This window comes from Balaenoptera physalus, assembly GCF_965194825.1.
Source record: "Balaenoptera physalus genome assembly, chromosome: 3".
NCBI classification, from domain to species: domain Eukaryota; kingdom Metazoa; phylum Chordata; class Mammalia; order Artiodactyla; family Balaenopteridae; genus Balaenoptera; species Balaenoptera physalus.
This window is the reverse complement of record NC_138890.1, coordinates 151,916,018-152,492,733: the sequence shown is the minus strand read 5'-3', so window position 1 is coordinate 152,492,733 and position 576,716 is coordinate 151,916,018. Positions and strand designations below refer to the sequence as shown.

Here is a 576,716-nt window from a genome sequence, read left to right as displayed (position 1 = left end):
ATGTAACTATCACCATAGTCAAGATATAGTAAAGGTCCATTACCCCCTAAAATTCCCTCACGCTACCATTTTGCAGTCATTCCCTCCTGCTTCATCTAGCCACGTGCCACCACTGATGAGTTTTTCTACTTATACATTTACCTTTTCTAGAATGTCACATAAATGGTATTATGTAGAACGAAACTTTTTGAGTAAGTCTTCTCTCATTTGAGATTCAACCATGCTATTGCACACTGTCAGTGGTTCATTTATTTTCCTTGTCCAGTGGTATCCAATTGTAGGATTATACCACAGTTTGTTTATCCATTTAGCAGATGAAGGACATTTGAATTGTATCCTATTTCTCATCATTAGGAATAAAGTTACTTATGAATATTCATATAAGGTTTTTGTGTAAACATAGTTTTCAATTATTTAGGAAGATACCTGTGTATGTTTAGCTTTATGAGAAATGCCAATCTGTTTTCCAAAAGGGCTGTACCACCAGGGAGGGTATGAAGGTCCAACCTGGTCCATATTCTGTGCCAGAATTTGTAATTGCTATTTTAATTTACTTTTTTTAGGTCATTCTACTAGACATAGAGGATATACCTTTTTTAACAGAAAAAGTAACAAGAACAAATTAATAGTTTAAATGGAGCTATTTAATTGAGCATAAAGAATAATATCTTGAATAGTGTCTTGTGTTCTTCTGAAAAATAAAGCTAGTCCCCTCTAGAATAAATTAATAGATATTCGTAATAGTCATAGTAAAGTAGCAATTCAAGATATTTTATAGTTATATGAACTGACAGTTTTGTTGTCAGGGTACCTCACAACATCTAGGTCAGTGGATCTCAATAGCTATCTAAACTTACCCCTTGTCATTTCAGAAACAGGACACCTACATAAACAATATATTTTTTTTTCCTTTTTCAAGTGGGAAAATTTACTGAGAATCCAATTTTTTCCTGAATTAAATCCCCATAGGTAAGTTAAATGGAATTAAACTGAAAAGAATTTCATGTATTTTTTTTTAAGCACTGTAACATATGGATCAAGGAGTAAACAGCTTTACTCATATAGTAGGGTTTAAGTTATAATTACAGAATTCAAACTTCGATGTTGAGTTGAAAAACAAAAAAATCTCTCTAGAAATTAAGGTAAATAAAAATTATCTGATCTACAGGTGTGTTTCAAATATCAATTAATAAGCAACGGGCAGCATTTCTGAAGACCACTGTTGAAGTCTAATTTTTGGCAAAGTTTTATCATCTTAATCTCTTCAGTAATGAAGTCACTCCTATAGCATGATTTTTTCCATTTAGCGGATAATCCATGAATGTAGCACTCATAGAGGTAGCATCAGCTGTTAAAAGTTAGCAAGCTACTTTCTCAAGGTTATTCTAGGAATTCAGGAACCTGGTACTTTGCAAAAGCCCCCCCCCCCCAAATGTGATAATTCCATTTAACTAACATTTAGATTTTGATTACATGCCCCCAAAATTAGTTAATTAAATAAAAAACATAAATAGAGCACCATACTGGGGAAACACACTTCATAAAAGATCTTCAGTTGGTCTCATATTTGTTCTTCTTGGGATTCATTGCTATATGAGAGTTTTCACTAAAAACATGTGGAGTTTTTTAAGACAAATAATAATAACAATAGCAATAATAAGAATAGAGCTTGATCAACTTTTAGGGATAACTCTACTTAATATTTTCTTTGATTAATTTCCACATCACTGATGAAAAAATTGTTCATTTTATATAAAAATATATTTAAATTTAAAAAATTAATTTATTTAACATACTTTTACAGAAGTATTGAAATATATTTGTTACGAAAGATAATTTTTCAATTTTAAGTTATTATATTCATACCCTGTCTGTGCAAAGGGATGCACAGAAATGAGTTTTATCACTGTACTTTTTCTTCCTTTTTATACTGCATGATCATAAGGATAAAACTATAATAGCCAAAAAAAAAAAAAACTATAATAGCCTCTATATACATATAAATCATCAGAAAAATGTTTTCTTAAACATTACTGAAAAGACTGTTCATGCAAAATATTCAATGGAAAATTGGTTAAATTTCCGTATTTTTATCCTGTAAGTATCGTTTTCTTAATGAAGGAAATTGTGACCGTCATTTCAGGGCTTCAGAGAGGCTTGAGTTTACCACAGATATGGCATATTTTTTATGTTTTAAGACTAAATTTAATGTGCCAGAATATAACAAGGGCACAAAGACAAGAAATGCTGATAACTGTCAAACTCAACTAAGTTAATTAGGATAAACTGACATGCAGGAAACTAATTGTGTCAGATAAAATATCACACTTTAATTATGTGTTTAAGAGATGTGATAACTAGCTCCAACCCAGTCATTTATCATTGCAAAAGTTCTAGCTACTTTCATATGTGGAATTTGAATTTGTTTGCTATTTGATGACTTGAAAAGAGGTATAAAATTCAAAAAATCATCTTTTGATACATAAGACTACAGGTTTATTCTCCTGCTTACAAATTAGATAAGCTAACAAAACAGGAAAGACCTGTAAGCTCTCACAGATAAACCCTCACCCCAATATATACCTCAGAGAGGAAACAAATGGAGAATGGATTGCTGTTATTTGGGGCAAATTAGAAATAATTAACATCCAAAAATTAAACACCAGTTTGCCTTCAATAGGTATTCAATAAAACTGTGTTGAATATAATTTTTAATCTTTCCTTATTAAATCTAAACTGAAACATGTTTAGTTTAGCCACATATTGAATTCAAAGTTAATCATAAAGCAAGTATCCACTGAGAGATCTTCATCTAAAAATTAACTGTCAGAAATATAGTCCCACAGAAGAAAAACTTCTCAATAAACAAAAATGACTGAAATTACTTTGATTTATGTTTTCCTGATATGGCTAATATGGTATGTAGAAATGGTGAAGGTCTAAAAAGAGAAATTGACATTGCAATTAATATGTTTTAACCCTTTTATCTTGTAATTACAGAATTTGTGGTTAGAGAGGTTAAATTAATGAGCTGAGATTGTGTATTTATTGGGTTGTAGAAGAATGAACATAGTTTTGAGCTAGATCAGAGACGGAAAGCTGCGCTGCCACCTATTAGCTATATGGTATAGGATAAGTTACTTAGACCATATATCTTATCCTAAAATTCTTTTTTTTTTTTTTTTTTAGCGTAAGCTCAGCCATTATTATTAACGATGCCAGGACAACAGGGAGAGACCAAGACTATCCCAGGGAAACTGGGAATTAATGACCAGCTGGCTTATAACTTCTCAGCTTCATTTTCTTCGTCTGGTACAGTCACCATCCATTGGTTTGCCTACCTAATACTGTTTTTAAAGAGGCTACTTCTAGAAGTTGTACCTACTTAAGAGCTTGTGCCTTCCATGGCGAATATTATAGGGTTTGGAAATGTCAAGATAAAAAATGGATTATTTACTTACGGGTCTATACGACAATCATGAAAGAGAAAATCCTTGGTGTCAGCTGGCCAGTCCAAAAGCTTATATAGATGGCTTTCAGTGAGGTTCGCAGCTCGGTACCTGCTCTGCCAGTAGCTATAGATGCACAGAGAATCATGATCAGAATATCATGAACCTTAAAAAACTGAATAAGCTGAAATTTCTTTTTTTTTTTTTTTTACGTCTTTATTGGAGCATAATTGCTTTACAATGGTGTGTTAGTTTCTGCTTTATAACAAAGTGAATCAGCTATACATATACATACATCCCCATATCTCCTCCCTGTTGCGTCTCCCTCCCACCCTCCCTATCCCACCCGTCCAAGTGGTCACAAAGCACCGAGCTGATCTCCCTGTGCTATGCGGCTGCTTCCCACTAGTTATCTATTTTACATTGGTAGTGTATATATGGCCATGTCACTCTCGCACTTCATCCCAGTTTACCCTTCCCCCTCCCCGTGTTCTCAAGTCCATTCTCTATGTCTGCATAATAAGCTGAAATTTCTGATACCCTACAATAAGTATGCCATTTCAGAAACTGCTTCAGAGATAGCAGAGAACAGCTAGAGTAAGAAAGTCTGATCCTTCTGACTACTTACACATACCTCCTGCTAATGGCAGCTCAGTTGAATTGATTCTGGCCCTCACTGTCGACTTGGAGGAAGACATGTATGAAGGAATATGCATTTGTTCTTCCTGTTACTTTTCTCTGTTACTCATTTCAGATTCGAGACTTAAAGCTACACTGTTAACTTGCCATGCTGGGGGTGGGAGAATTACCATACAGGAATCTTAGCTTAGTTGGGTGAATACTAACCACGGGATACTGACTGGCTGAGAAGATGGAGTGAAACATCCAGGTTAATCAGATTCTGCCAGCAATGAGTTTATAAAAATAGCCTTTGAAGACAATATCACTTGGTATGTCTACAGCAGCCTGTCTGCAAATGACTGACTATGCAAACTTCAAACCTCATTTGTACAAACAGCTAGCATATCCCTGGCAGAAGGATATAGCCTGGCATGTGACTGGTTGAGACAGCCTTTCTCCTCAGTAGGCATGTACAATCTTGGAGCCTGTCTCCAAATGCCAAACCATTCAATATGCCATTAATGTCAACCACCATGCACTGTGTTCATGCAACCACATTCACAGTCTCTTTTCTCTCTTGTTTAAACAGAAGGAGTGTTCCCGTACTTATCAAGACAGGGATTTGTACCTGGGTTGAGTAAACTTTCAACAGTACCTTTTCAAGATCTTCACTTCTCTCTCTCACAGCACTAATTTATCTCTGCTAATTTGAAAATACACATTGGCATACATACAACCATAATCTGTTCTGATGTTTCTTGTTATTTTAAACAAAGATTGATATTTTTAACCCTAAATTTCCTTGCAGTCTCTGATGCCCTTCTTTGTACCAGTTCTCTAAAGGTTTGTTTGCAGATGTCGTTTTCCCACATTTATTTGCATGTATTCTTCAACACCCTTAATAATTTCTCACTTCAACGACTGAAACATTCTCCTTGTTTTCTCCTTGCTACTCTAAATTTCTTTTCCATTAACCAGTCAAAGTAATTTAAAACATTTAATCACACTCTTGTTCCCCTGCCATTGCTCCACTCAGTAGCTTCCCACTAAGCTTTCAATGGATCTCAAGACTCTTTGTGATCAGAATCTGCCTTCTCCATCACTGTCTCCTTTCCTCATAACCCCTAGATACACTGATATGGTTTTTTCCCCCTAAGCAATCCAAACTTGTTCTAACTTAAGAATGCTGCACTCGCTGTTCCCTCTGCTTAAGACTTCTCCACAGAACTCTTAGCATCGTCCTCTTTCACCATTCAGATCTCAAATAATGTTTCCTCTGAAAGGACTTATTCGATCACTCTAAAGGACTACCCACCTCCAGTGTCTCTCTATCCTATTACCTGTTTTATTCATGCCATTTGTCACTTTCTGAAATTATGTTTATTTGTCCACTTTAATAATTTGCCTTCTTCTATGGGAAAAGTGCCAAAGGGAAAGAAGGGAGCTCCTCTTTATCGTTCACAATTGTCCCCCACATGCTTAGAACAGAGCCTGACATCTTATAATCAATATTTCTTTAAAGAATCCATGGTTATGTGTAAATGTCAGGATAAATATTACACGGTTACATTAAGATCACACATGAAGAAATCTGGCTAAGTTAGGTAGCTTTGGAGGATTTTTTTAGTTCAAAATAAAACACTGGGAAAGAAGTATCTTCTAATTCGTTAACAAATTATAAACGCTATGGGTTAATCAAGTGATTTCTCTCTAAAACCTACAATACATATTTCACATACTTTATAACATGAAATCTCCTAGGAAATCAAAACAAAACAACTCAAGAAAACAAAACTACTAATCCCTGCCAACTAATGCAACATTTCCATTCACTTTTATGACACAGTGCCAATTCTATTCACCTAAACCCAAATAAATTCTTATATGTCGTGAGATTAAATATATTTTTAGAAAAGTTCAAGTCCAAGATGAACAGTGGTGCAGATACACTTCCTTGGCTGCCGACTTTGGTAGATTATCTTTTTTATGAATTACCAAAAGTCATGAAATAAATGATAAATTAAAGATAATTAAACCTTATAAAATGAATATAAATCTTTGAAGACGTACTAAGTGTTTCTCTAAGGGTTTCACTTAGGGACATCTCATGTATCCATAAATGTTCCTTAGATGAAAGGAAGAAGAAATATTTAACTCTCAAGGTGATATGAGAATCAGTGTCAACCCTAACATTTTGGGAAAGTTAACTGAGATTGAATTCAGGAGGTTGACCACAGTGGAGAAGTTACAATGCCTGAAGTTAGCCATTTGGAATTTCACTAAAAACAGACAAAAGCAAGCCTAATGCTGTTAAAAAGCTAGTTTACAGGGAGAAGAAAATACATTATCAAGCAGCAACAGCTTTTAACAGAGGATAATTTATAATAAAAATGGTCAGTTTGTTATTTCAAGATTCCTGAGTGAGATGGACGAACTGTTAGTTATTAAATAAATTTCCATTTTTTAAGCACCTTAATAAAATTTCCATTTTATTAAGGGAAAATAATTTGAACTGTTGAATATGGAAATTTTAAAAGTATTAACTGAAATGAAAAACAAATGACTTAATATTCTGCTTTCTCTTGCCATCCAGTGTTGTAATACGAAGTGAAAACATAATAATGGTATAGGAAGTGATGGAAATGATTCAGTGAGCAATAGAGGAAGGGTAAATTTAATATTGGGCTATCCATCACATATGTTAACAAATCTGTACTGCAGATGTCAATTAATTGACAAGAAAATTGAGCATGTAACTGTTTCATGATAAGAATATTCTTCTTTTGGTATTTATTGTCTTGAATTAAGAACACTGACATGTGAATTTACCAGGAAAAAATCACATCTGTGGTCCTCAGTCATATGGCTCATGGGTGTTAGCATTAGTTGTCTCCATAGAGAGGAAAGAGCTGATATCCTAGAATGCTGCTATTTACTTAGCAGTGTTTGGTGGCCAGGCACTCATGACAGATAATGTAAATGTGTGTATGTAAGAATTTAGTAAAAGATGATTTTAAAAATTCAAAATTTTGTTTATCTTGCTTACAGGACGGGAAAGGAAGAGAGCTAACATTCCATGACTAGTCATCATATTCCTATTGCCCGGTAAGACACAGTAGGCCTGTTATCCCATTGATTTTTCTTCACAACCATGTACATCATATTTTATACCCATTTCATGGTTGATAAGGAGAAGTTCAAAAAAAATATGTAAAAAAAATCAAATGTTCTTCAATTAAAAATAATATATGCAGTTGTCTGAAGCAACCCTGCTGGTTAATGCCCAAGCTATGGTTTCTATGCAGTTCTTCCCAAGTAGAAAGTACACAGTGCAGCTTCCACATAATCTGGTGGTCTCATTCTGGGAAGGGGGGGAACAGGGGAAGGATCAAATAGTGAGCAGGCACATGACTAAGTCACTAGTCATTATTTGTCAATAATGACTAAGTCATTATTATCTAACGGGACCAGGTAGCAAGCAGTCTCAAACTTAAAAACCTCTTTTTCTTTAGCTCAAATCATTCAAATGAGCTAGCTCTATTACATAATGTTCTATTAGAATGTTCATAATGTTCAATAGAAAGTAAATTATACATGGAACGCTGCATTTCAAATGGCCTGTGTATGATTTGCCATGGCACCTATTGTAAGGCAAAGAGCATGGTCTCCCACATGAGGCACAATTTGTTTAAATCTTTTTCAAAAATCAACTCTTAAAAAAATATCACTCTGTCCAGAAGTTTGCAAGTGGTATCTCCTTTATATTCAGAACACTGGTAAGAATGAAGGAATACCGTTCTCTACCTCGTTATAGATGTGGCACACAGCTCCTTAATCAGAGGCATCAGTTTTGTCCTCTACAAAGTAAGAACAATACTGGTCACAGAGTGTTAGAGGGATAAGGGAGTGAAACTGTAAAATGTGCCTAGCATGTAATATTTGCACAATAGATGTTATTTCCTTTCCATCTTCTCCAATTAATTCAGCTTATACAGAACACGGAACATATAAAATTGTGGTCTTTTCAGGGCACTACTAATCTCTTTGAGAGCAGAGTAATTATTCACCCCCTCCTTGAACCCCCTCTGATCTCTGAGATATAGACTGAGTAGAATAAACTGTTGGCCTAACTAAAGAGTAATTGGTCTGCATTGTAACAAAAGCAAGAACTTTTCTTCACCAAGTAATGCCATGAAGCTGCAATTAGTATGAGAAGCATTGCATTAAACTCGATGGCAGAATAGCAAACATAAATCACAGGCAGATTACTTAAGGCTTTTAATACAGGCATTTACATCTCCCATCAACAAACTACGATGAAAATAGCTTATACATATAGAGAAATGCAAGTGCATCTATACAGAACCTATTAGTTTGATGGCCTATTGATTTTTGCTGTTATACACATGGGGGCTTGATGCATAATTTATTCCATTATTACTAAACATGTGTTGACTTACTTCAGATACTATTATTATGTAAATTATATGCCAAGATACTGAAGAAGCATTTTAATATATTTGTGTTTCTCTTTGGATTCATTCTCTTTGGAGGATTTTCTAGTCACACTAAGTTTGATGACGGGAAGCTGCTTTTAAATACTCCTGTCCCCAGTAGAAAACTATCAATACTACTGGTTTGGTTATATTGTGAACAAATTAAAGAAAAGCTTTTTTCTATCTGAGGTTATAATTCAAATTTAACTTGCGAGCCTATCCTTTGAAGATTTGGTTGATTTGATGTGATAATATACTGCCTAGCAGAAGAAGAATTGTAAATATCAATAGTGCTAGTACCTGGTACATACTCTTAATTGCTGGGTCTTGTCAATAGTCAAATATTTAACTTTTAAGGATTTCATTATTTTGTAAATATGTAACAACAAAATATGTTAAAGCAAACATTTTCTAAGATATTCATTTTCAATGCTGGATGCACATTACATACAAATACATGCACAGGGAATACTTTATGGTCCTCATTGGAACTGTGCATTCTAATCCCTTGTTTCTCCTATATGAGTATCTACTATATTGATACTTATTAACCTACTACTCCCGCTCTTGCTTAATACATTCCATTGTCCTCATGCCCTTCTGCTTCCCAAGTTTTTCCAAGCCATTTTCAGAGGGATTGCACTATACATCATTTACTTTCTTCAAATTTGTGTTGTATTTCGCAGCTTTTCCTTTTTTTTAAAATTTCAATTTATCTCTTCTGTATGCCAAGACTCTTTCTCAAAATAAAACTGTGGATCCATAAAATGCAAATGTATGTGCAGACACAATGTACACATGGTTTATTCAACTCTGTTTACAATATTGTAAAAAATGGTAATTGGAAGTATTATGTAGTCAGTCATTTTTAGGACATAACTTATAGAACTAACAAACTCACTAGGGGGCTTTCTTCTCTGGAAGCAAACAATTAAGTTAGGAACACACACACACACACACACACACACAAACACACATACGCCCAAAGAAATATACACCCCAAATCCCTTTTTCCCATTCATAAGGAAAGCGACTAATTCTTTGTGCTTAAAGGTGAATATAAACAATTACTTCATTTACACTTTAAAAAAATAAAGATCATTTTGATATAAAGCAATATCTTAACCATATACCTATTCATTTAAAATTACAGAAACTTGTTGCTATCTTCAGGGATTCTAGCTCCTAGCATTCTGCTGTGGTATCCTCAAGTACACCTCTTGGATCAGAATAGTTGCTAGAACAGCGGCCATCATCACAGACTTCTAGGCAGCAGAGTCGAAGAATAATATCCTATTATAAAAATTTCCTGAAAACCCTTCGCATCAGTTTTTCTGATATTTCACTGTCCAGACTTTAACACACAATCACACTGGCATGTAAAAATCCTGGGAAATGTAGTCTTTTATTCTGGCCAACAGTGTGATGGATTAAAATTTTGACTTCTGCGATTAATGGAAGTAGGACAATAGATATTGATAAGTGTCTGTGATTGCCACAATTATGTCAATTTAATTTTTTTAGTTTATTATATATGTTTCTCTCTTCAAGAGAGCATGTAATTAGTAAGTTAGAAAGAGAAAGACAAATACCATATGATATCACTTCTATGTAGAATCGAAAATACAACACAAATGAACATACCTACAATACAGAAACAGACTCACAGAAATAGAGGACAGACTTGTGGTTGTCAAGGGGGCAGAGGGTGGGGGAGGGGAGGATTGGGAGTTTGGGATTAGTGGATGCAAAGTAGTATATATAGGATGGATAAACAACAAGGTCCTACTGTATAGCACAGGGAACTGTATTCAATATCTTGTGATAAACCACAAAGGAAAAGAATATAATAATATATATATATATATCTGTCTATCTATAACTGAGTGACTTTGCTGTACAGCAGAAATTAACACAACATTGTAAATCAACTATACTTCAATAAATTTTTATATGCATTAAAATATTAAACATATAAATTAGTAGGTATAAAATAGATAAACAACAAAGGTATACTGTAGAGCACAGGGAATCATAGGCATCATCTTGTAATAACTTTTAATGGAGTGTAATCTGCAAAACTACTGAATCACTATGCTGTACACCTGAAGCTAATATAATAGTGTAAATCAACTATACTTCAATAAAAAAATTAAACATAAAAAAAGAAAGAGCACATAATCTAATGGGAAAATATAAATTAGTAATGCCAGTTTCATGTCATAGGACAGAAATGTTAACAAATTTATAAATATAACAATATCGCAAACTGAAGAAATGAAGAGAAGCTTACCAAAGTGTATACAAGTTCAGCTGGGTCTTGAAGGACGGATTAAAATTCATGAGTTTGTTCATTTGGTATTATTAAATAGTTCAGGAACAGCAGAATGAAATCTAGTCTAAATGACACCAATTAGCCAGTTTAATCAAGACATAGCATTCCTATCACAGGATATGAGTAGGCTTTTGCAATCTTTTATTTATTTTATGGTTATAACATGGCTACACTAAATTTTATTTTATAAGCAAACCTGATTTTTTTAATTAAAAAATAAATTGTTGGGCTTCCCTGGTGGCACAGTGGTTGAGAATCTGCCTGCCAATGCAGGGGACACGGGTTTCAGCCCTGGTCTGGGAAGATCCCACATGCTGCGGAGCAACTGGGCCCGTGAGCCACAATTACTGAGCCTGCGCATCTGGAGCCTGTTCTCCGCAACAACAAAGGCCGCGATGGTGAGAGGCCCACGCACCGTGATGAAGAGTGGCCCCTGCTTGCCGCAACTAGAGAAAGCCCTCGCACAGAAACTAAGATCCAACACAGCAAAAATAAATAAATAAATAAATTTTAAAAAATAAATAAATTAATTAAATAAAATAAAAATAAATTGTTACTAGTTATATCTGTCATCATGTTTTAAATGTTACCACTGTTCAGGAAATGGAAAATAAAGGAAAATCATTTCTATGATAATACCTCTCAAAATTTAGTTAGGTGCCAGTAAGAGGTAGGTACTTATTATGAAATAGGATCTAAAAAAAGGCGGGGACTGCAAGTTTTCAGCCACAGCTTTAATTGCACTGCTCTTTGGTCTATGTGAGGCTACAAATGAAGGAATGTCTCTAATTCCACGTTCGATAGAAAGCTTAGGGCAGTTGTTTAAATAAAGCACCGAAGTATCAGAGCATAATAAATCCAAAAATAAAAGACAAATCCTTTGCAGTCCACCTGCTTCTTTAAATCCTGTATTCTGTTCCTTGCATGATGTTTTGTCTTTCATCTCAGGAGCCCACATAACAATGTCACTGGCAGTTAGAGCCTGTTGACACACTTGACATCCAATTTAGTTAATGCTGGGTCAGTGTGGGAGATGCAGAAGCACTGCTATGTATGCAGCAGAGAAGGCTATGTATGACTACTGAGGAATACCTTCTAATTCCCAGGACACTTGTTAAGCAATTCTAATGTCAGAATACCAGCAAGAGAACTCTAACAATCAGTGTCACAATAAAATACATAGGTAACAGATTGTTTTGAGAGTTAATGTGTTAAAATACACTGCCTTTTTTTCTCTGTCTCTGAAATGACTTCTTCCCATAGGTCTTACAGTTACTTTAAGATTCAGAGAGATGACAATTGACTTTATATAGTATTATTGAAATAATCATTACAGTCATTATTTTTTAACAGCGTGCAGTATTTATTTATTTAGGCTTTGTCTGTAGTGTTGTTTAATTTATCTGATGTCTGTCAACTTTCATAAGAACTAACTTGCAAAGTGGAGTTGTTGCACTAACAAATCTATAAACACACAATGATGCATGTTGCCAATGCAAATTAATATCAAGAGAATTGTACAGTGCAACCTAAATATCAATATTTGTATATGCTGATGAAAAAACTGGTGACTTTGTTGTTGGGGTGGTTGTTTTTTCTTTTTTTCTTTTTTTTTTACAAATTGTACATTATGGGAGATTGATCAAGACGGTGGAGTAGGAGGATGTGGAACTCACCTTCCCCATTGAACACATCAGAAATTCATCTTTATGTGGAACAATTCTCACTGGAAACTAACTGGAAACTGGAAGAAAGACTCCTACACAACCAAAGCTGTAAGAAAAACCCACATGGAACTGGGTAGAAATGGAAGAGAAGTGATCGGGTCAGGTCCTGGCCCCTGAGAGGAAACTCAGTGGAAAAGGGAGATCACATGGGCAAAGATCCACTCTGGGAGTGAGCTGGGCACCCCGGTCCTGAGGTCCAACACAGGGAAGATGAGCCTCCTTGGCTGGTCAGAGAGCAGCTGGGACTAACTGGAGGGTTGTGAGAAGCCTGGACTTTGTTCATGAGGAGTGTGAGTTCTGGCTTGCTCCCAAAGCTGGACAGAGAGGGTGGACAGAGGAATGCTCCAGTAGCCGCCTGGTTTCCCAGCCCTGCCCTGGTGTGCATCCCAGCCTGAGCAGAGCAAACACTCCAGCCCTGCTTACGTCACCTCGCAGCTCCGCACTAAAGCAAGGGCTGCCATGAGCAGGGAGAGAACTTGGTTGTGGGACACAGAGGTGACCTGGACCTGGGGCAGCATCTGAGCACTGCAGGGCTGGCCGTTGCTGGTGCTTGCTCAGGCAGCACAGAGGAAGCAGCCCCGATCTCAGACAGGAGTTGCACTGCCACAGCCTGCACCCCAATACATAGTGAGAGTCCACTCGGGCCCCACCTAGCCTGCAGCATGGCTCCACAACAGAGTGGGGGTGGCATAAGCTGTGGGGAGTGATCAGCTGTGAGGAACCAACTAAACTCAGACCCAAAGCTAAGTCTGAGCAGGGCAGGCATTTTCTGGCACTTTCAGGCATTGCTGGCACTTTCACAGGTTGTACCTCAGAGGCAGTCGGGACCACTGTCTGCAGTTGGCCTACCACAGCTGAGGCCCCATCACTAGACAAGAGCTTGCATAGGCCCCCTCATGCTCCAGCACTCCTCTCCTCTGGGGCAAGGATACTTGCGCTGGGAGAGGGGAGAGCACACACTTAAAGGGATCAGAGCCAGTTCACACCTGACCCTCAGGGCATTTGCATCAGCAACTTGAGATAAGACCCCACCCCAATAGGGCATGAGCAGAGGGGAAGCCCTGCTACATATAAGACATGACTTTGCTCATGTCAAACCCAGCTCTCCCACCAAAGGCACTGGGCACATGCAGACAGTGTAAGGACACTCCCACATAAAGACACCCTTTCAAGACTGCAATGGGTAACCATTTTACCTAAATTCATAGAGGCAGAGAAAGTTAAGGAAAATTAGAAGGCAGAGAAACTAGTTTAAATTGAAAGAGCAAGATAGAAACCCTGAAAAAATAAATAAACAGAAATAAACAATTTGCCAGATAAAAATTCTGAAGCATTAGTAATAAGAATGTTAACTGAATTAGGAAAAGAGTAGATGAACACACTGGGAATTTTAACAAAGAACTAGAAAATTAAAAAAAAAAAAAAAAAGAACCAGTCAGAACAGAAGAATATAGTAAATGAAAAACACACAAGAAGGAATGAATAGCAGACTAAGCAATATAGAAGAAGGCATAAGAGATCTGGAAGATAGAATAATGGAAATCACCCAACTGCAACAGCAAAAAGAAAAACTAATTAAAAGGTGAGAACAGCTTAAGAGATCTCTAGGATAACATAAAGCATACTAACATTCACATTATAGGGGACGCAGAAGGAGAAGAGAGAGAGAAGGGGTAAAAAATGTGTTTGATGAAATGATGTCTGAAATCTTCCCAAACCTGAAGAAGGAAAAAGATATCTAGTTGCAGGAAACATAGAGTGTCCCAAACAAGTTGAATTCATACAGACCCACACCAAGACACAGCAAAATTAAAATGGCAAAAGTTAAAGAGAGCATTCTAAAGACACCAAGAGAAAAGCAAAGAGTCATGTACAAGGGAACCCTCATAAGTATTTGAGCTGATTTTTCTGCAGAAATTTTGCAGGTGAGCAGGGACTGGCATGATATATTCAAAGTGCTAAAAGGAGAAAATGTGCAAACTAGGATACTCTACCCAGCAAGATTACCAATTAGAATTGAAGGAAAGATAAAGAACTTCTCAGACAAGCAAAAACTGAAAGAGTTCATCAATACTAAATTTACCCTAAAATAAATGTTAAAGGGTCTTCTCTAAGTGAAAAAGAAAAGACAATAACAAAAAGTAAGTACATATAGGAAAGGAAAAATCCCACTAAGAAAGGCAAATACATTGTAAGGGCTGAAGGTCAACCAATAAGCTACTACAAACATTAAAAGACAAAAAAAAGTGGAAAAGCAACTATAACTAAAATAAACAGTGAAGAGATAAACATGAAGTTGTAAAATATGACATCAAAAACACAAAATGTAGGGGAGGGGTATAAAAAAGTAGATCTTTTAGAATGTGTTTGAACTTAAGTGACTACCAGTTTAAAACAAGTAGTTTAATAACTACCAGTTCAGATCAGATAATCTGAACTGATAATCACCAATAGTGAAACTGATTTGTAAGAAAAAATATCCCAGCAAATAAACATCCAGGACAGGACAGCGTCACAGGAGAATTCTACCAAGCATATAAAGAAGAGCTAATACCTGTCCTTCTCAAACTATTCAAAAGAATTGAAGGGGAGGGAACACTCCTAAGTTCATTCTACAAAGCCACGATTACCCTAATACCAAAACCAGAAAAAGACACTACAAAATAAATAAATTTACAGGTCAATATCTTTGATGAATATAGATGCAAAAATCCTTAATATAATTATCAGCAAACCAAATCCAATAATATATAAAAAGGATCATACACCATGCTCAAGTGGGATTTATTCCAGGGATACAAGGGTGGTTCGATATCTGCAAATCAATTAATTTGATACACCACATTCACAAAAGGAAGGATAAAAATCATATGATCATCTCAATAAATGCAGAAAAGCATTTGACATAATTCAACATCCTCATATAAAAAACTTACATCAAAGTTGGTATGGAGAGAAACTACCTCAACATAATGAAGGCCATTTATGACAAACCCACACCTAACATCATACTCAGTTGTGAAAAACTGAAAGCTTTTCCTCTAAAATCAGGAACAAGACAAGGATGCCCACTCTCGCCACTTCTATTTAATTTAGTATTGAAATTCTAAGTTATAGGAATCAGAAAAGAGAAATAAAGACATTCAAATTGGAAGGGAAGAAGTAAAACTGTCACTATTTGCAGATGACATGATATGATATTTACAAAACTGTACAATCTCCACTGAAAATTTATTAGAACTAATAAATGAGTTCAGTAATTTTGCAGGATACAAGATTAACATACAGAAATGTGTTGCTTTTCTACATGCTAATAATGAATATCAGAAAGAGAAAGCAAAAAAAAAAAAATCCTGTTTAAAATCACATCAAAAAGAATACATAGGAATAAAGTTAACCAAGGGGGTGAAAGAACTATACTCTGAAAACTATAAAACATTGATGAAGGAAATTGAAGATTATATAAAGAAATAGAAAGAGATCCAATATTCTTGGATTGGAAGAATTAATATTGTTAAAATATTAGCCTACAGATTTAATGCAATCCCTATCAAAATACTCATGGCACTTTTCTCAGAACTAGAACAAATAATCTTAAAATTTATGTGGAGCAACAAAAAACCCTGAGTTGCCAAAGCAATCTTGAGGAAAAAAAAAAAAAAAAGAACAAAGCTGGAGCTATTATTCTCCCTGACTTCAGACTATACAACAAAGCTACAATAATCAAAGTAGTATGGTACTGGCACAAAGACAGACACATACATCAATGGAATAGAAATAGAAAGAAAGCCCAGAAATATATCCACTAACCTATGGTCAGTTAGTCTACAATAGAGGAGGCAAGAATATACAATGGGAAAAGACCATCTCTTCAATAATTGGTGCCGGGAAAACTGGACAGCTCCATGTTAAAGAATTAAATTAGAATATTTTCTCACACCATATACAAAAATAAACTCAAAATAGATTAAAGACCTAAATGTAAGACCTGAAAACATAAAGCTCTTTGAAGATAACATAGAACACTCTTTGACATAAACTATAACAATATTATTTTGGATCTGTTTCCCAAGGCAAAGGAAATAAAAGCAAAAATAAACAAATGGGACCTAATTAAACTTGAAAGCTTTTGCACAGCAAAAGAAACCATTTACAAAATGAAAAGACAACCTACTGAACTGGAAAAAAATATTTGCAAATGATATGACTGAAAAAGGGTTTATATCCAAAATATATAAAGAGATCACATAACTCAATACCAATAAAACAAACAACCCAATTAAAAATTGGGCAGAAGGCCTGAATAGACATTTTTCCAAAGAAGACATATACATGGCTAACAGGCACATGAAAAGATGTGCAACACTGCTAATTATTAGAGAAAAGCAAATCAAAACCACAATGAGATATCACCTCACACCAGTCAGAATGGCTTTCATCAAAAAGTCTACAAATAACAAATACTGGTAAGGATGTAGAGAAAAGGGAATCCTTGTACACTGTTGGTGGGGATGTACTGGTGCAGCCACTATGGTAAACAGCATGAAAGTTCCCAAAAAAACTGAAAATAAAACTGCATATGATCCAGCAATTCCATTCCTGAGTATATATCCAAAAAAATTTTAAAAATAAAAACACTAACTTAAAAAGATATATGCACACCAGTGTTCATAGCAACATTATTTACAAGAGCCTAGATATGGAAGCAACCCAAGTTGCCTTCAACAGATTAGTGGATAAAGAAGAAGTGGTATATATATTCAATGGAATATTACTCCGCCACAAAAAGAATGAAATTCTGCCATTTGCAACACTGTAGATGGACCTAGAGAGTATTATGCTTAGTTAAATAGCAAAAGACAATACTGCATGTTATCACTTACATATGGATTCTAAAAAAACAAAACAAAGGAATTTATATAACAAAACAGAAATAGTCTCATAGATATAGAAACAAACTAGTGGATACAAGTGGGGAGAGGGAAGAGGAGAAGAATAAGATAGGGTTAGGGGATTTAGAAGTACAAGTTACTATTTAAAAAATGGATAAGCAACAAGGATATATTGTACAGCACAGAGAAATGTAGCCATTATTTTGTAATAACTTTAAGTGGAGTATAATCTATAAAAATATTGATTCAGTATGCTGTACACCTGAAACTAATATAATATTATAAAGCAACTATACTCTAACAAAAATTTTAAAAAGAGGAAATTGTACCTTGTGTATAGGCATTTAAATTTTTAGGTAAAGTCATATTTGTAGTTCAATATTTTTATAATTACTATTGAATTAATAAGAATATCATTTCATGTCATAATCTTTTCTTTTTTATGTGACAAAAATGTTATATCTTCCTACAAAATGACTTACCAATCTGTGGATTCATCCTTAATATTTTTGAACTTAAATGGTTCTTTTAAAATTTGAGTTCCAGCAATATAGCAGGCACTCTATTAGGTGATGGGAATAGAACAAACAATACTGAAACAAACTGATATTTCTAAGTGTTATTTTGAATTTCAGGCACATTGTATATTTCACTCAAGTTGGGTGACAATAACATCAAAAGCACTCAAAAAAAAAGATGTTTGAATTTCATTTTTTAATAAACCCTTATTTTAGAACAATTCTTTATTTACAGAAAATTGCAAAGATGGTTCAGAAATTTTCCATATACTCACACCTAGTTCCCTCTGTGATTAACATCTTTCATTGTTATAGTACATATTTTAGAATTAGTAAACTAATATTGACATATTATTATTAACCAAAGCCCATACTTCAGGCAGATTTACTCAGCTTTACTTAATACCCCCTTTTTTTTTCTGTTCCAGGATCCGATCTAGAAAACGACATTACATTTAGTGATCATGTCTTCTTAGTCTCTTCTTGGTTGTGACACTTTTGTACCTTTCCTTGTTTTTGATGGCCTTGACATTTTGGGAAAGTATTATTCAGGTATTTTGTAGAATGCCCCTCGATTGGTATTTGTCTAATTTTTTGTCATGATAAGACAATAGGCTGTATCATTGTTTATTGGCTTCCAGCTGAATGGGCCAATGGAGAACCCGAGTAGGCAATCAGAGGGAGATGAGGTTGTGTTTTATATTTCCATGGTTCTCTCCATGTGAGGAACTCGGGCTAACTGTATTCCTTAAATACAATGAACAACTCCACTAAAGGTGTCTCTGTCTACAGTTCTCAGGTTCTTGTAGCCACTCCCTCTCCTTGTCATTTCTGGGATTAAAAATAATTACATCTTCACTCTTACTGTTCCTAAACAATTTTATTACCCCTCCTGATTTCACAATCCCTCACACACATCTTTGGAAACAGTCCCTGTATTAAAACTTTCTTGAATTATCATAATGAAAGTGTGTCATTTATCCCACTGGAACCTTGTCTAGTATATTATGAATCAAATTTAGCTTCTCCTGACATTGAGGTAGAACTAACTTTTTAAAAATACATTTTTATTGCTTTGTAATACCTTATATGAGAAATTATTTGTTGATAATTATTGCTATTCTTGAATTAGCAGTATCATTTCTTTGAAATCCTCCCAAATGTGACAGATATTTATTTAACTTTCTATTTCTTTTCCCTTAACTGCTCACTACAATTCCAAATAATTCCATTTTATTGCATCACTCTTCCTTACCCATTGAGATTAGCTAAATGCCTGCTTACCAAGACAGAACTGACTACTGCTATGGCTATAGTCACAGGGGATAGCCACAGGCTGCTAGTTTATGAGCTGTCATGGAAGAAATCCAACTACTTTGTGTCCATCAAAATCATATAGGTGCCCCTGTCAGTCCCAGACGAGTCCAGCCTTCTAATCATCCTCTCTAAGCCACTGGACACATGAGTGAAGACACTGTGCACCTTCCAACTGAGTATCTGTCAGATGAATACCACAAAGTTTTCTCATGTGATATCTCATGAGAACTAACCAGCCAAGCTCTATTCAAGTGCCTGACCTAGAAAAACATGAGATATAATTTTTAAAGTTGCTATTTAAAGCATTTAGGTTTGTTTAGTTTGCTATGAAGAAATAGAAAAACATAGCAGAATCTAGTGGTTGAAAGATGGGTTCTTACCTAGCATCATCAACACAGGGCATTGCTTTTGAGTTGGAGCAGAGGGCAGAAGTTACAAGGGCCTCAAGGGGACTGATAGCGAAAGCTGGAAAAGAATACTTGATAAAGGGTTTAAAGACAATGAGAAAAATGTTACTGGAGGCTGGAGAAAAGGGAATAACCTCTGTTATGTGATGAAATGTTTGGCAACACTCATCTGTAGAAAACTAGAACAATGAGTAGAAGTTTATTATACATGTTTTCAGTCTTTGGTTAGAAGGCTATTAATAGTGTATGTTTTGACAATATGAGGCACACTAAACTATTATTTTATTCATGGGATTTTATTATAAAAACAAACACACATATGTGAATTACTTTAAAAAACTGGGAGTGTGTATCGTGGTGGTACTTTATTAGTCCAACAAGAAAGTTTCATGGCTTATAGTTGATTTAGGAAGTACTAATCTCCTGTGACTTGAAATACTTCCTTTCCTCTATGTTAATCTTCAACTTCTCCTTTTAAATTATCTTGCTATTTAAGCACTTCATTATGTCACTTGGATATACAAATCACTAACCACAATTAGCAAAGATTTTAATTATTCATTAAATCTAAACAACACATTCCTCTATAGCTTGTACATATTTCTAGAGTTAGTGACCATGGATGTTAATTATAATATAATTGTGGATTCTGCGTTCTAAGAATCATTGAAGATTTTTATGCTCTGGCTTTAAAGTGCATTTGTAGGCCAGTATACCTGATGTGAGCAAAATAAATGTGCTTAAAATTGTATTAGCTCTTCTAATAGTGAGACAGTGTCTAAATCGATCTCAAAAATGTCCAATTTAGCTGAAATCTTCTTTGTCAAGTAATCAATGTGTTTACTGAATGATAAAAGTGGTGTCAAGAAGCTAGCAAGACTCAAAGTTATTTGGAAGATAGAATGCAGGCCAGGGAAAATTCACCAATTTGAACTTTACCATCATTAGTCAGAACTGATGATATGCAAGAGAAAAATGGAACATCTGTTTGCATTTTTCCACAGTATAAGAGTGAGGTAAGTAGTTGACCTCTTGAATAAAACACTGAGAAAACAATTGCTAAAAATGGGTATGTACAACAGATGGTGTGCCCATCATTGATGGCTTTGATTCTGATTTGAGAGAGTTTATATATACTGTAGGAGTTGAATTAAAATACAGAAATCACTAAAAAAAAATTGATACGTGATGTTTAATTAGATGTAGTTTGTTCTAGTCTTTGTCTTTCATCTACAATTTATACACACAGCAAAACACATAAGGCATGCATTATTATGGCTTAACTATCAGCTATTGTTTGGCAGAAGTAGATAACTTATGCTTCCTCCACTCTATTTGTTACAGTGATCATATTAATCGTTATATAAATTGTGAAAAATAGACATCAAGTCATGAAAAGAAGGAAGCCTTGAAGAAATGTCCTTGAGGCTGAACAAGGCTTATACAAATGGCAAACTATTGAGTACAGAATAAATGAGGTAATTACCATTCAGTTTTACAGATGGAAAAGCTGAGTCACCAGGAGGTTAAGTGACTTGCCGAAGGTCACAGAAGAAGCTATTAGCATTATTATGCAGTTCTCCTGATTCTTTTTTTTATTTCTCATATTTTATGTAGTATAGCAAGAAACACTAAAAGATAAATATTCTCCACATATACAGCAAGTTCATTCCTGTAATTTGGTATTGACACAGAAACAATGAAAGCAAGGTTAGTGTTTTTTCTTGTTTTGTTTTGCTTTTTTTCCACATAAATATACGTCACTATTTATTTTATACCTATCATTGTAGAAACTGATTTGTTCCCTTAATGTCTCTAAGACAGCAGAGATCAACTAGAATACAGGGGAGTTTTCTACATTAGTGCATTGGAACGTGAAAGTATGTCACTAGAAACCCCTCTTTAAACAAAACCCTCTCTTTTCTGATGACTGATTAAATAGAAATCACTTTGCTCTATATGAATTACAGAAAATCCAGTAAACTAAACTAAAAATAATTTTGATATTATATTACATAAATCTACTACAACATATATATATCTAAGTGGTTAGTACTCTGATTCATATATTAGATGACATTTAACAGAAATGTTAATTTAGTCTGCCATACATGGGGTAAATAATACTTGGATGTCACTTAAATTCTTATGGAATCAAAAATTAATTGTGTTTTAATTTGATATAAACAATAGTTTTATATAATGTATTTACTGGTGCCTTGGGAACAAATCTGGTCTGTCATATATGAATTCACTTCATGGATGAACATGAAAATTTAGCTTTTAAATAGAAGCTGATTTCATCTTTCTATCTCCAGATAGCTCTCTATATAAATATTGTCTCCCTTTTCACATGGTTGTTTACCCTAGAATATGTCAAAATTTACCTTCTTGCTATATTTGTAATAACTAGATATATAACTCTATAAATAAATTCTGTTCTGTGAATGTTACAAAATATGTCCATAGGTATAAATTTTTACACACACACACACAGACACAGAGCTCAATCAATTTGTCACTCTTGTCTTTCCCAAGGGCAGATAATGTTTTCTCCGTGGCATGTCAAAACATATCCAGAGGGTCTAGTCATGTACACCAAAGGCACACAATATTTTTATAATAACAGTAAAGTTTACATTATAAGAATCAGATTTATAGCCAAGCAGTATGATTCCACTAACAACATTCTGGCTTAATGTGAAACCCTAGTCAATAGTCAGGACTATACTATAGGTGTAGCATAAGAACTGCCCTAATTTGTAACTAATGTTTACAGTTAAGTAACTAACTTAACTTTTTCGGCTCCTTTTCATCTTACTAACAAAATTTTTTCTCCCTGATTTCCTGAAATATATTCTCGGTTCCCTTCGCTTAAAGTGGACTCCATTTTATCCTGGGTTGCTTTTTATCTCTCTGTCTATCAATTCCCACTTGTTTACTGCTTTATTTATTTACTTATTTTTTGAGTGTTTCCCTTCTCATCTGCTTCTTTTCTGATTCATTTTCTGTCTTCTGCCTTCCTCTCTTCTTTCTCTATATAATATCCATGAATAAGACCATCAGATATTTTCTGATATTTCTAAACCTATAGCTCCAGACAAATTTGGCTGCACAACACTTCTTGGACACTTTACAGGTGCCTCAAACTCAAAATTAACTCAATACCTGTCAACCAAAATATTTTACTTTTCTTATGTGATTTATCTGAGAGAACGGGTATACTCACACTCATATTAGTCAGCTTTCACCAGATTATGCTACTTTAAAGAAAACAACCTCAAACTCATTTAATTACTCAAACTAAAAACCTGGCTGTCATTATTAACCACTTCTTCTCATATGTAACCCACAACCAATTAGCCAGAAAGCCTTGTTTATTCTTATCTCCTAATGACTCTCAATATTTCTTCATTTTTTTCTATTTTTTACCACCACTATTACATTAAATATCATTAACCATTTCCTGTTTGGATTATTGCAATAGCCTTCTAAATTGAATGCTCTCTCGCCAACTCTGACTCTGTACAATTCTATCTCCCCAAATATCAGACTGACATTTCTGCAAATTATACTATTGCATTAAAAACATATATATTTGGGTCAGACTGAAATACTGTCTCTTCATATTTCCTCTCCCCGAAGAAGGATTAGAGATTTCCAGCTCTGTGAATTCAAATTTAATCCTATGATTTACTTTGGTCAAGGAGGTATGTGGAAAAAATTTGGTTGGGGGACGGTTTAAGAACCAACATGTTTTTACTACATTCTCTCTTACTTCTTCCAGAGCAACTGGCAATGTAAAGAAAATTGTTGCACTGTTGCTCTGTCAATCTGGTTCTTAGAGTAAGAAAGACAGTGACAGAGCCCAGCTGTGCCCCCAGACACCTTTCAAATACACGTCACAAGAGCAAGAAATGCCCCTATGCTGTTTAAAGACACTGAGATATTAGGGTTTTCTGTTATCACAACATAACCTCCTCTACACTGACTAGTGCAACATTTGTCCACCAAACCTTTGAAGCACTTACTATGTTTAGGGGATTCCCTTCCTTATGAGTCTTGGTGAGTCAGAGCCTATGGCTCATTGTATTGGTCAAGCAGACCAACAGGATGTAAATAGATAGATAGATAGATAGATCGATAGATAGATAGATAGATAGATAGATAGATAGATATGTAGCTATATCTATATCTATCTATGTAGATAGATATAAATGAATATCTATCTGTCTATCATCTATCTAGCTAGCTATCATCTAACTCTCTACCTAAGAAGAGAGAGAGATTGATATATTTTAAGAATTGACATGCACAACTGTGGAGGCTGGCAAATCCAAAATCTGTATAGTAGGCTGACAGGCTCGTGACTTTGGGAGGAGTTGCAGTTCAAGTCTAAAGGCTATCTCCTGGTAGACTTTCCTCTTCTTCAAAGAAGGTCAGTATTTTATTATTAAGGCCTTGAATTGATTAGATGAGGGCAAACCACATTATGAAGGGCTATACTCTAAGTCTACTGATTTAAATGTTAATCTCATCTAAAAAATGCCTTCACAGAAACGTCTAGAATGAGTCTGACCAATTATCAGGCTGCCATTTCCAGCCAAGTTGACACAGAAAATTAACTATCATACTCTTTATGGAAGCTGGAAAAGCTAGGTATTTTCTTTCCCATTGCCCTCAGCAGCAAGGATATGGCATAGGCTGAAGCATGAGATGCATCTAATGCAGACATTGAACTGAGAATCAGCGATACACAACAGCAAGAGTTGTAAGAAACTATCTCTGGCAATTGTGCTTTCAGTAAGATCAAATCTCTTTTGTCTACTTTCTCTAGGTTCAGCCTGGTAGTTCAAGCTGCAGCATTCAAAGCACAATGATAGGATTTTGTACTTTCCTCCTCCTTTCAAACCCCAGGATCTGGTCTCTAGATTTCCTGGTGAGTCTAGGAGGAGATATATATCTGTACCTTCCTGTTTTAATGAACAAAAACTGGTTGCTGTTACTAAGAACCATGGCTGATTCTTGTAAACATCTTGTAATAAGATACTGAAATTCCTGGTACCGAAGGCAAACGTTTGAGTTTTGTAATATAGCCTGTGCCACTTGTAGTGGGTCTCCTTTTGCCTGGATTCTGGGGTTTATCATTTGTGTAAATATATTTCTCTGTCCTGGACCACCTCTTCTACTATTGACTCATTGAGGAGTTCAAGAAGGCTTACTCAAAAAGTTTAAAAGCCACTGGCCCTAGAAACCTTCAAGACAAGACTCTTATTCTCCCAACATTTTGGGCCATTTTTAGTATCTCTGTGATACTTACTTTGCTTACTTCTATCAAACTCATAGTACTGTATTATGTTAATTGTCATAAATTCAGAGCTTTTTCATTAGAATTTAAATCCATGATGACAGAAGCCATTAAACCATTGCCTTTTCATTTCCAGATACTGTGTAATGTCTAATATCTAGTATATGTTCAATACTTTAAAAAATAAATTTCTGAATGAATGAAAAAAAGAACCACAAAAAAAGTAAGAAATAAGAGAAGGTTCAAAGAAAAGACAAATGAAAGAGACAAGATGACCAGGATCAGAGAAGAATTATTAGAAAAGTTGGCTTTTTAAGATCTGCATAAATGTGAGTTGGCATGGGGTATGAAGAGATGGTGGGGAAGGACCTTTTTCATTTTCCTCTAGAAATTTCAATCAAGTACACATAGAGAATTTATAGAATTATAATATTTTCAACACAAGCAAGTATTAAGTAATAGTCTTATAAAGTATAAATTTATTCAACACAGACAAATCACTGTTAATAACATATTTAGAACCTTCAGTTTGTATTGAGAAACCAGGACTTTATAATTAGCTCTTTCACTATATCTTTAAATCATCAGTAAAAGTGACACTGAGAAAAAGGGGAAAGGTGGAAAGGAGATAGGAATGGATGAATGGTTAGACAAATACGCTCTGTAAGGTGTACTTGAAATCAATCACTATTAACCTTGTTCCATTAGGTGAGCAATTGCTTAACTAGACTGCTTTTTTGAACTCATCATTTGCTTTAGCCATTTTTTCTTTGTCGTTATTGATTGACAATGGGGTTGTCATTTTGAGTAATGCATTTATTTAAGGGCATCAGGTAATGACGATCTTGTTCCTTTGGCTTGTGGAAAAGTGATGCCCCTTTGGATTTCAGGGAGGAGATATACAAAAGGAAGATGCAGTTTTAAAAAACAGACTAGATACAGAATGTGCAAGAACAAGGAAGGGGAAAATGGAAATGGAAACGGAAAAAGCATCACATGGCAGATAATACAGAGTTTTGTTTTGTTTTTTTCATTTAAGACATATTGTCTTCTGGGTTTAATAATGAAGTTTAAAATTATGTAATGCTCATAGCATTTTCTTAAATTCCATCTGCTTAGTAAACATATTCAAGTTTCCAACTGGATAATTTAGAAAGAGAGAAGGGGTTGCTAAAATGCAAATTCTACAATTGGGTCACTCTTAGCCCACTTTCTGGAGGCTTGCTGTCTCCTATTGTGTTATCCATTACTAAATCAGAGTGATTATATCACAGTGCAAACCTGATTATCACTTCCTTGCATACATTCCTCAGTGATACTCTCCACACCCCCTAACTTGTAGAAAGGAAGACGTCTCAAAATCCTAACTAATCACATATCTCCATCTTGTTTTCTATGCATCACGCCTACATCTTCTTTGTACCAACAACCTCCATCCAGTCAGGGCACACCTGAAGCCATTCCTTTTGTCCACTGTAAAGCTTTCCCACTTCTCTGCCTGCTTTTGAGTCTCTGCCAAAATGCAAGAGATGACGGCTGACTCTCTGGCCATAGCAAGCTCTGAATAAACAGTCTTTGCTTTTCTCATTTGGTTGTACTTCATTTATTTCCAAAAAGGTTTCAGGTTTTAAAGTCAAGATATTCTGCTCAGTGCAAAACAGGGCTCTAAGCTCCAATGGCTGAGAACCAGTAAAGGATTCATAGAATATATAGGTGTGGGAGGATGAAGGCTGACTTGTGTCCTGAGCCATAGCTTGGATAAAATACCACCAAGGCAGTCCTGATTCCTTCATTCCCACACTAATGAAATCAGGAAACTGGACTACATGAGCTCGCAGGTGCTGCAAGATCTGAAATGCTCATCTTGATGACCAGATTTTGTATAAGATATAGAACTCTGCATTATATTTGAGGAGAAGAAGCTGCCTCAGAGACTGGCTGGAAAACAGAAAGGAAATATCTTTTCAAAGTCCTACTGCAATTTTCTCCAAGGAGTGCTTTCCTGACATTAACTATTAAGACGTACTCTTATCGGTCTGTTAGTGTTGTGCAAGATAATGAGGATACTAATAACTATAATAAGAACTGTGTTAGAGTACCTTCCACTACCTCAGAATTTCTCTGAGAGAAGGAGACAATTATTATCTCCATTCCACAGTTATTAAAACTATAAAATGCTTAAATATAAGGAGAAATAGATCTTTTTTGGTAAGGATTATGCAACGGTCATATGAAATATTTTATATTTATATAGAATACTGCTAGTAAGATAATAATTTATATGAAAATATTTTATCTGAATAATACCTCTTACCATGATAAGATTTGGAAATTAGTATTTGGGATGATATTGAAAATACATGGTCTGTGAAAATGACAGAAATAAGCAGAGTCTAGATCCACAAAAGAGCAAGCAATATGTCACTTGCTGGACATCATACTAATACAAATAGATGTACTTAATTTGATATGTGTAACTCTCTTTTTGAAGAGGGCCCATTCCTTAATGGAAAAACATGAAAAGTTTTCATTTTTGCAGTAACTGTCTCGTCTATGATATATAGTCCCCAACCCACCTTCATTTTTCCACTGGGGATGCTTACTTCCTTAACGACATCTTAGTTTCCTTCCACAGCTTCTCAGTCATTCATTATTAAGCAGTCACTGTTATTATTTAGGACTTTATGAAAACCTCAGTCTCATATTCAGTTCAAATCTCTTCTCTCTAACAGCTAAGGGTCCTGGAACGGGTAGGGCCATGCAGTCTGATTTTCCATGGGAACTTTTCTCCTTCCCTTCCTCCATGTGCCTGCTCCTCAGGCAAGGCATGGGGCAGGAACCAGACAGATTCCTTACCGACTCCAAAGCTCACCCTGGCTTTTCTGTGGGATGTCTCTACTATTCTAGGGAATCTGTCTATGGGATGTCTGCCCTCTTTCACGCTGGTGAGGAGTATACACATAAAGGGTAGTAGCAGTTTCTTGGTGGGGCAGTCGTAACTCTCTTTTCCACCCTCTCCTCCTGAGTAAGCACCTGGCTGTTCAGGGGAAGAAATGTCAGTCTATCCCGCTCGCAGTTACTCTTTCTCTTCAAACATTGCACTCCCTAAAACGTGATTTATTCGCTTCTCCCCAGATATAGTTTCATGTTGTTGGGGGTGAGGACTGCACGAGTAGGAGTGAAGATATTGGAAGGGTGGCTTTTAGTGAAATGGTGATTATCAGAGAACACTTAGAAATATGGTTGGCCTCAACCAATGAAATTTCTCTGAATTTAGAAAGAAGGGGGTTTAGATCTTTTAGTCCTTTAACTCTAAGCTTGGTCACAACTCTGGGCAGACACAAATAATCTCCCTTCCAATGTTAACAACTTCTGCTAACTCAAGTATTTACAAAGTACATCACAAAATATAAAATATATGCTGACAGTATTGTAATTGTTCAATTTAGTATGTTTGTCTAAACTTTTCTGGAGACTCTATAAATATTTGCAACTCTACAAATGCACTTCTCACAGGGAGTAAATTTCATCATTGCAAAATATGAAATGAGGTGAGCATATTGGGAGCACATATTTTAAGTGATTCAACCTATCTAAATTTAAAAACTTAGCAAAAATGTCAGATATTTAGAATAAAATAATCTCTGTCACTCAGATACACACACACATACTTATAAAGCAGTGCTAGAAATAAATATTAGCTTGTGTTAGTTATTTAATGTGTATACCCTACTCACACTTATCATGTTGGGTCTGGAGGACCAAAAAAATAATGATACAAATGGGAAAGATAGCATATCATATTCTTTCTTTGGTTATTATATTTAAAAATAAAAAATTTGATGCTAAAACTTTAAAAATATAATTTGAAATTAAATACTAATTCTTCTTATAATATAAAATGTATGTTTTTAAATCAACCACTTAGGTAAATTAATTTATTCATTTAATTACATTACTCATAGAAAAATTAAGGATCCTATTGTAATGTACATCCTTTTAAATGTATTTTTGCAATTCACTGAAAAATAATATGTTAATTTGAATTTATTAACCTATGCGATTGAGAAATGAATCTCAAGCTAGCAGAAATAAACTGATAACAAAATAATTTATTTTTCAGTTTTGTTAATATTAGAGTGCAAACATTTGTTGGAGAATTGAATCACCTTATTAATCAATATGACTACAACTTATCATCCTGTACTCCTTCCCTCCACCTAAACTAAAAAGAGAACCAAAAAACTCTGGAAGCATGGACACGTTAGATAATTTATGAAATACAGTAGGTGAGGAAATAAGTCCATTTCTTTTAATTTCACCTACATTAACATAAATAAGCATTTACATAAATATTAGATATTCTTCATTTCCAGAGCTTCTAACTTAAGAACATACTGTTAAAACAATATGGAGCATTTTTCCTAGATATGTCAATAAGCAATGCTTTTCTCTTTGAATTTATCAGTTCAGTTATTTAGATGAAGTGATAAAAAAAATATTTGCCATACATATGCTTTTGGCCAGAATTACAATGATGAGAGCCAACAAGCATCCTTTTGTATTTGTTGAGGAGTTAGAGAAGGCCAACATTGCCCATAGAGACTGAGAGATTTGTACTTTGCCTGTGTTCATCTATCAAGGGCATAAACACAAAAGTTGGGATCCAATAGCAGCACATAAAAAAATATCTTCTTGTGAGGAGTAAGGGTTGAATGAAATGAAAAATTTGAGTAAGCAGTAAAACATTAGACTCCACTTGGACAGCCATAGGGTAAACAGAAATTACTTTTTTGTTTTGTTTTGTTTAGGGAGTATTGAATTACAAGGAAAAGAAGGCTTTAAATTTTTGTCGTAATTGAAAGTGAAGAACGCAGATATAATGCCTAACAGGTTTTGAGTTTAAATAGTTTGCATTGTGCTTTTATTATCATTAAAAATTACCTACCTTATCAGTTAAATAAGTTTTTATAAGCTTAACTCAGGACACAGAATGCAATTTTTTCTGGTAAACTTCTCTTAGCTTTGTTTTCGTGATAAAATATAGTTATCTGGACTGGAACAATCATTTGCCTTATTATTGATGAAAATTCTGTCATGCAAATCTGGGTTTAGAGAAACATTAGAAACAAATACCACATCCTTAATGATGCCTTAGCTGAGTAATTTTTGGGCATTGTGGACTATTCATGTCAGACCTCCACAAAGACTTTTTTGGAACAGAAGCAGAAATTAATGTGGGATAATTTAACCTATTTATACTTAATTTACAATGTGTAATATTTTTATACTACCAGACGTTTGAACTAATGACTAGTATCTGCTTCTTTTTACTTTTTAAAACTATAATCAAATACATGTGAGTGAATATCAAGAAAGTAAGGAAAGAATATTAGTAAGTTGATATATTAATGAGTCTCCTGCAATATAACTACAACTAGTTGATGAAGATGTGCTTTCATTCCCAAAGACTCATCTATATTTCACACGTTTTCCCTAAGATTTCTCCTTCTCTTTCTCCCTCTCTTCTTACCTTTCTCCCTCTTCTTCCTCCTACCCCATCTTATCTTCTCCTCCTCACCCACCTCTTCTTTCTTCTTCCATAATGTCAGCACTATAATAGATTATAACATGGGGCCAAAAATACAGGTGTTTGATAACCTGACAGTTTTCCTCAAAAATATGCATGCCAAAATATATTGAGATGAAAATATTCTATGCTGAATAGTCTTAATTTTGATTATTGTCAATCTCCTTTTTTACCTCGTCTTTTTATGCTCTCCTGTCTGCCTAAAATATCCTATCACCGCCTACTTACTTATATTTCACAAATTCCATCCCATCTTTTGGTTCAAGAATCATATTTTCTAGAAAGATTTGTCTAACTTCTCAACCTCATCAGATAGGCAATCCCTCTTTGTGGTCCAATAGAGTTTTGGATATAGCTTTATCGTTATATTTTACCATTCTTTTAATAATTATTTATATGTCTTTTCCCACAAAATTATAGAAACTTTTTGAGAGTCAATATTTTGTAATATTATTATTTTAATTAGAATATGGCATGGAACCTGAAACATGTCAAGGTTCAAAACATATATAATGAATTCATAAATATATACATTAACAAGTTGAATTAGTATATATTTATTTATTTGCTCTAAGGATTCACACTAGATGTTATGTCAAAAACAAAGCATGAAATAATTCCCTGTTCCAAGTTTTATGGAGGAAAACTGGTATACATTTTTAAACAAAAATCGATATTATATTTCAAAACTATGTAGCTTGATTTATTGGCAAATAAAGGATATATGTTGATGATTAAAAATTAGTTTTGTCTCAATGACCTGCTCCAATGGTGGTAACTTCTTAAAATGCTATGTAGAGAAAGATTTTAGTCCAGTGCCCTGTACATAATAGTTGCTCAGTAATTACTTTTTTTTTTAAATTTCTATTTATTTATTTATTTATTATTTATGGCTGTGTTGGGTCTTCGTTTCTGTGCGAGGGCTTTCTTTAGTTGCGGCAAGGGGGGGCCACTCTTCATCGTGGTGCGCGGACCTCTCATTATCGCGGCCTCTCTTGTTGCGGAGCACAGGCTCCAGACGCGCATGCTCAGTAATTGTGGCTCACGGGCCTAGTTGCTCTGCGGCACGTGGGATCTTCCCAGACCAGGGCTCAAACCCGTGTCCCCTGCATTGGCAGGCAGGCAGATTCTCAACGACTGCACCACCAGGGAAGCCCAGTAATTAGTATTAAATGCATTATTCAATGGAAAAACTGTCTCTTAAATATGGTTTTCTTTCTAGGTGATGACCGTCTGTTCTACTTTTCATCTTGAGTTTTCAAAAGACATTCTTCATTATTGTCTATTAACAAATGGTAGGTGCTCATCTTGGATCCACCACAATGATAGAACAATAAAATAGAGGTTGGGTTCTCTGAAGACTCTAAGTTACAAAGATACCATAGGCTGGACTTTTCCATGGGATATAAATAAAATGTGATTTCTTATTTTGTACTCATGTTACAAAACATATATCCTATTTAAAATACTCCCATCACTAATTATTAGAGAAATGCAAATCAAAACTACAATGAGGTATCACCGCACACCAGTCAGAATGGCCATCACCAAAAAATCTACAAACAATAAATGCTGGCGAGGGTGTGGAGAAAAGGGAACCCTTTTGCACTGTTGGTGGGAATGTAAATTGATACAGCCACTATGGAGAACAGTATGGAGGTTCCTTAAAAAACTAAAAATAGAACTACCATATGACCCAGCAATCCCACTACTGGGCATATACCCAGAGAAACCCATAATTCAAAATGACACATGCACCCCAATGTTCATTGCAGCACTATTTACAATAGCCAGGACATGGAACCAACCTAAATGTCCAATGACAGATAAATGGATAAAGAAGTTGTGGTACATATATACAATGGAATACTACTCAGGCATAAAAAGGAATGAAACTGGGTCATTTGAAGAGATGTGGATGGACCTAGAGTCTGTCATATAGAGCAAAGTAAGCCAGAAAGTGAAAAACATTGTATATTAACACATATATCTAGAATCTAGAAAAATGGTACAGATGAACCTATTTTCAGGGCAGCAATAGAGAAGTAGACGTAGAGAATGGACATGTGGACACAGTGGGGGAAGGGGAGGGTGGGACGAATTGGGAGATTAGGAATGACATAAATACACTACCATGTGTAAAATAGCTAGCCAGTGGGAACATGCATAAAGCACAGGAAGCTCAACATGGTGCTCTGTGATGACCTAGATGGGTGGGATGGGGGGATGCAATGGGAGGGAGGTCCAAGAGGGAGGGGATATATGTATACATATAGCTGATTCACTTCATTGTAGAGCAGAAACTAAAACAACATTGTAAAGCAATTATACTCTAATTAAAAAAAAATACTCCCATTAGTTAATATACTCTTACTAACAGTATAAAAGAGTTCTTGTAATGTAACAAACTATTTTTAGATATTCTAACTTCTTACCCATGAGATGGTGTGAAACAGTATTTGCATTCTTTTGAAAAAATAGAAATTTGCCAATTACTTTTTCCCATGAAGTTTCTAGTATATTCTGAATTCTATAGGTATTGCCTATGCATTAGAAATCAAATGTCTTCTCAGAGTCTAAGCTATCTTCTTGGACTGCTTAAAGATACTACTTGGTGAACAGAAACATTTGATATTAATGTAGTCAAATTAATCTTCCTTCATGATATTTTCTTTTTATATCATGTTTAAGAAAATTTTTCCTAACCAGGTATCATGAAGAAATGCTTCAATATCTTTTCAGCATCATTTTTAAAGTTCTTTCTTTTGATTTAGATCTTCACTCCACAAGGAATTATTACATGTGTAATGTGAGATGAGATGTATTCACACGTTTATCTATTTTTTTATTTGTATGTGAACGGCAAGGTGGAAAGTGACCTAAATATATCCTTCACTCAGGTTAAATATTTTGGGGTTTAAATAAAGAGTGAATCAATGAATGTGCATTAGAATAAAATGGTAAGGATCTGAGTTAATAGTAATCAGAATAAAAAAATGATGTGGGAGCTACTGGAAACATTACCAAGGAAGAATTAGCCAGACTTAACAGGTGGTCAATTTTGTTATTGCATGATTAGAGAATGAGGGTGATGTTAGAATAAAACATGGCCCAGGTAATAAAAAAGAATTTATCTCTGAACACATTAGAACATATTATTCTAAAAAGGCCCAGAGAAGGACCTTCAAGGTGGCGGAGGAGTAAGACGTGGAGATCACCTTCCTGCCCGCAAATACATCAAAAATACATCTACATGTGGTACAACTCCTACAGAACAACTACTGAATGCTGGCGGAAGACCTCAGACCTCCCAAAAGGTAAGAAACTCCCCACGTACCTGGGTAGGGCAAAAGAAAAAAGAAATAACAGAGACAAAAGAATAGAGACGGGACCTGCACCAGTGGGAGGGAGCTGTGAAGGAGGAAAGGTTTCCACACAATAGAAAGCCCTTTCGCGGGCAGAGATGGTGGGTGGCGGAGGGGGGAAGCTTCGGAGCCACGGAGGAGAGCACAGCCACAGGGGTGCGGAGGGCAAAGCGGAGAGATTCCCGCACAGAGAGGATCGGTGCCGACCAGCACTCACCAGCCCGAGAGGCTTGTGTGCTCACCCGCCGGGGCAGGTGGAGGCTGGGAGCTGAGGCTCAGGCATCGGAGGTAAGATCCCAGGGAGAGGACTGGGGTTGGCTGCGTGAACACAGCCTGAAGGGGGCTAGTGCACCACAGCTAGCAGGGAGGGAGTCCAGGAAAAAGTATGGACCTGCCAAAGAGTCAAGAGACCATTGTTTCCGGGTGCGTGAGGAGGGGGGATTCAGAGCGCTGCTTAAGGGAGCTCCAGAGACGGGCACGAGCCGCGGCGATCAGCGTGGACCCCAGAGACGGGCATGAGATGCTAAGGCTTCTGCTGCGGCCACCAAGAAGCCTGTGTGCGAGCACAGGGCACTATCCACACCTCCCCTCCCGGGAGCCTGTGCAGCCCACCACTGCCAGGGTCCCGTGATCCAGGAACTTCTTCCCTGGGAGAACACACGGCACACCTCAGGCTGTTGCAACATCACGCCGGCCTGTGCCAATGCAGGCTCGCCCCCTCACTCTGTACCCCTCCCTGCCCCCGGCCTGAGTGACTCAGAGCCCCCTAATCAGCCGCTCCTTTAATCCCCTCCTGTCTGGGCGAAGAACAGATGCCAAAGGGCGACCTACATGCAGAGGCGGGGCCAAAACCAAAGCTGAACCCCAGTAGCTGTGCAAACAAAGACGAGAGAAGGAAATTTCTCCGTGCAGGCTCAGGAGCAGCGGATTAAATCTCCACAATCAACTTGATATACCCTGCATCTGTGGAATACCTGAATAGACAATGAATCATCCCAAAATTGAGGCGGTGGACTTTGGGAGCAACTGTAGACTTGGGGTTTGCTGTATGAGACAGACAAGTTTCTGATTTTTATGTATATGTAAGTACAGTTTTTAGCGCTTGTTATCACTGGTGGATTTGTTTATTGGTTTGGTTGCTCTCTTTTTTTCTTATTACTTTTTAAATTTTAATAATTTTTTTATAATTTTCTTTTAATAACTTTATTTTTTTTTCTTTCTCTTTTTTCTCCCTTTTCTTCTGCGCCATGTAGCTGACAGGGTCTTGGTGCTCTGGTCAGGCGTCAGGGCTGTGCCTCTGAGGAGGGAGACCCGAGTTCAGGACATTGGACCACCAGAGACCACCCAGCCCCACTAATATCAATCAGCGAGAGTTTTCCCAGAGAGCTTTGTCTCAACGCTAAGACCCAGCTCCACTCAATGACCAGGAAGCTCCAGTGCTGAATACCCCATGCCAAACAAGTAGGAAGACAGGAATACAACCCCACCCATTAGCAGAGAGGCTGCCTAAACTCATAATAAGGTCACAGACAGGCCAAAACATACCACAGGATGTGGTCCTGCCAACCAGAAAGACAAGATCCAGCCTCATCCACCACAAAACAGGCACCAGTCCCCTCCACCAGGAAGCATACACAACCAACTGAATCAACCTTACCCACTGGGGGCAGACACCAAAAACAATGAGAACTACGAACGTACAGCCTGTGAAAAGGAGACCCAAAACACAGTAAGTTAAGCAAAATGAGAAGACACAGAAATACGCAGCAGATGAGGGAGCAAAGTAAAAACCCACCAGAACAAACAAATGAAGGGGAAATAGGCAGTCTACCTGAAAAAGAATTCAGAGTAATGATAGTAAAGATGATCCAAAATCTTGGAAATAGAATGGAGAAAATACAAGAAATGTTCAACAAGGACCTAGAAGAACTAAAGAGTAAGCAAACAATGATGAAGAACACAATAAATGAAATTAAAAATTTGCTAGAAGGAATCAATAGTAGAATAAATGAGGGAGAAGAATGGATAAGTGACCTGGAAGATAAAATAGTGGAAATAACTACCACAGAACAGGATAAAGAAAAAAGAATGAAAAGAATTGAGGACAGTCTCAAAGACCTCTGGGACAACATTAAATGCACCAACATTCAGATTATAGGTGTCCCAGAAGAAGAAGAGAAAAAGAAAGGGTCTGAAAAAATATTTGAAGAGATTATAGTTGAAAACTTCCCTAATATGGGAAAGGAAATAGTCAATCAAGTCCAGGAAGTGCAGAGAGTCCCATACAGGATAAATCCAAGGAGAAACATGCCAAGACACATATTAATCAAACTATCAAAAATTAAATATAAACAAAAAATATTAAAAGCAGCAAGGGAAAAGCAACAAATTACATACAAGGGAATCCCCATAAGGTTAACAGCTGATCTTTTAGCAGAAACTCTGCAAGCCAGAAGGAAGTGGCAGGACATATTTAAAGCGATGAAAGGGAAAAACATACAACAAAGATTACTCTAGCCAGCAAAGATTTCATTCAGATTCAATGGAGAAATTAAAACCTTTACAGACAAGCAAAAGCTAAGAGAATTCACCACCACCAAACCAGTTTTACAACCAATGCTAAAGGAACTTCTCTAGGCACAAAACACAAGAGAAGGAAAAGACCTACAAAAACAAACCCAAAACAATTAAGAATATGGCAATAGGAACACACATATCAATAATTACCTTTAATGTAAATTGATTAAATGCTCCAACCAAAAGACATAGACTGGCCGAATGGATACAAAAAAAGACCCGTATATATGCTGTCTACAAGAGACCCAATTCAGACATAGGGACACATACAAAATGAAAGTGAGTCAATGGAAAAATATATTCCAAGCAAATGGAAATCAAAAGAAAGCTGGAGTAGCAATTCTCATATCAGACAAAATAGACTTTAAAATAAAGCCTATTAAAAGATACAAAGAAGGACACTACACAATGATCAAGGGATAAATCCAAGAAGAAGATATAACAATGGTAAATATTTATGCACCCAACATAGGAGCACCTCAATACATAAGGTAAATGCTAACAGCCATAAAAGGGGAAATCGACAGTAACACAATAATAGAAGGGGACGTTAACACCCTAATTTCACCAATGAACAGATCATCCAAACTGAAAATAAATAACCCAAGCTTTAAATGACACATTAAACAAGATGGACTTAATTGATATTTATAGGACATTCCATCCAAAAATAATAGAAGACACTTTCTTCTCAAGTGCTCATGGAACATTCTTGAGGATAGATCACATCATGGGTCACAAATCAAGCCTTGGTAAATTTAAGCAAATTGAAATCGTATCAAGTATCTTTTCACCACAACGCTATGAGACTAGATATCAATTAGAGGAAAAAAACTGTAAAAAATACAAACACATGGAGGCTAAAAAATATGCTAATATGTAACCAAGAAAGCACTGAAAAAATCAAAAGGAAATCAAAAAATACCTAGAAACAAATGACAAAGAAAACACGATGACCCAAAACCTATGGGATGCAGCAAAAGCAGTTCTAAGAGGGAAGTTTATAGCAATACAATCCTACCTCAAGAAAAAAAAAATCTCAAATAAACAAGCTAACCATACACCTAAAGCAATTAGAGAAAGAAGAACCAAAAAAAACCCCCAAAGTTAGCAGAAGGAAAGAAATCATAAAGATCAGATCAGAAATAAATGAAAAAGAAATGAAGGAAACAATAGCAAAGATCAATAAAATTAAAAGCGGGTTCTTTGAGAAAAAAAAAAAATTGATAAACCATTAGCCAGACTCATCAAGAAAAAAAGAAAAAAAGGGAGAAGACTCAAATCCACGGAATTAGAAATTAAAAAGAAGTAACAACTGACACTGCAGACATGCAAAGGATCATTAGAGATTTCTATAAGCAACTATATATGTCAATAAAATGGACAACCTGGAAGAAATGGACAAATTCTTAGAAAAGCACAGCCTTCCAAGACTGAACCAGGAAGAAATAGAAAATGCAAAAAGCCCAATCACAAGCACTGAAATTGAAGCTGTAATTAAAAATCTTCCAACAAACAAAAGCCCAGGACCAGATGGATTCACAGGTGAATTCTATGAAATATTTAGAGAAGAGCTAACACCTATCCTTCTCAAACTCTTCCAAAATATATCAGAGGGAGGAATACCCCCAAACTCATTCTGCAAGGGCACATTACCTTGATACCAAAACCAAACAAAGATGTCACATAAAAAGAAAACTACAGGCCAATATCACTGATGAACAGAGATGCAAAAATCCTCAACAAAATATTAGCAAACAGAATCCAACAGCACATTGAAAGGATCATACACCATGATCAAGTGGGGTTTATCCCAGGAATGCAAGGATTCTTCAATATATGCAAATCAATCAATGTGACACATCATGTTAATAAACTGAAGTATAAAAACCATATGATAATCTAAATAGATGCAGAAAAAGCTATCGACAAAATTCAACACCATTTATGTTAAAACCTTCCAGAAAGTAGGCATAGAGGGAACTTACCTCAACATAATAAAGGCAATATATGAAAAACTCACAGCCAACATCATTCTTAATGATGAAAAACTGAAACCATTTCCACTAAGATCAGGAACGAGACCAGGTTTCCCATTCTGATCACTATTATTCAACATAGTTTTGAAAGTTTTAGCCAGAAGAGTTAGAGAAGAAAAAGAAATAAAAGGAATCCAAATCGGAAAAGAAGTAAAACTGTCACTGTTTGCAGATGACATGACACTAAACACAGAGAATCCTAAAGATGCTACTAGAAAACTACTAGAGCTAATCAATGAATCTGATAAAGTAGCAGGATACAAAATTAATGCACAGAAATCTCTTGCATTCCTATATACTAACAATGAAAAATCTGAAAGAGAAATTAAGGCAACATTTCTATTTACCATTGCAACAAAAACAATAAAATACTTAGGAATAACCTTACCTAAGAAGACCAATGACCTGTATGCAGAAAACTATAAGACACTGAAAAGAAAGTAAAGATGATATAAACAGATGGAGAGATATACCATGTTCTTAGATTTGAAGAATCAACATTGTGAAAATGACTATACTACCCATAGCAATCTACAGATTCAATGCAATCCTTATCAAACTACCAATGGCATTTTTCACAGAAGTAGAACAATACATTTCACAGTTTGTAGGGAAACACAAAAGACCCCGAATAGCCAAAGCAATCTTGAGAAAGAAAAAAGGAGCTGAGGAATCAGGCTTCCTGACATCAGAATATATGAGAAAGCTACAGTAGTCAAGACAGTATGGTACTGGCACAAAAAGAGAAATATAGATCAATGGAACAGGATGGAAAGCCCAGAGATAAACCCATGTACATAGTGTCATCTTATCTTTGATAAAGGAGGCAAGAATATACAATGGAGAAAAGACAGCCTCTTCAATAAGTGGTGCTGGGAAAACTGGACAGCTACATGTAAAAGAATGAATTAGAACACTCCTTAACACCATACACAAAATAAACTCAAAATGGATTAAAGACCTAAATGTAAGGCCAGACAGTATAAAACTCTTAGAGGAAAACATAGGCAGAACACTCTATGACATAAATCACAGCAAGATCCTTTTTGACCCACCTCTTAGAGAAATGGAAATAAAAACAAAAATAAACAAATGGGACCTAATGAAACTTAAAAGCTTTTGCACAGCAAAGGAAACCATAAACAAGATGGAAAGACAACCCTCAGAATGGGAGAAAATATTTGTAAATGAAGCAACTGACAAAGGATGAATCTACAAAATATACAAGCAGCTCATGCAGCTCAATATCATAAAACAAACAACCCAATCCAAAAATGGGCAGAAGACCTAAATAGACATTTCTCCAAAGAAGATATACAGATTGCCAACAAACACATGAAAGGATGCTCAACCTCACTAATCATTAGAGAAATGCAAAACAAAACTACAATGTGATATCACCTCACACCAGTCAGAATGGCCATCATCAAAAATCTACAAACAATAAATGCTGGAGAGGGTGTGGAGAAAAGGGAACACTCTTGCACTGTTGGTGGAAATGTAAGATACAGCCAATATGGAGAACAGTATGGAGGTTCCTTAAAAAACTAAAAATAGAACTACCATATGAGTCAGCAATCCCACTGCTGGGCATATACCCTGAGAAAAAGTATAATTCAAAAAGACACATGTACCACAATGTTCACTGCAGCTCTATTTACAATAGCCAGGACATGGAAGCAACCTAAGTGTCCACTGACACATGAATGGATAAAGAAGATGTGGCACATATATACAATGGAATATTACTCAGCCATAAAAAGAAACGAAATTGAGTTATTTGTAGTGAGGTGGATGGACCTAGAGTCTGTCATACAGAGTGAAGTAAGTCAGAAAGAGAAAAACAAATACCATATGCTAACACATACATATGGAATCTACAAAAAAAAAAAATGGTTCTGAATAACTTAGGGGCAGGACAGGGATAAAGATGCAGATGTAGAGAATGGACTTGACATGGGGAGGGGGAAGGGTAAGCTGGGACGAAGTGAGAGAATGGCATTTACATATATACACTACCAAATGTAAAATAGATAGCTAGTGGGAAGCAGCCACATAGCACAGGGAGATCAGCTTGGTGCTCTGTGACCACCTAGAGGGTGGGATAGGGAGCGTGGGAGGGAGACACAAGAGGTAGGAGATATGGGGATATATGTATATGTATAGCTGATTCACTTGGTTATACAGCAGAAACTAACACACCATTGTAAAGCAATTATACTCCAATAAAGGTGTTTAAAATAAATACATAAATAAATAAAATAAAAAGGCCCAGATCCTGGGTGAGCACATTAATTCCTTGGCTCATGTGGTGCATGATACTGGTATCCAGTAAATACTGAATGAATGTGAATTTTTTAATGAATAAAACAGTAAGTCACAGGATAGGATTAACATTGAGGTGTTATCTGATAGCCAGGTATTATTTTCTTGATAAATGAAAGTTTGAAAGCATCACTGGATATCATCACTAATTTGTCATGTCTAGGAAGCCAGCTAGGGAAGGTCTTGGTTTATGGAGCTAGAATCTCGATCCTGAATGGCGAGAAAGTATGAAATTTGAATTTTGTGCTGGTGATGCTAGGTTAATATGTGAATTTATAGTTCACTCTCCTAGCTCGCTAATCTGCTTTATTCTTGCTGAATCTGAGGTATTCCTATTCTCAGGCATTATTTGTTCTCAGAAGGAGGCCAGGCTGCTATAGTTAAGTATTGATCCTTGTCCAAAGAAGAACAGAGAAAATGCTGAATATCATGTGGCAGGCGGCACTCAAGTGGAAATATCAAGAATTCCAAGGGTCTTGTACTGGACACGGTCAGCCATCTAAGGTGATGGATATTTTAAGAGTTTTTAACATTTTGTATAAGAGTGGATAAGAGCCTCACTGTTTTATTAAAAATAATAATAGTTAAGGGTAAATGGAATACTCTATCTCTTCAACCAAAACCAGGCTAATGCAATAATAATAGTTACATTTATTAATTATACAGTTGTGTCAATAACCTATTCAATTCTCTCAGCAGCCTTATGAGGTAGAGTTGATTACTTAACTCACTTAACTGAAATGAAAAAGAGGTTAAATGACGTTTCCCGGATTACTCAAAAGGTAACTGGCGGAAGCAGGGATCCAAATTCATGTCTGCCTGTCTGTAAACCCAGTGATTTTTTTTTTGAGCTATTTTGCTTTCCCACCTGGAGAAGCAACTGCAGATAATACAATTTCTGAGAAGCAGAAAAAGGATTTGCTCACAGAAAACGTGCCCCAGCCTGCCAAGTGATGCTTAAAATCCCCTTAACAGAGTGTTAAATTCTTTGCTTCTACAGTATGAGATAAGGTTTAAAATGCAAATAAACTTTACAGAGATAACATTTGGGTGTAAATTCATGAAAAAATAAAATAAAATCTTTTTGTGAGAGATTTGTTGAGGGAATAATGATTATGTGCCACATGGCATATGAAGGAAGGGGCAAACTGGGGCAAGGGAAAGAGAAGGGGAAGGTGGCAGATGAGGAAGATAAACATCCTGAATCACTACTATCCTTGTGTGACAGTTTGTCCTGAATTTTGTCCTGGCATGACATTAGGATGTTCAGGGAAACAATAATAACAACAGAAAAAAAACCAACAACAACATTGTTTTCGATAAACCTATATATTCTTAAACTCTGAGAAGGGGATACATACAATAATAGCTAAAAGAATGTAAATATACTTAACTCCCTGCCTTTGATTTCCTGAAAACTGCTGCTAAGCCATAATGTTACCCTCTGCTTCCTCTCCTCTCCCGCACCTCCATATTCTTCATTTTAAAAGCCGTTCATTCAGTTGTGCTCAGAAAGCCATTTCTACCTGCCAATGTTGTCTCTGGGAAAAGAAGCAAGTTAAAAGAAGGACATTTTGCTGCTCCCATAATATTAGAAAATGTGCACAGCTGCTACAAATATGCTCCAAGGTTAACATCTGGAAAGAGAGTTTCCCACTTGATTAAAACATTGCCATTTAGCTGCAAATACGTATTTTTTTTAATGCTTTTCCCTATCTCTTCTTCAATCCCCAGTTCATAACTCAAAAAAAAAATCATGCTTTAAATAACCTGCACTTCTCCTAAATTTGGAATTCTCCTGAAGTGTTTGATTTGAAACTTACATGAACTCAAAATTGTTTAATATTAAAACTGAAACAGTTTTGATAAATTCTCAGAGTGCTTTAGTATAACATTAAATAATTAACTGACTTATGTTAAAGAATGGGGTATATTTAATAACCAAAGAAAGTACTGAGCACTTCCCAATATAAAAACTTCAAAATTTGGTATACACATGAGAAATATCTATGGGAATTCGAATGATCAAATAGGGAAATCTAATTTACACTAACAGTACTTGAAGTGTTTCCAGAAGAAGCTGGTAAAGAAATTTCTAGGACTCAATTTTATTTTCTTTCCAAACAAATATGTCTCATCAACCAGAATGAAAAAACATCACACCTCTACTATGAAGCAAAAAGTAAAAATTTTCTGACTGTGGAATTTCAAGAACCATTTAATCAACAGAAAATGTTTTCCCATGCAATGTTAACTTTGCCAATTCAAATTACATTTTATCGTTATAGGCTTAATATAACAGAAAGATCCTTATTTATGATGATAGAAAGATAAGGTAGAAATAGAGTAATAGAGCATTTTATTCCAGAATGAACGTAAAATGAAACATTAATCTTTCCCTCACACACACACATACAGGCTCCCCATCATATAATTCATATAATATTAGGCCTAAATAAATATATGAAAAAGATCATAGGTGTCCCCAAAGCATTTCATTAGCCACTGTGCATTGTGAGTTGCCAAAAGATAAAGTATGGGATTTTGCCCACACTCACTGGATTATGGAACTGTTATTCAAGGAACTAAAAGTACTACCATTTACTGAATATTTATTATATCCCAAGTACTATAATAAACACTTTATATATCTCATTTGATCCCCTAACAACTGTATCACTTTATATGTAATGTCGTTTTATTATTTCAGTTTACAGAAGTGGAATCAAGTGCAAAGTGATGGGCAGTTTGCCTAAGATAGACAAAGTAGAAAAAATCTGAACCCTGTCTCCCTGACTCCCACATTTCTTCTCTTTCCTACTGTGCTCTATTACCTCCAACAATATAACCCGAAACCTACATAAAAATAGTATATCAATCCCTGAAAGGAATGTTCACTGATATCTGTGATCATTTTCAAGCACAGAGAGAAATCTCATGAAGAACTTATGGACATCAGACCCTGCTCAGCACACATTGCAAGGTACTTACTAGGAATGCCTCTATGATCAGGTGGAAAAACTTGTTACCTATACAAGGAATCCTAAAGTAAAGTGAAGGATTATATTAATTGCATTCAAATGTACATAGTTTTCCATGCAGCATAAGACTACTGTTAGCTACTGCTTACCTTTGGATTTTTCATCCAACATCTATTTTACTAAGAATGAAACAACAGAGGGTAATCCAGTGCTTGAAATACAATGCAGGTGCCTTTATTCCCAGATCTATATTTGGCAAACCAAATTGAAAAGAAGGGAGGCAGGCAGAAAGAAAGGAAGGAAGAAAGAAAGGAGTGAGGGATTTAAGGAAGGAAGAAAAGAAATTCAAAGGGAAAATTTTATTTACCTGTATTTAAAAATGGTAAAAGTTTGTAAGTAAATAAACAAGCTAACCTTACACCTAAAGCAACTAGAAAAAGAAGAGCAAACAAAACTCAAAGTTAGTAGAAAGAAATCATAAAGATCAGAGCAGAAATACATGAAATTGAGACAAACAATAGAAACGATCAATGAAACTGAAAGCTGATTCTTTGAAAAGATAAACAAAATTGATAAACCTTTAGCCAGACTCATCAAGAAAAAAAGGGAGAGGACTCAAATCAAAATTAGAAATGAAAAAGGAGAAGTTAAAATTGACACCACAGAAATACAAAGGATCATAAGAGAATACTACAAGCAAATATATGCCAATAAAATGGACAACCACGGAGAAATGGACAAATTCTTAGAAAGGTACAATCTCCCAAGTCTGAACCAGGAAGAAATAGAAAATATGAACAGACCAACCACAAGTACTGGAATTGAAACTGTGATTAAAAAACTTCCGACAAACAAAAGTCCAAGACCTGATGGCTTCACAGGCAAATTCTATCAAACATTTAGGGAAGAGTTAACACCTATCCTTCTGAAACTATTCCAAAAAATTGCAGAGCAAGGAACACTCCCAAACTCATTCTATGAGGCCACCATCACCCTGATACCAAAAGCAGACAAAGATACCACAAAAAAAGAAAATTACAGGCCAATATCATTGATGAACATAGATGCAAAAATCCTCAACAAAATACTACCAAACTGAATCCAACAATACATTAAAAGGATCATGCACCATGGTCAAGTGGGATTTATCCCAGTGATGCAAGGATTTTTTAATATTCACAAATCAATCAGTGTGATACACCATATTAACAAACTGAAGAATAAAAACCATATGATCACCTCAATAGATGCAGAAAAAGCTTTTGACAAAATTCAACACCAATTTATGATAAAAACTCTCCAGAAAGTGGGCATACAGGGAACCTACCTCAAGATAATAAAGGCCATATGTGACAAACCCACAGCTAACATCATACTCAATGGTGAAAAGCTGAAAGCATTTCCTCCAAGATCAGGAACAAGACAAGGATGTCCACTCTCATCACTATTATTCAACATAATTTTGGAAGTCCTAGCCAAGGCAATCAGAGAAGAAAAAGAAAGGAAACCAGATTGGAAAAGAAGAAGTAAAACTGTCACTGTTTGCAGATGACATGATACTATACATAGAAAATCCTGAAGATGCTACCAGAAAACTACCAGAGCTCATCAATGAATTCAGTAAAGTTGTAGGATACAAAATTAATACAGAGAAATCTGTTACATTTCTATACACTAACAATGAAAGATCAGAAATAGAAATTAAGGAAACAATCCCATTTACCATCACATTAAAAAGAATAAAATACATAGAAACAAACCTACCTAAGGGTACAAAAGACCTGTACTCCGAAAACTATAAGATGCTGATGAAAGAAGTAGAAGATGACACAAACAGATGGAAAGATATCACATGTTCTTGGATTGGAAGAATCAGTATTGTCAAAATGATTATAGTACATAAGGCAATCTACAGATTTAGTGCAATGCCTCTCAAATTACCGAACGCATTTTTCACAGAATTAGAACAAAAAATTTTACAACTTGTATGAAAACACAGAAGACCCCAAATAGCCAAAGCAATCCGGAGAAAGAAAAATGGAGCTGGAGGAATCAGGCTCCCTGACTTCAGACTATACTACAAAGCTACAGTAATCAAAACATTATGGTGCTGGCACAAAGATAGACATATAGATCAGTGGAAAAGGAGAGAAAGTCCAGAAATAAACCCACACATCTATGGTCAATTAATCTACAACAAAGGATGTAAGAATATACAATGGAGAAAAGACAGTCTCTTCAATAAGTGGTGCTGGGAAAATTGGACTGCTATGTGTAAAAGAATGAAATTAGAACATTCTCTAACACCACACACAAAAATAGACTAAAAATGGATTAAAGATCTAAATGTAAGACTGGATACTATAAAATTCTTAGAGGAAAACACAGGCAAAACACTCTTTGATATAAATCACAGCAATATCTTTTTGGATCAACCTCCTAGAGCACTAAAAATAAAATAAATAAATAAATAAATAAACAAATGGGACCTAATTAAACTTAAAAGCTTTGGCACAGCAAAGGAAACCATGAACAAAATGAAAAGACAACCTGGAGGATGGGAGAAAATATTTGCAAACAATGTGACTGACAAGGGATTAATCTCCAAAATATACAAACAGCTCACACAGCTTAATATCAAAAAAACAAACAATCTGATCAAAAAATGGATAAAAGATCTAGACATTTCTCCAAAGAAGACATACAGATGGCCAAAAAGCAACATGAAAAGATGTTCAAGATCATTAATTATTAGAGAAATGCAAATCAAAACTACAGTAAGTTATCACCTCACACTGGTCAGAATGGCTATCATCAAAATGTCTACAAACAATAAATGCTGGAGAGGGTGTGAAGAAAAGCGGACCCTCCTACACTGTTGGAGAATCCTTTAAAAACTAAAAATAGAGCTACCATATGATTCAGCAATCCTACTCCTGGGCATGTATCTGGAGAAAATTATAATTTGAAAAGATACTTGCACCCCAATGTTCATTGTAGCACTATTTACAATAGCCAAGACATGGAAGCAACCTAAATGTCCATCGACAGAGCAATGGATAAAGAAGATGTGGTACATATATACAATGGAATATTACTCAGCCATTAAAAAGAATGAAATAATGCCATTTGCAGCAACATGGTTGGACCTAGAGATTATCATACTAAGTGAAGTAAGTCAGATAAAGACAAATATCATATGATATCACCTATATGTGGAATCTTAAAAAAAATAATACAAATGAACTTATTTACAAAACAGAAACAGACTCACAGACTTCAAAAACAAACTTATGGTTACCAAAGGGGAAACGTGGGGGGGGGGCGGGGGTAGGGATAAATTAGGAGTTTGGGATTAACATATACACACTACTATATATAAAATAGATAACCAACAAGGACCTCCAGTATAACACAGGGAACTCTACTTAGTATTCTGTAATAACCTATATGGGAAAAGAATCTGAAAATGAATGGATATATGTATATGTATATGTATAACTGAATCGCTTTGCTGTATACCTGAAGCTAACATAACACTGTAAATCAACTATACTTCAATATAAAATAAAAAATTAAATTAAAAAAAAGTTTGAAAGTCAATGACCAAAGTAACAAATACATTTTGAGTTTTGTTTGTAGATCAGAATCACACCTTTAGAAACAATATGTTTCTAAATATGACTTTAGAAACAATATGTTTAAATAACTCACTAGCCTGAACTGCTGTTAATGAACATTTCCAAGGGGTCTGTACACCCATTAGGCCAGGCCACTGCTAGCTTTGCACTGGTCAACGTTTCTATGTTCCGATTTCATAATATATTTAACAGAACTTCAAAATAGATAAAAGTTCTATTGCAGCATTTATACATTTGAGAAAGAATGCAATGTGCATTATCTTATGTATATTACAAAACTGGGATATTTATCAGACTGCCCGGAAATGGTCAGCCTTATTTAGATTTACTCCTTTAGGTTTGGATATTAAAGACCAGTGTAAAATGTATTATGTTCACCTGATGAGTTAGCAGAAATTTATCTATTTTAAAGCAATAGTTAAGAGATTTTGAAAGGTAGACTTGGTACTGTTGAGAAGCATGTGGCAGAAAAAGAGAAGAATCTATCATACGGATATATAATTATTATTAGGGACTTTATTATTTACAGCTTTTTGATCCTTTGTAATTAAATCATAGGTTCGTAAAGCAACCTGCTCTGAACTCAAAAGAAATAAACTGGAAAAGTAAATTATTGCTTATCTATTAATTATTTTAAGGTGCTAATATTTACTCTAGGGACGATTTCTTGTCAAAAGATTTTCTTAAATTACTCACTGGTCTTTAATTCTTGTCTGTTTTAATTTACATTTTGGAAGGACTTGAACATTACTAGTCTGCATCTTAAATTGTTAATGGATGGTATAGAAATTGCTATTTAGTCTTCACTGACTAAGCTATTGGCCATCTATAATTAATGTAATACATGTATTTCATGCTGTGCAATGTTATAACATTCTAATATGGCCCCCTAGTGTATCTGGCCTATGTAATCTTCTAGCCTGAAGTGTGAGTGAGATTTGTGAATCTGGTGGGATATCACTTCAATGATTATGTTATGTTACCTGGCAGAAGGAATTTTGTTGATATTATTATGATCTCTAATCAGTTGATTTTGAATTAATTGAAAGGAATATTATGCTGGGTAAGTAATATCCTTAAAAGGAGTCAAAGAGATTCTTATGCCAGCATTAGAGAAGCAAGATGTCATGTTGTGGAGAGGACTACGTGGTAGGGAATGGCAGGCAGTTCTAGGAGCTAAGAACAGCCCTTACTGACAGCCAGAAAGATAGTGGGTACCTCAGTCCTATTACTGCAAGAAAAAAATTCTGCCAATAACTTATGAGCTTCTAAGAGATCCCTGAGCCTCAGGTGAGAGAGCAGACTTAGCTGAAACTGATTTCAGCCTGTGACACCCTGAGCAGAGGACCTACTCACAGAGTACCTAGAATTCCAACCAACAGAACCGTGAGATAATAAAAGCTGCTAAATATGTGGTAATGTGCCACTCAGCAATGGAATAAACACGATACTCTTTTTTTATTCGGTGGGAATCGGCCATTATGTAAGTCTTGGTGGAACTTTGAAATATTCAGAAAGTTGGTAAGAGGAGTGTCATGTGGGAAACTGTGCATAATTTTAGAGACATATTAGCAATTGCCCAGTGATAGCAGACTGCCATTGCTCTAAGAGAGTCTTGCTAGTTACCATCCAAACCTTATTTATTGGATGTATTTTAGGATGTAGAAAAATTAAAACAGGTCCTGATTAGATTGCAATCTGATTCTAATTCCTATGAAGATGCTGAATTCAACATTGCTCTTAGCTCCCTCCTCAAAGATCGATGCTGGGAGGAACTACAGAGGGAAATCAAGAAAATAGAAAATGGTGAGAAAGCCATGAAGTGACAGAGGTCTGTGTTTGAATTGGTGAGGCTGGAGTTGTGGCTTTAGGTTGGAGGAGGCAGGCAGGCATCCCTATGGCAGGATGATAATATAACATGGTATAAGATGGAGTCCTGCTCTCTCATCTACCACCTCCACTTCGGCCTGTGGACATTCATCAACCACCTTCCTGTCTGGTCTCTGCCATCTCAGCCCCACCCCACCATTGACTTTGGACAAACAATGCCAACCGCTGTCCACCAGGCAGTAACTCAACGCTCTGGTCCACGTGTCCTCCAGTAAAATCAGACATTGCTGAACTGTGATTTAAGTAGCTGAGAAAAATGGGTGGGGCTCAGTTAATTCAGTAAGTAAATTTGCTTACTGTTATTCTCCAAACCATGATGGCTCATGAATTAAAATCCAACGTAGTCCTTCCTAAAGTCACTTCTTTACTGGAGGAAAAGTTGAAACCCTGAGTTGAGGACTTAGAGTGAGAAATGACTGAATGTGCTTTTCGGTGCTTGGGGCTTTTTATGTTGGGTCCAGTTAATCTCAGTACTAAACTCAAGTGTGACAGGTATGGTGATCTGGTCCTTTCCCTTATGCATTAAATGACAAGTAGTCAGTGACGCCAAGGGATTATAAACTCATGGGCCTAACTACCAAGACATTTGAGGAACACAATTACTTCAAAAGAAAAATAACACTGGATCATAGCCCTTATCAAAAGCAGATAGATTAAAAAAAAATGCAACCATATACTGTAACATTCATATTGGTATACTTTGGGGAATTAAAGTAGACAGTATTAGTAATTACACTGCAAAGCAGGTACAAAGTTGGACAGTCCCATGTAAACTGACTTATGGTGAGTCTACTAATAAATATACCAAAGCAGATAAGGAAATTTTTAAGCAACATGAAGAAAAAAATGTTGCATTAGAAAAAGAAACAAGCAGCAATATTAAGTAAGAAAAATTTACTTGCTGAAATCAGGAAAAAGGAGGATAGATTGTCTTCAGTATGCAATATGGTTTTGTAATCAGACTTTACCTCCCAGATTTTATATCTTATGAAAATTATTTGTAATATATAGTATTTTTCTTCATTTGGAAAATGGTTGTAATATCTCAGCCTACTACCTCTTTGCTAAGCTGTGGGATCTAACTAGAATGTAATACAATTATTTTGTTTTCATTGTATTAACATTAATAATTACCAGTTATTTATTGCAAATGTAATCTTAAATTTATAGCATTGATATAAGGTCTTCTTTAAAAAATGTATTAAGTGAAAAAACAGAGCAAGGCAATTTAAAGAAAGTATTAAGTAAACACTGAGTAGGTAGAAAATAAAAAATTCCAAAGATCTGCCAATGGTTGAATTTTAAATGAACTGTGTATGTAAAAATTGGAGGGAAGGAAAATGCAGTCCCAAAAAGAGAAAAAAAAATTGGAGCACTGAAAATCTAGAGTGTGTTCAAAGCTCAGGAAGTAATTTAGTATAATGAAAATACAGTTTACACTGGGAACATGGCAAGAAGTAGCACAGATTGAGAAAGAGAGGATAGATCATAGTGGGTCAATATGATTATGCCATACTAAGAATTTTATCTTGAATACAATGGATATTTTTAAGTGGAGGAGTAATATAATTAAATGTGCTTCTTTTATAAAGATTACTTGGCAGTAGAAAGTGGAGAGGTGTGATAAGTTAGAGATGCCAAGATCAATTCAGATACTATGGCAGCAGTCCAAGCAAGGTATAAGGGACTGACCTGCAATGTTGGCATAGGAAATAGAGAGGGGATGATAAATAAAGACAGCATTATGGAGGTAAAAATGGGTAAGTTAAGTGGCTGATGGCACAAGAGTCTTAAAGGGAGGATGGAGTCTGAGATATGTCCTAGGTTTCTAACTTAGATGACTGCTTAAATTAAATTATATTTAGTTATATTTAAATTATTAGCTTTTATTCTTATAATAGGGAATAAACATAGAAATTTTTCTTGACAACTTATTATGTGCCAGGCTGTGTGCTCAGGATGTTTCCTGCGTTAACTCATCTAATCCTCAGAATTTGCAAGCAAGGACAGTGATATTATGATGCCCATTTTACACAAGAGGAAACTAAGACTTAGAGTGGTTAAACAGCTGGCCAACAGTACAGGAATGTGACCCTAGGCTGCCTTACTCCATCACCTGGACTTTTAAAGTCTACCTGCTATGCCCTTAATGAGACTGCTTATAAAGCCAAGCATATAGGAAAAGAATGAGAAATTTGGGGGAGATAAAATGACTTTTGTTTGGTCATACTGAGTTTTGGATGTCTGTGTGGCATTCACATAATTTGTATTAGTTTTCTAATAGATTATATTAGAGGAATATGTAATATTCTAACAGGCAACATTAGAGGAATTAGAGCTGGTTGCTAAAATTTAAGAATTACCAGTAAGTAGGTGGCAAAGGGAGCATGGGTGTACAACAGGTAACTCCAAGAATGTAGAATTTAAGTGCAAGAAATTCATAGATGGAAAAGAGAAAGACTGACATTTCAATGACAGGTAGAAAAGGAGCAAAGAACTGACACTGGGAGGAAAGTGAAGGGGATAAATGGGAGAAAAACTGGAATGACGTTACCAAGCATGTAAAAATTGTTAAAAATGAAGAACATTTAGCATTGAAAATGCCACACAGGGGCCAAGGAAAATGAGTACTTAAAAATGACCTTTGGATTTGGCACTTAACATGGACATTGACAACTTCAGAAAGAGCAGATGGAAAGAGTTAGGTGGGCAGATTACTCTGTGCTAATGAGTTTTTGGAAAGTGAAAAAGTGGCAGTTACTCTATTAAAAAACTTGTCTGTGAATGGGAAGGAGAGTGATAATATAATTATAGAGGAAAATGGAGTTAAAGAATGACTTTATTTTAAAGATGAGAAAGAGTTAGGTGTGTCTTCCTAGTGAGGGAAAGCTCTAGGAGAGAAGGTAAGACTGGATATGCAGACAAGAGAGGAGATTGTTGATGCAGAAAAATTCCTTCAAGGAAAAGTAAGATAAGAATCCAGAGCACACACAGGACCAGCATTGATAGGACAAACACGGTTTAATGGAGACTTGAAATAAGGCATAGGGTAGATATCCATAGGTTTTTAGGTTGAGGGTACGAAATTCAAAGAATTCTCACCCAATAATCTCCATTTATCTGTGAAACATAAGACAAGGTTTTTTTCTCTCTGAGAGAGCAAGAGAGATACATAGGAAAGGGACAGATACCCTGTGAAAATTTTTAAAGATTTGGAATAACATTTCAGGGAAAGAAGACAAGAAGCTGTCATAAAAGTATTGCCAAATACTGCTTTCTCTAGTCATGGAGGCTGACTGAACGAACTAAAGAGGGAGATGCTATAATTAACCAAAGCTTTAGGATTGGCCAAACGTGGGAACTGCAGGTGGGACTTTTTAGTGAAGGAGAAGCTACATGCAAAATAATCCTAAATGACTGGTATTTTACTGGATGAGGAATGCAAATGAATAGAAAGGATCACATTACTAAAGAGCAGTTTTAGGTCAGGACACTTTCAGTGTGTGGAGTGAGAATGAGTTGTGAAAGTGGAGTAGTGGTGAAGGTTTTAAAGTCAAGGATGTAACAGATGTAACATCCATGTAATGGATGTGAAAGGGCACATTAGTGATGGCAGCCCTAGGAATCACAAGAGCGTGACTACTTGGGCTCATCCTAAAGGAAACTTCCTTGATGTAAATTATGTGTTTACAATATTGAGGCTTTACAGTGAAATGGTCACCTGAATTGATGCTACAGTCCTCTAGGAATATAACATGACTTGACTTGAAAATCCAGTTGCCAAAGACCCTAGTGAAATCCGGTTTTCTAGTAGAGGGTGATACAGCTGGACTTCACAAGGCTAGAGGATAAATATATTTACCTGAAGGTGGAATAGTAATATTTTGAAATGATAAGGATTTGACCCCCACTGCCTCACCCAGCCCCTTGATATTTTAGGGGAGAAGTATTTATTGTTGATTGTATTATCATCGCAGTTTGAGGGCTGTCTTAAGAGAACAGCTGTGTGACAAATTACAAAGTTTGAAACACCAGTGGGAAAGGACAGACCCCATAAGGGCACATTGATGATGGCAGCTCTAAGAATCACAAGAGCATGATTATTTGGGCTGATCCCAAAGGAAACTTCCTCCGTCAAAGAGTTTTCAGAGGAATGGTTCTCAATATAGGCACACGTATAGAATTTCTTAGCTACCCTATTTAAAACATTATCATGGTTTATTTTTCAGTATCTAAATTTAAATTTTGGGATAATGCTCATCTCAGCAACTTAATATCTACAGCCAACATACATAAATTAGAACACAAAAGCCCGTGCTGCTATTTATTGGGTGGGAAAATCTACTAGGTGGAAAAACAAATCCCAGAATAGAGTGACTGTAAATTATATATTTGTGTGCAAGAACTTAAGTTGTGCAAAATATGCTATTCCATCAGCAAAACTCATAGCATTTATAGATCAGTAAAACATCTTTGAGCATTCTTCAGATATCTGGCTTAGCAAAAACTTGAAAAAGCACTTAGTCATGTATTTTTGTGCTGGATAGTAAAGCCTATACTTCACAAGACAAATTCAATCTTCATTTTTCTATATCATCTATGTCAGCCCCCATCCATGCTGAATTTGTAGAAAATATTACAATTTCCGCATCATACATTTATTTTGAGAGGAAAGATTATGGGATCTCAAGGTTGTAAGAGATGTTAAAGGTCAAGAGCCCATCCACACAACTGGGCAGACTTTGTGATGTTTATAGTTGTCATAACCATCTGCAGTTCTCTAATGGAATGCTAGTCCTACTACTACCTGTGAGAGCCAGTTGACAATGAACTCTAATGCGGCATCACGGTCAGCCATGAGGTGAGGTTGCGTTAGGACCATTTCTATAGTAATAAGAAAGTTTATTGAATGTGTTATGGGTTGAATTGAGTCCTCTGCCAAAATTCATACGTTCAAATCCTAACCCTCAGTATCTCAGAATGTGACAGTTATTTGGAGATAGGCTCTTTAAACTGGCAATTAAGTTAAAATGAGGTCATTAGGGTGGGCCTTAATCCAATATGACTGATGTCCTTATAAGAAGAGAAAATTAGGACCCAGACATGCACAGAGGAAGACTATGTGAAGACAAAGTGAGAAGATAAGCCAAGAAGTGAGGCCTCAGAAGAAACCAACCCAGTCGTACCTTGATCTCAGACTTCTAGCCTCCAAAATTGTGAGAAAAATAAGCATCCGTTGTTTAAGGCAAAGTCTGTGGGTACCTTATTATGGCAGTCTTAACAAACCAGCCCAGGAAGCAAAAAGGAAACAACCCCTAATATGCCCATAAGCTATTTGCAGATACAGTTTTCAAGACTCTTTGCCTTGCCAGTGACAACCCAGTTATTCTTCCATAGAATATTGATACAAACAGTTCAAATAGAGAGATCAAGGCTGCTAAAGGACCTCTGTGTATATTCAAATCCTGACTTTTTGTACTACTTTTGCCCCTCATATTTTAGAAGGAGGGCTTGAAAAACAAGCACAGCATTCCCTGGGGCAAAAGGGGTGGGGGAGAAAAAAGAATTTAAATTACCTGCTAATGAGTGAAACTCCTTGGTGTATAAAGCTAAACTTTAAGTTACTAATTCAAAGATTTTCTGTTTAAGTATGATTTCAGAATACACTCCAATTTAGTGTTTAGGGCATTAGAAAAACTCAGAAGCACAGCTTGAATGCATTCTAATTATAAAATTAAAAGATGGGATATTGAACTACTTAGTATGCCACTTACATACTTTTAAACAATAATGAGTGTTTCAAAATAAGCAGCAGTCATATAAAATCCAAATGTTTGATAGTTGGGTTATGGTAAATATGAGAAAAATGAGATTTTCTTATCTGAAAAGCAGTACATAGAATGAGAGCATACCAAATATTTGTCTGCAAATGTCAACAATATAGTGAATCTCAGCAATCGTTTGAGGGATTCAAGACAGATAGAAAATGACTCAGTAGTAAAACAAGTAGTTTATACTGGTAATTTTTTAAATGGAGAAAACATTTCTTGTAGGTAAACACTAACATTTTCTACCTTCTCCTACTGTATGATATGGTGAAAGTCCTCCAATACTGGCACACAATTAAACTGTGGGCAACTTGATGATCTTGTCATGATGTAAGAAGGGCTGTCCATTTACCAGATAAAGATATGGTTATCATAACTGTTCTGTGAGTTGTTCCTAGTCAGGAATATTTATATTACTAATAAATAAATAGCAAATAACACCTATTAAGTTGGAAAAGTATCTGTATTTTTCAGTTGGAAAACCTGTCAGTAAGATGTTTTCTTACGCTTTTGCCTTTCAACTATGTCCCTGAATCCAAGTAAAGTAGGGTATTTAAGAATGCCATAAATGAAAGAAGGAAACAAATAGCCTAAGAAATAGGGAAGGATAGGAAGATATAAGAAATTGTGGACCCCTTCTACTGACTTCAAGAATTAATTAAAAATGTGATTAAGAGTATAAAGTGATTTTCAAAGTTTATTCTTTTGCTAAAAAAACCTCTAAATTTTATATTTTGGCTGAATGAATTTGGAATTGATTATGAGACATCCCAAAAGAGTACTTCAAATAGTTTGATTGACAGTTAATTTTGACATTATAACATACTGTAAACATATTTTATTCTTTGCAAAACATGTTCTAGTATTTACGATTGTCTTCACAATATATTTATTGTACAATATTAGTTAATATTGTTTTATTAAAATGCATGTGACTTTCATTGTATTTATCTTTCTCTTTTACAATTTCTAGTTCAAGATGAAATATTATAATTCAAAAAACTGACTCAATAAATAGGGCTAATGGCTTAGTGTCCCTTCTTTCAAGAATCCCACTGAAATGACATGCCAGTATCGACTGTGTTAAACTTCTCAACCATTTCCTGGACCAAGGTTTTTTAAAACACCTCCCAAGGCCTTGGTTCACCTCAAGCTAGAAAAACAGAAGATGGCCTTTGTTAAGATGAAAAAATACACACAAATTCTGTCATCATTAACAAAATAAAAGCAACATTAGCAATAAAAGTAGAGTTGACATGAACAATATAAATGCTTGATTTATTTATGTATATTGGTTCAAATTTGGTTGGACAGCTTTCCTTCACTCTCACCTCACTCCTCAGACCCCCAGTGACAGACCAGAAGGACCTGAAGCTGTTTCCTCTTCTGACTCTTTGAAGAGAAAATCAGTTAAAATCTTATTGATGGAGAGCTTGAGTCAGGATTGAGAGGAAGAAGTGGGATCCCAGAGGGAGAGGAGTCATGTTCAAAATTTGAGAAGACTATTTTGAATTAAAGGAAGAATAGGGGGCACAGAGAGAGGGAAATCCTTGATGTCACAGGTAGATAACAGTGTAGGCTGATGAGAATTGATGTGTACACTGAGGGAAAACATTAAAAACAATAAAAACTTCTGCACTGTCCTCTGGATTCCATGTGTATACTTGGTCATATTAAGTTGTGTCTTTCTCTTATGGAAATATACTGTACCTTGCTACATCGATTAGACCATGAGGAACTAAACACAGAAGAAGTACAAAAATAAAAGGAACTTGATAACAGAATTGGAAAATAAGAAGCAATGGCTGTAAGAAATAAGGATAGAGAATGATTTATGGAAGATGTAAAGCATATTGGAACAGGTAATATCCATCAGGGCCAAGAGACCTATGATCATGTTCTAAGATAACAAGATTATAAGAAAATACTTTTCCATCAAAATCCACAAATAATTCTACAGTCAGAAGCAGAAACACTAGAGGCAAGAAGAGACTGTTTACCAGATTAAAGCACAGAACAGCAGAGGCTTCCATTCCTCTGCCCTACAGTTATCTGGGCAGAGTGGAGCTGAGACCAGAGCAGCAAAGCAGTGACTCTGGAAACAGTATGGCAACAGGAGAGGCATTAAACTACCACATCTAGAAGATACAATCATAAGGGGATTGGTTCCTATAATCAGAATTCTATTTACCACAAATAAAGAAGACACTATATTCCCATTTGGAGTGAGGATTAACACTTATTAATTTTGCTTAAAATTAGTTTTAAAATGTTAATTTTAAAATATGAACAACCAGTTATCACCAAACACCTGAAGAAAATAAGCAACATTTAAGAGTGGCATCAAAAAAGAAGAATTATCCCTAATAGTTTTCTAAAGGAAACATTTCAAAATGTTGATTAAAACATCAATTTCATTCTTTAGGAAGTACAGGTTGCTAGGAAAATGTAAATGTTCTAGGGAAAAGATAACTGACAAAATGAAATTAAAGAAAACATTAATTGAAGATCATACTCAAAATGGCTGGGGGTAAAATTAGGGAATTGGAAGTCTTTAATACAAAAATTGAAAAGATGTCTTGCAAAGTTCATCTTACTTATGATATTTTTCCTATTTATCAGTCATGTGAGAAATACATGGCAAATTTATTTACCAACTATTAAGTGCAGTCATGATTCCAGACTGGTTATGTATATTTTCACAACACACTGAGTAAGATTATACCACTATTTTACAGATGGAAATACAGAAGCTTAGAAACACTAATAATTATCTTCAAGTCATTCGGATAAGAGATGGGCCACCATCCTGCCTCTCAGAATCCTAAAGTATTCAGGGATTTGGATACTCTAACCTGCATCAGGTATAAATTCTGGGGTCCTGGATGCAAATAACAATTAGAAGTCCAAATAAGCATACCATATTGTATCGAAGTTTTCAAGGAAGAGAATCCAAGTCTCTAAAACACATAAATGTAATGCAGTAACAAACATTTTAGAATTAACTTTCTGACTTTTGGTTTAATAGCACCTTAATATCTACTATAGCTATATTTGCCAAAACTAGGAATCATAATAAATCATACAAATAAGACAGCAACTATTCTCTTGCTAATGACAGTGTAGCTTCTATTACTGTTGGTGGTAATTTTGAAGTCATACATTCTCAGTGAAAAAATCTTTGTTTTATAAGTTTGTAGGCAGTTCTTGACATGATTTTGGGTTTGACAATGGTAATCTTACTATTCTTTACTCCTTTTAAAAGTTACTTCCTTTTGTTGGTTTTGGGGCCAGAAGTTAAACTAGAGTGGCAGAAGAAATATGTTTTATATATGAAAATTTTCTTAAAAATATAATTTTTGTTCTAGTGTTATCTGAACATCTCACTGACTCTTTCACTATCCATTACTAAACAACAAAAATTTAGCTTTAAGGTATGTTTTTTTTCAAACAGAAAGGAGAAAATTAAAAAGTTAGGTTATAAATATTCAATATATTCCAACTACTAATGAATATGTTAAATTTTTTCAGAGATATTTAATCATTTTGAAATCATTTAAAAAATAATGAAGTTCCAAGCAGAAAAAAACATAATGCTTCCTTGTTGTTTCCTTGTCTATCAAAATTGATTTTTTTTTGAAATTTCAATTTTTTTATTGAGGTACAGTTGATTTACAATATTATATTAGTTTCAGGTATTCAGTAATTCAAAATTTGTATGAATTATACTCCATTTAAAGTTACTATAAAATATTGGCTGTATTCCCTGTGTTGCACAATATATTCTTGTAGCTGATTTATTTTATACATTGTACTTTGTACTTCTTAACCCCCTACCCTTATCATGTCCCTTGTTGTCCCTTGTCACTCTCCTCTGGTAACCACTAGTTTGCTCTCTATATCTGTGAGTCTGTTTCTGTTTTGTTGTATTCATTTGTTTATTTTTTAGATTCCACATATACATGATAACATGACAGTATTTGTCTTTATCTGACTTATTTCACTAAGAATGATACCCTCCAGTTTCATCCACGTTGTTGAAAATGGCAAATTTCACTTTTTTATGGCTAAATAGTATTCCATTTTATATGTATCTGTATATTTCACATCTTCTTTATTTGTTCATCTGTTGATGGGCATTTAGATTGCTTCCATTTCATGGCTGTTGTAAATAATGTTGCTATGAACATTGGGGTGCATGTATCTTTTCAAATTACTGTTTTCCTTTTTTTTGGATATATGCCCAGGGGTGGAATTCCTGGATCATATGATAGTTCTATTTTTAGTTTTTTGAGAACCCTCCATACTGTTTTCCACAGTGGCCACACCAATTAACATTTCTACTAACAGTGTACAAGTGTTCCCTTTCCTCCACATCCTCACCAACATTTAATATTTGTGGTCTTTTTGATGATAGCCATTCTGACAGGTGTAAGGTGGTATCTCATTGTGGTTTTGATTTTCATTTATCTGATGATTAGTGTTGTTGAGCATATTTTTATGTGCCTGTTGCCCATCTGTATGTATTCTTTGGAAATATGTCTATTCAGGTACAGCCCATTTTTTAATTGGGTTTTTTTTAAAATATTTAGTTATATGAGCTATTTATATATTTTTGGATATTAACCACTTATTGGACATATCATTTGCAAATATTTTTCTCAGTCAGTAGGTTATCTTTTCATTTTGTCCATGGGTTTCTTTGCTGTGCAAAAGCTTTTAAGTTTAATTAGGTCCCATCTGTTTATTTTTGCTTTTGTTTCCTTTGCTTTAGGAGACAGATTTAAAAAAATATTGCTACAATTTATATCAAAGAGTATTCTGCCTATGTTTCCTTCTAGGAATTTTATGGTTTCTAGTCTTACATTTAGGTCTTTAATCCATTTTGAGTTTATTTTTGTATATGGTGTTAGAGAATGTTCTACTTTCATTCTTTTACATATAGCCATCCAGTTTTCCCAGCATCATTTATTGAAGTGACTGTCTTTTCCCCATTGTATATTCTCACCTCCTTTGTCATAGATTAATTGACCATAAGTGCATTGGTATATTTCTGGACTCTCTATTCTGTTCCATTGAACTATTTGTTTCTGTGCCATTACCATACTATTTTGATTACTGTATCTTTGTACTATAGTCTGAAGTCAGGGAGCGTGATACTTCCAGCTCTGTTCTTCTTTCTCAAGATTGTTTTGGCTATTTGGGCTCTTTTGTGTTTCCATACAGATTTTGAAATTATTTATTCTAGTTCTGTGGAAAATGCCATTGGTATTTTTATAGGGATTGCATAGAATCTGTAGATTGCTTTGGGTATATGGTCATTTTAACAATATTAATTATTCCAATCCATGAACACGGTATATCTTTTCATCTGTTTATGTCATCTTCAATTTCTTTCATCAGTTTCTTATAGTTTTCAGAGTACATGGTCTTTTACCTCCTGAGTTAGATTTATTCCTAGATATCTTATTCTTTTTTCATGAAATTAAAAATGGTATTGTTTCTTAACTTCTCTTTCTGATAGTTCTTTGTTAGTTTATAGAAATGCAACAGATTTCTGTATATTAATTTTGTATCCTGCAACTTTACTGAATTTATGGATGAACTCTAGTAATTTTTGGTGGTGTCTTTAGGATTTCCTATGTATAGTATCATGTTATCTGCAAACAGTGACAGCTTTACTTCTTCCTTTACAATTTGGATTCCTTTTATTTCTTTTCTTGTCTGATTGCTGTGGCTAGGACTTCCAATACTATGTTGAATAAAAGTGACTAGAGTGGGCATCATTGTCTTCTTCCTCGTCTTAGAGAAAATGCTTTCAGCTTTTCACCATTGAGTTTGATGTCAGGTGTGGGTTTATTATATGTGGGCTTTATTATGTTGAATATGTTCTCTCTATACCCACTTTGTTAAAGTTTTTATAATAACTAGATGTTGAATTTTGTCAAAAGCTTTTTCTGTATCTACTGAGATGATCATATGGTTTTTATTCTTCAGTTTGTCAGTGTGGTGTATCACATTGATTGATCTAAGGATACTGAGCCATCCTTGCATCTCTGGGTTAAATTCCACTTGATCATGGTGTATGAACCTTTTAATATATTTTTGAATTTGGTTTGCTAATACATTTTGAGGATTTTGCTCTGTGTTCATCAGTGATATTGGCTTATGATTTGTGTGTGTGTGTGTGTGTGATATATTTGGTTTTGGTATCAAAGTGATGCTAGCCTCCTAGAAAGAGTTCAGAAGTGTTCCTTCCTCTGCAAGTTTTTGGAGTAATTTGAGAAAGACAGATGTGCACTTTTCTTTAAGTGTTTGGTAGGATTCACCTATGAAGCCATCTGGTCCTGGACTTTTGTTTGTTGGGAGTTTTTTTTTTTTTTTAATTACTGATTCAATTATTACTGGTAACTGGCTGTTCATATTTTCTATTTCTTCCTGGTTCATTCTTGGAAGAAAGTATGTTTCTAGGAATTTTTTCAGTTCTTCTAGGTTGATTTTTGATAAAAAAAAATGTTTTTATCTTAAAAGCTTTTAGAAATAAGAGAACAAAACACCTATCCAAAAACAAGGAGAAGCTCTGGATTTTTGTCAAAAGAGTTGTTGACTAAATCTCAATGCCTGTATTATGGGAATAATTTACCTCTTTGTTCTAAGTGTTATTGAGAGTACATAATTTTCCCACTTAAAAAGATGGAGACTGTACATTTGTTCAGGGAGAACTAGAGACTTTGAAGAGGGATGCATATGAAATTAATATTTTTGGAATACCTGTACAAGATAAGTGCTGGGCATTATATATTTTCAAATCACATAATATAACATCCTGAAAGACATGAATATATAATTCTTATTTTACAGATAACAAACAAAAATACAGTGAGAAACTAAGAGAACCAGCTGGTTAGTGGCAGGGTTCAAGAGCTCCAAAACACATCCATCCCAACTCACTCAGAAGCACAAGAGTCTTTGTGCAATAACTAAAATCTATGCCAGAAATTTTATTTTGGAAACAAAAAAAGAAATAAGAAAGAAGTTACTGTGATGGCAAACTGTAGAACATTCCTGCTTTTTGTAGATTGGGTGAGTGAATCTCTCCTGTACAATCAGAATCTGTCAGTCATCTCTGCTTGAGCACAAGTTTAACAGGCCATAAATGCCAGAGCAGGATAAAGAGAATAAGTGGGAGAACTGCTCTTGGCAGTCTTAACAAGCTCTGATCAATTGATTTATGTAGAAAATCCAATTAGACCTGGCTGACCAGAGCTCCACTGACATCAGAATGAAGCCAGTTGTGAGAAGAGGCTGTTGTATCCCCCTTGGCCAAGTGAATTGATCAATATTTAAACCCCCTTTGGTTTAGATCCTATAATAAAGATACTAACATTACTTCTCTACACATATTAAAAGACAAGCCCATGAAAAAACATATAACAAAGACTTGGTTGGTAAAAATAATCATGTGATTTTGCATACATGTATAAATTACAAGCTAATTTATACATGTATAAGTTACAGGCTATTATTTTTCTTAATCAAATTTTCTGAATAAATTGAAATGTTACATCCAATTCTGTGGAAAAGACTTAAAAATAGTGAAAGAGCATCTTCTTACCATCTCCATTTCCTGTTTTGTCACCAGAATTCCAAAAAACTTCACAAATTATTTTAAAAATTATTTAGCACAATGGTTAAAAACTAGATGTCCTCACAAACTTTAAATTGAACCTATTTAAGTTGATTTAATTATTTTTACTATTTTAGATATGCCATTTTTACATACATTCCTAATAAAATCCTGTCATAAATTCCAAATTTAATATATAATAAATGAACATACGAAAAAAGTGACTACAGACTCTTTTAATTTGATTCTGCTGTTCTTTGACCCATGAGCATTAGTGGTCGCTGAGTTCCTGCCTCATGAAGAATGTCATTTGGCTCTGTCTTCCATACAGGCTCAAAACAAAATGAGGTTCATCCTAATTAGGCTTTTATACTACAAACTAAATTTAGTAACGTTCATGTAGTGAACTTTTAGTGAGCTTGGTCAAACACAAACCTAACATTAACCGTATCTGGGTGTGTCCTCCCTATAGCATTAAAACTATATATTTCATAGCAGAAGCTAGTGAAACCACCAGAAAGTATGTTTGCACAATTGGTATAAAAGAGAGAAATAATACTTCAGGTTCTTGTCCCCAGATCAGTTCACTTTCCAGTATTCTACATTTGACACTATATTTTTTATTTGGCTCTGCCAGGCTTATATGTTCTTTAAATGTTTAAAAGAACAACAAAGCAGAGTTAATTCTGTCCTCATCTAGGAACTATTGTATTTTGTAGCATATAATCAGGTTTTTTTAGGTTTGTTTTTCTTGTTTAGATTTAAACTTGGTCATTCATTTGTTCACAGGGACCAGTATAGTGTTTGGCACAAGGTATATGTTTAAATTAATGAGCAATATGTCTAAGAAAAATATGCTATTTACAGATGTGTATCTGTATATTTCAGCCCCAAAGAATGTAAACTACGTTAAAAATAGAGCATGTGACATTTGAACTTTTTCTTTATAGCAGGCACATAGAACTTGACATGATAAGCTCCCAAACACTGTTGAAGGAACAATTAAATTAATAAAGGATATTCATTGTCTACAAAAGATCACAACTATTTTACAAAATTACATTGTGAAGAAAAATTACTTGGGCTCTTATGGAGCCATAGCAATCTATTATCCACACTTGAGCTTGAAAATTCTCTTCTTCTCTAAGATCTCATTTACAAAACAGGTTTAAATATAGTGAAATGTTATTCTAATGGTCCCCTTAAAATGTTTTGAAATCTAGGACCTTTTAATCCACTCAAGAATTCCATGAAAAATTCAAAGTTGTTCAGGAGTAGTATTTGTACAATGATAAAATGTACAAGTTGAGCTGTGCACATGAGCATGTGAGAACACTTTAGAAGAAGAAACTTCATGAACCTGGTGAACCTTTTTATCAGATCAATTCTGTGAAGCCTTTTGCTATGTTGCAGCTAATAGGACTTTCACCATGCGTTATTAAGAATTTCTGAAGACTAATGGAACCAAACATAGGAAAAAGTACTGCTCTCTTCACAAGTGGCTGAGACATGGCCCCTTCTTGAGAAAAAGCATATTTAATTCATACTAATAGATGAAAAGTAAGAGTAAAGCCATAGACTCTAGCTTGTAGGCTACTCAAAAAAATGAGGGGAAAGCATTTTCCCCCAAAGGAACTTTATGAGTCATGATTTCTTTCCAAACTAGTGTGAATAACTAAGTGCAAATGGTGGATTATTCTCCTGTGGACTGTGAATTATCACCTCTGAGTGGCTTTCAGATTCCCAGGAAAACAGTCACTGGATCCTCAGCATACATCAAAACACAACCAAAGCTAAAGAAAAAAAAAGGGGGGGGGGGTGGTGCAGAACGTAAAAAAGTAGAAAAAAAGGAATGCATTGCTAAGAACAGAGTGAAAAAAATAAAGAACGACAATGCACACCAAATATTTCATTAAACTTTTCCCCCAGCATTTCTTCACATGAATTTTGTTGCTAACTAGTATATTTTATGGCATGGACCATATTTCTGAACATTATTCATGGCTGTAATATGAGACTTAGTAGAGAGCCTTTCTATAAAATTAATAAGTATTGCAAAAATTCCAAAATTCCTAAAATATCTTATTTTACATGCTTGATCTCATCAAAAAAATCATACCAATTTAATATTAGGTATAACTAGAAAGGAAGAATTCTGGCAAAGGAAGCATTTTGTAAGAGTTTTGCTTTGTTTTGTTTTTATTGATACTTCCTGATATGCCCACTCTAGATACAAAAATTTTGTCTGCATTATAACCCTTGAATTAGCCAGCTACACTAAGGAAAACTAACAGTATTCTTTTATTTTGACTCTATTGAGACAAAGAACTAGTTAAGTATAACACTAAGTAAAATACTATATGTATAGTATGTATACATTCAATTTATTATATTGGTAAATTAACCTAATAACATACAGCTTTGGGAATCCACATAGAATTTGTTCTACATTTTCAGTGACCGATGGTAACGTTATTTTCAAAGGTTGTGTAATAGAAAAAGGTTTCTATAAGTGAAAAGGTCATGACATAGTAACTCACTTATGAAAGACACATTTTAAGATACTTTTTTTCCATTTATTAAAGCTGGTTTAGTCACAGAGTGAGACTGTGAACCCAACCATCTGAATTCAATGAAGTCATGTTAATAAAATCCATAGCTTATATAAAATCAACTGGAATCGCAGAAACTTTGGGGTCACATGAAGCAGCTTGAACAGTCCACCCTCTTTCCCAGCTTGGAGAATTTACGGTACCTTTCTGTCAATGTGTTCACACCCCAGCTGGACAGCTTGAGACATGAGCTGATGAATAAATAAGTGGCCTTTCTCTAGAGGAGGGCCAGACAGCTGGCAGGGTCACTGTGCCTTTGACATCACACTCAAGAAGACTGCTCTTCTGTTCAAATCCCATCCATGTACCTTTGAACCAACTAGTATATTAAGATCAACTATAGTGTATTTCATAACAGCCAGGAAAGATAATAATAAACAATAAACTAAATATAAAGTGTGCTTCTGTTAATAAATCAGAATTCCTACCTAATTCCTAAATCCTTAGATAGAAAAAAAAAAAGAGTGTAATCTGCTCTGGTCTGAGATTTTTTTTTAAATTTAATTTTATTTATTTTTTATACAGCTGGTTCTTATTAGTTATCTGTTTTATATACATTAGTGTATACATGTCAATCCCAATCTCCCAATTCATCACACACACACACACACACCCCACCACTTCCCCCCCTTGGTGTCCATACGTTTGTTCTCTACGTGGATGGATCTTACAGAGTGAAGTAAGTCAGAAAGAGAAAAACAAATATCGTATATTAACGCATATATGTGGAACCTAGAAAATGGTACAGATGAATAGGTTTGCAGGGCAGAAATAGAGACACGGTTTTGTTTTGTTTTTTTTAATGCTTTCAGCAATTGCTTAACTTTTCTGTGATTCTGTGTTCAAAGAAAGAATTATCAATATTTTTTTAAACAAAAGCATTCAATCAAAATTCCTGTTTTAAATGCAGAATTTATCTAACTGTATTGCTAAAGAGTGAAGCTTCCTCTAATTTGCTCAGAAAAGAAAGTGACTTTTGCTTTATGCATGTAACTGTGCAACTTCGTGACTCTCTGAGTCCATTCTTTGCTGATTATGTTTTTACCTTTATGCAAAAGTGAGAGGCAGGTTTTAAATTCCTTTTGTTTCAGGGGAATAATATAACCTCCAGGTAGGGACTTAGCTCAACTCAAATCTATACATGATCATAAATATGGTTATTAACTGTGTAACATTATGCATATAATTCCTGGTTGCTACATTTCTGTAGGATGGTGATCCTAGACTTTGGAGATTTTGAACCACTTAGAAAAATGAGGAGCCAGGGGGGTCACATAAAGTTGTACTTTTTCTGAGTTAGTATATTAAAAACAAAAGTGAAAGTCATTTATTTATCACCAATAGGTCATAAAAGAAATAGCAAAAAATTAGAAATAGCAATTTCAGAATAATGACAATTTTTCAAATAATTAAGACTTAATTTTTAAGAAGCACTCTCTACATCAGCATCCTTGTTTCTCTAGCTTTTATGGGAACTTCATCATGGATTGGCACTTTTCCTGACAGTCAGGAATTTGGGAACCATGGTCTTGGTTTCTCATATAATCACGAATATTGAATACTTCATATATTACAGCCTTAAACATACACAGGCATTACCTGGCATCATTTATTAAATTTGATTTTTGCATACGAGCTGTTTTTACATTCTATGTCATAACTGTAACTTTTGGAAAATTAAGCAAGCATTGTTTAATAATCTTTTTCTGTTGCTTAACATATGACTCTATCCTCTCATATTTTGGAATTGTGACTTTGCATAATATTATGTTTAAGAGAATTAATATAAATTTAACAAAATTACTCACAGTAACTGGTTTTAATGATTCATTAGGTAAGCAAATCCAAGGAAGAAATAATTCAAGATTGCAATTTATGGCAAGATCTAGAACTAAAATTATTGATTTAGTGAAACGCTTCATGAGGAAGACACATTGAGAAGACACATCCAAACCTTAACCTTTTTTATAGTCTATGGCCAACCATTTCTATTATTTTCTTACAGATACTTTCAGTGTTCTTTTGCAGATATAAGCAACATGTATGTTACATACTTTATATTTTGACCATTTTACCAAAACTAGAAATTACAGACTTTCTTGTATGCCTTGACTTGCCTTCAAGAAATATGTTGAAGATATTTTTATATATCAGTGCTACACAATAACTATTCTATCTCTTTTCTTTTTCTTTTTTTAACATCTGTATTGGAGTATAATTGCTTTACAATGGTGTGTTATCTATCTCTTTTCAACGTTTAATAGAGTATAACAAACTTAGGTATGACTTTACATATTTCACACAAATGAAGTCATAATTTGACGTTATTGTTTGACAACATATATATTGGACACGTGTTTAACAGTTAAATGTTCACAGGTTACTTCATTTATCTATCAGTCTAGGAGGGATGTTTCAAATATACTATGGTAGGAAGAGTTTACTTGTTGTTTAAGGTGAAAAAGTACTTCTCATTATACAGTTACTCAGTATTCCCAGTAAACCCCTATTAAGTGTACACTGGAAGCATTGACTCAGGAGCTCTGTTGAGCTTGCCAGTAATAATGAGTAAACACAGACATATTATATTAAAATAAATGGAAATAACTAAGACAAACTAATAAGTTTAACTGTTTTAAAATCCTACATATCATTTTATTTAGACTAATGATTTCACATTTACTCAGAACATACACCCTATTTATAAAGCCTTTCCACATTTATACCACTGTTTCACATTAACAGTCCAGAAGACATAGATAGTAGATTCCTAGCTGGAATGATTATAGCTTATTGTTTATGAGTTTAGGCTCTACGTCTGATATAGCTTAGTTGTATTCCAGGAAAGTCAAACAAGAGCTGTAGAACTTTGGGGAAAAATGTATCCCTTCTTAAGGCAGAAAGAAAAAGACAAATACAATATGATATCACTTGTATGTGGAATCTAAAATGTGACAGAAATGAACTTATCTACGAAACAGAAAGAGACACACAGACTTAAAGAACAGACTTGTGGTTGCCAAGGGGGAGGGGGTTTTGAATTATTTTCTGAAGTGGTCACATTTTTCAATTATTGGTGTGAGACTGATATATCTTGTTAGGCTAGAGAGCTCCTCTCAGAAATGACCTAAGTAGAAAAGATGAAGAGTGAATGCAAAGGAAGCAAGCAGATGGGAATATTGGAAATTTATGTTGGAAGTATTTTATTATGTGCCATGTTGCTAGTAGCACTGAAAACTCAAATATATGCTCCCTATTAGAATTACTGTACAGAGCTTTTAAGATGTTTACTTTTTGTTAACTTTTGATAGGTGTCTGTTTATTTCTACTAAAATCAGAGATTTTACTCACAGAATAGAGAATGAAGCATCTTATTCATAGTATTTTCCCTAAAATTGATTAAGTGATTGGTATTGGGTCTACTCTGAATAATATTTGAATCAATAGAACTCCATCATTTGAATTACTACACTGGGTTCACGTTTCAGTGGAGATGGAGTTAGCCTGCTATATGCTATTTCTCCCATTGATTACAACTAAAAACTCTAAATACATAAAGAAGCTACCTGAAGACTGAAAAACAAATAACAGCAGACAGATTGCGGTGGGAAGTCAAATATTGAAGAATGACAAGCACCACCATGCCTTTTCTGATCTTCTCTCCTTTACAGATCCTAGCTTTGACTTGAAAGTATTCGAATCCCAGAAATGTTTGCAGGCCCAGGCAGTAAAAACTCTGAAAGAAATAATCTCTTTCTATCCAGAAGTCTGGGGGAAAAGGCCTCTGTGAGACACTGAGTGCAGTGTAGGGAGGAATTCCTTGTTTTCCTCATTCCTTGTTTTCCTCTCTCCAAACACCGCCCAAGAATGCCCAGTGTCAAAATCCCACTGATGTTGCATCAGGGACGGTGAAAGTGCATCTGTGCTGACACCTAAATTATTTCTATCTGGCAAGAAAAGCTAGGAAATGGGATCCTGTGGTCTGAAGAGTATGGAGGGAAATCTCTGTTATTTTTTCTCCTACTTTTCTCTTGCTGCTTCCCTCTGAGAGGGAAATCAGTTACAAATGAATGTCCACAATCATGTAAGAGGATAAAAATCCTGAGCTAAATCACTATTTCTGACCAAAGTCACCAGGCAAAGAGGCCTCTGTCAACTGGAGAGCCTGGAGAGGAAGGAGCAAGGAACTGAAAAGTGGGATACGCTGAATCTGCACCTGAGCGGACCCCAGTCTCCAGCTTACCCCTGAGCTGCACGTGCACTGAACAGGTCACTAGTAACAAAGCAGAGGTTTTGAGCACCCAAATACAGTATAACACCACTCAAGTCTGCCCAAGAAGAGCAATATGCTTGTGCATAAAACAAACCTTACTAAGAAGATTTAAGTCATACAAAGTACGCCATCTGCCATTAACAGAATTAAACCAAGAGTCAGTTATTCAAAGACATCTAGAACACTCCAAATATTTGGAAATTAAACAACGTACCTCTAAATAATCTATGGATAAAAAAGTAATCCTCAAGGAATATAAGAAAGTATTTTTAACTAAAAGAACATAAAAATAAAATATATCAAAATTTGTGGGATTTAGGGTTAAAAGGGTGCTTAAATGTAAATGGATGCTAGTAAATTCCTACATTAGAAGTGAAGAAAGTTCTCAAAGACATAACCTAAGATTTCACCTTTAGAAAACTAGCACAAAAAGAGTAACTCAATTCAAACTGAGCAGAAAGAAAAATATTAGTGAAGGTAAGAGCAGAAATCAATCAAGGAAATTGAAAACAAAACAAAAAATATTGAGAAAAATTAATGGAACCAAAAACTGCTTAAGTAGCAAGTCATGGTTTTTGACATCATGGAATAACAAAAACAAAAAAATAGTAATTATACAAGTAAATAAAATGATTGCAAGAGACACGGAATAGAAGTGGTGGTGGAGTTACTCCTTTAAGTAGGGTGTTGAGAAAGAGCTTTTATTGTCACCACACTGGCCAAATCTCACCAGAGAGAGAGCTCATTAAAGAGAAAGAAGGTCGGTTGGATTGGGGATGAGGAGGAGAATGCAGCAATATATAAAGTTCCTGAAGCAGGAGAGAGTGTAGTTTGTACAAGAATATCAGGATTAGAGGTTATTGAGCAATAAGAATCTTGGTACTAGCCATGGAAATCATGCATTTACGTTTTTATTAAAAAATACTTATTGGGTGCTACTAATTGTTTTAGGTGTTAGGATCAGAGCAGTAATAAAAAGTTTCAAAGTGATTGCCCTCATTGAGCTCTCAAGTTTATGGGGAACACTATAAACAAATAATAATATATAAATTGTCCGATGGTTACAAGTGTTATGGAGAAAGTGAAGTAGATTAAAGAGAGAGGGATTTGAGGGAGGAGTGAACATTGCCTTTTTAGGGTAAGTGGTAAAGGAAGGCCTTTTTGATGAGGTAAACTTTCAGCAGAGATCAGAGAGAAGAGGAGTTAGCCATAAAGATAACTGGCTGAAAAAGATTCAAGGCAGAGCAAACAGCAAGTGTAAATGTCTTGTGGTCTTCTCCAAAGAAGATATAAATGAAAGGATGCTCAACATCACTAATCATTAGAGAAATGCAAATCAAAACTATAATGAGGTATCACCTCACACCAGTCAGAATGGCCATCATCAAAAAATCTACAAACAATAAATGCTGGAGAGGGTGTGGAGAAAAAGGAACCCTCTTGCACTGTTGGTAGGAATGTAAACTGATACAGCCACTATGGAGAACAGTACGGAGGTTCCTTAAAAAACTAAAAATAGAACTACCATATGACCCAGCAATCCCACTACTGGGCATATACCCTGAGAAAACCATAATTCAAAAAGAGTCATGTACCACAATGTTCACTGCAGCTCTATTTACAATAGCCAGGACATGGAAGCAACCTTACTGTCCATCGACAGATGAATGGATATAGAAGATGTGGCACACATATACAATGGAATATTACTCAGCTATAAAAAGAAATGAAATTGAGTTATTTGTAGTGAGGTGGATAGACCTAGAGTCTGTCATACAGAATGAAGTCAGAAAGAGAAAAGCAAATACCATATGCCAACACATATATATGGAATCTAAAAAAAAAAAAAAAAAATGGTTCTGAAGATCCTAGGGGCAGGACAGGAAGAAAGATGCAGACGTAGAGAATGGACTTGAGCACATGGGGAGGGGGAAGCGTAAGCTGGTATGAAGTGAGAGAGTGGAACGGACATATATACACTACCAAACGTAAAATAGATAGCTAGTGGGAAGAAGTCGCAAGCACAGGGAGATCAGCTCGGTGCTTTGTGTCCACCTAGAGGGGTGGGATAGGGAGAGTGGGAGGGAGATGCAAGAGGGAAGGGGATATGGGGATATGTGTATACGTATAGCTGATTTACTTTGTTATACAGCAGAAACTAACACACCATTGTAAAGCAATTATACTCCAATAAAGATGTTAAAAAAAGTCTTATATATACACTAATATGTATAAAATGGATAACTAATAAGAACCTGCTGTATCAAAAAATAAATAAAATAAAATCCAAAAATTCAAAAAAAAAATGTCTTGTGGTCAGAAGGTGGTTGGTGTATTTGGGGAGCAGTAAGGAGCTGAGCGTGGCTGTAGGAGGATGAACCAGAGGGAGTGGAAGAAAACAGCCAGATCACAAAGGGCCAACCAAGTGGGCCATGCTGACTATGGCTTTTACTCTAACTGGGCAGGATTTCCAGCGGAGAAGTGATACAATCCTAGTTACATTTTAAATGGCTCTTGCTGGTTGCTATGTGGAGAATAGATAGGGGCAGCAGTGAGAAAAAGAGAATCACGCTGGAGTGGGCTCAATGGGAAATGGAAGGAGAAGAATGGAGACAGCTGGTTTCAACAACTCTCACGATCATTTTACTCTAAAGGGAAAAGGAGAAACGGGACAGCGGCTAGAAAGGCATATGTTTTGAAGGGAAGCTGTTATTATTATTATTTTCAGATGTATAATATGTCAGCAAATGAGTGTGTTTAGAGAAAGGATCCATAGATCTGGAAATACTGATGATGCAGAGTATGAGGAGGAGTACTACCGTAGTTCAGAATCCAGGTGTTGTCAGGAGTGGAGGTGTTGGCTGGAAATACAGGCCTGGCAGGTATTTGCTTGGTTACAGAAGGGAACATCGATGTAGCTGTCTTGTCTGATCTGGTGTAGGGAATGTGTGGAATGTCTTTTCTGATTGCTTCTACATCTGTGTTTTTCCTTATGGAATTGGAAATAAGTTCATCTGCTGAGATTAAAGTGCATGGAAGAGATTTTGGAAAACCAAGGTAAGAGGAAATAATGTAAAAATTATTGTTTAGAAAAGTTAGGAAATTTGGTAAAGAAATATAGTACATATGTGTTTGCAGATATAAAACAGAGGCTCTGACATCAATATTCCTGGTTGTATCCTGACTCTACCCTTAGTAAGTGTCTGACCCTGGGCTAACTACTTAAGATTTCTAGGCCTCAGTTTCTTAATGTATAACATGGAGAGAAATATAGTACCTATATCACAAGGTATTCTGAGGATTAAATGAACTACCGTCCTTCCCCCTACACACAATTTTAGAATAGTTCCTGCCATATATGATGTGCTGAATAGATAAGTTTTATTGTAATAATGCTTACTAGTTCTATAATGCTTTTTCCCTCTATATTTTAAAGCATTTCCAAACTCACTATTTGTTTTGATTTGAACCCCTGGATAAATGGAGATAAAATTAGTCAGCGTTCTCCAGAGACCCAGGGAAGAGTTATGTTGCAGTCTCAAGTCTGAAAGCAGCCTGGAGGCAGAATTCCTTCTTCTTCAGGGGATTTCAGTCTTTTCTTTCAAGACCTTCTTCAACTGATTGGATGAGGCCCACCCATATTCTAGAAATAATCTTCTTTATGCACAGTCTACTGATTAAAATGTTAGTAAAATGTAAAGAACACTTTTATCGTAACATCTAGACCGGTGTTTGACCAAAAACTGGGTGCCATGGCTTACCCAAGTTGACACATGAAATTAATCATTATAAAAAAAGAAGGCTAGAATCTAGGTCTTCCAGTTCTTATTTTGCTCTTTTCCCTAATACAGAGCATTTAGAATGCAGATTTGGGCTTTCTTATCATTTCACAGAAATATTTCTAGCAAATTTTCACTTCCACAAAATTTTAATAAAACTATCAGAGAAGGTCAGTGTAGCTGGAAGGATGTGGAAATTCAAACAAACAAATGACACACAAAAAAACTATTAACAAGGAACTGTTATTTTACATCATGTAATCCCCACCTCAAACTTTAAAATTTTGGTATTAGTAACTCCATACTGTAGACAAGGAAGTGGATACTAAGAGAGGTTATGATATACGCTCTAGAGCACACACAGCAAGTGTGGGATTCAAAGGCAGAAATCTGTGATTTCAGAGTCTGAGCTCTTTCAATTTTAAAACGTTTTGTCTCCTGGAGGAACTGCTAAATAAGATGTAGGTTTGAGTTCAGGCTCTGCTGCTGGTTGACTGTATTACTGTGGCATGTCCCTTTACTGATACAATTACGAGTTTCCTTCTCTATAAATGATAATTTGCCCATTCTATATGGTAGGACTTTTTGAGGTTCAGATGAGAAAAATTATGGGAAAGATTTTTTAAACTTTAAAACAGTCTTCATATATGAGTTTTTAACTATTATCATGGGAAGGAAGATTAGCACTTCCCCTGGTGTACATTGTTCCAACGCATTATTTTTAAAATGAAGCTACATCACTATTTCTGATATTGGAAACCCACATAATTTTAAAAATAGAGGGTCCCAGGGCTTTGCAATTTACACTGATTATTGTTACCTCTATCATATTGGAAAAAAAAGTAAAAATTAATTCGAGTTAAGGTTAGAAATGTTGACTACTTGATAAGAATTCAACTTTGCTTTCTATGAATGGCAACACTGCATTCAATCTCAAAGAAAAATACTAACAAAATACATTTTAATTTTGAAAGGCAGATCTTGCCAGCTGGATGCTTTTACTCTGCTGACACAGAACTGCCACATAATACCTGAAGCAGAATTGGACTTACATGATTAATAGATACATCTCACAATCATTTCTACGGGATGGGGTTACAGGGCTCCAGTCATTTGGGATTTATTTAACCTCAGTTCTGTGACAGGCAAGCAAGAGCTGGAATTATAGAGCTGCTAAAATTATGACAGAATTCTACAACTTACTTGAAGAGATTTCTTTTTTTAAAGTAACTTTCTTTTCCCCCAAATACAATAAATATCTCAGAGACTGTTCTTTATATTTGACTCCAATAATGAAATCCATAAAGTGCTAAATTAATAAAGTCATTCAGCAGTAGAAATTACAAGAACATTCTATTATTTGGGTTAATGATACTTTCTGTGGTCAAAACTTTTTGTCTATGTGAAGAAAATTAATTATTAAATATAATAATCTTCTTATTCTAATTATATTCCTTAAAATATAATTTAATCATTTTGATATAGTATTTCCAGTGCTGTGAAAATGAAAAGTTGGTAATAGATATTGGAATCTCATGCTTTTTTTCATTACTATATTTTACCTACAAAAATTGTATTTCATTTTCTCTGTTATATATTAAACAGATTAAACCATATTCAGTTTACACACACACATATTTTAATACAGAATGAAAAAACTACAGTGTGATTTAAATTGGTCCGTCTGAGTAAACTCCAACAATATAACAAATTTGGGCTTCTTTTAAACCGTAAATTTAAAAAAAAACTGAATTTATCCTTGGTCATTTGGTCATCTCTCTTCAAGGAAAAAAAAATCACGTAAGAATGTGGGTGACATTCTACTCTTACAAAAATTATTTTCTTTTTTTAAAAAATTTCTTCTATTGTCCTTTCTACACAGAGTATTTTATATACTTTTAAGCTATGTTTTGTGTTTCATTTAGCTGTTTCTGTTTTTGGTATTGTTTTGTTTGTAGTATAGATGAGATTGTAGTATTTTTTCTTTTTGGTCTGTTTTGGGTAAAGATGAAAATAATGGGTCCTATCTGATCTTCTCCACTAACTCCTACCTTACAGAATACACGCATCTCTGCAGTTCCTTTAGGGTTACATTACTAGGTATTTTATGTTAGCACTTATGTTCACCTGGTTTCATGTCTTGAGATGGTTGGTGAGTCCTGTTCTCTATGACTTTGTTTTTTCACATTGGTTCTGAAGTCTAGTTTCTTGATTTGATCTGTTTTCCCTCCTTCTGCAGGCCAGTGTCTCATTTTATATATATATATATTATATATGTATAACTAATATATATATTAACTCTACTATATAATATATATATTATATATATATATATATATATATGCAACTTTAATGGAGGTATCTACTCCTTATCCATGATAAGGAGGACTATGACGACTCTCCCAGCTCAAGCACAGATAGGATTTACAGGCATCTACAGAGGCTACTGGTAGAACACATTCACATCTTTGTCATGCTAACACTCTTGAATTTTCATGACATGATTTTTCTAACTTTATAAATGGTTCAGTAATCAACCTAAAAGTAATCTCTGATTACTTGGTTCCTATTTTCAGAAGCAAACAGTCAAGTAGGGAACTGATAAACATAAATATAAATAATAGGAAATTCAGTGAAATATATCTAGTGATTGATTCATTTATAATTTTTATAACACAAATGGCTTACTTCTAGCAGAGAATGAATTTAGGGGCAAAGAGTGATAGATATGTGTGCTAGCAAAATAAGTAAAGTGTTATTCTATCGATGAGTAAAATGGTTGATAGACATTCGATTGAACAGAAAATAAGCAATAAAGAAGTGTAGGTTACTTTTTGAAGTGTGTGGAGGAAAAAGTGGGGAAAAGATTGAAGAGAGAAGCTAATTAAACTAAATTATATTTATTTTTTAAGCAACAATATTAATAAACCAAGAATTTTTTGTAGGAAAAAGTTCCTGGAATTTAAACCCATGTTTTCCAATTCCTAGCTGTGTGACCCTCAGCTTGTTACATAACCACCATTTAATTGTTTTTAGAGTGGGAAGAATAATATCCCCTCTTGGGTTGTTGTGAAGAATAACTGAGATAAAGTAAGTAAAATATTTGACACAGTTAATGACTCTAGTACGAACACAGGGGTAGATGGAATATCAAGGAAGTTAATGAAGATGATGAAGGTGAAGTATTTTGCCCTTTACGCTTTCAAAACCTTTCACAGCCTACAACATTCACTTAATATGATATAAAGTTTAGTTTTGTTTTTTATCCCTGTTTGTTGACACCCCTTCTTAACCTACTCCATTTCCACTGACCTGTGGGAGATTCCTTGAACATAACAAGACCATTTTATGTCAATACATCTTTAGTAGGTCTCAATATCTATTTCTTAGATGAACAAATAATCTAATAAAATATGTTAGATAATCTATACCTGAGATATTCTGTCTGTGCCTGAATATTTTGGGGTTTTTTGTTTATATTATCTAAAATTAAGTTTTTCACTAATTCCCTATAGTGCCTCAATTGTTCTAATTGTATTTTCTTGTTGTTCTTATAAGTCCCCAAAATAAAAATCTGCTCACTCTTTGTTACAGAAAGAATACTTGGTCCCCACAGGGTCAACACACATTTTATTCAGCATCTGGCCCTGAAAAAAGCATATTAGTTTATTTTTAAGTTATTGAAATTCTATTCAGACCAATTTGGACCACAGAAAATAATGTTACATTATACAACTGATGAAGGGGATGATAAACCTAACCCCAGGGAGGGTGGTGTTGCCGCTGGGACTCAATATTAACTAGAAATGGGGACTTGAATTCTGTCGTGACCTCAGCACTCAGACATCATTCTCTTGACTAACAGAGAAGCTGTTTTCTTCTCATGGAGTGATAGGATTTCCAACAGGTTCAGAAGTTGATATTTTAAAACTTTTGCCTCCTATTTGGCAAAAAAATCAAGGAAAAGCTGATGTAATCAATCATACCCAGTGTCAGGATCATGTAAGAACAAGAGGGTTGTTCAGGACTCATATGGTTAGAGCTTGGAAGAAAGCGGTTGTCAGAATATGGGGAAAATGAGGGATAAATTGGGCAGGTGTGTGTTGACCAGAAAACAAATAACATCCATTACAACAACAGACATATATACATCATGCATTATTTCCTCTAATATTAGCCCATGAAATTATTTATAGAAAGTATATTAGTTAACCAAGGGGGAAACGGGAGGGTGGGATGAATTGGGAGGTTGGGATTGACACATATACACTATTGGTACTATGTATAAAATAAAACTAATGAGAACCTACTGTATAGCACAGGGAACTCTTCTCAGTGCTCTGTGGTGACCTAAATGGGAAGGAAATCCAAAAAAGAGGGGCTATATGTATACGTATAGCAGATTCACTTTGCTGTACAGTAGAAACTAACACAGTATTGTAAAGCCACTATACTCCAATAAAAATTTTTTTTAAAAAATAAAAAATAAAAAATTAAGATTAAGCAAACATGTAGGAAATTATATGCAATGCCACTGGTGTATATGTGCTGATGCATGGATTGAGTTCATTTGAAACAATGACTATAATGATGATGCAATTCTAATAGAATCTAGTAGTTAATTGTGCCTACTTGTATATGCTAACATTGAGTCTCTCTCACAGAGCTTATCTTTGCTCTCATATCAAACACACACATATACACATTCACTAAGAATAAAACTATCTTTTCAAAAATCCTGTGTTCTCTATTGCAGCTAGTTGCCTAGGGTATTTATTTGGGCCCTCAGTATCTATAGTTACATCCTTAAACTCAAGAAAAAGCAACAGCATTAACCACTGCATGCAATAAATGCAAGTTTAAGCTAAGTTTGTTAAAGTCAGTCTTACTAGGTATAGTAAGATAAAACCTTTTTGATTTTGTCAAGTGAGAATTTAAAAAATGTATATATATATATATATATATATATATATATATATATACTCATATTACACAATATTTTTAATATTTCGCTTTAGATATTTCAGTAGTTGGAGAGTTTTCATAGTACATTTGCACTTCTTTCCTCTGCTTCCAATTATGAGCTCTAGATTGTTTCCTTCAGGGAACGAAAAATCCTTCCCAACACTTTGCTTTTTGCCCCTCTGTTTTATGACACATCCCATCTTGCTAAAAGACAAAATCCATATTTAAATACTAATGTGATAAAATATATTTATCAGGGAAAGAAAGTGATATCCTTTATTTGAATTCAAATTGATGGAGACAATTCAAGTTTTATCTGGCATAAGAGAGCAGAGTTTGCAAATAATAAGTTGGAGGAGAATCTCCAAAGCATACTGGTGTATGCCAACTGGAGGCTGGATTTAAATAATTAGTGAAATCACTATTTTTGTGCTACAAATATGATATTTTTTACTCTGCACATTACTGTTGCAGAGATCAAATCCAGAAAGCTTGTCTTCCAGGGACTTTCAGATCCACCGTCTTGATTGAGCTACAGGGAAATTTTACCTTCAGTTGAGAGTCAGAAGTGATGTTGGTAAAAGTGAATCATTATCTTTGAGGAAAAAACAAAATTAACAACCTCCTCATGGAAAAGCAAGACTTACTAATAAGCACAAAACACTAGTCAGAGCCAATTTTTTTTTTTCTGTTTTCAATCACAGGATGTGGCGTCATCTTTTTACAAGTCCACAGTGTTTTATCTTTGCTTGGGTCCACTCAGGATGGAAGGGATCAGTAATGAGGTAACTCTGGGGAACTAGACACACCGCACTATGACTTACCTAGACTTTCTTGGGGGAACAAAGAGTGCGCAGCATTTCCAACTAAGCAAAACTTGAGGCTTTCTAGAGCTCTACAAGGTAACCAAGATGGACCAGATACCTATCAAGTCCTGCCTGCAGTATCTCCTTGCAGCTGGATCATACCAAGAATGTTTTCAAGCTGGAAACACAGCTGCCAGCTATCAAATTAGTTTCAGCATTTCCTCCATTTAAAGAAATCAGTTTTTTCATAATTCTTATGACTTGACGGAAATAAGTATGAAACATTCTTTTTATACCAGCCTGTCCCTTTTAATCATTAGTTACATGGATTTAAAAATATAGTTTTTTCTATTTTTCCCACTTATTTCTTTTCTTACATGTTGTATATACCCCCCTACTTGCAGTTTACAAAGTTTTATTAAAATACTTAATCACACAAACACATCTCCATCCTGCATTTGCCTTAATAACTTGGTCTTTTTAGCCAGGACATGGACTGTTTTTCAGAACGTTATTTGGAAATAACTCAGAAAAAAAAAGATAAAGATTAAAAATATTTTTGTGCCTTCTATATTTACACCATACATATAATTTTAGCACTCTTTCCTTCCATGACAACTTATGGCATGAGCCAATCAATGCTAGACTCATCACCCCTTCGCTGTCTACTAAGAACTTTAGAACAACTGTACTACACAATTGTGTATTGATCGATAAATAAATGGCAGATAGTTTGACTGGCAGTTTTCTCATTCTGCAAAAATTATAAAATGGACCCAAAGAATCTATAGGACCATACCTCGCTGGAGAGTAGATAGTTAACCCTCTATGGGATACAAACAAAGTAGAACAAGACCTAAGCAAGACCTAAGATTTCTCTTCGTCGATAATTATATCCATTATAGTTTGTAATAGGTAGGATCTTATTTAAATATTAGAAGGCTGATATTGGTAATATTGGTTTGAGGAAACCAATACTGAGGAAAGTACGACACAAAAAAAGGACTAAGCAAAATCCTAGGACTAACTCCTGTAACAGCTGGTTCTGAGTTAGGAGAAATGGCGTATACTTCAGACACCCCAAACTGAAAGTGGTGTCCAAAAAAATAGACGAGAAAATTTTGACACACTGAGACTTAGGGATAAAAGTTCACGTGAAGAGAATGTAATAAGACGTATAGTTTCCAAACACTGCTGCCCACCCTCTGCCCCCTAGGTAACATATGGGTGGCTTCCAAGACCAAAGAATGGAGTGTGTATGCATAATTCCTATAACTTTCTTAAAGAGATTTTCTCTATGGCAAGGAGGTGGTCGGTATTTATTTATAGGATAGGAGAGTAGTTTTGTTTATTTATAGCATCTTTTAGGAAGATAGAGATACAAATTAAATAACTTGAGAGATGACTGCTCTTTTCTGAAAATCGTAACAGATTGTTTCCTAGAGTAGAAATTTTGACTTGGTGGAGACAGGCATGCATTCTCTTCTCTTATAAGAGCTACACTAAGATGGTTTCCAAATAATTGTCAGAAATTCAGTAGTAAATGCCCATATTTGGGAAACTTACAGTCATGTGCCTTGGTTTCACGTGTGAGAATGCAACAGCCTCAAAGCTCATGTGTAGATTGTATCATTAACAGATTTTAAATAATCATTACTTACTGTTATAGTTCTTTTATCCTTATTGCAGGATCACTCATCGCTTGAGGTTCTCAATCAGGGGTTGGCAAAATACAGCTCATATGTCAAATCCAGCCTCCTACCTGTTTTTGTATATAAAGTACATGAACAAAGAATGTTTTTACATTTTTAAATGGTTAAAAAGAATCAAAAAAAGAATAATCTATTTTCATGTTCATAAAGTTTTATTACAACACAGATATGATCACTCTTTTATGTATTTTCCATGACTGCTCTCATACTTCAGTGGAAAATTTGAGTGAGACAATTTTGCCTCTTGGCCTGCAAAGCCCAAAATACTTGGTGAAAAATTTTGCTGAGGTCTGTCTTAGATTTTGAACTATTATTCTGTGGCAGAATGTAAAGTTTGACATTCCTTGAATTTCATGTAATTTACATCAATAAAATATAACCATCTTTTCTTTTGAATATCAAGTCTTATGGATAGTGAGGTTATATCTCTTGACTTATAGAAAAGTTCTGACTCTTTCTTTAGAAAAAATGCTGGCTAGCTTGCCCCAATTTTTGGAAATGCTGTCATACCTACCATTCAGAATTCAAAAACAAATTACAAAATTCTACTTGAACATTTATGTCAGGTATTCATTTCCATATTTGGAATGCCAATGACTAGGGATATTAATCTCAGGACTTCAAAATTACTTCAATTAAGACTGTGAATCCTTGTGAGTGTGTGAGTGTGTATGTGTAAGTTTTTCTTCAAAGTTTAATAACTTTGTACAATTCTAAGATGAAAGAGGAAACAAAATAGTTTCAAAATTGTTTTATGGTAAAATTTGTAAGAAGAATTAAGTGGTAAGGTCTCATTAAAATTGTATAACTTATTAATAATAATTAAAGGCTACTCTTAGTTTGCCGGCCTGAACAAAAACTATATGTATCAAAATATACTCAAAAAACATTATCTTAAGTGAAAAAAGGCAAGTTGAGTAAGACTGGTGTATTAATCATCTTTCCCCACATTATGCTGCAATAACAAACAGCCTTAAATCTCAGTGTCACTGCAACAACAAAGTTTATTTCTCATTCATGTCACACATCAGCTGCAGGTCACTTGTCATTCTGCGGGACATGTCCTCTATCCTGAGACCCTGGCTGAAGAAGCAGCCCTTACCTTGATTTATGACTGAGCAAGAACAGAATCATGCAATGTCATTTAAGGTTTCAGCTTGGAGATCGCAGGTCATATAGCCAAGCCTGACTTCAGTGGGCTAGGAAAGTGCAGGGCATCATTGCAAGTCACATGGAGAGTGAAGTGGATGCATAATTCCCTGAAAGGAAACACAGTGGATCATTAGGAATAATCATACAATCTTCCACAATAAATACTGTAGACCATTTAAGACAAACAAAACCAAATACCTTATATCTAGTTATATATGTATTTAGTAAAAAATATAAAAGTGTTGACTACAATATAATATAATCAACTTCAATTTTGGCTGGGAAGTAAGGGATTGGACTAGAGAACGGCAACAAAGTAAATATAGTTTTAATAATCATCTAAAACAAATACCTAGTTAAGTTTTATTATCTGTGGCAAGACTTCAGGGGCATTTGTTATATTTTTCTCAAGTTTTAGTATTAATAAATAATATAGTGAGAAAATATGACTATGGAAAAAACAAAATCAATTAATGTTTTCTTTTAGTTGTACATAGTCTCCTACTAAACCAATTACTGTACCAATTTCACTTCTATATTTTTTCAAATTAAAAAAAACATAATTTGAACTATGTAAAAAATAATTTACATTACTCCATAATTAAGAACAACTAAATGCTGTGTGGGGAAACTTAAAATCTTCTAGAATAAAATTACTTGTCTGAATAGAAGGGTCTCTGACGGCTTTATCTCACCATTTTGTCTGAGAGTAGCTTAAAATTTCCAAGAATTAAATGAAAAGAAAATGTTTAATAGAAGGTATTGTTTGTGATTAGTGTGGAGGATTTCACCACTTTTAACTTGTATTCTCTTTCCACGTGATTTTATCCACTATGCCATTCCTCTTAACTGGCCATAAAGAGAGCTTGAGTGGACTTTTCCACATTACCTTGAAACGTGTAAATAAAGTAGTGATGTCCTACCTATGCTGAGTATGCATTTTTTTCTAACAGACAATTTAAAATTAATGATAAAAACTTGAAGGTTATTATCAGCTATACTATCAGCTGAATATTTAAAATATGCTGTACATTCTATAATCATCTTTCAAAGCAGTGTATTCTTCAAAGTTCCTTGAGAAAACTGATTATTCTAGGAGCAAGAATAAATATGTTTTTCAAGATCTTGGAAGGAAATTATTCCTTCAGCTATTAAGTCTGCAAAGGGCAGTATGTGGCACTCTCTTCTGCAAAACATTAAATTTTGGCTTCACAAGGTAGCTTAACAATAGGGTGCCAGTGTGAACGGGGGCTGGAGTATAAAGGCAGAAATTTCTTACACAGGGCCAGAGTTTTACTCAATTTTGCACCAGCCATTACATTTCCAAATCCTAAAGCTTTCATATGTGGTTTTAAAACTCATGGGGATTAAGAAGTTTTGTTTTTACTGCTGTCAACTGGTATACCTGATTTTTTACTCCTAATTCATCCCATGGGGGAATTAACTACTCTATTTCCCTTCATAAGAGCTGGTCTCTCAGGAAGACCTGATCCATGACTTCCATGACACAGCCTGAGGGAATCTAGGCCCAGTCTTACCTCTTCCAACATTTCACTCACGCCTGCCACCTATGCTTTATTTCACTCAGACTCAATCCCTTTTGACCCTATTTGGAGCTTGACCTCGAGTTTTTGCACTTGTTCTTGCTCTCTTCTTTGCCATTGTACCAGAACTCATCATAACAAGTGGCATTTTAAAGGCACACAGTACAGTATAAATATTTGGGGAATGAATGTATAGATGACTCTTCACCTGAGTTTACTACTCTCTCAATCAATGATGAGAAAACTGTTCAGTGCATGATTACAAATCCTTATTTCACGTATAACTAAATCTTGTTTGGAAATTAGATTGAGTATTGTCTAATTTCAGATTGTTTTCAGTGTTCTAAACATTTTATTAATAAATCATCTTCAGATTTGGAAAGCCTTAATTCTTTTAAAAGCATCAATCAATAAACTATACAAATTTAAGAAAATCATTGCCTTTCTGAAACAAATATTTAGGAGAATATTTCCAAAGAATAGTTTGCAAAGTTGTCTTATGTTTGATTTATATGTAACGTGCAGGATTTTTACCTGTACTTAGCAGAAGGATAAGGAAAAGTACATCTATTCCATCTTCCCAGAATGAAAGTACCCGCATATTGAGTTTTGATGATGTGCATGGAATAGTTTTCTTTCTGTATGAAAGAGTTCCTTTTGAAACATAACAAAAATTTAATTTGATCACATTTTAAGATTGGTTTTCCTACTTATTTTGGCACAGGATTAAAATTATATTTAGAAATTTTATCTATGTATTCCTGCACTGGACAACTGAAACTAAAGTCTGCAGTTTATATGCAGTATTGTCTTAAGAGATGCCTCTTTGGAACACGAATACTTTCCTTCCAGATTTTATAATAAGAGTTTCATTTGTAACATTTCAGCTTAAAAACAACAGAAAACCTTCTCAAAACCCTAACCTTAATATTTTCTAAACTCTGAATTTATTGCATGTTTCTGAAGTTTTGTGGATAACTTATTTAGCAGAGGCATATAGCAGAGTAATTTTTGAAGCATAGAAGCTATATCAAGGAACATTATAATATACATAACCAATATCTTCTTTTTTTTTTAAATTAATTAATTAATTTATTTATGGCTGTGTTGAGTCTTTGTTTCTGTATGAGGGCTTTCTCTAGTTGCGGCAAGCAGGGGCCACTCTTCATCGCGGTGTGCAGGCCTCTCACTATTGCGACCTCTCTTGCTGCGGAGCACAGGCTCCCAACGCGCAGGCTCAGTAGTTGTGGCTCACGGGCCTAGTTGCTCTGCGGCATGTGGGATCTTCCCGGACCAGGGCTTGAACCCGTGTCCCCTGCATTGGCAGGCAGACTCTCAACCACTGCGCCACCAGGGAAGCCCCCAATATCTTCTTAATTTAAAAGAAATAAGAAATTTAAGAGCAAGTTGTGCTGAGAAACATAAATTTGCCTAGAGTCTTAGGAATAAAAAATTAAATGACCATCCTAAAATTATTCTTTAGGCTATATTCCCAACTAATTATGTGGTTGATAAAGTGGTTCATTATAAAAATAAAATATATAGTATGTCATTCAGAGTTACTAAATAGTCACTGGAATCTAATTTAATAAACAAGAAAATGAAATTAGGAAAATAATTTTCAATGAGAGAGGGTGTGAATGCATGCATAATTCGATGATATATTGATAAATCAAATATGTGCTTCTCCATAATGGATGGCAAACTGCCTCCAATTACTTTGTGTATTATGTTGTCAAAATTTTCATAATTAGTATGGTGTAAATTACTGTGTTTCTGTTATGTCAGAATGGTTTTCTGCAAAATAAAGCATTCACTAATCAGCTTTTTTCTTTCATTGTTCACCAGTCAGTTTGAGTAAATAATCACCACTCATTTGATATTTAGCAAAAACTAAACAAATTTGCTGTTGTTTTGTACACTATAACTTTAAAAATATCAATAAAAAAGGAAAATAAACCTCTAAACAGTTTGTCTATCTTTCCACTGATTAGTTCTGAACTTTGGTGGCATCTATTGGGTAGAACATGTGCTGTTAACTACATAATAAATTTTACTCTAGCTTACATAAACACCTCATTTTGCTTGAAAGAGCACATTTTTATTTTTTCATTGTTTCCTAAATGCATTTTGCCTTGATAAATAATTTAATGACATAAATAATCCTAAAACATAGAAATATTATCTATATATAATATAGACTACCTAATTATGTTTAAAAACCAAAAATATACCTAGGACTTATTTCAAAATGAGCATGCCTAAGAACTGTGTTGTGAAAAATGAAATGAGTTGCTAAAATAATGAATCATAGTAAAAGAATTAACCTTATTACTTTAAAATTAATGATAAATTTTAGATTTAGCTATTGCATATTTTCATATACAAAGAACATTGAAGAACCTTGATGAAAAATAATATTCTATACTATTTTATATAACAATGTGTTATTATTACCTTGGCCAAGAGTTATAGAATATAGGAATCTAGTAATATTAATCCATTATTGTATAGAGGACATTAGTATCAAGAACCATAGGAATACATAGAAATTTGAAAAAACCTTCACAAATATATAATAAAACAAAGAAATATGTATGGTAAATTATAGAAGTAATTATTTCTTTATAAATTATTGGCATATTATAAACTTTAGCTATAGTTATTAATATTGAAAAATGAGTATTTGAGAGGGGAACATGAGATTAATATTGAAATCCTCTTTTATAAAGCAGTTCACTAATGCCTTTATTTAATTTAAAAAATACTGTCTATATTTTTTAGCATAAGCAAAGCCAATGGAAAAACATAGCCCGGAATTTCAATGGAAAGTCTTTTTAAAGGGTTGAACAGGGTTCTCCAAAAATTCATGCCATTCCATTCATGGAATATCAAATATGACCTTATTTGGAAACAGGACATTGCCGTTAAGTTAATATGAGCTCATATTGGATTAGGGTATGACTGGTGTCCTTATAAGAAGACCATGTGAAGACCATGTGAAGGTTATCTCTGCTAAAGAGTCTTCCATCTTACTTGTTATGGGCTGAATTGTGTTCTCCCAAAATTCATATGTTGAAGTCCTAACTTTCAGCATCTTATAATGTGACTATATTTGTGGATAGGGGCTTTAAAGAGGTAGTTAAGTTAAAATGTTGTTGTATATGTGGGTCCCAATCCAATATTACTGGTGTCTTCATAAGAGGAGATTAGTACACAGACATTGCACAGAGGGAAGACCACGTGAAGACACAAGATGAAGACTATCATCTACAAGCCAAGAAGAGAGGCCTCAGAAGAAACCAACCTTTCTAATACCTTAATCTTGAAATTTTAGCTTCCAGAATTGTTAGAAAATAAATTTATTTTATGTAAGCCACTGGGTATGCAGTATTTTGTTATGGCAACCTCACCATAAATATTTATTTCTGTATAGAATCCTCAATTCCTATTTTATTCAATGGGATTTAACCCATTACTACCATTATTTACTTTGATGCTTGAATTGTACCAATTTAGCCAGGGAGGTCCCCCTTTAAAGGAGCTTTTCTCCATTTTGACATATCGAGACTGTTCTTTGAACTTTTTTTTTTTTCTTTCCGACACAGTAAGATATTCCAGATTCATTTCTACTGCAGTCCTGGAATTAGACATTTCTACAAGGAATAATGGTTGATTTTAGCAGAGGATGGTAAGTAGAAATATAGATTTGAATGTTCAGTATAATCATTGGCTCTAGGCCTTCTCAGTAGGCAGAGCCAGGGAATATAAGCACATTACACATATAATCATAATTATTTCTAAATCTGTTTATGTATGTTAAAAAGTGAATTTGTATAGAATGGAAGGGAAGAGTAGGACATACAGGAAAGGAATATGGTACAGGAAGAGGAGGAGAGAAGGTAAAATAGAAATGAGAGAACAACTGCTTGAATATTTTAATTTGTATTATATTAAAGAGAAATAAACCTTATGGAGATGACAGGTACATGTCTGAGTATTTTCTATTCTCGTGTTACAAAATAAGAAAAGTGGCCTGGATAATGCTTGATTTAAATTCCGATGTGGCCATATAAGAGATGTGCTGGCTCCCTCCTGCTGCAAACACCAGCAGATTCCACTGTCCCCCACCCCATTATTAACACCTTGCTCCCAGTTTAGATCTAATAATAAGTGGGAAGTCTCTAGTTTTTCTATGATTTTATTATGTAATCCAAGGAAGCCTTTTTTGTGGCATAGTAAAAGGTTTATTTTACTTTTCTAAACTTTATTGAGGAATAATTAAAGGCCAATAAACTGCACCCATTTAAATCGTACAATTCATTGAGTTTGACAGATATATTCACTCTTGAAATCACTGTCAAAATCATGACAAACTCAGAACCCCCAGCACAAACCCTATGTCTTTCCTTTTCCTTCTATTTTCTGTGTGCTCTAACTACTTGAACTATCTATCAATACAACTATGCCTAGGCTGTCCTGTCCTTTGTACATTCAGGGTTTCTATATGTTCCTGATAGCAAAGGCTCAGTATCATTCCTAATTGAAACCAGCAACTGCAGTACCTTCAACAGTATTACTGAAGGATATACCCTGTGTTTATTAGAAATATGTTAATACTACCTTGCCAGAAATAAGAAGATATAAGCCTTTATTTCTTCTTAAAAATCTGGGATATATTTTTTTCTCTAGAGCAGAGATTATATGTGCATGGGAACATGCACCCCCCCACACACACACACGTGTACACACACACATTCACTCACATAAACACATAAACATTATAGGGAATTTACTGTAAAAATGTGCGGAGCTAGTTCATCATTCATTACTTTTATTTAATTCACTAGAAATTGTAGTTATTCAAAACTCTATTCCTCATTTTACCTCTAAAATTATAATTTTCTTTCCAAGAATAATTAAATTGCATTTGCAATGTCTAATGAGAAAAGCCATGAGGGTCTAGGTTCAGGGTATGTTAGAAAAAAAATCAATGATTTATCTACATTCCTGAAGACATAGAATGCAACAGCTTTTGTTCCTATTTATGGCCAGCATCTACTTTATAATCTAGATCAAATAACTTATTTACCCATTGGACTATAAATTTTTAAAATTTCTGCTTTGAGGAACGGGCCCTGCTGAGGCTAAAGCAGCTTAAATGGCATAGCCTCCTCTCTGTCAATTTCTAAGCAATCAGTGAGAGCTATCCTTCGTAAGCCTGTTGTCTCCGACACTTTCCTGTTCTAATAATCATTAAACGAGGTTTACTGGGGGCCTACTCTGTTAAAGAAATGATAAGAATAATAAAATATTAATACTGATCCCAAAGTGATCACAGTTTAATAGCGAGAATTGAAAATACAGTCCCTAGATTCATGTGAAGATACCAATACATGGAAATAAACAATGTTAAATGCTGAAGGGAAAACAAGTAATATTAAAAACTTAGACATGTCCATGGGGAAATTTTCATAGTCTGTGTTTTTTATTTATCATGCTTTTTGTTGCTGCTGTTCTCTGTCTCTGTGTTCAGGTCTCCCATTAGATTAACTACTTTTCTTTATTCTATTTTTTCCTTCTCTTGCTTGGCACTTACTTACACTGTGGTAGACAGAGCTGTTGGTTCTGTGATAACTGCTCTTCTCTTCCTTAGTAATGTACCCTCTGATTTTGAGGAGGGTAAATAGTCACCCAAAGACCGTGACAAGGCAGGTCTGTGTCGCTGAGTCATTTGACTGAAGTCTTGCCAGAGTGAAGCCAAAGCATCTTGCATCAGCTTCATTAAAAGACAACTGGCAAATATCCTATGCCCCCATCCCTTTTTTCTTCCCTTTTCTAATTCTTGCTGTATGTAATATTGGTGGATATTTGGGACTTGAACCAACACCTTAAACCATGAGGTGAATTGGGAATGCTGGATAGCAGGTGGGGGCAAAAAAGAAGGAAATTAGCTCCCTGGGGAAGTAGTAGAGCAGAGCCATACCAACAGCCTAAACTGTCTAACTGTGGACTTCCACGTGAGAAAAATAAATATCGCCCTTGTTTAAGCCATTGCAGTTTTGAATTTCTTTTACTCTCAGCCAAACTTAAGCATGCTAATACACTTCTAAGAATATTATCCTCTCAAGGCAAGTACCTCATCAAAATTTTACTTTCTTCTACCCTCCATACTGTCCACATTTTGCTTCTAGATTAGTATAAAAATGTATTCTTTTAAATGCTTATTTGTACAAAAATGAGTTCATTAATTTATTTGCTTCAGATTGCCTTTTGTATTTGTTTTCTTCCTTTTGGATTCGTCTATTCATGCTCAATGCAATACATTTTCCAGAGTCTTTCAGGGAGAGTCCGGTGTAGATATATTTGCTAAACATATTACTTAGAATTTTATTAACCATTCAAATTGTGCAGTGCAAAACAACTGTCTGACAATGGAATTTATAAAATCAAATTTTTTTCTTCAATATTTTTTTAGAAGATGCTCTCTGTTCTTTAAACCCAAATACTGATGATACTAATTCTAAAGTCGGCCTTATTCTTACTGCTCTGTAGGTAATTTATGTCTTTACTCTGCCAGCTTTTAGGATTTTCTCCCTGTCTTCAAAAAAATTACCAGAATGTTTTGAAATGTGTAGTTTTATCTTTAACCTAATTGGTGCTCAATGGGGTCTTGTAATCTGATGATCCCATCTTCTTTCTTGTGTGAAACTCTCAGCTTTCATGTCGTCAATAATTGCATCACTCTCTTTACCTTTATTTTCTGAAACTCTGCCAGAGAGAAGTTAGCACCTCTGTATCTATTCTTCACCTCTCTTTCCTTTTCCTATTTACTTTCCATTTTATCCCAGTGTGTTGTGTTCTGGGAAAATTCTCCTCTCTAATTTTTCACATCATTAATTTTTGTTCAGCTCTATGCATTCTACTACTTAATACTACTATTGATATTTTAAAATTTCAGTAATTATATTTTTCCTAAGATCTTCAATAAATTCTTCTCTTAAGTGCCAATTCTTTTCTTTGTTGACGTGATACCACAATTTAAATCTCTGAACAAATTCATTGAACTTATTTTCAATATCCGTTTTTCCTTGGGCCTAGCAATTCATTGCCTCTGATGGTCCTGGCACACACCTCATTGATTTGGTAGGTATTGACCGAGAGCTCATTTTTGCAGTTGAGAATACCTGATAGCGTGTGGGCCGTCATTGCTTGTGATTTCCACCTTGGTGAACAGGAATAAATACTCCTGGTTCTTGTGTTCAGCTCTGTGAGAGTAAGCAATGGATAAGATGTATGATAGGATCAATTTCAAAAACTATTCTTTGGCCTTAGTTTCTCACAGCAATTTCACCCATCCAAGGATACTGTTCTGCCCATGAAACTCTGGAAAAAAATAAAAACACTTAAATTTATTGACTATTTGTACCTTAAGTTCACACAGTCATCCTCTCAATCAAATATATCTTTTTGCATATTTATACAGGGATACTGTTGGGTAGCTTTCAGAATACTTGCAGTGAGACCTCACAGAAACTCATGGATTGGCCTGTATGGAGAGCAATTCTATTTTGAAGAAGGGATAGTTAAATTTTATTAATTACTTTTCTTTTGACAATGAAGCTACTGGTCAAAATCTAATGTTTTTTCTAAAACTCACATAAAAAAACTTAGGCAAACTTTAAAAACGTGTGTTAACCACCTAACCAATATTTCCCAAAGTATATCAAGCTCCTACCACATTAGTACATTAACACCCTGACTGATTTACAGTTAGGATATTTCAAAACACAGATGAAATATAAAGATTATCCACTAATATAAATAGCTGTTCTTAGTTTGGGGAGAAAACTATGGATACTAAGTATTTTTTATCACTATAAACATTGGCCTTCATTTCTCTGAAATGTTTTCATAAGGAGATATAATTATTGCCACATACCTTTACAGTAATATTACACTTTATAAATAGTCCTACCTTCCTCATAGCACACACGTAGACTTGAAACTTTATTTGTGATCATCTAGAGTCCTCCTTGCATGTCCTTTCTGGTAAGACAGAAATAATGAACTTCATTTTTTAAATGGTTATGTATAAATTCACATAAAGTAAAATGCACATTCTTAATATATAGTTGGATAAGCTTTGACAAATATACAAATCAATGCAACCAGGACCCCGATTAAGAAATACATTTCCTGTACCCCCCAAAAGTTCTTTCATAATCCTTTTATTGTCAGTAGGCCATGCCCCAACACAGTTAATCACTGTTCCGATTGCCTGCATCATAACTAGTTTTACCTGTCAGAGAACTTCATATAATTGAATAATAGAAAGTGTGTCCTTCTGTGCCTGGCTCTTTTACTCAACATAATGATTTGAGATTAATTCATATTTTGCATGTGACAGTAATTGATTCCTTTTTATTGCAGAATGGTATTCCACATTTTTTATCCATTTATGTATTGATGAATGCTTGTTCTGGTTTTTTTTTTTTCCCAATTTTGGCTGTTTCAAATATGTCCACAATAAAATTCATATAGAAGCCTCCGTGCAGACATATTTTCCTTTCTCTTGGGTAAATATATAGGAGAATTTCAGAATCAAATGGTAAGTGTATATAACTTTATAAAAATCTGTCAAACTGTTTTCCAAAATGACTGTTTCATGTATACTTCCATCAGCTTAATAATATTAAGCGTCATTTCATGGGCTTGTGTTCCATTTGGAAGTTATCTATTGTGTTCCTTTGTAAGTTATCTATTCAAATATTTTGCCTATATTTTAACTGCTCAGGTGGAGTTTTTTTCATTCTTACTATTGAATTGTATGAATTCTATACTGATTCTGGTTTGAGTCCTTGGTCAGATATATATATTATGATATTTTCTGCCAGTCTGGGTTTACTTTTTCATATTTGTAATATTGCCTGTCTTTTTAAGATTTTTTTTTAAAAACTAATGTTGAATTTATAGTTTTATTTTTTCTTTGCCTACCCCAGAGTCTCAAAGGTTTGCTCCTTTGTTTTCTTGCAAATTTTTAGTTTTACTTTTATATATAGGTCTACTCTCTATCTCAAATTAATGTTTTTCTCTGTGGTGTGAGGAAGGGTTAACATTTCCTTTGTTTTAATATGGATTTCTAAAATTTCCCCACATCATATGCTATAAAAATTATCACTTACTTTTTGAGTTAATTGATCTTTCCATGAAATTTATTCCATTGATCTATCTATCTATGTATGATTTCTACATTTTCTTGCTTACTATAGCTCTATGGTAAGTTTTGAAATAAGATTAGTATAAGTTTCCCTATTATTATTTTGCTAAGATTGTTTTGGCCCCAAATCCACTTATTTTTTTAGTTTTTTTTTGTAGTTCTTTAATATCGTTTAATGTACATAATCATGTCTTTTTTGAATAAAGACTATTTTACTTGCTCATTTTAACCTTTATTATATTAATTTCTTTTTCCTGCCTTAGACATTGGCTAGGGTCTCTAGTACAATTTTGACAGAAGTCTGGACAACAGATATCTCTATCTGCTTCTGGATCTTAGGAGAATAATGTACAATATTTCACCATTAGGTATAATGTTAGCTGTAGGTTTTTCATAGATGGCCTGTAGATGATAAACTGAGATCCTTTAAACATCAGTGTGCTGAAAGTTCTTATCATGAACCCGTGTTGACTTTTGTAAAATACAGTTTTCTACATCCATCGACATTTTTTTCTGTTAACATCTTTGATTATATTGTTTGATTTTTGAACGTTAAAAATAAACCCTGTCTTTCTAAGATAAACCTCCTTAATCATATGACATATATATTTCATATGATTGTATTTCATATGTCTTGATTTTTATATTTCTGGATTATATATATGTATGTATATATACATATACTTCTGGATTTAAATTGCTAATATTTTATTGAGAGTTTTTGCATCAGGTTAATGAGAAATATTAGTCTGTAAATTGGTCTGTTCCTCCCTCATAGTATACATTGTCAGGTTTTGGTATCAGAGATGTGCTAGCCTTATAAAATAATTTGATAGGTATTTTTTTCCTTTATATTTTATGAAGAAAGAGTTTACATTATATAGGCATTATTTTTTCTTTAAGAGTTTGCTAGAATCAACTAGTGAAGTAAATTTTTCCTGGGATATTTTTGTGAAAAGGTTTTTGATAATACATTTGATTTCCTTAAAAAGTATATGGCCATTCAAATATACTAATTATCCCATCCAAGCTTTGTCAAGTTGTGCCTTTCAAGAAATTAGTCTATTTTATCTAAATTATTGAATTCATTGTCATTAGCTGTATATAATATTCCCTTATTATGATGACAACATCTGAAGACTCCATAATGATGTTCTCTCTATAATCCCTGATATTGAACATTGGTGTTATCTATTTTATTGGTTAACATAAGTAAAGATTTGTTAATTTTCTTAATTCCACAAGTCCACTTTTTAACTTGTTTATTGTTTTTATTTTTCAATTTAATGGATTTCCTCCCTTTTAAAATAAAGGTTTTCTTTTATTTTGTTGAGTTTAATTGGTCTTCTTTTCTAACTTCTTTAGGTATAATCGCAGAACATTAATTTTTAGACACTTCTTTTCTAAAATAAGTATTTAAAGACATACGTGTAAGGATTGCTTTTGCTATATTCCACAAGTTTGGATATGCTCTCTGTTCATTTTCGTATAGTTAAAAATATTTTCTTTTTTCCTTTGTGGTTTCTTCTTACACACATGGTATACTTAGAAATATTTTTCTTAATTTCCAAGTGTTTGATTATTTTGAGGCAACTTATTCAGTTCTATTTTAACTTCACTGCAGACAGAAAATGTATTCCATATGACTTCAATCCTTTTAAATTTATTAAGATTGTTTTAAGTCCAGGACTTGGTAGATGCTTATAATAAAGTTTGTCACTCTTCTCTAACTCAGTGCGACTTGAACTCCACAGTCCACTGAAGTGAACAGGAGCTGAAATTTCTGGTCAGCTCTTTCAGCTTTGCAGTGGTTCTTTTCTCCTTTGATTCTTTGAAGACTGGCGTGTTAATGCACAGTTCTTGGATGAGCCACAGATTTGAAAGGAGTTTAAATAAAAGTTGTGGAGACTGTCCCTCTGTGCTCTTCCATTTCTGGATTATGTCTCCTCAACTTCTCTCCAATTTGGTGTTCCCAAATGCCACCCTCCGACTCCTTACTCCTAAAAGACTGCACATTGCTGCTTGATTTCTAGCCATCTTGTACCACAGCAACTGTGGGGTGCTCTCAGAGCAAAAGTTTTACAAACATAAATCTTATCTAGTGTGATGCCCTTCTTTCAAGGGTCTAATTCCATTCTGCCGGCTTTTAATCTGTCGTTCATTCTAATAAAAGCCTCAGCAAGGCTTTCAGTATTGTTCATGATAATTTGGAGTTTATGATGGTTATTTGAGGTAAGATTGGTGTGATAGATGCTACTCTGCTTTTACACAAACCAAAACTCCCAAACTGAAAGTATCTTCTACCTGGCTAAAATAATAATGGATTTGCAAGTTTCAAGCAAGTATAATCTTCATTCTTATTATAAAATGCATTTAAACCTACTTGAAGATGGTTTGACCTTCCCAGTTCTTACAGGTTTTCTTTTATATCACTCCTCAAATGTCTAGGCTAAATAAAGAGTGCTCTAAAATGTGTTTTTTTCCTGATCATCATATTTAGTAAGCATGTAATATCCATATAGAAATATTGGTATAAGTGGGGAAAAATTTTATCAAGTAAATCATATGAATTAAATACCCCATGGGTATGTAAGGATATAAAATCTGTTTAAAGTCTCTAAGTTGACATAGAACAGTTCTTGTAATAGATGACTGAGAAATGACAGTGTTTTGACAAACCAACTTGCAGGTCAGGAGCAATATTTTGTATTGGAAAATAAATAAATAACAAAACCTCACTTGTGGATATTCTTAAGTAAGACATATTCTTAGGTAAGAATAACAGATTCTTAGATAAGAAGTATTTAAATAATGTCCACAAATAAATAGTTAAAACATTTAAAAAAAATCATAGTTAAGGCAGTTTTCAAAAATCTAAAACCTATATATGTGGCAGATACTAGTACTAAGTTACAATGTTTGGTTAGCAATTTAGAAACCTTGATTTATCTTGATCAAGGTAGGGTCATACTTGCAGAATGACAAAATAATTTATTTCATGACACAGAAATAAGTCTAGATTTTAGAGTTTAATTAACAAATTTAAGCTTGAATGAATTCATTTTCCCTATGTTTGCCTTCTTCTGTCTTAAGTATGAGGGTGAGCTATACCCTGCATTATGCAATGAAATATATAATTCAGATAAATTATCTTTTACAATTATAATAAGGTGTTTCACTAATAACTCTAATATAACAATGTAGGGTCAAATATTCCCGCTCAAAAATGAAACGTTCTCTTTTATTCAAAATCCCTGTCCCCTTGTCCAAGTAGGAGTTTTCTTTAATTATTTTCTTTAATTATTATCTTTTGGCTGTGTTGGGTCTTTGTTGCTGCGCGGGCTTTCTCTAGTTGCGGCAAGCAGGGGCTACTCTTCATTGCGGTGTGCGGGCTTCTTATTGCGGTGGCTTCTCTTGCTGCAGAGCACAGGCTCTAGGCGCGCGGCCTTCAGTATTTGTGGCTCACGGGCTCTAGAGCGCAGGTTCAGTAGTAGTTGTGGTGCATGGGCTTAGTTGCTCTGAGGCATGTGGGATCTTCAGGGAAGCCCTAAGTAGGAGTTTCATTAAAATTTATGACATTTCATATCTCTAAATGTTCTTGACTACTACAATTAAAATATGGATATAAAACGTTACAAAATAAAGAGGTCAGCAATAAGTATGGTTCATAGGAAATTAAGGAATTTTTTATATTGTCAATATGCTAGGATTAGTATCCTAAAATCTAGAGCATAGACCATCTATTGTTTTGTTCTAAAATAACATTTTTTTTTTTTTTGGCCGTGTTGGGTCTTCGTTTCTGTGCGAGGGCTTTCTATAGTTGCGGCAAGCGGGGGCCACTCTTCATCGCGGTGCGCGGGCCTCTCACTGTCGCGGCCTCTCCTGCTGCGGAGCACAGGCTCCAGACGCACAGGCTCAGTAATTGTGGCTCACGGGCCCCGTTACTTCGCGGCATGTGAGATCCTCCCAGACCAGGGCTCGAATCCGTGTCCCCTGCATTGGCAGGCAGATTCTCAACCACTGAGCCACCAGGGAAGCCCCTAAAAGAACATTCTTATATTTTTAAAATGTGAGAAAGAAAAGAAAAACTTTTTCATTGTAACATTTTGTAATTCTTCCATGATGCAGATCTTACTAACACAATATTAACTAAAGGTGAATTTACTATGAAACTAATAAAGTATAGCCTTCAGCAATCCTCACTTTTATAGCCCCTTTCCAAAGCCTCGGAAGGGCTCTTACAACGTGTTCACATGCCCATACAATTTTGCAAATTTTTTAAATGTAAGTTGTCTTTTTTTTTTTTTTTTTTTTTTTTTTTACAATAGGTTAACATTGTAGTGTTTTCCTACTTTGTCCTCCCAATTTATCACTCATTCCGTTATGTCGGTGTTAGAGAGGCTGCAGGACACCTCAGAGATAAGGCTTAAAGCAATGCTGAGTTGAGGATAAATTTGGTTTTGGATTAGAGTGAGTCTCTATTTCCTCATACACAAAAGTGGAAATGATGATACTTTTTATTCCTACATCATCAGTCACTGGGTGGAGTAACTTATACGGCAGGAATAATGATTAGTTACATATTCCATTACGGCCAACTAAAGGAACAAGATTACAAAATTATAAGCATTACTACAATAGAATATTATTATATTCCTAAAACAATGACATAATATTTATTGGCATATATTCAATAATAAAATAATGGCAGTTGATTTGCCTCTGTCCATCCACCAAAATCAGATTTCAGGAAACAAAAAAACAACAGGTTAAACACTGTATCCTGTTACATGAATGGCAAAAAAAAAAAAAAAATCAAACTGTGGGCCACCTAATATTCATTAATATCAAGCATTATTATCCTTGATATTGCTGTGGCTGTCTCACAGATCCCTATCCTGTCACTCCCCCATATTAGCAACATAATTTGTGCATGTTTTTAGATTGTATTAGTTGCTATTTCCACAGAACTGAAATGCAGGCTGAAGTAGTCAAAAAATGCTATTGGATACTAAAAATACTGTAGTAAAACCTAAGAATTTCTTTTTTCAAAATGCGCCAGCAAACACAATTCACCTTTCAGTAGAAATGAGTGCTGGAACTATTCCCACTTGAGTGACATTAGCATTATCTTTGACTGTGGTGATAATTAGATCTGTGTTCTATCCTGAGGTCTTACATCTGGTAAATTATTTTCTTGACTGAGTTAGACTCCAGTGTCAGCAAGGACAACAGAAGGCACTCCATGCCTCGGGGCATCTCATCTGGCCACTTCTCTCTGACCTGTGAACTCCTACACAGTAGTGGTTTGTACTTTCACCAAGCTGCCCAACTGTGTTTTGGATCCATCTGTGACCTTTACTAAGTCATCAAATATGAATAAGCAGTTAACAGGGGCTCTCTATCTATAGTGTAACCAGTTCATTATATAAGTGACTGAGATAATTTACAGAAGGATTTGTTAGACTATTTGAAAATATCTCACTACTTGAGTTGGAAAGGGATAAATTTAAATATGATTATGAAAAATAAATAATAATTAAAGAAAAAATTCTCTATCGCTATATCTATACACATAGACTGTCCACAGGAACTATAATGTATTGCTATGGCTCCTATATACTTCTAGAAGTCTACCAATATTATGGTGAGACCCCAGGAGAATTGGTTATCTATCCTCCCTAATGTTGGTAACATCCTCAGGAAGGACAAGTAAACAATTCCTCTGGGATCTCAATGTAATATTGATAGACTTTTTCTTGCCAGAATGGAAAATGAAGGGAGGATATCTATCTATCTATCAATCTATCTATTAGATACAGTTCTGAGAGGTTTGCCTGTTTGGAAAACTGTAGTTTACAGAATTCCTCAATAATCTTTTAACACAATTTGTTCATAAACATTCCATGATTGGTAACATTTCACCAAGGCATTCACTTAAGACAAGAGGCTGTCACCAAAAGGGTACATGATAAAATATGTAATGGAAAATGTATTATCTTTGGTTAAACCTAACGGCTTGGTGTAATGGACATTGGAAGTATTCTCTTTAAAAACTGTTCAAGTCATTTGCAAAAACAGACGCTTTACAGGGGTAGTCAAAATTCCTTCCTCATGTGAAATATCTCCTCTAGAATCAATTCATATTTGGAGTCAGGAACAAGTTGCAGGCATCTGTAAGAAGTAAAATTGTGTTTAGCCAATAGGTTTCTTGAATGCTGAAGCATTTGGGGGCATTTCTGTGATGAAAAGCCTGAGTGAAATATTAATTAGAAAGAGAAAAACATAGTCATTTTGCTAAGACCACAAATTCAAAGTTGAGATAAATATATAACTCACTAATAAAAATGAATAGATTAGAAAATATAAAAATGAAACATATGGCTTTTAAAAGATACTTAACTATGTAATTCTTCCTGCTAAATTATAGGGAGGCTTTTGTTAGCAATCCTGTGATTAATTCAATTCAGGAAATATTTTTGAACATCTACTATGGGCAGGTAGACTGCTAGGTAAAGTTGAAATATGACCATGAAATAGTTACCAAAATTGGTATCAAAAAATTTTTAGACAAAGAACCGCCTTGGACAAGTGGAGGATATGATCTGGTATGTTGGGAAAACAAAAATGGAAGGATGAGTTAGTTTAACACAATTTACAATGGCTACTGTACTTTGTTGTCCATGGACAATGGATTTCAAAGATTTCCTGGGGGTGTGTGTTACCTTTTGTGGGCATGAATTTTGGGAACTGAGGCTGGGGGTGTGCTGTTGCACAAAAGTTTATAGGTATGATTAAATGCATACTAATTTACACTCAGTTGGCATCATTTTTTATCAAGTGATAAATTACTTTTACCATAGCTCTAGCATTAATATTAATAATGTCCAGAAAGCGTCTCTTATAATTATTGAAGTTCTTATTCTTCTAGTTTACATCAACAAGCACAGTCTAAATAGTTTTCCTTCTTAGAACACTAGAAGATAAATTAAGAAGTCTGACTAAAGCTTTTTTTGCAACATGACAAGAAAAGGGGATGGTTGATTCATGTTTAAATTACAATCACCAGTTGAGTGGGGCAGGTTGAAGAATAGCCAAGGATACAGAGGGATTCTATCTATTTTCTGTTAAGTCCTTTGGTGTCCTCATACTGTTGGTGTGGCAACCATAAAAAATTTCTTGAATGGTACTGCTCAAACCAGGTAATAATCTCTCAATCAAGTCAACAGTCCATTTGACTTGATCTTCGATTCTCTTGGAAACCAACAGACAAAAAAAGCACTATTTTGGTTAAAATCTGGGCCAAGGTTCATTGGACCAGATAGGTCATGATATGTGTGATGGCACAGTCTAAGTTTGGTCTGGACATGTCCTAATAGTACAGAGGAAATTTGGGCCTTGTATGCCAACTGGATGGAGACCTAGACACCTCACGACTACCAACCATGCACACATACTACATAGGTCAGTACCCAAGAAAGAGTCAAGGTGATGAGTAACTTTTAACTGGTCTGTAATAGCCCTACCAAACAGAGGTAGCTCCAGAGCTGATATAATTATAATAATCTTATCTTTGGGGCTCAAATCATGATCCAAGATTGGAGCAAACTTGGAATAACCAGCTGCTTAACCAAGATGTGTAATGAGACCTGCAAAAGCAAAATGGTATCGGGCACATAACCTATGTGGTTCCTCTAGTACACCATTAAGGTATGCAATGATCAGTTTCTCTGGATTACTCTTTCTTTTATAGATACATAACAGGATCCTGCTCCGTATATTGAAAGTTGTAAAAAGTCAGCTGAACTAAGGTCATAAGTTTCCAGTGAATATATATCAAACAACTAGGAATATGGTATAATTGCATTATTCTCATCTCCCCAGACCATATCAGAAATTCATGGAGCCTAAGGCCTCTTGCACCTGCTTAAAAGAAAATACAGCCCACTAATCTCTCATAGCACATAACAGTTGATTGCTGTCCATTTATAACACAATGAAACCTAAGAAAAAATTCTCACAAGAGTCAATAACCCTGATAAAATCATTGACATAAAGGAAGAGAACATATCCTGCCTGCTGACTCTACATACTCCCTACATGGAAGAATTTCCATGTGTTTGAATATCCAGAAGCTGAGTTACTTTAGTGTGCTTGTCATGTACACTATAAAGCAGCATCAAAATGCTTCTAAAATTAGGCATTCAAGTAGGCATTCTGAAAGACAAATGAAATGTGCATTATGACATGCTAAAATTCTAAACCTATGTAGGTAGTAAATTATAAGACTTAAACCTCCTTGCCATAGAAGAAAATTCTCTCAGTACAGTTAACCATAGCTTGTCATAAACTTGCTCTGGAATTATCAGGCTACCCTGCAGCAGAGAATGAGAACCATTATACCAAAATGGCGGGATTATAACAGCTGTTCTGTGACATCTGGAATGACCAGATAATCTGTTCCCATTTAACTCTAGAGGAAAAAGGGATGAAGTATCTGAGAAGTAAACTGGAAAGAATCTTAATATCAGGCCTGTCATCTTGGACAAAAAACCCATTTTGTCATTTGTGATCCTCTTAGGGGAAAAATGAGTAAATAAAGTTACATTATTGGAGTTTCTATTAAAATAAAACAAAGGAGAAAGAGTTCAATATATATATATATATATTATAGTTTTTGAATCCAGAATGCTACTGATTATAAGACACAGTGAGATTTCCAAGATACCAATGGCAAAACCAATGTGTATCTTAAAGGCAATGAACTACAGAAGCCAAAATGACTGTTGCTTGCTAGACATTTATGGTTGGTTATTATACTCAATTTAAAAACGTGTTTAGAATGTTCCTTCTGCACACTCAAAGACCAAAGAGTGAAGCTAAGAGATATGACTTGACTGGTGTCTGTTCCCCTATTAGACAAAAAAGAGTCCTGAATATTCTGAAAAAAAGGGACTCACTTCACCTGACATCATAGGCCCAGGTTTTCTTAAGGAATCTGTTACTGTAGTCCAGTTTGGACACCCTTTGAACACAATGACTATATTTCCCTGGTAATTCAGGCAGCTAATGTCTAGAGATGTTGTCAATATATATCCATATGTTACCCAAATTGGGTATTCCTACTGATTATTTTACATGCAAACAGAGTGAAACAAACACTGGTTTTTGATATGTAAGAAACATACAGTCACTTCCTGGGCCCAATCAAGAAATCAATGCAATAAGATAAGAAATAATGAGCAATACTTATTATTTAAAAGAAAGAGATGATTCTGCTTTTATTCATTTATGCTCTTACCCTAGAAATTCAAAGGTCTGACATATATCCAAACATAAGTAAAATTTATATGCCAGATGGCTTATATAAATTACCAGTTGGTTATAACAGCAGTACTATGAAGCTGTTATCTTTTATTGTTCCCATTTTACTGATGAATAGACTGAGGCACAGTTTATCTAAAGTTACATATCTGGGATTTGAACACAAGTAGCCTAGTTGCCCAGTCTATACTCTAACCACTATACTGTGTAAGCTCAATAAGACACCTAGGAACAAATAAACTTTAAAAAATGAGAAGGTTCACATTCATCAGCAATACATAACTGAAAACTTAATAGAAATATCTCATTTGCAAATGAAAATTATGAATATATAGGAATCAATTTAACTGAAGGTGCAAGAGTTATGCATGGATAAAATGTAAAATTTTGCTCTAGTTCACAAGAAGTACTTCAGTGAATCAACAGTAATGCTGTTTCTGAATGGAAAACTGTATTTAAAAGTGGCAATTCTATTAATAAATTCAATACAATACATTTAAAAATCTGATACTTTTAATGAAATTATATATGTTGGTTTTAAATCCATGGGAAAAAAAAATGATAGATTCTCGAGAGAAGATGGCGGAAGAGTAAGACACGGAGATCACCTTCCTTCCCACAGATACAGTAGAAATACATCTACACGTGGAACTGCTCCTACAGAACACCCACTGAACGCTGGCAGAAAACGTCCGACCTCCAAAAAGGCAAGAAACTCCCCCCGTACTTGGGTAGGGCAAAAGAAAAAAGAAATAACAGAGACAAAAGAATAGGGACGGCACCTGCACTAGTGGGAGGGAGCCGTGAAGGAGGAAAGATTTCCACGCACTAGGAAGCCCCTTCGTGGGCAGAGACTGCGGGTGGCGGAGGGGGGAAGCTTCGGAGCCACGGAGGAGAGCGCAGCCACAGGGGTGCGGAGGGCAAAGCGGAGAGGTTCCCGCACGGAGGCTCGGCGCCGAGCAGCACTCTCCAGCCTGAGAGGCTTGTCTGCTCCCCCGCCGGGGCGGGCGGGGCTGGGAGCTGAGGCTTGGCTTCGGTCGGATCGCAGGGAGAGGACTGAGGCTGGCGGCGTGAACACAGCCTGAAGGGATTAGCGCACAACAGCTGGCTGGGAGGGAGACCGGGAAAAAGTCTGCAGCTGCCGAAGAGGCAAGAGGCTTTTTCTTGCCTCTTTGTTTCGCTGAGCGCAAGGAGAGGGGATTCAGAGCGCCGCCTAAACGAACTCCAGAGAAGGGCGCGAGCCGCGGCGATCACCGCAGACCCCACAGCAACAGGGGCACAGAGGAAAAAAACGGAGAGACTCCCGCACAGAGGCTCGGCGCGGAGCAGCACTCACCAGCCCGAGAGGCTTGGCTGCTCGGCGGGCGGGGCTGGGAGCTGAGGCTCGGGCTTCGGTCGGATCACAGGGAGAGGACTGGGGCTGGCGGCGTGAACACAGCCTGAAGGGGTTAGCGCACCACAGCTGGCTGGGAGGGAGACCGGGAAAAGGTCTGCAGCTGCCGAAGAGGCAAGAGACTTTTTCTTGCCTCTTTGTTTCGCTGAGCGCAAGGAGAGGGGATTCAGAGTGCCGCCTAAACGAACTCCAGAGAAAGGCGTGAGCCGCGGCGATCAGCACGGACCCCAGAGACGGGCGTGAGACGCTGGGGCTGCTGCTGCCGCCTCCAAAAAGCCTGTGTGTGAGCACAGGTCACTCTCCACATCGCCCCTCCCGGGAGCCTGTGCAGCCCGCCACTGCCAGGGTCCCGTGATCCGGGGACAAGTTCCCCGGGAGAACGCACTGCCCGCCTCAGGCTGGTGCAACGTCACGCCGGCCTCGGCCGCCGCAGGCTCACCCCGCCTCCTCTGTACACCTCCCTCCCCGCGGCCTGAGGGAGCCAGAGCCCTCGAAGCAGCTGCTCCTTTAACCCCGTCCTGTCTGTGCGGGGAATAGACGCCCTCAGGCGACCTACACGCAGAGGCGGGTCCAAATCCAAAGCTGAACCCCAGGAGCTGTGCGAACAGGGAAGATAAGGGGAAATCTCTCCCAGCAGCCTTAGAAGCAGCGGATTAAAACTCCACAAACAACTTGATGTGCCTGCATCTGGTGAATACCTGAATAGACAACGAATCATCCCAAATTCAGGAGGTGGACTTTGGGAGCAGGATATATTAATTTTTCCCCTTTTCCTTTTATTTGTGAGTGTATATGTATATGCTTCTGGGTGCGATTTTGTCTGTATAGCTTTGCTTTACAATAGCTTTATTTTACTTCACTATATTATAGCCTCTTTCTTTCTTTCTTTCTTTCTTTCTATTTTTTCTCCCTTTTACTCTGAGCCGTGTGGACGAAAGGCTCTTGGTGCTCCAGCCAGGCATCAGGGCCGTGCCTCTGAGGTGGGAGAGCCAACTTCAGGACACTGGTCCACAAGAGACCTCCCAGCTCCACGTAATACCAAACGGCAAAAATCTCTCAGAGATCTCCATCTCAACATCAAGACCCAGCTTCACTCAACGACCAGCAAGCTACAGTGCTGGACACCCTATGCCAAACAACTAGCAAGACAGGAACACAGCCCCATCCATTAGCAGAGAGGCTGCCTAAAATCATAATAAGGCCACAGACACCCCAAAATACACCACCAGACGTGGACGTGCCCACCAGAAAGACAAGAGCCAACCTCATCCACCAGAGCTCAGGCACTAGTTCCCTCCACCAGGAAGCCTACACAACCCACTGAACCAACCTTAGCCACTGGGGACAGAGACCAAAAACAACAGGAACTACGAACCAGCAGCCTGTGAAAAGGAGACCCCAAACACAGTAAGATAAGCAAAATGAGACGACAGAAAAACACACAGCAGATGAAGGAGCAGGGTCAGAACATACCAGACTTAACAAATGAAGAGGAAATAGGTAGTCTACCTGAAAAAGAATTCAGAATAATGATAGTAAGGATGATCCAAAATCTTGGAAATAGAATAGACAAAATGCAAGAAACATTTAACAAGGACGTAGAAGAACTAAAGAGGAACCAAGCAATGATGAAAACCACAATAAATGAAATTAAAAATACTCTAGATGGGATCAATAGCAGAATAACTGAGGCAGAAGAAAGGATAAGTGACCTGGAAGATAAAATGGTGGAAATAACTACTGCAGAGCAGGATAAAGGAAAAAGAATGAAAAGAACTGAGGACAGTCTCAGAGACCTCTGGGACAACATTAAACGCGCCAACATTCGAATTATAGGGGTCCCAGAAGAAGAAGAGAAAAAGAAAGGGACTGAGAAGATATTTGAAGAGATTATAGTTGAAAACTTCCCTAATATGGGAAAGGAAATAGTTAATCAAGTCCTGGAAGCACAGAGAGTCCCATACAGGATAAACCCAAGGAGAAACACACCAAGACACATATTAATCAAACTGTCAAAAATTAAATATAAGGAAAACATATTAAAGGCAGCAAGGGAAAAAAAACAAATAACACACAAGGGAATCCCCATAAGGTTAACATCTGATCTTTCAGCAGAAACTCTGCAAGCCAGAAGGGAGTGGCAGGATATACTTAAAGTGATGAAGGAGAAAAACCTGCAACCAAGATTACACTACCCAGCAAGGATCTCATTCAGATTCAATGGAGAAATTAAAACCTTTACAGACAAGCAAAAGCTGAGAGAGTTCAGCACCACCAAACCAGCTTTACAACAAATGCTAAAGGAACTTCTCTAGGCAAGAAACACAAGAGAAGGAAAACACCTACAATAACAAACCCAAAACATTTAAGAAAATGGGAATAGGAACATACATATCGATAATTACCTTGAATGTAAATGGATTAAATGCTCCCACCAAAAGACACAGGCTGGCTGAATGGATACAAAAACAAGACCCATATATATGCTGTCTACAAGAGACCCACTTCAGACCTAGAGACACATATAGACTGAAAGTGAGGGGATGGAAAAAGATATTCCATGCAAATGGAAATCAAAAGAAAGCTGGAGTAGCAATTCTCATATCAGACAAAATAGACTTTAAAATAAAGACTATTACAAGAGACAAAGAAGGACACTATATAATGATCAAGGGATCGATACAAGAGGAAGGTATAACAATTGTAAATATTTATGCACCCAACATAGGAGCACCTCAATACATAAGGCAAATACTAACAGCCATAAAAGGGGAAATCGACAGCAACACAATCATAGTAGGGGACTTTAACACCCCACTCTCACCAATGGACAGATCATCCAAAATGAAAATAAATAAGGAAACACAAGCTTTAAATGATACATTAAACAAGATGGACTTAATTGATATTTATAGGACATTTCATCCAAAAACAACAGAATACACATTTTTCTCAAGTGCTCATGGAACATTCTCCAGGATAGATCATATCTTGGGTCACAAATCAAGCCTTGGTAAATTTAAGAAAATTGAAATCGTATCAAGTATCTTTTCCGACCACAACGCTATGAGACTAGATATCAATTACAGGAAAAGACCTGTAAAAAATACAAACACATGGAGGCTACACAATACATTACTTAATAACGAAGTGATCACTGAAGAAATCAAAGGGGAAATCAAAAAATACCTAGAAACAAATGACAATGGAGATACGACGACCCAAAACCTATGGGACGCAGCAAAAGCAGTGCTAAGAGGGAAGTTTATAGCAATACAAGCCTACCTCAAGAAACAGGAAACATCTCGAATAAACAACCTAACCTTGCACCTAAAGCAATTAGAGAAAGAAGAACAAAAAAACCCCAAAGCCAGCAGAAGGAAAGAAATTATAAAGATCAGGTCAGAAATAAATGAAAAAGAAATGAAGGAAACAATAGCAAAAATCAATGAAACTAAAAGCTGGTTCTTTGAGAAGATAAACAAAATTGATAAACCATTAGCCAGACTCATCAAGAGAAAAAGGGAGAAGACTCAGATCAATAGAATTAGAAATGAAAGAGGAGAAGTAACCACTGACACTGCAGAAATACAAAAGATCATGAGAGATTACTACAAGCAACTCTATGCCAATAAAATGGACAACCTGGAAGAAATGGACAGATTCTTAGAAATGCACAAACTGCCGAGACTGAACCAGGAAGAAATGGAAAATATGAACAGACCAATCACAAGCACTGAAATTGAAACTGTGATTAAAAACCTTCCAACAAACAAAAGCCCAGGACCAGATGGCTTCACAGGTGAATTCTATCAAACATTTAGAGAAGAGCTAACACCTATCCTTCTCAAACTCTTCCAAAATATTGCAGAGGGAGGGACACTCCCAAACTCATTCTACGAGGCCACCATCACCCTGATACCAAAACCAGACAAAGATGTCACAAAGAAAGAAAACTACAGGCCAATATCACTGATGAACATAGATGCAAAAATCCTCAACAAAATACTAGCAAACAGAATCCAACAGCACATTAAAAGGATCATACACCATGATCAAGTGGGGTTTATCCCAGGAATGCAAGGATTCTTCAATATACGCAAATCAATCAATGTGATACATCATATTAACAAACTGAAGGAAAAAAACCATATGATCATCTCAATAGATGCAGAGAAAGCTTTCGACAAAATTCAACACCCATTTATGATAAAAGCCCTGCAGAAAGTAGGCATAGAGGGAACTTTCCTCAACATAATAAAGGCCATATATGACAAACCCACAGCCAACATTGTCCTCAATGGTGAAAAACTGAAACCATTTCCACTAAGATCAGGAACAAGACAAGGTTGCCCACTCTCACCACTATTATTCAACATAGTTTTGGAAGTGTTAGCCACAGCAATCAGAGAAGACAAAGAAATAAAAGGAATCCAAATCGGAAAAGAAGAAGTAAAGCTGTCACTGTTTGCAGATGACATGATACTATACATAGAGACTCCTAAAGATGCTACCAGAAAACTCCTAGAGCTAATCAATGAATTTGGTAAAGTAGCAGGATACAAAATTAATGCACAGAAATCTCTTGCATTTCTATACACTAATAACGAAAAATCTGAAAGTGAAATTAAGAAAACACTCCCATTTACCATTGCAACAAAAAGAATAAAATATCTAGGAATAAACCTACCAAAGGAGACAAAAGACCTGTATGCAGAAAATTATAAGACACTGATGAAAGAAATTAAAGATGATACAAATAGATGGAGAGATATACCATGTTCCTGGATTGGAAGAATCAACATTGTGAAAATGACTCTACTACCCAAAGCAATCTACAGATTCAATGCAATCCCTATCAAACTACCACTGGCATTTTTCACAGAACTAGAACAAAAAATTTCACAATTTGTATGGAAACACAAAAGACCCCGAATAGCCAAAGCAATCTTGAGAACGAAAAATGGAGCTGGGGGAATCAGGCTCCCTGACTTCAGACTATATTACAAAGCTTCAGCAATCAAGACAGTTTGGTACTGGCACAAAAACAGAAATATAGATCAATGGAACAGGATAGAAAGCCCAGAGATAAACCCACACACATATGGTCATCTTATCTTTGATAAAGGAGGCAAGCATATACAGTGGAGAAAAGACAGCCTCTTCAATAAGTGGTGCTGGGAAAATTGGACAGGTACATGTAAAAGTATGAAATTAGAACACTCCCTGACACCATGCACAAAAATAAACTCAAAATGGATTAAAGACCTAAGTTTAAGGCCAGACACTATCAAACTCTTAGAGGAAAACATAGGCAGAACACTCTATGACATACATCACAGCAAGATTCTTTTTGACCCAGCTCCCAGAGAAATGGAAATAAGAACACAAATAAACAAATGGGACCTAATGAAACTTAAAAGCTTTTGCACAGCAAAGGAAACCATAAACAAGACCAAAAGACAACCCTCAGAATGGGAGAAAATATTTGCAAATGAAGCAACTGACAAAGGATTACTCTCCAAGATTTACAAGCAGCTCATGCAGCTCAATAACAAAAAAACGAACAAACCAATCCAAAAATGGGCAGAAGACCTAAATAGACATTTCTCCAAAGAAGATATACAGATGGCCTACAGACACATGAAAGAATGCTCAACATCATTAATCATTAGAGAAATGCAAATCAAAACTACAATGAGATATCATCTCACACCGGTCAGAATGGCCATCATCAAAAAATCTAGAAACAATAAATGCTGGAGAGGGTGTGGAGGAAAGGGAACACTCTTGCACTGTTGGTGGGAATGTAAATTGATACAGCCACTATGGAGAACAGTATGGAGGTTCCTTAAAAAACTACAAATAGAACTACCATACGACCCAGCAATCCCAATACTGGGCATATACCCTGAGAAAACCATAGGTCAAAAAGAGTCATGTACCAAAATGTTCATTGCAGCTCTATTTACAATAGCCAGGACATGGAAGCAACCTAAATGTCCATCGACAGATGAATGGATAAAGAAGATGTGGCACATATATACAATGGACTATTACTCAGCCATAAAAAGAAATGAAATGGAGGTATTTGTAATGAGGTGGATGGAGTTAGAGTCTGTCATACAGAGTGAAGTAAGTCAGAAAGAGAAAAACAAATACAGTATGCTAACACATATATATGGAATCTAAGGGAAAAAAAAAAAAAAAAAAAAAAGGCCATGAAGAACCTAGTGGCAAGACGGGAATAAAGACACAGACCTACTAGAGAATGGACTTGAGGATATGGGGAGGGGGTGGGGTGAGATGTGACAGGGTAAGAGAGTGTCATGGACATATATACACTACCAAATGTAAAATAGATAACTAGTGGGAAGCAGCCGCATAGCACAGGGAGATCAGCTCGGTGCTTTGTGACCACCTAGAGGGGTGGGATGGGGAGGGTGGGAGGGAGGGAGACGCAAGAGGGAAGAGAAATGGGAACATATTGTATATGTATAACTGATTCACTTTGTTATAAAGCAGAAGCTGACACAGCATTGTAAGGCAATTATACTTCAATAAAGATGTTAAAAAAAAAATGATAAAGAAGAATAAAGAGTAGAGCTGAAGTCATAGGTTATCTGCCAGGGAAAACTCAAGTAATCCAGAGTGAAATGCAGGTTCAAGACTGGACTTTCAGAAAACAACCCAGAAACAAATTCCTGTGTAAATAACAATGAGTTATATATAAAAAGCATGGCATTTCAAATTAGTGAAGAAAGGATACATTATTCAATAAATGATATTAATTCAATTGCAAATATTTGGGGGTAAAAGTAGCTTGTCATATGTACAAGTTAATTAGACATTTACTATTCATCTAAACAGGAAACAAAATCATACAGCAAAAATTATATCACTATTTCATTTTACTGTTTTCTATATTTTTCCATTTTATGATGGAAAGAACAAATATTTGAATAAAGGTAGTACAACTAGTCACCTTCAGACTTCTGTAGCCCCAATCTAAAATAGTTCATTTTAATTTTATCTAATGAAGAAAAGAGAAGAACGTAGGAGTATATAAAAATCTTTTGACTTTCTACCTCTGTATAAAAAAAGATGCTTCATAGTATTTATTCATCTTCATGGGTGTCTCTGAGTGAATTCCAACACAAAAATTAATGATTGTTGAATTATCTGTCAGGTGCAGAGGATCATACTGATTATTTCATATAACCAAAACTATCAGACTGAAGTTTTTTAAACTGAAAATAATATAATTATATAGTTCTCTACTGAAGACTATTCAAAACTTATTTTGCATTTCAATCAATTACATAGTTGAAGGAAATCTTTCATTGTTCTTTCACAACATTTTTTTAACTTAAAAAAGACATTTTATTATTTGAATAAATGTGACGACCAACTCACATGAATGGGTCTCTGGATTATAGTCTTTCATTTCCTAGTCTAATAAGGATCTCAGTACATTTGCTACTTAATTTTTCTAAAATAATTTCTCTAATTATATACTGTGGTCACTCCAATTATTGAGTCACTCTCATTTTTATAATAAAAAAGTGAAATTGTTCCATTGAATCATTTTCTATTTAAATCAAATAAAAATGTCCTAGAAAAGATGAAAAATTATTCAAGAGGATATTTAATTTTTCACATTTCCTTGCATATTTTTCCTGAGATGAGTTATTATTTTAAGTTCATGTTATTCTAACTCTAGAAAGGATAAGAGAAGTCTTATTCACCATGGTATATCTTCACTAGACTTAGTAGCAACTCACCTGCATCACTGCAAAAACCATTATATATTTCAATGTAATGGTACCTCTGCTTAGAATCATAGAATCACCTGATCTTTACAGATATGAAGGATTTGTGGAGAGTTCTCAATTTGAAAACAGAGAAACATCACTGTCACTGTCTAAATTCTACAATTCCAGAGGCTGGACCTGAGCACACGTATCCTGAATCCCTGTCCAGTAATTAAATCCATACAGTTTAGCTAAATTACATAATGTTAGGAACTATTTCAACAATCAAACTGGACTATGTTACGGGAGGTTTTGAAAATGACTATTTTACTGTTTGTCTATAGATTTAGATGTTTGAGATTTCCTTTTTAGTAAAATATAGGCAAAATGGCTGATGATGGGTAATACTTGGTGGGTGCTCGCTATGCTGTTCAAAATTCATTATCTGTCCTCCTCAAAACCCTAGGAAGGAGGTAGATACCATCATTAACCCCATTTTACATAACAGAAATTGAGTGCCTCCAGGAAAGCACAGCTGGTTAGGTGTAAGAAGCAAGGCATCACAGTTGCGCTGCAGACATCATGCTCTTAAACAGTGTGTTATAGATTTTCCAAGAGTATCAGTGAAATAATTTATGGGAGGTCCAGGAAAATGGGGCTTTTCTATTTTTTTCTCTAATTTTAATGGTGTAAAATATACAATATTAGCTAGTATTTGTTAATATGGTGGTGTTACTTTTCTTACTTAGTTCATGTTACAAAATATTAAAGATATTTATTAAGTATTTATTTAATAAATGAAGATATTTATTAAAATGTTTAATGAATCTAGCTAAATACCTTTTAAATATACGTGCTTACCTGAGAAACATTTCAGTTGTTCAGTTCACACGTTCCCTTCAGAAATAGACAAGGTGTATTTCCTTAGATAAGAAAAGCTTTGTAATTCTCCACCTCAGTAATTTGCTTCTGAGCTGCAACTATGTCCAGTCTAAGAATAGAGTAGATAAGCCAAATTAGTCATTCTAAGTGTGATTTTTTGTTACTAGCATTTGAAAATTATGTAGAATTAACTGGAAAGCGAGTAATTAGGAGACTTAAATTCTCCATCTTCTATAGTCCTAATGGATTCATACAGCTTCCTTCTCCAATATTCCCTTTATCTCTTATTTTATTTTTCCATGTAAAAATATATGGTAATTCCCTCTGTTTAAGTGGTTTGGCATATTTGCTCAGAGGTAAATAAAGTGCACGCATTTTTGCTTTTTTTCTTGAAATTTTGTCACGTGCTACAGAAATGATTCTTGCAAGGCATATTATATCTTAAACAACTTAAAGGAAAATTGATGCAATGAATCAAATATAATAAATGGCTTTGCACTTTGTGTAGCATAATTATTTCAAATTAGAAGAATTATACGTTGGGTACATTGGTTTTCAGATGAGCAAGAATATCCTTTTCTTCTTCAGTCAGGCAAGTAATACACCATAATGAAATAATGTAATAATATAAACGTTTCAATTTCCAAACAGAGGGGAAGAGAATGTAAAATTTGCCTGAAAGTCAAATAGGCATTCAGATCCCAAGGAAATTTCAAATAATACCCATTGTATCAGTGGTAGGAAATAATGTCTTCACTCTTTTGCTCCAAGTAGATTGGAGCAAAAGAGATAAGACACAATATTGTCACAACTTTTCCATCTTTTTATTTGAATTTTTTGGCTATTTCCTGTGGGAAACCAGGGAATATTATTAATATCATTCATGATAAATCAGAAGTCATTCTATTAAATCACATTAAATAGAACAGTGATTTTACTGTCAATAATGATCACTAATATGTTTGATTTCATGGACCTCATGTTTAATAAAACAATGTGTTTCCAGTAAAACTACATGTAATAAGTAGTCATTACCATGATTTTTTAAAACCAATAAAAATATGTATTTTCTTCCTCATTCAGACACAGTTATGAATCGTTCTTACAAAGAAATTCCAGATGAGCAACTTGAATTAGCTTCTCAAATGAAAATATGTGTATTGTATGGTTACGCAAGTAGAAGAAACTTCATTTTGAGGGACTCCTGAGGCAATGATGTATATCAAAGATATCTAATTATATCAGCAAAATAAATTTTATATTTGCAGTAAAGTTACTTTTCTATCTAACATATAGATGCCTTCTTTTGCTAGATATGGATGTTTTATTTCTTTATTTAATATCAAGAAATAGAACTAGTAATTAGACATTTATTCTATCTATCTATCTATCTATCTATCTATCTATCTATCTATCTATCCATCAGAGCATGTAAGGTTAATAGCAGTGGCCTTGTCTAATCAGAACTTGATACAGTGACTAATATGCTGAATCCAGCTGACAAGTGGGTCATAGAAGTTAATATAGAGAATAGTAGAAAGAATATCTTGTTTTACTCCCTGAATCATCTGTTGACTATGAGAAAGATTTTTGCCCCCAATTTAGACCTAAATCAGTCAAGACTTTCCACAACACTGTCAGCCAATGTTGAGAGAACATGGCATATCTTCAACATATTCTATATCTCTTCCACATAGTGTAGGCATTGACACTCTTGTACCTACATTATATTGCATCAACATCTTCCTCTTCTATTCCAGATTCTTGCCCTCTGACTTCCACTCACTTGGTTAATGTTTCCATAGCTATTTAAATAGTGAACCACTGTGAACCCATATAGCCATAAGAGAAGCTAAAAATACACTTTAATGCAATGAATGGAACTAAGTGGAATGGAAAATAGCAATAATGATGTCACGAAACATTCAGGTGTGATGATATTCACAGTGCAGAGATAATTATTTGTCCCGTTTAAATGGAACTATTGTTACTCTGGCTTTTTTATTGCTGAATTTGAGTTTTAACTAGTAAAGTGAAAAAGAGATAAAAGACTTATTTTAGCTAAAATTCAATTAAGCCTCTCATTTCAATCAAAGATAGCCCTACACATTTTTAAATGAATAAAAGTTTAATGTCTTAAATTTGGAGTATCCTCTGTTATGCAAAAAGTTATATTAACTTAGGAAAAATGCAAAATCCCTAGAATAGTGTAAGACATTCTTCATTTGATTCAGCCTTTCTAATACAGTGTAATACCTTCTTAGCAAAAACAGTCTCACAGTTTAGGTCCCCAATCAGGAATACCATGAAAGTCAGAGAGATTTAAACAAGAACTTGTCTTCTTTCAGAGAGTAGAGGATACTTTAAGAAACTACCTCAAAGGAAAACCATGCCGAAAATAAAAAATTCTTGGCAAAAATGGGGAAAGTAGCTGACTTGGAAATGTCTCTCCAAGTTTTTAGAAAAACGTACGCAACTTTCTTTTTTTTTTTTTTTTTTAACATCTTTACTGGAGTATAATTGCTTTACAATGTGGTGTTAGTTTCTGCTGTATAACAAAGTGAATCAGGTATATGTATACATATATCCCCATATCCCTCCCTCTTGCGTCTCCCTCCCTCCCTCCCTATCCCATCCCTCTAGATGGTCACAAAGCACCAAGCTGATCTTCCTGTGCTATGTGGCTGCTTCCCACTAGCTATCTATTTTACATTTGGTAGTGTTGTATGCAACTTCTTTTGTGAAAATTATCCCTTTATTTTTGTGAAGGCTTTTTACATAGAATCACACTTAAAATCCTAATATAACATTTACTACCTCTAAGACATTGAGTTCTGTGACTTAATCACTGTGAATTACTTTACCATAAAATGGATAAAGTAATACATTCCTTAAAAAAGAAATTGTAGGATTAAATGAGATAGTTAAGTCCTTAGCACAGGATCTAGCACATAGCACAGTCAATGAGAAGCAGCCTATTATTATGAGAGGTCTAAAAATAGTTTTTTGTTTTTTTTTTTCCTGGGAGGGGACTAAGGAAGAAATGACTCTTTTCTGCATAACTGCAGTTGTATTTTTTTTTCAATGATTTGGCAGTGTCTCATGTAAAAACTAACTTTTCAAACAATATTAATGAAAGTTAATACAGGAGAAAGAGAGAGAGAGAGAAAAAGTGAAAGCGGGGATCAAAATAAAATTCAGTAAGCTAGTAATGATAAATGGCCAACAAAAGATTTTGACTTAGAGATAAATTCATGGATATTTTACTGGAAAGGCATTTTGTTTGCCAAATAATTATGAATTCATTCTCCCCTTGGATTACAAAATTTGTTAATTTTCTGCTTAAAAGTCAGAATATTAATATGAAATGCATGCTTTGAGGATTAACTATAAAAGTCTCTATTAATTATTGAAATTAATCAATGGCTAAAGGACTATGAAGGCTTCTGTTACCAGAAAACATTAGCTTTAAAAGGATAAACTGCTAAGAAGTTTATGATGACGATTATTTATTAAAGAGTATTTATAGCATTGTGAAATATTTTTTTTTCCTTGACTCAAAAACAAAGCAAAGCATCTTAACATGAAAGTTACTTCATTAACATGAAATAGCAGGGCTCTGATCAATATTTAAAACCTACATTCTGGTTATTATAAATATATGTTATTTGCTAATATGACAAATATTTAAAATAATACTCAGGCTGCCCAGTCTCCAATATTCATTGAATAGAGAGTACTAGTAGATATTAAGTTCATTTCTTATCTTACCTAAGAAAATTTTCTTCCCGGAACAACACCTGTTTGATGATTCTGTTTTGTACATAAGAAGTTACCCATTAATATTTCATTTCTGCTAACAAAGGTCATTCCATGATTTTATTTATGGTTTCATTTAAGATCTATTAGTATTATCTTAACTATAGTGAGAGACTACTTTACAGGATACATACATGCATACTATGGATATATTTTAATTTAAAATACACTTCAAAATTATTATTCTTGACTCAATGAAACTTAAATCTTATACACAAGTTGATTTATGGCAAATGTTTTGTTCATACAAAACTTCATGAATGCCTCTTTCTAATGTTCTACTTTAAGCTTAAAGTATAGTCTCATTTATTTAACGTTTTTGATCCAAGAAATTAAATAATGCCTTGGTGCTTTTCTTTTCTTTGTACCTTTGGATTTGAATAGCAAGGATTAGAAGTTTATGTTTTATTTTCTTTTGTTTTATTTTCATTGTATTTTTTCTCCAAGGACTGTTAATTTAGACTACAGGGGAATTGCAGGGGAATAAGAAATTGAATAAAAAACAAAAAGCAAACAAACAAAAAACCCTTCAACATATATAAAACAATATACATGCTATGATCTCCAAACACAAACTCTGGGAGAATCAAGACCTTGATGAGATTGTTATCGGAAGATTGACATATTCCTCCTTAGACCCTGAGCAGGCTATATATATTCTCTAAAGTAAGTTTCACTGACTTGAAAGATAGCCATCAATCTTTGAATAAAATGATAACATATGGGGTATTGAGTGGATACATGAAAGAGTTCAAGAGCAGAAAAGCCATTAAACACTCTAGAACAGAGACGGCATCAGAGTAGAGAGAAATAGAAACTTGCGGTGTAATTCTGTTGTTCATTATCAGGAGTTGTCATATTTTACTATGCATTAAAATCACTTACAGCACTTATGAAACAGATTTCTGGGCCCCAAGCACATTGTTCCTGACTTAGTAGGTATAGCATGGGGCCTGTAAATGTGCACTTCTAACAAGTTTCTAGGTAATAAAGATATGGCTGATTTAGACACCACAATTAAAGAAATGCAGATCCCTACAACCTAACCTACTAGCACAGGAAGAACTCTACAAATGAAGCTGGAGTGAAAAAGGAGACAGGAAGTTTTTGCTGTGAGCCATGTAGACATATGAATGTGAAAGCCAAGGAAGACTCACAAGTGGATGTGGCAGATTGATATAGCAATCACTCTTCCCCTCTCCTCTCTCACCAGGTATGCACATACACACACCACAATTATTTGGAAGCTACTTTCAAAGGAGTGACGAGAAAGAATGCAACCATAGGACTATTCAGAAAAACAGTTAAATTATTTTTAAAAGCTTAAGAAAACATCAAATAATAAAATAAAAAGGAGATTAAGAAACATGAGAATTGCAAACAGTATTTCATATTCTGAAATTGATAACAGACAAGATAAACACTTAAAGAAAAACCTAATAAACAACCTAAACTTAAACCTAAAACAATTAGAGAAAGAAGAACAAAAAAACCCCAAAAGTTAGCAGAAGGAAAGAAATCATAAAGATGAGATCAGAAATAAATGAAAAAGAAATGAAGGAAACAATAGCAAAAATCAATAAAACTAAAAGCTGGTTTTTTTGAGAAGATAAACAAAATTGATAAGCCATTAGCCAGACTCATCAAGAAAAAAAGGAAGAAGGCTCAAATCAACAGAATTAGAAATGAAAAAGGAGAAGTAACAACTGACACTGCAGAAATACAAAGGATCATGTGAGATTACTACAAGCAACTATATGCCAATAAAATGGACAACCTGGAAGAAATGGACAAATTTTTAGAAAAGCACAACCTCCTGAGACTGAACCAGGAAGAAATAGAAAATATGAACAGCCCAATCACAAGCACCAAAATTGAAACTGTGACTAAAAAGTTTCCAACAAACAAAAGCCCAGGACCAGATGGCTTTACAGGTGAATTCTATCAAACATTTAGAGAAGAGCTAACACCTATCCTTCCCAAACTCTTCCAAAATATAGCAGAGGGAGGAACACTCCCAAACTCATTCTACGAGGCCACCATCACGCTGATACCAAAACCAGACAAAGATGTCGCAAAAAAAGAAAACTACAGGCCAGTATCACTGATGAACACAGATGCAAAAATCCTCAACAAAACACTAGCAAATAGAATCCAACAGCACATTAAAAGGATCATACACCATGATCAAGTGGGGCTTATCCCAGGAATGCAAGGATTCTTCAATATATGCAAATCAATCAATGTGATACACCATATTAACAAACTGAAGGATAAAAACCATATGATGATCTCAATAGATGCAGAAAAAGGTTGTGACAAAATTCAACACCCATCTATGATAAAAAAACTCTCCAGAAAGTGGTCATAGGGGGAACTTATCTCAACATAATAAAGGCCATATATGACAAACCCACAGCCAACATCATTCTCAATGGTGAAAAACTGAAACCATTTCCTCTAAGATCAGGAACAAGACAAGGTTGCCCACTCTCACCACTATTATTCAACATAGTTTTGGAAGTTTTAGCCACAGCAATCAGAGAAGAAAAAGAAATAAAATGAATACAAATCACAAAAGAAGAAGTAAAACTGTCACTGTTTGCAGATAACATGATACTATACATAGAGAATCCTAAAAATGCCACCAGAAAACTACTAGAGCTAATCAATGAATTTGATAAAGTAGAAGGATATAAAATTAATGCACAGAAATCTCCTGCATTCTTATACACTAACAATGAAAAATCTGAAAGAGAAATTAAGGAAACACTCCCATTTACCATGCAACAAAAAGAATAAAATACCTAGGAATAAACCTACCTAAGGAGACAAAAGACATGTATGCAGAAAACTATAAGACATTGATGAAAGAAAGTAAACATGATACAAACAGATGAAGAGATATACCATGTTCTTGATTTGGAAGAATCAACATTGTGAAAATGACTATACTACACAAAGCAATCTACAGATTCAATGCATTCCCTATCAAACTACCAATGGCATTTTTCACAGAACTAGGACAAAAAATTTCACAATTTGTAGGGAAACACAAAACATGCCGAATAGCCAAAGCAATCTTGAGAAAGAAAAATAGAGCTGGAGGAATCACGCTCCCTGACTTCAGACTATACGACAAAGCTACAGTCATCAAGACAGTATGGTATTGGCACAAAAACAGAAATATACATCAATGGAACAGAATAGAAAGCCCAGAGATAAACCCATGCACATATGGTCACCTTAGCTTTGGTAAAGGAGGCAAGAATATAGAAAGGAGAAAAGACCACCTCTTCAACAAGTGGTGCTGGGAAAACTGGACATGTAATTAGAACACTTCCTAACACCATACACAAAAATAAACTCAAAATGGATTAAAGACCTAAATGTAAGGCCAGACATGGTAAAACTCCTAGAGAAAAACATAGGCAGAACACTCTATGACATAAATCACAGCAAGATCCTTTTTGTCCCACCTCCTAAAGAAATGGAAATAAAAACAAAAATAAACAAATGGGACCTAATGAAACTTAAAAGCTTTTGCACAGCAAAGGAAACCATGAACAAGACGAAAAGACAACCCTCAGAACAGGAGAAAATATTTGCAAACAAAACAACTGACAAAGGATTAATCTCCAAAATATACAAGCAGCTCATGCAGCTCAATATCCAAAAAACAAACAACCCAATCCAAAAATGGGCAGAAGATCTAAACAGACATTTCTCCAAAGAAGATCTACAGATTGCCAACAAACACATGAAAGGATGCTCAACATCACTAATCATTAGAGAAATGCAAATCAAAACTACAATGAGATATCACCTCACACCAGTCAGAATGGCCATTGTCAAGAAATCTAGAAACAGTAAATGCTGGAGAGGGTGTGGAGAAAAGGGAACACCCTTGCACTGCTGGTGGGAATGTAAATTGATACAGTCACTATGGAGAACAGTATGGAGCTTCCTTAAAAAACTAAAAATAGAACTACCATATGACCCAGCAATCCCACTACTGGGCATATACCCTGAGAAAACCATAGTTCAAAAAGAGTCATGTAGCACAATGTTCATTGCAGCTCTATTTACAATAGCCAGGACATGGAAACAACCTAAGTGTCCATCGACAGGTGAATGGAGAAAGAAGATGTGGCACATATATACATGGAATATTACTCAGCCATAAAAAGAAATGAAATGGAGTTATTTGTAGTGAGGTGGATGGACCTAGAGTCTGTCATACAGAGTGAAGCAAGTCAGAAAGAGAAAAACAAATACCGTATGCTAACACGTATATATGGAATTTAAAAGAAACAAAATGGTTCTGATGAACCTAGGGGCAGGACAAGAATAAAGATGAAGATGTAGAGAATGGATTTGAGGGCACGGTGGGAAAGGGTAAGCTGGGACGAAGTGAGAGAGTAGCACTGATGTATATACACTACCAAATGTAAAATAGATAGGTAGTGGGAAGCAGCTGCATAGTACAGGGAGATCAGCTCGGTGCTTTGTGATCACCTAGAAGGATGACATAGGGAGGGTGGGAGGGAGACACAAGAGGGAGGGGATATGGGGGTATAGGTATGCATATAGATGATTCACTTTGTTATACAGCAGAAACTAACATAACATTGTAAAGCAATTATACTCCAATAAAGATGTTAAAAAAAAAAAGAAAAACCTGAAAGAAGAGGTCAGAAGATTCAAAACAGAACAGAAAATGTTATAAGAAAAAAGATGATATAAAAATGAGCTACTTCAGCTGAGAGAGTCATTCAAAAGGAAAAAGGAATGTAATAAATAGACAAATAATTCAACATTAAAAATAAAAATAAAATGAATAATCCGGGAAATATATGTTAAGTGCTAGCTACACATGATGAAAATACTCATATACACAGTGGACAGAAAATATAAGAATAAAGGATAGATATGAAGACAAATATAAACAAAATGGGGTTCATAATAAACATAACAAGTGAAAGAAAATATGCTTCAGTATATAGAAATGTTTTCCTGAAATGAAAGATATAAAGTTACATTGAAATAAAAAGACATAGTTCCACATACAGAATATATTCTGAAAGAAATAAAAACCCAAATATGAAATACTCATACTTATTAGAAGAAAATATATGAGAATAGATTTAGAAACTTGGATATAGAGAAAGATTTTTAAAATGGACCCAAAAGATACAAATTATAATGGAAAGAATTAATAGATTTAGCAATGCCAGAATTTAAAAGTTCTGAATGTGAAAGAGTGAGGTTTCAGGTTGTATGAAAGTTGAAGCAATGTGAGGCCCCCTCAACAAGGAAAAAGCTGGAATATATGCATATATTTGTTCTTTGTTCTGGAGCAAAAATTCTTGTCTTCTTGGTATCACTATGGCTATTATATTTTAATGAAATTTTAAAATATTTGGTACATTATTCCTATATTTTTAGAGAAGTGTTGAGAAAATTATACAGAAGATCACTCATGTATCTATACTAAAATTGTGCTATAATACTGTATGCACAGTAAAACTCCAACTATATAATTCATGACACAAATTTGAAAATAGAAGAAATTAGCTAAAGTGCACATGGTAATGATCTGTTTTGTTGAGTTATGACTAATAGATAGACTTTTCTGAAGTCTAAAATATTACAGTTCTAATCAAGGTCTCACATTATATTTTCTTCTGAGTATGTGTAACCTCAACAGCTTTATGAAGGTGAACTTTACAAATGGAATACCACGTCTAGAAACCAGTGAACCTACTTTCCAGGTGACAACTGATTGGACTGGTGGAAGCCATCTGTAGGTCATCACTGGCCAATGAAAATAGTTGAGTAAACAAAATCTCTTTAACATCAGCTCTGTTCCAAACAGAGTCTACCCTTTGTATGCCAGACAAAGAAAGAAAGAACATACCGTGGTGAGAAAGAGCTGGTTGAGGTTAAGAACTAAATCTGGAATTAGCACCATATTATCAGCAATATTACATTTGTGATTTGTGGCATATTAGTTAACTTTATTAAGCTTCAGCTTTCTGACTCCAAAATGTTAACTGTAGTAACGTTTACGCCATGAGGTTGCTGTGGTGAGTAAATGAGACCATGTAGGTAGATGGATTTGGTATGAAATAAGCATTCAGTATATGCAATACATTTTCTTAATAAATACAGTAATGCTGAAAAAGGAGGCACACACTGAGGAGCAACATTTTGAGACAGAAGAAGCCATGAGTAAGCCAAGACATGAGTTAGAGGAAGTTATTTGTGGAAGCAGGAACGGTGGAAGGAGACATGATTTGGGTGGGCTCCACAATGGTGACTTACAGAGTCAGGAGCAGCTGGTCTTCTGGAAAAATAAAAGACAGCCTTACCACTTTGTTCGATGTCCACTATGATCTGATCTACGTTCTATATCCATGATAATTTGTTGTGTATCTTTTCATACTTTTCTGCTTTTTCAGTACTTTCCATGTATTCATACAATAAGCACCCTTTTATTTTATTTTTTCCACTTATATGAGGTACTTTATTTATTTATATTTTTGATTTATTTTTGGCTGTGTTGGGTCTTTGTTGCTGCATGAGGGCTTTCTCTAGTTGCGGCGAGCGGGGGCTACTCTTGGTTGTGGTGCGCGGGCTTCTGATTGCGGTGGTTTGTCTTGATGTAGAGCATGGGCTCTAGTCCCGCGGGCTTCAGTAGTTGTGGTTCACAGGTGTAGTTGGTCCACGGCACGTGAGATCTTCCCAGACCAGGGCTCAAACCTGTGTCCCCTGCATTGACAGGCAGTCTCTTAACCACTGCGCCACCAGGGAACCCCTTTATTTATTAATATACCTTTAACATCTTTATTGGAGTATAATTGCTTTACAATGGTGTGTTAGTTTCTGCTGTATAACAAAGCAAATCAGCTATACATATACATATATCCCCATATCTCTTCCCTCTTGCATCTCCCTCTCACCCTCCCTATCTCACCCCTCTAGGTGGTCACAAAGCACCGAGCTGATCTCCCTGTACTATGCAGCTGCTTCCCACTAGCTATCTAGTTTACATTTGGTAGTGTATATATGCCCATGTCACTATCTCACTTCGTCCCAGCTTACCCTTCCCCCTCCCTGTGTCCTCAAGTCCATTCTCTACATATAAGTCTTTATTCCTGTCCTGCTCCTAGGTTCTTCAGAACCTTTTTTTTTTTAGATTCCATATATATGTGTTGGCATATGGTATTTGCTTTTCTCTTTCTGACTTACTTCACTCCGTATGACAGACTCTAGGTCCACCCACCTCACTACAAATAACTCAGTTTTGTTTCTTTTCATGGCTGAGTAATAATCCTTTGTATATATGTTCCACATCTTCTTTATCCATTCATCTGTCAATGGAAACTTAGGTTGCTTCCATGTCCTGGCTATTGTAAATAGAGCTGCAGTGAACATTGTGGTACATGACTCTTTTTGAATTATGGTTTTCTCAGGGTATATGCCCAGTAATGGGATTGCTGGGTCGTATGGTAGTTTTTAGTTTTTTAAGGAGCCTCCATACTGTTCTCCACAGTGACTGTATCAATTTACATACCTACCAACAGTGCAAGAGGGGTCCCTTTTCTCCACACCCTCTCCAGCATTTACTGTTTCTAGATTTTTTGATGATGGCCATTCTAACTGGTGTGAGGTGATATCTCATTGTAGTTTTGATTTGCATTTCTCTAATGATTAGTGATGTTGAGCATCCTTTCATGTGTTTGTTGGCAATCTGTAGATCTTCTTTGGAGAAATGTCTGTTTAGATCTTCTGCCCATTTTTGGATTGGGTTGTTTGTTTTTTGGATATTGAGCTGCATGAGCTGCTTGTATATTTTGGAGATTAATCCTTTGTCAGTTGCTTCATTTGCAAATATTTTCTCCTGTTCTGAGGGTTGTCTTTTCGTCTTGTTCGTGGTTTCCTTTGCTGTGCAAAAGCTTTTAAGTTTCATTAGGTCCCATTTGTTTATTTTTGTTTTTATTTCCATTTCTCTAGGAGCTGGGTCAAAGAGGATCTTGCTGTGATTTATGTCACAGAGTGTTCTGCCTATGTTTTTCTCTAAGAGTTTCATAGTGTCTCGCCTTACATTTAGGTCTTTAATCAATTTTGAGTTTATATTTGTGTATGGTGTTAGGGAGTGTTCTAATTTCATTCTTTTACATGTAGCTGTCCAGTTTTCCCAGCACCACTTATTGAAGAGGCTGTCTTTTCTCCATTGTATATTCTTGCCTCCTTTATAAAAGATAAGGTGACCATATGTGTGTGGGTTTATCTCTGGGCTTTCTATCCTGTTCCATTGATCTATATTTCTGTTTTTGTGCCAGCACCATACTGTCTTGATTACTATCATATCTTTGCCTTCAAAATATAACCCTCTGTCTGTTCTGATAGTAATATAGATATCGCTTTCTATTAAGCCTTTCTATATGTTTTTTATTTCAATATTTTGGAAAGTCTTGTTCCAGGTACTTTTGTAGTAAGGCACCTGGAATGCTAGTTTAAGATGAAGATTCTTGAGGTCTGTATACAAAAGAAAACCTCTGATACTGAACCTCAGAATCTGATGGCTCTAATTTTCTATTCACAGAAAACTAAATGCTAGCCATGTAAGGGTTTATATTTTTTTCTTTTCCTAAACCTTTAATGGCTGTGATTTTTCAAACAGCTATTTAGGGTTATTTGATTCAGTTTCTAAGAAATCTGCATTTTAATATTTATCCTAGGTAAAACTATTGCTACTTTCTATGTATCACACTTGGAAGTAATGCTTTAATGTAATTATTTTATAATATTAACCATCTGATACTATAGTAACTTGAATTGTTATTAAAAGCTTCAGAAGATTATACTTTCACATGTTTTTTTCAGTTAAAATATAATATACTGGAAAGCTGAATCCAAGTCATAAGCCTTTTTTGTATGAGCTGCAGAGACCAATAAAGTACTATTTATACTAAGAATTACATGAAAGCAGTAATTGATAATGGTTTCCAAGATTGATAGCCCTCCTAGAGAGTAGGAAAATATTCTGCTCCCTTGATTTTTACCTGATAAATTCATGGACACCCAGTTAGTGTAATGGGTGACCCTACACATGAGTGTAACAAATAGTGTGAAAAAAACAAATATAAGGCAAAGAGTCTCATAAATTGAAAAAAAATGGTTTCTAGTAATTATCTTATGGATGACCTTTCTGTTGTTGTCTTACATAACAAATAACATAGGTATTTGCTATTCATAAAAGGTAGTTTCAAATGGTCTCTCACCTGCCTCAGGGGCCTGATACTGTACATTTAGTGATTTATTAATGCACACTTTTAAATATCACAAAAAAGAGATTCAGCTCATATACATAAAATGCTGTCTGAATGTATTGAAGAGAATTTCAGAAAGTTGGAAGGGTTACTATTTTATCATAACCAGCATTTAAGGTTTGTTAAGAAAAAAAAATCACTCGATCGACATTCATTTCCCTGGTACGTATTTTGTTTCATTTATCTAAAACAAAATCTCTCAAACCATGTTCATTCTGTTCATATGTAATACACTTTATATATTTATTTGACTGAAATTAAAATACCACACTTTATTTGAATGACAACTGAGTGACAGGTGTTAAGTGTCTTCAGGGGAAAACTGTTTAACAAAAACATATTTTAAAATTTCCTATTGAATCAATCATTATTTCTAACACTAAAATTTTCATAGGAATGAAAGATGGATGAGTTGGTGATAAAGGCAAATAGTTTTTATGATATTATGAGGTTTTGCCTTGTTTTGTACCATGTTTGACAAACAGCAACATCTGTCTAAAATCTGTCAATATGATGGATGGGAAGCATAAATCACATTATCTTATGTCAACACTCCTCTCAGAACAATATTTTAACATTAATTCAGTGCTATGTCATGAATGTGACCCTTGGGAATAAGGAAAGACCATATAACATTCAGCTGGATCCTATTTACATAGTTATTTTTAACCTCTTTTGACGTAGGAAGTCAAAACTTAAAAAAAAAAAACCTCTCAAAAGATATAAACTATATCTCATACAGTTTGAAAGCTGTTAATATATACAAATGAAATTCTAAGCATATATGCTATTGTAAAGTCTATATCGACATTGACATTTCCTATGAAATCACATTCTGAAGGTAATGAAACGAAAGAATTCAATGTGCAAGTTTGGAGTTTTGGCTGACGTTTATTTGAATGCATTTATTAAAAGTTCATGCAATTGTAATACCTTCTTGACGCCAGTGTTAGAGCTGATGATTTTTAGTAATCTATAAGTGTTCCAAAACATCACAAGCCTCCTGACCACTGAGAAGCATCACTGCAAATAATCAAATACCTTAAAAAAAAATTTTTTTTAACTGTAAGACAGAATTTTACCAATGTTTGTGAATACATTAAATGTGTCCTAAATGTATTTCATTAAAGCATTTTCTCATTTGTCAGAGTAGTCCTTTCTGTATGGGCAAGACAACTAGATTTTTAAATTTGTTTAGATAATATTTCTAAGGTTTTAACATTTATAGTTGAACCTTAATAAATTTATCCAGAATTTTGATTGCTATATCTGAGCTTCTCATCCTCAATCTCCAAACTCATATACATTTGAAAGTGTTCGTTTTGTAACTCTGTGCTAGGATAGGATGACCTTTCCTGTCCATGACCCTGAAAGAGTCAATCCTAGACTATTCTTGTGTTAGAAGAAACATCGTCCCCTCATGCTCCTACTGAACTGAATTTTTTCACCACCTTGAATAAACCAGTTGAATTGCCTGCCCCTTAACATATAAGCATCTTATCTAGTGGAGTTTTTTTCTATTGCTTCTAAGTCTCTTCCGGTTATCCTGAAGCAGAGGTTAGTAGGGCATGCTCCTCCGATTGTTGTTCTGTCTAAAGGCATTTAGTCTCAATTCTCATGACACAAAATGAAGTGATATTCTGATAGTTTTAACCCCAATATGATGAATAGAACCACCACAAACATTAATCTAGGCACTGAAGCATTACTGTCATTAAATTTTTGTCTTTTTATTTTGTTTGCTCATTACTAAATCATCTTACTTAAATTACATTTGCCAGAAAGAAAAACAAAAGTCCATTTCACTTACCACCATGTAGTTTAAATGGCATTCTGCCTAATCATTCATGCAAAGAAGAGAACTTTGTTGTCAGTGGGTGTGATCACACCAAATAATTTAGACACTCAAACTTTGTTTTACCTCACAGTACTTGTCTGTTTATTTAACCTTGATAATTATTCAATTTTTTTACCAAGGCTAGCTACACACATAAACCCACTTGAAGAAAATGATGATTTGATTAAATTCATTAATATGGTAACTAACGTATAGCTAAAATACAGTTTGGATTCAACTAAGTTATTTAAACCTTATTTTACCTTTTATCTTCCACGATAGATGTTTATATTCTCTGTCACAGCTTTTATCTCTAAAATCACAACATAGGAAAGGTTATAAAATTAGATAAAGATTAATTTTATGTCTTATAATCCTGATTTAACTCTAACAGTCCTCATAGCTTTACCTAAGAATGGAAAGTGACTCAAACTACCAGGCCAATCTGGAATTCCCAAGACAAGACATATATTAGGTCAGGTAGGACAAGCCTCTATGATGGATTGGCTATTACTCTGAGATGAATGAAACTATGTTTCAAGTGAGTCTAGATGTTCCCTTAATGTCCTTATTGAAATTACGAATAAGGCTGCATTCACTTACTGAATCATAAAGGTGGCAATAATCTTGGATATAAAAAAATAAGAATTTAGCCTAAGCCCTACTCACTTCAAGACCTGAGTCACAGCAAACAGTTTAAGAGGATGAATGACTCAAAGCAACATACCACTCAGGACTCCTTCCAACTAAGGAAGCTAGCAAAGCGAGGAGGGTTTTGGCATCCGACAGAACCCAAATTCATAATCCTGCTCTGCCGTGTACTAGGTGTGTGTCTTTGGGCCAGCCACCTAAGCTCTCTGCACCTCAGTTCTAACCTGTAAAATGAGCATGGTCACTGTTCTTAAATCACGGGATCGTTGTAAGGACACAGTAAGGTATCACAGGGGATGAACGTGGAACAATTCCGGACACAGAGAAAGTGCTCAATAAATGTCAGCATTCTTTTAAAAAATAATAATAATAATAATAAGATATAAGGTCCTGGGAGGCATGGTAATATAAATGGGGAAATCTGCATAACTTTGTTGAACCAATTTATTCCCAAGATAAATGAGAATAAAGAAACATTTGAATTTTATTTATAGAAATGTAAGACCAACATGTTCTTTCAAAATAGTCTTCTTGAGCTTGTTATAAATATATAAAAGATAATATAAATGAAGAGCACAATACTGTTTAGTAATAACTGCAAGGAGGATCACAGGGATAGCCCATTTTTCCTATATAGAGAGCAATTCGAAAGGAAAGGTAAATTAATTTTAAGAGAAGATGTAAACATTACTATGTATGACCCACTCTCAATTCCTCACTGCTTCCCACCCCCTCCAAATCTGAGAAACATGAATTATAAGAAAGTTACAAGAGGAATTATATCATTATTTAGGTGGAAAGTAGTGAGGAAAAATATAAACCTAACAATATTTTAAAAATAATTCATCTGTTAAGGGTGACAAGAGAGGAAGCCATATTGTGAGCTACTTGATACAGTAGATAGGTTTGTTCAATGTCTTCTTCCCCACTCTCCCTGGGCATAACTGATGACAATCAGATGATTGATTGTCATAAGTAAGTCCCTGCCTCAGCAACCACTGAGGAAGCAGTGTTAAGGAGCTCATTCAGTATTATGGAAGCCAACATCAGAGCTAGAATCTTGCACCAAGATAATTAACATACCCTAAATGGATTCAGGTACATCTCTTAATTACAACTGTTAGCAAAGTATGGAGACAATATGTTTCTCAGCCATCTAGATGGTTTCAAATAATGTCTCTAAATTGAGTTAATGCCAAACAGGAATGGGGGTTCTTTCTTTACTTCAATTTCTTTGTGGCCAACCGAAAACTCAATTAATAGTGTGACTTATTAAAACCAAATATCGTATATTAACTCATATACGTGGAATCTAGAAAAATGGTACAGGTGAACTGGTTTGCAGAAACAGAGACACAGATGTAGAGAACAAATGTATAGACACCAAGGGGGGAAAGCGGGGGGATGGAGGGGGTGGTGGGATGAATTGGGTGATTGGGAATGACATATATACACTAATATGTATAAAATAAATAACTAATAAGAACCTGCTGTATAAAAAAATAAATTAATTAAAATTAAAAAAAAATAGTGTGACTTATTGCCAACCTTCTGATATTCTAATTTTCTGGCCTTATTCATTGTACCCTATGGTGTGTCAGTGACAGCACCTCCAGCATAAATCCTAAGGCAGTAATACATGATTTGATTCATTGCTGTGGGCTGCTGTACCCCTGAGAGCATTTTTATTATCCTAAAATTCAAAGAAAAAAAATCTCAGGAGAATGTGTTGTTTCCTTACGCATTCAAGATTGAGGTAAAGACAGAAAAAATTTGAAAGTAAAAGTTATCAGTTATTTCTTTAAAACACTGGGAGCTGCTTGGATGAAAGCTGGTGATTCTATGAAGAAAATTTTCAAAATCAGGTAATTGTGGCCAGCTCATTGCTAACTTCCATGGCATATCTCGATTTACAATAAAGATAAGTCCTATTAGGGAGAAAGGCATTTAAAAAGAAGATATTTCTTAGAATTATGCTTAAGAGGAAGAACAGGATGTCAGGTGAAGCACATGCAAAGTATTGCCTTCAGCATAAAAGCTGAAGTCACAAATAAATCACACTAGGACAGAACAAGTCCTACGATCCATATCACTAAGAGCCATTTTACCACCTTCTGAGTGTCAAGATCATTGTTACTCTTATCGATTGCTCACAGAGTTTACATTAACAATTTATTAAAAACACAGGCAAATTGAAAGTGTTAAACTCTTAGGGAAATGGTAGCAACCTTATCATCCTTAGGGCACTCATAAAAACCCACTGCACCCAAGGGAAACAGAAGCAGTCATTCTACCTCTGGGAGTGGAACAAGCATATGTGCTGGACTGAGCTACACCGGGAGCACCAAACAGACACACCCCGCAGACCAGGGCCATGTTGCAGCCTAAGACAAAGGCTTAAATAGAGGTACAGTATAAAGACCAGCCTAAAGCTGGGAGGGTAGAGTAGGAGTTAAAGGAAACAAAAAAAAAAGAAAGAAGGAAAGAAAGAACCTTGGCAAGCCAGCCCCCACCTTAAATACAGTATCACTAAAGAAGCTGAAGACTGGTGAACTAAGGGTAATCATAGCAACCACAAACTCAAACCCAGCCCAACTCTTAATTTGATTAACTCCTCACCCCACATGTTAAAAGCCTAGCAGAAAACACACCCAGTTCCAGGCATAAAACTGTTTAGCTTAATTGTATTTGCAAAATCCCCTCATCTTTACCACACATGGTAATATAATCACAGGACTAAAATCCCATCACATTCATAGATGCCACACTCAGAGAGCCAAAGGGAGAGTATTATACAACAATGTGAGTCACCAGGGGGCATCTTAGAATTCTGTCTATCATAGTAAGCAAACCACTTATGTCAAAATCTAAGACATAGTAGACACATTGATTGGCTCCTATTCCCATTAACACCAGAACAGAGCAAGTACAACAGCATTAAGGGCTGCTCCTTTATATACTTAAAGATTGTGGTCAATCCAAATTTTAATACAAAATAAAAATCTCTGGCTCTTGTATAAATCCCTGGAACCAAACCTAAAAAGAATTTCACTAAAGGTAAAAAATTACACTTATGTATCTCTTTTATTACTTGAAAAACAACCATCAAGTGATTCCTATCATTCATGAAAGGAGTAGTTACTAAGCATTGCAGGATGAAAGATTAGTCATCAGTCCAATTAGCAGCCATATTTTTATACTTGGACTGATTCTATTGCACATTTGGAATTTGAAGCCACAGCTACTAAATGTGCCATTTGCATGCTATTACTTTATCTAAATAACTGTAAATATTTAAGATCTTTCTATGTGTAAAAGGTAATCCAAATACCATATTCCACTATAATATTCACTCACACTTTATTAGTAAAATATTTAGCATGCTGAAGGGAAATTACCCATCATCTAATGAAGGATACATGGTGGTCAGGCAAAGAGTCAGGTTTTTAAATATATATATATATAAAACATTACATGAATTTTTAAATTTAAAATATCATAAGCAGAAAACAAAACTATTCAATATGCGTTCAGAGAAAAAACAGGCATTTTGCAATTGAAATGATCACAAAAGGCTTCATATAAGTGGCATTAGTCAGGAATTTTAGGATGGTGTGATTCGTATAATTAGAAGGGGGAAAAAGAACATTCCATCTGAAAGGAACAACCTTGATAATCTAATAAAGAAGGAAAGCATAAATCATAATTGGGAAGTAGCAATTTGACTAGGAATAATAATAGGGAATTATTACTATGATTTATGTGGGAGACAATTTAACCACCACTTCCTCAAGAAAAAATCTAATGGAAGAGACAAAAGGTGAAAGTTCTAGGTATTAGTAAGGTACTAAAAGTACAGTTTGAAAGAACTTTAACAATGGACTTAATATTCTTTGTAAAGCAATATTCACTATTTTTTTTGCAGTGTTAAGAAGTCAGATGGATTTGTGGGATTGAGGACAGAGCAAAAGTTGTAAATTAACATTTTTAGAATATAAAACATAATTTTGAAGATAATAAAGGGATTTATGGAGGCAACAGGGCCAAAATATGGTGAGAGAATACATTTGTCATTGAAACTATTAAAGATACTTTTTTTTTCCTCCCTTCAATATCCAGTAACCTAAGATGAGAATGAAATAAAGCAGTAGGGTTTTACCCAAAACAAGTGCTTGGCCCCTGTCAAAAGTAAAAACTGTTTGAAAGGCAATTAAATCAGACAGATGCTAAGAATCTATGAAAATTGAGAAGGGTAAATATGAAGAATGGTCAAGAAAGAAAGAGAATCATATATTAGGGGGTTGTAGTTATAATTTCAAGGTAAAAGAGCTTGGAGATAGAGTGCTTTTAAGCAGTGGTGAGATCTAAGGTTAGGTCTAACTATAAATATTTCAAGCACCATAGACACTAAAGCTACTTGAGGTGTACAAAGACCTGCAAGGTCAAAGAATTGAGAGAATCATCAACAGCTTAATTAAAGTCTCTGAAATATTGGCAGAGTGGAATGGAAAATTATAATCAGGTGCACTAATAACTGAATATAATGGAAAAAGGTGACTAGATAATATCAATATAGTTTTAAACATTACCATAAAAGTTGTTGGTATGAACTTCAAAGGAAAAGGTGTTGAAATATTGAGAGGGCTAATGATAATTCTGAAGAATCAGTGGAGAGCACTGAATTTGTCAACTCCTATTCTTCATCTTAAGAAATGGTGGCTAGAGCAGGACAAAAAATAAGACATTTAATCATGATGTGTACTACATGGACTGTATAATGAATATGATAGAAATTAAACTGTGAAACAATTAGAAAGCATGATTCTTATCCACTAGTAGTTAAAGACAATGAAGGAGTCTCTAAGCATAAAATGTTTATATGGGAAAGTCATGGCTTATTTATGACAAATACTTTGAAGGAAAGTTTAAGTGAAAAGGTACAGAATAATATAACAAGAAGTTCAGGAAACAGACAAAGAGAATTCTTGAGCAAGACAAAGAAGTAATTTGGAAGAAAGTAAGCAAAGGCCACTTTCAGAATAACCAGACTATAGTTGTTGACAGCCAATTGGACATAGTATCTTGTACACTAATCTTTTAAGTGCTGGATTCATTGAACAATATCTATATACAAAGTTTTCTGTATCTTGCCATCAAATATCACCTGGCCCTGGGAGTTCCAAAAACTCTTTGAGGAGATTCTATATAATGAAGTGAAGAGAGCAGATGATTCACTACTCTTGTCCACTATAAGCAACTTCCTTATTTTAAATATCATGGCTGTATTCTGAAAGTGGTGATATTTTAGATGAAGTTACCAAGTAGAATGTTGAACAATTACACCATACTACATAAAGGATAAGTGTTGGAAAAAGAATAAAGTAAAATATACTCTTTTATTTTTTATATTTAATTGATGTAAAAGATAATTTTGTCCAAAGTAATAATATTAACAATATTTATTGTTTATAGTATATGTAAAAGTTAAACAATGTCATGCAAGGGAGGAACTATGAGTATTCTGTCATAAGGAACATGCACTACATGTGTGATTCACTTTTAAAGCTTTTGTAAACACAGTTAAAAAGACTATATAGTCCATACCAAATATAGAATGATATATAAAAATTGTAAACCCACAAATTTCATCTTCTTCATTAAAAGATGAATGTAACAGAAGAGCTCCTGTCATCAGAGTTCACATGATTCCAAATTAATTTGCCTTTAAAATCATAATTCTACAGGTACATTTGTGAGACTAAAATGTTACTATATTTTATGCTACATGATTGTTATGATTATTTCTTAAGCTGAATTTATAGAAGTTTAGTTTTCTACTTTTCATAAAATTTTATTAACATACAGCCATCAGTCAATGAAGAGAGAATAATCCAAAAGCAGTTCTTGCCTGAGAGGAATTTTCATCAAACTGCAGCCTTTTAACCTAGAGACATGTATTTGAGAGCACATTTTGTAAGATATTACCAATCAAAGTCATCTATCTGTAGTGTTAATTAATAAGTGCTTTTTTATAATAAATTGTGCAGAAAGTATGACTAAAGACCTGAAAAACTAAATGCCAATGTGTTCTTAGATAAAATTCATGATATATATAATTACAGAAAAGGAAACATCAAAGATAAAGTGTCATCACTCTTTTAATTACCATAAATATGTTTGTAATCACTGGAATTTCTGAAATATTATGTATGGGGGAAGGATTATTTAAAACAGACTCTTGAAGGAACACATAGAATTGTATAATTTCTTTGCGATTACTTAAAGTTAGTGAAAGTTTTTAATCCCTTTACAGAAAAATAAAATTATTTTATAATGCAAAATGCAGCAGCATAATACAGTAGTACATAACAAAATAATAAAACCCATAGCCTTAAAATGAAAATTTCATCACTGATTCTGTAAGCATAATCAAGTTTTTTTTTTTTTATAAATTGACTGAATCTGAGGTGTTGCTTAAGAAAAACCAATTACTGTTCACAGGCACATCTTATAAATGCACAGCATACATATATCATAGACTATATACAACTTTTTCTATTATGAAAGACATGGGTTTTATAGATTTATGTTGCAGTGTAAAATCTGTTGAAACATCACAACAACTGAAGCAGGTCAAGACCTGTCCTTAGGGCTAACTTTTGAAGTCAAAGAAGTTCTCAATAACTGGGGAAGACACAAACCTCCAGAATCACAAGCAACATTTTTTTCACAGTTCTTCAAGAAAATTGATAGTACCTCTAACTTCATGAAAAGTTTAGGCTGCTGTCATTAAAGAGGATAATAAATAGCTATATTTAGTGAATAGAGTTGAACAACATCATTCAAGTAAATATGTGCAATCACTGATAAATTAATAACTATAAATTATTTAAAAAATGAATGAACATCACCAGATTTGTTTCTTCAATGAAGAAAGATGAAACATTTACTCACAAGATTCAAACACATAACTCTATCATCAGAATTTGTAGCTTTAATTTTAAATAATACTGTTTAGAAATAAGAAATTATTTATTTAAGGAGAAATTACACACCATGATCTTTTCCACACGTAATTTCAAATATAGAAAACAGAGTAGAGAGTAACTGGTCTTTTAACCAGTGTGTATTATTCAGAGATAAGAGAACCGATGAAGCTGAAGTAGGCATTTCAAAGTAATACTGTTGTAAAATTTTGTAGTAATAATAATAATAAATAAAAATAAATAATTCAGGCACTCCCTCTTGCGAGAGCACCAGAATCACAACTAACTGTTGATCAATCAATCATCGACAGGAAGACACTGGAACTCACCAAAAAAGACAACTTACATTCAAAGACAAAGGAGAAGCCACAGTGACACAGTAGGAGGGGCACAATAACAATAAAATCAAATCCCATAACTGCTGGGTGGGTGACTCACAAACTGGAGAATACTTATACCACAGAAGTCCACCCACTGCAGTGAAGGTTCTGAGCCCCATGTCAGGCTTCCCAACCTGGGGGTCCAGCAACAGGAGGAGAAATTCCTAGAGACCCACACATTGAAGGCTAGTTCAACAAGACTGGGGGAAACAGAGACGCCACTCTTGGAGGGCAAACACAAAGTAGTGTGTGCATTGGGACCCAGGGGAAGGAGCAGTGACCCCAGGGGAGACTGAACCAGACCTACCTGCTAGTGTTGGAGGGTCTCCTGCAGAGGCAGGGGATGGCTGTTTTTCACTGAGAGGACAAGGACACTGGCAGCAGAAGTTCTGGGAAGTACTCCTTGGCATTAGCCCTCCCAGAGTCTGCCATTAACCCCACAAAAGAGCCCAGGTAGGCTCCAGTGTTGGATGGCCTCAGGCCAAACAACCAGCATGGAGGGAACCCAGCCCCACCCATCAGCAGACAAGTGGATTAAAGTTTTACTGAGCTCTGCCCACCAGAACAGTCAGCTCTACCCACCACCAGTCCCTCCCATCAGGAAACTTTCACAAACCTCTTAGATAGCCTCATCCACCAGAGGGCAGACAGTAGAAGCAAGAAGAACTACAATCCTGCAGCCTGTGGAACAAAACTCACATTCACAGAAAGATAGACAAGATGAAAAGGCAGAGGACTATGTACCAGATGAAGGAACAAGATAAAATCCCAGAAAAACAACTAAATGAAGTGGAGATAGGTAACCTTCCAGAAAAAGAATTCAGAATAATGATAGTGAAGATGATACAGGCCCTTGGAAAAAAAATGGAGGCAAAGATCGAGAAGACGCAAGAAATGTTCAACAAAGACCCAGAAGAATTAAAGAACAAACAAACAGAGATGAACAGTACAATAACTGAAATGAAAACTACACTAGAAGGAATCAGTAGCAGAATAACTAAGGCAGAAGAACGGATAAGTGACCTGGAAGACAGAATGATGGAATTCACTGCTGCAGAAGAGAATAAAGAAAAAAGAATGAAAAGAAATGAACACAGCCTAAGAGACCTCTGGGACAACATTAAAGGCAACAACATTCACATTATAGGGGTCCCAGAAGGAAAAGAGAGAGAGAAAGGACCCAAGAAAATATTTGAAGAGATTATATTCGAAAACTTCCTTAACATGGGAAAGGAAATAGCCACCCAAGTCCAGGGAGCACAAAGAGTCCCGTACAGAATAAACCCAAGGAGAAACACGTTGAGACACATAGTAATCAAATTGGCAAAAATTAAAGACAAAGAAAAATTATTGAAAGCAGCAAGGGAAAAACGACAAAAAACATACAAGGGAACTCCCATAAGGTTAACAGATGATTTCGAGGCAGAAACTCTACAAACCAGAAGGGAGTGGCATGACATATTTAAAGTGATGAAAGGGAAGAACCTACAACCCAGATTACTCTACCAGGCAAGGATCTCATCCAGATTCGATGGAGAAATCAAAAGCTTTACATACAAGCAAAAGCGAAGAGAATTCAGCACAACCAAACCAGCTCTACAACAAATGCTAAACGAACTTCGCTAAGTGGGAAATACAAGAGAAGAAAAGGACCTACAAAAACATACCCAAAACAATTAAGAAAATGGTCATAGGAACACACATATCAATAATTACCTTAAACGTGAATGGATTAAATGCTCCAACCAAAAGACACAGGCTCGCTGAATGGATACAAATACAAGACCCACATATATGCTGTCTACAACAGATTCACTTCAGACCCAGGGACACATACAGGCTGAAAGTGAGGGGATGGAAAAAGATATTCCATGAAGATGGAAATCAAAAGAAAGCTGGAGTAGCAATACTCATATCAGATAAAATAGACTTTAAAATAAAGAATGTTACAAGAGACAAGGAAGGACACTACATAATGATCAAGGGACCAATCCAAGAAGAAGATATAATAATTATAAGTATATATGCACGCAATAATAGGAGCACCTTAATACATAAGGCAACTGCTAACAGCTATAAAAGAGGAAATCGACCTTAACACAATAATAGTGGGGGACTTTATTTAACACCTCACTTACACCAATGGACAGATCACCCAAACAGAAAATTAATAAGGAAACACAAGCTTTAAATGACACAATAGACAAGATAGATTTAATTGATATTTATAGGACATTCCATCCAAAAACAGCAGATTACACTTTCTTCTCAACTGTGCATGGAACATTCTCCAGGATAGATCACATCTTGGGTCACAAATCAAGCCTCAGTAAATTTAAGAAAATGATATCATATCAAGCATCTTTTTGGACCACAACACTATGATATTAGAAATCAATTACAGGGAATAAAACGTAAAAAAAACGCAAACACGTGGAGGCTAAACAATACGTTACTAAATAACCAAGAGATCACTGAAGAAATCAGAGAGGAAATCAAAAAATACCTAGAGACAAATGACAATGAAAACACGACAATCCAAAACCTATGGGATGCAGCAAAAGCAGTTCTAAGAGGGAAGTTTATAACAATACATACTATACTGTATTGTACATTGTACATTGTATACTGTACAATGATACTATACATAGAGAATCCTAAAGATGCCACCAGAAAACTACTAGATCTAATCAATGAATTTGGTAAAGTTGCAGGATACAAAATTAATGCATAGAAATTTCTTGCATTCCTATACACTAACAACGAAAACTCTGAGAGAAATTAAGGATACACTCCCATTTACCATTGAAACAAAACAAATAAAATACCTAGGAATAAACCTACCTAGGGAGACAAAAGACCTGTATGCAGAAAACTATAAGACACTGATGAAAGATATTAAGATGATACAAACAGATGGACAGACATACCATGTTCTTGGATTGGAAGAATCAATATTGTGAAAATGACTATACTACCCAAAGCAATCTACAGATTCAGTGCAATCCCTATCAAATTACCAATGGCATATTTTACAGAACTAGAACAAAAATCTTAAAATTTGTATGGAGACACAAAAGACCCTGAAGAGCCAAAGCAATCTTGAGAAAGAAAAACGGAGCTGGAGGAATCAGACTCCCTGACTTCAAACTATACTACAACCTGCAGCAATCAAGACAATATGGTACTGGAACAAAAATAGAAATATAGGTCAATGGAACAGGATAGAAAGCCCAGAGGTAAACCCACGCACCTATGGCCAACTAATCTATGACAAAGGAAGCAAGGATATACGATGGAGAAAATAGTCTCTTCAATAAGTGGTGCTGGGAAAACTGGATAGCTACATGTAAAAGAATGAAATTAGAACAATCCCTAACACCATACACAAAAGTAAACTCAAAATGAATTAGAGACCTAAATGTAAAGCCAGACACTATAAAATTCTTAGAGGAAAACATAGGAAGAACACTCTTTGACATAAATCACAGCAAGATCTTTTTTGATCTACCTCCTAGAATAATGGAAATAAAAACAAAAATAAACAACTGGGACCTAATGAAACTTAAAAGCTTTTCCAAAGCAAAGGAAACTACAAACAAGATGAAAAGACAACCCTCAGAATGGGACAAAATATTTGCAAATGAATCAATGGACAAAGGATTAATCTCCAAAATATATAAACAGCTCATGCAACTCAATATTAAAAAAACAAACAACCCAATCCAAAAATGAGCAGAAAACCTAAATAGACATTGCTCCAAAGAAGACATACAGATGACCAAGAAGACCATGAAAAGCTGCTCAACATCACAAATTATTAGAGAAATGCAAATCAAAACTACAATGAGGTATCACCTCACACCAGTTAGAATGGGCATCATCAGAAAATCTACAAACAACAAATGCTGGAGAGGGTGTGGAGAAAAGGGAACCCTCTTGCACTGTTGGTGGGAATGTAAATTGATACAGTCACTATGGAGAACAATACGGAGGTTCCTTAAAAAACTAAAAATCGAATAACCATATGACCCAGCAATCCCACTACTGGGCATATACCCAGAGAAAACCATAATTCAAAAAGACACATGCACCCCAATATTCATTGCAGCACTATTTACAATAGTCAGGTCATGGAAGCAACGTACATGCCCATTGACAGACGAATGCAAAGAAGATGTGGTACATATATACAGTGGAATATTAACCATAAAAACGAACAAAATTGGGTCATTTGTAGAGACGTGGATGAATCTAGAGACTGTCATACAGAGTGAAGTAAGTCAGAAAGAGAAAAACAAATATCGTATATTAACACACATATGTGGAACCTAGAAAAATGGTACAGATGAACTGGTTTGCAGTGCAGAAATAGAGACAGATGTAGAGAACAAACGTATGGACACCAAGGGGGGAAAGTGGCGGGGGGGTGGTGGTGGTGTGATGAATTGGGAGATTGGGATTGACATATATACACTAATATGCATAAAGTAGATAACTAATTAGAACCTGCTGTATATAAAAATAAATAAAATTCAAAATATGTATAAATAAATAATTCTGGTGCTAAACAAAATAAATAGATAAATCAAAGGCAGTAGTCACATGAGGTAATTTATAATTTTATATGTTCTTTGATACTGATATTGGAAGTTGCAGAACATTCAAATCAGACTCACAAGATTCAGAGATCTTACCCAGGATAAAATTGACTAATAATTTCAGAAGCAGTTCAATGTGCTATTTGAGCCATAACCTAGTTATATTTAATACATTTGTATTCTCCATATATATGAATATATGTAAGGCAAATATATATGAAGCAGAAGGTGTAATACTCATCATTTTTACTGGTTACATTATTATTTAGAAAATCATATAATTTTAAAATTAGTAATAGTTCATCACAATATTTAATAATACATTTTTCTAACATGACACTTGAGTGAATTCAGTTAACTTTTTAGGACTCTTTAAACAGTAAATACACCTTATTTTATTTTGTTTAGCCTTTACAGTCTTTTAAAATAATTGTTATTTAGTTAAAAATATGATATTTAGGTTCTGTGAATTTGAGATATAGATCTTCCACAAAACATTTACCAGTACAGTTCTATTTCATTGTGTCTAATACTTTGTATTTTCTGGAGACACATAATGGAGTTTTTGTTTCTGGCTTCTTGTGAAACTTCAGATGTACGTTTAATTGTATTTGTGTTTCCATTGCTTAAATTTCTTTTTGTTCACTTCTCAAATGCCCTTTTTAAATTTAAGAAAAGTCTTTTTTTCAACGTGATTTAAAGTTGGCCTTTTTTTTACTAATTTGGGTCATTGCATCAATTTCTGTCAGTTTAAATGGACCTTTTGTTTCCCAGGTGAAGTGGCACTGAGCAGACATTGGCTTATATGAACACTTTTTCAGGTCAATCTTTTCTTAAAGACCAATTCTGTTAAATATCCTCAGAATTCCTCTTATACTTTATGAGTCCTTCTATTGTCAGCGGCAACATTCTATAAAAATAGTTCACTTTTATATCCATGTTATTTTATCAAAAATTAAATAAATATGATGTTAATTTACAAAAGAAAATATCTAATACAAGGAATATATTAGGAGTATTATTATCAAGTAAAACAATTTTTCCCTTCATTTGTTTTTTTCAGCCAGTATATAAGTACTTAATGTTTTTATGGCATTGTGTGGAGTGTAGACCCAAAATGTGAATAAGAAGTGAAACGTGCTCTCTAGGATCTTTGTCTAATAATAGAGATAAAATATATTCACAAACATACAATATAGAAGGTCATACAACATAAGAGAATAATATATATCACCCGTGGGAACTGATCCACAGGTGATAGGGATCAATACAGTTTGTATACCTTTCAGTTTTTGTGCATTGCTCAAGTTACTGCATATACTTTCAGCAGGCAGTCAAATACCTTCACCTTATGGAATGCCTTGGACATAAACTGTCAAAAAACCCAGGCTTTTCCTGGTCTGAAGAGACTGAAGCAATTAGTTGGAATGGCAATACTCTTTTGAATTCTAAATTATAACCAGTCAAAGTAATATTTTGTAACAACATCATACATTGGTTGTGATTTAGTGACAGGACCATGGATATTCTAAGAAATGTTCAGTAAAATGAGGCACAAAGTCATGGCAATAACAGTAATTAATTAACAGCCTTAAGAATGTAGGGCTAGAGGTTCTAATCATACATCTGCCTTTGTCATATTGTACTCTCAGTACACAATCTCTTTTGCAGATTATTTTTCCTATCAAGTTTCCTTGAGTGCTATGTTCTCAGACTTCTTCCCTATGCCCATCCATCTGACTCTGCTTTCTGCCCCTTAGGGAACTTGCCCACACTCATATTGCTATAGGCAGAATCAAAAATGGCCCCCAGAATTCCTGCCTCTTGGTGTATATACCCTATATAATTCCTTCCCCTTGAGTGTGGGCTGGACCTGTGGAACAATGGGATATCGCTCCCCTGATTATGTTATATAGCCAAAGGGATTTTGAAGATATATTTAAGTTCTCTTATCAGCTGACATTGAGTTCATCAAAAGGAAGAGATTTTCCTGCTGGCCTTGAGGAAAGAAACTGTCCTGGTGTAGAGAGGGCCATATAGAAGGAAATGGCAGATGACACCTTAGAAGTGAGAGCAACCCTAATTGACAGCTGGGTAGATAATGGGTACCAGAGTCCTACAACCTTAGAAACTAAATTATACCACAACCAGTGATATTAAAGGAGATCCCTGAGACTCAGATATGATTGTATCCTTGGCCAATATCTTGATGTTGGCTTTGATAAAGACTTGATAGAAACACTGATAGAGAACTATTTGAGCCCTGCACAGTCTTCTGACCTATGGAACTGTGAGATAATTAAGTGGACATTTTTGAAGCTGCTAAATTTTTAGTGATTTGTTATTCAGCATAGAAAACTAATATACATAGTTTTATATTGCAAGCCCGAACCTAATGAATCCCAAGCATAAGAGGACACAGAACTCCAGAACAATATTCGGTGTTATCCTATCATCTCTATTTACATGGTCTAAAGATAGTTACAAACAAACATGTGTCAAACAGAATCCATTATCTCGCCTCCAATCAAACCCTGCACCTTGTTCCTCTATTCAGTGAATAGTTCCACTTTCTTTCATTCAAGCCAGAAATACGAGAACATGGAAATCATTTAAGATTCCACTCTCTCTCACTCATTCTCTGTACCCAGTTAAACATGGAATCCTATGCATTTTTCTACTTTAATATTTCTTTTTTAACCACTTATTTGCTATATATTTATTTATTTATTTTAACATCTTTATTGGAGTATAATTGCTTTACATTGTTGTTAGTTGCTGCTGTATAACAAAGTGAATCAGCTATACATATACATATATCCCCACATTCCCTCCCTCTTGTGTCTCCAACCCACCCTCCCTATCACACTCCTCTCGGTGGTCACAAAGCACGAGCTGATCTCCCTGTGCTATGTAGCTGCTTCCCACTAGCTACCTATTTTACATCTGGTAGTGTATATATGTCCATGCTACTCTCTCACTTAGTCTCAGCTTACTGTTCCACCTCCCCCAGTCCTCAAGTCCCTTCTCTATCTCTGCGTCTTTATTCCCGTCCTGCCCCTAGGTTCTTCAGAATCTTTTTTTTTTTTTTTTTTAAGATTCCATATATATGTGTTAGCATACGGCATTTGTTTTTCTCTTTCTGACTTACCTGACTCTGTATGACAGATTCTAGGTCCATCCACCTCACTACAAATAACTCAATTTCGTTTCTTTTTATGGCTGAGTAATATTCCATGGTGTATATGCGCCACATCTTCTTTATCCATTCATCTGTCGATGGACACTTAGGTTGCTTCCATGACCTGGCTATTGTAAATAGTGCTTCAGTGAACACTGTGATACATGACTCTTTTTTAAATTATGGTTTTCTCAGGGTATATGCCCAGTAGTGGGATTGCTGGGTCATATGGTAGTTCTATTTTTAGTTTTTTAAGGAACCTCCATACTGTTCTCCATAGTGGCTGTATCAATTTACATTCCCACCAACAGTGCAAGAGGGTTCCCTTTTCTCCACACCCTCTCCGGCATTTATTGTTTGTAGATTTTTGATGATGGCCATTCTGACTGGTGTGAGGTGATACCACATTTTACTTTTGTTTTGCATTTCTCTAATGATTAGTGAGGTTGAGCATCCTTTCATGTGTTTGTTGGCAATCTGTATATCTTCTTTGGAGAAATGTCTATTTAGGTCTTCTGCCCAGTTTTAGACTGGGTGGTTTGTTTTTCTGATACTGAGCTGCATGAGCTGCTTGTAAATTTTGGAGGTTAATCCTTTGTCAGTTGCTTCATTTGCAAATATTTTCTCCCATTCTGAGGGCTGTCTTTCCGTATTGTTTATGGTTTCCTTTGCTGTGCAAAACGTTTTAAGTTTCAATAGGTCCCATTTGTTTATTTTTGTTTTTATTTCCATTTCTCTAGGAGGTGGGTCAGAAAGGATCTTGCTGTGATTTATGTCATGGAGTGTTCTGCCTATGTTTTCCTCTAAGAGTTTTACAGAGTCTGGCCTTACATTTAGGCCTTTAATCCATTTTGAGTTTATTTTTGTGTATGGTGTTAGGGAGTGTTCTAATTTCATTCTTTTACATGTAGCTGTCCAGTTTTTCCAGCACCACTTATTGAAGGCTGTATTTCTCCATTGTATATTCTTGCCTCCTTTATCAAAGATAAGGTGACCATACGTGCATAGGTTTATGTCTGGGCTTTCCATCCTGTTCCATTGATCTATATTTCTGTTTTTGTACCAGTACCATATTGTTTCGATTACTGTAGCTTTGTAGTAAGTATAGCCTGAAGTCAAGGAGCCTGATTCCTCCAGCTCTGTTTTTCTTTCTAAAGATTGCTTTGGCTATTCAGGATCTTTTGTGTTTCCAAACAAATTGTGAAATTTTTTGTTCTAGTTCTGTAAAAAATGCCATTGGTAGTTTGATAGGGATTGCACTGAATCTGTAGATTGCTTTGGGTAGTATAGTCATTTTCACAATATTGATTCTTCCAGTCCAAGAACATGGTCTATCTCTCCATCTGTTTGTATCATCTTTACTTTCTTTCATCAGTGTCTTATAATTTTCTGCATACAGGTCTTTCGCCTCCTAAGGTAGGTTTATCCCTAGGTATTTTATTCTTTTTGTGGCAATGGTAAATGGGAGTGTTTCCTTAATTTCTCTTTCAGATTTTTCATCATTAGTGTATAGGAATGCAAGAGATTTCTGTGCATTAATTTTGTATCCTTCTACTTTACCAAATTCATTGATTAGCTCTAGTAGTTTTCTGGTAGCATCTTTAGGATTCTCTATGTATAGTATCATGTCATCTGCAAACAGTGACAGCTTTACTTCTTCTTTTCCGATTTGGATTCCTTTTATTTCTTTTTCTTCTCTGATTGCTGTGGCTAAAACTTCCAAAACTACGTTGAATAATAGTGGTGAGAGTGGGCAACCTTGTCTTGTTCCTGATCTTAGTGGAAATGGTTTCAGTTTTTCACCATTGAGAACGATATTGGCTGTGGGTTTGTAATATATGGCCTTTATTATGTTGAGGTAAGTTCACTCTATGCCTACTTTCTGAAGGGTTTTTATCTTAAATGGGTGTGGAATTTTGTCAAAAGCTTTTTCTGCATCTATTGAGATGATCATATGGTTTTTATTCTTCAATTTGTTAATATGGTGTATCACATTGATTGATTTGTGTATATTGAAGAATCTTTGCATTCCTTGGATAAACCCCACTTGATCATGGTGTATGATCCTTTTAATGTGCTGTTGGATTCTGTTTGCTAGTATTTGTTGAGGATTTTTGCATCTATGTTCATCAGTCATACTGGCCTGTAGTTTTCTTGCTCTGTGACATCTTTGTCTGGTTTTGGTATCAGTGTGATGGTGGCCTCGTAGAATGAGTTTGGGAGTGTTCCTCCCTCTGTTATATTTTGGAAGAGTTTGCGAAAGTTAGGTGTTAGCTCTTCTCTAAATGTTTGACAGAATTCATCTGTGAAGCCGTCTGGTCCTGGGCTTTTGTTTGTTGGAAGATTTTTAATCACAGTCTCAATTTCAGTGCTTGTGATTGGTCTGTTCATATTTTCTACTTTTTCCTGGTTCAGTCTTAGAAAGTTGTGTTTTCTACAATTTGCCCATTTCTTCCAGGCTGTCCATTTTATTGGCATATAGTTGCTTCTAGTAATCGCTCTTGATCCTTTGTATTTCTGCAGTGTCAGTTGTTACTTCTCTTTCTTCATATCCAATTCTATTGAATTTCATTTTCTCCCTTTTTTTTCTTAATGAGTGTGGCTAATGGTTAGTCAGTTTTGTTTATCTTCTCAAAGAACCAGCTTTTAATTTTATTGATCTTTGCTATCATTTCCTTCATTTCTTTTTCATTTATTTTTGATCTGATCTTTATGATTTCTTTCCTTCTGTTAACTCTGGGGTGTTTTTTGTTCTTTTTTCTCTAATTGCTTTAGGTGTAAGGTTAGGTTGTTTATTTGAGATGTTTCTTGTTTCTTGGGAGGACTGTATTGCTATAAACTTCCCTCCAGAACTGCTTTTGCTGCATCCCATAGGTTTTGGGCCATCATGTTTTCATTGCCATTTGTTTCTAGGCATTTTTGATTTCTCTTTGATTTCTTCAGTGATCTCTTGGTTATTTAGTAGCATATTGTTTAGCCTCCATGTGATTGTATTTTTTACATGTTTTTTTTTTTTTTCCTGTAATTGATATCTAGTCTCATAGCATTGTGGTCAGAAAAGATACTTAATACCATTTCAATTTCCTTAAATTTACCAAGGCTTTTTTGTGACCCAAGATATGATCTATCCTGGAGAATGTTCCATGAGCACTTAAGAAGAAAGTGTATTCTACTGTTTTTGGATGGAACGTCCTATAAATACCAATTAAGTCGATCTTGTTTAATGTATTATTTAAACCTTGTGTTTCCTTATTCATCTTCATTTTGATCTGCCCATTGGTGAAAGTGGGGTGTTAAAGTTCCCTACTATTATTGTGTTATTGTCGATTTCTCCTTTTATGGCTGTTAGCAGTTGCCTTATGTATTAAGGTGCTCCTATGTTCGGTGCATAAAGATTTACAATTGTTATATCTTTTTCTTGGATTGATCCCTTGATCATTATGTAGTGTCTTTCTTTGTCTCTTGTAATAGTCTTAATTTTAACGTCTATTTTGTCTGATATGAGAATTGCTACTCCAGCTTTCTTTTGATTTCCATTTGCATGGAATATCTTTTTCCACCCCCTCACTTTCAGTCTGTACCTGTCCATAGGTCTGAAGTGTGTCTCTTGTAGACAGCGTATATACAGGTCTTGTTTTTGTATCCATTCAGCCAGTCTATGTCTTTTGGTTGGAGCATTTAATCCATTTACGTTTAAGGTAATTATCAATATGTATGTTCCTATTACTATTTTCTTAACTGTTCTAGGTTTGTTATTATAGGTCTTTTCCTTCTCTTGTGTTTCCTGCCTAGAGAAGTTCCTTTAGCATTTGTTGTAAAGCTGGTTTGGTGGTGCTGAATTCTCTTAGCTTTTGCTTGTCTGTAAAGGTTTTAATTTCTCCATCGAATCTGAATGAGATCCTTGCTGGATAGAGTAATCTTGGTTGTAGGTTTTTCCCTTTCATCACTTTAAATATGTGCTGCCACTCTCTTCTGGCTTGCAGAGTTTCTGCTGAAAAATCAGCTGTTAACCTTATGGGGATTCCCTTGTATGTTATTTGTTCCTTTTCCCTTGTTGCTTTTAATATTTTTCCTTTGGGTTAAATTTTTGATAGTTTGATTAATATGTGTCTTGGCTTGTTTCTCCTTGGATTTATCCTGTATGGGACTCTCTGCGCTTCCTGTACTTGACTGACTATTTCCTTTCCCATGTTAGTGAAGTTTTCAACTATAATCTCTTCAAATATTTTCTCAGTCCCTTTTTTTTGTCTTCTTCTTCTGGGACCTCTAAAATTTGAATGTTCGTGCATTTAATGTTGTCCCAGAGGTCTCTGAAACTGTCCTCAATTCTTTTCATTCTTTTTTTCTTTATTCTGCTCTGTGGTAGTTATTCCCATTATTTTATCTTCCAGGTCACTTATCCGTTTTTCTGCCTCAGTTATTCTGCTATTGATCCCTTCTAGAGAATTTTTAATTTCGTTTATTGTGTTGTTCATCATTGTTTGTTTGCTCTTTAGTTCTTCTAGGCCCTTGTTAAACGTTTCTTGTATTTTCTCCATTCTATTTCCGAGATTTTGGATCATCTTTACTATCATTACTCTGAATTCTTTTTCAGGTAGACTGCCTATTTCCTCTTCATTTGTTTGGTCTGGTGTGTTTTTACCTTGCTCCTTTATCTGCTGCGTATTTCTCTGTTTTCTCATTTCGCTTAACTTCCTGTGTTTGGGGTCTCCCTTTCGCAGGCTGCAGGTTCATAGTTCCCGTTGTTTTTGGTGTCTGCCCCCAGTGTGTAAGGTTGGTTCAGTGGGTTGTGTAGGCTTCCTGGTAGGGGACTGGTGCCTGTGTTCTGGTGGATGAGGCTGGATCTTGTGTTTCTGGTGGGTAGGACCACGTCCAGTTGTGTGTTTTGGAGTGTCTGTGAACTTATTATGATTGTAGGCAGCATCTCTCCTAAGGGGTGGGGCTGTGTTCCTGTCTTGCTAGTTGTTTGGCATGGGTGTCCAGCACTGTAGTTTGCTGGTCGTTGAGTCGAGCTGGGTTTTAGCATTGAGGCGGAGATCTCTGGGAGAGCTCTCGCTGATTGATATTATGTGGGGCCAGGAGGTCTCTGGTGGTCCAATGTTCTGAACTCGGCTCTCCCACCTCAGAGGCTCAGGCCTGACACACGGCCGGAGTACCAAGACCCTGTCAGCCACACGGCCAGGTATGTGGGGAGTTTCTTGCCTTTTGGGAAGTCTGAGGTCTTCTGCCAGCATTCAGTACATGTTCTATAGGAGTTGTTCCACATGTAGATGTATTTTTGATGTATTTGTGGGGAGGAAGGTGTTCTCCACATCTTGCTCCTTCATCTTGAAGGTCCTACTACTTTAATATTTTTTCAACTGTCATATTTTCTTCAGACCAACATAGGATCACCTTGACTGCTACAGAGACTCCTATCTGGTTTTCCTGACCCTTTCTTGGCCGCTGTCTTATGCATTCTACAACTACAGCTAGAGTGAACTTTCTATGATATAAATATGAGTTCCTATTTAAAACACAGTAATGACTTCTCAGTGTCCTCAGAAAAAAAAAAACAATAAAAACAAATATCTTAACCTAGTACATAGGTTCGCTTTTGATCTTGCTCCTGCAGATCTCTCAGTCCTCATGTCCTGGCACTATTCTTCCCCATACTCTTTACCTAAGGCAGAAAGTACCAGTTCTTTAAAATGTTATGTCTCTTTCTTTCAGAATTTAACTATGCCATTTTTTTCTCTGCTTTGTAAATATGGCATATTTTTCTCTATAATATTTGTATTACTTTATAACAAAGCAGAGTATTTGTTGAATGACTTTGGCTTTAACATATTCTATTTTATTATAAGAGTTTGCATAAAATAGCATTGCTGACAGTCTCTGAAAACACTGACCATGTTGATTCTATTTTGTAAGGCTAGCCTTGGTGGTCTTTCCTTTTATTTCATAATTTGTATCTTTCCCTAACACTGGCTGAGGCCCCCGCTTTCTCTTGTAATATGGTCCACTATCTGGCTTGAATTTTCAAGGTAAGACCTCTTCATGACCCAGAGAAATCATTCCGTATTAGCCGTACTTGTCAATATGAAGCTGATCTCCTAAAGCGCTTGCTCTCAGGAGGTCGTATTCTGGAAAACTATCTGCTAAACTGTATCATAAGGCATCAGTTATAATACTATTGCGATGCCCTAAAACTGTCAATGATATTTGGTTGTAAATTGAAATGGTAGTTGAAATTTTTTAAACTAATGGAAAAGCATACAAAGAAATTGATCAACTGGCCTAAACCAAACCTAAGAAGTTGTCAAAAATTGGTGGAAGAAGCCTGAGCACGAACTGGATGACTTAGCTAGCTCCGATTCTACTGGCTTCTATACTTACTCTCTTTAAGCTTTCTTAATCTGTACAATTTCTTAATCTGTAGTGGCAGCATTAGAGTAAATAATTTCTAAACAGGCTTTAGGTGTAGTATTTTCTTTAAAAGCACAAGCCTAATAAAAAGCATAAGCCTGAGAGAAGAAATCTTTCAATCATGGAGCTCTCCTGACACCCCACAATTCATAACATTTAATAAGCCACCTACTCTGGCTACCCAAAGTTCATGTATGATTTGTTGTTTACTCCATGTTAAAGGTGACATCTGCTGAAAATACGAAACCATGTAAAAGGAAAACATCTATTAAATCTACCACTTCTAAGCTAGAAATAGAAGAAGTCTTATGTCCTAGGACATATATCCTTCCCTTCAGGCTTAAAAAAGTATGAAGGCTTATTCCACTATAGAAAAATTGTCCCTCAGAATAGAAAGTAGCATAAAATGATATACTCCAGTGATCAGAAAGAGAGAATACATTTTATGCTTTTCCCCCCACTATATTAACTTCAATAAGCTTTTCCACAATCACATTCAGTCAATATCATTGAATGTTTACCCTTTCTATGGCCAATGCTATGAAAGGTGCTTAAGCCAGGAGGCGCCTGTACACAGTAGTGAGTGGTGAGTACCAAGGCAGATTTGCCTGGGGTGGGAGAATAGAATTACATAGTTTTAAAGCAAACAAACCAAAAAAACACTACCAAAAATGATTAATTCTCAAGCTTCCAAGAAATCTTATTTGATACTAAGCTCTATAAATCATGGATTCCTCCCAAGAAAAGTTTTCAGCATTCAGTTAAATCACAGTTGAGAGATTTGCTTAGAATTTATCATTTAGATCACAGCTGAAAAAGTAAATAGATTTAAATCCTTTGAATCTGAGTGGAACTGCATATGCAAGAGTTCTTTTCTTGGCATCTTGTTTGCACTGAATGTGTAGAGATGATTTGCTATCATTGTGCTCACAGTCAGATATGTGCAAACACAGGTCCCTAACAGAGGCTGCAGTAAATACACACCACATGGACACTTACACAAAAAGTAATCACTACGATGATGCTGGCATCAATAGATATTTTTAATTGTAGATGTTAGCTGTACAGAAACAATATTAATCTAGCTTGCCATTAACATTTTTATAAGATTATTTTTCAGTTCTATGAATTACAAATTCCTGGGAATACTTCTGTTTTCTTATACGATAATAAGTTATTCTGCTTTGCATAGTTTACATCCTCATGACTATAGTAGTCTCATAACAAAATGGCACATATTAATGTAAACAGTTATGTGTCCCTTATACAAGAACTGGTCCATTCTTACTGAATTCATTCCAAGCACTGTTAGAAAAAACAGTCTTTCTACAAAAGATACAAGGTGTTCTGCAGTTAACCAATAAGAATACCTCTAAAATGAAGAAAATATTTATACTTCATTAGTACTCTCACTGCCAGGTGTAAATGAATTTTTAGTACTGTTGGAAACAGATTTTGTGGCTTCTCCATATGTATTACTGTTGAATTACAGAATTATGGAATTTGTTTAGTCAAAAAACATTTCATTTCACATTTAGAGTGGTCTAAACAATTAATATATCAGTACATAAATAATAAAGTCTACTGTATAACTATTTGGCCTTAAAATATAGGAATATTTTTATAATCTTCAGTGGTAAAAGGATAAAGCCAGAAATGAAAACAATGATTCATTTGACTACATGAAAATTGGAAACTAGGTTCTGAAATAAAACAGTATTATAAACATAAAAGACAAGATCTATTTATTTATTTATTTTTACCCTTCCCTTGGTAATCCATTATGAATTAATAGTGTAAAATTAGTAGTAACTATGTTTGTTCTGTATAAACTACAACCCACTATAAATTTTCCTAGGACAAATTTAAAATTTCACTTCTCTTTTGGTCAAAATTCTTTTTTCTTTCTTATTTTTCTTGCCACTTAAGAGAAAATTATATACAAGCATTTTGCAAACTGTCTTAATTCTGCAGTCCATTGTACAAAGCACATATAATTTTAGAACAGATGATGGCCTCTTTGCTCTGGACTTTTCCCATAGGGGCTTTCAGGGACCTGTAGTATCCCGGAACTTGCATATTTGCCTGTGCTATGAAACTAACACAATGAATTCTCAAGTCATAGGTATAGGATATGAGATTACAATAAGGGGAAATTAGACTTCTGAGATGACAAGTGTGACAATATTTTAAGTTATTTTTATATAATGGACACTAAATTTGTTTATACATAATGGTGTAATCTTACTGAAGAAAAAGTAAGTTAAAGATTAAGATGGTTTACAATGGTTACTGATTGCACAATAAAATTCACTGAACAATGATTTAATTCTACATGCCATCTTACTCATTCATCCACATACAGAATCACAAAAATATTGGTAATGTCAGTGGGTTGATTATGTGAAAATTAATGGTCAAATCCTGTTTACACAAGTCATTATTTTTGCAATATTCTAAATCAAATTATTAATTGCAAGGAATAATTTTATTTCTATGTTCTTCCTAACCATGTGATATACTGTCCCCAGAGTTACTAGAAGTATTTAGGGGTGTGTGTATGTGTGTGTGTGTGTGTGTGTGTTTCAAATTTTTAGGAGCAACATTTTGCCCATCATAACGTTTCGCCAAGTATAAGCATATGTAAAAGTCAATTGGTCATTCCAGAAATGATGGAATAGGTAGGTGGACTTGTGTCAACTCTTTTGCTGAAAACCAGAAGACTTGGACATAAATATAAAAAGGATATTTAATCAAAACCATGAGAAAGCTCCCCCAGACTATAGGAGACTAATGCATGGAGGTGAGTACAGAATGGAGCTGCTGGACACAATGGACATCTTCTCATCCCAGTGGCATGACTGAGAGGCTGAGAAGGTGAGCAAAGTTTCCAGTACACTCACCCACAGGACAAATACTGAAGTTCAGGGCCCAACGAAGGGGATGGTACCTGGCGAATACCCAGGCTAAGAGTAAAATTTGGAGTCAGGAACTGAATCCCCACTTCCAGGGATCTAAATCCTTGACTTGTTTATGGTAATGTGAAAGTGACTGTACCATTAGCTTAGCTACCTGTTACAACAAGTGAATCCTTTCTGGAATAAAATGTTATGAAAAGCCACAAATTATCAGAACAATTTGTCAGGTAAAATGAGAAATGCACACAGAAATAAGAGTAGACAAGGAAAATGATTAAAAGCCAAGAAAATAGAAATAAAAACTATTACAAAAAAAAAAAATCTCTGGGTCTCCAGTTAAGGATACCTGATACTGACTTTAAAGGATCATGCTTACAAAATTAAAAGAAAATATAAAACCTAGATAATATATAAATTTATAAGCTGAAAAAACATAGATTAAACATTTAATGGTTGGAGTCAACACTGTTGAAAAATAAAGAATTTGATAATCTTGGATACATATGAAATGAAAAGATTCAGATTGAAACATGAAAAGTAAAAAAGTGTAGAAAACATAATGAATATCGTATACAAAAAATATGGAAAAGGAGAATATTTCCAATAATCGTATACAATTGGAATCTCAGAGAAAGGGAAGAGAGAAAATGAGGCTATGCAATATCTTAAGGTAACAGATGGCAGTTTTCCAAAACTGATGAAAACATCCATATTTGCCTTCAATAAATTCTACTAATTCAAACTTTCTTAAAGACAAATAAAGCCAAACCAAGGAACATCATTGTAAAACTGCTGAAAACTAAAGATAAATAGAAAATAAAATATGTTTAAATTAACTAGAAAAGGGGATATAATCGTGCAAAGTATAATAACAAAGAAATAAAAAGAGATTGAAGTCCTATTGCAGTGGTATAATAACATATTCTACTCCATTCTTAATACAATTTATGTCATATTTTACATACGTATTCTTTATAAGACCCACGTACAATTTATAATTTTGATTTACACTGTAAGTTGTCATTTAAATAAATTAAAGCTTAAAAAATAGTGCTAGATATATTCCCACATATTTACCATTTCTAAGTCTCTATTACTTTCAGTCAGTCTGGGTTCAGATCAGGTATGATCTCAGCTTGAAAAACTACTTTTAGTACTCTTTGTAATGCAGCTCTGTTTGGGATAATACTGCTTTTCTACTGCTGCCAAACCAAAATGCCACAAACTTCGTTGCTTCAAACAACATTCATTTATTATCTCACACTTCTGGAGGTCAGAAGTCTATGCCTAGATTCTCTGCTAGAGTCTAACAAGGCCAATACCCAGGGGTCAGCCAGGCTGTGCTCTTCTCTGGAGGCTCAAGGCAAGAATCTACTTCCAAATTCATGCAGAATCCAGTTCCTTAAGACTGATACCCTCCTTCATTTTCAGGTACTAGAGAGCTCTCTCTCTACGGTCCTTTCACGTGACCCTCTCCATCCTTAAAGCAGCAGACATGGGTTGAATCCTTGTCTTGTTTGACTCTCTCTGCCTTCCCCTCTGCCTTCCCCTTCTGCCTTTTAAAAGCTCGTATGATTTTCATGGGCGCACCCATATAATTCAAAATAATCTCCTGATTTTAAAATCAGCAAAAATCCCTTTTTTCCTGTAAGGTAAAATTTCAAAATCCCCAGTTAAGGTGTGGAGTCGTAATTCTCCCTACCATGGAGTTTAATTACGTCATTTAAAAATGTATTTAAACATGTCCGTATTTTCCCTTCATTTTTGGATAAATTTTCACTGGATATGGAATTCTGGGTTGACAGAGTTTGTAAAATTGGTGCTCATTGCTTTACAGATGTTAATACACTGTCTTCTGGCCTCCAGCCTCTGTTATTTATGATGAGGCTTTGGATATCATGTCTAGCACTCTTTCCCTGATTCAAAATTTTCTTTCCTCTGGCTGCATTCAGCATTCTCTATTTTCTCAGCCTTTTAGCATATGACTATGATCCCCCGTGCTTTTCTTTGTATTTATGCTATTTTGAGTTGGCTGAGATTCATGGCTCTGTATATTTTTGTACGTTATTAAATTTCGTAAATGGAGGTCATTATTTCTTCAAAAACATGTCCTACCCTATTGTCCTTTTGTCTGATATTATACCTCACTGACTCTCTGTTCCTTTTTTTAAAAAAAAATATTCCTTACTCAGTATTCTTCACGTTGAAAAATATCTGTTGATCTGCCTTCAACTTTACTGAAACTATTTTTTGCTGTCATCAATCTGCTATTAAGACCATTCTAGGAAGATTTCGTTTCCCATATTATAATTTTAAGTTCTTAAATTTATCCTTTCACCTATTATTCATCACATAATTTATCACAATTGTATTTCCCTTGAAGTGTTTGAAAGTACTTATTAGCATAGCTGTTTTAAAGCTTAGCTAATTCCAAAATTTGGCTCATCTCAACTTCTGTTGTTCTAAATCATGCACCACCTTAACCTGTATTTTTTTAAACAAGTTTAGTAACTTTTAATCATATGTTCAACATTGGGTATGGAACGTTTTGCACAAATGGTGCTGGAAAAAAACCTGAATAAATGTACAGAAAAACATGAACCTTTATACCTGCTTCAGACAATGTATAAAAATGTGTAATGGATCTGAGACTGAAATGTAAGGGTCAAACTGCAAAGCTTCTAGGAACAATCTTAGAACAATATCGTTGCAATTTTTACATAGGCAAAATCAGTAAGAAGAAGACAAAATATTAAATATCTGAATAAGTATGTTATAAAAGAAGATACTCCAATGGTCTATGAGTATGTTAAATGCTTTTTCACACCATTAAATCTGAGAAATGCAATGAAAAACACAATGAGGTAATATTATAGAGCACCAGGATGTCTAAAATCTAAAAAGTTGGTGATACCAAATGTTGGTAAGAACTTGGAGCAACTGGAAGTCTTACAGTGCTGATGAAAATGTAAATTTGTTTAATCATTTGGAAAAACTGTTTGACAGTCTCCAATAAAATTCAACACATGCCTACTCTCTGACCAACAAATTTCACTTCTAGGCATATAAGATAATTTAATTTTCTTACTTGAAGTCATAGACGTTAATGACACATCCAGTAGCAAAATGTCATATTTCCTAAATCTGCTTTATAGACTTTATTTTATATCATTTTAATTGACAAACTCAGGAGTATACATTTTAACAAAATTAATAATTTAAAGACTTGCTTTTAATTTGAGGTATAAAACTTTTGCAGATGTGATAACTTATCAATTATTTGTTCATTTACTTTACTAATAATTACTATTTCAAAAAAAGCAATTTTGAATGACAATCAAATTGAAAGCATATTTTTTTGTGATTCAACTCAACAAAATAACATCTCAACAAAATTTTAATGTAATTTTTTAAAGTTTCTCTAGAGAACCAAAGCAAAATTTATTCCAAGTATAAACAACAGCCAAATACAAACCACAGTCAAACTTCTTACAATATTCTTTCTATACTTTTTTCCTGCTCTCCTATACCATAGATGCCCAATAATATTCTTCTCTTCCAAATTCCAAAAATAATCCAATCAACAATCAACTCAGCCAAAATACAATTCCTATTCTGTCTCCCTCTCCCCCTTCCCCATTCTCTCTCTCCCTGTCTCTCTCTCTCTCACACACACACACGCACACACACACACACATTCTCTCTCTCTCTTTCTCTCTCCCCTGTACCCCCACCACCCCTACCACCCCTGGATCGTATTCTTTCTGTATATGATTTTAATCCTCCTAAACTTTGGGCCTCTATACATTTTCATTTCCCATGCCCCTTCACTTAATGATGGGCAGAGTGATAGCCACGGAAGTTTTCATAGTACCCAATTCACCTCCAGTAATTGATTGGATCCAACAACCATAATTCAGTCCCTAATGACAAAAACTGAATCAGCAGTGGACTTGCAAACCAAGTCCTGATACAGATAGCAAGAGTTTCTGCCTGCTTTTGGGAAAAGTTTCCCATCTCCTCAGAAGAGATCCAAGAAAGAAAAGGGCATTGCTTGTCTCTATATACTTGAAAATGCTGTAGACATCTTTCATCAATGTGGAGAAAAAGTAAAAGGGTGATAGTAGGCAGATAGTAGGCAGAAGTGTTGAGTCAATCAACCCTAACATCTATCTGCCAATGGACCGACAACTATGTTAATTTTTTAAAAATCTATTATTCAAACCAGAAGAGTTGAAGGTTATTGTTTGTAATAGCACACTTCCTAATTGAAATAACAGATCTTTACAATAAGGCTCAAGCTTGATTCAGCAGTAGGGTCTACTTCTTAGAAGAGTGGGAGGGTGTGAAAGGGGTAAGACGACATGATTCAATGAAAGACAAAGTATGAGGGGGAATGATAAATCTCTCTATAAAAGTCTGGAGTGAGGAGGAAAAGACAGTAAAAGTTCTGCACTATTTTGTGTTTCTAATACAATAAAAATGATTAGACCATATAATAGAATAAGTGCTAAAAGTGTGTTTTTCTTAATTGTCAAATGGATATCAGAATTACATATTAACTTAAATTCGTACCAAAATATTCCTCTTTAAACATTTGACAGTTCTTTAAAAAAGATAGCTTCATTTTATATAATACAAATATCACTCATATGTGATGTTTTAGCATTTTCTCCCCAAATTGATAGATATCTAAAACAGCTTCAGTAACAGGTCTTTAATTATCACAATCATGTATTAATGAAGAAAAATTAACCTATCTAAATTAACCTGTCTTTATTATTCAGTGGCTAGAGTACAGTTTAGATATTTGAAAATGTGCTCTCTTAGAACAAGATAAAAATAATTATACTTGTGTGTTAATGTGCAAATTAATTTTATGTGGTCAATATTGTTTTAAACCTCACAGTTAATTATTTTATAGGCACAAGAGTTTTCTAAAGGGTATTACATTCTATCTCTTATTTGACAGATTAAAATTTTAAAATCATCAAATTCTCAAGTGAATCTTTTAAGGAAACACATTTTAATTTTGCTGCATTTTTGTTATAATTGGATTGTGTCTATACAATAAGAAAATTGCCAATTGATGAACATAATTCTCTAAAACTATCTGATGGAAGAAATCAAAACTTTGGCTGCATCTCACTGAATATATTTCTAAATAGCCTGAGGTTGACTTGTATACCTAGAATAACAGAATAAAGTGTGAATTTCACAAGCATATGTTTACATCAGTATGTTTGTATTTATCTACTAGATGAAATATTCAGATTCATAGATATCCTAATTTTAAAATGGGTTATTTGATCTCAAGAACATATAGCATTAATTTATTTTCTGAAATGTATCATGACCATTTATTATATTCATGGGTTTTATATTTTGAAACTTAAAAAGACTAAAATTACTAAATTATGAGAGTAGACTAAACATATTTGTTTAACTTTTCTCCTTCCCATTTTGGCAATGATGGAATAAGAGGAACTGAATTTGGCCTCTTGTCTTAAACATCTAGAAAACTGAAAAAAATATACTTAACTTTTTACAGACAGCAGAAATAGCAAAGGGCGGGGATGCTGAGAGAAGGAAAAATTAGGTAAACCCTTGGACTGTCCAGGCTTCATGCCAGGAGGCACATTCTGAGCCATAGGGCAGTAAAGAAGATCAGTAAAGTGTGCCAGTCTTCCTAAGTTGAGGAGACACAGATCAGAGTTCATGGATATAGCTGGAGGTGGTGAGACACGGTTCTGAAGAGAAGAAAACAGTCAAGAAAAGAGCTTCAAAAGCTCGTATTCCCTTGAATCTTTATTGAATATTAAGTTATTCATGTATAGGGTCAAACTCCACAAGGTGATTCAATAGAGTGACCATCTAAGAGCTGAATTGTTGCCAGAGGTCACAAAGGGCTGGGAATTATTTCTGGCCACCCCAGATCAGACAGTCTTCAGTGATCAAATGTAACATTTACTAGAAACTCCAGAAGGGTCATGTCTAAGTAAGGGAAATAAATTACTCAGAGTAAGTGCTATTTTAGAAAATCTTAACAAAACGCTAAAATAAGCCTGATAGTGATCACACACAACTGAAAGTAAGTCAACAGCCAACCAGAATAAACAAACATTTATTAAAGGCAATTGAAAAGATTCAGAGACATTTAACAACAATAAGTTACTAAACATGTTAAGACATAGGAAAATGTGAAAAATAACCAGTAGACTGGAAAGAAACCCCCAAATGATAGAGAAGGTGGAAAAGAAGGAAAATACAATAAAACAGGTATTAAAAGTAAAATCAAGATTGTAAAGAAATATATAAAGGTAATGAAGAAGGAAAAGGAAGATAAAGAATATAAAGATAAAAAGAAGATAAAAATAAAAAAAGATCCAAATTCACTATCTAAAATTCTTTTTTGTTTGACATAGTCTCACTTGCTATATTTGTTTTTTTTTTTTTTTTTGCTATATTTGCTTTTGATGCCTGTATTTTTGGTGTCATATCCAAAAACCATTGCCTATACCAATGTCAAGAAAATTCTCCCCTATGTTTTCTTCCAGGAGTTTTACAGTTTCAGGTCTTCTGTTTAAGTCTTCAATTCATTTTGCATTTATTTTTATGTGGGGTTAAGTCCAATTTTTTTGCATGTAGGTACCCAGTTTTTTCAATTCCATTTGCTGAAGAAACTATCTTTTCCCCATTGTGAGTCTGTGGCACAAAGATCAGTTGATCATAAAAGCATGGGTTTGTTTCTGGACTCTATATTCTTTTCACTGGTCTACATGTCTGTCTTTATGCCAGTATCAAAATGCTTTAATTACTATAGCTTTAACAATCCAAGTATTCATTAACAGATGAATATATAAATAAAATGTGATATGTACATATAATGGAAATATCATGCAGCCTTTAAAAAAGATGGAAATCCTGCCATTTGTGACAACATAGATGAACCTGGAGGACATCATACTAAGTGAAATGTCAGTCACAGAAGGACAAATACTGCATGATTCTACTTACTTGAATTACATAAAATAGTCAAACTCATAGAAGCAGATAATACAACAGTGATTGTTAGGGGCTGGGGGGTGGGGGGAATGTGGAGTTGTTATTCAGTGCCTATGAACTTTCAGTTATACTAAATGAATATGTTCTATAGACCTGCTGTACAAAGTGGTATTGTGTACTTCAAAGTTTGTTAAGAAGGTAGATAGATCTCATATAAAGTGTTCTTAACACACAAACACACACCAAAAAACCCCAAATCAAAAACAACTAGTAAGGGAAAGATGGAAATTCTGGGAGGAGTTTGTTATGTCAATTACCTAGATTGTGGTGATGGTATAATTGGTGTTTGCATGTCCAAAATCATCTAATTTTACACATTAAAAATATGCAGTTCTTTGTATTATATATCAATTATAACTTAATAAAGCTGTTATATAGAAATTAAATAAAATAAGCAAATAAATAAATAATCCATTGGGTATGATTAACAGCATAATAGATGCTGAAGAACAAATTATTAATAAACCTGAAGAAAAGCAATTAAAGTTATTCAAAATAGATCATAAACACAGAAAGAGATAGAAAACAATAATGAAAAGTCAGTAATCTGTAGGGCAATATCATGTAATTGGAGTCAAGGAAGGCCAGGGTAGAAAGATCAAATATTTTCTAAATTTGATGAATAATCAAACCCCTCAAAAGTCTATGTATCAAAGAAATTCAACAATATACAAGCAATGTGGCTTAGTATCATCAAAACAAACAGCCCAATCAAAAAATGAGAAGACCTAAATAGGCATTTCTCCAAAGAAGACATACAGATTGCCAAGAGGCACATGAAAAGATGTTCAACATGCTAATTATTAGAGAAATGCAAATCAAAACTACAATGAGATATCACCTCACACCAGTCAAAATGGCTATCATCAAAAAATCCACAAACAATAAATGCTGGAGCGGGTGTGGAGAGAAGGGAACCCTCCTACACTGTTGGTGGGAATGTACTGGTACAGCCACTATGGAGAACAGTATGGAGGTTCCTTAAAAAACTAAAAATAGAACTACCATATGATACCCCTCTATCCCACTCCTGGGCATATATACAGAGAAAAACATGAGCCAAAAGAATACATGCATCCCAATGTTCACTGCAGCACTGTTTACAATAGCTAAGATATGGAAGCAACCTAAATGTCCACGACAGAGGATTGAATAAAGAAGATGTGGTACATATATATAATGGAATATTACTCAGCCATTAAAAAGAATGAAATAATGCCATTTGCAGCAACATGGATGGACACAGAGATTGTCATACTGAGTGAAGTAAGTCAGACAGGGAAAAAGAAATATCTTATGATATCGCTTATATGCAGAATCTAAAAAGAAATGATACAAATGAACTTATTTACAAAACAGAAACATACAGACCTAGAGAATGAACTTACGGTTACCAGGGGGGAAGGGATAGTTTGGGAGTTTGGGATTGACATGTACACACTGCTATATTTAAAATGGATAACCAACAAGGACCTACAGTATAGCACAGGGAACTCTGCTCAATATTATGTAACAACCTAAATGGGAAAAGAATTTGAAAAAGAATAGATACATGTATATGTATAACTGAATCACTTTTCTGTACACCTGAAACTATCACAACATTGTTAATCAACTATACTCCAATATAAATTTAAAAGTTTAAAAAAAGATAAAGAGAACCAAATAGAAAACAAAAACAAAAATAATACAAGAGCAAAGTAAACAGAATTACAAACATAAAAATTAACACAAGCTTCTGATGAGAAACAAAGCACTCCATAAGACATGAGGACATTATCTTTAGTGATAAAAGAAAGAATTTATCAATCAATAATACATGTGTTATTCTTATGGATATAGAATTTGTTTTATATCCAATGAAAGTATATTTTAAAATGAAGAGGATAAAATTTTTTAGACAATCAAAAGCTAAGGGAATTTGTTGCTAGCAGCCCTGCACTACAAGAAATGTTAAAAGAAATTCAAGAAGAAAAAAAATAATAGCAGAAGAAAACATAGATATATATAACGGAATACAGTATCATAAATGGTAAATGTATAGGTAAATACATAAAAAATATTAGTTTCACTTTTTAATTTTTAAGATAATTGCTTTTGAAAATAAATTTTAAAATAACAATGTATCATAGGAGTTGTAATATTTATAGACCTAAAATTTCTGTTAAATAAATAGCAAAAAGAAAGGAGAAGAAAATGGAAATATATTGATGTAAGATCCTTACATTAGACATGAAGTGGCATAATATTATTTAAGGGAATACTGTGACAAGTTAAAGATGCATATTTTAAATATTAGATTAACCACTATTAAAAAAAACAACTATGATGATCAAAAAAACTATAGCTAGTAAGCCTTTAGTGGAGATAAGATAAAATATTTTTAAAAACTGTTGATCAAAAAATACTTTTTCCAAAATATTTAATCTAAAATAAGGAAAGAAAAGAAGAAACAACTAAAAGAGAGCAAATGGAAAATAAATGATAGGGATGGTAGAGTTCAAAGGAACCATATTGATAATCTCATTAAATTAAAATGGCCTAAAAATTATCATTTAAAAGTATACTTTGCCTTATTGAATTTAAAAAGAACTAATTATATGCTGTCTATAAGAAAATGATGTTTATATAAAAATAACAGGTTAAGAATAAATAATAGAAAATCCCACATAAACACTAATTATAAGAAATCTAAAGTGGCTGTATAGTATTACTCAAAGTAGACTTCACAAGAAAATATATTACCAGGGATAAAGAGAACATTTCAATAATGATAGAAGGGTCAATTCAACAAGTGACTATAAAAATTCTAAATATATATGTCTCCAATAACTGAGCTTCTAAATACATAGAAACAAAAATCAGAGAAGTGAAAGGAGCAATAGACAAAATTAATACTTGGAGATGTCAACACTTTGCCACTCTCATTATCTCATTGATACAAAAATTACTCATAAAATCTATATGAATATAAAACACTTGAAAAACATTTTCAAAAAGCTTAACGTTTTGATGTTTATAGAAAACTCCACTCAACAACCAACAAGAAGAGCATGCACATTCTTTTCAAGGGTACATGGAGCATTCATCAGGCTAGAACACATGCTGAGTAATGAAACAAATCTCAATGAATTTTAAAAGATTAATATAATATAGAGTTAATATCTGACAAAAGTGAAAAAATAAATACATTAATAGCAGAAAAAAATAGAGACTCGACAAATGCTTAGTAACTAAATAAAACAACTTTAAAATAATCTGTGGAAAAGATATCCATATGTTAAACAAACAGCAGTATACAAAAATGGATAGAAAACAGTTGAAATGGAAATTAAATGTACCAACTAAAGTAGCACCTAACCAAAGTAGATTCTAAGTCATGTTCTATTAACTCTCTCAGAAAAAATTAATTAATATTTATTTAAATCTTTATAAAGAGATAATTTTAGAAAAAATGGAAATCATTTAATTCAGTTTTAAATCTACCATCTGTTTTATAACAACCCAATTAGTTATGCATACACACAGGTTAAATTAAAAGCTTTTCCCATTTATAAATATTAATGAAAAATTCCCAATAGAATACTAACAGTTTTAATCTAACACTGTATATTTCTAAATGTACCATATAGGATTTATGCTAGAAAGGCAAGAATGGTCAGAGAGGGGTACACAGATTCAAATGTCTCTTCAATGAATTATTTCTTAAAGAGTAAAAAGAAAGAAAAAAAAAAACCTGAAGCAAGTACATCAATGCAACTTGGATTTAATAAACCTGTTAAGACTTGATAAACTGAAATGGGGGCTATATATGTGTAAGGTATATTAGAACATATATTTCTTTGTATATCTGAAATAATATAAAATACAAACTTGACAAATTAGTGTGTTCAAAGATCTATTGATATCGGTGACTCTACTTCTGGCAATGACACAGATGCTTCTATTGGACATGGGAAACACTATAAATTCTGAATAAAACCAAAACAAAAACAACTACTTGAAGCTATTATAAAATGAACAACAACAACAACAAAAATGGGCAGAATATGGAGAAGGTTCTACACTCGAAAGAAAGGAAGGACACTTGATGGGTCATGGTCTTTGACCTGAAAGCAGGCTGTAATTGGCACCATGAAGAGCAGCTAAAGTTGCATAGAAACCTGCAGTTTTATTGACTTGAAGAATCAGAGGGCAGGGTTTAGGGTAAACAGAGCAGCTAGAAATTAAGGGAAGAAAACTCAGAAAGAACAGAACCCGAGAGGGTGTTTGTTACCTGCTGTTGAATTACAAATATAACCAAAACTTAATACTGTAAAAAAACAGATATTTAATCTTGTCCTTCACAGCTCTAGGGCTTGACTAAGCAAATCTCCTTGGAAGTCTGTCATACAGTTGCAGTTAGATGGTGAATGGAACTAATGTCTCCTCAAAAACTGTCACTTATACAACAGTTGGTTGATTCTAGCTGCTGATGGAGATCTCAGTTAGGACTCAGGTAGTCCAGAACACATACCTACAGAACACAGTGGTTGGTCCCAATTAGAAGCATTCTGAGGGGAAAAAAAAAAAAAGGTGAAAACTGTATTACCTTTTATCACCTGCTCTTGGAAGCTATATAGCATTAATTCTGTATTAGTCAGGGTTCTCCAGAGAAAGAAAACCAAGTATAGATGGGAGGAGATTTATTAGAGGAATTGGCTCATTCAATTATAGAGGCCAAGAAAATCCCAAGATCTGCTGTCTGAAGGCTGGAAAACCAAGAAAGCCAGTGGTGCTATTCAGTTTGAGTCTGAAGTCCCAAGAATCAGGACTACCACTCTCCAAAGGCAAAAGGTGGATGTCATAGCTCAAACAGAGAGCAAATTTGCACTTCCTCTGCCATTTGGTTTTGTTCTACTAAGGCCCTCCAAGGAATGGATAATGCCCACTAGACAGACATTTACTGTCTCTTAGTTTCAATGGGAATATCCGTAATATACCATAGATACCATGTATTCATTTTTAACTCCATTTATAGTTTAGAGTTGTTACTCGGTATATCACACCCAAAATTCAGATTGTCCTTATGAAAAATTGTAAATTAATCCCATATAACTTTTTGGAATCCTGATAAATTTTATTAAATATCAATAAATCTATTATCTTTAGACATTTTAGGGAAGAATAGTGGTATAAATGATCAGGTAAAAAAAGGAATTGAGAATTGATAAGTCATATCCAGATACTGGAACTGGTGAGAACAAGCTTCTTTACTCAGTCTACTGATTCAAATGCTAATCTCTTCTCAGAAACACCCTAATAGACCCAGAAATAATGTTTACTAGCTATATCTGGACATCCTTTAGCCCAGTCAAGTTGACTTATAAAACTAACTATCACAACTTCCATGTGAGTCACAGTCCTACCCAGATTTAAGGGGAGGGAATATAGATCCCCACCTCTTGATGAGGGAGTTTCATTACCTTATCATAAATGTATGGAATTTATGGGATAGTGTAGTACAGTAGTCAGAATAATTATCCCTTGATAAAATGTCCTCATCTACTTCCCTGGAAGTTGTGAATATGCTACGTTACATAGCAAAAAGGACTCTGTAGATGTGATTAAGCTTAAGAACACTGAGATGGAAGATCATCCTGCATTATCCAGGTGAGCCCAAAGTTATGAGTCATTCAAAGTGAAGAACCTTTTCTGGCAATGGTCAGAGAGAGAGATATGAGTACAGAGTAAGGATCAGAAAGATGCAACAATGTTAACTTTGAAGATGAAGTAAGGGAGTCACAGGTGAAGGAATGTGGGTAGCCTTTAGAAATAGGAAAAGGCAAGAAATTGGATTCTTCCTCTGGAGACTGTGGAAGGAAACTCAGCCCTGCCAACATCTTGATTTTACCGAATGTTAGGTTACCCTGTTGGCTTCTGACCTACAAAACTATAAGATAATAAATTTGCATTGTTTTAAGCCACAAATTTGTGGTAACTTCCTATAGCAGCAGCAGAAAAATAAAACAGGATATTTCATAAAGATCATTCTGCCTCAGAGAAGGAGACTCTACATATAAGTCCTTTCTAAATTCCAGCTGACCTCTAAACTAGGCATCCACTGAGCATACAATAAGCAGACTAACTAAGACTAAAATAACTGAACAGACATTCCAGCTCCTGCCCTTCTGAGGGGCACAGATTTGTAGTTTGAGCCAGGCAAGGTAAACTTCTACAAAAGAAAATAAAACAATACTTTTCAGGGAAACAAAAGAAAATCCAGAATCTCTACATAATATTATTTACAAATTTGAAAATGCAATCCAAATTTAATACATATGAATAAAAACTCTGACCCATACTAAGGAAAAATGTCATTAATGAAGACTGACCATGAGATAATCCTTATATGGAACTAACAGGTAAGTATTTTAAAGTGGCTACTATATCTAAGCTGAGTAAAATGTTAAACATTGTCATAATTAATGACTATAAAGGGAAACTCAGTAGAGAAGTAAAAACTATAAAAATAACCAAATGGAAATAATAGAACATGATATGTGGTATAAAAAAGTAAATATATGGACTTAAATAGAGATTGAACCTAACAGAATAAAGAGTTAGTAAATTTGATCAATAAAAATAATCAGATAAGTGGAATAGAGAGAATGATTTTAAAAACTGATAAAAGTTAATTGAGTGTCAATGACTTTGAGACAATATCAAAGGTCTGATAATTGTGTGATAGGAATAAATTACCAGAAGAAAATGGACCTGAAAACAATATTTAAAGACATATGGCCAAAAAGCTCCTAAACTTGGGGAAAGTTTTAATTCAAAGATTTTAATTAAAAGATTCAAGAAAATCAGAAAACTCTAAGTAGATCAATGCAGATAAAATGACATACAGGAAAATCATAGTCAAATTGACAAAAATAAAAAGAAAAAAAAAAGAGGGAGAAAATCTTGAAAGCAGGCAGAGCAAAACAGCACATTAAATTCAGTAGATCCAGAATACAAATGACTTTTGTCCTGTTGACAGAACCAATGAAAAAGAATACTGTTAAGAATTGTATGTCCATTAATCGTACCAATGTTTTCTTAGGTCAGTCTCCCAAGGCAATAGAAATAAAAGTAAAAATAAACAAATGGGACCTAATCAAACTTACAAGCTTTTGTACAGCAAAGGAAACCATAAACAAAACAAAAAGACAACACACAGAATGGGAGAAAACACTTGGAAACAATGTGACAGACAAGGGACTAATCTCCAAAATATACAAACAGTCCATGCAACTCAATATCAAAAAACCAAACAACCCAATCAAAAAATGGGCAGAAGATCTAAATACATATTTCTCCAAAGAAGACATACAGATGGCCAAAAAGCACATGAAAAGATTCTCAACATCATTAATTGAGAAATGCAAATCAAAACTACAAGGAGGGATCACCTCACACTGGTCAGAATGGCCATCATCAAAAATTCTACAAACAATAAATGCTGGAGAGGGTGTGGAGAAAAGGGAACCCTCCTACACTGTTGGTGGGAATCTAAATTGGTCAGCCACTGTGGAGATCAGGATGGAGTTCCATAAAAAAACTGAAAATAGAACTACCATATGATCCAGCAATCCCACTCCTGAGTATATATCTGGAGAAAACCATAATTCAAAAAGATACATGCACCCCAATGTTCACTGCAGCACTATATACAATAGCCAAGACATGGAAGCCACCTAAATGTCCATCAACAGAAGAATGGATCAAGATGTAGTAACATATATACAATGGAAAACTACTCAGCCATAAAAAGGAATGAAATAATGCCATTTGCAGCAACATGGATGGATCTAGAGATTATCATATTAAGTGAAGTATGTCAGACAGAGAAAGACAAATACCATATGATAACACTTATATGTGGAATCTAAAAAAATTATACAAGTGAACTTATTTACAAAACAGAAACAGACTCACAGGCTTAGAAAACAAATTTATGGTTACCAAAGGGGAAAGGTGGAGGGGAGGGATAAATTAGAAGGTTGGGATTAACATATAAACACTACTATATATAAAACAGATAATCAACAAGGACCTACTGTATAGCACAGGGAACGCTACTCAGTACTCTGTAATAATCTATATGGGAAAAGAATCTGAAAAAGAATAAATATATGTATATGTATAACTAAATCATTTTGCTGTACACCTGAAACTAACACAACATTGTAAATCAACTATACTCCAATGTAAAATAATAATTTTAAAAAATCATATATATGTTGATAAAAAACAGAAGATGTGGTACATATATACAATGGAATACTACTCAGCCATAAAAAAGAGTGAAACAATGTCATTTACATCCACATAGATGGACTTAGAGATTATCATATTAAGTGAAGTCAGAAAGAGAAAGACAAATACCATATGATATCACTTATATGTGGAATCTAAAATATGACACAAATGAACTTATCTATGAAAGAGAAACAGACTCACAGACATAGAGAACAGACTTATGGTTGCCAACGGGGAAGGGGGTGGAAGAAGGATGGATTGGGAGTTTGCGATTAGTAGATGCAAACTGTTATACAGAGAATTGATAAGCGACAAGGTCCACTGTATAGCACAGGGAACTATATTCAGTATCCTGTGATAAACCATAATGGAAAAGAATACGAAAAATAATATATATATCTGTATAACTGAATCACTTTGTACAGTAGAAATAACACAACATTGTAAATCAACTATACTCCAATAAAATAATTTTTTAAAAAATTAAAAAAAAGAATTTTATGTCCAGTGAAAATGACCTTCAATAATAAAGGTAAAATAAAGATATTTCATGTAAAATAAAACTAAGAGAATTTGTTTCCATCAGAGATGCACTACAAGAAATAATAAAAGAAAATCTTTAGGCAGAAAGGAAATGGCATCAGATGAAAATTCAAACATGCAGGGCTTCCCTGGTGGTGCAGTGGTTAAGAATCCACCTGCCAATGCAGGGGACACGGGTTCGAGCCCTGGTCTGGGAAGATCCCACATGCCATGGAGCAACTAAGCCCATGCAACACAACTACTAAGGCTGAGCTCTAGAGCCTGCAAGCCACAACTACTGAGCCCACGTGCCACAACTACTGAAGCCCATGCGCCTAGAGCCCATGCTCTGCAACCAGAGAAGCCACTGCAATGAGAAGCCTATGCACCACAATGAAGAGTAGCCCCCGCTCACCATAACTAGAGAAAGACCGCACACAGCAACAAAGACCCAATGCAGCTAAAAATTAATTAATTAATTTTAAAAAATTCAAACATGCACTAGAAATGATAAATATATGAATAAATATAAAATAGACCATTTTTCATTATTTCTTTAAAATCTATAATATTGCAAATGCTGTACATTAAAATGGAATCTTAAAAATACTTATTTAACCCAAAAGAAGGCAGCAAGAGGAAAGAGAAAACAAAAATATATAAGACAAACAGAATACAAGGTAGAATGGTAGATATCACCCATATATTTCTTACATTCTAATATTCACATTCATATCTCTTATATCTGATTCATATCTAATTGCACTTAATTTTACAACAATTTTAAATAATAGGAATCAGTCTACTATCTCCTAGTTTCAATGGAAATAGCCATGATATTTCATAGGTACCATTTATTCATTTTTAACTCTATCCTTCAGAGTTGTTACTCAGCATATCACATCCAAAATTCAAATTGTCCTTATGTAAAATCTAAATACTTGTAAATTAATTCTATTCAACTTTTTGCAATCCTGATAAATTTGGTTGAATATCAATAAATTCATTATCTTTTGACATTTTAGGGAAGAATAGTCGTATAAATGATGATCAGGTAAAAAAGGAACTAAGAAAAGTTAAATGAAGACTAGATCTTAGAACTGTTCTCCATTGATATCTGTGAGGACACTGTAAGAGAATTTGACAATTCCATCTGGGCATGGATTGGGTTACAGGGTATAGAAGAGTGAAAGGCAGGATTCAGTATTTTCAGTGTCAAAAAAAGCTAAAACCCAAGTTTTCAGTCAAATAAAATCTTGCCTAACTTTTATGTAGGAACTGAAACAAAATTTTAAGTAAATATTGGGTTAAAAGACGGCAGGGGACATGATAAAATAAGAAAGGACTACAGACATGTTTCTGTCCTTGAGGACTGTAAATGCAAAATAGTACAAGGTCTATTATTTCTCACTGAAGCTGTTTAGTGAGAGTTCATTAACGTTCCTGTTAGTGTGCTGCCTTTATTTTACTTAAGCTTATTAAAGTTTATTTAAGCTTATTAAAGTTTCCATTGGTTATTCTTGGTTTCTCTGTTTTCTCTATAAGAGCTTAATTACCTCCACTGTAAATTCTCCCACCACTAGGGTTAAGATAAATATAACTTCAGGACTTCCCTGGTGGTCCAGTAGTTAAGACTCTATGCTCCCAATGCAGGGGGCACGAGTTCGAGCCCTAGTCGGGAAGATACCACACACTGTGTGGCACAGCCAAAAAAAAAAAAGATAAATATAACTTCAAACAGGGTCCGAAAGGGACCTCATGTTTACCAAAGCCCAAACAGAGAGAGGGCTGTGTAGACAGAGTTCCCTTTGGGGAGAGGGTACCTGTGTGGAGAGGGTTCCCTGAATAGAGAGGATCAGCTTCATGAAAAGAGCCAATTGCACAGGGAGAGAGGAACAAGATAAATACCTTGACCTTACTCTCGTCCTTTCCTCAGGTTTTCTACTGGCACCTCCACTGGCGAGTTGGTGCACTTTACCCATGCACATCTCACATCTAAGCACAGATCTGAGAGAAGAGTGAAGAAGCAGATCTATATTGTGAGAAGTCACTGTACATGGGAAAAACTCTTTCTCTTTAAATAGGCATAATATTTTTAATATACTAGAAACAGTGTTTCTATACAGTATCTCACTTTTTATGTGTTTTCACAACTTTCAAATACATTCTTCTGTCAGTATGCGTGGGGGATTGGTTCTAGGACCCCAAGGATACCGAAGTCCAAGGATGCTCAAGTCCTTTATAAAAATAGTGTAGTATCTGCATATAACCTACACACATCCTCCCATATACTTTAACTTTTTTTTTTTTTTTTCCCCCTGGCTGTGTTGGGTCTTCGCCTCCGCGCGAGGGCCCTCCCCAGCTGCGGCAAGTGGGGGCCACCCTTCATCGCAGTGCGCGGTCCCCTCACCATCGCGGCCTCCCCTGTTGCGGAGCACAGGCTCCAGACGCGCAGGCTCAGTCGTTGTGGCTCACGGGCCCAGTTGCTCCGCGGCATGTGGGATCCTCCCAGACCAGGGCCCGAACCCGTGTCCCCCGCACTGGCAGGCAGACTCTCAACCACTGCGCCACCAGGGAAGCCCCTCCCATATACTTTAAATAAAATCTAGATGAAATCTAATACAAGGTAAATGCTATGTAAATACTTGCCAGTGCAAGGCAAATTCAAGTTTTGCTTTTGGGAACTTTCTGGATTTTGGGGGAATATTTTGAAGCTGGTGGAATACACAGATGTGGAGCGCTCAGAAAAGCAGGGCCAACTGTAATATTAACTTGACTACTGACTAAATGAATCCATTTATTTAGAAAAAAATAGCTTGTTACATATATATTTCTATATTCCATAATTTAGCTCTATATTATATAGCTATAACATCTAAACTGTATTAAAAATGACAGTTTGCTATGATTTCTGAAGTGTGTAATATAAATTTAATTAAAAACTTATATTAACTTTAAATGATTTATGCCACGCTCTTATTTCCTCACATATATCAATGAATTTGTGTGGATTTAATATGTATGGTATTATATATATATTATATTATATATATAAATTATGTAATAATATAAAATTATAATATAATTCATATATAAATTCTTGCTGTCTCTGTAAATTCGTTTTCTGAGTTTTCATTTCTTCCCAAGTTTCATCTTACTCACTGAATTTTTTAAAAATTTGCATCCTCTGAACAGACCATATGTCTTTTTTAGTTGATGTTTTCATTTATGGTAAAACAATTTTTTGGTACATAATCCTTTCAAGTCTGTCATATGCCGTTGAAAGCTTCATTAACTCTTTTAGGCCACTAGCAAATTACTACTTCAGTGCACCAAATGGTCCCCTTGTCACCTAAAATAGTTTATGCAGCTTCTAAAATAGTCTAACTTGCTCTCAAAAAATCCATTACCACTGAGAGGCTTACTGTGAGAAAAAATAGCACAATTCATGGAACATTATTACTTTCAGTTTTCAGGTGGGAGCTGAGGGAATTCGTGGTAGAATCCATGGAAGTCTCCATATAAACAGTCAATATATTATACATCTCTACCAAAGAACACAGAATGCCATTTACCTCCATGAAAATAGGGTGTGCAGGTGTATGTATAGAATTATGGACCCAAGTCATGTGAAGGTTCCCTTAGGCTATGCAATGACTTGCATACTGCTAGATATAGGGCAACAATTACTTTTGGGGAAATTATGAAAATGGAAGATACTTAAGTTCAACAGAGCTAACTTGACTTTAAAGAGTCAAATATGGAAAGAGCCACCTGTGATGAGGGGAAATAGTAAATAGAATAAATTGAGACTCTTCAACAATGCAAGCAACACAATTTATTTTAAGTAGCTGAACAAGTAGATTTGGTATACATTTCTATTAGGGAAGAATTTCTAAAACACAAACTAATAGTTTTTCATTCTGAGAGATATTTGCCCTTCAATTTCACAGCGCATTATTGTCAATCTCCAAAATATTTTTTCTCCAAATATTTATTGAAAGTCAATAGTGTTCAAGTTGATATAACAGCTGCAAAGAAACCAAACATATGTTCTGCCCTAGGGAATCTTCCTGTTTGGGAGGGAAGATGAAGCTCTTATATCATTAAAAATAATTTGGGATAAAAATGCTGAATGTTATTATTTTATTTTCTAGTTGTATGGTATATGCTTTGGACCCACATGGTTGATCCTACTTTTTCAGTCTACTCTTCTCAAAATAACATTGATTTTGTTACAAAAATATCATTGATGATTTTGATGTCTAATAATAAGGAAAAGCTTACTTAAGTGTACCTTACACTAGGGTTTGACAAAGTTCAAGACTAATGATTCTTCCCAGTTCCTACAACTATGTATCTACAATTTGAGGATAGATTGAACCATTTGCTGAACATGCATAGCTCAGGGTTCTCCTCCTCAGCTACACTGGTATCTTTCATGGTATTTCTATCTGTCTACCTATCTATCTATCTACCTATCCATCATTTTACATTTTAATGGAAATAAAATGAGATTAAATTAGCATATTAAGTTATAATTTTTGGCAAGGTACAAGAGAAAGCTGAATTATATAATTAAAACTCAGATTTGAGTATTACCATGACATCCCTAAATAGGTGTCACATAACTGCATAAAAATGACCAAACTCTTCATACTAAAATTGCACCTTTGTTTTTCATTGAATAATGTTTTTTAGACATTTTTTCTAACAGCTCTTACAGATCTTCTGTTATTCTGAAAGTAGCAAAATAATTATGTACCATAATTTACTTAACTAATCCACACTTAGATGGTTTTGTTATATCAAATTGTTTATTATTGTTTTGCATTAAAGCAGATTTTTTTTTGCTGTATGATTACATTTATATAGTATTTATGTATTTATTTAACTGAAGTATAGTTGATTTACAATGTAGTGTTAGTTTCATGTGTACAGCACAGTGATTCAAATATATATATATGCATCCATATACATACATTTATAAAGAATTTATATATTGAGTATAGTTCTCTGTGCTTTACAGTAGGTCCTTGTTGGTTATGTATTTTATATATAGTAGTATTTTAAAGCAGTATTAATAATGAGTATCTTTGTGCATATGTTCATAAATGTTAATTAGTATATTTTGTAAGTAAATTTAATGTGGCTATTTTATCAAAGGTTAGGTATATTTTTCAGTTTTGGTAAATATTTACCTCATTAACCATACATATCTTTAGCATTATGTAAGAATCCCTGGTTCCCCACACCCTTGGTAATATTGGTGATCACCAAAATTAATTTAGTTTGAATAGGAACATTTCTGAGTACACTGTCATTTGTTTCTTCCACAAGAAACTTCTGATATAACTTCAGATGTATGCTCCCATATAGACACTGCTTTTATCATCTATCTTTATTAAGAAGTGATAACAGGAAAAATAATAGAAGAAAAAAGGAACCCAGTTGACAGCCATGCAGCCAGTCTAATGTACAAATACCAAAAGCCAGCTACGATCATAGCCAGATGATTTCATTGAGAGATGAAGTTTGCAAAGCAAGATCTGTTGGTTCAGTCAGTGTGAAGCTCAAAGGAGATAAGCTCTAATTTTGAGATCACAGATATTGTGAGGTCAAATGTTGGAATGGCTATCATTTATATGGCAGCACCTGACAAGCAAAGGATAAGGGCATCTTCCTCTCAACGATAGTCTTTTCTTTCTTTCTTTTTTAATTTCTTTAATATTCCTTCCTCTTCCACACACATCTACTTTTTATACATCATCCCTCTTTTTCTACTTGTTTTTATTTCAAGCCGATTTCATCTTACTTTGATAGTATTACCCACAAAACCCAACCTTTCTGTATTCTCGCAAAAAACAAAAATAGATTATTGAAAGATTAGTCCCATGACAGTTCAACTGATTCTAGCAATCTATTCCTTAAAAGAAAATAATGATAAAAAATAATAGTTGTCTCTTGCTCACTCCTGCCTCTGAATAGCTCTTTTTGGTGAGGGTGAGTTATATATTCAATACACACTTAATTTGACAAGATCAGAACTAAATTGCTTTTCTGAGTAGTCCTGATTACAGCATATTGTGCTAAACTATTATGTCTAACTGTGTAATCAAATACACTATGAACTGTCTTTGAAGCATGCCAATGTCATACAAAAAAGAAGATAAGAAATATTCAGGTACAAATGCAAGCACTTTACTTGGGAAACATACACGTGACGTTACACAAGGCATTTCTTTCAAAATCTGATCAAATAAAGCTTTAAACACAGAGCTGGGCAGACAAAGCAGTGCATTACATTAGCACAGCATTACAAAACACAACAAAGACAACTAAAGAAGTCATCACAAAACCTGGCAATTTATGCAATGTGTGTGCAGCCAGATATGTAAAGTGCAATTTTCTGACAATAGATCTAATGGAGTAATATTACAGGCATCCACAGCATATTTTAGTGTGTCAATTCTCTAGAATTAAACCAGGACCTCTTTCAAATGAGAATAGTAGGTACTCCTGTATTCACTGAGTGAGTCTAAGACTACAATATTTTGGTTTAAGTACATGTTCTGAGTCCTTTTATCTCATCAGTTGCTCCCATGAATTAATTTAGTTTAAGCAAATGGTACAGAATAAATGAAAGCCCTCCAAGTCAAGTTAAATACATGGCAGTGTCCTCATGAACTGTCAGATATGCTAAGAAGAGCAACCATTTGTGATTTCCAAAGATACTAAAATGAAGAGTGTATAATTATAATGTCTACTTACTATTTATTCTATACTAAGTTTATATACTTGTATTTTTAAATGATATGGGCAAATGTAAACCATGGCCTCTCTAGGACAAATCACTTGGAGGATGAAAAGTCACCCCAAAAGTCATATGGAAAGCATCGTGATTTTTTTCCAGAGAAAGCTTTCCCGTTTTATAAAAACAGAAATTTCTCATTATTTCTAGAGAATGCTAAATTATTTCCTGAGCAGAGGGACAAGAAAGCATGAAAACTTTGAGGGTACCACTGTGAAAAGAAAAAGGCTTTAGAAATAAAGAAAACTGATTTCTATTACATCCTACAGCATAACTTTCTCTCTGATTGTGTAAAAATCACTCCACATTTCTAGTTCCTGGTTGTATTAACCTAAATACCAATTATTTTTTAGGTTCTTCTGTCTCTATGATAATTTAATTTTATACATAACTCTATGATTGTAGGCATTATAATGAGCATCCCATTTTTTCATTTCAAATTATGGCAAAGACCACACTCAGGGTAAATTTTATGAAAATCTTTAAAAGTGTTTAATGTTTGAGACTTCACTAAAATACATAATTTATTAACTAATCTACCTTTAAAATAGCCTAAACCATCACAAGACAAAGCTGAAGTGGACCTTATACTTACACAAAAGTAGATGTAGTTTTTCATGCAGAAATTATCATAAACAAAAGATTTGAACAGATACGGAATTGATAAAAATGTAGGTTCAAGAAATGAAAGAAAACTGCCAGGCCTTAAATCATTTACAATAGCAACCAACAAGCAGACAAGCAAAACTTTCTTAATTTTCAGGCTATTAAAACTAAATCAGTGAATGCCTTATAAAGATGGAAGGGCTAATGAAAAATATGTACATTTCATTGGCACCAAAGGAAAACAAGATAACTAAATAATTTACAATTATTTAGGTATAAATCTAACAAAATACGTACAAGATCTATAGGAGGAAAACTACAAAGCTCTGATTTTAAAAATCAAAGAATATCTAAATAAATGGAGAGATAGTCCATGTTCATGGATAAGAAGACTCAATATTGTTAAGTTGTCAGTTCTTCCCAAGTTGATTTATAGAATCAACAAAATCCAAATGAAAATTCCAGCAAGTTATTTTGTGGATATTGACAAACTTATTTGAAGGTTTATATGGAAAAATATCCAACAATATTAAATAAAAAGAACAAAATCTGAGGACTGATACTACTCGATCACAAAACATTATAAAGCTACAATAATCGAGACTGTATGGTATTGGCAAAAGAATAGACACATAAATCAATGAGACAGAATAGAGAGTCCAGAAATACACCTACATACATATAGGCAACTGATCTTTGTCAAAGGAGAAAAAGCAATTCAATGAAGATAGGATAGTCTTTTCAACAAATTGTCCTGGAGCAACTGGACATCCACATACCAAAAAAAAAAAAAAAAATCTAGACACACACTTTACATCTTCCACAAAATTTAACTCTAAATGGGTTATGCAAACCTATAACACTTCTAGAAGATAAGACAGGAGAAAAATTTAGGTGCCTTTGAATTAGGTGATGATTTTTTGAATACATAATGGTGATTCATGAAAGAAAAAAGTTTTAAATTGGACTTTGTTAAAATAAAAACTTTTATTCTGCAAATGATCTATCAAGAGAATGAAAGACAAATCACAGACTGGAGAAAAAATTGGAAAATACATTTCTGATAAAATCCAAAACAGTAAGAACATCAAATGCTTGCCAGGTTGTAGAGCAGTAGGAACTCTTATCCACTAGTGGTGGGAATGCAAAATGGTACAACCACTTCAGAAGACAGTTTGGCAATTTCTTATAGAGCTAAGCATAGTCTTAACCATACAAACTGGTAACTGTAGTCCTAGGTATTTACCCAAATAAGTTGTAAACTTATATCCACACAAACACCTATACACAAATTGTTTACAGCAGATTTGTTTATAATTGCCCCCAAATTGGAAGCTACCAAGATGTAGGTAAATGGTTAAACAAACTATATTACATCCATACAATAAAATATTATTCAGAGATAAAAAGAAATGAGCTATCAAGATACAAAAAGACATGGAGAAAACTTAAATGTGTATTGCCAAATGAAAGAAGCCAACCTGAAAAGACTATGTCACAATATCATTCCATCTATAGGACATCTGGAGAAAGGCAAAATTATAGAGACAGTAGAAAGACCAGTGGTTGCCATGGAGTTGAGGGAAAGGAAGAAGGGATGAAGCACAGCTGATCTGTAGGGCAATGAAACTATTCTGTATAATACTATAATGATGGATATATGGCAGTATGCATTTGTCAAAAGTCAAAGAAATACAAAGAATGAACCTTCATATAAACTATGGGCTTTAGTTAATAATAATGTATCAATATTGCTCCATCAATTGTAATAAATGTATCACACTAAAGCAAAATGTTAATAACAGGGGAAACTTTATGGGGAGGGAGAGATGGATTTACGGAAAATTTCTGAACTTTCTGCTCAATTGTTCTGTAAACCTGAAACTTCTCTAAAAAATAAAGCCTATTTAAAAAGATGTACATTATATTAAGAATTTTTGGAGAAAAATTAGCTCAAAGCATGACATTAAAAAATAAGGAGAATGAGTTTAGTTTTTTTTTTTAATCTAAAACAAGAAAATCAGAGAAACTCTAGGAACATTTCCCAGCTCACTGGCAAGAAGATGTATAACTCAGCCTTTTCCATTTAGAGTATTTTCTGTGTTAATATAAAGAAGATGACTGCAAAGGGAAGGAGGGGATTTATGCTCAGAGAACAAAGCCCTGTGAGTTCATCACCTTCGTGTATATCTTCCAACAGTCGAAGAAACTAAATACATCATAGATTATTCAGATCAACGCTTTGAAAATCAATGTACTCCCAAAGCTTATGTCCCTCTTCTGAGTTTCCCCAGGGTCTATACCAAAAGTAACATTTGATCTCTTGAATAAACAGTCTTTGTTTGTGACTTCAGATCAAAGCTAGTACACAGATGGGGAATCTCATGGGAAAGGAAGTGGAAAGGATCTGTAGCTTATACTAAGCTAGCTCTGTATTTTTCGACTTCCTGGTGTCTATAAAATTCTACTAAATCACCTGGTTATCGACAGCACTGTGAAAAAATACTTTCGATATTTCTTATTGCATTTTGGTCTTGGGAAAAAAGGCAACTTTTATATTTTATGTTTTCATAAAAATAGCTTCTCTCTTGCTATCCCCAATAAGCATAATCCTTATGTTTTCTCATTACCTTGCCTACAGGGTGGTTATGTTCGTTGTATTTATGGTGATTAAAAGCACTTGGTAATGTCTCTAAGAGTGTGTCATTGATTTACTAACAACAATTCTGAGTCTATATTTATCCAAAATTGGTAAAAGACAACCCATTCTGTATGTGTGCACAAGCACATGCATGTCAATGGGTGTATATTGCTAAAGCTGATTACAGTCTAGCTAGATTAACACTTGCTTGCCATCACCAAGCATAACACAAAATAAAAGGCATTTCCTAAAACACACACAATACACTCAGGTAGCTATAAGAAGAAATAAATAGAAATAAGACATTGTGTGCTTCCTCGAGAAGAGTGTTCTTATGGGAAAATATGTTTGGTGCTCTTGAAAACACACTGACAAAATGAACTTTTGGAATACAAATCCTTACGTGGATGGGGACTGCCTGGAGGTAAAATTCTTACAGCATGGTGAGAGTAAAAGATTATTCTTAAATCCCACAGCTAGTTACTGGTTATATTTGGTGTCTAGGTCACCTGCCCTCTAGTTCACTGCTCTTTCTACTAAATTTTGCTGCTTTTGTTCTTGGTTTCTCCCCTACCAGATCATATTTGACAAGTACCACTTAAGGTTACCATTGCAGATCACTAGACTTTATTTTCCTAGCACCTCAAACCAAAGGGAAAATAGGATAAAGAAAGTAGAGAAAAATAAATCCTTGGGTTCAAAGGAAAGTGCAGAAGGCCATGCCTTTCCTAGGGTTATGATGAATTCATACAGCTCTGGAAAAAATAAGCAGTCTCTGCTGCTGTTACTAGTTTTCTCCTAAAATTGTGTGCATTGATCTAATATTTCTAGTTATGCATTTGTCTTCTGATAATTTTTTTTAATTTTTTAATTACCAATGTTTTCAAGCACTTTAGTGGCAGATGGAGAAACAATTTAGACTGTGTGCTTTTCTTCTATATAGAAAAGTAAAGAACCTTGAGTCAGTAAGACCTGCTGTGCCTGAACATGTCTCTAAGAAGCTTTTACTTTTTCCATTAAATTTAGTGCTATTTTCACACACACCCTTGATTTCTTATGCAGTCTCTTATCCAAGTTAAAGATTTGTCAATTCTGTCTCCTTTTTGCATCATCCTTAACTCATATGAAGGCAAGTCATTCTTTTAAAATGAAGAAGTTCATATTTTTAGGCTTCCATTCTTATAGAGGGTGATATTTGTGTTTAATTCTTATACAAGGCAATCCACATCACCCTGTAGATGAAATAAGGGTATGATAAACTCACGTGTATTAAATTGTTACTAATTGTAAATCAGGAATAATAATGTTTACTAAGTATCAGATAATGCATGTAAATAACCTTGAACAGACAGTATCTCATACATAACTACAAAGTAAGTACAACCGTAATTGTTTTTGCTATTGTTTTTCTTATTATTAAGCGGGCCATTCACTATTTGCTCCTCCAAATTCATTTTATACCCTTCTCTGCCCTGTTTTATGCCCTAGGAGGTTGCTCTCTGTGAAATGTCTCCTCGGAGCACCTTTGTCTCTGGCTTCCTGTTGGTTGCAACCCATGGAAATCACCGCAGGACATCAGAGGGCAGGAGGAGAGAGCATTCGAGGTATTTATTACCCCCACGTCTGAGCTGCCTCCAGGAAGTGGCTGATAACAGTTATCTTGAGTCACAGCTCCTACAGGTGGTTCATCGTCTATGGCTTCAACTCCCACTCTGTTCACGTAACACCTTCCTAGGTCCAAGGTCAAGACTGCTTCCAGTGTTACTAGTCTCTTCATTTTCTCTCGTAAGTTCCATTTGTTCTGTCCCTGAATCTATAAATAATCCTTCACTAAACTTTCTTCAATCCAGCCTTTTGAGTATAATCTGTTCCCAGCTAGGACTCGAATCCACCACTACTAGAAACTACTAGTGACACTATAAAAACTATTAATACTGTTACTATTGCAATTGCTATTATTACTACTATTACTATTACTGCTGCTTCTACTTCCATTACTGGAAGTAGAATAATACCAGCAATAATATTAATGTCACTGAGCTATGATGAGGATAAAGTAAAAGGCGAAATTATATTTATTTCCTTCTATGAATGAAAGCATTCCAGTGCCATACCTTTCAAATTTTAGGCACCCTTCTCTTAGTGTCTTTTATTTTCCTAAAGACCAAAGACTGTGGTATTTCCATTATCCTTCTCCTTATAACTGCCCAGCCTATACTTACCATCCACACTTCTATCCCAACAGCTACAGTTCATCCCAAGACTATTCCAAATAGTCTTAACTTTTTGTCCAAATGAGAAGAAATAAAACACCTGGCACATTAATTTCATACTCTTATTTACCTGCCAAACCAGCCGAATAAGTTAGGTGATATAATTTTAGACAGGAAATCATCGTACGTGAGAAAATAACAAAGACATCATGCATGCTCAATGGCAGTAAATGTGACAGGTATGACTCACATCCACCTATCACATATTATTTTGATGAATTTAGTGTGATTTCATCAGGACCTGCCTTATTTTGTAAAAATAAGAACAATTTAACAACTGGATCAAACACTTCCAAAATAGATGTCATGAGAAGAGCCAGCATCTGTGTAAATGATCACTGCCTCAGACCTTACCTACGTGTATTTGCCAAGAATCTTGTAGATGACTAAGTGCTGGTAAATATCATTAGCTGGACTAATGCAATAGAATTTTGATCTCTTGAGACATTAGCTGACATTTTATCACACCGTGAACATTCTCTTTATTTAAAAAAAATTCTATTCTTCAATAGTATGAATACTTTGTATTATTTTCATAGTTTCTTTATCTTTTTTATTGAAATATAGTTGATTTACAATGTTGTGTTAGTTTCTGGTGTACAGCAAAGTGATTCAGTTATATATATACATTTATATATGTTTATACATATATTCTTTTTTAGTCTTTTCCATTATAATTTATAAAAAAGATATTGAATATATTACCCTGTGCTATACCGCGGGACCTTGTTGTTTATCTGTTTTATATATAGTAGCTTGTGTCTGCTAATCTCAAACTCCTAATTTATCCCTCCCCCCATTTCCCCTTTTGTAACCGTAAATTTATTTTCTATGTTTGTGAGTCTCTTTCTGTTTTGTAAATAAGTTCATTTGCATCATTTTTTAGATTCCACATGTAAGTGATAACACATGATATTTGTCTTTCTAAGTCTGACTTACTTCACTTAGTATGATAATCTCTAGGTCCATCCATGTTGCTGTAAATGGCGTTATTTCATTCTTTTTATGGCTGAGTAATTTTCCATTGTGTATATATATATACCACATCTTTTTTATCCATTTATCTGTCGATGGACACTTAGGTTGCTTCCATGTCTTGGCTATTGTATAAAGTGTTGCTACGAACATAGGGGTGCATGCATCCTTTTGAATTAGAGTTTTGCCCAGATACATGCCCAGGAGTGGGATTGCTGGATCATATGGCAACTATCTTTTTAGTTTTTCAAGAACCTCCATACTGTTTTCCATAGTGACTGTACCAATTTACATTCCCACCAACAGTGCAGGAGGGTTCCCTTTTCTCCACACCCTCTCCAGCATTTATTTTTTTCTCCACATCCTCTCCAGCATCTATTATTCTGACTGGTGTGAGGCGATACCTCATTGTAGTTTCAATTTGCATTTCTCTAAGAATTGGCGATGTTCAACATCTTTTCAGGTGCCTACTGGTCATCTGTATGTCTTCTTTGGAGAAGTGTCTACTTAGGTCTTCTGCCCATGTCTTGATTGGGTTTTTTGTTTTGTTTCGTTTTGTTTGATACTGAGCTGTATGAGCTGTTTTTATATTTTGGAAATTAAGCCCTTGCTGGTCATATCATTTGCATCTTTATCTTTTAATTAATTGTTTCAAAAAGATTCCACTGGAGAAACATCCAATTTATAATTTAAATATAATGTCTTATTTACAAATCTTGAGCTAGTGATATAATTTCTTATGAACTCAACTGCCATTTCTACTAACTTTTAAAATTTTTATACTGAGTGTTAGTTCTCAATGGTTTCAGGAGTTATTCCTTAACAACAAACTGTGTCATGTTCAGATCTCAAAACCTCCAATATCCTGATAAGAACCAGCAATAAATTCACAAGTGAACCAAGCTCAATATTAAAAGTCCTTTCAGTCCCACAGATTCCATAGTCTGTCCTTCAAAACCAAGATAGCCATAGATACAGAAAAAAATCACAGGAAGAAGTTAGTTTCAATTGATATGCCTGCCTCAGTCCATTTGGCAAGTTTAAGTATCTTATTATGCTATATATGCTTCTTTTTATATGGTCGTAATTGTGTTAGGCACATAAATGACAATATCAAAAGGATTCTTGTTTTGGAATCTTGTTAGTTTGAAGCAGCTGTCAAAATCTCCCTTCTCAGAAATTATGAATTTCATCTTAAAGCCTCTCCTGCACAACTTTTGACAAATTGTTTTCCCTTACTTTTCATTTATGGGTTCAGGCATTCTATTTTCTCATTAATTAATGTATCTGGCCCTATCCCAATGTTCTCACATAAATTCTCTCAAGATGCCACTATAAGGCCTCTTATCTCACAGAAAGAAGTGATCCTGTAGTCAAGAAAACAATATTTAGAATTCTCCCTTTTAAAATTTAGTCTATACCCTTTTTTCTATCATCTTTCTCTCTCTTAGCATCTTAGATCTTCCTTTCTTGAGCCTGTGATAGAATGAAAATCAAAACTAGTCACAGTCCCTACCCTCAAAAAATCCAGGGCTTAATGAGGGATAATCACTGATCACATAATCTTGCAAATACATGCAAAATCATGATAGGAAGTGTAATGATAAACTATGTACTAGTATAAGAGCATGTAACAGGGTAAGCTGACCTGACCTTAGTGCTCAAGCTATATAATTGCTGACACCAGAGAAATCTCTATAAATAAGGAAGATTTGACTGTTTTGCTGAGAACACTGGACATTCTACAAAAGGTTTTAAACAAAGTAGAAATATGATCAGATCTGCCGTTTTAAAATTTGACTCGGGTTTCCATTCAGAGAAATCATTTAAGGTAGGGCAGCATGGAAGCAGAAGAACATTAAAGTGGCCATTCTCAGATGCCAGCTGTTCCATGTATCTATTACTTCATTATAACCACATCAAAACTTAGAGGAGTAAAACTACAACCATTTTGTTAAGCTCACAAACTCTGAGTTACAGGGAATATAGCTGAAGGTGACTCCCTGAGTTGAGAGCTGAAGTCATCTGGAGGCTTCTTCACCAACACCTGGTATGGGGTTACTTTAGGGCTGGGCACAGCTGAGACGTTGGCCAGAACAACTACATATGGCTTTTCTATGTGGGTTTGGCTTCCTTATAGGATGGCAGAATCATGTTAGTTGGACTTCTTACATGGTGCCTTAAGACCCCAAGTGTGACTGTTCCAAGAAAACAAGAACGAAGCTGCAGGACCCTTTATGACCTGCTCTTGGAAGTAACATGGCATCACTTTTGCCCTACTCCATAGGTCAAATTCAAGGTGAAAGGACAAAAGTTCACACCTCTCAATAGAATGAGTGTAAAACAATTTACAGCCCTGTCTTAAAACTTCCACAATGGTCAAAATGTAATATTAATTGAATTAGGGAAGTTAATATGATGAGAATAGGGTATATTTGATAATACTGGAAGATCTTTATGATGTAACGATATCCTCTATTCATTCCTGGCATAGGTTTTTTTGTTTATTTCTCTCTTTTTTCTTAAAACAGTCTTGCTGAAAGTTTAGAATTGCATTACTCTTTTCAAAGAATCGACTTTTTTATTTGTTAGTTTTTCTATTATAAATTTGTTTTCTATTGCAGTAATTACTATTTCCTTGCTTCTTATAATTTGCAGTTTGTTTTCTAACTCACTAAAATGGATGCTTAGAACTTCGATTTTCAGCCTTTCTTAATATATAAAATGTTTTCAGCTCTACATTTATCCTTTACCCCTGTTTCAATGATATCCTTCCAATTTTGATATGCAGTATATTGTTTTCCATTTATTTAAAAACATTACCTTTTCCGTTGTGACTTTTTCCTTAACCAATGACTTTAAAAGTTTTTTGTTTAATTTCTAAATATATGGGGATTTTGTGCTTTTTCTTCTGTATTAATCTCTAGTTTAATTTTACTGTGGTCAGAGAACATACTCTATACTCTGCATTTTATCAGTGCTTTGAAATGTGTTGAGACTTGCTTGATAGCCCACCATATGGATAATTACTGTCAGTATTTCATGGGCATTTAAAAAGAATGTGTACTCTGCAATAGTTGAGTTTAATTATTGTATATATGACAATTAAATACTTTTGTTTTTATTATGTTTTTCAAATCCTTTATATCTTTACAATTTTTATGCTCTTCTATTGATTAATAAGACTAGTTAAAAATCTCCTACTGATTTCAGATTTATTTCTCATTTTAGTTTTGGAGATTTCTGTTATATATATTTAAAACTATGTTATTAGATATAAATTCCTATATATTCCTGGTGAATTAGCATTTATATTATCTTAAAATATCTTTCTTTAAAGTAATGATTCTTGCCTTAAGTTTACTTTGCTTGGTATTTAGTATAACTAAATTTTTCCTTCTGTTAGTGTTTTCATGGCATCTTTTTTTTCCACATTTTTCATTGTTTACATTTACATATTCTTACATTTTACATGAATATTATAAATACTATATAATTCAATTTTTTAATTCCATTTTTAAAACTTTGTATTTTAACTGCATTCTTTATTCTGCTATTTACTGATAATTGGAATTAGGCCAAACCTACCATTTGCTTTGTTTTATTTCACTCCTATTCTTTGTTCTTTTTCCTCTCATTTAAAAAAAAAAAATTATTTAGGATTCATTAAGTGTTTTAATTCCATTTTCTCTCTATTAGGTCTTTAGCTGTTCATTCTGTTAGTATATATTTTTCACTTCTTAGATAATGAAGGATGTTAGGGTACTATAATTCCAATTAACTTTCTCTTCCATACATTTAACATGTCATAAAATGTTATTGCTTTGTTTTATACAGATGGTAATATATTTAGATCTACATACATTGTTTATCATTTCATCATTTGTTATTTCATCTTCCACCTCTGATATCAAATACTATATTATTTTGCAAATGCCCCCAAAACAAATATATCCTGTAGATGTAGAATTCTACTTTGGTAATTTTTTTCTTTGAAGTACTTTGTAATATAATTTATCTTCTGGCTTGTACACGTTTCTCCTAATAAATTAGCTGCTTACTTTAGTTTTAATCTTTTGAAAATAATATATCTGCTTTCTTTGGCTACTTTCATAATTTTCTTTGGCCTTTGGTTTTTAGTAGACTTGCTGTAATATGCCTAGATCTTTTGCATTTTTTCTGTGGCTTTTTTTTCTGCTTGGGGCTCTAGACAGTTAAGAAAAACTCTCAGCTGTTATTTTTTCATATGTTACTTTTAATCCATTCTCATTCTCCTTTCTTTATGCAGTCTGATTACATACATGTTGAAACTTTCCACTTTGATCCAAATGTCTCTTATACTCTTTTATGTTTCCCTCACTTTGTCTTTCTGCACTTCAGTGTATATATTTTCCACTGACTTATCTTCTAATTGGCTAATTCCTTATCACACAGATAGGTTTTAATTCCAATTATTATTGCTTCATTTCTGGATGTTCCATCACATTTTTTAATACTGTTGAATTATTTCCTGAAATTCCCAGCCATGTAATTTATTAGTTGGTAATTTATATTAATTTTAATATCCTGCCATATCTGGATATACTATGGATTTGACTGTATTATCTGCTCCTGCACATGCTTTTTGGTAAATTCTTGTCTTTTTGTGTATGTGTGGTTTGTTTGTTTGTGTTTTCGATTACATAGGTGAAAATATTCCCAATATGTTATCCTCTTCAAAGAAGACATATTTTTTCTTCTATAAAGCAGATGGCAATGGAGAGTAAACCTTATTCCATATACAGGTTGCAATAAATTGAACTTGGCCTCACTGTTTTTCAGGATTGACTAATTCCTCCATTACCTTTATTGCTTTGTGTAGCCCTTTATGATCCTAATTGAAAGCCTGGTGTGAATATCAAGGCACATCATCTTTAATAAACCATAAATATCATTTTTCATTTCCCATCCTCATGATTTTGCTGAAAGCTCAATTCATTCTTTTAGATTTCCAGGCTCTGATTTTAAATCATCAAATGCCTTGATGAGAAAAACCATACCAAATATTGGGATCATTTGCTGAACTTCCATTCTTTCTGGGATTTTGGTCTCACAATCCTTACTCCCTTGGATTTCACATAGGTATTTTTAAAATATTTTTTTCCTGCTCTTCTAGTTAATCTCAGCAAGAGAGTTGGTTATAAATATGTTTTATATCACTTCTGGAAGCAGAAATTTCTCTCTTATTTATTTTTCTTCATAGGTTTGCCCCTGGTAAAATATTAGAGATTTGTGCACTTACTGGCTTGGCTCCTCTCACGATGACACACGAGGACTTTATCTGTTTATTGTGTCTTTTTCTCCACTCAACGATATAGCCATAGGTTTGAGGACAGTAGGGGTCACATACAAAGCAGGTAATATACATGCATGGTGGTGGAATTCAAACAAGGGGTCAGAGTGGAAGATACCAATTTTAGAAAACACTGAAGTTTTGTGCCCTTAAGAGCCTTTATCACACAGATGTGCAGTTCAATAGAACTCTGCTTAAGTGGACCAGCACAATGTTTATGATTGAAGAAGCAAGATTTACACAACTTAACACAACGGAAGACTGTGATATTAGTGTGAAATCATGTTGTGCAATATAAATATAGACCATAGTAACACTTCTGATGCATGCAGAGAGTTCATATTTTTCGAAAGGTAGAAATAGAGATACGAGTTTACGTAGGGTAAAAAGGCTACCATATATAATAATAAATTCTTTAAAAAGAGTGTATCATTTCACATTGTATTGCTTGCATTTTTCAATCTTTAACTACAAACACAAATAATTAGTTCACTAAAACTTTTTTTGAGATTATTCTTATTAAAAATGTAGGCTTAGCTACATTCTTAGCTATACAGTCTCCCATAACAAATAATCAAAACATTTAATTTTAAAGTTTTAACATACACATTTTCATTTTTGACTTATTATAAATAAATTTAAATGAGGAAAAATTATAACAACTTGAAATTGTGTTCATTTTGACAGAAACGACATTGTCCCTGAGGCTCTCAATGATGAAATGACAGTGAAGTCAAAGCACTATCCAAACCATGCCGAGTGAGTCTGTCTAAAGCAGCATCAATCAAATAATAAAGTGTAGATTTAAAAACTGCCTCAAAATGCATCCTGTATTTTATTATCATGGAGAGATACATTGACATAACCTTACTACTTATTCTTCTAGAAACACTAAGCAGTAATTCACTTAAAATATTATTCAGCAATATTTAAAATCCACTTTCATGATGCTGAATGAAGCGGTAGAATAAGATGAAACCAGTTATATTTTTGTAAAAAAAAAAAAAATCAAAATAAATTAATTCAGAATTTAAGTTGGGACTCCAGGGAAAAACAAAAGTAAACCAGTATATATAGGAAAAGGGAATTAATAAAAGTAAAACCTGAAATAATTGAATTAGCTTCTCCATACACCAAATTTAACAAATCAATTCAAAGGATTATCTTTTTTAAAATAAATATAATTCTGAATTGGGTATCTAAGAAATAATTTTAGAAAACACAATAACAAATGAGGACAACAGGAAAAAGATATAAAATGTCATATATATTTAAACCTATGTGAAATCAATACATTTTTTTATAAGTATGGATTTTCAAATTTTCTCAAGAAATGATTTTTTAAAATATGGGTGAAAAGGAAAAAGCAGAAGGATTTTATTTTTCAAATTTACTCTAAAATTCATCTAGGTACAAGATTTAGATGAATTCATGAGTTCATGAGGTAGGATGTCAGCTCTGTGACTGGGCTGTGGGTAGAGGCTAGAAAGTTTTCAAGAAGACTGTTAATGAGAACAGGAACAACACTGAGAAAATCCTTATATAAAACTGAAATAAAGATGATACGTGTAGCAGAAAGTATATCAGAACTGTGACCTGCAGTAACATGGAAAATAGAAAATTTACTTCAGATTTTTTGGATCTGACTAAGGGGATTTCCAAGCAGAATTTTAGCTGTGTATGATTGGTAGGAATATAAAGAAATGAGGCAAGGTTTGAAATATTTGACTTTAAGTGGAATTTAACCAAAATATAAAGAATCTAGGAATTGTTGGGCTAGAACATAATAACAGTTTTCATTCTAAGTCTTTCCATCCAGCATAAAACAGTTTTCAAAATGGGGAATAACATTAGGGCAAAGATAAAATCCAGGATTCTGCCTGCAAAACATAATCCCAGAGTAACATTTATATCACAGGGGTGAATATAAACTGTTTGTTAAGACATCAGAAAGATTTAAGTAGTGCCTTGTAAGCCATCTCAACTAGACCAGGGATCAGCAAACTTTTTTGTAAACGCCAGATAGCAAATATTTTAGACCTTATTGCCCATACGATCTCTGCAGAAATAATTCTGTCATTGTAGAGAGAAAGAAACCATAGACAGTACATAAATGAAAGGATGTGGCTGTGTTATAATACAACTTTATTTACAAAATACAGGTCATTGGCCAAATTTGGCCCATGTGCCATAGTTTGCTAACTCTAAGCTATACAAAAAGTGTCATAAGGGCATGCCTCTTAGACATTCTCTGATAAACTTAAAATCTTTAAGAATACCAAAGTTGTCCTACATAACCCTGATCCTCAGTCCACATCAGAGAGGGCCTGTCTCAAAGAAATTTGAGAGTGTGTCTCTTGTCCGATGGAGTAAATTCCAATATTACTCTCACATGCAAAAAAAACAAAAACAAAAAGAAAAAAACCCCACTACCTTGCTTTTAAAGAGAATCATTTTGGGGGAAACACCATCATGTAATAAAATTGACAAAGATGGCTCAAAATGAAAGGAGGTTTCTGAACTTCAATCTTCTATGCATGAGAAGGAAATTGGGAAATCTACTCAGGTGCAAACACAGATCATTACTAATTAAAACAAGGGGAAAAAAAATGACTTGTAGCCAGAACCAAGTGTCAAAAGGTAAAACCAAACCATAGAAAGCCATATCAAAGGAAAAGGATTGGGCCCAGGTACATGCAGTTCCTTTCCCTTCATGCAAAGGGAACTGCATGTACCAGTTCCTTTTGCATGAAGGAACTGGTACATGCAACTGGCTGAGTTTCACAATTGTTATGGACTAGTGACTTCTATGTATATCTCATTCTGCCTGTTTCCTAATGGGAGTATTCAAATATATTCCTTCCTCGGAAAGAGAAAAACAAATATCGTATATTAATGCATATATGTGGAATCTAGAAAAATGGTATAAATGACCTTATTTGCAAAGCAGAAATAGAGACACAGACGTAGAGAACAAATGTATGGACACCAAGGGGGGAAGTGGTGGGGTGGGAAGAATTGGGAGATTGGGGTTGACACATATACACTATTGATATTATGTATAAAATAGACAACTGAGGGGAATATACTGTATACCACAGGGAACTCTACTTAATGCACTGTGGTGTCCTAAATGGGAGGGAAATCCAAAAGGGAGGGGATATATGTATATGTATGGCTGATTCATTTTGCTGTGCAGTAGAAGATAACAGTGTAAAGCAACTATACTCTAAGAAAAATTAATTTAAAGAAAACAAATATATTCCTGCCTCGTTATTATACATGAATGTATAAGAGACAGGTAAGTTCTCTCTTTACCTCAAAGGTTTTCAGATGAGAACAACTGTATACATGCAGATTAGATACTAAGGAACCACGTCTGTACCTTGACCTGAGATGATGAGATTCTGGATTTTTAGCTGATGCTTGGACTTGAACTGAGAATGTAATAGTATAGTATTTTAGAGGACAGAGTGAATGTATTTTGCATGTTGGAAAGATGTGAGTTGTATGATCAAACGGAAGACTGCTTCAGATTGCATTGTGCAAAGAGGACTTCAACAAAATCTCCTATTATACATGTTCCTCTACAAAATGATTCTATGATTCTCTAAACACAAAGTGTCTAGTTCTCCACAGCATTTAGTCTGGTTAGGCCCTGAGAATGCTGTTAGCAATAGAGTGCAGCAGAAATGGTGTTGTTTTACTTTAAAAGATATGCTTCTACCTGGGCCTTTGGGAATATTGATTTGGAGACACTCTTTCAGAACTCAGACACCATATGTTGAGAGACTCAAGCCAAATGGAAATGTCATTAGTACACACCTCATTTGCCAAACCTAACTCAGGTCTGAGTCAACAGTCAGCATCAACAGCCAGCCATGCAAGTTTGTCCTCTTGAACATTCAAGTCCAGTGGAGAGTCTACATGTCTAGAGCCACTATCTGATGGCAACTGTATGAAGATCTTCAGTAAGAACTGCTTAGCTGAGCCTTGTCAATCCATAGAACTGTGATAGACAGTAGTAAATTTTTATTTAAAGTCATAAAATGTTGGGCTGGTTTGTTATGCTGAGATTGATGAATAGCACATAAGATAAATTAATTCATAGATGGCATATTATCGTTTAGCTCAAAAACTCAATTTGAAGTTAATATCAGCATAAAATACTATGAATCAACAAATTTTTAATATTTTTACTATACAGGTCATCAACAAGTCATTAAAATGAAGATTATGAGTTGGCAGAAAAAATAGATCACAGGTACTAGTGGTCATTTGAGACAATTAATTTAATTACATGTGATGAAAGTTGTAGCCTTGGTGGTTAAATAGAGACCATCATCAGTCATCTTTTCACAATTAAAAATTACTTGAAAACTATTTCCCTAAAAGAGTAAGGATGGTCAGAGATTCCATCATTTATAATTCATTCATCTGCCATATAAAAAGTGTTTGGACCTCCCATTGGGAAGGTTCACTTACTGAGATGCCTACCATCAGTAGCCTGATTAATTTTCATAATACTACATATTTGGCAGCCTTCTGAACTTTGTGCACCTGTGATAATCCTGAATCAACCTGTGAAATAGTGAAAAATAACATAATCACAGATTTAAATGAATTATGGTTCTCAAAATATTGACAAAATATACAGAATATAAGCAAGGTGTGTATCAATCATAGAAAGTCAACTATTTTTTTCTTTTCCTCTTTTCTTGGCCACACCACGTGGCATGTGGGATCTTAGTTCCCAAATCAGGGATGGAACCTGTGCCCCCTGTGGTGGAAGCATGGAGTCTCAACCACTGGACCTCCAGGGAAGCCCAGAAAGTCAACTATTTTTAATAGTCTTCTTTTTCAAAAGATGGTAGATTTAGGAAAACATCTCTCACATTAACCAGTGAGAAATGTTGATTTTTTGGCCTTCTTCCTGATACCAACAAACATAATTTCTTACTTTAAAATTGGATGTAGGAGACCATAATGTAAACAGCATAGTCTTCTAATAAATTTCTATTCTCTTCAGGACAATTAGAATATGTACTTAATTCTGCTAACAGCAAGACCTTGAGGAAAAGTTTTAGAAACACTGGCATAGGCAAGGCTGAAGAATATTAAAATATACGTTTCATTAAAATATAGTACAGGCAAAAAAAAAAAAAAAATATATATCTATATATATATATATATATATATATAGTAAAGGCAAAAGAGCAGGAATTGTAGCCTGAAAAATAAATTGAGGATAAATGGTGGCGGCTCCTGCAAGTCCGAAAATTTACAACTATTTTCAATAGGTAATAAGAAGCTATTTCATAATTCATCTTGAGAAGTGAATTTATGAGGCCAGAATTTTGTTCGAGGAAGTTCAATCTGACGAGATTATGCAAAATGTATTGTTTAGGTAGGTTCCCCACCAGCAGGGAAAATAATACCTGAGCCAGTGCAGACACAGTAAGTAAAAGAAGAAAGGAAGACATGGAGGGAAGTGAAAGAAAAAGAAGGCAAGAGAAGGGAAGGGAAGGGGAGGGGAAGGGAGGAGAGAAGACAGGAGATAATCCGAGAGGTAAGAAAAGAAAAGAGAGGATAGGAGAAGAGCGAAGAGACCAAAACAAAATACAGATCATTTATTTATTGGCATGCTATAGTTTCCAGAGGTTGTTAGAACATATACTGTTCCTTGGGCAGCTGCGGCAAGGCTGTTTTCAAAGCAGAGATATTGAGACTGAAACTATCAGAGATGAGAAATCTGAAACTCATCTTGACCTTGCCTTTTAGCTTCCAGCTCTTGAACAACAGTTCACATGAAAAGGTTCATTCTGAGTTACTACACATGAAAAGGCTTATTCTGAGTTACTACAGGCTTTTCCTTGAATTCTCCAGTTCATAGCCTCTGCATTTAACTTTAACCCATTTTAACCTCATTGTGACTTCCTTGTTCATGTTAGATATTTGTCTCTCCCTTTCAGTTCCAGTTTGTAGTCCACTAACTTACTTTCCTGAACACTGCAGCTTTATCATTAAGTCTTCTCTAGGATCAGAGTGACTTCATCACCAGATTATCTTCTTCCTCTGCTCACCTCTCAACCTAGGTATTTTCACTATTTGCACATCCTAGACTTCCATCCCCTCACACTTACATACCTGGCAAAATTTGCTATGCTTCTTTTCCATTTGCTACCATTGCCTCCAGTTTCTCTCACATTAGAACTTTAGATCCCTCACTGTGGCAAATATTATTTGGTTATTTTCCCTTCTGTTTCTGAGTATCTGTAAATGGGCACTACAATAAAATTGGGATAAAATTATGAAGAATATATTGTACTCCATTGCTTTTTAGAAGCTCAAAGATTTTTTTATCCTATGCAAAATATTTTGATGGAAACAATGTAATTCTAGTAAAGCTAAAGCTGGAAAACTAAATCCATTCTCAACTAATACTGCCAATACTTATTAAAGTTGAGTGTGGCTGAAACTTTTGCAGCTCTTAGTAAAATACTTAACTGGGGACAACGAAGCACTTGATGACAGTTGGTTTGTTGATTCTTGTGATTATAAACCAAAAGAGATAGGTTTTTTGAAGGATGAATTGCACAGTATCCCACACATAATGCTGATCACCTAACAATCCAAACATGGCATAATGTGGTGTCTCCCAAAGTTTTTTAAAATTAAGACTAAAATAGTAAGGTCTATGAGACATTCAGATATAAATACTTCTATATTTTCATGTTTGAGTTTTAGTTTTCTTAAAGAGAATAAGTGGTGCTATGGAGATATTGCTAAATGTCAAATACTAAGTAGCTGAACCACCAATTTTAACACAGAAGCCTGAGTTTCTCATTCTACCTGTTGCAAAGATATAGACTGAATTAAAACCTCCCATGATTTTGTCTTTGATGAAATATATTCAACATGAATATACAAGTAAAGAAAAATATGGCAAGTAAAGAAAAACATACTTTACTATATGTTCTGCAATGAAATTTAATTGATGCCCATTTCATTCAAAATGAGATTTCTAGTCAAAAAAGTTAGTAGAATCATAATTACTCAAAATCTGTTCAACCTATCAAACCACAGCACAGTGGAATGGGCTGGAATTACAAGACTTGTGACATTTATGTGTGTGTGTGTGTGTGTGTGTGTGTGTGTGTGTATATATATATATATATATATATATATATATATATATATATATATATACACATACATACTTTGAAAATGAGAATGTACTATGAATACTGATATACCTGAAATTTCTGCTCTACTTCATAACACAAGAGAAAGTGCAGTTGGATTGAAGTTGCTTTCTGATACTATAATGGTGGTTATAGTTTCAGTGTAACTGGTTCACATGACAAGAAACAAAATGCTTTGTCACTTTGCCATGTTCATTTCTTGTAAATATATTTCTTTCAAGGACTGTTGCAAAAAAGTCTACCTTTTGAAATCATTTCTGAAAACTCAACACATGCTGATAAAAAAGTTACAAAACTGCTCAAAATGCAGAGTATTTATTTCCCCAAAAGGAAGTCTCATTGACATAGAGGATGGGAACTTCCCTGGTGGCACAGTGGTTAAGAATCTACCTGCCAATGCAGGGAACACGGGTTCGAGCCCTGGTCCGGGAAGATCCCACATGCCGCGGAGCAACTAAGCATGTGCACCACAACTACTTAGCCTGTGCTCTAGAGCCTGCGGGCCACAACTACTGAAGCCCGCGCGCCTTGAGCCCATGCTCCGCAACAAGAGAAGCCACCGCAATGAGAAGCCTGCACACCGCAAGAGTAGCCCCGACCCGGTGCCATTAGAGAAAACCCGTGCGCAGCAACGAAGATCAAACACAGCCCAAAATGAATGAATGAATGAATAAATAAATAAATAAATAAACATAGAGGATGAATCAGTGTTTATCAGATGAGGGCAGCAGAGGGACACAATACAGGTAAAAGAAAGGTAATGTTGGGCTGTCAACAATCCTAATTTAAGAATTCTGAATTAAGACCAGGCCCTGGGATCTAATGTAAATGAGGGTTTGAATACGCAGTGATGGTGTCTAGAGCTAGCTTGGGAAGGAAAGACAGCCCTTCTTCCGTCTTAATCTTTATTGCTCTATCCAAACTTTTGGATTTGGGCAATTGATTTTGTTACAATTAATTTTATATAGATTTCTATACAAACACTACTTTAGATTACTTCCTACAACAACATTGCTGTTCCTCTATAGAAATTATGAAGCTGCCACCTCCATTTCACATTTAGGGATTGCAATATATTATTTTATAGGTGCAGGGGTTAAGACAGCACACAGTAAAAAAATTAACTCGAAGATCAGAAGGTATTTTTTTTTAAACTCCATATAAATAATCTAATGTACAAGTTCATTTCTCTCTTAACTGCAGGCCCACAGCTGTATTTCAAATGTCTTCATTTTTGGAAAAAGGAGGGCAAGGTAAAATTAAAATGTATAGTTTAATTAAAATCAAGTATTTATCAAACATCTAATATTTAGTTGATAAATATAATTTCTTCCTTTCTTTCTCTCCCATTATGTAATATTGATCTATCTCCTTTGCCTATTGTAATTTTATAATACATTGTAAGATCTAGTAGTATAGTTGCTTAGAATTACTTATATTTTTTGGCATTGGATTTCTATTATTTCATATATTTTACTCTAGATTATTTTAGAATAACTTTGTTTTTAAATTTTTTCTCCCACGACAACAAAACATTAGAATTTTTATTTCACTTGTATTAAACTGGAAATTAATAGATTCTAAATTTACTCAAATTGTGTTCTAGGTATCGTTACAAAGAATGTTTATTTTTCTATATGTTACACTTTTATCATTAAATTATTCTATATTTATAATGGAGAATGGAATTCTACCATCTTTAGGATTGCTACAAGGATGTTACTAATACATAAAAACTTTTATTGATGTTCAAATTATTAGTATACACCCTACCACTCTGTAAATATTTTAAATAATTATAATAAATTGCTGATTGATTTTTGTATGCTATCATTTTCAGCAAAATAATAATCTCATTATTGCCATTTATACCATAATAATTATCATTTATATGGTGTTATAAAACTGTTACATAAAAATCTTGAAAGTAGTTATACTGAAACTGTTGATTGCCACCTAACATTTATTTTCCCTTTTCTTTACAAAAAGAAAAAAATCCCAAATCCAACAGCCAAAAACACTTGAGTTTGTTCTTTGCAGTGATGTTAAAAATAACTGACTCCTTAGATTTCCTTGTGATTGGAAGTGGCTATGTAACTCAATTCTAACCCATGATATTTATATGAAAGATACTGGTGGGGACTTCTGGAAAAAGTCTTCTTTTTTTTTTTATAGTTGTTGTTTTAACTTTAATGCTTACTGAAATAAGCATATATACAAAGAATGCAAGTCTTAAGTGTATAGTCTGATGGATTTTTACAAGGTTATCACACACATACCCACCACCAGATCAAGATGAAAAACATCGCCAGCTCCCCAGAGGACCTCTTATGCCACCGTGGAATCATTGTCCCATACCCAAAGTAACTGCCATATTTACCTCTATCACCACAGATTAGTTCTGCCTGTTTTTGAATTTTATATGAATGGTGTCATACATTTTGTACTGTTAAGTATTTAGCTTTTTTCCTTGCTATTCTCTCTGTGAGATTCATCCATGTTATACGCAGCAGTAGTTTTCTCTTTTGTTATTGTATAGTTTTGTGTTACATAAGTAGTACCATATGACCCAGCAATCCCACTACTGGGCATATACCCTGAGAAAACCATAATTCAAAAAGAGTCATATACCAAAATGTTCATTGCAGCTCTATTTACAATAGCCAGGACATGGAAGCAACCTAAGTGTCCACTGACAGATGAATGGATAAAGAAGATGTGGCACATACATACAATGGAATATTACTCAGCCATAAAAAGAAACGAAGTTGAGTTATTTGTATTGAGGTGGATGGACCTAGAGACTGTCATACAGAGTGAAGTAAGTCAGAAAGAGAAAAACAAATACCGTATGCTAACACATATATATGGAATCTAAAAAAAAAAAAAAAAAAAAAAAAAAGAAAGAAAGAAATGGGCAGAAGAACCTAGAGGCAAGACGGGAATAAAGATGCAGACCTACTAGAGAATGGACTTGAGGATATGGGGAGGGGGAAAGGTAAGCTGGGACAAAGTGAGAGAGTGGCATGGACATATATACACTACCAAATGTAAAATAGATAGCTAGTGGGAAGCAGCCGCATAGCACAGCGAGATCAGCTCGGTGCTTTGTGACCACCTAGAGGGGTGGGATAGGGAGGGTGGGAGGGAGACGCAAGAGGGAGGAGATATGGAGATATATGTATATGTATAGTTGATTCACTTTGTTATACACCAGAAACTAACACACCATTGTAAAGCAATTATACTCTAATAAAGATGTTAAAAAAAAAAAGTATTTTAAAATAGGCAAATTCACTTGGCATGCTGCTTCAGTCTTTTGTCCTCTCTGTCTTTTGCCCTTTCCCTCTTCTCCTGTACGGATTATGGAAGCAGCATCTAGTGGGGGTAGCAATCGGTATATGAAGGGGTTTTCTGTTGTTTATAGCTAAACACATTCTTGATTAATGAAGATGTTATTGTAACATTATGTCTGAGTTCAATCATTTATCTCTAGAATTTGATGGGTGAAAAAGATATTAGGCCAGAATGTGGGTTTGAGAGTCATTTGAGGAGAAAAGGAGATGTAAACTACTCTTCTAGGACACTGGAAATGTAAACGGACAAGAAGCATTAAGAGCCCGCATGAGCTTTTTCGTCATGAATTTAACATGAGACAAATCAGTGTGTCTCTACAGTGCTTTTCTCCACCTACCTTCACTTGAATGGCTGCAGGTGTGTGTGCAGAGCTTGAATTGAGATAGGCTTAACCAAGATTGTAAATTTTCCAAGTTAATATGAATAAGAAAGCAGGAGACAAAGCAATTGAGCGTATATATTCAAGGGAGTGATTATATTGATTTAATGAAAGTTAAACTGGGTAAGGGAGGAAGAGAGAACATCAAAGGCATAGACATAAGTGAAAGAAGCAATGATCAATCTCATTGGAATCAGAGAGAGAGATGCTTTTACCAGTCAGGGTTTTCCAGAAAAGTAGAAGCAGAACTAGTGGGATATGTCTCTGTGTGTGTTTGGGGGGGGGTGGGTATTTAAGAATGTCTATGTGTAGATCTATTTATATATTTATGATCAGCTAGACCTATCTATATGTATATATACTATATTAAGAAATATATCTATGTATATATATACACAAATATATATTTGTATATATGTATATATATAAATGAGAGATACAGGGAGGGAGGGAGGGAGAGAGGAAGAGAGGAGAGAGGGAGAGAGAGAGGTAAGAGAGAGAAAGAGATTTATTTCAAAGAATAGGCTTATGTAATTCATTTCTGGGGCTGGCAAGTCTGAAATTCATAGGGCAGACTGGCAGAATGATAACTCTCTTGGGCAAGGGCTGATGCCAAAGCCTTGAGGCAAAATTTCTTCTTCTTTAGGAAAACTTCAATTTTTCTTTTAAGATCTTTCAATTGATTAGATGAGGTCCACCCATATTATCAAGGTCATCCTTTAAAGTCAATTGATGGTATGTTAACCACATCTACAAAATACCTTCACAGCAACACCTAGATTAGTGTTTGATTGAATAACTGGGTACTATAGCCTAGCCAAGTTGATACATAAAACTATCACATGCATGAACTTGGAATCATGCCATAGTTGCAGCTATTGGCGATGACAAGCTTTAGGTATGATGGTAGATAGAGATCAAGTTGGGTAGGGGCCAAGATCACTGGTCACCAAAGAAGAGCAGTTTAAGGAACCAGGTTGTTGGAAGGATAAGCGAATATTGAAATTTCCAAAAATAATACAGAAGTAATTTGGGAGAGTGTGATAGTCCTTCAGAAGGGAGGAGTAACATAGGGGCATAGAATATCCCAATGAGAGAAAGTTCAAGAACATGTAATAATCTGATGTTCAAAGTTGGGGGCCAGATAAAATAACTGAGATCTTCAATTAAGAAAATGTGATTTGCACTCAGTCACCTATTATGATTTCATACTTCCTGTTAATTACTGAACTCCCTGCTTGGGAAATGGCAAGGACCCAGTCCTAGAGCCCTGAGTCAGGGATAGGACTCTAGTCCCTTCTGAAAGTGGTCAAAAATAGTAAATCAGGGTCTCAATCTTTGTATAGTCTCGGGAGTTAACTCTCAGTACAAGGCAGTGACATTAGCCCAAGAAAAAGACACAAACATTCTTACTAAAACTAGGAACAACATTCAGAAACGGACTTTGCATTCATGCCCCCCCAATAATTCCCTGTCTTACGGTTTGGCATTAATATACCAGGAGATTTTCCTGCCAGAAATATGAACTTTATAAAAAGAGGAGCATTCATTTTCACATCCTACCCAATTGCAGGTTAATTGATTGCCAAAGCCTGAATATTTCTCAAGGTTTTTCACTTGTCTCCACACTTTGTTACAACTGTTCTAGTACAAACCACAACAATTATTTCTTGCATACACTCTCATGTGCCTTCAGACTTGATTTACACCAATTTATTGGAAAGGCACATAGGGGATTATGCCACTCCCCTGCTTAAAGCCCATCATTATTATTTTTCTTTTAGAATTGAGTCCAGCGTTACAAATGTTATGATCTCACCTCTACCTCTCTTTCATCTATGTCGTATGGCACCCCCTCTGTCTTCTTTACCAGGCTCTAACATTCTTAGGTTTGCTTTAGTTAATCAAATGATCACTGTTTTCTAATTCAAGCCTTCATAAAAGTATTTTTATCTACCTTCCCATTGTCACTTCTCTTCACTTTTAAGTATCAGTAAAAATGTAAACTTTGTTAGAGAGCATTATGAACTGAAAGTTTATGCTCCCTCAAAATTCATATGTTGAAGCTCTAAACTCCAGTGTGATGATATTTGGAGACGGTCCTTTGGGTGATAATTAGTGTTACATGATATTATGAAGGTGGGGTCCTCGTGATGGGATTAGTACCCTTATAAAAAGAGACACCAGAGAGCTTGAAATCTCTCTCTACATGCACAAGAACAAAGGAAAGACCATGTGAGGACACAGCAAAAAGGTGGCCATCAATAAGCTATGAAAAGAGCTCTCATCAGGAACACAGTAAGCCAGTATCTTGATCTTGGACTTCTCAGCCTCCAGAACTGTGAGAAAATAAATTTTTTTGTTTATGCCATCCAGATATGGTATTTTGTCGTGGCAGTCCATATGACAGGGAGTCATTTTCTGACTCCTCAGCTTTTGGCTCCCAGGGTTATTCACTGTGTATTTGTACTTTTTAGTAAAGTTTCATATTTACAATCTATTATTTGTACAATAGCTTTCTTCTCCAAGTGTACATAAGGCTTGTAGGGACAAAGAATGTGCCTGTCTTAAAACCTAAGCTCCTGGCAGACTACTTGGATCATAAAAAACACTTAATACTTTATGCACTGAAAACTAAATAGGTTAATAAATGAAGGAATGAATGAAGCCAACATCACTCATTCATATTGACCACAGACAGTTTCATTGTTGTGAAGTTAAGTGTAATATGTAAAATAAATATCCAGATTTACGGGTGACTAAACTGTGAGTGCTGAATATAATTGTTGTGGAAGCAAATATGATATTATCTGAGGAGTTTACAGGGAAAGAAAATGACATTCAAATCAGAAAGGCATTGCTAAGATACAGTAGGACCTATGCATATTTGGAGATTATGGGGAAGGAGTTAGAAATTAGAGAGAAATACAAGGGATAGTATGAATCATGTTTGAAAAGGCTTCCTAGAGAAAATAGGGCATGAATAACATTTGCAAGCCTCCATGAATTTATGCTATAAGGAGGTGGGTCATATATACGGTAAATAGTGTAGAGTGCCAATATTTCAGAAACTAATGCAGTTGATTAATTATAGAGTTCTATTTCTAATCATACATTCTTAAATCTCCTAATTGTAATTATTTGTCATGTTAAAATTAAACATAAGCAATGGAAACTATAATGTATAGCATTAATGTGGGGATCTCACATCCAGTAGGAGGTTATACTAGATTATCTTCAATTTCTACTCCAAATCATAAATATGATGATGAGGTTAGAATCTCTCAGAAATATGATACAAGATTTCTGTAAATGTATCACTCAGTAGACAAACCATTTCTTTACCTTTTTTTGAGATCTATATTGATATTAAATTAGCTTCCTGCAAATTGCACTGCACTGGTCAAAACTGTCCATGAAAAATTAAATTACAGTATCAGAGTTTTTAGATATTTAACTAATTTAGCAAAGACTATCATCAGAAAATAATTTTCCACAAAGATCTTTATATTATCAAGAATGGACCTTACAGACCACTGTCTTCTAGAAAGTAAAATCAGAAATAACACTCTTTGCTCAGGGATAATTTTTTTCTAACCAAACTCATGTTTCCTCAGGTATAGAGTTAAATTCAGTAGGTTATAATTTTCAGATGTTCCGTAAGTATTTTCTAATGAGAAAATGTAGCATTGGGTTCAAATGTGTTGGTGGCCATCTCTTCAGCTAATCTTCCCATGAGTTTCCTTATTCCACCAAAGCCTCAGAACTTGTCAAATAATATGGGATTGTAACTTTATTACATCCTTTGATCTTCAGACCTGAGGGGAGCAATAGAAAATAAAAATCTACAAAGGTGCTATCATCATGCATTACCTATCAGAAAGGATATGGATGTAAGGTGGATGAAATGTATACACATACTTCCCTATTTGAGAGAAACTTTGAAATAAATAGTGGTGACAGGATTAATAATTGAAAATGTAGTATCCTCTTGGCCTTGCCAAAAGCAAGATGATGAGTTTAAAATTCTAAGTATTATTCAATTTCTCAATTTCTCTTAATTGTTTGGGTAATTAAATGGAAATAATTGACTAATATTTAGAATTTTAAATTAATTACCTTTCTCGTTGTGAGGCTAAAATGATACCTGTCTTTCTTTTTCTCTTTCTGTCACACATACAGACACACACACACACACACAACCATATTCTCAATTACTGATACATACATAAGTAACTCCAGAAAATATTTACAAGACTAACCTACATACTCTCTAGAAAAGACCTTTATATTTTCTCTGTTTCTAAGTTAGAAAATCCCGGTTAAAAGTTGCCAAAGTTAAACTGGAATATCTAAGGGGAAAATATTTTAAGCACCAGAAAACTTTATTTTATTACTGTAAATTTTCCTGAGTTGGCTCAAAATATTTTGTTACTAATTATGTCTATAATTTAGGTAAACAAAGGTTTTTCTTTCAAAAGTCAACATCAGACCCAAGACTTTTATCCCAGCCAACATTATCACAATCTAATATTAATGTGTTTCATGTAGAGATGTATATCTAACCCCTGGAGTCAGCTCAATTAAGTCTTAAAGTGAGTTAATTCCTGTTTATTGTCATTTTCTCCCCTACTGTTATGATTGATTTAGGCCAGTTATATTTTGAATAGGTAATTTGATGACTTTTATAATTCAATAAACACATATGAAAAATAATTAAAGGAAAATTCTCCACTGAAAACAATACTTCTCTTAAGCAAAATCCTCCATTAAAAATCATACTTCTCATAAGCATGTACATTATCTAGCACCAAGACCTGAAACCTAGTCTATCAGTTGTCTGAGTTTTTCTTTTTAAAGAAGTTATGCTTTATATGTCAATTATATATCAATAAAATAAATGCAATTTTAAAAAATTCTAAATAAAGAAGTTATGCTTCCATTCATTCCACAAAGGTTTCTGTTTTATTGATTTAGCTAACAATGATTTCTTCTATCCTAGAATTAATGCATTTCACTGAAAATTATATTAAGCTTACCCAGCATCTATTATGTTTTTTAATATTTAACTTCTAAACTTTTAATTTTTCTTCACAACACATTCTTTTTTATGTCCATATCTGTATGATATTAAAATATTATTATATCTTTAAGAAAATCTTATCCCAGGTGTTAAACACTAACATTGTTTTTGCTATATCAGACATAATATATTTAAAACATATAGACTTAGAAAATATTTTCTCTACCTTATTTCTTCTTATTATGTAGGCACAATTTATAAGGATTTTTTGTTTTATATATACACATACAGATATATATATATATATATATATATATATGTATGTGTATATATATAGTTATTTCACTAAGTTAGTGAAATATACCAGCTGAGATAATTGTGTGTCAATTAGCAGAACAAAAGTACATCAAATCTTAAAATATGCTTCTTTATAAGTGTTTCCATTTTCAAAACCATATCTGCAATTAAATTCTTTGGATTTTGAGGGCTTTTTGTAGATTTTAAGAGTAATTACCTAGAACAATGTATCAGGTGATTTGTCTATGATTAATCCCCTGTACTTTATGAGTAACCGTCTTATAAGTTGTACACACAGTAGAAAGGGATACCCATAGTATATTTTCTACTGCTTTAGTTTGCAAATGGATTGACTTTTTATTAAGATATCACCATATTTTGACATTTTTATTTGGTTTTAAGTTACTAGTAACCTCAAATATTAGGCCTATATTTATATATTTTAACTCCTTTTAAAAACCTGAATTAAACTATACAATGATGTTGATCCATATTTGATATTTAGTCAGGATCCTTACCGAACTAAATAAGACTAACTCATACCATACCTATATGTTACTTTCAGAAACAGTATAGGCTAGTGTCATCCCTCTCAGTCCTCCACAGTTCACTGCAATCTTTACAACAATGGTGGACAAGTGTTACACTAAAGACACACACATGTTACTTACAAGCTTACTAATGGGATATAGAGGCACCACACAAAATATGAAACAAGAAATGGCAAGCCTGGAAACTTCTTTCAGTATTTAAAGATTTCAGCTCCACTGAATGTAACTTTCATTCAAAGTTATGCAATAATTCAGTTTTAGATCCATGATTTCTTTCAGTAATTTAATATTTAATAATTTAATATTTACATGAATCTTACAAGAGCACATAGGTTTTCTAGTTAATCTCTGGGTCCTTTTTTAATTGATGGGGTAGAATATAAATACATGAAAATTGCCCCAAAGAAACCAAAGATTGGACCCCTATGCCTTTAACATTTTTTGTTTTTTATAAGCATTAATTTTGAAAATGTTAAGCTAAAGTATCAAAGAAGTTTTCAAGAATGAATTTGTGTTAGTAATTTTTCTACTTTTGTGATTTATATACATGGAAACATAGTGATAAGGAATGAAAAGAAACAAGCATTAAATAAGAAAATATACATAAGACCCAGAATTAGCATTTGTCAAGAAGTTCAGCCAAAAAGAGCCTAGAAACAACCAACAGAATCAATTTTTCTCAAAGACCTGAGTCAACATTCCCTAGTTTAAATCAGTCTCCAGGTATGGTAGGCTGAACAAAGGGACAAGTGAATTAGGAAATTGTCATAATGCTATTCTGGCATTTACAACTGCAAAACAAGAGGCCTGAAACAGAAAGAAGGGAGTGCAAATGACAAAAATTAAAGTAATATAAAAGTAATTTTCAGAAAAAAAGTCAAGAAGCCACGTAAGAAATTTGAGAAGGAACATTAAGGCAAAGCATAAGTGGAAGGAAGGGGAAACTTCCACTAGAGGCAACTATCAACTGAGCAATCTGATAAGAGAAACAAGAATACAACAACAACAAATTTTAAGCTAATTTGAACTGCTGGTTTTGCTGCCAACACGTAAAGAACTTAGAAGTTTTCACTCTCATTATTACAACATAAAAAAAAAAAAAACTAACAAACTGAAAACCAATGTTTTTTTCTTGGACATAACGGAGAAATGGCTTTTCAGAGCAAATTGCCACTCTGGAATCTGGTGAGACAGGTAAATCCAGAAAATCATAGCCAAAATCTGCTTATCTGGAGCAGAAGCTACTAGAGCCACAGACTGGTAGAAACATTTAAACGGTAATTTTGGCAAACTTCTGAAGACTAAGTAGAGACTAGTGTGTAAGTGGGAAACACCCATGGCTGCAGTCTTTGAGGAGTCCTCACACTTTTGTGGTAATGCCAAGGAAACACATCAAGTTTTCAAGGGGAAGATACAAGAAAGAATCCCTTGCTTCTGTGATAGGAGCAAATGAAGAGCAATCCCTGGGAAATGAAGCCAGAGCCTCCTCCATTAAAATGGGGAAAGGCTTTACCATTGACTTGTCCCAGTGCCATGAGGGAAGGGCATTCCACCTATGCCAGCCTCCTCAAATTTTTATATCCCATCAAAAGAGTAGGGGGAAGGAAGAAACACCGGTGAGAGTAATCAAAAAGAAATGTAGGACCACTATAAAACTGCGATTTACTTGGAAAATTATAGAAAACTTGCTCTCCACCATACCTTACCATAACATCAACAGGGTTGCAATATAATAAAAGTGGATAATAGATGAAAGAGTTGCAAGGCACAGACTCTTTCTAGAGAGAAGTTAAGAAGGACAGGGGAGGTGGTTGAAGTCTCTAGCTTCTACACCTGCAGCAGACATGAAACAAAGTCCAACTCATAGCCATGTTAACATAAATTGTCAACTAAATATGCATTTACCCAGTTCCTATTGCCTGATACAACATGTTTGGATACCAAGAACAAATTATAAGGCATGCTAGAAGGCAAGACAAAACACAGTCTGAAGAGACAAAGCAAGCATCAGAACCAGAGTGAGGTATGACTTACATTTTGGAATTATCAGACAGGAATTTAATATAAACATGATTAATATATTGAGGACTCTAATGGAAAAAGCAGAAAACATGCAAAAAACAGATGAGAAATATAAGCAAAGAGATGGAAACTCTAAGAAACGATCAAAAGGAAATGCTTCATATCAGAAACACTATATCAGAAATGAAGAATGGCTTTGATCAACTCACCATTAGGTTGCACAAGGCCAAGGAAAGAGTCAGTGATCTTGAAGATATGTCAATAGAAATTTCACATAGTGAAATACAAAGAGGAAAAAAAAAGAATGGAAAAAGTAAACAGAAGAAAATAGGCAACATCCAAGAAGGAGAAGAAAGGGAAAACACAGCAGAATAAGTATTTAAATTAATAATGGCAGGGAACTTTCAATAATTAATGGCAGACACCAAATCACAGATGCAAGAAGTTCAACGCATCAAGCAGGTAAATACCAAAAACAAATGGCAACATGTAGAAATATGTATAGAAATGTGTGCATAAATGGGTTACTGTACATACATATATCCCCTTGAGAGGGCCTAGAGCACTCCGCAGAAGTAACAAGCATACCCAGTGCCCAAATGTTGGTTTCTAATATCATTCTATGGAAAAGAAACCAGTGCTCCTTGAAGAAGTGACTAACTTGGAGACTAGGGCAGGAACCATATATGACGAGCCTGGAACAATGTCTAGTTTCAAAAATTAAGAAAATGCTCCTCCCCCACCAAATAAACCCACAAGTATATACAAATATGAATAAATGATTGAATAAAGAAATCAATGGGGAGAACAAAAAACTCCATGTTTAGAAGATTCTAATTTATGTAGATATTCCTTTCTTAAGGTGATGAACCTTAAATCGCCCTCCTCAAGTAAAGGCTGCACATAGTGACTTTCTTCCAAAGAGTAGAGCATGAAAAGGGAAAATAAAAATAGTTACTTTACAGTAGATAAGCTAACAAACACTATGTCAAGCTATGTGATCAAGGTTAAAATCAACAGTGATAACTTTTATATATTGCATGACTGACATGATGTGATAAGAATAGCACTTTACCTTAGTGGTCTTCCTTCCAATCTAATTATGAGAAAACATCAGACAGATCCCAGTAGAGGGGCATTCTACTAAATACCTCACTAGTATTATTCAAAACTGTCAAGGTCAGCAAAAGCAAGGTAAGTCTGAATAAATGTCACAGCCAAGATAAGCCTAAGGACACATGACAACTAAATGTAATGAGATATCCTGGATGGGATCATGGAACCAAAAAAGGACAGGAAGGGAAAATAGGAAATCTGTAGAAATTATGGACTTAGTTAATTATAATGCATCACTATTCATTGATTGTGACCAGTGTACCATACGAATGTAAATGTTAACAAGGGAAACAAGATATGGAATATATAGGACTATCTTTGCAAAAATTCTCTAAGTCTAAAACTTTTCTAAAATAAAAAGTTAATTTTAAAAAATTATACAAGAGAAATTAAAGTGTTGGTTTGATTCTTTTCTACCTCTTGCACAATTAAGTCCTAGTTTTAAAGGCAAAAGACTCACTATTTCTTTTGTATTCCTAAAAACCCCTCTTGCTCCCACCACTGGTTTTTACTTTGTTCATCTGGTCCTTCCCTTACTTTAATATATTCTTTTCCACAGATCTGTGGTATAATTCTATTACAGGTGACCTGATTTTCAATGTGCTTTCAAAACAGACAGTGCAGACAGATTAGTGTTAGATTCTCCTTCTGAAAGAGCTGCAGTGTGGTGTCCTGGGATTGAATTGGAGCCAATCACCAAAGCCTTTGGGTGAACAAGAGAAAAAAGGAAAGAAAAGAAAATAACAAACTTCTAGTTTCTGAGGATATGAGGAAGTCAGGCATAAAATTCCTATGCCCGTCTTCCTTATAGCCTCAGAAACTAGAGAAAAGTAATCTTTAACAATCTAGAGAAAATAGTTTTAACACTAGAGAAAACACTTATTTAACTAGAAAACACAAATTAAAACACTAGAGAAAAATAGTTTTCATAATTGTAGAGTTTACTTGCTTTGAGAACATAAGCAATGTTACTTATCTTCAATATTGCCAATCACAAAAAGTTTTAAAATGATGGTTCACATTTGTTTTCTATAATTAGACACTATTCAATAGTTGCAAATGAAAAAAAACCAAAACCTTTGTAATATTCCATTATCATTTCTTTGCATCCACTACTTCCATAAAATAATGACAGTACAATGCTGTCAGTGGGCCAGCATTCATCTTTGAGCATCAGTAGAAAGTTAAATATAAGGAACTTAGATATTTAGGACAGCAGAGGGAGTTCCCCTAGAGAAGGAGCCAATCACACCAATTCCAATTTCCATGGCTGAGCAATAATGGGTAATGAGGATTCAGAGGCCAAACAGTGGGAAGGTAGTAAGCAGGTTACAGGAGTGCGTCCAGGTACACAGGTGCATTCTTTTTGGCTACTCTGTGCAAAAGACTTGTGGATTTGAAAACTGTATTTCATAGTGCTTTTAATTGGTAGCTAAAGGAAATATCTACTCCTCATTTATGTTATGACAACATGAACACTAAAATACCCACTGTGTGAAGTTTTTTAAAGTAAAAAAAAACAAAAAGAAATTTTAAGAAATTAAACAGAAAAAATATTTTTACATAAAGGGTTTTACAATTATATCTTTTTTAAACATATTTTGGATTAGAAAGAGATGTGTATAAGAGCAAGTTTAGGGGCTTCCCTGGTGGCGCAGTGGTTAAGAACTTGCCTGCCAATGCAGGGGTCACGGGATTGATCCCTAGTCTGGGAAGATCCCACATGCCATGGAGCAACTAAGCCCGCATGCCACAACTACTGAGCCCACGTGCCACAACTACTGAGCCCATGTGCCACAACTACTGAACCCTGTGCGCAAAAAGCCCGTGCTCTGCAACAAGAGAAGCCACTGCAATGAGAAGCCACACACCGCAACAAAGAGTAGCCCCCACTAACCACAACTAGAGAAAGCCCACGTGCAGCAAGACCCAACACAGACAAAAATAAATAAATAAATAAAATAAATTTTTTTTAAAAAAGGGCAAGTTTAGCATCTTATATGGTCTACTTACATAGTCCTTTTTTTATGTGCACCTCTGCATCTCTAGTTATTGTACCTTATAAATCAATTGGCTTTTCCTGATGGAAAGTGAACACCTAATTGTTTTTACTTAAATAAAAATTACTTAAGCAAATTTTTCAAAGCATAATTTGAAACACACACTCAAAAATGCTACCACTGAATGAAATTCCCAAATGGTTTTATTGTATGAAAGGAAATTCAAGTTTTAAAAAGAGATGTCGGGCTTCCCTGGTGGCGCAGTGGTTGAGAATCTGCCTGCCAATGCAGGGGACACGGGTTCAAGCCCTGGTCCAGGAAGATTCCACATGCCACGGAGCAACTAGGCCCGTGAGCCACAGCTACTGAGCCTGCGCGTCTGGAGCCTGTGCTCCGCAACAAGAGAGGCCACAACAGTGAGAGGCCCGCGCACCGCGATGAGGAGTGGCCCCCACTCGCCACAACTAGAGAAAGCCCTTGCACAGAAACGAAGACCCAACACAGCCAAAAATTAATTAATTAATTAATTAATTTAAAAAAAAAAAAAAAGAGATGTCATTATTCTTTAAATAATTTGCACTATTTATTCATTTTGATAAATTTATTTTATTTATTTAATTTTTGGCTGTGTTGGGTCTTCGTTGCTGCGTGCAGGCTTTTCTCTGGTTGCAGCGAGCGGGGGCTACTCTTCATTGCGGTGCACGGGCTTCTCATTGTGGTGGCTTCTCTTGTTGGGAGCGTGGGCTCTAAGCACACGGGCTTCAGTAGTTGTGGCTCGCGGGCTCTAGAGCGCAGGCTCCATAGTTGTGGTGCACAGGCTTAGTTGCTCCACGGCACGTGGGATCTTCCCAGACCAGGGCTCGAACCTGTGTCTCCTGCATTGGCAGGCAGATTCTTAACCACTGCGCCACCAGGGAAGCCCTGCACTCTTTATTAAATTTTATAAAATTCCCAGAAAATGTATACAGTATTTTGTTATTATCTTATCTGTGTATGATCTGCATTAACCAACAATTATATGAGTTGTTCTGCTCCTTTATTTTCTCTGCTATGCTTGCCCCGAGACCCACTTTCCAAAGAACTCTGATTTAACCTTTTGTTTTGTTCTTTCTTAATATGGGATTACTAGAGTATTTCTATATACTGAATAAAATTTTGCCATATTTTATACACCAATCCTATATTTTTCTTCATTTTTTCTCTCATTTTTTCTTCTAACCTATATTTTCCTCTATCGTTTTCTATTTCAATTATTAAAGAAAAGATCTGTTCAATTATTATTCTAATCAGATTTGAAAATTCTATGAAATTTTCAATATTCAGTTAGCTTATTTTTTTAATAACTTTCACCATCAACCCAGAAAACTACTGTGAAATTTCTCAGTCTTTTTATGTATTCTATTCTTTCTAGTTGTCATTTGTTCCTTTTAAAATTTGTTTCTGTAAGTAAAGATGGAGTAAATTAACGGTAACAGAAGACAAGTCCTCCGTTAATCCTTCCCTCTTTTCCTACTCCAGTCAAACATATTTTGTGCCCCCAGATTCTATCCACTTAGTGACCAAGACAGTTGCGGCTAGTTTTCAAATGAGAAGAATTTATTTTCACAAGATTTCTCAAAGAAGAATAGATCTAAGGAATGTGCAAGAAAAAAAAGTGAGTAATTTTAATTGAATTTAACTCATTCAGAAATGTTTAACTTACTTAAAAACCAGCAAATGTTAAGGGGCTTTTTCTCATAAATAGTTCAGTTAATTTTGCCTAAATAGTTCAATTAATACAACAGTAATTTTGAAAGTTTTATATAGACAGTAACAGAAAATTTCCCCATTGTTCATAATAGTTATTGTAATTCTCTCACTTCACTTATAATAGGATCTTTCTTGCAGAGATTTATGTGGCCTGTTTATTTTGTAAGCATATGTAGCTGTAATCATGGCCAACTTTATTGCTATGAACACCACTAGAATTCAGAATTTTAGTGACCTCATCATAAATCCTTCCGACTGTTACACAGCCAGTTACAGTACTAAAAATAAAGCCTTATTCATAAGGAAAGAATAATGAGTCCAGTTCCCCACACCCAATACACACATCCACTTAGAACCACGTTTCAACCTATTCAGAATCATTGTTTTCACAAATTTATGGAAGCTCCTACTTAGATTTAGAGACAATCTTAAAGACATTTATTTTCTAACCATTCTACAGTAATTGTAATATTATTTTCAAGAAAGACCTTAAATGAAATATGTTTCTTCCTGAGGCATATCTTACTATTTTAAAGCAATATTAGCCATTTTTCTCACCTTTTGGTCACATACAGTAAAGTCTAAACACTTCACATTGTGTAACTTATCTAAAGTTAATCCTTATGACCCTCATGAGAAAGGTGGCCATATAAATTATCATCCATTCCAGGATCTAAAACATGCAATAATTTATATTTTTTTTCATAGTTTCTTTTGCCTTAATTTAAAATGAGTATTTCAACAAATACTTTTGTAAGACAAAACTCGTCAAAGACAGTATATCTATTTAGAATTCTGAATATTTTCCCAATACTAAATAGGGTAAAATTATAAATCTTCTCAATTTCATTCCAGTCTGATAGAAAGAATAAATTTAACCTATCAAAAAAAGTGTCTTCCAAATACAAATAAACAAATCCAATAATTCTCATTCTTTAATTTATTTAGTTGATATATTGGTTTTGTAGAGATACTTTTAACGTCTTTGATTTCAAGGTTTATTTTCAAAATAATTACAATTCTAAGAAATATTAAGACCCAACGTTCTGGGGCTATATACTTTGACTACCGTGATTAAAAATTTCCAACTGTTTTTGAAAAAAACACATATAAGCAAAATTTCAAGAACTCACAATGTAGGACCTTTAGGTTGACCCAGGAAGTAGTCAACAACCAAGTTTAATTTTTTTAAAAAATCTGATTAATGATGGGTAACAAAGAGAAAACAATCTAATTGCTTTCAAATTATTTTGTGTTTTCCACATCAGTATTGTTATAAACATTGTAGTCCACTAATATGTCTAAAAATAGAAATATTTATAAATTTCATGACTAAAACTTCTATGCATTTATAGTTTTAATATTTTTATAGTTTTAAAAATTATCTGTACTTTTAGGAATTTTCGATTTAAAGAAAAATTGTGAAGATAGTACAAAAAGGTCACATATATGCCTTATCTAGTTTCATCTATTACTAACATCTCACATTACTATGGTATATTTGTTAGGATTAGTGTAACTATTGATATATTATGATTAACTGAAACTCATATATTCTTCAGATTTCCTTAGTTTTTCCTTGATGTCTTTTTGTCTGTTTAGGATCCTACTCAGGATGCCACATCAAATTTAGTTTTCATGCTTTCTTAGGCTTCTCTTGGCTGTTACATTTTCTCGAACTTTCCTTGTTTTGGATGACCTTGACAGGTTTGTGGAGTACTGGTCAGGTATTTTGTAGAATATCTTTCAATTGGGATTTGTCTAATGTTTCTTCTCATGATTGGTCTGGGGTTGTGTGTTTCTGGAAGCAAGCTCATCACCAAATCCAAGTCCACTTAGTTTTTCTTATGTACTTTGTTTAAGAGGTTTTGTAGTTTTGAATTTTACATTTAGGTCTATGATCCATTTTAAGTTAATTTAATATAATATATATTATATATATATATGCATATGGATGTCCAATTATTCTAGCACCATTTGTTGAAAATACTATCCTTTCTCCACTGACTTGCCTTTGCTCCTTTGTCAAAGATCATTTGACGGTACTTGTGGATATCTATTTCTGGGCTCTCTACTTTGTTATTCTGATCTATGTCTATTCTTTTGCCAATACCTTGCTGCCTTGATTACTACAGCTTTATAAGAAGTCTTGAAAATAGGTGGTGTGTGCCCTCCAAACTTGTTCTTCTTTACTATTGTTTAGGGTATTGTATGTTGCTTACCTGTTCATATAAACTTTAGAATCTCTTTGGCACTATCTAAAAAATGCCTCCTGGGATACTGATTGGGATGCAAGGAATCTATAGATTAAGTTGTGAAGAATGGACATATTAACAATGTTGCATCTTTCAATATATGATGTCCATTTATTTAGATCATCTTTGATGTCTTTCATTAGAGTTTTACAGTTCTCCACATATGGTCTCTGTACGTGTTTTGATAAATTTATACCTAACAATTTCATTTTATTGGGTGCTAATTCTTTTTTAATTTTCACATTCTAATTATACATTGCTGATACATACAAAAATAATTGATTTTTGTATATCACCTTTTATCCTACAAACTTGCTAGCTTTGCATATTAGTTCCAGGTTCTTTGGGATTTTCTACTTAGATAATGATGTCATTGGTGAGCAGAGATGGTTTTCTTTCTTTCTTTTCAACCCATATGCTGTTTGTTCTCTTTGTCATCTTATTATATTAATATTAGTAATAACTTCCAGTATGATATTGAGTAGGGGTGGTGAGAGAAGACATTCTTGACTTATTCTCAGTCTTAAGAGATAAGCAATCAGTTACTCAGCATTAAACACTGTGTTAGCTATAAGTTACGTGTAGGTGCTCTTTACCAAATTGAGGAAGTTCTCTATTCCTAGTTTGCTGAGATTTTTTTATTATGAGTATGTCTTGAATTTTGTTCAACAATTTTTCAGTATCAATATGATTATGTAAATTTTCTTCTTTAGCTTTTTGGTGTGATGAATTACATCAGCTAATTTTCAAATACGAAATCAGCCTTAATTACTAATCAGTAATCAGTGTACTCAGAATAAATCCCACTTGATCATTGTATATATCTTTTTATACATTGCTAGATTCCATTTGCTAATATTTTGTCCAAATTTTTGTATCAGTGTCCAGTAGAGATATTGGTCCATAGTTTTCCTTTCTTGTAATTTCTTTACCTGGTTTTGGCATTAAGATAATGATGGCCTTATATAATGAATTAAGAATTATTCCTTCTGATTCTATTTCTGGAAGATATTGTGGAGAATAGGTATCACATCTTTATGAAATGTTTCCTAAAATTCACCAATAAAATTATCTGGACCTGGTAATTTTACTTTTGGAAAGTTATTAGTTATTGATTCAATTTCTTTAACACATATAAGCTATTCAGATTATTTATTTCTCTATGTAGAAATCTGAGTAGTTTGTATCTTTTAAGGAATTGGTCCATTTCACTTACATTATCAAATTTGGAGGCACAGAGTTGTTCAAAGTATACCTTTATTATCCTTTTAAATATAAATATATATTTATATCCTTTTAAATATACATATCCATGAAATCATTTTTGATAGCCCCTCTTTTATTTCTGATATTGGCATCTTGTGTCTTCTGTTTTCTTGCTTATCCTAGATTGAAATTTATCAACCATATTAATCTTCTCAAAAAAAGCCTTTAAGTTCCATTTATTTCTATTTTGTTCATTTTCCTGTTTTCAATTTCACTGATTTTTTGCTCTATTTTTTATTTTTTTCTCTGTTTTGTGTAGGCTTACATTGTTCTTCTTTCTCTAGTTTCCTAAAGGTGAAAGCTTAGGATATTGATTTTTGACATTTTCTAACACATTAATTTAAAATCACATATTTCCCTTAAAACACTGCTTTTACTGCATACCACAAATTTTGATGTTAGTTGTAATTTCTGTTTAGATCAAAATATTCTTAAAACTTCTCTTGACTCTTTTTGACCGTTTTGTTATTTAGAATTATGTTGTTTAATCTCCAAATCTTTGGAATTCTCCAGCTATGTTCCTGTTATTGATTTTTAGGTTAATTCTATTGTGGTCTGAGAATATACTTTGCATGATTTATATTCTTTTGAATTTGCTAAGGTTTATTTTATGGGACAGACTTTGGTCTTTCTTGGTGTATGTTTCATGTGAGACTGAGAAACATCTGTATTTTGTAGTTGGAGGGTATAGTCTATAAATGTCTGTTAAATCAGATTGATTTATTGTTCTGTTCATGTCAACTATATCCTTACTGATTTTCTACCTGCTTGGTCTATCAATTACTGAAATAGAAGTGTTAAAGTTTTCAACTGTAGCACTAGATTTGTCTGTTTCTCCTTTCAGTTCTGTCAGCTTTTGCTTTGCCTTTGATCTCTTCACTTGATCTTAGCCAAAAGGCCGAGAAGCGATTGCCTTTGATCTCTTGTTAGGGACATGCACATTGAGGACTGTTATATCTTCTTAAAGAATTGACTACTTTATCATTATTTAATGCCTCCCTTTATCACTGTTAACTTTCCTTGTTCTTAAGTCCATTTTGTCTGAAATTAATATAGATTTTAAAATATATATTCTGACAATCTGTGTCTTTTAATGGGTGTATTTAGACAATTCATATTTAAAGCAAATTTAATAGAGTTTCATTAATATTTGTATGGGTCAGGGTTCTCCAGAGAACCAAAACCTCTAGGAGAGAGAGAGAGAGAGAGGGAGAGAGAAAAATAATATAAGGAATTGGTTTAAGGAATTATGGAGGCTGACAAGTCCCTATGTCTGAAGGGTGAGTCAGCAAGCTGGAGATCCAGGAGAGCCTATGGTGTAGTTCTAGTCTGAAGACCAGCCGTCCTGAAACCCAGGAGGAGCTGATGCTTCACTTTGAGAGCAAAGGCAGGAAAAACTCTCCCCTTACTCAAGTGAGGATCACCCTTTTTGTTCTATTCAGGTCTTCAACTGATTGGATGAAGCCAACCCACATCAATGAGGACAATCTGCTTCATTCAGGCAACAGAGTCAAATGTTAATCTCATCCAGAAACACCCTCATAGATACACCAAGAATAATGTTTGACCAAATATCTTGGTATCCTGTGACCCATTAAAGTTGACACAAAAATTGGCCATCACAACATTTATGAATTCTGTGCCTGTTTTCTATTTTTTGTACTGTTCTTCTCCCCACACCCTACTCATATTCTGTTTTCTCTGGTTTTAATTGAGCATTTTGTATGATTCCATTTTATCTTTGATTTTATTCCTAACTTAAAAAAGCCTACTGGTTGCTCTAGAGTGTGCAATATTCATTTATAACTAATTTAAGTCCACTTTCAAATGACAATATCCTGTTTCATGTATAGTGAAAGTGCTTTAAGACAGGACTTCAAATTGTACCTCTGACTATCATAACATTGCTGTCATTCATTTACCTTATTCATATGCTATAATTGCCTAATACATTATTACTGTTATTAGTTTAAAGTTATATTTTGAGCTATTAAAAATAAGAAAACAATTCTAAATTATCTTACCTTCATTTATTCCTTCTTGAATGCTTTTCCCTTTTCCATGTAGATCTGAGTTTCTGATCGATATAATTTTCCTTCTCCCTAAAAAATATTTTTTAAAAATTCTTATGTAAATCAAGGAAGTCAGAACACACCCTCACACCATACACAAAAATAAACTCAAAATGGCTTAAAGACAAATATAAGACATGACACCATAAAACTCCTAGAGAACATAGGCAAAATATTCTCCAACATAAATCGTAGCAATGCTTTCTTAGGTCAATCTCCCAGGGCAATAGAAATAAAAGCAAATATAAACAAATGGGACCTCATCAAACTCACAAGCTTTTGCACAGCAAAGGAAACCATAAACAAGATGAAAAGACAACCTATGGACTAGGGGAAAATATTTGCAAACAATGCAACCAATAAGGCCTTAATTTCCAAAATATACAAACAGCTCATACACCTCAACAAAAAAGAAACAAAGAACCCAATCGAACAATGGGCAGAAGACCTAAATAGACATTTCTCCAAAGAAGACCTACAGATGGCCAAAAAGCACATGAAAAGATGCTCAACATCGCTAATCATCAGAGAAATGCAAATCAAAACTACAATGAGATATTACCTCACACCAGTCAGAATGGCCATCATCAAAAAGTCCACAAATAACGAATGCTGGAGAGGGTGTGGAGAAAAAGGAACCTTCCTACCCTGTTGGTGGGAATGTAAATTGGTACAACCAATATGGAGAACAGTATGGAGGTTCCTTAAAGAACTAAAAAGAGAGTAACCATATGATCCTGCAATCCCACCCCTGGGTATATATCCGGAGAAAACACTAGTTCGAAAAGACACATGCACCCCAATGTTCACGGCGGCACTATTTACAATAGCCAAGACATGGAAGCAACCTAAATGTTCATCAACAGATGAACTGATGAAGAATATGTGGTGTGTGTGTATATATATATATATACACACAAAACTGAATCACTGTGCTGTACACCAGAAACTAACACATTGTAAATCAACTATACTTCAATTTTAAAAATAAATAAATAACTTCATAAAATAAAATTCAAAAATTCTTGCAGGGAATGTCTGCTGGTGATGGATTCTCTAAGTTTTTATTATCTATAATACTCTACTTCACTTTTGAATAGTTATTTTGCTGGATATAGAATTCAAGTTTGGTGTTATTGTTGTTTTCTCTCAACACTTTAAACTTTTCACTCCAATCTCCTCTTGCTTGCGTGGTTTCAGACAATAATTATATATTTTTGAAATTTCTCTGCCATTATTACATTAAATATTTCTTCTGATGTTTCTTTCTTACTTCTCCCTTCTGGAATCCAAATTGTACATGTGTTGAACCTTTTGAAATTGTCCCAGAGTTCGTGGATGTTCTCTTCTGTTTCCTTTTTTTCCTGTTTCCTCTTCGTATTACAGTTTGGGAAGTTTTTATTGACATATCTTCAAGCTTACTGATTCTTTTTTCATCTGTGTCCAATCTACTGGGAGCTAATCAAATGTATTCTTCATTTCTCTTAGAGTTTATAATTTCTAACATTTCCTTTTGATTGTTTCTTAGCGTTTCCATCTCTTTGCTTATATTATCAATTTGTTCTTGCATGTTGTCTACTTTTTCCATTAGAGCCCTCAATGTATTAATTATAGTTATTCTAAATTCACTCTCTGAAAATTCCTAATTCTGATTCATATCTGAGTTTGGAACTAATGCTTACTTTGTTTCTTCAGATTGTGTTTTGTCTTTCCTTTTAGCATGGTTTATTAGTTTTTCTTGATATATGAATGTGTTGTTTAGGGACAATAGGGACTGATGTAAATCAACTTTTAGTGTTAATCTAACTAGGATCTGGGGTGTTTTAATGTGTGCTATAGCTGTAGGTGTTATAGGCAACTTTCTCTACTTTCCTTGTTTTTGTCTCCCCTTCTTGACTTTTGACTTCCTGAGAATTCTTCTTAGACAGATTCTGTGCTTTATAGCTCTTTCAGCTATAATCCATCATTATACTGTAGTCTTATTAATGTGGTTGTAAGGTGTTTGAGATGGAAAGTGTTCTAGAATGCTATGATTCAATCTCAGTCATTTAGTAGGTGTGTGTCCCTGAGATGTGACCTTCACTATGGTTTCCTATTTCCCTCCCTTTAGGTGAGATAGGAGGCTTGATAGGGGCTGCAGTCTGGTACCAGTACTTCCTGCAGGGGAAACAGGTAGTCTTTTCCTTTTAGAGCAGCCCTTTGTTGTGGAGAACACTGTGGGCTTACGTCATTATTGTTACTCTCCTATCTCTTTGGCAGAGACATGAAGGGATTTTCGTGACTCCTCACTATGAGAATCTGGTGCAGTTACTTAAGATATAAATCACAGAAGTGTGGGGACACTTCTAAGACTGCAGCCCTCAGGAATTTTTCACTCTCAAGCTAGTTCACAATTATCCTTCAGAAATTCATCAAAATCATCATTTAAGCATTCTTACCAGTTTATATCTCCAGCATCTTCTAATCCGGGTAAGCAAACCCCTCCTCCAACTTTCTTTATTTACCAGTCTCTCCAGATTTTGATGAGCCAGTTTGTCCTGTGACCTCAGTTCTCTGATTAGTCCAAGTAAAGCTGATTTATATTTTGTTCAATTATTTTCTTCTAAGTATGGAAGTGACAACTGCTAAGCTCTTTATATGTTGGAGCTGAAAGTACAACTTCTATTTTAATTTAAAGAATATTGTAGAATTTCCTGATATGATCAGGAAATACACGAACACTAAACTAGTTTCATATACATTTCTGTCTCAAAGTTTTGCTTTTGTTTTTGTAAGAATATAGTTGTAGCCATACATAATGTTCTTTCAAGTTTCTAATTTTATTATTTCTATGAAAAAATAATTTTACCTTCAATATTCAACATTTTAATTGAATTTACAATAGCATTCGCAATGATGTCAGGTATTTTATCTTTGACAGAATTAACTTCTAAGATCTTTGATTACAAGAACTGGATGATGAAAATCAAGCCAATACTGAAACTAGTTTTGAAGAATCTGATGTCACTGATATAAACTGGTATCAATGAACTGTTTGAACTTATTCTAACACAGCCAACATATTAACTTTTTCTTCATTTTTCTTATACGCACAAAAAATTGTGGAATAAAAAAAGTGCAAGATTAACTTGGAAGACTAGTCACTTGATCTAAATGAAAAATCATTCTTTATAGCGTGATATCTAAATGTAGCATCTGTTGCTGTACCAATTAAACCATAATATTAGTGCATAGTCTGCTGACAATGACTTTTAAATTATGAAGTAGAGGTCGATACTTCTTAAACAAATTTTCGTTTTCTGGCTTACATGTCGTAAGTGATAGTTCAAAGTCCTCCATGATGAACACCAAATTTTGATAAGCTGTACAAGACACATTCATTGTCAACTTTCTTAAGAAACAGAGATGGATTTCTTAATTTATTATTTAACAAATACTTTTTAATAAAGTATTGATACCAAGTATGTTTATTTCAGAATAAAAAGTTGTTACCAAAGATAAAATAGTTATGTATTTACACCATAAAATAAGCGACGGAAATACATTATCAAGGACATTCAAATACATTGTACCCTCAACAGTGTTGCTCAGCTTCTATATCTCATATATACCTCAGGTAGCTGTAACTATCATTTCTTTTTATTTGTTACTGACTCTGTGGACTATAACCTAGGGACTAAATTGATCTCTCAGTCCTTAGCTCCACTGCTGGCAGGGTCAGTGCACACTGAATACTTCTCTGATTACAGTCTGAGTCCAAATATTGTCCTTTTGTAGCTGTCCTTTGTACCTGTGTCTGAGGCTACTTAGTTTTGTCAGTTGGCACCACACACTCTGTTTTTGATGGGGAAATACTGGTTATGTGGTATCTTGAAAACGTTGAGAGAAGATTCAAGTGTTAGCTGATAATTTTTCAAATTAAACTACATGTCAGAGCAAGAATTCCATCTAATACAAAGGTGTCACACACTATCAGATGAGACCATAATAGGAACTGTAAGTACAAAGTGGGACAGATAAACCTATCCTAGTTTATTTTAATGTAATTAAGAATTGGTTCAATGCTAAGTGGGAGAAACATTGAGGCAACAGGCATAAACTGAAACTCTGCTAGGTGAAGCAGGAGATATGCTTTCACCTTATCTGTGTTTATTCTTTTTTTTATATAAATTTATTTATTTTATTTATTTATTTTTGGCTGCATTGGGTCTTCGTTGCTGGGTGCGGACTTTCTCTAGTTGCAGAGAGCGGGGGCTACTGTTCGTTGCGGTGCGCAGGCTTCTCATTGTGGTGGCTTCTCTTTTTGCAGAGCACAGGCTCTAGGCATGGGTTTCAGTAGTTGTGGCTCGTGGGATCTAGAGCGCAGGCTCAGTAGTTGTGACGCACAAGATTTGTTGCTCCGTGGCACGTGGGATCTTCCCTGACCAGGGATCGAACCCGTGTCCCCTGCATTGGCAGGCGGATTCTTAGCCACTGCGCCACCAGGAAAGCCCAGATCTGTGTTTTTTCTTTCCCTAAGCGAGACATCTTTAGTAACTTGGCATTTCTTACACAAAATGGCTCCTCTCATCATCCTCTTCCTCTTCCCCTCTTATGATGAAATTCAATTTGTGAGTAAAATTCTTAAAGCACAGCCCTCAAAACGAAGTACTGTATGATCTGAAATAAGTAGAATGGGACACTCCTCCCACCCCTACCCACCCCTACCCCTGCCATCCTTATTCTAAACAGGAATATAACTATATCAATGTAGCCTAACTTCAAATCAAGTTTGGGGCCATTCCAGTTATCTCTTGCTGTGTAGAAACCACTCTAAAACTGAGAATATAAATATAACAGTTTACAACTATTCTTCATGGTTCTGGGAATTGACAGACTCAGCTGCACAGTTATTGCTCCTGGGTCTCACATAAGGTTGCAGTCAGATGGTAGCAAAGGTTGGAGTCAAATGGATGCTTCTCCACTTACATGTAGGATGCCTGGCCTGGTTGGCCATCTCTTTCTCAAAGTAGCTAGCTTTCACACCTCAGTGCATAGTCATCACAGGGCTGTCAGACTTATATGGCAGCTTGCTTCATCCAGAGTGAGCATTCCAAGAGACCAAGGCGAACCTGCAAGGCTTTTTCCGACTAGCCTGAGAAGTCATCTCAGTGTTGCACTGGACACACACTATTAGTTTATCTTGAATCGTAGGGCCAGACCAAATTCAAGTTGAGAGATCTATTCAAGTTAAGGGATCCCAAGAGCACTGGGAAGCATGATTCATTGGGTAGCCATCTTTGGGTGAATTTGTTTAAAATAAAAGTTTGCTTTAATTGGAATTTCTAGATTATAGTTTATGCTAATCTCATCTCTAACTAAAATTGCTATCTTTCATCATTATATCATCAAAATCTCTTCTTCATTTATGTTCTCTTTCTTCCGTCCTCCTCCTTCTTTTCTTTTTGTTTTTGTTTTTGTTTTTGTCTGTCCATTGCTATCCATTTTTAACTGTAAACTTTTTCATTTAACCTATCTTCCTAGCCTGCAGGTATCTTTTTGAATGCTGAATTTGTTATCCAGAATATCTATTATTATTTCCAACTCCATGTCTGAACAAATTTAGTGAGGATGTTATCAAAGTTTGCATTCAATTCATAGAGATACATTACAGAAGAGCATCAGGGGAAAATCATGGAACATGTCAAAACTACTTTAACTTGAGCCTTCTTTGTTGCTGTTTGGTTACATTCATTCACCCAGTTTGTCTTGCTGTGTATATTTCTCCACTTTACACAACAGGATATCATGTGAGTGTCTGTCAAACAGCTTGCTGAAAATCATTTTCACTCTGACTGCTGCACTTCTCTGAGCTTATAGTCTCATAACCATATCAAAAAAGACAATTGAACTAGCCTAGTGTGACTTATTTAATGAGGTTATGTTAGTTCCTCATCATCACCACTCTCCTTTATAGGTGTTCCAACACTGTTCTTTTATTAATAGACTCAGGGAAATTATTCAAAACTGGCATCAAGATCTCTGGTTGCTGAATATGCCTTCTATTTGGCCTCAAAACTTGTAAATGCCTTTGACTATCTAATTTATCCTACATTTCTCTACTAATTTTTAGGGGTGATGATTCTTCATTTTAACTGTCATGTCTTTTAGTGCCTCAGAATTTAATTCATACAGTGTAGAATATGAAAAATAATGTAGTATAGTTGCTCTGTTGCAATTTCCCCTCTTTGTTTGGATTTGAATTTCATCTTACCAACAGCAAGTGCTAAATTTTCTATTCCAGTATGACCCTTTTCTTTAACAAGAAAAAAGAGAGCACACAGGAGTGTAGGAATTTTTTTTTTTCTCAGTGCCATCATTAGCATTATAACAGTATTTAAGGAGTGAGCTGACAGCTTTCTAGCTCTTCTTCCTCTGAGCATAACTAAAATCATCTAACTTATCCTTTGTTAGTTTTTTTCCCCATACATGCCAGTTCATTATTTGGGATGTGACTGATTCTTGATTATATTATTTTCAGGTTTTATACAAAAAATTCAATCTGAGCTTAACATAGAGCTCTTTGTAAAATCACATCCAGTTCTTTGGGTATTTGTTTATAATTTAAACCTTGCTTTTTTTCCATCAAGCATTTAAGGTGACTATATTTCAATATCTTCCAAAATTCTTCCTCAATGGAATCATTTGTGATTGTGCTGTCAGAATTACTTTCTTCAGAAATTTCTAGTGCTGGTCTAGCACCTTCTTATTTAGAGGCCTAGCAGGGATTGATACACTCTCCTAAAACTTGAATGTACAATTTTGTCTGTATTCTTCTGTTTGCTGACCATTCTCTGACAACATGGCCAAATTCCTCTAAGGTCACCAAGAATTTAATGTCACCAAGTATTTTTCTTCTTAATCGACACCTAGAACCACATGGAGAGTTCTCTATGACCAGCTGATAACATAAAAAAAAAAAATCAATCTTGTTTTATATACATATTTTTTCCATGCTTGAAATGGACCACTGCAACATTACAGTCTGACTTAGGCTAGAAAGACAGTGGGGACACCAAATCCCCCCATGGACAGTACTTCAAGCAGGACTTTTGTTTGTTCATTTCCTGGAAGAAGAATTGGTCAGAAATATGGATCTACGCAGTTAGTGATATGGCTGAATTATCAAAAACAGATAGAACAAGATTGGTGCAAAGAGATCTGGGAGGGAGTATGTGATTGGACACTCAAAATGTGCCCTTGGATAAGGATATGTGTTTCCTATTCAAATGCTCCCAAAGGACAACCACTGCAAAGGATGCTATTCTTTGCCCTCTTCAGTGCTTGCTCATAAGACTCATGAAAAAAAGGGACTATGATAAGAGTGATGTAAGGTAGGCGTTTGCTCACCAATATGGACTTCCATTCACTAAGGCTGATCACCCGCTAACAGCAGAATCCCAAACTGAGTTTCTAAGGTTACTTGTCCTTGAGGAAACAAACCAGTAACAATGATACTATATACATTTTATTGAACTCCTTCCATCATGGAAGGACGGAGGTTTGTCTTCAGAAAACTTTGCATTTGCCTCACCTACTCTTGATACTTTTGTCAGCACCACCATCCATGAACCTTTCGAATGTCTTATTCATTATCATGACATTCACTTATTTAGCTATTGGCACAGTAATACTGTGGTAGAAACACGATGGCTTAAAACAACAATTTTTTATTCTCTCATCAGTTGGGAGTCAGCTGAGTTAGACTGAGTTTAGCTGGTTGGGTCCAGGTCTGCATTATATGTCTCTCATCATCTTTAGATCAAATATGTGTGTGTGTGTGTGTGTGTGTGTGTGTGTGTGTGTGTGTGTGTGTGTGTGTGTGTGTGTATGATCAATAAGGATTATCTCTCTCTTTTAAATATATTTTATTTCATGAAGAAAGCAGATCATTTTCTCACAGCTTTTTCCACGTTCTGAATTCAACTAACTTTTTTCATTTGACTTGATCCTATTCCTTTTCTTTCCTCTAAACTGGTAGCTGTAGAGGTTTTATTAGATTTAGATTCAAAATTTAGGCGAAAACACAAGTAGCAAAAATGCTACTTCACCAGTGAGGCTATGTATTTATAATCAATAGGGATTATTTATACCCACATGAATATTACCTTCCCCTCAATGATTTGAAATGTCACTTTTATTATATGTGAGACGCTATATATACTTGTGATTATTCAGTTTTCCTGGTTATTCTTTTTTTATTTTTATATACCATTCTTATTTTTTTAGTCAACATGTTGAGCTCCAGAAAAAAAATCTTTTTGCTTCTTTTATGGGAGTCACATTAAGTTTGCTTAGTAATTCAGAAAGAACTAAAATTTTTATGAGGATCATTCTTCTTCCAGAACACTGAATGTCTTTCCATTTGATGAAATTTATTTCATTTTTAGAAGCATTTTGAAATTTTCATGAAAAATTTTTACACCTAAATTGTTATTTTTAGAGATTCTATACTTCATTTACTACTGTAAATATTGCCTCATTTCCATTATATCATCTAACTGTTGTGAGTATATATCAAAGTTTCTCAGCCTTGGCATTATTGCCTTTTTGGCCTGGATACTTTGTTGAGGCGGGAACTGTTCTGTGCATTGTAGGATGCTTTGCAGCAGCCTCCCTGGATGCTGTTCACCAAATGCTAACAGCACCCTCAACCCCATTCCTACCACTGTGACAATCAAAGATGTTTCCAGACTTTGTCAAATGTCCTGCCGAGACGGGAGGCAAAAGGACATCCCACTGTGAATCACTGTGTATATACTAAGACAATAGATTTTTGTATGTTAATTTTCTATCCTGCTACCTTACTAAATCATCTTATATCTTTTTTTACACTGATACTATTGAGTTTTTAACTGCAAATAAAGTTAATTCTTATGCCTCTAATTGTTCTACATTGCTTGAGTGGGTTATATAATGTTAAAAAGAAATGAGGATATGGAGAGCTTGCCTACCTCCTGGCTTCATCTAGAATGCTTTTATTTTTTCATCATTAAGAAAGATGTTATTTTCTCATATATATGATGGAGAAGTAAAAAGTATTCATTGACTGACTTGTAATTTATTGTTTTTTAATCATAACTAGTGTTTAGTTTTGTCAATGCTTTTTAAGTATCTATAGAGATGTTTTTATTTTTTGTCCATTCTTCCTCTAGTCTAATAAACTAAGGTGTTGACTATTCTAATACTGAATCAATTTTCATTGCTGGAATAAGCCCCAGTTGCTCATTTTATATTATTTTTAATGTGCTGCTGGATTTTCTTGATAATATTTAGGAACTTTTATGGTAATTTTTACATAGATTGAGTTGTAATTCACTTTTATTACACAATCTCTATCAGGTATAAGGATCAGTGCTATGCTATTTCATGAAAAGAATTTGGAGGTTTTTCTTCTTCTATTTTATGATTAGGAACAGTTTAGACAGCTTTGGAAGTATCTTTGAAAGTCTGTGGAACTATATTCAGAAATAGTCTTGTCTGAAACTTTCTTCGTTGTGGGTGAGGGAGGTAGTTTTTGGAACAATTCTGTGGAAATTAGTCTTTTTAAGGTTTTATGAAATTTAATCTACTAGAAACTATCCTTCTCAATTAGGTATTATCTCCCTTTTTTCTCAAACAGAATAAGTAAATGTTTTTATTTCATGTTGAAAATAGTTTTTTTTCTGTAGTCCCGATGTTTTTTTATAAAATCTGGCTGAGAAGAAAATTGTTGGATCAAACTTCTTTTCCTTGAGTTTTTTTTTAAAAATGTTGCTCTGACTTTCAGACTGGTGAACACATGAGGTGCTCGGGGTGTGGTACCCCAAAGGGGGCGTGGAAGCTCCATGCCCCTTCCCACGACCTTGCTCTATGCATCTCTTCCGTCTGGGTGTTCATCTACGATCATAACCTTTTATAATAAATCGGTAAATGTAAAAAAAAAAAAAAAAATGTATTATGAAATAAAAATGTGTTATAAAGTATTTTTAAAATAAAAAAAAATTAATCAGTGTAATTAAACATGTTAACAGAAAAAAAAAATGTTGCTCTGAGGTTGTACATTTTTAAGTATGTTATTAAGTCATTTTATAACAAACTTGATTTTTTTTCTTTTTTTTTGTTTCTTTGAGGTTTTGCCTGGATGCCCAAAGAAACTTTTTTTAATATCAAAATTTAACGGTTTAAAAGGTTATGTCTCAGGGTTGATCTTTCTAGGTCCATTTTCCGAATTGAAACCTAGGCCCTATAGTATTTTCTTTGATTTCTGAAAAGTCTTAAATTTATTTAATATTAAATATAAGTTCTTTTTACTTAGTGGTTGTTTGTATTTTTCAGAAGACCTATTTATATTTATGTTGGATACTTTTTGCCTTTCTTTATCTATCCCTTTATTTCTACCTTTTAAATACTTCTTCTCCTGTTTAATTTGCTTGCATCCCTTTATTCAGCCCCTTGTGTTCTTCATTGCACTCTCTTAGTAGATATATTCAAACTGTATAATTTGTTCTTATTTCTGAAGTTCTGTTTTATATTCAGTATTTTTCCTGAAATTTAATAGGTCTTATTTTACATTTTCCTCTATCTACATTTACTTTCATGTCCACATTTGCTTGTTTCATTACTAAATTTGCTTCACGGGTTGTTATTACATGTGTGTGTATGAACATGTTTGTGTACTTTCTGCTAAAGTTTTTGATTCTTATTTTCATTATTTTTCTATAACAATTTATGGTTAATGGGTTTTTTGGTCTTTAAATTCTAAAGAAAATGTTTTTAGACTTGCAATAGCAGGGGAGCCTATAAAGAAAATGAAAGGGGGTGTAATTTCTCAACTTAAGGGCAGACTCTCCGGTTGCTACAATGAAGTACTATTTCCCTAATCATGGTGCTTTTTTTTTTTTTTTTTTTTTTTTGTCTCTTACCTTCTGCTTCTTTTCTTTTATCTTGCTTCATTTTGATCCTACAACCTTCACTTCTTTATTCTATGACTAAGCCTACAAGGGATATCTCCCCCTTCAGAAATATCTTCTTCTCCATGAACTACATCTTTCTAAGACTGCCACTTCTGGTCTTGCAGACTTTTCAAAACTTTTTTCTTGCTAATCACTAATAGCCAACTAGGTCACAGAACTGTTTTTAGTATTTCTAGTCATAGAAGAGTCTTCTTCTGAGAATGAACCCTCATTAATGATATCTTTATTTCCACCTCTGTATGTCTAATGTGGGTCCTGTATTCAACTTTGTAAGTCTCAGATATGTATTTCTTCATTTACATGTAAATAAATGTTGATTGTCACTGTCTCCTAGAAACATGGAATTATGGTCTATGGGTGATTTTGTATTCTCTCCTTTTGGGCCTGTATGTGTCTTAGGAAGATTTATTAATAGATTATAATTCAGGCCAGCACTATTATCTTAGGAAATCTAGAACACATTTTTCATTTTGAAATTGATAAATCAAAAAAATATTAAATATATTAAATACATAATATAACCCATTATACCAAAATAATACTACAAATCTTCCAAATGACCGCAAGGAGAAGAAATTAAGCACAGATTAAATCACAAAATCAAATAAACAATTGACTATACTCAAATATCAGTTCTGAAATATTTATAAAACTAGGACAAAGTCATTAACCAAACCAACATTAAATTTGGATCACAATGTGACTTCCAGACAAATAGAAATTCAGGGATTAACATTTAAAACAATAAAAAGAGATACAAACCCAAAGAACACAAGCACTGTAAAACTACCTTCACCAAATAAAAAGCATCAAAATTAATAAAGCAAAAACAGAAGAAAGTGCAAGGAAATTCAGCATAAAGTCCAAATAGGAAAATTCAACAGACTGCCATAAATTCAGATAACAAACTGCTTCTAAATAATATAATGTATTGTTCCAGTAAAAATAAAGATCACTCTTTAAACTCTAATGACAGAGATTAAACAGTTTAGGTGACATAAATTATTTATAAAAATTGACTGGAAGCAAACCTCAATAAATCTCTTAATGTAGAGATATTAGAACCACCAATTCTTATCATTATGCTGATCTAGCTAAAACTGCTGACATCCTCCCCAAGACCAACCCCAAAGGAATTAAAGACTGAAACACCAAGTGAAAATACACTTTTGGGGAAAATATTTGTCTTCTGAACAGGTCTGCCTTAGTGGTAGTGGCTTTAGCTTGTGCAAGAGGTGGGCAGGCACCACTCTAGTAAGATGAAAAAGGATTCTGATATCACTGCTCATAGCTAACCCTACATTATCTTGAAACTGTCAGTGCCTGATCATGTAACTATGGTAAATCAGACCTCTGAGGTAGGTGTACTCATGGATAAAATAAAAACTGGTTGGCTTAGTTGCTAGGAAAAAAAAAAAAAAAAAATGTGTGAGAACTGACCAGCCTGTGGAATTTGCTTTCCAAACACTAGTTTTCCAAACACCTAGGGCTGGTGAAATACAATCCAAGGATTCCTTCCCCTCAAGTTGGCTTCTCCCTGGAGCTGGAGGGTAATGCCTTGAAGTGAAGAATTGTTCCCTTGGTTTGAGAATGGATTTACTGTACTGGACTCAAGTCTGTAGATTTCCATGTTAGGACTCCTTCCTGCTTAGCTTGAGTTCACTGGGGCTGACACAGAGCAGGTCTGATGCTAGGACGTTTCCTCATACACATTACAGGACAGAGTTCTCAATATCTTCAAGGGAAATATAAACTCCCAGGCCAAAATAATGTGAATCTGAGGGGTTCAACTATTTCAAGTTAAAAACAACAACAACAACAAGTAAGTCATGCCATCAGAAGCAGAAACACTAGAATAGATGGGTCAAAGATGTAAAATAATGTAACATACTAAAAGTTAACAGACAATATGAGCAAAATGAAAGGCAAGCAAAATGAAAACCAAAGGAAATTACAAAGATTTAGTTGCAAAGAATATAGCAGTTAAGAACAGATAACAGATGGTGTGGAAAGACAAGCCACTTTATCCCTGGATGATATTTGTAACTCAGCCACAGGAAGGGGTTGACTCATCAGTCAGCTAAAACTAATATATGCAAACTTCTAGGCTACTGGCATCCAATTAAAGAATGTTTTGTACAACAGCAAGACTGCAACACAAATTGTAATTTTCATGCATTTCTAAGTCTTGTAAGTGATCCCTCTTACTCTTCCTTTTAGAAACAAAAGGGATAAACAAAAATGTTTAGAAATGAAAGTTTCTAAATGTCCCTCTAGAACATAAGGGTCATACAAAAATGCCAGGCCCAAACAGTACTTTCAGTGTGATGGCAGGATTCTGGAGGACCACAGGCATTTTATTGACCATCTTCTTCCAAATTCCTGAAATACACCAGGTTTACCTGTGCACCTTGCATACATTATAGTACTTAGGGGTTATTAACCTATTGGGTTAATGAGGGCAGTCAATTATAGAATGAATATATCTGAGAAGTAAATTAGTCCACTGGCAAAGAAGATTGAGAAACTCATTCAAAGAAAGAAGAAAAGGATAAACATATAGTAAATACAATAGAACGGAGAATATAGTGGAAATACTATGAATCAGGTAATAGAAACCCCAGAAAGAAATAAAAATATAAATGAAAAGGATATTTGAAAAAATGATAGAGATAAATTTCTCGTATGTACCAAATAAGACTAAGAACACCACAGAAAACAAACAGTGGCAATAACAAAAAGCTCACAATTTATATTGAAATTAGAGAATATCAAAGACAAAGAGAAAATTCTAAAAACTTTCAGAGAGAAAGAACAGATTGTATACAGAATGACAGTGTATTTTCCCATAGTAACATTGGTTGCAAGAAGGCAATTAGCGTGTTCAAAATGTGGAAGGAAAAGATCATTAAATAAGAATTTTATAACCAGCCAAACTGTAGTTCAAATTTGAAGACATGATGAAAATGTTCTCAGGAATATAAGCTTCAGACGCTTTTGCATACGAATACATTCCTGGAAAAGAACTTTGACAGATGAATGAATAAAGAAGATGTGGTACATATATACAATGGAATATTACTCAGCTATTAAAAAGAATGAAATAATGCCATTTGCAGCAACACGGATGGACCCAGAGATTATCATATTAAGCAAAGTAAGTCAGACAGAGAAAGACAACTATAATATGATATCACTTATTTGTGGAATCTAAAAAAATGATACAAGTGAACTTATTTACAAAACAGAAACAGGCTCCCAGACATAGAAAACTAACTTACAGTTACCAAAGGGGATGGCAGGTGGATGGTGGGGGGGGAGATAAATTAGGAAGTTGGGATTAACATATTAAACACTACTATACATAAAATAGGTAAACAACACGGATCTGCTGTATAGCCCACATAACTATACTCAGTATCTTATAATAACCTATAGTGGAAAAGAATATGAAAAAGAATATATATATGTATATATACACACACACACATATATATAACTGAATCACTTTGCTGTACACTTGAAACTAACACAACATTGTAAGTTAACTATATTTCAATTAAAAAATTAAACTAACTACATAAATAAATAAATAGAACTTTGAATGAAGTACTTAAAACTTATTCAGGAAAAATACACTTAAAGATGATCAAATGCTTTAGGAAAACAATTTTGTCTTTAAAAACGACAAATAGCAGGACAGGAATAAGGACACAGACGTAGAGAATGGACTTGAGGACACGGGGAGGGGGAAGGGTAAGCTGTGGCAAAGTGAGAGAGTGGCATGGACATATATACACTACCAAATGTAAAACCGATAGCTAGTGGGAAGCAGCCGCATAGCACAGGGAGATCAGCTCGGTGCTTTGTGACCAGCTAGAGGGGTGGGATAGGGAGGGTAGAAGGGGGACGCAAAAGGGAGGAGATATGAGGATATACTTATGTGTATAGCTGATTCACTTTGTTATCCAGCAGAAACTAACACACCATGGTAAAGCAATTATACTCCAATAAAGATGTTAAAAAAATTTAAAAATTTAAAAAAATAAAAGGAACAAATAATAAAAACTAAGACAACCCCACAAAATAAAACTTCAAATAAAATACATCCATGATAACCAAGAGTTTAAATTTCAGATGACCATCAAGATAGTGTCAAGGGAAGAAATAAAGCATAGATATTAAAAAATAGACTATTAAGATATTTAAGAAATGACTATTAAAGAAATAGAAGTCATCCATATACATATTTATCTACTTATATAAATGTACAGGCAAACAGTTATATATTTACATTAATATTTATACCTTCTAAACACAATGACAGGATGTTTTTCCCAAGTAAGTTCTACCAGACTTTCAAGAGATCATTTCAATTTTTTTAGTTTCCAGAAAACAGAAAAGAGAAAATATGCCACAGTTCATTATATGAAACCAGTTTAATCCTAAAAATAAAACCTGAAAAATGTTACATCTGTGTGAGAGGTTGCCTATTGTGCAATGAAACACTGAGGGCAGTCACAGGATGCAGGGGGCTCTCAGGAAATAAGCTAAACCCTGAATGGCCGGTGCAGGAGGCAGAGGACGAGGTGCTGCTGTAGTGCACAGGTGAGTACAACTGGGAACAAGCGCAATCTGTGAAGGAGTAAGACAGGTGTGCCTGTCGTAAATGGAGCATGACCCCCAGGCCCATCAGCTAAGAAAGGAGTATGAATAGAAAAAGCATAGAAAATGACATTTGTCTCTTCCCCTCTAGTCCAGACCCTCCCCAGAAGAAAACATCAAAGACCCTGGAGAGGAACAAAAGGAAAGGCCCAAGAGCGAAGGAACACAACCTTGTTCTTGGTCCTAAGAGGAATTTGTGAGCCAAGGTAAGAACTGAAATTGGGACAAATATCTGTTTAAAATTGGATATAAAATTTATGTTGTCAATAGAATAGGATTAGGTTTTAAATTACTAAATATTAGGCCATGATAGATTTCCTCTTATTGTAAAATGAAACAAAGTATTAGGGAAACTGTTCAAAATGTTAAGTGACAGAAAAAAGTTTTAACTTTAGCATGTTTGAAAACTGTGATGGGAGAAAATTTTTCTTCCGTTAGTTATGCTTAGTATTATGACTTTTATGGGAGAGAGAAAATATGAATTTCCATCAACAATTCAGGGTAAGTTTTTTCCTCTATTCATGGCAAAAACTGCTGGAAAAGAGCTTCATTTTACTCTTTTTTAACCAAAATGTAATATTAATAATAAACTTGATAAAATTTATCTGTATTTTTATATGAATTTAATCCCAGTGGTTAATGGTCAAATGAAAATAGCAAACAAATTAATGAAAACTCACAGCATACTAACATAAGCAGGAGTTTTTTATCTCTAGGAAATATTTGTAATAACCTTATTTGGAGTAAATTATTGAAGCTTTTATTTAAATGAATTTAATAGTGGAAAAAATTTCAGTATCACAGACTGATCTAATCTTTTAATTTCTATAAATGTGTGTTTTGGATGAATGAAAACATAAAGTGTTAATTTGATGAGTATTGTTAATCTGGTGAAAAGTTTCTAATCATTAAGGCCAGTTTTCTAAAGACTAAAGAAATGGATATCTGATCCATTAATGTAATTTATCTTAATTATGCTAATTGCCACATAAGCAATTCTATCAATGGGATCAGTATCTGTCTTGTAAAGACAGGTTACAAAATTGAATTGGCATTCCACAGTGTGACATGGAATTCATTCAATTAACCTTGAATTACTGAGCATTTATTATGTACAAAGCCCAGTTTCAGATATACAAAAGAAGAGGATATTCTTATAAGGACTTTGTATAGAAACAGATTGTCATAACAATTGTTGTAAACAATAAATGCTTTAAGATCGCAGCCTAGATAGAAATGCTATGGAGTAGGGGTTCAGGGAAAGTTCAGAGACAGTGAAAGTTGCTTAGAACAGGGATAGGACCAGACACACCTGATTATCAGAGTACACTTCAGGTGGAATTATAAAATTTTGATTTTGTACTATGTTAATACCTTTAGATTTTTTTAAGCTTATAAGTTATGATAGTTTCACTCTTTATTTGTTCCTTTCAGGCAAACTCTAGGCTTAATATTGAGAAGAAAGAAACCTTTAGATACCATTTTCTCCCTAGGGACTTCCCCGCAAGGGGAATTTTCCCATGATCAGACTAACGTTGGGTTTGTAAGGAGGAATAGGCAGTAATGATGGAAGGCATTTCAGGCAGAGGGACTTTAAGAAGCAAACAATGCAGAGATTAATTTCATAACTCTAGGGAACACAGCCAAAGATAAAGTGAGGAAGGAAATTCAGATTTACATTTTAGTAAGCCTTAAATGATGAGCTTTCATTTGTTCTGACTAAAAATATTGTTTTTAAAAATTATTGCAGTAATGAAAATAGTATTCGAAGAAGATTAACCTGGAATTGGGGAGTAGGATGGATTTGACAGGGAGGGAAATAACATTTATTGAATTCTATTGTGCCAAGTTTAATGTAAGGTGTTTTTCCATATGTTTAGTCTTCTATTCAATAAATATCCACAGCACCATTATGTACCAGGCACAGGCACCAGGCTAGGAACTAGTAATAAAAGGCAAGTTATTCACCCTTATGGAGTTAGGGGCCAGTGAGGAGAGACAGAGAATAAGTAAGTAAATAGTAAAATAACGCTTAGATCATTCTAAGTGCTCTGAAGAAATATTAAAATGGTAATATGATGGAGTGGTGCTCACCTGCAGTAGGGACTCAAGGTATAGAGGCTAGAAGAGTCTCCGTGGGAGGCAGAATTATCTAGACTCTAAGGGACAGGTTTGGTGGGAATCTCTGAGAAAAGTATTTGAAGACAAAAAGACCTGTGTGGGCTCAATGAGGGTCACGTAGCAGGGAAGGAGGGAGCGGTGCAATATAGTTAATCCCACCCAGATACTTTACTGATAAGAAAATTGAATCGATTCAAACAGTTGTCTGAATTCACACAGTGAGTACATTTTAAAAAGTCCAAACTTAGTTACTTTTGATAATTAAGATTTACATAAAGTGTATAGTAATTAAGGGTGTCGTTTAGCTGTATATAACTGACTGTATAGTAATGTTGAGCAGGCATAGGTACACACTGAATGCAATATTATGTAGGAGTTGTTCATTTGTTTCTTCGTTTGATTTTCCAATTTGTAGTTCTTCCCTAATTAAGATTTGGAGAATTCCTTAGCTAGCATGACTCTGTTCTGATAGAATCTGTATTTTCAACATGTTTATACTATGAAATATATTACACATACAAAACAGTATATAAGGGTATGTGGGAGTGTGTGTGTGTCTGTATGTGTGTGATGTATCTGTATGGTTTAACAAATAGTGGTAGACCCACACACCCAATACTGAGCTTAAGAGACAACATCAAAATAATCATAATTAGCTATTTACATGTGCTCTCTCACTAGTCTGTGGGTTCATAAAAGGCAAGGAAGGCCCATTATTCATCGTTATAATCCCTGCTTTTAAAACAAGTATGACACATCATTTGTGTTTAATAAATATCCCTTGATTATAAGGTATACATTGATACAGCTGTATATAAGATATTTTAATAAAACTTTTAGGTTTTCATTCAAGACTATTCTCTTCTGTCCAACTATGTAAAAACGACTTTCTGCTGCCATATGGCAATGGCTAGAATATTTTCTGAAAATCGAGGTGGAGGTTCCTTTGCCTTAGAAGCAAAACTAAAATCTATTTATATACTATAGGTTTTAAGATTTTATAACTGTTATAGCTGCTATTCTTCTCTTTGTCATTTTATGCACAAGATGATATCTTCAGGTTCTTCATGTAAAGATCACAATAAAATATCCTGAGGTTTTTACATATGGCATAAGAAGTCAATGTATGCAAAAGATCATACAGTAATATGAGTCAATGATATACTTCTGGAAAAATAACCTGATGTAAGAAATAACAGGTAGATATTTGGGGTTCAGCTCCATAGATGTTATCTGCTCTTTGTAAAATCATTAACAAAATTATCTTTTTATTATTTTTCCTTTAATTGGTCTTTATGCCTTCATCATTTCCTTATGTCATCTTTAATAATTGTATTACTGTGCAACATGTATAATCTGTGAATATGTTCCCTTATGCATGTGTGCCTAGTTTCCTTAGCAGATAGGCTCCAAATGCCAGAAAGGCAGCTAGAGACCTTCTATATACTAAGGTAGGATTATGGTTCCATTTTAATGTTTGTATTCACAGATAAGAAACATCAACCATGAAACAGGGGAGATAGATGGCTGACGGTACTAAGCTGCCTTCACTAAAGAATGCAGATGACTGCATTTTTGGCAACCTGGGGCAAGTTTCATGATTAAAAAGAAAGAAAAAAGCACTCATATTTCTACAGGCAATTTAAAAAATATCCTTTGGAATAAATTTAATGGTATATCATTATAGCATTTCACAATATATCTTAAGAGCTACCAGGATCTCTTTTTGTTCAAAATTCATCTGAGAATTAATTCCTCGTGCCTAATAGCTGAAAGCTATTCATAACTAAAAGGTTGTTAATGCAGAGAAAGTCATTGTGTTATATGAATAAATCCATCAATTCAGAAAATTATCTCAAAATCCACAGATATACGTATATGGACTTGGACAGCAAAGCATTGCATAAATATTCAACACATTATGTTAGATATTTAAGTTTATATATATACATTTCATATTTAATGAAATGAGCAGGGATACCAAGGGCTCTATTAAGATTTCCATCTTAAAAAGCAAAATACAAATGTGCTACAGTAATTAACTGACATATTAATCTTATTTTTTTGAGACTAAAGCTAGAAAATAGTGCTTACTATTTCAGATAGAAGTGCAACATATTAAGGAGGTTGAACATTGCTATACGAAAAAGGTTCCAGGAGACAATGCAGAATTCAAGAAAATAGTCTACTGGCTAAAGCTTAATATCTTGTTAAGGAAATGACTGAAAGGGGGGTAGGTAGTCATTTTGTAGCACAAATGCCTTGCTGCTGATCTGCCAACCACACTCCACTGGCACAAAGCAGTAGCTGGGCCTGCAATTCGCTCTTCCTTCTCCCTGGATCTTTCCTAATTCTGACTTCTAGACTGGAAGCATGTTATCAGCAACATGGGGAAGGGCCCCAGCTTCTGCAGGCTCATCATCAAGGCTCCAGGCAACAATATGGAAACTGCCTATTGTTCATCTTCCTGTTCACCAGCCTCACGCCAGTCGGGTTTCAGCTTGCGACTGTGGGGTTCCCAGCTTGTGCTCATGGGTTCCAGCCTGCTCCTGGTGGTCCCTTCCTGACTGCCTGCGTGCTTTTGCTTTGTACTTCAGTGTTAGAGATGGAGACTGCCTTGCAGGGGCTACTTAACCAGCCTCTGCATTTGCTTTATCCAACTCCCTGTGATCTATCTCTCTATATCTATCCATCTATCTATCTATCTATCCCTCTATCTATCTACCCATCTGTCACCTCTCGCTCTCCTACTAGTTCTGTTTTTTGATTGGACCCTGACTGGCATATAACTCCGGAGATTAAAAATTTTCCACGATTATTTGTTAAACTCTTTTAGCTGAATCACCTTCAAGTCATAAAATATAAAAGTACCCTAATGCTAGTAGCTCCCTAATATTACCATCTTTTGTAACCATGGTACATTTGTCAACACTAAGAAATTAATATTAGCACCTTACTATTAACTAAACCACAAACTTTATGCAGCTGTTACCAGCTTTTCCACGAATGTTCCAAAAGACAATCTAGGACACCACATCATATTCAGTCATCATAATTGCCAAGGTTCCTTAGTCTTTTGTTTTCTTGGTTTTTTCCCCATAAACTTGACAGTTTCAAAACATTCTAGTCATGTATTTCTTTACATGTATTTCTTTAGAGCAGCCTTCACTTTGCATCCGACTAATTTTTTTTTTCATGATGAGATTGGAATTACGAGTTTTCAAAAACACCACAGACCTGAAATTTCCTTATCATCATGCCATATCAGGGTTATGTGATATCAACATGATGACTTGGCTAAGGTAGTTACTAGCAGATGTCTCCACTATAAATTACTTTTTCCTTTTCATACTCTAATCTCTAAATTTTTTAAAAAAATTGTTATAAACCTTTAAATTTTTCCTTCATGGTTGAGTAGGATGTTTTTTAAGTTTTTCAGAATTAGATGCAATTCTGCAATAAGTACATCAAAAATATAGGTTCAAATAAAGCTAAACAAAAAATCTAAACATAAAAGAATTTCCACAAAGTATCCATGTATCTGACCAAGAGAGAAACCAAACAAGGATAGTGGGTGAAAGGAGGGGAGAAGGAAGAGATAAAGAGGGAAGGAAGAAAAGTCAGGGAGGGAGGAAAATAAATAAGAAAACCAGGCCCATCACAGTTTACAGTAATATACCCAATGGCAAACATGCAGGACTGTTATTCAGACAATCATTTTGCAGATATTTATTTACAGCCTCTTTCTAATAGCTATCGAGATCGTAAAACATACAAATATTATAAAAGTTATGTGTCTTCAAGGAATCCATTTACGAAGAAATTATTTGTAAACATAATCAAAACCACCCTGGAAAATGGTCAAATGACCCTCATTTTTCTCTTCTCCAGGTTGCACACACATACGCTGTACCACACATGATGCACATATCCATATACAATGAATGATGTGAAAATACATAGATGTCCCCAAAGAGGCAAGGTCAGGATTTGTGTAGTGAACACTATGGCCCATCACCCAAATCTCCCCCTTTTAGGAACTAAGCACTTATTAGCCCCTGCTGCCTGCTGGAAATGTTGCTTGCTGACAGCTCACAAAATGAGGCCCTCCCCAGATACTAGTTTTCCCAGGATTACCACCCTCCTTGACAGCAGCCTGTAGTCAACAATCACATAAGGCCAGAAAGCCATAGCTGACTATGTTCTGTGAGGGGGCCAGGAGGAATCTCATTTTCCAATGTGATAAAGAATGGGCTGGGCATCGACAGACGATTGGTTTAAGAAGATGAGGCATATACAATGGAATATTACTCAGCCATAAAAAAGAATGAAGGAGGAGCTTCAAGATGGCGGAAGAGTAAGATGTGGAGATCACCTTCCTCCCCACAAATACATCAGAAATACATCTACATGTGAAACACCCCCTACAGAACACCTACTGAATGCTGGCAGAAGACCTCAGACTTCCCTAAAGACAAGACACTCCCCACGTACCTGGGTAGGGCAAAAGAAAAAAGAAAAAACAGAGACAAAAGAATAGGAACAGGACCTGCACCAGTGGGAGCGAGTTGTGAAGGATGAAAGGTTTCCACACACTAGGAAGCCCCTTCGTGGGCGGAGACTGCAGGTGGCAGAGGGCGGGAGCTTCGGAGCGACAGAGAAGAGCGTTGCCACAGGGGTGTGGAGGGCAAAGTGGAGAGATTCCCGCACAGAGGATTGGGGCCGACCAGCACTCACCAGCCCGAGAGGCTTGTCTGCTCCCCCGCCGGGGCGGGCGGGGGCTGGGAGCTGAGGCTCGGGCTTCGGTCGGAACGCAGGGAGAGGACTGGGGTTGGCGGTGTGAACGCAGCCTGAAGGGGTTAGCGCACCACAGCTAGCCTGGAGGGAGTCCGGGAAAAGGTCTGGAGCTGCCGAAGAGGCAAGAGACTTTTTCTTGCCTCTTTGTTTCTTGGTGCGCGAGGAGAGGGGATAACATAAAAGAGCTCCAGAGACGGGCGCGAGCCGTGGCTATCAGCGAGGACCCCAGAGACGGGCATGAGACGCTAAGGCTGCTGCTGCCGCCACCAAGAAGCCTGTGTGCGAGCACAGGTCACTCTCCACACCGCCCCTCCCGGGAGCCTGTGCAGCCCGCCACTGCCAGGGTCCCATGATCCAGGGACAACTTCCCCGGGAGAACGCACGGTGTGCCTCAGGCTGCTGCAACGTCACGCCAGCCTCTGCCGCCGCAGGCTCACCCCGCATCCGTACCCCTCCCTCCCCCCGGCCTGAGTGAGCCAGAGCCCCCGAATCAGCTTCTCCTTTAACCCCGTCCTGTCTGAGCGAAGAACAAATGCCCTAAGGCGACCTACATGCAGAGGCGGGGCCAAATCCAAAGCTGAACCCCAGAAGCTGTGCGAAAAAAGAAGAGAAAGGGAAATTTCTGCCAGCAGCCTCAGGAGCAGCGGATTAAATCTCCACAATCAACCTGATGTACCCTGCATCTGTGGAATACCTGAATAGACAACGAATCATCCCAAATTGAGGAGGTAGACTTTGGGAGCAACGATATATATATTTTTTTCCCTTTTTCACTTTTTGTGAGTGTGTACGTGTATGCTTCTGTGTGTGATTTTGCCTGTATAGCTTTGCTTTTACTGTTTGTCCTAGGGTTCTGTCTGACCGGTTCTTTCTCTTTTCTACTTTTTTTTAGTATAGTTTTTAGCGCTTGATATCATTGGTGGATTTGTGTTTTGGTTTGGTTGCTCTCCTCTTTCTTGCTTTCTTCTTTTTCATTACATTTTAAACTTTTTTTAAAAATTAATTTTTATTTTAATAACTTGATTTTATTTTATCTTTTTCTTTCTTTCTTTCTTTTTCTCCATTTTATTCTGAGACATGCGGATGACAGGCTCTTGGTGCTCTGGCCACGCATCAGGGCTGTACCTCTGAGGTGGGAGAGCGAAGTTCAGGACATTGGTCCACCAGAGACCTCCCAGCTCCACATAATATCCAACGGTGAAAATCTCTCAGAGATCTCCATCTCAACGCCAAGACCCAGCTCCACTCAATGACCAGCAAGCTACAGTGCTGGACAACCTATGCCAAACAACTAGCAAGACAGGAACACAACCCCACCCATTAGCAGAGAGGATGCCTAAAATCATAATAAGCTCACAGATACCCCAAAACACACCACCAGACGTGAACCTGCCCACCAGAAAGACAAGATCCAGCATCATCCACCAGCACACAGGTACTATTCCCCTCCACCAGGAAGCCTACACAACCCAATGAACCAACCTTAGCCACTGGGGGCAGACACCAAAAACAAGGGGAACTACGAACTTGCAGCCTGCGAAGAGGAGACCCCAAACACAGTAAATTAAGCAAAATGAGAAGACAGAGAAACATACAGCAGATGAAAGAACAAGGTAAAAACCCACCAGACCTAACAAATGAAAAGGAAATAGGCAGACTACCCGAAAAAGAATTCAGAATAATGAGAGTAAAATGATCCAAAATCATAGAACTAGAATGGAGAAAATACAAGAAACGTTTAACAAGGAACTAGAAGAACTAAAGAGCAAACAAACAATGATGAACAACACAATAAATGAAATTCATTCTCTAGAAGGGATCAATAGCAGAATAATGGAGGAAGAAGAACGGATAAGTGACCTGGAAGATAAAATAGTGGAAATAACTACTGCAGAGCAGAATAAAGAAAAAAGAATGAAAAGAATTGAGGACAGTATCAGAGACTTCTGGGACAACATTAAACGCACCAACGTTCAAATTATAGGGGTCCCAGAAGAAGGAGAGAAAAAGAAAGGGACTGAGAAAGTATTTGAAGAGATCATAGTTGAAAATTTCACTAATATGAGAAAGGAAATAGTTAATCAAGGCCAGGAAGCACAGAGAGTCCCATACAGGATAAATCCAAGGAGAAACACGTCAAGACACATATTAATCAAACTATCAAAAATTAAATACAAAGAAAAAATATTAAAAGCAGCAAGGGAAAAGCAACAAATAACATACAAGGGAATCACCATAAGGTTAACAGCTGATCTTTCAGCAGAAACTCTAGAAGCCAGAAGGGAGTGGCAGGACATATTTAAACAGATGAAAGGGAAAAACCTACAACAAAGATTACTCTACCCAGCAAGGATGCCATTCAGATTCGATGGAGAAATTAAAACCTTCACAGACAAGCAAAAGTTAAGAGAATTCAGCACCACCAAACCAGCTTTACAACAAATGCTAAAGGAACTTCTCTAGGCAGGAAACACAAGAGAAGGAAAACACCTACAATAACAAACCCAAAACAATTAAGAAAATGGGAATAGGAACATACATATCAATAATTACCTTAAATGTAAATGGATTAAATGCTCCCACCAAAAGACATAGACTGCCTGAATGGATACAAAAACAAGACCCATATATATGCTGTCTACAAGAGACGCATTTCAGACCTAGGAACACATACAGACTGAAAGTGTGGGGATGGAAAAAGATATTCCATGCAAATGGAAATCAAAAGAAAGCTGGAGTAGCAATTCTCATATCAGAAAAAACACACTTTAAAACAAAGACTATTACAAGAGGTAAAGAAAGACACTACATAATGATCAAGGGATCAATCCAAGAAAAAGATATAACAAGTGTAAATATTTATGCACCCAACATAGGAGCACCTCAATACATAAAGCAAATACTAACAGACATAAAAGGGGAAATTGACAGTAACAATAATAGTAGGGGACTTTAACACCCCACTTTCACCAATGGACAGATCATCCAAAATGAAAATAAATAAGGAAACACAAGCTTTAAATGATACATTAAACAGGGTGGACTTAATTGATATTTATAGGACATTCCATCCAAGGACAACAGAATACACTTTCTTCTCAAGTGCTCATGGAACATTCTCCAGGATAGATCATATCTTGGGTCACAAATCAAGCTCTGGTAAATTTAAGAAAATTGAAATCATACCAAGTATTTTTTCTGACCACAAAGCTATGAAACTAGATATAAATTACAGGAAAAAAATCTGTAAAAAATACAAACACATGGAGGCTAAACAATTTACTACTTAATAACCAAGAGATCACTGAAGAAATCAAAGAGGAAATCAAAAAATACCTAGAAACAAATGACAATGAAAACACGATGACCCAAAACCTATGGGATGCAGGAAAAGCAGTTCTAAGAGGGAAGTTTATAGCAATACAATCCTACCTTAAGAAACAAGAAACATCTCAAACAAACAACCTAACCTTACACCTAAAGCAATGAGAGAAAGAAGAAGAAAAAACCCCACAAAGTTAGCAGAAGGAAAGAAATCATAAAGATTAGATAAGAAATAAATGAAAAAGAAATGAGAGCAAAGATAAGTAAAACTAAAAGCTGGTACTTTGAGAAGATAAACAAAATTGATAAACCATTAGCCAGACTCATCAAGAAGAAAAGGGAGACGACTCAGATCAATCGAATTAGAAATGAAAAAGGAGAGGTAACAACGGACACTGCAGAAATACAAAGGATCATGAGAGATTACTACAAGCAACTATATGCCAACAAAATGGACAACCTGGAAGAAATGGACACATTCTTAGAAATGCACAACCTTCTTAGACTGAACCAGGAAGAAATAGAAAATATGAACAGACCAATAACAAGCACTGAAATAGACACTGTGATTAAAAATCTTCCAGCTAACAAAAGTCCAGGATCAGACAGCTTCACAGACAAATTGTACCAAACATTTAGAGAAGAGCTAACACCTAACTTTCTCAAACTCTTCCAAACTATAGCAGAGGGAGGAACACTCCCAAACTCATTCTACAAGGCCACCATCACCCTGATACCAAAACCAGACAAAGATTTCACAAAGAAAGAAAACTACAGGCCAATATCACTGATGAACATAGATGCAAAAATCCTCAACAAAATACTAGCAAACAGAATCCAACAGCACATTAAAAGGATCATACACCATGATCAAATGGGGTTTATCCAAGGAATGCAAAGATTCTTCAATATACGCAAATCAATCAATTGATACACCATATTAACAAATTGAAGAATAAAAATCATATGATCATCTCAATAGATGCAGAAAAAGCTTTCGACAAAATTCAACACCCATTTAAGATAAAAACCCTGCAGAAAGTAGGCATAGAGGGAACTTATCTCAACATAATAAAGGCCATATATGACACCCACAGCCAACATCGTCCTCAATGGCGAAAAACTGAAACCGTTTCCACCAAGATCAGGAACAAGACAAGGTTGCCCACTCTCACCACTATTATTCAACATAGTTTTGGTAGTTTTAGCCACAGCAATCAGAGAAGAAAAAGAAATGAAAGGAATCCTAATCGGAAAAGAAGAAGTAAAGCTGTCACTGTTTGCAGATGACATGACACTAAACATAGAGAATCCTAAAGATGCCAGCAGAAAACTACTGGAGCTAATCAATGAATTGGTAAAGTAGAAGGATACAAAATTAATGCACAGAAATCTCCGGCATTCCTATACACTAATGATGAAATATCTGAAAGTGAAATTAAGAAAACACTCCCATTTACCATTGCAACAAAAAGAATATAACATCTAGGAATAAACCTTCCTAGAGAGACAAAAGACCTGTATGCAGAAAATTATAAGACACTGATGAAAGTAATTAAAGATGATACAAATAGATGGAGAGATATAACATGTTCTTGGATTGGAAGAATCAACATTGTGAAAATGACTATACTACCCAAAGCAATCTACAGATTCAATGCAATCCCTATCAAACTACCAATGGCATTTTTCACAACTAGAACAAAAAATTTCACAATTTGTATGGAAACACAAAAGATCCTGAATAGCCAAGGCAATCTTGAGAAAGAAAAACGGAGCTGGAGGAATCAGGCTCCCTGATTTCAGACTATACTACAAAGCTACAGTAATCAAGAGAGTATGGTACTGGCACAAAAACAGAAATATAGATCAACAGAACAGGATAGAAAGCCCAGAGATAAATCCATGCATGTATGGTCACCTTATCTTTGATAAAGGAGGCAAGAATATACAATGGAGAAAAGACAGCCTCTTCAATAAGTGGTGCAGGGAAAACTGGACAGCTACATGTAAAAGAATGAAATTACAACACTCTCTAACACCATACACAAAAATAAACTCAAAATGGATTAAAGACCTAAATGTAAGGCCAGACACTATCAAACTCTTAGAGGAAAACATAGGCAGAACACTCTATGACATAAATCACAGTAAGATCCTTTTTGACCCACCTCCTAGAGAAATGGAAATAAAAACAAAAATAAACAAATGGGACCTAATGAAACTTAAAAACTTTTGCACAGCAAAGGAAACCATAAACAAGACGAAAAGACAACCCTCAGAACGGGAGAAAATGTTTGCAACTGAAGCAAGGGACAAAGGATTAATCTCCAAAATTTATAAGTAGCTCATGCAGCTCAATATCAAAAAAATAAACAACCCAATCCAAAAATGGGGAGAAGACCTAAATAAGACATTTCTCCAAAGAAGATATACAGATTGCCAACAAACACATGAAAGAATGCTCAACATCATTAATCATTAGAGAAATGCAAATCAAAACTACAATGAGATATCATCTCACACCGGTCAGAATGGCCATCATTAAAAAATCTACAAACAATAAATGCTGGAGAGGGTGTGGAGAAAAGGGAACCCTCTTGCACTGTTGGTGGGAATGTAAATTGATACAGCCACCATGGAGAACAGTATGGAGGCTACTTCAAAAAGTAAAAATAGAACTACCATATCACCCAGCAATCCCACTACTGGGCATATACCCTGAGAAAACCATAATTCAAAAAGAGTCATGTACCACAATGTTCACTGCAGCTCTATTTACAATAGCCAGGACATGGAAGCAACCTAAGAGTCCATCAACAGATGAATGGATAAAGAAGATGTCGCACATATATACAATGGAATATTACTCAGCCATGGAAAGAAATGAAATTGAGTTATTTGTATTGAGGTGGATGGACCTAGAGACTGTCATACGGACTGAAGTAAGTCAGAAAGAGAAAAACAAATACCACATGCTAACACATATATATGGAATCTAAAAAAAAAGGGGGGGGGCAGAAGAACCTAGGGGCAAGACGGGAATAAAGATGCAAACCTACTAGAGAATGGACTTGAGGACATGGGGAGGGGGAAGGGTAAGCTGTGACAAAGTGAGAGAGTGGCATGGACATATATACACTACCAAACGTAAAATAGATAGCTAGTGGGAAGCAGCCACATAGCACAGCGAGGTCAGCTCGGTGCTTTGTGACCACGTACAGGGGTAGGATAGGGAGGGTGGGAGGGAGGGAGATGCAAGAGGGAAGAGATATGGGGATATATGTATATGTATAGCTGATTCACTTTGTTATAAAGCAGAAACTAACACACCATTGTAAAGCAATTTTAGTCCAATAAAGATGTTAAAAAAAAAAAAAGAATGAAATATTGCCAGTTGCAGCAACATGGATGGGCCTAGAGATTATCATACTAAGTGAAGTAAGTCAGACAGAGGACGACAAATACATATGATTTCACTTATATGTGGAATCTAAAAAATGATACAAATGAACTTATTTATAAAACAGAAACAGACTCACAAACATAGAAAATAAAGTTATGTTTACCAAAGGGGAAAGGGAGAGGAGAGGGAGGGGTAAATTAGGAGTATGGGATTAACAGGTACAAACTACTATACGTAAAATAGATAGGCAATAAGGATTTACTGTATAGCACAGGGGACTATATTCAATATATTGTAATAACCTATAATGGAAAATAATCTGAAAAAATATATATATATAGCTGAATCACTTTGCTGTATACCCGAAACCAACCCAATATTCTAAGTCAACTACAGTTCAGTAAGGAAAAAGAATGGGCTGGAGAGATGCACACCAATAGTTGAGAAGCTCAGTGGTAGCTAGATTGTTTTGCTGGCCAGGGTTTTGGTGAGTGGTGCTATTATGGAACTGGGCTCTCTGTTAGCACTAGTGATGATGGAGTCCCAAATAATAGAAGCTAGGTGCAGATCTCATTGATAAGAAAAAACCTATGTGGAATTATGATAATGAAAGGCAAACTTGGAGTGGAAGCTAGTGAGGTCTGATCAGTAGAGAACTATGGAGAGGCTTAATAGAGCATGAGACTCTAGGGAGAATTTAGATGGGAACCTAATAAGGGTATTAGGCTCAATCTATACAACAAACAAATAAAGGAAAAATAATCAGAAGTGAGACTACTGCTAATTAATGGCTCACAGCCCAGATATTCCCCAGAAATAGGCATCTGTCAAAGGGAGCTGCCTCAGTTTCTCCTTGGGAATATCTCGCTTCCAATGACTAGCAGAAACAATAGAAGAAAGGCCTGATCTGTTTGCCTCAAGTTGGGACTTCTCGGAAAGCCACCTCAGCCAAAGTCTGTCTTGCTTCTTCCTTCTTCCTCTGGTCAGTCCAGCTTCCCTCACTCCATTACAGGTATTGTTCTTGTAAGCATGCCTCTAATAACTCCACTTGTCTGTAAGTCTCCATCTTATATCTATCCCTAGGAGAACCTGACCTATGACTTCAGACCCTTTGTTTCTGTGTCTTAGAATAAGAAGCTCTATCAGGGAGTGCGTCATACCTGGGAGTGATCATGACTATTTCTTTCACAGCACATTCACTTATGCCCTGCAATTAACTCCATATTTTAACCACGTTCTCAATGAAATTATCAACCCCAATTCTATCTTCTTGATCATTGTATTTTGTGGCATTTTTTTAAGTTAAAAATTTAATTTTACAATTCATTAGCAGTCATTCACTGTTTTACCCCACCACTGCTATCTAGTGCCAGAACACTTTCACCACCCCAAATAGAAACTCTGTACCCCTTATGCAGTCACTCCCCTTTCCCCACTCCCCCAGCTCCTGACAACCACTAAACTTCTGCCTGTCTCTGTTCATTTACCTAGTCTGGATTTTTCATACAAGTGGAATCATACAATATGTGGGCTTCTTTGTTGGGCTTCTTTCATTTAGCCTAATGTTTTTGAGGTTTATCCACGCTGAAGCGTGTATCAATGCCTCATTCCTTTTATAACTGAATAATACTCTGTTGTATGAATGCATCACAGTTTGTGTATCTATCCATCCATTGATGGTCATTTGGGTTGTTCTCATGTTTTGTTTTGTTTTTTTTAAATAAAATTATATATATTTAGGTGTAAAATATGATGTTTTGATATACAGATACATACATTATTACTGTGGTCAAGTTAACATTAATCCATCTCTTCACATCATTACCTTTTTTTTTCTTTCTTATGGCATAAATTTAAAAGGAAGAGGAAAAAGTCAATACTTTAGGTTTCCTCATTGAGTTCTGGATAGGAACAAATAGAGTGGAGCAGAGAGATCATAGGAAGACTGGCCATAGAAGAAATATTTTTCTCTCTGTTTCCTTCCTTTTTGTTTTTCAGAAGTTTCCTTCTACACTGGCAGCTTTAGCACAGGGGCCAAAAGGACTTGGCTCACTGTCAAAAATCAGTTCTTTCAAATTGCTGTTGTCTTAGGAGGTTAAAAAATATTTTTTTAAAAACTTGTTTTTAAACAATTTAAATCTATTAAACTTTTCCTGACCTAGTAGATATGGATTTCAAAATCAATTCCTTTTAGAGAATGCACTTTATAAATAAATAAAACATTTTCAGATGACCCCTTTTAACTCATTCATGTTGCAAACCAAAAGTGAATTCTTATTTGAGAGCATCAGCTCTATAATTGTGCTTCAGGCCTACTAACCTCCAATTTTCCATTGGGATTATCATCTGTCCACAGCCTTTTTAGTAGCATATTATTTGTACTAACTTTTTAACTTTTTTCCCCTGTATTTGTTTTTCTTATATTTCAAGCCATGCATTCTTTTTATTCTTCTGATGTTAGAGAATAAAGGCTACATGCAGGAGGATCACCGAAGTTTTATAACGCAGACTCTGGCAAAACAGAAACTGAGATTAGGAAGGTAGGGGCACATACACACAGAGTCACTTGAGGCCTATAAATTATGACCACAATTGCAGCCAGTATCATTTAAGTACTCTTTAGTTTCTGATGATAAAGCACTAGCTTATCATGCTGACAACTGCAAACCTCTGTGGCCCTCAGCTTCTGTCTTTTCTGTTACTTAGTCAGCCACATGGAATTTAACAGCACACACAGTAAAGTACCTTTCTAAGTAGATCTCAATAAAAGACATGGAACAAAGCTAATAAGTGCTTACGTCTTGTCAGGTGAAGAAATTGTTTCTTCTACCTAAATACCACCTCCCAGTTGCAGAGAGGAAAAACAGATATGAAATTACTGTATTGTCAGTGAATGTCTCTTTTATTAACTGTCTCTGTTTTATTTATAGTGGAAAAAGAAGAAACTCTTTGAGCTTGAATATTGAAACGTAAAAGATTTCAGAGTTATTATATATTTTTGTTTCCTGGTTGTCATGTCTACTTGGAAAAAAAAATTCTTTATGTCTACAGGATAAAGACTTTTTTTGCAAATATTGTTTTTCACTTAAAATAATAGGGTTTAAAATTAAATATGTATATTCCTTTTCAATTATGGATTTGTCAATCAAATTAAGAATTATAGGAGAATGAGGACAGCAATAGATTGAAACAGAAGTTTTGGTGTCCATTTAAACTTTCCCATTTTGCCAGTTTTAAAATGTTTATCTGTTGCTCCCAAAGATCAATAAAATATGTAAACTGTGAATATATTTATCATTCTGAGTCAAAACTTTAGTTCAAACCTCTGCCTCAGTTTGGAATATGGGTAACTGTCAAAGGGACAAAGTATTTTTAAAATAGACATAAAATATTTTCCTTGTTATAGGAATATAATGTTTCAAAAACTTATGAGCTATCAACCCTATGACATAATACATGACACATGCCATATAACAATCCTAAGTAGATACTACTTATAATTTTGTTAAAAGAGCCTTTGAAGCTCACATTAATTTTATATTTTGTTCCATTACTTATAAAATTATATAACTTATATGATGAAATAGCTACCTTAATAATTACTTTTTCATCCTTTTCTTTCATATGCCTGACCTATCACTATCTAAAAAGCATGAATAACAACATAAGAGATCCTTTTTCTTTCACCGGTTTCATGTCAGTAGTTTTATATATATATTTTTTTTAGCTCTTGCCATTGGCATCAGGCAAGGGAAATTGAGATTAATAGTGAAACAGATTTTGATGTGTTTTCATGAAACTAGATTCTAGTAAGTTAATTCATTTGAGTGTTTCCTATTTTAAAGTAATAGTGTATGAGTCTAAAAACCTTTTATAATAAGCCAAAATATGTTCTAGTGCTTAAAGTAGGATATAGCAGAGAAAAGACGAAAACACGTGCAGTTAAACCATATTATGTTCACCTAAAAATTTCTTAGACAAAAACAAATGATGTTAGCAATATTTTCCTCAGTTTCCCCTTTCCCTGACTGATCAATCCTCTGAGATCATGCGATTTGTCTTCACTTGAACAGCAGCTCATTTTCTTTTTTTTCCTATTCTGCAGAATAATATCTAAGAATCTGCTCATAGACTAGGTATCATACACAGCAAGTAAAGTAAATTTGTTCTGAAAGAGGATACCTGCAGAAAGTAACCAATTTTTATTATTTCCATTACATACATATTCACGTTTCTATTGAAAACCTCCTCACTTGAAACTGGACATTCAACCTACATTACCTATAGTAATATCAGACAAAATATTAGGCATTAAGAAGCATTATTCTCAAAATTCCAGTGAGATTTTGCAAAGAAATAGAAATAATGTTAAAATTTGTATGAAAGCATAAAAAACTCTGAATAGCCAAAGCAATCTTGAGAATGAAGATTACCTCCAAAGCTGGAGGTATCATGCACTCTGATTTCAAACTAGACTACAAAGCTATAGTAATTAAAACAATATGGTATTGGCATAAAAACATATAGATCAATGGAACAGAATAGACAGCCCAGAAATAAACTCACACATATAGGATGAATTAATTTATAACAAAGGTGACAAGAATATACAACAGGGAAAGGAGAATCTCTTCCATAAATGGTGTTAAGAAAACTGGACGGCCATATGCAAGGGAGTGAAACTGCACCCCTGTCTTACACCATACACTAAAATTAACTCAAAATGAATTAAAGACTTGAAATTAAGACCTGAAACCATAAAACTCCTAGAAGAAAACATAGGTGGTAATCTCCTACACATAGGTCTTGGGGATGATTTTTTTAATCTGACACCAAAAGCAAAAATAAATAAGTGGGACTACATCATACTAAAATGCTTCTGTATAGCAAAAGAAACCATCAACAAAATGAAAAGGCAACCAACTGAATGGGAGAAAATATTTGCAAATCATATATCTTATAAGAAGCTAATACCCAAAATATATAAAGAACCCATACAACCCTACAGCCAAAAAACAAAAAGTAAATAAAAATGGGCAGAAAATCTGAATAAACATTTTTCCAAAGACATACAAATGGCCAACAGGTACATGAAAAGATCCTCAACACCGTTAATCATCAGGAAAATGCAAATCAAAACCACAATGAGATATCACCTCATACCTATAAGAATGGCTGTTATCAAAAAAACAAGAGATAATAAGTGTTGGCGAGAATGTAGAGAAAAGGGAACACTTGTACGCAGCTGGTGGGAATGTAAATTGGTGCAGCCACAATGGAAAATATTGTGAAGTTTCCTCAAAAAATAAGAATAGAACTACCATGTGATCTAGCTTTCCACTTCTGGTTACTTATTTAAAGAAAATGAAAACTTTCACTCAAAAAAATATATGCACTCCCATCCCATGTTCATTATTTACAATAGACACGACATGGAAATATATATATACACACACACACACACACACACACATATATATACATCTCACACACACAATGGACTATTTTTTAGCCATAAAAAAAAGAATGAAATCTTGCCATATATGACAATATAGATGGACCTTGAAGGCATTATGCTGAGTGAAATAAGTCACACAGAGTGAGACAAATACGATATAATTTCTCTTACATGTGGAATCTAAAACAAACAGAAAAAGTTCATAGATACAGAGAACACATCGGTAGTTGTCAGAGGTGAGGGTTTGGGGGTGGGATAAATGGGTGAACGGGGGTCAAAAGTAAAAAGAGAAATGTCTTATTTGATAATCTGAGAGGCAGAATCAAGGTCAGCCAGTATTACTCTAAAAAACAGACTTTCTTTTAATAGAAATTATCGAAGTATAAATATCTCAATCATTTAGCACTTAGCATCTCTTAATCCTACTAGTTATCACTCACACCCAGTTTCAAATACAAGCAATAACAAACCTTCCCTTATATTTACCTAACACTCTAGCCTCAGGAAGGAAGGAAGAAAGGAAGGAAGGAAGGAAGGAAGGGAACAAAAGTGTTAGCAGCATGGAGGATGTAAATAAGATCAGGGACCAAGAGGGATCAGATTTAAGGGGAGACTTAATGCTCTATCAGGTATGTGATTTTCAGCAATATGATGGATTTTTTTTAACAATGCAAAAGAATTTGGATGTCCATATGTCTTATGTTATTTTTCACCTGTATGAACTTAACCTGAAAATCAGATTGTTGTCTCTTCAGTTTCCAACAGCTAAATATTTGCAAGAGATACAAAGAGGAAAATGGATTAATAATTAAAATAAATGGTACAAAGGTGTTATTAGTTAAAAATCTGTTTTAGTGTATCAATCTATGAGCACGAGTTTAGTACAGGAAATAAAATACTCAATTGCTTTCATTGCTTACATGAGTGCTCCCTAGATTTTTACATTCTCTAAATATAAATGGTTGGGGGGAGGTGAGCAACATAATTAGAGTTAAAGAGGAACATGTCTCATGATAAAAGTGACAATCCTCTAGGAAGATAAAATGATTTTAATTTAGGTAATGTCAAATTATATAAAGGGAAAATTAACAGAAATAAAAGTTTAAATAGACAAATCCATAATCAGAAAGAAGTGTTTCAACATATATTTTGCAGTAAATGATAGGATAAGAATACCAAAAGTCAGTAAGTAGTTAGAAGAAGTGAACAGCATGAATAGAAAACTTGGCACTAATTGGTATATATAGAGCACCACACCCCCAAACAGCAAAATAATTTTTTAATGGGAATAGGGAAATTAGAAAAATTAATCATATGTTGAGCTGCAAAGGAAGTCTTAGGAATTTCAAAGGATTTAAATCAGAAAATCTTCTCCAAAATGATAAAAATAAATGATTTGGATATTGGACAAAATTAAAGAAGAAAAAGACACAAATAACCAATATCAAGAATGATAAAGGAGATATTACCAAAACTATAAAAATAAGAGAACTGTTTGAAAAATCAAATTTCAACTAATTTAAATATTTAGATTAAGTTCCCAGAAAAGCACAATTTATTAAAACTGACAAAAAATTTGTTTAAATGAATGTTGGTATTTTTTCAGTTAAATTAGATTTGCACTTTAAAACGATCATATGAATTACTATGAAATGTTTGAATTCTACTAAACATTTAGAAAAGAAATTATACACATTTTACAAAAAACTCTTCCAGAGCACAGAAAAAGAGAAAGACTTCCACCAATTTCTTTTATGAGATCAGTTTACATTGATAACAAGACGGAAAAGACATTACAAGAAAGACAATTTACACCAATGTCTCTCATAAAACACAGATGCAAAATCCCAAACAAAATATTTTAGCAAACAGTTAATGCATTATGAACAAATGAGTTTGTTCTAGGAAGATGTATTAGACAGAATAATGACTTCCCAAAGATATTCCCACCCTAATCCCTAGAACCTGTGAATGTACTACCTTATGTGGTAAAAAGGATTTTGCAGATGTGATTAATCAAAAGATTTTGTAGATTCAGGAGATTATTTTGGATTACCCATGTAGAACCAATGTAATCACAAGGGTCCTTATAAGAGGGAGGTAAAAGGATCAGGGTCAATAGTAGGAGATATAATCACAGAAACTGTGATTCTGTGAATAATGTTACCTTAATATGGCAAAAAGGACTTTGTAGATAAGATTATGGTTAGGGATTTTGAGATGAAGAAATTTTCCTGCATTATCTGGGTGTCACCCAATCTAATCCCATATATCCTTTAAAGCAGAGAACTATCCTTGGCTGTGTCAGAGACATGTGATGTGAGAGACCTTGACTTGTGGTTAATGGCCTTGAAAATGAAGAAAAGGAGCCAGGAGCCAAATAATGTGTGTGGTCTCTAGAAGCTGGGAATAGCCACCACTAGATAATTTGTAAGAAAATGGGAAAATAGGTTCTATAACCACAAGGCACTGAATTTTGCCAACAATCTGAATTATCAAGGAAACCTATCCTCTCCAGGGGAGGAAACAAACCTTCCCCTAAAGCATTCAGAATAAAATACAACCCTGCCAACACCTTTATTTTAGCATACTGAGACATGTATTGGACTTCTGACCTACAGAAGTGCAAGATAATAATTTGTATTGTTTAAGCTGCTAAGCCTGTGGCAGCAATAGAATATTAATGCAGAGGGTGAAAGTGATTCAATATTCAATAATTTTAACAGTGTAATTAATTCGACATAAAGAAGAAAGGAAAACTATATCATAAATAAAATAGATGTGGAAAAATCACCTATTTGGTAAACTCCATAAATGTTCATGACAAAAACTCTTCACAAATTAGGAATAAAAAGAAATGTTCTTAATGTGATAAAGATTATTTTTTTAAAGCTGTATCAAAATTTTCCTGTTGGTGAAATGTTAATATCCTTATTTTGGAGAACTGAAATAAGATAAAGATGCCCACTCCTACCATTCTTAAATGGTCAAATGGCCAAATGAGAAAAGAAGGTGTCAATATGGCAGATTGATTACAAATTTCCCCGTATTCTCCACTTCTCTCTGAATCTATGCTTTTTCAATGTGACTTAGCTGCTTCTCCCTTCAAGAGGTGGAGTCTATTTCTGCTCCCTTGAATCTGGGTATGTTTTGTAAATTGTTTTGGCCAATAGAACATGGCAGAAGTGACAGTGTGACAGTTCCTCAGATTGGCCTCAAGAAGCCTTGTACACTTCCACTCTCTCTTGAACTCTTGCTTTCACCATGAGAAAACACCTGGGCTAGTCTGCTGGATGACGAAAGACAATGACTAGCAAAGCTGAGGCAATACATGACCAGCTGACACTCAACTTATCCCACGCCAGGTAAGAAAGCCCAATCAGGTTGCTAAAGTCACCTACCTAAAGTCCAGATTATCCAGAGACTGATGAACAAGAATTTCAATCAGTTTTTTTAAGCCACTCAGCTCAGAATGCTTTGATATTCAACATTGTTGTGACAATGGAGAACTGACAGAAAAGACCAAAGTGTGTGTTGAGGAAATACGACAACAGATCTGGTCTCTAGTAGATAGTGATTTATATTTAACCACTTTGGCATAAGTTATTCACGTGTATATGGTTAATTCAACAACTTAGGTAATATAGTTATAGATGTGTTAATATTATATTTACTGAGGTAACCTCAAAATAACCCTAAATCTGGGTAGAATTTACTGACCACTGAATATGTGCCCAAGTAAGAACTGACTCTTCCTGATAGTCAAACAATTTTTTAAAGATTATTAACTAGTTATGTTGGAAGGGAGAACTAACCAAATATTAACTGAATAGTGATGCCAGGTGAGTATGTTCAAAAAATTGATAAATTATTTATGCTATAAGGAAAAACAATAATAATATTTAGCATAGATTGTATTTTCAAGTACAAAGGGGAAAAAAGGAGTTTAAGAAGTCTGTCTGTATGTTCTGTTACCTCAAAGCTGACAAATTCAATTCCTGGAATTGCTCAATGCCCACTGTTCTTTTTGTCTCTCCACTACTACATTTATCTTGAAGAAAGTAGGACCAAGGAAAATAAGTACTCCCTGCCTATCCATCTTGATAATGTAATGCTTCTCTCTGCCTGCAGCATTGCACATTAACGTTTTGAGCAAAATCTATAGGTCAATCAATCTCCTGCTTGAACCAAAGTGCCAGTCTGTCACGTACTATAATGCTCTCTCCTCTAACCAAATTTTTAGACTCTGAATTTATTTTTCCAGATGATTCTGTCAATGTGCTGCATGACAGAAAACAAGTCATATGTTAACCATGCTTGCACTACTTGATAAGCATCCCATGAACCACTGCTTGATGGATGGCCACAATAATGTAAATACATCTTCATTATAAATCTCTGGACCAGAGAATCTTTCCAAAAAAAGATTAAAAAAAAAAAAAAAAGCATCCTAATATCATGTTATCCACAAAAGGAAAATAAATTAAAAAATGAAGTTTTTCACATTCTAAAAATAAAATACATAATATTTTTCCCACAATTTCACAAGAACACCACATAAAAGTTACTATCTAATTAGAGAGAATTATCTAGTACATTTATTTAAAATTGTAAGCATAAACAGTTGCATTCACATTTTACCCTAGAAAAAGTCACTTAGACTCTCTGAGTTTCAATTTCTTCTCTTGCAAATTGTACTTATGACACATTCTAAGACCAACAGAAATTCATAGATAAATATTTAATTTAATAATTATTTAATTTAATTAAATAATTAATTTAAACTTAATCACAATCATATATAAATTAAGTAGCAAAGCATATGGAAACTTCTTAGTGAGATGTTGATTCAAATAGATACATGATAAATGCCGGACCCCATTTTATTACATCTGTTTGGGAATGTGACAAAAATTTGTCATACCTGATTTATTGATGTCATGTCAACACTATTCTCAAAAGACTCCAAGTCATCCCAGTCACTACTAGGTGAGACTTGTTGGAGTAGATTAGCATCACTTTCTATCAAGCTAATTGGGAACACTTTGTAGGATTCCTGAGAAAAGAAACCATATCACACAAATCAAAAGTACATGCCACATGGCCAAACAGAGAATTGTTTAATATAAGAATTCTTAGTAATTTATCTTCGTAGCCCTGTAATTGTTCTGCTCATATAACAATGAAATAACACCACCAAAGCTGATATAACTTTTGGCTGCCTTACAACCTTTAGATGGATACTCAGATCTTATGGGCCAATATATTGACCTGAAATATTAAATCTGTCAAAACACACTAACTGAACTCAACTGAATTGATATGCTTCTTTAGTTCATGCTATTCAGTGTAACAGTAAACTTTTTATCATTTGCCATTTTATAGTCCTGCAAGCCCCTTAATCCTCACCCCACATTTAATGTTTCTTTCTTCCTTCCTTCCTTCCTCCCTTCCTTGCTTCCTTCCCTCCTTCTTTTCTTTTTTTTTCTTTCTTTCTTTCTTAAAAAAACGATAGGAAAAAAAAATAATTTCTGGCACTTATTTATCTTAAGTCACACCTGAAAGCAAATTTCCCTTAATTAGTAATATTTACAAAGTTTCTGTGAGTCAATTTGTCCACAAATGTGTTGACTTGCTGTGAAAGTTGCTATTAAAAAACACAGCAGGACATGTCCATATTAATAGCCTCAAATGCAGTAATGGAGCCATGAGTGGACCTCTCCATGGCCTATCACATCTGCCCTAAGAGAAATAAAAGGAGTCAGAATAAGTATCATCTTACTGTAAATATCTTCCACATACATTGTAGAAACAAGTGGGGTTGAGATCTACTAAGAAATATAAAACAAAAAGACAAGAGCCCATAAACAGAGAACTAAAACAATGTGGTTAATATATAAATATTATCAAATAATCCTGGAGTGGTCTGTAGGCAGAGAATAATGTTCTGAAACTTTTTCTTCATTGTTAGCGTTAAAAATGAGTACCAGCCAGAAAGGTGTGAACTCTAATTCTGTCAAGTACCTAATATCCAGTTTCTGAATGTGTCTATGCTGAGCGGCAGACTCCTTAAAAGAATATCCCTGTGCTTACACATAATTATAGTGGTTCTCAATAAGTCAGATGTTCTCAGCTTATTAGTACTGGACTAAACCAATACGAAATTAAATAATCCAATCCAATTTTTCCTTGAGAGAGAGAATGACTCATACATAAAGAAAAGGTGTGTTCCATGCTATGTATAGCTGGAGCTTATTAGACAATTTCACATTCATGGGAAAATAAATAATTCTGTATGCACTTTTCTCAATGAAAATAAAGACCATCATTTTCAATTATTCTTCTCTGCACTCACTAAATATAGAGAAAAGTCAAAGTTTAGTTTAAAATCATTGGGGAATGCATAAATATGATATCATGTGCCTCCAAAGAACCATTGTAATCATCCAAAAAGAGATGGGGGAATAAACGAGAGATTTTATTCTCTATTTCCACACTGCTGTTATCAACATGGACTCTCTTGTCTATCAGTACTGACACTAAGCTCTCAAGATTGTACCGTTAAGCATTATGAGCTATGGGTCTTATAAATGCCCAGAGCTGTGGATGAGTGCAAGCACTTTGAATTTCAACCTCATGAGTTTCTCTTATAGAACTGCAGATATTGCCTCTGAGATTTAGTTATATTTCCCAGTATGTCAGCATTCAGTGTAAATTCACTACGTAGTCAGTAGGTTGCAATTGTTGGGACTAGGTTTCTAAGAACCCACGTAGAGAAAGATGCTTCCTGTTCAGAGGTCCATGTGAGCAATAAGAAAGTCTTCTGGCTCCAGATCAGGGTTATTGTCTTTGACCATCAAGCAGTGGGCTGTGGAAACTTCAGGTAGAAAGCAGTAACAAAGCAACAAAATAGCTCAAAGGAGATTTGCCTTAAGTTTAGTTGAATATGACCAGACAGTGTGAAAACAGAATAAATTCCCTTCCATGCTGCCATATGCCACAATAAAATGCAGCAGTATCTACCAGACTACCATATATATGTGAGTACAATGGAAAAAAAAGGAATAACTTAGAACATTGATTTTTTTCCCCCTTTTTGGCTAGAACAAAAATAAAATTATCTGAATCTGTCTCTGTCTCTCTCATTCCCACTCTTTTTCTTTTTTTATCCCTAAGCTGAATATGTAATACTATATTTTTTTAATGTTTTTAGACATAAAAGTCAGCATGCTTGTTACTTTTGTGTTATTCTATCTATAACATTAAAGAAATAAAATTAGAATCAACAACAATAATAAATACATCCATACCCACTCTCCTAATCTGAATTTCATTACATATTGACCTCCATATATAAACACATATATTTTATATAAATGTAATAATGTCAACTAAAAGAAAATTAATACTTGCTTTTATCTGCCACGCAATATAGACAATAAGCATCTATATTGTCCCCAAGTTCTATGTATTATTAATATGATTTCAAAACTACAACAGTCTGCTAATTTTTATAACTGTTGAACTACAAAAAAGTAAAAATGTATCTGAAATATCTAACAGAAAGTATATGTGTCATCATGGCTACCACAAAAATGTGGAAGTTTGAACTCTGAAAGGGAAGTAATTGCATGCAAACCTTTGCCCACTGAATTCAACTTCACTTCCCAACTGAATTAAACTGGGGAAGTGATTTAACCTCTGCAAACCTCAATCTCTTTACTGTAAAATTAGGATAACATATTTCATTTATGGCATTATTTATTAACCACATAATTATTATTTACTCCATAAAAAAGGCTGAGGAAATGTTATCTGTACAGCACTTAAGAAATAAATAGAATCTGAAATAGCTAATGTGCCTTTATTATTAAAAATGGTGTTGATATTGAAGCAGTGTGGAAAGAGATGCTGTCTTGTTTTCTTAACCACATTTGTGATGAATACAGGACTGAAACTGATAAGGATTAACACAACTAGACTCAGCTAAATAAAATTATTTTGAATAATACGTCCTATTTTTAAAAGCACAATAACCAAACAAGAAAAAGAGATTGCATTTTTTTTAAAAAAGTGACTTTGGAATTATCAGGTTTTTAAAGTAATTAAATGAGAACGGTAAACACGTTTTTTCAATTAATTTCAACTTTTCTCCATTTTCCCCCATGGGCTTCTTCCCAATTATGATATGTCAAAGAAATATAGTCATTGATTTGTCTTTGTTTCCTAACATAATGTGCTTTTCTTCCATGGGCAATTTCTCCATTTCTTTTTGACCCCTAAATTGTTCAAGCTGCCAAAAAAAAAAAAAAAAAAAAAAGAGTTCTTGGCATCTGTTCAGCTCTCATGCTACTCAAAATTTTGTTAGCTTTAGTTATAACTACAAACTACAATTCAGAGATATTGGGAAGTGTAATCTAAAACAAAATAGCACTGAGGCGTGACATCAGCAGAATGGCAGAATAGGAGTTTTTCTACCGTCTTCCCTACAAAATCACCAATTTAGACAATCACTCAGGATGGGATTGCCTTTGTGGAAATCTGAGAGTTCAGCAGAGAAGTTCCAGCTCAACACTGGGAAAAAAAAAATCTGAGATCGAGGGTCAGAGGAACAGTTTCACTTTACCCATGTCAACCCTCCTCCAAGGTGAGAAGCTCAGTGGCAAGACAGACCTTTTTGGCCAGCGGTTTCTCCCATGGGGAAAAAGTGAGAGCCTGTGAGTGAGCCCCTGGCTTCTCCCATTGTGGGAGATACTGCTAAAGAGGCCCACTGTGTTCTTGCCCTGTCCAGAATACTGAGGTGTGCTGCTACACGACTGGGGGTCGGTCAGAGAGCGGCTGGGAGAACAGCAGCATACAATCCCTCCAAGAATTTCCCCCAAGAGGGAACAAGAAGTATGGAGCAGGGCTATCCCTAGAAAAAGTCTGAGAATGCTTCAGGATCACTAGTAGGGCTGACTGAGGTATTTCTCTCCCAAACCAGTCAGTAAAGACTGGAGGAGATGACTGTTTATTCAAATGTGAATAGAGCAATGAAAGATTTCAAGGAACATGAAAAATCAAGGAAACATGACACCACCAAAGGAACACAATAATTTCCAGTAACTGATCCCCAAGAAATGGAGATCTGCAATTTGTTCCTTAAATAATTCAAAATAGTTGTTTTAAGGAAACTCAGTAAGCTGTAACAAAACATAGAAAGATGATTTAATGAAATCAGATAAATGAATGGATAAAGACGTTTTATATATATATATATATATATATATATATATATATATATATATATATATATATATATATATATAAAACAAAGCCAGGGGTTTCCCTGGTGGCACAGTGGTGGAGAATCTGCCTGCCAATGCAGGGGACACGGGTTCGAGCCCTGGTCTGGGAAGATCCCACATGCCGCGGGGCAACTGGGCCCGTGAGCCACAACTACTGAGCCTGCACGTCTGGAGCCTGTGCTCCACAACAAGAGAGGCCGCGACAGTGAGAGGTCCGCGCACCGCAATGAAGAGTGGCCCCCACTCACCACAACTAGAGAAAGCCCTCGCACAGAAATGAAGACCCAACACAGCCAAAAATAAATAAATAAAATAAATAAATTAAAAAAAAAATGGGGGTTCCTGCTCAACCATTAAAAAAAAAAAAAAAACAAAGCCAGAACTGCAAGCTATGTCACCTCACAGAGAACTTAGTGATCTATTTTAAATTCCATATATTTCTTCTTTCTTTATAAAACAAAAATATATTGTCATTGAAAAAATATTTAAAAACATCCTTTCATGAGGCTCCAAAGATAAACCACTTGATACTCTTGATGTATATGTCTTACAGCTTTATTTTTTCTTCCTTTTTTCTCTTCCTTCTTTCCTACCTTTCTTCTTTCCTGCCTTCCTGCCTTCTCTCCCTACATCTCTCCCCCCACCTTATATCCTTCCTTCCGTCTGTCTGTCTGTTATTTACCTGTTGTCCTTTAGTACCATATCTGCCCTTTATACTCTACTCTGTTACCTGGCCAGTGGCTTCCTCCTAACTCCTGACAATAAGCAGCACTGGCAGTAGGTCAAAGGGTGAAAGGAAGAAAGGGGATACTTCCTTCCGGTTCTGACAGGAGACAACTGCCTCCAATACTGGAGTTTACTGACACCACAACGTGGGAGTCAAAGCAGGAGGGAGTTGGCATCTAGCCTTTCTGATGGTTCTAGCTTTGGCCGAAACAGCACCTCTTCAGTGGATCCATAACCTCCCGTAATAACATCTCCAACGTTATAGCTATAGATGCAACTCTGCAGACCCCGTCACAGGAGCATTGGCATTTTCTCATCACTGTGAGTCATCCTTTCTTCCTGTCTCCCTTTCCAGACCCTACACTGGTCCACTCCATCTTTCTCCCTTCTTTTCTTCTATCCTTCTACTACTTTGTAGACACTTTTCTGTAATAAATTACCTCTTTGAATTGTCTACACTTATTTCTCTTTCCCTCATTGGGCTTTGCTTCTCTATCTGCTTATTATCTATCTGTCTGTCTATCTATCTATCTATCTGAGAATTTATCTGAGGAAAAATCGATTTGAATCTGGCAGCACCCAATCTAGCAGATAGAAAGGAGCTCCAAAAAGCTGTACAAAATGAAAGACTTTCAATGCCAGAAGGGAGCAGGAACAAAGGAAGTTACACCAGGCAAAAAAGCAGATTAGTTACTGCAAAGTTACTTTCCTTTAGAGGATGGCAGGGGTATATCAGACAGAGTACCTAACTAGTACTGATCAGGTGACTCCTGATGGACTGGTTTAAGATGCCATTTCTGGGAGAGCCAAGCTGTAATTAAATCTCAGTTTGGTGATGTGGAGCTTAAAATAAATGACTACGTTTTGGCCCTATGGTCTTGTTTTTTAACACTATCTGTTTATCATCTGTTTATCAATCCATCTCATCCATCATCTCCTTATCTATATTTCATGTTTCATATAAAACATAATATTGTGTGTGTAAAGTATGCTTTTAATGTGTATGTTCATATAACAATATACTGTGGACATCTTTACATGTCAACAGGTATTCTCCAAAAATGCATTTACAATAATTTACTTAACCAATGTTCTACAACTGAACAGTGAGTTCTTTCTAAGGTTTTATTGTAGACAATATCACAATTGTATAAGTAACGTTTGTACACGTGCTTATTTATTTTTAATGTCCTAGTATAGAAACTCTTGTGTCAAAGGAAGTTATTTTAAACACCGTTGCTACGTATTGATATTTTTTTCCTGCAAATGGTTACATCAAACTTACTCTTCCTCCTGAAGTGAATTAGAATAACTGTTTCCCTCATACTCTTGCCTCAAATGTTTTTTTTTAAATTTTGTTCTGAGAGTTTTATTGGTAAAAATTTCATTGTCTGGAACTCCAATGAGGCAGAATATATCTGTCACATATATTTCTTTTTTAAAAAATAATTGCCTATGATGACCATTGTTCACTACTTTACTGGAGGGTTGCCTTATTTTTCTTATTTCAAATGTGAAATTTCTTTCCAAAGTGCACACTAAACTTTATTTTCCATAAATGTTGATCTTCTTATTTACTATTTTGTAGATTTTCTTTAATTTAAAAAACATTCACTATTAGTGAATGTAAAAGGTATTTTAAATATAATTTTTAAACTATGCTATGTACTTACATTTAAAAAAAATTATTTGTGTCTCTTCTTATCAGGCTTAAAAGACATTCCTTAATATATGTTTACCACAATCTGCAAATGTATTTTCTTCTGATTAATACCACCATTCACCTATTTATTAAAATCAGAAGTGAGGGGGTTCATATTTGTTAAATTCCTTTTCCTTATATTATGTATCAATTTCTGTTGATTCTACCTCCAAAATGTTTCCCAAATCTACCAACATCTCCTATCAACTGCCATCACCTTCCTCCACACTATCCCCAGAAACAATGCAATAACCATTGAACTGGTCTTTCCAGTTCCATTCTTGCTTCCTAATCAATCACTCACAATCTGAGTAATCATTTTAAAAATATAAATGGAGTGGAACTCGTTTGCCTAAAAACCTCTGATGATTTGCTTTTTCTTAGAATTATACCTAAAACCTCCCCACGCTTGACCTGAGCTCTCCCAACGTCTCCAGCCTCATCTGATGACTGATGACATAGCCTTTTGTCACTAACTTCCGAACACACTGGCTTTCTGCTACTTCTCAGAAAGCGCTAAGCTCTGTGCCACATGGGAACTTTCCTCTTGTTCCTTTTCCTTGGTAACATTCTTCCCCTGGCTCTTAACATCAATTAAACATCTCCTCAACTCAGCCTTTAACATTTGCCTGCTTTTCTCTATTTCATAAAGCTATTTATTTCCTTAATAACAACTTGTTTAATTCATTTGTTCTTTTCTATAGGTATTATCTATCTCCCTAATGAGAGTGTAAATAGAATGTAAGATTTTTGAGAGAAGAAATCCCAACTAAGTTGTTCACTCTGGTATTGTAATCATTTCATAATGTTTAACATAAAGTAGATGAAAGGAAAAGAATATTTGCCTGAATAAGGAAAAAGGAAAAAATAAATGAAACTTCATTTTTCAAATAAGGAATTTGAGACTTAGAGAAAAGGTTTTTTTGTTGTTGTTCAAAGTTTAGCCATCGTTTTCTCACTAACTTAAAAAGTGTGTGTGTGTGTGTCTGTGTGTGTGTGTATTTTAAGTTTAGTGATTATTGCAAAGAAAGCAGACAATCCCTGTAGCCTTAGAAAACAGAACTTTCTAGCCTAGTTATCATATAAGGGGCCTGTCTATGGGGTTAAGAGAGAGTCACTTAGAATCACTTCCCATGCATGGCTTTATTAGCCACATTAATGACATCAAGCTTTATGCTAAGGATTATGAGAAATCATCAAGGTCTTTTGTTGGAAAGCAACTTGACTGGATTTGTTAAAATAAATATGTATCTTCACCTTGCAGGGATTTGGACTAGATGACCTCTGAGATTGATTCTAAAACTATGTTCCATAATTCTGTGATTTAACAACTTTTCTAATATTAGTTGAATATTAGGGGAAATTAGCACCAAAGTCTTATTTGGATGTATTCTCATATAATTCTACGTTTAAAGGCAAATAATTTTAATTCCAAGCATTTTTGAAATTGTTTCATTTGAATTTATTTTAATTTTATTAGCATCTCTAAAATACAGCAAAATTCTATCAGAGATTCTGAAAGAATAATTTTAAAACCCTAATCTGTTAGCATATTGCACCACATGATAGAGAAAATATCACATATATTTGCTCATTTCCTAGACCATGTATGTGTGAATACTACATCTACCTTCATATTAGACTGTACCCAAAGAAAAAACAATAAGAGAAATATGCAATTAGTATATAGAACATTTATACTTAACAAAAAAATAAAATAAATTCTTCCTTCTTCTAGGTCTTGGTGTAGATGGCTTTTTTTTTTTCATTAATGGCCTCTCAGATCAAAGAGGTATTTTAGAACTCTCTTATACAAGAATAACCCTACTCTCCATATGTCACGCTCACATTACTCAGTTTTATTATACTTATGGAACTATTTTCTATATGAAGGTATTTATTATCTTTCCTCCCTTGGTAGCATGTAAATGCCATGAGAGTATCTACTTCATCTATGTTTTTTCCTTCATATAATCCCAATGCTTAAAGTAGTTCTTGGATCATTAAAAAAAAAAAAAAAAAAAAATTACTGAACAAATGAAACGCTGAATGAACAAATAGTTTAAGTTATAAAATCATACTTCAAATCTAAGCTTTGCTAGTTATATAGCTTACTTATTAGTTATTTATCTTTGGTCAAATCACTTAACTACTGGGCGCCTTGGGTTCTCCACTTATTTAAAGGGAAGATTCATTCACAGTATTGTTTTAGTGCTAGAATGATATAATAAATGTGAAAATACTTGTCAAACTGTAATAAATAAATTAAAATCTAAGATCACTATTGTTATCTTGTTGAAGATAAATTTACCATCAAGGATGTTTCTGAGGTAACTTGAACTTGATGAAGAAAATAGGTACTCTAATCACATATAAACAAATTATGTAAGAAAGGTTAAGTTAAATGAATTCTGCTAACCAAATTTGACTGCTTTACAATGAAGCCAAACATCTCCATTGACAAAATAGATATAATTTTTAAATATCAAGGCTAAAATTGGAATTGACACCTGGAAACAATGATATAATTGATATGTGATTTTTCTCATTATTTAAAACCATAATTTTGAAGAAATTCATTTTGCCAGATATGATTTAATCTAAACAGATCCCTAAAAATTCACTCATCAAATACGTTGCATCCCTCAAATATCTCCTATTTGCTACTCAAAAGATTTTAACTTAGGAGAATTTTTTCTTGAATATACAATCTCCTTTTCTACTTGAAACCTTAAGATGCACATACTAAAACTGAAGAGATGTTAGATGGTAAAACCCACACAATATTTTTTTTATAATTATCAGTCAATCCACACTTTAAGGGTAATAAATTTTGAAGATATATCTCAAAGATTTTTTCTAAGAACCAATTTTATTAAATAAAAGCACAAGGGTATTAATGTCAAGACCACATACCACTTCCATATATTAAAATGCACATTACATATGCCCGAAATTAAGATATAAATGCATGAAGTAAGCACAACCTGCCTCTAGAGTTACCACCAATTGTTAATTCCAGCAAAAGCAAGCTTATTTACTCAAATTAGTGCATTTGGGGGCTTTAATTGTTCATATTTGTGCTTAAAGCATTAGTCTTTGTGGATTTAACTGGCATAAGTCTATATTTTTATCTTCACTCAGTTGAGAAATCTAAGAAAAGTGTTGCCTAACAACCACAAATCAATAACAGAGAGGAGGCTGTGCCATCCATTTCTTGTTACGTGGTCAGCTTGACTTTGTTTCCTCTAATATCTAGCAACAGAGGCTTTGATGCAGAACAGAAAGCATCCTGACTTTGTAAACTGAGAGACTGATCCTGTGGTATCATCCTTCTCTTCCTAAGGCTGCCCATAAATTCCTATAACCCTTTATCTGAGCCACCTACTGTTAATTATTTCAATATTTCCTAAGAGCCTACTCTATACAAGATGATATACTAGACACTGAATAAGATTCAAATTTGAATAAAATACTCTCCTTGAATTCAAGTTACTGATGATGAAACAGTTGTGACACATATGCCCTGTTAAATAAAATCTGTACGGAATACTTGAATAGGCTACAAAAAAAAGAGATATAACTGTAGAGCACAGGGAACTCTTCTCAATACACTGTAATGACCCATATGAGAAAAGAATCTAAAAAAGAGTGGCTATATGTATATGTATAACCGACTCACTTTGCTGTACAGCAGAAACTAACACAACATTTTAAATCAACCATACTTCAATAAAAATTTTTTAAAAAAGAACTGCAATAAAGGCTGGACAATTTTTTAAAAAGATAAATAAATAAAGAGCACTAGGAATACAAAAAAGGAAAGATGAATTCTAAAGAAGGTAATGGGTTAAATACACTAAGAATACCACCTTCTCCACTAACCCTCCTTTTATTTTTTCCTTTATTCTTCCTATATTACCAATTCTACTCCTAATAGCAATAGCAATGCTAGATCTTTATATGCTTTATCTTGCCTAATCTTTATACTACTCTGGTGAGGTAAATAATAGTAAGGCCATTTACCAGTAATTGAACTCTCACTCATAACATTGTTATGGTACTAATTTAAGGTCACATTGCTGGTATCGGGGTCAGAATTCAAACCCAGAACTGTGTGATTCCAAAGCATGAGGTTTTAACCACCTTGCTATAATGGTGTCCACACTCACTTTGAAGAAAGAAGGGAAACTGTTTTGTAGGATCAGAAGAAAGGCATTTGACCCTGAGGGAACAAGAGGTGTCAGAAAAGACATTGAGTTGTGAGATTTCATGGTGTCACTAAAGAACAGATTATTTGAAACTGGAGTGTAGAGCACCTGGGAAAAGTAATAGGAAATGAAACGGAAAAGGATTGTGACCAGGTCATAGAGCACCTTTCCAAGGAATTAGAATTTTATTTTTAAAAATTGAGGAGTCATTATTTTTCTTCTACAGATAATAGCATTATTTTATATGCAATATAATAAGGATACTTCATTGCATGACATTTGAGAGGCGTCAAATAAATGTCTAATAAATCAAATAATGGGGATGAAGTAAAAGATCTATTAGAGGATCCTTAGGAAGACAGGAAGAAAGTTCACAAACTATGGCAGTAGAAAGAACATTAGAATCATCAGATTGGGAGTAAGGGAAACTTGGTTTAAAACTAGGTTAGCAATTAACTAACTTGGAGACAATTTTTTCCCCCAGCAAAGCTTCAGGGTTCTCATATAAACTCTAAACAATGGGGAAATTAATAATCTCTAAAGTTCCTTAGCTCTAAAATTATATGACTTTGACCTGGTAAAAAAAAAAAAGGGGGGGGGGTTTACATTTCTTTTTAAATAAAATAATTTCAAGTGTAACCATATCAGATCTTTGTTGTATACAGAAGGTGTTTGTCATGGGGACAAATGATTTCCACCAGAGAGGCTGTAATAATATCATTAATATAGATGGTAAATATGAGTGGGGAATATTTCTGTGAAAATAATGAGCTCAGATTGGGGCATATTGAGTGGCAGGGCAGATTAAAGCAGACTCATTGAAGATACCCTATGGATAGTCATACTGCAAATTAGAAACACAGGCAAATAATCCAAATTGGAAAGATGTCTAAACATATATAAAGGTTATATCTAAAGCCTCATGAGGAAGTTGATAAAATCCAGAGAAAACCCTTAGGATAGGATGAAGGAATCAGTGCACAAATAGATGCCTTAGAGAAAATGTATCAGAAGGAATTGTGAAAACAAGAAAACTGTAGAGAACCTGAGGAGTGGTAAGTGCAGGAAAAGCAGATTCAAGAATGTGCACCTTCACAGAAATAGAGAAAAAAAATAGTATTAAATATAACCTTTGTTCTACAATGTCATGTGCAGTAGAAATATAATTTAAAATGATATCCAAAAGTGATATCCAAAATATAAAGTAAAATGGTATCTAAAAAGTTAGGTTTTTTAAAGAAGGAGGTCATTATTGACCTTCAATATAGTTTCTCTTGGTGATAGGTAGGGCCTAAAGCCAAAGAATAATGAGTTAAAGAGTTTTAGGAGGAAGAACTGGACACAGTGTGAGTATCTGAAGATATCTGGAGATGTAGGGAAAAAATGAAATCTGTAAGGTCTCTTTATTGTGGAAGCCAGATCAAAGGAAGATTTTTTTAAAACTAATATGTGCTGCTCAGATATCCTACAGTGTGTGGCAAGTTAATTTACATGTATTGAGCATTCAGAGATATACATTTAACAGAACTAAATAATATTGAATTGTGCAAAAATCTGGAAATAAACTATTTTTTAAAAGACTTAAAGTATAAAAGAAGTCAAGAATAATGACTGGAGAAAGCCAAGAGGAGGGAAAAACAGGAAGGGTATCATGAATAAAATTAAAGAAAATAAATTGGGGTATAACACGGAAAAAGGAGGAAAAAATAAAATAGGAAAATACGCTAATAAATTGATGTATGCAAGAATCGGATGAGTGCAGGGGTAAGGTGAGGTCAAGGAATGCCTTCTTGGGTAGCAGGTCATTTTTTTAAAATGTAATGAACAAATTGGTGCTGAGCATGAGAATGTTGGGTGGCCATAGAAAGGTTTAGAATTTCCTAAGAAAGTTTGGGCATTTGTACACATCATGAAATTCTAATGCAATCCAACTGAAGGAGTCTTCACATATCTTGGCCCTCATCAGTTAGGCTTGTAAAACTAGGAAAATGAGAATACAAAGGGGTAACACGTGGTAGACAAATGATTAAGAAAGTCTCTTCCTCTTCATTCCTGCAAGTATAATGTGCATTCAAAGCACAGGATACTGAAGTAATTCATAGATAAATGTTGTAGCTGGGCATCCAGGAATCTAGGAGGCCAGATTGCTGGAAGAGTTATCTGCATAAGAGGGAAGCTGCTCAGAATGGAGACTGAGACAGGGTTCCTGGTTTTACTGCAGATGGATTTCTTTTTTTTTAATTGTAGGTAATTTGAACTTTAATCACTTTGTTTGTTGGAGGATTATTCTAGAAAGAGTGACCAGTGCCTATGAAGGGATGGTCCCCCTAAAGCAGAGGGAAGGGGGAGTCTTCAGATGTTCCAGGAGATTGAGGTCTATAGGTCCTCTCAGTGTTTGGGGAGATAACACTTATTCTCCAGCAATACCCCCAGGGATGTGGGAGAACATCCCCGGGTGTGATGAGAGGCACACCCACAGAAGTGGACCTTCGGAATAGGGCACCTGGTAAGGGCAAAGATCATAATATCTAAGGTTGACAGAAGCTGCAGAGCTACCTGACTTCAGGGTTCAGGGATCATATGTATTTAGATCCTGAATCTTTCCACAGTGATTAGGAGAAACTGAAACTTAGAAGTCCTGCCTCAATTTTTAGGCACCATATAGGGAAATATCACAAACATATACTTCCCTTCACCTGGGAAAAAAAAAAAATCAAACTCATTACTGTGTAGCTATAACTTGCACTGAAAATTCCCTAAAAAAGAGGAGTTTTTATGTCTCCCCATTGGAGGTTATATATGTTAAAGTTTGATATATTATAATACATGGTAATATCACTGAGAAACACAAAGTGATTTAAACTTATTAGCTTATTAATCCTTGGAAGACTACTCTATGATACAGAGGGAATAGATATTATTATTTTACCCCATGGAAAACTGAAAGGCACTACCTATCTAAAGCCAATTTTTTTAAAAAAAGCTGAAGTCTATAAATTGTAGATGGTTTTATACTGTACCTGACATAGCTCAGAAAAAAAAGAATCAAAAGAGGCAGATTCATGCTTTCCAGGCATGCCCCAGGAATGGAGGATTCTCTTTTTATGTTAATCCACTCTCTTTGGGCCAAAAGCTGACAGTGCACAGACAACAAAGGGCCCACTAGGTCTGCTGTCCAAAAATACTCACCGCAATTTGTCAGGCTTCACATTAAACATGGGTTTTTACACATCGCTGGCCTCTAAACATAAAAGATCCTGTTGGTTTCCCTAATTAAATACAGTGAGATCAAAGGTTCCCCAATGTCTATCTGACTGTCTCATGGTATTCCAGAACTGAAAGCAAATGAGAAAAGTAAGGAAAATATGTCAAAATTTCCAGAGAATGAATGAATGAATCAATGAATCAATCAATCTAGCAAGCAAGCAAGCAAACAAGCAAGCCTGGGCAGTCTATGAATGTTGCTGTTTCCTTTGCTTGTTTTTTCCTTTAATCAGATAATTGTTTTGATCTCAGAATTAGAGGAAACTGAAGTGCAAAATAGAGAGATAACAGACATCTCATTTTTGTAGAGAAGATGGCATTGCCCTATGATCCAGAAGTACTACAATGATATTTATCTAAGTAGAAAACCCCTGGAACAACGCATTTTCGTAAGTCAGTAACATTTTATAGAGGAAGATGCATTAAAATAAAATACGGCCAGACTTCGGTGACTAAAATCCTACTTTAGACTTATGAATCCATCCATAGATTATTCACAATGGAGGTACTGTTTACAGGAAATTCCAGTGTCAAAGGGATGATCTAATACTGATTCTTTGGGGGTGAGTCAATATTGATTATTCTCATTAAGGGAACAATAAGTAATAGATTTGGAAAGGAAGGATCTTCTCTTTGAGGGACACTATGTATTGGCTGAATAAGAACTTGAAAAAACTTGTTAAAGCTTTAAGACACATATGCCAGGATACACTCACCACTTCTATTTCTCTCCAAACAAACACACTTGTAAACAAAAAAATAAAAGGGTTTTGCAATTTTAAAAATACGTTTGTCTAATAGGTATCATATGTAATATCATATACATAATATGATTTTAAACACACTCAGCTATCAGATGAGTTTTTCCATGCAAACATCAACTAGAGTAACCAATATTTTAAATGACAAATGATTATCAATGAAAAGTTACCAGGGAAAAACATGAATGCCTATATACTTTACTTAGCAACAAAAATTGCTGTCTTCAATATGTTCTTTATTAAAATGTAATAAAAATCTCTCCTGAAAACCAGATGGTAGATGACATGATAAATTAAAGCCCTGCATAAGTGCGAATAGAAAAAAATAAGTTGCTGCAGACATAAATGACATTTACAATATCACATATGTTTTTTCTAATGAATATAAGATGATCTTGATATTGCAAAAGACCTTATTCCAGAAATGAAACAGGAGAAAAAAAAGGAGAAAAAAAATGAGGCAGCAACTTGCATTTCTATAGAAATTGAAAATGCTATCTATGACCTATATTCCAATTTGAGAAAGAATATTTGAATAATAATGAAACACTGACACAAACAGAAAGAATACTAATTATTTTTTAATTAGCGTTTTCCCTTATTCTTCTTTTATTCCTATTTGTCAGACATGAACTAAAAAAGAAATTTTAGTTCTAATATATTTAATACCTGCCTAAATACACCTTGACTCTTGTCAAATATGCTTCAAATTACTACATTAATACATATGTGATTATGCTACAATTTCACTTACCAGCATTATGCAAAGGCCCCAGAAAGTGCTTATGGGAGCCTATGAGGTTCTGGGTTACACAGACTTAATTTGAGATATTTCTCCACCATATACCAGCTATGTGACTATGGGCATGTTACTGAACCACTCTACTCTTCTCCTTATTTTTCTGTAATCGAGGATTTCATTAGTATGTAGTATAAAATAGCTGGGGGGTTTAAACAGGGTGATGTAAACAGCATGCAATACAATACAGTACATTAAGCCCTCAGTAAAGCATCAGTCATTATCATTATAGTTTACAGGTTATAAGTGCAGAGAGAAATATAAATGAATTACTCTAATAGCAAACGAAGCCCATTTGCTGGCTCAACTTTAAGTCTCGTTTCTTAAACCGTAACATAACCTTCTTTGGCAGACCCTCTTCAACAGTTGCTACCCATGCCTGCTGTGACAATGTTGACGGGTCTGCATACTGAACAGATCTCAGCTAACTCTGTCAACAAAATGGATAAAAATTTCAGAAATTGTTTCGTGTTAGAAATGGCCAATAAACTGCTTATTGCTTTGCAAATATTGAACCTGGGAAAATAATGCTACATCTGCTAAAAACTTATGGAGTAGCTGATGGCCCATATAAATAGATAAATATGGAGGGAATAAACAAGAATAATTGCAAGCCCTTAATAAATCTGGTCTTTATACTCTTGACAAGCTGAGAAACTGTGGTGAGATTCTGAAAAGAAAAAAAAGAACTGAGGAATAAATGATACTCTTGGATAAATTCTAGGTATAGAATAAGATTTAGGTATAAAATTTAGTTATCTTAGCAATAGATAGAGAGCCATGGAAATGAAAATATTTAAACTGAGAATCCTACATCATACGTCAAGAGATTTCATGGTAGTCTAGATCAAATATAGATTCAATTAGCCATACCTCAGTGGTAGCACATTTTCTTACCTGAATGTAGTCTATTTCAGGGTGAAAACAGAATTTCCATGTCAGTCAATACACATTGACATAAATTATAGTAATAGGAGAACCCTTAATCTGGCCTATGCAAAAATGAGAATTTGAACCCAACACTTTTGCAAAATGACGTATAGTTACACTTTAGTTGGTGCTTAATGAATTAGTCTGGAAATTAATATCACATGGTGTGTTTAGTAGACAGTTAAGTTTTTTCCTAGTTGAACACCACTTATGTCTCATATTTAAAGACACACAAAAAACTGATTTATATGTTTGTATGGATGACATAGCAGTTAAGGTCCAAGCAAGAAACAGATGGTCGTCAAAGTATTTAAGTGACGTGAGCTTCAGTGGAGGGACTCCACAGAGAGAAGATGAAGTTAAGGACACCAAGGAGAGATAAACACCCAGGAATTAGTAACAACAGGAAGCCAGTATCACCCTGAGTGAAAGAGGCAAGGAGAAGGTGCAGTGTTTATGAGAGCCTAGCCAGAGCTAGATCTGTGGAAGACGGATAGCCAACAGGAGCCGCCACTGTCAGAACGGTGATTAAACACCCACACCAGTCTTTCCTCATAGCTTTCTTCTTCTTCAAGTGCCTCCCATTGGCTGAATCCAACATAAAACCAGAAGACAAGGAAATCTAAAGAGGTTCAAACTCCCAGGGCACAGAACACAGCAGAGAAGAACTGAGGATAAATAAGTGTATCTGGCAGTGAGAAAGAGGATAAAAAGCACATATGAATAAAATGTGATTGGACTGCAAGCTTAACTTTTAAAGTGCCTGTTAGTGATACTATAGAAGAGATAAAACTTTTCTTTATGGTAACTGTTTCGCTATATGCATGAAATTGTTTCATCCACCACATTTCAGCTTTAAGTATTTTTTAATTCATACAAATGCATGCAATAAAATGCAATTACAGCTCAATTAAAATTTCAGTGCAATTAAAGCACATTGAAAATAAATGGTACAAAACAAATCTTTGCTGTTGTTTTTGTTTGCATTTACTGGGATTTTGGTGCTTTTAAGTACCAATCTGTTATTAGAAATATATAAATTTGCTATGTAGTTTACCCAATAAGTAAATCATAACTCACTTATTATATTACTGCATTTAAATTGTGCATGAAAATCTGGGATTTGAAACGACAAAAGGCAGGTTAAAAATAAACATTTGTACATTCTAGCTGAAGGGTATATGCACTGGAGATTTGATAGCTTTTTTTTTTAAAATGGCAAAAATTGAGGGAACCGAAGAACTCTCAAAATGTTCAAAGATGGTTTGGACATTGAAATCAGTAAATGAATGTAAAAATACTGATACTGAATAAAAAATATCTGCTTTCATTGTCAATAGAAATAACAAATGCTACATGCCCATTTGTCTAGGTTACATTGGGTTAGAATCAGGGCAGCCTACTAAGGAATAAATAAATATTTCCTTGATTCCTATTATATTAAGGAATTCAAAGCATCAGGTTTAAATGATGTTAGCACACAAAGACGTCTTAAAATTCCCATCTCTAGTACGCTTATAGTTTCAATGAGGAGATGAAACTTTAGGACATAAATATTCTGTATACACACACACACACAATGAGATAACATAAGAGTTGGATAAAGAATCATAAATTAAATGGTGAATAATCAGGAAACAATTTTTTTTAAGTGGCATTTGCATTGAAACTCTACAGATATATAATAATGAGCTAGAAAGAAGACATTCAAATATTGGAAAATGGGGTAAAAATAAACTTAGCTGAAGTAACTATATACATATGCACATACACATCATTTAAGCGGCACTGAAAAAACATATCTTTCTGGAATTGGGATTTTAAAGGAAAGTAGTATATAGTATGTACAGATAATGTGGCAAAAACTGGATAAGTCTAATTGTGAGTAACCTTACAATGGCAATCATTCCAAAGGCATAATCTGGAATTTATACCACAGGCAATGGGGAGGCATTGAAGTTATTCCTGTAGAGGAAGTGTCTGATGAAAGAGTTTTAGGATGAACTGAACCAGTTAGAGAAAAGAAGCAGGGAATAATACATTCCCAGAGGGATATGGGAGACAAAGGTAAAAATTAATGGTAATGAAAAAAAGGGGGAAGATATCAGAAATATTTAGAAGAGATAAGGTAGACTTACTCTTTGTTTAGAACCAGACAACAGTGAAGGATGGGGAGTTAAATATGACTCCAAGATCTCAAGCCATGAGGATCAGAATAATGTCAGCCTCGGGAAAATCAGGATGCACAGAGTGCCATAAACAGGGAGTGCTGGTGCCCTCAGGCCAAATGCAGCTGCAGCAGGAGCTTACTCAGAGCAGCTTTGGAGAGGAAACTGCTGCTTCTGGACTTGTTCAAAAATCTTCAGACTGTGCGGTGACCCCAGGGAAATTTTTTTATCTTCCTGTATTTGGTAGTCCCAACCTGATGCTCTAGGGCAGTCATAGAGAGGTTTTAGCCTCAGATTAAGGAAGTGTTCCTTAGAATTATGTTCAAGCTTATATCCTATTACAAATATTCTGGGTGTGCTAAGATTCTCAGGGTTCTGAGAAGCAGGACAGACATAGTGATGGTGGTAGTGGTGGTGGTGGATGAGAGAGGAGGATGGACATCTCACCTTTCTCACAACTATTTACAAACTAAACCTGAGTTGAAGATTTAAATTTTCCCTACTTTACCAGAATTTTTTCCAAAATTCTAACTTCTGAGAATAAATATTTTGATCCTCTTAAACTGATTTATAGCAAAATACTAAATCTAATGTAAAAATTTTCAACAGGGGCATCAATTAATGTGAACCAAAAAAGATTAAAAAAATACTTAAAATTTGCTTGTTGTATGACTTCAGAGGATAAGTATCACTAAAAAATTGCAAGGTAACATATATAACACAGAAGGAATCAAAGACATTAATCCACTAAGAAAAGGCACTGCAGTGTAGTTTCAGATGCTGAATCAGGAACTTTTTTTCCCTGTAGTTGTTCTTATGGTGTTAATATTTTTTATTGTAAACTTAAGGAAGGCATCACATATCTCTGGATCCCAGACTCCTCACAGACTGTTCTAGGGACAACATGGAAAAAAGAATATGAACTTCTTTGAAGAATGTAAAACCATATACAGTACAATCATGATCCTCTCTACAGAGAGTATTGGTAGCTCTTCCAGTCAATGAATACTGGTAATACACTTAACAAAATTCAATCAGTGTTCAGTGAGGAAATCAGAGCTCAGGCTTCATAGTTTGAAAGTGGGTACTTAATATGCAGAAGTAGTTGCTAAAATCTTGAACGAGCTGAAAGGCCAAAATGGACAGTATGAGGCAAACCAGAGATTATTAAAATGGCTCTGCCTGATATATGCAACTCTTTGGGATTAGAGGTGTGCAAAGAAGAGTTGGTATTACAGAGCCTGGGATCTGGGACTATGAAGTGGTTGATTGGTTAGGAGGAAGGATTAAGAGAAAGGGGCTTTTTGTCGCAAGTCAAAACACCTGAGGAGATGCAGCCACTGCGGGAGATGCTGCCTGAAGCAGAGAAGTTGGAGAGAAACGTCCGGACTTCTTTATTCTTCCTGCCAGTGCCTCCTATTGGTGGAGACTGTATAGAAGCTTATTGACAAGGAAGCTCTAGAAAAGTAGATTGCAAGGATCAGCACACTACAAAACAGGGCAAACACAGAGGGGTGAGGATTGGACCTGAGAGCAAATTATCAGCAAAGATAGAAAAAAAAAAATAGAATTAAATTTTAAACAGAAATTATCTGGTCTACTTAAGGAACAAAAGCCTAAAATCAGTAAAATTATACTAACCTGCCTTGATTAAGTAGATTAAGGGCCTTGACCATGACCAAGGCTTGTCAATGCAACTTCCATACATAATTGAAACTCTTATCCTTAGTTCAGGCAATAATTCTCTTATCTAGAAGAGTTTAATAATCTCAAATCCCTCCAGCGTATCATTCACACTATATCACTAGGTGAGTGATGATTCAAGTTTAAATATAATCATATCAAAGATCTAATTAAACTCTTTAAATTCACTTACCATTATGTTGACTGTAGGATTATGACCAAAATACTTAGCAAGTCGTTCCACAGGGTCCACAATTCCACCTTGCCTACTTCCATGACCTGTCTTACACTGATCTGGACTCTAATTTTTTTTTTTTAAATAAATTTATTTATTTATTTATTTTTGGCTGTGTTGGGTCTTCGTTGTTGCTCATGGGCTTTCTCTAGTTGCGGCGAGCGGGGGCTACTCTTTGTTGTGGTGCACAGGCTTCTCATTGAGGTGGCTTCTCCCGTTGCGGAGCATGGGCTCTAGGCGTGAAGGCTTCAGTAGTTGTGGCGCGCGGGCCTACTTGCTCCACGGCATGTGGGATCTTCCCGGACCAGGGCTCAAACCTGTGCCCCCTTTATTGGCAGGCGGATTCTTAACCACTGCGTCACCAGGGAAGCCCTGGACTCTAAAGCACCAGCTGCACCAAATTATTTACATTTCCAGAAAGTACCATTGTTATGTCTCACCTCTGAGCCTATTCTCACAGATCCCATACTGGAATATCCTTATCACCTTGTCCAACTGGCTAACCATATTCATATTTTAATACTTAGTTCATGTGTTAGATTCTCTATGAAGTCTTTTCTGAAACCATCTTGCTAAGCAAACGTGATCGTCACTGTTTTGTGTCACCGCTGGTCCCTGTAATTCTTCAATAACAATTGTAACAGTAGTTGTAGGATGCACCATCAGATGTTAAAATTGAAGTTTTAAATTTTTCTTTACTTTAGGAAAGCAGAAGCTTAACAATTTTTAAAGGAAACCCCTTTAGAAGATTGATAAAATCACTTTAGACTTTCTAAAGTTAGTTTCCAACAGAAGAGTAATGTAGGATCACAGATTTAAGGGTAACCTCCCTGGATGATGAAACACTAATCCAGATTTCAAGGAAAGAGGATTGCCAGGGAGATCAGGAGGGCATGACTACCAGGATTTACAGATGTTGAACATTATTAAATTCTGAAACAATATTCTTGGGGCAAGCTAGCCTTCTAACTGATACCTCTAAACGAAAATTCTTTCATCTGTACTGTGGTTTTGGAAGACCAACCATGGTCATGGCAGAAGGTTACAATGAGATGAGCTATATTCTCACTGAAGAACCACTGCAACATTGGCTAAAAATGTTAACCAGTGAGAAGTCACTATGACACTAACACAATATCTTCCGTCTCTATGTGCAGGACTTCAGCAGCCGTGGCAGCAAGAATCAATGGCAGAGGTGGGCAATTTAGACCCTAATTGACCTTCTGCTTTGTTATAGTTGCCGAACTGAGTCCCTAATTTTTAGGCTCTGTAAGCCAAATTCAAGAGGAATTACAGTAAGCGCAAGTGGGGTACCAAGATATAGTATTGCCTACCAATAGGACGATTATAGATTTGAGCAAGTAAATAGAAAATTAAATAAATTTGCTCATAGTTTTTATGCTGAAGCTCCTACTGCTAAAATGTATACTACTTAAAGATTGTTTAATCATGATGCATTGTTTACATGGCTACCCCATCTTCTCAACTATAATTTTTTTTGAGAATAAGACATAGATTAGTGTCTCAAATGTCCTCCCCTTATTTGGAATCTATTAGAGAATAAGTAAAATTGTTATTAAAAAAGAAATTGTCAATAAATAAATGAATCATTTCACTGATCACATTTTTGTGAGATGAAGGCAAATTCAAAGAGGACAATTATACTAAATTTTTGTTTACATATATTGTTGAAAAAAGAGAAAAATCAAAACATAAGTAAAGTGAATTATAAGTAGGTTCAGGGACAAATTATAAGGGAAGAGAGTTGAATTACATAATGGAAAGTAGCGAACTATAGTTTTAGTTAATTTTACTCATAACATGCTAATAAACAGTTGATAACAGGTAATTAACTTCTCTGGACTATAGAGTCAAGGTACATCACCCATTATCTGAATCATTCATTTTCTAATACCATTTAAATGTAAGATTATTAAATTTATGTATGGTAAATTTTATAGAACTGTTATCTCTGGATATTTATGAACTTGCAACATCACCTCAGTTTTACATGACTGAAGTCAAAGACTAAATAAGAAATACTATAAAAGAAGAGATAAAGGATACTGTTAAGTTTCTTTGAAATATCCTGGATAATTTTGGTATCCATAAACAAGACTTCTCGTCAAACTTTCTAAATAACAAATTGCTAAAATAGAGGAACTGTAATAAAAGGCAGAGAGAAACAAGTGATGATAAAAGGGGAAAGCTTGAATAAAATAGTCTATTTAAGAACATGATCTGTTCTGAAGCCAGGGAACTGTACATATTTTCAATAGAACAAAGGGTCGGTTAATGAGAGCTAGTAAGAGATGAGGTGGGAAAAGTAATGTAACCCAAGAGCCACTTGTGTGAGAAGCTCAGGTCCTCCAGCGTGTTAGAATAGTTTGTCTTTAGGATTTAAATAAAACTGCTAGTGCAAATGTAAAAGAAAACTTGTTTTTTCCTCTGCATTTCTCTAGGGATTCAAAGAGAACTTACGTTTCTCATGCTCACTTCTGACTCTAGTTTTCTGCTTCTACTTACTTTTTAATTTCTGCAAGTTCTATTCTTTTCCAAATTGCCCTTTTTGGGGGGCACATGCCAATCACTTACCTAAGAATGAAAATGTAGGAAGCCTTTATTGAAGCACTGCAGTAACAGGATGAATATATTGTGGAAAAGCATAAGAAAGGTCTTAAAATTAGATATTAGTAATCCTTGCTAGTAATAGTGAATACTTACTGAAACAAAATGAACCAGGAATTCAGTGGCTCAAGTAAAAGAGAACTTTATTTCAATCCCACATACTAGTACAGAGATGAGTAGAACGGGACTAGTGTCGTAGTGCTATTATGTTCAAAGGGTGGATTTTAGTGCCCATCATTTTCCAATCCGTAGGAGGGGGAAGGAGAAAGCCCAGGGCAAGCGGGTGTCTTTTTTACACAGACAAACCATAAGCTGAATACTTCTTGTCAAAACTCACTGTTCTCCCATTAGTGTCCTGGTGACATCTAGCTGCAAGAAAGGCTGGGAAATGTAGCTATTACTATGGCAGCCAGGTGCCTAGCTAAAATTTAGGTTGTTCTATTTCTAATAGAAGGAATGCACTGGTCTCTCTTACACCCTGTTACATGAAAAATAACTAGCTTCTTGGTATTTTGCTGGGATTCTCCTACTCTTGCTACCTCCAAGATCTCCTCATCCTTCCTACTTGCCTGAATAAGTGAAAATATCTTCTTAAGGTTATGCAAAGCAATTTACTTCATTTTATCTCACTTCTGTCTTCTAAACAATGCCTTGAAGATTTACCATCACAGAGCAAAAAAGCCCACTTTGGTATTTTTCTTAACAAGGAGTATATGCCCAAGCGAATTATTTTGTTTCTCACTTCGGAAGCAGAAATTCAGATGGCGAGTTCTACAAAGTAATTTCTTTTTCTCTACTATCACAGATAAGGAACCTAATGTTGAAGACTGGACGCAACCATAAGAAATCTGCACATTAGGCAGTAGATTAAACGGAGTCCTTAAAAATTTCCATCAGTGGAGAGAACTTTCTACTTTAGAAGGAAAATGAAGCCAGCAGGTTGAATTGTAATAAAAGGGGTAAAAACTGGATCCATTAAGACATATATGTGTGTTCATAATTCTTTATAATATCAAATATATCTTTATCATTGTTTTAAAAATCCTCTCTCTCCAAATCACTTTTAATTAGGTTAGTTTTTGCCTGGCGTAGAATTATTGCCTTCTGTGACCCTACTGAAAAGTACCTCATAAATAGAGCCCCACAAAATCATGTTATTGATTAAATGGAAACAAGACATTCAGTTAACAAGCATTATGCCAGGAAGTTTACAAATTACCAGAGATAGAAAGACATAGTCTCTAATCGCACAAAAGTTACAACCTAGTGGGAAGAAAAACAGGTAAAGAGACAATTATGATACAATATAGAAGGATACCTTACTTCTCTATTATAGAGGTCAGCATGGATGCCATAGGCTCACCTTGAAAGGGCACCCTTAGAAGAAATAGGGAGATCTTCTCAGAGGAGTTGATACCTGTGTTTTGTCCAGGGGTATAGAAAAGAAATTTCTCCAAAGGGATGAGTGCCTAGGCTAGAAAGAACTTAGATATTAGTGATGGCAAGGAGACTGTATTGATTTGGATATTGTCAAGAGAACAATAAAGGCTCTACAGTGCTGATAGCTTTTAAGTTTTCCTAAAATGTCCCAGTTTTCACATGACAGCAATAGAGAACTATTGATGGATTTTAAACAGTGGGTGAGTAAACTCAACAAAGTTTTATTTTAGAAAAATCATATTGGCAGGTATAGAATGGAGACAACCTGAAGGCATAGTGACAAATTAGTAAGACTCTATTGTGTAGTGGGATTGTGGTTGCCTCCCCAGGATCCATATGGAGTAGCCATGGAGACTGCTAAAACTCTCTATCCATCACTAAATGCAACCACCGTTAAAATTCTGATATATAAATACATATGTGTATACTTTTATATAATTAACATATATACTTTTATAATGTGTAATTTGTATATATTTAGGTATAATTTTAAATGTAAATAAATAATAGAACTCAACCCTGAGAATCACACATAAAATTTTTCTGAACTATATCAGGTCATTTAAAATCTCTACACAAAACCTCCCTATGGCTTTCCACCACACACTGAATAGAAACTTGTCTGCCATTCCAACAAAGCACTCCTGATTTGACCAAAAGAGATTTTCTGATCTCATTTCTTTCCACTTTCTACTCACTACTTGGATCAAGTCACTCTGGTGGCCACGACAGAGTAAACTTTCTCTGCTTTTCTCATGGTTAAACCTCCACTACCTAAAAGAGAACCTAATGAGCAATCAACAAACATTTGTTGAATAAATTTTGAATGCGTGTATGTGGTACAAAGCAGCTATCTAATTATAAACACTATTTTTCTGATGTCATATTTATTGGGGAAAAGTTTGTCCAATTGTCCAGAGACTACTCAGACAGAAGTAGGTTTTCTTCCACACTCTGAGCTACTAGCTTTGTCTGAACAACCTCTAGGGCCATACTGATGTCATCCCATCTTAACATTGTTTTAAAGTGCCAAGGTGAGAAACCAAGAAAAATTTGGGACAGAAACTGACAAATCTATAATGGCACAAGCATTTACTGCTTAAAAAGAAATATCTTATCAATTTTGGGCTACATTTACAAGGATTACTTTTCAGTGAAACAATGAAAAAAGATACTATATCATTGCTGTCCTTAAACATCACTGTCGTTTAAAACATCACACTTTCTTGCTGGTTTCTAAGAATAAATGTTATAAAAGCCACACTCTCAGGGAGGTACAATCAATTGGTCAGATTAAGCTTAACTGACAAATAGTTATCAAAATATGTAATTCATATGGTATAGGCCAAAGTTGTGGCACAGGTAGTAACTGGTATAGCTGTCCAAATGACAAGAATGCCATGTGTCTGGACTACTTTCTTAGGTTTGGTTAATGAAACATGGAAGGGACAAGAGGGAGGAGAAATTAATATTAAAGGTGTAGATGCCAGTGTGCATTTAAACAGGTTCCCTGAAAAAGGAATTGGCCAGCCAGGCTTAAAATTTGAAAATGTTGATTAGTAAAAAGTCATTTGAAACTGAAAAGGGTCAGGATATGAAGGGTCTTAAATCAGGTCAGGATACATAAATAAAAATTTCTGAATGATTGACTTATGCAGACTGAAAGCTGCAGGGATTTCTGTCATTGCCCCCTATCACCTGTCTTACGATCTGTACTAACCTACTACTCAAATTATATTTGATCTTCCCTAAAAGTCTATGGTAATGTATAAACAGTACACAAAATTCATATTCAGGGGTAGATTGAAAAGACTTGTGTAGAATACACAAAAAAATAGAAAAAACAAAGGGTACTAACTGTAAAATGAATTTTTAATAAAAGATATGCTACATAAAGTTTATAGTTTATAGCTGAAATTTAACTTCTATGAGTATGTGGTGGGCTTACTGCAGAAAGTATACTGTCTAGGTTATATGTAAAAAGTGCTATAAAGAAATGTATTCATAGTTTATTAACTGGAAGAATTAAAAGTTCATGGTCGAGGAAACACAAGCTTTAAATGATACATTAAACAAGATGGACTTAATTGATATTTATAGGACATTCCATCCAAAAACAACAGAATACACTTTCTTCTCAAGTGCTCATGGAACATTCTCCCGTAGAGATCATATCTTGGGTCACAAATCAAGCCTTGCTAAACTTAAGAAAATTGAAAACGTATCAAGCATCCTTTATGACAACAACACTATGAGACTAGATATCAATTACAGGAAAAAATCTGTAAAAAATACAAACACATGGAGGCTAAACAGTGTACACTACTAAATAACCAAGAAATCACTGAAGAAATCAAAGAGGAAATCAGAAAGTACCTAGAAACAATGACAGTGAAAACACGACGACCCAAAACCTATGGGATTCAGCAAAAGCAGTTCTAAGAGGGAAGTTTATAGCAATACAATCCTACCTCAAAAACAAGAAACCCCTCAAATAAACAACCTAACCTTACACCTAATTCAATTAGAGAAGAACAAAAAAAAATCCCAAAGTTACCAAGAGGAAAGAAATCATAAAGGTCAGTTCAGAAATAAATGAAAAAGAAATGAAGAAAACAATAGCAAAGATCAATAAAACTAAAAGCTGGTTCTTTGAGAAGATAAACAAAATTGATAAACCATTAGGCAGACTCATCAAGATAAAAAGGGAGAAGACTCAAATCAATAGAATTAGACACGAAAAAGGAGAAGTAACAACTAACACTGCAGAAATAGAAAGATCATGAGAGATTACTACAAGCAACTATATGCCAATAAAATGGACAACCTGGAAGAAATGGACAAATTCTTAGAAAAGCACAACCTTCCGAGACTGAACCAGGAAGAAATAGCAAATATAAACAGACCAATCACAAGCACTGAAATTGAGAATGTGATTAAAAACCTTCCAACAGGGCTTCCCTGGTGGCGCAGTGGTTGAGAGTCTGCCTGCCAATGCAGGGGACGCGGGTTTGAGCCCTGGTCTGGGAGGATCCCACATGCCGCAGAGCGACTGGGCCCGTGAGCCACAACTACTGAGCCTGAGCGTCTGGAGCCTCTGCTCCGCAACAAGAGAGGCCGCGATAGTGAGAGGCCCGCGCACTGCGATGAAGAGTGGCCCCCACTCGCCGCAACTGGAGAAAGCCCTCACACAGAAACGAAGACCCAACACAGCCAAAAATAAACATAATAAATAAATAATAAAAAAAACAAAAAAACAACCTTCCAACAAACAAAAGCCCAGGACCAGATGGCTTCACAGGCAAATTCTACCAAACATTTAGAGAAGAGCTAACACCTATCCTTCTCAAACTATTCCAAAATACAGCAGAGGGAGGAACACTGTCAAACTCATTCTACAAGACCACCATCATCCTAATACCAAAACCTGACAAAGATGTCACAAAGACAGAAAACTACAGGCCAATATCACTGATGAACATAGATGCAAAAATCCTCAACAAAATACGAGCAAATAGAATCCAACAGCACATTAAAAGTATCGTATTCCATGATCAAGTGGGGTTCATCCCAGGAATGCAAGGATTCTTCAATATACAGAAATCAATCAATGTGATACCCCATATTAACAAATTGAAGGGGAAAAACCATATGACCATCTCAATAGATGCAGAAAAACTTTCAACAAAATTCAACACCCATTTATGATAAAACCCTCCAGAAAGTAGGTATAGAGGGAACTTACCTCAACATAATAAAGGCCATATATGACAAACCCACAGCCAACATCATCCTCAATGGTGAAAAACTGAAACCATTTCCACTAAGATCAGGAACAAGACAAGGTTGCCCACTCTCACCACTATTATTCAACATAGTTTAGGAAGTATTAGCCACAGCAATCAGAGAAGAAAAAGAAATAAAAGGAATCCAAATCGGAAAAGAAATAGTAAAGCTGTCACTATTTGCAGATGACATGATACTATACATAGAGAATCCTAACGATGTTACCAGAAAACTCTTAGAGCTAATCAATGAATTTGGTAAAATAGAAGGATACAAAATAATGCACAGAAATCTCTTTCATTCCTATACACTCATGATTAAAAATCTGAAAGTGAAATGAAGGAAACATTCCCATTTACCATTGCAACAAAAAGAATACAATACCTAGGAATAAACCTACCTAAGGAGACAAAAGACATGTATGCAGAAAACTATAAGACACTGATGAAAGAAATTAAAGATGATACAAACAGATGGAGAGATATACCATGTTCTTGGATTTGAAGAAACAACATTGTGAAAATGACTATACTACCCAAAGCAATCTACAGATTCAATGCAATCCCTATCAAACTACCAATGGCATTTTTCACAGAACTAGAACAAAAAAATTTCACAATCTGTATGGAAACAAAAAACACCCTGAATAGCCAGAGCAACCTTGAGAAAGAAAAACGGTGCTGGAGGAATCAGGCTCCCTGACTTCAGACTATATTACAAAGCTACAGTAATCAAGACAGCAAGGTACTGGCACAAAAACAGAAATATAGATCAATGAAACAGGATAGAAAGCCCAGAGATAAATCCATGCGCCTATGGTCACCTAATTCTGATAAAGGAGGCAAGAATATACAATGGAGAAAAGACAGCCTCTTCAATACGTGGTGCTGGGAAAACTGGACAGCTACATGTAAAAGAATGAAATTACAACACTCCCTAACACCATACACAAAAAATAAACTCAAAATGGCTTAAAGACCTAAATGTAAGGCCAGACACTATCAAACTCTTAGAGGAAAACATAGGCAGAACACTCTATGACATAAATCACAGCAAGATCCTTTCTGACCCACTTCCTAGAGAAATGAAAATTAAAAAAGTAAACAAGTGGGACCTAATAAACAAATGGGACCTAATGAAACTTCAAAGCTTTTGCACAGCAAAGGAAACCATAAACAAGATGCAAAGACAACCCTCAGAATGGGAGAAAATATTTGCAAATGAAGCAACGGACAAAGGATTAACCTCCAAAATTTACAAGCAGCTCATGCAGCTCGATATCCAAAAAACAAACAACCCAATCCAAAAATGGGCAGAAGACCTAAACAGACATTTCTCCAAAGAACATATACAGATTGCCAACAAACACATGAAAGAATGCTCAACATAATTAATCATTACAGAAATGCAAATCAAAACTACAATGAGATATCATCTCACACTGGTCAGAATGGCCATCATCAAAAAATCTACAAACAATAAATGCTGGAGAGGCTTCCCTGGTGGCACAGTGGTTGAGAATCCGCCTGCCAATGCAGGGGACACGGGTTCGAGCCCTGGTTTGGGAAGATCCCACATGCCACGGAGCCACTAGGCCCATGAGCCACAACTACTGAGCCTGCCCATCTGGAGCCTGTGCTCCGGAACAAGAGAGGCCGTGATAGTGAGTGGCCTGCACACCACGATGAAGAGTGGCCCCCACTTGCCACAACTAGAGAAAGCCCTTGCACAGAAACGAAGACCCAACACAGCCAAAAATTAAAAAATAAAATAAATGTTAAAAAAAAAAACTACATGAAGATGTGCTTATAGAAGTGAGAAGCATTATTTAAAAATAAATAAATAAATAAATAAATGCTGGAGAGAGTGTGGAGAAAAGGGAACCCTCTTGCACTGTTGGTGGGAATGTAAATTGATACAGCCACTATGGAGACCAGTATGGAGGTTCCTTAAAAAGCTAAAAATAGAACTACCATATGACCCAGCAATCCCATTACTGGGCATATACCCTGAGAAAACCATAATTCAAAAAGAGTCAGGTACCACAATGTTCATTGCAGCTCTATTTACAATAGCCAGGACATGGAAGCAACCTAACTGTCCATCGACAAATGAATGGATAAAGAAGATGTGGCACGTATATACAATGGAATATTATTCAGCCATAAAAAGAAATGAAATTGAGTTGTTTGTAGTGATGTGGATGGACTTAGCGTCTGTCATACAGAGTGCAGTAAGTCAGAAAGAGAAAAAGAAAAACTGTATGCTAACACATATATATGGAATCTAAAAAAAAAAAAAAACAGAAATGGTTCTAATGTACCTAGGGGCAGGACAGGAATAAAGACGCAGACATAGAGAATGGACTTGAGGACACAGGGAGGGGGAAGGGCCAGCTGGGATGAAGTGAGAGGTGAATGGACATATATAGACTACCAAATGTAAAATCTATAGCTAGTGGTAAGCAGACTCATAGCACAGGGAGATCAGCTCAGTGCTTTTTGACCACCCAGAGGGATGGGATAGGGAGGGTGGGAGGGAGATGAAAGAGGGACGAGATACGGGGCTATATGTATCCTGACGTATGGCTGATTCACTTTGTTATAAAGCAGAAACTAACACACCATTATAGAGCAATTATACCGCAATAAAGATGTTGAAAAAAAAAAAAAGTTTATTGTCAGAGTGGAGTTTTAAAGCTCTCTGATTTTTAAATTTTGGTGATGGTTTTATATCCTAATCTCCCTTTACTTAACTTACAGTTAAGATTCTACAACATTAAAACATATTAATTGATCTGTTTTTCCTTTTCCTTTCTTCCCTTCTCCCTTCCTTCTTCCTTCCCTCCCTCCCACTCCCTCCCTCCCCTTTCCTTCCTTCCTTCCTCCCTCCCTCCTCCTTTCCTTCCTTTTTCTTTCTTTCTTTCTCTTTCTTCTTTCTTTCTCTCTCTGTCTCTCTGTCTCTCTCTCTCACACACATTCTCTCTATTGAATAAGAGAAGCATAGCTTCCCAAGCACTGTGCATTCCACAGTGCATTGCAAATTTGTTGAAATTTAGATTATTTTTCACACTCAATCAAAAATTTACGTCTGTAATTGTAGTTGAACATTGAAAATTCCTGTATTTAAAAATCACTATTTTGGCCTTTAAAGCTTTATTTTTAGCATCCACCATCAAAGAAATCTCTGTAACATTTATAACAGTGAACGTCTCCCCTGAATAACACATTTAATCATCCCAGGTAGTTTTATTACTTCAGTCAATTTTCTCTCATAATTATCAGTGAAGTTATTTTTATGTGAATTTAAAATCTTTAGCTTTGCTTTTGATTTCATGTACTCCTATTTTTCACATTTTTATTATGCTTGTAAGATTTTATGGATAATATCCACAAGCAGAAAACAGCTCAGTAGCAGCAATACCATATAGGTATAGGATGTCTCTCTCTGACCTTCCCATTGGAGCATTTCAGTCTGTGAGATTAATACTTCAGTAATAGTGTATTTATCATTATTCTTTATTTGGCCATGGATGTTTCTATTGTACTGGATTAATCTACTGATATTAGGAACTGCACGTATTTAATAGCACTAGTTAAAATCCTTGGAAAAAAATGATACAAAAAAGATTATTTTCCTACAAAGACCTATCAAAATAAACAAATTTAAAATAAAATCCTAAAATATTCAGCATGGTAAGTGAATACTTTGAAGCATGTAAGATATCACAGAAACACTGCCTTAGACTATTTCAGCAACAAGAATGTGATGTTCAAGTAATATGTTGTTCTATTCTCTGAGAAGCTATCTATATGTAAAACTAAACCATAGACAATCTTATTAAGCGGTGTATAGATAATACCATGCACATACTACAATGGTTAAATTCTGAAAATACCAAATATCAGCAAAGATGTAGAGCAACAGGAATTCACAAACAGTGCTTGTAGAAGTGAAAATTTGTACAACAAGTTTGGAAAACTGACATACCCTAAGACCAAAAAGTTCACATAGATATGCAGAAATTCATACTATGTGAAACAAAAGACATGTACCACAATGTTTATAGCAACATTCACAAGAGACAAAAACTGGAAACACCCACACATTTGTTAACAGCAAAATGGATAAATTAATTGTAGTGTATTTACACAGTGGAATACTCTGCAACAGAAAATGATCAAAGTATTACCACATAAAACAATGTGGATCAATCTCTCAAATGCCTTGTTGGGCAAAAGAAAAGAAACATATACAAAGAATATGCACCATATGATTCCATTAGTATAAAATTCCAAGAGAGCCAAAACAAAACATGATGTTAAAAGTCAGTGTTGTTGATCATTTGTATTGGAGAGGGGGGAGCAATTAAAAAGAGCATGAGGGGGGCACCTGGGTTGTTGGAAATGTTCTCTTTTTTGAGCTAGATTGTGATCTCTCAGGCAGATTTAGTTTGTGATAATTCATCGAGCTGTGTACACTTTTGATTTGCTTATAAGATGATTTTCAATATGTACCTTATACTGTGATAAAAAAGCTTATTAAACATTGATTCATGCATAATATTTAGACAATATTATGATTTGTATGTTAGTGAAGAATTGTTATGACTAGTAGAGCAACACTGGTGTATACTCGAGGAAAATCTTTATCAACATTTAAAAATATTTGGCATGCAAAACTCAAATGTATTCAACATTCACATGAGCAGGAAATTTCAACTAAGAAAGCTCAATAATACACTTGTTAACCAATAACAATAGAATTTACTGATTTACATAATAGTCACAATCTTAAAATAGAATATAAAAAGAATTCTATCTGAATTTTTGTCAATGCTTAGAAAGGAGTTTCTGTCAGAGAAAAAGTCTGCAGTCTCTTGTTACTGCTTGCTTCTGTAAAAAAATCTTGTCATGGTTGGTGACTATAAGAAAGGAAAGATAATCATAAAAAAGTGATTAATAGTAGTATTTTTTATCATTCCAAAACTCGTATTTACTTGTTTATACCGAAAGCACTGCAGGTATGCTTAAATTCCATAATTGTTTTATAGATTTGTACGCCAGTAAACTGCTTTGGATTTTGGCTATAATCCAGGGGTGGAAGCAGTTCGAATAACCCTTCCAAAATATTTCTCCCGCGAGTAGACGGAGGTTGTATTAATAGGATTTGCCAAAGGACTGTATCATTATTAATCAAGGTAAGTAGCATGTTTGCATGTTTATTATAAAGGATACAACTCAGGAACACCAAATAGACGAGATACATGGGGTGAGGCATGGAAGTTGAAAGACACAGCACTCCCAAGCCCTATTTGGAAATGTCACCCTCCAGGAACTTCAATGTGTTCACCAACCCACAATTTCATAGAATTGTATTTTAACATTGAGGGGAAAAAAACCCCAAAACAAACAAAAAAACCCTGATAACCTGATATAACAAAAGTAATGTTCACAGGTGGAAGTTCAATATTCTTACTGAAAAAAAAAGTATTTGGAATTTTTTTGCAAATGCAATATTTCAATTTTTAACATATTTTACAGAATTTGATAATTTATTTTATAACTATGTAACATAAGGAAAGTATGTATATATGTACAGTTGATCCTTGAACAACACTGGTATGAACTGCACAGGTCCACTTATACATGGATTTTTTTCAATAAATATGTACTACAGTACTACATGATCTTCAGTTGGTTGAATCCACACTTACAGAACCACAGATTCGAAGATCAATTGTAAAGTTATATGTGGATTTCCACTGCACAGGGGTCAGTGCCCCTAATACCTGGGTTGTTCATGGGCCAAATGTATTTTTTTATCAAGTTCAATATAGAATTATGCAGATCTCTTCCAGTTTACCATATGAATATTATCATTTTTTAAGCATGTCAGAATGTGAAAGTTTTACAAAGCACTACTATAGAGAGTTTAGGCATAATTCCCTTCACATAGGTGTAAACAGGTCCAACCCATGATAGATTTTGAATGAGTTTTTCTTGCTAGATCATTTTCCATTTTGTTGTCTCCATCATTTTCCTAAATTCTCCATCTCAAAATTATCTTTATTCAAAAATCTAGGAAAGTAGGATTTTTGTTTTATTCACTACTTTACACCATTTCCTATAACACAGCTAGTGATTAAAAAATGAATTGGGTTGAATACTTTGTCTAATGAATGTAAAAATGATTTGTCTGATTTGACTACAGTTTTCTCGAGCTGCTAGTTTCAGAAACATTTCAGAGAATAAATGAAAATTAGACATTTCCTACATGTCAACTATAGAGAATGAGGCGTACTATTTCAATATTTCTGTTAGTTAAATGAAGACATTTTCTCATTCTTAAGTAAACTTAAGTGAGCCTTGACAGGTTTCCATGAACCTTACTAGTGTTCTGTTTCCTTATTTTCTCTCTCATGCTTGCTTTCAACATTGACATTATTTTGTACTTGCTTCCCTTTCTAGTAGTTTTTAACAGGACTTCTTTCATAAATCCTTTCAGATCCAAGAGCTAATTGAATCCTGAAGACTACAGCATTGTGGTAAGGGTTTAAAATTAAATGAACTTTGTTCCTTATGCTTATGTTTACAGATACAAACTGGAGAAAATGCATGAGTACAGCTAAGCAACCTAAATAGATGAAAAGTAGATTCTTTGCTTTTCTTTCTCTAGTTGTTTCAGCACACAGAATATCTGGGAGCATCAAGATTTATACCCTTTTCAGAAAGCTGATAGAATTAGTAGTTGCTTTTCAGAAGTAATTATCAAGGACAGCTAAAATCCAGTCTCTTGCATCTTCGATCATGTCCAAAGCCTAAATCTCATGAAAGCTCTTTAAGTCAGACCCAGAAGCTTATGAGAATTTTCCTAACCAAAAGAAAAAAGTCTTAGCCTTTTCTGAGGAAGACAAACAAAATGATTTTTTGCAGGCAGTCTGCAAAAATATGCTTCATGTAATTATGGTATGTACAGATACTTCATAGATCCAATTTACAGTCTTCGAACTTAACTTTAGAAGATTTATGTAATTCGTTATCAGTTTAAACTAAATTAATTTAAACTACTAGCCTTAAAAAGAAATCTTTTCTTGTCCTTTATACACATCCAGCCTATGCTGCCCTCAATGACCTCAGACCAATGACTCTTTCCATTAAATGAAAGTTTAAAAAAAAAAAAAAAGAACCATTTTAAAATCCAAGTTAGATGAGTAATAGTAAACTTTATCCTGTCATTTTTACTATTGAAACTTATGGCTACAGAAGGCTGCTCAGGGATATTCTGTTTTTAGAGAGTTAAATCAAGGTTGGTAGCCTGTGTGGAAGTAGACATCCTAGAGTCTTGTAAAGAATCTCCTTCCTGATGGGTGGTTACACATGGAAGATTTTTGGAAAAGTAAGTTTTGTTTTCTTCCTAAGTGAGAATAGCTCATGAGTGTCTCTGTTAATTCGAAGAAACTATGAATCTTGAACACACCTGAAAAGATACAGGTTGTTATTTTATGTCACAAATGCTTTACTGTTGTAATCTATGCATATGTAAATGTTATTTTTTAATTGACATTCATCTTTAAAGAGGATGAACTTTAAAATATTCAACAACTTTTACAAAACATATTAAAGACTGTTGTCTTTCAGTTTTCATGTTCAGCTTCTGTCTCTTCCTAGTTCTGTTTATGGTCCAAATTTTTAAATGATATACTTAAGATGGATCATACCAAATAGAATTGTCATATCATTTCAAGTCATTTTAATATAAACTTTCTTCTATGAAAAGATTATTTTAACTTTTGGGGAGGGGTTTTAGTGAGGATGTTTGACACAATCCACATTTTATATAATGATATCATGAGTGTAAAAATGGATAATATCACCTAGTTTTTCAATCATCAGGCAATTCATAAAGAATTTTAAAAAAGTAAGAATCCGTTTTTGTTTAAAAGACTTTTGAAAGAGATTCACTACAACTTTCTCACTGTCAGAAAATATTTTACTACTCGCTAACTCAGATCCATCATGCTTAATATTAAGCCTAGTTTCTCTTGCTCTGTCTTCAATATAAGAAAAATATTGATTACCATACTTTCACAAAGCTCTTCATATATTTGAAGGTTTATTAAATCATTCCTTCTTCAATAGTTTTTTATTGTTCTATACTTTATTTAACTCATCTCTTTCCTTGGAACACTTTCCTATTTTACATTCCTTATTTTGGAATTTCACTTTTTAGCTGATAAAAATTCATAATACAATGACAATAAGAAGATTTCTGGACTAATATTAAATACTATAATCATTGACAAAAGGTGCATAATATTTTATTGTATTGTATTGCAATTAATAAGGTTATTGCTGATGTTCTTTCCTTTCCTTTTTCTCCTTGCCATGTTTTCTAAAGACAGTTGACCTTTTCAACTTTTCCTTATAGTACACTCCTAAACAGTGGCTAATCTTAACACTTATTGAAGAGCAATAAAGTTTTGTTAAGTAAAGGAATATATATTCTCAAAACTATTTTTGATAACTTTTCCTCTTTTATAATATCCCTTTTATATCTTACAATCTATATTTTATTATCAAGTAAGGATGTTTTGCCCATTCCCTCCTAGCTCACCAAGATAGAGTATTTTAATACTCTCTAACATTTTGTACGTTTGGATTTGAAAATTTACAACAGGAGGGCATTGTTATTCCTTTTGTTTTTGGATATTTCTCCTGCAATTTGAGTTACCTGGTTGGTAGAGCTTGAAAAAGAATTTTCTTTCTAAATATAGAGACTTCAAATAGAGGTAAATAGAATGCCGTACTTTTAAACTATTTTTCATCATTGTTATAAAATTATATTAAATATAACATTTAAAATAGTTATTCAATTAACACATAATTAAGAGTAACATTTAAAATCAGAACAAATATTTGATTATTGTTCACCAGAGCTAAATAAAATTATATATAAACATATAAGCACATATACATACACACAAACACATATATATGTATATATATATTGAGACTATTAGTTTCTCATATTCAATGTCCCCTTCTTCTGCAGTTAACAGACCCAAAGTTATTTCAGTATTGCAATATGCTCAGCTTAGAGCTGACATTCTCTGGTCTTCCTTGATGCTAAATGTGCCATGTGACTGTGTCTGTTCACAAAAATATTTAGAAAAATTAGTTAGGTAAGTAGTAGCCATTTGGAAAATACTTTTTGGTCCTTTCTTTCTGCTGCCTGGAATGAAATGGAATGGAGTTCCAATACCCACTTTGGACATAAAATAATCTGGAACACGGAAACCACTGCTATGGAAGAAAGAGCTGAAGGATGGAAGGTGCCTATGTTTCTGATTGCCATAGAGTCACTCCCTGTTTCTGTCTTTGTTTATGTGAGAGAAAATATAATCTTATGTTTAAGACATTTATTAAGAGTCAGGAAATGCAATCAAAAGATCAGGGAACAAAAATGAAGGCTTTATTCCTTAGGTAAAATTATCAACTACAGTGGACCCTGTGGAGCCTTGCTTAGATTCTGCCTCAGCACTGAAAAAGGTATTCCCCTCACTGCTGGGACTGCAGTCAGCTGGTAGTCATCAGATGCTGCCAACTCCAGGAATTGCCCTTTGCAAGAAAGAGTCACCCTACCTTAGGGTCACACGCCTTTCTTGGGAGCAACTTGCATTCAATGACTGGTTAACGCGGGGGTGTAAAGCAATGCCTCAATGCCTCAACTAGAGAAACTCAAGACCATTCCCACTTCAGAGCTCTCAGTGGTGCCTGCAGGGGCTTCTGTCAAGCTTTCATGGAAGCCTGGCTTTTTCCTCTGCCCATACTTTCTTCCTCCCCTTCTACCACAGGCTGTGATAGTCAGAGTAGCCCCTAATAAACTTCCTGCACAAGAATCTCCACCTCAGAATCTGCTTCCAAAAAAAACCAATCTTCAGTAGTATTAATAGAAGGGTTAAAGATTAAAGTGTAATATAGAGAACCTGGTTGCCATGGTGAGATGAGCATTAGTGTTAACTGAAAAAATTTCTTATCTCTCATAAATGTACATATTATTTGGACTTTGATATAGAGACCAAAGCAAATAAAAATAGGAAGAGTTAAAAGCAATGTTTCAGACGTACAGAAGAAACTAGTGGTTAGCACTGGGGAGGGGTGAGATAAGGGTACGGGATTAAAAGACACAAACCAGTATGTAAAATAAATAAGCAACAAGGATATATTGTACAGCACAGGGAAATATAGCTATTATTTTGTAATAACTTTAAATGGAGTATAAACTCTGAAAATACTGAATCACTATGTTGTACACCTGAAACTAATATAATATTTTAAATCAACTATACATCAATTATAAAATATAAAAATAATAAAATAAAAGTAATGTTTCATTTTCCATTTGTTATTGAAGAATTTTCTGAGTATTATTTATCATGCACATGTAAAATTTTATTTAAAAATTAACAACAGAAGTCAATGAAATTCAATGAATTTTTGAGCATTGTGTTAAAATTAATGCAGATCACTATGCACTGAGAAAAAACATGACGTTTAAAACAAGTCTCTTAACCATGGAGAAGTTCATGATTGGATAAGTGGAGCTGGCATATAAATAATCTTCAAAATGATATTCACAAACCTATTATCAGTATCTCTAGAAAAAAATCAACAGAAAACCTAGTTATTCCAAAGATATCCATGTTCCCTTTCTTCTTCTGAACTTATATACATGTTAGCAGAGCATTTGAGTAGCCATAATAAAGATTGCGTTTTCCAGCCTTCTTTGCAGGTATATGTGTTTCCATGACTATGTTTTCCACAATGATGTGTGCACAGAAGTATAGTGTAGCACTGTCTAGTTTCTTCATTGAGATGACTGGCATATGTCCATTGCCTCTTTTGTAGCTACCCTTCCTGCTAGCTGGAATGTGACTAATATGGTTAGAGCTGGAGTGGATCTTTAGACCATTGAGTGACCTTGGAGTGGAAGACACACATAGCAGTGCTAAAAATAGAAGGACCTGAGGTCTCTGGCACCGTGAAGCACCTAACTAGCCCTGGACTCCTACTCCAGTTTCTGATGTTGGGAACTGAATCCTAACAGCTATAAAGGAAAAGAACATGACACATCTTATTTATAAAGTATTTTCTCCACAAGCATATAAAAATGTTCTCAAATATGAAAGGGTATATTCAATTCATTTAGTTAGTACCAAAGGCTCGTTTCTCTTTATTTTAGTGTTATGTTAATGTACAAAGCACACATGTCACATTACTGGATCTCTCTATACTGAACCAGGCACACCCAAGGGTGAAGTTTGCTCTTCAAGTCAACTGGAATGGTAACCCTTACTACTACTATTCTTGCCTCAACTTACTACATTTTTAAAGTAATATTCTGTGGATAAAGAAGATGTGGTACATATATACAATGGAATATAACTCAGCCATAAAAAAAGAACAAAATAATGCCATTTGCAGCAACATGGATGGACCTAGAGATTGTCATACTGGGTGCAGTAAATCAGACAAAGACAAATATCATATGATATTGCTTGTATGTGGAATCTAAAAAAATGGTACAAATGAACTTATCTACAAAACAGAATTAGAGTAATGGATGTAAAAAACAATCTTATGGTTACCAGTGGGGAAAAGGGGGAAGGGATAAACTGGGAGATTGGGATTGACACATACACACTACTATACATAAAATAGATAACTAATAAGGGCATACTGTATAGCCCAGGGAACTCTACTCAGTACTCTGTAATGGCCTATAAGGGAAAAGAATCTAAAAAGGAGTGGATATATGTATGTGTATAACTGATTCACTTTGCTGTACATCTGAAACTAACACAACATTGTAAATCAACTATACTCTAATAAAATTTTTTAAAAAAATAAAAATTAAAAAAAAGTAATATTCTTAAAATAAATGCTACAGTAAGTACAATTTGCCAGAGGACAGCCTACAACAGTATTCCCTGAAGAAAAACTTAGGTGGGGTCCTCCTGAACATAACAATCAGAGATGTATTTCGCATTCAATTGCATGCTGACAATGAAATAGTGAAAAAAATATCTGATACACAAATGAATAAAAATTTAAAACTTTATTTAAAAACATTTTCCCACATATTTATTAATTCACTCAACAGATACGTATTCAGTGCACATGACGAGAAAGGCACTCATTTACTGTTAACATCAAACTGCTCATAAATCTAGAGTCTTGATATAAGTAACCACTGGGGGAAGTGGCATTTACAAGGGTGTCCATATTTCTTAAGGACATAAATAGTATTTTTTTCCTTCTAAAGGAAAAGTGTTTACAATTGAAAACAGTATTTCTGGCTATTATTAGGAAATGAAGCTTACTCATGCAGACAATTGAAATTTAAGAATTGACAGAGTTTAATGTTGTAGCCCTTGTGGTACATTTCTACTCAAATACAAGTGCATACATCACTGCAATATTAAAGGGCTTGTCTTCCCTGGATGTCAATGAACATTTCTCAGGTAGGCACTGTAGTTATGATTTGATATACATCTGTGTCTGGTACCACTTAATCAAGTTAAGTTTTCCCTTGTCATAAAAGGTTTTGTGAATTTCACAGCAAAGTCGTAATCATGTATTTTTTTTTTAATGCAAAACGACATTTCCATTCTTCTTCAGCAGTTACTGACATTTCCCCTTGAGCCTTCCTAAAGCTCTTTCCCCATAAATATCCTCCCCCTCCGCAAATGGAGTTAAAAGTCATTTTTTTTAAGTTAAAAATCACTGCTATAAAATCAAGGTTTTCTAACTGAGGATGAAAATTATGCTAAACAAATGTGTACATTTCATACAAAAAAAATGTTTGCAGACAAGAGGCCTAAGGTATTACCTAATTCTTCATTTTCCTTTCACAAGTTTAATATCTACTCTGAAAAGCCCTATGTTGTTGAAGTAATATCCATCTTTTCAGTTACAGTTTTTATCACATTAGAAATTGGACAACGATGAAATATTTTATGTTGCCAGAACATATTTTCAGATCATCCAGTGATCTAATAATCACTTGAAGTGCAAATCAATCACTTTTACATGACACAACATTCTAAACAGTAGAACATTCTCTTGTCAACAATTGTTAGATTAAATAAAATCAGCTTTATTTAAACTATTTTCTTTGTGAGCATAGAACATTTTTCATTTCATTGAAATTGGAGACAAAAATAAAAGCCCAGAGGAGCTTCAAGATGGCAGAAGAGTAAGGCGTGAAGATCACCTTCCTTCCCACAAATACATCAGAAATACATCTACACGTGGAACAACTCCTACAGAACACCTACTGAATGCTGGCAGAAGACCTCAGACCTGCCAAAAGACAAGACACTCCCCATGTATCTGGGTAGGGCAAAAGAAAAAAGAAAAAACAGAGACAAAAGAATAGGGATGGAACCTGCACCAGTGGGAGGGAGCTGTGAAGGAGGAAAGGTTTCCACACACTAGGAAGCCCCTTCGCGGGCGGAGACTGCGGGTGGCGGAGGGGGGAAGCTTTGGAGCCACAGAGGAGAGTGCAGCCACAGGGGTGCGGAGGGTAAAGTGGAGAGATGCCCGCACAGAGGATCGGTGCCAACCAGCACTCACCAGCCCGAGAGGCTTGGCTGGTCACCCGCCAGGGCGGGCGGGGGCTGGGAGCTGAGGCTCGGGCTTCGGTCGGATCGCAGGGAGAGGACTGGGGTTGGCGGCGTGAACACAACCTGAAGGGGGCTACAGTGCACCACAGCTAGCCAGGAGGGACTCCAGGAAAAGGTCTGTAACTGCTAAAGAGGCAAGAGGCTTTTCTTGCCTCTTTGTTTCCTGGTGCGTGAGGAGAGAGGATTAAGAGCGCCCGCTTAAAGGAGATACAGAGATGGGCACGAGCCATGGCTATCAGCATGGACCCCAGAGACGGGCATGAGACGCTAAGGCTGCTGCTGCAGCCACCAAGAAGCCTGTGTGCAAGCGTAGGCCACTATCCACACCTCCCCTCCCGGGAGACCATGCAGCCTGCCACTGCCAGGGTCCCGTGATCCAGGGACAACTTCCCCGGGAGAACACATGGCGCGCCTCAGGCTGGTGCAATGTCACGCCGGCCTCTGCCGCCCCAGGCTTGCTCCACGTCAGCACCCCTCCTCCTCCCGGCCGGAGTGAGCCAGAGCCCCCGAATCAGCTGCTCCTTTAACCCCGTCCTGTCTGAGCAAAGAACAGACGCCCTCAGGCGACCTACACGCAGAGGCGGGTCCAAATCCAAAGCTGAACCCCAGGAGCTGTGCGAACAAAGAAGAGAAAGGGAACTCTCTCCCAGCAGCCTCAGGAGCAGTGGATTAAATCTCCACAATCAACTTGATGTACCTGCATCTGTAGAATACCTGAATAGACAACGAATCATCCCAAACTGAGGAGGTGGACTCCGGGAGCAGTGATATATATATATATATATATTTTTTTTTTTTCCCCTTTTTCTCTTTTTCTGAGTGAGTATGTGTATGCTTCTGTGTGTGATTTTGTCTCTATAGCTTTGCTTTTACCATATGTCCTAGGGTTCTATCTGTCCGTTTTCTTTTTTTCTTTCCATTTTTTTTTTTTTGGTATAGTTTTCAGCACTTGTTATCACTGGTGGATTTGGTTTTTGGTTTGGTTCTTCTTTTTTTCTTTCTTTTTTTTAAATACTTTAAAAAATTTTTTTACTAATTACTTTTTGTTTTTTATTTTAATAACTTTTAATTTAATTTAATTTTAACTTTTTTTTTTCTTTCTTTTCTTCTCCTTTTTATTCTGAGCCTTGTGGATGACAGGCTCTTGGTGCTCCAGCCAGGCGTCAGGGCTGTGCCTCTGAGGTGGGAGAGACAAGTTCAGGACATTGGTCAACCAGAGAGCTCCCAGCTCCACGTAATATCAAAGGGCAAAAATCTCCCAGTGATCTCCGTCTCAACACCAAGACCCAGCTCCACTCAATGACCAGCAAGCTACAGCTCTGGACACCCTATGCCAAACAACTAGCAAGACAGGAACACAACCCCACCCGTTAGCAGAGAAGCTACCTAAAATCATAATAAGGTCACAGACACCCCCAACCACCCCATCAGACGTGGACCTGCCCACCAGAAAGACAAGATCGAGCCTCATCCACCAGAACACAAGAACTAGTCCCCTCCACCAGGAAATCTACACAACCCACTGAACCAACCTTAGCCACTGAGGGCAGACACCAAAAACAACGGGAACTACGATCCTGTAGCCTGTGAAAAGGAGACCCCAAACACAGTAAGTTAAGCAAAATGAGAAGACAAACACACAGCAGATGAAGAAGCAAGGTAAAAACCCACCAGACCTAACAAATGAAGAGGAAATAGGCAGTCCACCTGAAAAAGAATTCAGAATAATGATAGAAAAGATGATCCAAAATCTTGGAAATAGAATGGAGAAACTACAAGAAACATTTAACAAGGACCTAGAAGAACTAAAGAGCAAACAAACAATAATGATCAACACAATAAATGAAATTAAAAATCCTCTAGAAGGGATCAATAGCAGAATGACTGAGGCAGAAGAATGGAGAAGTGACCTGGAAGATAAAATAGTGAAAATAACAACTGCAGAGAAGAATAAAGAAAAAAGAATGAAAAGAATTGAGGACAGTCTCAGAGACCGCTGGGACAATATTAAATGCACCAACATTCGAATTACACGGGTCCCAGGAAAGAAGAGAAAATGAAAGGGACTGAGAATATATTTCAAAAGATTATAGTTGAAAAATACCCTAATATGGGAAAGGAAATAGTTAATCAAGTCAAAAAGCACAGAGAGTCTCATACAGGATAAATCAAAGGAGAAACACACCAAGACACATATTAATCAAACTATCTAAAATTAAATACAAAGAAAAAATACTAAAAGCAGCAAGGGAAAAACAGCAAATAACATACAAGGGAATCCCCTTAAGGTTAACAGCTGATCTTTCAGCAGAAACTCTGCAAGCCAGAAGGGAGTGGCAGGACATATTTAAAGTGATGAAAGGGAAAAAACTAAAACCAAGATTACTCTATACAGCAAGGATCTCATTCAGATTTGACAGAGAAATTAAAACCTCTACAGACAAGCAAAAGCTAAGAGAATTCAGCACAACCAAACCAGCTTTACAACAAAATGATAAAGGAACTTCTCTAGGCAGGGAACACAAGAGAAGGAAAAGATCTGCAATAAAAACCCAAAACAATTAAGAAAATGGTAATAGGAACATACATATCGATAATTACCTTAAATGTAAATGGATTAAATGCCAACCAAAAGACACAGACTGGCTGAATGGATACAAAAACAAGACCCGTATATATGCTGTCTCCAAGAGACCCACTTCAGACCTAGGAACACATACAGACTGAAAGTGAGGGTATGGAAAAAGATATTCTATGCAAATAGAAATGAAAAGAAAGCTGGAGTAGCAATTCTCATATCAGAAAAAATAGACTTTAAAACAAAGACTACTACAAGAGACAAAGAAGGACACTACATAATGATCAAGGGATCAATCCAAGAAGAAGATATAACAATCGTAAATATTTATGCACCCAACATAGGAGCACCTCAATACATAAGGCAAATACTAACAGCCATAAAAGGGGAAATCGACAGTAACACAATAATAGTAGGGGACTTTAACAGCCCACTTTCACCAATGGACACGTCATACAAAATGAAAATAAATAAGGGAACACAAGCTTTAAATGATACATTAAACAGGGTGGACTTAATTGATATTTATAGGACATTCCATCCAAAGACAACAGAATACACTTTCTTCTCAAGTGCTCATGGAACATTCTCCAGGATAGATCATATTCTGGGTCACAAATCAAGCCTTGGTAAATTTAAGAAAATTGAAATCATATCAAGTATCTTTTCTGACCACAATGCTATGAGACTAGATATCAATTACAGGAAAAAATCTGTAAAAAATACAAACACATGGAGGCTAAACAGTACAGTACTGAATAATCAACAGATCACTGAAGAAATCAAAGAGGAAATCAAAAAATACCTAGAAACAAATGACAATGAAAACATGATGACCCAAAACCTATGGGATGCTGGAAAATCAGTTCTAAGAGGGAAGTTTATAGCAATACAATCCTACCTTAAAAAACAAGATATATCTCAAATAAACAACCTAACCGTACACCTAAAGCAATTAGAGAAAGAAGAATAAAAAACCCACAGTTAGCAGAAGGAATGAAATCATAAAGATCAGAGCACAAATAAATGAAAAACAAATGAAAAAAATGAATACAAAGATCAATAAAACTAAAAGCTGGTACTCTGAGAAGATAAACAAAATTGATAAACCATTAGCCAAACTCATCAAGAAAAAAAGGGAGAAGACTCAAATCAATAGAATTAGAAATGAAAAAGGGGAAGTAACAACTGACACTGCAGAAATACAAAGGACCATGAGAGATTACTACAAGCAACTATATGCCAATAAAATGGACAACCTGGAAGAAATGGACAAATTCTTAAAAATGCACAACCTTCCGAGACTGAACCAGGAAGAAATAGAAAATACGAACAGACCAATCACAAGAACTGAAATTGAAACTGTGATTAAAAATCTTCCAACAAACAAAAGCCCAGGACCAGATAGCTTCACAGGTGAATTCTATCAAACATTTAGAGAAGAGCTAACACCTATCCTTCTCAAACTCTTCCATAATATAGCAGAGGGAGGAACACTCCCAAACTCATACTACGAGGCCACCATCACCCTGATACCAAAACCAGACAAAGATGTCACAAAAAAAGAAAACTACAGACCAATATCACTGATGAACACAGATGCAAAAATCCTCAACAAAATACTAGCAAACAGAATCCAACAGCACATTAAAAGGATCATACACCATGATCAAGTGGGTTTTATCCCAGGAATGCAAGGATTCTTCAGTATACGCTAATCAATCAGTGTGTTACACCATATTAACAAATTGAAGAATAAAAACCATATGATCATCTCAATAGATGCAGAGAAAGCTTTTGACAAAATTCAACACACATTTATGATAAAAACCCTCCAGAAAGTAGGCATAGAGGGAACTTACCTCAACATAATAAAGGCCATATATGACAAACGCACAGCCAATATCGTCCTCAATGGTGAAAAACTGAAACCATTTCCACTAAGATCAGGAACAAGACAAGGTTGCCCACTCTCACCACTATTTTTTTTTTATTAATTAATTAATTTATTTATGGCTGTGTTGGGTCTTCATTTCTCTGCAAGGGCTTTCTCTAGTTGCGGCAAGCAGGGGCCACTCTTCATCGCAGTGTGCGGGCCTCTCACTATCGCGGCCTCTCTTGTTGTGGAGCACAGGATCCAGACGCGCAGGCTCAGTAATTGTGGCTCACGGGCCCAGTTGCTCTGCGGCATGTGGGATCTTCCCAGACCAGGGCTCGAACCCGTGTCCCCTGCATTGGCAGGCATATTCTCAACCACTGCGCCACCAGGGAAGCCCCCCTCACCACTATTATTCAACATTGTTTTGGAAGTTTTACCACAGCAATCAGAGAAGAAAAAGAAATGAAAGGAATCCAAATCAGCGGAAAAGAAGAAGTAAAGCTGTCACTGTTTGCAGATGACATGATACTATACATAGAGAATCCTAAAGATGCTACCAGAAAACTACTAGAGCTAATCAATGAATTTGGTAAAGTAGCAGGATACAAAATTAATGCATAGTTATCTCTTGCATTCCTATATACTAATGATGAAAAATCTCAAATTGAAATTAAGAAGACACTCCCATTTACCATTGCAACAAAAAGAATAAAATACCTAGGAATAATCCTACCTAAGGAGACAAAAGACCTGTACGCAAAAAATTATAAGATACTGATGAAAGAAATTAAAGACGATACAAATAGATGGAGAGATAAACCAATGTCTTGGATTGGAAGAATCAACATTGTGAAAATGACTATACAACCAAAAGCAATCTACAGATTCAATGCAATCCCTATCAAACTACCACTGGTATTTTTCACAACTAGAACAAAGAATTTTACAATTTGTATGGAAGCACAAAAGACCCCAAATAGCCAAAGAAATCTTGAGAAAGAAAAACGGAGTTGGAGGAATCAGGCTCCTGGACTTCAGACTATACTACAAAGCTACAGTAATCAAGACAGTATGGTAGTGGCACAAAAACAGAAATATAGATCAATGGAACAGGATAGAAAGCCCAGAGATAAACCCACACACATATGGTCACCTTATCTTTTATAAAGGAGGCAAGAATATACAATGGAGAAAAGACAGCCTCTTCAATAAGTGGTGCTGGGAAAACTGGACAGCTACATGTATGAAAATGAAATTACAACACTCCCTAACACCATACACAAAAATAAACTCAAAATGGATTAAAGACCTAATGTAAGCCCAGACACTATCAAACTCTTAGAGGAAAAAATAGGCAGAACACTCTATGACATAAATCACAGCAAGATCCTTTTTGACCCACCTCCTAGAGAAATGGAAATAAAAACAAAAATAAACAAATGGGACCTAATGAAACGTAAAAGCTTTTGCACAGCAAAGGAAACCATAAACAAGATGCAAAGACAACCCTCAGAATGGGAGAAAATATTTGCAAATGAAGCAACGGACAAAGGATTAACCTCCAAAATTTACAAGCAGCTCATGCAGCTCAATATCCAAAAAACAAACAACCCAATCCAAAAATGGGCAGAAGACCTAAACAGACATTTCTCCAAAGAACATATACAGATTGCCAACAAACACATGAAAGAATGCTCAACATCATTAATCATTAGAGAAATGCAAACCGAAACTACAATGAAATATCATCTCACACCAGTCAGAATGGCCATCATCAAAATATCTACAAACAATAAATGCTGGAGAGGGTGTGGAGAGAAGGGAACCCTCATACACTGTTGGTGGCAATGTAAATTGATACAGCCACTATGGAGAACAGTATGGAGGTTCTTTAAAAAACTAAAAATAGAACTACCACATGACACAGTAATCCCACTACTGGGCATATACCCTGAGAAAACTATAATTCAAAAAGAGTCATGTACCACAATGTTCATTGCAGCTCTATGTACAATAGCCAGGACATGGAAGCATCCTAAGTGTCCATCGACAGATGAGTGGATAAAGAAGGTGTGGCACATATATACAATGGAATATTACTCAGCCATAAAAAGAAACGAAATTGAGTTATTTGTAGTGAGGTGGATGGATCTAGAGTCTATCATACAGGGTGAAGTAAGTCAGAAAGAGAAAAACAAATACCGTATGCTAACACATATATATGGAATCCAAAAAAAAAAAAAAAGTCATGAAGTACCTAGCGGCAGGACGGGAATAAAGACACAGACCTACTAGAGAATGGACTTGAGGACATGGGGAGGGGGAAGGGTAAGCTGGGACAAAGTGAGAGAGTGGTAGTGTATATATGTCCATATATACACTACCACCAAATGTAAAATAGATAACTAGTGGGAAGCAGTCGCATAGCACAGGGAGATAAGCTGGGTGCTTTGCAACCAGCTACAAGGGTGGGATAGGGAGGGTGGGAGGGAGGGAGATGCAAGAGGGAAGAGATATGGGGATATATGTAAAACTGATTCACTTTGTTATTAAGTAGAAACTAACACACCATTGTAAAGCAAGTATACTCCAATAAAAACGTTAAAAAGAAAATAAATAAATAAAAGCCCAATTCAATTACAGAATATAAACTTTATTTTAAATTCATCATACAGTGGAGCTTTGTGCATGTTTTATTTTCTCTTCCTTTCTTTTTCTTCCCTTCTTTCTTCTTTCATATATATATATATATATATATATATATATATATATGTATATGTGTGTGTATATATATATGAGTGTGTGAGTGTTTGTTTGTATGTGTATATATGTCTGTCTATACACAGAGACAGAAAGAGAGGGATTTAGTTTAAGGAATTGAATCATGTGATTGTGGAGGCTGGCAAGTCCAAAATCTGCAGGGAGACTGGAGACCCAAGGAAGAGTTGATATTGCAGCTCAAGTTCAAAGACAGTGTGAAGGCAGAATTCCTTCTTCCTCAGGAGACTACAGTCTTTTAAGTCCTTCAACTGATAGGATGAGGCCCACCTATATTATGGAGAGTAATCTGCTGTACTAAAACTCTATTTACTTTAATGTTTATCTCATCTGAAAACTACCTTCTCAGCAACATCCAAATTGATGTTTGACCAAATATTTGGGTACCATGGCCCATCCAAGTTGACACATAAAATTAACAATGCCTTCTTCTTCTCTTCTTTCTCCTTCTCCTCCTCTTCCTCCTCCTCCTTCTTCCTCTAGAACAATACTTGGCTCTGGGCTTCCCTCGTGGCGCAGTGGTTGAGAATCTGCCTGCCAATGCAGGGGACACGGGTTCGAGCCCTGGTCTTGAGGATCCCACATGCCGCATAGCAGCAGGGCCCGTGAGCCACAACTGCTGAGCCTGCGTGTCTGGAGCCTGTGCTCCGCAACGGGAGAGGCCACGATAGTGAGAGGCCCATGCACCGCGATGAAGACTGGCCCCCACTAGCCACAGCTAGAGAGAGCCCTCGCACAGAAACGAAGACCCAACACAGCCAAAAACAAAATAAATAAATAAATAAATAAATAAATAAATAAATAAATAAATAAATAATACTTGGCTCCAATTTTCATTTTCTCTATGAAATATTCTTCAGGCTAATATTAATAAATTTTGATAAATTTTGCAAAAGTTTACCTACATTTTCCCTTATGGACTAGTTATTTTTTTCCCATTAATTAATCATTAAATGAGTTGGATTTTCTTAGACCACATGCTTGTAGAAGGTATTTATGAAAGTGAAAATATGGAGTAATGCATAACCGTAAGTCTTTCTCCTTCTCTGCTATTCCCGAGACAGACTGTCTTTCCAATATGGCTCATCTGCATGAATCCCTGTTAAACTTGTCCTCTGCTTTCCATAACCAGATTAAGTAGAAGAGTGCTTCTCTCACTATCCTTGTGTTCTCCACTTTCCACAACCATTTTCAAAAATTAAAAATACAGATTTTCCATTTTACAGTGGATATCTCACCTTGGATTTCTAATATCTGTTTCTAATATCTGCATTCTCTTTTATTGAACAAAACTCACATTCACGTGAAAAACAGTAATGAGATGTGGGACAATTAGTGGTCTAATTAGATAAACTTCTTGAATGGACATGGAGGGATTTAGAGATGATTGTTCAATGGGTAGCAGTTGACAATACAATGGGATAGTTTTTGTGTGTCAATAAAAGCGATTATACTGAGCCAGGAAGTTCAATATCTGGAGAGTTAGGTAAATTCATTATTAACTGAGGTGATCAAGACTCAAGTAGCCTTACTTCTCTTACTTAGATGTCATAGCTGCAGAGTCCAGTACCAGGAGCAACCAGTATATTTTTCATAATAGTTTGAATGAACTGGCTTGGTTTGCCATCATTTGGGGAGCTTCAATACTTTTTGCTCTCTCTAGCACTGGCTAAAAACAATGTCAACAAATGTTTTCCAGAACTTCTTTCAACTATATTTGAAAAGTTATGAATATATTCCTTCCTTTGAACTATGCATGAAAAGAAATATGTAATGATAACCAGAAATATGGGGACAGATGCAGGTAAAATAAAATACGTTCTAAGATTTTTAAATGAATTCAGGACAAGACTTCTTTTACTAACATGTTTGCAAATAATCAGATAGCTGTTTTTGGAAATATTCTTCATTTTCAGATTCTTACAGTTTTGCTAGCTGCATCAAAATTTAGAGGAATGTGGTATTTGCAATCCTTTATTAAAATCTAATCTTGAGACAGTCTTGGCCTACTTTTAAAATTAAAAGTCTTCATAGTTTAGTGAAATTCAGCTAAATTTTCAGTGATTGCTATCTTTAGAGGAAACTTTTCTTATTTACTATTGAGCCATCATATTCTAGTTCATGTAGGTTAAAGAATTTTAATAATGCAATTATTAAATACTGCTGCTTTTATTTCAAGAAAATAAAGGTGCACTGGAACAGCATAGATAGTATATAGTAATTCACAGATACACTAATAAGTGAATCTATTCTAATTAAAGTACACTCAGCATTAATGAAACTGTTTTTATCTCAGAAACAAGTGCTTTCTCCTTTGCTCCCCTGTGCCCCCACCACCACACAAAAGCATTTAATGGTTACACTTTAGATGATGATGATTTTAGCAATAGATAATTAGAATTAAGGGAGGTTGCAGCACAGAATTGTGAAAAGACCTATTCACTGAATTTATATAAGCCTATCACTAACTAGGTGATCATGATACTAACTAGTCGGTTGACTTTAGAACCTTTAGAATTTACAAAATCCTCAAAACCTTTGCGTTAAAATTATATTTAATTTACTTTTAACTATTTGTATGGTGGCCAGTGCCTCTGGCTCTACTATGTGGCCCCAGGTGAACCATTCCTCATGTCTTGGCTCTCATTAAAGTGTCCTGAATGAGGGTCCAGGCTATTGGTTTACTTTAGCTCTCCGATGGGCTCAAGAAAATTATTATTTTGTAGTTTATTCAGATTTCTGTCATTGTTAAGGTTAGAGCAATGCTCTTTCTAGATTTCTACATCTTAGGCAGAAATGGAACTAAATCCAACAATATATAAGGAGGATACAATATAATAGCCAAAAAATACAATTCATCACATTAACAGATAATAAGGAAACAAATCATACAACCATCTCAATAGTAGCAGTAAAAGCATTTGCATAAATTCTTGACCCATTCAGAATACAAATGTATAATAAACTATAAATAGAAAGAAACCTCCTTAATCTGCTTAAGATTACCTGCAAATAAACTACAGTTAACATTACACTAATTGTGAATGATTGAAGTCTTTCAGAGATTGGGAGACAAGAATGCTTCTTGTCACTACTTCTATTCAGTATTGCACTTGAGTGTCTATTCAGAACAAAAAGAAAAGAGAACCAAAAGACATATAGAATAGAAAGAAACACAACTTATTATCCACAGATAAAATGACTGTGTATGATAAAAATATGAAATACTCTAAAAGACTCTAAAGATAATTATTAGGAATAATACATGAATTTATTAATGTTTTTGGATACAAGGTCAATGAATTAAAACAGCCAATTTTTTATACATCACATTTGTAAAAGAATCAAACCCAACAGATAACTAGAGAATAAATCTAATTCTTAGTAGCTGGATTAAAAATATAAAATACTCTTAAGAGAAAGTTTTAAAGGCATAAATAAAGGGAGAAATATATGATTTTCAAGGATTTAATGAATTAATAATTATACTATATCAATTCCCCTTAAATATATTTATAGAATAAATCCATTACCAATCAAAATACCAGCAGTTCTTTTACTGAAATTGGGAAGTTTACTAAAATTCATATATAAATGAAAATACATATCTAAAAATAGCCAGAAGGACCTTTAAAAAAATTGGAGCAATAACATAATTAGATATTAACTTATATAAAAATGACAGTAGAAGGATAGGAAAATAACCCAGTCAGACAAGTTAGAAAACCACAGACATGGTCAATTTCATTATGAAGTACAAAATGAAATGGATTTCCATATGAAAAAATATTTTGATGACTACTTCACAGTATTTGCAAGACTAAATAATAAACTTTTTAGTAGGAAACAGAATATCACCTTTGCCTTGGGGTAAGAAACATTTGTTAAATTAAACACAAAAACAATTAGCTTAAAGGAAAAAAAATGATAATTAGAATGCATTAAAATAAGAATTTCTGTTAATCAAAATCACCACCATGGGAATGTAAAAGTAAACCACAGATAATTGGAAGGAATTTGCAATACATATATTCAAAAATGACTTGCATCCGGAATAATGAAAGACTCTAAATCAATAAGAAAAAAGACAGTTTATTTAAAATGGCAAAAGAGTTGAGAAGCTACTCTATACAAAAAGAAAAAAACAAAACAAAACAGGATGCAGGAGCAAGACTGACGAGTAAGAAGACCCTGAGCTCACCTCTCCCCCTAAACACATCAAAACTACAATTACATATAGAGCAACTCTCCCTGACAATGACCTGAAGATTAGCAGAGGGCTTTCTACAACCCAAGCTGTAACAAAAGAACCCTGTTCAGTCAGGTAGGAGGGGAGGAGAATTTAGTCAGGACCCACACACCTAGCTGGTGACCCAAAAGAGGATGGGGATATAACAGGCTTGGGGATCCTCCCTAAGGAACAAGGGGTTCAGACCCCATATCAGGAACTCCAGCCCTATTTTTCAGAACCAGGGAGACAAGCTTCCTTAGCAATTTTGAAAACCAGTGGGGCTTACCAGAGGGCTGTAAGAAACTGAAAATCCATTCCTGAAGAGCACACACACAGATTTGCTTGCTTCCAATCCCAGTGCAGAGGCAGCAGATTGAAAACTGCCTAGTGTTCTGGCTGTCCTGCCAGGACAGCCCCAGCATACCCCCCAGCCCACATTGGGCTCCAGCTCCAGTCCCTCCAGCTCCAGCCCCTCCTGCTCCAACACTGCTTCCTGCTAAGACGAAGACTGCCATTGCCATTGCACCCACATGTCCACTGAGGAAGGAATGCAGCCAGGTCTGTAGTGCAGTTCCCAGGCCTTGGGCCCTGGCTACACCCCCCAATACGGTGGCTACCACCATTGAGCCTAGGAGAAGCCCCAGCGTGCATCTGGCTCAGGCTCTAGCCCCTTCAACTCCAGCCCTACCTCCCACCAAGGTGGCAGCTGCCAGTGCACCCCAGGAAAATGTGTGGCCCAGGCTCACTTCAAATCTAAATCTCCCATCAAAACCACTGGACACACTCAGACAATATAGGGATGCTTCAACACAAGGACATGCCTTCAAGAGTGGGATAGGTAATTGTTTTGCCTAATTTCATAAAGACAAACAGAGAAGGTCAAAGAAAATGAGAAGACTATCTTTCAAAGAAGAGAAAAAGATGAAAACCCAGAAAAAAAAGAAAAACCCTAATGAAAAAAGATAGATGACTTACTGATAGAAAATTTAAAGCAATAGTAATAAAAATGCTAACTGAGCTGGGGAAAAAAATAGAGAAACACAGTAGAACTTTAAAAAAAAATCTAGAAAATATAAAAAAGAACCACTCAGACCTGAATACAGTAACTGAAATGAAAAATACACTAGAAGGAATTAACAGGAGATTAAGTGATATAGAAGAATGCATAAGCGACCTGGAAGATACAATAGTCAAAATCATCCAATGAGAATAACAAAAAAAATTTTTAAATGAGGATACATTAAGGGACTCTGATACAACATCAAGCATATTTATGTTTGCATTATAGGGGCCCCAGAAGGATAAGGTAGAGAGAAATGGGCAGAAAATGTATTTGATAAAACTAAAACTTCCCTAACCTGAAGAAGGAAACAAATATTCAGGTCCTGGAAGCACAGAGATTCACAAACAAAGTGAACCAAAGGAGACCCATACCAAGACATATCATAATTAAAATGGCAAAAGTTTCAGAGAGAATTTTAAAGGCAGCAAGAGAAAAACAAAAAGTCCCATACAAGGGAACCTCCATAAGGCTATCCAGCTTATTTTTCACCAAAAACTTTGCAGGGCAGAAGGGAGCAGCATGATATATTTTAAATGCTGAAAGTAAGAAACCTAAAACCTAGGATACTCTAATCCAGCAAGGTTATCATTCAGAATTCAAGGACAGATACCTAGACAAGCAAAAATTGAGTTCATCACCACTAAACCTACCTTACAAGAAGTGTTAAAAGGTCTTCTTTAAGGGAAAAAGAAAAGGCTAAAACAAGAAATAAGAAAATACAAGAAGAGAAAAATCTCACTGGTAAAGGCACATATTAGTAAAGGCAGTGGAACAACCACTTAAATAAGCTAGTACAAAGGATAAAAGGCAAAAATTATGAATCAATGATAATACAATAAAAAGTAAGGAATATATGAGAAGATGTAAAATATGACATCAAAACTGCAGAACATAGAGTAAGAGGAGTAAAAAATGTATATGTTTCAGAATGTGTTTGAATTTAAATGACTATATGTTTAAAATGAGTAGATATATTTATAGGTCAAAAATATATGAACTTCACGGTAACTGCCAATTAAAAACCTCCAGTGAACAGTTGCACAGGAAACAAAGACAAAGAGAGGAACTCAAACATAACACTAAATAAAGTCATCAACTTAAAGGGAAGAGACTAAAAGAGAAGAAAAGAAAAAGGAAGAACTACAAAAACAACCAGAAAACAAGCAACAAAATGGCAATACATACATACCTATCAACAATCAATTTAAATGTCAATGGAATAAATGCTCCAAACAAAAGCCACAGTGTGGCAGATAGGATTAAAAAAATACACACAAGATGCATCTGTATGCTGCCTAAAATAGACTCACATCAGAGCTAAAGACACACACAGACTGAAAGTGAGGAGATGGAAAAAGCTATCCATGCAAATGGAAATGAAAATAACCCTGGGGTAGCAATACTCATATCAAAGTAGACTTTAAAACAAAGTCTGTAATAAAAGACAAAAAAAGAGCATTATATAATGAAAAAGGATCAATCCAACAAGAGGATATAACTTTTGTAAACATATGTGCATCTAATATAGGAGGAACTAAATTTATAAAATAAATATTAGGGGCTTCCCTGGTGGCGCAGTGGTTGAGAATCTGCCTGCCAATGCAGGGCACACGGGTTCGAGCGCTGGTCTGGGAAGATCCCACATGCCGCGGAGCAACTAGGCCTGTGAGCCACAATTACTGAGCCTGCACATCTGGAGCCTATGCTCCGCAACAAGAGAGGCCACAATAGTGAGAGGCCCACACACCGCGATGAAGAGTGGCCCCCACTTGCCACAACTGGAGAAAGCCCTCGCACAGAAACGAAGACCCAACACAGCCATAAATAAATAAATAAATAAAATTTTTTTTAAAAAAAAATATTAATTGACATAAAGGAAGAAATTGAAAGTAATACAATAATAGTAGAAGACTATAACACCCCACTTACATCAATGGACAGATCATACAGAAAGAAAATATGTAAGGAAACAGTGGCCTTAAATGACACATTAGACAAGACAGACCTAATAGATATCTACACTACATTCCATCAAAAAAAAAAGCAGAATACACATTCTTTTAAAGTGCACATGGAACTTTCTCCAGGATAGATCACAATCTAGGCAACAAAACAAATCTCAGTAAATTTAAGAACATTGTAATTATATCAACCATCTTTTCTGACCACAATGGTATGAAACTAGAAATCAACTGTAGGAAAAAAAAAAAAAAAAGGGAAAAAACCCCCACAAACAACATGAAGACTAAACAACTTACTACAAAAATCCAGTGGGTCAATGAAGAAATCAAAGAGGAAATCATAAAATACCTTGAGATAAGTGAAAATAAAAACACAACTTTCCAAAATCCATGGGACACAGCATAAACAGTTCTTTGAGGGAAGTTTATTGCAATACCGACCTAACTCGAGAAACAAGAAAAATCGCAAATAAAAATACAGACCTAACTCGAGAAACAAGAAAAATCTCAAATAAATAACCTAACTTTCCACATGAAGAAATAAGAAAAAGAACGAACAAAGCCCTAAGTCACCAGAAGAAAGGAAATAATAAAGATCAGAACAGAAGTAAATAAAATGGAGACCAAAAAATAGAAAAAAATAAATGAAACTAAGATTTGGCTTTTTGAAAAAATAAGAAAATTGATAAACCTTCAGCCAGACTCATTAAGAAATAAAGAGGCCCAAATAAGCAAAATTATAAATGAAAGAGGAAAAGTTACAACCAATATCTCAGAAATAAAAACAATCACAAGAAACATTTATAAAGCAGCAGATGAAACAACATAGAAGAAATGAATATTCCTAGAAACATACAATCTTCCAAGATTGAATTTGCAAGAAACAGATAATCTGATCAGACCAATTACTGGTATTGAAATGGAATCAGTAATCAAAAAACTCTTCCAAAACAAAAGTCCAAGAGTAGACATCTTCACAGGGGAATTCTACCAAACATTTAAAGAAGAGTAATACCTATACTTCTCAAACTATTTCAAAAAAATGAAGAGAACACTCCCAAGCTCATTTTACAGGACCAGCATTACCCTGATACCAAAACAAGAAAAAGACACTACAAAAAAGAATATGCCTGATAATTATTATCTTCAGCAAAATATTATCAAACTAAATTCAACAATACATTAAAAGAATCATACAACATGATCAAGTGGGTTTTATTCCAGGGATATAAAGATGGTTTAATATCCACAAACCAATCAATATGGAACACCACATCAATGAAATAAAGGATAAAAATCACATGATCATCTCAACAGACACAGAGAAAACATTTGACAAAATTCAACATCCACTTACGAAAAAACTCTCAGCAAAGTGGGTATATAGAGACTATAGCTCAACATAATAAAGGCTATTTATGACAAACCCACAGCTAACATCATACTCAAAGGTGAAAATCTGAAAGCTCTTCTCCTCTCTGATCAGGAGCAAGACAAGGATGCCCACTCTCACCAATCTATTTAACATAGTATTGGAAGTCCTAGCTATAGCAATTAGACAAGAAAAAAAAAAAGGCATCCAACTGGGAAGGAAAGAATTAAAATTGTCACTGTTTGCAGATGACATGATACTATATATAGATAACCCAAAGATTCAACCAAAAAACTATTAGAACTAATAAGTAAATTCAGTAAAGTTGCAGGATACAAGATTAATATACAGAAATCTCTTCCATTTCTATATACTAATAATGAACTATCAGAAAAAGAAAGCAGAAAAAATCCCATTTACAATAGCATCAAAAAGAATAAATTACCTAGGAATAAACTTAACCAAAGAGGTGAAAGAACTGTACTCTGAAAACTGTAAGACATGATGAAGAAAATTGAAGCCCATAAAATAATAGGAAAGATATCCCATTTTTTGGATTGGAAGAATTAATATCATTAAAATGTCCATATTACCCTAAGCAATCTATAGATTCAAGGCAATCCCTATCAAAATACTCATGACACTTTTCACAGAACTAGAACAAATAATCCTAAAATTGGTATGGAACCACAAAAGACACAGAATAGCCAAAGCAATCTTGAGAAAAACAACAAAGCTGGGGGTATCACATTCCCTGACTTCAGACTATACAACAAAGCTACAATAATCAAAGTAGTATGGTACTGGCACAGAGACAGACACATAGACCAATGGAACAGAATAGAGAGCCCAGAAGTATACCCACTCACCTATGGTCAATTAATCTACAATCAAGGAGGCAAGAAGATACAATGGGAAAACAATCATCTCTTCAATAATTGGTGCTGGGAAAACTGGACAGCTCCATGCAAAAGAATGAAACTAGATCATTTTCTCACACCATTTACAAAAATAAACTCAAAATAGATTTAAGACCTAAATGTAAGACTTGAAACCATAAAACTCCTAGAAGAAAACATAGGCAGTACACTCTTTGACACTGGTATTAGCAATATTTTTTTGGATCTTTCTCCTCAGGCATGCGAAACAATAGCAAAAATAAACAAATGGGACCTAATCAAACTTAAACTTTTGCACAGCAAAGGAAATCATAAACACAAAAAAAGGCAACCTACTGAATGAGAGAAGATATATGTAAATGATGTCTGATAAGGGGTTAATGTCCAATACATAAAGAAATCATACAACTCAATATCAAAAAACAACCCAATTAAAAAATAGGGGACCTGAATAGGCATTTTTCCAAAGAAGATATACAGATGGCCTACAGGAACATGAAAATATGTTCAACATCACTAATCATCAGAGAAATGCAAATCAAAACCACAATGAGATATCACCTCAATCGTGTCAGAATGACTATTGTCAAAAGGACAGGAAATAACAAGTGCTGATGAAGTTGTGCAGAAAAGGAAACCCTAGCACACTGTTGGTTGGACTGTAAACTGATAGAGCCACATGGAAAATAGTATGGAGGTTCCTCAATAAACTACAAGTAGAACTAAAACATGATACAGCAATTCCACTCCTTGGTATATATATAAATAAAACAAAAACACTAACTCAACAAAATATGCATTCCAATGTTCATAGCAGTATTATTTATTTTTTAAAAATTTTTATTGGAGTATAGTTGCTTTACAATACCGTGTCAGTTTCTGCTGTGGTAACATATTTAGGTCACCACAGAGCATGGAGTACAGTTCCCTGTGCTATACAGTATGTTCTCACAGTATTATTTATAATAGCCAAGATATGAAAGCAACCTAAGTGTCCATCAATAGATGAAAGGATAAATAAGATGTGGTATATACACACAATGGAATATTACTCAGCCATAAAAATATGAAAATTTGCCATCTGCAACATGGTTGGACCTGGAGGATATTATGCTTAGTGAAATAAGCCAGACAGAGAAAGACAAATACTGCATGTTTTTACTTACATGTGAATCTAAAAAATAAAACGAATGAACGTAACAAAACAGAAACAGACACAGAGAACAAACTAGTGGTTACCAGTAGAAAGAGGTGAGGGGAAAGGGGAGAGATAGGTGAAGGAGACTAAGAGGTACAAACTAATAGCTATGAAATAAGTAACTTAGAAGTATGTAATGTACAGCACAGGGAATATAGCCAATATTTCATAATAACTTGATATGGAGTATAATCTATAAAAATATCCAATCATTATGTTGTACTCCGAAAACTAATATAATATTGTAAGTCAACTATACTTCAATAAAAGAAAAAAATAAAACATATCTGGTAAGTAAAATATGTATATATGTATATATATACACAAATATCCAGTACACATTTGAAAATGTGCTGAATTGCATTAGTCATCATAAGAGTGTGAATTAAAAACCACAGTGAGATACCACTACACAATCACTAAAAAGGCTAAAATATAAATGGCTAAGAATGCCAAGATTTGGTGAAGATGTTCAGCAACTGGAATTCTCATACACCGGTGGTAAACTGGTACAAGCATTTTATAGAAATATCTTTACTAAACCTAAGCAAAAAAAATACTCCATTGTCTAACAATCCCACACCTAGATAGATATGTATCCAAAAGAAACATATTACAATGTTCCTAGTAGATCTAATGGTAATAGCCGATAACTGAGGAAAACCCAGACACCCTTCCATAGTATTCTCCTATAATGGTATCAAAGGTTGAATTCTCTGGAGGACGATTCTGAGATGGAGCTCAGAATCAGTTCAGGATGTTTATTAAGGATCAAAACCTGTGAAAAGAAGGGAAAGGAGGTACTGATTGAACAGAGGAGAAGTGGAACTTTGATGCAGGACCAACAAAGCCCCATTCAGAAACAGGTGGGAATCTTGGTCATGAAGATTACCCGTAAGAGCTGTCTAATTTGGATTGAAATAGTTGAGACTATGTAACATTTGTCACACTCAGTAACCAGATGTGGACTGTCCCAGGGAGTGCATAAGGGAGAAGATTCTCTGCAGCTGAAACAGAACCTGTAGAAGATGACAGCTGGAGACCATTTGCCATTTGCAGACAATGCTCCTGATAGCTGTGCTGCTAGTCTTCCTTGAAGGAGGATCTGAGCAGTCCATCTCAATGTCCTCAATTAATGGAATATTCTATCTCCAATGACAATGAACAAACTATTGCTGTATTAAACATGGACAAATCCTACAAACATCATCTTAGTTGAGAAAAAATGGCATAATTCTATTTATATGAAGTTCAAAAATAGGAAAAGCTAAACTTGATTTTTAAAGCCAGTATATGATTACCTAAGGGGAGTAGTTAGTGATTAGGAGGAGCCAAGGAGCTTCTTGGGTGACAGTGATGTCTAACTATCTATTGATTGCATTGTACAAGAATGTGCTCACATTGTTAAAAGTAATTCAACACTATTCCTTATGATTTGTTCACATTTCTGTATGGATTTTACATGCTAGGAGAAGGCAAATAAAAAGTGATTGATAGTTATGCCCCCAAAATGTAGCAACAACTTTCATAGAGCAGAAACAACAGGTAATGCAAGGAGAGACAGACAGAAACCCACTGATTACAGGGATTGTAAGACACTTCTCATAATTAAGTGGATAACATAAGGGTAAACGTAGATGATCTAAAAAAAAAAAAAACCTAAATCAGAAGTATGTGGTGTATATATTAGAACCATGATGAAAATACACTTTTTCTAATGCTTATGGAACAGTAAGAACTTCCCTTATATTAGACCACACACAAAAAACACATCTTAATAGTTCCCAAAGTATCAAGGTAACGGAAACAGCACAATGAAAAAAACCCAACATAAATAACATTTCAGAAATGAAAAGGCCCTTACGCCAGTAGGTAAAAAATGACCTGTTAAAAGGGAAATACAAAGCAAATTTGGAGATTTTCTTGAAAATAAAATGAAAGTAAATGTACCAAAATTTATGGGCTACAGCATGAAATGCAGGTAAAAAGTTCCCAACTCTTTTACACATACACCAAGCCTTATCAAAACTTGGTGAATTTTGGAGATTAATCCTTGGTCAGTTGCTTAATTTGTAAATATTTTCTCCCATTCTAAGGGTTGTCTTTTCATCTTGTTTATGGTTTCCTTTGCCATGCAAAAGCGTTCAAGTTTCATTAGCTCTCATTTGTTTACTTTTGTTTTATTTTCAAAAATAAATTACTCTAGGAGGTGGCTCAAAAAAGATCTTGCTGTGATTTATGTCAGAGTGTTCTTTCTATGTTTTCCTCTAAGAGTTTTATGCAGCTCAATATCAAAAAAACAAACAACCCGATCAGAAAATGGGTGGAAGACCTATAAATAGACATTTCTACAAAGAAGACATACAGATGGCCAAGAGGCACATGAAAAGATGCTCAACATCACTAAATTATTAGAGAAATGTAAATCAAAACTACAATGAGGTATCACCTCACACTGGTCAGAATGGCCATCATCAAAAAATCTACAAACAGTAAATGCTGGAGAGGGTGTGTTGAAAAGGAACCCTCTTGCACTGTTGGTGGGAATGTAAATTGATACAGCCACTATGGAGAGCAGTATGGAGGTTCCTTAAAAAACTAAAAATAGAATTACCATATGACCCATCAATCCCACTACTGGGCATGTACCCTGAGAAAACCATAATTCAAAAAGACAATGCACCCCAATGTTCATTGCAGCACTATTTACAATAGCCAGGTCATGGAAGCAACCTAAATGCCCATCGACAGATGAATGGATAAAAAAGATGTGGTACATATATACAATGGAATATTACTCAGCCATAAAAAGGAACAATACTGGGTCATCTGTAGAGATGTGGATGGACCTAGAGACTGTCATACAGAGTGAAGTTAAGTCAGAAAAAGAAAAACAAATATCATATATGAACTCATGTTAGTGGAATCTAGAAAAATGGTACAGATGAACCTGTTTGCAAGGCAAAAATAGAGACACAGACATAGAGAACATATGTATGGACACCAAGGGGAGAAAAAGGGGGGTGGGATGAATTGGGAGACTGGAATTGACATATATACACTAATATGTATAAAATAGATAACTAATGAGAACCTGCTGTATAGCACGGGGAACTCTACTCAATGCTCTGTGGTGACCTAAATGGGAAGGAAATCCAAAAAAGAGGGATATATGTAAACATATAGCTGATTCACTTCACTGTACAGCAGAAACTAACACAACATTGTAAAAAAACTATACCCCAATTAAAAAAAAAAAAAACCTGGTGAATTGAGTCATACTAATATTTTTTCTTCTTAGAATATTCTTTCTTCAATTTCTCCCTATTAGAATCCTATCCTGCATTTCAGATCCATCTCAAATTAACACTTTAATTGAACACGTCTCTTTGTGCTCTAAAACCAAATATAAGCTTACCTTGTTTAATAAAGATATAAATGAATTAATTTACATTCTGTTTGATTTCAAAGGTTTAAGTAGGCACAAGAATGTATTTGTACATCTTTATGGATGTTTTATTTTCTATTGTTTCTTGCATTTTGTTTATTTGCCAATTTTTATAAATCCCCCAATTTAACCCAGGAGGTAGGCCAAATTTTATACATCTATAAATATATTGACAACTTTGCTTTGGCTTTGTTAATAGATAGTACTTGATAAATATTCTAAAAGAAATCAAAATTGTTGAAAAGCTACTAGTCCATTTTATTTATCCAGTCTTTATTTTCTTCATCAAGTATATTTCTTAAGTTTTAATATAAAATATACAATTGCAAGTATGGTTTCAGCATTTGTATATGATACAAACTTCTATAGACTCAAATGCAGTGGCATACAACTACACACATTCTAACTCAAGTGAAACTTTTCAATTTTGAATCAGTATTTCTTAATCATTTTTGAAGAGATTAATATTTTGGATGGAAGAAACTGACATCTTTTTCCCAGTATCTCTATATGAACAATATCACTGGTAGCAATTAAGGGTGCCTAATGTGTGATGAGCATATTTTAGTTCACTCATGACTTTCTCTCTTGCTTCTTTTATCTCTTAATAATAGACTGATAACTTTTAATGTTATACCCCATTCCTTTTTATAGTAGAAGTTCAGGTCAGTTCAGGTTGAATTTTCCCAAGTGCTTTGATAATTATAAGAATGTTTCTGGTGTGTATGTGAAAACTACTGGTATAGAATCTTATATGTCACTATGCCAAAGAATAAATGGTGGCAGCATTCCAGAAAGGATTGAATACATTGAATAGCTGTTAATAAGGTTGTTACTCAGGGGTGATTATTCTCTGTCATTTTCCTTCTCTGTGCTAGCAACTCCAAAAACAGTTTCTCTAATGAATTATTGAATCAGCCAAGATAAAATAATATAAATGAACATACAAAAATGTCTATTAAGTGATACAATCCTAAAGACTTTTACAGACTCACTTATTATGTAAAATAATTTTAGATAGCCAAAGAACACAGAAACAATAAGATGAATAAGTACCACCCTGTAACACAAGAATTATAAAAATATTAGTTATATATAAACATGGTCTTAGTAAAGGTACAGTTTAACTATCTGGTTTAGACTGTGAATGTAGAGGAAGCAAAAAAAAAAAAAAAGCTATTTCATGTCACCAAGTATAAAGTCATTTTTACAATGAAGGGAGCTGATGTTCTTATTTCACAAAAATTAGTCACTTGATTCACAACTTAGACATTTATAAGGAAAAAATTGTATTGTGATACTAGTTTTGATAGATGCTTCCCACAACCAAGTGGGAAAATTACACTAATGTGCTTTCTTCTTTAAAAATTCTTGCATACCCTCTTTGTTTTCCATGACAAATATATACTAGAGATAAAAAGTGCTAAACTTTCAGGTAAGAAAATGTCACTGAGAGAAAAATAAAGATGTTAAGGTCATTAAGTTAAAGAAATGATTTTAGATACTTTGTCTTTTTTATCATCAATATGGATATAAATTGTCTCCTTCATAAAACCTGAATTTTTCAAGTATCAGCTATTAGTTTTTTTAATCATTTACTCAGAAATATGCCAATGTGCTATATATATTTAAAAATCATCTTTAGCCTCAAAATGATTACTTAGGTATCACTTACTATTAAGAAGTACGGGCTTTATTGTTCCATGCTTCTGTGTTTTAGTTACTTCCTTGACCTGCTGTTTTGTCTTGGAAAATTTAGTTTACTGCTTTGAGCTTCAGTTTTCTCATATGTAAAATGGTCAAAAACAGTTACTTTATAGTGTTAGTCTAAGAATTAAGATAATAAATAAAAAGGGTCTTGCAGAAGTCTGGCTAATATAACTGCACAATAAACAGACACCATTACTATATAGCATAATATCATTAACTCTACTGTTATTATAAAATATTGCATCTGTCACACTATCTCCTTTAGATTTTTCTGAAATTTTCCTTCAGCAAACCCTACGGTTATTTTCTATGAACACCAGGGTGCTGGGGTTATAACCTGCAACAACAAGAATCTAGAAAGATACAGCCTTCACTCAACACATGAGGGATAAACTTGCTCTCTTCTTTACAATGGTAAAATAAGTGGTCTTTGAAGTTTGTGAAATTAGTAGTTATTTCAAAGTTTACTTAGTAGAAAGCAATAAACTCTCAGTTAAAAAAACTTCAAATTATAGATTAGAGTACAGTGACATAAAACAGCAAAGCACAAAAGGTGTGTTTAGCAAATATTTAATAAACAAAGAATAAATGGAGTGAGTGGCCTGAAATATATTACTTTAATTCCTCTTCCTTCATGCTTCACTGGACCATAAAGTCCTCCACTTTCTAGTGACTAATATAATTAATTTACTAATTGCTCATAGAGAGTTCTTCCCTTGGAAGCTCTAAGAGACAGGTCTTCATGCCTATTTGGTATTTCCTGTCTTGCTTTCTCCTTAAAGAAATTCTGCCCCTTTGGTGACATAAACAGTTAATGAGATTATTATGGTCTATTGTTTATTCATCAAAGCATTCATGCTTTTATCATAAAAACAAAAATCTTGCTATCAGAAAAGTATTAAAAACATTAAATTGTGACATATGAAAATTTGCTCAATTAGTGCTACAACCTTATATAAATCACTTAATTGTTCCTGTATAGGATATTTATGTTTAAATTGACAAGATGTTACTAGAGATCGATAATGAAATATTCAAGTATTAGAGAAGTTTAAGGAAATTATCTAGATATGGCAGTATAGCAAATGACATAATGAAATGAAAATAAGTGTTATGTGAATGTTTATTTTTGCCATTGGTTGCATACAAACAATTGCCATACATACAACAAACCATTTTCTCATTCTCTTCTATTCTCTTTTCCACTATCATTCAGATCACCTTCCTTAATCTCTGCTCCCCCAAAAGCAGAAGCCAAGGTAAGGATCAAAGTGCAAGCAGTTTTTCTGAGAGATGCAGAAACATTCTCAGAGCAGTAGAGAGGCGAGATGGGAAAGGGTAGGAAGCCAGCACCCACAGAGATCAACTAGAGTTTAACCACATGGAGAGATTATGAGAAAGGATGTAAACACAAGTCTTGGTTTTTTGTACCCTAGGAGTCAAGGGAGAGGGAAGTGGGGTGTATATATACTGACCCCTGATCCTCTTGGAGATTATGCTACACCTGGGGAGTGTAATTCCCTGGCATGTCAGTGTGACCCCGGATGGAGACAGGGTTTCAAATAAAGCCCTCAAACACCAAGATGCATATCTTGCAATCAGAGTATGGAGCCTACTGGAGTAGGCTGTTACGGTAAGGTATAAATATTTTGGGCAGGGAACTTACAGCTCTGTACACCGACTTCATAACAGGTGCAAAAGATATGTTACTCTGCAACTGTCACAAAATTATCTAAGAGAGACAGAGACAGAGGAGAGAGAATTCAAGTGAGCTTTTTTCCTCTCCTATGACTGTCATTTTCCTATTTTATAAGGATGACATAAATAAAATTATAAAAAAATCAGTAACTTTTCGTATACTCATATTTATTGTAAGTAGATATACAAGTAGATACCCACCTAAATATTGCAGAACTCAAGAATTGTAAAAAAGAAGATGGTTGGTTTGGAGAGAAAATGGTGGGATTCTTATTAATTTCAGAATTATTTAAACTCAGTTTTATTTTCATGTTTTTTTTAATCGTATGCAAGTGAATGAAAAAATTTTTCACATACAAGCTATTTTCATACACAAGCAGTTTACACAGACAGACTTCAGAGTTATAGAGAAAAGGCTCACATTCCTTTCAGTGACAACATCCATTATACACTCCAGTGGAAGAATTTGTGTTTTCTGTTTATATATTCAGATAATAATAACAGATTATTTCCTAACAATGATTTTTTTAATCTCTTTCTCTTCTTTATCATTGTGGAATTTTTAATAAGAATAAGTAGATCTGAGTTTTGACCAACAGAAGTGGAGAGCAAGTGCACGGACAGATATGTCTATAGTCTCCAACAGTCTTCCCAGCCAGAACAATTACTCAGGTTAATGAGGTATCCAAGCTCATGAGTGTCTGATGTGCGGCATTTGATACCCATCAATTTAATTCCTAGACTCATCAACTTTTAGTGGGAGATTAAACTATGGCTAAAGTAGGAGTAAATGCTCATAGACTCTAAAATTTATCACGATATTAATAATAACAGATCGCAAATGATCAAATCCACAAACAACTCTTTTACTTCACTTATATTTTATCATAAATATATAAGCAAGCCTAAAAACAAAACCAAATGATATAATTTTTTTTAAAAAAGACCACATTATTTTCTGTTGTTCATAAGCATTCCTATTTCTAGTCATTTATATTCATATACCTGTGTCTACCATGATGTATATTGCCCTCTTTACTCATGTTCAAATAGTGATGACCCCAAAATATGACAATATACACAATCATTTTATAAATAAACTTTTTCCATTTTAGAGTGGTTTTGGATTTACAGAAAATGTGTAAAGACTGACAGAGGGTTTCAGTTTACCCCATAGCCAGCTTGCCCTATCATTAACATCCTACATTATTATGGGACATTTATCACAAGTAATGAACCAACGTTGATATATTCTTATTAACTAAACACCATACTTCATCTCGATTCCATTAGTTTTTCCTTAATGTCCTTTTTCTGCCCCAGGACCCAATCCATGTTACTCTATAACATTTAGATGTCATATGTCCTTGGTCTCCTCTTTACTGAGGGAGTTTCTCAAAATTTCCTTGCATTTGGTGACTAAGACTTTTGATAAGACTGCTAAGATATTTAGTCTTGGTCTAAGACTAAGACTGCTCAGATATTTTGTAGAATGTTCTTCAGTTGGGTTTGTCTGATGTTTGTCTGATGGTTAGAAAAAAGTAAATTTTTAGGTTTTGGGGAGGAAGATGACAGAGGTAAAGTACCACTGTCATCCTATCAGATGAAGGGTACATATTTCAACATGATTTAACACTGATGATGTTAACCTGATCACTTAGCTGAGACAGTGTTTATCAGGTTTCTCCGCTCTAAAGATTTTGGTTTTGTTTTCTCCTTTCCATACACTGCTCTTCGGAAGCAAATCACTAAGCTCCACTGACACATGAGGGATGGAGTATTAAATTCCACCTCCTTGAGGGATGGGTACCTATATAACTCATTTGGAATTCTTCTGCGCTTGAGATTGTCATCTCCTCCATTTATTTAACTATTCAATCAGCTATTTATATCAACAGAAACTCATGAATATTTATTTTCTACTTTGGGTTATAATCCAATAGTATGTTACGTATTTTGTTGCAGCTTTGGCAATATGTTATGTATTTTGGGAGCTCCTCCAGGTTAGTCCTTTTAACATACCTCCATCATTTTGTTTTTTTGAGCACTTCTTCGATCATATCTTAAATATTCAATTATGATCAATAGGTAGGGAGAAAAGCAACTAACCAAACAAGTCTTGACACCAGACAGGTTTAACTAAGCAGAAGCTCCTATTCCCTAAACATTACAGTTAAATTTGTGCTTCATTTCTGTTTGTGTATAGTACATGCAGATCTTGATATCTGAAAGTACTGAGACCTGTTGTACTAAGGTATGTTTTACTCTGTCTTTTGACGTTACGTTATGTCAGAAATAATTTAGATTTTATTTACACTGAACATGAATTTTAATTCATCTCTGAATATAACCATGTACATTTATGATATTTACTATGTATTTTTCAATGCTTATTAACTATGGATTATTTTAAAAATCATTGGTCCAACAAGATATATGAGATATTTAAAAAGAGCATTTCCCCGATAAAGATTTTTGTTTTCAAGATACAATTTAATAAACTACCTTTACCAGATCTACAAATCATACATTGAATATATTTTTAAATGATTGATAAAGCAAATAATTCTGTTAAAAAAATGGTCAAACTGTACAGGTTAAGCTGATTTCCCATGAATATTATGCTCACAATCCACCCTACTCTGTAAAGATAACCACCATTACCAGTTTACTGTTCTCTTTCTCAATTGCTCAATATAGTTACAAACTTATTTAAGAATCTAAGGAAAAACATAGTATTGTTTCTATTTTCATGTTAAATACCTTCCCTGTAACTCATTATTCCCACCCGTGAATTGGGTCTAACAGTATTTATGCCTTACAGGATTTTGGGAGGACTATTCCTGTTAAAATGATTCATTCTTAGTCAACATCTGGCATACAGAAGCATATAAAAGTTTTTGAAATATACTGAGAATATTTTTATAAATACACATAAAGCATCTTTTAATAGTTTTCAACCATTGCATTGGATTCCATAGAATATGTGTCTGTATATTTTATTCAAATAATAACTTATGGATGAATTTTTACATTTGTTTCAATTTTTGTTTACTATTTCAAATCACTCTGTCACCATCATTCTTGTGAAAGTTGCTTTGAACGTATATGTAAGTGTAGAAATGCAAGTATGTGGTATTTTAATAGGTATTGTTAAATAGCCCTCCAACATGCCTACAACTATTTATACTCCAACATTTATATCAAATGCTACCGACATTGGATATACTCGAACTTTCAATTTTTTGTCATGCTGATGTGTAAATAAGGGCATTTCTTAATGTTAGTTGTAACTTCCTTGATTACCAGCAAAACTAAACACGTTTTCATCTATTACTAAAGACTAGAATGTCTTATTCAGTAAAGTGTCAGTTCTTATTCTTTACTTCATTTTCTATTCAAATATTTGTCTTTTTCTTTCTGACTTTTTATAAATATTTCCTATAAATTTCTTTGTTTTTTAACTTTTTAAGTGATATTTCTTTTTGGGTCAGAAGTTTAAAATCCATCAATGTAATCCATCTTTTACATTTTCTTTGCATTTCATATTGTGTCTAAGACTTATTTTCCAATATTTTCTTCTAATAAAGTATTTTTGTCTATTTTTCCTTAAATTCAACAGAAATTTATTTTGGTGAACAGCATTTTATGGATTTATGTTTGTTATTTTTCAAATGGTCAATTATCACGAAACGATTTATTGACCTGTTCATTCTTTCTTTAATGTCTCAAAATGTCACTGTTATAGTTAATTCTCAAACTAAACTTTTCCAGAGTGCACTATTTTATTTTACAATGTTTTTTCAAAATTACCTTGGCAATCTCCTATTTTTTCCTTTTGTATGAGTTTTACAGTCAGTTCTTCAGGTTACATGAAAACACTGTGCCAATTTCTTTAATATACTGTACCATATTTACATATGAATTAAGGTATACATTACAATGCTGATCATTTCTACACAGAAACATATGTTCCTTTATTTAATCATCTCTTCATTTCGGCAGTTTTATATTTCTCTTTATATGGGTATTGCACATTCTTATTAGTTCTGTTCCAATTTATTTTATAATATTGTTATTTCAGATGACAACTTCTTTCTCTTATATTTTGGAATAGTTTCTGTTGATGCATAATAAACCCATTAACTTTTATGTTACTACTGTATCTGCTCATATCATTAAATTCTCTTGTTTTGTTTCTCAATTGATTTTGCTGCATTTTCTATATGGATTATATTTTCTACAAATAATGAAAGATTTGTCTCTTCTTTTCCTGTGTTTATACTTTTATTTCTCTTCCACAGTATTTATTTTACTAGAAGTCTATGGGCTTTCCTACTGAATAGTATTAATGAGGGCAGTCACCTTGCTTGTGCTGCTTAATTCGAATTGCTTTTATTATTTTTCTTTTCACTAAGTGTGAGTTTTGTGGAAAATCTCACTCTTTACTCTTTCTCAAGCAAACACACACACTCACATCAGAAATGGATGATGAATTTTCAAAAATATATTTGGAGCTTCAATTGAGATTACTATATTTTTGCTTTAATATATTTATAAATAGTTTCCCTTTGATATTTTTAATGTTGAATTATTTTGTTACTGCAGTGCATGAATGAGAAACTTACTTGGCTATACTATGTTATTGTTTTAATGCACTAATATATTTTTAATAATATTTTATTTAAGACGTACACCTCCACATGAATGTATGAGATTGACTTACGGGTTTTGGATTTATTTTGTTGTTTGCTTGCTTGATTAAAGTTAACTTGTGTGTTTTCCTCTATTCTTGTATTTTTTATGCTGCCCTTAACTACTTTTGATAGTGGGAATATTAGTATCATAAAATAAATTGAATAGCTTCTTTTCCTCTTTTGTGATCTGCAATATTTTAAGCAATTTGGAAATTATCTGTTCCCAATATTTAGACTCTAAGCATTTTTCAAACCATGTTGGCTTGGTGTCTAATGTAAACATAAATCTGTGACTTCCTTCTTATATTATTATGGATTCTCCAACTGGGGGAGTGGCAAATGTTTAGAATTTCTATAAACATAGTATATTATCCATTGGATCTAAAATAAAAATATATTAGCGTTAAGACTTAAACAGTAATAGCTTTTATTTTTTCAGCTTGAAACTCTCGTTATTAAACCCACTGTGTGGGTTTTCAAACCTGAATCCAGCCAAAGCTGGGTATAGGAGAGGAGAGATGAGATAGAAAAGCTTTAATTTGGTGAAATTAGAATTTTTAACACCTTTAAATTATGACTATGCATTAATACCTGAGAAGTTCTAAATATAATCTATGGCATCTGCGATCACTTTTATTTAGTGTAGGGGCAGGAAAGAGTGATCCAACAAAGCCAATTTGAAAAAGTGTAAATAAAAATAAATAATAAAGTTGCTTTCTGTTCACTCCTAACAGACTCCAGCTTGCTCTATAAACCCATTCCATCAGCAAGCAGTTATACTAAAATCTTTAGGATCCAGCTCCTACCACAGTAAAGAAAAGTTTTATATCTTAATGTGAAGTTCATTTTATCTCCCCATTGCCTAGCCCATCCCTATTCCAGAAGAACACTATTGCTTTACCATCACATCACTATTAAATTATTTTCTAAAATGAAGGAATCTTTCAAAATTAATTCAAACCTCCATCTCTAATGAAACAGATAGTTATTTTTGATTGACACTTGAAGTCTAAAAATGGCTGCTGTTCTCACCCTGAGCTCAATTCTATTTTTCAACAATTCAGAAAATGCAACCACTCTACAGTTATAGTCCCAGTACCTAGAGCTACGTCCTGCTATTTAATAAGTACTCAGTAATATTTGACATATGTATTTGAAAAACACACATAAAGACAGACACACATTCACATACAGGAGAAGACAGCAATCCCTTTTAATCTTTTCAGATCTGATATGCTGTTGTGTCCTAAGTCATTTTCTTACCCTTATGCAGCCAGTATGGAAGCAGAGAACTCCCGAGTGAGCTATCTTGATTTTATTATCCATTCATTCTCAGAGAAGTATGATAAAGATCTGCTTCCGACTTATTCTCTTTGTTATGTTGATGTGCAAACATAAATTTAGCTAAAAATTAAAAAAAAAAAAACAGGTTCTGCAGAGGTATTGAAGCATGATTTTGAGTATTAGAGATAGGACTTTAAAACATCATTTATCCCCTTTAAGAACCTAACACCTCTTTGCCAATGAGAACATGAAGCAATCAGGGAAACTTATCAATTGGATAAAGGATTGTGGCTTGTTTTTACGTCTTTTCTAGAGTTCTACTACCAGGAATAAAAAACCCAATGTGCTACAATATATTCTAATTTTACTTTTTTGCACTGATTCTTTAGACTTGACACGATATTTGACAGTTGCATGGTCCTAAGAGCAAGGATGGCTGCTTCAGCATTTTAGCACATTGAATACTTTATATTGTAGTGTTTCTACAGAATGAAAAGTAGAAACACCCTCAGTTTTTTATACCCCTATTGCCAGGCTTTGTCTATGTTGTTAATGAAGCCAATGAAATTCTGATGAAAGCAGTAATCTGTAAAGGAATGTCTGGCATCAGGTAAGAACACTAATATAGAACCAAACTGTGAGGCACATGAATTCCATAGAAAGGATTTGAGAATGTTGAGCAACACAATCCTGATTCCATCACCACCACCCTTATGCGGGGAAAATGAATTGTCACTGAATTTACAGGGAAATAATTTTAGCAACTCTCTCTACCTACTCTCAGAAGTTATGCCTCCATCATCCAGCTCAGAATGGGGCATAAATGATATTAACATGGAAAAAAATACCTGAACTGACTCTCAGTTGTCTTGAGCTTCAAAGGGAAACACGACTCCAAATAGAAGCAAGCAAGCGATCTGAGGTGGTCAAAGATGTAAAAGAAAAGTTTTCTCAAAAAAACTTGGCTTCCTTTTGATTCTTATATAATAAAAAAAAAAAATAGAACATGCCTACCAAGGGTGAATTTCCAAATGCATGCTTAAAATATAAAAAGTCAAAATAAGGGAGTTTAATTAGGTGTAGCGTTCAGGGGATTTCTTCTTTACCTTAAAAAAAATGTAATGAAAATCCCTAAGAAATATGTTGTCAATATCCAGCAGATGACTTATACGCAGAAAAGGAATATTATTACACAAAACATGTCCTTGGAGTAAATTTTTTATGAAGAGTTCTATATCCTCCAATCTGTCCCATGTGGTAAACTATCTTTTATGTCAATGCTAACATTACCAACTTTATCATAGCCTAAAATGAAGTACAGAGGCATAAAAGGACAAATTACGTACTATCAATTGCTTCAACCGTATTTTAAAAAATCACAGGACATTGTCCTTTTCTGGGAATATAAAACAAGATTTTAAAAATTCGTTAAAATAAAGCTAGAACTAATATGACATTTAAAGCCATGACACTCTAACATTATGAAGCCTGGTGACCTCAATCTCTCTCTCTCTCTCTCTCCCCCCTCTTCCTCTCTCTTCCTCTTCCTCTCTCTTTCTCCCCTACACAAACTTTATTAATGGACTAAATTAAGAGATTAACAATGGTCTCCTAATACAGTAAGAGATGAGCTTAAAGTTGCTTGTTTTTTTTTTAAATGTTTTATTTTGCTCGACTACTTAAAGTACTTTTAAGGATTTGCAATCTTTCCAAATGTAATGATAATTCAGCTTCTAAAAGCTCTTCATCAGACCTATGGATTCAGGGATGTGGATGTATGAATAGAGTCCAAGTTCACTGAATGCTAATCTCATCCCTGTTGGTGATTTATGGTATGGAACTGGGCAAACTGCCCAACATCTCAATTTTCTCATCTACTAAAAGGAAACAATAAAAGCACTTCTCTTGAAGGAACTGGGTGTGGTTCAACTGGTCAAATATGTTAAATATTAGGTAAACACATTTCCATAAATCACATTCACACAAGGAAGCCTTTTCTTGTTCAGATTCAGAAATATTCAAGTGAGATTTTTCAAAGCTTGCCCTTAAAAAAAAATCAACATTTTGTTCATTCAGGATTTATCAAAGATGCATGCTTAGTAAGGCCTTAAAATGCATGCTGCTAAACCCACACGTTTATGATGAACTGATCTCTGACTGGCTGGGTAGGGAATACACCAAGAGGAAAGAATAGCCTCTTCAATAAAAGGTGTTGGGAAAACTGGATATCCACATGCAAGATAATGAAATTGAACCTTTATCTTACACAATGCACAAAAATCAGCTCAAAGTAGATTAAAGGCTTAAATGCATGATCTGAAACTATAAAACTCCTAGCAGAAAACAATGTCAAGAAGAAGAAGCTTCTTGACCTTGGTCTTGGCAATGATTTCTTGGATATGACACCAAAGCACACAGTCAATAAAAGTAAAAACAGAAAAACAGAATTATATTAAACTAAAAAGCTTCTACACAATAAAGGAAACAGTCAACAGAATGAAAAGGTAACCAGTGGAATCTGAGACAATATTTTCAAATCATATATTTAACATAGGCTTAATTTGAAAATGTGTAAGGAACTCTTAAAACTCAATAGCAAAAAAAGCAAATAACCCAATTAAAAAATAGGCAAAGAACCTGATTAGACATTTCTCTAAAGAAGACATAAAAATGGCCAAGAAATATATGAAAAGATGCTCAATATCACTAAGCATCAAGGAAATGCAAATCAAAATCACAATGAGAAATCACCTCACCCTCTATTTGGATGGGAATTATCTAAAACACAAGAGATAACAAATGCTGTCGAGGATGTGGAGAAAAAGGAATCCTTGTATACTGTTGGCATGAATGTAAATTGGTACAGCATTATGGAAAAGTAGCAGAGAGTAGAGGTTTGAGGGTCTTCAAAATGTTAAAAATAGAACTACTGTATGATTTATCAATCTCATTTCTGGATATTTACCCAAAAGAATTGAAATCATGATCTCAGAGATATTAACAGTCCCATGTTCATTCTACCACTATTCACAATAGCCAAGATGTGGAAAAAACCTAAATGCCCATCAATAGATGAATATACACAGAAAATATGGTATATACATAAACAGAATATTAGCTTTAGAAAGGAAGGAGGGGCGGAGTCAAGATGGCGGTGTGGGAAGCTGAGGAATTCACGTCTCCCCATAACTAGGGCACCTGCTGGACGCTGGTGGGGTACCTCAACACCCAAGGAGGTGGGAGGAACCCCTGAGCAACCGGGTAGGATGAGAGGGGGAGTGAGGGGGGAAGGAGAAGTGGAGGCCAGATAGGACCAGCAGCCCTGAAGGGTGGATGGGAGAGGGGAGGGGTTCCGATGCTTAGAGGGACTCTCAGAGGATCAGGGAGGAGTGCACCTAGTGTTTCCCCTGCCCAATCAGGCCCCGGGAAGCCTGCTGGGCTCCCGGGCCTCATCCTCCATTCTCTGGGGCCCCTCCAGGCCACATGGGGCATAGGAGGGAGGGGGGAAGAAGAAGAGAGGCGAACAGGGAGGGACCCTCTGGGATCGGAGGATCAGTAGGAACACACCTAGTGTTTCCCCTGCCCACTTGGGCCCAGGGAGCCTGCTGGGGTCCTGGACCTGGTTCTCCACCCTCCAAGGCCAGAGGCACTCCTGGGCCCCTCCTGCTGTGTTGAGCCAAAGCCCCACCCCCCACACCCCCAGGGCCTTTTGCGGCCCCGTGGGTCCTAAGCATAGGTCCACCCACTGCCTAAACCCTGCACCCACCTAAGCCCCACCCCCCACAGCAAAGGCCTTTGCTGGCTGTTTTTTTTCTCCTCCTCTTTTTTGCTATTGTAGTTCTGTTTTACCTTCCGGTTGTTGTTTCATCTATATTTTTATTTATTTATTTTTCTAATGTATCTGTTAGTTTTTGAATCTTATTTTATTTTTTACTCTTTGTTATGGTTCTGCTCCTTTTTCTCTTTCTTTCTTTATTTTTTTTTGCCACCCCATGCAGCTTGCAGGATCTTGGTTCATGAGCCGGGGGTCAGGCCTGAGCTCTTGAGGTGGAAGCCCCAGGTCCAAACCACTAACAGAGAACCTCAGACCCTAAGAAATATTCATCGGACTGAGGTCTCCCAGAGGTCCTCATCTCAGCACCAAGACCCAGCTCTACCCAACAGCTTACAAACTCCAGTGCTGGAAGCCTCAGGCCAAACAACCAGTAAGACAGGATCGAGAAAATACAAGAAATGTTTAACAAAGACCTAAAAGAACTAAAAAACAAAAACAAGAGATGAACAACACAATAACTGAAATGAAAAGTACACTACAAGGAATCAATAACAGAATAACTGAGGCAGAATAACTAATAAGTGAGCTGGAAGACAGAATGGTGGAAATAACTCCTGAGGACCAGAATAAAAAATAAGAATGAAAAGAATTGAAGACATTCTCAGAGACCTCTGGGACAATACTAAACACACCAACATTTGAATTATAGGGGTCCCAGAAGAAGGAGAGAAAAAGGAAGGGTCTGAGAAAATATTCGAAGAGTTTATAGTGGAAGACTTGCCTAACATGGGAAAGGAAAGAGTCACACAAGTACAGAAAGTGCAGAGAGTCCCATACAGGATAAATCCCAGAAGAAACACACAAAGACATATATGAATCAAACTAACAAAAATTAAATTCAAAGTAAAAATATTAAAAGCAGCGTGGAAAAGCAAAAAATAACATACAAAGGAATCCCCATAAGTTTATCAGCTGATTTTTCAGCAGAAACTCTGCAGGCCAGAAGGGAGTGGCAGGATATACTTAAAGTGATGAAAGAGAAAAACCTACAACCAAGATTACTCTACCCAGCAAGGATCTCATTCAGATTTGAGGGAGAAATCAAAAGCTTTACAGGCGACAAGCAAAAGCTAACAGAATTCAGCACCACCAAACCAGCTTTACAACAAATGCTAAAGGAACTTCTCGAGGCGGGAAACACAAGAGAAGAAAAATACCCATAAAAACAAACCCAAAACAATTAAGAAAATGGTAATAGGAACATACATATAGATAATAACCTTGAACATAAGTGGATTAAATGTTCCAACTAAAAGACACAGACTCACTGAAAGGATACAAAAATAAGATCCATATATATGCTGTCTACAAGAGACCCACTTCAGACCTAGGGAAACATACAGACTGAAAGTTAAGGGATGAAAAAGATATTCCATGCAAATGGAAATCAAAAGAAAGCTGGAGTAGCAATACTAGTATCAGATAAAATAGACTTTAAAATAAAAACTGTTACAAGAGATAAGGAAGGACACTACATAATGATCAAGGGATCAATCCAAGAAGAAGATATAACAATTAAAAATATTTATACACTCAACATAGGAGCACCTCAATACATAAGGCAAATGCTAACAACCATGAACGGGGAAAACAACAGTAACACAGTAATAGTAGGGGACTTTAACAACCCACTGACACCAATGGACGGATCATCCAAACAGAAAATAAATAAGGAAACACAAGCTTTAAATGACACAATAGACCAGATAGATTTAATTGACATTTATAGGACATTCCACCCAAAAGTGGCAGAATACATTTTCTTCTAAACTGCACATGGAACATTCTCCAGGACAGATCACATATTTGGTCACAAATCAAGCCTTGGAAAATTTAAGAAAATTGAAATCGTAACAAGCATCTTTTCTGACCACAATGCTATGATATTAGAAATCAGTTACAGAAGAAAGACTGTAAAAAACACAAATACATGGAGGCTGAACAGTGAGCTACTAAATAACCAAGAGCTCACTGAAGAAATCAAAGAAGAAATTAAAAAATACATAGAAACAAATGACAACAAAAACACAATGACCCAAAACTTATGGGATGCAGCAAAAGCAGTTCTAAGAGGGAAGTTCATAGCAATTCAATCTCACCTCAAGAAACAAGAAAAATCTCCAATAAACAATCTAACCTTACAACTAAAGCAACTAGAGAAAGAAGGTCAAAGAAAACCCAGGGTCAATAGAAGGAAAGAAATCATAAAGACCAGAGCAGAAATAAAGGAAATAGAAATGAAGAAAACAATAGCAAATATCAATAAAATTTGGTTCTTTGATAGGATAAACAAAATTGATAAACCTTTAGCCAGACTCATCAAGAAAAAAAGGGAAAGGATGCAAATCAATAAAATTAGAAATGAAAAAGGGGAAATCACAACTGACACCGCAGAAATACAAAGGATTATAAGGGACTACTACAAACAACTATATGCTAATAAAATGGACAACCACGAAGAAAATTTTGCAAAATTTTGTACCTTTCTTGGAAAGGTACAATTTTCCAAGACTGAACCAGGAAGAATCAGAAAACATAAACAGACCTATCAAATATAATGAAATTGAAACTGTAATTTAAAATCTTCCAACAAACAAAAGTCCAGGACCAGATGGCTTTACAGGCGAATTCTATCAAACATTTAGAGGAGAGCTAAGACCTATCCTTCTCAAACTCTTCCCAAAAATTGCAGAGGGAGGAATACTCCCAAATTCGTTCTATGAGGCCACCATCACCCTGATACCAAAACCAGGCAAAGATATCACAAAAAAAGAAAATTACAGACTAACATCACTGATGAACATAGATGCCAAAATCCTTAACAAAATACTAGCAAACAGAATCCAACAGCACATGAAAAGGATCATATACCATGATCAAGTGGGATTTGTGCCAGGAATGCAAGGATTCTTCAATATACACAAATAAATCCATGTGATTCATCATATTAACAAATTAATGAATAAAAACCATATGATCATCTCAGTAGATGCAGAAAAAGCTTTTGAGAAAACACAAAACCCATTTATGATAAAAACTCTCCAGTACATGGGCATAGAGGGAAACTACCTCAACCCAATAAAGGCCATACATGACAAACCCACAGCAAACATCGTTCTCAATAGTGAAAAACTGAAAGCATTTCCACTAAGATCAGGAAAAAGACAAGGATGTCCACTCTCATCATGCTTATTCAACATAGTTTTGGAAGTCCTAGCCATGACAATCAGACAAGAAAAAGAAATAAAAGGAATACAAATTGGAAAAGAAGAAGTAAAACTGTCACTGTTTGCAGATGACATGACACTATACATAGAGAATCCTAAACATGCCACCAGAAAACTACTAGAACTAATCAATGAATTTGGTAAGGTTGCAGGATACAAAATTAATGCACAGAAATCTCTTGCATTCTTATACACTAACAATGAAAAATCAGAAAGAGAAACTAAGGAAACAATCCCATTTACCCCCACAACAAAAAGAATAAAATACCTAGGAATAAGCCTACCTAAAGAGGCAAAAGACTTGTACTCAGAAAACTATAAAATGCTGATGAAAGAAATCAAAGATGACATAAACAGTGGAGAAATACACCATGTTTTTGGATTTGAAGAATCAATGACGATACCACTCAAAATGTATAGTGAAAATGACTATACTACCCAAAGCAATCTACAGATTCAATGTAATCCCTATCAAACTATCAATGGCATTCTTCACAGAATTAGAACTAAAAATTTTACAGTTCGTATGGAAACACAAAAGACCCCTAATAGCCAAAGCAATCTTGAGAAAGAAAAACGGAGCTGGAGGAATCAGACTCCCTGACTTCAGACTATACTACAAAGCTACAGTAATCAAGACAGTATGGTACTGGCACAAAAACAGAAATATAGATCAATGGTACAGGATAGAAAGCCCAGAGATAAACCCACGCATATATGGTCACCTAATTTATGACAAAGGAGGTAAGAACATACAATGGAGAAAAGACAGTCTCTTCAATAAATGGTGCTGGGAAAACTGGACAACTATATGTAAAAGGTTGAAATTAGAACACTACCTAACACCATACACAAAAATAAACTCAAATTGGATTAAAGACCTAAATGTAAGACGAGACACTATAAAACTCTTAGAGGAAAACATAGGAAAAACACTCTTTGACATAAACCACAGCAAGATCTTTCTTGACCCACCTCCTAGAGTAATGAAAGTAAAAACAAAAATAAACAAATGGGACCTAATGAAACTTAAAAGCTTTTGCACAGCCAAGGAAACCATAAACAAGACAAAAAGACAACCCTCAGAATGGGAGAAAATATTTACAAATGAAGCAACGGACAAAGGATTAATCTCCAAAATATACAAACAGCCCATGGAGTTCAATATGAAAAAAACAAACAACCCAATCCAAAAATGGGCGGAAGACCTAAATAGACATTTCACCAAAGAAGACATACAGATGGCCAAGAGGCACATGAAAAGATGCTCAACATCACTAATTATTAGAGAAATGCAAACCAAAACTACCATGAGGTATCACCTCACACCGGTCAGAATGGCCATCATCAGAAAATCTACAAATGATAAATGCGGGAGGTGGTGTGGAGAAAAGGGGACCCTCTTGCTCTGTTGGTGGGAATGTAAATTGATACAGCCACTATGGAGAACACTATGAAGGTTCCTTAAAAATCTAAAAATAGAACCAGCATATGACCCAGCAATCCCACTACTGGGCATATACCCTGAGAAAGCCATAATTCCAAAGGACACATGTACCCCATTGTTCACTGCAGCACTGTTTACTATAGCCAGGACATGGAAGCAACCTAAATGTCCAACAATAGATGAATGGATAAAGAAGATGTGGTATATATATACAATGGAATAGTACTCAGCCATAAAATGGAAAAAAACTGGGTCATTTGTAGAGATGTGGATGGGCCTAGAGTGTGTCATACAGAGTGAAGTAAACCAGAAAGAGAAAACCAAATATAATAACGCATATATGTGGAATCTTGGAAAATGGTACAGATGAACCTATTTGTAGGGCAGGAATAGAGACACAGACATAGAGAACAGACTTGTGGACACAGGGTGGGAAGGGGAGAGTGGGATGAATTGGGAGATTAGGTTTGACATAAATACACTACCATGTGTAAAATAGATAGCTAGTGGGAACCCACTGTATAGCACAGGGAGCTCAGCTCGGTGCTCTGCTACAACCTAGATGGGTGGGATGCGGGAGGTGGGAGGTTCGTCCAAGAGGGAGAGGATATAGGTATACATATAGCGGATTCACTTCATTGTACAGCAGAAACTAACACAACATTGTAAAGCAATTATACTGCAATAAAAAGAAAAGAAGGAAATTTTGCCATTTCCTATAACATAGGAATTTGGAGAACAATATGCTAAGTGAACAAGACAAACACAAAAGAACAAATGCTGCATGATCTCACTTACAGTAGAAATCTAAAATAGTCAAGCTCATAGAAATAGACAGCAGAAGAATGGTTACCAGGGACTCAGAGAAGGGGGAATCAAGGAGATGTTGGGTACACAGTTTCAGTTATACAGGATGAATAAGTCCTAGAGATCTAATGTACAGCATAGAGCATATAATTAACAATACTGTATACTTAAAATTGGTTAAGAGGGTAGATCTTATGTTAAATGTTCATACCACAAATAAAAGAGGGAGAGAGGGAATTTTTAGAGGGGACGGTTAAGTTTATACATTATTTATGGTGAGAGTTTCATGAGTGTATACTTATCTTCAAATTCATCAAGATGTATATATTAAATATGTACAATTTTTTATATGTCAGTAATGCCTCAGTAAAGAAAAGACAAGCTGTACTCTTGCCCCCTGTAGATATATCCATACACATACCTAGGCTTGTTTGTTGAACACCAAGCTGAGAGCTGATATTGACCCAGGAAGATTAACCTTTAGTGCAGGATGCCAAGTAATTAGATAAGTGACCTTAGATCATCATTTATAGTCCTGTGCAGTCATGAATGACAATGTCAGCTCAAACAAGGGTAAAAGAATGAAAGCCAGGGGTTTATAGAAGCCCCTGGAAAGAAGAGTACCTGCAAAAGTTAACAAACACCAGGCCAGAACATATTGCTGGCTTTTTCCAGCAGCCGTCGGTACAAGTATAAGACAATTCCTGAGCCAAGTCAATGAACTCACTGTAAATGTTATTTTCCAACATGTGCCTTTTCAGGGGTGAAAATTACAGTAACACCTGTCCTTATAAGAACAGAGTAAACATGTCCTATTACAGAGAATCTGCTGTCATTCAGCAATGGCTTAAACTGTTCGCGATTATTCCATTCAAGTAACAAGAATGACCTGCAAATTCATTGTTGAGGGTCTATTATCTTTCCCTATTTTTATTTTCAATAAATGATTTAAATAATTAAATATTTATACATCTGACTTTTTTATGTTTTATTTTTTTAACATCTTTATTGGAGTACAATTGCTTTACAATGGTGTGTTAGTTTCTGCTGTATAACAAAGTGAATCAGCTATGCATATACATACATCCCCATATCTCCTCCCTCTTGCGTCTCCCTCCCACCCTCCCTATCCCACCCCTCTAGGTGGTCACAAAGTACCAAGCTGATGTCCCTGTGCTATGAGGCTGCTTCCCACTACCTATTTTACATTTGGTAGTGTATATATGTCAGTGCCACTCTCTCACTTCGTCCCACCTTACCCTTCCCCCTCCCTGTGCCCTCAAGTCCATTCTCTACGTCTGCGTCTTTATGCCTGTCCTGCCCCTAGGTTCTTCAGAACCATTTTTTTTTTAGATTACATATATATGTGTTAGCATATGGTATTTGTTTTTCTCTTTCTGACTTACTTCACTCTGTATGACAGACTCTAGGTCCATCCACCTCATTACAAATAACTCAATTTTGTTTCTTTTTATGGCTGAGTAATATTCCATTGTATATATGTGCCACGTCTTCTTTTTCCATTCATCTCTCGATGGACATCTGATTTTTTAAAAAGGAAATCTTGAAACATTGAAATCTGGACAGTTTGTTTTCTTTAACTTGTCTTTGCTTCATATTTAACTGAGAAATGTCTATATATTTTTTACCCAATCAAATTTTTTTTAAGTTTTTTAAAAGAACATTTTAACGGATTTTTCTATTTTAAAATAATTTTATAACAACGTTTTCTCAAATTCAAAACACAATTTGGGAAACAATGCTTTCAAGCACATGCAGAAAAAATTTTAATGTTTCCATTTAGTATTGTTAATTTTAAATAATCAGTAAAATTAAAACTCAGATAAACTAGATATATATCATATGTTTAAAATAATTTATAGAATTTGTTTATTTAGAAAAGGCAATACAGTTAATTTATAAAATGATTTATGGCATTATTATATAAAATTATATTGGCTATTACATAAACTATTATTGGTCAAAAATATGTGCTTGTTTTTTCATACAAATAATGCCACTTAAGCCTCACATATGAGATAAAGAAAACTGTGGAAATGATTTTACATAATATAGTTTGTCATTGCTGTGTAACAAACCACTCCAAAACATAGTGGCTTAAAAAGCGAAGATTCATTATTTCCCATGAGACTATAGGTCAGCTGGATGGTTCTGTTTATCTGCTCCGGGTGATGCTGATCTCATCTGGGTTTTGCTCATGCATCTGCAATCAGCCAGCAGGTCGGATGGGGGCAGGCTGGTCTAGCCTGGCCTCACATGGGTGATTCAGTGGCTTTGTTTCATGTGTTCTCCCCTCCTCCAGTGGTCTTGGTCAGACTCATTTTCATGTAAAGGGAGGAGTCCAGGACAGTGAGAAAAAGCACTGTTTCAAGGTGTAGTATCAGACCTTGGTGCACCATTTCTGCTACAGTGTTCTAATGGCCAAAGTAAGTTACAGGTCAGTTCAGATTCAGAGTGGGAAAATAAACTGCACTTCTTGATAGAGGAAGCTATAACGTCACATTGCAAGGACCATATATAGGTTAAGGGGAAAAATTGGGGCCACTTTTGCCATTAGTTTATCACAATGTCTAAATTTCAAATAAGAAAACTGTAAGAAATTTAGAAATTTGAAAAATGTCAGTATAAAAAGTTTTAACAACATCTGATTCAAAATCTAGAAATATTTTTGTATTTCCATATCTGTAAGGTTGCTCAATATGTCTTCAAAAAAACTTTAAACAAAACGTAGCAGCAATTGCCAAAATAGAATAAGATCTCATATTAAATTATTGTTAGCACTACAACCTGAGATGAGAAATTTTTTTAAAAAGCCTTCATTGGGGGGCTTCCCTGGTGGCACAGTGGTTGAGAGTCTGCCTGCCAATGCAGGGGACACGGGTTCGAGCCCTGGTCTGGGAGGATCCCACATGCCGCGGAGCAACTGGGCCCGTGAGCCACAATTACTGAGCCTGCGCGTCTGGAGCCTGTGCTCCGCCAACAAGAGAGGCCACGATAGTGAGAGGCCCATGCACCGCGATGAAGAGTGGCCCCCGCTTGCCACAACTAGAGAAAGCCCTCGCAGAGAAATGAAGACCCAACACAGCCATAAATAAAATAAATAAATAATTTTTAAAAAAAAAGTTAAGGATGTACCTCACATATCTTATTAAAAAAAAAAAAAAAGCCTTCATTGGAATACTTATCATATAGGTTTCTAAGAAGAAGTGGAAAGTTTATACAACACAAAGATTTCAGTACAATCTTAGCATCAGCAGTGTCCTACTGCTAGAATACAATTACAATAATTTTTACTTCATTAATCTTCAAACCTAATTATTTTCACAAAATATACCAGCAGTTTCAACCTACTTCTCACAAATATTTATATCTTAAAGTCGTTTTGTTGTCTTCCCTTGCAACTTCATTACTCCCATAAAACACAAATTAATCGAAAAAAGTGTGAAATAAATTGAATAAGCCTAACTGGCTCTAATCAAGTAAAAACAAATTATATCTTAGAGTAAAAATCTAGCTACTTATGTGGTCAAAATCCACAAGATGTGATTGTTTCTACTACTTGATTGGAAATTAAACATCCTGTAGAAAACCCAGGTATATAATACTAGAAGTATTAGTGATCGATTGTGGGGAAAAGGTAAACTGTAGGATACAGAACTTCATTTTGCTGAGGTATGGCATTAACACAAATTTTCCAGAAGGTATACAGTTTATTGTCAAAAATATATTGGTAAACTATTGCTACATAACAAAGGATACAAACATTTAGTTACTTAAAACAACTATATATTTGGCTCACTATTCCGTGGTATGGGAATTTAAGCTCAGCAAGGATGTTCTGCTCCAGAGTGGGATCTCAGGTACATTTGTGGTTAGCCTGTGAGTTGTCTTTTGCTATGCTAGCTGGGGTCTCTCAGACATACTTGGAAACTCAGTTGGGACATCTGGTTAACTGTACTCTGATCTATGTTGTCTTTCTTCCTCTAAGCCCCTAGTTTGGGTTTATTTAGCTGAGAGCCAGGGGTGCAAAAAAATCAAGTGGAAGAGTGTATAGCCTCACAAGACCTGGGCTTGGAACTGAGACCCATTACTACCAGCTCACTGCACAGGCTGAAATCAGTCACAAAGCCAGGCCAGATTAAGGGAGTAGAAAAGTAGAATCCACTTGAAAGGAGGTATGAAGTCACATTACAAATGCATTGATGTATACAGAGGAATGCTTGTGGCCAGTCTTCCAAATGATCCTCTAACAAAATTATAGTTCACAGGTTTTTGGTTGTTATAATGGAGGATAGGGGGTGAGGGAGTGATGTAATGGTTTCTAGTCATATAGAGGCCAGAGCTGCTTCTAAACACCTTACAATACACAAGGTGGTTCCCCCACACAAAGAGTCATGGAGCCCAAACTATCAATAGTTCAGAGGTTGAGAAACCCTGATATGGGGAGCATCACTTAATTCTTCTCTTCTGGATGGATGATAGATTCTACAATATAGCCTAAAAGTGAATTACTTTAATTAATTTATTTTTGGTATTCATAGAAATTGAGCAGCATATATTTACAGTATTAACTTTGTTTCCATTGATTTAATTATACTGCCATCACATTACAGAGCTATTTTTATCACATATTCCTCTCTAGATTTTTGTCATAGGCAGGCATATTTTGATAAAGTAACAATCAGTTTACCTTGCATCTTTCTTTGCTTAGAATTATATCAAGAAAATGTTTCTAGGTTGTTATTCTTCAAAATTAAAATAGTCCCTAATAATATATATAATGGAGGGAGATTAACCAAGATGACAGAGTAGAAGGACGTGCTCTCACTCCCTCTTGCAAGAACACCAGAATCACAACTAGATGCTGGACAATCATCGACAGGAAGACACTGGAACTCACCAAAAAAGATACCCCACATCCAAAGACAAAGGAGAAGCCACAATGAGATGGTAGGAGGGGTGCAATCAGAGTAAAATCATATCCCATAACTGCTGGGTGGGTGACTCACAGACTGGCAAACACTTATACCACAGAAGTCTACCCACTGGAGTGAAGGTTCTGAGCCCCACGTCAGGCTTCCCAACCTGGGGGCCCAGAAACGGGAGGAGGAATTCATAGAGAATGATACTTTGAAGCCTAGTGGGAATTGATTGCAGGACTTCGACAGGACTGGGGGAAACAGAGACCCCACTCTTGGAGGGCGCACACAAAACAGTGTGCACATCGGGACCCAGGAGAAGGAGCAGTGACCCCCGGGGAGACTGAATCAGACCTACCTGCTAGTGTTGGAAGGTCGCCTGCAGAGGCGGGGGGTGGCTCTGTTTCACCGTGGGGACAAGGACACTGGCAGCAGAAGTTCTGGGAAATACTCGTTGGTGTGAGCCCTCCCAGATTCTATCATTAGCCCCACCAAAGAGCCAAGGTAGGCTCCAGTGTTGGGTTGCCTCAGGCAAAACAATCAATAGGGAGGAACCCAGCTCCATCCATCAACAGTCAAGTGGATTAAAGTTTTACTGAGCTCTGACCACCACAGCAACAGTCAGCTCCACCCACCACCAGAGCCTCCCATCAAGCCTCTTAGATAGCCTCAACCACCAGAGGGCAGACAGCACAAGCAAGAAAAACTACAATCCTGCAGCCTGTGGAACAAAAACCACATTCACAAAAAGATAGGCAAGATGAAAAGGCAGAGGGCTATATACCAGATGAAGGAACAAGATAAAACCCCAGAAAAACAACTAAATGAAGTGGAGATAGGCAACCTTCCAGAAAAAGAATTCAGAAAAATGATAGTGAAGATGATCGAGGACGTCGGAATAATAATGGAGGCAAAGATCGAGAAGATGCAAGAAATGTTTAACAAAGACCTAGAAGAATTAAAGAACAAACAAACAGAGATGAACAATACAATAACTGAAATGAAAACTACACTAGAAGGAATCAATAGCAGAATAACTGAGGCAGAAGAACGGATAAGTGACCTGGAAGACAGAATGGTGGAGTTCACTGCTGCGGAACAGACTAAAGAAAAAAGAATGAAAAGAAATGAAGACAGCCTAAGAGACCTCTGGGACAACATTAAACGCAACAACATTCGCATTATAGGGGTCCCAGAAGAAGAGAGAGAGAAAGGACCAGAGAAAATATTTGAAGAGATTATAGTCAAAAACTTCCCTAACATGGGAAAGGAAATAGCCACCCAAGTCCAGGAAGCGCAGAGAGTCCCATACAGGATAAACCCAAGGAGAAACACGCCAAGACACACAGTAATCAAATTGGTAAAAATTAAAGACAAAGAAAAATTATTGAAAGCAGCAAGGGAAAAATGACAAATAACATACAAGGGAACTCCCATAAGGTTAACAGCTGATTTCTCAGCAGAAACTCTACAAGCCAGAAGGGAGTGGCATGGTGTATTTAAAGTGATGAAACGGAAGAACCTACAACCAAGATTACTCTACCCAGCAAGGATCTCATTCAGATTTGATGGAGAAATCAAAAGCTTTACAGACAAGCAAAAGCTAAGAGAATTCAGCACCACCAAACCAGCTCTACAACAAATGCTAAAGGAACTTCTCTAAGTGGGAAACACAAGAGAAGAAAAGGACTTACAATAACAAACCCAAAACAATTAAGAAAATGGTCATAGGAACATACATATTGATAATTACCTTAAACGTGAATGGATTAAATGCTCCAACCAAAGACACAGACTTGCTGAATGGATACAAAAACAGGACCCATCTATATGCTGTCTATAAAAGACCCACTTCAGACCTAGGAACACATACAGACTGAAAGTGAGGGGATGGAAAAAGATCTTCCATGCAAATGGAAATCAAAAGAAAGCTGGAGTAACTATACTCATTTCAGATACAATAGACTTTAAAATAAAGAATGTTACAAGAGACCAGGAGGGACACTACATAATGATCAAGGGATCAATCCAAGAAGAAGAGATAACAATTATAAATATATATGCACCCAACATAGGAGCACCTCAATACATAAGGCAATTGCTAACAGCTATAAAAGAGGAAATTGACAGTAACACAATAATAGTGGGGGACTTTAACACCTCACTTACACCAATGGACAGATCTTCCAAAATGAAAATAAATAAGGAAACAGAAGCTTTAAATGACACAATAGACCAGATAGATTTAATTGATATTTATAGGACATTCCATCCAAAAACAGCAGATTACACTTTCTACTCAAGTGCACATGGAACGTTCTCCTGGATAGATCACATCTTGGGTCACAAATCAAGACTCAGTAAATTTAAGAAAATTGAAATCATATCAAGCATCTTTTCTGACCACAACGCTATGAGATTAGAAATCAATTACAGGGGAAAAAACGTGAAAAGCACAAACACATGGAGGCTAAACAATACGTTACTAAATAACCAAGAGATCACTGAAGAAATCAGAGAGGAAATCAAAAAATACCTAGAGACAAATGACAATGAAAACATGACAATCCAAAACCTATGGGATACAGCAAAAGCAGTTCTAAGAGGGAAGTTTATAGCTATACAAGCCTACCTAAAGAAACAAGAAAAATCTCAAGTAAACAATCTAACCTTACACCTAAAGAAACTAGAGAAAGAAGAACAAACAAAACCCAAAGTTAGCAGAAGGAAAGAAATCATAAAGATCAGAGCAGAAATAAATGAAATAGAAACAAAGAAAACAATAGCAAAGATCAATAAAACTAAAAGCTGGTTCTTTGAGAAGATAAACAAAATTGATAAGCCATTAGCCAGACTCATCAAGAGGGAGAGGACTCAAATCAATAAAATTAGAAATGAAAAAGGAGAAGTTACAACAGACACCACAGAAATACCAATCATCCTAAGAGACTACTACAAGCAACTCTATGCCAATAAAATGGACAACCTGGAAGAAATGCACAAATTCTTAGAAAGGTATAACCTTCCAAGACTGAACCAGGAAGAAACAGAAAATATGAACAGACCAATCACAAGTAATGAAATTGAAACTGTGATTAAAAATCTTCCAACAAACAAAAGTCCAGGACCAGATGGCTTCACAGGTGAATTCTATCAAACATTTAGAGAAGAGCTAACACCCATCCTTCTCAAACTCTTCCAAAAAATTGCAGAGGAAGGAACACTCCCAAACTCATTCTATGAGGCCACCATCACCCTGATACCAAGACCAGACAAAGACACTACAAAAAAAGAAAATTACAGACCAATATCACTGATGAATATAGATGCAAAAATCCTCAACAAAATACTAGCAAACAGAATCCAACAACGCATTAAAAGGATCATACACCACGATCAAGTGGGATTTATCCCAGGGATGCAAGGATTCTTCAATATACGCAAATCAATCAATGTGATATACCATATTAACAAATTGAAGAATAGAAACCATATGATCATCTCAATAGATGCAGCAAAAGCCTTTGACAAAATTCAACACCCATTTATGATAAAAACTCTCCAGAAAGTGGGCATAGAGGGAACTTACCTCAACATAATAAAGGCCATATATGACAAACCCACAGCAAACATCATTCTCAACGGTGAAAAACTGAAAGCATTTCCTCTAAGATCAGGAACGAGACAAGGATGTCCACTCTCACCACTATTATTCAACATAGTTTTGGAAGTCCTAGCCACGGCAATCAGAGAAGAAAAAGAAATAAAAGGAATCCAAATTGGAAAAGAAGAAGTAAAACTGTCACTGTTTGCAGATGACATGACACTATACATAGAGAATCCTAAAAATGCCACCAGAAAACTACTAGAGCTAATCAATGAATTTGGTAAAGATGCAGGATACAAAATTAATGCACAGAAATCTCTTGCATTCCTATACACTAATGATGAAAAATCTGAAAGAGAAATTAAGGAAACACTCCCATTTACCACTGCAACAAAAAGAATAAAATACCTAGGAATACACCTACCTAGGGAGACAAAAGACCTGTATGCAGAAAACTGTAAGACACTGATGAAAGAAATTAAAGATGATACCAACAGATGGAGAGATATACCATATTCTTGGATTGGAAGAATCAATATTTTGAAAATGACTATACTACCCAAAGCAATCTACAGATTCAATGCAATCCTTATAAAATTACCAATGGCATTTTTTACGGAACTAGAACAAATCATCTTAAAATTTGTATGGAGACACAAAAGACCCCGAATAGCCAAAGCAGTCTTGAGGGGAAAAAACGGAGCTGGAGGAATCAGACTCCCTGACTTCAGACTATACTACAAAGCTACAGTAATCAAGACAATATGGTACTGGCACAAAAACAGAAGCATAGATCAATGCAACAAGATAGAAAGCCCAGAGATAAACCCATGCAACTATGGTAAACTAATCTATGACAAAGGAGGCAAAGATATACAATGGAGAAAAGAGAGTCTCTTCAATAAGTGGTGCTGGGAAAACTGGACAGCTACATGTAAAAGAATGGAATTACAACACTCCCTAACATCATACACAAAAATAAACTGAAAATGGATTCGAGACCTATATGTAAGACCGGACACTATAAAACTCTGAGAGGAAAACATAGGAAGAACACTCTTTGACATAAATCACAGCAAGATCTTTTTTGATCCCCCTCCTAGAGTAATGGAAATAAAAACAAAAATAAACAAATGGGACCTAATGAAACTTAAAAGCTTTTGCACAGCAAAGGAAACCATAAACAAGACGAAAAGACAACCCTCAGAATGGGAGAAAATATTTGCAAATGAAGCAACTGACAAAGGATTAATCTCCAAAATTTACAAGCAGCTCATGCAGCTCAATATTAAAAAAAAACCAACCCAATCCAAAAATGGGCAGAAGACCTGCACAGACATTTCTCCAAAGGAGACATACAGATGGCCAAGAAGCACATGAAAAGATGCTCAACATCACTAATTATTAGAGGAATGCAAATCAAAACTACAATGAGGTATCACCTCACACCAGTTAGAATGGGCATCATCAGAAAATCTACAAACAACAAATGCTGCAGAGGGTGTGGAGAAAAGGGAACCCTCTTGCACTGTTGGTGGGAATGTAAATTGATACAGCCACTATGGAGAACAATATGGAGGTTCCTTAAAAAATTAAAAATAGAATTACCATATGATCTAGCAATCCCACTACTGGGCATATACCCAGAGAAAACCGTAATTCAAAAAGACACATGCACCCGAATGTTCATTGCAGCACTATTTACAATAGCCAGGTCATGGAAGCAACCTAAATGCCCATCGACAGACGAATGGATAAAGAAGTTGTGGTACATATATACAATGGAATATTACTCAGCCATAAAAAGGAACGAAATTGAGTCATTTTGTTGAGACGTGGATGGATCTAGAGACTGTCATACAGAGTGAAGTAAGTCAGAAAGAGAAAAACAAATATCGTATATTAACGCATGTATTTGGAACCTAGAAAAATGGTACAGATGAACCGGGTTGCAGGGCAGAAGTTGAGACACAGATGTAGAGAACAAACGTATGGACACCAAGGGGGGAAAACTGCGGTGGGGTGGGGATGGTGGTGTGCTGAATTGGGCGATTGGGATTGACATGTATACAATGATGTGTATAAAATTGATGACTGATTTAAAAAAATAAAAAATAAAAAATAAAAATTAAAATAATATATATAATGTTTCATCAATTGGTCTTTGTCTAATTTATTTAAATTGCTTCTGGATATTTAATTAACTGTCTTGTCATTCTAAATAATAATAAGGTTACACATAAATAAACTTATATATACAAATAATGGTTTTACAATTTATTTTTGTTTAAGATAAATTATTATATGTAGGATTGTAGGTTAAAGCATAAATACATTTTTATGATGCTTTAGAACACTGTCAATTTGATTTCCATTGAGTTAAAGACCTCATCTCCACCAATATGTGTGTATATATTTTATTCCAAGATTTACAACATTGAATATTATTATATTTTTAATTTTCCCTAATCTGTAATGCAAAATCTATCATGCAGTTGCTTAATTTGCAAGTGTTTAACCTCTAGTGAATTTAAATATATTTTCTTATATCCCTTTATAGCTAAGGGATCTTGGCAGATTACTTACCCTTGATGAGCCCATCAAATATAGATACAAATAATACGTACTTCACAGTAAGTCAGAAAGTGCATGAATAGCACTTAGCCTAGTGCCTAAAAAATAGTGTTCAATAATGTTGACAATTACTTTTTAAATGCCTCATATTTTAAAATAATTTTCTCTTGTATAATTTTTTCTTGATCTTTGTCCATTTGTCTATAGAAGATATAATGCACTTTTAGCAATCTGTATGAAGAATTCAATCATTTAAAACATTAACCCATTTTTTTCATAATTACTCTAAAATATTACCCATCTTTTCATATTCCTTTCTATATGTGGAATCTCCTTGAAAGTGTAATCACATTTTTTCCATCAATGAATGGCAAACTTACACAAAGCAGGTGTCACAGGATCAAGTACACCACTATGATGAAATGGTAATATAAACAATGCTTATATTTCAAAATGGAATCTCCAGAATTTCATCTTAGTGTATGGTCTCCTGTTCACTATTTCTATCAACAGCATAGATGCCATACAATTCAACTTTGTGCTTGACATGAAACTAGGACGTTAGATATAATTTAGATATCAAGTCTTGGGCACAAAATGATCTTGACAAGTTGGAATGATATGCCAAATAAAATTCAATTCAACAAAGATTTATCAAATGCCAGTAATGTGCAAGATACGTGCTCAGTATGGAAAGCTATTTGTACTAGACTCTAAATAAACCACTTACACATCATGAAACAAGACTAATACTCATGTCTATATAACTATCCAAAATAAATTAACTGAAGTAATATACTCTGATGCTGTATTATAGAAACTTCCTTTATCCAGGACATAATAATTTATAGTCCCATTCTCCATATCTGGGTTTCTTAACCTTTGCACTACTGGCATGTCGGCTGGATAATTCCTTGTTTTGAGTGCCTTCACTGTGCATTGTAGGATTTTAGCTGCATCCGCTTCTCTAGATGCCAGTACCAACCCACCCCCCACCATGTGACAAGCAAAAATCTCTCCAGACATTGCCAGATGTCCCCTGAAGAGAGAAATCACCCTGGTTGACAACCACTAGTCTTAAATGTAAGCACATCAGCCTACTTCTCTACCATTCTTAAAAACAGACATTAACAAATAGGTGAGGAAAGAACCAAAATGGCAGAGGACTTCATACACATGTCAAAAGAAGAATGTTTCTCTGTTGTTTCCTTCATGAGCTTGTCTAGACAAGAAAAGCCTCCTGGGCCACTTAATGACAGCTTGAAATTTTAAAACACTTTTTATAGGAAAGCACCATCACGAAGTAGTTAATCTACAGCCATCTTCTCTGTTCCTGCTAAATGTCAGGCACTGGGCATACAAGTCTGTACATAGCAGCCTCTGTGCTCAAGGGGTCTACATGTCAATGGAGAAAATGGTCATTAAAAAATTACTTTTAAATAAATATCTCATTCACTTCAATTGTGCAAGGTGCTCTTTAAGAGAAGTATCCTGTATGATGGGATTATTTAATAGAAGGCTTTAGCCTAAACTGTGGGTTTAGGAGAGGATTCCTAGAGAGAAAACAATGTTCAAGTTGAGACTTGAAAGAGTAGTCAAGTTTGGAACTTCCCTGGCGGTCCAGTGGTTAGGCCTCTGTGCTTCCACTGCAGGGGGCGCAGATTGATCCCTGGTTGGGGAACTAAGGTTCCACACGCCAAGCGCAGCACGGCCAAAAATTTAAAAAAGAGTAGTTAAGTTTGAAGTAGCTGTGAAGTATGACAGTCCCAAGATGGAGGAGAGTGTGTGGGACTTGAGGACCTCAGAAAAATCCAAGTAGCTCAAATAAAATGAGAGAGGTGAAGAGGAGGGCAAGATGAACTGGAGATCATGCTGGAAATTTTGAGAGCATGTTGGGATTTGAGATTATAAAACAATTAAAAGTTATTAAAGGTTTTTAAAGAGATGAGGCATGATCATATTTCTGCTTTGAACAGACTGTGTTTTGTGAAGCCCTGGAGGGTAACTAAGAACTACGGATGGAAAATACAAAGGAACCAATTTCCAGCTCTCTTCTAAATCCCACTTCTTTTTTTTTTCTTTTTTAAATTTATTTTTGGCTGCGTTGTGTCTTCATTGCTGCATGCAGGCTTCCTCTAGTTGTGGCGAGTGGGGGCTACTCTTCGTTGTGGTGCACGGGCTTCTCATTGTGGTGGCTTCTCTCGCTGCGAAGCATGGGCCACAGGCGCGCAGGCTTCAGTAGTTGTGGCACACGGGGTTAGTTGCCCCGCAGCAGGTGGGATCTTCCCGGACCAGGGATTGAACCCGTGTCCCCTGCATTGGCAGGAGTATTCTTAACCACTGAGCCACAGTGGTTAGGACTTAGGACTTTTAGGGAAGTCCTAAATCCCACTCTGCTGTAATCCCTGTATTTGCTTGACGGATCAATATACTGGAACCAAAATCCCCATAGGCAGCACTTATTGATTATGTAAGTGGTTTTGAAAATGGTCCACGTTTTAAGAAAACTTCTGTCCTCAACAAAAATGTTTGCTCTGATTCTAAAATGTTCCGTCATTTTTTCCTATATAAAAATTAAACACCGTATAAGAAGTTGTAAACTTAACACTGACCTCTTTTAGTAGTGTTGAATTCATCATTCAGTACTAAAAGAACATCTGACATCATTGCTTAAAAATTTCTTTCTTTTCTTAAAGTATTCTTTTTTTTTTTTTAAATTAATTTATTTATTTTTGGCTGTGTTAGGTCTTCGTTTCTGTGCGAGGGCTTTCTCTAGTTGTGGCAAGTGGGGGCCACTCTTCATCGCGGTGCGCGGGCCTCTCACTATCGCAGCCTCTCTTGTTGTGGAGCACAAGCTCCAGACGCGCAGGCTCAGTAGCTGTGGCTCACGGGCTTAGTTCCTCCACGGCATGTGGGATCTTCCCAGACCAGGGCTTGAACCCGCGTCCCCTGCATTAGCAGGCAGATTCTCAACCACTGCGCCACCAGGGAAGTCCTAAAGTATTCTTATACACACATCAAAGGGGACTTTGGTTTTGAGTATATGGAATTGTATTTGTATATAATTGGCATCTGATTATGTTTTTGTCAATACAAATTTGAGAGCAAATAAATAACCACTCAGTAACATTAGTAAATGATGCCCTTGTAATTTTCTCCTTGCTACTATGACTTTAAATAGCAAACATTCATATATAAATTTATATATAATTATATGTGTATATATACGTGCATGTGCGTATCCTATACATATGATAAATTTCACATACCTCATATGAAATATATGTATTATATATTTCTTGTATTTCTACATAAAAGTAACTTCATTAAATCATTTTCTCAGACAAGGTAATATGCCCACATCTTCTCTTAGAGCAAAAATTCCTAAATTTTTTTTGATTTAGAATATAAAACCAAATGCAGCCAGTTTAAAAAGAAATAAATACTACAGTAAATGTCCCTGTTTGAGTTCACTCAACTTTAAATCTAATCATAATTCACCTTTGCATAACGGCAGTATCAGAGTTCCCAAGCTTCGTTTCAATCACAACAATTCCTGATTAAAATGATCACAATTTGCCTTCAATGAAAAGTTTCAATGGCTCATTATAATCTATTATCAAAACAAAAATACAGATGCCTTATCTAATTAGAGTCATATATACAAAAAGCAGACTATTATTCATTTACTTTTGAATTTTGTTGTCCCGTTGTGGAGAAATCTGGGACTTTGGCATCAAAGACAAGAGAGTTTAAATTCCCCAGTCTCACCACTTATGACTCATGGAACAATGAACAAAAGATCTTTGGTTTCTCACTTTTAAAATGGTATTGTCTTACTGTATAGCATTCTCATGAGGGAGGGAACGTTAGCAAAGTGTGCTTATTAGACAATCAAAATTAGTTTTATCCCTCTTATAGAGGAAAATTTTATTTGTATTTTGGCTAGTGAAATTACTAACAGTCGACATTAACCGTTGGCTAGCCAAATGTATCTTGTCATTTATAGAATAAAATGAAAGAAGGTGGAAATGTTTCATTCTGAAGACTAATCAATAGGTACCAACAATTTTATGATCCAGCTCACTTCAATCTTTCATTTCCATTAATCCAGGAACAAAATACTACAGTAACATTGATAGATAAGTAGAGGCAGATTGAAGTAATACTTTGCTATGAAGTAATATAGAGTATTTCTGAGCTCATATCCTGTTTTGAGATTAGTGCCCCATCCAACCAGGAACACCATCTAGACACCTGCATTGTCACTCAGGTAACTCTCACTCGACTCTCCAAGTCTAGCCAATAATCAAATCCCATTGATTTTCTCATATGTATCGTTCTGAATCTGTTTTCTGTTCTTCATCGAATCTAACACGACTGAATGTCCAAATTCCTAAGGTTGCTTTCAGTCTCTTCTCTGCTCCCTCCAACTAACATTCCACATTGCAGCCAGAGGAATGTTTTCAGAAAGTAAGCCTAATGATGTCATTTGTCTTGCTCAAAATTATTCAGGAGCCCCTTCACCAGGCACCCAAGTTCTTTCATGATCTGAACGCTACCTCTTTCTTTGGCCTCACCTTCTATCTCATAATTGTTGAAATGCATACTCCTGCAATTCTTAACAAAGATAAGGCATTCACCACATGATTTCACAGCACTGCACCTATTGTTCTCTGAATCCAGGATGTCCTAGCTTGTTTGTCTGACTGATCTTCAGTATGCTATTCATGTGCCAGCATCTCTCTAAAAGTTTCTTTGATCTGCACTCTCATAGATTAATTCCTTATTACTCTAAATTCTGTCTTTTTTTAGAACATAATATATTTTTGTATTAGTTTGTTTACATGTCTAAAATTTAATCTCTTGAGGGAAGGAACATTATCTTATTCAGAGCAGGACATTTAGATATAGCTGTATTTAATGTGGGAGTCATGTGGAGGAGAGTCATTTCGATACAGTCAGGCATCGAAATGTCTCTGTCAAAGTGCAATATATTGACTTTCATGACTCTTCTTCCCTTGTTTTAGAGGATTTTTACATTCCATTTTTAAAAATATTACATTCCTATAATATTTTAAATAAAATTCGTAAGGAAATAAACATATAAAGAAATAATTTTAAGTTCATTAGAACTGAGATCATATTCCTCCCCATGACACGACCTCATATCCTTCAGGGCTCTGTTCAAATGACCATCTTAGTTAAGGCTTCCTTGCCCACCCTGTTATAGGATGCAATGCACACCAAAGTTGCACTCCATCTCCTCCTTCCCTGCCTTGGTATTTTCTGAGGTACTCATCAATGTCTGCTATAATCATATGTGTCTGTATATATATATATATATATATATATATATATACACACACACATATATATACACACACACACACACACATATATATATGTTTAGTTTTTGTTTTTAATTTTTGCCCTCTTCCCACTAGAATGTAAACCCCATGAGGAAGGAATTTTTGTATATTTTTTTCACGTAAATATTTGTTGGCTGAATAAATGAATCTGTCTTAGTTTTGTTTACCCCAACAAGAACCAGAGATCTGATTCAAATACAAGTAGTTTATTTGAGAGATGATCCCAGGAAACATGGGTAGTGGAGCAGTTAAGGGGGATAGAAAAAGGACAGTCATCAAAGTGTTGTGTGTTGTCAAGCCAGTTAGCTACCACTGTGCATAACAGAAGTTTCACCTTGAAGGAATACACAGAACATGTACATCAGAATTATGACACCCAGTAAGTGAGAAAGCTGAGGTATTGATACCTCAATTACAGGAGGTGATGACCGCCTCCCATCAGTCACTGGTTGACAACTGCTTCTAGGGCTCACTATTTCTCCTGCATTCCTAGTCTGTTGCATGGAAGCAAAGAAGGTTCTCTGGCTACCAGAGAAATCCTCACACCAAGAAAAGCATGTCCTGGCAGTTAGAAATCAAGCAAGTGTTTACTGAAAAGAAAAGCCCCAAGGATCTGGGCCAGGTACCAACAGCATCCACTAGAGATTTATAAAAAAGCGTCAGGATATATTATATATAATGGATATAGTGTTATACACACACACATACATACACATATATAAAATATAGTGTACACATCAGAGTTTTCCATATCTTTACATAGAAAATGAGGCCGATTACTCTAAAGATAAAAATAAGGTATCAATGAATTCAGAATTTCAGTTAAACTATCTGCTTTAATATATTTTCTATTTATGTTCAACTTTGCCTCTTCTCATTTGGTTTCAATTATACAAAAAAAAGGTGCACTAAATTGATTGGATTGTATATCAATCTGACCCTGAAGATGCTGAAGAAAGTTAGGTTATGCAAACGTTCTCAATATTCGTAAAGTTTAGGACAGATGATTTAATGAGTCATCACTTTATGAACTGATTCAAAAGCTCCAGGCCAAGAAGATAATTTCCACAGAAAGTACAGAAAGAAGTTAATGAAGCAAAACAGGTAATTGCTCTAATGAAACAGGAAAAAGAGGGCCTCTTAACTTCCTGATATGTTGGAACACACAATGACATGCAACATTATTTAATTAACACTTGCTTTAGATTGAGACAAAAATTGATCATTAGACTTAATATAATAAATTTATATTATTTAAATCTTCTTAAATTCCCAATATATCATAATTTGGCTATGGAATTTGGTGATGTTAACCTTTAACCATAAAGATATGTTGATAAGTTATTATTAAATCAATAGTGAACACTAGGAATATATTTACTGAATTTAAGAAATGAATTATTTTTAAGCACTATGAAAGTATTTACTAGAAAGCCTACAAGGCAACCCTTTTTACACCTAGGTTATTCACAGTCAAAACTGCTTAATTTTCTTTCCAACATATAGATGGGTAACTTATTCTTGGGTGTTTTTATAGAAACAACAATCCAGGATGGCAGTTTTCTTGTGTCATTCTTAGTACCTAATTTTATTAATCTGGATTTCTTGTAAAATAGTCCGTAATTACAACATTACACATTTACAATCAAGATCAATTTACAAATCAATTACAAACACACTAGTGCACAGAATTTACAAACACTATGTTCATACTTATTTTCGAATACCTATTAACTTACATACAATAATTCACATTCTTTGTTTCTTATATAACAAAACACACTTTAGAGTCACTAAAATTTTTTTAATTTTCAGGAGGTTATACATCATCCTTTTTCTTTTTTGTTTAGAGAATGCATTCTCATCACTAATATGACCACTATATCTTTAATTTATCGAATATTACTTCAAACAAAATAGATATATTTGTATATATAAGAATTCATATTATAAATGAATATAGAAGTTTATAATGCCTGGGATGAAACAATTTCAGCTTATTGACAACATATTATAAATAATGCAGAAGAAGAATCAATCACACTAAACTACAGATCATAAACAAATAGTCCATGTACATTGATTCAGAGATATTACAAAGTACACAGGAAAAAATCAACAAGGGCAAAGTATTTTCTTTGAAGAAACTAATAAAATTAATAGGCACTTCACAAGCCTGATCAAGAAAGAATATATCTTTCACAAATTAAAAATAAAATAAGTAACATGAATAATTTAAGCCAATAACTGTGAAAAATACTATCAAAAATAACTACCACAAGGCTCCTAAGAAACAATTAAAATTCTGTACTGTCAAACTTTTACTCTCCTCTTTTATATCAGATTTCTGTATTCTCTGAATCCAGTAATTCCAGTGTGAGCATCCTTTACAAGTCTGGTTTTCTTGCGCTGTTTATGAATGAGTCAAGTGTTGAGAAGAACAGAAGACACCCCCAGAAAATAGTTTCTAATTTTATGTGGTCTGTATCTAACAGAAAAATATTTTTCCTTTGATTATAGGCCCAGAGGAAACTATAAAATAAGTCTCTTGAAGAGATTAGTACTATCAATTTCCTGTAATCTTCCAATTTAAAAGGAGAGAATGTCTTAAGTGAAAATGAATGATTCAATATATCACGGATAGTAATAAAGTATAGTAACCAAAACCCTCCTGGAGATTATTCACTAAATTTCAGATAAAATTTGAATAATTCTGATTAAATGCTGCCTGACTGCAGTGCATTACTCCGCTCCCAAAAGCAAAGTAAACAGTATAGATAAATTGAGTAAATGATGATATGCAAAATGTGTGTACAATTTTTTAAAGAGTCTCTATGGGATAGCAGAGTGACTTTGCAGAGGAGGTACCAACCCTTAAATCTGAGAAAGTGGAGACAGGAGGACAGGAAGCTGAGACATGAGCAGGTACAAGTACCAAGTTGCTGGTGATGATGAAGAGGCTGTGTGGAGGCAGGCATCTTCCTGGCAGCTGAAGAAAGGGTCATGGTGGGGATGTCATGCAGAGAGGTGAGGCTGACCTAATATCTAAGAAGGTGGCAGTGAGGTGGCAGCTAAGCAGAGGTGATGGAGTGTCAAGAGTCAAAGTGGTGGAAAAGGGACTGAGCAAAGCAAAAAAAAACTTTAGGGTAGTAAAAAATTTCTTGCATGTCAGAGAACAATTTACAAACATGGCATGTTGGCATGCTGGAAAAAAAATGCTGAGGTATTGCATTTGAATTGAAAATATTGGTGTAAAAAACTTGATTTAAGGTTTTAATTATAAATAAATATATAGGTAAGTAAATATATACATACATACATATGTACATAATATGTGTGTGCAGGCATACTTGTATACATATATTTCATAAATCTCTCTCTGCTGAGAGGATATAGAAACAGTGACACCTCACTAGCAGTGAGCACAAGTGCTCAGACCCTTGTTTCTAAACGCTTTTTTTTTAATTGAAAGAATATACAGTTTGTGAAAGAAATGGCTAATTCCAGGGCTGAGTGAGGAAAATAAGATGAGCCTGGAAAATCTTTTGCAAGAAAAAGTAAGTGCGAAAAAATGATGGGGCTATGTCAACATGCAGAAGGGACTCACATGCTAAATCTAGAACACTTTAAGCATCTAAATAAATAATGATAGTAAACAGAATACAACTCATTGATTAAAACAATTATCCGTGTCTATATTGATAAAAATAGAAACAAATAGCTTCACGAGAAGGGAAAGCATCTACTTATACTAAAAAGATAACTAACAGCTGCAGAAGAAACGATGGAAATAAAATTCAGCATTTGGCAAGCACAGTGGTGGTTGATTCACACAGGAATCATCAATGGATGCTTAGGCTAGTGAAAGTTTGAGGAGGAGCAGAATACTGGCATAGATTCAGAGTAGCTGCCAATGAAATGCTTACCAATTACAAATTGGAAAATGTCTTTCTGGAGGAAAAAAAAAAATGGAAGACATGAAACTGACCAAGTGATCAAGGTTACCATCACCATTAGCAGGATAAGTCCTCAGCAGGCACCTGCTGATGTGAGGCATCTTAGACTAGCACTGTATCAGTTCTATGGAATTTCTGCAAATAATGAATGGCTTAAGTTTGACTGGAAACTGTCAAGGTCATACAAGAAGAATGGAACTGGAAACAGTTACACATTAAAGAAGACTGGAATGACATGTCAAATAAATGCCACACATGATCTTGGACTGGACCTAGAACCAGAAAGTAAAAAGGAACATTGTCTACATAGATATAAATTAAAAACAGTTCAAGAAATGCGAATAAGGTCTGTGAATTTAATGGTAGTGTTGCATCAAGGTTGATCTCCTGTTGTCATCAAGGTAGGTTGACCATCTGCCCTACTATGCCCAGGACCAATCAGATTTTACCACAGAAAGTTCAGTATCATAGAAAAACTTTCCCTAGTCACAAAAAGTCACAAAAGTACACTTGCTTTTGAGGATAGGTGCAGAAGTTTGGGGAAAAATTACAAAACCCATACTACAGACAGAATATGATGCTTTTGTTTGAAATGAATACAGCATAGATTATCTCCCTTCCATAGCCAAGGTTGCTGCTTTTACCCTGGCCACTGACATTAAATACGATTTATGAGTCTCAAGTATGAATTACTCATTGTTACACCACTCTGAATGATGTGACTTAAGTGTGCAAAGTACATAGATTGTAATCATTACAGTAACAGTTTACCACTAGCAAGATCAAGATAGCAGAGTTGGAAGACCCTGAGCTCAGCTCCTCCCATGAATACACCAAAACTACAACTATATATAGTACAACTCTCTCTGAGAACAAATAGAAGACTAGTAGAACAGTTCTTCTGCAACTAAGGATATAAAGAAAAAAACACACTGAAATGGATAGGAAGGGAAGAGAAGTGATCAATTCAGGACCCACATCTCTGGCAGGCAACCCAAAAGAAGGGGATATCACAAACTTGGAGATCTTCACTAAGAAGGAGGTGTTCAAGCCCCACATTAGGTACCCTAGCCCTGCAGTCTTAATGGGTTTTGAAAGCCAACAATGCTTACAATCAGGAGAGCGAGAAGGTTGTAGGAAACTGAGACTCCACTCCTAAAGGGTACATTCACAAACTTACTAGCTCTGAGTCCCAGCACAGAGGCAGCAGGTTAAAAAGCACCTGGTACTTTAGCTGGCCTGCCAAAACTGTCCAAGCACACCTCCAGCCAGCACTTGGTTTCAGCTCCAAAACCTTTCCAAGTCAGCAGCCACCAGAGTACCCCAGGAGAAGCCGCAGCCCACCTCAGGCTCCAGCTCTAGAACCCTGGCTCTATGCAGACTCCACCAAGGAAGCAGCCACCAGCTTGCCCCAAGAGAAGCAGCAGCCCACGCCACACTCTGGCTCCAACACCATCACCAAGGTGGTAGCCTCTACCATACCCTGGTAGAAGCCCTGGGCCACAATGGAATCCAGCTCTAGCCCCTCTGGCTTCAGCTCACCTCTGTCAAGATGGCAGCCCCCAGTGCACCCTATGAGAAGCCCTGGCCCCTGCTTGTGTTGTCTCCAACTCTACCACCAAAGCCACCAGACACATGCAGTCTGCAAGGGTTGCTCCTACACAAGGACATACTTCCAAGACTGTCACAGTCTTGAAATAGTTTTGCCTAATTTCACAAAGACAAAGTGAGAAAGTCAAACAAAATAAGAAGACAGAGGAATATGTCCCAAACAAAAGAACAAGATGAAACCCAGAAAAAAAAAATTAATGAAATGGAGATAAGTAATTTATCTGAAAAAGAGTATTCATAAAAATGCTCACAAAACTTGGGGGGAAGAATAGAGGAACAAAGTGAGAACTTCATCAAAGAGTAAGAAAATACATACCAAAAATACAGGGAAAATCAGAGCTAAAGAATGCAATGAACGAAATTAAACTGCACTAGAGGGAATCAACAGAAGATTAGGTGATACAGAAGAATGCATGAGTGAACTAGAAGACAGAATAGTGAAAATCACCCAGTCAAAACAGCAAAGAGAAAAAGGAATTTTAAAAAATACGGTTAGTTTAAGGGACCTCTGAGACAACATCAAGTGTACTAATGTTTGCATTATAGGGATCCCAGAATAAGAAGAGGGAAAGAGCAGAAAACATATTTGGTAAAATAATGGTTGAAAACTTTCCTAACCTGGGGAAGGAAACATACCCATGTCCAGGAAAAACAGAGAGTCCCAAACAAGATGAACCCAAAAGAGATTCACCCCAAGACATATTATAATAAAATGGCAAATGTTAGATATAAAGAGAAAATTTTAAAGACAGCAAGAGAAAAACAAAGAATCATGTATAAGGGAACCTCCTATAAAGCTATAGGCTGATTTTTCAGCAGAAACTTTGCAGTCTAGAAGGAAGTGGCATGATATATTTAAAGTGCTGAAAGGAAAAATTACACAACCAAGGATACTCTACCCAGCAAGGTTATCATACAGAATTGAAGAAGAGAGAAAGAGTTTCCCAGACAAGCAAAAACTAAAAGAGTTCATTGCCACTCCACCAGCCTGACAAAAAAATGTTAAAAGGTCTTCTCTAAGTGAAAAAGAAAAGGCTATACCAAGAAATAATAAAATATGTGAAGAAAAAAATCTCACTGGTAAATGTAAATAGGTAGTAAAGGCACTGGATCAACCACTTAAAAAGATAGTATGGTGGTTAAAACACAAAAGTCATAAAATCAATAATAACTACAATAAGTAGTTAAGGGAAGAGACTAAATGAAGAAGAAAAGAACAGATGAACAAGTGGGATTTATTCCAGGGATGTGAGAATGGCTCAGTATCCACAAATTAATCAATGTGATAAACCACATTAACAAAAGGATGGATAAAAATTTCATGATCATCTCAATAGGCACAGGAAAAGCATTTGACAAAATTCACATACATTCATGATAAAACTCTTATTAAAGTTGTCATAAAGGGAACATGCCTCAACATAATAAAGGCTATTTATGACAAACCCACAGCTAACATCATACTCAGTGGTGAAAAGGTAAAAGTTTTTCCTCTTGGATCAGGAACAAGACAAGGATGCCCAATCTTGCCACTTCTACTTAACAAAGAATTTATTAGAGGTCCTCACCACAGCAAGCAGACAAAAGAAAGAAAGAAAAGGAATTCAAACTCGAAGAGAAGCAAAATTGTCACAATTTGTAGATGACTTAGTACTATATATAGAAAATCCTAAAGACTCCACACACAAAAAAACTATGAGGACTAATATATCAATTCAGGAAAGTTGTAGGATACAAAAATCACCTTACAGAAATCTCTTGCATTTCTGTACACTAATAATGAAGTATCAGAAATAAAAACCAAGAAAACAATCTTGTTTACAATCACATCAAAAAGGACAAAATACCTAGGAAAAAATTTAACCAAGGATGTGAAAGACCTATACTCTGAAAACTATGAGACACTGAAAGAAACTGAAGATGATAAAAATAATGGAAATATATCCTGTGTTCATGGATTGTTAGAATTATTATTGTATCTAATACTAATTGTGTCAGTATTAGTATCTATACTACCCAAAGAAATCTGTAGAGTCAATGCAAACCCTATCAAAATTTCAGTGGCAGAACTACGGTAAATAATTCTAAAATTTGCATGGAACCACAAAAGATCCCAAATAGCCAAAGAAATCTTGAGGAAAAAAACCCAAAAAACAAAGCTGTAGGCATCACACTCCCTGACTTCAAAGTATACTACTAAGCTCTAAGCTATAGTATTCAAAACAGTATGGTACTGGCACAGAAATAGACACACAGATCAATGGAACAGAACAGAGAGCCCAGAAATAAACCCACACACCTACGGTCAATTAATCTTCGAGAAGGAGGCAAGAATACAAAATGGGAAAAAACTATCTCTTCAGCAAGTGGTGCTGGGAAAGGAGGAAAGCTGTATGTAAATCAAAGAAGTTAGAATACACCCTAACTCCATGAACAAAAATAAACTCAAAATGGCTTAAAGACTTAACCATAAGATATGACACCCTCCACATACGGTCAATTAATCTAAAATGAAGGAGGCAAGAATATACAGTGGGGAAAAGACAGTGTCTTCAATAAGTGGTGCTGGGAAAACTGGACAGCTACATGCAAAAGAATGAAATTAGACCATATTCCACACAATATACAAAAATATACTCAAAATGCATTAAAGACCTAAATGTAAGACTTGAAACAATAAAACTTCTAAAAGAAAATGAAGGCAGTATGCTCTTTAACATGGGTCTTAGCAATGTTTTTTTGACTCTGTCCCTTCAGGCTAGGGAAAGAAAGAAAATAAACAAATGGGACCTAATCAAACTAAAAAGCTCTTGCACGGCAAAGGAAACCATAAACAAAACAAAAATGTATCTTCCTGAATGGGAAAAGATATTTGCAAATAATATGTCTGATAAAGGGTTGATATCCAAAATATTCAAATTTCTTATACAACTCGATAGCAAAAAAATCAAATAATCTAATTAAAAAATGGTCAGAGGACCTAAATAGGCATTTTTCCAAAGAAGCCATACAGACGGCCAACAGGCACATGAAAAGATGTGACATCACAAATAATTAAGGAAATGCAAATCAAAACCACAATGAAATATCACTACACACCTGTCAAAAGATAAGAAATAACAAGTACTCACAAAGATGTGAAAAAAAAGAAATCCTTGTATACTATTAGTGGGAGTGTATATTGGTACATCCACTATGGAAAACAGTATGGAGGCTCCTCAAAAAATTAAATAGAACTATCATATGATCCAGCAATTCCACTTATGGGTATTTATCCAAAGAAATAAAAACACTAATTCAAAAAGATATATGCACCCCAATGTTTACTGTAGCATTATTTACACTAACCAAGATTTGGAAACAACCTGAATGCCTATCAATAGATGAATGGATAAAGGAGATGTGATATATATATACAAAATGGAATATAACTCAGCCATAAAAAAGAAGGAAATCTTGCTATTTGTGACAACATGAATGGACCAGGAGGGTATTATGCTGAGTGAAGCAAGTCAGACTGAGAAAGACAAATACTGCATGTTTTCACTTATATGTGGAATCTAAAATGCAAAATAGATGAATGAATATAACAAAACAGAAACTGACTCACAGATACAGAGAACAAACTAATTGTTGCGATGGAGAGGGCTGAGGGGCTGGGCAAAATAGGTGAATGGGATTAAGAGGTATAAACTACTAGTTATGAAATAAATAAGGCACAGGGATGTAATGTACAGCACAGGGAATATAGTCAATAATATTATAATTACTGTGGTGTAAAATCAGTAAGAACATTGAATCACTATATTGTACACCTGAAACTAATACAATATTGTATGTGAACTATACACTACTCAATACCGATAAATAAATATATAAATAAACACATTCACTCCAAAAATTATCCCATAACTCTGAGTTATACTATGAAATCAACACATATTAACCATTGAACAATTGCTTTCTTGTTTACCAAGTAACACTTTTGTCTTCATTATTTCTATTAAAATTTTATTTCCTTTTGTTTTTGAAAAAGCAGTATGTGACAGAAATTATAATATAAATCAGCATTTAAGAAAATAAAAACCAATGATAGTGACACTAAAAATAGTTCATCTTTGACACTGCTGTGGATTAACTGTTGTGCTTTTTATCCAGATAGTCTAGTTTACTATTAACATTGTGATTATTAGGATCAAGTTTTCTAAGGGTTACTATAAGGAAAATGAGAATGATTACAATATCAATGCCATCATGATATAAATATCACCAAGAAAGAAGACGAATCTGCTGTGTATTTTAAGACAGAAGAACACATACAAATGGATTAGGGAGGTGAGTAAGCTAAAGAGAGCATACTGCACAATATATAGAAATTAACTGGGTAGTAAGCACAGTGGAGCAAGAGCTGTGAAGTACATATGAATACTGAGTATGTCCTTAGCATTGGGAGTGCAGCGTCTTAACCACTGGACCACCAGGGAAGTCCCTGAATACTGAGTCTAATGAGTATAGGATAAGACAGGCAAGTTTTTCTAAACCAATCAAAAGTGTGTATCTACCAAAAGGTCACTAATGCTTAACTGGAAATAGCAGCACTGAATTAACTTGGGCATACCACATTAACAAATTACTGTATGGTTTCCTTAACTGATCTATGAAACTAAGTAAATTTACATTACCTGTATCAGAGGTTGTAACCACATTGTCCTGTGGGTGAACAACAAAGCGATTTTGATAACAGATGCATTAGCCCTTTACAGTGAAGAGCTGATTCTGTCAGATCATACCAAGGACTATGCTTTCTAGTCTAAGTGATGCATAGCATCATAGCAACAACAAAAAATGCCCCTACTCCCAGCTCTCAAGTACTTTGATTTTTATAATGGATTATCAAAGTATAGTCTTGAAATCTGTGAAGATTTTAAGGCAACTTGAGAAAACATATAACAAAGAATCATTAATATCTGCCCAAATACAAATTAGACTTTGTTCACCTATTTGTATATTCACCAGACAGTTCAAATATAAATTTTGGCAAATTCTATTCAGTCTATAACCTCCTTACCAAAGAAAATGATATTTTCTTCTGAATATCTTTCATACCTTGTACATAACACTGTTAAAATGGGTGTGATTTTCCTGCCTGTGATATTGAAGCTTTCATAATATTTTTGCCATTTTCAGTTTTCTCAAAACATTCAGAAGCACTTTTTGAGACTTTCATTTTATAGAAATTGAAGAAGACAGTCTCCCTAGACATGTGCCTACAAAATGGCTATCATTGTCAGAAATATTTTTTAAGTTAAAATGTTGGCCAATTGTGCCATAATATTTTCAAAATGTGAGACACGAAGAACGTTCTTCTCTAATGTGGAAATACATTGTGAATGAGAATCATTAAAAGATTTCAGTAAAACAAAAATTTATGTTTTATTTCTCCAAAATTATTTGTTGATATTTGAAGAGGTTATAAAGAGGAGAAAATTACGGACTGACCGAATCTTAGTTGTTCAATGTTATATGCAGGTTATGACAAAACTATATAGCCAAAGAAAAAAAAAAAAGAGCCTCAATTTTTAGATGTAAGATTGCTTCAGAACTCAAAACAGCCACCAAAAAAGGTGCAGCCAATTTTAAAAGGACTTTCTCAATTTCTTTACTAAAAATATAACTCATTTGAAATCCACCTTCAATTTCACAATTCAAATTATCTCTGCTTTAAAACCATTTTCCCTAAGAAAGAGAGGTTTATCTTATGAGCTTCAGAGTGTAGACATGGATAGTCTGTATGATGAATTTATAGATGCAAAAGACATGATTGAAAAACAGCTGATCTACCCGAATAAGCTTGCAGATACACAGAGGCTGGACATTTTTGAGGAGCTGGAAGCTAATTCCTACCAGTCTAAAAACCTGCTGTTACTAATAAGTAAAATTCTAAGTATTAACCTTACCTCACACCATATGCAAAACTTAACACAAGATCTGTCAAAGACCTAAATATAAGAAGTAAAACTATAAAACTCTTAAAGGACATATAGTGGTATGTACTCATGACCTTGAATTTGGCAGTGGATTCAGATATGACACCCAAATTACAAGAAACAACTAAAAAATGGATAAGTTTGACTTGATAAAATTTAAACTTTTGTACATCAAAGGATATTATCAAGAGAGTAAAAGGTAACTCACAAGAATGGGAGGAAAAATTTGCAAATCATATATCTGACAAGGTCTGGTATCCAGAATAAATAAATAAGTCTTAAACTCAACAACAAAAAAATCTAGTTTAGAAATAAAGAATTTGAGTTGACATCTTTTTTCAAAGAATATTGCAAAAATGGCCAACAAATACATGAAAAGATGTGTAATATCATTAGTCACTAGGAAAATGCAAATCAAAACCACAATGAGATACCACCTCACACCCACTAGCATGGCAACGATAATAATAATCGTACTGACAGTAAAAAATGGTGGCACAAATGTGGAGACACTGGAATCACTGGACATTGCTGGTAGAAATTTAAAATGGTTCAGCTACTGTGGAAAACAGTTTAGTGTTTCCTCAAAAAGCTAAACACAAAATTACCACATGATCTAGCAATTCTAATCCTAGGTTCACTAGCAAAAAATTAAAAAATAGGTATTCAAGCAAAAACATATACACAAATCTGTATAGCAGCACTATTTACAATGGACAAAAAGTGGAAACAACCCACATGGCCATCAACAGATGAACGTATAAACAAAATGCAGTGCATGTAAACAATGGAATAGTAGTCAGACATAAAAAATGAATAAAGTGCTGATATCTACCACAACATAGATGAACCCTGAAACATTAAGTGAAAGAAATCAGACACAAAGTTCACATTATATAATTCCATTTATGTGATATATCCCAGAATAGATAAATCTATGGGGACAAAAAGCAGATTAGTGGTTGCCAGGGGCTTAGGGGAAGAAGGAATGGTGAGGGGACTGCTTAATGGGTAGAGGGTTACCTTTCAGGATGTTGAAAATATTTTAGAACCAGAGAGAGATTATGGTCATACAACATCATGAATGTACACTTTAAGATGGTAATTTTGTGTTATGTGAATTTTTCTTCAATAAAAACTGTTTTTAAAAAAATTAACATTAGTTCAAAAAATTCTAAGTATTCCATGATCAAATGCTTCTGTTGAGAGTATACTTAGCTTGATGCCATCACATTGGACTGACACAGGGGTGAGTGTAATATAGGCTTGACCAAAGTGGAGCTACAAGACAAAGTGAATGTTATGTTTGATGGTATTCAGTTCTACCACCATATAAAAGAGTGAAAATATCCTACTGCACCATGTGAAAGAAAAAAAAGTCATTGTTATTTTTATTAAGTATTAGATGATGCCTATTTAATTGGCCTTATTGTTTTCACATTCTCCTTTTAAAAACACATTTACCTATTTTAAGAATATCCAATAATATAGCCTACAAACTATAAATATCAAGTAAATATTTTTAAAATTAGGTTAAATAAATTGCTGTATCAGAAGACAAGTGGAAACATGCTAAAATATTGTTATATTTTTCTTTCTTTATAATTGATTTAATTAGTAATACCAATTACTACTAACTGCCACTGTTAACTAGTCCTATTTAAATAATAGCATTTATGTAACAAAAAGTAAATACAGAATAAAACATAATTTCAAATAAACACCTATTTTTCCTATATTTATGTTAAAATAACAATATGGGGGCTTCCCTGGTGGTGCAGTGGTTGAGAATCTGTCTGCCAATGCAGGGGACACGGGTTCGAGCCCTGGTCTGGGAGGATCCCACATGCCGCGGAGCAACTAGGCCCGTGAGCCACAACTGCTGAGCCTGCGCGTCTGGAGCCTGTGCTCCGCAACAAGAGAGGCCGCGACAGTGAGAGGCCTGCGCACCGCGATGAAGAGTGGCCCCCGCTTGCCGCAACTAGAGAAAGCCCTCGCACAGAAACGAAGACCCAACACAGCCAAAAAAAATAATCAATCAATCAATCAATCTTTAAAAAAAAATATGCATGTATATACTTACTGATTATACATTACATAAAAAATTTTGATCTTGTATGACTGTGTCCTGGGTTGACCTAAAAAATTGGTTATCCTATTCAGAGGGTTTTATGCAGTAATGAAAAAAGTATACTCCTTTAGGGGAAATTCGCACTTGAGGATTTAGGAGTAAAGAAGCATTACATCTACAGCTTGCTCTCAAATGGCTGAAAGACTAATGATAATGGGTATGGATATAGATACAGATGATATAGATACAGATACAAATCCATCCAATTAAACATTTTCAACAAAAAAATAAATTGGAAAAAAATCACTCTTAAGTTACTTTAATTCTTTAGACATTATACACTAGCAAAATTATTTTAACTCTATGTCCTTTGTGTTCTTGCATAAGCAAACATATATATGAAACTCTTTGAATTTTAATCATTATAAATAAATGATCTTACTATGCCACTCAAAAACGTTTGGTGAAAAAATATACCCTTAGCTACTCCAGGACAAAACAGGATCACATCATGTTCAAATTTAGCATCCTCTGGCACAGAGCCTGGCACAGTGCTGCTGTGAAGGCAGACGGCCAGTAAGCAGCAGATGACAGGAGAGAAGAGGGACACATGAGACAGGACCGGAGCTGATCTGCTTACCCACTGTGTGGCATTAGGCAAGTTCCTGGACATTTCCGTGCCCCCATTTATTCTCTGTAAAGCAGCAAAATCAGATTCTATGATCCCATCCAGCTTTAAATAGTTATTTCTTTAATTCCATGGACAAGTAACATAAATATGATCATTTGACTCTGCGAGGGATGTGAAGTTAAAACATAAGTAAAAGGGCAATCTTGTCTTTATGATTTACATTGCCATGTTCTGACATACCGACAAAAGGACTGAGTACGTGAAGAGAGAAACCACAGATGTTTGGATGTTCACATTGGCTTATTATCAAGATGCTGAGCCTGACTGCTTTGAAGTGAAAAGCAAACGGAAAATCTCTGGAGGATGAAGCTTCCCTTGAGATTTCTCAAATGTGTTCGGTTCTGGCAGGGCCACTCAGCCCTCCAGAGCATTATTCTCTTACAACCAAAACAACTGCCCATATTTTGAAATGAAATTCTGAATAATTTTTTGTTCTAATTATTCAAATAGCTCCACATACTTCAGTTTAAATGTCCTTTAATAAAACTGATGTCATGTCCTTAAATTTTCCTGAAAATTGTATAGATAGAAGGACATTTAGATAGAGATATGCATATATACATAGTTTTCTCAGGGAAAATATAGTATACTTATTTCAAAACTGTCTTATTATCTTACTTTTTATATATCCGTGAGGAATGTATAAGTTTTAAAAAGATGCAAGTGGACAATTAAGGCATATTTCAACTTAGTTCTTGTTTTCTTTAAACATAATTCAACCAATAGTCAAACCTATTCTTAGTACCTCATCAATTTTATAAAGCTGACTTGACTGACTGATAGTGTATTCCACTTGAATTCATCCATAGGAATGATGAAAGATAGATTTTATATTCATACTAGATATTTTATTAATACATTGATATTTATTTTCATGTTGCTATCATTTAATTATGGCTCATATCTCACTGGGATCCCCAAGGAGGTGCAAAATCTCCTCCAGTTTTAGGAGCATCAAGAGGCCAAGAAGATGTAGAAAGGATTTCTCTTAAGGGGCTTTGAACTTTTTAGGTCCATATTTTAACAGTTGTGTCCCAAAAAAGAATAACTAATTCTATAAGACATTAATAGGCATTCAGAAAATAAAATCATTTCGTGGTCAAATTTAGGTAGTATAGCATCCTAGATTCCCTTCTTGGAAATCCACAATACCCAGCTGCATTTTAAAGCTCTGAGAAGTCCCCGAGTGAAATAAATCAGTTAAAAAAAAAAAAAAAAGGGACCTGAGTCAGCTTTTTAAGTTTATCAGGCTTCCTCCTGCCTGTCAGCCCTGGTCCTCCCTTACTGCCTGGGGATCCACTGTACTCTAAACCCAGTTCTGGCCCAGTCTACCTTTGAGCACCTTTGGGCAGTTGTAGGTTGCCCAGAATTTTCTGTAGACCCTCATAGTCTATAGACTCTAGCCTCTATGGTGCTTCCTTAAAGAAAGCATAAAAATCATTTAATTACTAGAACAAATTATGATTGATGTCCTCCAGGCTTTAAAATGATTCTTAGTCTATTTCTTACTCAACCTTCCTCTGCTGAAAATTTAGCAGGGCTGTCTTAAAATGTCCCTAAATCCTAATATCAAATAATCACTGGTTGAAGGGAGGGGAGATCCTTAAAATCTGAAAACTTATCTGGACACAGGTACATTCTAGCATTAAAATTAGGTTCAGTCTGATGTATGCTCTTCTAGTAATCCCTTAAATTGAATTTAACTTTGCCTTCTCTACTTTTTATTAATGTAAAACTGAACTACATTCATGAAAGTGTTTCAAGCTGGGAAAGTTGTATACTCAGGAGGAAGTTCAGTTGTATCTTCTATGCATAAGTTACCTTCTTTTGGGCTTTAATCACCCACCACATTTGTTGTCGTTGTTGTTGTTTTCACTTCTGTTTCTTGGTGTAGTGTTCATTTTGGGTGATGAGGTAAATATTAAAAAAATATGAACCCTGATGTTTTAAGGATAAAGTGCAACAGTGGAAATGGAAAAAGAAAAATAACATTCTCTGTACCCATCTCTCAGGCACCTGATCTGTGTTTTCTCATTTAACACTCAACAATCCTATGAGTTGGGCACTATATTCTCCAAGTTGAAGATGAGGATTTAAGTTCCAGATTTTCTTTTTTCAAAAAGAAGATGATCAGCAACTATATTCTCTAAATTTCCCCAATGTATCAATAGGCTATAAAATGGTTTGGTGAAATATAATATTCAAATATTAAGTAATTGAAACTAATAAAATCATTATTTGAAGTTAGCTCATTTGTTTACTTTTCTGTGAAATTCTGATCCTTCCTTTCGCCCTTTGATACTACATTTACATTAGACTTCAAATCTGAAATAACGATTGGTTATATAATTTAAATCATAATTTCCATAACATTTACTTACTCCTTATTCAGGACTGATCAGTAATTTTGGTAAGGACCTCCCAGATTATCTGAGAGGAAAGTTTGATAATTTCCTCTAACTGTTCTATTCATTTAAATAGAGTACTGTCTATCATTTAAAAAAGAAGCAAAATAATCCCAGATATCCATGCTACACAATGATAAACGATCTAGCATTAAGAAAAGCTGGGTATGAGGTGAGTTATTTCCAGAGGGTTCATGCCAATCACCCAACTGACTTGATCGATACCATTCAGTATGATACAGTACAATTCCAACTGGAAACCCACAATAAATATGGTTGTTGAAATCAAAGCTGGCCAAATTCTTGCCAGTCAGTTAATTGTATTTAAGTGCTCAACGTTTAAACACTCACACGGATTTACAGGTTTACAGAAGCAAATGTAAGCTTTCTAGTTCTAAATTCATTGAACAAGCAAGGTGCTGTGAAAGTAAATTACCACTAACCCCATCAATAAAGTCAAGTTCCAGACACCCTAAACTATATGTCAACATATCAAAACTAATAGTAATGATAGCAATTTAACAAATGGTTTGATCTGATCTTTCAGTGATTGCTTCAATAAAGCTCCTACTTCTTTTTTTTTTTTTTTAAATATTTATTGGAGTATAATTGCTTTACAATGGTGTGTTAGTTTCTGGCGTGTAACAAAGTGAATCAGCTATACATATACATATATCCCCATATCTCTTCCCTCTTGCGTCTCCCTCCCACCCTCCCTATCCCACCACTCTAGGTGGTCACAAAGCACCGAGCTGATCTCCCTGTGCTATGCAGCTGCTTTCCACTAGCTATTTATTTTACATTTGGCAGTGTATATAAGTCCATGTCACTCTCTCACTTCGTCCCAGCTTACCCTTCCCCCTCCCTGTGTCCTCAAGTCCATTCTCTACACCTGCGTCTTTATTCCTGTCCTGACCCTAGGTTCTTCAGAACCTTTTTTTTTTTTTTTTAGATTCCATATATATGTGTTAGCATACGGTATTTGTTTTTCTCTTTCTGACTTACTTCACTCTGTATGACAGACTCTAGGTCCATCCACCTCACTACAAATAACTCAATTTTGTTTCTTTTTATGGCTGAGTAATATTCCATTGTATATATGTGCCACATCTTCTTTACCCATTCATCTGTTGATGGACACTTAGGTTGCTTCCACGTCCTGGCTATTGTAAATAGAGCTGCAGTGAACACTGTGGTACATGACTCTTTTTGAATTATAGTTTTCTCAGGGTATATGCCCAGTAGTGGGACTGCTGGGTCGTATGGTAGTTCTATTTTTAGTTTTTTAAGGAACATCCATACTGTTCTCCATAGTGGCTGTATCAATTTACATTCCCACCAACAGTGCAAGAGGGTTCCCTTTTCCCCATACCCTCTCCAGCATTTATTGTTTGTAGATTTTTTGATGATGGCCATTCTGACGGGTGTGAGGTGATACCTCATTGTAGTTTTGATTGGCATTTCTCTAATGATGAGTGATGTTGAGCATCCTTCCATGTGTTTGTTGGCAATCTGTATATCTTCTATGGAGAAATGTCTATTTAGGTCTTCTGCCCATTTTTGGATTGGGTTGTTTGTTTTTTTGATATTGAGCTGTACGAGCTGCTTGCAAATCTTGGAGATTAATACTTTGTCAGTTGCTTCGTTTGCAAGTATTTTCTCCCATTCTGAGGGTTCTCTTTTCGTCTTGTTTATGGTTTCCTTTGCTGCGCAAAAGCTTTTACGTTTTATTAGGTCCCATTTGTTTATTTTTGTTTTTATTTCCATTTCTCTAGTAGGTTGGTCAAAAAGGATCTTTCTGTGGTGCATTTCTTTGCTAAAATTTTAGTAATCTGCTCTTCTATTTATCAAAGGGAGTAATTTAAAAGTAACTGTAGCCTGCAATTTGAGCAGAAGAAGTAAACAAAAATTTTCCCCTTGTCTGTAAGGTTTTTATTTGAAAAAGACCAGTGCATGGAATGCATCGATGCTCCATACAGACTACAGATATGATACACCCCTTTCCTGAAAAATGAAGAATGCAAATGAGTGGAAACTGGCTTTACAAAGGAAATGAATAGGTATTCCAAATCCTTATAAATTTCTTATTTCTTCAGCATACATAACTAGATTTTATGCCAGATCTGAAACATTTTAGAACTACGTAATGCATCAGTAAGAACTACTAATTATTGAAAGGTAATTACGTGACAGATACTGAGATAAATGTTTTACATACATTGAAAAAACTTTAAACAGTATAAAATGATGCCTATGAGGGAGGTCTTGGTAACCCCATTTTACAGATTATGGAAATTAGACTTTAAACATTTAGTAAGTTATCCACAATAACACTGTTGGAAGAATGAATGGTTCAAGGATAATCCAATGTAACCACTGAGTGGAACTACTGCACTCTACTGCCTTTCTGATTCTCCTTATTATGAAGCATAAATTTTCTATATAAATGGCAGCATTTCTTTGCCTGCTGTTGTGTAGTGTAGACTCAGTCTTCTAAAGAAACAGTGTGAGTACAGCTGTATGAGAGGCAGGATGCTTTAGAAATACCCAGCCACCTGGAAAACCATAACAAATATGACTTGGTAATCAGCTCTTTCCCAGAGCTGTGATGTCTCACATGTCAGAAGTGGTATGCACTTCCCAGAGCTCTGACAAAATTACACTCAAATGAAATTTCTTCCTCACCAGGGAAACTGGAGAACAATGAATGACACTGGTACAGCATTTACAAACCACAATCCTGAACGCACAGGGATTTTTTTTTTCCTCTCTAAACAACCATCAATAAACAAATCCTTAGACTTGCCTATGGGGAGTAATGTGAATTCAATCCTTGCAGCAAATGCTATGGTCACAATAGTAATTACAGAAAAAAAAAAAATGACTTGATACTTCGATCCAAGAAATCAGACACTAGACCAATCTAAATCTTGTGATGAAAACCCAGGTGCAGATTTACGTATGTGCGCAGAAATGACTTTCCTTCAGCTCCCTTTTGGGCCCTCTGCCACTGTGCTGAGTTCAGACTTCTACAGGGAGTAGAGAAATCATGTCTAAGTCCCTGGTATGTCATTTCTCTGCATGGCTCTTGGACATGCACAAAAGTATTGCAGATGCCAGCTGTGCTCAAGGCTGCAGTATGCTGATCAGAAATTCTTTCCTCTCACTAAAGAATAAACCTGAATTGAGACTCAAAGAGGGAAAAAGGAAAATGCTCTCACTCCTTTGGGGTTTTACCAGTGGCCATAGGTTTCAATAGCAAAAATATGGGAAAATGAAGCTGAATTATCATAGAATCTGTAGAGTTTTTCACCCCAATTTTAATTTAGTCAGTTGGCTCAGTAAGTGATACATATCTTTCAACATACTTAGTTGGCAGTACATGGCACATGAACTATGGTTAAATTAACTGTATTTGATCATGTAATTTGGCAGGATTCCAATAAATATCTTTTGGAATGAATGAATGAATCACTGATATAACTAAACATATATTTTACAAGTTGAAGTAACATCTTTCCTTTACGCCATAATTATTGGAATGCAAACTGAAAGTAAATACATATATTTACTTTTACTCAGACCCTTTGACCCTACTCAAGTGAGAAAACCTCCCCAATTCCTAAGAAATTAGTAGAACGCCTTTAATTTAAGTGGAGCTTCCCTCTTCCTGGGATTCTAGAAGCATAGGATTGGAGTTGGAGTGAGACTTTTCCTGTTCAAGTGACACACTCCACAGCAACAGGAAATATTCAAATGTAAACACTGAAGAAGGAAGGATATTGACTATAATTAACTGTAAAATTACTAGGAAAGAAGAAAAAGGGTGAATTTCAATGGCAAATAACTTCAAAAATTCTCAAAATTTTTGCACGTTACGTATATGAAAATAGAGACAACCAATTCCTTCTATAAAGTATCACTTCACTAAATTTGGCCTAGCGATGTGATCAAGACATCTAGATTTTTTTCCCTTAAAGGAGTATGGAGAAAGTTGGAGGGGATAGATAAATTATAATTGACAAAATGTTGATAGTGTTTTGTAACTCATGGGGGTTTATTGCACAAGTTTCTATGTATGCGGTGGTACCTTACAGAAAAGCAAACAATGTATTTTCTCTACAAGTAAAAACCATTCTTATCTTTTCTAATGTTTTCTCATTCCTATTCACTCTCATTCTTTATGTTTGTTTCATTTTAAAGATTCATATTGTACCTCTAGAAATTATTAAATTGTTTTTACTATGTTATTTGAAATAATATTTATGTACTGGTAGATTATATATAACATATTAAGTATGCCTAACAGAATGCCTAGAACATTGTAGTTGATAAATATGTTATAGATATTATTTTTATTAACTTCTATAATAGATTTAAAGGATTTTTAAAAAAGATATGAGTATGACATCACCATAATAAAAGTAAGTTTTTTCAAGTTCCCAAAAGTTATGGGTGTATAAAATCTCCTATCAATTTACCCTTACTGCATCAAAGACTGCATCTTGATTCCTGCAGTTTGTGACAAAAAAATTAACTTGTGAAAATCAACAAATAATCAAGATGGTATCATCTAATATGCAAATAGCTAAAAATTCTGTTACATTCTAATGATGTTTGGATTCACCTAAAGGTTAGATCTCTTTATCGCTATTTCTTAATTATTTAGGGAATAAGGGGGAAACATTTGGCATCATTTACACAAACTGCAGAAATTTGGCAGAATATGAAAATCATAAAATAATTCAAGGCATTCATTAAAATTTATTCATAACTCTAAGTTGGTTACATTAGGAAATGGATAATTTAACCATTGTATAAATTACGCAATTGAGTATAAAATTGCAATGTTTCTAATGTAGAAACATAACTAAGAAATAAAACTGATCACATTCATTGTTCCCAATGAATTTTTTTAAATACACTTAAACTAAGGTTTTAAATAATTCATTTTACCTATGTGATTTCAGAATAAAGTCTTTAATTGAGAGATACATGAAGGAATAGGAACAAGATAAATATAATTAAAATTACCATTCAAAAAAAGGAAAGGCATTAAGGATTCTCAGTGATAGTTGGTCACTAGTGAAAAAAAATCCTGGTGGGCTAGAACTGCAAAACTCCTTTCCTGGCAATGAAATGGGTTCCTCATATAAATTGTACCTCAGCATTCTGAGAGTAACACCTTTCCAGTTTCTTCTGTTGCCATGGTTTGCCCTCTTAGAGGTATTTCTTCTCCTTCATCCCTTGGGGACATATAAGAAATGGATGTTAGAGAGTGGATTCTCCCTAGAGGCTGTCTATTTTCTCCTAGCTCGTCATTGGAAACTTGAAGGTTGCTTTTGAAATTGAAAAAACACAGGCTTTTTTATGGTTTCTTTGGTAACATGACTATCTCAAAATATATTAAGCATCTGATCTATCTGCTTGCAGTTGGTTCCATATGCCAATAACCATATCCAAACTTCTTTTCTGGACTTAACAATTACGTTAACTCTGTCTTATTTTACTGGCTTACTTGATTGGCTTTAACACCTAATTCTCTGGGCACAGAGGTAGCCATAGATTTTTTAACGCTGTGAAGCCCCAAATTTGTGGACCTTTCCATATCTTTCTCTCCCTGTCTACACACCTAAAAATTCTTGCCTGTGACAGATGGTCGGTTTTTATATAATACTTTGTTAAATACAGCTAGAAACAGGTATGATATGCCAACATTACGGCTCTATATAACAATTTCCCTCAAAGCTGTAGGCACTGTGGAACATTTTCCTTCCAGGTCACTGTAGATGACAATTTTACAAATGTTTGGCCAAAGCCTCACAAGGTCCTAACTTGCAGCATCATTTCCCTACATCTGTTACCTAACCACTAAACCAAAGCCACATAGTTTAAGGATCTATTATGTGGCACTTATTCCTGGGATCAAATACTGTGTCAGGCAGGGTTCAGTGCAGGAACCATAAGCCATTGCTATGTTTTAAGCATAAAGAAGAACACAGAGAAATAGGCTCTTATAAAACCTTATAGGAAATAAAGAAGCATGTTCAAGCCTGAGCCTCTTAAAAAGATTCCAAGAATAGAGAACCGGCTCATCAGGGGAGCTACTTCCTTTGAAACCATCACTGGGGACTGTTCATTAAGGCCTACATCTGCCACCACTGCTGTAGCACCCTGAACAAGACAAAGCTAAAGACTCAGCATAAATCAAGGAATATGGAGTCAAATCAAGAAGCCAATGCAACCCCCACTGTTTCTTGACACCTAGGAAGCTAGAAATAAACACTGAAATCTGCATCAGGATAACAACTACTTTACTAGCTGATTCTCAAGGCGCTATAGCACTATATGAATAGCATCTTTCTCTAACTCGTACTTTTCAAATCTACATGAAGGATTTCCTTTGCACAATTTAATTCACACCAAGAACACTAACTCCAAGGGAGTGTGGAAAGACAATTCAAAAAGATACTACCATGGCCAAAGCGAGGTAATAAAGGATAGAAGCCAACTGTGTGGTAATGGCTGTGATAGGAAGAATTCTCTGTCCCCTAGTTATTCCATCAAATGCTAACCTGGTTACTGCTGAGAAGGGATTTTTCATATGTAATTAAGATTCCGATCCTTTTAAAAAATGTTTTTAATGAATATATTTGACTTATAATATTGTGTAAATATAAGGTGTACAACATGTTAATTTGGTACATTTATATATTGTAATATGATTGCCATTGTAGTGATAATTAGCACCTCTAGCATATTACATAATTATCCTTTCTTTATAGTGGTTGGAATAATTAAGTTCTAGTCTCTCAGCAAACTTGGTGATTATAGTATACTATCATTGTCTATATTCACTATACAGTATTGTTCATTAGATCTGTAGGGATTATTTACTATTCATTGCAAACTTGCACCTTAAACAGTGTCTGTCTTATCCCCCCAGTCCCCATCTCCTGGTAGCCACCATTTTACTCTCTGATTTTAAGTTTGGCTTCTTTAGAATCCACATATAAGTGTTATCCTACAGTACTTTTGTTTCCCTAGCTGACTTATCTCACTAAGTATACTGTATGTGCTCAAGGTCCATCCATGTTGTGACAAATGCCAGGATGTCCTTTCTCATGACTGAATAATATTCCATTCTGTGTCTGTGTGTGTGTGGGTGTGGGTTTGTGTGTAACACCTTTATCCATTCACCTGTTGATGGATCCAACCACTATAGAAAACCATATGGATAGTAGGATACAAGATTAACATTCAAAGATTGGTTGCATTTCTTTACACTAACAATAAAATGTCAGAAAGGGAATGCAAAAAACCAATACCTTTTAAAAATAGCACCAAAAAAATAAAATACCTAGGAATAAACCTGACCAAGGAGGTGAAAGATTTATATGCTGAGAACTATAAAACATTACTAAAGGAAATTAAAGAAGATTCAAAGAAATGGAAAGATATCCCATGCTCTTGGATTGGAAGAATTAATATTGTTAAGATGGCAATACTACTCAAAACAATCCACTGATTTAATGTGATCCCTATCAAAATACCCACGACATTTTTCACAGACCTAGAACAAATTATCCAAAATTTAAATGGAACCATAAAAGACCCAGAATTGCCAAAGCAATCCTGAGGAAGAAACAAAACAAAGCAGGAGGTATAACCCTTCCAGATGTCAGGCGATACTACAAAGCCACAATAATCAAAACAGTGTAGTAATGGTACAAAAACAGACATACAGATCAATGGAAGAGCACAGAGAGCTCAGAAATAAACCCACACACCTACGGTCAATTAATCTTCAACAAAGGAGGCAAGAATATAAAATGGGAAAAAGACAGTCTCTTCCGCAAGTGGCACTGGGAAAGTTGGACAGCTTGTAAAATCAATGAAGGTAGAACACACCCTCACACCATGCACAAAAATAAACTCAGAATGGCTTAAAGACTTAAACACAAGACATGACACCATAAAGCTCCTAGAAGAGAGCATAGGCAAAACATTCTCTGACATAAATCATACAAATGTTTTCTTAGGTCAGCCTCCCAAGGCAATAGAAATAAAAACAAAAATAAACAAATGGGACCTAATCAAACTTACAAGCTCTTACACAGCAAAGAAAACCAATTAAAAAAAAAAAGAGAGAAAACCTACTGAATGAGAGAGTATATTTGCAAATGATGTGACACACAAGGGCTTAATGTCCAAAATATACAAACAGCTCATACAACTCAACAACAAAAAATCAAACAACCCAATCAAAACATGGGCATAGCACAGGGAGATCAGCTCAGTGCTTTGTGACCACCTAGAGGGGTGGGATAGGGAGGGTGGGAGGGAGACACAAGAGGGAAGAGATATGGGGATATATGTATATGTATAGCTGATTCACTTTGTTATAAAGCAGAAACTAACACACCATTGTAAAGCAATTATACTCCAATAAAGATGTTAAAATAAATAAATAAAAATTTTAAAAAATGGGCAGAAGACCTTAATAGACACTTCTCCAAAGAAGACAGACAGATGGCCAGTAGGCACATGAAAAGATGCTCAACATCACGAATTATTAGAAAATTTCAAATCAAAACTGCAGTGAGATACCACCTCACACTGATAAGAGTGGCCATCATTAAAAAGTCTACAAATAACAAATGCTGGAGAGGGTGTGGAGAAAAGAGAACCCTCTTGCACTGCTGGTGGGAATATCAGTTGGTACAGCCACTATGGAAAACAGTGTGTAGGTTCCTCAGAAAACTAAAAATAGAATTACCATTACCATATGATCCAGCAATCCCTCTCCTGGGCATATACCCATACAAAACTATAATTCAGAACGACACATGCACCCCTATGTTCACAGCAGCACTATTCACTATAGCCAAAACATAGAAATAACCTAAATGTCCATCGAGAGATGAATGGATAAAGAAAATGTGGTACACATATATGATAGAATACTACTCAGCCATAAAAAAGAATGAAATAATGCCATTTGGAGCAACATGGATACAACTAGAGATTATCATACTAAGTGAAATAAGTCAGAAAGAGAAAGACAAATACCATATGATATCACTTATATGTGGAATCTAAAATATGGCACAGTGAACCTCTCTACAAAACAGAAACAGACTCACAGACATAGAGAACAGACTTGTGGTTGCCAAGGGGGGAGTGGGATGAGGGAGGGAAGGACTGGGAGTTTGGGATTAGCAGATGTAAACTATCATATAGAGAATGGATAAACAACAAGGTCCTACTGTATAACACAGGGAACTATATTCCATATCCTGTGATAAACCATAATGGAAAAGAATATGAAAAAAGAATGTCTCTGTGTATAACTGAGTCACTTCGTTGTACAGCAGAGATTGGCACAACATTGTAAATTAATTATACTTCAACTAAAAAAAAGAAAAAATACATAGAGACTCCTCAAAAAATTAAAAATAAATCTGCCATATGATCCAGCAATTCCACTTCTGGATATATACCCAAAGGAAATGAAAACAGGATTTAGCAGAGATATATGCACTCCCATGTTTATTACATCCTTATTCACAATAGCCAAGATATGAAAACAAGATTATGGTTCTGGAAATAGATACATTATCCTGAATTATCCAGGTAAGTCCAATCTAATCATATGAACCCTTAAAGGCAGAGAAAATTCTCTGACTGGAGGCAGAAGAGATGCTGCAGAAGAGGAAGTCAGAGAGATACAAAGCTTGAGAAGGACTCAACCTTTGAAGATGGAGGAATGAGGCCAACCACCAAAGAACACAGGGGCCTCTAGAAGCTGAGAAAGACCTTAGGCCAGCATCCAGCAAGGAAATGGCAACCTCAGTCCTACGGCCACTCTGTGGGTCTGAATTCTGTGAACGATTTGTATGAACCTGGAAGCAAATTCATGCCCAGAGCCTTCAGAAAGGAATGCAGCCCTGCTGACCCCTTGATATTGGCTATGGGAGACTCTAAGCAGAAAACCAGATGAGTCACTCTGTGCCTGAACTATTTTTTACACCACTTTATTGAGGTATGATTGACATGTAAGAAGATGTGCATATTTCATGTATACAACTCAATGATTTGGGGGTAAGTATACACCTGTGAAACTACCACCATGTGCCTTAAATTCTGACATACCAAATAGCGAAATAATAAATGTGCTGTTTTTGCTAAATACATGGTAATTTGTTACGACAGCAATAAAAAACAAACACACTAACAGGCCATTAACACACTACACTACACACACACTCTAAAAAAGGTCAGGGTAGAGGACTCAGAGAATAGATAAGTCAATTCTGCCCAGAGTTCTCAGAAGATTCCACAAAGATGGGATACGGTCCATCTAAGGCTTAAATAAATATAGTAGGGTAGAGAAGGGAAGAAATTTTATGAGTGACAGAAATGGTCTAAGTTAGAAGTCAAGAAACTACTAATCAGATCCATTTTTATGGAGAAGGGGATGGCAGAGCTGATGTTGAAGGACAAAATTGGGAGGAAAAACTGAGACCAGCATGTGGAAGGGCTAAAACAAGAGCTTAACAAATTTCAGAAAAAAGATTCACATCACAGAATAAATCACAAATGAGAAACGTGAGACAAAGCAGTGTACTGCTATAAAATAAAGTACTATCCAAGTTTTTATTAAGATGTTTCAGCTGGTCCATCCAGTTTGCCCTATTATCTCTGCATTTTCCTTCCAACCTGTGGAAATCTTCACCCCAGGAAACCAGCCTCTTAACATTTCTGTACATAAATTTGCTGCTGATGTATGCCTATCTATGTCTTATAGTTGCTTAGTCTTATTTACGATTATGTCTATACAATAACGTAAATGAACCAAAAGGAATGAGGACATGATATGAGAAAGCTCGCTATGCCTACATATGCTTGCCAGAGATCAGAAGAGGAAAAGTATGTTTTCCTTAATTTGCATAGTCACACTTCTAACACATGGGCACTACCTTTTCCCATAACAAATTGCTTTCATATTACACAATAACTTTCTATCACTCAGTTATTTAATTCCATTATCCATTCAGCAGTAGTCAGATTTTATTCAAGTATATCTGATTAGTACTTATCCTTTTAAAATCACCAGATTCCCTGACCCCCACTTTCATCAATAGTTTTTAATATCCCACTGAAGTATGTCAATATGACTAGAACACACTCATTTGAAGTATATCCATTTTTGCTTGCCAGCGTAGAAAGCTGGTTCTGGATAAGCATCTGTAAACTGAGAAATACAATCACAAAAATAAACAAACACATGCAAAGCCTTTTAGCAGGTTCGTGGATGCCTGTGGAGCTGCCATCCTCAGATGACGCATCCAGCTCACTTCATGCCTCCAACTGGAACAGCGTTGAACAAAAATGCAAGGAAATTAGGTCCCAGTTTTGGTACATGCTAGCAACAAACTCTGTATATTTCCTTCTTTCCTCCGCGGAATGGCAGCATTTCATGCTAACATGAGACATCAAATTTCTCATTTAATGTTAGATTTTCAAACACTGTATCTCAAACAATTCACTTGCTATAACTTCAAATACATTCAAATTGGGAGAATCAGCTACATGTGTGTGAATATGAACACTTAGATTTTAAAGCGGACATTTAGTACTTTCACTTATTGTTTTAATTTGGCCTCATATTTGGACTATTTTTAAAGCTTTTTAAATGTAAATTAAAACTTTTTTAGAAAGACATCGTCTACTGTCGCAATAAGTTTTAATATATCAAAGGTACAGCTAATAGATCTAACAGAAAAGCCAACAACAATATTCATCTAAAGTTTCAAATGTTGTACCTATTTTTAAATTTGGTAAACTTCTAGAGATATCAGAAACTTATTTTCTCCTCTGGAAAATAGATCTAGTATTTTAAACAGAGGGGAAAAAAACCCTAGACGGTTTCATTATAAAATGTCAATTTCCCTGCCTCTTTTAGATCTGGGATAAGAGAATTCACACCAACTTTTCTAATCAGTCTCTCTTGCTCCCACTTGGAAACTTCCCCTCCTCTCACCTAAAAACCCTAGCAATGTTTTAAACACAGAAGACAAAAAAAAAAAAAGAAAGAAAGAAAAAGGAAAAAAAAAAGGTTTTATTTTAATTTGGCTTATGTTGTCACACAGAATTGATTAGCTTTCTTGTAGTTACACAGAAAGTTTAGCGTTCCCAGTCCAGGCAAGAAGGATGTGCTGATATTCAAAGTTACTGAGGATCTCTGTGCAGATGACTTAAACCACAGTATAAACACACGGCTCGTCATTATCTGGCATTTCTCCCAGTTGCCTTCTTTATCATTATTTTATGAGCATTTCTAAATACTGACCGACCTATGTCTAAAATGTGCTTGAAGATGAAACCGTATTTTATTTCTTTTAATATCTGGGATATTCCAACCCAAATTAATATATCCCTGGAGGGCCTCACCAATAGAACATCAAAATATTAAGAAGCAAACTTATGAAGTAGACATTGACAACGAATTGTCATGTAACCAAAAGCTGAGGGCTTTCTCAAAAATTAGTGGATTTTTTTTCTGGTAGACCCAACGTCATCAAATCCTGTACAACTTCAGAGAGTGTTAGCACAGTTGAAATTATAGAAGATCTTTGGCTGAAAAGTATTTACTTATAATCTATGCAATTAAAACATGATGATTAGGCCTATCTCTGGATTTTTTTGTTATTGTAATTTATTGAAAATATTTCTTCACTCAAACAATAAAAAATGAAGGTTGGAAGATGGCAACATGTGCTCTAATTTAGAAACTTAAGAATTTGGGGGTGTTTCTGGAAAGTTTTTGTGCTCTTTGTTCCCTTATAATAACTTCATGCTAAATAGGTTATCACAGTTAATTACCTTGACATGGCTTCTGTTTGTGAATTGGAAAGAGGATAAAACAGATAAACTTCGGAGAACTTCAAATACTTGGAGGTACAGTTTAAAAGAAATGGGGTCGATATGAATTAAGAAGGTAGATATGTTTAGAAACTGGAAATACTCAGGTGTATTGACTTACAGAACAATCTAGGTATGAAATCTCCTTAATCATACACGTCCCAGACCATTAATTACTGTTATATGTAATTATTACAAAGAAGAGATTCTCACTTTTCCTAACACTTTGGAAATCTGACAGTAACTATACGTTTCTCCTGTAACGAGAAGTCTTAGCATGTATTTGTTATCAAATCTCAAAGGAAACTAACACTAAAAATGGTTCTAATCTAAGGAAAGACTACAAACGCAAATTCTTGATGTGAATATGGTTTTCTTAGATTTATAATCAGAACCCATTAGAAGTCCTTCAGACACAGGTGAGAGAGTTCCTAGGAAACACGAGGAGCAGAAGGCTCATTCTGTTATCTCAGCCTTCATCATCCACAGAAATTTCTAAGTGGGCAGAGCAGATGCACAGGTTAATAAAGACATTACAGAAAAGATTTTCAACATGAGATTCTCAGACGGTTATACGAACCCTGCTGCTCTGAGTCCCAGGTCTGAGAAGTGGGTCATATGCTCTTGCTTAAGTTCACCAGCTCAGTAGTATTTGAGGAGAATAGACCACCTGTTAGGTGGGTAATGTATCCCAGCAGGAGGTCTGCACCAGCACCGAAAGGTTATCATGAAACTTATCCCTCGTTTGCCCTCTTTCTGTATTTTATCAGCAGTAGAAATGTTGGAAGATGGTAGAAATGAAACATATAAGCATTCTTCCTCTTGGGTAAGCATTTTAGAGTTTGAGAGCCCTAGATTCTTCTCACAGAAGTGACCGTGAGCTGTCAGGAACTAGCTTTCGAGCACAGCAGGAACCTTGGTAAACAGAAGGAATAATATCTCCATATGCGACTCTGAATACTGAGAATAAAGGGAAGATAACAGCAAATGAAGGATATTATTGAAAACACGGTTTAAAGTGGAACCTTTGAATGTTTTCCTCCCTTGGAAGGTTGTAACGATTTGCTCCAAAACACACACAAGCAAACATTGTTTTTATTGTGTTCTTATGAATTTGTGATAAGGCGCCAGGGTCTGAACATATGAAAAAGCGAAGATGATAAATGCAAAGATTAGTGTCCTGAGGAAAATGAAATAGTAGGTGTTTAGGTGCATATGAAAGCGTCTCTATAAATTTCTTGTATCTGAAGCTTGTGATCTTTTATTTGATAAATAAAAACCAAGACTGAATAATTTGATTAGATTTTGTAATATATTTACCTTATTGACAATAACCTATCTAAATTCAAAGGCTATCTAGAAGTTGAGACAGTAGTTGGTATTTCTGTGATGCAGTAGCTAAAATTTCACCAAAAAAGCAGATGTCTGAAAGAAGGGTGCAGAGACTCTGCAATGTTTTCTATTTAAAATGCACTTCTTGGGCCCTCCCATACAAAACTCCTTACGCTCTTAGCCTCCCCCAACTGGACATACTTCAGGGATCAAGGCTCTACTCAGTGACCTCTCTGCACCTCAATTGCTTCTGCATCCCTCTTTGAAATGCCTTTCTCTTACAGAATAAGACATTTGAGTCCACCACCTACCTTAGGTGTGATTCCAGGAAGCAAACTCTGAGAACTGGAGGTGCGTGTAAGTGATTTATTAAGGGCAGGCTCCCAAAAAAATCTGTACAAGGAAGGGGGGGGGGTGTAGGACAGTGAAGGAGAAGACCCCAAGCTAGGGCAGGATTTCAGAAAAAGGCCCAACCTCATCATCATCAGACTTCCCAACAGTAATACTTACTGCTAAAATACAACAGAATAATTATTTCTGAGAGAAAACTATTTTAAACCAAAAAGTTCTTTCCATTACCAAGTGTAGTAACTACTTCCATGTCCACCAATAGATAGCCTGAAAACACACCCAGTTACAAAAAAAAAAAATTCTGTGATGAGCATATCAGCTAACATCGGAACTGTTTCAGTAGAGCTCTCTGGTTGTAAAGGTCTCCGGTGCAGAGGTCTCTGGTTGAAAAAAATACATGTAGCCATGAACTTGTTAACATATCTATACTTTCTGAGAAACTTCATCCTGAAAACTAACATAGCCTCCTGTTTGCCCCTGGAGTACCTGAAAGATACAACTGCAAAATTTCCCAGAAAGGACACATCCTCACAGTAGGCCACAAAAGGTTTCTATGGATCAAACTCACAATCCACAAATAACCAACCACAACTTAGTAGTTAAAAAATATATTATGCTTATGATTCTGTGTGTCAGAAATTCCAGCATGGCACAGAAGAAATGGCTTCCCTTTACTATATAATGACTAGAGCCTCAGATAGGAAAACCAAACAGCTAGGGGTGACGATGTCTGGGGTTTGGAATCATGGAGCTGCATCTCCTCTCCCATGTCTGGTGACTGGTCCTAGACGTCCCTTCACATGGTTCCTCATTCTCTGGGCTTCCTTCCAGAATAACAGTGTGAGGGTGGTCAGACCTCTTATGTGGTGGATCAGACCTTCAACATAGGGAGGCCCTGTACACGAGGAGAAAGCTACACTGCCTTTTCTGACCTAGAGTGTTAGTTTGGGTCATTTGAAGAACAGCATCAAGATGGGAATTAGTTGTGCAAGAGATTTACTGGGTCATACACCAGTGAAGGAAAAAGAGGAGAAAGCCAGAGAAGGCAATGAGCATTTTCAGATGTCAATGCAGGTCTGACTCTTATAAAGGAGGGAGAGAAGGAAGAAGTTTGGATAGGCAGAGTCTCTGACTGCAGGACAATCAGGAAGGTATTAGACAAGCTGATGGGAAGTCTTTAAGCCAAAGATGCATGTCAAAGGAGTCCCACATCTGGTAGGAACCGGCCTGCCTTAGTGTCCCTACTATATTCAGTCACTGACTGGGAGCAGCCCATGGGAAGCATCATCTCAACATGAAGGCTGGGGTGGATCCAGAAGGCAGAGACTGAGTTTGTCTTTCATTTAGGCTCCCCACAGCAAATAAATCTGACAGACACATCTTCATGTGGCCAAAACTAGCCTCAGAAGTCATGCACATTCTGCTACAATGCATTGGTTACAAGCAAGCCATTTAAGTTTGCCCAGATTTTAGAGGAAGAAGCATAAACCCCATCTCTCAACGGGAGGAGTGTCAAAGATTTTACAGCCATTTAAAAACAAATAACTACCGCATCTATCTAAGTAAAAAATAACAATAATGTTTAAAATGTATAAACCAAAAAAGCATTATGAACAAATGTTTAAGAAATATGGAGGAAATATGATCTAACATGCAAGAAGAATTATTAAAATTCTTTTCCACTGGGAAATAAGACCTGTGTTTGGGAAAGAGTCTAATAGGGTACCAGTCTTTTTCATTATAAAATGTTTATTACTATTTAATTTTTGAATCATTTGCTCTTGTTACTTCAATATAACGAAACAAAAATGAACAAGTAAAGCTTACATTCCCATCCTTAAAACCTTTCTGTGCTTTCCCTCTTGCCAATAAGATCAAGTCTAAACATTTAGTGTATAGGATCCTTCATGATCTGACTTAGCTTTCCAGACTCTTCACAATACTCAGCATCAGTTGTCTTTTGGTAAGTTCAGCTGTGGTAACAAAGTCCTAAGTCTCAGCTTCTTCCAACACAGCTCAGTGGCTATGGATTGACTGTGGTTCTTCTATATATATATCTTCTCATTTCAGGATCTAGGCTGAGAAACAGCCCTACTCAGGACATGCTATTCTCTTGACAAAGGCAAATGAACAAGAAAACTGGCAAAACCAACAGGGGCTATTAAAGATTCTGCTAAAAACTGCATGCTCTCACTTCTGCTCATATTTCTCTGACTGAACCAAGTCAATGACTAATTTTGATATTAAGAGGGGACAAGGAGGTGGGACATACGCCTCCCTTAGCAAGTCCGGCAACAGGTGGGATGCCAATTGCAATCTACCACATGCAATTTCTGTCAGAGTAGGGGCTATACACACTTTAGATTTATTTCAATTTCTAGAACACACCCAACAATATTTCCTTCCTGGCACTGAAATCCTATGATTTGAGAAATTTGTTAGGTCATAGAAGTTCAGACCAGCAGTAAGCACTGTGGTAAAATTTCTGTCTCCAACTGAGTTCACATCTTGATTGTCATATTTGCTTTTAATTAGCAATTTTCCAGAAGTATGGGATCTCTGGTTTTGGAAATAGCCACAGCCAGTGTTAAGGATGGAGGTGGGGAGGAATATGTGTGAAACAGGTCTCCTAGTCTGCTTGGACTGCTATAACAAAATACCATAGACTGTGTGTCTTTTAAACAACAAAAATTTTATTTTCTCATAGTTCTGGAGGCTGGAAAATCCAAGATCAAGGTTCTGGCAGGGATCAGATTCTGGTGAGTACTCTCTCCCTGGCTTACAGATGGCCTCTTTAACCTCACATGGCTTTTCCTCTGAACATGCTCAAGTCCTATTAGATTAGGACCCCGCCCTGATGACTTCATTTAACCTTATGAATCTCCTAAAGACCCTATCTCCAAACACAGTCACAATGGGGGTTAGGGCTGCAACAAGCATTAGGAATAAGTAAGAAATAAGAAGAGAATTCATGAAAGACTCAGATTAGTGCTCTAGCAAACAGATGTAAAGTTGGGAGAAGATGAGGGGCTATGTCTTGAAAGCATATCTGAGAATGTAAAGAACTTTGTAAATAGAAAATGCCTCTCAATACAACTCAAAGAAATGTGCATAGTGGAAATGTACCAGAGGCTAACCTAGGGTTCTTGACATACAAGTGTCACTTGCCAGCTAACTTCTTGCTTCCATTGCCTCATTATGAAGGAAATGGAAATAAAATATAAAGCTATATCAGTACAATCATTTTTCACCTAGTATATGTGAACTCGTGTCAAGCTGTCATGTCAAAGAGCAGAAAAAGGAAAGAGTAATATGTAAAAATAAATGTTAAAATGGAAAAATGCTATGAAATATTAATAACAATAAAACTGCCTTTAGGATCATGGTCTACATGAAGGGATTTCTTCGTACCCTTGCCCTTTTCCTTTGCTCTTTTATATGTATTTTCTTCAGCTCCAAAACATAATATGAACTTACCTATTCTTTCCCCTGAGTAATTAGCCTTTAAAATACATGCAGCTAGCTGGAAATACGTGTGGTTCATTTGAAGTGGTTAGTTCTTCAGAATTCTATCCTTAATCCTACATAGTATTCTATCCTTAATCCTACACAGTATCATTATTTGGATAATAATTCACTTTGTAAAATTTAAGCCAAATTCTAAGTTTCAGCTCTGAGATTTTTAACAAAAGATTAAAACAGAAAAAGTGCTCATGCAAGGAACTTTTCTCTAGGTCACCTCACCCTATGATTGTACTGTCATCTAGACAAGGGCTATTTCACTGTAAGAAATAAAATCCCCACTCTCACTTTATAACTATCCCCAGTGACCAGTTGCTTCTGTGGTGTCCTTCACATGTAAGCCTTAGTACCGACAATCTGGTCACTTCTTGGGAGTCCATAATACCCCCAGGACAGAGTAAAAGGCCTGGCACTGTTCCATTTCACATAATTGCACTCTTCCTATTTAACATTCCCTTACATTTTCAATTAAATATAACACTTCAGTCTATCAAATCCCTATGTACCAATGTATGGTTGCTATGTTCTAGTTTGTTCTTCACTTTCATGACAGGTAGTTTGCAAAGTCCGTGAATTTACAGTGTTAAAGATTCTATGTAAATGCAAACTACTATCAATTCCATCACAGATCTGACTTTGCCCATTATGAAGGACCTACACACCCTCAGTGCCTTTCCCATGATGTTGGTAGTTTGCCTGGAATGGTATTTGGATATTGTCCAAAAGTTTGTTGTCAAGTGACCTTTGCTGATTAAGGGGAAAGATAAAAAATTTTACACCAAAGAAACAGAAGCTAGATGGATTGGTGGTAACAGGAAGTAAATGATGAAAGCACATCACATAACACTGGAAGAGGCCATAAAGCTCCATAAAAGCCACCTGCTTTCTAGGTGATTATTTCAGATAATAAAATCACACTAGCTCACTGGTGAATTTACTCATATGTTTTCAATTCAAAGGAAATAACTATGTATCTAACATAAAAATCTCAGCAATGGATTTCTGGTTTCAACCTCTCAATACAACTCAGCTGCCCTTGGCCCACCTCTCTGGATGGGATATATCACGAAGTAGATCATGCCATTTCCACCCATTGTGGTCTTATTCATCTAAGAATCAATCTGTGTCGTTTTTTTTTTTTTAAAGTAAGGGTTAGAAGTACATAAATCCACAGCATCAAATCCTATTAGTACATTAAATCCACAGCATCAAAAGGGCTTTTCTAGCTGGTTAGGAAATCTACTCAAATACAGGCACGGAGAAAAAGCATACTTAGGTTTTAAGCAGAATATAATCAGTAACCACAAGCTGCATCTGAGTGCTGATCATTTACAGCACTTTAGTCCCTGGGCCAGTTACCAAATTGCAAGTCACATTTCCTCTTTGCATAGAACAGTGCCTGGCAAACAGTAAGTGGTCAGTACACATTTAGTCATTTCAATGGCATTATTTTTTAGAATCATAAACTTTCTAATATGCTTAAGTATTCATTCAAGGGGCTGTAATATGAAAATAATAGAGAAAATGTGGGAGCTTGAGCATCTCCTTTTAGGAAGACCACAGGGATACTGCAATTTCAGAGAAGAATTTGAGTTCGGTGGCAGCTGGGACCATGAAGAGCCTACTGGGAAAAAAAGTTCAGAATGGTGGAAGTTAGTTTCCAAAGGGCCTGTATTCTTGAGGATGTATGAGGATGCAGCAGATTAGAAAAGGAAGTAGCTTTTAGGCATCAAACCCTATATTAAGCACTTCACATACATTACTCTGCATGGTCCTTGAAGCAAGCCCAAGGAGTAGGCACTGCTATCTCTTCTATAAAGCTTGAATGTACATTTCAGGGAAAAAAAAATCACAAACAGGTCTTTCTTACCTGAAAATATTTGACTTGACAGTTTATCCTGTTGCTGATGAAACACAGGGCAACATGAAGATGAGAGTATAGGAGAATGTTGATGAACGGAGGAGTTTGAGGTACAATTTATAAGGGAGAAAACTGAGATGGAATGTCATGCAGGATTAAGTATCTTCCAAGGTTCAAATGGCTCAGCTCAAGGCTCCAGATCTGCTAAGGCCAAAACTCTGGAACACTGTCCAGGAATTCCTATGAATGTTGGTGAGTTGCTTTGGTTTTCCTTAATGAGGATGGGGGACAACTAACTTGAGGAAGTCCAAATTGGGTAGGGTCCTAGGAAGTTTTGGGCTTCTTGTGTTGTACTGCGTGAAGCTTGAAAAGACCCAAACTCTGAAGATTCCTCATCATAGATACAGAAAGGGATGTAGAGCTTTGGCTACAATCTCCAATGCAGTGGTTTCAACACTGGCTGTTTTAACCCTTGAATCACCTGGAGACTTAAAAATATTAATAAAAGCTGTTATCTGGACTTCAGTCTCAAAAGATTCCAATTTTAACTCGTCTAAAGTCTATTACTACTTATCTAGAGCTCAGTTTTAGTTTTTGTTTGTTTGTTTTTCATTGTTGTTGTTGTTGTTTTAAATCCCCCCTGGTGATTAGTATCTGAATCTAAGTTTGAGACCCACTGATAATCCGTCCCCTCATCATTAATGGAGGAGGTAAATTCATATCTTAGAGACAGAAAAAGAGCATGAATATAGTCATTGAAGAATAAAATTGAAAACTGATCATTTTAAATAGACTCAAAACTACATTAAAAACCTAGAAAGTTGAACAAACAATTCTGCATTCCAAAGAACTACATGAGGCTAAGCACCACAATTTAAAAAGGAAATGGATCTATATGGGATGTTTAAGATGAAAATTCTAATTTGGGACCAAAAGACAAGCAGTTTTCTTCACCTGTAAAGTCTAGAAGAATTAGACAAAAGTGAAATCAAAGGCACATAACCAAAGGAGGAAAATCTAGTCTACTGAAATATTGATGTTTTCCATTGTTTTCTTGTATTCTTTGATTAGAAAAACTTTCACCTTTTTATTAACTATTATGATAACAGGAATGGAAAAATAGTTACTTGTCACTAAAAGAGGGACTTAGCGATTAGTTTAGAAAAAGCAAATTAATTTTCAAAGCATACACTTATTTTTTACTGTACATCAAACTATCCTTGAAGCCTAAAATTCCTTTCAGAATTGTTAATAAGACATAAAAGGCACAAATCTAGCCTTGCTTTGGGAAGGTTTGCATCTTTTGTTGTTGTTTGGTTTCTGTTTTGTTTCGGGGGGTTATTTGTTTATTTGTTTGTTTTGAATTGTAAGTCAGAAATAATTAGATTTTGCATTCTTGTAAGATCATCAAAGCTTGCCTACTTGGTTTTTGGAGGTTCAGAGCCCAAGAAATATGGAAGTCCTTAGTAACAATGTACTTATATTTGCAACTATATTAAATTCAGTGCAGCCCTGGAAATTAATATGCTCTGCCTGACAAGAGAAAAGCTCAACCAAGATACGTGCAGACATTTGGCTTTGTTCACTATGAGAAAGCTCTACTACCAAGCATTCGCCAGCTTTATTAATTCTTCCTGACTGTTGGGTCTTCCTGATTGCTTATTTGTTTGTTGCCATTAGCAGATTTCTTTTATAAATTCTCTCTATGTTGCCATATGTTGCTTCCTACCATCAGTCAGGGGTGGACTGCAGCAGCCAGCAGAGGAAATTGAATTATGGCAGAATTGAGGAAGAGTGTAGCCATTTCTTTCTTACTGAAATACAATTTGGTTTTTTCAGCTGGCAATATGGAATTAGGGAGAATTGCTCAATGAAATAACTATGGCACCATCCAAATGGACAGAGCTTTACTGCTAACTTTTTATAGAAGTTAAAGAATAAAACATTTTATAGCTCACATGACAAAATTATAGTAGTCATTTTGAATGTGTTTATTTTTTAATTCAACATTGTAAGTAATCTACACATATTTCCTTTTTGAGTATTTTTCTGAGTAAAACTTTAGATAGCTAGATTGTTCTGTTGTTGCTGATTGTTTTAATATGAAACTAGCACAATTTAAATTTCTCCCTACAACCAGAAGAAATCTATTGAAAGATCTTCAACAACATTCATGGTAACACAAGAAACACTTTTTAATACTAAAAGTATACAGATAGTGTTTGAAAATAAATAGGTTGCAAGGTAGAAAAAAATTATAAAGTATAAATAAATAAATAAATAAACAAACTCCATGTCTGTCTGAATATATAACATGTTTCTACTGTGAAGGTGCATTCATTGTTTGAATTTTAAATTCTAGATATCTAGAGAAAAAAACATTGTGGAAAAAGAGATTAGGTTTTAGTCCTTATTCTGCCCTAAACTTGGTGTATTTTATTAGCCAAGTTACATAATCCATCTATCTCAGTTTCTCACTTTAATTAGTTAATATTTACTGTGTACTTAATAAGGCCAGCAGAGAGAATATCAGGTGCTCTGAGGGCAGAATATGCTTGAAAAATATCAAGAGGTAAGTGTGGGTAGAGAGGAGCAATCAAAGGGAAGTGATGACAGAGAAGAACAAGAGGTAACAAGTATACCAAATTGGGATTGTACTGTGAATTGAGAGGGAAGATATTGGACTGATACAACAGAAGAACGATTCCATTTTTAAGGTGTATCTCTGTTTACAGTGCGAGAAATAGTGGTGAAGGAGGGATAAAGCAAAAGAGGCATGGAAACAAGTTATGCTCTATTTCAAATGAAGAAGACAGAAATTATGGTACTGTGGTGCAAAGCAGCAGCAGCAGAAGCAGAAGAAAGGAGATAGATTTGAGGTATATTTTGAAAGTAGAACTATAAGAATTTGCTGATATATTGGGTGGATTGTGAGGAAAAGAGGAAAGTCAAGGATACTCCCTGGGTATTTGGTCTCAGGAGGTAGAAATATTCAATTACCAATTATGAGATGATAAAATGAGAGAAGCAACATTAGGACTTTGGTTTTAAAGTCATTCATTATACATCAAAATGAATCCTTTGGACAGTCAGTTTTAAAGTCTGGAACTTACAGAATAGTCAGGCTTTGAGATATAAATTTGGAATTCATCACCATGTAGATAGAATTTACATCCATAAAAGAGGATAATACAATTTAGATAGTGAGTCTATAGAAGAAGTTCAAGAACTAAACCATAGAGCATTCTAAGGGTGAAAAGAAAGTTTGAGGAGGAGAGAAGAGACCAGCAAAGGGGACAGTACAGGAACAGGTGGTGAGGTGGGTAGGAGCCTATAGAATAATGACTTCAGGGCCAAGTGAAGGAAGTATATCAAGAAAAAGAGTCTGATCACTTGCTCCAAATTCTGACAATTGGATGAGTTGCATGGGGGCAGGGATTAGACTAGACAATCCTGGATTAGATTCGACATGGCAATTTTGAGGTTATTGGTGACTTGGCGAAAGCTGTTTCAGTAGAATGGTAAAGATAAAAGTCTGATTAGACTAAATCTGAAGGAAAATGAGTGAAGAGGAAGTAGAGAAAGAGAGTATAAAGTACCTTTGGAGGAATTTCTCTCCATAGAGAAGTAGAGAAATGGAAGCAATTGATGAAGAGGATTTTGGACTGATGAGAAGGTGACTGGGTTGTTTTTGTTTAGGTGTAGAAGTTATTATAGGATATTTGTATTCTGGAAAAAAGGAACTAATGAATCAAGAGAAAGATGGAAGAACTGTAGGAGCAATGTCCTTGAGTAGGTGAGAGTATATGACTCCTACTATACATGTGCAGGCATGGATCACTGTCAATAGCATAAATCATTCACTCAAGGTAATAACATCCAAGTGTGTATGTACTCAGATGCCTGAGGGTAGATAGGTGTGCTGATAAAGCTTACCAAAGTTCCCTTCTTATTGTTTCAAAATTTCTCAATAATCTAGAAAATGAAGCCATCAGCTGGTAACGAAGACAAGATAATTGGTAGGAGTTATGAAGAGAAAAGTTGAAATGGCCAGCTAAAACCATACTACTCAAAGAGTAGAATTCGTAGGGCTGAATACTGGAAAAGAGGAATCAACAGGCAAAGACCTCTATACATATGCACAGAGCGATCTTCAATCTTTCACTGAATATCAGTCTGTACATATGTAAAGGGAAATTCCATGATGCTGAATGAAGAACAACTTTTAGGGAAAAAACAATTATAGGATAGCTGTGAGCTAAATAATTAGCAGAACACACTAAGATCCAATGAGTGGTCAAGCTTTAACTAGCAGGCATGTAGAAATCTTGGTGACTACATGATGGCAGTCGTTGAACCCACAGGAAGGCCATGCCTCAGTTGTGGGGCTAATTTAGCCCAAGTGTAAAGGTTATAATAGATCATCTCTTAATAGGTTAAAAAATGTTAAAGGACTCAAACTTGCACCCAAACTACCAAACTTAAGGCAAGAACAAAGTCCAAGACTCTTCAAAGAAAACAACAAACTACACATTTGACAATGTAAAGTACACAATGGCAATACCAAAAACACCAGATATGCAAAGAAAACAAAAAAAAAAAAGAAAAAGAAAGAAAACATGACCCATAAGCATGGGGGGGTGGGGGGAGAAAGAGCCAGAAATGACAAAGATAATGAATTAAGGCAAAGAGGAAATATAAACTAAATAACAGATGAGACAAATAGAAAATACTGACTAAGATGGTAGATTTAAACCTGGAAATATCAATAATTACAAGAAAAGTAAATCATCTAAATATATCAATTAAAAGGTAGGTCTTTTCAGATCATATAAGAGCAAGACAAAATTATTTGCTGTCTAAAAAGAGATACATCTTAAAAAAAGAGAGAGAGAAGTTCAAAGTAAAGTAATAAAAAGAGATATATCATGCACAAATTAATCAAAAGAAATATGAATGGTGAGATAAACATCAGAAAGAGACTTCTGGACAAGAAATAACACCAGGAATAAGGAGGGACATTCCTTAATGATAACAGGATTAATTCACACAGAAGACATTGCAATCCTAAATGTTCAAAATACATGAAGCAAAAACTGAAAGAACTGACAGGAGTAATAGACAAATCTACAATTGTAGTTGAAGATGTTAACAGACCTCTCAGCAGCTAATACTGAGAGAACAAGTAGACAAAAATAAGGAAAGAGAAAACCATAAACTACATCATCAACCAACTGAACCTAATTGACTTTTATGAAACACCCACCCACAGTAATAGTGAGTGGCATAATGGTCCCCCAATTCATGTCCACCTGGAACCTCAGAATGTAAACTTATTTGGAATAAGAGTCTTTGCAGATGTAATTACGATAAGGATCTTGAAATGAGATCATCCTGGATTAGGGTGGCCCTAAATCCAATGACTCTGTCCTTATAATGACTGAAGAGGAGAAGACACAGAGAAGATGATGTAGAGACAGAGGTACAGAGTGGAAAGATGCTTCCACAAGCCAAGGAATATCAAAGATTGCTCACAACTACCAAAAACTAAGAGAGAGGCATGGAATGGCTTCTTCCTCAGAGCATCCAGAAAAAACAAACCCTACTAACACTTGATTTCAGACTTCTGGCCTTCCCGAATGGTGAGAGAATAAATTTCTGTTGCTTTAAGCCATCCAGTTTGTGGTAATTTGTTACAACAACCCAACTACAGTGTAAGACACATTCTTTCCAAGTGCAAATGTACCTTTCAACAGAATTGAAAAGTCTCAATAATTCCCAAATATTGAGATCATATAGAGAGAATTTGCCCAGAATGCAGACTACCACAAAATTAAATTAGAAATCAGCTACAACCATAAACAAGATGAAAAGACAACCCTCAGAATGGAAGAAAATATTTGTAAATGAAGCAACTGACAAAGGATCAATCTCCAAAATATACAAAAAGCTCATGCAGCTCAACAGCAAAAAAACAAACAACCCAATCCAAAAATGGGCAGAAGACCTAAATAGACATTTCTCCGAAGAAGACATACAGATGGCCAAGAGGCACATGAAAAGAGGTTCAACATCACTAATCATTAGAGAAATGCAAATCAAAACTACAATGAGGTTATCACCTCACACCAGTCAGAATGGCCATCATCAAAAAATCTACAAACAATAAGTACCGGAGAGGGTGTGGAGAAAAGAGAACCCTCTTGCACTGTTGGTGGGAATGTAAATTGATACAACCACTAGTTTCTTAAGGAACCTCCATACTGTTCCTTAAGAAACTAAAAATAGAACTCCGATATGACCCAGCAATCCCACTATTGGGCATATGCCCAGAGAAAACCATAATTCAAAAAGATACATGCACCCCAATGTTCACTGCAGCATTATTTACTAGAGCCAGGACATGGAAGCAACCTAAATGTCCATCAACAGAGGAATGGATAAAGAAGATGTGGTATATATACACAATGGAATATTACTCAGCCATTAAAAGGAACGAAATTGAGTCATTTGTAAGACATGGATGGACCTAGAGTCTGTCATACAGAGTGAAGTAAGTCAGAAAGAGAAAAACAAATATTGTATACTAACATATATATGTGGAATCTAAAAAAATGGTAGAGATGATCTTATTTGCAAAGCAGAAACAGAGACACAGATGTAGAGAACAAATGTATGGATACCAAGGGGGAAGGGGGGGGTGGGATGAATTGGGGGATGGGGATTGACATATATACAGTATTAATACTATGTATAAAATAGATAACTAATGAGAACCTAAAAATAAATAAATAAATATATAAGATCCACTAAAAAAAAGAAAGGAAAATCTTGAGCAAATATGAGCCACTGTTATAGTTGCTCTTTGTAACTGCAAGTCCCTTGAGCTCAGGGTCTTGATGGATAGAAGGAAAATGAATAACAACAACAACAACAAAATCAGCTACAGAAAGATATTTTGAAAATTTGCATATATTTTGAAATTAAACATTAAATTTGTACATAAATCATAGGTCCAGGAAGAAATCACAAGGCAAATAAGAAAATACCTTGAATTGAGTGAAAATAAAAACACAACATATCAAAATCTGTGGGAGGCAGTTACAACAGCAATTAGAGTTATATGTTTTGTTTTAAATGTTTCTACCAGATATTGAGAGAGAACTAAAATCAATGATTTAAGAACACATGGAACCAGAAGAATATGAGCAAATTAAATCCAAACAAGTAGAAAGAACAAAAAATAAAAATAAGAGATGTTAATAAAATAGAAAACAAAACACAAAGAAAAAATAGTGAAAAGATCAATAAAACCAAAATGTGGTTCTCTGAAAATATTAAAAACACTTATATACCTCAGTTAGAATCATCAACAAAAAAATAAAAATACATGAATTACTAATAACAGGAATATAAGAAGAGATTCACAGATCCTACAGATATTACCAGAAGGAGGGAAAATTATGAACAATTAATGCCAATAAATTCAACAATCTACATGAAATTTACAAACTGCTTGCAAGACAAAAATTACCAGAACTGGCTCAAAATGAAATAGAAAATCTGAATGGCTATATTATTTATCAGTAGAATTTTCTAATGAAAAATGCATTCAAAGAAAGCCCTCAGACCTACATGAATTCTGTAAAATATTGTTAGGAAGAAATAATAAATTTCATATAAACTCGTACATCAACATGTAAATGGACACAGTGTAGACCAATCATAAAACAGAATACTACTCAGCAGTACAAATGGACAAACTACTAACCCTGCAAAAAGACACACGATGCATCTAAAAGTGTTATACTGAGTTTAACCAGACCCAAAGAGAGTATATTATATGATTTTATGTATGAAACTCTAGAAATGCAACAGAAGAAATTGAACTTGATGATTAGCAATTCACCTTAAATTTTAAATTCTACGAATTGATGGAAACTGTATTAATTTTCCATCTATTTACATTTTTAATTTCTTGCTAGGCTGTATTTATTTACCTTAAAATAATCCTACTATTTTTGTTATACCATTCCACTCCTTACTAGTAAATGTCTTTTTTTTCTTTCTATATAAAGTCCTAACTATAGAAACGAAACATTTTTACTAAATTAAGCCATTATCATATACATGAATAAAAAATACCAAGAAATGAGAAATTGTGCATTAAGAAATAGATTTTTCAGATTAAGCTTTTCTATGCATATTATTTTTCTGCCCATTTGCAAGTATTCTCATATGCCATGTTTCCTTACATGACACCTACATTTGAGGCTATTACATATTATATATATATTATAATAAAATAACATTGTATTCCTTTGGACTTCTTTTTCCTAATAGTAGCTAAGTAAGAGTAGATGTGAATATTTGAATTTTATTTAAGTCTGTTTAGTGAAAAATTTAAGAGCGTGTAACCATTTTTCACATCTCTTCAACACGTTTTGGGGTTGAAAGAAAAAGTTGGCATTATGTTCTGAGCTATTTAGGTCTCTTATTAAATACACAATAAATTAGAAGAATCTTACTTAATGTAAACATGAGTTCAGTCTCTGTTCAGGTATCCATTCCTACATCTAGAGAGACTAAAAATTTCTTCCAGAACAGGTTTTCTACTCATTTTCCACATTGATTGTCTCCAGACCCAGGCAAAATTAAAAGTTATGGGTTTCACCTGTACACACACTTCTAAACAATGTATCCAAGTTTTGCTGAGTTTTGGAAAGTATGCTGAAGGTTTGTTTTGTGTTCAGGGCAAAGGTTGACTTCTTCCTTATTACAAACTATTTTGCTACCTCAATCTTTCCATGAAACAAGAGACAGAAATTCCCTCCTGAAAGTCACTGCCTTGCAGGAATACAGAATTACAAGTCAAACAAGAAGGCCTCAGGAGAAACAAAAGTTAATAGCAAGTGACCTTATTTGCATCCACATTCTATCAAACAATTCTAGGTTTGTTGGCTTAGTGAGAAAATGATTTTTCCTTTAAATCCTCACAGTATGTTCTTTCTACTATCCTTCCTAATCTCACCATGTTAAAATATGTCCTGTTGGTGGAATCCTGAACAAATACAGTGTTTATATTAAAAGACAGAAGTATCTATAATTGATCTCACATATGCAAATCTGTTTATTATAATAAAGGATAGCTTAAAATTTGGCAGACACTGACCTCTAATACGAGATAACATAAAGACGATAGTCCAGGAAGACTATGACCATTCTCTTTAGGATTCATAAGTAAGAAGATAAGTGATCAGTATTAATTGTGAATGATACAAGCATTCCCCAAAAAAGAGAATTCAAAATAAAGGGAATAAGCATACATTTATTCTTATTTAAGCATGCAAAAAATATCAGATTGCATGCATTATTAAGCACGCAAAAATAAATCTTCTGAGAGAATCTAGGCTTAAAAATTCTTGTTTGGAATCATTACTGATACATTCATCTGTCTGTACTTTGAATAAGAGATCAATAGTAATAATTAATTTTGGTAAACTTCAGACAATATATTTACTTTGCATGAATGAGAGCTGATAAGATTCCAAATACTTCCTATAGAAAGCTCAGTTATCTTCTTTGAACTTAAAAAAAATCAGTGACTGACTTCAATATATGGAAAAATAACATATAAGATTTAAAATCCATATCCATATAGAATACATATTTGAGTGTGAACAAATGTGTATATTGTGCATATGCCTGTTTACAAGGAAACAACTTCATAGATAACATTGTACACACTTTAGCCATCTATTCCTCAATTATTTTAGTATGAATTTTGTAAATAAATTTTAATGAATATTAATGTGATCTCAATCATGTCTTTTTGATGTATTACCAATATTTGAGTGCCTTGTCTATGGAAAGTACCAACATTTGAATACCTGTTCTATAGAAAGTACTTACTAGAGGCTGGGGATACAAAGATAATTAGAGAATATGCCTGCTCTCAAAATTCATAACATAATGAGCCTTACTAAATTTGAAGTATTAGAAAGATGGAATTAAACAATTTCAATCTCTAAAAGGAAAAGATATTAAGGCTTCTTATATCTCTCCCCAAAGTTTATTAAGAAATGATCCATATTTTAATTTATTTGCTAAATGCTATTTTAAAATTGATTTATTATTCTTATTTGAGTAATACATACATGCACATAATTTTAAATCCTATGGGCTTAAAAGCCAGTGGTTTCCTTCTCTACTGCTTGCCCTCTGTTACTCTCACTTAAAGAACCACCATTAACTGTTTACATGTTTTCATTTGTCTGATGGCTATTTTCAAGTCTCTAAAATAATATGCTGATACAGCCCTGTCTTGATGTTCCATTGTTAGACAGATTTTTAAAAGAAAGACGTTCACAATAGTTATCTTTTCTGTCATAATTTTACAACATTAGGGATAAAATTTACATTCTGCTGCATAACATAACTAGATCTTCTTTGTTCCTTAGTTGGTTTTAAATGTTGAAAACTCAATAAATCAGAATATGCATTATTACAAATATATAAATAATATTCAATGTAGTGTCAAGCAGTATGCTACGACTACATATTTTCCCTGAATTTTTTTAATATTTTGTATTTCTGCTCTTACCATATTTATATAGTGATTTAAGTAGCTTAGTTATAAAATATTTTATACGAATTATTTTTAATATTTGCTTTTTTCTCCAAAAATAGCATCTCAAACTTTGCTGAGATCATGCAATTTTTTTTAGAGTTTATTTCTGATCTTTTAAGTATGTCTGTCTGCACTAGGGCTGGTTTTCTGATTATCTTGATGTTTATTTTTGCTTCAACTATTTCACAGATTTTTTTTTAATCCACCCATATTTAAGAATGAGGCAATAGAAAGGCTGCTGGTATCTCTCATTATCTGAGTGGGTACTGCTGACTGACAGGAAATGTTTAGGATTAGCTGTTAGGCAGCTAATCCCAAAGGGAATACAGAAGGCTTTGATTTGCAGCAGGAATACCCACTAGCTGAAACATCATGTCATAGTTGCTTATATTTTTTGCAAGAAATATCTTTTTTTATATATGTGGGTTTGAATAATTATTTGCTTGTTGAACATGTAAATACCTGACCTCTCTTCCCTTCATATGCAGTGTTTGGAGCTTCAACTATTTTGTCATGGTAACCTCAATTAGTCTTCTCTTTCCTGCCTAACTTCTTACAGCTGCTCCCCATTATCCGTCTGAATCAGGAACCTGTGTTGATTTTGCTAAGCAGGCCTCATATTCTAGCTGCACTTTCTCGCTTCCATTTCTTCCATCAATCACTCCTCTTCCATATGTCTTCTGTTGTTCTACTATTACACTTTAAACCTCCTTTATTCTCATTTTAATGCAGTTTCAGGAAGGAGAGGCTGTAAGTGTTTGTTCTGCAAGTGACCACTTGGATGACCTAGAACAAGACATACAACTTATCTGGGCTTCTAATTTTCCATCTACAAAACGGAAGGGGGTTCAGATATTTGACTTAAATTAGCATTTCCCTAACTATGTTCCTTGGAATACTTGTTCCATTAAGTATTAATAGATATTTTATGATTAAATATTAGATGCTGCATAACATATCCACCCCTTGCGATTTACATACACTTTGGTGTAATAAAATCTGGGAAAACCCAGCAAAGGAACTTGTTTAACATTTTGTTACCCAGCATTACTCATCATGGAAATCTATAATTAATGAAGAACCTACAATATCTCAGATAATTAGTGGTGTTTACTAATTTTATATATAATGATTTGTGTATTTTTTTAGGAAATGACAAAAGTCTTGGAATGGAAAATCTTCACAGCTTTGTTTAGAAATTGCTGTAAAAACACCTTCAAAAAGAATCGATTGACAGAAGTACTAAAAAAAAAAAAGACATCACAAATGGAATCGATTTTCTGTTGACATTTGTAAAACATTAAGGCTCTTTCGTACAAATTTAGTCGAAAGTTTAGGCCCTGCTAAACATTCTAGGCCATTGTGCAAATCCATACCGGCAATAAGAAAATAATTTAACAGCGATGATCTAATAATTCCAATGTTTATAGGAGGGTAAAGCAATCAAAATTCTCTTAAAACACCATATGAGTAGTTTAAATAACAGAATACTGATTTTCTTGGTGTTTTCAACTTGTAGTATATTATGACTGTGACTTCTAAAAATACTGTAGGGCTTCCCTGGTGGCGCAGTGGTTGAGAATCTGCCTGCCAATGCAGGGGACACGGGTTCGAGCCCTGGTCTGGGAAGATCACACATGCCGCGGAGCAACTAGGTCCGTGAGCCACAACTACTGAGCCTGCGCGTCTGGAGCCTGTGCTCCGCAACAAGAAAGGCCGTGACAGTGAGAGGCCCGCGCACCGCAATGAAGAGCGGCCCCCACTTGCCGCAACTAGAGAAAGCCCGCACACAGAAACGAAGACCCAACACAGCCAAAAATAAATAAATAAATAAATAAACTTGAAAAAAGGCCACAGGCAAAAGTATTAAATAAATAAATAAATAAATAAATAAATAAATAAATAAAAATACTGTATATTCAGAAATTCAACTCTGTGCTATTTTAAAGCTGAAATCAGAATATCTTGGAGGAAAAAAAGGACAGTTTTCTTTGACTGGGAAACACAGAGTTAATTCTAGCTTCTCTCCTTATTTCAGTCAGTTCCTATACAGATCTTGTATAAACTTACACTTGAAGTCCACCTTGTCTCCCCTCTTCTGTAAAGCCCTCCTCAGATTACACACATTAACAGAGATACCACTTTTCTGAACTCTCATTATCTGTAATTTTCACTGCACAATTTAGCAGTTGATTTGATTGAACACAATTTGACTGTAGTGAGTTTATATTGTTTTATCATTTATTGATTCAGTGTGCATTTCTTTATCCTCCCTATTTAAACTGTGATTTCTTAAAAACACGTACCCTTGATCTTACTCAGCACCTACCCAGGGACGAACCCATTATAATTAACCAAGATGTTTACTGATTATCTGAGTGTAAAAGTGGAAATCAAGACAGCTGTTTTTAAGCCAAAATATTAATCATATGAAATAGATATTTCTATTTATAACAAATAGAAATGTAACATTGTTATAAATGGAATATATTTTCATGCTTTTGGAATTTGCTTTCATTTCTTAATTGTCAAATTTTGTACAACCACATATTGGTATTAGCCTTTTGGATTATATGATTGACATTATTCTATATAGTATCTTTCGATGTTTAGCCCATACTTGTTTCTATAACTGAAAATCTCTCTTGATTAAATGGGAAAACTAATAAAAACAATTCAAATACAACGGGAATGCTACAAATCTTTACCAAATATATCAATAATTATTATGTAATAGATACAGAACTAGATACAGTGTAGGATTAAAATTTAATAATATCTTATCCTTTTCTTCAAAGATAATGAGAGTAAAATAAATTAAGTAAAATAAATTAAAACTATAAATAATTCTATTAATTTTAACATATAGGTAGCCTTTAACATAAAAATAATAGAAGAATGCCAAGGAGAAAGGTCATAGGGAATGCCTTATAAGAAGGTAACAATTAAACTAGGCTTTGAAAAGCTATGAAGAACCTGTAGTATACTCTCAGAATTTTTTTTTCATTTATTCAACGAGTACTTAATGCACCCCTAGTATGAACCAGAGATATTTTTAATAGCAAATCTTCGACTTTCAAGATTCAATATGGTTCATTAAATTTTCCAAAATCACCAGACCCTACATAGTGATGAGTTTAGGTAATACTATGTACGATCTAAAAGTGCATGTGAAGTTAAGTAATAAAATGAGTTTTGATTATAGCCTGTAAAATAACCCCAAAGAAAGTTTTTAAATGTGCTACATTGTCTTGCTTGATTGCAACAATTTTTTTTTTTTAGATCAAAGTGAAAGTTTTATTCCAGAAGACAGGAATGCTTGAAGGAGAGGATTGCAACGATTTTTTGAAGGAAGAAAGGATTGTTTTAAAGGACAACTTAGATTAGAAAAATTTCTTAGATGAAAAATAATTATTTTTCATAAATTATAGCCACACAAAATATCTTCAGACTAAAAACAGTAGGAACTGAAGTCTAAGATAAGCCGAGGTCAAGACTGCAATGTCACAAAACATTTAGACAGAACTTGTTTCTTTTTCCTCATTAATTATCAATATTCCATACCTCATACATCTAGTATGAGGCTTAAGTTGATCAGACCTATTAAGTAATTTGTGTTTTGAAGATAAACTTGCTCAGCTCTATGAGTATGAAATATATATACTGTCAGGAATTAATTAGCTTGATTACTGCTTTCTAAAGTACAGTCCTAGGAATCCTAGTCCAAAGAAATGTTCCTACAGTCAAAATAAATTTCAAGCTACAGACTCAAATGTGCAAGGAATGCAATTTTCTATACTTTTCTTTCACTGAGCATAATTTCTAAGTTGGGTTTCCATTCCAGCCTGTTGTGGAAATACAATTTCAATCACTCAAAGTCCCTGGGGAACAGGAGGTATCTTGTCTGGGTTGTCATTGTCCATGAAAGCAGCATCTTCCGAGGTGTCCTTTTCCTTTTCTGATGTCTGATGGTTAGGCCACGCGACCACCACCACACGGCCTCGTTATGTCCTGTTTAGGGCTGGCAGCTCTTGGTGCTGGGTCCATGCTGCTCTTAATCATGTAGGAAACAAACTTCTCTGGAGCTTTCATGGAGCTAGGACACAGATTCTCTTCGCTTTTATTTCTCTCCCCTACCACACTTTCTCTTCTCTATCCAGTTCAAAAAACAAACTTTAGAGAGTTTCTGAAGAAGATACATAATCATAGTGGCTGTCTGAAAATTCTGAATCCAAAACCCTTTCCAATTTGGCATTCTTCAAACTTATTACAGGACACTTAAAAAAAATACCTAGTAGTATTCACCAGAACAAATGTTCCCTGGAACACAGCTTGAGAAACACCTGCATTAATCCTTGAAATAATTTAGTAGCAGTAAAAGTGCTATTAAAACTTTTTGCTACTGTTTAGAAATAAGAAAGAAAACTGTATTATGGTATAAACAAAGTTCCCAAATTGTTCTGACATGCAATAATATCTATTTTTAAATTCTGTTATTTTATGTTTTGTTTTTGAAATAAATATTTAAAATGGGTACTCAGTGAACAGAATAGGACATTTTATCCTAAATCCAAATTATGTAATTTTGAAATAGCTTCCTTGTTTCAGGGAAATAGCTACAGTCTTCACTATGAATCTGACACCATTAACAGATAATGAATGTCCTTTGTAACATTCTCTAGAGAAAGAGCAGTTTGCCTGCCATGTAATGTCATACTCAGGAGTTTCATTAGGCTTATATAAAGCCTTACTAGTTAGATCTCAAAAGCCTAAGACCTTTTCAAGATTTTTCTTTTTTAGGGCTAGTTCACAATTACTTTAATGTATACTTTTTAGTTTTTAATAATGTGTTTACAAATTTTCTTACAAAAATTAAAAAGCAGATAAGTATATATTTATCATTAAAAAGGATTCCTACATGTTCTGAAATCAGCATCTTGTTTAATTTCATGTCCAAATCAATGTTCCTTGGGAAATGGTATATAAATTTATGACTTGATATCATGATTATCTTATGTATTTAACTCTGCATCCACAAGCAAAAGAAATTATGTATGTATGTTAAAATTCACTTTCATCTGTATATTTGAAATTTTCCTGATTTATTTAAGACTTTTTTTTTAAGATGGTCATATTTGTAAGTGTGGTAGAAGTTAAGTCATGATAAGGAGGTGAGAATGCCTTTATTTGTAATCAGACAGTTAATGATGTTTGAATATGTTAATATTTGATTCTTCAGGACCAAGAATCTCTGCAACAACAACAACAAAATAAAGATTGCGGGGGGGGGGGGGGGGGGGCAGAATGGATACATGCATGTGTATGGCTGAGATGCTTTGCTGTGTACCTGAAACTCTCACAACATTGTTAATCGGCTATACTCCAATATAAAATAAAATGTTTAAAAAAGCAAGGATGAGGGCAAGTAATGTAAATATTGGGATTATGTAAATCAAGGCAAATTCTTAGATTAAATGGCAGAATAAGTATTTTTCATGTCATGAAAGTTATAGAAACTTTAAAAATTTAACCTTTATGCAACTGATGTATACTGTAATCATTTGATTCTTACTATTTAACTCTGCTTTTAAAGATAGGATTTCAACATGCAAATATCATTACATAATTTTTATTAAATAAATTGGTTTAAAATATAGGAAAACTAGAATCTATAATCCCTGTGAATTTGTTGTTCCCAGACACAGGGCTAATAAAGTGTGAAATTGTGATATTCACAAACAGTTTGAAAGTCACTCTCATTGGTGACTAAAGAGAAAAGGTCAGAAATCATGCTCTACCTCTGACTGGCTATTTGCCATCTGGCAAGGAATTTAATTATGTGCTTCAAATTAACCAATTTATAATAAATGCCTGTCTTCTAAAGAAATTTTATGACTCTATTAATATAAAACTGTTGCAACACGTTGCATTCAAGGTCCTCCTAAAGTGTTAATGTCTGTATATTAATCTGAACTTTTGTTTTATCATTAAACTATCAGCCTGCTATGTGCTAAAGTCTGTTGGAGGTCTTAAAAATTAAGCTATGTCTGTATTTGACCAACTTCAGCCCTATAATAACAGGGGGCTTTTGGATAATGGTCTTGGTTAGTATTTGGTTTGCCACTAGTGTAAGCCATTGGATACTTTTAGAAATAGCATAGGAAAGCAGAAACAAACATAATCTCTATTATTCTAAAATGACAAGATCAATACCAATTTCAATGATCATGCAGAAATCTTCCTTGACAGCTGTCCATCTCTGCATTGATGATCAAGCAGTAATTCAGGAGTAATGTAGAATATAATTCTCACATCACAAGAACTCTCAGAATGCAAATTGAGTGCCTTAATGTCCCTCAGTGCTGGTAACAAAACTGGGTACGCAGAGGCAAAGAGGAACAGAGTACCCAGCATGCCAATTAATTTTAAGTCTCCAATGTCACCCAGCTAATTTTATAAGAAATCTCACTGGTGCAGTGTGGATTTTCCTCCACTGAATTTTATTTTGGTGGCAAAGTTCTATCGGCATGGTGACACGCTCTGATTATGCTAAGGTCAAAAGTAAAGGATGGTGTTTATCACTAACAGAAAAATCTTGGGAGCTTAAAAAATGAGAGAATATTATTATATAAGAGTTATCATTTATTCATGTACTTTATTCATAGTTGCTATTATAAAATAAATTTTATTAAATATGACAACAATATTTTCAGACCCTTAGTTTTATGTTTTGAGGTAGAGCTAGATTGTTGTTTATATATTATAAATTTGGATGCTTTTAATTAGGTTCACATCAATGGGCTTTTGCATGGATTAATTTGTTTTGGATAATGAGGAACATCCTCTGTGTAGCAAGACTAGAATTCAAAAACACTGCACTTTAATACTCAACCCAGTGATCATAGTGTACCAGGGATCATTTAAATGGTTTTTAATTTTTAATCATAGATTTAAATACATATAGATCCTAATCTCTACAATCTGCCTTGAGCAAATGATATTCATAGTATAGTAAGAATAACTTGTAAAATAAAACTTGTGTTCAAGTTATCTTGATGCACACATAAACCCAGAGAATTAGAAAACTGAAATAATATTATAAATGAAAACAAAAACTCTCCCTTTTGCCTGGACATGATGTATGGCATTCTTTTTAACAAAATTTATTGTGGTTTTTTATAATTATAAAATCCATGTTCAAATATGGTACAATGGGAAAACATTTTTTAAAAATTTAAATAACACAAACGTCACTCATAATTATGCCACCCAGAGATGACTATTTTGAACTCTTGAGTTAACTATTCATTAGACCCTTCAGAACTCTAAGACTGACAAGATAAATGTTAGCTATTTGGCAGCCCCAGAAAAAGTGGGATGTTTGACACACTGATCAACTCTTTTCCTCCTCAGAAGAAGCTGAGAGCTGGATGTTTCATCCACTCACTCTCTGGGCAGAGGGAAGAATCTACTGATCCAAGCTGCCATCTCCTTTGTCCTCCAGGTGGCTAGACTGTGCCGGTACCGACATAGCTCCAAGACTGGAAAGACAGAATCCAGTCCTCTGGGGACACCCCTCAGAAAAGCTGGGGTGCGGGATGCACAAATTAACCCTTTTCACACCTGGGAAAATCTGGGAACTAGGGGGTTTCTCCTTGATTATATGGTTTTGTGCCAGGGGTAGGGATTCTGGAATGTCCCAAATCTCACCACTAGCTTCACTGAGTCTGGTTTCACATTCTCCTAGGAGCAGGAAACTTTTAATTCATTTCTGGGGTTCTCACAAAGAGAATTTGTCCATGAGTTGTTGCTGAATCTTTCTGTTTGTTGGGGAAAAAAAGAGTCCAGGGTTTCCTGCTCTGCATCTTGCTGATGTCAATTCCATTGGTTTCTCTATTACCAAACATTCGAGCTTTTGGTAATATGTTTGTTTTGAAGAAAAGTAATTTGAATTTAAATTTTCGATTTATTAAAATATATTCATTTAAATAAGTAGGAATCACAAGACTATAGCAGGAAAAGTGAATAAGATCATAAGTAAGATTCTTCAACATTGCAGGAAGCTCTCAACTATTTCCTTCTAATTCATAAATTTTAAAATGACACTTTTCCCTATCCCTTGTTTCCAGATTTTGTGTGAACATATAAATAACAATAATATTGATAATAATGATTATAATAGGTAAACAGCATGTAGTGAAAGTTTACTATGTACTATTACACTATTAATCAGTGTTGTCACCTTTCCTATCTATTTGATAACACCTTTGGAATACACATGAATTGTTATGAAAGAAACTGTTGAAGCAGGAGTTTAAAGAATGCTACTTAAATCCCATGAAACTGGAATATCTTCGATTTCGAAACTATATATAATTATATGTTTATATAATTATAATTATAATATACAATCATAATATATTATACTTATAATATATAATTTTTCTACATTTTCTAGTGTTATAATTATTAAATAATGACCAGCCAGAGTAAAAGGAACACTGTTCATAAGATGAATTTTGCTAGTTCCACAATATAATACCTGAACATATATACCTTTACTTTGGAAGGCCTTGGATTATACAGATGATAATAATATCATAATTGCTCATTTCTATTAACTTAAAACAGTATATTTCCATGTAATATACAAAGGTATTCCCATCCATTTTTCCATTTGATCATCACAAAATTAAAACTAGCATTTATCTATGAATAATCAATCTATGCAGTTGGTTGAAATGAGTAATTATTTTCCTTTCTGACAAGAGGCCATTTTTTATCAGAATAGTTTCAATCTGACTCTTCATTTTACTAAGAATTTCTAAAATCATAACACCTCATTGTGGTCTTTATCACTAATCTAGTTCAAATGTCTTCCTAACTCAACAATCCTGTCTGCAGTAGTTCTAATATTTGAAGTTTCTTCCAGTTTCCAAAATTCTGTTAATGATTCTTTAAGAACAGCAGATGCATGATATGGCTTCAGAAAGGACCACATGGGAATAATGCCTTCAAAATTCTTTGCATAATTATATATTAAAATTTATTTCCTTTGCTTTTGGTTCCATGCTCTTTCAGTGATATAGGCAAATTGAGTTTTGGATTCTGATTTTCACTTAGAGAAAACAACTCACTTCTTGGCACCTGATTAATTACCAGGCCTATCTTTCATCTTGATTGTCCCTCACAGACACCTCCCTCTGTGTTCTGCACATCCAGTCAATGACCTCATGTTGTCTGTGTGCACATTTTAGAACCTGAGTCAAGTGCATTTTGTAAGGTTTCATAAGCATATGTCTTGTCAGTATTTAAAATTAACATATCTAAAGTTTCAAAATGTGCCATCATTTACCCCATTTCTTTCAAACTTTCAATTCTCCATGACACAATCCAGCCAAAAAAACTCAAAACCTCCTTAGCTTCTTCTCTTTCCTTCATTCCCACGCTAGCAGTTTTCACTTTCCCTTTATATTGCTACAAAGCTTCTTTCTAGCCATTCTCCCTGAAAAAACCCCACATGCTCCTGCTTTCACCCCTCGGCCCTTTGAATAGCATCAAGGCAACCTCTAGCAGCTAGACCTTCTTCTTTAGACCAACTCTTCTATATCCTCTGCCAAAACACTCACAGAATCATAGAAAAATGCAGTTTTAAAGCTTTAAAGGGTCTAAGAGATTTAACCCATGGCTTTTCCTGTATTTTCCTAAATCCAAACTCTGATTGTGTCTCCCTTCATATCTGGCTCAAAATTCTCAATGACTTTCTTTAACATAACAAATTAAGTTCAAACATTTGACCTTATCATGCAAACTTGTAACAATCTGCAGTCAGTTCATCTTTCCAGCTTTAGCTCTTCCCATTCCCCTCCATGGTTTGTATACCCCAGCCCACCCCTTTCTAGTCATGGACTAATATATTATTCTCTTCCATCTTCCATATATTAAGATTTGATTCTTACCTATCCTTAGTTCATGCTCATTTCATTTCTGTAGCTAAAGAGAATTTCAATCTTTGAGTTAGTTATTTCTATGTGCATATAACATAGAAATATAACATCAGCATCTCAGGTACCATTTACTGGTATAGGTATCATTTAGTCTTTCTTCCCTATCAAGATAGTAATCTCCTTGAGGAAGTGTATTATTTACATTAGGCTCATTTTTTCCCTTTTGTAGAGCACCTCCAATTGAGCTTTATGTATAGGAGCTTTCAATAAATTTTTGATGAGTGAGTGAATCAAATCAAGTGATAGCATTTACTCATCCCCCAATTCATCCTTTGGAATCTTTTGAGACATATGAGATGAGCTCACGAATTTCCCAGCCACAGGAAAAAAATATTAGCTGACACTTTTTCATGGATCCCTATGTTTTAATAACCATGAACCAAAGATCTTTATTTTTGTTTCTCTGTGCTGTTTTGTGCAGTTCTTGCCCCATGATTTTTTTTCTCTGATTAGAGGTTCTGTGTCTACAAATCATGAAATCTTCACGGGTTCAGTGACTTCCTATAGTAAATAAGATGATGTGGCCTCAGTGAATACGGTAACTACCTTGTGATAAAGGCACCTTACAGAACGCACACTCAAAAACAAACAAAAAAAGTGATGGAGTGCTGTTTTTGTCTTTTAATCTTCTTGCCTTTTTCCACAGAAAAATCCCACCTCATGCTTTTTTTTCTGTAGCATAAAAATCATGAACTTTGGGGGAAATTAAAACAAACCTTATCATTGTCTGAGTTGTCTCAGTTTTTATATTTTTGTTAAAGAACATGTTATTTACAACTTTATTGAGTTAATTATTTTACAGAAGCATACACAATTTTATTAGTTTTATCAGTAGTTTCATTCTAGGGTTTTGTTTATTAACTATTTAGTTAAGTTTCAAATTAAGGTAAAATAAATCCATATGTACTAAGACTTCATATATTCCTTCCACTTTTAGCTATGATATGATATGAAAATTTTACTTAGAAGACAAATTTCAAATTCCAGGCTCATGAACAAAAGAAGCTTACTTCACATTTTTTTTATACAAAGAATGACAAATTGTGTGAAAGAGTTCAAAAATTAAAATTAACAAATCTGGAGAGTATGCAGTAAACGTGGCTGAGCAATATGATATACAGTTGACCCTTGAACAACTTGAGAGCTAGAGGTGCTGGCCCCCATGCAGTCGAAAACAGATATAGATATAGATATAGATACAGATATACAGCCCTCCTTCAATATCCATGGTTTCAATCAAAAAACATGTAATACTGTAATATATATTTACTGAAAAAAATCTTCCTATAAGCACAGTTCAAACTCGTGTTGTTCAATGGTCAACAGTATATAACATATATAAATTTAGATTTATTTCAGTCTTAATACCTACATAATTTCAAAACTTCCTTGAGTACATAGTACAAATCTACAACTAAAGTCCAACTTTTTCAGCAAAACCATAGTTCTAAATTTCTGAACTTTTAACATGAAAAAATATATTATTTTGAGATATGTTTTATTGAATGCTGGATTTTTGCTTATGTAAATGTTACCTAGTTTGATAATTTAGGTTGTAATGCAAAACTATTTGTCCTTCCTTCTTTCATCCAACAAGCATTTAAGTACCAATTTTGTCCCAGATTCTGTGCGTGGCACTGAGGACAGGAAATTAAGTAAGGCACATTTCAGCCATCAAAGCTCTTACAGTTTAGCCGAGGGACATGTGTGTAAATAAGGACAATCTTGTTTTATATCCTCTCTATGAATCCTTATTAGTGTGTATCATGTATAACAGGGAAAGATGTTAAACTGAACCATATGAAAATGTGGTTTTGTAATTCAAGAGTGATTGAATGTCAGCAATTTCACATGGTTCCATTTATAAAAAGAAATGGCAATTCTAAATTAAGAGAATGATGATGAGGAATAAAACAAGTCTTGGATAATGAGTTCAAATTCTCTAGACCAGGTGAAATGCAGATTGCATCAGTCCTGGGCTTGTTTGCCATCAGATCCATTTCATCCTTCCTCTGCTCTGTGCCACTGAGGGACTGACCCATTTAAGTTGCAGTTTGGCCAATTAAGATTTGGTCTGGAGACTGGAAGGTAGCACTTTTCTGTTTCTGGAAGTGTCTTTGGTCGTGTCTATGTTTTTTCAATGGCTGCAGCTCCTACTGGGAAGACCCACCACTATTTCTGCTTCTTCTGAGTGATTTCAAGCACTTAGGCTCTGTTAATATCATCTCCCTTCTTTGTTCCTCTAATTTAGGATTTACAGTGTCCTTCTGTTGTGACTATCTTAGTTGTCCTATTGTCCTGCCCAGTTTCTTAGTTATTTTTTAAATCATTTGTCTTAAATTATCTGAGATTTACATATAAAGAATATTTTCTGTTTTATGAATAGATCTGACTGATACAAAATTAAGGGGCAAATGTGCTCAGATCTCTCTTATTTCTGACTACTCTACAAAGATATTTCTTTGCTTTAGGAACAGTATGTGATCCACCTCTATCTTAGGAAAGATAAAGGCTATCCCTGAACAGCCTCCTCAGTTCCTTCAGAGAACATGATTAAGCCTATAGATCAGCTCATGATTTTTCTGCCCTTAAATGAGCTTCCTTCATCCCACCAACACCTACACCTTTCTAGCAACTGGAAAGCCTTAACCTTAGCCAAGATACCTCAATGCCAAGTAAACCTCTAACCTCTTCATGATGCTGTTTGGCTAGGATTAAGAATTGAGCAAAATCTTTTATATCTAGCAGACTATAAAATTATCGGTACTGCTTGCTAGAAAATACAGATACTAGCATCTCTACCCAGAGATTCTGACTCAGAGTCTGAGTGTGGCAAATGAATCTATATTTCAGCGAAGTACCCAAGAATATTCAGATAAAGGTTTTCCATGGACCATGATGCTTGGGCGCACCAAGGAAAATAACTAGAGACATCTGGACATTTGGGTTGGAATATCTGGCCTTCTTATTCAATGCCAGTGTAACATTTTCCCTGAGTTATTCTTTCTCCTAAAATACTGTAGGCCTAGAAACTTTGGAATCATCACATTTACTAAAGAACTCCTTAGGCCAGAACCAGACTCCTACACTGCCTATGTCTTTTTGACAAAAAAGCCTAATGATGACTTCCAGGGCATGGCTAAGCATGTTAGATAGATAGACAGATAGATAGACAGATAGATAGATACCTATATAATACATTTTACATATACTACATATCTATATAATATTAACATATATATATACATAATTATCTGCTGAAGTGAGATTCAGGTGGATCAATTCACACATGGCTAATAAAACAGACACAGTAAAAAACATGAATCTATGAAGGTTTATTTTTATTTCTTTAAAGAAAAAAAAATAAGTGGCCTGCATGCCCTGTCCAGGAGTTTTAATGGGGTATAAATCTAACATGATTTCATTGGATCAGAAAGCTCAAGTTCACTAATCATTAATATTCTTTACTCCTTTTATTAAGCTAGAGCGAATCACTCTGAAGGATGCAACACTCAGTGATAAAATAAACCAAAATTTATATCTCCTAGTGTTTGTGTTTTCCTTCCGTAATTGTTCCACTAATTAGAAGTAAAGATTACATTAAGCATAATTTCTTTGTCATCATTAGATAGCATAAATAAGCTTACATAACCAGATTTACCAATAATATGTGAGAAAAGACTGGGTATTGGTTTGGTTAAAATCTCAAGTTTTCTACTGCACAGGGAAAAGTCAGTGATGTCTAGTTTGTAAGAGGCACCATAAGGCAAAGAAAGACAAGTCACAGATTGAGATAAAGAACAAGTCAATAATAAATATAAGCAACCAATTTTTAATGCGAAAAAGATTTGAAGTAACATTTCATAAAAAATGATGTACAAAAGCCCAATAACTGCATGAAAAAGTGCCCAATGTCATCAAGGAAAAGCAAATTAAAACTACGGTGAGATACCACTCCACATACCTCAGAGTGACTAAAAATAGAGACTGACAACTTCAGTGTTGGAAAGATGTGGAGAAACTGGAGCTCTCATGCATTGTTGGTGAAAATGTAAACTGGTACAACGGTATTGGGAATTTTATGACAGTTTCTTGTAAAACTAAATGTTAAATTATCCTATAATCCAACAATCCCACTCCTAGGAATTTACTTAAGAGAAATGACAATGTGTGTTCACAAAAAACATTGTATAAGAATGTTTACTGCAGTTTTATTCCTAAAAGACTCAAGGAGGGGAAAAAAAAAATCAGTAGGAGAATTGACAGATAAATATTCAATGGAATGTCACTCACTAATAAAAAGGAACTAACATAAAAACATGAATAAATCTCAAAAAAAAATATGTGGAGGAAAAAGGCTAAAGATAAAATTAAAATATTAAAAGAATTTAAAAATATTTTAAAAGATAAAATATAAAATATTTTATCTTTTAAAATATCTTAAATAGCTAAAGATAAAATATAAAATATTTTGATCCATAATTAAAAAATAATATCCCAGGACACGAAAAACTAACCTATGATTTAAAAAAATCAGAAAGGTGACTGCAATTAGGATTGACCATAAAATGACCTAAAAGAATATTCTGGCAACATTCTATATATTGATATGGCTGTGTTACAGAAGTATATGCAATTTTCTTACAAAAATCACATCTAAACTGTGAGCATGCTAAAATCCAGTTAATGAATTTCACGTTCAGGTATTTGAGGGAAAAACATACCATTATCGGCAATTTATTCTGAAACAAAAAAGTAATAATAATATTTACTGATGGACAGATAGAAGTAAGGACAAATGAACAGATACATGATGTTTTAAAAACCTGCCCTGAAATGACAGGTTGTAAGTGTTGGATATACACATATTAACTGTAACATTCTTTAAAATTTGCTGTATATTAGAAAATCTTTATAATAAAATTTTTAGCAAAATGAACACAGGTTTTGAACAGACTTTGCAAAAGAAAATATGCAAAACAAGCATATGTAAAGATATTCACCATCATTAGTCATCAGAAAAATGTTAATTAAAACACAGTGAGGGACTTCCCTGGTGGTGCAGTGGATAAGAGTCCGTGCTCCCAATTCAGGGGAACTGGGTCTGATCCCTGGTCAGGGAACTAGATCCCACATGCATGCCACAACTAAGAGTTCACGTGCCACAACTAAAGAGCCCATGTGATGCAAGTAAGGAGCCAGCGAGCCACAACTAAGGAGCCTGCCTGCCGCAACTAAGACTCAGCACAACCAAATAAATAAATAAATAAATAAATATTTTTTTAAAAAACCCAATGAAATACCACTACACAGCTACAGGGATGGCTAAAATTAAAAAGACTGATGATAGGAAGTGCTGGTAAGGTTGTGGAGTAACAGGAACGTTTATACTTTGATGGTGGGAATATAAAATTGTACAACCACTTTCGGTAACAATTTGGTAGTTTCTTACACCATACAACCTCAAAATTCTCCATACAACCTCAAAATTCTATTTCAAACTATTAAACCAAGATAAATTAAAACAGATATCCACATAAAGACCTGTGTATGAATCTTAATAGTAAGTTTATTCATAATTAAAGCCCAAAACTAGAAACAAACCAGATGTCTAGCTACTAGTGAAGGGATAAACATATCGTGGTATATCCATGCAACTGAATGACACTGAGCAATAATGCAGAGTGAATTAGTGGTACCGGCAACATCATGGATGAATCCAAAATCATTATGCCAAACAAAAGCCAAATCAAAGGAGTACATTTATATGAAAGTCTAGAAGAGCAAACTAATGTGAGCTTTAGAAATCAGAAAAGGAGTGTAAAGAAGATGAATGAAGTTTCTGAGATGTTGGAAATGTTCTGTATCTTCTTGGCAGTGGCGAGTATATACACAGGTGAGTGTACTTGTCAAAACTCACAAAACTGTAAACTTAAAATGATAGTATTTAATTATAAGTAAATTATACCTCAATATAGTTAGTTAAATATAAAAACAAGAATTGTTGTTATTAGCTCTGCTGTGGAAAATATAGAGAATTCCATGCTTGAAGGCATAGTGGTAAAAGCGGAGGCCAGTGTCTCCTGAAGTATGAAGAAGACCAGCCAGCCACTACAGTCTTAGCTCATTATTCTCTCCCTCCCCAGGGCATTAGAGGTGTGCTTCACATAGAAATGGTCTCTATCATCACTGAGGGGAGGCGGAAAGGACAATAAGAAAAGGAGATAGAAAAGCCAATGTCGTAAGGGTTGACATTGGGCCTGGTCCTAGAAGTGGAGTTTTTTAGAGTGACCATCTGTCCCGATTTGCCCAGGGTCATTTCCTGTTTATTACTCTTGTCCTGGTGCAATTACTAATAGTGCTCCCTTTAACCCTGGAAGGGTGTTCCAGTTTAGTATCTAGATATTACAGTCACCCAAGCTTTGCCAAACACTCAAAACTGATGGCTCAGAATCAGGATTAACATGGAAAATCAGCTAGCTAGTCTTTCTCAAGTTTTCACTACTTCTGTATATTTTTAACTCCTGTGCTTCACTCCCTTCTCTAAAATTTGAAACACTTTTATAGACCATCTGTAGAATGTTCCAACCTGTTTCTATCTTTGGTCAAATCTACCTATCAGGCTTAAACGCCAGAACCACACACTGAAAACAGATAAGAGCCTGTATCCTTTGTCCTAACCTAGCCCTTGGAAGTCACACTACATATTACAACTTCTTCTGTCCATCTACTCTAACTGACCACCACATTGCACAGCAGAATGGAAACTTAGTTTTTTAATAACCTCTAAAATGTATTAGACATACCTATTAATTTTTGTTAGTGTTTAGCAAGGACTTTGATTATAATACTAGAGTTTAATTTGAAAACACTCCTTAAGATACTTATATGAATTTACTCCAAAAATTAGTTCATTCAGCAGAAACTCTGCAAGCCAGAAGGGAGTGGAAGGACATATTTAAAGTGATGAAATGGAAAAACCTACAACCAAGATTACTCTACCCAGCAAGGATCTCATTCAGATTCGATGGAGAAATTAAAACCTTTACAGACAAGCAAAAGCTAAGAGAATTCAGCACCACCAAACCAGCTTTACAACAAATGCTAAAGGAACTTCTCTAGGCAAGAAACACAAGAGAAGGAAAACACCTACAATAACAAACCCAAAACATTTAAGAAAATGGTAATAGGAACAGACATATTGATACTTAACTTAAATATAAAGGGATAAAATGCTCCAACCAAAAGACACAGACTGGCTGAATGGATACAAAAACAAGACCCGTATATATGCTGTCTACAAGAGACCCAATTCAGACCTAGGGACACGGACAGACTGAAAGTGAGGGGATGGAAAAGATATTCCATGCAAACGGAAATCAAAAGAAAGCTGGAATAACATTTCTCATATCAGACAAAATAGACTTTAAAATAAAGTCTATCACAAGAGACAAAGAAGGACACTACATACTGATCAAGAGATCAATCCAAGAAGAAAATATAACAATGGTAAATATTTATGCACCCAACATAGAGCACCTCAATACATAAGACAAATGCAAACAGCCATAAAAGGGGAAGTCGAAAGTAACACAATCATAGTAGAGGACTTTAGTACCTCACTTTAACCAATGAACAGATCATCCAAAATGAAAATAAGGACGGAAACACAAGCTTTAAATGATACATTAAACAAGATGGACTTAATTGATATTTATAGGACATTCCATCCAAAAACAACAGAATACACTTTCTTCTCAAGTGCTCATGGAACATTCTCCAGGATAGATCATATCTTTGGTCACAAATCAAGCCTTGATGAATTTAAGAAAATTGAAATCGTATTAAGTATCTTTTCTGACCACGCTATGAGACTAGATATCAATTACAGGTAAAATCTGTAAAAAAAATACAAACACATGGAGGCTAAACAGTGTACACTACTTAATAACCAAGAGATCACTGAAGAAATCAAAGAGGAAATCAAAAAAAACCTAGAAACAAATGACAATGAAAACACGATGACCCAAAACCTATGGGATGCAGCAAAAGCAGTCCTAAGAGGGAAGTTTATAGCAATACAATCCTACCTTAAGAAACAAGAAACATCTCAGATAAACAACCTAACCTTACACCTAAAGCAATTAGAGAAAGAAAAACAAAAAACCCACAAAGTTAGCTGAAGGAAAGAAATCATAAAGATCACATCAGAAATAAATGAGAAAGAAATGAAGGAAACAATAGCAAAGATCAATAAAACTAAAAGCTGGTTCTTTGAGAAGGTAAACAAAATTGATAAACCATTAGCCAGACTCATCAAGAAAAAAAGGGAGAAGACTCAAATCAATAGAATTAGAAATGAAAAAGGAGAAGTAACAACTGACACTTCAGAAATACAAAGGATCATGAGAGATTATTACAACCAACTCTATGCCAATAAAATGGACAACCTGGAAGAAATGGACAAATTCTTAGAAAAGCACAACCTCCCGAGACTGAACCAGGAAGAAATAGCAAATATAAACAGACCAATCACAAGCACTGAAATTGAGACTGTGATTAGAAATCTTCCAACAAACAAAAGCCCAGGACCACATCGCTTTACAGGCGAATTCTATCAAACATTTACAGAAGAGCTAACACCTATCCTTCTCAAACTATTCCAAAATACAGCAGAGAGAGGAACACTGTCAAACTCAGTCTACGAGGCCACCATCATCCTGATATGAAAACCCGACAAAGATGTCACAAAGAAAGAAAACTATAGGCCAATATCACTGATGAACATAGATGCAAAAATCCTCAACAAAATACTAGCAAACAGAGTCCAACAGCACATTAAAAGGATCATACACCATGATCAAGTGGGGTTTATCTCAGGAATGCAAGGATTCTTCAATATATGCAAATCAATCTATGTGATACACCATATTAACAAATTGAAGAATAAAAACCATATGATCATCTCAATAGATGCAGAAAAAGCTTTCAACAAAATTCAACACCCATTTATGACAAAAACCCTCCAGAAAGTAGGCATAGAGGGAACTTATCTCAACATAATAAAGGCCATATATGACAAACTCACATCATTCTCAATGTTGAAAAACTGAAACCATTTCCACTAAGATCAGGAACAAGACAAGGTTGCCCACTCTCACCACTATTATTCAACATAGTTTTAAGTTTTAGTCACAGCAAGCAGAGAAGAAAAAGAAATAAAAGGAATCCAAATTGGAAAAGAAGAAGTAAAGCTGTCACTGTTTGCAGATGACATGATACTATATATAGAGAATCCTAAAGATGCTACCAGAAAACCACTAGAGCTGATCAATCAGTTTGGTAAAGTAGCAGGACACAAAATTAATACACAGAAATCTCTTGCATTCCTATACACTAATGATGAAAAATCTGAAAGAGAAATTAAGGAAACACTCCCATTTACCATTACAACAAACAGAATAAAATAGCTGGGAATAAACCTACATAAGGAGACAAAAGACCTGTATGCAGAAACCTATAAGACACTGAGGAAAGAAATTAAAGATGATACAAACAGATGGAGAGATATACCATGTTCTTGGATTGGAGGAATCAACATTGTGAAAATAACTGTACTACCCAAAGCAATCTACAGATCCAATGCAATCCCTATCAAACTACCAATGGCATTTTTCACAGAACTAGAACAAAAAACTTCACAATTTGTATGGAAACACAAAAGACCCCGAATAGCAAAAGCAATCTTGAGAAAGAAAAATGGAGCTGGAGGAATCAAGCTTCCTGACTTCAGGCTATACCACAAAGCTACAGTAATCAAGACAGTATGGCACTGGCACAAAAACAGAAATATAGATCAATGGAACAGGATAGAAAACCCAGAGGTAAACCAATGCACATATGGTCACCTTATTTTAAAAAAAAAAACCTCACTCCAATCAATGTTTTTCTTATGTCAGGGAAAGAAAGAAGCCCCTGTAAAGTGTACCTTTACACTTTAGGAGGCAAGGATATACAATGGAGAAAGGACAGCCTCTTCAATAAGTGGTGCTGGGAAAACTGGACAGCTACATGTAAAAGAATGAAATTAGAACACTCCCTGACAGCACACACAAAAATAAACTCAAAATAGATTAAAAACCTAAATGTAAGGCCAGACACTATAAAAGTCTTAGAGGAAAACATAGGCAGAACACTCTATGACATAAATCACAGCAAGTTCCTTTTCGACCCACCTCCTAGAGAAATGGAAATAAAAACAAAAATAAACAAATGGGACCTAATGAAACTTAAAAGCTTTTGCACAGCAAAGGAAGCCATAAACAAGAAGAAAAGACAACCCTCAGAATGGGAGAAAATATTTGCAAATGAAGCAACTGACAAAGGTTTAATCTCCAAAATTTACAAGCAGCTCATGCAGTTCAATATCCAAAAAACAAATAACCCAATCCAAAAATGGGCAGAAGACCTAAATAGACATTTCTCCAAAGAAGATATACAGATTGCCAACAAACACATGAAAGGATGCTCAACATCACTAATCACTAGAGAAATGCAAATCAAAACTACAATGAGGTATCACCTCACACCAGTCAGAATGGCCATCATCAATATTCTACAAACAATAAATGCTGGAGAGAGTGTGGAGAAAAGGGAACCCTCTTGCATTGTTGGTGGGAATGTAAATTGATACAGCCACTATGGAGAACAGTATGGAGGTTCCTTAAAAAAGTAAAAATAGAACTACCATCTGACCCAGCAATCCCACTACTGGGCATATAACCTGAGAAAACCATAATTCAAAAAGAGTCATGCACCACAGTATTCATTGCAGCTCTATTTACAATAGCCAGGACATGGAAGCAACCTAAGTGTCCATCAACAGATTAATGGATAAAGAAGATGTGGCACATATATACAGTGGAATATTACTCAGCCATAAAAAGGAACAAAATTGAGTTATTTGTAGTGAGGTGGATGGACCTAGAGTCTGTCATACAGAGTGAAGTCAGTCAGAAAGAGAAAAACAAATACCGTATGCTGACACATATAAATGGAATCTTAAAAAAAAAAAAAATGGTTCTGAAGAAGCTAGGGGCAGGACAGGGATAAAGACACAGACGTAGAGAATGGACTTGAGGACACGGGGAGGGGGAAGGGTAAGGTGGGACGAAGTGAGAGGGTGGCACTGACATATATACACTACCAAACGTAAAAGAGATAGCTAGTGGGAAGCAGCCGCATAGCACAGGGAGATCAGCTCGGTGCTTTGTGACCACCTAGAGGGGTGGGATAGGGAGGGTGGGAGGGAGACGCAAGAGGGAGGAGATATGGGGATATATGTATATGTTTAGCTGATTCATTTTGTTATACAGCAGAAACTAACACACCATTCTAAAGCAATTATACTCCAGTAAAGATGTTAAGAAAAAAAAAGAGGTCATCCTGTCCTTTCTAGGTCCTAATAGATCGTGTATTTCCCAACTATCAGAACACATCCCCATCTCTCACATGTTTGTTTCCCCACTGTTGTTATCACTTACCCCCAGTATCCCATCCATGCCTGGCAGAGGTACAGGTGTGCAGTAATGGTTTGCAGGTTGTAATAAATTTTATACACATCTGACTGCATAAAGTGAAACAGAAAGAGAGACAAAGAGACAAAAAGAGAGATTGTAAGAACTTTTACTTCCTGAGGATGAAGTCCACGAAGCTGGGAATCTTGTACGGCGCACTGAATATACTGAAGACAAACTTTACCTAATCAACGACACTGACTCAGACAGCTCTGGCATTTGCTATACAATTCTCACTAAAGAAGAGTCACTACTTTGGAGTTCAGTGCACTTCCATAGTATATAAGAAACCAAATTTATTAAGAGAAATACTTTACCTTAAAAAGCCACATAAACAAAATAGCAACATATGCAGAGAGATAAGTGTAGATATAAGTACAGAAAGGATATACTTTTTGACCCATCATCTTTAAGCTGCAGAGCACATTAATGCTGATTCACCCTTCTTCTGCTCTAGGTACTACTTTTCTTGGAATATCAAACATAACTGCGTGTTAAACAATCTTTTACAAGAAAAACAGGAGCAATCATTGGAACAATCATATCATTTTGACATTGTATGTATTATTATTGCATCTAGTCACCAGCCCTGGCTGCTAAGGGGTGCAGGTGTCTTGTTTGTAGTGCACTTTCATAAGTCACTTTTTAATTACAAGTATGCAAGCCAACCACAATATTAAATTGCTGGAGGAAAAGAGAAAGCAAGGATGTAGCCTTATCTAATCTGCAAAATACCATGATTAAATGTACTGTCTTTAGTAGGGTGCTATAGAATGTCAAGCAATGAAATTTCCCATCTGCATTTCACAGAGGAGAAATATTCAATGGCAACATTAACAGCAACACAAGTGTCAAGGAGCCAGAAGGAAATTGTAAAATGCTAGGTGCACTTTACAAGGGCTTCTTTCTTTCCCTGACATAAGAAAAACATTGATTGGAGTGAGGTTTTTTTTTTTTTAATTTTATATAATTCGTGCATAATTTAGAAGAAAATTCACACTAAATGATGCTCTTTATTTATAACTTTGGGTAATGTGTCCAATTTAGTCTTATTGTTTGAGTAGCTGATTCAGAAAATAATCAAAAAGTAACACACAAACCTTTAAATTAAAACTCAATTGAACATGAAAGAATGCTCAACATCCTTAATCATTAGAGAAATGCAAATCAAAACTACAATGAGGTATCATCTCACACCGGTCAGAATGGCCATCATCAAAAAATCTAGAAACAATAAATGCTGGAGAGGGTGTGGAGGAAAGGGAACACTCTTGAACTGTTGGTGGGAATGTAAATTGATACAGCCACTATGGAGAACAGTATGGAGGTTCCTTACAAAACTAAAAATAGAACTACCATACTACCCAGCAATCCCACTACTGGGCATATACCCTGAGAAAACCATAATTCAAAAAGAGTCATGTACCAAAATGTTCATTGCAGCTCTATTTACAATAGCCAGGACATGGAAGCAACCTAAGTGTCCATCATCGGATGAATGGATAAAGAAGATGTGGCACATATATACAATGGAATATTACTCAGCCATAAAAAGAAATGAAATGGAGGTATTTGTAATGAGGTGGATGGAGTTAGAGTCTGTCATACAGAGTGAAGTAAGTCAGAAAGAGAAAAACAAATACAGTATGCTAACACATATATACGGAATCTAAGGGAAAAAAAAAAAAAGGTCATGAAGAACCTAGTGGCAAGATGGGAATAAAGACACAGACCTACTAAAGAATGGACTTGAGGATATGGGGAGGGGGAGGGGTGAGATGTGACAGGGTGAGAGAGTGTCATGGACATATATACACTACCAAATGTAAAATAGATAGCTAGTGGGAAGCAGCCGCATAGCACAGGGAGATCAGCTCGGTGCTTTGTGACCACCTAGAGGGGTGGGATAGGGAGGGTGGGAGGGAGGGAGATGCAAGAGAGAAGAGATATGGGAACATATGTATATGTATAACTGATTCACTTTGTTATAAAGCAGAAACTAACACACCATTGTAAAGCAATTATACTTCAATAAAGATGTTAAAAAAAAAAAAAACCTCAATTGAGAATGAAAAATGATCCCATAACCCTGAAGTTTTTTTTTTCCTATAATGTATTATTGCTTCAATAAAAATCTATGTTCTCCAATTGACCTATTTTTCCTTTGGAGGAAATTTTGTCTACTACATAAGCAAAATAAAAATTAAAGGCTGGAAAAGGACTTTCTCATAGTTGGTCTTGTTTTTCCAAATATTTACTCTAAGACCAAGGTCTGATTACACAGACAACAACCAAAAAAAGCAGAAAGAAAGTGGTTTGCCGAACCAATAACAAAAGCTTGGATTTTTAAAATACTTCCCAGTTTACATAGCATTTTCACAAATATTACCACACAACTCCATTCCAGTATAGGGGATATCATTCCAATTTTATAAATGAAGCAACTGGGCAATGGAGAATTTAAGCGGGTGCCCACAGTCACTAGCTAGTAAAGAAAAAAGCAAAGCGTCAAGCCCAGATCTTCTCTAAGACTGCATGACTGCTATCATTGTTACAATCCATCTGTTGTTTGGGTCTTGTGGACTGAAGTAAAAACACACAAAGCAAGAGCTGTGAGTTTCAGTTTTATTTGTAGACTTACTAAAGACCATAGCCCAGATGACAGCCTCTCAGACAGCTCTGAGGAACTGCTCAGAAGGGGCATATATGTGATTTTGGCAAAGGGGGTACTTTGCCAAAAAGTACCAACCAAGCAGTTATCTCCATAGAGGGTTGCTGCTGGTCACAAGGAACAGATATCTTAGTTAATGGTCTTAGTGCTTGTCTAAGTATAGGAAGATGCAAGATTCCAGATTCATAAAATTGTCTCTTGAAAATATCCACCTGAAGGCCCATTCTGCCAGTTTTACCAGAGCACAGAGTGCCTCATTCCTGATCTCCGCCCTGAACTCCTTTCAGGGTGAGTTAAAGGTCAGCGACTGCAGTGGCTAGTGACCAAATCCTTGTAGAACCAGGTGGCAAATGACATTTTTTAGTTGTCAGTTCAAACTCTCCACATCAGTTTGGAAGATAAGGCAAGAGTACTACAGATTACACAAACCAGCCATAATTTCAGCACAGCCTCAGCTTTCGATAATGCCACGAATATTTAGAATATCAGTAAAACTTAGAGATTTATCATAGTTTTAAAAATGTGTGTGTGTGTGTGTTTTTATTGGAGCACACATTTCAGAACCGACCATTTTATAAATAAGCTTGCTGTGCAAAGTTAGCCGTTTTTGGAGAAATTATTTAGAATCTTAGGTTTCTCACTTGAAAATAACAAAACAACGTATTCAAGTTGTAAAATGTTCATTATAGTTTTTCTGCTTTTAAACGTCATCACAGTCAAGATTTCAATACCATATTGTCCATACTTTGTTGCAGTCCATCTCTTTCTGGTTTGTTCTATTAATAAAGGTTAAAATTGGCATTTGTATAACTAAAAACCTTCTTCGAAAGTGATAAAAACTTCAACAGGTTTCTAATGACCCTATGATAACACATCAGGGCATTTGGAAATGGCTGCTTTCATAATAATCATGTTAATGATTCTAAAACTCCCCCCCACCCCCACAAGGAAAAAAAAAACCCTACATGTACACGTCTATGGACTTTTCTCTCACTTCACCTGTATCTCACGGCCTTTCTGTGATTACTCCCCTTACCACCCCACGCCCCCAAAAAGCTTCTCTCTCTCCTTGCATGAAATGACAGATAAAACATGTGATTCTTTTCTCATTTCTCTGACTAGGTCTTTAAGTTTAAATTGCCTATTCCCCATTCCATCTAAACCCCTGCCTCCCACTTAAACATGAAGACTCCCCATGGTTTTGCCTTGTTCCTTTATCTTGCTAAACTATTTGTCTTGAGAGAGAAGCAAACAGCAGTAGCAAAAAGAATTCAAGTCTTGCGCCAGGCAGACATGTTCAAATCTCCAGTCTACTACCTACCAACTGCGCAAATTTTAACAAGTCATTTGGTTTCTGGAGCACCACTTCTACCTCTGTAAATGGAGGAGGGTTGTGAATGATAATACCTGCTTCAAAGACTTGTGAGAATTAATAAAATAAGATGTAAAGCACTAAGCAAAGTGAAACATAATAAAGGTTTAATAAATGGCAGTTAATTTTATCGTAAATGATGATCTGATTACCTCCCATTGCTTCTGATATTACAAATATGGAGATGATTTCTAAATCCATATCTTTAGTAATTCTCAACATTTCTTTTAAAAGTCTTTCTCCTTTTCCAACTAACCTGGTCAAAAACGTTGGAACACTATTTCACTTTCTTCTCTCCGTTTGATTCATTTTAGGCTGTGCGTATATTTATGCTTCTGAAGAACATCTCTGAACATGCTGTTCACTCCACAGCATCCCAAACCCATTCGTACTTTCTCCTTACTTAAACATTTTCAATGGTGTTGATTTTCTATTAAATAAAGTTAAAATTCTCTATACATTCATTCATTGATCCATCCATCTATTCACCCATCCATCCATCCATCCACTTTCCACTATGTCTTTGTTTATTCTATTCCTTTGTCTAGAATCTTTTATTGGGCTAAATAAATGTCCTTCACTGTTAAGTTTTGATTCAAAACTTTTGCTAACTCTATCTACTTCAATTAATTATAAAGCTTCTTATATACATTTTACACCATATCCTAGGTATGTGCATTTGAGTCCAGACTCCTCTTTTAGGTGTTATATGTTATTACACTTATATTCTTATGTTCTTATATCCTTAAGAATATAATACTTGTACCTAGAAAGCTTTAAAATACATGAGGTGAATGAATGTGTAGACTACACACACACTAAAATAAATGCATGTTCAATCTCTCCGTGATTCATATTTACAAAGAAAATGGTTATTTGCACAATTTCTTAGATGATTAATGTTGGGGAACTGGACCCTTTTCAATGGTTCTCAAAAATATATTTTGCAACCAGTGTACATGGGAAGTTTCTTGTCTATATGCCTCAAAGTGTACATATTTTACTAGTTGACAGTTAAAAAGGCAGGGAATATTAGGACTTGGATGGGGGAAGAATTATTTTAAAAACCCTATTTTCTTTATCTTCATGGATACTATTTCTATTTCCCATTCCATTCCATTGTCATTGTTAATACATGTTTCTTTACTGAAGCTCACGTGTAAAATCAGGACATTTTGTAAATAGGCTTGCCTAGGTAGAATCAGCCATGTTTAGGGAAGTTATTTAGGGTCTTGGATTGCTTTCCCAAGCACAAAACAACCTATTCAAGTTGAAAAAATGTTCAGTGGTGGTATCAACATTCATATGCCTCTACAATAATAGATAAGAACCATATGCCTAGATATAATTGGGTATATTTTAAAATATTCTTAACTGCTGCTGAGTTTGGTGCATCCCCAAACTTTAGGCATAAGTCTTTCTAAATCACATGTAGATACTCCCATGGATTATTAACATGTCTAGGACCTCAGGACAGTTGGCAGAGAAAGGTCCTTCTCTGTACTGCTTTCATCCTGTATCATTATCTCTGATGATTGATTCTATCTCTTCAACCTGCTTAGTTGTGAAGAGATGATTAAGGGATAGCACATACATGTCTTTACGAATCAATTAGAAGCTGTATGTCATCTACCCCTTCAAATAACTCTTCACACACTCTCCCATCAAGCTGAATCAACTTTAGAGTAATACTTTACTTAACAGCATGAAGCTTCTGAGCGCATCTTTTGGCTTTCCTCTGCAGTTTCACCAAGTTTTCCCATACCGCTCCCTCTCCTTTACATTTTCCTTTTTTTTTTTGTAATAAAATTCTCATTTTCTCTTTTACCTCAAATATTTTTAGCCATTGATGCAGATTAGGTGGTCCTTGAAATTTAAACACACTAAAATTCTATTCATCACAGACTAAAGATTTATAAATAAAATGACAACTGGAGAACTCATCATAAATTGATTTTTAAAAAACCCATTTTTACCAATAATAGGAAAACTATTTTCAAGATTTTCCATAACTAGTCATTTGAATTTCCTCATACTATTTCGGGGTTCAGGAGTTTACTCAAATATTTGAGTCTCTTTTGCTATGGATTTATCAACCTTCTGTTTCCCATAAAAATGACTCAAAGTCTTTTTGGTACATTTCAAATATCTTGGAATGATTCTTCAGAAAGCACTGGTCTATTTCATTAACATAAGGAGAGTGGGAGCATTTTTGAATGAGGTAACTCATAGGAAGTGTAAGTAATAAAATAAGAAGTACTGGGCCATCTAAAAGAACATTAATATTAAAGGGGAAGCAGAAGAAAAGAAACCAAAAAAAGGAGAATATAAAATAAACAGCAATGTAGCCTTGTAAGGAGATGGAGTGGAATCTTAGAAAGAGAGAAAATTTTACTAAGTCATATGTCTCCTCATTCAAAAATAACTTTCTTCAAATATATTCCAGTGTCATATGGATTTGACTATATTTCCTGCCAAAGTAGGAAACCAGTCTCTAAAAGAAGTAACAGGACGAGTCATTCTGGGTGTTATGTGCTTTTGGATGGAAATTGGCAACACCTTGGTAAAATAAAGACCAACACAGTAAACAGTCTCATTTCATGAAAGGTGTGCTATGAACAGAAAATCAAACATTCATGACAGCCTGTGTCTTATTAACCAAGTTACATTAAAGATAGCATGACACAAACTTTTGAGTCATGTTGTAATCAAAATAGATATAAAAATTCTATGAAAATTATTTTTTAAAAAACTAGGTTAAGTTTCTAGTTTTCTTTTGTTATTTTAGTTTTACAGTTTCTAAAACAAACACTGCTGTTGATAATTTTCTTCATTCTATGTGCAGTTTAATTTCATTTTAATGGATACACTCACACATATATACTCTAACAATATCCAACTTCACCTGGACTTTTTACTGCTTTGTCCCCAGAATGTCCCAGAACTGACATGTCTCCCATGAGTCCTCTATCTGTTGAAATCCTTTTTCTAAAAAATATTTAATAGAACACATGTCGGTTTTCTGCCCTTCCCTAATTGCTAGAAAAGCTCAGGCTAAGGATACTGGGTGACAGGAGTTGGAGATGGCCAGTCCACAGGTGAGAATATTTTCATCACAACTAAAAGTGGAGAATAAAGCCAGAACAGAGAGACTTTGGGAGAAAACACAGGGGAAATAGACTCTAGACCTCTATCACTACTAATACAATAGTGACTCACATGTATAGTATGTACCAGGCACTTTTATAACTGTTTACATATGTACTTAGTTAATTCTCCCCAAAACCCTACGGAGTAGATAATAGAGTATTTCCCATTTTACAGATGAGGAAACTGAGGTGCACACGATTTACATAGCTTGCCAAGGTCAACACAGATTGGCAGATTCAAATACAGACATTCTAGTTTCATAGTTCGTACTCTTAACCATGACAATGTATTGCTTCCCAAGAGAAGAGACACTTTGACCTCAGCAGGACAGTCATAGGTTTTGGCTTTTACTCAGGGAAGTTGCCCACTCCTCCTCTTATTGATGTTTTTCTGGCCTTTCAGATTCCTGTGCACAGGCCACCAGGTGAATATAACCCAGTTCAAGTGTGAAATAACATTAACATATGAATGATGGAAATTTTATACTACTTTGTACCCGTTACAATTTTGATTCAACAGGGAAAGCAGGCTGATGAGAAAGAACACAAAGATGTTTCTACTCAGGAATTACAAGAGTTAAGGCAAATTATATGAGAACACTGTAACTGTATTCATGAATCTCTCTCAGCTTTTCGCAACTCAGTGGTCTTGCTGACAATTTCAGAACTGATTTTCTTCTGATAAGCACTCATACAGGCCTTCCAATGCACTTGTGCACCACCCTGTTTTGACTGGTCACTGCCTATTCCAGGCCAGTTAAAACTTTTACCCCTTGTCCTGTCATTAGTGTTTTTCAACATAGTCCTCATTTCTCACTTTCACACCCCACAATTGTAGGTGGGGCAGCAGGTTACAGTCAGAAGCAGAGGTGAAAAACTGCAATGTTTTTATTCCTGAAAACGGACAAGGCCAAATGGACTTTGTTTTCTCAGCAGAAAAACAAAAAGTAGAAAATGAAGGCACAATTGAGTGTGCTCAATTTAACTTATTCAGGAATGTCTCTGAATGTTGTTTTCTGAAATTTTGTCTCACCTGAGGTAAGACAAGACAGAATGACTGCAAGTTTCTCTCTAGGACCCACCTTGAATTCTATAACACTGGAAAGCATACTTTGAATGTTTCTGAGTACAGAGACTCATTCACAGGTTGCACATCACCTTCAAATCCTTCCAAGGATCATGCCTTGAAAGAGTAGATCTGAATGAGGCAGAAGGAGGTATGGTTTCTCAGTTTTCTCTCATTTTCTCAATTGTCTCCATATTCACATACTTATTTTTAATTTGAATTTCTCTGAATTTCTTTTCTTTATGTTCTCAAAATTATCCATCTATTTAACCTTTGGGCATTTGTTTATAAATCATGTCGCTAGAAAACTCTAAATTCCTGACCAAGGCATTTATGGCTAAAATCATCTCCTTTTCTTTCTTTTTGCATGGTCTTCTCATTTCTTTCTTGTTTTCTTCGGTTTTAGATTCCCTTTCAATGCTCATTCCTCATTCTGTCTAATATAACTGATTCTAATTCTTCCTCACAGCAGACTTTCTTCATTTTTATTTCACTTTGGAGCACCATAATTTTGATGCTATGAACATGTCTTTAATATAGAATATCCTATAAATAAGAGTCAAAACCTTTATCAAATACATCAAATAAATATACATATATTATAAATAATTGAAAATTCCAAGCAGTCAGTAAGACATGGGAGGTGACTCCATCATTTGACAAATACAAATGCTTGCTCTGAGCCCTAATGTCACATCCTTGGTGATATTTTAAACACCTGCCTTAAGCCAGTGTTATGTTCTTTGACTAATGGACAGTAATGAGCTAGATTGAGAGATTAATACTAGCCATGCAGCGGCTGCATTGAAAGCAATAGACACGGGGAGCACTGTTATTTATGAGGTATAATTTAAGTTTTGTTCCCACTAAATTTTAGATATAAAGTTGCCATAGCTCATATTTCACAGTTTCTGTTTAAAAAGCAGAAACAAAACAAAAACAAAAAATAAAACAAAATTTTAAAAATAGCAAAAAATTAAAATTTGGTTAGCCAAAATAGAGAATTTCACATGTACTTTTTCAAGGTTAGTGATAGATGTAAGAAAACAATCTTATCTTCATATTAGCAATATAATACCAACAATACCTTGTTGCAACTTCTTATGGCTTATGTTTTACTTTCACTCTCATAACCACTGTTTCAATTTTCTCCCAAGAAGGTTTTTATTTTGTAATTGAGCAGGAATCTTTGGCACCTTCCCAGGACAGACCCCTCCCCTCATGTCCTCTGCTTGCCTCTTGTTTGTGGAAAAACTGTAGTCTCCCAGGCCTCCCCTGAGTCACAAAAACCTGGCTCAAGAATCAGTGATTGAAAAGATGTGAACATGTAGTGACAAAAGTAGCAGTTGGTCCAGGAGAACTGGTAACAGTTTAAACAGTCAATCAGCCATATGGCAGTCACAGAATCTTCAGTTCCTCTCTGAAATACATAGATAACAGTATCTGACGCACCTTCCTGAATTGTTTTACAGATACCAAAGCCCCCACCAAATGGAAGAAGTTAATTACATGATGACAATGAGCACGTGGCCCTCAGACTGACTGGAGCCAGCGGATCAATGTTAACCCCTGTGACACCGCCCTGCTACCTCACCATCAATCAATCAGAGAATTGTGCAGGAGCTGATCACATACCCTGCAACTCCCCTCCCTCACCTGGCCTTTAAAAATGCTTCCCTGAAACCCATAGGTGAGTTCCGGCCTTTTGAGCATAAGCTGCCCTGTTCTGCTTGCTTGGCCCTTGCAATAAACCTTTCTCTGCTCCAAACTCCATTTTGGTTTGTTTGGCTTCACTGTCTGTCAGGCACATGAACTTGGGTTCAACAACAATTTTTACTCCAGATGCTGAAAATTATATTTAATTGCATTAGTCAAACAGTAATTTTTAGTTGTACTTTATTAAAACTTTAGCCTTATTCATAGACTACACACCTAAAGAAGAACCCAACTAAATATCTTTTGGGCTACACAGTAAGAAAAAAAAAAAAATCATCCTACAGTGAATGTTTATTTCTATTCATATACCTTCCAAACTAATGGAGGTCTCTATTTATGCATGGTATCTACACATAAAGCCAAAAATATAGACAATTTGTGCCTTCTTAGGAACATTTTCACACTAGAATTCTAGAGCCCAAGGAATTACTCTCTTTGGTACTTCTATTCACCTGTTAGACATTTTTATATCTTCCTTATTCCGAAGCTTTGGGCTTTACTGAGTTGAGGAAAGTGGGAGCAGAGAACTTCCATAACAGACATAGAAAAAGAGAGAAAACAATCTAATTCTATTATTTTCATAGGATAATAATAGCATGTAAAAGTTTGACTGCAAGAAGTGTTTTTAAAAGGTTTGTTAAAGAAGGAAAGAGAAGGAGGAGGAGGAAGGGGGGAGGGAGAGAGGGAGGGAGAAGAACTGATAATTGGGGCATTCATCCTCTTCATGTGATGGACTTGAAAATTACACTATGTAATGATTTGGTTTAAGCCACATAAGAGGTAAAAATTGATGTAATCTTCCCTAATGTGAAATAATATTATATAACCTTCAAAGAAGAAAAGAAATATGCATTGATATTGCAGCTTTGTTCTTTTATTTTTTGTAGTAAAAGCTTCATCTTCCTGTTTCCCAATATTTGCCATAATTATTTTGAATTTTAAAATGCTGTACCATGGGACTTCCCTGGAGGTCCAGTGGCTAAGACTTTGCCTTCCAATGCAGGGGGTGTGGGTTCTATCTCTGGTCAGAGAGCTAAGATCCCACACGCCTCGCAGCCAAAACACCAAAACATAAAACAGAAGCAGTGTTGTAACAAATTCAATAAAGACTTTAAAAATGGTCCACATCAAAAAAAAAACTTAAAAATAAATAAATAAAATGCTATACCATTTAACTTCCCCTAGTTTATTTTTACAGTAATATCAATGCCTACAACAACAACACTAGACACATACACACACAAAATGCCAATGGTTTCCAACAACAAAGGTCTCACAAAGGTCTCTCATGTAAATAATTAAAGGTTATTGTCTTTTACATGGTAGGTCAAGTGGAAATCTGTTCCAGTTCCAGGTTGAAGGAGGATATAGGATAGAATATTGCCATTTCCATGGCAGACAGAAAGAAATGGCAGACCACTGGTGGCTCTTAAACTTTTTCCTTGAAAGGGGCATACATCACTGCTACCCACAATTCACTGGCTAAACCAAGTCACAAGATAAGGTTGTTTTCAATGGGTGGAGAAGAAAAATCTTCTCATAAGGTTGAGTAATAAAAATCACATGATCAAGCCTGATTATGGAGGGGGAGAATGTTTTTTCACAGGGAAGAGAAGGAAACATTTGGAAATTGTAATTTAATCTACCACATATAACTACCCAGTTAAAAGTAAGACTAGCAGTTTACAATCAAGAACAAGTATCAAGACTTTTCATTTTTTAATGAACATGTCAAAATTGAAATCTACCATGGAATCAGCATTTTTTACATAGCTGCCCTTAGAACTTTTATTAGAAATTTGGAATTTAAATATTTTTTAAATTGTGGGATTGTGTGGTGGATTTTTTTTCTCCAGGACATTTAAATTCCTCCAGCATCAAAAAGTGATTGTTTCCATATCTTTAAAAGCAACTGTAGGCCTATTTGGAATTCACTTTCAAACAAGAAAACTTATTCTACCCTGTTGCTGGCACCATAAGGTGAAAAGTGGTTCTCAGAAGTCGTCTCACCACTAATGGGAATTTTTAATCAGGAAAAGTTGTCGTGCTAATCTAATAGACTTTAACTTAAGGCCTCAGTGTCACTGAAGCCTAAAATATCCCTGCAGTTCTACATATAGAAATCTCTGTATAATGTAGTCCATCCCTAAAGAGGTATTATGCAAATGAATGCATTTAGTTAATATGTACTGTAAACAGATCACTACTTCTTTATTCCTTTCTAAATCACAGCAGAGATTAAAACTGTAATACTCATATTACCTAACAAATAGCTAAATATTTAAAGTAGATCTGCAAAGAGCTTCAAGCCCAAGATAACATCTCTTAAATTTGGATTGGGCTTTTCCTCCAAAGGTCATAGCATCTTCTTACAGGCTTTCTCCCAAACTCCCAGAAAAACATTTCTCCTAGAAATATGACATCAAGTTACACTAGCTTTCTCTGACCACTCAGAGTATTGCATGTTTTATATTCTCATATTGCCAAACTCCAACCCAGTACTCACTGACAAATGTAAGAGTGACAATCATAATCATACAGAACATATAAGTAGGAAAAATCAAACTCAAGGTGCAGAACGTAGATTGGTTACTTCTGATTTAGTGGCCTCACAGTGAGTTAATGTCAATTTCCATTAGAACTCATCTGTGTCACATTGACCAATTTTACCACCAGCAAACGATTTCAGGTGAGAATGAAAACTGAATAATGATCATTTCATTTGCCTTTAAAACCTTTATTGAATAAAGACAAGGAAGTAGGATGCTAGGGCTTTGGCTATATAAGTTTAAAAGGTTGATTTTTATGAAGATATTTTTCAGCCATCATAAAAGCTGGATGGACAGCAAATCTTTTCCTCTCAATTATGCAAAAGCAATTGATCAAACAGTGTTGGTTTCATTAAACATGCCCACAATCCCCTTGGGATCACCTATTTTCTGCCAGAGAACTTTCCTTCTCTTTTCAAAGAAGTAAAAAAGAACAAGGATAAGTGATGACTTTTAAATCAGCAAATTTGCTTTTGCTCTTCTGTCTTTAATCTGTTATTGAATTGAGGTAATACATTTCTTTATTGTTCAAGAACAGAGAGAACCAAAGGACCCCAGTGCAGTCTTGTAGTTGAAGCAGAAAAGTTTTGCAACCCTACACAGGGGAAAGAAGAGAGGAAACAGATAAATCTACACTGGTCACTCTCAGAGAAAGGGAGACTCAATCAAACGCATTACTGCTTACTTAGAGAGGAAAATAGGCCTCAGGGCAGCACTGAAAGGCAAGTTTTAAGAGTGAAGGAAATGATCGGCTCAGAGCAGTGCAACAGCAGGTAAGTGAATGTTGTCAGAGGGTCTTCTGTATTCTTACTAATGGCCATTTTGACTTGCCATTGGTACCTACTAGGTCATTGTCCTTGAGGCGTGTAGAGGTCTGTAATGTCCAGAGAGGCAAGAGTTTTCCAACACCCGGCATTCTCTGAGGCAGCTAGGTCAGCTATATGAATTTCAGGAGAGAAGCAGAATATACCAGAAAATCTGAGATACAGCCTATGTATTCATCAGTTTTCAAATGCCTGTTCCACTTGTGCCTTGTCTCTTTAATGACATTTTTCTATTTTATTTCTGTTTTGTATAAATGTTTCATTTTTATTTTATTAAAATTCTTTCTTTTTTCATTCCTCTTTTCTTATATCAATGCTTCAAATTTTTCCAGTCCTTTTCCTCTTTTCTGTCCTTTGCGGCACAAAAGAAAAAAGGTAGAGCTCTGACATTTTACTTCCTACTGGAATTTTCTATAACATTTAATTTTATGCAGAAGCACAGGGTTGTCTAAGTAACTAATGGGGTTCACGGCAGTAGCAAAGAAAATCAAGTCTATTATAAGATATATTTCTGTTTTCATCAAAATTAACCAATTATTCCCCCCAAAATATATGATTAAGGTCCAGTCAGTATCGTCAGATTGTGTGTGTTGTAGTTTATAAAATTGCATTTTTACTCTGTATTTTACTTTCTAAAATATTTTCATTGCATATATTGATGGGCTATAACTAGGAACCATGGCAAATGTTTTAAGCTATAAGACAATTGAAATAAAAGTGATTACAAAAATGAAAATCAAACCCCCTGTACTGGGTTGACTGTTAGCCCCCCAAAAGATATGCTCAGGTGCTAACGCCAGAATTTATTGTTAGCTATTTTGGAAATAGGGTCTTTTTAGATGTAATTAAATTAAGGATCTTGAGAAGATATTCCTGGATTATATGGGTAGGTAGGGCCTAAATAGTATCCAATGACACGTGTCCTTATAAGAAACACACAGACAGGAAAGAAGACACAGGCACACGGAGGCAGAGACTGGAGTGATGTGGTCCGAAGCCAAAGAAGCCAAGGAATACCTACAGTCATGAGAGGGTGGAAGAGGCAAGGAAGCCTTCTCGCCTAGAGCCCTTAGGGTGGAGTGTGGCATGTTGATTTTAGATTTACGGCCTCCTGAATTGTGAGAGAATAAATTTTGTTGTTTTAAGCCACCCAATTTGTGGTAATTTCTTATGGCAGTCATAGGACAATAATACAACTTCCAAAAGATATATAATATCAAAACCCTCTGAATGAATTTTTAAGAGATACATATAATATATAGATATTTTTATAGACTGAAATAAGCATTTTCATTTTATAGTTATTTATAGGTTTTTCTTGAAGCACGTTTGCACCCACATTATTTCCTTTGATGCTATATATACAAATTTTCTTCAAGTTCTATTTGTGATTATCTAGCCTTATTGCAATGAGTAAAATAGGGAAGCAGGTCTCTGTGGGAGTGGGAAATTTCCCACAGAAAACAGATATGCTTATTTCTCCTCAGAAAATAAGAATGAAATCATATTGAGGATATTTGCATTAATTTTGAGTTTATTACACCTTAAATTTTTTAGATGAGTCAGAAAGGAAACAATGTTTTGATTTTGAGGCAATACATAATTGTGAATTGCTAATTATTTTTTAAAAATTGATCCAATGAGTAAAATAAAGCATTTCAACTCTGTCCTTGAGGCCTAATCCAATCCCAGCATTCCTGGCTCTCTTTACTGCTCACATTTTTTCTTTTATTTGGTCCATTTATCATCTACTATTACTAATATGTGTCTGTTAACATTGCTAATTGTTACATATTTTGTTAACTGTCAGTCAGCCCTACTTGAATACAAGCTCAAAGAGGGTGGAGATCTGTGTGTTCTGTCCCCTCATGGGTCACCTGGAACAACTCAAGGTCAGTGCTCAACATGTACTGAATAAACAGATAAATGATTTACTCCATTCTCCTCTGCCAAGGTCTAGGGAGAAATGAGCCCCAACCAATGCAGTTGAAGAGAGGGAGAAATGAGGATGACTGTTTCTGAAGATCAAGAACACATGAGGAAAAGAAAAAAAAAAAAAGAATGCAGAGGAGGGGAAATTAAAATTTGAGAAGACTTGTCACAGCCAGTGGGTGCTGGACACCAACATTTTTTTTTTACTTTTTATTGAGGTATAGTTGATGTACCTTATTATATAAATTTCAGAAGCACAGCATAATGATTCACAATTATTAAAGGTTATACTCCATTTATAGTTATTATAAAATATTGACTACATCCCCTGTGTTGTATAATATATCCTTGTAGCTTATTGATTTATACACAGTAGTTTGTACCTCTTCATCCCCTACCCCTATCTTTCCCCCCCCTTCCCTCTCCCTACTGGTAATCACTAGTTTGTTCCCTATATCTGTGAGTCTGTTTCTTTTATGTTATACTCACTAGTTTGTTTTTTAGATCCCCTATATAAGTGATACTATACAGTATTTGTCTTTCTCAGTCTGATTTATTTCACTTAGCATAATACCCTCCAAGTCCATCTATGTTGTTGCAAATGGCAAAATTTCATTCTTTTTTAAGGCTAGGTAGTATTCCATTGTATATATATACCATATCTTATTTACCCATTCATCTGTTGATGGACGCTTAGCTTGCTTCCGTAACTTGGCAGTTATAAGTAATGCTGCTATAAACATTGGGGTCCATATACCTTTTTGAATTAGTGTTTTCATTTTTTTTCATGTATACCCAAAAGTGGAATTGCTAGGTCATATGGAAGCTCTATTTTTAGTTTTTTGAGAAACCTCCATGCTGCTTTCCACAGTGTCTGCACTAATCTACATTCCTATCAAAAGCATAAAAGGGCTCTCTTTTCTCCACATTCTTACCAACATGTTATTTGGGTTAGTTTTGGTGTTAGTCATTCTGACAGGTGTGAAGCCATCTGCTCCTGGACTTTTGTTTGCTGGAGTTTTTAAATTACTGATTCAATTTCATTACTGGTAATCAGTCTGTTCACATTTTCTATTTCTTCCTGGTTCACTCTTGAGAGATTGTACATTTCTAGGAATTTGTCCATTTCTTCTAGGTCCATTTTATTGACTTATATTTGTTCTTAGCTGCACAGCAAGATAGTCTCTTATGATTCTTTGTATTTCTGTGGTGTCAATTGTAACTTCACCTTTTTCATTTCCATTTTTATTGATTTGGGAATCTCTTTTTCTCTTGATGAGTCTGGCTAAAGGTTTATCAATTTTGTTTATCTTTTCAAAGAACCAGCTTTTAGTTTCATTGATCTTTTATACTGTTTTCTTAGTCTCTATTTCATTTATTTCTGTTATCTTTACGATTTCTTTCCTTCTACTAGCTTTGGGGTTTTTGTTGTTGTTGTTGTTATTCTTTTTCTAGTTCCTTTAGGTATCTTGTTAGGTTGTTTTTTGAGATTTTTCTTCTTTCCTGAGGTAAGCTTGTATCGCAATAAGCTTCCCTCTTAGAACTATTTTTGCTGTTTCCCAATCCAATAGATTTTGGATTGTTGTGTTTTCATTTTCATTTGTCTCCACATACTTTTTTATTTCCTCTTTGATTTCTTCAGTGTTCCATTGGTTCTTTAGCTTCTTATTGTTTAGCTTCCATGTGTTTGTGTTTTGTTGCAGTTTTTTCTTGTGGTTGATTTCTCATCTCATAGTGTTGTGGTCAGAAAAGATGCTTAATATGATTCCATTTTCTTAAATTTACCAAGTCTTGTTTTGTGGCCGAGCATGTGATCTATCCTGAAGAATGTTCCATGTGCACTTGAAGAGAATGTGCATTCTGCTGCTTTTGGGTAGAATCTTCTATATATTTCTGTTAAGTCCATCTAGTCTAATGTGTCATTTAAGGCCAGCGTTACCTTTTTGATTTTCTGTTTGGATGGTCTGTCCATTGTTTTAAGTGGGATGTTAAAGTTCCCTACTATTATTGTGTTACTGTCAATTTCTCCCTTTATGTCTGTTAATATGTGCTTTATGTATTTAGGTGCTCCTATGTTGGGTGTAAATATATTTATAATTGTTATATCTTTTACTTGGATTGATCCCTTGATTATTATGTAATGTCTTTCTTTGTCTCTTGTAACAGTCTTTATTTTAAACTATTTTGTCTCATGTAAGTATTGCCACCCCAGCTTTCTTTTGATTTCCATTTGCATGGAATACCTTTTACTATCCACTCACTTTCTGTCAGTGTGTGTCTTTATATCTGAAGTGAGTCTCTCGTAGGCAGCATATATACGAGTCTTGTTTTTGTATCCATTCAGTCACTCTATGTCTTTTAATGGACCATTTAGTCCATTTACATTTAATGTAATTATTGAAATATATGTTCTTATTGTCATTTTGTTGTTTGGGGGTTGTTTTGTAGGTCTCTTTTGTTCCTTTGTTCTTTCATTCTCTTCTCTTTTGATTTGATGACTATCTTTAGTGTTATGTTTGGATTCCTTTTTCTTTTTTTCTGTGACTCTATTGTATTATAGGTTTTTGTTTGTGGTTACCATGAGGTTTCATATATATGTAGAAGTTTTAAGTTGCTGATCTCTTTTTTCAAAAACATTTTAAGAACTCTGTATTTGTACTCTCCTCCCCTCATGATTACTGTTTTTGATATCATATTTTACATCTTATTTTGTTGTGTGCCCCTTCTTACTGTGGGACTTTTGTCTTTTAACCTTCCTACTGTCTTTGTGCGTGGGTGACTTACTACCTTTACTGTATGTCTGCCTTTCCTGTTGAGCTTTTTCCTTTTGTGCTTTTCATGTTTTAAGTTGGGGGCTTGTCTTTTTCACGTATAGAATTTGCTTTAACATTTCCTGTTAAAGCTGGCTTGGCAGTGCTGAGCTCTTTTAGTTTTTGCTAGTAAAGCTTTTGATCTCTTCATCAAATCAGAGAGCCTTACTGGGTAAAGTATTCTTGGCTGTAGGTTTTTCCCTTCTGTCACTTTAAATATGTCATGTCACTCCCTTCTGGTCTGCAGATTTTCTGCTGAAAAGTCAGCTGACTGACTTATGGGAGTTCCCTTGTATGTTACTTGTTGTTTTCCCTTGTTGCTTTTAATTGTCTCTATTTGTAATTTTTGCCATTTTAATTATAAAATGTCTTAGTGTGTTCCTCTTTGAGTTAATCCTATATTTTGACTCTCTGCACTTCCTGGACTTGGATGACTGTTTCCTTTCCCAGGTTAGGAAATTTTTCAGCTACTATGTCTTCAAATATGTTCTCAGCCCCTTTCTCTGTCTCTTCTCCTTCTGGGACCCTTATAATGTGAATATTACTGCTTGATGTTGTCCCAGAGATCTCTTAAACTGTCCTCACTTCTTTTTGTTCTTTTCTCTTTTTTCTGTTCAGCAAGAGATTTCCACTACTCTGTCTTCCAGCTTGCTGAGCTGTTTCTTTGCATCATTTAGTATACTGTTATTTTCTTCTAATGTATTTTTAATTTAACTTATTGTATTCTTCATCTCTAGTTATTCTCTTATTTTCTAACTCTTGTTAAAAACTACTAACTTCTCACTCTGTGCACCCATTCTTCTCCCAAGTTCTCTGATCATCTTCAAGATCACTACTCTGAACTCTTTTTTCAGTATATTACTTATCTTCACTTAACTTAGTTCTTCTGGAGTTTCATCTTGTTCCTTCATTTGGAACATGTTCCTATGTTGCCTCATTTTGCCTAGGTTGCTGTTTTTATTTTTATTGGTTGGTTATATTTCCCAACCTTGGAGAAGTGGTCTTTTGTAGGAGATGTTCTATGTTTCCCAGCAGCACACTCCCCTCTGATTACTAAAGCTATATACTCTAGGGATGCCCCCTATGAGGGCTGTGTGGGTACTTCTGTTGTGCAGGTTATGTGGGTGGGCTGGTAGGTTTGGTTGGCCCCCAGTCCAGTTGATTGCCAAACCCTGCCTTGTGTGGCAGCTGCTGGCCGCTGGCTGGCAGGACCAGGTCATGAAGTGGCCGACTGCAGAACCCTAAGGGGGTTCTGGGGCTGGTACTGGCATACTGGTAGGCAGATTCAGTGTTCAGGACACTTGGGGGCTGTTGCCCACCCACTGGTGGGTGAAGCCAGGTCCTGGGGCTAGTGTCAGCCTACTGCCAGGCAAAGCCAGGTCCTGGAGTCTGGTTGCAGGCTCCAAGGGTCCTAGAGCTGGTATCAGATTGCTGGTGGGTGGGGCCAGTTCCTGACAATAGTTGGGTGCAGAGCCAGGGTGTCCTGAAGCTTGTGTAGGCCTGGCAGTGAGTAAGCGCAGGGCCCACCTGGGCCCAGTGCAGAATCTGGCCTGCTAGTGGGTTGGCCAGGTCCACAGGCTGTGGGGTTGCAGTTTTCTTGCAGCTGGTGTCTTCCCCCTGGTGAGTGAGGCTGGTCCCAAGACTAGAGCAGGCTCACTGGTGGGCAGGGCCAGAGCCCAGCCTGTCTCAGGGTAGGCTCTGGCCTGTTAGTGGGTGGGTTGGGTCCACAGTGGACACTCACTTTTATCACAATGATTCTGTTATTATGATAGCCCCTTAAGAGTAAGCAGAACATTAAAATATTGGTGGCTGGAGTAAATCATGACCCCCAAAAGGGTTGATAATACTGTGTTCAAAATCATCCACATCTATTTTTCAAAGAAAAACCCACAGTGGGAAGGGGGAACGTGTAACTGCTGCGTTGCCTTTTGTTACTATTGTGTCCACAGCACCACCCCTCCCGCTACAGGGCTCTTGCCTTTTTTTAAAGTGATCCCTTCAGTTGACAGATGTGTGAAATATAAGGGGGGACTGAACTGGTCCTTATTTTCTCATTCAATTCCTAAAACCATTCTGTAGTTTGTTCTTACAGAACTTTAGCTGAAGGGACAAATATCATTCCCATGTTACAGGTATGAAGCTGAGGTGAGCTATACAAGGGACTTACACAAGATTACCCAGGGAGGTAATTTCGTTGTGGGTCCACGAATTTTGAATTCTGACTTTTCAACTCTTTGTCTCCCCTGTATTATTCTTTTATCAGAATCTATCTTTTAACTCACTAATTCTGTGAGATGGACTCTATCCGTCCTTTATCCTTTCATTCAGAAATATAGTTGAACAGAGGATATAATCAGAGAATTTGGGTATCAGCATTCTTGGGTTTGAATTTAAGTCTGGCACTTAATAGTTATATGATTTTGAGAAAATTACACAGGCTCTCTCTCACTCCCTTTCCACATCTGTAAAATATGGATAATAATAGACCATTAGACTTTATTATTGTTTCCCAAGTCTTTGTTGTTTTAAAATTTATTCACATATTTATCATCTTCTGTATTTATTACTTCTTGAATAGCAAATCTTCCTTCTCAGATCACTTTCCTTCTGTCTGAAGCATATTCTTTAAAATTTATTTTGCTGCGAATGTTCTGATGGCAATCTTTTAGTTTTTATTTGTCATCTCTTGCTCTTGAAGAAATTTCCACTGCTCATGGAATACTGGTTTGAGAGATATTTTCTTTTATCACATTGAAGATATGATGGCTCCATCTTCTGGTTTCCGCTACCACATATCTGAAGACAGCTGTCAGTCTAACCACTGCACCATTAGAGCAAATCTGCTTCACTGCGGCTCCTCCTAAGATCTCTTCTTGTTGGGCATTCTGCAGTTTCCCTATGTGTGTACAGGGGTGGGTATTTTTTGTTTATCTTCCTGGAGTTTTGTTGAGCTTCTTAAATTGGTAGTTTTGTGATTTCATCCGTCCTGGGCTTGTTTTTTTTTTTTACATTATATCTTCAAATAATTTCTCTGTCATATTATATCTTCCCTACTTCTAGAACTAAAATTACATGTTTGTTAAATTTTCTTACTCTGTTCTTCATATATCAACACTTTTCCCATTTTACCTTTCTTTCCTTCTTTTTACTATATTCTTTCTTTATATCTGTCATCTAGTTCACTAATTCCATACTTAATCTGTGTAATAATTGTCCACTAAGTTCTGATTTCAGTTACTCAGGTTTTAATTTCTAAAATTTTTATTGAGTTATTTTTCAAATATCCTTGATCATTCTTTATTGTTTCTTACTTGCTGCACATATTTTAAGCTTGGATTTTATGTCATTAAGCATAACCTTCAGTCATTTAAAAGTCTCTGTGTATAATTCTATTACCAAAAATTTTCTGGATCTGTTTCTTTTGCCACTTGCTGGCTTTTGTTCATGGTGCCTTATTTCTTTCTATCCTTAGTTATTTTTGCTACTCCTCTTCCCGAGAGAGAGAGAGAGAGAGAGAGGAAAGAAGACTGAGATATAAGGGAGAGCTTTCCAGAGAGGATTTTTTAAGAAAAACTCGAGTGTAAATTGAGACAGCAAATCCTCATGGGGGCATTTTGTGGTTTCAAATCCTTAGCAATATTCCTTACTCATCCTCTCCTGCTTTGGGTCAAGAGAGTTATTTTCAATGTAATCCTCTAAAAGGACAAGATGTAGATTTGATCTAAATCCACCCTGAGAGCATTGTCCTTTTGGATCTCAGATAAATGAAAATATTATCCCCTAATGTATACTTTTGGTATGAACCTAGGCAATGAAATCCAAAGCTCAGATTTATCAGATATGTAAATGCCTAAGGACAAAAACAAGCATCCTTATTCTGTTTACTCCCTGGATTCTTTCACTCAATTCCTAGCATGAAAAATATTTTACCCTCTTGAGATAACACTGATACTTAAAAGAAGATTTTTTAAACATATATTGCATTTTAGAATATTATTGTTTTTCAGCAGGCAAGTCTATGCAGGCATCTAGCCCACCATGTCATTAAAATGGGCATTAAAATGAAAATAGTACTCTGAAATCTTAATTGTTGTGAGTATTAAATAACATTATGCAAGAAAGCTCAGAGTTTGGCAAAGAATAAGCACATGATTCATGTTAAGAGTTGTTACTATCCAAGAAATTTTGACATTTACCTTAAGTTGAATATGAACTAGAATGTTAGAACTCTCCTTAATCTTTAATGTAGCAATTATGCTCTCTTCTGAATAGTAGGTATAGAAAGCACTGAGTTCTTTATCTTTTTCTAAGAGTTACAAACAAAATGGCACAACCTCAGGCAGAAATATACCTATGCCCAACATTACATGTTACTGATGCATTTCTTTCAGTGTTCATAATTTTAGCTCTTTAGCTACATAACTTTTCTCCTTTTTTCTTTGTAAAATGCTCTGGAAATGTATCCACTTGCCCTATGTGTTAGTCAGCTTAGGCTGCCATAACAAACTACCATACTAGGTGTTCTATTTAATAGAAATTTAATTTCTCACAGTTCTGGAGGCAGGAAGTCCAAGATCAGGGAGCGAGCCAGCATGGTCAGTTTCTGGCAACAGCTCTCTTCCTGGCTTGCAGATGGTCATCTTCTCACTGTGTTCTAACATGGTAGGGAGTAAGGTGAGGGAAAGAAAGATCTTCTTTTCCTTCTCTTTTTTCCTTCTCCTTCTTCATCTTCTTTTTCTTCTTCTAAGACCAGGGTCCTATCAGATTAGGGCCCTACGTTATGACTGCATTTAACTTTACCTCCTAAACACTCTATCTCCAGATAAAATCACATTGGTGTTAGGGCATAAAGATATGATTTTGGAGGAAACAATTTAGTCCATAGCACCCTGCTTCTTTGTGCAATGTATGAAGAAATGTGACTCTAAGTCATTCAGCCTGTAATATATTTCTTCTCAATCTATCAGTGTGTAAGATATTAGTAAGCAACATGGATTTTACCAATTTGACACATCCATCTATTTGACACAATATACTATTGAAGATGTGTATCTTTAAACCACTAAGTTAAATATTCCATAATTCTTAACTTACTATTCCACAACTCCTTTTCTGGACCAGTGTGTCAGTGATAATTGGTCACATGAGTTTCTAAATGAAATTATAAGGGAAAAAACTGAAAATATTAATACAAACACTGATATAAAAATTAAGCCCTCCTTGGCAAGTATATACAATGGAGAAAAGACAGTCTCTTCAGCAAGTGGTGTTGGTAAAGTTGGACAGCCACATGTAAATCAATGAAGTCAGAACACAGCCTCTCACCATACACAAAAATAAACTCAAAATGGCTTAAAGACTTAAATACAAAATGTGACACCATAAAACTCCTAGAATAGAACATAGGCAAAACATTCTCTGACATAAATCTTACCAATGTTTTCTTAGGTCAGTCTCTCAAAGAAATAAAAGTAAAAGCAAAAATAAACAAATGGGACCTAATCAAACTTACAAGCCTTCGTACAGCAGAGGAAACCATAAACAAAACGAAAAGACAACCTACAGACTGGGAGAAAATGTTTGCAAATGATATGATCGACAAGGGCTTAATTTCTAAAATATACAAATAGCTCATACAACTCAACAACAAAAAAACAAATAACCCAATCGAAAAATGGGCAGAAGACCTAAATAGACATTTCTCCAAATAAGACATACAGATGGCCAATAGGCACATGAAAAGATGCTCAACATCACTAATTATTAGAGAAATGCAAATCAAAACTATAATGAGGTATCACCTCACACCAGTCAGAATGGCCATCATTAAAAATTCTACAAATATCAAATGCTGGAGAGGGCGTGAAGAGACGGGAACCCTCTTGCACTGCTGGTGGGAATGTAAATTGATACAGCCACTAAGGAAAATAGTATGGACGTTCCTTAAATAACTAAAAATAGAGTTGCCATATGATCCCAGCAATCCTACTCCTGGGCATATATCTGGACAAAACTCTAGTTCGAAAAGATACCTGCACTCTTATGTTCAAGCAGCACTATTCATAATAGCTAAGACATGGAAACAACATAAATGTCCATGGACGGATGAATGAATAAAAGAGATGTGGTATATATATACAATGGAATATTATTCAGGCATAAAGGTGAATGAAATAATGCCATTTGCAGCAACATGGATGGGCCTAGAGATTATCATACTAAGTGAAGTAAGTCAGACAGAGAAAGACAAATACCATACGATATCACTTATATCTGGAATCTAAAATATGACATAAATGAACTTACCTACAAAACAGAAACAGACTCACAGACATAGAGAACAGACTTGTAAGTTGCCAAGGGGGAGGGGGTGGGGAGGGATGGATTGGGAGTTTGGGATTAGCAGATGCAAACTATTACATATAGAATGGATAAATGACAAGGTCCTACTGTATAGCACAGGGAACCCTATTCAATATCCTGTGGTAAACCATAATGGAAAAGAATATGAAAAAGAATATATGTGTGTGTGTGTGTGTGTGTGTGTGTGTGTGTGTGTGTGTGTAAAACTGAGTCCCTTTGCTGTACAACAGAAATTAACACATTATAAATCAACTATACTTCAATCAAATAAATTTTTTAAAAATCAAGCCCTCCTTGAGAGAATTAGAAAGTCAACAATACCAGATAGAAAAATGAGTTTTTAGAAAATATTAAAATTAAGCTACTTACATGTGTGGAATATATAATGATAAACAGATACTCATATAAATATAACTAATTCATATTCAGGGACATGGGATGGCTATTCCAGAGAGAGTTTATAAATGACGGTATATATATGACAGAGTGATCCATTTTGAAGCAAGATGTTGTAAAGGGCTAAACATAACCTTTGGATGTGAATATACCTGAATTTGTATCCTGGACTTACTATAAAATTTAGCTATGAACCATTGAATAGCTTACTCATAGTTTTTTGTCTGAAATACTGCAACTAACCACTAGAGATAATATCTAAGTCTGAGATTACTGAATGAATTGAATTAAGTAAGAAAATACAAAACCAGGTATATAAGAAGTGGTTTTAAAATATATTTAGGTCATATTCAGTCTTAGTTTTTTAATCTTTAAAATGCTGATATTATCCCTGGTTTTGATTTCCTGAATACATGAAATTATTCATGTATTTAGTCTAATGGCTAGCACAAAATAAGTATACAAATGCTGCAGTTTTACCTTTCTTATTTTTCCTTCAATCGACTAGTTAATTAAAATTGATCACTAATAAAAAAAATTATAGAAAGAAAAGAAAGGCAAAGACACAACATTGGTAAGGCCTTCCCCTCAAATTTTAAAAATAAAGGGAAACAAGCAAGAAAGTTAAAGAATTCATAAAGGCAGGAGAAGAAAATCAGATGAAAACAACATATGAGAAGTTGAAGAAGCACAGTTTATGAATAAGGGGCAGTCAGCAACATTAAGGCCAACAGAGAAATACAAATTTTGAGTGCTAAGAAAAGGGTATTGATTTTGCAATTTGAAATTCACTGGTTTCTTTGAAGAACAGTTTCAACAGAATAGTAGAAAAGGAAACCATATTGTGTGGAATTCATGAAAAAATGAGAAGTAATGACATGGTGATAAAAGAATAAAAAAAGAGTGTGTGATTGACTAAGGGCTAGAGAAAGCAAGATGAAATGGATTTTTCCCCATTAATAAGAAAAAAATGTTTTAAATGTTTATGGAATGTTGTTAGTGAAACTGATTGACTTAAGAGTGAGGGAAGTAAGACAATAAGGAAGGGAGGGATCAAGAGCACAGGTGAAGGCACCTATGTAGGAAAGAAGGCACACACTTTTCTTTAATACAGGCAGAAATGAAGAAATAAGAAATGGTAGAATGATATGGTGGAGTTTTGAAAAGTCAAAGACGTGATTATAGGAAGATATTTTTACAGGGAAGGGATAGCTGCAGAAGTACACCCTAGATGACTGATTTTTTTTTTTTTTCTCCTGTGAGGTAGGAGGTAAATTCATCTCTAAAAGGGTAAAAAAGTAACACTTTCTGATACGGAAGCTCATGGAAACTAGCAAACAATTGATCTTGGTATTTCAGCAAATAGGAGAGTGGTTGCATACTTAGAATTCAAAAATAATTGCTGTGTTTGGGTCTTGAAGAGAATAGAAATGGTTTGGAAGAGTCAAAATGAGAAAGCAAAAAACAAAAAAGAAAAACAACAAAAAAAGAGGAATGAATTGACCACATAAACACACAAACACACAATTCAAGAGTTTCAGTGACTTGGGCTTCCCCGGTGGCGCAGTGGTTGAGAGTCTGCCTGCTAATGCAGGGGGCACGGGTTCGGGCCCTAGTCTGGGAGGATCCCGCGTGCTGCGGAGCAGCTGGGCCCGTGAGCCACAATTACTGAGCCTGCGCCTCTGGAGCCTGTGCTCCGCAACGAGAGGGGCCGCGGTGGTGAGAGGCCCGCGCACCGCGATGAAGAGTGGCCCCCACTTGCCGCAACTAGAGAGAGCCCTCGCACAGAAACGAAGACCCAACACAGCCATAAATAAATAAAAATAATTAAAAAAAAAAAAAAAAGAATTATTAAAAAAAAAAAAAAAAAAAAAAAAAAAAAAAAAGAGTTTCAGTGACAGCTCAGTTGAAGTTAGAGAACATAAATTTGGAGTGAACCAAGTCTTAGAAGTCCTATTTTAAATCCTAAGGGAAGCTTGGTAATGAAATCCATTAAGAATACACTACCCAACTGAAAATTGAAAAGGAGATTAGGGAAGACAAATGTAATTACTCGAATTGTAATTTGGTCAAGACACCAAGGTTAATAACATTCCTCCTTTCTCAAAAGTTGCCATGAATTTTTTAATACCTTATAATGGCCAGTGTCACAATTTGTATTCCTTATACAAGAGATGAACTCTTTGATATGCATTTTTTAAATGTTAAGCACGTATATTAAGTATCTGTATTCACCATTACACATGCACATATATTTACGCCTATACAAATATTAGAGAACGAATTTTTTAATTAAAAAAGTGCTTGAAGAGAAAATAGCTGCCTCTTTCCCTTCCAAATCTGACAAGAAGTTGTGATTAAAACTGCGATCTGTCATAATAAAGGTGGAAATAATGTCTGAGTTACAAAATTGTTTAGGAGTTAAGAATATGGTCATCAGAGAGACCTTAGTGCAAGCCGGACTCTGCCCCTGTCAAGTTACGTATCAGCTATAAACTCATCTACTAACTGTAAAACAGAGACATGAATCCATATTGTATCATAGGGATTTTGAATAATAAGATAAAGCATATAGAATGCTTAACACAGAGAGTAAATTCTCAATAAATATAAATTATTATATTACCTGTTAATAGTTTTAATGCAATGCTTCTTTGATCCCAAGTATTGATATGTGAACAAGCAATTACGGAAAGCAAGGTTCATAAATTACCATCACTCTTTGGTAATGTCAGAATATGGAACAACCCTCTGTCTTATATATTTATTATGCTAAACTTTTCTATTATACATGTATCTTTCTTGGTGCAAATTTTGACCTATTTGCATTTGTAAATGATCTATTTTATAACGAGATTTTATCATTTGTTTAATTTTGATGACAATGTTCAAATGGTACTAAGCATTAAATCTACATAAAAGTACAGTGAATCTTCATTATCTCTTCAGAAAGTGTCTCTTCTGAGTATTCTTGTACTTGGCAAATATATATTCCTAAAAATATGAGAAAGCTTTAAAAAATTAAATAAAATTACATTTATGAAATATATATATCTCATGTTATTTGTATAAATTTCACTGATTATTTATTATACTTAACAATTATTTCTTACATTAATATGATAATTCAATTCTATGCTCATTCATGGAACCTGGTTTTAATATTAAATAAAATACATGAAAGAAAACTAACTTTCTAGCATTATTTTTTTAAATTTACTGGATTAAATATGTATAAACAATATTAAACAACATAACATTGCCATTACCCTTTCCTCCTAAAGTACCTTTAGAACAAAAGTTAAAGGAAGTGTTTAAGAAATAAAGAGCATAATCTATGTCTTTATCAAGTTAAAGCTCATATCCAAATATTTTACTGACAAAACTTAGTTTAAACAAAAAGGCATTTCATTAGTCCCAATAAATCTGGGAGCTAGAGTTACCTTAGGGATTACTGAATCTGTGTGTGTGTGTTTCTTTTATCTGCTTAGCTTCTCCTCCTTTTCTGCACTATTTATCTCTGTGTGTTGATCTTACTCTCTACTACTGAAGAATTGAAGAAAATGACCGAAAACAGATTTAAACTTACACCAACTCAGTTTGAGAACTACTGAATAAAAAAACTATAGTTCCCAAATCCTTTTTACAAAATCCTTGAGATCTACTTGTCTTTGGTTTTGTGTCCAAATTCTGAGCTAATTACTACGACCAGGATAACGGAAATTTTATTGCTCACATATGTCACGTGTCCACCTATATGTTGACAGGAGCTGGAAAACTGTGATTAGTAACCACATAGACCAGAACCCCATTGACAGAAAAGAGATAGCCTCCAGAGCAGAAGGAGTGCTATGGCCAGAAGAATGGAAGGAGGACTGTTGCGCAAATAAAACGAGCAGCTAAGTTAACTTTGTGATAAGATTCCATTAAATCAATAAAGAAAAAGTGGAGTTACAGAAAATACTGAATAAAAATAAATATGTTCTGCACAATGGATTAGTCACTGGAGTGTAGGCCCTTTGTTAACTTTGTGTAGGACTTTGTTCACATAGTTGCCATTCTCTATAACTTAGTCTCTTCAATTTATTATATAAAACTAGGAGACTGAACTAATCTCTATGGTACCTAATGGAGTAAAAACATTTTAGCTTTTAATAAGCTAACAAATGTGTTTCCTGGGTATTATCAATTTAAAGGAAAGCAGTAGATGAAAGTAGATAGATACTTGGCTTTGGGGTCAGATAGATCTATATGTCAAATCTGTCATTGAGCAATTATATCAACTAGTACAAAGAAGCAGTTTCCACAATGGTGGTGGGGAGATAGTAATATCCTCTACCTCCTAAGAGTTGTAATGAATACATGTGATAACTGCAGTGCCTGCCATGGAAAGGCCCCCTTAATAAATGTCAAGTGTTTTTTTAATTACTGTCATTATTATTTTTTATTTTTATACCCCTCAGAAAAGATTTTGCACATTTCTCATTGGGTACATGTTTAAACACTTGACATTTTTGTTTTAATATAGAAAATTTAAAAAATCGTCCTTCCACCAATTCCTGTGTTCCTTTGGTAATGAGTCCAAGTGAAGTGTTTTTTAAAATAACCCACAGTAGCACTTGGAATTTAGTAAAAATCCAAGGTTCAATTCCATCTAGAGTATTTGGAATAAAATGTTTTCTAGTCATACTAATTATGGGGTCATAGAAAGCAATTATGATGCTGCCTATTTCTCTCTGCTCCCCTGTCTCAGTAGACAGGGACATGGGAAAAGTGGAACGGTCAACAATAGACACTCCTCCATAGAATTATGCTATTAAAAGAAATTCTCATCAGAAAATGACACTTAATTGACACGAAAAGTTAAATACTGTTTTATGCTAAGTGGCCATCACCAGTGTTTTAAAGAGGTAATTAAAGAAAAGCACATTTCTTTTTAAAAAGCACTTGTTAAACACACTAAATTCAAAATGATCTTTAGGTAATTGCAGAAAAAGGAATGGAGAACTGCCCCACAATTTGTTTTATATACCCTGATGCAAGGTTCTGACTATTTTATTGGTGATCAGCATGGGATATGAATGTCATTGAATTCAAAGGAGTAAAAAAAAGAGTGAATAAATGAATGAATACCAGATCACAATTGCTAGTTTTTTCAATTCTCAGTGAGTAGGATTGATAACTTCCTTCAAATTCTCGCTTTGTATTTATTTTCAATATACATATTTAAGTGTAAAGATATAAATTTAATTATATATTAACAGATACACCATGTAAGTATTTTGGTTGAAATCAACATTTATCCAAAACCAAGACCAAAGGCAAATATCTCCATTATAGAACAAACTGTATGAACTCTGTGATATAAGAGTAAATCTAAAATGAAAATCAAAGAAAACAAGAAAGTGAGGACAATTCAAGAAGTCTAAACATATCAAGTGTTAGTGAAGTGAGCACAGGAAAACAGGAACACTCATTTTTTTGCTTGTAAAATTGTAAATTGTTAAAACACACCCTGGAGGAAAATATGGTAATATCTGGTGAATGCCTTATCACCTGGGAATTCCATGCCTATGTATGGACCCTAGAGAAAGACTTGCATGTGTGTACTAGATAGGGTGTACAAGGATGTTTACCATAGCAACGTTTGCAGCAAAAAATTAGAAAAAATAAACCATAGCTATTCATATGATAGATTAATTTAAAGCTGTAGAACACACTGGCAAATCTCAGAAATATACTGAGTGAAAAGAGCAGAATGCTAAACTTACATAGTCATATTTGCAAGTATTTTATGAAATACAGGTAAGACATATACTACATGAAGACACATGTAGTCAAGGATTAACTAAAAATACAACAGTTACCTTTGGAGGGCAATAAAGGCTCATGGGATTGCAGAAAGGAGTGAAAATTCACCTTTACTTTTAATAATAATTGTATAAAATTTTGAAATAAAAATGACAGGATGAAGAGTAAACAAGTGTATATACTATGTTATCTCAGTTATTTTCTATGTTTTAAACCTTCAAATAAAACTCAAGGAACTTCACAGTAAGTTCACCTTTCTAGTACTGTAAAAATATATATATATAATACGACTGTTCAGAGTCTCTACTAATCACTAATTCCAGTATTTGCAAATTTTTAAGTCTCCAAATTAAATGAAGAGTAATATGCACCCATTTTTAAAAAATGATGCTGCTGTTTCTTTCTATCAGGTTTAGGGAAAAAAACCTTAATTTAAAAATAAAGCTCAACTCCTTATATGACTCAAATGTGACCGATACTATGTCTGTGTATGTGTTATTAAGAGAAAGACAGGAACTGAAGATGAAGACATAGCAAAGGAATGACTTAAAAGTTTTTGAATATTGAAACCACTAATCTTTAAAATTTAAAACACTAATTTAAGACTGTGTTGCGTCTTTTATTTTTTCTGAAGAACAATGAGCATACTGGTGGTTTTTTAACGTTTTTTAATAACACTGATGCTGAGATGCTGCACAGACACTTTACTTTGTATATTGAGATATTTCTTTGTCACTAAGCTGTACACATTTTGTTGATGATTCTCCAGCACTATGCATTACATAGTTGGGCAAACACAAAGGCAAGAGTAGCTTGGGATTCCTACATGTTCCTGGAGAGAATCTGTCGTTTCTTACACTTTATTCATGTATATTCAAAAGAGAACCTATAGGTTCGAAGAAATTCTGACTTTCTTTTTAAATGTATTACATCATGAAAATGTTCATGCTCTGTCACTATTTTGAAAATTATTATCCAGAAAGCATGAAATGTGATCTTGAACATCCTGTTACCTATCACTATTGAATAAACAATGATATACACCACATATAGCTACCCTTAACAATAAGTTCTTCTATTCCAAAATAGTCCCCATATTCAATAATGTCCCTCAAATACTTCATATATTGATAAATGCTGTTTAGACAATATTATTGTTGATCCCCCTCCCACTTCCACTACAATAGTAACTTCATCCCAACTTGTAATCTTGAAATCTAGGAAATTCCAGATGTTATACTCTGAGGAAAAAAAAAAAAGCCACCAGATGATAAAATTATAAACTCAATATTTCTATGGTTATAAAAACAGACATGTTAAGCTATATTAGGATAGATTACTGACTAATCAGTGCTTACCAAGCTCGCTCAAAAATGTTTTGGATTCTTTTTTAGATAGTAACCCTTCTCCACTGTTCTAAAAGTTTAGTAAAAACTGCTGCTCATAGAGTCAATTCTTCTTAACGGCGACTGGGTGGTGTGCAGTAGGGTGATCCACTGTGGAAATAGAATAGCATATGCATTTGGTGACATACACTCTGGAGATGAGTTTGGTGGGATAGGTTTATTGGATCCGGAGAAGTTCAGGGGAAATTTAAGCCTCCACCCAAAATCCCTAGAGATACTGGGAGGTAAGGTGGACCGTCACCTTAGGAGAAATAGGCATTCAATACAATTTTATACAGAGCTTAAAAGTTCTGTCTGCTCAAGCAAGACAAGGACTTGGGGGGCATCCAGATGGCTCATATCTCAGTTATATTTATCACATTAAAATGCCTTGGTCTTTAAATTATAAGTATTTTACATGGGAAATCTTGTCCCAATCTTCATTATTTTACAATGAACCAGCAACTCTAGAAGGATGTAACCAGTTTAAAAGCATGGATGCTTTCTACCTACGCTACCACATTGTCTTTGACTAACATGAAATCTCAGGAGAGCCATGTTCATATGTAGGCAAAAGGAAATTTTTCCTGTTGTGTTGACTGAAATATTCCAAGGAAAGTCCCACTGAGAAAATACAATTTCCTACATCTAAGTGCTAAAGTGCTTAAAACTAAAGAGTCATTTATTTGGGCTTATCATAGTCCTCTGTAGGGAATCTATGTTAAACTGTAAATACCCTTGGATGGTAAAAGAAAACGCACAAGGATGAAATAGGCAGGTAGTCATATCCCTACACAATAAACAACTAGGCCATCAGAAGAGACATGGGATGACACATTAAGGATTTAACATGATGACAAAAATACAGATACGGATGATGTACTCTCAATGGTTTCTTGAAGTCCTCTTATCCCATTGCCAATTTGAAGCAGAAAAATGAAAAAATCAATTAGAATGGAACTGAAAGTTACTCAAATACAGAGATAAAGACAACCTAAATAATTGCAAGAATGAGTTGACTGTGGACTTTGATATAAAACCAGAACAGCTAAAACAACAGATTTTTGAATAGAATTCTCCATCCTTAGCCCAACTCTCTAGCAGAACCTCTAGGGTGATGAGGTTAAGAATACAGCTCAGATTTTTAAATTTTTTCTTACGAGGAGATTAACCAAGATGGCGGAGGAGAAGGACGTGCTCTCACTCCCTCTTGCGAGAACACCAGAATCACAACTGGCTGCTGGACAATCATCGACAGGAAGACACTGGAACTCACCAAGGAGGATACTCCACATCCAAGGACAGAGGAGAAGCCACAGTGAGACAGTAGGAGGGGCGCAATCAGAGTAAAATCAAATCCTATAACGGCTGGGTGGGTGACTCACAAACTGGTGAACACTTATACCACAGAAGTCCACTCACTGGAGTGAAGGTTCTGAGCCCCACGTCAGGCTTCCCAACCTGGGGGTCTGGCAACGGGAGGAGGAATTCATAGAGAATCAGACTTTGAAGCCTAGTGGGAATTGATTGCAGGACATCTAAAGGACTGGGGGAAACAGAGACCCCACTCTTGGAGGGCGCACACGGAATAGTGTGCACCGGGACCCGGGGGAAGGAGCAGTGACCCTGGGGGAGACTGAACCAGACCTACCTGCTATGGTTGGAGGGTCTCCTGCAGAGGCAGGGGCTGGCTCTGTTTCACCGTGGGGACAAGGACACTGGCAGCGGAGGTTCTGGGAAGTACACCTTGGCGTGAGCCCTCCCAGAGTCTGCCATTAGCCCCACCAAAGAGCCCAGGTAGACTCCAGTGTTGGGTTGCCTCAGGCAAAACAACCAACAGGGAGGCAACCCAGCCCCACCCATCAACAGTCAAGTGGATTAAAGTTTTACAGAGCTCTGACCACCACAGCAACAGTCAGCTCTACCCACCACCAGAGCCTCCTATCAAGCCTCTTAGATAGCCTGATCCACCAGAGGGCAGACAGCAGAAGAAAAACTACAATCCTGCAGCCTGTGGAACAAAAACCACATTCACAGAAAGATAGACAAGATGAAAAGGCAGAGGGCTATACACCAGATGAAGGAACAAGAAAAAACCCCAGAAAAACAACTAAATGAAGTGGAGATAGGCACCCTTCCAGAAAAAGAATTCAGAATAATGATAATGAAGATTATCCAGGACCTTAGAAAAAGAATGGAAGCAAAGATTGAGAAGATGCAAGAAATGATTAACAAAGACTTAGAAGAATTAAAGAACAAACAAACAGAGATGAACAATACAATAACTGAAATGAAAACTACACTAGAAGGAATCAATAGCAGAATAACTGAGGCAGAAGAACGGATAAGTGACCTGGAAGACAGAATGGTGGAATTCACTGCTGCAGAACAGAATAAAGAAAAAAGAATGAAAAGAAATGAAGACAGCCTAAGAGACCTCTGGGACAACATTAAACGCAACAACATTCGCATTATAGGGGTCCCAGAAGGAGAAGAGAGAGAGAAAGGACCAGAGAAAATATTTGAAGAGATTATAGTCAAAAACTTCCCTAACATGGGAAAGGAAATAGCCACCCAAGCCCAGGAAGCTCAGAGTCCCATACAGGATAAACCCAAGGAGAAACACACCGAGACACATAGTAATCAAATTGGCAAAAATTAAAGACAAAGAAAAATTATGGAAAGCAGCAAGGGAAAAACGACAAATAACATACAAGGGAACTCCCATAAGGTTAACAGATGATTTCTCAGCAGAAACTCTACAAGCCAGAAGGGAGTGGCATGATATACTTAAAGTGATGACAGGGAAGAACCTACAACCAAGATTACTCTACCCGGCAAGGATCTCATTTAGATTTGATGGAGAAATCAAAAGCTTTACAGACAAGCAAAAGCTAAGAGAATTCAGCACCACCAAACCAGTTCTACAACAAATGCTAAAGGAACTTCTCTTTCTTGTGGGAAACACAAGAGAAGAAAAGGACCTACAAAAACAAACCCAAAACAATTAAGAAAATGGTCATAGGAACATACATATTGATAATTACCTTAAATGTGAATGGATTAAATGCTCCAACCAAAAGACACAGGCTTGCTGAATGGATACAAAAACAAGACCCATATATATGCTGTCTACAAGAGACCCACTTTAGACCTAGGGACACATACAGACTGAAAGTGAGGGGATGGAAAAAGATATTCCATGCAAATGGAAATCAAAAGAAAGCTGGAGTAGCTATACTCATATCAGATAAAAGAGACTTTAAAAGAAAGAATGTTACAAGAAACAAGGAAGGACACTACATAATGATCAAGGGATCAATCCAAAAAGAAGATATAACAATTATAAATATATATGCACCCAACATAGGAGCACCTCAATACATAAGGCAACTGCTAACAGCTATAAAAGAGGAAATCGACAGTAACACAATAATAGTGGGGGACACTAACATCTCACTTACACCAATGGACAGATCATCCAAAATGAAAATAAATAAGGAAACAGAAGCTTTAAATGACACAATAGACCAGATAGATTTAATTGATATTTATAGGACATTCCATCCAAAAACAGCAGATTACACGTTCTTCTCAAGTGTGCATGGAACTTTCTCCAGGACAGATCACATCTTGGGTCACAAATCAAGCCTCAGTAAATTTAAGAAAATTGAAATCATATCAAGCATCTTTTCTGACCACAACACTATGAGATTAGAAATCAATTACAGGGAAAAAAACGTAAAAAACACAAACACATGGAGGCTAAACAATACGTTACTAAATAACCAAGAGATCACTGAAGAAATCAAAGAGGAAATCAAAAAATACCTAGAGACAAATGACAATGAAAACACGATGATCCAAAACCTATGGGATGCAGCAAAAGCAGTTCTAAGAGGGAAGTTTATAGCTATACAAGCCTACCTAAAGAAACAAGAAAAATCTCAAGTAAACAATCTAACCTTACACCTAAAGGAACTAGAGAAAGAAGAACAAACAAAACCCAAAGTTAGCAGAAGGAAAGAAATCATAAAGATCAGAGCGGAAACAAATGAAATAGAAACAAAGAAAACAATAGCAAAGATCAATAAAACTAAAAGCTGGTTCTTTGAGAAGATAAACAAAATTGATAATCCATTAGCCAGACTCATCAAGAAAAAGAGGGAGAGCACTCAAATCAATAAAATCAGAAATGAAAAAGTAGAAGTTACAACAGACATCGCAGAAATACAAAGCATCCTAAGAGACTACTACATGCAACTCTATGCCAATAAAATGGACAACCTGGAAGAAATGGACAGATTCTTAGAAAGGTATAACCTTCCAAGACTGAACCAGGAAGAAACAGAAAATATGAACAGACCAATCACAAGTAATGAAATTGAAACTGTGATTAAAAATCTTCCAACAAACAAAAGTCCAGGACCAGATGGCTTCACAGGTGAATTCTATCAAACATTTAGAGAAGAGCTAACACCCATCCTTCTCAAACTCTTCCAAAAAATTGCAGAGGAAGGAACACTCCCAAACTCATTCTATGAGGCCACCATCACCCTGATACCAAAACCAGACAAAGACACTACAAAAAAAGAAAATTACAGACCAATATCACTGATGAATATAGATGCAAAAATCCTCAACAAAATACTAACAAACAGAATCCAACAACACATTAAAAGGATCATACACCATGATCAAGTGGGATTTATCCCAGGGATGCAAGGATTCTTCAATATACGCAAATCAATCAATGTGATATACCATATTAACAAATTGAAGAATAAAAACCATATGATCCTCTCAATAGATGCAGAAAAAGCTTTTGACAAAATTCAACACCCATTTATGATAAAAACTCTCCAGAAAGTGGGCATAGAGGGAACCTACCTCAACATAATAAAGGTCATATATGACAAAGCCACAGCAAACATCATTCTCAACGGTGAAAAACTGAAAGCATTTCCTCTAAGATCAGGAACGAGACAAGGATGTCCACTCTCACCACTATTATTCAACATAGTTCTGGAAGTCCTAGCCACGGCAATCAGAGAAGAAAAAGAAATAAAAGAAATACAAATTGGAAAAGAAGAAGTAAAACTGTCACTGTTTGCAGATGACATGATACTATACATAGAGAATCCTAAAACTGCCACCAGAAAACTGCTAGAGCTAATTAATGAATTTGGTAAAGTTGCAGGATACAAAATTAATGCACAGAAATCTCTTGCATTCCTATACACTAATGATGAAAAATCTGAAAGAGAAATTATGGAAACACTCCCATTTACCATTGCAACAAAAAGAATAAAATACCTAGGAATAAACCTACCTAGGGAGACAAAAGACCTGTATGCAGAAAACTATAAGACACTGATGAAAGGAATTAAAGATGATACCAACAGATGGAGAGATATACCATGTTCTTGGATTGGAAGAATCAACATTGTGAAAATGACTCTACTACCCAAAGCAATCTACAGATTCAATGCAATCCCTATCAAAAATTACCAATGGCATCATTTTTTACAGAACTAGAACAAATCATCTTAAAATTTGTATGGAGATACAAAAGACCCCGAATAGCCAAAGCAGTCTTGAGGGAAAAAAACAGAGCTGGAGGAATCAGACTCCCTGACTTCAGACTATACTACAAAGCTACAGTAATCAAGACAATATGGTACTGGCACAGAAACAGAAACATAGATCAATGGAACAAGATAGAAAGCCCAGAGATAAACCCACGCACCTATGGTCAACTAATCTATGACAAAGGAGGCAAAGATATACAATGGAGAAAAGACAGTCTCTTCAATAAGTGGTGCTGGTAAAACTGGACAGCTACATGTAAAAGTATGACATTAGAATACTCCCTAACACCATACACAAAAATAAACTCAAAATGGATTAGAGACCTAAATGTAAGACTGGACACTATAAAACTCTTAGAGGAAAACATAGGAAGAACACTCTTTGACATAAATCACAGCAAGATCTTTTTTGATCCACCTCCTAAAGTAATGGAAATAAAAACAAAAATAAACAAATGGGACCTAATAAAATGTAAAAGCTTTTGCACAGCAAAGGAAACCATAAACAAGACGAAAAGACAACCCTCAGAATGGGAGAAAATATTTGCAAACGAATCAACGGACAAAGGATTAATCTCCAAAATATATAAACAGCTCATTCAGCTCAATATTAAGGAAACAAACACCCCAATCCAAAAATGGGCAGAAGACCTGCATAGACATTTCTCCAAAGAAGACATACAGACGGCCACGAAGCACATGAAAAGATGCTCAACATCACTAATTATTAGAGAAATGCAAATCAAAACTACAATGAGGTATCACCTCACACCAGTTAGAATGGGCATCATCAGAAAATCTACAAACAACAAATGCTGCAGAGGGTGTGGAGAAAAGGGAACCCTCTTGCACTGTTGGTGGGAATGTAAATTGATACAGCCACTATGGAGAACAATATGGAGGTTCCTTAAAAAACTAAAAATAGAATTACCATATGACCCAGCAATCCCACTACTGGGCATATACCCAGAGAAAACCGTAATTCAAAAAGACACATGCATCCAAATGTTCATTGCAGCACTATTTACAATAGCCAGGTCATGGAAGCAACCTAAATGCCCATCGACAGACGAATGGATAAAGAAGTTGTGGTACATATATACAATGGAATATTACTCAGCCATAAAAAGGAACGAAATTGAGTCATTTGTTGAGACGTGGATGGATCTAGAGACTGTCATACAGAGTGAAGTAAGTCAGAAAGAGAAAAACAAATATCGTATATTAACGCATGTATGTGGAACCTAGAAAAATGGTACAGATGAACCGGGTTGCAGGGCAGAAGTTGAGACACAGATACAGAGAACAAACATATGGACACCAAGGGGGGAAAACTGCGGTGGGGTGGGGATGGTGGTGTGCTGAATTGGGCGATTGGGATTGACATGTATAAAGTGATGTGTATAAAATTGATGACTGATTCAAAAAAAAAAAACAATAACAAAACAAAACAAACCACTGGATTCTTCAATTTTGGAAAGTGAAGAGGGACCATATTAAACACTATATAAATTTGTGTATTACTGTTTTGGGGACTCATGTTTTCTTTCATCAAGCACCAAAATAAAAGTAGAAGGCAGAGCTCCTTAGAATTAGAATAAGGAAGAATTACGATAAGCAAAAGGATATATTACCATAAGGAAGAGGTGTTGTAGTCATAAATACAAATGAAAACTAAATAATTTGGGCAAATTAATGAATGTTTGAATGATAAATTACCAGTCAATATATAAAACCTTTGAAAGAACTGCAGGATTTCCTGGACAGGACGGGGCTCAAGGGCAATTTCGAAATCATTTTTGACAAAAAAAACTGTGGAGAAAATTAATGTTAACACATATAGCAATTCTCATACTCCTACAATTAGTCAACAAACTAGGATTTCTCCTTTTATGAAAGACTAAGCATTATAAAGGGAATCAAAATCCTGCTGAAATTACCCATAGGGTACACTATTATGACCCCAGGGATTCCCAATACTGCTAAGGCATTCAATATTTTCTAATACTCTAAATCTTCACTGAGCATGTGCAATATATTATTCCTGTATTAGGTACAGTGAGCAAGACATACATGATTCCTGTACTAACTGAACTTATGGTGTAGAAGAAAGATAAGAAGAAATTACAATACCTGTTTTTACTATATTTCCCTTATAGCATTACTGTCTTAAAAGAAACGCACATCATGCGGTAGGACTGAAGAATAGGCATATATAGCATAGAGAATGTGAGCAGTGGGGCATGTGGAACAGGGTTTGCCTCCTGGTCCAAGTGAAGTTTAACTGAAATCAAAACAATAATAAAGAATATTCCAATAGATGGAAATAGTGCATGTATGTTCCAAACTAGATATGAGACTGGAATAAAATTTTATTCTGACTGGGGTTTATTATTGCAATGGGGACTGATAGGTGTTAAGGTTGGAGAGGTGTAAATTAGGACCTTTTAATCTATGCTAAAAAATTAGGCATTTTTTTTTTCCTCTAAGGACAGTAAAAAGAAAGTGTAAGGATTTCACTAATGGGGTTGGCTTACATTTTAGAAAAGAAATTTACCTGGTAAGAAAAAAAATCTTGGATTAAGACTGAAGATTGGGAAAGCAGCTGGCAGGCTGCTGAAGGAGTTGAAGTCTATAACAATAATTGTTTCTTGATACTTGAGATGGTGGTGATGAGGATGGAGAGAAGGGAAGGATTAGAAAGACAGGACATTGTGGCTCACTGGGAAATAAATGAGGGAAAGAAAGAAGTTAAGGACTCCCAGGGCGCTCATTTGGGTAACTAGATGGCTAATGGCACCATGATGTAAATTAGGAAGCACACTGAAGATGCAGGTTCTGTCTCCCAACACCTGAAAAGCGAACATGGGGGTGGGAGTTGGGAGTAGTTCACGGAGACGACAAATTTATTTTAGGAAATTCTGAGTTCCAGGTGACAGAGAGACCTCCAACTGAAAATGTCCTCTAGGCAGTTTGCTATATGGGCTTAGTGAACAGAAGGAAGATGTGTCAGCTAGCCAGGAAATCGATGTTTACTGACAGCCTACTATGTGCCAGGAACTGTTTGGTGTCATGTAGATACAGCCAAGGGTCCTGTTCTCATGAATTTATAGTCTGGCTGTAGGTACACACTGTCGTGTCAAGAGGGAATGAGTTTCCTAGAAAGAAGTCACAGATTCACAAGAGAATCAGGTTTAGGAAAGAACCTGGGGGAGCCTACACATTTATGGGCAATGTGCAAAAATAATGAAAAAAAAAAAGGTTGGGGTTTTTCTTTTCCTTTACAAAATATGGTGGTCTAGTAAGGACTGATAACAGGAAGATGCATTAGATAATGACTTAAAGTTTAAATTTACTTCATCTGCATGGCAGTTGCTAGTGACCTTGGTGTGAGCTGAGCAGAGTCAGTGAAGAACCATATTATAGTGGGTTGGGGAGAGAGAGGTGGGAAGGTGCAGATAATGCTTTCCTATTTGTGAGGAGGATGATACAAAGAACGAAAGCAACTACGGCAGTAAATAATTGCTGGAAGATGAAGAGTCAATGAGGGAATTTTTTTAAGATAGAGAATGTTTAAAAGTTACTGGGGAGGAGCCCATTGAGAGAAAATCTATAAAAATTGCCATCTCTCCACTGTCTGAAATAAGATAGAAAGCACTCTACACCCTAAAACAAGATGCTGACGGTCATACCTCTTTAGTTGAGGTATATATGCTGATAAAGGAGACCGTCCTCATGATCCCCATTCGATGCATAGCCTCTTAGATAGCAAATATAATTTAATGAAGGCCATTAGAGGCTAATAAAGTTCAGCCACTGTCAAATGCAAACTGAACATGTGAAAGGTCTTAACAATTACATACACCACCCAGTATAACTTTTATTATTAGCACTGTCATTTTCTGTCCTCTAAACTTCAGGCCTTCCTTGTTTATACTTTATCACAATACCTTACCCCCTAAAAATTATTTTCTCCGGTTATATTAATTACTTGAATTTCAAATGAAGTCCAAAAAGCCTCATATTGGCACTTAGTGGCACTAAAGTTAAAAGGAAAAATAAGAAGATAAACTGTTTTGGCACTCTGTCTTTCTTTAAAGCCTGGCTTTGGGCCTCGTTTTAAAACATATTACCAAAGGTCTCATCGTATTTCTGCCTGTATTCAATAAACGGCTAAGTGGTCGTGCATTCATTATGCCATGAGCTGCACACAGATGCAAATGGATACCATTTATAATATTTTACAATGTTTTCCAAGCCCATCTAGAATGATAGAGACCTGGCAAATGTTAACCCACCTCAAAGACTTCTTTTATTGCATTCTTTAATAGATTGGTGCAATTTCTTTGCATGCTATAAAAGTCAAGAAAGTATTTCCATGGTATTAAATGGTAACACATGGAGACCATTTCGTTTTTAAGAAGAATGTTCTCTACTTTGTGATTTGTGTTTTTTAATGCCCTTTTCCTTCCTCTTGTTCTTTCAGGGACAGTTTGATTCAGAGTAATGGAGCGGTGGAAATTAAATGAGGGTGCATGAAGTCCAATGAACTCAGTATACTGCTTATCTTGTAACTATACTTAATCTAAATAACCTTTTTTATGCTCTGCTGGAATGGCATTTTCAAAAGGCTATATAGTAGTAAATGAGAGTATATGTCAGTAAGGATTTGCTAGACAAATCAGATCTCACAGAGAAGTATATCTATCCATTACTATTTAATACACACTTCAGTTTGAAGGAGGATTTTTGGGTGTGTGATCAGACCATTAACATTTACTGTCATTTGGGCTATGTTTTCTAACTTTTCTCCTTTCCCTTTTTATTTTCATTTATTTTTTATTTATTTTTTCCAATGGAGGCTTTCAGACCAAAATTGTCTCCAAAAGAAAGAATGAAGTGATTTATATACATACAAATCACTGACTCAGTTTTTCTTACCAAATGTGTATTTTTCAGAAGTGAAAGATTTCTAAGGGATAATGTCAACACAAATGGTAGTATGCAAGAAAGAATTTAATCCACACACATAAAACACATGGCAGGCATGTCCTCTGATAACAACTTTTACTTTCTTTTCAGTGATATAGCTTTCCTTTATTATTATGTTTGAAGGAATGATTTACTAAGTAGCACTCAGAAAACAGCTTTTCTGTCTCAGCTACTGCCCCTCCCTTTGGTCTTTTGTGAAAAGTGGTTAAGTTTGTGCTCAAGGCAGTGGTAAAGTTTATGTGTCAGTTATCTTATAATACTTAGTTTCTTCCAATATCCTAAAGCAGACCTTATGGTACATTTGGATATTTAGGCTTTTCCCTTAGCTCTGGTTAAGAGGCCTAGTATTTTCATCCTATCCTAGAACAGCCAGCACTGCTCTGTTCCTTCCAGACCCCTTCCCATGGGCCACCTTCCCGTTTTGTCTCTGAGACACAGTAATGCTTGAAGTCTTCCCACAAGCTGCTTGACTTTTTAAAAACTACCTTCCTCCTGCCTGCCTCTGTATATGTTCACTTGCTGCACTTACCCAGTGTTTGCTTCCACTGAGATCAACTAGACATGGACCTTTGGATAACAGGCTCTCATCACCTAATAAACCACTCACCATCTGCATTTACGACAGTTCTGTCAGTTCCTCATTGATGGGTGGATACAATTCAACTAAAAATCCCACATCCTCCCAAACTCTTCTATTTGATGAAAGAAATCCAGCCATTACTTGAGGAGTTTAAAGAGAAAATTCTGGAAAGTTAGTCTTTGGATCTCAATTTTACCAGAATTGACATGTGCAGAATACTTTCATAATTACAAGAGCAATAGAAATTCCACTTTCCCATACCCTGCAGTAACCTCAGAAGTAGTCACTGCCTTCATCCTGATAAAACACAGGTCTAGTAGAAAGATGTGAGTGAGACCAGCAAGTGCTTCCTTAAATTGTGTGCCCTATGTGTCTCCTTCTCCTCACCTTAGTCCCTGACCAAGATCCCCTTTTTCACTACCTTAAATTGTCTCATTATAGTCCAACAACATCCAATGACATAACGTTCTGATGTGTTCTTTTTAATTTCTACTTCTTTCACATTTTTCCTACTCTCCCCACGACCACCTTAGCCTACACCTTGAAAAGTTCACATCTGTGAGTAGTTTCTATAGCTGGTTATTCCAAACATAGTTTCTATCAATACGATACAAACTGTTCTTTAACTTCTTGTCAAATAAATTTTGCTAAAAAATTGCTTTCATCAAATCATTTCCTCCATCTAAAGATCTCCAATAACTATAATTCCCAGTTTTATTAAGTACAATATCCTCTGATTAAAATTAAAGTTCTTTATAGTTTTGATTCTTAGAGTGTGGTCCCCACACTGGGGACATCAGCAACACCTGGTGACTTTTTAGAAATGAAAATTGAGACTCACTCCAGACTCACTGAGTCAGAAACCCTAGGGGTGGGGAGAGAAAACTGTGTTTTAACAAGCCTTCTAGGTTATTCTAATGTTCAATAAAGCATGGGAATCATTGGTTATTTTTCCCATCTACATGCTTGTAGGTGAATGTTTACATGAATGAATGTTTTATTTTTTTCAAAATGGAAACTCCTAATCACATAAACTACACCCTCTGCTCACAATTAAATAGTATCAGAATTAAATAGCAAATTACACAATTTAAAAATCAAATCACTTAGTACTTCAAATGTACTATCTAAATTTTAAAGAGGAAATCAAAGTTGCAGTTCTGGACTCTAAAAATTAAGAATATATTAAAACATATGGAATGCAGACAAAACCATACTTAAATAGTTATATTTGTCGATGTTGTAGTTATTAGACTAGAAAGAAAATAATAATTGAGCTGAACTTTTAACTCAAGAAGTTAGAATAAGAAAATCAAAATAATTCCAAGAATAGCGTTAATTAAAAGTAGAAGTAATGAATTAGAAAACAGTTAAAAATACAATTATAGAAGAGACCAATAAAATAGAGTACCCTTTGGAAAATCTAATAAAGACAATATAAATACACAAGAAACTAAACTAAATTTTCTGTCTTCAGACAGAAAGAATGCCACACTAATATTTTTAAAAATTAACATGAAATGGATATTTCCTGAGAAAATATAAACCAAAGAGTAACTCAATAAGAAAACTAAACTTCGAAAGCCATTAGGAAATTTTTGACCAATGAGTTTGCCCCCAAAATGTTACTAGACACAAAAACTTTTATCAATGCCGTCTTTCAAAATCTTCAAGAATGGTATTTCCAGAGTTCCAGAAAGTATAAGAAGAGTGTAAGCTTTGCAATTCATTTCACTAGTGTGACTTTTTATACCATCATCTGAAAAGGAAACTCAGTGACAGAAAACTTCATTCCTAGCCAGTCCATCCAACTAATACATTAAAATAATAAAACACCATGACTAAGTTGACTTCATTTCAAGGTTGTTTCAAATATAACATACTTACTGTTATTAACCATCTCAGCAGGTAAGAAAAGAAAAACATAATCATCTTTTTACACTGTCAAAGTTATGTAGTAAAAGTAAATAACTTTTTAAAATAAAAAACATTCTAACATCTCAGAATTTATTATTAAAAATATACAGATTACTATGCATATCTTAGATCAATAACCAACAGCATGTTTACTTTTAAAACATATTCTCATTTAAAAGAATGCCTACTAATACTTTTACTATTCAATACAGTTTTGTAAGTTCTAGCCAAGCTAGTGAGACAAAAATGAATAAAGTTTACATTTTGGAAAGGAGGGTATTAATTTATCATTATTCGTAGAGGATATAATATGCTGCTTTGAAAACCCAAGAAAATAATAGAAATTATCATAATTACTAAGAGTTTTATAAGCAGACTAGAGACAGTATAATATCTCCAAAAGTCAGTAGATTTTCTAATTATGACTTAGAAATAATAAAAACAAATTTTAATACATTTAAAATAGTAAGTAAATACACAAACAGAACAGAAAGATAAATCATAGGCATGAGATGAAAGGTCCATAAACTAACCTGGGTGTAAAACATTAGTATATTTTAGGAACAATATTTTAAATCAAAGACTATGGATAATAAATGGTGTTGAGACAATTTACTTAATTGTCTCAACACAATTAACAAAACAAACTTAAACAAAAAATGAACATTACGTACCAGTGTCACCGGCAAAGCCCATTAACAATTCCCAGGAAATGAAAATAGAATGTGCGTAATAAAATAAAGTCTAACCTTTTTCTCTTCCTTTGTGCTTAGTCTCACGTGCTCATAGGGTGTCGTGTGCAGAGACCTTGGCCCAGGCACCTCAGACCAGAGTTCCCAGTGCGAAACGGCTGCGGCGACGCCTCAGCTCCGGACGGTGTGCAGAAGCGCTGCCCACCACACGCAACTCAAAATGGCGGCGGCAGGCAGAGACGCTGCGCCTGGCCCTGCGCTCCGGAGCCTGAGCAGCACAGCTGCACATGCCTGATGAGAACTCTGCCCCTCCCCTTCCGAGGAAGCCCTAGAAAGCAGCCCCGCCCACCTCCTGGCGGAAGAGCGTGGACTCCAGAGCAGGAGCTCGCACCTCTCCATTCTCGGATCGAAGAATAAAGCTTTCCTTCGCTTCTGAACCAAACTGTTTCGTTCTCTTGGCGTGAGCGACACCGGGCGGAAGGACCCTTGTTGGGGTCTGACTCAACAGGATTGGTAAGCATATCCGTGTTTGATTGACAGCAGAACACCACGTACCACCTCGGTTTTTAATTTAGATACTGAAATGTAAAGGATTTAGCAGAGTATCTGTCCCATAATAAATGCTATTTAGGCAACTCCTAAATATTCATAATTCCCAAGACTCTCGTTGCTATCAAGGATATTTGTTTTCCAAATACTGAGGAAAAGTCACCTTGTTCTTCCTGTTTTTCACCATTGTTTATGTGTGCGTGATTAGAATTGCCCCAATCATAACATGATTCATCTAAGGACCATCAGATCCTAAATTTTTCAATTAGTCTTACTATCGCTCTAATGAAAGACTTTCTTCTGTCGGGATGGCATATTTAAACCATAATCTCAGCTGGCTTTCTTGAATCCACTCTTTACCTTCTAAAATCCATCCAATTTATTTGAAGAGTATTTCAGCCTTTCATAATTTCACTTCACTAATTTATTTATTGTCTACCTCCTATTGCCTCAAGCTGAAACTCTGCAGCTGAAATTAACTGTAAACTCAATCGACCACACACAAAATAGTATTTCTTGTATTCACCTCAGAGGTTCCTCTTTTCTAGTCAAAACAATTAACGTGTCTTGCTTTATGTCAGTACCTTTGACTGCTTTCTCATCACCACCCTCTTTTTCCCTTCTGCCAACTTAGAATGGTCACTTCCATTTGTCCAACCTAAATACATTTCATTCTTTAAATTCCTGTACTTAGCCCTACCCCTTCTATAAGAACTTCCCAGACTGTTGAAAACCATGGGGATATCTCCCTTCTCTGAAATTTTGCACTAACAATGCAGCAAAATCTGTTTATAAACATCACGTTGTTTGCTCAACTAGATTGTAAACTCTTTCTAAAATGGCCAACACAATGCTGTGCAAATAATACTCAATAAATATTTACTCAGTAATTATCTAATTGAAAGGACAAATCCAATTCTATGCCCAGGAAGGTGAAATGTTTTCCTGGGAAAAAAAAAAAAAAATGGAATAAGTGTACATCTAATTATGAAAGTGTTAATGGAAAGAATTTCTTTCTAAAGCATTAAATTCTGGAGGGTCACATAATTATTTAGGGCCAAACAAAAAAAAAAGCTGAAAACATAACTGAAATATCTTCTTATTCCAACCACAAATACTTTTTAAAAATGGCATAATATCTGGAAATTATTTTAAATATAAAATGTAACCAGAAACTCATTCATGAACAGACCTATACAAAAATGCATTTTTCAGAGCACTTAAAAATGAGTATTTCATTTCATAGGCATTTGAAATATAAATTCTGCAAAAGTTCATTTCCACTTCTCTTTCTGTTATCATTTCTTTCTTAGAAGAACTCTGGTTGAGTTAATTTATTTTTGATGGTGGCATTGAGTGAATTGGCACCCAAAACAACAGGGAATTCTAAGCCGAGGTACATCAGATTTCAAAAGCAGAGATAACCCTCGAATGATGTAGCTCCATGAAGAGAGAGAATACAAAGGAACAGCCCCCAGAATTCATTCTCATCTATTTCATTGATTTGGGTAAAGATCCTCTCCCCTGATGACTTTTTAATATGATTATACATTACTTGAATAAAAATTTAAGTAAAAAGAAAATTCATTTTAAACAATTACCAGGTCTTATATATAGATTTTTATGTAATCTAATTCAATTTTGGCAGCATGATTCTGCTTGACTGATTGATTGATTAAATACGTGGTGTTTGAGCTTCAATGTCACAATATGGTGAAAAGAAATTTAGTTATTTTTTTCTTTTGCCCTCCCCTGAAGCCCACGCTCCTTGGAGGATTCCTTACATACAGAAATCAAAAGAATAACTCTGTTTTGCAAAACCTGTGTTTTATTACATTCAAGTCAAGGTGTAAACTGTTAAAAAATGTAATGGCTATTTCATAAGCAAGCTCAGTTTTGGGGGTAAAGATGGAAAAGTAAAGCCAAAACAAATAATTTCCCTTCTCCAACTGTTAAAAAGTGAGTAAGAACAACAGAAGAGTAGAGGGAAAAAAAACCCATAATTCAACATTAATAACCATACAACCATTCAACCTCATGCCATAAACCATAGAAACTGTTAGCCGAGGAAAGAAACAGAAAGTCATGGCATAGTGCTGCATATGTACTAATTCCAGCCCCACACCCAACAAGCAATACCAGGGATTGAGTAGGAAGTAAAAACAACATGAGAATTGTTATTAATCCCCCCACCACCTCATAGACACATGCACACACAAAGACACACACACCACCAACAATACCACAACCATAAGTTGGAGAGAAAAGAGTCTGAGTGTAGAAAGTAAGAAAAACATCAGGGCAAAAACAGAAGCAATAACTTATAGAGGCAGGAAAGGTGGCCATAAGCTACTCTTTGTTTTCCACTGAAAAAACAAAATGTATGAACCACAGAAAAGATTATATGGTCTTACAAAGAGTAGAAACCAATTGTGTTATGTGTTTAAAGATCTATTTCTTAATATTCTTATTTTAAATTGTAATGATCAATTCTGATTTATTTATATAGAGAGTGCACATTCTTTATAGTTAGGATGCTCTGAAATAAAATACTTCCTTTTTTAGAGTGAAGTATCTGATAGTTTTACTTTCAAATTCCTAGCAATGATTTTTTATGTTTTTTTTCCCAGCAGATATCAAAGTGTCTGACATATGTAAAAGATAAATACATTTTTATTTAACAAATGAGCCTACAACAACTTTTAAGGATACCTAAAGATGATTACTTTGGACCAAGCACCATTACTTTTAGGTTCTTATCTTGTAATTTAAACACTTTTTAATTCTTAGAAATACTGTTTGCCTTGACCATTTCAAGGCAAAAACTAAAGGCTAGGTCTGAAGCTGAATCTTAGGCATCTCCACTGTAATCTTAAGTTTCTGAGGGAATTCCTACCGATTCTCAACATGCCCCAGACCCAGATACTGAGGACCTGAGGAACACTTTGGTAACTAGGAAGGAGAAATGAAGCAAGCCAGAGCTCTAGGACCTGCCTTATCTCTCTGAGTAGTAAGACCATGCATATGAATCAAAATTAAACATTAAACAAAAGCCCCATTTCATTATAAAAAAAATCAAGTAAACCAGATATTCTGAATATATAACAAACTCTCAAAGTTAATAAGAAAACATATAACCCAGTAAAGACAATGGACAAACATTTGAATAGTCAGTCCATCAAAAAAGATACATCGATGGCAAATAAGCACATGAAAAGATGCCCGACATCATTCATCAAAATGCAAATTAAAACCACAACAAAATTATGCTAGAGACCTACTAGAATATCTAAGATTAAAAAGCTACACCATACCAAGCATTGGCAAGGATGTGGAGAAAGGAGGACTCTCAAACACTGCTGATGGGAATGTAAAAAACATAAAACCACTTTGGAAAACAGTTCACAGTTTATCAAAGAGTTAAACATGACCTACCATATAATCCTCCCATTACAATTCTAAGTTTACCCTAGATAAAAGAAAGCATATGTCCACAAAAGACTTGTACATGAATATTCATCACAGTCTGTTTGTAATAGCCAAAAACTGAAAACAACCCAACTGTCCATTGATAAGTGAATGGATAAACTCTGATGAGTTTACAATGGAATACTACTCAGCAATAAAAAGTCATATAAACAGTATGGTTGAATTTCAAAATAATTATGCTGAATGAAGAAGGCAGACAAAGAAAGGGCACCTACTCTATGATTCTATTTATATAACATTCTAAAACATTCAAGCTAATCTACTGTGGCAGTCGATTAGTGGTTGCCCCAGTACTTGGGGGATGAGGAGAGGTGGCAGAGAGGAATTATAAAAGAACATAAGGAAATTTTTGAGGTGATGGATATGCTTGTTATCTTTATTTTGATTATGGTTTTGTGGATGTATACTCCGGTCAGAAGTTATCAGATTGCACAGTATAAATACATGTGGTTTATTGTATGTCATAATTATGTCTACAACGTCGTTAAAAAAAGTTACTAGCTGGTTGTGTATTATGGGTCACCTCAAATAGTGCTCACATCTGCCAAAATATTTTATGCATACATCTATTTTCTTTCCTTACAAATGATGTTTGCTTCTGCGCCCAAAGTTTACTCAAGATAATGATAATCTGATTATGTACTCATCACATAGTTAACCTTAGTATGTTTTTAGAATTCATACCAAAATTCCAATTCTCATAGTAAAAAAAAAAAAAAAATACAAGGAAAGAAATGATAAACTTTGAGTTTGGGCAAAATAACACATTCCAGTGGAATCAAAGCATCTGATATCTTTCCACATTAAACATTAACTCTTTAATCGCAGAGTCCATGCTCAGTCTAGACTAAACTCTGCTGAGTTTCCAAACTGTCTTCAGAGATCCTTTTCTTCATCAGCTTCACTATTCCATTCATCAACTTACTCTAAGATGCATTTGTTCCCTGAGAGTTCTCCAACAGCAAGTGCGGTTTTCTAGGCAGAGTTGTGCTCCTCTAAACCCCAACAGTATGCCTACTGGTTATTGGGGTCCAGTCACTAAGTGAGTAGGTGTTGGCATTAGATAGGACTGCATGAATCTCAGTTTTATCTCTTTTAAATAAGTTAATTTGAAACACAGCCGTACTTCTATAAGCTTCAATTTCATCATTTTTAAACATAGTATAACTCTGCTGGACTCATAGTGTTTTTCTGATAATGATCGTATGGCATATGTAAAGCAACTCACACGGTGCCTGACATGTGGTAAGTTTTTCGACATGTGAATGTTTATAAAAGTTATTACTGGGACTTCCCTGGTGGTCCAGTGGTAAAGAATCCGCCTTACAATGCAGGGGATGTGGGTTCAATCCCTGTCAGGGAACTAGGATCCCACTTGCCGCGGGGCAACTAAGCCCACACGCCACAACAACTGAGCTCCTGCGCCTCAACTAGAGAGCCTGCGTGCCACAAACTACAGAGCCCACGTGCCCTGGAGCCTGCACACCACAACTAAAGAAGAGAAAACATGCATGCCACAAATAGAGAGAAGCCTGTGTGCCACTACTAGAGAGAAACCTGCACGCCACAACTCGAGAAAGCCTGTGCGCCACAACTAAAATCCAATGCAAACAAAAAAAAAAAGTGACTACTGTTATATTTGACCTACAATTTGACAAGTATTAAAAGACGTGGTGTATTATAGAACCTTAGAACCAATAAAATTTATGCCATGATTTTTCACTTTATGCTTTTTAGGTTTTTGTTATCAAATGAGTATGAACATTAAAACATACACTGGTGGAAAGGTTATCTTCATAGAACATACTTTAAAACTTAAAAAAGGAGGTAAACCATGAACTCAGCATTCCCCAAAGTGTACTTGGTGAAAATATAATCCTGCAAAATATTCTGTGAAAAAAAAAAGAGTCCCATGTTCAAATAAACTTGGAGAATATTGAATGCTGTATGTTCCTTTGGGGGATTCACAATACAAATGGTATAGTAAGAGTCAGGGAAGTCCTGCAGTTAAAAAAAAAATGTATTTCACTTTGTTTGACCCAATGTTTTTAAAACTTTCCTGAACATAGAACCTTTTTTGTATAAAGTCTATGAATATTCCTTTTGGGGAAAATTGACTTAACTATTATAACTGTTAATTCTTCTATTCTTTTCTATTAAGAGACACAAAGAGTGAAAATACTACTTTCACCTGTCAACAACTCATGGTCTTGTAAAAAGATTTTCAGAGTCTGGTATTAAGTCCCTAAAGCCTCTATCACGGTGGCAGCTGTCTGCTACCTCAGTGTCTTCCTTGCTTGGCTACCAAAGCAATTCCCCAGGGGTGTCCACCTCTCCTACATTCTTTTCACTTCTAAGCGACTTGACAGAATTCAGAATAGAAACAAGAATACAGTGTCACCTGCATCTACACAAGAACAATGGGAATCACATTAATTGTCTTTTTCTAACCAGAGGAGAGTAATTCCTTCTTTTAAAAAAGACTAATTTATTTAATTTCCAACCCCTCCATTAATGATCAATAACTTGAAATTTACAATGCTTGATTTAAGTGCAGTCACACTTACTATGGCAGGTTACATCAATTATCAGTTATCTATTGTTATGTTAATGTTGTGTCTCAAACCACTCCATAAATCAGAGCCTTAAAACGCTAAGATCTACTCATAGATCAGTGGATCCACTGAACAGTTCTAATCTCTGCCAGACTCACTCAAGACCTACTATCTGCTGTATCTTGGGCAGGTCATTCCTCTTATTTTGGCTGATCAAATGTTTGGCGGCTTCTGGATTCTGGCTGGTCTAGCTGTTTTTTATGTATTTGTCATATCCATCCAGCAAACTAGCCCAGGACATTCTCATAGTGCTGAGGTCTGAGAGAGAGAAAGAAAGTAGAAGTGAGCTAGGCCTCTCTGAGGCCAGTTCAAGAGGTGACTCACAATCATAAACACATCATAAATAAATTATAAAATACAGCATAAATAATACAGCAATTATTTATGCTGTATTTTATTTGCAACACAAAGTTACAAGGCCTACCAACATTCAAGCAATGGTGAAATTGACTCCACCTCTGGACGAGGAGCTTGAAGCGACATTGAAAAGGGTGTGGTTTCAGTGAGGGGTGAAGAATTGGGGGCAATGGTTGCAATCGATCTACTACCATTCCTCTCTCTGGCTTTAGCTCCATAAATTACCACTCACAAATTACAAATTACACTCACCCCCTCCCAAGGTGCCCAAATTCCCTTCCAATTATTGTATCGTCTTCAAAGTCCAGCATCTTGTGATCTACATGAAGTCTAGATAAGGCTCTTCAGATGCGTCACATTTTGATTCAAAGACTTATGAACCAAAAAAACAAGGTATTTGTACTTTACTAATCCCACCCTGCATGTGATAGGACAGGAAAATTGCAATAATGACAAGGACAGGAAAATTGCATTAAACAGCACTCTCATTCAGAAAGGCAAGGATGGGAGGCATGTAGAACTCTGGACCTTAAAAATTTTGAAATCCAACTGGGTAAATGTTGCCAGGTTCCCTGACACTGGGAGAAAAGAATGTTCCCAGATTTGCCCTCCATTCTGCTCCCGAGGACAGACTGTTCTCCACAACTCCACTTTTAGGAACCTTCTTCCTTTCCCATCTCTCTCCTTACCCCTTCTGAAGAGATCAGGGGAATTTACACCCTCTGAATATCGGTTTCAACTGGTTTTCTCTTCTTAAAAGGATGAGAACCCAGAAGCCATTTTGCATTTTGAACAATCTCAGTACCTTTGAGGCCAGGATGATGAGGCCACTTTTGCCTGTACAACTCCTTAAAAAAATTTTCGTGAACTTTCAAATAATTTGATTTACATCCACTCCACTCAACAAATTATTTTTAATCACACTCATTTGGGTCATATCAGACAATTGCGGGAGCCACCCTTTGTTCCTAGCAGCCTTCTGCCTACCTGAGAGGACTAAGCACTTCCTTAACTCTTTCAGAAGTCTTAACAACACATCTTAAGACACACTGATGATTTGATCTATGTCCCTAGGCTATAGTTTACTTTGATAATCTTTTCCTGACTAGAAAGACTAGAGATGAGAAAATGTTTTATTTTGTAGCCTATAAGTTTGGCCCTCTCATGTTGCCTCTAAATTCTGCTTAGGAAGGGCCAGCTTTTTTTTAGTTCATCACTTTCTTGCTGTACCACACACAATTAAGAAAATCCAGCTGACGCTCTCAACATTCTGCCTGGAGATCTCCTTAGGCAAATCCAAAAGTTCATTAGATATATTTTCCATCTTCCAAGTTACTGCAAGCAACAGTTTTGTCAGTTATTTTGCAATGACATTACGTGGATCATCATTTTTTCCAGACTCCAGTTACAGTTTCCTACCATGCCCCCAGTCCTTGTTAACAGTCTGCTTATCATTTTCCAACGGCCACCTACAACCAATCACATAGCTGATGCCACAAGTTTCTCGTATGACAAGTTTCTCGTATGACAGTGCCCTCTGTCAAGTATCAATTCTGTCTCAGCTATCTGTTGCCACAATCAAATTTTGTAGTAAGCTACCCCCAAACTCACTGTCTTAAAACCGTAAGTGTTTATTCTTGCTCACAACGCTATGAATAGGTTGGGTGGCTCCTCTGATCTTGACTGTGCTAATAAGTCTGGAGTGAGCTGTGGGTCTGTTTGGAGGCTCTGCTGATCTTGACTGGATTCTCTCAAATCTGTGGAGGTGGCTAATTGTGGGTCACTCTTCTCCATGTGCCTCTCACATCCCTCCAATGTGCCAGCCCATTCTCATGGCAAAGCCAAGGTCCAAGGGAAAAGAAAAGAAAACAAAACACAATCATTTAAGGCTTTTGGAATCCCAGGCTTGGAAATAATGTCTAGTCACTTGTTTGCTAAAATTAGTCAAAGCTCAGCCCAGATTTAATGTGAGGAGACACTATGTATGATGAAAAGAGCTTCTAGGACAGATTGTGAAGGATGTTGCTAAAGACAAGTATGGAAAATTGGGTCCATTTTTACAATCAATCTACCACATAGGTAAACAGAAATTTAGTAAATTTTTTCTGATGCCCATGCTTTATTAAAAGAGCCAACAGTTGTGATCTTTCCTATTAAAAAATAATAACTAGTGTTTGATCTGATCATGAATGTCATTTATTATATTGCAGTAAATATGAAAAAGAGAAGAAAATAAAAAATCACCCAAACTCCAACCGAAGAAAATTGCCATGGTAATTTGATGCTGGTTTCTTTAAAATGTTTTATATTTATTTGATATAGATCCATATATATACTTGCATCATTAAGTTGATACTGCATGCATGATTTTGGATTGTGCTTGTTTCACTTATATCATGAACACTAAACCGTCATTAAAAATTATTATTAAAACATTCAATGACTTATTCATAACTTATGTCTATTTTAGATTTCATTACCATTCTCCTAATTCTGTATGTCAACATGTTTTTGTCAACTTGATTTTTATGGTCTGAGAGGTAATTTCAAGTCTTTCAATGTCTCCGACACTTCATTGCAATTCCTACAATTTAAAAATTTCTTTTGAAGTTGTACTCTATGAAGTATAGAGACTCATGCAGATCTTCATTGTAATGTAACATTTTTCATAAAAATATCTTTCACTGTTACTTGCAGTTTTAAAAATTTCAATTCAACCTTTTCCAATATTGGGAATATTTTATGTTTTTTAATCACGCTTCCTCCTAGAACTCTCTGATCTTTATTCTAAATTATTTCCCCTCTTAGTCTCTCTCCTAACACTTGTTCTTCTCCTTTATAAACCCCATCACAATTTTAACTCCATATTTTTTTGTAAACCGCATCAGATATAGTATATTATTTTTGAAAGAAACCAGTGATAAACCAGCTCTCCTTCCATGACCCATTCAAGTACTGAACTCTAACACCTGAAGCTGCTCAGACTACCACTGGTTAGAATGAAAGGTAGTAAATTAGTAGTGCATGAAATATATGCAGCAAATGAAACAGTTCTTTTGTACAGTTTACAGAGAATATTTCGAACCTCTTGTTAAAATTTTCTTTTCTCTTATTAGATGGTGTAAGTCTAAAACTATCCTTGTTCCTTTTTAGTCCCATGTTTTCATTTTGCAGTGAAATGCAATGAGCTCTAATGAGCAATGAGTTCTAAAAAAACAAAAGTACAAGTCAAAAAAGAATTAAGTACATGGAACTTCCCTGGCGGTCCAGTGGTTAAGACTCCATGCTTCCACTGCAGGGGGCAAAGGTTCGATCCCTGGTCTGGGAACTAAGATCCTGCATGCTGTGGTGCAGCCAAAAAAACAAATAAAAAAAAAATTAAGTACTAAATTTCCATTTATCATGAAATATCATTATGAACATGTAACATGCACAAAATTTTTATTGACATTTACCCTCTCCTCTTACAGCTATAGTAATACAGAGACATAAAAGCTACAAGGCACAAATGTGCTAAAGAATTGTCCGTTTTTATTTCAAAAGGTAGTAATTATTTTATGTAAGAAGTCTGGGATGAAAAATAATTTATCATCTGTATTTTAGAAAAGCATGTTTACTTCTCACTCAAACATAAATTTTCATTTAGATCAAATGACTCTTCTAAATTAATTTTTCATTTTTAGTTGAAATTGTCTTGTACATATACTATAAGTAAAGCTATAACTATTAATGGACTGGCTCCATCAGCATAAGAATTCTATACAGAGTTGGAAAAACACAGATTTTTATCAGAGACATGTTTTATATAGAAAATCAGTTAATTCTTGGGCTTCCCTGGTGGCGCAGTGGTTGAGAATCTGCCTGCCAATGCAGGGGACACGGGTTCGAGCCCTGGTCTGGGAGGATCCCACATGCCGCAGAGCGACTAGGCCCGTGAGCCACAGTTGCTGAGCGTGCGTGTCTGGAGCCTGTGCTCCGCAACAAGAAAAAGGCCGCAATAGTGAGAGGCCCGCGCACCGCGATGAAGAGTGGCCCCCACTTGCCGCAACTAGAGAAAGCCCTCGCACAGAAACGAAGACCCAATACAGCCAAAAATAAATAAATAAACAAAAATTAAAATTAAAAAAAAAAAAGAAAATCAGTTAATTCTCATAGTGTTTTGATATTTTTGTATATGATATAAAGATTTGGAAGTGCATTCAGTTGAAGGATAAATATTTCACATTATTATGAATGCTATTGTAAATTCAGTTCAAAAGTTAAACATTAATGTTAAGATTATTTTTATTATTATATTTTGCTGAAAAAAATATGAATCTAAATTTTGATGGAACACATTGCCAAGATAAAGCAATGGTCTTTCTAAATCAAAAAGCTATGTAGTAGGGATGCTTTTGAAATTAGTTTCAGTAGTTATAATTCATAATTGCTCCCCAAAGCTATGATATACTACCAGTATAAATGGGGCCTACAGTTTAGTTGTTGAAATTCCCTTTCTCTCTCTCTCTCTTTTCAATTGGATAGTTTGATAATATATATAAGAATAGAATGAAATGGAAAGCTCTATGATTTTACAGCAATTTAATTTGATAATACATAGTAAAGAATCATTTAAAAAAAAGAGCTTATCTGAAGAATTTATTTGTCATATTTGTCAAGGAAACTTCCTCTGAATAAAGAAAAAAAGACAGCATGTGTGAACTTATTTCATATCAAATGTTTACACATCTAAATAAAATATGTAATGTTTATAATAACTCCATTTAACAGCATATGCTCTCAATTTATCAGGGACTTCAGCAACTGCAGTATATTTTTTCAATTAAAATATTATAATCTACATAGATAACTGCATTAAATGTATTAGCAATTTCAAATGTATTACACAAAAAGTTAACTTTGAAGATTGTTGATTTTATGAAAATATTGACTTATTTACAGATTATATTCTTTATCAAGAAGGGTGGCATCTAATTAGAGACAGGTATACTCTAAAAACTGAGAAAAAGGTGTGAATATGTACCAAGTAAAACTCTTTGGCTTATGTTAATTTTTAATGTTTAGATACTAAATCTGAGGGGTTTAAAAAAAAATTATTCTTTAATGTACAAAGATATGTTACTTTTCATTTTGTTAGAGAAAATTTTAAAATAAGACTTGAAAAAGTAAATTAGTTATTATATTTACCAATACAATAAAACCAAGAAATATTTCAATAGTTAAATAATTTTAATTAATTTAGCATCCCTTTTACTCTCAGTAACGTCCTGGTTTGGATAATGAATTAGTCTCCTTTCCTTCAGATCACTAAAATAGGTCCTTCACCTTTCACTTATTTATTCCAATTAGATTTAATCCACAAAGTGAAGTTGATTTTTGTAGTCAGGTCCTGAGACAAAAATCATGAGAAATCTGGTCACTGTGTGTTGTACTGTTATTGCTCTGAACTTTAAGAGTGGTGCTTTGGAATCATTCTCATCTCATCATGTCCTAAATGATCTCCTTCAAGTGAAGGAAAGACAACTGGCATTTTCTGACACCTTTTACTTCAAAAATGCTAGATAAAATAGTCTTTACTTCACAAAGACTTTAAAATGGAAGGCTTTATTTAATAATCCAGGCAGTCCTTACATTGCACAGTATGTCAGACCATAAAAATGAGCATATAAACTAATACCATGCACACTGATCTTAAATAATTAATGGGAAAAATTACAATTGTTCTGTGACCCCTAAAATTATTTTTCCAGAACTTTAAAACTCTCTTATTGTCAATTAAATATATATAGGGAAAGAAAAAAACATTTAAAAATGTTTGTTTTGTGCACTGTAACTTGTAACACTGAGATTTTAAAGTGCTTTATTTCTTCACAAAAAAACTTACCAAGAATAGTTTTAAGAGTGCTTGCCTTCTCTTATCATCTTATAATTTACCATGTGGAGCCGGCATCTTTTCTACACCCTGATGAATTTTCATAATCCTTTCTAAGTTTGGATCAGCTTTCAACGTTTTATCCTTTGCACTTGCAATGTTGTGAAATATCTCTGGGAGTTCCTTTCATGCGAAGATTTTGCCGGTGTCACATTTCCTCTAGGATATCTTCACCCTTTTTGTCACAATCATTTCTTTATTTGTGTTAGTAAGTTCGTTGTCACCAAGTTTCTCTAGGTGCATATCTAGAATCTCTCAAACAGTGGCAGTGTCAACATGCCCATAGACAGCTGTTTCTTCTACACCTCAATTTACATTCAATTCAAATTTCACTTCTAGTATTAAAACTTTTCTGCTTTTTTTTTTCACTACACTTTCCTCTTTGTTGTCCATCCCTAAAAGACTTCAAGAGAAGAATCAACTCTACAGATCATGGATAATTTTTAACATCACCTGGCTGAATACAAGGGGTAAGTCTTGTCAACTGCTTAAGCTTTATTCTACCGCAAAGAAGAAAGACTCAAAGATTTTTTAATAAAAAATGAGAATTTTTACATCAGAGAAAAATAAGACAATGTGGAGAAGCTTGACAGAAGGAAGCCCCAGCAATGTAATGTTTTGCTCAGTTGAACCAGGCATGCAGTGTTAAGGCTGATTCTTGAAAGTATGCTACCTCTCTGTAAGTTTTCACAATTCAAATCTAGGTAAGGTAGAACCACTGAAGGAGACTCAGCTATTGTTTAATTACAATGAATGATTAGTTTCTCTCCTGGTGACTTCAGAAGGCAAATTTGTATTCCGGGGCAGTCTGTCAATCAACAGGAGTTTTCTTGTTGCTTTCTTTTTCCTTCTTCTTCTTTTTCCTCCAATGAAGTAATTCAGTGATGACTCAAGCTGCTGAACTCAGCAGTTAACATTTTGAAGAACATCCAGGTCTAGCATTTTATATATTTCTAGTCTTTATAACCAGGCCCTAAAATAGGGAAAAAAATGAAGGAAGACAAGACATAAAAAGAGCAAGAAGGGTAGCATCTTCCAAGAAAACTGTCAAGCAAAGCATATCAGATTCTTCTCCCTGGATATTTTGTTCATTCTCTTTCATTTCCACCATGGCATCCCCTCCCCACATTCATCTGAAAGAAAAAGGAAAAACAGCCATGGAGATGAAAGAATAGTGATCCCATTCAATGTCTTTTTGTCCAGGTGGATAAAGTGCTATTGGAAAAGAGCTTGAAGTATATACTTCTAAAATCTGCAAGGTTTAAATTGTAAGAGATGTTTCTTCCCTCTTTAGCCCTATCTGAGCTATCTTTACTTTTTTTCCAGAAACAATCTTTGGCATAACACCTTTTAAAAATCTTTAGCTCACTATCTGTTCTCTATTTTTCAGTTAATCCACAACTAGATGTTTTATATTCAGCTCTAATAAAAAGTCTCATAATCCTTGCTGGAAGAGTCTCTCTTGCCCAAGGTCATACGATAAAAATATATCCTTTCATAATTATCAAATGAATAAACCAAATTTATAGAGGAAAATACAATCTTGTCATAATTCCTTGATTCAAAGAAAATGCTAAAAATTTTTAATGTTTCTTTCTAATTTAGCAACTTCTGAAATTGCCAACTTTACAATTTTGCTGCATAGCTAATTTAACTGGTGTTTCAATTACAGTCATGTGATAGAAATTGTATCTTATACAACCTTATAAAGTGATCCCTGCTAAAAATAAAAGAGGTGTGTCCATTCGTATAAAAAGCCCCAACTTCCTCTTATGCTCTGGAGCCCTTTCTGTCTTGCCTTTTGAAAGACTTGACTTCAGCAATTGTCTCTGGTAGCCTGCCTCATCAATTTCTCCTTCTCTAATTGTTCATCCATTAGCATAAAAGTCTATACTAATCTTCCAACTTAAAGTAGCCTGCCTCATCAATTTCTCCTTCTCTAATTGTTCATCCATTAGCATAAAAGTCTATACTAATCTTCCAACTTAAAGAAATACTTTCCTTAACCCAAGCACTATTTTTAAACTACTGGCTTATGTTTCTATTCTCCATATCATATTAAAATGATACAAAAGATTTTCTACATTGAAGTCCACTTTATTAAGTTCCTTTCACTCTTCTTTGAATTGAAAACTCCCTATTGTTTTATTTAACCAGGAAGAAAGAAGAGGTGGGGAGAGTTTAGATTTGTTGGTTGAGCAACCAAAGTTGTCTTCCACATGCTCTAATACATATTAATGTTTCTGAGTATTACATGTATGTTTGAAAAGAAATGTTTATTATCGTTTTTGAGAATTTATTTTAATTATTCTTTTCTGATACTGGTAATCCTTAACATCTCTGCATACACACATACCATATGCACTCACACATATACACACACAGAAGCTTGTAAATGTTTTATTCGACTGTTACACTCATTTTTATCTATTTGCTTTGTAGTCTCTAACACGGATTTAAAATCTTTTAATTTTTTTTGTCCATTTCTCCTGGCTTTCTATGAATTTTTGCTTTATGTATTTTGTAACTATGTACACATAAAAGTTCATGACTCTCATATCACCTTGGTATACTGTTATTTTTGCCAGTATGAAATGTTTCCCTTTGCCCTATATAAATAATTCACTTTCAATTCTATTTTGTCTGATAATAACATTTCTTCAACTCTTTTCTTTTGATTAATCTTTGTTGTTGGTAATACATTATTCTACCCTTTTGCATTCAATCTTTTTTATGTATTTTAATTTCAAGTATGGCTCTTGTATAGCAAGTGTATTTGGTTTGGGGAATTCTTAACACATTCTAAGGATATCTATATTTTAAAATGGAATTTAACTCATTAATATTTTTATGATTAATGAATGCTTATAAGTATTCCTGCCATTTTAATATATGTATTCTATTTTTGATTTAAAAAAACATTTCCTTTCTCTCTCACTCTTCATTTGACTGATCTAGTATATTTCTGTTGTTATGTTTTTATATTTTTCCTATTACATTGGGAGTTATATATCCTTTTCCTTTTCTGCTACTGTAACTCTTAGTAGTTAATATGTAAACCTCTCAGATACCTCAGAATCTACATAGCACACTGGAACATCTGATATTTCAATAATTTTTTTAATGTTTTCATCAAAAATTATTTGGTGACAATTATGTTTGTTTTTTCACATACCGCTGTTTATTTATACCAAAATCTTGTCCATTTTGGACTTTTTAAATTAAATGTTACGGAAGACATCTTCAAGTAAAACATTTTAAAAAGGTCCATTTGTACTAAACTTTCTGAGACCCTTTTTGTTCCAAAATATTCTTATTATTCTCCCACTCTTGAATGCTAATAAAGAACTCTAAATTCCAAATAATTTTTCCTAAGATAGTTGAAGATTTACAGTTTGCTGATGCCAATTTTATTTCCTTCTTGATAACTATTTTTAAAATAAACTTAATTTTTAGAACAGTTCTAGATTAACAGAAAAATTATGAAGATAATACAGAGTTTCAAACATCCCAGCCCCAGTTTCACTTATGTCGAGAGTTTAGCTAAGTTACTCCATGGTATTTCTGCCTTGACATCCATTTTGTTTGGCCAAGCAGCCTACAAGTGACCCTAAACTGACACTACTCCCTCATACAAGCACATGCCCTAGATAGCAGCCTGCAGTCACTGTGTTCCTGGTATGACTTACCCAATAGCCCTTGCAGTCAACAGTCTCCTCTGCCTCCCAATGCCTTCCCAAAGGATCTACTTAGGTAAGATCCCCATGTGGATTACCATAACTGGCCCTTTCGATTTGAACAGACCAATCCACCCTTAGCCTGGGAGCCCCAAAGCACTTCACCCATGGTCCCTAGTAAAGGCATGTGCCCCAGGTCTTGTGTCTCTTTGTCTGCACTCTGCCTTGACCTCCCGCGAGGGTCCTCAAGGCATGCTGTGTGCTTCCTCCAGGACATGTGAGTAATAAGCTTCTCTATTTCAATTTCTTTTGTGGTCTGTTGTTGAACTGCTCACCACCCAACACCCTGTGTTCCTTAACAAGTGTTAATTTGACAAATTCATAACACCTTATTAACACACTAGTATGGTATTATTGTCACAATAAATACCATACATTTTTACTAGCTAAAGTCCATGTTTTAGTCAGATTCCTTCAGTTTTTACCTAATGTTCCTTTTCTGTTTCAAGGTCCTGTCCTTATCATATTAGTTGTCATGTCCCTTTAGGCTTCTCTTGACTGTGACAATTTCCCAGACTTCCTTTGTTTTTTGATGACCTTGGCAATTTTGAGGAGGAGTAGTTAGATATTTTTTAGAGTGTCCCTCAGTCAAGATTTTTCTGTTATTTTTGTCCTGATCCATCTGGGAATATGAGTTTGGGGGAAGGAAGACCACAGAGGTAAAGTTCCATTCTCATCACACCCTAGCAAGGATATATATGATCTATCAACATGACTTATCACTGTTGATGTTGACCTTCAACACTTGGCTGAGTTAGTGCTTGTCAGATTTCCCCGCTGTAAATCTACCATTATATTTTTCCCATTCTTACTATGCTCTTTAGAAGGAAATCACTATCTGCAGCCCATTCCTGGGAAATGGGGAGCTCTGCTTGGCCTCCTAGAGAATGGAGTATCGTCATTCATTATTTGGAATTCTGTCTGGAAGAGTTGTCTCTTCTTTCCCATTTATTCAGTTGTTTATTTATGTCAACATGGACTCATAAATATATATTTCATCCTTTGGATTATAACCCAGACTTATTTATTCATTTATTGTTGAAATTTTTCCAGCTTTGGACATGGGGAGCTCTTTCAGTAAGATTCAAATATCTGACCTATATCATTTTTCTCCTCCCTGAAGAATTTCTTTTATGCTTTTCGCATTGTCTGCAGGGTTCTGCAGACAATGAATTCCTTAAGTTTGCATGTGAGAAAATCTTTATTTCACCACTTTTAAAGGATGAATCCATTGGATATAGAACTCTAGGTTCGTATTTTCTTTCAACATTTCAAATATTCCACTCCACTGTCTTCTCCTTTGAATTTTTTCTTGTGAGAAGTCTGATGTAGTTCTTAACGTTGTTATTCTACAGGTAAATTTATTTTTCATCTGGCTTCTTTGAAGGTTTTTAATTTGTCATTTTTTACTTCACACTGAATATGATATTCCTAGGTGTAGATTTGTTGTGGGGTAGGGTGGGGGTATTCATCCCGGTTGGTGTTCTTGCTCTTTCTGTACCTGTGCTTTGGTGTCTGTCACTAGTTTTGGAAGACTGTCAGTCACTACTACTTCAAATATTCCTTCTGCTCCATTTTCACTTCTTTTCCTTCTGGTATTCCAATTATGTGTGTGATACCTTTTGAAATTTTCCTACAGTTATTGGATGTTCTGTCCTGTCCTATGCATCTTTCCATTTGGTTATTAGAAGATTATTATGATCTTTTGGTGATGTCATTTTCCTTGATTCTTCATGTTCCTTGGAGTTTTACATTGCTGTTTTCACATCCTTCGATCTTTACCAGCAGCCTTCAGGTGACATACTCTTTGTTGGTCCTGCTTGTATTCTGAGGCTTTCTCTGACCTTATATGGGTATACCTGCTCCATGCTTCTTGCTCCCTCTTGTGGCAGAATTTTTAAGCTAGTATGCCGTCTCTCAAACTTAAAATGCACCAGGCCCGCTATTGGAAACCTCTCTTTTTTTTCCCCCAGTGGTGGTACTACAGCTCACAATTGTGGCTTCTCCCTTCCCCACACACCCTGTTCAGTGTTCTGTGTGTATTCACTGTCTGTCTAAGGTTGCTTTTGCTGCTGCCCTCGGGAGCATGCACAAGGAGCCAGCCACAGAGAGGAGAGGTGTGGGCTTAGCCTTTGGGGCACTGGAGGTGCCGGCATGCCAGTTGGAGGGATTCTCTCGTGAGGTTTTGCCAGAAGATCATAGGTGGGCTTGCTGCAGCAGGACCTGTGTTCCTTTAATGCTCTGATGGTCTTAACTGCCTCCTTCCTGATCTCCTCCCCTCCCCCAAGTCATGGAGCTCTTCCTTTAATATCTGAGAGAGAAATGATTTTCTTTAGCAGTGTCCTGCATGGCTGGGAAGGCCAGGTGCTCACTTACCACTCTCCCTTTTCACTGACAGGAGGGACCCCCAGCCTTCTTTTTCTCTAATTCTCTATGCTCTGCCGCCTTGGGGGGGAGGGTGATTCTGGCAAAGTGCCTTTTGACCACTCCAATGTGTCCAAACTTGTTTTGTTCTGTTTTTCCTCCAGTAGAGTGCTGGAATTTCTCCTCTAGGAACCTGAACTTCTACAAAGGCTCTCATGTGTAGGGCATTTGCCACACACATTATAAGGAATTGACTCACATGATTATGAGGGCTGGGAAGTCCCGAGATCTGCAAGCAGGAGACCCAGGAAACCGGATGTTACAGATCCAGTAAAATCCAGAGACCTGAGAAGCAGTAATGCTGAGGGTGTAAGTTCCAGTCTGAATCCAGAGGTCTGAGAACCAAGAGAGCCAATGGTATATATTACTCAGCCATAAAAAGGAACGAAATCGGGTCATTTGTAGGGATGTGGGTGGACCTAGAGTCTGTCATACAGAGTGAGGTAAGTCAGAAAGGGAAAAACAAATGTATATTAACACATGTATGTGGTATCTAGAAAAATGGTACAGATGAACCCATTTTCAAGGCAGAAATAGAGACACAGATGTAGAGAACAAATGTATGGACACCGAGAGGGGAAAGCGGGGGTGGTGTGAGATGAATTGGGAGATTGGGATTGACATGTATACATTAATATGTATAAAATAGATAACTAATAAGAACCTGCTGTATAGCACAGGGAACTCCACTTCGCTGTACAGTAGAAACTAACACAACATTGTAAAGCAACTATACGCCAATAAAAAAATCAATCAATAAATAAAGTAAATTTGAAAAACAAAAAAATTTCAATCTGAGTCCAAGTCTGAAGGCAGGAGAAGGCCCATGTCCTAGCTCAAAGACCATCAGACAAAGAGAGTAAATTCTCCCTCACTCTACATTTTGTTCTATTCAGGCCTTAAAATAGAGTGGACAATGTTTACCCACATCCAGAAACACCTTCATAATAATGTTGAGTAATGTTGAATCAAATATCTGGGTACTCCTTGGCCCAGTCAAGTTGACACATGAAATTAACATCACAGCCAGGTTGAGTTATCATTATTTGCAACATAAAGCATTTTAACTAATATACCAGGTTTGTTACCTCTGAACGATGTAGCATGTCTTAACTAATTGATGTTTCAAACCCAGCACTTTTTCATGATTTTAATTATTCATTATTCACTATATTTTATCTTATCTATTGTATCTTATATTGTATGTGATAATCATAAAATTGCCTCTTTCACTTAATAGCCAATAACTACTAGAGGAGTTTTGTAAGAGTGAAAAATAATTTTGTAAGAATAATTAAGGAAGAAACAGGAAGCAGAGTGAATGAAAATTTTTTTTGACAACCCGAGGAAAATGCATAAACACAGGTGCAATGGAAAACCTCAACATCAGGTTACTTCTCTCTCTCTCCATTCCTCTGTGGCTGGTGGTAATTGTATGTGTGTATGTGCACACTCATGTGCACACGTGTGCAGATACCAGTGTGTAAGTCAATCATTCCAAAAGCTAAAATTCCCATCAACTGGTATTTTGCACAGCCAGCACTCTATGTGGATTTTCTAACATTATGGTTAGGTGTAATCTTTACATGATAGGACTTTTGGGCACTCGTATAACTGTTATAATCACAGCTAATTGCAAGCTTCTCATTCATAGTTCACAGCCTAGCTTATATTTTTTTTCAAATTCCAAATAGTTGAATAGATTTAAAACTCTACAGTAACATCTGGCAAAGTTTCTGAGAATGAATGGAAGTAAATTTGAACTCTCTTGCTACTTTATGAAAGACTAAGCCATATTCTATTGAGGCCTCATATAGAGAAATGAGTGGATTCAAAGCACAGTCACCAACTTATTAACATTGGAACTATATCAATTAATTAGATGTTTAGAAGAATTCGTGTAGACAGCAAGCATATTTTGTCATATTTTCTTACATAAGGTCACAGCCTCAATAGCCAGGTCCTCCCTATCAGTAGGTAGAGTACAAGTGCAGTTAGAGGTGTGATATCAGCAGTTTTGAAAAGTAACTCACCCTGAAATGACTTATTAGCTCATTAACGCTTCAAGGTGGAATTGTTTTCAGATTAACTAGCTTCAGCAAGCACAGAATGGGCAAAAGCACAAATGCATCTGTTCTAAAACAAAATTTGTCTCTTATTGCAAAGCTGCTACATGTTCATTTGAGGATATTTAGAGAATATACAAAAGTTAAAGAAATATAAGTCATCCATAAGCTCACTACCTAAGATTACTGTTCTTAACATTTTGGGTGAATATGCTCACTTTTCACTTATTTATGTGTATATAAAAATATATATAGCTTAAAATGTAATGTCACTACTTAGAAATACAGACATATGATTTTACTTCTTCATAACTGGATTCATTCACAAATCTCCCTTTTCACATTTGTAGTGGAAGAAAATAAACTTGAGTTTTCCATTTTAAGATGATCGAAGCACTTCTCATTTAACTTAATCATTTCTGCATTAGCTCACTCTCATTAATTTAAAGTTTCAACTTCTTTTTCTTTTCTTCCTCTCCATGATATAATGATGCTATGGTCAGAATGTCTGTATACCCCCAGAATTCATATGTTGAAACCTAATCCCCAATGTGATGGTACTAGGAGGTGGGCCCTTTGGAAGGTGATTAGATCATGAGGGCAGAGCCCTTGTAATAGAGACCCCACGGGGTTTCCGAGCTCCTACCCCTATATGAGGCGAAAACTTGAAGTCTGCAACCTGATCTCAGGCTTCCAACCTCCTAGACTGTGAGAAATACTTTTCTGTTGTTTATTAGCCACTTAGTCTGTGATATTTTGTTAGAGCAGCCCAAGAGGACTAAGACAGATGGCATGGTAGGGCTGCCCCAGTTTGCACACAGATTTGGCCCTTAGCTGAGAGGTCTCAACAGACACAGTATTTGAGTGTGTGCATGTGCCCCTGATGCATCTGCTGCTGATGTTCTTATGTCACAGGCAGCACATGGTATTTCTCCTGCACAGCTCCCTGGTATGGTATCCAGCTGCTAGGTTGTCACCTTGGCCTGTGCTTCAACTCCCATTCAGGTCCGACTTTGAACAGTTCCTTTGCTCAAGGATACAAATGATTTCCATGACAAATGAGACATCAATGACTTTCTGCACCTTCCCACCTCCTGTAGTGAGGTATCTGGTAACTACTTAACGCCTCCATTCCAAAAGGTTACAAATCCTACCCCTCCCTCTAGTAACGTACCCCTGCCATGGAACTTTGTGCACCCTTCTAGGCTGATTCTGGGCTCAGTGATGTCACTTCCTTTGGCCATCAGTATGTTAGCTAATATGGCTCCAGCAGAGGATAGTAATACACTTAGTGGTTGGGGTATGTCCTCTCTCTTGCTAGACTTGCTGAGACTACTGTGTGAACAAGTCGAAGCTAGCCTGCTGGAGGATGTGGAGCCACATGGAGAGAACTCAGCTGCCACAGACACTGCCAGAGATGTGAGTGAGGACATCTAAGTACAGACAGTGCCCTGCAATTATCTGCCAACCAATTATATAACTAGAAGATGATTGCAGAGGAAAGAGTAAATCTAGTTGATGTCAGACCAAACTGTTGGGCTACAGAGTCAAGAGCTAAACAAACTGTTGTTTTAATCCATTATGTTGTGGGATGGTTTGTTATACAGCAATAGATGGCTGACACAGAGTGATGGCTCTCTCAGGCCCTCTTTCTGTCTGAACATTTGCTGCCACCATTTCTGTGTTCTACTCTGCTTGTGTTGGAGGAGGGTGCCTTGTGGGTCAGCCTCCTACCTGAGTTCCATGTGGTAACTGATGTATAAATAGGGAGACCATATAATTTATTGTCTAAGCTGGGATGCTTTTGAGAGTGAAAGGGTGTGCTATTGATAATTACAGTAGTACAGTAATAAGTGAAAACCAGGACTATGGAGGGAAATGAAGATACATAGTCTTACGGGTATAAGTAAATTTGTTCCTTGGATTTCCATGTAGAATTTCTCCAGTAGAAATAAAGATTTCTTTGCCCCACTACCATCCATACCCTTAGGGTTTGTCTTTAGACAGTTTGGGCTGCTATAAAAAAATTACCACAGACTGGATGGCTTAAACAACAGAAATTTATTTCTCACGGTTCTGTAATCTAGGAAGTCCAAGATGAAGATACCAGCATGGTTGGGTTCTGGTGAGAGCCTTCCTCCTGAGTTGAAGATGGCCATATTCTTGCTGTGTCCTCACATGCCAGAAAACAGAGAAAGAGGTAGCAAGCTCTCTTGTGTCTATTGTAAGAGCACTAATCCCATAATGACGGTTCTATCCTCATGATCTAATTACCTTCCAAAGACCCCATCTCCAATGCCATCATATTGGGGATTAGGGTTTGAACATAGGAATTGGGTGGGGTGGGGAGACACAAATATTTAGTCCATTGCATAATTCAAACCCAGAAGGAGACAGAACCAGGGTTCAGTGGCTTATATGCACCTATATTGTCTCTCTAGGTCTCCTTTTTGATTCTGATTCTTTCCCTCCCTCTAGCCCTCAAGTGGCTAACTCAGTATTACTTTTTCATCTGGAGAAATATGATTATATCTTGGAGAAGCCATACTGCCCAGAGGTGAATAGCATGTTCTCTGGAGCCAGAATACCTGAATTAAAACACCAGCTCCTCTACTTACCAGCTGTGTATAACCTTGCTCAACTCACCTAACCTTCCTGTGCCTCAGTTTCCTCCTCTATAAAATAGCAGTACTAATACAACACCTACTGCACAAGGATTCAACAACTTAATGTGTGAAAAGTACTTGCAGCAGTTGATTTCATCCAGTGCAGAGCACTGTAATTTTAATTATATCCTACCATGCATAGGTAGGATATAATTCACCCAATTCTGTGATTTTCTCGGGTCTAAGTCCTCATGGCTCTTGTTTATGATCTTCCAATCCAACAATTCATAGGAAAACTCAGAGAAAAACTTTCTGCCTTAATCCTCTAGTTCTTATATACCACATGTGCTTTGGTTTGTGGACTATTGATTTGGCAGTTGAATTTTAAAACTCTATTTTAAAAGTTAAAGGAAGATTGATCACTTTGGTAAGATGCTTCCACTTTTCTCTCCTTAGAGCAATAGGTATCCACCTTATAACCTGGTCTTAATTGTGGAAGGGGTGTAGGGATTAAAATATAGTTATCAAAAATGAAAAAAGACAGCAATTACATTTTAAAATATTACTCCATTATATACAAATACAGTTTTTAATGTGATTATCCTCTACAGATATTCCTTGACTTACAGTGAGGTTACGTCCAGATAAACCCACCCTAAGCTGAAAATATTGTTTAAGTCAAAATGCATTTACTACATCTAAACTGCTGAACATCATAGCTTAGCCTAGCCTACCTTAAACGTGCTCAGAACACTTACATTAACCCACAGTGGGGCAAAGCCATCTAACACAAAGCCTATTTTATAATAAATTGTTGAATATCTCATGTAACTTATCGAATACTGTACTGAAAGTGAAAAACAGAATGGTTGTATGGGTACAGAATGGTTGTGAGTGTACCCTTTGTTTACCCTCCTGAACATGTAGCTGACTCCCTCACTGCTGTTGCCCAGCATCATGAGAGAGTATTGTACCACATATTGCTATCCTGGGAAAGGAGCAAAATTCAAAATTAGAAGTACAGTTTCTACTGAATGCACGTTCTTTCACACAGTCGTAATGTTGAAAAATCGTTAAGTCAAATCATTGTAAGTCGGGGACCGTCTTTACATATTCATAGTAAACTATTTTGCCATTTTGCACAATATATATATACACATATATATATATATAATTTTTAATAATTATAATGGTGATAGAATTTACCCGTCTTTGAGCATTTAGAATTATTTCTCTGATATGTTATGTGAATGAACACCTTATAGCAAAACTGTAGATAAATGTCTTTAGCATAAATCTGTAGAGATGAATTTGCTGTAACAAAGGGTATTTTCCATATTTTGCCTATATATATATATGTGTGTGTGTGTGTGTATGTATATAGATAGAGAGATAAAGAGATAGCAAGATAGACAAAGAGAGGCACCTCCAATATATCATTAGATATTTGGTTGGTCTTTAGTTAAGATGACCTTGTGGAGACAGTTATGAAGTTAGAGTCAGAGAGTGGACTATGGAAATGGGTTTTCTGGGTGACTAGAAACACTTGACCCATCCTCAACAGGGATAGAGCTTTGCTATTAATAAGCATTCCTGGGTTTCGAGCCAGAATTAACACGAAACCCAAGAATGCTTCAAATGTCAATGAATACTCTCTGTAAGGGTGTATATTATTTGTGACTATAAAGTCTTCATGAATTTTAATGCAAGCCAATAATACAAAACAGTTGCCAAACTTTTTCTATAAAGGGTCAGATAATAAATATTTTAGACTTTACAGGATATATGGTCTCTGCTGCAATTACTCAACTTTGGAAAGTAGCCATAGACAGTATGTAAATTAATGAGGGTGGCTGTGCTCCAATAAAACTTTATTTATGACACAGACTGTAGTTCAGATTTACCCAGCAGCTGTAGTTTGCCTACACCTGGTATAAAAGGACTGTGCATTAAATAAACAGGCTTTCCCAACTCTTCATATCTTGCACTATGAGGGGTTGTGTACTCCCATTATGAACTTGGGAAGCAAGAACAGCTAGCTAAGTTACACTATATTTTTCCCACATCATGCAGCTACTCTCTTCTGAGAAATCTGAGACAATCTAATCCACGGTGGCTGTTTTTCTGTGAGTACGTATGTGTTTATGCGTGCATGAGAGAGAGAATGCCTGTCATTCTGTGGCAATGAATAGTCTTAAACAATAGAATATATTTCTATAAAAGTTGAATCAGCTAACACAATCATTAGAATTACAGAAAAATGCACCCTTCCCATATAACAAAAATATAGTACAGTACATTGATCTGTTTAATCTTAACTGATTTGACAAATTTTTTAAAAGACAATTCTTTTTTTTTTTGCTTTAAGTTGTATTTCATAGATTTCCAATGTGTTTAAACTTTTTCTTCCTTAAAATTGAAGAGGTTACAATAAGAATTAGGTCCCAGACAAGTTTATGCTCCTTCTGGAATGACTGGGCCACAGACTCTGAGAAGGCTCAGAAATTCACATGCACTCTCTGAAGCTGTCTCTTGAAGCCACAAAGCAATCAGCTGTGCCTAAGACACTGTGGTCAGTTTAGTAATGCACTCCTTCCTTCCTTCCCTCCCTATTTAAGTTAGAAATTTTCCTCCTAATTAGGGAATTATGGATTTCCTTCCCTAATGAAATGTTAGCACATAAGGTCTTTGCCTCTAGGTCTGTTTTCTACGGCACCTGTGCTAAGGAAGGGTGCATTTGTTTCCTGTGTATGTATGTGAGAGAGAGGTTAATTCAACTTTTTTACTTTCAAGGGCATTGTGTCATTTTGGATAGTAGATGTACCCTTCTAAAAGTACCTTGCATATGTTAATATGAAATTAATTTTTATTACATTGCACTCACATGACCTTACACAATATAAACACTTCATTCATTTTCTTATATTAATAATTTTGTGTTCAAGTCAAAGAAGTAGAGAGATAAGGATGCATTATTTTCAAAATTTTCATTCTAAATATAAAAGCATGGAGTGAAAAAAATAGTTTTAAGTGCCAAACCACTTAGCTGGGTTTTCTATGAAGTATTAGTAAGTGATACACATGGCTTTAATTGAGAAGTGAAAGACTATTCGAATGGCCGTTTTCTTTAAACTAGTATTTCAACACACAATTTGGCCCTCAGTCACTGCTGAAGCCGTCACCTCCTTCAAGTTATTCTACAAAGGAATCATTTTTAAAGAATCCTTTTATCTTATTTTACTTCACAGCACTTACCAACAACTGATATATTTTAACTTTTACCTATTATTGTTACTTCAATTCACTGAAGTTTAAGGTCTATGAGGACAGGAATTATTGTCTGCTTAGTTTATTGTTGTCTTCCCTGTACCTAGAATGGTACAGACTTGAAATATAGTAGGTATTTATTCATTTTTAAAAAATGAATAAATGTGGATTTAGGAAAAAAGAAACCAGGGTCAAAATTTAGATTATTACAATAATGACTTACACTTGTAAAACATCTAAGAAATTTCAAAGGGGTTTTCTGTATATCAATTCAATTATACCTGATAAGAATCTTGTCAGACAGGAAGAAGAGTTGTTTTGTGCACATTTTACAGATAATCTACAACTTTTAGAGTTTGTGTGACTTCTCTAAGTTAACCATCTCAGTTATAGGAGGAAGCATGATCTTTACTGATTTGTCAGATTTTAAGACCGGTACTGGTGTTATTAATCTTTTAAGAATAAGTTATTTCTGGTTATAATATTATAGCAACTAGAGTTCATTATATTGTGACTACATAACTTATATTTTGAGACCACTGACATTGTGTCAACTGATGAATTTCCTTTGATACTGAAACACATAAACAAGTAAGGGAAGAATTAAATGGGGCAAGTGTTGAGTACATCTGTTGATTATAAAACACACACACACACAAACACAACCCCCCCACATGTGTGCAGAGGCTGTACCATTAGATAGTATTCTAAAGGGAACATATCACTAGCTAATAATTCATTACCTGCTGTTCTGTGATCAATTCTGGTGGAAAGCCTGCTGGTAACCCCGGCATTTTCATCATTCCCAAATCGAATTTCTTCTTTTTACTTCAACTTATCACCTCTTATCTTACACTAAAAAACCTTTTCTATTTCGTGCCATTCAAGAACTAATCTCCTGACCTGCTATTCTTGCCAATCAAGTTAGTCGTAACTAATTAGCATGAAAACAAATGTGATCATCGTAGGAGATTTTTGTTTCCTGCCTTATTGGAAAACAAAGTCTGTGGTGGTTGGATTATTCGGTAAGTAGCAAAATAGGTAATTCCCATTTCTAAAGCTATTTAAAAGCCAAAGGTGGTTTCAGTTATTCACCAAATATGTATATCTCATGTGTTAATCAGTGACAGTACAAAACGACAAAAGAATAATGGAATTTCTCAATCAACTCAGCTCTATTATATACAATGCAGAGATGTGCTCTTCACACTAAAACAGACAATGAATACACATTGTGCGACACGCAAGGCTTAAAAATAGAGATCTGTGGGCGGCCAAGTATCTGCTGTGACAAAGATCTGATCTACTAATTATCTGCAACACGTTTTGGGTCCCACGACTGCTACCCCAATCTTTTCACAATTCACCAGAGGGTGATTTTGGCGGGTTGTCAGCAGGCAAACAGGGAAATGAGTTGGGAAACATTAATAAAGGTTGAAAACAACAGCTTTTCATGCTTTGAGCTCATCATTCAGTATAACAAAAACTGTAAGATGAGGAATGGGGACAATAGGCCGAGAAGATAAGAAAGAAGCAACCATTTAAATGACTATAAAGTTACATTTGTGAACCTCTTGTCAAATGTGTCTGTTGTAGCTTTTTCTTGAAGTTTTCTTATACTTTTTCTTTTTTAGAAAATCAGCCAACGAATATGCACTCTCTATAATAGTGAAACACTTCTCCTCCTAGATACAGCAAAATCTTTGTCCCTTTTAACATAAAAAATAACAACACATTATTTTTCCCCAAAAGAGGAACAAAACTGTAACAGCTATAAAGATATTCAGAAGAACAGAACCAGAGAATAATGTGGAAACTAGCTTTGCTATGACTGATAAGAATAATTCCATTAACCAGACAGTAGTCCTAATGCCTTGAACTCACTTTTCTGAGGCACAATTAACCAACAAGTGGCAAGGCTAAAAGTAGATTCCAAGCCTTCCAGATCTTAATTCTGTGCCCTTGACACTGTGTCACCACTCTTCATCCATGTCTTTTATTTGCTACACAGATGCTTGTGCATTTATTCTCAATACAACCCACAAAAGTGCCCCCTTACTATTAATCAAATGATCTTCTAATATCATTTAGTAGGCATTTGCCAGGACACAGGACTGGGAATTGGGAGACTTCAGCTATAATATCAGTGTTCAGTAATCTGTGGTCACTGCACACCTCACTTAATTTCTATTTCTCCACCTCCTTCTTAGACCTTTCTTTGGTCCAACAAACATCTCACTTAGCATCTCTACTTGGCTATCTCACAGGCATATCAGCTTTACCATATCCAGAACTGAAATCTTGTTCTATTACCCCTCATTCTGTTTCCCCCCCAGCCTTTTCCATCTCAGTAAATAACATCTCAATAAGAAACACTCCGTAGCTCGAGACAAAAAATTTAGAGCAATTCTTTATGACACACTCTCCCTAAATCTCAATATTAAATATTTTCTCAAATTATCTATATTCTGCTACCATAAGCCTATTCCAAGCCTGAATACCTGGTTTGATACTATTAATATCATGTTCCACTTCCCTCTCCATACCATTCTCTACATAGTACTGTACTTAAAATTTATTTAAAAATGTAAATTGGATCATGTCATCACTTGCTTAAAGTCCATGAAATTCTCCTTATTACTCTTTTTTTTTTTTTTTTTTTTTTATCTTATTAGGCATCAATTTTATACATATCAGTGTATACATGTCAATCCCAATCGCCCAATTCAGCACACCACCATCCCCAGCTCACCGCAGTTTTCCCCCCTTGGTGTCCATATGTCCATTCTCTACATCTGTGTCTCAACTTCTGCCCTGCAAACTGGCTCATCTGTACCATTTTTCTAGGTTCCACATACATGCATTAATATACGATATTTGTTTTTCTCTTTCTGACTTACTTCACTCTGTATGACAGTCTCTAGATCCATCCACGTCTCAACAAATGACTCAATTTCGTTCCTTTTTATGGCTGAGTAATATTCCATTGTATATATGTACCACATCTTCTTTATCCATTTGTCTGTTGATGGGCATTTAGGTTGCTTCCATGACGTGGCTATTGTAAATAGTGCTGCAATGAACATTCGGGTGCATGTGTCTTTTTGAATTACGGTTTTCTCTGGGTATATGCCCAGTAGTGGGATTGCTGGGTCATATGGTAATTCTATTTTTAGTTTTTTAAGGAACCTCCATATTGTTCCTAAGGAACAATAAGAGTAATAAGGAAATTCTCCTTATTTAAGAGTAATAAGGAAATTCTCCTTATTTAAGAGTAATAAGGAAATTCTCCTCATTACTCTTAAAATAAAATTCAAATTCCTTTTTATTTAGGTCTATCGAGTCTCATCTTGTGCCACTCTTGCCTTCGTTGGTGATGCTCCTGACATAGTGGTCTTTTTTCAGTTCCTTACTTGTTCCAAGTTGTTTCCTATCTCAGGGCCTTTGCACATGCTCTTTCTTCTGCCCAGATCACTTTCTCCATTGCCCCACATAGCTGGTTCATTCTCATCATTAGGCTAAATATAACTTCTTAAAAGAGGTCTCCATTGTCCCATCCAATCTAAAATAAGCCTCCATCCCCTTATTCACTCTCAGCATCACCAATAATTCTCCTTGGTAACACTCTATTATTTTGCTAGGGTTGCTGTAACAAAATACCACAAACCAGGTGACTAGACATGTACTGTTTCACAGTTCTGAAGGCTAGAATCTTGAGATCAAGGTGTCAGCAGAGTTGGTTCCTTCTGAGAGCTGTGAGGAAGACTGTTCCATGCTTCTCTTCTAGCTTCTGGTAGTTCGCAAGCAATCTTTGACATTACCCTGATATCTGTCTTCATGTTCACATGGTGTTCCTCCTGTGTTCATATCTGTATCTGAATTTTCCCTTTTTATAAGGACACCAGCCATATTGGATTAGGGGCCCAGCCTACTCCAGTGTACCCTCATCTTAAATTAGCTAATTATATCTGCAACGAAACTATTCCCCAATAAGATCACATCCTGAGGTACTGGGGGTTAGGACTTGAACATATGAATTTTTGGAGAATACAAAATTCAATTCATAACAAGCACTTTTCAAAATGTATTATGTGTGTGTGTGTGTTTGCTTATTTTTTTAGTGACCATTTCCTCTACCAGACAGTTTATCTTTTACTTTTTTTTTTCACATAGATATACCCAATGCCCTCAACAGGTTTGGCACCTGATAGTTGATAAATATTTGTTGTTTTTCTACACATGTAATTACATGACTTATAAAGTCTATTACTGTTCTGAATTTTGTGATTTTGCTTTCTCTATACCCAGTTTTATCCTTATAATTTTATCCAATGCCATCCTAGGGCAAAGTTTTCAAAATGTAAACCATATGTCAAAATAAGGCAAACATAAATTCTGTTTTGCTCTATAACTTCCTAAATAATTCAAACCAAAGTATATATGCTTTGAGAAAGGAAATGGAAGTATTGCCATAGTTCACTTGGTAATTTTTCAACTAACTTTCAATTTACTTTAGCTCTGAGGAATGAGACCTGAGAATAATAATATAAAATGTAACCCCACTATATATTACACTGCACAAGAGAAACTTGAGAGAACGTACCTCTACAATTCAAAATACCACTGGCTTATACCAATACTGTCCATGGAGGAATTGTCTTTCCTTCTTTTTATGTCTATCCCACTCTAACAAGAGCCCTGAATCCTGTAATAGCCTACTTTCTGAATAAACTGAATCCTGCATTTATTATAAATTTCCTCAGCCTTCTCTTACTCTCCCTTCTTACCAGTTCCATCTCCTATGCTGTCAAAAAAGCATGAGTCTCCCATTTTAAGAAGGCTTGTTTTAAATCTTCCAAATCTATTATTGGATCTGGTCTCTCAACTCAACCTCTTTGATATTTTTCTTCAGCCTCTTTAAATCAATCATGTCACCTCTGCTAGACGAATCTTCCAAAATTGCCATTTTCATTATGCCACTTCCCTGACAAAACTATATTGGTACCATATCACCTATTGGATCAGGTTAAAGATTCTAAGTCTCCATTAACTAGCCTCAGATTGCTCATCCCTTTTTTTAACTTCCACTATGTCTCAAACTTAAGCCATCTGCTTTATTTTTCCAGCAACTCTTGCCAATTTCAACTCTCTTGCTTTATTTATGCTGCTTTTCCAAGTGAGAAAGACTTGCCTACTTCTTCCTGAAAAATCCAGCTCTATCCAGTCTTCAATTTCCAGCTAAGGAAGTTCTTCTCATAGGGTTGACTCTTCCAGTCCATAAAATCTTCTCTGTCTGAAATTCTGTAGCAATTTTATTTGGGAAGCAAAGAGAGAAAATATATTTATTTTTAGTTAGATGAGTGAACATTAAACTTTTGGTTCATCTGTGCTTTTTGGCATTCTTCATATCTCAGTAAATAGACAACCAACTTCAGCACCATCCACAATTAAGCTTGAGCTACATGGAATCAATTAAGGCAAATCCTTAAACAAGACGGAGTTTATTTCATGTACAAACTATTCTCTTTATATTTTTGTTTTATACTCTTATTATTTTAATACCTAAGTACTTTCATCACACCAGCTAATGTATAAAGTAGGAACAATTGCAAGATTTCATAAGAAACAAATTACATCTAAAATAAACCTAGAGAAGGTCTATAGCACTTAGCAGAAAGCCTTCACAAACACACGTCAGCAGAAATCACAGAAATTATAAAACTATAGAAAGTTCATGGAAAAACATTGAATATTTTTCTCATCCTAAATAATGTTTTCTCTGATAACTTTATTTTGTACCTAGCTGCTTTAATATTTTTAATCATATATAACATATTAAAAGATTAATATGCTCCTGACTCATGATTCAACTTCAAACTTACAGTGTAATACTGATTTGGGGAAAATGGGAAGCACAAGGATAAAAGAATATTAGTAGACTACAAAAGTGTGTTAATTAAGACTGCATTTCTTTAAAAACACCAAGAATAATCTCACCCACATAAAGAACACATTATCCATAGCTTATGTAAAGTGGAAATACATTAAATGCTGGGCATGTATTCAACAATATTAACTTTGTGATGATTATGAAAACTGTGAAAAGTGTAAAATTTTACACTTTTGATTTATTGTTCAGAGTCTGTCTTCCATACTAGACTGTCAACTTTCTGAAGGTAGTGGCCATGCCTGTGTTCTTTAGTATTCAATCCCATCATACAGACCCAGGTGGCCAATACTAAGGTTACTAGCCACATGTGGCTATTGTACACCTGAAATATGTCTAGTTCAAATTGACTTATAACTAAAACACACTGAATTTTGAAGTCTTAGTAAAAAATTACAGTATATCAATAAGTTTTATGTTGAAATAATACTGTACATATATTGTGTTAAATAAAATTTACAAAAAAATAAAATTTACCTGTGTCTTTTCTACTCTTCTTAATGTGGAAGTTACAAAATTTTAAATTGCACATGTGGCTTAAATTATATTTCCGTTGGACCGTGCTGATCTCGACTGTGCATAACACTTCAATAAAGCCCCCTTATATGAATAAGTGAACACATTTCATAATAAGTAGCTGTATCTTGCCTCAATTATTTATTGTCAGTTTATAATATTAACTGTTTAAAACCATATTTTAAAATTTATTTTTAAATATTTATTTTGCCTGCGCTGGGTCTTAGTTGTGGCACACGGGATCTTTGTTGTGGCATGTGGACTTCTTAGTTGCGGCATGTGGACTGTTAGTTGCAGCAGGCGTGTAGGATCTAGTTCCCCGACCAGGGATCGAACCCCAGCTCCCTGAATTGGGAGCACAGAGTCTTACCCACTGGACGAGGGAAGTCCTTAAAACCATATTTTTTTTAATTCTAGAAAATTTCAATTTTATGCTCAAAAAATCTGACTTTTTTTCCAATATACTACTATGTTTCACATTATTTATACCATGCAGCACAAATAAATTTTATTTTTTTCTAGGCTGTTCACGTGACACATTAAAACATGTCTGTTTAAAATAAAATCCAAATTTTCAATTTTCCACATAAACCAAACAACATATTTCATACTTAATTTAAAATTGGATTACTATTTTCTTTGAATTGACTAGATGTTTTGACATTGTTAATCCTTTTGGTGATACATACTATCATATTTACAATAAATATTTACCAGTATACCTTGAAATAAAGGTATATGCCAATATATCCCCCAGCAAGGTTGTTCTGCCTCCACTCTGTTCTACAGACAGCTTGCTCACTGACACACAAGTTCTACTACCAAAAACCAGACTATTCACCTATGTTAGTCCTTACAGGCAAGACCAAAGCTCTCTTGAATACTAAAATTTAATAGAGCTTGGGAAAGTCTAGCCTAAGAATAATTAAATTAAGAATTACAGTTAGAGCCTGTTTTTGAGCACACCATATTGCCATCTGCTTCTCCTCTACCTTAGGCATCCATGGTCTATAAAATTGAGATTTTGATCTTAATGACAAGAAATAATCATGGACCCTGACAGAATGCAAAAGCAAGAGGAGCTTTCCAGTAGCACAAAGATATAGAACTTCTAAGCAGCATTTTTTTCTCCAGAAAATTTTAGAACTGGCCAGTGAAATCTAGCCCAACCCTCTTATTTTACAAATGAATCAACAGAGGACTTGAGAGGTTGAGACTGCTCATTGTTCAGAGTGAGATCACTGTGAGCCTCATCTAATTCTCTTCCCTTTGTAGCACATGATCCTCCTTTCACCCTGAATTTATTTCATAAGACACATCCATATTGACTAACTGAACTGGGTTTCAAACAAGACATCAAAATTCCTCAAACTTAGCATATAAGAGAAATAATCAGTAGAAAAGAACAAAGATTGCTTAAATTCAATGAGAACAGTGAAATAAATGATGGCAGCCACAGATAATAACAAATCACTTTTTTTAGCGTGATAACTTCCAAGGATACTATTTTCATTTTATTTTTTTATACTTCCGAGCATGTACACATTTTTCCTTCTGTATTTATGAGTACATTTTCCCTAATTACAAACTAAAATCATATGCACTGGAGGCACTCTGAATCCTCATACCTTTCCTCCTTCTACTCTTTAAACTCTTTAGAATCATTATTTCTAATCGTCATCTACGGGTATCTTATATGATTTTTAATACTTTAGGCAATCCTCCTTTATAACTAGATTGTGGTTACAAGTGTTTTGAGAACAGCTACTATACTTTATAAATCATTATTGTCCTAAGAGACTTTCACCAGAGGTCTAATACTCAGCAGAGTGCATTTTGCATATTAGACAATCAATAGATGCAAGTTGATTGACTTATGATTCACTGAGTTTGTGAGAGGGAGATTAACATGTTCCAGATGCTGAAGGCAAGATGTGTGTGGTTGGTATTAGCAATTGGCAATACCTATTGTTGATTATGTGTCATAAGGACCCCTGATCAAATACAGAAGTGAGGAGCCAGGCCATGCAGCTCTCCATGCTAGGGTTCTATAATGTTTACACAAACTCTGTGGCCTCACACCTCTTGCACTGTTTTTCTGGATTACAGGTCATACCACTTTACAGACAATGTCATATTTACCTTTACAGTGTTCTCTGATTGTTGAGAAGGGGCTAATGCTTAGCCCATTTCCCTCTATTACCACAGGGAAAAATATAAGCAAAGAGAGCCTGAATCATTTATACAACGCGGCACCATAAGGCAATGAAAGAGGCAGGTGCAGGTCTCAGATGGTTGTCCAAGTCCAAATTCCATGCTCTATCTGCTAGATAATCCTGCTTTCCCTCTCAATAGAATATTTCCCTAGATAGTTCCTGAAACATTTATAGCAGAAGCCTGCAGAGTGACTGTTATAGAAGTTTGTGGAAAACTTCCAGGCATCTAAAAATGTAAGAAACAGCCATATTTCACTTTGGGTATTCACATTTGAGAAGTGATGTGGGTTTTTTTTCTCCCCTCAAATATTCAAAAGTTTGATCTAAGGCAAAAGTTTTACTATTCCTCCCTAAAGTGGAGGAGTGAAAACACCCATGAATTTTCATCAGTTTGCTCTAGGCAGAAATTTGCCAGTTTGCAGTAAAATGGCTTAAAAATTGAAGCTGAGATGAAATACTTGAACTTCTTGTGTGAATCTATGAAAGTAATATTTTTCTTTATCAGCTGATATGAAGGTTTGCACGACCCTACATTACTTCAGTATAAAAGTGACTTTTCCTGTCTGAAATGTCACAAAACTGTTTGGATTCTTCAGAACACATTCATAAAAAGATCCTCGTCCCCTTAATTTTGGCATATGCCATCATTTCCCTTTTATTCTTTATCTATTCCCATATTTAACAGAAGTTCCCTATAACTAACTTCCTATATCCTTCACTATGAGGTACACTTTGGGAGGAGTGGTAAATGGGACAAAACTGGAAAACTTTCTCAGGGTATCAAACCCCGCAAAGGCCAGAAACTTGCCTCCTATCTAGCTGGAAACCATAATCATATTGAATGCAGTTGAGCCCCTGACTGAGTTGCATGCTGAAATATACATGTTGGGTTGGCGTTTGCCCAGATAATCAACTACATCGTGTTAACACGATGCTCATTTAGGCCATTTGGATGTCAGCAATAATTACCACGGGCAAAGGCACTTATGCTGCAGTGTGGTTCTCCCACTAATGGGACCAGAAGGATCCATTTGATGACACCTTGCTCTACTTATTTCTTTGTCACCCCCAGCTGGTGAGTCAGTTTTACCTTTATGGTGTGTATTTAATTAAAACCATTTCTCAAAGATATTTTTCATTTCAGACCAACAAATATTTCTGGAGGCATCAACTACCTGAAAGCTGCTATAAGAGATGCTGTAAAATATTTATGCTGATAATGATATTAGTAATGTAAACATGAATTTATAAATCCATCCAATCACAGGCATCTATTTGTTCAAGAAATTAGTTAGCATTGTAAGATGTGTGCTTCCTGTTTAACTGACTTATGGATGAAGGACGCAATAATCCTTTCACTAATATTCTCCTTCTGCAAACCATCTTGTGAGCTTTCTTAATTATTAGAATTTGAAGCCAATGAAAAGATTAAACAAAGTGGACATATCAGAATGTTGAAGCAAGTGGAGGTTTTGACTTTCATTATTTTTTGACTCATACATGTCTCTACTTCACTTTCCAATATAGATCCTGCCTTAGAAGTATTCTGTTGTCAGACAGGCATGTGTTTCTTAGTTGCTTGTTTAATAATTGCGGGGAAATTGTACATGTTCACATGCTCTTGTTGGCTGATCCTTCCTGTCTTATATTAAGGAAGAAAGAATTGAAAGGTTGCTGGGTGGATTAGGTGCACTGCTTATGATTACTCAATGAAGAAAAGCCAACCGGTATTTACAAGAAGCAAGAAATACTCATGGCCTTATTAGTATTATGAAGCAGTCTAGATTTAGGATACAGTTTACTTAAACGCCACAAATTGACCTATGTTTCAACACCAATGTGTACTGAAGGTTCTCTGAGAAGCAGATGCCAAGACAAGATCAGATGGGCACGAGATTTGTTAAGGGAGATGTCTGTGAGAAAATTAGAAAGGAACCAGGAGAGTCTTCCCTCAGACCAAGATGTTTATCTGACTCTTGAGAGGACAAAGGGAATAAGTGTTGACTGGAAGAAGGTAGATCTAAGAAATCTGGCAAGGTCAAAGGCCAATGGGAAGGACTGAGCCAAAGTGGCCCATTAGAGGAGTTCTGCATCTCCAGTAATGACCTAGCCTGCTGCTCTCAGCGTTGCTGTCAGCATTGGCTGGGAACAGTGATTGAGAAGGCAGCCTTGGTGTGATAGTGGTGATGGATTTCAGAGCACAGTGCTTGGAGCCATTGCTGAACTATGCTCCCCTCAGTTGGAACTCTGAGAAACACAATTTGACGCCTGCCACAGGCCACCTATTGCATCACATATATCTACTTTCCTCACTGGCTGGGGAGCATCTTATCCATGGTTCCCATGGGACTCTCTACCTGACAAGAAACTCAGAAGAGGTAGAGTGTTGATGCAGTCAATCTCGAGACCATAAATGATATTCAAACTATCCCTCCTCTGTTATCCATTCAAAATTCCCTTCATACTCAGTGATCACCTCAGCACGCTGTTGGTGGCACACCTCAGTACTAGTGTGACCCAAACCTTCTTTCCTGAGAGGTCTGTATCCTCGGTTAATCAGACCCTCAGATGGCGGTTGCTGCACATATCCATTCAGTTACAATGGGGCAAGTGAGTACTAGGAGGTGCCCACCTGAACCAACTGGGTGCTGCATATATTCCTCCCCACTCCTACTGTATGAAAAGTAGCCCTGTGGCCTCTTGCTATCAAGGTCAATTGCCTCTACCAGTATGATGACTTCGCTTCTATCCTGGTGGTCTCTGGGCACAAGGAATCCAAAATACCCAGACAGCAGCTGTAACATGCACTTCAGTGGAACCTCTTATGTGTCCCTTGGCAAAAGTATGTCCCTTTTACTCACCAGGACCTCCAACTCTGCAAAACCCAGAGCACTGCGTATAGAGGAACAAAATCCCTCAGCTGGTCATTGAGAGTGATGGTCCATGAGGATAATCCTGCTTCTATTCTATGGTTCCCAGTTCCCTATATTCTTTCCCTTGGGGACACAGCATCACAGAGAGGTCTCTGATTTAATGAATACACTACATCCTGAGAATGGCTCCCTATAAATTCTGAACTGACACTTTGTCTGGATTTCTAGAGGCTGTTCCAGAGTTCTGTGGGGCTGGCCGGTACACTATGTGATATAACCAGTGGCTCCCAAGGTCATCTGGCTTTACCTCACTTCTTTCATTGTGAGGTGCGCCCACTGTTTGGATGTTATGGGTTCAATACCTGAAAATTGGCTCACGCTTGGGAACTGAGCAAGAGATTTTTACTTTTAACTGAGGAGATTGTCCTTAATCCTCAGCCTCCTGCTCCTCTTTTGTTTCCTTTTTTTTTGGTTATAGTTATTGAACAGCACTCTTGCTCCCAGGGACGCCATGTTCCATTAAACATCTTTAACCGCTCCCTGTGAGTCAAGCTCATCCGGCTGCCCCTTTGACCTTGCTGATCTTTAGAGTAATTGCGGCCTCCTGGCATCTGGTGCCTAACTTTGCTACCTGGTTTCTAAAGACTGTAGCTGCTTTTCAGCCGCATTAACACAGGGAGATCAGCTCGGTGCTTTGAAACCACCTAGAGGGGTGGGGTAGGGAGGGTGGGAGAGAGACGCAAGAGGGAGGGGGTATGGGGATATATGTATATGTATAGCTGATTCACTTTGTTATAAAGCAGAAACTAACACAACATTGTAAAGCAATTATACTCCAATAAAGATGTTTAAAAAAAATAAATAAAGACTGTATCTGCTTTTCCTACCATCAGCTCTGGCTTGCAAAGGAGGCTCTACAGAATATCTGATACTAGTGTCCCTGTCACCAGCATCTTGATGATGGCCTTGGAGAATAATGTGACCTCTGGCTCCCTCTGTGGAACACATTCATCTGCCAGATCTTCTGGCCTCAGATAATATATCCACTCCAGTATGCCTGCTTCCCTCAGCCTCTTTATTCCTGCCTTTAATGTTAGATACCATAACTCAGATGTTTCTACTTCATTTAATGTTGGCCATCATTTTTCTTAGGTCTCCCAGAGCCACTGCAGCAGTGAGTTTACTTCATCTCCTAGGGTCCGGGCTAAAGATATGCCTTGTCCCAGGAAAGTCAGTTAACTGTCCCACATCAAGAATACTTGCTTACATAGTCTTACATTCTGGCCTCTTTAATGAAGCATCTTCAAATTCCCGTCACAGGGGTATTCTCCTGGCTCAAGTACTTATTAGCTATTTCTTTCAACTCATTCATTGTATATAGTCTCTCTCCTTCTTTTTGAGGCCCAATATGGTAATCCTAGGCCTTACCAGGATTACCTGGTATCCTGCTGCAGGATATCAGCAGCAAGAAATGGAGAAGGGGATCACCTGTCTCCTCGGGAGGAGAGTTTTTCATTTGTTTATCTTGTTTTTTTGTTTCAACAGCCACTATTCTTATTGCACATCTACCACGTGTCCAATCCTTCCATGCGTGATGCCATTCAATCCTCACAATTAATTACCACAACCAGGACCATGACCACGACCCTCAAGAAACTGAGGCTCAGAAAGGTTAGTCACTTGTCCGAGTTCCCCAGCTGGTAAGTGTTAGAGGAAAGATTCTAATCCTGACCTGTCACATTCCAGAGCCCATGTTCTTTCCACTTAGCCACCAGTTACTCTTCTCAGTGAAGGGTCCTTGGTGCAGTCTCTGGTGTGGACAGATAGTCACTCCTGTGGAAATTCCTGATGGGTGTTACAAGGCCGGGTTGGATTTGACTGGTGTTGGTAATAGGAGTCAAGACATTTCAGGGATCCCAGATACTTCTTGGCCTAGAGACTCCATGTGCAGCAGACAGGCAGACTCTCACAGTTCCATGGACAAAAACTGGGGTTCCAAGGAGACATTCACCTTTCTGTGGTGTGAATGTGTAGGTACCCATAGGCTCTGAATCACACATCATGCAATCCCACCAGAGGGCTATACAGTCCTGGGATATGCACCTACTCAAATACGCTCACCATCTTCTTTACACACACACACACACACACACACACACACACACACACACACACACACAAAACACTCAGGATGTTGAGGCAGGTGATGGAAAGAAGGGCTCTGGCTAGGTCATATGAGGCTGGATGTGGTCGCATGACACTGGCCAGCAGACAACCATCGTGAGATGCTAAAGATGCTTCCACTGCCACTGCGGTGGTCACCTTGGGCAGCAGGGGGTGGGCGGGCAGCCACACAGAAGGGTAGGCAGTGTCCAATCACACCCACTTGATACAGCAGCAAACCCAGCAGCAAGAGCGAGCCTGAGGCAACCAGAGCAATGCCTACTGACAACATGGCAGCCAGTGGCCAAGCAGAGGAAGTGGCCAGGCCAGCCAGCACCAGGATGGTGACCAGTAGACAAGGCCACCAAGCAGCACCATGAGGGCATCATCTCCTCCACAGCTGTGCAGCTGACACATGCAGTTCATGTCCTGCTCAGCTGAGCTCATCAGCTGCTTAACGAGAACCAGAGGAGCCAGCAGACAGAGCACAGTGCCAACTACCAGCTGCTACTTGCTCAAGCAGCTGCTGGTGGGGGAGAGCAGCGCCATGCGGGCCACAAGGCCTTCAGTAAGAGTGACAGCTCTTTCTCAGGAAGGTAGTCCACCTCTGAAGCCCAGAAGGTTCATGGACAAATGCAGAACTAGTATCAAGATATCCCCATCCTATGTCTCAGGGCCCCAGGTTTTCCCAGCCAGCACCCTGGCTTTGGCATAACAAAGCAGAACACTGGGTGATCATTCAAATGTCTCTGAAGCCCTGCAACTCTATTAGATCTTCAGCCTGTTGAATAGCTCTCTGTTTTCACTACAGGAAATAAGGGCCTCTTTGTAAGATACCAAAGCTTGTTAACAGCCCTTAGTCTCTTACTATTATCCCTCTGCAGGGCATAAATACAACTTAGAAGGAACTAGCCAAGTTCACTCTCTTTAAAGGCATTGTTAACAAAAAACTTTCAAATGCCTGAATCCTCATCCCCCATCACAGCATTGTTCTCCACGGAGACATTTTCCTGCCACCAGCAGTGAAATCCTTAGCAGTTAACATTGCTTTGTACAAGGGAGTATCATTGCCCCACCTACCAAACAGGACGATATCCTTCCTCTTCACCCACAAGGTGATGAGTAAGCCAGTCCTAAATACCTATCTTGTTTTCTTGGATAACTCCTGATACCACTTGTGTTATCTGGGTACTGTGAGAAGCAGATGACACCTAGACAGAATTAGATGTGCAAAATTTTTTTAGGGAAAACATCTGTGAAGGAAACTGGGGATGGAGCTGGAGGAGGGTGGGAGAACTGACAGTATGCAGGGCTGACCCTTGTGAGGGGAAAGAAAAGAAAGGAATGTCAGGTGCAAGAGTAGTAGAGAATGTGGCAGTTTTAAGAAAGCTTGGCAAGGCTGTTGGTGAATCTTCAAGCCAAAGTTGCCCATCAGAGGAGTCCCCCATCTCCCAATATCAGGCCTGACCTAGCATCCTTCAGCCCCTATAGCAACATGACTGCTGATTAAGCTAATGAGTTAGTGTTTAGTTTCATCAAAACTTAAAAGTAAAGAAAATAATGTAGAGATCTTCACGGACTGTATGTCTTTATTTTGCTGTGTTTGTGTCATTGCTGTAATCCCTATATTCTCTTGTTCTATAATTTTATTGTTATTAGCTCTTTGAAGTCCTCAAGAATTTAAAAGAGATTTTGTAAATTACTTTATGATTAAATTATTATGTAGAGAACCCTGGATGAATCAGTCTCTGGGGGAGGAGGGGAGACTACAACTGATTTTTTTAAAGAATATGTATTCTCAATTATAAATTGAACATAATTAAAATACTAAATTGTTTTGGTAAAGATTAATCAATCTTCATATGGTATTGCATCAGTACATATATCACTTCTACAGATGCACAGCAAGCCTCAGCCTTGACTTCAGTTTTTTGGTACTAGCTTTTTTTTTCTATTGCCATATTCATCTGTGCATAAAGCCTGGAGATAACTAATTTTACCTGCATCTCCATCTTTGATGGAATCTCATCAGGCTGTTTTAATTTCTATTGAAGTGCAGTGTTCACCACAATTCAGCATTAAATGTCTAGAGACAAGAGAGTGCCTAAATACTCCAAATTATCTCCGTTATAACTTATTTGAGATTATCATTTCACATGCTTGGGGTTTATTCTGTTACTTTTATGATTTCAAATCTTTCCATTTTTACCTGAGTCTCTCCTATATATTTAGTACCCTATTCACATTATACATAAAATATGTTTCTAAAGGTCTAAATGTTTCTGGGGGGAGACATAGAGCATAAGGACTTTTGTAACCAAAGTTTTCTTCTGAGTGAAATTCACATGCATGTCTTTTCAAATGATTTCAGAGAAAACAATAAACCTTGTCAATACAGTGCAATTGATTCCAGTTGCCTGTTATTATTTTATAAGAATGGCCCATCTCCGAAGAAATTATCAAATCGACCATGAAGAAATCCACACTGACATTAATATTGGCATTAGAACAGCAGAAAATAATGTACTCTGCTCATTTTCAGTTGGATAGACACAGCCTTAGACAACAGACAAACATTTTCAGTAAATAGTATGGTGAGTTAATTTCCTTTGAATCCTTTATGAAGACAAGGGATTTATCACGAATGGAGTTCCCATTATGAGTCATGTTCTTTACCAATTCTCAATGCAGTCTTTGCTAGGTTTGAAGTATACATGAGCCAAATATACTCCTTTATTGGTTGCAGTATGCCTGCTTACACTCTCGTCATCAGAATATGGATGGGATCATGTAGAAAACTGAACAACCTATTTTTGGACTTTCAGCTTAAGTACTTTAGTAGAAGCCACTCTGATAAATGATTTTATCTCTCATTTTCATAGGTTCATAGGTTCATGCTTAGCCTTCAAGGGTGAAGGCAACTGCCAATCAAGGAATATACCCACATCCATTAGAAGTATAGATATAAAGGAAGAGAGGAGATACCCACCCAAAGAGCAGCCTGAGGAGTAGAAAAAAGAAACAAAGTAATAACCAAAGAAATTGAACATGTCTCTATGCCTTTCCATTTATTCTCACTTTATTCTTTATACTTAAAACCCATATGCTACAATATGACATTATTGTGTTTCTGAAGATTCCATTTTTCCATCTAGATATAAGGCTCCCTCAGGCTGGCTACAGATTTAGGGAGGAAGTCTTACATGTCCCCTAAAGTAAAGGTCCTTATCTCAGTGTAAGAGAGTCATCTCACTTTCTAAAATTGTTTGCAAAATAGTGTAAACATGCATTTATCTGAGGGGAGGATTCATAGCTCTCATCAAGTCCTTATCCAATCTATAAAAACAACTACAACATTAAATAATATTAAAGATTACTGTTGTACTTTCTTTGTGTTTGTTTGTTTGTTTCCTGCTTCCTGTCATATTTCTTTCACTGCTAAGAATTTCTGCAGCACTATGGAAGTACTTGCCTTTGAACTTAACCTGAAAGTCCAGTGCAACTTCACTCTTCCTCCACTCCAAATCTTTGCTTTCAGAAAATTCTTGTATCGCTGAAAAGATGTCACGTGATGTGATCATTCCAATTTAAAAGTGCTTTTTTCTCTGACAAAGGTAATTTCCTCTTTTTCAGATGACAAGTTCCTCATATTGTCCAATATTTATTTATCCACCCTAGACGTCAATCACATTTCTTCAAGTTCCCCATGATCCCAGCTATGAAACTTTCTGCATTCCCTCAAGCCTCATCAATTCTACCTAGGCCTTAATGCAACTTGTTGAAATTCACCTTCTCCTTTCTTCTTTACCAATACATTCTTCAAAATTTATAACAATCAAAATGTCAAAGAGAATGAGTCCAACTGTAGCAGTAGTGGAGGAAGGCACAATTAAGTCTCAGATTAGTCTGGGAAAGGCATTTCTAAATACTAATTATATATATATATATTTATATGTGTATATATATATCTCAGAAAGAAAAATAAGAATATATTTTAATATATATTTTTAAACTTATGAATTAAAAAAATTAAATTTAATGACAAAATACAAACTAAGAAAAATATTGGTAACATTAGAGTAGATACAGTGCTAATAACCTCAATATAAAATTAGTTCTTATAAATCAATAGCCCATGAAAATATGCCTAAGAAATATCCCAAAAGAAAATGTATAAAAAACATGAACAGTTAATTCAGATACAAAAAAAGTACAAAGTTATATTTGTGTTGAGCAAAGATAGTTTGAAAGCCTAACCTATAAGCAAAATTAGTAGGTAATCTAAATGAAAAAGAATAGGAAGTTAGTAAAAACAAAAAACAAAACCAAACAAAAACAAAAAACAAAAAAAACTTTGATACCCACATACCACTAAACACCATACAATTTCAAAGTCATTTAAAAATGCATCTAATAATCTAGAAAATACTTATATTATTATTTAAAGCAGCAGGTTATAAAACATTACTGCATAGCACCTTTATTTTAAAGCTGTATCTATACACAAATCTGGAAATATATAAACCAAAATGTTAACTTCTTTTATTCTCAATGATAGAATTCCAACTGACTAATTTTCTCTGGGATTATATCATTCTATAATTTCTAAATTTTCTAAGGAAAAAATTAGGTTTGTATGTTAGACATAAAAGAAGCAGAAAAAATAAATGTTATTTTAAAATAGATTACAAAAAGATGATTGAAAAAATCTATGATTGAAAAAAATTATTTTTAAATGGGAAATATTGTTGTTATACTAACTTATAAAGTCTACAGCTAGCAATAGAAAAATACTAAGGTACACCTTCTTGTTCTAAAGCCAGTGCTCCTTACAGATTTATGTAAACCTAAAAGGCTTCTGCTCAAAGTAGCTTATCACTATAAGAAAAGCAGTGATTTAATTTTAAAACTCTTCTCCATTAATCATAAATATTAGAATCCTGGGGAAAAAAATGACATGTAATTTTGAAAATTTGATTATCTTTGAAAAAGATAATCAGTTTTCTCTAATAAAATAAAAAGTAATTGACTGACTTTATAATTTTTTGCATAAAGATAAAAATACAAGAGGAATGAGAAAGAGCCTTGTAAACTGCAAAATCAGTGCACACTTATTTTATTAGTTATACTATGATATTTAAGTGGAATATTTTCTTCTTTTGTTACCTAGGACCTCAGATAGTTAATAACTCTCAAATAATAAATCAATGCCCTAAATGCTGTAGACTTACTGCATACTTTCTGTTTGGAATTACTTTCTTGAAAATAAGTTACTTTCTTTTAAAAATAAACTGTCAACTTTTAAAATTAAAAAGAATGTATTTTCTGGCGTTTAAAAAAATGCAATGCTTGGCACTTTTGATTGATTAGATAGACAGATGATAGATAGATGATAGATAGATATAGATGTGACACGAATTCATATATGTATATGCATGCATGTTCACATTCTCTGCCAAAATAAACAAGTTAAAAAATCTGAAAAATAGGTTGAAGATAATTGAAAAGAGAATGCTTCACTCCTTACCAAAAAAATGACGGATCTAGCACCAAGACACAGATATCCATTTTCTTGAACCTCTAAAAGTTAGTTGATAACCAGAGCTTTGTTTTTCCCAGAAATCTTACTTCCTCCTGATGTTCCAAGAACGTGATCATTTCCCACACTTCTAGAGAATCTATGCTTTTCACAAGCTTTGCTGAAACTCCTCTAGTGGTATGAGCAAAATGACTGACATAGCTTGAGAAAGAATGCACAAAAATCACTAGTGTGAGGTTGGCCATGTCTTCCTGCGGGAACAGTCAGAACGTCGCCCAGCTCTAATAGAAAAGAAGGAAATAGAGAACATACATCTGGGCAAAGAGCAAATGATGGTAGCAATTGTACCCTCAGAGATGAAGGGATTAAAACCAGCAGTGCCATTACTCAAAAACACCCATCAAAATCATGAATGCTAAGAAATCCCAAAGAAATTAAGAAAATCTAAATATCTTCCCAAAGGGGCACATAATTTTAGTGATAGGAAAACATTTATACTTCATTACTCTTTTAAAGAATCCTGCTAGCAAAAGACATCAATATTTGTTTGAAAATAGGATGAAAGCCATATTTGGCAGGAGCACATGTGAAATCTTTCCAGAATGTATTTTTGTTCTCAATGGAACAACAAAACTTGATTTTTCTCCAATTTTAGAAAGGCATACACATATTTATATATGTACATGTTTGTGTCAAAGCAAATGAAAAGTGTAACTTTAACAGGTAGTCCTCCCTCCTCCCTCACTCAAGTCATTCTTTTCCCCTGACCAACACGCGTAAACACAATCAGTAAAGACTTAGACAGTTATGATAGCTGTATTGATGCTTTGAAGGACTGTTTGTGTGTGTGTGTGAGAGAGAGAGAGAGGAAAACTTTGTCAGGTGGCTTTTTTAAAATGTGCTTATATAAATGATATGTATCTATGAAAATATATAGTTTATAAATATTATCATGTTATCTCAACTGTCTGCAACTTACTTATGCTCAGAAATATGTCTTTGGGAACTTTCCATTTTGGGTACATATACGTGTTCCTTTTAACTATACAGAAGGTCCATTACATAATACTAGTCGATATTTATTGAACACTTAGTATGTGCAAGACACTTTTGGTGGTTTACTTGTATTGTTTCCTCTAATTCCCACAAATGAGTTAGATGCTCTTATCATCTCCATTTTACAGATGAGAAAATAGAGTCACAGAAAAGTTCAGCTATTTCCCCAAGTTCACACTGCAGGGAAACAGCAGAGCTAGGTTTTTAATCCAGATGGGCTGATTCTTCTCTCAGTATTCGACATCATCCTTTATAAATGCCTAAGATTTTTTAAAGATATACCCTCATTAGTAGACAATTAGCTAATTGCATATTTTAAAAAAATAAAAATATACATTGCTACAGTAAACTTCTTTGTCTTAACCCTTTATGTACACAAATGAGGACCTCCTGACGTATACACTTAGAATTGCAATTCCTAGTGGAAGGTTACTTGCATAGGTCGTTCTTTAGAACTTAGTTTAAACTAGAGCCTAGAGGTTAAGACCCCTCAGCTGTAAAATCAGACAGACCTAGATTCAAATCTGTTTGTCTACTTAGGGGTTTTGGGGAAAAGGTCTCTCTGAACATGTTTATTCATATGTGAAATGAGTATACTGACAGTACCGCTCTCAAAATTTTACTAGAGATTAAATAAGTTAATGCACACAAAGAGCTTAATCTAGTGCTTAGTACATAGTGAGTATTCATGATCATTATCAACTTCAGTGGGAAACCTTCTGTGAATCCCACGTCTATTCCCATTTCATCCTGCAGTAGCTTATAACCCATACATTATTCCTCCCCATTATATTGTAAGCAATCACTTCTTTTTCTGTCTCTCTCTCTCTCTCTTTGGATTTCAAGCTTACTGATAGAAGGCACTATAGTTTCTATCTGTATCAGAAATACTGGAAGGTACCTAGTACCATTCATGTTTTATGAATGAACGATTAATGGAGGTGCAGAAAATAGATTCCTAAACTCCTTCTAATTCTTCCCCATCTTTTTGGCTATCAATCTAAAATCTCTTAATAATACTGATTTCTTTACATTCCTCCCATCGAAGCATACCTAATTTTCCTTTGTTATATTATTTCATGGGGCAATGTAATTAAAAAAAAAAAACTAAAGAAAATGAATTTTAACGGGCTGAAGTCTCTCTGAAATATATAGCTGGGCCAAAGCCAAAACAACCAAAAATATTTGACACAGTATTCTGATCTGACCAAGATATGACAACCACACAGGCTCCTGCAGGCCACAAAGTAAAAATGTGGTCTCAGCTCTCAGATTTAGTTATTCACATTGATCAAAATAAGTGGAGAATGAGAAATTTCCATTTCACTCTGTGTTGTATAGACACAGCATGAAGTTGTTGCAGTTTGTTTTATTCTGTTTGCCTGGAGGAAAAGTCGCTTTGCTGTTTTAATAATACATTGAGACGGTTTAATGACAGATGGGGTTTCAGAACTCTTAATCAGCTTGCCACATTACTGGGGTAAACTGAGCCTGTGCAGCCATAACAAAGATGAAGAGAAATGTCACCTAACTTACAGTGAACATGCTAACAGAACTTATCATATGCTTTCAAATTCTGTTTCATTAATTCTGCAAGTTTTTTCCATCCTCTTTTCCTGTCTCTCTACTTTTTACTCTTACTTCGTTCACTTGATTCTACCTCTGTGTGTTCATAACTGACTCCAACCCCTATATTTGGAAATTTTGCTTTCATTTGAATAGGAATTTGGGATTCATTCTTAGTAAGGTCAAACGAAAAAAATATCTGCAGCTGAATATGTCTGCTGGCCAAAGTACAAAAGTGAAATGAAACGTAGGGAAAGTATCCAAAATGAGAATGAAAAGAAATACATGAGTGCAGGGAATTGGAAGTGGTCTGGGTTTCATCTGTCTGATCTGTGTAATTTCTCCCTTTTACCACTGTTTTCATCATCCTGTATATGTATGTTGCATAATTTGTTATAAGAAAACTGTGAGACAATTTAAAGGATGCAGTAGAGAGTTAGGGGTTGAGTTCAGTTCTCACATTCATTTTCTGTACTGGGCAGTAAAGGGTTCAGGTCACAGAACCTAGAGAGAGCATTCATCCAGAGTGTGATAATGGGATGTGGAGAGACAAAGCATAAAAGAACAAGAAACAGAGTTCTGTCCCTGACCAGATGCAAACTTGGAAAGAAGCTCTGACAGCTTCTGCCAAAAGAGCAATACTGTAAGGCACAGGCGAATGTCCAAATGGCCCAAACAGTCAGCCCCAATCCTACCACCATGTACCCAAAACACCCATTAAAGGTTGGTGCACAGCAGCATTGATCCTGTGCCCACTGTGATGTGCTCCAACTCTAGTTCCAAACAGCAGCATGATTATTTCTGACTCCCCTCTTACGACTACACTAATGAATTGTTCCTTTAGCTGTCATGTAAGATTTTGAAAGAAATAATCGGCTTACTATAGGAGAGAGAAATATTAAAATTGCATCTTCAGTGTCATAGAAAAACCCCCCCATGTCATAATCAAAGTTCCAAAACAAAGATATAATTAGTTGGAGCTCTAGTGGAAAATATGTGTATGTATAATAAAGTTCTTACATTAAGTCTAGTGCCTTAGCGCTGTAGAATTGGTAAAACTCTCAGCTGTAGGAGATGCCTCTATCTTGGCTTTATCAAGATGCTCTTCTCATTCAAGTTTCCTGGATTTTTTGCATCACCGTATAGTCAGTATCTATGACCAATACCAATCCATAACATACTTGACATTTCCTTATATTTGTGCTGATAAATATTTTCATAGAGGTCTTAGTATATCTTATGGTCATTGTTCACTTTTGCAAACCTCATGTAGAATCTGCATTTTTTTAAACCTCTGTGGCTCTAAGCACAGTTACTCCTAATTTGATACACCCACAGCCAAAATGCATTGTGGTTCATTAATTTGCAATTGGTGTTGGGTAAGTGCTCTCAGTAACTTATTACTTGGACAGGGTTGCTTACTGAGTTGCATTCCAACTACCCCAAAGTAATTGATTGTACTTAGTTCTTGGATAGTCCTCTAAAATAGCTTCCCAAATTGGCACTAAGATGTTATATACACATCTCTAGGTCAATGAGGTATGGTTTGCTAAAGCATTTATTCAGCCTCGTAATCATCTACAAATCACTTACTGAACACACACTTGTGGAGAGGCACTGGGAAAGTCCTGGGGCTATAAAGACATAGTTTATTCACAATCTGATGGAGAGAGAGATAAATGTGTAAACTAATGTGCATAACATGTGATAGATACTGTAAAAGGGATACAGCAGAAGAAAAAGGGAGTCGTCAAGTCTACTTGGAAAAAGGGAATAGTCATTTCTACAGTTCAAGAATTCCTGGTATACCATCAAAAGAATATCAGATGCAGCTAAAATGTGTGTCATTAAACTAATATATCGAATAATGGACAAAATAGGATATTCAGTGAGCTCTCTACAATTCTGCCCTTCTTTCTATTCAGAAATAAAAAGTGAATTCATAGTTTGCAAAATGTTGATCTCGATCAGGAAAATAAGGAAAAATATTTGTTTCCTAGTATCTCTTCTAGAAACTCCCACAATCTTCTCGCCTTGGGTTGTGTTTTAGCTCCTGTCAGAATATAGTAAAGTCAGTCTTTCCAGTGAATAGTTAATGGCTGTGATCACCTCAGAAGAAAGTCAGGGAAATGTATGCATTTTGTACATTTCACCTGCAGAATTATATTTAGGGGATTAATTTTTGTATATTCTATTCTCCTTTGAAGTTACTCTTTTAAAAAGCATATTTTCAAATTCTTTAATCAATATAAAAATTTTAAAAATTATACATTAACTATTCTCTGTGAAATACATCTTGGTGCTACAGCCCCTCATGTTTAATCCTTCAAACAAATTCAAGATAAAATTGTAGAACTATAGTATTAATTGCAAATGTTTTCTATAAAAAGCTTTTGATGATTTTCATGTTTTCAGATATGCAAATTCCATTTTGAGGTATCTTTTTTGTTTTCAAAGTAGTCATCAATAGAAGTCATTCTTAGTTGTCAGACACGCAAAGATTAGTAACAGAACATTTGTTAGCTGATTCATAGGATTCTCGAGTTGAGATTGAGGTGATTATTTATTGTATAAAATCTCTAAAAGCATGAAATTCTCTTTCCTACTCTTATCTTCCTGAAGTCTATGAAAATTGATCAGTCGGAATACTTCACATTCTACTTCCTCTAAAACATAAAATCAATCAATAAATATTAGGTAGAACTTGTCTTTATTGCAGACATTTTATAATCCAATCTTAAGAATAAGAATTTTGATCTACAGATGATGATAATACCTAATGCATGGTCATTTGTTTCATAACAGTAGGAACACAAGAATTATTTGACCTATATGGTCAAATGAAGTTTTTGAAACCATTAAATAATGCCTGCACTTTAGTAGAAATCATAGGAAGGCATTTGAAAGAATATAATCACTCATCATGCTTTCCCCCAGGACAACCACTATTTTCTCATCCACACACAAAAAAAGCATGAACAAAAGCACCAAGAAAATTTCGATTACTATCACTTTCATAGCAATGAACACTATTATGATGTAACAAAAAAAGATAGTGAACAAATCACAACACACATAAATGCTCAAATTTTTGCAAATCTCTTTTGTCCATTAAAGTTAATAAATAAATTTTTTTCATAGTAATAATAGTTACAGACATTGCATAAAGTTAAAATGTCCATCAAAAAGAAATGTCACCACTGATAACATGCATATGTTGTGTATGTTTTGTATATTTCTCAGGCTTAGAAAATGCCATTGAGATTGTGGGGAAAACAGGGCTGACACTGGGAGTGATCAAATGAAACAAAACCAAGCAAATAAGTAAACCTGGTTAGTCACAAAGGCAGTGGGAGCAGCAGGGACTGAACTGGAGGCAGCGAAAGATGTGCTTTTTAATCTTACCTCCTACTTCCCCACAGGAAATATGTTGATTCTTGGTGCAGTCGGTTCCCATAAGAACTCGAAGGAGCCCTGATGATTTCTTTACTCTCCAGGAACTACTATAATAATATTTTTTAATTATTACAAAGCTTCCACCCAGATGCTCAGGGTGCTATATCAACAATTAAAACATCATCATCGTAAACAATAATAATTAAAAACACATAAAGAGCACAGCACAAAACAGCCACAGAACACTGAGCACAAGCCGTGTTGAAGGGAGAAGGGTCCTTTTGCAGTGCTCCTTGTCATGTGATGTTGCGTAGCCATTTTCTGAAGTTCAAAACCATAAGCAGTTCTAAAAGCATCATCAGTTTACTAACTACAAAATGCCTACAGGTTGATCTATGGAACATGGCTCTCATACTTGGGAGAATTACCTAGTATCCATTGTCTCCTTTAAAATCAGAACTTTCAAAAAATAATGTAATGCCAATTAGAATGAGGAAAGAACCTGCCAACAGAGCTTCTGACAGAATAGAGAATCTTGGCAGGATTTTAATAATTCTGTCTCCTGTTTCATGTTCCTCTGGTTGTGATGATCAGTAAGTTGCTTAACCCATTTACGGTTTTATTTCAGCATCTGTGAACAAGGAGTAGAATTGTTTCTGGCACTAGAGAAATTGCTTTAAGTTGTGCAAACTAAAGATTCTATTTCTCCACCAAGTAATTCACATAACCCTCCCCACAAACCTGATGTTTAACCAGGAATACCAGCTCTCTGATTTGAAATACGTATTTTTTAAAAATTTATTTTAAGGAAATAATTCAGAGACATCTTCTTTATAGAAATGCCAAATATGTTTTTAATACAATTAACTTTTTATTGAAGTCTTTTCTACACACTACAACATGAGCAAAGTATACATGTTTAGCTTGATAAATGATCAGGAAGTGAGCATACCTATATAACCACCACTCTGCTAAATAAATGGAACAATTCCAGCCTCACAGAAACCTCCCTTCTGTCTGCTCAAGTTACTACCTTACTTCCAAAAGGTAACTAGTAGGCTACCTTCTATGGCCATCTCTTTGTACTACCTGGTTTTGATCTGTATGGAAATAGATCTCTACTGTGCCTAGTCTTTTACGACTCTTCTTTTGCTCCACGTTACGTTTGTGAAATTCATCCACTATGCTGTGTGTAGCAGCAGTGCCTCCACCGACATTACTGTTTGGCATCACTTAGTGTGAATATGCCACAATTGACTTGGTCATACCAGGTTTTCGGCTGCTCTTATGAACATTCCCATACATGTCATTGAGTGTACGCAGGTTTTCATTTCTGTTAGGTACACACCCATGGTAGAATTGCCTGGTCATAGAATTTGTGCACCCAAACGTTCTGCTTTAGTAGATATTTCCATTCAGTTTTCCAAAGAGGTTGGCTCGTTTTACATAACCACCATCTGAATGGAAGAGTTCTAGTTGCTCAATATCCTTATCAAGAATTTTAATTTTCAGCTTTTAAATTTTTTAACTTCATTTTAAGTTAATTCATTCGGTTTCATTTTTCATATTACCTCATTAGGGTTTTAATTTGAATTTCTGATGACAAATGATATTGAGCAATTCAGTATATGCATATTGGACATTTGAATATCTTCTTCTGCGAAATGCCTCTTCAATAATTTTGCCCATTACTTTTAAACTGAGTTGTCTGTATTTTCCTTAATGATTTTAAGAAACTTTTTGCATACTCCTGATATGAGTCCTTTTTCAGTATTACCAACATGTTCTTCCACTCTGTGGTTTGTCTTTTCTCTTTCTTACTGGTGACTTTTAATGAACATAAGCAATCAATTTTAATAAAGTCCACTTTAGAAGTCTTACTTTTAGAGCAAAGGGTTTTGGTAGCCAACTCAAGAAGTATTTATCAACTCTCAAACCATAGACATTCTCCATTGTTATTTTTCAGAAGACACATAGTTTTACCTTTGCATTTAGATTTACAGTTCACGGAGACATGATTTCTTTTTTAATCATTTGAAGTAAGCCTCAATATTAACTTTTATTTCCCATATGATGTCCAGTTGACCTAGAACCATTTACTGCAAACAACATCTTTTTTCCTATTGCACAGAAGGGGAACTTTATCATAATTCAAGTAACTATAATGAGGTTCTGTGTGTTGCTTTATTTATCTATTCTTACTTCATTAAATTCTGAATAATTCCTGAATTAATAGTTTTATAAGTCTAGATATTTGGCAATGTCAGATTCCCCACTTTATTATTTTTCAAGATTGTCATTTCTATTCTAGTCTTTTGCCTTTCCATATATAATTTAGATTCAGCTTGTCAGTTTCCACCAAAAAATTTTGATTGGAATTCCATTAAATGTATAGATCTATTAGAGTATATTTGACATTATTACAATATTGAATCTTAAAAACCATGAATATGGTACCTCTCTCCATTTATTAAGTCTTCTCTAATTTCTCTCATGTCTAGCAGTTGTCTGTAGAGAATTTATATATGTTGTGTCAAATTTATTCCTGGTATATGATGTATTTTAAAGCTATTCTAAAAGTTATAAGTATATAATTTTTATTTTCCAAATTTTTCTTATATTTAGAAATAAATCTAATGTTTATGTTAATATTGTATACAGAAACGTTGTTGAATTTATCAATTTTACTAGTTTTTCTAAATTATATCATATGCAAATAATGCCAATTTTTTTTCTTCTCTTCCAATACTTTTCCTATTTATTTATTTAACCCCATTTCACTGGCCAAGATCCCCAGAAAAATGATGAATAGAGGTGGTGATAGTGGCATTCTTATCTCATTTGTCTCAAAGGGCAGCTTTCAATATTTAACCACTAAATAGGATGTTTGCTAGAGGTTTTCTTGATATCTTTTATCAAATTGAGGAAGTTCCCTTCTATTCCTAACTGCTAAGAGTTTTTATCATGAAAAGGTGTTGGACTTTATCAAATACCTTTTCTGCATCTATTTTAATGACCATATATTTTTCTCCTTAATCCTGTTAACTTAATCCTGGGAAATTACACTGATTGATTTTTGAATGTTAATCTCAATGTTGAATTTCCAGAATGAACATGCCAAATAATTTTCTTTGCATTTTCTATGAGATTTTCAAATAAGAGAAATATGTTTCATTGCAGAATTAATTGGGCCTTTAAAAATCTATCCTATTTTCAACAATTTCTGACACCTTTTTCTAAGGCATTCAAAGTTACCGCCAGACAGAGTTAACGTCACTGGTTTTCATTTACCCTCAAGCATGCTTTTGTAATGATCTGGGAAATTCACATTTTCTTTGTCCATTTCAGCTCCTATAACCTAGAAATCAGTTTCTGAATATCTTAATATAGAAATAAATATTAAATATTGTATATTTATTTTATTGTAGGAAAATGGGTTACTCTTAAACCAGTGATTTTTTAAAAACACTGATCTAATAACTGGTTTTAAATTATACACACATGGCCTTTGTAATAATCAGTTCTGGGGTCCCCTTTAAAACACTGATGAAGGCCTTTAGAATTATAAGTCAAAGTTGTCTGAGCTTTCTCAGATCTCAGAGTAGCAACGTATGCTTCAGCCCCTTCTTCCAACCTATCTTACACTTCTAGATGGCAAGTTTCATGCAAACAGGAAGATATGGTTTATGAAAAGTTCATATAAAAATTTTAAAAATCACACATATATGTGTAGCCTTAATCACTCTAAAAACACATATTTCCTTCCACTATACCAACATTTAGAAATGGAAATGCTATATACTAAGTACCATAGTACGGGAGTACTTAAGTTGGAAGAGACTTGGCTTTTCTAAAAAGTATTTGGAAAAAAAAAAGGTTACATTATACAAAAGGAGCAATAACTAACCAGGAAGTGGGTGAAAGAATTTAAAAGCAAGCCATTCAGAATTTTAGACTTGCCCCACATTTTAGGGGAAGCAATTAATAGCCAGTACTGGGACTCCAGTAATGTTTCATGTTTAAGTAGAAAAATGTGGAAACTAAGCCAAGATGTTAGTCTCGGAAGCAGCTGCAGCCCATTTTAGAAGTACACACAGGCAGGCAGTCCATCAATGCTGTCACTAAGATACCAAATTTAGCATAAAACAATAAAGCTTGGAAAAAAATCTAACAATCAGGGTTTGGAAGCTCATCTTCACCGAGAATGTAAAGCTTGTGATAGGTTTGCTGTAATACGTTCATATGATTTAGCTCAGCTAAAACTTTTTTTAGTTCTTTGTAGTAAAATACGTGGTTTTCTCTGTCTTCACTCTTTGAAGTCTACTAGCATAATCCATTTTACCTAATTTATGAGAATGTTTAATCAAACAGGATTTTGAACTTTTATTGTACCCTTCAAACAATGTCTGAGGATCATCTCCAAATGTTTTGAATTCCTACCAAGTAGCACTGTGCCTGCCATTTCCAATATAGGCAATAAGAAACCCTTATTATGTGATAAATAAATGTTTGATTAAAGAATGAAACAATTCAACTTTCAAATTTTATCTTTCAAAATCTTGATTGTGAATAGCCCATGGATCAAATTCATTAGCCTCTATGAGAAAAAAAAGTTCATGCCTTTACTAGTACCTCTCATTTGTTACTACTAACTTTTAGGCAAACTTGGAGTCTGGGATCCATGTTTGAAACTATGTTACTTTAATAATGGAAGTAAAACTTTCCACATACTCTGAAGATAAAACATTATTAAGGTGCAAAAATAAGAATCTTTCCCAAAAGAGAAATCACATATTTGGGGGGATATTATTTTGCTCCAGTTGGCCTTACTAATTTCGCACTCAAATGTTACTTTTTTTGTGTTACTTCTTATTCTACCCATGCAATTTCTAGTGGGACACTTCAAGAAAAGGCTTTTTCCAAAAATTGAAGTAAAGAGGCTTACTTTTTATATGAACACTTCCTATAATAGTTTTATATTATACTTTCAGAAATATCTTGATAAATAAAAATGATTAGTTTCATGGCCTTATTTATTGATTAATCATGGGCATCCTTTAATTATCTTCATGTTATATTCATTGAGAGCAAATTGCTTTCCTCAGATTGTATAAAGCAAAAATGGCCAGTGTTCAAGCACTATGAATAAAATTTAAAGGAATATGACATCACCTTAAAAGAACAAATGTGGTTCATAGCATCCAACAGGGCAGGATTGCCACTGTCATCTTCACAACCAGTGGCTCCCTTGTCAACCCTTCAAATATTCCAGCATTTTGCTTTCTTTAATTATTAATTTAAACAATGAAATAGGGAGGAAACTTTAGCCACTTCTACAAGAAAAGCATAAAAAACTTCTAGGCCAGATTTTGCTGTTCTTCACACATTTCTCTCGACTTGGTTAACAGCCTTGGATTATGGAGTGAGAATGGAGAATCTTGCCGGGAATCCTAAGTTCTCTCAATAGCAAGTGGAAAAGTTGATATGTAAAATTCTTTATTAACTAACTGGAATCATCTAAAAATCACCATGTCACGTTCATAATTCAGTTCAGAAATTTAGAGCTAGAGATAGGGAGCAGTAACACCTGAGAATCGCACAAAGCACTTCATTGGGTGTTCAGTCTGTTTGTACACAAGAAAAAAGGGGCACTTCCAGAAAAGAGAAAGTTTTGCTACTTCCATTCCCTGAAAGGATAAATGTTCTTAATTATATCTGGCACTACGTTTCAATGAAATGTGCCATGTTACTACATTTGAAATTTGTTTTTTTTACAGTGTTAGGTTGATGACATTTTTAGTCTTGGAGTTTATTTTTCTAGAAAGTTAGCAATCTAGAAACAAATATGAAGAATCATAGACTTTTTAACTGAAGAGAGGTTACAGATTAATTCAAATAATTACAAACATACTTTAACTTGTTACTTGAATTCACTAAATGTTCATTGAATGAAATTCTAAGTTGAAATATCTCAAAATAAATTCACATTTTTACTCTTCTAATGACATCTCCTTTTCCCAGGTGTGAACAGACCTAATATGCAATAGATAAAAGTTATTTTATTGTGTACACTAGATACTATATAAAGCATCTATAATCTATGTATAAGAACAACATTTGTGTAAAGTACACATTCCAAGGAAATTCCCTGGTGGTCCAGTGGTTAGGACACGGTGCTTTCACTGCTGAGGCCTGGGTTCTATCCCTGGCTGGGGAACTAATATCCCATAAGCTATGTGGTGTGGCCAAAAAAAATTAATAAATACATAAAATAAAATGTTATTAAAAATAAATTTTAAAGAAAGTACACATTCCAAAGCATCATAACTCAAAATTTTGAATTCATAGAAATTTAAGCTATACTAACATTATTCAATTATTTTCAAAGCTATTTTATATGATTTATGCAAATTATGCATGTTTATAGAATATATTATATAATATTAGAAATAAGTACATAAATATTAATATATATAAAATATATTCCTAAATAGGATTTTTTATAGATTCTGTTACAGCAATTGAAAATAAAGCAAATTATGCTCAAAAAATTGAGACGTGTTTAACAAACTGCACTTCACAATATCTAGAAATAATCACACTCACACATATGCCCTAATATATAATAGCATTGCTTTACCAGTGTTTTCATCTTAATGCAATGATCTTATTACTAGAAAACTATGTATTCTCTAGAAAGCAGATGTTTCCTACTTTGCAATATGCATCCTTTGAACAAGTTCAATATTCATTAAAGGTGAATTCTATTAAATCCAGATGTCCCTTATGATTTATCTATTACTCTTAATCTCATAGTTAAACACTCTGTTTCTTATACCCTTGTATCTTTTTCACATAGTTCTCATAGTTTCACATAATTACAGACTGTTACAGGCTGTAACTCTGTCCGCTTTTGTTTACATGACACCTAGTAGGTGTTCAATACATGTTTTAAAAATAGTATTTAATAAATTATTCCATTTCAGAAACTCAAAATATTGACTTCCTGATATAACCTCTCAGTGTGTCATTTATCCATCCATTCTTTTACATTCTTCTGCCATTATTTCATACTTAGAAGTCCCTCAAATTACAGTTTTGCCCATGCTGAATAATGCCATCAGAATAATGATTATGAATCAATACTGTCATCATACCATGCTTCTACACTAAAAACCATCAACACTCCCTATTGCCTATAGGATTAATTAATTAATTCAATCAAAAACACATTTGTTGAGTGTTTCCTATGTACCAAAATATCATTCAAACTTCATGAAGTGGAATATAAGTCCCTCCAAATTTGGCTGTAATCAACATGTTCAACAACACCTTCAAACTCTGACCCTCTTGGATCTTACATTCTAGCTAAGTTTTTCTTCTTTGCTTGCCTCCCTTATACATAGCTTATGCCTTCCTACTTTCCAAATTTTGCACGTTAAGACTGATCTTTTCTTCATGGTCTACCCTAGTTTTTAAGACATGATCAAATTTTTCCTCTTTTATGAAAATTTCACAAACCATTCCAGATATGAATAATTTATTTTCTATTGTACAATTTCAATTGTCCTTTAATTACAGGCTGTCTTCCAAAATATTTAATTTTATCGTATTGATTTTTATTAGGGAAATCAGCATTATATAATGAAAAAATAAGGGCTTTAGCATTGCCCATATTTAAGTTCAAATTTCCAGTAAGCTACATACTAGCCAGGTGATCTTGGTTAAATTAATTTCTGGATGAGTTTCCTATCTCTAAAGTAAAATTAGTAATAACGACTTCCTAGAGTGATGGTAAGAATTCAGTGAAATAGCATTGGTACTTATTGACTATGATTTTCCCACAGTCTTGCATTTTTTAAATATACTTATGTTTACTAATTAATAATTTGCAAGCCCTTGAGAGCCAAAGGGCTTTATTATATTTTACTATGTACACTATTATAAAGAATAAAATCATGGAAAACATTTCTTTAATAATGGATTTTTTATGTCATTTTCCTATTAATACATTTATGGGGAAAAAATAAACAATGGATATAAGGACATGAGAGGAAGATGATACCCTATCATTTAACAATTTATGCTAAATTGTACATGTGTGTGCATGTATGTATGTATTTTTATATATGTTTAAGTTTATATATTATATATAATATACATGTATACTTGTATATATAGGTATGTACAATATATAAATACATATATGCTCTCAAACATGTATATGTGTGTGCATATATACTCATACATGCATACACACATATACTCATATACAAAAATAATTAAGCCAGATAGGAAATTGAGTATCTTGGGTTGAAATATTTCTACATAGCACAGTTCTGTTGGATATGCATTTGGAATTAATAATGCACTTTCTCAGAGAGCAATGTATCAACATTCTAAGGCAGATTTCAAGCCTTCAGTTTGAAGAGGGCTCAAAATGTGTTCTTTAAACTGATCAGTTTCAATTATATTAAAGGAAGATCAATAAGTCAGTAAAATATACAAAAACTATTTCTGAGATTACACTAATTAAAAACTTATTTCTCTAAATATTTGCTTTTAAAGAGCATTTCTGGATTTAGGTGGAATTTTAAACTTAATCTTACATTGCATTATTGATTAACTTGATTAAAGGAGCATTCCCATTTTTCCATATTTTATTTCCTACACTGAATTCCAAGCACACAGTTCTATGGCAGTGCCCTTCACTTGTTCTTTCCAGTTGGAATGCATGGCTAATCTCTTAGGGGAATGTTCTTGCTATTTATTATTGATTTTACAGTTCAAAAATGTAAGTGGGCAGTGAATGGGCTGGATTTCAGATTAGGGAATAACCACTAAGAAGAAGAAACCAGTTGGACACTTGTGATAAATTGCTATTTTCTGTCTGAATTTTATACCTAGTTATAGGTAGTTTACAGAATTAAGCTCCATATGGACAAAATGTTACTAAGGGGACTACGACATAACCTGTATGTAGTTACAGATGCTTCTCTCACTCTTTCGGGACACATTTTAGGAGAAACATGGCATAATCAGGGATTTAGAAATAATGAAAGATTTGGCTTTCATCTGTTTTTCAAGGATTTACCAGAGCTGAGATAAGAAAACAAACACACACAAATGTTAGCTGTAATAGCATTAAAGCAGACTAAACAAATGTTCCCTCAACGTGTTTACACACACACAGGCACACACATGCACATACACACATAAACACATAAAACGCTCATACCACCACCACCAGCAGCAGTTAATTCCCAGTATAGAAATAGTTTCAGTGCTTTACAGTATTGGAGAAAAAAAATGACCTGTTATAAAAGAATCTTGATGAATTCCCCAATTGTATGGATTTTTTTTGTCTTTATATTATCTAAGCTAAACTAATGCAGATGTCCCAAGTGCTGACCTATCAGGAATCTTCCAATTTATAATAATGATTTGGGGTTACACATTACTATTCTTTAAAATGTATTATAAATAACATATCAGCCAATGTTCATCCAGGAAACTGAAACCACTAAGAATTTGAAACTGATAAAATTTAATGCAGGGAATTGGTCATACATATGATGGAAGACCTTAAATGCCCAAATAGGGGAGAGGAAGCAACACTAAGATTAGCAAAAGCATGAACCCACTTCTACCCACAGGCTCAAGAGATAATACAAAGGAGTAGATGATATTATCTGGGCCCAGGGCCCTAGATTACAAGGAGTCTGGGGCCAAGGTGGACCTTTCTAGCAGGAGCTGGACCCATGAAGGAGATACAACTATTGCTGGAGAAGCTGCCTGAAGCAGAGAGCAAAGGGGAGTAATAATCTAGATTCCTCCTTCTGGGGCCTTCCAGTTGTCAACCTGTAATTCTCATTGGCTAACCCTGGCCAGAAGGCAGCTGACACAGGGGAAATACCTCCTGCTGGGGTAATCCTCCCATGATTTTCCTTTCTGAGGAAAAAAAAAAAAAAAGAATTGATCTGAGAGTAAATAGGTCCAGGATCAAAACATATATATATATATATATATATATATATATATATATATATATATATATATATATATAATTTCTACATTTTAAAAAAAATTTTATTGGAGTATAGTTGATTTACAATGTTGTGCTAGTTTCTACTGTACAGTAAAGTCAATCAGTTAAACATGTACATATATCCACTCTTTTTTTAGATTCTTTTCCCATATAGGTCATTACAGAGTATTGAGAAAAGTTCCCTGTGCTATACAGAAGGTCCTTATTAGTTATCTATTTTTTACATAGTAGTGTGTATATGTCAATCCCAATCTCCCTATTTATCCCTCCCCACCCCTCCCCCCACCCCACTTTCCCCCTGGTAATCATAAGTTTGTTTACTACATCTGTGACTCTATTTCTAGTTTTTAAAAAAGTTCATTTGTACCATTTTTTTAGATTCCACATATAAGTAATATCATGTGATATTTGTCTTCCTCTGTCTGACTTACTTCACTCAGTCTGACAATCTCTAGGTCTATCCATGTTGCTGCAATCATTTCTATATTATATTGTCAAATTTCAAACTATTTAAAATTCAATCTACTATCTTGAAATCCCAGATTTATGTAGAATTCCATCACCAAACTATAAAAAAAAAGAAACAAAACAATTTGGAGGTTAAAGAAAAGTTGTTTGCATTGCCAAAAAGCTTAGACACTTCTCCACAGGGAGAGGTCAAGATGGCAGAGTAGAAGGACGCTGGGCTCACCTCCCCTCATGAACACATCAAAACTACAGCTACATATAGGGCGACTCTTGCTGGAATCCACCTGAGGACTAGCAGAACAGCTCTTCTACAACCAAGACTGTAAAAAAAGAGCCAAACAGAGTCTGGTAGGAAGGAAGGAAAAGCGATCTGATTGGTACCCACACCACTAGCGTGGGACCCAGAAGAGGAGGGGGATATCACAGGCTCAAGGATCTTCTCTGGGGAGCAGGGGTTCAAGCCATATATCAGGCACCCCAGGCCTTGGGGCTGACATCGGGAAGATGAGCCACCTTAGCTGTTTGAAAACAAACGGGACTTACTGGAGGCCAGTAAGAAACCAAGACTCTGCTCTTGAAGAGTTTGCACACAGACTTGCTGGCTCCCAGTCACAGGGCAGAACAGCAGATTGAAAACTGGGGCCCTGGCCAGCTTGCCAGGACTAGCCCAGCACAGTCCCCCAGCCCACACTGGGCTCCTGCTCCAGGCCCTCTTACTCCAGTGTTGCTCGTCACTAAGACAGAGGCTGCCAGTACCAACAAAAGTGTGCACACTTGGAGGAAACAGAGCTGGCTCAGACCTGGCCCTGCCTCTGTCTGGGATGGAGGCAGCCATTGCCAGCACATACTTTGGTTCCCCCAATCAGGAGGAAGCAAGACTAGCTCCAGGGAGGAGACCTCCACAGCCAGCATGCATCCCTGCAGGCACTCAGAAGGGAGTGAAGCTAGCCCCAGGACAGAGATTGCCATCCCTGAGGCAAGTCCTTGTGCACACTTGGGAGGGGGTGGGCCCAGCTCAGTAGTGTGGCACTAACCCCTCTGGCTCTGACCCAGCCTGAACCAAGGCTCATACACCAGCCAGCACTCACTTTGGGGTACACACTCAGGAGAGAGCAAGGCTAGCTCCAGGGCAGAGAATACTGTCTCTGGAGCTCCCATGCCTGGGTGTAACTGGGAGGGGGGAACAGTAGGAAAAAGGTAAAACCAGCACAGATGTGCATCCCAAAGCCTTTAGGCCCCATCCATACCCCAAACCAAAGCAGAGACTGCCACCACACCCAAGAGGAACCCCACTTTCTCAGGGTTCTTCCTCCAGACCCTCAGGCGTCACCCCACCCCCAACAGAGTGGTGATGGTCCCTGAGCGTAGGACAAGCCCTGCCTGGCACCTGGCTCAGGCTCTGGCCCCTCTAACTCCAGCCCTACCTCCCACCAAGGCTCTGGCTGCCAGCACACTCCAGTGGAAGAAGCAGCCCGTGTTCACTTCAGATTCATCTCTCCCACCAAAGCCAAAGGACACACACAGACTACATAGAGAAGTTCCCACACAAGGACACACCTTCAAAACCTGGATAGGTAACTGTTCACCTAATTTCATAGAGACAGATAAAGTAAAACAAAATGAAAAGACAGAGGAATATGTTTCAAATGAAAGAAAAGGAAAAAAAAGTAATGAAACAGAGAAAAATAATTCACCTGATAAAGAGTTCAAAGCAATAATAAGAAGAATGCTAACTGAACTAGGGGAAAGAGTGATGAACAGAGTGATAATCTTAACAAAGAACTAGAAGATATAAAAAAGAACCAGTCAGAGCTAAGAACACAGTATCTGAAATGAAAAATACATTAGAGGGAATTAACAGCAGATTATGTGATACAGAAGAACACATATGCAATCTGGAAGATAGAATAATCAAATTCATCCAATTAGAACAACAAAAAGAAAAAAAAATTTAAATAGACCAGTTGAAGGGAAGGGGTCTCTGGGACAACATCAAGCCTACTAACATTTGCATTATATGAGTCTCAGAAGGAAAAGAGAGAAAGGGGTAGAAAATATATCTGATGAAATTATGGCTGAGAACTTCCCTAACATGAAAAGGAAACAGATACCTAAGTACAGAAATCACAAAGTCCCAAACAAGATGAACCCAAAGAAACCCATACCAAGATATATCATAATTAAAATGGAAAAAGTTAAAGGTAAAGAGAGAAAACAAGCAAGAGAAAAACAGAGTCACAAACAAGGGAACCCCCATAAGGCTATCAGCCGATTGTTCAGCAGAAACTTTGCAGGCCAGAAGAAAGTGGCATGATATATTTAAAGTGCTGAAAGGAAAAAACCTACAACTTAGAATGCCCTACTCATCAAGGCTATCATTCAGAATTGAAGGAGAGAAAAAGAGCTTCTCAGAAAAGCAGAAACTGACAGAGTTCATCAATAATAAACTAACCTTAAAAGTATTAAAGGGTCTTCTTTAGGTGGAAAAGAAAAGGCTACAAAAAGAAATAAGAAAATATAGGAAGGGAAAAATCCTACTGATAAAGGCCAATATATAGTAAAGACTGCAGCTCACCACTTAAATAAGCTACCGTGAAAATTAAAAAACAAAAAAATATTGTAAAATCAACTGTAACTAAAATAAACAGTTAAGGAATTGACATGAAGTTGCAAAATATGACATCAAAAACACAAAATGTGGGGAAGGGGAGTAAAAATGTAGATATTTTAGATTGTGTTTGAAAGTAAAAGACTATCGGTTTAAAACAAGTGTATATATAGTTATAGGTCAACATATATCAACCCCATGGTAACCACAAATCAAAAACCTACAACAGATATGCAAAAACTAGAGAGAAAAGAGCACAAAGATAACACTTGAAAAATATCAAACTGTAAAGGAATAGAACAGAAGAAGAAGAACAGAGAAGAACTACCACAACAACCAGAAAACAAGTAACAAAGAGGCACTATTAATAATCAGTACGTTCCTAACAATAATCACTTTAAATGTCAGTGAACTAAATGCTCCAATCAAAAGACATAGGGAAGCTAATCAAATTAAAAAATAAGACCCATCTATATGCTGAGGGGATGAAAAAAGATATTCCATACATATGGAAATAACAAAAAAAAATCTGGGATAGTAATACCCATATCAGAAAAAGTAAACTTTAAAACAAAGACTATAATAAAAGATGAAGAACAACATTATATAATGATAAAGGGATCAATAAAGAATAGGATATAACATCTGTAAAGATATACGCACCTAATAAATTAGAATCTAAATATATAAGATAAATATTAACAGACATAAATAGAGAAATTGACAATAATACAATAATAGTTGGAATTTAACACCTCACTTACTTCAATGGACAGATCATCCAGACAAAAAGGCAATAAGGAAAGAGCAACCCTAAATGACACATTAGCAACCCTAAATGACACAAATGTGTCATTAGCAACCCTAAATGACACATTTAGTTGAACTAAATAGATATCCGTAGCACATACCATCAAAAAAACCCCAGCAGAATACACATTCTTTTCAAATGCATGCGGGATGGTCTCCAAGATAGATCTCATGCAAGACCACAAAACAAATCTTAACAAATTTAAGAGTACAGAAATTATATCAAGCATCTTTTCTAAGCACAAGGAAATGAAACTAGAAATCAATTACAAGAAGAACGAAAGGAAAAACACAAACATGTGGAGACTAAACAATATGTTACTAAAAAACCAATGAGGAATGAATAAGGTCAATGAGGAAATCAGAAAATACCTTGAGGCAAATGAAAATATAAATCCAACTTTCCAAAATCTATGGGATGCAGCAAAAGCAGTTCTAAGATTGAAACTTACAGCAGGACAGGCATACCTCAAGAAATAAGAAAAATCTCAAATAAACAACCTAACCCACCATCTAAAGGGATTAGAAAAAGAAAAACAAACAAAAGTTAAAGTCAGCAGAAGGGAGGAAATAATAAAAACCAGAGAAAAATAAATAAAATAGAGACCAAAGCAACAATAGAAAAGATCAATAAAACCAAGAGGGACTTCCCTGGTGGTGCAGTGATTAAGAATCTGCCTGCCAATGCAGGGACATGGGTTCGAGCCCTGGTCTGGGAAGAGCCCACATTCTGCAGAGCAACTAAGCCTGTGTACCACAACTACTGAGCCTGCGCTCTAGAGCCCGTGAGCCACAACTACTGAGCCCGCGTGCCACAACTACTGAAGCCCGCACACCTAGAGTCCATGCTCCACAACAAGAGAAGCCACTGCAATGAGAAGCCCGTGCACCGCAAGGAAGAGTAGCCCCCACTCACTGCAACTAGAGAAAGCCTGCAAGCAGCAAAGAAGACCCAATGCAGCCAAAAATAAATAAATGTATTTTAAAAATAATAAATAAATAATTAAATAAATAAACCAAGACCTGTTTTTTTGAAAAGATAAGCAAAATTGATAAGCCTTTAGCCAGGCTTACTAAGAACAAAAAAGAGAGGACTCAAGTAGACAAAATAGAAAACGAAAGAGAAGTTGTCATCAATAACACAGAAATACAAACAATCAAAGAGAATACTATGAACAGTTATATGCCAACAAATTGGATAACCCAGAAGAAATGGATAAACTCCTAGAAACAAAACACACAGTCTTCCAAGACTGAATGAGGAAATATATATATATATATATATATATATATATATATATATACACACACACATATACATATATATATACACACATACATACACACACACATTTTTTATTAATATATGCATATATATATTATATAGTCTAAAAGACCAATTATTAGTACTTAAATTGGATCATTAATTTAAAAACTCCTAACAAACAAAAGTCCAGGAACAGACGGCTTCACAAGGGAATTCTACCACACATATAAAGAAGAACTAGTAACTAACTTCTCAAACTATTCCAAAAAATTGAAAAAGGGGGAATAATTCCAAATTTATTCAACATGGCCACAATTACCCTAATACCAAAACAAGACAAAGACACCAAAAAAAGAAAATTACAGGCCAATATTTCTGATGAATATAGATGCAAAAATCCCAAACAAAATATTAGCAAACTAAATCCAACAGTATATAGAAGGGATCATACATTATGATCAAGTGGGATTTATTCCAGGGATGCAAGGGTGTTTCCGTATCTACTAAGCAGTTAAGGTGATACACACCACATTAACAAAATGAAGGATAAAAATCACATGATCATCTCAATAGATGCAGAAAAAGCATTTGACAAAATTCAACACCCATTCATGAAAAAAACTCTCAACACAGTTGGTACAGAGGAAATTATCTGGAAACATAGGAAACATAATAAAGGCACCACTAACATCATACACAATGGTGAGAAACTGAAAGCTTTTCTTTTAAAATTATGAACAAGACGAGGATGCCCACTCTCACCAGTATAGTATAGTATACTATACTATTTATAGAAGACCCTTACATCTCCACAAAAAAAAACACAAACTATTAGAACTAATAAAGTAGTTTCAAGATACAATATTAACACTCAGAAATATGTTGCTTTTCTATAAACTAATTATTAACTATCAGAAAGAGAAAGCAAGAAAACAATCCTACTTACAATCACATCAGAAAGAATAAAATACCTAGGAATAAACTTACCCAAGGAGGTGAAAGACCTATATGCTGAAATCTATGAGAAATTGATGAAGAAAATTGAAGATAATACAAAGAAATGGAAACATACCCAGTGTTCATGGATTGGAAGAATTAATATTGTTAAAATGTCTATAGCAATCATAACAATCTACAGATTTAATGCAATCCTTATCAAAATACCCATGATGTTTTTCACAGAAGTAGAACAAATAATCCTAAAATTTGTATGAAAACAAAGTAGAAATCAAATATCCAAAGCAATCTTGAGAAAAAAAAGAACAAAGTTGGGGGTTTCATGCTCCTTGACTTCAGACTATACTACAAAGCTAGAGTAATTAAAACCATATGGTATTGGCACAAAACCATACACATTGATCAATGGAACAAAATAGAGAGCCCAGAAATAAACCCACATACTTATGGTCAATTAATCTACAACAAAGGAGGCAAAAATATACAATGAGGAAAAGACAGTCTCTTCAATGGTGATGTTGTGAAAACTGGACAGCTACATGTAAAAGAATAAAATTGGCACATTTTCTCACAAAAATAAACTCAAAATGGATTAAAGGCCTAAATGTAAGACCAGAAGCCATAAAACTCCTAGAAGAAAACATAGGCAGTCCACTCTTTGACATAAGTTTTATTACTACTGTTTTTGGATCTGTCCCTCAGGCAAAGAAAACAAAAGCAAAAATAAACAAATGGGACCTAATCAAACTTAAAAGCTTTTGCACAGCAAAGGAAACCATGGACAAAATGAAAAGACAACTTACTGAATGGGAGAAAGTATTTGTAAATTATAAGAGGTTAATATCTAAAATATATGAACAGCTCATACAACTCAATATCAAAAAAAACCAAACAGCTCAATTAAAAAAATGAGCAGAGGACCTGAATAGGTATTTTTTCAAAAAAGACCTACAGATGGCTAACAGGCACATGAAAAGATCCTCAAAAACACTAATCATCATGGAAATGCAAATCAGAACCACAGTGAGATATCACCTCACACGTGTCAGAATGGCTAGCATCAAAAAGACAACAAATAATAAATATGGCAAGGATGTGGAGAAAAGGGAACCCTTGTTCACTGTTGGTGGAAATGTAAATTGGTACAGCCATTAGGGAAAACAGTATGGAGGTTTCTCAAAAAATTGAAAGTAGAACTACCATATGATAAAGCAATCCCACCGCTGGGTATATATCCAAAGAAAATGAAAACACTAATTCAAAAAGATACATACACCCCAATGTTCATAGCAGCATCATTTACAATAGCCAAGATATGGAAGCAACCTAAACGTCAACAGATGAATGGATAAAGAGGCTGTGGAATATATATACAATGGAAAATTACTCAGCCATAAAATGAATGAAATTCTGCCATTTTCAACAACATGGATGGGCCTGGAGAGTATTATACTTAGTGACTAAGTCAGACAGAGAAAGACAAATGTTCTGTTTTCACTTGTTTGTTCGGAATCTAAAAGAAAACAAACCAAAAAAACAACAAAATAAATAAATATAACAAAATAAACAGACTCATAGATACAGAGAACAAACTAGTGTCTATCAGTGGGGAGAAGGATGGGGTGAGGGGCAACATAGAGGAAAGGGATTAAGAGTTACAGTCTACTAGGTATAAAAGAAATAAGATACACGGATTTATATATTTCACAGGGAATATAACCAATATTTTACAATAAATTTAAATAGAGTATAATCTATAAAAATATTGAATCACTATATTGTACTCCTGAAACTAATACAACATTGTAAATCAACTATACTTCAATTAAAAAAATAAATTCAGATACATCATGTAAATGCCAATAACAAGTCCATTTTTATTGCAGTTTATCAAGCAAAGATAATAATTGCACTGAATCGTTTGGATAAATATACCAATTATATACTTCACATATACTCATCATTGTATCTTAGTGTTTATGTCATCATCTTTTCCTAAAATCAACATCATTAAATATGGAAAAATAGTGGTGGATTTTTCAAATGTATTTTGTACAGTTTAACAATTTTGTAAATTAAATATTAATACACTTGATTTGAGAAAAAACACGGACAGTCTTAACCCGTTAAAGTGTTACTATCACTTATTCAGGAAATAGCTAATCATGTCAAGGGCAGATCATAGATTGATTTTTTTCTAAACCTTTCACAGATTCTGTCACTCTAGCTATAAGTTAAAAGGGTCAAAATATGGTCGATATTTTTAAATAAATAGAAAAAGGTATTTTCAGTAATACACTCTAATTAAAAATTACATTTAAACTCATGGGAATGTAATCAATAAAATAAGCTTGTGGCATTTTTCTGAATCTATTTCCATTATTCCCTGGTGTCTCACCAAAGACCCATTTCTTTAGAAAATCATTTACTTGAAAATAGTCTTATAAACTTCAAGAAGAAACTAAAATTTCTTACCTATTTCCGGTACTGCCATCTCCAATATATAACAAACTTTGTCTTGGCTGTATGAGAGTGCAGGAAATCGTACACAATGACAGATCATAACTACATCACAGGCTACCATGATTTGGCACCTAAATCAGTCCTACCTCATTTGACACATACCCTCACCCCCTTCAGACTACCAGGTTAACCTTGAACACCCAAATTCCTGACCCATCTTGGAATACCTTAAAAGACAATGAAGCAAGATAGACTACTATGATAAACCAACTGAAACCAAGAAACATAAACTTATCTAAAATGATAAAATTATAAGGACTAACTCCATTCAAATACCACTGTAAATATGGCTCTTAACTATACCCCTTGGTAAACATACTAGCAGAAATATACTGGAGTGTACTTATCCATGATATACATTCAGCGGGATACAACTGATTTTTCTTATTAAAGAAAAACCTGAAATTTATAGATTTATTGGTGGGGGGGGATGACTGGCTGTGACAATGTTGGAGAGGAAGGACATTTTGGGAACTGTGTTGGTAGAGGTAGACCTTCCCAAAGGAAGAAGCATTTGCCACAATAAAGCATAAGCCAGTTCCCTTGGAATGGCACCTATCTTTGCCCTACTGAAAAATCATCTTCAGAATATTCTGATGTTTGGGGAAAAACAAACATCCAACAATATTCCTGAGACTGGAGATGGGAAAATTCTAGCACCAAATCTTGAAATATTCTCATGTCGTCATTCCATCCCACATATAAAGTAAAATGCAATAATGGAATTAGAATTCTAGATTATAGGGGATGCAGACACTTGGAGCTGCTTTCCATTAAAAGATAATTAGCAAGCCTAGAATGAGACTTATTACAAGAAACTCTAGGTGAATCTTGAGTCTCTCATCTGTACACCTTGAAAACATCCTTTCCTAGCAGGAAAGTGTATCCACTCTTATTCACAATTATATATTCATAATTATTAGAAATGTTTTAAGTTTCTGTTTTAGAAGGAAGTACAAATTTAGAGTAATCTATTATCTCTTCATTATTTCCAGTTTATGAAAAAATAACCAGAAATTAGAGATCCAAATATCATTTGATAATCAGCAAACAGAATATTCTGTTTTTAAAAGGGTCTATAATATTAAAGAAAGATTAATCAAAATGGCATGGTCAAAGTGGCTACACTGTTTTAATATGAAGGAAATAGAATAGAAAGGAAACTATTTAAGACTTTCATCTCTCAAGTGGAAGAAATTCTAAATAGAAACATTTTGAACATAAAATGCCTAGTTTGATCAATGAACCAGAACAAATACAACTAATGGAGGAGGAGAAAGAGGAAGAAGCAAAGAATAAGTAGCTTAAAAAGTTCATTTTTTTCGTCGTTCTTCAGACCACCTTTTAAAAATAGATTGATCTTTAAGTTAATGAAAACAAGACACAAACACAAAATAAATAGAGTAATAAAATCCTTCCATAATATGAAAAAGATAAAAGGGAGCACAGTGGCTTTCAATCCATAAAAGAGCATATAATAAATGGTAGCTTACACTAAAATCACATATTGTCCTGAGTACATCTATTTGCACATAGATAACCTATACTGATTTAAAATATATGCCTTCTCAAACTTTTATGTCCAGAGACACATATATCTGATGCCAAGAGACACATACAAAAAGTAATAAATCCATATGTAATTCCAGGTTGATAAACAACATGCATTAACAGATACACTATTGTAGATGATGTATTTCATTTGTGTTTGCTTCATGCTTTTTTAGAGGAATACAATATATACTCATATATGTGTGTATATGTGTAATCTATTGCTACCCATTCACACTCAAACAAACACTTTCAGATAAAAGTGATGGTTGAGAGTGCGTGAATTAGTGGTTGCAAGGAAAGCAATTGTACAATAGAGATTACAAGATATATACTGGAGTACCTCTCATAGTCTAAAGCGAGCTGGCAACCACACTTCAATGGAATAGGAACCTGATCAGGTATGGATAATTTAGCATCAGCAACCTGTAGATTTTCCCCCTTGAGCTCTACGATTACTGCGACTTAGCCACCAATTCTCAGTAACATGTTTCTCAGTTGTAATTTTCAAGTGAGAGGATTTGATGAACCCAGCTCGAGTCAGGCATTCAATTATTAATTTAGGCACTCATAAATGAATTGTGCATCCACCATATACAAGATAGTACAAAGTACTCGATATACAGAGGTTCAACAAAGCAGGCATGTGAAGGCCATGAGGGTGGGTGAGCAGGACCACACAGCACAAACAAGGTTGGATAGGGCTTACTCTTTATGAGCAGAAAAGAGAGGATCTGCTGATATCCAAATAGGGGTACACTACATGGATATGATGAATAAGGTAAGTAGAGGTTGGTGAATGTGTTAAGTACAAAAAGACTAGAGCTGGTAGTTAGAGTGTAGTTAGTTAACCGGACAAAGGAAAGAATTTGAGGAGGCGAGTGAGTTGCCTGCCAAAAAATCCTAAGAAACCACTTCATGGCTAGATATTTGAACTCAATGTCTTAATACTATTGGTAAGTGAATTCAGGTTCAATTAATTAAAATTAAGCTTCCTGAAGGATTTGAAGTTGGAAAGAAAGATGCATCTATAAAAGAATTTCCATCTTTAGCCTAGTACAGTGAGTTTACAAAAGGTAAGTATCCTATTTCATGTTCTGTGGATTGCGAAATTTCACCAATAAAATACAACTTTGAAAACATGTGTTACCCTAAATTATTGTCTTTAATGTTGTGTTAATTTAAACTTATTTCTCTTCTCTCTCATACTGGTAGCTTTAAGTCAAGAGAAACTTGCCTTGAGGAGGCAATTATTTAACCCCACTTTCCCATCATATAAAATATTCTCTGTTAGATTAGAGAGGTAATAATTATTTTATGTACTGACAAAGTACCAGTTACTGATTCCCTAAACCTTTTTGTACAAGGCTTTATCTTTAAAATAGTATGCCACATAGCTTTTAACCTTATTTGCACTCTACAATAGAGGGATCTTAGTATAATTAAAGGGATATTGCATTTTTACTAAGAAGAGCTGAACCAATTATTAATTAATAGAAATGGCAAGTAATTTTGAAACTTTTCTATACCTCCCCTTGGCCCAACAGCATTATATTAGCAGAATTAGAAACCACACATATGGACTTTTCCAGTTAAATAAATCTAAGGCACTATGAGCTATGCATAATAAAGTAACAATTTGAGGTCCCTGTCAGTGCACATAAAAATCAAACAGTGACTCATTTTTCTCAAGAAAGACAATTTGAAAGATAGTCATCGTAAGATTGTGTAGTCTGAAACACTAAGAGAGCTGTGAGAAAGGTAAAAATATAGACTTCAGATTAATAATTCTAGAACACTCATAACATTGATAGAAAAGAATTACAGCATTTTACCTACCTAAAGGAATTATTCAGGAAGTAACTTTTGAGAATTAATTTATTTTATAAATAATAATTATGTGCTTTGAATCAGGGACAAGGTAGGAAAAAATACAGATGGTCTAACCTCACAGAATTTCCAACAATGTGAAAGGCACACCAAGAGGCCATACTAGTTCAGTAGGCTAAGAGTTAGGAGAAGGGAAGTATAAGACTTCACGTGAAAACCCAGGCTGGGAACTAAGCATCCTACTTGGGAGAAGAGGGTGGAGGCTAGGCTTCCAAAGCTTTTTGAAGCTAAGGCCTGAAGGCTGAGTTAGCCTTGGGAAGAAACAGAAAGTGGGTGGGGCAATGGGGTTAGGGAAGAGGGTTTTCCAGCCAAAGGAACCATTTTATGCAAAAGGTCAGGAGATCAGGAAGGCAAAAGAATAAGACTTGTTTGAAGTTTTGTTTGAAAAAAATTCAGGAGGACTGAGGTCTAACCACATTAAGGAACTTTACCTTTTCCCACGAGAGACGGAAATAATTGTGTGATTGCACGCAGAGAACTAAAATGATGAGATTTCCAAAGTAATCTTTGGAAACATTACCTGGTAGAATATGTGGTAGGATGGGAAGGTAGAAATGGTTAGGAGGTTTTCTCATAAAGGTAGATGAGAAATGATGAAAGCCCAGTGGGACAGTAGCAGAGGGGAGGAGAGATGGACTCATGCAACAGATACTGAGAAAGTAAAATGGAGAGTATTTTGAGATTTATTTCATATGGAGAGTTAATGAAAGGGAAGAGTAAAAATATGGTGTCCAACTTCCCTGGTGGAACAGTGGTTAAGAATCCGCCTGCCAATGCAGGGGACACGGATTCGATCCCTGGTCCGGGAAGATCTCACATGCCCCAGAGCAACTAAGCCCATGCGCCACAACTACTGAGCCTGCGCTCTAGAGCCCGTGAGCCACAACTACTGAGCCCGTGTGCCACAACTACTGAAGCCCACACGCCTAGAGCCCGTGCTCCGCAACAAGAGAAGCCACCGCGATGAGAAGCACGTGCACCACAACAAAAAGTAGCCCCCACTCACTGCAACTAGAGAAAGCCCGCACGCAGCAACGAAGACCCAGCACAGCCAAAAATAAATAAATAAATTTTAAAAAATGGTGTCCAAGCATTGCTTAAGCAATCCAATGGTGTCTGAGACTCTCCGTTAGCAAAGGAGTACTGGAGAAGAAGGAGCTATTTATCATTATCTCTCCCTACAAATATGAGGAGAAAAAAAAAAGCAAGCAGGCTAATGAGTTTCAATTTTGAAGTGTTCTAAGAGCTGAATAATTGAAAAGAGTCACAATTATTCAAGACGACATAAAAATAATATAAATAAAACAATACTGTCAGAGATGCCATACCAGAAAATAAAACACAAAAGGAAAATGAAAATAATTGTATAAATGAATTGAAAAATATGAGGTTAGCAAAGGAAAAAATAGATCAATTTGCTAATTTGAAAGGTGAATGAAGGAGATTTGAACTTTAGAATATTGATTTGGCCATTAGTTGATGTTATGCAAATCTGACAAAAATCTTGCAAAAGAAAACCCAGGAATGAATTTAAAATTAGGTTTAAACAGTTTCAACATATTAGATGTTTTAAAACCACCTATCTTATGTACGTGAAATCCATCTCAGGAATATTTATACTTAAGAATATGTATTCTTTTGAGATACTAGGTGACAAAACAAAACAAAACAAAATTGGAATGAGTAACACTTTGTTAAAATAGAGATGTATATCCAGTGAGATATAATTGTCCCCCTCAGGAACCTAATGAAAAATGTTTTCACATATTAAAGCAGGCTACACATATTTGCAAAACTAAATCATGTCAAGCATAGTGTTTCTCTTTGAACTTTTAGGTAGGAAAATGTAGTATATGTTATGTGGAAATTATTCTGGCTTTGAACATTCACACTTGGCAAACAAAGATTGGCAAACGAGAAGACTGATAGCTCTCTCACATATAAAGAATGTCAAAGAAGAAATTGGAAAATTAGACAAGAGTCTGTATTGAATATAAAAAGGAGGAAAACTTCAAAAGAAAGGATTATTTCTTTCAGTCATGATGACAAAAATAAAATCATACAAGTGAATTTAATAATCTAGACTTGTTTCTTTCAACTAATTAAAGACTTTGTGTTTAAAGCACATGTAAGAATTATAAAAGGATAATTAAATTGATTCTGTCAATTACACAACAAGTTTTAAGTACCCACTGTGTACCAGGAAAGGCTCTGAGGATACAAAGATGAAAGGTATTATCTTTATCCTCGTGGAACTTAGAGTATAGCAAGGAATTGACAAGTAAAAAAGAAACTGCAGGTTATGACAGAGGAAAGACCTGAGGAAGCATATGGAAAAAGCAGCTAAACTTATGTGTCAGGGAAATCTTTTCGGAGGAAGTAAAGCCTTAACTGAGATTAGCAGGATGATTAGAAGCTAACCAATGAAAAAAGGAAATAGAGTCCAGGCAGAAGGAATAGTATATACAAGCATCCAACGAGAAATTTTACATGTCCCAAGCTGAAGTGTAGGAGAAGAAAAGGGTAATGTAAGAGATGTGACTAACCGAGATGAACACATTATCAATCTTTATCAGAAAGTATACTTATATTTGGTTATTTTACAGATATTGATACTTTGGGCACAACAGCATGGTTTAGGCAACACCATAATGAATCGGCAGTTCACTGTGTACTTCCCCAAAACAGCAACAACAAAATACTTCCAAATATCTTTCCAATTTTATGGCTAACTTATGGCCAATTTTTATTCCTGGTGGTATGGTAATTAATTAATTAATTAAACAATTAATGTACTAAGTATTTGTTTTGGTAAATCAGATAAGAGGATAAATAGTATTTCTATAACTTGTTAGCCAACTAGAGTATTTCTAGGTTCAATGCTTTATCATTCTCATTACTTTGTCTCTGTTGATTTCTCTTCCTAAAAATGAAAGTTTACCAATAGAATCTCTTGACAATATCCATTGAACTCCTCTCAAATAGGCTACTTCTTCTTTAGTATCACTCACACCTTCCAATACGCATCACAGGCTGAAGAAAAAAAGAAAAAGGAAAAGGAAGGAAGGGAGGGAGGGAGGAAGGAAGGAAAATTTTGGGGGGAAAATGTGTTCTGTTGGTGGTAACAATACCCAACCGTGATCAGCTTAAACCAAGAAGACTGGACTTGTTTAACACATATAATTGTTTAGAAAATAATCTGGAAGAAGTTGATTGCTGTCATTGGATTAGTGGCTCAACAATGTCAGAACCAGCATGCCTATAGTTTTCATGTCTTTTCCTCACAGTCACTAGATAATGATTGCACTCCTGATCATTTTTACTGCAGTCACGATGGGAAGCAAGTGGAAAGGAAAGAATCAGCTTTACCTTTTCTTTTCAACAAAAGAATAAAAATATTTCCAGAATCCTCCTAGAAGACCCCCATTTATGTCTTATTGGTTGAAAATGTTTTACAAGGTAGCACTTAGTTACAAGGGAAGCTGGGAAAATAATTACAGCTTTTCTAGATACTATATTGGTGTTAGCCAAATGACAGATGTTTGGAATGAGTGTTGGACCTATACTAATTTTGATTTCTATAAGGAAAAGAATCAGAAATTTGAAAACTGAATGAGGGGCTTCCCTGGTGGTGCAGTGGTTAAGAATCCACCTGCCAATGCAGGGGACACGGGTTTGAGCCCTGGACCGGGAAGATCCCACATGCCACAGAGCAACTAAGCCCGTGCGCCACAACTACTGAGCCTGCGCTCTAGACCCCGTGAGCCACAACTACTGACCCGCGAGCCACAACTACTGAAGCCTATGCACCTAGAGCCCGTGCTCCGCAACAAGAGAAGCCACCGCAATGAGAAGCCCATGCACCCCAGTGAAGAATAGCCCCCGCTCGCCACAACTAGAGAAAGCCCACCCACAGCAACGGAGACCCAACACAGCCAAAAATAAATAAATAAATAAATAAAATTTATTAAAAAAAGAAATTTGATAACTGAATGAATATTTTTAAACTCGCAAAGAGTGGATACCTGTAACTCGAATCCCCGCTCCCTTGTTGGAAAAACCTTTTAACCTCTCTGAGTTTCAGTACCTTCATGGGAAGGCAGAAATACCATACACTTAGGTAACATAGTTGTATTACACAGATCAAGTGAGATATTGCATGTGAAAATGCTATGTGAGCCACTGAGGACTATAAAATATTATACATTATTATGTTGGGACTGTGAAAGACTAGAGATATGGATATGAATAACCAAGTAACACATAGTATGAATTATTTTAATTCAAATGTCTTTTTGTTGGGTGATCTGAAGGTAAAAGAGTGAAACAAATGGCCAGCTACACTATTTAACTCAATGCGATGAAACAAACCATGACTGGTATATTGCTCTTAACCACTTTTTTTAAAGCTATCTCAGTCACTGCATTCAACCCCTAAGAACAATATCAATATCAAAAGATTTTTAAACCATGTTTTTCTACAGAAAAATTGAAGCATCTATAATATTAATCCAGAAAATGTTCGCTAAAGCCACTAAATAATCTGCAGATTTTTGGAAGTTTAGCATATAAAAAGAGGGTTTGAGGGTTGAAACTTTTCTATATGGCCTTAAATGTTTCAGACGAAAAAATAATAAAGCAATGAATTGAATCTCAAATATAAAGGAAAAAAATTGATAGTCAATGTGGCTGATGAAACTCTCCAAAGATGGCGACAATTTCTCTCTCTCTCACAAGCTGTTCTGTGATGTAACCTTGTCACTCTGGCACTCAAGAGATGGAATCTATCCACCCCATTGAATCCAGGCAAGCCTTGTGACTGCTTGGATCAACAGGATATGGCAGAAGTGGCAGCATGTAACTTCTGATGCTAGGGCATATTAAGCCTTTCTACTTCTATTTGGGTCACCTGTAATGCTCGCTCTTGGGACGATCCCTTTCATGACCTAGCCATCATGCTTAGAGGAGCTTAAACCACCTGGAGAGGCTACATGTAGACACTCTAATTGATAGTCTCAGCTGAGCTCCCACGCAACAGCCAGCTTCAGTTGCCAGCCATGTTGTGTGCCCTCTTAGACATCCAATTCAGGCAAGTATTCAGATGTCTCTGGGTCCTCACTTACACATGTTGAGAAACCATAGTGAGAATCACACATCTGAGCTCAATCAATGTACAGAAAAATGAAAGCAGTGATTTGTTATGCAGTGAGAAATAACCAGAAGAGTCAAAGATGAATAAACGTGGTAAACACTATTTCATAAGGCATCAACTTTCTAATGTTTATTGAGTGCCAACTATATGTCAGGTACCGTTGTGAAGTACTTTATATACAAGATGGCACTGGGTATTCACACAAACATCTCAGGGAGTTGCAATTATTATCTCCATTTTACAGATGAAAAAACTGAGACACGTAGAACTTAAGTAAAATGGGTCACCGAGCTAGTGACCCCTTAATTTGTATTAAATTAGTCTTCTTTAAACACATTAATGACAAGAACAGATAAGAAGTTACCTTGGGTGTACAGACAGCTAAGTGTTAGCTTCTTGTTTCTAGGATAGGTGATTTCTATGCCTGCCACACAAGGAAAGGAGGAGGAAGGGGTAAAGGAGAGATGGCTAGAGAAGGAGTAGAAAGAAAGTAGGTCACATATATGTTTTTATGCCAAAATTACTATGCAGTTAAGAGTAGTTCAGAGTGGTCCTTCATTCTTTAATTCATTCATCAAATTTTTAGTAAGGTTATAATAGATACTAAGTACTGTTTAGATCCAGGAGATGATAACAGTGGGGGAGAAAAAAAGCAGTCCCCATGCCCTCAAAGAGCTCACATTCCCATGACTACTAGGTTTTTTGTTAGAAATCTATCTGAAAAGACTAGAGAACCACCTGGAGAAATTATTGAAGACAGATCCAAGAAATAGAAGTGTTGCAATAGGAAGATCTTAAGCTTCTTTTCAGTCCCAAGACCTTAAGACTTTACTTTGCAGAGGACTCATATCCACTTTTCACAGTCTGATAATCTAGGTCAGATAGATACAGCCCTGATTAGCAGGAAGAAAATATTGGTGGTGTCTTTTAATTCCAGCGAGCTTTCTGTGAGTTGAATCAGAGATATTATTTTGTAGGGTGTTTCACCACCAGACTGCTCTTTCCTCCCTAAACTAGGCTGACCTCAGAACCAAATGACATATTTCTTCTTAGTATCTGCACTGCTACCTAAGTCCCTAATGACACCACAGCTATAGAACAAGGAGACTCAAATAATGTCTATTTTTGGAGGAAACTTGGGCTTTACCACTTTTTTGAAGGTGACATGAGAAAGTAGGGCAGGACTAATCACAGGTAAGATTGGATTTAAAAAAAGAAAAGAAAAAAAGCTTTTCATAAAACAGAGAACGTTATAAAAAAAAATGAATCATAGATTGTAGGTAAGGGTAAGAAATCATGACTAACAGAGCCAAATCTTCAATAAGACCAGGGAGAGATCTTTCTGCAATGAAATAAGATATTTTTAAGAAATAGCTCTGAACTGTTTTAGCCCTTCTAAAAGTAATTCTTAAACCCTCTCCACCCACTCAATGAGTTAACTATTATATTTTAGCTCATCTGAAGTGCATGAATTGTGTTTTCTAGGCTTTTGCCATTGTTTTCCATGATCTAAAGTTAATTTCATTTGAGGGGACTTCCCTAATAACTCATAAAGTTTAAAAAATGCCAACTTCTGTTTTCACAAGACCCTTTGATTCAAGTTTTGGCGGCTTTTAGAAAGCCAAGTTCCACAAAGGAAATTCTACCATGAATGCTGCCAACACAGGACTGAGCTCTCCAAGGAGCCGAGACAATCTTTGTCAATGCTCTAAGGTAAAATTTCTTTTACTTCATCTGTATGGTTTTTATCATTTTGGGTGAACCTGATTCTCATTCCATTCCACATCCTTTGAGGCGTTTCTATTCAGAGGGCTCACACTGACTTCATTAAGAGGAACTGTGAAGTGCAGCTCCACTTGGTCCTGAAAGCTTCTACTGCCTTAAGAAGCACAGGAGCATGCTTTAGGTAGTTAATGTAGCATCCGTAAGCACAATGCCTTGACAGCCACTACAGACAAAGAAATGTTTTTATCTCCCTTGATTTTTCGCCTTAACTTTCTCTGATGAATATTCTCCAATTTATAAAAAGAGACTTTATTACTTTGTCACATTTTTTAAACTTTTTCCACATGTAGGCAGTATTTCCATGTCATATGTACTAGATAGATAGGCTTTTTTTTTTTCCTTTTCTTTTTTGTGGATTACCTCAGTGAGTTAGTCAGCTGGTGCTCTGTGGGTGAGGGGAGCTAAAGAAATAGAAGAGAGCTATCCAAGCCCTGGACTTGGTCCTTACCCTCCAAAAATAAAGGGTAATGATGAGATCCCTCAGACAGATCTCATTAGCTCTACACTAGCAGGGTGCCTGGAAATGCTAAGAGTACTCCTTGCTGGATCCTTTGCTCTGGAGAACTCCAAATAGCTAAAGCAATTGCCAGTACACAGAGACCACAATGAAGTCAATTCAAACACGATCCAATGTAGTCAAATGTCCTACATGTCAGGCTACAGTGGATGAGACACTACCCTGGTTGGTCCAAGCATTGTCCCAGGGTTGGATCTTCCTGGGAGCATTACAGACAGGAGCTCATTTCTAGGTCTGCCTTGGACTGCTATCATTCCTCAAGGAACATCTTAGGAGTAAAATCCCTCAGGAATGGTTTGAGGATGTTCCTTTGCCCACTTTTCAGCTAATGAAGACCCAAACTGTTCACTGATATCCACAATATGGCAGTGACTTCTTCTGAGGAAAACTTAGTATAGTGAGAAGAGAGAAGACTGTATAGTACTCAGTAATTACTGGGCTTTGAAAGCAGAATAATCACCATCTGGTCACACTTTATGTGTATCAGCTCATTTATCTTTACAACAAACTCATAATCAGGCATTCTCAGGTCCATGGTTCATACACACAAATGTGCCCATATACACAAATGTGCATATACACAGAAGAATCTTAGGGAGAATGAATACCCCAAATTTTAGACATAACATGCAGAGCAAGTATTAAAATTTAAGTCTATCAGACTTTTGAGCTTTCTCTCCTGTGATCCTGTCCCATTTTTACTTACTAAATGTTAGAATTTAGTGAAAGGTAATTCAACTTCTTTAAAACTTAGTTCATTCATAAAAGGAAGAGATAGAATATATTTGCCTATGGAATTACTGTAAAGATCAAATGGGATAACATATACATAAGCCAGTTCTAATCAGTCCTAGGACAAGGTCCTAAATAAATATTAGTTCATTTCTCTTTGCCTGTGTTTCCTAGTGCATGTCCACCAAGAGGCTCTTCCAATAATTCTAAAGGGCAAAAGTGTAAGTTATTCATAGAAATTGTCTATACATGTAAGACATATATTTAGGGATTTTATTTGTTTTTTCATTATTTCAAAGTCCCATTGTCTTCACTCAGGCAGTCAGTCTTTAGTCCCACAGACATTCACTGGCTCCAGACTCTTTATAAACGGCCCTGGAACTAAAAAGACGAAAACACAGGCCCTGCATCTAAGACGTTGCTGAGTCTGAGAAATAGACATTTGCAATACAATGTGAAATCCACTGTAATACAAGTGGGAACTCACAGAAGAGAAACCTAAATTAACACTAATGCTGTCTGGAAAGGTTTGGGGAGAAAGAAATGCGTGAGCTGAGAGTAGAAGACTGGGTAGGAGTTAGCCAGGCAACAGAGAGAAGCGGTACTGCTGGCACCAAAACGCATAAGACACGGTGGCATCCAGGAGCTCTAAGTACTCATCCCTGAGGGAACAGGCATTAAGTGAAAATCCAGCATCCAAAAGCCTGTGTGGTCCCATGTTGATTTAGACTGGCATTCTTACCTAACCAAGTCTACAGCAAGAGTTCAGACAATGAAATGCCTCAAGTTGGGTGAAAAATATTGACACTTGGTTATCAACCCATCGGAAGGAATGTAGTCACTCATATGAACTGAGTGCTTAGTCACATTAATACTGGGAAGATATTCTAACCTTTATCTTGGCTGGCAAGGAGAAGTAAAAGAGAAAAAAGACTCAAGGGCGAAAGATCCAGCGCAAGATTACTCTCCTTCAGGGAACTGAAATACCAGAGGTATTTGCAGTAATACTGCAGTGTCTGCAGTAATCTGCAGTATTACCAGATACTGCAATCAAAAGCCTAAGGACAAGGCTCACTTGCAGAAGGGCAGTGCAAGGCTCTGGTTCCACTAGACTGTGCCAGACTCACCCCAAGCATCCACCTTACAGGGTAGACACCTAATTCCTGACTCAGCTACCTGGCTGCCCTTGGTCAGCTGTTACGCTGTCTTGAAAAGCAAGGAATACAGTATTTGAAGCAAAAACAAACCAAAAACTCCTGGGCTTTAGATTCAGTCACATACAAATCTCAGTTTGGCCAGATTCTCTGTGTGCCCTTGAGCACATTAGTACTACCATCTTCGAGCCTCAGTTTTCTTATCTGTAAAGTAAGCTGCAGAGCCCGAATCACAGAGATGTTGGGATTAGCAAACATAGATAGAAAAGAACTTTTCACACTGAAAAGTACTGTATATTAATATATTGATATTATAATAATATTATTTAAATTTGAGTGCACTTGATATACAGGTATTACAGTTTGCATTATCTTAAATATACAGAATATTTACACAACATTTATGGTTTAATTGATTTCTGAATATGGCTGTCTATTCTGAAACAATAGAACCAAAGTAATTCCCATTGTAGTACCTCACTCTAAAGTTAATTCTTCTATTTTCTAAATTTAGTTATTTCTACTGATTCAGATTTCAGCAGTTGTAGTGCTTTTTATTTGCTAACTTAGCTTTTATAATATAACTGGAATCTCTAAGATCAAATCGATATATTCATAACAATGTCTCCACACTGTTTTATAATATCATAAATGACAAGATAAACTCACAGTTTTTTTTAAATTGATCTTTAAGATTAGATTTAGACCTTCAAATTTTCCTACTATTGATTTGATGCTTCTGAATGGAAACAGCAATGTTGATATTTAAAAATGATTCCAACTTTACGTATTTCCTCAACACAGATCAGCTTTGGGCAAATCTAGCCATGTCAGATGCCTGCTTACATGCCTTTAATGGCTCCTTATTGCCTTCAGGAGCAAATCCAAGCTCCTTAACTTGGCAATCAAGGTCCTTCTCATAATCAGTCCCTTATGTACTTTCAGCTCATCCCTGCCACTAAACAACCAGCACCCTGAAACCTCAGCTACTACAAACATTTAAAGTCCCAGATGTGCCATGCTCCATTTTTCCTCCCTGATTTTTTTTTTTGGCTGTTCTTTGTCCAATAAAGTCATACATTCCATCACTATATATATATATATATATATAGATATATATATATATATATATATATATATATATATATAGATATATATAGATATATATATATATATATATATATAGTGCCTTCCACGTGTAAACCTCCAGGAATGCAGTCAATGGCATCAGCTCTCTCAGTCTCCTTTCTTGCTCTCGTCCAACACCACCTGCCTCTGTTTAGCTTTGCTTTTAGATAGAATCTTTTCCTAGGGCAGCAAGGTAACCACTGCTGGTCCCAGTCCTACATGTTGTATGTTTCCTGAGAGCTCCAGCACAAATCGCAAGAAAAACTCTGATCAGCTCATCTTAGATCAGACCAGAGTCAATGTGGTCATGGGAAGGGAGAACTTTCATTCTTGCTAGTTTGAATGATACACAATCCCAAATTTACAAAATACTATGAAAAAAATAAAGGGTAATTCTGGTCTTCCAAAAGAAGGTATACTGAAATGACGGAACTCATATATAAGATATATATATATATAGAGAGAGAGAGAGAGAGAGACGGAACTCATATATAAGATATATATATATATATATATAATCACTTCTTTCACAAGCAGTATATGCATCTAACCTAAGGAATTAAGTACCTCTTATTTACTGTTACAAATATCTCTCAGATTCCAGTTGTGTATTAATTCTTTCCACTGAATCAGTTTACTGGACAAAAGAGCCAACGTTTAAAAAAATAATGTAATATCTAAAAATTAGAAATCCAATTATCATGGTAGTGCTTAGTTAAAATTTGAAAGAACTTTAAAATAAAGCATTTTTTAATTAATAATTGCACAGTGTGAAAATGAGTAATCCTAATATAAGAGCTAACAAAATCAAAGTTACCACACAGCAAGCACTGGTCCTAAATATTTCTAAAAGAGAAATACAATGCTGGAGAAGGAAAGGCAGAAGGAGAAAGGAAGAGGAGGAAAAGACAAGAGAGAGGAAAGTAGGAGGAAGGGAGAAGGAGGAGAGAAACAATAGGGCTATTATAGTAAAAGAAAAGGAACTCTTTGAGGACTAGATGTTTTTCTCTCCTCACACCACATACCAAACCTAAAACCTCATGGTGCAATAATCATGGATGTTTTAAATATCTAAGACACTAAGGCTGTCTGAATCTGTTCCTGAGAACTGGAAGTAAGAAAAATAAATCCTTCCTCATGTACAAAGATTAATTACATAGTTTAGCAAGGGTTTCTAAGGCAGCAGGTTTTCATTGACATGCAAATGGAAATCTTTCTTTTGCATGAATCACCCTGAAAGTACTAATTAGAACTTAAAATTCTTGTTTGTAAATCATATGAATCTTATAAAATATGCTTCTGCCTTAGAGAACTGTTTCCTAAGGGCTACCATATGACCAGAGTGTGGAGCAGATGTTATCAAACAGACAAAGACAACCTTTTAAAACTCAGAGCAGCTCGTGATAGCTGGGGTAGCGAAGCCCTATTGGATTTCTATAAGTAAGCATGAGGAGGGGAAAAAGCTTTCTGCTAAGTGGTCCACTAGGCTTTTAGTTAGGTGAGCATTTGTGGTCATAGTCTGTGAAAGTAAATAAGTTAAAATCCCTGATTCAGTTAGGAAGATGCAAAAGTGATCCGCTTATAATTTAGAGGAAACAATTAGAAGCCAGGACTCAGATTCGATTGGAACTCGATCTTTATTGATCTGTATGTAAACTATATGCTGAATGTGGTCAGCCAAACAGTGTCCGTAAGGATCTCTTCAAATAGAGCTTGTTTTGCTTTACTCTGGGAAGCCATGTGACAAGATTATAACAGTGTAATCGTACCGGGAGAGGCCTTGACTCTGAATATATTTAAGATATTTGCTGAAAACAAAATAAAACAAAAAACTGAATCATTATGCTGTATACCTGAAACTAACCCAATATTGTAAATATTCAATAAAAAGAAAACAAAAACAGAAACAAAACACCTCTAAGAGGAGCTCCCCAGCCTTGTCAAAGAGGTCCTTAGCAGATGCTGTCCATTGTTCTGATCTGTAGGTACCATCTTGATATTTTTCATTTGCAGCTGTTATAATCTGGAGCACATCTTGGAATCTGGACCATGAGAGCATTTTTGTTCATGAGGTAAATTATTCATTTTAAATCAAATTAAAGGAGTACTAGAACATAAATGACAAAAGAATATCTTCCAACTTCCATCTACTTTCTCTTCTACCCTGATAAGTCTTCTACACCCCAATATCTTCTTTTTCTGTTTTTTCACTCATAACATTGAAATAGATCTGAACTTGAGCCCTGTCCCATGTTCTCTTCTAAGATACAAAAATCATGTGACATCCACTTTGCCTCCAACCAGTGAGCTTCTTAATTTAATACATACTTTGAATAGTAAAGGCCAGAGACATAACCAGGAAGTCACTTTAATGGCATCAATCCTGCCTTCTCTTTTGCTGCTTTCCTAGCACAGCTAAGATTTAGCTTAGGTGACTGCAGTCCTTCCCTTTCTCACTCACTCCCCTCCCCTTCAGGTGCTCAATGCATATTTCCTGTGGTCCTGTCTTAGTATTACTTATTCTCAGAAGAGCAAACTTTGGTTGAAATGGATTTTAGATATCCAAAAACTGGTTTGTAAATAATGTAGAAAATTAGGATTGATCTTCTCAGGTCTTTAAAAATCATATCACCTGTCCTGCTGTTCAAGGTTCAGAAACCAAAGAAAAAAACCTGAAAATATACAACTTAAGCCCAGCACATCTTATATTTTCCTACTTGGTTCCCATACCTATGCAAGACTGTACTTAACTCACCAGCCAAAGCACTGCGTATATGCTCAGAGTTTCAAATGATACTATCAGTACTCTGTGAAGCAATGCACTTCTATTGTCAAAAACACACAGCTGCCAAATTTGTAATTACTTTATTATGTAAGCAGAATTCGTTCTTCATCTCTCAAGGTTACAGGAAAAGAAAAGGAAATACTAGGTTATCTTGTTAGGAAGTATATGTTCCACCATGGCAAAGTGGAAAATGTTATTACCTTAATAATTGTCCATTTGCCCTTTAGAGAGAGAACAGGTCTTTCTTTGGGGAAGAACCTTGATAAGGCACTTGGTATTGTAAGATCCTGAGAATATGGGTCTTGGTAGGAGAAGCCACAACAAAGCTAAAGGATGAACAAGCCTGCCTGAAACAAGGAGATGAGTTTTAATCTCTCTTTGGAAGGAGGAGAACACAGAGGGAAATGCAGAGAGAAGGAAGCAGATGGGTGGGCAAGAAAGAAGCTGAGATGCAGAGGTCCTTAGATTGGGAGGACCAGTGGAAATTTTCTGGAAATGGAGAGACTAATATTTTAAAGTGCCAAGGTTCAATTTGAAGTTATTTCCACTATAAATGACCTTTTACCTTCTCACACTTCTCCGATTCTACAACTCTTGAAGATACTTTGTATGAGGGGTGCATATTTGGGGGAAGTTAGGGTAGAGTCTGCTTCAAGTCTGCATAAATACCATTACAATGACTGTATGTCAGAAAAGAAGGAAAAGAGAGGTAGAAGGGACCTGGGAAACACAGGCACCACCCTTCCCTCAAAGTGCAGAAGCTTGAGGGCTTCTTTGGCTTCCATTAGGCATGAACAGATGTCCAGGTGAGTCTCAAGGGGTCAGGAAATCCCAGTTGATATCTAGGTTATCTCATTTCCTAACGGGGAACTTTCATCCATCTGTCAGAGTTTCAGGAATACAAAACACTAAGGTGTCTTGCCTGGCTGGGAAGGGCACCCTCTTGCTTCTGCTGCCAGTCTTAATGACATTTATAGCAGAGGCTAGATAAGCAATGGCCTGAAAGAAACTCACAATGGCTTTATGAACCCATATGAATCAATCCCAACAATATGTGCATAAGCAGTCAGGTCTTTTTTTAAGCAACTGAGAGTAGAATAAGAAAACAATCAATTATTAAATGGGTCATTTTTGTCACCATTGTCTATGTCACACTCAGTCTAGATATGCACCACAGAACATTTTATCAAGTACAGAATTAAACTTAAGGTCAAAGAAAAACTAAGGAAGGTGGTGTTTATTTATTTATTTTTTTGGTCAAAAATATGAAAGTTTAGTTAATATTCTTTGAATTAATTAAAAAATTAACCACTGGATGATGTATGATCTCCAGCAACCAGGGCATAGTTACTGCAGGCAGAGAAAAGCTACCCGTTAGTAGCTGTATAAAATCCAAAGGATAGAGCTGCAAAGCATTGATTCCCTGGTAAAGGATCCCAGGTACAGAAGAGGGAGAAAAAATACCCACCCCACTGTCACACTTATTCCATTCTGTCTAACACAGAGGAGTTATAAGGTTTCTTTGACAAGGGCTGTAAAACACTGAGAGCTCCCCAGAGGAAGGAGTAGCCTAGGAACAAGGTTTTATTAATTGCAGGGTTTATTAAGCATGAATCAATTCCCTATGCCTCCTCATATAACTTGGGCCTACTATTCATTTATAGGAATTTTTAGGTCCAGAATAATTTTTACAAGCCTTTATCTTTCAAGGCAGATGGAGGCTGGGATGCAAAGTAGTTCTTACTATATTTTTTTCTACGAGTGACTATTTTATACTTCATAATATTTTTCTTTATAGTGAATTTTTTCCTATTTTTGTTTTCCTTAGTCCCTTTTTAATCTGTATGTTTCAAAAAAAGGAAAAAAGAAAAAGGGAAAAAAAGCCAGGTTGTTTTTCCACTTGTGAGAATTATGGTCTGTTCATATTTTTAACCCCAGTGCCTAGCACAATACATAGTATATAACAGATGTTCAATAAACATTTTCTGAGTGAATGCCTAAATTATCCTTCTGAGCCCATAAGCTGGCTGTGTTCTGTTTTTCTCCCATACCTAATTTCAGTCCTTCTTCCTTGAGCTCTGTGTCTTGCAGGTAAAGCTAACTAGTACAAGTGCATCAACAGAGTCCCATGCACTGAGGCTTACTTATGACTTTAGTCAATGGGAAGCTCCACAGGGTAGAAATGAGAATGAAGTTTGGGTATTTATTCTCCATGCTTCCTCCCTGACAGGTTACTACCAAAGACCACAGCTCCTGTCAGATGACCCTCTCCATTTCTCTCTATTCTAGGAACCACTCCGTACTGGTGTCCTTTCAAGTCTTGGGATAAATATGACTTCAAACAATTGTTAGCCCTAGGGAACTTCACAGTACCTTATTGGTATCTCTAAATCCTGTCCATGACTTTGGAAGTAGTCCCTTTATTAAACTCTCCTCAATTACTCAATTGATTGTGTCATCTGTTTCCTGCTGGGGCCCTGACTAATACAGCCTTATGATTTATAAAATACTATCAAAGTTCAAAAGGTAATTAAATGAAAATTTCAGTATCTGAACATTTTTTTAAATGACAGCTGAGTGTGTTGATCATCTGCATACCTCAGGCTGTCCTTTTTTTAATTGAAGGCAGAATTGGTTTTTATTTATTTCCTGAGTAAATGTTTAACCAGTTTTATTGAGCTAGTTATGATGTGGGAGCTCTGTTCTGATGAAGGTGCTCAGAGGTGTTTTGTAGCTAGTAGCTACAATAGTTATGAAAATACCTTTCTATTTAAAATGTGCATTAAATTACACTTCTGTGAAATTTTAAAGTAAGAAGAGTAATAAAAAAACTACATGAAATATATTGTTAAGAAAAGTTATTTCGATGATTGTACAGTAAAATTTTACTAAATGTTCATTTATACTGCAAATAAGGAAATTGAATTAAAACACGGAGCTCAAAATTTCTTTGAATCACTCTATGTTATTATACATGATTGAATCAATGGGGTTGTATTTTTATTTTAAGCATCTATAATATAATAAATTATACATGTAATTAATTAAGAGTATAAAATTATTTCCAAAAATATCTAGTGTCCTGAATTTTAAGTAAATCATTATTTGAGTGGAATTTATTTCAATATATAATAAAAACTATATTAAAATCCATACTGCTTCAATATTAAAGAAAAATTAGTCATTTTAACCTTTTCCAAGATATTTAAAAAATTTTAATATCATTATTGGAGTATAATTGCTTTACAATGTTGTGCTAGTTTCTGCTATACAACAAAGTGAATCAGCTATATGTGTACATATATCCCCATATCCCCTCCCTCTTGAGCCTCCCTCCCACCCTCCCTATCCTACCCCTCTAGGTGGTTTCAGAGCATGGAGCTGATCTCCCTGTGTTATGCAGCAGCTTCCCACTAGCTATCTATTTTACATTTGGTAGTGTATATATGTCAATGCTACTCTCTCACTTGTCCCAGCTTCCCCTTCCCCTCCATGTCCTCAAGTCTGTTCTCTATGTCTGCATCTTTATTCCTGCCCTGCCACTAGGTTCATCAGTACCGTTTTTTTTTTAAGATATATCAGAATAACAACAAAAAAGGCATGATAGCATTTTTTCATTCATCTTCATACTAATTTCCCCAATTCAAATGTAAAGATAAAGAAAAAGTCATGAGGGAAAAGGTATAAGAAAGAAAAAACTAGGGGAAAAAAGCTGTCAAAGTATTATTTCCCTTCTTTCCTCCTTAGATATCAACACTGGGGCTCTTTATGCCAAGTGGAAGCTTATAAAATGTAAGATTATAGCTGGATTGGATTAAATTCAAAATGCCCTTTAGCATCACACTCAGTTTTTTCTTATGTGGATGAAAGAACGAATTTATCTTCCTGGATTATCATTTTTTCCCACTTGCCAGTGTGTTTTGGCAGAGTGAGAAGTGGAGGTGGTAAGCACGGTGGTACTCATATCTTCATCAATTATAAAATCACTCCCTCAGTCATTTTTTGCTACTGAGCTCCTCTCTTTTTTCACTTTTCTTTGTACACTGGTATATGAACTTCTTGCTCTCATTAAATCACTTAGCCCAGATAGAAATATTTATTAGGGATAACTTGAGAACACCACTCTAGAAGCAATAACCAGAACATTGGTTTCTTATGCTGGTGCATACTATCGTTTAACTACCCACTTGCCTGACTCTGACATTTTTTGGTACCAAGCATTTATCACCTCATAAATGTGCTTTCTCCAAGTTCTGTCTCTCCTCCTTGAAATGCTGTCTATACAGTTGCCAAATTGAGTTTCCTAAGAACCCAATGTTATAATTTCAGAAAACAAAGTTGTTGCTCATTGTTCATTGCTTCCAGTCTAAACTTCTCTGTGTAAATTTTCCCAAAGCTGCTTGATTTGGTTGCTCTCTTCACGCTCAATCATATGCCCTATTTCTTCCTACCCAGTACTCTTGCGCTAGTCATACCAGATCCAAGAATACTATCTAACTCTTTCTGTCAACCAAAGCTATGCTTATCCCTGCTTACACTGGTCTACTGCCTTTTCTATTGATTTATATCTGTTCTATTTTTCTTTTTTAATGTTTTTTTAAGCAATCTTCCAGGCAGTAGATGTAGCACTATGACTACAGGACTGTGTCATAAACACCAGACATATTGGATTAGAAACATATTAAAAAACTATTAGTATGGCTGATAGTTGGCATATTATTGGAGATGAACATGTGTTATTTGATGGTAGGATGACATCTAATTCATTTGTGTCCACATTGCCCAGTTCACACCCTGGAACTCAGGGTTGTCAATAAATGATTTCCAAGGGCAGCAGAGTTTTTTTCTCAAGTATGATGATAGTAAAGCAAAGTCAGGACAATGGTTATAAACCTGCTGAACCCATTGTCAAAATTCTGATTCCCAATTAAACAGTTCAAAGGAAGGTCTCTTTTTCTCTTCTTTTTTTTTGGCTGTGCCATACGGCATGCAGGATCTTAGTTCCCTGACCAGGGACCAAACCCGTGCCCCCTTCAGTGCAGAGTCCTAACCACTGGACTGCCAGGGAATTCCCCGAAAGGAAGATTTTGTTTGTAGATTTTAAAAATCATATGAGTTACAAATCATAGATCAAACAACTGAGAAGATTACTGTGATTGAATTTGGGAAAAATCAGAAAAAGAAGGAAAAGGAGAAAATACTATGAAATGAGAGAAATAATAATACTAATTCCTGTGTTACAGCACAATTAGGGTACTTTAAATTGCTTATCTCAACAAACACCTTAACAATCTTATGGTAAATATAAACATCTCCATTTTATAGAGAAAAAACAAAGACCAGAGTACCTAAATAATTTGCTCAATTTCAAATAACTAGTAACAAACTGAGACAAAGAGCAAAAATATGTCAATGTCCTGCAGCCAAAGATCACCAGGAATACAATTCTAGTTGAGACAGGTTTGGTTTAATACTTACTGTATTGGGAATCATGGGGTGTCTAAGAGATGGTTAAAAAGAACTTTTCATTGGATTTTGGTTTTGATTGGCTGATTTGGAGCAAGAGCATCTAAGGAAGCAGGGGTTCACACAAGATTGCATGCTGTCAGAAAACAGGGGAACTTCCATGATTGTGTATCTCAACAAACCTAATTGACAAGGAGGGGAGACAAGAATGAAGATAAAACTGTAACTGATAAAGAAGTAGCAGTCATGAATTCTGGATGAGCAAGGGGGTGTTTGATATTTTGTGGGTGGCATAGTGACCTTGTTTTTGTCTGTGTTTAGACAGAATTATGAAGTGGCCTTGCTTTATCTCCTTTTATCATGATCTCAGAGTAACCTTGTCTGAGGTTGGTATTCTGTGAGATAGTTTATGTCTAGTTAGAGAATAACATGACCTAGCTGTGAGTGCCAGGCGGGCTTCTGAATGTCAGGGGCTGCTCCTTATATCTTTCCCAGCCAGAACTCAGAAGAGATCATGTTCCTTCTAACCTCACCATTTTTCAAAAGTGGAAAGAAACCTGAAGAATGATTTTTGCATGTCCGTTTTCCACCTCTCTAGCATCTATTTAATAGCGACACATTGAGTTAATATCAGAGAATAAAATGTTCTACTCTTATTTCCCAAGAGGGAAAAATATACTCTGAACCAAACTTCAGAGTTCTATAAGGAACATAGAAGTCTAAACCAAAAGGAGATATTTATAAATTACTCCTTCAGTGAAAGACACTGCCATTTACTACAGAACAAAAAGAACCTTGTAAAACAATGTGGGAGTAACATTTGACAAAGCTGTCTACTTAGGTGTTGAACTTTTCTGCCTTCTTTCCTTTTAAAATTCTAGAACACATGCTAAAAGAATAAAAGTTGACTCAGATGGCTGTAAAATTAAATAGTTCAAAGGATGAGGGTGAAAAGCAATGATCTCTTCCTCCGTTGATGGAAAACAGCCTTTGTGCTTCATTAATGCACAGACAGCTGTCACTTATCCCTGATGGAAGCCAGAAGACACAATCCTTGAAACATATATCTAGTTAAATACAGAGAGATAAATCTTGAGGGTACAGTTTAGTGAAAAACAAGTTACTGCACAAATTATCACATGAAATACCTACCAAGTTATTTGGCAAAATTCAATGAAATCTTAAGGAATGTATTTCTTTCTAAAACAGTCAATCAATTAAGAGTATTTATAGACAATACTGTTGGCTGTTAGGGGAAAATGAATGTGATGGTATTTATAGAGTGATTCTATGTTCTGTCAAATCCTGGTTCTGCTACCTATTAGTTGTGTGAAGTGATCAAATAACCTTTCTGTGACTCAGTTTCTTTTTAGGTAATAAAAATACCTGCTTAGGACAGAAATAAAGGCACAGACGTAGAGAATGGACTTGAGGACACGGGGAGGGGGAAGGGTAAGCTGGGACGAAGTGAGAGAGTAACACTGACATATATACACTACCAAATGTAAAATAGATAGCTAGTGGGAAGCAGCTGCATAGCACAGGGAGATCAGCTCGGTGCTTTGCGACCACCTAGAGGGGTGGGATAAGGAGGGTGGGAGGGAGATGCAAGAGGGAGGGGATATGGGGGTATACGTATGCATATAGCTGATTCACTTTGTTATACAGCAGAAACTAACACAACATTGTAAAGCAATTATACTCCAATAAAGATGTTAAAGGAAAAAAGAAAAAAAACCCCAAAAACCTGCCTAACCCTCCCCACAGGGCTTACTGGAGAAGAAAAATGTTTATAGAAGTACTTTGTAAACTAAAAAGCACCATACATATATAAATTATCATTATCTAAGATACAACATACCCAAAATGTTCTAAAAGTAATCTGTATTAATTCATTCACAAATAAGGGCTCATTTTATACTTTTACTTTATTTCCTTAGTTTGATCTTATACCTTTATTAATTCAATATATTAAATATTGAATTGTACTGAATATGTGTTCACATGCCAAGTATATGAAGCATCATGTTACTGTGAAAATTTAAATCATCATTTACTTTCTAGAACAAACGAGCATAATAAAAGTGGGCATCTTAAATTTAAAAATTAATAGGATTGATGAAAGATACAATTTATTTCATACTTTGAACTTCTGTATATTTTGGATGGTTGAATTAGGTTTCTAAGGGCTCAGTTTACATCTTCAGAGAGAGTTTAAAATGATAAACTCATGGTACAGCTAACTTCCTAAGTAATTGTTACCTTTACAAAATTTTCCCTGGACCCTGAGGATCAGCTGCAAGTCAATTCCACTGTATTTAAATGCTAAGAAAGAAATATAATTACATAATAAAAACTTGACTTTTCACATTTTATTATTTCTCATTAAAATTATAACACTATTGCAATTAATTTAATTTTTAGCAATTCTGAAGACAAAAGAAGCACATCAGTAAAGAAAAATAGATTCTGAGATGCCTGCTGATAAATGTACACATACTTGGGAGTAGCAAGAGGTTTTGTCCATAGTGCATCTCTAGTTTCAGCACACTACTTTTGTACAAATTATAAAGCATGGATGATCTCTGTTATGGCAAAAAAAAATTAACAATAATATATAAGACCAGTTGGGCACAGACTCATCTTTTCCTTTGACTGGTCAGTTCCTTTTATCAAGTCAGAGCCAAGTTCAGAAATCGAACAAGTAAGTAGTTAGAAAAAAATTTCTTACAGGGCTTCCCTGGTGGCGCAGTGGTTGAGAATCTGCCTGCTAATGCAGGGGACACAGGTTCGAGCCCTGGTCTGGGAAGATCCCACATGCCGCGGAGCGACTCGGCCCGTGAACCACAACTGCTGAGCCTGCGCGTCTGGAGCCTGTGCTCCGCAACAAGAGAGGCCACGATAGTGAGAGGCCCGCGCACCGCAATGAAGAGTGGCCCCTGCTTGCCGCAACTAGAGAAAGCCCTAGCACAAAAACGAAGCCCCAAGACCCAACATAGCAATCAATCAATCAATAAATCTTTAAAAAAAAAAAAAAAAAAAAAAAAGTTATAAAAAAAAAAAAAAAATTTCTTACAGAAAGATATCTACAAACTTATTTGTGACATGTTCTCTATATCTACTTAATAAATTTGATATTAGATCCCTGGCTTTAAATTTATAGCTACTGGTCCTGCTGATAATGTTCTTTGCCATCAAAGTGTTAAGTCACTTAATAACAGACTCCCTATGAGTTATTTTCTGATAGAAACCCTTAGGGCAATGTCTCCATTTCTGAAATTAACGCTTTAATTTTGGATATAATTCCCTACTCTCTTGAGTTATCTAAATAATTGAAGTCAAGATTACTTAATTAATCTGAGTATTGTATTAGCTATCATTATACTACTCTACTATTTGAGCAGAGAAAATATAGCTGTTGAGTCAACCTACAGGTGTAACCTTGTCCTTTTCTCTCTGATTTATGTAACAGCTGTGCCCTTTAGTTCAACTCCACACAGTTCAAAGGCGACTCTTCTACAGAGTCCGCTCTTGCTGGAGGCCATTACCTAATTGGCCACCCTCTCATCCAGATCCATCAGTTCTCAGACAGCTTCTTCACAGGTGAAGCAAAGCGTAGGCATGTCACTATTAACAGAGAGACTCGGGGAAATATTATTGAGGTTGTGATCAAAAGACAAAGAAATATGCACACTGTTTTTCTCTGATGTTATTCTCTGACAGACTAGAGAAGACAGGAACAGTACAAGTGATTTCAAATGATGTATAATGTTGGATTTTTGCTGCTGCTGTTACTGCTATTGGTGGTAATATCAGTGGCTGTAGCAATGCCATTAAGCATCTTAAGTCACATACTAGTAATTGATTTATTTAACCAAGATTAGTTGAATACCTTTTATGAGCCAGAATTTGTGCTGGGATTACTACCTGCAATATAACACAAGGAGTACCACTGGACCTCTCAAACCACAACTACCCTAAAACAATGACCAATTGATAGATATGGAGTGTGAAACAAAGTTCTTTGTTCAACCATGAAGCCCAGCTGTAGATAGAAAGATGACTAATGAGGTAAGGTAATATCTGAAGGCTGGTAAAGGATATTTCCCCATAATATCCTTATCCTGATTATATGAATTTACATGTGTGTGAAATTACTTATCACTGACTTAACTTGATAATTGTGATCTCAGATGGCACTTATAAATAGCATAAATAAAGTGATGGATGATGCAATTTCCTGACTATTAGACAGTCAGTAATTATTGGGTGCTAAAGTAATTGTGGGATTTGAAAATAAGCACACTCTACTTCTAGAGTCAAGGCATAAATTTTTCAAAATATGATCAACAATTCAAAACAGAATATGAGTCCTGAATAAGAGTTACTGAGAATGAAAGCTGTAAGAGTTGAGAGGAGGAAAGGTGAGTGAAGACAAAGGTGGTCAAAGTTTTCAGAGTGTAGAAGAAATACACATTTGACATTAAAGAACAAGTAGAGTTTTAATAGAGGAGGAAATTTACATCTATAACCTTTGCTTTCAGTTTTTTTTTTTTTTTTAGTTAAAAAATTCCAAGCCAGTAGTAGGAGGATTAATTTATTCTAAACAGATACCTAAAGTTTAAAGTAAATGACACCAAGTAAAATGTGGTGTCCTATATTAAATCTGTAAAGCCCAGTAACTGTCAGCTGAGTCTTACCACTTATATACAACTAACCAATTATGTCTTTTCTATGAAAACACATGTACTCATTTAATGATTCAAATATATTTTAATTAACCAATATCAAATGTCAAGCACTGTGTTTAAAACCAGCATTCTATCGTTGGTAAAATATATGACCCTGCCTTCATAGATATTTTTTGATACAATGGGAAAAGCACATAATAATAACAATAATCAACAAATAAATAATGCTATTATTTAAAACTTGTGTAAGTGCTAGAAAAGAAATGAGCAGGTTTTCATCATAAAAAGAAAATACTGGGTTGGAAGTGGGAGCAGTACTTCCTAAGATATGATAGGAAGAACAATCTTACGAGGCACTATTTAGTTAGGATATGATGGATGAAAAGGAGACAGCTTCGAAAAGGGAAGGGTAGATTGTGTATGCAAAAGCCCTAAATAGGGGATTGTGCAAAGGCCCTGAAGGAAGAATTGTTTTTGCAAAAGCACTGAAGCCATGTAGAACTTGACAGGTTTGAAGGACAGAAGTGAAGTCAGTGCAGTTGAAAGGGGGAAACAGAAGGAGGTGAGGATGTTGAAATTGTCAGGGGCCAACAGTTTAAGTAATCGTAGGACCAAGTGAAATTGGAGGGGCTTTTGAATAAAGGAAAGTGTCATTATCAGATGTATGCTATAAAAATATTGCTCTGGTTGTAGAGGAGCAATAAAAGGAAGAATGCAAGTCAGAGGCTGCCACAGTCATATCTAAGCAAAAGGGGATGAGAGCTGGGATGATATCTTTCAAGGTATGTATTAGAATTAAAATCAACAGAACTGGCACTGGATTGAATGTGGAGGATGAGGAAGAGAAAAGAAACAGAGATTGAACAAATGGGAGAACAGTGGTGCCATTTGGTGAGATAAGAAATATTTAAGAAGGATTCAGTTTGGGAGAAATCAAGAGTTAGCTTATACAATATATGTAAGTCAAGTCATTATGCTGTACACCTTAAACTTATACAGTGCTGTATGTTAATTACAGGTCAGTAAAACTGAAAGAAGAAAAAAAGAGTTAACTTTTGGCCATATTAATCTTGGCACGCCTATAAGACACACATGAAGATGTCAGGTAGACATGCCTAAACTCAGAAGAGGAATTTGAGCCAGGGACATATAATTGAAATTTTTTGTAACATAGATAGTACTGACATTTGGGGAACTAGATGACATGTGTAGAGTTTAGATAGAAAATAAAGGTCTTAAAATCAAGAAAGAGAAGTGTTTCAAGGTGAGGAAGTGGTCAACCAAATCAAATGTTTGGTATGAGTAACTTCAAGTGAAAGGTGATATTCTCCCAATTTTCATTCAGGTGCTTGAGTGCAGGTACTGAGAAGATAAATTATTGGTTGGTATTTTATAGAAATATTAAGAAAGAGGTGAGATTTTTAAATTATGTTTAAGAGAGTGATAAAATAATGGACCATGGACTCAAGAATGGAAGTATAAACATGAATAGTGAAAAGATAGCGGAAAATGAGCAATTATAATGATGCATTTGAAACACAAGCTCTGCCAAAGGAGAGGGAAGAATGAGATATGACTATAGAATAATGAGAAACTGTGGCATCATTGGATTTGAGATCAAGATGTTATTGAGAAATTGCTGTAGTAAGATTATTGAGCAAGGACTATGGCAGAGAGAAGATTGGGGTCATTGAGCGTGATATTTGCATTTGAGATTTTGGGGGTCAGTGTTGAAGATAATAGAGACTGATGGCTAAAATGAAATTAAGAAAATGGTCATAAGAGAGAAAGAAGTCATGAATTTGGAGGCCAAGATTTACACTAGTGATACACAGGGATTTAGAGGCCAACAAAAATGATGACAGCTGCTGGGCTGAAGTAGAAAGATGTGATCCAGAGCCTAAGGTCTTCAAGAAATAATGGGAATTTCTAGAATGTTTGGAGATGAAAGTAGTGAATAAGGTATAGAACTACTGCAGAAGCCTCAGTGATACAGAAGTTTTACAAGAAAGAGAAGACATGGGGAGCTAGGAAGAAATATCTTCCACCTCACAGCTGTAAGGAAAGTGAGATACAAGAGTAAACACAACCTCCATCAGGGATGGATGCTGGAAACATGGGACTACCTAGTTTCTTTTAAGACTAGCATGTAAAGAGAAACTCCTGAAACAAGATTAAGGTTATAGGAGACTGTTGATTAAAGAAAGAGAGACTCAGTCAAATATTATAAATAATTTAACTAGAAATTACTAGTGATAAATACATTTAAGAAAAGATAAAATTGAGAGATTTATTTTAAAAAAATATTAGCACTTAGGAGAGAAGATCAAGATGGTGGAGTAGGAGGATGTGGAACTCACCTCCCCCAACAAACACATCAAAAATACATCTACATGTGGAGCAATTCTGACTGAAAACTAACTGGAGATTAGCAGAAAAGACTTCTCTACAACCAAGGCTATAAGAAAGATCCACACTGAATTGAGTAGGAAGGGAAGAGAACCAATCAGGTGGGTTGTCCTGGGAGGGGACTCAGAAGAGGAGAGGGATTACACAGACAGAGATCCTCCCTGGGGAGCGACTGGTTTGAGCTACATATTGGGCACCCCAGACCTGGGGCCCAAAACCAGGAAGACGAGTTCCCTTGGCTGGAGGGCTGGCAGGACTAACATGAGGGCTGTAGGAAGCCTGGACCCCACTAGTGAGGAGTGCACACATACTTGGTTACTCCTGAGACAGGGCAGAGAGGGAGGATTGAAACTGCACAGGATGCTGCCTGATTTTTCTCAACCAGCCCAGCACATACCACAACCTGAGCCAACAGCCCACTGTGGCTGCGCTTGCTTCTCAGTTCAGCTCTACACTGGGGCAAGGACTGTCGTGGCCTAGGGAAACCTCAGCTGTGAGGGACAAAGGTAGCTTAGACTAGGAGCAGCATCTGAGCAGGGCGGGGGCAGCCATTACTGGTGCTTACACAGGCGGTGCATCGGAATCAGCCCAGGTTCCTGCCTGCAGCCAGCACAGTCACAGCCCCTGCCCAGATCCACGCTGAGCCACCTGCACTAGCCCCTCTTGCTCAGCACTGCTCTCCTCTGGGGTAAGGATGCTAGTGCAGGGAGAGAGGAGAGCACACGCTTAAAGACAAAAGAGCCAGCTTGAACCAAACCCTCAGGGCTTCTGACCAGCAATGTGGGACCCGTCCCCACCCCCCATAGGGTGGTCTGCCCAGTAAGCAGAAAAGAAACCCCTGCTCACAGCTGGCTCTGGCTGTAGCCCCTCCATCTTCAGCCCCACCTACTACCGAGGTGATACCTGCCAGCACATCCTGGGGAAAGACATGACTTGTGTTCATATCAGATCCAGCTCTCCTACCAATGCCACTGGGCACAGAGACAGTATAGGGACACTCCCACACATGGACACCTCTTCAAGACCACAATAGGTAATGGTTTCACTTACTTTAATAGAGACAGAGAAAGTTGAGCAAAAGTAGAAGACAGAGGAATATGTTTCAATTGAAAGAACAAGAGAAAAACCCTGGGGGAAAAAAGAAAAAAAACTGCTAAGAAAAAGAAAGAAAGAATTTACCAGATAAATAGGTCAAAGCATTAGTAATAAGAATGCTAACCGAGGATCCGAGCTTCAAGATGGCGGAAGAGTAAGACGTGGAGATCACCTTCCTCCCCACAAATACATCAGAAATACATCTACACGTGGAACTGCTCCTACAGAACACCTACTGAACGCTGGCAGAAGACCTCAGACTTCCCTAAAGACAAGAAACTCCCCACGGACCTGGGTAGGGCAAAAGAAAAAAGAAACAACAGACACAAAAGAATAGGGATGGGACCTGCACCAGTGGGAGGGAGCCGTGAAGGAGGAAAGGTTTCCACACACTAGGAAACCCCTTCGCAGTGGAGACTGCGGGGGACGGAAGGGGGAAGCTTCAGAACCACGGAGGAGAGCGCAGCCACAGGGGTGCGGAGGGCAAAGCGGAGAGATTCCCGCACAGAGGATCACTGCCGACCAGCACTCACCAGCCGGAGAGGCTTGTCTGCTCACCCGCCGGGGCGGGTGGGGGCTGGGAGCTGAGGCTCGGGCTTCGGAGGTCAGACCCCAGGGAGAGGATTGGGGTTGGCGGCATGAACACAGCCTGAAGGGGTTAGCGCACCACAGCTAGCCAGGAGGGAGTCCAGGAAAAGGTCTGGAGCTGCCGAAGAGACAAGAGACTTTTTCTTGCCTCTTTGTTTCCTGGTGCGCGAGGAGAGGGGATTCAGAGTGCCGCATAAAGGAACTCCAGGGATGGGCGCGAGCCGCGGCTATCAGCGCGGACCCCAGAGGCGGGCGCGAGCCGCGGCTATCAGCGCGGACCCCAGAGACAGGCACGAGACGCTAAGGCTGCTGCTGCGGCCACCAAGAAGCCTGTGTGCGAGCACAGGTCACTCTCCACACCTCCCCTCCCGGGAGCCTGTGCAGCCCGCCACTGCCAGGGTCCCGTGATCCAGGGACAACTTCCCCGGGAGAACGCACGGCACGCCTCAGGCTGCTGCAACGTCACACCTGCCTCTGCCGCCGCAGGCTCACCCCGCATCTGTACCCCTCCCTCCCCCCGGCCTGAGTGAGCCAGAGCCCCCGAAGCAGCTGCGCCTTTAACCCCGTCCTGCCCGATGGGGGAACAGATGCCCTCAGGCGACCTACAGGCACAGGCAGGGCCAAATCCAAAGCTGAACCCCAGGAGCTGTGCCAACAAAGAAGAGAAAAGGAAATCTCTCCCAGTAGCCTCAGGAGCAGTGGATTAGATCTCCACAATCAACTTGATGTACCCTGCATCTGTGGAATACCTGAATAGACAATGAATAATCCCAAATTGAGGTGGTGGACTTTGGGAGCAACGATATATATATATTTTTCCTTTTTCTCTTTTTGTGAATGTGTATGTGTATGCTTCTGTGTGTCACCTAGTCTGTATAGCTTTGCTTTTACCATTTGTCCTAGGGTTCTGTCTGTCCATTTTTTTTTTATTTTTTTTTCGTTTTTTAGTATACTTTTTAGCGCTTGTTATCATTGGTGGATTTGTTTTTTGGTTTGGTTGCTCTCTTCTTTCATTCATTCTTTCTTTTTTTTATTACTTAAAAAAAATTTTTTAATAATTATTTTTTATTTTAATAAGTTTATTTTATTTTATTTTTTCTTTCTTTCTTTCTTTTTTCCTCTCTTTTATTCTGAGCTGTGTGGATGACAGGGTCTTGGTGCTCCGGCTGGGCATCAGGCCTGTGCCCCTGAGGAGGGAGAGCCGAGTTCAGGATATTGGTCCACCAGAGACCTCCCAGGTCCACATAATATCAAACAGTGAAAATCTCCCAGAGATCTCCATCTCAACGCCAAGACCCAGCTCCACTCAACAACCAGCAAGCTACAGTGTTGGACACCACACGCCAAACAACTAGCAACACAGGAACACACCCCAGCCATTAGCAGAGAGGCTGCCTAAAATCATAATAAGGTCACAGACACCCCAAAACACACCACTGGATGTGGACCTGCCCACCAGAAAGAAAAGATCCAGCCTCACCAGAACACAGGAACTAGTCCCCTCCACCAGGAAGCCTACACAACCCACTGAACCAACCTTAGCCACTGGGGACAGACACCAAAAACAACGGGAACTAAGAACCTGTAGCCTGCGAAAAGGAGACCACAAACACAGTAAGTTAAGCAAAATGAGAACACAGAGAAACACACAGCAGATGAAGGAACAATGTAAAAACCCACCAGACCAAACAAATGACAAGCAAATAGGCAGTCTACCTGAAAAAGAATTCAGAATAATCAAAGTAAAGATGATCCAAAATCTTGGAAGAAGAATGGAGAAAATACAAGAAACGTTTAACAAGGACCTAGAAGAACTAAAGAGCAAACAAATATTGAGGAACAACACAATAAATGAAATTAAAAATTCTCTAGAAGGAATCAATAGCAGAATAACTGAGGCAGAAGAACGGATAAGTGACCTGGAAGATAAAATAGTGGAAATAACTACCACAGAACAGAATAAAGAAAAAAGAATGAAAAGAATTGAGGACAGTCTCAGAGACATCTGGGACAATATTAAACGCACCAGCATTCAAATTATAGGGGTCCCAGAAGAAGAAGAGAGAAAGAAAGGGACTGAGAAAATATTTGAAGACATTATAGTTGAAAACTTCCGTAATATGGGAAAGGAAATAGTCAATCAAGTCCAGGAAGCGCAGAGAGTCCCATACAGGATAAATCTAAGGAGAAAAACGCCAATACACATATTAATCAAAATATGAAAAATTAAATACAAAGAAAAAATATTAAAAGCAGCAAGGGAAAAACAACAAATAACATACAAGGGAATCCTCATAAGGTTAACAGCTGATCTTTCAGCAGAAACTCTGCAAGCCAGAAAGGAGTGGCAGGACGTATTTAAAGTGATGAAAGGGAAAAACCTACAACCAAGATTACTCGACCCAGAAAGAATCTCATTCAGATTTGACGGAGAAATTAAACACTTTAGAGACAACCAAAGCTAACAGAATATAGCACCACCAAACCAGCTTTACAACAAATGCTAAAGGAACTTCTCTAGGCAGGAAACACAAGAGAAGGAAAAGACCTACAATTACACACCCAAAACATTTAAGAAAATGGGAATAGGAACATACATATTGATAATTACCTTAAATGTAAATGGATTAAATGCTCCCACCAAAAGACATAGACTGGCTGAATGGATACAAAAACAAGACCCATATATATGCTGTCTACAAGAGACCCACTTCAGACCTAGGGACACATACAGACTGAAAGTGAGGGGATGGAAAAAGATATTCCATGCAAGTGGAAATCAAAAGAAAGCTGGAGTAGCAATTCTCATAATAGACAAAACAGACTTTAAAACAAAGACTATTACAAGAGACAAAGAAGGACACTACATAATGATCAAGGGATCAATCCAAAAAGGAGGTATAACAATTGTAAATATTTATGAACCCAACATAGGAGCAACTCAATACATAAGGCAAATGCTAACAGCCATAAAAGGGGAAATCGACAGTAACACAGTCATAGTAGGGGACTTTAACACCCCACTTTCACCAATGGACAGATCATCCAAAATGAAAATAAAGAAGGAAACACAAGCTTTAAATGATACATTAAACAAGATGGACTTAATTGATATTTATAGGACATTCCATCCAAAAACAACAGAATACACTTTCTTCTCAAGGGTTCATGGAACATTCTCCAGGATAGATCATACCTTGGGTCACAAATCAAGCCTCAGTAAATTTAAGAAAATTGAAATCGTATCAAGTAACTTTTCCGACCACAACACTATGAGACTAGATATCAATTACAGGAAAAAAAATCTGTAAAAAATACAAACACATGGAGGCTAAACAATACACTACTTAATAACCAAGAGATCACTGAAGAAATCAAAGAGGAAATCAAAAAATACCTAGAAACAAATGACAATGAAAACACGACGACCCAAAACCTATGGGATGCAGCAAAAGCAGTTCTAAGAGGGAAGTTTATAACAGTATAATCCTACCTTAAGAAACAAGAAACATCTGAAATATACAACCTAACCTTATTACACCTAAAGATATTAGAGAAAGAAGAACCAAAAAACCCAAAAGTTAGCAGAAGGAAAGAAATCATAAAGATCAGATCAGAAATAAATAAAAAAGAAATGAAGGAAACAATAGCAAAGATCAATAAAACTAAAAGCTGGTTCTTTGAGAAGATAAACAAAATTGATAAACCATTAGCCAGACTCATCAAGAAAAAAAGGGAGAAGACTCAAATCCATAGAATTAGAAATGAAAAAGTAGAAGTAAAAACTGACACTGCAGAAATACAAAGTGTCATGAGAGATTACTACAAGCAACTATATGGCAATAAAATGGACAACCTGGAAGAAATGGACAAATTCTTAGAAAACCACAACCTTCTGAGACTGAACCAGGAAGAAACAGCAAATATAAACAGACCAATCACAAGCACTGAAATTGAAACTGTGATTAAAGATCTTCCAACAAACAACAGCCCAGGAACAGATAGCTGCACAGGTGAATTCTATCAACATTTAGAGAAGAGCTAACATCTATCCTTCTCAAAGTCTTCCAAAATATAGCACAGGGAGGAACACTCCCAAACTCATTCTACAAGGCCACCATCACGCTAATACCAAAACCAGACAAAGATGTCACAAAGAAAGAAAACTAAAGGTAAATATCACTGATGAACATAGATGCAAAAATCCTCAACAAAATACTAGCAAACAGAATCCAACAGCACATTAAAAGGATCACACACCATGATCAAGTGGGTTTTATCCCAGGAATGCAAGGATTCTTCAAGATACACAAATCAATCAATGTGATACACCATATTAACACACAGAAGAATAAAAACCATATGATAAAAAAAACCATATGATAATCTCAATAGATGTAGAGAAAGCTTCTGACAAAATTCAACCCCCATTTATGATAAAAACCGTCCAGAAAGTAGGCATAGAGGGAACTTACCTCAACATAATAAAGGCCATATACGACAAACCCACAGCCAACATCATCCTCAATAGTGAAAAACTGAAACCATTTCCACTAAGATCAGGAACAAGATAAGGTTGCCCACTCTCACCACTATTATTCAACATAGTTTTGGAAGTTTTAGCCACAGCAATCAGAGAAGAAGAAGAAATAAAAGGAATCCAAATCGGAAAAGAAGAAGTAAGGCTGTCACTGTTTGCAGATGACATGACACTATACATAGAGAATCCTAAAGATGGTACCAGAAAACTACTAGAGCTAATCAATGAATTTGGTAAAGTAGCAGGACACAAAATTAATGCACAGAAATCTCTTGCATTCCTATACACTAGTGATGAAAAATCTGAAAGAGAAATTAAGGAAACATTCCCATTTACCATTACAACAAACAGAATAAAATAGCTGGGAATAAACCTACATAAGGAGACAAAAGGCCTGTATGCAGAAACCTATAAGACACTGAGGAAAGAAATTAAAGATGATACAAACAGATGGAGAGATATACCATGTTCTTGGATTGGAGGAATCAACATTGTGAAAATGACTATATTACCCAAAGCAATCTACAGATCCAATGCAATCCCT

General features: G+C 35.4%; 3 long non-coding RNA genes across 3 annotated transcripts; 1 reads left to right on the top strand and 2 right to left on the bottom strand.

The window, feature by feature from the left end:
- Positions 1–209,479: 209,479 nt before the first annotated feature.
- Positions 209,480–469,829, bottom strand: LOC309656905. The gene is made up of 3 exons (XR_014261599.1): positions 469,752–469,829; positions 215,113–216,301; positions 209,480–215,064 (listed from the first exon to the last, which is right to left on the bottom strand). It is a non-coding gene; the product is annotated as an uncharacterized lncRNA (long non-coding RNA).
- Positions 280,483–289,591, bottom strand: LOC309656927. The gene is made up of 2 exons (XR_014261620.1): positions 284,132–289,591; positions 280,483–283,814 (listed from the first exon to the last, which is right to left on the bottom strand). It is a non-coding gene; the product is annotated as an uncharacterized lncRNA (long non-coding RNA).
- A 19,287-nt stretch (positions 469,830–489,116) lies between the features above and the next one.
- On the top strand, positions 489,117–524,730 carry LOC309656898. The gene is made up of 3 exons (XR_014261593.1): positions 489,117–489,240; positions 509,834–509,959; positions 513,334–524,730. It is a non-coding gene; the product is annotated as an uncharacterized lncRNA (long non-coding RNA).
- The last annotated feature ends 51,986 nt before the right edge of the window (positions 524,731–576,716 follow it).